The sequence below is a fragment of the Cervus canadensis genome, chromosome 18, assembly GCF_019320065.1.
Source record: "Cervus canadensis isolate Bull #8, Minnesota chromosome 18, ASM1932006v1, whole genome shotgun sequence".
NCBI lineage: Eukaryota > Metazoa > Chordata > Mammalia > Artiodactyla > Cervidae > Cervus > Cervus canadensis.
This window is the reverse complement of record NC_057403.1, coordinates 63,275,809-63,852,524: the sequence shown is the minus strand read 5'-3', so window position 1 is coordinate 63,852,524 and position 576,716 is coordinate 63,275,809. Positions and strand designations below refer to the sequence as shown.

General features: G+C 49.1%; 5 protein-coding genes, 4 long non-coding RNA genes, 6 other non-coding genes and 3 pseudogenes across 29 annotated transcripts in view; 7 read left to right on the top strand and 11 right to left on the bottom strand.

Moving 5' to 3' along the window:
* Positions 1–52,554: 52,554 nt before the first annotated feature.
* On the bottom strand, positions 52,555–57,234 carry LOC122420886 (cytochrome b-c1 complex subunit Rieske, mitochondrial). The gene is made up of 2 exons (XM_043436448.1): positions 56,923–57,234; positions 52,555–53,379 (listed from the first exon to the last, which is right to left on the bottom strand). Exons 1-2 carry the CDS (start codon positions 57,134–57,136, stop codon positions 52,769–52,771), a joined length of 825 nt encoding a protein of 274 aa, XP_043292383.1. The 5' UTR covers positions 57,137–57,234; the 3' UTR covers positions 52,555–52,768.
* A 2,200-nt stretch (positions 57,235–59,434) lies between these two features.
* On the bottom strand, positions 59,435–59,506 carry TRNAH-GUG. Its single transcript has one exon. It is a non-coding gene; the product is annotated as a tRNA-His (tRNA).
* Positions 59,507–105,725: 46,219 nt separating this feature from the next.
* Positions 105,726–105,899, top strand: LOC122421865 (annotated as a pseudogene).
* Positions 105,900–111,070: 5,171 nt separating this feature from the next.
* LOC122420556 lies at positions 111,071–361,722 on the bottom strand. The gene is made up of 5 exons (XR_006263317.1): positions 360,903–361,722; positions 275,544–275,669; positions 188,859–188,985; positions 112,868–113,303; positions 111,071–111,213 (listed from the first exon to the last, which is right to left on the bottom strand). It is a non-coding gene; the product is annotated as an uncharacterized LOC122420556 (long non-coding RNA).
* LOC122420557 lies at positions 242,413–249,424 on the top strand. Its single transcript, XR_006263318.1, has 4 exons — positions 242,413–242,574; positions 242,871–242,969; positions 248,227–248,353; positions 248,448–249,424. It is a non-coding gene; the product is annotated as an uncharacterized LOC122420557 (long non-coding RNA).
* Positions 268,717–268,820, bottom strand: LOC122421788. Its single transcript, XR_006263605.1, has one exon. It is a non-coding gene; the product is annotated as a U6 spliceosomal RNA (small nuclear RNA).
* VSTM2B (V-set and transmembrane domain containing 2B) lies at positions 350,907–376,586 on the top strand. Of its 3 annotated transcripts, XM_043435772.1 has the most exons (6): positions 350,907–351,137; positions 351,564–352,185; positions 352,726–352,910; positions 353,853–353,882; positions 354,786–355,233; positions 375,889–376,586. In XM_043435772.1, exons 2-6 carry the CDS (start codon positions 352,104–352,106, stop codon positions 375,975–375,977), a joined length of 834 nt encoding a protein of 277 aa, XP_043291707.1. In that variant the 5' UTR covers positions 350,907–351,137; positions 351,564–352,103; the 3' UTR covers positions 375,978–376,586. The 3 variants fall into 3 exon arrangements, with proteins under 3 accessions (XP_043291707.1, XP_043291706.1, XP_043291705.1); XM_043435770.1 differs by lacking the exon at positions 350,907–351,137 and having other exon boundaries at positions 351,268–352,185; XM_043435771.1 differs by lacking the exons at positions 350,907–351,137; positions 353,853–353,882 and having other exon boundaries at positions 351,263–352,185.
* A 21,444-nt stretch (positions 376,587–398,030) lies between these two features.
* On the bottom strand, positions 398,031–445,601 carry LOC122420554. 3 transcript variants are annotated; one of them, XR_006263314.1, is made up of 6 exons: positions 445,491–445,601; positions 432,546–432,641; positions 430,289–430,430; positions 405,346–405,670; positions 402,713–403,109; positions 398,031–401,806 (listed from the first exon to the last, which is right to left on the bottom strand). It is a non-coding gene; the product is annotated as an uncharacterized LOC122420554 (long non-coding RNA). The 3 variants fall into 3 exon arrangements; XR_006263315.1 differs by lacking the exon at positions 402,713–403,109; XR_006263316.1 differs by lacking the exons at positions 402,713–403,109; positions 405,346–405,670.
* Positions 407,204–407,275, bottom strand: TRNAY-AUA. The gene has a single exon. It is a non-coding gene; the product is annotated as a tRNA-Tyr (tRNA).
* A 2,376-nt stretch (positions 445,602–447,977) lies between the features above and the next one.
* VAC14 (VAC14 component of PIKFYVE complex) lies at positions 447,978–524,306 on the top strand. Its single transcript, XM_043438070.1, has 19 exons — positions 447,978–448,358; positions 454,392–454,542; positions 454,846–455,013; positions 455,854–455,916; positions 456,393–456,500; positions 456,902–457,011; positions 457,263–457,369; positions 458,286–458,420; positions 458,764–458,916; positions 463,711–463,774; positions 470,585–470,729; positions 470,841–470,906; positions 482,890–483,046; positions 490,965–491,097; positions 515,569–515,743; positions 517,442–517,560; positions 518,491–518,570; positions 520,309–520,459; positions 523,723–524,306. Exons 1-19 carry the CDS (start codon positions 448,255–448,257, stop codon positions 523,883–523,885), a joined length of 2,352 nt encoding a protein of 783 aa, XP_043294005.1. The 5' UTR covers positions 447,978–448,254; the 3' UTR covers positions 523,886–524,306.
* On the bottom strand, positions 452,368–452,438 carry TRNAG-GCC. The gene has a single exon. It is a non-coding gene; the product is annotated as a tRNA-Gly (tRNA).
* On the bottom strand, positions 453,048–453,118 carry TRNAG-GCC. The gene has a single exon. It is a non-coding gene; the product is annotated as a tRNA-Gly (tRNA).
* Positions 455,005–456,661, bottom strand: LOC122421760. The gene is made up of 3 exons (XR_006263579.1): positions 456,558–456,661; positions 455,297–455,421; positions 455,005–455,158 (listed from the first exon to the last, which is right to left on the bottom strand). It is a non-coding gene; the product is annotated as an uncharacterized LOC122421760 (long non-coding RNA).
* On the top strand, positions 459,887–459,957 carry TRNAG-GCC. Its single transcript has one exon. It is a non-coding gene; the product is annotated as a tRNA-Gly (tRNA).
* A 1,007-nt stretch (positions 524,307–525,313) lies between the features above and the next one.
* On the top strand, positions 525,314–544,721 carry MTSS2 (MTSS I-BAR domain containing 2). 7 transcript variants are annotated; one of them, XM_043438059.1, is made up of 15 exons: positions 525,314–525,547; positions 529,850–529,911; positions 529,988–530,061; positions 530,851–530,935; positions 531,013–531,104; positions 531,187–531,261; positions 531,518–531,526; positions 532,348–532,505; positions 532,686–532,793; positions 533,691–533,788; positions 535,110–535,329; positions 540,674–540,748; positions 541,003–541,179; positions 541,352–541,517; positions 541,596–544,721. In XM_043438059.1, the coding sequence occupies exons 1-15, from the start codon at positions 525,479–525,481 to the stop codon at positions 542,348–542,350; spliced, it is 2,223 nt and encodes a 740-aa protein (XP_043293994.1). In that variant the 5' UTR covers positions 525,314–525,478; the 3' UTR covers positions 542,351–544,721. The 7 variants fall into 7 exon arrangements, with proteins under 7 accessions (XP_043293994.1, XP_043293996.1, XP_043294000.1 ...); XM_043438063.1 differs by having other exon boundaries at positions 525,315–525,547; positions 535,206–535,329; XM_043438061.1 differs by lacking the exon at positions 531,518–531,526.
* Positions 544,722–545,153: 432 nt separating this feature from the next.
* IL34 (interleukin 34) overlaps positions 545,154–576,716 on the bottom strand; it is a 69,926-nt gene continuing 38,363 nt past the window's right edge. For 3 of the 5 annotated variants that reach the window (XM_043438071.1, XM_043438072.1, XM_043438073.1), the window contains 6 exons: positions 555,181–555,579; positions 550,596–550,729; positions 549,713–549,790; positions 549,293–549,454; positions 546,008–546,140; positions 545,154–545,784 (listed from right to left, as the gene is read on the bottom strand). In XM_043438071.1, the coding sequence (XP_043294006.1) occupies positions 545,615–545,784; positions 546,008–546,140; positions 549,293–549,454; positions 549,713–549,790; positions 550,596–550,729; positions 555,181–555,208 (705 nt within the window). In that variant the 5' untranslated portion in view covers positions 555,209–555,579 and the 3' untranslated portion in view covers positions 545,154–545,614. Of the gene's footprint in view, positions 545,785–546,007; positions 546,141–549,292; positions 549,455–549,712; positions 549,791–550,595; positions 550,730–555,180; positions 555,580–556,641; positions 558,281–576,716 lie in introns of those variants that run through there. The other 2 variants (XM_043438074.1, XM_043438075.1) reach the window with 2 other exon arrangements.
* LOC122421757 lies at positions 565,095–569,966 on the bottom strand (annotated as a pseudogene).
* Positions 568,090–569,165, top strand: LOC122421335 (annotated as a pseudogene).

The following is a 576,716-nucleotide window of genomic DNA, read 5'->3' as shown; positions in this document are numbered from 1 at the left end:
GAGCATATACTGTAAGCATGTCCTAGTTTGGGTAATTCACAAATATCTCATGTGATTCCTCCAATAATCCTACAAGGAAAGCTCAAAGTATTATATTTCACATTTTACTGATAAGAAAATTGAGGTTTGTAGAGATCGGAGTAATTTACCCAAATTCCCGCAGGTATTAAGTGGCAGAACTAGCATTAGATCCTTGGTCTAAATCCTATGTTCATATTCTTGACCAGTATGCAGTATTATTTTAATAAAAATTCTAAAAAAGCTTACAAAGTCACACACACACACACTAAAGGGAATGATCCATTCCAAACTGAGGCAAACGGATGATTGAAAATTGTGCCTTCAGGTTATGGAAGTTTTCCTGGAGGTGGTGGCCCCTGAGCTGATCCTTAAAGCATGGGAGGGCTTTAATCAGCAATCTCATTTGGAGAAGGGCCATGCAAAAGGCAAGGACAGGGAGGCTGAGTATTTGAGGATTTCAGCATGAGGAGTGGATAGCCTGGCTCTACCTCAAAGCCTACTCCCAGAATCACTGTGGTTGACCTGACAGAGCTTCAAGAAGCAGCATCAGCATTGCCATCACAGCTCCCCCACCGCCCACTCATGTTAAGTCAAACGTGGCACAAGCTGGGTCGGTGCAGTGCACAAAGTGATCCTCTTCCCCAGTGTCACCCTGTGTGCGTAAGAACACACACACACACACACACACACACACACACCATGACAGCTGCAGAGAGGAAACAAGTCCAGGGGTTTACAGACGCTGGCCAAGGAAGATAACATTCCAGGCCTGATTTAAAGCCACTTATGTGTCAACAAGTCTCACTGATGGGCGTCTGACAATGAATGTCCTAAGCCTGGCTTTATCAAGCCTCCTCCAGCCATAGCTTCAAATCATGGGTCAACGTTGAGGGGAGGAGGAGTGGGAGGGGAAGAGATTGTCAGGAAAAGTGTGTAAATGGGACAGGTTCAGTGGCCAGGACAACTGCACGTTATTTCTGTCCGTTTGTAGTCACTATGCATTCTCTTGGATGCCCTAGAAAAAATCTGCTAGAGGTCCGAATTCAAAGAATATTATGTGAGCTAAACACAAATAAATAACTTGGTTACGGGGGGAGCCCCTTCTGACCCATCATTTTGCCAAAATGAACTCCTCATGGTTGAGTGGCCCTCCTCCTCTTTCTTATGATTAGTTTAAGCCAGCTCTGCAATATTTATTGAGAAGACCTTTTATTATAAAGCAGCCAAGTACTTGTTACCTGAAATATATGTGAGTTTTTAAAGTCTGCATTCAAGGTTTAAAACCTTTTTGCTTATGAAAAATGTCCTACCTGGCCTCTCCCTGTCTCATTTGGGAGATTAAACAGTAGCTATATAGTTGAACTGCAATTTGCTTGGCTCTGAAGAAGCCATTATCATTGAAATTCAAGACCCTTGATATAAGGTGTCTTGGAGAGCTATAGTATGCTATATACTGCATATTAGAGTACAGAGTACAATGCAAAATTAGTCTTTATAAAGAGTTACAAGAGAAAGCCTTGTATGAAACAAGACATGGGTGTCATAACAATTGACCTGCTGATTGTACATCATCCAGGAAGCCTGAGGTGTGGGTCACCCCAAGCAGGAGAACGACTGGAGACAGTCAAGAGCACAGCGGGTGCGGTATTGCCCTCTGTTCTGAAGATGGACATTTTCCTCTTGAGTGAATAACGTAGGCATGTTATCAAAGCAGATGTAGTGTCATACATGACTTAACAACTAAACAAGGAAAATAACAGTGCCCTTCTGAGAGGGATAAGGAGAATAAAAGCCAAACAGCAATTTCTTTAATGAAGGGATGAGGAAGGGATGCATCTGAGAGAGAGAATTTTACCAAAGCAGAAAGCAGAATTCATAAGGTCATTTCACACCAAATAATGTGAAGAAAGTTTCTAAGAAGAAAGAAAACAGAGAACAGACTTCAGAGATGTTTGCCACATGAAGTTATACTGGTTTTGAAAGGTGTTCCAAGGTTCTTACTAAGGTTCTGCTCTCCTGTGTTCCTGTGATGCTGTTCAGATCTCTTCATCAACCAATATACTACTCTCTTAATCCAAGTGTGGGCCTAAAAATATGCTGATCACCAGAGGGTATAATCAGCAGACCACTGGCAATATAGTTACTTGTTAGAAATACAGAGTCCTGGATTCTTCCACAGACTTACTTAATCAAAATCCCTAGGGATGGGGCTTGCAAATATAAACTTTTAAAAGAATATCCCATTTCTTCCAGGTTATCCATTTTATTGGCATATAGTTGCTTATAGTAACTTACAAAGTCTCCTTTGTATTTCTGCATTGTCAGTTGTAATTTCTCCTTTTTCATTTCTAATTTCTTTTAAACTTCAATCCTCTCCTTCGTAAGGAGTCTGGCTAAAGGTTTATCAATTTTTTTATCGTCTCAAAGAACCAGTTTTTTACTTTCATTGAATTTTGCTATTATTTTCTTTGTGTCTATTTCATCTATTACTGTTCTGATCTTTATGGTTTCTTTTCTTCTACTAAGGTTGGGTTTTGTTTGTCCTTTCTCTGCTTTAGGTGTAAGCTTCGATTGTTTATTTGAGATTTTTCTTATTTCTTGAGTATGATTGAATTGCTATAAACTTCCCTCTTAGAATTGCATTTGCTGCATTCCACAGGTTTTGGACCATTGTGTTTTCATGGCCATTTGTTTCTAAGTTCTTTTTAAATTTCCTCTTTGCTTTCTTCAACAAACTCTTGGTTATTTAGTAGTGTATTGTTTAGTCTCCACGTGTTTGTGTTTCTTACAGTTTTTTTCCCCCAGTGATTGAGTTCTAACTTCATAGCATTGTGGTCAGAAAACGTCAGGTCCCCTGCTGTTAGTTCAGCAGCTTAGACTTGGAACTCCTACCACAAGAGCTCAGGCCAAACCCCTGACCTTTGAACCAAGACACTGCAAGCCACATGGCACAGAAGAAAAAAAAGAAGAAGAAGAAGAAAAAAAAGGGCAACACACAAAAAGAGCAGAACAAAGAATAAAAAATGAAGTATTGTTAGAAAAATAATAGTGAAACAACAAAACAGAACCACAACAGCAAAAAGTAACAAATAAAAATTTTTAATTAAAAAATAAAAGGTAAGAATAAGAAATATTTTAAAATCCCTGAAACCTTATCTATAAGTGTCCTTGCCCATAAACTGAGCTACATCCAAGCCCCACTTCCCTAGTAGGCCCTCCAAGACCTCTGGGTAGGTCACTGGACCAGCTGTGTCAGCCTCACTTCTGCATGTGTTCCTCTCACCAGCGAAGAAGAAATAGAAAACATAAACAGAATAATCACAAATTATAAAATTGAAACTATAATTTAAATTTGCCAACAAACAAAACTCCAGGACCAGATGGCTTCACAGGCAAATTCTATCAAACATTTAGAGAAGAGCTAACACTCATCCTTCTCAAAGTCTTCCAAAAGAATTGATGAGGAAGAAACACTCCCAAGCTCATTCTAAGAGGCCACCATCACCTGATACCCAAACCAGACAAAGATAGTTTTTAAAAAAGAAAATTACAGACCAACATCACTGTGAATATAGATGCAAAAATCCTCAACAAAATAGTAGCAAACAGAATACAACAACATATTAAAAGGATCATACACCATGATCAAGTGAGATATAGTCCAGGGATGCAAAGATTTTTCAACATATACAAGTCAATACACCAGATTAACAAATTGAAGAATAAAAACCACATGATCATCTCAACAGATGCTGAAAAGGCTTTTGACAAAATTCAACACTCACTTATGATTAAAAAAAAAATACCTCTTCAGAAAGTAGGCATAGAGGGAATCTACCCCAACATAATAAAGGCCATATGTGACAAGCCAACAGCAAACATCATTCTCAATAGTGAAAAGTTAAAAGAATTTCCTAAGATCAGGAACAAGAAAAGGATCTCCATTCTTGCCACTATTATTCAACATAGTTTTGGAAGTCTTAGCCACAGCAATCAGAGAAGAAAAAGAAATAAAAGGAATCCAAATTGGAAAAGAAGAAGAAAAACTCTCACTGTTTGCAGATGACATGACACTATACATAGAAAATCATAAAGACGCCACCAGAAAACTACTAGAGCTTATCAGTTAATTGGGCAAAGTGGCAGGATACAAAATTAATGCACAGAAATCTCTTGCATTCCCATACACTAACAACAAAAGATCAGAAAGAGAAATTAAGGAAATAATCCCATTTAACATAGAAACAAATAAAAACTAATATAAAATACCTAGGAATAAACTTACCTAAGGCACCAAAAGATCTGTAGTCAGAAAACTATAAGACACTGATAAAATAAATCAAAGAAGATACAAAGAGATGGAGAGATAAACCATATTATTGGATTCAAAGAACGAATATCGTGAAAATAACTATGCTACACAAAGCAATCTACAGATTTAATGCAATTCCTATCAAACTACCAATAGCATTTTTCACAGAATTACAACCAAATTTTATAATTTATGTGGAAACACAAAAGACCCTAAATAGTCAAAGCTACTTTGAGAGACCAAAAAAAAAAATAAAAGAGTTATAGGAATCAGGCTCCCTGATTTCAGACTCCACTACAAAGCTTCAGCAATAAAGACAGTATGGCACTGAAACAAAAACAGAAATATAGTTTAATGGAACAGGACATAAAATCCATAGATAAACACATGCACCCATGGCTACCTAATCTGTGACAAAAGAAGCAAGAATATACAATAGAGAAAAGACAGTTTCTTCAATAAATGGTACTGGGAAAACTGGACAGTTACATGTAAAAGACTGAAATTAGAACACTCCATAACACCACACACAAAAATAAACTAAAAATGGATTAAATATCTGAACACAAGGCCACACACCTTAAAACTCTTAGAAGAAAACATAGGCAGAACCCTCTTTGACATAAACTGCAACAAGATCTTTTTTGACTCACCCTCTAGAGTAATGAAAATAAAATTAAACATGTGGAACCTAATTAAACTTAAAAGCTTTTGCACAGCAAAATATAAACAAGACAAAAAGACAACTCTTAGGAAGGGAAAGAATATTTGCAAACAAAGCAACTGACAAGTGATTAATCTCTAAAATACACAAACAGTACATGCAGCAAAAAAGCTTTTCAAAAATGTGCAGAAAACCTAAATAGACATTTCTCCAAAGAACACATACAGATGGCCAAGAGGCACATGAAAATATGCTCCACATCACTAAGTATTAGACAAACACAGCTCAAAATTATAATGAGGTATCATCACTTCAAACTGGTCAGAATGGCCATCTTCACAAAATCTACAAACAATAAGTACTGGAAAGGTGTGGAGAAGGGAATTCTCTTGTATTGTTGGTGGGAATGTAAACTGATACAGGCATCATAGAGAATAGAATGGAGGTCTTGTATTGTTGGTGGGAATGTAAACTGATACAGGCATCATAGAGAATAGAATGGAGGTTCCTTAAAAAACAAAAAGTAAAACTACCATATGACCCAGCAATTGAACTAGTGGGCATATACACTGGAAAAAAAAAAAAAAAACATAATTCAAAAGGACACATACACCCCAATGTTCACCACAGCACTATTGACAATAGGACAATAGCCAGGACATGGAAGCACCTAAATGTCCATCAACAGATGAATGGGTAAAGAAGATGTAGTACATATATACAGCTCACTTCAGTTTAGTTCAGTTGCTCAGTCATGTCCGACTCTTTCCAACCCCATGGACTGCAGCACACCAGGCTTCCTGTCCACCACCAATTCACGGAGTTTGCTCAGACTCATGTCCATCGAGTCAGTGATGCCAGCCACCATCTCATCCTTTGCCATCCCCTCCTCCTCCTGCCTTTAATCTTTCCCACCATCAGGGTCCCTTCCAAAAAAATCAACACTTTGCATCAGGTGGCCAAAGTATTGGAGTTTCAGCTTCAGCGTCAGTCCTTCCAATGAACACCAGGACTGATCTCCTTTAGGATGGACTGGTTGGATCTCCTTGCAGTCCAAGGGACTCTCAAGCGTCTTCTCCAACACCCCAGTTCAAAAGCATCAATTCTTCGGCGCTCAGCTTTCTCTCACATACATACATACATAACTACTGGAAAAACTATAACTTTGACTATACAGACCTCTGTTGGCAAAGTAATGTCTCTGCTTTTCAATATGCTGTCTAGGTTGGTCACAGCTCTTCTTCCAAGGAGTAAGCAGCTTTTAATCTCATGACTGCGGTTACCATCTGCAGTGATTTTGGAGCCCAAGAAAATGAAGTCTCTCACTGTTTCCATTGCTTCCCCATCTATTTACCATGAAGTGATGAGACCAGATGCCATAATCTTAGTTTTTTTCTATGTTGAATTTTAAGCCAGCTTTTTCACTCTCCTCTTTCACTTTCATCAAGCAGTTCCTCAGTTCCTCTTCGCTTTCTGCCATAAGGGTGATGTCAGCTGCATATCTGAGGTTATTGATATTTCTTCCAGCAATCTTGATTCCAGCTTGGGCTTAATCCAGCCTGGCATTTCACATGATGTACTCTGCATAGAAGTTAAATAAACAGGGTGACAATATACAGCCTTGACATACTCCTTTCCCAATTTGGAACCATTCTATTGCTCCATATCCGGTTCTGACTGTTGCTTCTTGACCTGCATACAGATTTCTCAGAAGGCAAATGAGGTGGTCTAGTATTCCCATCTCTTGAAAAATGTTCCACATTTCGTTGTGATCCACACAGTCAAAGACTTTGGTGTAGTCAATAAAGCAGAAGTAAATGATTTTCTGGAACTCTCTTGTCTTTTTAATAATCCAATGAATGTTGGCAATTTGACCTCTGGTTCCTCTGCCTTTTCTGAATCCAGCTTGATCATCTGGAAGCTAACAGTTCACATAAGCTGAAGCCTGGCGTGGAGAATTTTGAGCATTACTTTACTAGTGAGATGAGTGCAATTGTGCGGTAGTTTGAGCACTCTTTGGCATTGCCTTTCTTTGGGATTAGAATGAAAACTGACCTTTTCCAGTCCTGTGGCCACTGCTGAGTTTTCCAAATTTGCTGGCATATTGAGTGCAGCACTTTCACATCATCATCTTTCAGGATTTGAAATAGCTCAACTGGGATTCCATCACATCCACTAGCTTTGTTCATAGTGATGCTTCCTAAGGCCCATTTGATTTCACATTCCAGGATGTCTGGCTATAGGTGAGTGATCATGCCATCGTGATTATCGGGGTCATGAAGATCTTTTTCGTACAGTTCTTCTGTGTATTCTTGCCACCTCTTCTTAATATCGTCTGCTTTTGTTAGGTCCACACTGTTTCTGTCCTTTATTGTGCCCATCCTTGCATGAAATGTTCCCTTTGTATCTCTAATTGTCTTGAAGAGATCTCTAGTCTTTCCCATTCTGTTGTTTTCCTCTATTTATTTGCATTGATCACTGAAGAAGGCTTTCTTATCTCTCCTTAACTCTCTTTGGAACTCTGCATTCAAATAGATATATCTTTCCTTTTCTCCTTTGCCTTTGTATACACATATACATATATTCCTTATACATATATGCATATATTCCTTTTCTCCTTTGTAGAATGGTATGACCTAAATCAAAACCCTTATGACTATACAGTGGAAGTGAGAAATAGATTTAAGGGACTAGATCTGTTAGACAGAGTGCCTGATGAACTACGGATGGAGGTTCATGACATTGTACAGTAGACAGGAATCAAGACCATCCTCAAGAAAAAGAAATGCAAAAAAGCAAAATGGCTGTCTGAGGAGGCCTTATAAATAGCTGTGAAAAGAAGGGAAATGAAAACCAAAGGAGAAAAGGAAAGATATACCCATTTGAATGCAGAGTTCCAAAGAATAGCAAGGAGAGATAAGAAAGCCTTCCTCAGCAGTCAGTACAAAGAAACAGAGGAAAACAACAGAATGAGAAAGACTAGAGATCTCTTCAAAAAAATTAGAGATACCAAGGGAACACTTTATGCAAAGATGGGCTCAATAAAGGACAGAAATAATAGGGACCTGACAGAAGCAGAAGATATTAAGAAGAGGTGGAAGAATACACAGAAGAACTGTACAAAAAAGATCTTCATAACCCAGATAATCACAATGGTTTGATCACTCACCTAGAGCCAGACATCTTGGAATATGAAGTCAAGTGGGCCTTAGGAAGCATCACTATGAACAAAGTTGTGGAGGTGATGGAATTCCAGCTGAGCTGTTTCAAACCCTGGAAGACGATGCTGTGAAAGTGCTGCACTCAATATGCCAGCAAATTTGGAAAACTTAGCAGTGGCCACAGGACTGGAAAAGGTCAGTTTTCATTCCAATCCCAAAGAAAGGCAATCCCAAACAATGCTCAATCTACTGCACAATTGCACTCATCTCACATGCTAGTAAAATAATGCTTAAAATTCTCCAAGCCAGGCTTCAGCAATACATGAACCTTGAACTTCCAGATGTTCAAGCTAGTTTTAGAAAAAGGCAGAGGAACCAGAGATCAAATTGCCAACATCCGCTGGATCATCATAAAAGCAAGAGAGTTCCAGAAAAACATCTACGTCTGCTTTATTGACTATACCAAAGCCTTCCACTGTGTGGATCACAATAAACTGTGGAAAATTCTGAAAGAGATAGGCATACCAGACCACCTGACCCACCTCTTGAGAAACCTATATGCAGGTCAGGAAGCAACAATTAGAACTGGACATGGAACAACAGACTGGTTCCAATTAGGAAAAGGAGTACATCAAGGCTGTATATTATCACCCTACTTATTTAACTTATATGCAGAGTCCATCATGAGAAATGCTGGGCTGGAGGAAGCACAAGCTGGAATCAAGATTGCTGGAAGAAATATCAATAACCTCAGATATGCAGATGACACCACCCTTATGGCAGAAAGTGAATAAGAACTAAAGAGCCTCTTGATGAAAGTGAAAGGGGAGAGTGAAAAAGTTGGCTTAAAGCTCAACATTCAGAAAACAAAGATCGTGGCATCCAGTCCCATCACTTCATGGCAAATAGATGGAAACAGTGTCAGACTTTATTTTTCTGAGCTCCAGAATCACTGCAGATGGTGATTGCAGCCATGAAATTAAAAGATGCTTATTCCTTGGAAGGAAAGTTATGACCAACCTAGACAGCATATTCGAGAGCAGAGACATTACTTTGCCAACAAAGGTCCATCTAGTCAAGGCTATGGTTTTTCCAGTGGTCATGTATGAATGTGAGAGTTGGACTATGAAGAAAGCTGAGCGCAGAAAAATTGATGCTTTGAACTGTGGTGTTGGAGAAGACTCTTGAGAGTCCCTTGGACTGCAAGGAGATCCAACCACCCCATCCTAAAGGAGATCAGTCCTGGGTGTTAATTGAAAGCGCTGATATTGAGGCTGAAACTCCAACAATTTGGCCACCTGATGCGAAGAGCTGACTCATTGGAAAAGACCCTTAGCTGGGAAAGATTGAGGGCAAGAGGAGAAGGGGACGACAGAGGATGACATGGTTAGATGGCATCACCAACTCAATGGACGTGGGTTTGGGTGGACTCTGGGTGTTGGTGATGGACAGGGAGGCCTGGCGTGCTGCGATTCATGGGGTCACAGAGTCAGACACAACTGAGCGACTGCATATATACAGTGCAGTATTACTCAGTACAAAAAGGAATGAAATTGGATTATTTGTAGAGAAGTGGATAGACCTAGAGACTGTCACACAAAGTGAGGTTAAGCCAGAAATAAAAAACAAATATAGTATATTAACATACATGTGTGGAATCTAGAAAATGGTACAGGTTAACCTATTTGGAGGGCAGGAAGTGAGACCCAGACATAGATAATGGTCATGTGGACACGGGTTAGGGGAATTGGGAGATTGAGATAAACATAAATATTGTGTGTGCATGTGTGTGTGTGCACGCCCATGCATGCATGTGCTGTCATGTCTGACTCTTTGTAACCCCATGGACCATAGCCCACCATGTTTCTCTGTTCATTGAATTTTCCAGGAAAGAATACTGGAGTGAATTGCCATTTCCTTCTCCAGGGGATCTTTCTGACCCAAATATTGAACCTGCATCTCTTGCATCTCTTGTATTGGCAGGTAGATTCTTTAGATATACACTACTGACTGCGCCACTATATATACACTACTATGTGTGAAATTGATGGTGGGAACTTGAATATACATTTGATCCTTGAAAGACATGAGTTTAAACTGGGTGGGTCCACTTATATGTGATTTATTTCTCTAAATACATACCATAAGAAAGTTAAACATATATCTTATGACACAGAAATTCCACACCAAGATGTTTATCTAAGAGAAATGAAAATATATGTCCACGAGAAAAGGGAGCTTTCGTCACTGTTGGATGAGAGTGTAAATTGGTATAGCCATTATATAAAACAGTATGCAGGCGGCTCAAAAAGTTAAAAAAAGATCTACCATATGGTCCAGCAATTCCACTTCTGGGTATTTATCTAAAGGAAAACAAAAACTACTTTGAAAAGATATATCACCCCTATGCCTGTTACAGCATTATTGACAATATCCAAGATATGGAAGCAACATATGTGTACATAAATAAATAATTGGATAAGGAAGATATGATATACATATGAAATAAAATGTTACTGAATGATAGAAAAGAAGTCTTGCCATTTGCAAGAACATCATGAACCTAGAGGGTATGATGCTAAGTGAAATAAGTCAGGCAGAGAAAGACAAATACCATATGATCTCACTTTTATATGAAATCTAAAAAATAAGACAAACAAAACAAAACATAGACAGACTCATAGATACAGAGAACAAGCTGGTAGTTGTCAGAAGGAAGGAGAATGGGACAGAGACAAAATGGGTAAAGGAGAGTAATAGGTACGAAATTCCAATTATAAAATAAATGTCACAGGGATGAATGCACAACATAAGAATTATAGTCAATAATATTTTAATAATGCTGCATGGTGACAGATGTAACTACAATTATTGTGGTGATCATTTCATAATTGTATACAAGTACAGAATCACTATGCTGTACACCTAAAACTAATATAATATTGTAGGTCAATTGTAAAATTGATAGCCAGTGGAAAATTGCTGTATGATGCAGGGAGTTCAAATCAGGTGCTCCATGACAAACTAGAGGAGTGGGATGTGGTAGGAAGTGGGAGGCAGGTTCAAGAGGGAGGAGATATATGTAAACCTATGGCTAATTCAGGTTGATGTATGGTAGAAGCCAACACAATATTTTAAAGCAATTATCCACCAGTCAAAAAATAAATAGGTTTTATTCAACATAGCTTTGGAAGTCCTAGATACCTCAATCAGAGAATAAAAAGAAATAAAAGGAATCCAGAGCAGAAAATAAGAAGCAAAGCTCTCACTGTTACCAGATGACATGATACTATACATAAAAAACCCTAAAGATACTATCAGAAAATTACTAGAGCTAACTAGTGAATTTAGCAAAGTCACAGGATGCAAAATCAATACACAGAGATCACCTGCATTCCTATATACTAACAATGAAAAATAAGAAAGAGAAATTAAAGAATCAATCCCATTCAACATTGCAACAAAAAGAATAAAATATCCAGGAATAAACTTACCTAAGGAGACAAAAGAACTATATACAGAAAATTATAAGAAACTGATAGAAGAAATCAAAGGCAATATAAACAGATGGAGAGATATTCCATGTTCCTGGGTAGGAAGAATCAATACTGTGAAAATGACTATACTACCAAATGCAATCTACAGATTCAATGTGTCAATGTGATCCCTATCAAATTACCAATGTCATTTTTCACAGAACTAGAACAAAAAATTTCACAGTTCATATGGAAACAAAAGACCCTGAATAGCCAAAGAAGTTTTGAGAAAGAAGAACGGAGCTCGAGGAATCCACCTTCCTGACTTCAGATTATACCACAAAGCTACAGCCATCAAGACAGTATGGTACTGGCATAAAAACAGAAATACAGACCAACGGAACAAGATAGAAAGCCTAGAAATAAACCCATCCACCTAAGGGTACCTTATTTTTTATAAAAGAGGCAAGGATATACAGTGGGGCAAAGACAGACTCTTCAATAAGTGGTGCTGGATAAACTGGACAGGTACATGTAAAAGAATAAAGTTAAAACACTTCCTAACACTATACACAAAGATAAACTCAAAGTGGATTAAAGACCTAAATGTAAGACCAGAAGCTATAAAACTCTTAGAGGCAGAACACTCTATGACATAAATTAAAACAAGATCCTCTATGACTCATCTCCTAGAGTAATGGAAATACAAACAAAAGGAAACAAGTGGGACCTGATTAAACACAAAAGCTTTTACACAGCAAAGGAAACTATAGGCAAGGTGAAAAGACAACCCTCAGAATGGGAGAAAATAGCAAATGAAGCAACTGACAAAGGATCAATTTCCAAAATATACAAGCAGCTCATATAACTCAGTACCAGAAAAACAAACAACCCAATCAAAAAGCAAGAAAAAGACCTAAACGGACATTTCTTCAAAGAAGACATACAGAGGGCTAACAAACACAAGAAAAGATGCTCAATATCACTCATTGTTAGAGAAATGCAAATCATAACTACAATGAGATATTACCTCACACCAGTCAGAATGGCCATCATCAAAAAGTCTACAAACTATAAATACTGGAGAGGGTGTGGAGAAGAGGGTACCCTCTTGCACTGTTGGTGGGAATGTAAATTGATATAGCCACTGTGGAAGGTGGTATGGAGATTCCTTAAAAAACTAGGAATAAAACCACCATATGACCCAGCAATCCCACTCCTAGGCATATACCCTGAGGAAATCAAAATTGAAAAAGACAAATGTACCCCATTGTTCATTGCAACACTATTTACAATAGCTAGAACATGGAAGCAACCTAGATGTCCATTGATAGATGAATGGATAAAGAAGTTGTGGTACATATACACAATGGAATATTACTCAGCCATAAAAAGGATTGCATTTGAGTCATTTCTAATGAGGTGGATGAAACTAAAGCCTATTATACAGTGTGAAGTAAGTCAGAAAGAGAATGATAAATATCATATACTAATGCATATATATATAGAATCAAGAAAGCTGGAACCAAAGAATTTATTTCCAGGGCAGCAGTGGAGAAACAGACATAGAGAACAGACTTATGGACATGGGGAGAGGGGAGGAGAGGGTGAGGTGTATGGAGAGAGTAACATGGAAACTTACATTACCATGTGTAAAATAGATAACTAATGGGAATTTGCTGTATGTCTCAGGAAACTCAAACAGGGGCTCTGTATCAACCTTAGTAGGGTGGGATGGGGAGGGATATGGGAGGGAAGTTCAAGAGAGAGGGGATATATGTATACCTGTGGCTGATTCATGTTGAGGTTGACAGAAAGCAACAAAATTTTGTAAAGCAATTATCATTCAATTAAAAAATAAATTTAAAAAATAAGCAATTATTTTTAAAAAGATAGAACATCTATGCCTGCAAAAAGCATTATAAACAAGTATTTTTGAGAACTTCATTCACAAAGCCCAAAGTAGAAATAGTTCATCATAAAGAAAAAGGATAAACTGTGGAAAATTCATAAAATGAACCATTACTCATCAAGAACAGGAAAACTACTAATACACGTTGTAAACATGGATAAATCTCAAAAATATTACACCAGCTGAGCTATTTAAAATCCTAAAAGATGATGCTGTTAAAGTGCTGCACTCGATATGTCAGCACATTTGGAAAACTCAATAATGGCCACAGAACTAGAAAAGGTCAGCTTTCATTTCAATTCCAAAGGACAATGCCAAAGAATGTTCAATCTCCCATACAATTTCACTCATTTCACATGGTAGCAAGGTAATGCTAAAAATCCTTCAAGCTAGGCTTCATCAGTATGTAAAGCAAGAAATTCCAGATGTATACACTGGATTTAGAAAAGGCAGAGGAATGAGAGATCAAATTGCCAACATTCATTAGATCATAGAGAAAACAAGAGAATTCCAGAAAAACATCTACTTCCACTTCATTGACTACACTAAAGCCTTTGACTGTGTGAATCACAACAAACTGGAAAATTCTTAAGGAGATGGGAATACCAGACCACCTAACCTGTCTTCTGGGAACCCTGAATGCAGGTCAAGAAGCAACAGTTTGAACTGGACATGGAAAAACTGACTTGTTCAAAACTGAGAAAGGAGTATGACAAGGCTGTGTACTGCCACCCCACTTATTTAACTTCCATGCAGAGTACATCATGCAACGCTGGACTGGATGAAGCGCAAGTGGGAATCAAGTTTGCCAGGAGAAATATCAGCTACCTCAGATATGCAGGACTCTTGAGAGTCCCTTGGACTGAAAGGAGATGGAACCAGTCAATCCTAAAGGAAATCAACCCTGAATGTTCATTGGAAGGAATGATGCTGAAGTTGAAGCTCCAAAATTTTGGCCACCTGATAGGAAGAGCCAACTCATTGGAAAGACTCTGAAGCTGGGAAAAATTGAAGGCAAAAGGAGAAGGGACCAGCAGAGGATGCAATAGTTAGATAGCATCACTGATTCAATGGACATGAATCTGAGCAAACTCCCAAGATAGTGAAGGACAGGGGAAGCTGGCGTTCTTCAGTCCACAGGGTCTCAAAGGGTTAGAGATGGTTTAGTGACTGAACAATAACAAAATGAAAGAAGCCAGATACATACAAAAATGTACTTAGTATATTTATGTCTGAAAAGTCTAGAATTGGAAAAACTATAGTAAAAGATATCAATTGAGTGATTTTTCTGGAGGGAGAGGATTGGCTGCAAAGGACCAGAAGAGAACTGTCTGGGGTGATAGTAATGTTCCATGTCTTACAAATGGATGTGGGCTACATGAATATAGGCATTTGTCAAAGGAGTTCAAACAGTACACTCAAAATCTGAATATTTCACTGTTTGTAAATTATGTCTCCATCTTTTTTACATCCATAATTTCTACATTATGGACAAGATAGGCTATGCTTTGGTAACATACAACCCCTAAATCTTAATGGCTTACTACAGTGAATGTTTATTTCTTGCTTAAAGTGCACTGCAGGACTGGGCAACCCTCTTTCAAAAATGCATCTCTGCACCTCACATGGAGCCTCCTCCAGGTCCCTTGACAGGAGTAGAGAAACTGGTAAATCATCAGGGCTTTAAATTGCCTCAGCAATACAAGTCACTTCCTCTCCCATCCTCTTGGCCAGGATCAGTCATATGGCCCTGACTAAAAGCAAAGGACCGGGGGTGTAGTCCTTCATGTGCTATCTTTTCCTTTCATGTACACCAGAAATGCCTGCCACAGCCCACATTCTCAGAGTTCTTCCACTTTAGCAAAAAAGAATAAAACCTAACTTCCCATAAACTGATTACCTCAACTTCATCTGTGTGCCTAGACCTGGTCTTAGTGAATAGTAAGAAAGTAACTTCTCTTCACAACAGGAGACTAAACAAATAATTCGTTTATTTCCCTTCTTCAAACATGGCTGAACTGATACTTCTTGGTAGACAGAAGTAAAGAATTCTGCAAATGCACGTGGGACTAATACAACAAAACCCCCCACAAATTTGTGAAATTAACTGAAGAAGTCAGAACAGACACACATCCAGAAGACACCTGGTTCATAGAACTGCTGAGGTAACTCTGAGGGACACAGGATGACCAGTGACTGACAAACCTATCTGGTCCAATATAAATTACAGTTGGGGATAACAGCCAAGCTGGGCTCCTGTTGCTGTGGAGAAACCAGGCATTACAAATGGAAAAAAGAGGGGTGGTATTTTAGTTCAAAGTGATTGTTTGTTCCTTGTCAAAAATCATCCTTGTATCCTAGACTTTCTGATTTTGTAGGTACCCTGGAGGAAGGCCCACTATAGCTCACACAGAAAATAAAAGGAAAGACAAAGCCTGTTTTGTGATTCCCTTTTCTGTTTTAAATTTACACAAAAGGTCTTGAGCAATTAGAAGATAAAAAGATATGTTTGACACATCAAATAGGTAAGATGTCAGGACTCTATTTTTAAAATATCTGGGGGACACTGTTGATTAATTTTGGCTGAAACTTAAAAAGAGGAACAGGCACATTTTCTAAACCAACATGTAAGATTTTCTGATCAGGTAAGCAACTTTAAAGTGCAGTTATTTAAGGGATAGTCAGAAACTAGACTGTGCAATGGTTCCCACAAAGTGCTCAAAAGTTACCGCTCATCCAGTAGACAGAGACTGAGGTTGCATAATCACCAAATCCCAGCACAGACAGGGAAGACACAGAATGCTAACATCTCTGAAAAATTTCTGTCCACTTAGGAAGACAGATGTGGTCTCATTGCAGGATGAGTTAAGAACGTGTAGCGCACAAACACATGTGCTACATGATCAATGCGCCTGCCTCCACTTATTCTGTAAAGTTACAGGGGAATTACTGCAGGTGCCAAAGAAATGCTGCCAGCTGTGAATCTGGTGGTTGACAAGCTTAAATGTGTTCAACCAGCAGCAAGTCAGAATGACCAGGCCTACCTTTTCATCTCGGGGTGCCATTATTGGCACTTAGGCCTTTGACAGATGTGCCAGGGGTTATTTCTATTCCAAATGAAAGAGACCCCAACTCAAACTGACCTATAAAAGAGAATTTCTCTAATTCACACAACTGAGAAGTACAGGCATACAGTGTCAGGTATAGCTATACCCAAGTTCTCAAAAGATTTGACTCTGCTCTCTTCTGTACTATTTAAATATCAGTTACTTGTGAGGTCTGCATAATGCCAATAGTCCTACATCTACATCTTTATGGTTTCAAGTCTGAAAAGTAAAGAGTTTATTTTCCAAAAGCTTTGGCCCACATTCCATGATTCACTATCTTTTGGACCAATGTCTTCATCTTGATATAAGGAAACAATTTCAGTGGCCAAAAGATATAACACTAACTTCCAGGCTTGACTTGCATGGAAACCCCTAAACCAATCACCTATGACTACTGAGATTTAGTAGCACTCTGGCTGGCTTAATCAGTGTCACATGTTCTATCTCTGAACTTGGGTGGAACCCCACTTTGAGCATATGGCCTAAGAGGGTGAGGAGAGAAATACCTCCCCTTACAAAAGTCTAGGTATTTATCAGAGAAGTAAAAACTGACTCTGGGTGGAACAAAACGAGACATTTTTAATGGCAACTACTCTGCCAAGCTCTTGGTATACGTTATTGTTATGTAATGGAGGGATTTTCACAGAAATCAGATAGAGTCCATACCTAATTCAGAATTCAGATTCTGATGAACATCAAAGGTCATTCAACCACTTCCCAATTCTGACCAATTCCAGCCAGATCTCACTTGTAGGAGAGTTTGTGACATGTTTGGTAGATCCCTGAACAATCTAGGGTTCAAAAATTACCAGTTGAGTGAATTTAAGAAGGAATGAAAATATTTATAGAAATTCTTGATTGAATCACCGAAGCTCCTCTTGCTCTCTAAAGGCTTCTTAAAAATAAAAATATATTTGGACAGGTTAGTTCCAGCTCCTGTACTGGCAACATAGTTATATAACTAACCCTCCTGACAATATCAAGTATAAACTTTAGACAAAATATAAAACACAACTGTTCAAAGGCACAAGAGAGCAACAAAAAGCAGAAATGAGCTGGAAGAGGTATGGTCTCAGAAAGAAGAATGCAAAGTAGGTGATATTAAATTGCCTCTTCTTCTCAAGGGTCCTACCAAGTTTTCAGAGGTCAAAGTACAGTGCTCAAAGTAGAAAGTAGCCATCTTTTCTGGGCCAAAGAGCTTGGAACTGCCAGACACAGCTGAAAACTGAGAGGGGAATTTCCAGAATGAGGGTGGATGCCTCACATCTGTGTACAATTGCCTTCGAAATCTTAGATGACTCCTAAACTTCATGTTTGTGGCAATGCGCCCAGGACCCACATACATAGCAGCAGCTGGAAAGCTCACAGTTGGGCAGAGTTCAGCAGCTACTGGCTGCTGAAGACAAGTTTGACTTTCAAACTCCACAAAGTTAAAGGATCTTGTTCAATACCTTTAGCTATCCACTGAAACCTCAGAAGAGCCACATCTTTAAGAATAAGGACTATATACTTGAACTAAGTACTATGTCCTAGGAATAAAGAAAAGCTCTGAAATAAATATGCTCTAATAATGCTTAAAACCAAGCCTCTACAAGATCATGATTATTCCCTAGGAACTTAACTGTCCATTATAAAAACAAACAAAACTACAGTATTCAGAAGAAGAGAACAGAACCTAAAATCTATAATTTATCATTGACAATGTTAAGTTTATACAACAAAAAATTATGAGAAATGCAAAGAAGCAGGGAAATACAACCCAGAATCAAAAGAAAAGAATAATCGAAAGGATTGTAATTCTCTTCCTGAGAGAATAAAAGTGTTCAAAGATGCTCCAGGTGTTGTGGAGTACCACAACTCCTCAAGGACATCATGATGTGGGCAGGCACCAAGAAATAACACACAGGACACTCAAGACACCTGTCTGTGGCACACTCATGCCTCAGAGGTGACTCTGAATTAAGGACCTAGAAATAGGAGAAATCACAGAGAGCGAGCCAACCTGGTTTTTCTCAGGGGTTTCTAGTGTGGATTTTACAGGATTATTCATTCAACAGTCGTTATGTATTTACTGGCTAGCATCTATGTGACAAGTGTTATGATTAGCACTCTTCAGAGTGAAGACCTGAAGCAGTCGTAATCCTGTCCTCATAGTCTTGTAGGGGAGATATAACCACAAATAAATCTGAGGCGATAATAATGACATTAACAAAAATACAAATTATCATAATGATAGCTAACATGAAGTAAGCTCTTCCTACAAGCCAGGCACTCTGCTAAGTGCTTTACATGCATTAACCCATTTAACATACAGGACCACCTCTCTGAGACAGGAACCACGATCACATTCACTTTCATATAAGGAACCTGCGGCTCTTGAAGCCTCCTATACAGTGTATGTTGGAGCTGAAACTCGAACCCCAGTGCTTGGCTGCAAGGCCCAGGCACTACTCACTGCAACAGGGGCTTCCCAAGAAATGCAGACAGACTACACTGGCATCTGAGGATGGAGGACGCTTCCTCCCAGGAGAAGCCACGGAAGCTGGAGAGTGGGTTAAACATGGACTCATTCACACTGGCACTTGTGAAGAAGGAATAAGATCGAAGGATATGCCAGGGCAGGAGTATCCTGTCAGTAAGTGCCGCTGGGCACTGAGGGTGTGCTGAGCTGTGAGCTGAACAATGTGGAAGCTCAGGACTGCCTCAGATGTGATCCCAAAGGAGATTCAAGCCCATAGCTCACAGAAAGGACAGTAAACCTTAACTACATCTGTGGTGCATGAAAATGGAAACCAAATTCGTCTTTGACTTTGGCTCTAGCCATTTATATTATTGGTACTTCCAAGATGGTGCTAGTGGTAAAGAATCCCCCTACCCATGCAGAAGATGCAAAAGGCGTGGATTCGATCCCTGGGTCAGGAATATCCCCTAGAGGAAGGAATGGCTACCCACTCCAGTATTCTTGTCTGGAGAATCCCATGGACAGAGGAACCTGGCGGTCTACAGTCAATGGGTTCGCAGAGTCAGACACAACTGAGCGACTGAACACACACACACACATACACTACCCATTTATGAATGAAAACATGAAGACATTTTCTTCCCTATTACAAAAACAGGATTTGTGGAATTTGAATAAACCTGTGGCATGCAAACACAGTTTGATATGGCCTTTCTTCACCAAAAGAGATGACTTAAACAAACAAGCATGAAGGAAGGGAGGAATGTAAAACGAAATATAGGAATTTGGCCAACAATCTGACCTGTTTGAACACCAGCCAATTGGGTCAATAGTCCTAACATAACATCATAACGCTAATATGTAACTCTCGTGTTTTCATGTAGACTGACCCAATGGCCCACAGCAGGAAACAGATGCCACCTGAGACACTCTTGCCATTTCCCATATCACATCAATCACCATATCCTATCAATACTGGCAAATTTAAAACAAATAAAAACATCCGTACTTCTTTCTGTGTGTTCACAGACCCATCTCTTCACCCCTCTACCATGCTTCATCTCCAATGTCTCTAAATGCCACTGCCTCCTCAGTGATTTTCTTGCTTCTAGCTTATTTCCTGCTTACTCAATCTTCTGCTTCTGCCAAGTTCACCTCCCACAAATGTAAAGCAATTTCAACTTTTAATATTTTTATTTATTTATTTATTTGGCTGAGCCAGGTCTCAGTGGCAGCATGTGGGATCTTCAGTTTCCATTGCAGCATGCGATATCTTTCCTTGCAGCATGCAAACTCTTAGCTGTGACATATGGGATCTAGTTCCCACACCAAGGACCCAAGACCCCTGTGTTGGGAGCATGGAGTCTTAGCCACTGGACCACCAGGGAAGTTTTCGGTCATGAACTGAGACCCTCTGTGACCTTGTCCCTACCTTCTCTTCATGCCACTCTCCACTCACTCCCCAAGGCACTCCAACACCCTTTATTTCCTTCCCTCTGTATGCCCAACTGTTCCATGGCATCACAATGTACACACATGGTAACTTTCCCCAAGAAAGCCTTTCCTCCCTGGGTCTGCCTAAAGTGCACCACCACATCTGTGAAGGCCGCCGCAAGCATCGCCAGTCCTAGACAGACTCCACCAACCCTTCTTTTTTGGGTCTCTACTAGACCATCATATCACATACTATGCTCTAGCACAGCTACAGTATAGCAGATGGGCCAATGCTTCCTAAATAAATGAGTGCATTTTGTCATTTCCTTCTTCCACCTGTTCCTACTTTAATTCCCCCCCCCCAAATTTGAATACACCTGAAATTTGAATACATTTGAAATATATTTTTATATAATTATATAATTGGAATTATATATAATTCCAATATACAGTCCATGGAATTCTCCAGGCCAGAATACTGGAGTGGAGTTCCCTTCTCCAGGGGATCTTCCCAGCCACCAGGTGGCTCAGACAGTAAAGAATCCACTTGTAATGGGGGAGACCTGGAGGAGGGCATAGCAACTCACTCCAGTATTCTTGCCTGGAGAATCCCCATGGACAGAGGAGCCTGGTGGGCTGCAGTGGGCTTCCCTGGTAGCTCAGCTGGTAAAGAATCTGCCTGCAATGAAAGAGACCTGGGTTTGATCCCTGTGTTGAGAGGATCCCCTGGAGAAGGGAACAGCTAGCCACTCCAGTATTCTGGCCTGGAGAATTCCATGGACTGTATAGTCCATGGGGTCACAAAGAGTTGGACATGACATTCACTTTTAGGTTCGATCCCTGGTTGGGAAGACCCCTGGAGGAGAGCTTGGCAACCGACTCCAGTATTCCTGCCTGGGGAATCCACATGAACGAGGGCCTGGCAGGACACAGTCCACGGGTCAGAGAGTCTGACACTATTGAGTGACTAAGCACACAGCCCCAGGATCCCTTCCTGACTGTGAGCTGCCTCCCTGCTGACAGCCTCTGTTAGAGACTTTTATCCCCTCTCTGCAGCCAAGCAGGCATTTCCCACAAAGCACACATTCCCTCCCTCTCACCGCTGCACACCTTGGTGTCACTCCCCACGAGTGACCGCAGGGGAACATTAGGGGGAGCCCCAAGTGAGAATTATGGGTGCCACTCAGTAAAGACCAGACTTGCAGAGTAAGGCTGCTGACAACCAGACATTGCCAGAGAGCGAGGGGAAGAGCACACAGCTTCTGAGAGGTGTGCTGCTCATCTCGTTGGCGCAAACCAATTGGATTCAGCAGATTGTTTCTGTGCGCCTGTGAGGTGCCAGGCATGGACGGCATAACAAGAACTGTCTGCCCTCCCTGAACTTCTACCCCGAGGAGAAGACGAGATGTAAATGAAGTCGTGCTGCCACGGGGACTTCAATGGAAAGTGAATAGATTGGATATTAATACCTACTAGTGAAAAGGGGCTCTATATTTAAAAGTATAGAAAAATCAAGTTAAATTTGAGTAAGCATCTTTACTCTTGGACTCCTTGGAGCTTTTCAAATGGCAGTGGTAGAGAGGGACATCAATGAGATGGTGGAATAGAAGTTTTCCACACTCATCCTCTCCACAGAAACACTGATTTTGACAACCCATGGATAAGATTACCTTTGGGAGAAACACTCTTAAGTTCAGTGGAGAGGTCCTCCCTGTACCCCTTTGGAGCAAAAAAAAATCCAAGAACAGATCCTTTGAAGAGGGCAAAAAGAACCTTTTCACTTCACCCAGACTTCAGGGCACTGGGGTTCAGTGCCAAGAGAAGCATCAACCCACAGAGTCTCCCACAGGGGCAAGTCTGGTCTCCCCTGCCGTGTAGGATGCTGCACAAGAAGCCTACTATTTTCTCGCCTGACTACTTTCTCACCTGGTGTCATGAGTTTTTTAGTTAGGCGAAAATTCATAAGTTTTCTAAGATACATATTAGATGTATTATTTATATTTAATATACATATATACATACATAGTAGAAAGCAAAGTAGAAAGTAATATGTGTATATATATATGTATAGAAAAGCCTTTCTACTATGCTTGATAAACGCTTGACAAAAACATTTTAAAAAAAGAAGAGATAGAGAAATTGGAAAACATAAACTAAATGAAACTGGAGTACTTAATATGAAACAGAAAAAGCAAAACAAATCAGGTAAAAGTAAAAGATCACCATAGTCCAATTGTTTTAAAACATGGCTGCTCATTAGAAACATATATGGAGCTCTGGAGAAAAAAAAAAGCAATACCTGGGCATTTGTATTTTTCAAAAAATTCCAAGATAATTCTGATATGCATCTAGATTTTAAAAAGTGATTACATATTTTTCTTTTAATAGCAGTTTTGGTGATATACATTTCTGTTATTTTTCTATTAACCAATCATGAACTATGGTTTTAACTGAGTATACTTACACAATCATAATAGTAAATGATGTTTATCAGTTTTTACAATCAATAACTAGACAAAAATAAAAGATAATTACAACTGCAAGCCATAATGGGAACATGATTAACCTACAAAATAAAATAATCACTTGCGTTTGAGGGGTGTGGTCAAGCAGAGTGGTGTGGTAAGTGGGTGTGCATACATGCATGTATTTCCATCTGCCCAGTCAGTCTATGTCTTTTGGTTGGTGCATTTAATCCAGTTATATTTAAGGTAATTATCAATGTATATGACCCCATTACTGTTTTCTTAATTGGTTTGGGTTTATTTTCTGTAGATCTTCTCCTTCTCTTGTGTTTCCTGCCTAGAGAAGTTCCTTTAGTATCTGTTGTAAAGCTGGTTTGGTGGTGCTGAATTCTCTTAACTTCTGCTTGTCTGGAAAGCTTTTGATTTCTCCATCAAATCTGAATGAGAGTCTTGCTTGGTTGTGGTTTCTGCCCTTTGGTTATTTTAAATATATCATGCCATTCCTTTCTGGCTTTTAGAGCTCTGTTCAGCAATTAGCTGATAGTCTGATGGGAGTTCCCTTGTACGTTATTTGTTGTTTTTCCCTTGTTGCTTTTAATATTTTATCTTTGTCTTTAATTTTTGCCAGTTTTATTACTATGTGTCTCAGTGTGTTCCTCCTTGGGTTTATCCTGCCTGGGACTATGTGCTTGCTGGTCTTGGGTGACTATTTCCTTTCTCATGTTAGGGAAGTTTACGGCAATTATCTCTTCAAATGTTTTCTCAGGTCCTCTCTCTCTTCTCCTTCTGAGACACCTATAATTCAAATGTTGGTGCATTTACTGTTGTCCCAGAGGTCTCTTAGCCTGTCCTCATTTCTTTTCATTCTTTCCTCCTATATTCTGTTCTGCAGCGGTGATTTCCACTATTCTGCCCTCCAGGTCATTTATCCATTCTTCTGCCTCATGGTTTTCCATGGAGAAGATATAAGAAATGTTTACCAAAGACCTACAAGAACTAAAGAATGAACAAACAGATGAATAATACACTAGAAGGAATCAACAGCAGAATAACTGGGGTAGAAGAATGGATAAATGACCTGGAGGGCAGAATGGGGGAAATCACTGCTGCTGGATCATCTTCACTATCATTATTCTGAATTTTTTTTCTGGAAGGTTGCCTAACTCCAGTTCATTTAGTTGATTCCTGGGGTTTTATCTTGTCCTTTCATCTGGGACAAAACTTTCTGCTTTTTCATCCTGATGAACTTTCTCTAATGTGGTTTTTCTTTTAGCTGTTGTTTAGCTGTGGTTCTTGCTTCTTCTGTCTGCCCTCTGATGGAGGAGGTTAAGAGGCTTGTGTAAGCTTCCTGACAGAAGGGACTGGCAGTGGGAAAAACTAGGTCTTGCTCTGAAGGGCAGAGTCTTGCTCAATAAAGCTTTAATCCAATTATCTGCTGATGGGTGGGGCTGTGCTCCCTCCCTGGTAGTTGTTTGGCCTGAGGCAACCCAGCCCTGAGGTCTACAGGCTCTATGGGAGAGTTTCAAGAGGGCTTATGCCAAGGGGGACCTTCCTGGACTGCTACCAGTGGCCCTGTGGTGAGCTCCTGCAGACCCACGCCTCCACAGGAGGCCCTCCAGCACTGGCAGGCAGTTTTGGTTCAGTCTCCTGTGGGGTCACTGCTCCTTTCCTCTGGGTTTCTTGATGTGCACAAGATTTTATTTGTGCCCTCCAGGACTGGAGTCTGTTTTCCCCAGTACTGTGGAAGTCCTCTAATCAAATCCTGCTGGGCTTCAAGGTCAGATTCCCTGGGGATTCCCAGTCCCTTTGCCAGCTCCTCAGGATGGGAAGCCTGATGTAGTGTTCAGAACCTTCACAACAGCAGGAGAACTTCCTTGATTTTATTGTTCTCCAGTCTGTGGGTCACCTACCTGGCGGGTATTGGATTTGATTTTATTGTGATTTCACCCTGCCTACTGTCTCACTGTGTCTTCTTCTTTGCCTTTGGATGTGGGGTATCTTTTTTTTGGTGGGTTCCAGCATTCTCCTCTCGATGGTTGTTCAGCAGCTAGTTGCAATTTTGGTGCTCTCACAGGAAGAGATGCGTGCATGTCCTTTTACCCCACTATCTTAGAATTTGAACTTATTAAAGCAAGAAGCAGAATGGTGGTTGCCAGGTGTTGGGTTGGGGAAAATGTGGAGATCTTATTCAAAGGTACAAAGTTTCAGTTATTCAGGATGAGTAAGTTGTGGAAAATTAATATATAGCATGGTGACTATAGTTAATATTACCATATTATACACTTGAAATCTTGGATCCTCATCACATAAAAAGAGATAACTATGCAAAGTGATGGATATGTCAATTAGCTTGAGTGTGGAAATCATTTCACAATGTACACATAAATGAAAATATCACATTTTAAACTTAAATATGTACAATTTGTAATTGCCAGTTGTACCTCCATAAAGCTGAGGGTTGCTGTGAATCTCTATGAAAGCGGAGTTCAGTTCAGTCACTCAGTTGTGCCTGACTCTTTGTGACCCGTGGACTGCAGCACACCAGGCTTCCCTATCCATCACCAACTCCTGGAGCTTGCTCAAACTCATGTCCATCAAGTTGGTGATGCCATCCAACCATCTCATCCTGTCGTCCCCTTCTCCTCCTGCCTTCAATCTTTCCCAGCATCAGGGTCTTTTCTAATGAGTCAGTTCTTCACATCAGGTGGCCATAGTATTGGAGCTTAAGCTTCAGCATCAGTCCTTCCAATGAATATTCAGGACTGGTTTCCTTTAGGATGGACTGATTTGACCTCCTTGCTGTCCAAGGGACTCTCAAGAGCCTTCTCCAACACCACAGTTCAAAAGCATTAATTCTCAGCTTTCTTTTTGGTCTAACTCTCACATCCATACATGACTACTAGAAAAGCCATACAAGAAAGAGGTGTAATCTCTAACATTTTCCTGACTTATTGACACAGAATGCCATTTGGGAACGACCTCTTTGGATGGCATTTCACCAAATATACCCTAAGAAATACAGTTAAAGAGCATTTCAATACAGGAGCCCAGTGCACCAATTTCAGAAGAGGCTGAGAGTGCTGCAAGTTGACCATAGGGTGATTTTGGAGATGGTTCTTACCAAGTAGGTATCCAGATTTGGTGTGGAAAAATATCTGAGTTGAGCCAAGGAGAGAAAAGTATCCAGACACATGTAACAACTGCTGCTAAAGCCTGGAGTTGTGAAACACTGCCATGGAGCTAGAGAACTGCATATAATTCTATATTAATGGAGTATAAAGTGCTAAGGGTACAGCAAGGGAGACAAAACTGAGTAAGCTAGCAGAAGACAGAACAAAAAGGATCTGCCACCAGTTAAGAGGTTTGAGTTTGTTGCTTTGTTGCACTGACTTCCTTAAGAGTTAATGACATTTGCTCATTCATTTACTCTTTCATTAATATACTCAATCAACATTTAGTGAGCATCTGCTGCAGAGAAAAGAGGAGTCAGGGAGGAGTCAGAAGAGGTTAGAGATGGGCCACTGGCTGGAAGTTCCTGGTCTAACAAGGGCTCAGGACCATTTATAAGCTCTACAGAGCCACACAGCTCCCCTGAAGCCCAGCCTGGCCTGCCAACACCACCACCACACCTTTGCTCCTCATGTCCTTGGGTGGGAAGGAAGTGGCCCAGCATCTTCAAATCATTCTTGGGCCTTTAATGGCCAGATGAGGCCACCAGAGTCTGTCACATTGGCTAAAGCAAGAGCATTAACATGGATCTTTGTCACTGAGAGGACGACCTATTGAAACAATTCCAAGGAGTCTTGCCTAAGAAAGAGGAGGCCTGGGAAAGCAGAGAGAAAACAAAACTTGAGTATAAATAGTACCGGCAGCAACCACCTTAAAGACCTTGGTTTAGTAATGTGGAGATGACAAGGGATTCACAGCAAAAATAAAAAAGCTCATGATTTATGAAGCACATGCCAGGAGGGTCAAGGCTGACAGTAGAGATGCTAATCATAAGCCAAAGCAGATTATCTGTCAAGGCAGGTTGCTATCTTTAAAAAACTAATGTTGGCAGAGTGGTTGGTAGCAGGAAAAGAGCTTCTTTCAGTCTCCCCAGGCGAGTGCCAACAGACTCCACCTGACGGTTAATTGTGGCATCTCCACTAGCTCCCTAATGAGGCCTGGGGTCAGACAAGCTGAAAACAGCTGGACCAGGCAAAGTGAACGAAGAGGCCCTGTATGGTTGGTCAGCACACAGAGCCAGAATGGTGGCCACAGGACAGCAGGCAGCCACCAACTCTATTTTTGTCAATGCTGCAATCTCAGGAGGGAGCACAGTGAATTCTGGCTCCTAACTCTTCCCACTTCCATTACCTGTGCCTGTGAGAGCAGAGGCTAGACTATTGCCTTTTGCTCAGCCCCCAAGAAGGCATGGAAACTCTTGTTTGCATCTCCTCCTTTCAGCTGAAAGCAATGAGCTTTGAAACCTAAGAGCCTCTGGAGTTTGATAACTACCTCATGGGCAGAAACACATGAAAGACCCAGCAAGTAAGAGTGAGGGAACTGGTGACTGAGTGTGTTCTGGCCTTGAGATTCTCCTCACCAAATCGGCTTCCATATATTCCAAATTGGCTTCCATGTAGGTAAAATTGGTTTACATATAGTTTGGGAAATAGCACATACTATGTCACTCCATGGACTGGTTTCTGAGCAGGAGGTACAACAGATACCAAGACCCTAAGGTGGGGAGGACTGGGGCTTTTTTTGGAGGTATTCAGACCCAGCATGGTCCCAAGAAGAGAGGCTGAAAGTACTAGAGAAGCTGACTAGTACCCTCCACTAGTCTAACCTGCTTCCATCCCTTCTCCAGTAGCAGAGTACAGTTTTGCTATGGGAAAAAAAACAAAAATAAATACCAGACAGTGCAGCTCACTGAGCCTTACCAGAATCTCACAACAGGAGTCTGCTCTCCTAGACTGCTGATCAGAACTGAACTTTGCAGTCCAAAGAGTGGTGGGTTTCCTATAGCACCAGCTCTACTTGTGTGATGTCTCAGATTTGCATTAACTATCTCCATGAATTATTATAAAGGCTCTTCCAATCACTTGAGTTTAACCTATGATCCTGCACAGACATAAAGAACAAAGGTCTCTGAACAAAAGCACCTCCATTCTGCCTATCACCAAACGATGTCCTTGGCAGTCAACTCGTGTCTCTTTGGACTAGGGAACAAAGACCTCCAATAGTATTTTGGAATTTTACTCGTCTATACTAGAGGAATTTCAGTGGTTTTTTTTTTCACCATAAGCAAAGTATTTGTGGCTTTGGAATTAGATAGTGGGGTTGAAATTATAGTTTGGCCACAACCACACGGTCATGTGCCTGGAGGCAAGTTAATCTCCAAGCCCCAGTTTTCTGATCCACACAATAGGGCTATAGCTGGAGTTTACAAATCCCAGTTTTGGCACTCCATGGTAAACAAATTTCATCTATCTCCACCTTATCCTGCTTCTCTCTGCTTAATCTTTTTGTTCCAGTGACCAATTAATAACTGGTCATCATATACAGGTTCTAAAGAGAGAATATTTGGAAAATGGTACTATTGACTTATCTGGGAAAGTTTTACAATTCCTGCCAAAGCCAAAGGTCTTGCTGCCTCCCCTAGTCACCTGCTCATAAGATGTTGGACCATGGTTTTGGCAGGGATAATGGACTGCACCCCAGGCATTCTGGGTGATGGTTGGCCAAACCACTTGGAGTTTGGATAGTTTTCCTTTGCATGTCAACTGGGGTAGACCATAGACTCCAAACCTTGCAACACAGATGTCATCTTAAAACATTTACTTTGCAAGTGAGGCCGTAAAAGTTGGCTCTCAGCATGGGTTTTGTTTTCTTTCACTACTGATTTTCTGAAATCCATAGCAATTATTCTCAAAAAAAATCTGCAGTTATTCATTCTTATCTCCATTCAAATCTTGGGGTTATAAAAAGGGATTGAGAATTGGCAAAACAGTGACACATCAAATCCTAACAGACAAACTAGTTACCTGCTGAGTTTGACCTGAGGGTACTGTTGCACCATCCCCAGGCCCCTAAGGACCCAGAAGGGTCCTCACAGCATCCGTGCCTTCTCCTCCTCTTGTATCCCACTCACTTTTGAAAATCTCCCCTCTATAATCCAGGCCCAGGCCAAGCAGTGTGTCCTATTTCTGGCCACAGAAATTGGTTCAGCAGTGGGCATACCACCCTACCCAAGGCAAAGTGGTACAATGGACCTGTGCAAGGAAATACAATGAAACTCTGTTTAAGAAAGGGGCAGTAGCAGCTCCTCCTCACAGCTAGAGTATCTCCTTAAAATCAAAATAGGTAGGCTAGACCTTGTAGGCAAGAGTTAGATAAACCCAGTCTTAGATAAACAGTATAAAACCACAGGCCTTCTGATTCTGGGAACTGTAAGCACATACGTTCAAACTGCCTCAAGACTCTCATGAGGTACACGGGAGGTTATCACAGGCTACGTCCCTTTGTCTCTCAAAGAGATAAGTAAGTTTCCATTTTTACTTCTTCTAATTGGCTGTACAAATTGCATGAAATTCTGCCCAGATTTTCTAGATGGCACAGACCATCTGAAAGGATATAAGCGTATGCATATCCGGGAATAAATCAGGTTTGCTCCCTCCTCTATGTTGGCATTTGGGGCAGAGGGGAGGTCTTTTTGTTAGAAGGATTTTTAATTTCCCCAACAGCCTATTTTTTGGAAGTGCTGACACAAAGACTCTCTTCTCCAGGCTTGAAACTGAAAGGATGAGCTGCAGTCATTTTTATACCCTGTGGGGAGAAGTCGCTTCAGAACAGGCTAACACCAAGGAATTCGAGCCAGGAACAGACAGGAAGAAGCAGGGTCATGATGGCTTCAACTGAATCCCTGGATCCATTCCTGCCTGATTATTCCTGGACTTTGTCATTTTGTAAGCCAAAATATTCCCCTTTTGCTTAGTAAACTGGGTACCGTTTTCTATCTTTTGCAAGAAAAAAGATCATTAACTGATCCTGGATGACTTACTGTCCAACTACTATAAGCATTTTAAGTGTTTTCCAAAATCTTTAAATATGTAATAAAATTCTGAGTCCTTGAAAATCCTGATTCATCAGGAAGGCTATCAAGGCAAAGCCTTGACCTCTTGTTTGTCCTTCATGTAATTCTCTCACTGGGTAACTGTCCAGCCAGTATGGGAGTCTTGCTGCCTCTAAGGCAGCCCATTTCACTCTATGCAGCCCTATTTGCCCATGAGCCCTTCCTTAGGTCTGCCTTACCTTCCCTCAACAGGCTAACTATGGACCACAGGGTCCTCTATATCAAAATTAGTTTTCACACCTTTCTGAGTCAGCTCTTCTCCAGGTTAAACTTCTGTTATTTGTGCACCTGGTACACAATCACTTCTTATTTAAAACCAAATCAATAAGTGGGTATCACCTCCTTTAATGAGGGCTGATGAACAGAAATCCAGTTTTGCTTTACTGTGTCACCGATGATCTCAGTGTCTTACAAGAGGTGTCCTACAAATGCATCAGACCCACGGCCTGGGTTCTTGGTAGGCAATTACCTGGACTATCAGTTTTGAGGATAGAGAAGAATATTGTGAAAGACTGTGCTTTGGTTAGGAAGCTGGAAGTTGCTGGTCTCCATTACAGCCCCAGGCACAGAGAGATTCTTGTGGGCCTGTAAGTAAACTAAAGATGCACCAGAGGCTGTGCAACAAGTGGAGCGACTTGGGCCCAGCGGTTCTGTACCCCTTCCAGTAAGGAAGAAGATGAAAAAACAAACTGTAATTGACAAGGATCAAAAATCTTAGAGCCAAGTTGTCTCCATTTGAATTTCAGTTCCAGTAAATGTTCTACCAGGAATGGTGGCAACTATTGATGAGTACCTTGGTGTTGAGGCTTTGGGACATGAGAGACACTATAGTTCTTCCTGCCTAGTTGTTCCACATTTGTCTGGTTAATTCTAGATAGTGGAGTGAGGTCAAACATTACCATTTAATCTTTCTTAACATAGGCAGTCCAAAGGAGGTCAGAAATAATTAACTGGAATTAAGAAGAGGTGGAAAGAATACACAGCAGAACTATACAAAAAAGATCTTCATGACCTGGATAACCATGATGGTGTGGTCACTCACCTAGAACCAGACATCCTAGAGTATGAAGTCAAGTGGGCCTTGGGAAATATTACTGCAAACAAAGCTAGTGGAGGTGATGGAATTCCAACTGAGCTATTTAAAATCCTAAAAGATGATGCTGTTAAAGTGCTGCACTTAATATGTCAGCAAATTTGGAAAACTAGCAATGGCCACAGGACTAAAAAAGATCAATTTTCATTCCAATCCCAAATAAGGGCAATGCCAAAGAATGTTCAAACTACTGGACACTTGTGCTCATTTAGCATGTTCATCAGGTTATGCTCAAAATACTTCAAGCTCGGCTTCAGCGATATGTGAACCAAGAGTTTCCAGAAGTACAAGCTGGATTTAGAAAAGGGAGAGGAACCAGGGATCAAATTGTCAACATTCGTTGTATCATAGAGAAAGCAAGGGAATTCCAGAAAAACATCTACTTCTGCTTCATTGACTATTTGAAAGCCTTTGTGTGGATCACAGCAATCTGAGGAAAATTCTTAAAGAAATGGGAATACCAGACCACCTTTCTTGTCTCATGAGAAACCTGTATTCAGCTCAAGAAGCAACAGTTAGAACTGGACGTGGAACAATGGACTGGCTCAAAATTGGGAAAGGAGTACTTCAAGGCTGTATATTGTCACCCTGCTTATTTAACTTCTATGCAGAGGACATCACACAAAATACCAGCCTAGATGGCTCACAAGCTGGAATCAAGATTGCCAGGAGAAATATCAATAACCTCAGATATGCAGATGATACCACTCTAATGGCAGAAAGTGAAGAGGAACTAAAGAGCCTCTTGATGAAGGTGAAAGAGGAGGGTGAAAAAGCTGGCTTAAAACTCAACTTTCAAAAAACTAGAACATGGCATCCAGTCCCATCACTGCATGGCAAATAGAAGGGGGAAAATTGGAAGCAGTGACAGATTTTCTTTTCCTGGGCTCCAAAATCACTGTGGATAGTGACTGCAGCCATGAAATTAAAAGATGTTTGCTCCTTGGAGTGAAAGCTATAACAAATCTAAACAGCATATTAAAAAACAAAGACATCAAAGGTCCATATAGTCAAAGCTATGGTTTTTCCAGTAGTCACGTACAGTTGTGAGAGTTGGACCATAAAGAAGGCTGAGTGATGAAGAACTGATTCTTTCAAATTGTGGTGCTGGAGAAGACTCTTGAGAGTCCCTTGAACCGCAAGGAGATCCAACCACTCAATTCTAAAAGAAATCAATATTCATTGGAAGGACTGATGCTGAAGCTCCAATATTTTGGCCACTTGACATGAAGAGCCAACTCATTGGGAAAAACCTTCATGCTGGGAAAGATTGAAGCCAAAGGAGAAGAGGGTGGCAGAGGAATGAGATGGTTAGACAGCATCACTGTTGGACTCAATGGACATGAGCTTGAGCAAACTCCAGGATATAGTGAATGACAGGGGAGCCTGACATGCCACTGTCCATGGAGTCATGAACAGTCAACTTAGCAACTGAACAACAAACAACATGGGCAGTCCAAAGGAGGACAGGAATAACTAATTGTAATTGAGCTCAGAATTGAGAGCATCAGCTAAGTTGAGAAAATGAAAGGCCTTTTGAAAAGTTTTGAATGCTGTAAGCCTGTGCCTCATTAAGGGAGTTATGTAACAGTAGCCCTGGAAGAATCCTCATCCAAGTTAGCATTTTCTCTGAGATTGCTCTAGGGGGTAGGGGCAGGGGGGGGAGTGGGGCACTGTGGAAGGAATACAGTTTCATCCAACTATAAATTAACCATAAAATCTCAACAACTTAACACAGAGCTCCATCTGTTAAATGAGAAAGCTTGGCTGGACCAATTGTCAACATTTGGTGGTACCCAGGTTTGCGATCACCATCCAGGAAAGAGTCCACAAACCTACAGCATCTGTCTGTACTTGAGAAGGCTCCCAGCAGTAGAAGACTCCAAAGTCAACTGCAAAGAGTCAGCCTAGCTTCAGTTTCTCTGCTTGGTCCTCAGAGCCTTGAAACACAGCACCTGGGAGAGGTCTGTGAACAGACAGGTGGAAACTAACATCTGAGGAAGACCACATCACCTGGGAGCTTCCTCTGCTTTGTGTGATTAAAAATAGTAAAGAAATATTTCACAGGATTATTGCTAAGATAGCAATAGTTCTGTTTGAGAAATGTAACTAATATTGGGACTTTCGGTACTGAAAAAGAGCTTTCCAACACCAATTAATAGACTGTTGGATAATGTCATAATTAAAGTTGCTAGAGTGGTCATTAAAACAGCATAATTATGCTAAGTAGTTTGTAAAAGAAAAAAAGAGAGAGTGAAAGAGTAATGGACACACTCGTGGCGTGAACTGGTAGGTAATGGGCTGATGATTTATGCCAATAATCCTCACAAGCTGCCGTCAAGTCAAATTATTAAGGGTCTTCCCCATAAGCTAATTTGACAGCTGACTTTAAAAAGTGACAGGATAGGATAATGCCTGGACTAAACACAAAAGGGCAGGTGACAAAGTGCAAAATGACAGGCAGCCATATTAAACTCTCATTTCACTTTAGGAGGCCTGGATAAAGGCAAACTGTGCAACTTTGAGAATCAGAATCTACCCCTGTAGTTTTCTAGGACCAGGTTTGGCTGTTTTCTGCTGACCACTTCAAGTTCTTCCCTTCAAAATCAAATACCATGCTGGGTGAAGTAAGTCAGACAGAGAAAGACAAATACATGATATTGCTTCTATGTGGAATCTAAAAAGTAGCACAAATGAATTTATTTACAAAACAGAAAGAGTCACAGACATAGAAAACAAACCTATCGTTACAGGGGGAGAAGGGATAAACTAGGAGATTGGGATTGACATATACATACTACTGTATATAAAATAGACAACTAATAGGGACCTACTCTATAGCACAGGGAAATCTACCCACTACTTTAATAACCTAAATGGGAAAAGAATCTTAAGAAGAGTAGATATATGTATAACTGACTCATTTTGCTGTACAAAAGAACCTAACACAGCATTGTAAATCAACTACACTCCAATAAATTTTTTTTTTAAAGAAAAAAAAAATGCCTTAAAGAAACCAGAGCTGACCCAGTTGAGTTATGGCTGTGATAGGCTACGCAGACTGTTTTACAGGCAGCCTTCTCTCTGTTAGTATTTCAAGAATATCCTTACTCTAAATTACTCTGTAGAGGGGGTATAATTTGTATTAAGAAAAGCACATAGATTCATTTGTAGGAAAAAATACTGAAATTACACACATCCAAATATTAAGAGTGTTTATCTTTCGGTAAGATTTTGGTGATTTCACTTTTTTGTGCTTTCAAGGTTTTCTTATTTTGTATTACTGGAAAAAGCACATAAATAAAATGCTGCCTTTAACTTTTCAGGTAATACATAAGAATGTTTTACACTTTATGCTATAACTGCTTTCTTCCCATGAAAAGTTTAATTACTAATAAAAGAAAAATATTAGATCTTAAATGATCTCTTGTTCCACTCTCTAGTTGAAGACCCAGCTTCTTCTCTTCGAGTCTAATAAAGAAAAGAAAACCACCCAAAGGTATAAAACCCACAATCCATATCTACAACATTTACTATTGGGATTTTTCATTTTCTTATTAATCTACCTCTTATTGCTTCCTTTTCCTCTCCCAGAAAACATTGACTCCTGAGCATAGCCCTGCATTTTTTTCCTGACAGTTCTACTCAGATACCTCATCTCACTTGACTACAAAAGTCAAATTCCATCTCTTACTGATGTTGTATCTACCCACTCACTCAACTCAGTAGTGAACTATCTTTTCCAGGAACAACCATTTCAGCCAAGTAGTGAGGGCAAGTGACAAATACACCCTTCTCCTTAGGTAATATGATTTATACTGAACTTCCCCACTGAAATGCCATTCCTGAAATGCAGCAGTGATGTGGCGGCTGCAGAAACATACTTCCCTTTGGCCCTCTGCCTCCTCACTCTCTCACACTTGTAATTCTTCTTGTGTCAATCAAACAACTTGCAATCCTTTTCTTCCTTGTAACCTCAAAGTGACTCCTGTGTTTCAAAAGGCCAGATCCCAAAGTCTTTCTGTTTTGCAGATTCTGTTGGAGAGTCCCCACTGGCCACTAGATGAAACTGTGTGTTTCCAAGTGTTTTGGATCAGATATGCTCTCACTGACTACAGGCAAAAGAGGGCCTCTATTTTTTTCCCTTGTGCCTAATTCGCTAATTATATGATAATTCTAGACTGAACCCACCACATAGAAGCCAGAAATAGAGCTCTAAATTCATTTCAGATTATTTGATCTAATTCTTTCCTGAAAACATTGACTTCCCTTGGGCCACAAACTCACAAATTTAACTTCACATTAGAATTTATTGGGGGCTTTAAATAATTTCAATGTCTAAGTTACTTCCATACCATTTTTAATGAATCCAGAACAGTTTTCTAATCACATATATATGTAATGTAAGCCCTGACAGTTTTTTTTTAATTTTTATTTTTTCATAATGCAAGTGCCTGACTTAAGCTTTGATTGCCAAAGCATCCGTTTCAAAGAGACACCCACTTCAAAGCAAGAGATCTCAAATAAATACACAATTAGATAAAGAGCCAAGCCAGTTGCCTTCTCCCACTGAGACTCCTTTATTTTAGAGATCTTGGTTGATTTTGGTAACTAACCATTTGAGCCACTTGTTTTCTCTTTTCCTGCCCTTAAGGAAGGAAAATGTAGCTGTACGTCAATGATCACAGATGGTTTCTATACCTTGGCTATTGTAAATAATGCTGCAACAAACATGGGAGTGCAGGGATCTTTTCAAGTTAGTGTGTTTCTTTTTTCTCTTCAGATAAATAACCAGAAGTGGAGTTGCTGGATCATATGGTAGTTCTATTTGTAACTTTTTGAGAAAACTCTATACTATTTTCCATAGTCACTGCACCAGATGACTCTAATGAGCAAACAAGTTTGAGAACCACTTCCTTAGGCAAATCCTTTCATGAAAATTATAGGGAAACCTCCTGGTGGTTCCTCTCACAAGAGGAAAAATGACTCCTTCTCTTGGACCACCTTCCCCACCTATTGGCAAATGTCCATTTTCCCCATAAATCTCATTGAATTTAAATCTTCCCTAATAATTTTTTCTTTTTTTAATTTTGGGGAACAACTGGCCAATCTCATTGCATATATTTAAAGTGTTCAACATGATTTGACATACTTATACATTGTCAGTTGATTATCAAGATCAAGATAATTAACACATACATCACATCATACAGTTAATCCAGTTAAGTTTGTAGGGCGGGGTGGGGGGGACAGTGAGAATGCTTAAGATCTACTCTCAGCAATTTTCAAATATACACTATCTTATTATTAACTGTAGGAACCATGCTGTTCACTGGATCCTCAGAATTTATCCTTATAACTGAAATTTTGTATCCTTTTACTTACATCATCTCATAGCCCCCAGACCCCAGCCCATTCTACTGTTTACCTGTTAAATTCCCTTTTTTAAGATTACACATGTCATAGTTTAATTAAAACTAAAATTAAATGAAATTTAAAGTTCAATTCTAGATACATTAGTACATTTCAAGTGCTCAGTAATGCATACAGCTAGCCACATCATCTAATTCTTCCAGTACAGATTTTAGAACATGTTCTTCACTGCAGAGACTTCCATCAGACAGCTCTGGTCTAAATAAGAATACATAATTATTTGAGAAGGTGCAAATGAATTTTCTGCAGTTACCCTCCATCCTTCTTCCCTTCATATTTGAAAGAACCAAAACAAATTGTGATTTGATACATGAGTAATACAAGTAAAGGTTTCCGATGATTCAAATGCAATACATTTATTGTGTACTTTATTTCTATTATTGTTACATTGTGATATATAACAAAATAATTGTACAACTCACCATAATGTAGAATAAGTGGGAGTCTTGAGATTGTTTTCCTGCAACTAGACAGTCCCATCTGGGGTTGGTGGGAAACAGTGACACCCAAAGTGTGTTGCTTATGTCCGGTCTACTCTGTAATTTTGTTTTGGTTGCTGTCACTGCAGAAAACCCTGCTTCACAAAGATAGGATACTGGAAATGGGAGCAGACTTTTCGGCACTTTTGTGGAAATCTCAGTATATTTCACCTTGACTTTAATCCAGAATGTATGGAGATTTGAAGCTGTCTCAAACATACTTTTAAGGCCACTGTCATTTGCAATTTTAAACAATTGATCCTCGTATAGTGTGGACAAAGTTAATTCACCTAGCTTATTCACAAAAAGGTCATGGTTCCATTCCTTCCCAGGTTGGGGGTATTTTGTGGTTGGGAAGTAATGCCCAGATTCTTTGGAAAGCTGAGATAAGGTGATTGTGCACCAGCTTGGAGAAAGAAGGCCCTGGTTCAGTCTCTTTCAACCTCTGCTAATGTTTGAAATGTCAAAAATCACAGTGTTCACTTGTCCCCATAAATCCAGTTTGGTTTTGAATGCAGCCACTTAATCTGAAGCTTTAACACAGTTGTCATTCTCCCTAAAGTGATGGATTGAGTTTGTTGAGTAGGTTAAATATGTCACATAAATAAGCAAGTTTTGCAACCTATTCTGTGTCACTTAAGTATGCTGCCAGTGGTGATTGTTTTTCTGAAAGAAATCTCTGAAGTGACTCTAATAATGCAAAAACTCTGGCTATGATCTACCTTTAGAAAGCCATCACACTTCTGTGTAGAAGAGAAGACATGCACTGTGTCCACCTCCTCACCAAGCTGTGCAAACAGACACTGGTTAAGGGCATGTACTTTAATGTGGTTGATAATTTTAATTACATCCAGGAAAACATTGTTAAGTTAGGGTGACACTTTTTGGCTAGCCACCATTTCTCTATGGGTGAAAGAGGGTGTAGACTCACGTTCAGAAGCAACCTGCTTGATCCAAGCAGTGAAACCACAAAGCCATCCAGTCGTGGCAGCTTCTCCATCCATGCACATGCAGACACAAAGTGACCAATGCAGTTTTCCTGATATGTAATCAGTCAAAGACTTGAATAGTTCTGCAGCTGTGGGGTTGGTTGACAACAAAAGTGCACATAACATATCCTCATGCACATTCTCCTGAAAAATATATCACACAAAACCAAGCACTGTTGCCTTGTTGTCAACATCAGTGGACTTGTCAAGTTGGATTGTGTACCATGGTGACTCTTTAATCCTAACAGTTGTGCCTCAATATCCTCTTCTATTCCATCAATTTGTCTAGTTATGGTGCTAGGCAAAAGTGGAACAGGTACCGCCTGTTTAACTGAAGTCTCTCCTAAAAGTTCACAACAAATGTCCTTAGCAGCAGGCAGATCAACTTTTTTTTCTTCTGAAAATCTCCAAAAGTTTGTCTTTTAATGCAGGATCCTTGGTCTCCATGTGGCAAAGCAGTTTTGAAGTTTCATGGCTTTGTTGTATTACCTGGTCACCACATATTATACAGAGTAGGCTTAAGAATGTGAATCACCTATTGCAATGAACCCATAATTTCAGTTGGATTCTTGGTATTTTCTTTAAAATGCAGCTTTATCCTTCTTCTTTTTTGGGGGGGGCAGTCTTAGAGACTTCTGTTGTCTCATTGTTGGGTCTTTCCCTCTTTTCAAAGAAGCTCTCCGGTGATGCTTGTTTTTCACTCATTTTGGCTAGGGTTAGCCTGTGGGCTTATCAAAACCATGACTGAGACAAGTGTGCAGTGCAAGAAAGAGGCACAGATGGAAGTGGTAAATAAAATAATGGACAGGCCATGCGTGGATTCTGACTTAAAGCCTGCCACCAGATGCAGTTTGTCACTTGCCACTCACTGATAGGGCTTTGATATGAGTCTGCAAGCAGTTGCTTCATTATGGTCTCTGCAGTCAAACCTCTCTGCTAATGATAATCTATATTTGCAGCAACTCCCAGCACTAGCATCATTGCCTCAACTCCAGCTCAGACCATCAGGCATTAGATTCTCATAAGGAGCATGCAACCTAGATCCCTCAAATGCACAGTAGGGTTCCTGCTCCTGTGAGAATCTAATGCCACAGCTGATCTGACAGGAAGTGGCACTCAAGCAGTAATGCAATCAATAGGGAGCAACTGTAAATACAGATGAAGCTTTGTTTGCTCACCCACTTCACACCTCCTGCTCTACAACCTGGGTTCCTAACAGGCCAGAGACCAGCACAGACTCCTACTGGTCCGTGGCCTGGAGCTTATGGACCCCTGTTACACACTTAACTTTGCAATGTTCTCTTTTTCACTTAGCAAAATGTCATAGACATTCTTGTGGGTCTATATGGATATGTCACTTTTGCATCTCTTTTGCACTTTTGCACAATCTCTTACTGCATATATATAGACAGATTTACGCATATACACTTATATATTCATGTATATAATGGGCTTCCCAGGTGGAGCTAGGGGTCAAGAACCCACCTGCCAATGCAGGAAATGTAAGAGATGCCGGTTCAATCCCTGCGTGGGGAAGATCCCCTGGAGGAGGGCAGGGCAACCTACTCCAGTATTCTTCCCTGAAGAATCCCATGGACAGAGAAGCCTGGCAGGCTTTGTGAGTCCAGGGGCTCACAAAGAGTCAGACAACTGAAGCAACTTGGCATGCACAAGCATATATATGCATATATATATATATTATTTTACAAATTGGGCTACTATGTATACTGGGCATGGGCAGGCAGCAGGTAGTTAGTGGCATTTTCTTGCTTCTTCCTTGTTAGCTTGTTTCTACACACCCTCTGCCACCTCTTCTGACCTCTCCATATCCACCTTGCCAACTAAGTTCTGACCTCTCCATAAGTTCTGACCTCTCCACACCCACCTTGCCACCTGGTTCTACAAGAATCAAGTCAATAGCCACTGCAATTGCTGACTTACAGCACACCCTGAAAGGAATTCAGGGCAAAGATCAGGATGAGGCACTCTGCTCTGGGAAAACTGGCAGAACAGGCCTGCACATAGTTAGATATTTTCAGGAAAATTTTATAAACCTGGATTCTTGCATATCTCATCCTATGCTGAAAAAAGCATTAAAATCATTAAAAGGAATATCTGTTCCTTGTGACTAGCAATAGCATTCTACCAAATGTGTGCTTGATTGCATGTACCTCTTGGCCAAAATCACATATACTGACCACCCTTGCCACCTCTTTGGAGCAGTTCCTCAGAGCTCTCAGTAAGTCCTCAGATAAAACTGAAACTCACAGCTCTGATGTTGTACATTTTTTTTCAGTTAACAACCTCAATTCCAGATAATCCACCTTAGTACCTGGTATTCTTCCACACTTTTCTCACACTCATAAAATCATATGCAGAAGCATTTATACATTTTTATTGTGTTTATCATTGTCACTTTGTTTCTAGTTTGGACCCATTATAAATTCACCAAAACAAATACTTTTACCTTCATCTTCCCATAATTGTGTTTTTATTTCTATGAGGCATGTCTCAGAAAAGTGACTGCTGCACCAATAAGTATGTGTATTTTTGGTTTTGGAAAAAAGTCTGGAGAAATATATTAAAATGATCTATATCCACCAGCAATGTGTGAAACTAACATTTTCTCACACTTATTCAATAGCAAAAAATATTGTTTTTCTGTAAAGTTTTGCCTATATAATGGATGTAAAATATCTCATTACCACTGTGCTTAATCTGACAATTGGGAGATTTTATACCTTCTTATCTATTTACTGGTCACTCGGATTCACTTTTCCTCTATTTGCTTATGTATTCCTTTTTCTCATTTTTTTTTTTTTTCTGGAGTTTCGTCCTTTTCTTGTCAATTTATAAAATCTCTCTCTACATTATAGGTATTAACTAATCCTTTCATTAGAATTTTAATAAACTTCTCTCTCATTTGATTTGGCTAATATCTTTTGTTATTCAAAATTTTGGTTTTTTTTTTACATAGACCTATTTGGTCTATCTTTTCTGCTATAGTTTTTTTTTTTTTTTTTTCCTTTTTTTAATTGAAGAACAATTGCTTTACAGAATTGTGTTGGTTTCTGCCAGACATCAACATGAATCAGCCATAGGTGTACCTATGTCCCCTCCCTTTGAATCTCTCTCCCATCTCCCTCTCTACCCCACTCCTCGAGATTGTTCAGAGCCCCTGCTTGAGTTCCCTGAGTCAGACAGCAAATTCGAGTTGGCTACCTATTTTACATACGGTAATAAAAGTTTCCGGTTACTCTTTCCACACATCTCACCCTCTCCTCCCTCCCCTTCTCCCCGTGTCCGTAAGTCTGTTCTCTGTGTAAATGTCTTCACTGCTACCCTGCAAATAAATTCATCAGTACCATCTTTCTAGATTCCATATATATGCATTAGTATATGATATTCTCTACGATATCTATGATATTAGATACGATATATCTCTTTCTGACTTACTTCACTCTGTATAATAGGCTCTAGGTTCATCCACCTCATTAGAACTGATTCAAATGTGTTCCTTTTTATGGCTGAGTAATATTTATTATATACATATGTACCACAGTTTTTCATTATCCATTCATCTGTTAATGGACATCTAGGTAGCTTCCTTGTTGTAGCTATTGTAAATAGTGCTGCAGTGATCATTGGGCTACACGTGTCTTTTTCAGTTTTGGTTTCCTCGGGGTATATGCCTAGTAGTGGGATTGCTGGCTCGTATGGTGGTTTTATTTCTAGTTTTTTAAGGAATTTGTACACTGTTTTCCATAGTGACTGTATCAATTTGCATTCCCACCAACAGTGCAAGAGGGTTCCCTTTTCTCCACACCCTCTCCAGCATTTATTGTTTGTAGACTTTTTGATGATGGCCATTCTGATTGGTGTGAGGTGTTATTGTAGTTTTGGTTTGCATTTCTCTGATAATGAGCGATGTTGAGCATCTTTTCACGTGTTTGTTAGCCATCTGTATGTCTTCTTTGGAGAAATGTCTTTTTAGGTTTTTTTCCCACTTTTTGATTGGGTTGTTTGTTTTTCTGGTATTCGCTGCTTATATATTTCAGAAATTAATCCTTGTCAATTGTTTCATTTGCTACTATTTTCTCCCATTCTGAAGGTTGCATTTTCACCTTGTTTATAGTTTCCTTTGCTGTGCAAAAGCTTTAAATTTTAATCAGGTCCCACTTGTTTTTATTTCCATTACTCTAGGAGGTGGGGTCATAGAAGATCTTGCTTTATGTCATCAAATATTCTGCCTATGTTTTCCTCTAAGAGTTTCATAGTTTCTGGTCTTACATTTAGGCCTTTAATCCATTTTGAGTTTATCTTTGTGTATGGTGTTAGGAGGTGTTCTAATTTCATTCTTTTACATGTAAGCTGTCCAGTTTTCCCAGCACCACTTACTGAAGAGGCTGTCTTTGCCCCATCATATATTCTTGCCTCCTTTGTTAAACATAAGGTACCCATAGGCAAGGTTTCTCTCTGGGCTTCCTACCCTGTGGCATTGGTCTATATTTCTGTCTCCATGCCAGCACCACACTGCAGTTGTGCAGCACAGTCTGAAGTCAGAGAGCTTCATTCCTCCAGCTCTAGTCTTTCTTAGGATTGCTCTGGTTGTTGGGCATCTTTTGTGTTTCCATATCAATTGTAAATTGTTTACTCTAGTTCTGTGAAAAATGCCATTGGTAATTTGATAGGGACAGCACTGAATCTGTAGATTGCATTGATCATATAGCCATTTTTCACAATATTGATTCTTCCAAACCAGGAACATGGCACATCTCTTCATCTGTTTATGTCATATTTGATTTCTTTCATCAGTGTAATTTAATTTTCTGTATACAGTTCTTTTGTCTCCTTAGGTAGGTTTATTCCTAGATATTTTATTCTTTTTGTTGCAATGGTGAATGGGATTGTTTCCTTAATTTCTCTAATTTTTCATTGTTAGTATATAGGAATACAAATGATTTCTGTTATTGATTTTGTATCCTGTGATTTTCTAAATTCACTGGTTAGCTCTAGTAATTTTCTGATGGTATCTCTAGGGTTTTGTATGTATGGTTATCATATCATCTACAAACTGCAAACTTTTCTGTTATAGGTTTTAAGTGTCCTGTCATGATTAAGGCCTTTCCATCCTCAGATTACATATACAGTTTTTCAGATTTCTTATATTGTTTTGTCTTACATACATTTTAATCTCCCTACAATTTATGTGTAAGAAGAGCCTAGATCAACTGTTTTCTTTGAAATAGATAGTAGGTTTTGCCAGTACCACTTATTAAACAAACCATTCTTTCCCCTCTGAACTGACTCCTGTTTCCCTTGTACTAGATTCTCATACACCCTGGTATCTAGTTCTTGATAGTCTATTTTGTTCCACTGATCTGTTTGTTCTCATGTCAATGTCATATTAATATAACTACAATTATTTTATGGTAGGTTCTCATATCCTAAGCAAATCTTCATTCTTTTTATATTTTTCTTGGCTATTTCTGGGTATTTCTTCTATATAAATTTTATGACCATTTTATCCTAAATAAAAGAAAGTAAACAAGGAAAAAAAGAAAGGCTGTAGCAATCCTAAATTGCAAATTCACTAAATGTATACATTAATTTGGAGAAAATTTACCTTTTAATGAAAATAAGTTATCCCATTCAAGAGCCTTTCCATTTATTTATATCTTGATTTGACTCGTTTTCTATATTCCTGTATGTTTCTAATGAAATGCATTCATGTTATATTCTTTTGGTCACAGGCATATTTAACAAATATTTATTTAGCATCTACCATGTATCAAGCACTAAGTGCTGAGAAAACTGACTTAAAAAGGCAATCTTCAACCAAATGTAGCTTACATATTATAAAGTGAATCTGAAAGTCTCTCATTTGCATCTAACTCTCTGCAACCCCATGGACTATACAATCCAGTAATTCTCCAGGCCAGAATACTGGAGTGGGTAGCTGTTCCCTTCTCCAGATCTTCCCAACCCAACCCAGGGATTGAAACCAGGTATCCCACATTGCAGGCAGATTCTTTACCAGTTGAGCCACCAGGGAAACCCAAGAATGCTGGAGTGGGTAGCCTATCCCTTCTCCAGTGGATCCTCCCGACCGAGGAATCAAACTGGGGTCTCCTGCATTGCAGGCGAATTCTTTACCAACTGAGCTACCAGGGAATCCCTTACATATTACAAAGGTAATTATTTCCCCCATTTTCAGTTTTAGGAGCTTACTTCTGATGTAGTGAAAAGCTCCAATTTAGAATACCTGTCTTACAGCACCTTACCAAATTTTTAATTCATTTTAATTAGGACCTTTAGGTTTTCTGGAAATATTACATTATCAACAGAAAAATATAGTTTTCTCTCTTGTTTTCAAGGATTTGCACTGATTACTTCATTTTCCTGTCCTACATTTTCTAGAACCCCCAAAACAGTATTAAATAATGCTAGTGATAGCAGGCATCACTAGCTAGTTGTAATCTTTGGAGTTGTCCTAGTGTTTCACAATTTAGAATATTTGCTATTAGTTTTGTTAATTAACCTCTCTCACATTTCAAACTTCTCCTTCCCTATTTATTTATATTGATGTTAGAAATGATTTTTCCACATCTATTGCTAGCTTTATGTATTTTCTTCTTTGCTGTTTTGATAAAGTGTTGATACCAAATCACGTCACATTTCTAGAATAAATCTTACATGGTCAGTTCATTATTCTTTTGCTACATTGATTTTGGGAGGAGGGGGTGATGCTGGGTATGGTGTATTTTATTGATAGTACATGAGAAGGTAGGGCTCCCTAGGACTCTCCTCTTCTTCAGAGTCTAGAATGGAAACTATACTGGCACAGGAGGGTCTCAGTGTATTGGGCGATGGAGTTGGGGCAAGGACTCCACAACTGAGGGCCTCTCATTGTGCCTGGTGGTCCAGGGCTCCGACTCTGTAGAGGCCATGTGCACCATAACAGCCACCACCCTCTTGCTATAGTCAAATACACCATCCCATCAGGAAAGAAACTTGACAAAGTGGTCACTGAGGGCATTTTCCAACCCATGTTCAAGATGGAAAAGTAGGTTTCACTGCTAAACTTGCAAGAGACAACCTGGTTGTCAGTGTAGCCCAGGATGAACTTTTGGGGGCCTTCTGATGTCCACTTCACCATCGTCTTGATGTCTTCATGTTTCACAGCTTTTTCTAGATGGCAGGTCAGATCCACATTACAGGTGGAGATATGGAAAGTCATGTTAGTGAGCTTCCCATTCAGCTCAGGGATAACCTTGCCTACAGCCTTGGAGATGGGCTTTCCATTGATGAGAAGCTTCCCATTCTCAGCCTTGACTATACTATTGAACTTGCCATAGGTACAATTATACTGGAATATGTTGACTGGAATATGTAAACTAAGTGGGCTGCCCAGGTAACTCCGCCCGCCAAAGCAGGAGACGTAGGAGACACAGATTAGACCCCTCGGTCAGGAAGATTCCCCAGAGTAGGCAATGGCAACCTGGGGTTCCAGTATTCTTGCCTGGAAAACCCCATGGACAGAGGAGCCTGGCGGGCTACAGTCCATGGGGTTGCAAAGAGTTGGACAGGACTTAGCGACTGAGCACACATACACATATGTAGACTAAGTAGCTGATATCAATGAAGGGGTCATTAATAACAATATCCACAATATCCTCTGTGAGAGTTATAAACAGCCCTGACGAACAGGTGTTTAACACAGCCAAATCCATTGACTCCACACTTGGCCATCATGTCTCAAGGATGGTGTGACTGCCAAAGGGGAGTGGCAGAGAGCCCATATTTCCGTTACTGGTGAAAAAAATACCAGAAAATTGTACTGATTCGGTAAATCAGACTGATGTATTATTTTTGTATATTTCATAGCAGGCTTTTAATATTAAATTTTTATACTTAATTTTATCTCTGCTAATTGGTACATTCAAGGTTTCCACTTCTTGGAGAAATTTTGGTATATTTTGCTAGTAAATCATCTGTATCCTCTGAGCTTTATAACTTTGTTGTAGTAGAGCTGCATTCTTTTATTAGTAACCTCTTCCATCAAGTGACAATGGTCAGCTCTTTTGTCTCATGTATTTTTGTTCTGTCTCATTTTTATCTATTTTCTTGGTCTTCTCAAATAACTAGACTGTGGATTCAGTTAGTAAAATCCTTGGACGTTAAAAGGGGCAGGGAGGTCTACAATGTGAACCATTAACTGGAGATGAATTTAGCTTTGCTCTCTATTAGCATCAAAACCACGTAAACATGCAAATCTGAACTTCCAGGGAAGAACGCAAGGATTAATACCAATCTTCAGTTGATAAAACAGTCTTGAAAAGGGACATATTTTCACCTAATCACCTTTCTATATACTTAATCATATTCTAAAGACATATTCATATACCTCATTGGTATACCTCACTTCAAGCTTTTGTACATTTAGCTTATTTACCTTTCACACCCTTTACTTCATTTGAGATTTATATTTAAGAGGGTCTAACATATAATCCTTGACTAAAGGGAAAACGGTCCCTAGTCTGATTTTTCTATCCTGAAATCAGTTGGAATCTTCAGAATGCTCTCTCCCTCCAAATCGCCAAACGGGCCACAGGAGAGACTGTGCCTTTGGGTAGAGCTAAGAAAGCCTGCATTCCCTCAGAAACAAAGAGACTGAGTTAGAATTTTATCACGCACAGATTAAAGAAAATGGAAGGTTTCAGATACTCACCCTAGACTGGACAATTAGGTGAAACGTGTTAGCCTTTTTTCCCCTTCAATTAAGGAGTCCAAGTTTTGTTTGCTCTTTTAAAAATGTATGAAAAATCTATTACTTATACTTTGATTTACCTTTGCAAATATTCAATTAAGAATTTCAAAAGTCAGATGATTGTAAGCTTTTGTACTCACACTGCCCTAAGTTTAGGATAAGAGCTGCAAAAATATCAAGTGTCGTTTATTGAATTTGTGATTTTCATTCACTGATAGACCAGTCATGTGTTGTTATGGAGAAATTATTACAAAGATGTTGCTAAACCTCTTCACAAAGTTAATTTTAATTTTGTGCTCCAACTAGAGATTTTCAATCTATAATTTTTTTATAAGCATTCACATGAGTAAGCACTTGAATAGTCTTATGTGGTATATTCTGGTCTCCTTTAAGTAACTAAAGTAGAAATCATCTCAACCTTGTATTTCTGGCAGTACTATACTTATGACATTTTTAACCCCAGTAAGCAGTGCTGACTATTAAAACAGAGAAAATAATCCACAATCCTTCCTACCTCAGAGAAGAACTGATCAATTCACGTGCTTGATAATATTTTTCCTCTCCAAGCAAAATGTTCCCTTCCTAAATCCCAGGATGAAAGGAAAATAGGAGAGAGATAAAATGGTAAAAATAATGATGTCAATTACATTTAAAAGTTTTAAAAATAAAATTAATTAAAGAACAATCCTTTTGACATTGAAATCTCACATGAGCCGAAGAAAGGTCATTATGAAGTACATGAAAATAAAGTAAAATATTATAATACCAGATTTTCTTTAAATGTTGAATTCATTATTTACTCTTCAATTTTTTCTTCTGGGAATGAAGTCTAAATTTAAATCCAAAATATCCTGTACTATATAGTTCATTCCTCCCCTGACCTAAAATCCCAGAAAGGTAAAATACACAGATGTTACACTATTGTTCTATTTTTTTTAATGTCAAAGCTGATATTTACAAAGTAAGCCCTTGAAATTTTTCCTTTCACATGCCACTCAGAAATTCACCCCTTTCCCCCATTCAGAATTCAAACCCATGACTGAGTACTTGCTATGGGCCCCAGCCTCTTGCCTGGTGGTGGGGAGACAAAACAGGATAGTGAACGTTACAATGAAGTAAAATACAAATATCTAAATGGCTATGTCCTAGTTATTTGGGGGAAACTTGCTGGAGAAGTCTATGCGATTTAGGTGCAGAGTACCACACTAGGTCTTAAAGGCAGAGGTCAGCCTAGTTAAAAAAGGAAGGAAGGGAAACAAGGCAAAGGGGTCAGTGTGGGAAGAGGTTAAAAGGAGAACATCAGTGACAAGCAAGTCATGTTACTGGAGCAAAGCGTTTCCTGACGGGATGCATGCAAGTAGCACCTTACAGAGGTTCTACGTTCAGGAGTTTCAAAGTCATCTCTTGACCTACACTAATGTATTCATTCATAAAGAAACACTTAGAGGGTATTATTTTTCAGATGAAGGGAAGCACAAAAAGATGAAGTGATTTATATCAGATCACCTAAGAAACAGCAGAGCCAACACTGGAACCCAGGAACCACACCCATACTCTTCTGGTAACTATGTAGAGGATGGATGGGTTTTTAGGGGACAGGATTGGAGGAAAAGACCTGCTTGGAATCTTGCTGCAATTAGACCAAGCAAAAATGGACAAGAACTTGGGTATAGTGCTTTAAGACCTTTTTCAATTATATGTATATAACGGTGATCAGAAATACAGGCTCTAGACTCAAGACTCCTTGGGCTGAAATAAAACCTACCAGCTGTGATTGTAACGAGGAACATGTTTGCATGCCTCAGTTTCTCTGTAAACTAGGAATAGCAACCAAGTTTTTGTTGGTTGTCCTACCCAACAGGATTTTTTGTTTTAAATGTGATAATACACATAAAGTACACTTAGCCTGAGTGACTAAGTCAGTGCTCTAAAAGTTTGTCATTATTAGAATGCTACAGATTGTCGTCAATCCTAAAGGAAATCAACCCTGAATATTCATTGGAAGGTCTGGGGCTGAAGCTGAAGCTCCAATACCTTGGCCACCTGATGCCAAAAGATGACTCACTGGAAAAGACTCTGATGCTGGGAAAGACTGACGGCAAGAGAAGGAGGTAAGAGAGGGTAAGATGTTGGATGGCATCACCAACTCGATGCACATGAACTTGAGCAAGTTCTGGGAGATGGTGAAGGACAGGAAAGCCTGGCATGCTGCCGTTCATGGGATTGCAAATAGCCAGACACAACTTAGCAACTGAACAACAGATTACAGAGACAGTAATTCGATCTGTTTTATTAAGGAGACACAATTAGCAGGGTTTGGGGATTGATTGTAATGGAAAAGGAGGCAGGAGGGACTAGGAGTTTTAAGCTTGCCAACTGCAATGAAGATGGCTTCAGAAAAAGACAGGACTTCCTTTTCTTTTGGACATTTTGGGTCAGGTGTTAATGCAACGTCCATGCACAGATGCCAGCTAAGCAGTTGAAGGGAGTATGAAGTTTAGAGAAGTGATCAAGGGGAGTCATTAGAAAATACAGATGAGAATGTGTTAGAACAGTGGGTCAAGGATATCATTCTGAAAAATATGGACATTTTGGGTTAATATAAAAAATGCAATGATATTCACATGACATGAAAATACAGAAAACGAGTTTCAGCAGCACTGGAATGAAGAATGACTTCTCTGAGATTCAGACAAACAGTACATTCCTATTGTTCAGAAAAATTAGAGAGTACTTAATAGCACACTTTGATATCAGATAAGGACTCGGACTGAGTCAAAGATTTTCCAAAGGTATGATCCAAAAGATCATGGTAAATTTGGTGTTATCTCATAACAAATTCTTTTTAAAGAAATAATCTTTCCTATAACCCCTCTTTTAAGAGCATGTGGCATGGACCTCAAGATTGCCCCAATTCCCTGTATAGAGAAGTACATGCTAATAATCTCACATCAGGGTGCCAACTGGTCAGGCTTCCCCCATTTTTCTCCCCGATATCTAGAATTTTGTTTCAGCAAAATAATAAAAAAAGCTAACATAGATCTGCTCTATCCACTCATTTAGCAAAGTAGTATAAGTAATTTTACTTTTCCAGTCACTTGTGGAAAAACCTTCTTCTTAAAAATTAAATGGGATACTGGGATTTAATGGTTTAACATCATTAGTCAAAGTATCATGAAAGACATCAGCAGTCCACCAAATACGGCAATTCCAGCACATAATGCCTGTGATATATCTAGAAATCAGTAAATTGCCTATTTTTGTCCTCCATTGCCAGGTAGCCTCTAATGCAGTTGTTTTGGCATTTGAAATATGAAAATATCAACTATTTTGAGGTTATCACTTCAGGGTAGGAGAAAAATGCCAACTTTTCTCTACAGAAAAATGGTGCTGTTAACATTTTTGGCAACACTTTTTTTCCCCCAGTGTGTGGATCTGTTTTCCTCAACTGAACATGTTACATTGCTGTTTCCCACCCCCCTCAGAACCACCTCCCCCAATACTGAAAGCCCCCTGCAACCACTCTGACATCCAACAATGGCCCCAAATGCCCCATAAAGCAGCAGAACTGCCCCTGGCTGGGCACCAGTTATGAAAGGTTGACTCTGTTAATTAAAACAATTCTACCTGAGTCTGAACCAAATACAACAAATGTTTATCTAAGGAAATCAATTCTCATTATTATGGGAGTAAGATTAAGGGGCTCAAAAAATTTTAGTTGGAAGGATTCTTAGAGAACAACTGTCCTAAGGAGAGTAAGTGACAGGCCCATGGTTAGGAAATGGCAAAGCCAGAAAACCCTAAAGTTCCAGTTTAGTACTTCTTCCACTACACCATGCCCCCAACTCATGCAACTAACAACTAGCAACTACCTGCTGGATACCGGAGCTCAGCAGCTTCAATTATGTACAAATAACACAGTTATCAATACTTTTTGACATAGGATGACAAATGAACGGTCACACAATTTGCTGGGTTCTAAGGATTCATTCAATGTTTCAAGATCTCTACTCAAGGTTTTAATTCACCTTCAAATTAAAAGTTGAATCTTTATCACCCCACAAAGTTCCTCCAAGCAATAATCCTACAAATGTAAAATATATACAGCAAAGTTCCTACTAGTATATCCCAAGAAGTTATGAATAGCTCCTGGGGCCACTTAAAAACAGAAAACAGCCTCAAAATTTGTCAGCTTCTACTGGAGGTATTATAGTTTTAAACAGTAAGTTGTGGGCAACTGGGAGCATTAAAAAGTAGCATGAGTATAGGAAAAGGTATACGATTTTGTCCATGAATATTTAAAAAATGGAATCTTCACCGAAATGATGAACAAGCGAAATATCCAACAGATAGTGATTCCCTTGGCCTCATAATAAATCGGGGGGGGGGGGGGGGACTTCACATGAAATGATCCAAATATTAAAACCAAACACTACAAATATATATTATTCATACATGATAGAGTTTCACTATTTTTAAATGAAACAATACCAACTTTTCCTTGGTAATCTACATACGCACAAAAGGTCAGAGGGCCCTCCATTTAAAATAGAGAACATGTCAAAAAGTAGCCAATTTGCAGGTTTGTCTCATACTTATACCTAAATACTTGAACCTAAATGTCACTATATGGAGATCTGGAACAAAATACCATTAAGTGCGCCGTATATCGTACCTGCTAATCTTCCCTCTAGAACAGATGGATTAGTATCTACTTGTAAGCCTGGAAACTGACATTTTCTTTTTGACACACATTGAGTTTAAGGTCTGGAACCCTGAAAGACCAGCCCCTCTGGAGACCCAATCACTGCATCTCGTTTGCTGTTTTACAAAAACAAGTGTGATCACAAGGTGTGCCCAGTGGAGTACATTACTAACCCACCTCCAAATGGAAAAGACAAGACAAACCCATTAAGATAGCTGGTGATCTCAACAAAAGGCAAAGTCCACTTCCAGTTCCTACAGAGAATACCAGATCTTGGTCTTTTTCGACCTGTGAACTGGAAGCAAGAAGCAGAAAGAAGAGCAGGTTAATTCAGGTTTGTCTCCCTGTCCCCACCCACTTCACAGTGAAAAGTGGTGTCTGCAAATCCAACTGGAAGAAGCACCTCAAAATGCTACCATCAAAGAAACAAAACTAGCAGGATCATTTTCACACAAAGGTAGCATTAAATCTCAGATATGCTATGTCCTTTCTGCCTCTTGACAGGATGGATATATGAGCTCTGGGGGACATAAATACCTCCACCAGATGAAGGAAATACCAGAGCAGCATTTCCATTTTAGAAAGCTTCTCTAAGATAATCTCCCACACCACTGCCTCTTAAAACTGGAGAATTCTAATTAATAAGTTACTCCCATAAACGATGAATAAAATTTCTTGGCCTGTCGTACAGGTGGGAGTGGAAGGTGTGCATAACCAGGTGTGCAAAACAGCAAAGAAACTTGGATACTATTGTTTCTGCCAATGCCAAAAGACATCTCCCAGGTCTTGACGATGACCAGCTAATTCTACCTCAACCTAACCATGAGCTCTGTAGAATCTCTATCCCTGACAGAAGGTAAATAAACAAGAAAGTCAATTACAGATTTCACAAATATTTTATACACTGGTCTACAATTTTTAATTAGAATTAACTATCAGAGACACTGCACCCTTTGAGCATAACAATGTTTAATGGTGGCTTTTTTAGGTGAATGCTAGAAAGTATTCAACATTAAATTCAATTTACTTTACATGTTTGCAAACACATTATTAGCAATTCTTAAATATTTCAAATCAACTAACTCAAAGCACAGAAGGCTTGTTCTCAAGTAACTCTTCTGAGGTGACATGAGACTGAATGAAGCCTATAACTTGAGTCCAGGTCTCTAACCAACAATCACCATATCATCGCTGGTGAACTCATATGAGGGAACTTCAAGGTTGAGAGGTGCAGGCCCCTTCCTGATCCTGCCAGACGCATCATAGTGTGACCCATGGCAAGGGCAGTAATAACCACCAAAATCTCCCGCATTTGCAATGGGTACACAACCAAGATGAGTGCAAACACCTATCAGGATAACCCATTCAGGTTTCTTTACTCGCTCTAAGTCATGCTGTGGGTCCCTCAACTGGGACACTTCAACGGCAGCTTCCTGGTCAATTTCCTTCTTGGTTCGATGGCGCACGAACAGGGGTTTGCCTCTCCATTTGAAAGCCATGTTCTTCCCCTCTGGAATATCGGATAACTTGATTTCAATTTTCGACATGGCCAACACATCAGCAGAAGCACTCATGCTGGAAACAAACTGAGAGACGACATTCTTGGCAGCATATGCAACACCCACAGTAGTTGTTGCAGTTATCAAATAGGAAAAACCTTTTCGAGCCTCACTGCTCTCTTTTGAAGACTTTGTACTGTCTAACACTTCAGGGCGACGATAGTCAGAGAAGTCAGGCACTTTGATGTCTGTATGGGAATAACGAACAGAAGCAGGGACTGCAAGATAAACAGAAGGTTAAAAAAACACAATTAGATGAGGACCCTGAAAGAGGCATACATCAGGGAATGGGCCCTTATGAATTCATAAGCAAAAATAAAATTATTAAAACATGAAATACGGCACTTACTGGTCTCAGAAATGGCCAAGTTGGCAGTGCCAGCAAATAAAATACTGAAAACAAAATTAAGTCAACCACTACCTATCATATTGGTATGAAATCATAATATGTATAATTGACTCCACCTGATTGAACACTGCTGATTCAGAATTTGTAACAATTCAGTACATCAGGTTAAAAAAAAGTTAAACAGTACTGCAAACAGCAATATTTTAACTCTCCAAAAATTCAACCTGCTAAGATATACTGTACAATTATGCTAAACATCATCCATATTTTCTGGATTAGAAGAGAACCTAAAACTCATCTAGTGCATTCATTAAATTGATGTGAACATCTTATTAAATCAAATATCTAACTTTATCTTCCTATCTACCTGCTCTCCAAACTTCTAAAAATTCATAAATTAAGAATTGTAAGATAATAAACATTCTGTAAACAGTATAAATTTAGTTGCAGAAAACTTAAAAGAGATTTCTATTTTAGATTTTGGGGTAAAAATTCAAGTAAAACCACTAATGGGCAGAAAAGGCACCCTTATCAGACTATGTAACTATCAAAATCAAATGAAATCTCCAAAAGAACCAATTACTTCAATTTAGTATAATAAAAAAGAGCAATTTTTTTCATATAACATCTATAAGAGTGGGGTATTATTATTATTTATTTTTTTACTGCTGTGGATCTCTTAACTGGGACACTCTACTCCAGGCCATAAATAAGCCAGATGTTAAATGAACATTAAACAACCAAATAATTACTGTTTATGCAGCATAGTAAGTCCCCCACATACAAATGAATTCTGTTCTGAGAGTGCATTTGTGAGTTCAATTTGTTCCTAAGTCCAACAGAGTTAGCCTAGGTACCCAACTAACACAATCAACTACACAGTACTGTACTGTAACAGGTTTATAATTCTTCTTACACAAATAATACATAAAAAACAAACACAAAAAATAAAAAATATATATGTTTAATCTTGAAAAGTCTAGAAGTACAACAGCTGGTGTATAGGGGCTGGCATCAAATGAACAGGCAAGAGGTGTCCACTGGAGGAGGGAGAAGAGGTGGGAGATGGTAGAGCTGAAGAAGTCAGAAATAGACAAGACGAAGGGCAAGCTGCAATTTCACTCACACCTGACGCTGATGGAACACATGTTCCAATCTTTGAAAGTTCAAAACTTGGAGGTTCTTATTGTATTATGGATGCAAACAGTGTCTTTTTTCAAACAACAGATATGTCCTGTCCCATACCATTTTTTAATGTCTGACAAAAAATTAACTTACAATATCACCTTTAAGTATGTTTCACAAAGTAAATCTCTTTGCAAACTGCATATTTGTTTAAAAAAAATCTACAACACGGGCCTGCTTTTTAGAAAAGGAGACACTAAAAATTCCTCAATTTTAGAAAATGTTCCCAAAAGAAACATGCACTTATAAAAAGCATTGTCATATAAGCTGCAATTCTGGTTGATCTCCTAGGCTGTCTCACCCTAACATACTTCCTTGAGCAGTCAAACATTACAATAAGGAATATGTTTCACATGATCAGTAATTTTGTGGAAGCCGTAAGTAGTCAAAAACAATGGAGAAACCTATCAAAATCACTCTAATGTACTTTTCTAACTCACTCAACATTTTTTGGAGGAGACAAGGACACAGGTAGTGACTACTGGATACTCGCAACTATAGCAAAGTGACATTGTATCACATACTACCCTACCTAACTGTGATTTCCTTTCCCCTAGCACTGTCTGGGATTACACAGGAAAGAGATGCACAGCATATGTAAAAGATGAAGAAACCCAAGTTCACACTTAAAAGCCCTGTCTACAATTCTTCCACACAAGGAAATGAACAGGATACTACAGAGAATGACTTTGACATTATCATCCAGAGATTTAGTAGCAAAAGAAATCCAGTTGTCTGCTCCCATTTTATCTAGTAGGTTACACTTTATATTGAACTCCATCATTAAGGACACTTTGGGAAATTAAACTGCTATATTGTAAAAATCATTCTCTAATAAATAATTCACATGAATTCTATTAGGTGTGACTTTTAGTAGCAAAGATGTTAGCTATATTGAGTTCTAAATGAAAACAAAATCAAATACTTATAGAAACATCATCTAGAAATGGAGAAAACTTAAGGCATTATAACAAAACAGTTTTGTTTAAAGTGAGCTCTAATGTATCCCAATTCAGGGATCTTCTGACTCAACTGCCCCTTACCACACCCTCAATTAACCATCTTTCCACAAACCATCTATACAGAAAATTTTAACATGAACTTAAGCTTCAAACTGAAGGCATAATTACAGAAAACAGGCTTGCCTTATACCTCTACCACTTCTTGGAAAAGTCAAGTAAGCCCGTGATTTTTAGAAGAAACTCTTTAGCCATTTGACAAATTCCAAGATAGTTTTCATCTTTGTTATTGAAATTTTCTCCTCCCTAATTGTTTCTCATTTGGGTCCACATAACTGGCTTGGGCAATTTCTCTAAAACCGGGGTGCACACTAAGAAAAACTGCCACTTTATTCATTCACAAATACTCTGCACCAACTACATGCAAAATCTGAGGTTGTGGAAGACAGAAAAATAAAGGATACTCTCTATACCTTGAAGGTCAAGGTCAGAGGAATCCTCAATAAATCCAGTAGAAAATAGAAAGTGTTACGTGCTATAAAACATAAAGGAATCAGCAACATAAAATTTTACTAACCTGATCCTGAACTGAGATTGAGAGGATGGGTAAAACTTGGAAATGTGGAAAACTGGGAGGGGCGTTTAAAGTAAAGCTAAAACGGTAAATGCAGGGGGTGGGGGACAACTTCCTGTAACGCAAAGGTCAATGGGGCCAGGCAAGTAACATAAAGAATCAAGAAGGCCTGATGAGGACTGGGATGAACTGGAGAAGCACTTGCTTCAAATGAAGGATGCGACCAATGCACAGTACACACGACAATGGAAACCAGAGCCCAGCACTGCCAACTTTCAACATTTCAAGAGACGCCAAAGATAGTCCGTTTCTAACAACTATGCAGGTAAGAGTAGACTACAGGTACCTGGCTCACAAGCTGCCAATTAAGGATCTCCAAACAGTGCATAAAAACAGAGAACAAGGCGCCAAAGATAAACTACAATCTGCTGACAAGAGGCGTAAAATATACTTTTGGTGAGAGCTTATGGCTAAATCAGTCTTTCAAAATCTATCACTATCACATCCGCACAGGTGTGGACACAGAGGCCTGGGGAGGCGCAGAGGCCTAACCAAGGTCGACCCAGCCCGCAGGCCATGCCATTCCCAACAAGGGCTCTGTTCCATTTTCCCGCAACCCCCTGCCCTTCTCGACTTCTCCCTGCGTCCAGGGTCGGAAGGAGCAAGCCAAGAGGCACCCCTCAGCCCGGCTCACCATTGAGGCCAACGGAAGCGACCAAAGGCCGGCCCGCGGCCTGGCCTCTGAGCGACTCCCGGCACAGGACGGAGCGCTTCAAGTCCAGCACAGGCGACTGCGAGGTGGCGGGCACCGCGGCCTGTACCAAGGGCCGCAGAGCGCCCGCCACCCCGCGGGACGTGGCCGACAGAACGGGGGCGAACGGGCCCGAGCGGGCGGCGACCGACAACATGGCGACAGCAGCTCCAAAAGCCAAGCCGGTCACAGGGACGACCTTCCGGCCGCAGCGCAGGCGCGAACAGGCGACGAGGGCGCGGGACCGTGACGTCAGCGCCGCCGGCAAAGGGGGGGGAAGCCCCGCCTCCACACGGGGCGGGGCCAACCTGGAGAGCCGCGGCGTCGGAGGGCGGGGCGAGGGCCCGCGCGCAGAAGGGGGAGTGATCTCATTTGCTAGCCCTTGATGTCAGGCGGCTTGAGTCCCTGCCTCTGGCATCTGCCCCAAAAAAGGTGGCAAAGGAGGCCACCAGAAATGTCACGGGGGCCGATTTTGCCCCCGTTCCGGCAAAAACCTCATCTGTGGGAACGACGGATAAGAATAAATTATCATAATAGTTTAAATTGGGATAATAATAATTCTTAACGTATGTAAAATGTTTATATATGTAAAATATGGTTTGGCATATATATATATATATAAATATATATAAAGAGCTTCCCTGGTGGCTCAGACAGTAAAGAATCTATCTGTAATGCAGGAAACCTGGGTCCAATCCCTGCATCAGAAATATCCCCTGGAGGAGGGAATACCCACTCCAGTATTCTTGCCTGGAGAATTCCATGGACAGAGGAGCCCGGTGGGCTACTGTCCACAGGGTCACAAAGGATCAGTCATGAATGAGCGGCTAACACATACATATAAAACCCAGAGAAAAACCTATTGTAGTAATCGCTGTGTGTTTACTTTAATGAATATTATTGTTATGCAGCTAAAAACTTTTAAACATTTTTAAAAGTCCAGAGACTTATGTGCAAAGCTTAATAATAATGGTGATGATGGTGGCTTATGTTTATTAAGCATTTACTATGTATTAGATTTTGTGCTTTACCCTCATTCGTTCATTTATAATCAACATCTTTATAAGTACTCTTTTACCAATGAAGAAAGTGAAGGTGAGAGGAATTATGTTCGCAGGACAAGATAGCCAGCAAATTGTGAGGTGGGGGGAAATCTGTCTTCTGAGTCTATGCTCTTAGCTATTGTCACAGTTTACCTATGGTTGAATTCAGGGGATGCAGAGATAAATCCCTAAATCACTATCACATGGTGAAAATATTACTTCTTTTTTACTCCTCTTTAAATTCTTCTGATTATACCAATGAGAAAGTCACATTTTGGTGTTAATCTTTAATTCTTCTCAAGATTTACTAATCTCGCTTTAACAAAATAGGCCTTAAATTCAAAGCCTTTAGGTAGTTGAATCTAGAGAGGACTTAATAAGAGTTTATTTTCATGGTACATATTTTGTAACAATACTGATTTTCCAATGACTGTAATGAGATTACATTCATTCAGTGAAAAGTTAACTAAAAAAATAAATAAATAATTGCCTTTGTGCATGCTTAATTGTGTCCAGTTCTTTGCGACTCAGTGGACTGTAGCCCGCTAGGATCCTCCATCCATGGAATTTTCCAGGCAAGAATACTGGTGTGTGTTGCCATTTCCTTCTTCAGGGAATCTTCCTGACCCAAGGATCTAACCTGCATCTCTTGCATCTCCTGCATTGGCAGGCAGATTCTTTACCACTGCACCAGCTGGGAAGCTCAATTTAAATATCAAGTAATTATTAATACAGGCAGTACACAGGCTTGGCAAGAATTGTGATGGTGATGCATGTGTGAACCAATGAAGTTTCACTACAGTTCAGTTTAGTTCAGTCACTCAGTCCTGTCCTGACTCAGCTTGTCTTTGAGATGAGCAACAACCCAAATGATCAAAGCAGACCCTTCCAGAGCAGCTAGTACAGTTGGAGTACTTTATATAAAATAACACATTTAATATCACAACAACCCCCTGACGTGGGTAAGAGTAAGTGAAGGATGAATGGTGAAGGAAGGAAAGAGTTTCACAAGTTGAGCAGAATAGGAAGACTCTCTAGACTCTAGAGAGTTCTAGACTCTCAGAGTTCAATCCTAGTTCTGCTGTTCACAAGCTCTGTCCTAAGATGATTTATGTATAAGCTTTATGTATGCCTCAGTTCTTCTTCTGTAAAAAGAGAATAATGAGAGTTGTTGTTTAGTCACAACATTGTGTTCCACTATTTTGCGACCCCATGCCCACCAGGCTCCTCTGTCCACGGGATTTCCCAGGTAAGAATTCTGGAGTGCATTGCCATATCCTTCTCCAGGAGATCTTCCTGACCCAGGGATTGTAATCCATGTCCCCTGTTTAGCAGGCAGATTCTTTACCACTGAGCCACTTGGGAATCAGATATGTACTGGAGTGGGTTGCCATTTCCTTCTCCAGGGAATCTTCCCAACCCAGGGATCGAACCTGGGTCTCCTGCATCACAGGCAGATGCTTTACCCTCTGAGCCACCAGGGAAGCTGATATTAATAGTATCTACCTCCAAGTGTTACTTTGAGGATTAAAGGGATTTATATACATCCTGGTGGCTCAGACGGTAAAGTGTCTGCCTACAATGCCAGAGACCCAGGTTCGATCCCTGGGTCAGGAAGATCCTCTGGAGAAGGAAATGGCAACCCAGTTCAGTACTCTTGCCTGGAAAATCCCATGGATGGAGGAGCCTGGTAGGCTACAGTCCATGAGGTAGCAAAGAGTTGGACAGGACTGAGCGACTTCACTTTCACTTTCATATATATATATATAATGAATAGCATGGGGCCTGGTAAGTGCTGTGGAAATGTCCATAATAATAATAAAAATGACTTTTTAAATTTTCTAGTTGAAGAAACTGAGATTCAGAGAAGACAAATGGCTTACCCAAAGACATGCCATTTTTTTTCAGTTTTATTGAGATACAACTGACATATAACATGTGTAAGCTTAAAGAGTACAACTTATGGACTTGATACATATAGAATGCAGCATGATTATCACTATAGCCTGCTAATATCTAGGTCACCTCACGTAATTATTACCATATCTTTTTGTGGTAAGAACATTTAAGATCTACTCTCTTAGCAACTTTCAGTTATATAACACACTATTATTAACTATAATCATCATGCTGTACATTATTTCCCCAGGAATGGTTCATCTTATAACTAGAAGTCTCTACCCTTGACCGACATCTCTCCATTTCCATCAATCCCCAGCCCCTGGTCAAACTCAATGAAACTATGAGCCATGCCATGTAGGGTCACCCAAGATGGATGGATCGTGGTGGAGAGTTCTGACAAAATGTGGTCCACTAGAGAAGGGAATGGCAAACCACTTCAGTAATCTTGCCTCGGGAACCCCATGAACAGCCGCTGAACCCCATGAACCCCACTCTACTCTATTTCTATGAGTTCTGCCTTTTTAGATTCCACACAAAGTGAGATACAGTGCTTGTCTTTCTCTATCTGAATTATTTCACTGAACATCACACCCTCAAGGTTCATCCATGTTGTCCCAAATGGTAGGAGTTCCTTTTTTCTCATGGTTGAACAATATTCCATTGTGTATATGTATATGCACCACATCTTTATCCATTTATCCATTGACAGACACTTAGATTGTTTCCATATTTTAGCTACTGTGAATAATACAGCAATAAACATGGGGATGACCATATCCCTTCATGATACTGTTTTCATTTCTTTTTGATACGTACCCAGAAGTAGGATCACTGGATCATATGGTAGTTCTATTTTTTTATTTATTGTGGAATCTCCATACAACTTTTCCGTAGTTGCTGCACAAATTTATATCCACATTAATAGTGCACAGGTTTCCCCTTTTCTGCACATCCTCTGTGTGTGGCATTCTGTGAGGTGGCATCTCACTGTAGTTTTAACCTGCAGTTTACTGCTTATTAGCGATGTTGAATACATTTTCATGGACCTATTGACCATTTGTGTGTCTTCTCTGAGAAAATGTCTCTTGAGAATCTCTGCCCATTTTAACTTGGACTGTTTATTTGATTATATTGAGTTGCATGAGTTCTTTATATATTTAGAATATTAATCCCCTATCAGATATATGATTTGCAAATGTTTTCTCCTGTTTTGATGGTTGCTTTTTCATTTTGTTGATAGTATTTCAGCTATGCAAAACCTTTTTAGTTTCAGATAGTCCATGCGTGCTTGCTCAGTCGCTTCAGTCATGTCTGACTCTTAGTGACAATATGGACTATAGACTGCCAGGTTCTTCTGTTCATGGGATTCACCAAGCAAGAATATTGGAGTCCTGGGTTGCTGCCAGGGTCCAGCCCCAGCAGGATCCAAGGGGTACCCTCAGGATGAACGGTGTTGGTGAGAGAAGACACGTGAGACCAGCCTTGATAGGGCCAAGTCTGCGAGGGGGAGAGAGGGAGAGAGAGAGAGAGAGAATGACCAGACAGGGGTGTTTGCAGGGTCTGGCAGTCCTTTATTTTTTACCATAGCTTTTATACCCTAAGTTAGTACATTTCTAAGGGGAAGATAGTTTAACATTATGTCAGCTTGTCCTTCACAAAACCAGGGTGTTTTCTGCATACTTCTTTGTTTATGAGGGTCTTGTACATTATCTTCTGGCCTTGGGGGCCTATTAACATTTTATGCAGGTCAGGTGAATGTAAACCTATTTTCTGTTTCTATGGTGACCTTAACTGAAAGGTAGCAATCTCATAGGGCAACAGTACAGAGTAGAAGTATAACCTTGTTAACATAAGAGTTAGTTCTTCTGCAGAAGTTGTCAGTTAAATTTATCTAAGAGGTTTACCCCACACTGACTCTGACTTTGGTGAGGCAGCCTCTGCCTAGCACTCCTGGCTGACAATTAACAACCATCTCATTATTACTACACTAGGGCTAAGCTCTTATTTCTCTAGATCTTTAACTATATTAACAATGGTTTCTATAACACAACCTTAGCACATTAAGAGCAAAAACACAGCAAGCAAATGTTAACCCAGTAGCTACTTTTAGAATAATTTTTCTTGTGTTTTCTAATAGGACTTCCTCACCCCCAGAAGGGCTCTATATCTATTAGGGCCTTTATATGATCAGGTTCGTTATGTTATTTTATGATTAGGGTATTATAAGCAATCATGCATATTAGTACCAAGGGCATAAAAGCATTTGCCAAACAAACTAAAATACCAGTAAAGGAGTTTAAATTAAAACACTCCTTTCAACCTAAATAATCTCATAAAATACCACCACCTGGGAAACTTATTGATTAAAATTCTAAATTAATTCTTATTTGAAAAGAGATAGAGGAAGGCCTTCTGCCTGTGTCACAGAAATTAGGGAGCAGTCTATTAAAGCAAGCATCAGAAAAACAGATGTCATCTTTAAGGTGAGCGCCAGGGGCAGCTTTTCGGAATCCGTGAAAACCTGATCCGCCTTGCCCGTCAGGCTTTCTCCCTCATGACCTTCTCATGGGTGGGATCTCGTGTGCCGGCTCCCGGCAGGTTGCCCTCCTCCAGAGGATCTCCCTGACCCAGGGATTGAACTTGTGTCTCCTGTGTCTCCTGCATTGCAGATGTATTTTTTACCAAGTGAACCACCTGGGAAGCCCAGTTTCACAGAGACTCACTCATTAATTTTGCTCTTGTTCCTTGTGCTTTCAGTGTCATAGCCAAAAAATTATTCCCAAGGCCAATATCAAGGAGCTTTTCCCCTATGTTTTCTCCTAGGACTTTCATAGACTTTGTTTCTACATTTAAGCTTTAGCCCATTTTGAGTTCATTTCTGTGGGTGACCCAAGATGAGAATCCAATTTCATTTTACTCCATGTGGTTTTCCAGTTTTCCCAACACCATATTTTGAAGACACTATCGTTTCCCTTATTTAGTATTCTCAATTTCCTGGTCAAATACTAGCTGACTGCCTCTGCAAGGGTTTATTTCTCACTCTCAATTCAGTCTCGGTCTCCTTTAATTTTCTCAGGCTTGTTAGTGACCTTTCTATGATCTAAGCTGAGGAAGGGTCCATGTGCCCTTGAGAAGAATCTATATTCTTCTGTTGCTGGATGGAACGTTCTATATATGTCTGTTAGGTTCACTTGTTCTAAAATTTGGCTCAAGTCCAACATCTCCTTGTTGTTTTACTGTTTTTTCAATATATCCATTGTTGAAAATGAGGTATTGAATTTCTCTACTATTATTGTATTATTGTCTATCTCTCCCTTTAGAGCTGTTAGTTTTTCTTAATGTATTTCACTATTCTGATGTGGAATACATATATATGTATGATTATTATATCTTCTTGATGTTTTTATCTCTTGTTACCATTTTTGGTTTAAAGTCTATTTTGTGGTGTAAGTATCAGTTCAGTCACTCAGTCACGTCTGACTCTTTGCAACCCCATGGACTGCAGCATGCCAGCGTTCCTGTCCATTACCAACTCCCCTAGCTTGCTCAGACTCATATCCATCAAGTCAGTGATGCCATCCAACCGTCTCATCCTCTGTCATCCCCTTCTCCTCCTGCCTTCAGTCTTTCCCAGCATCAGGGTGTTTTCCAAGGAGTTCGTTCTTCACATCAGGTGGCCAAAGTATTGGAGCTTCAACTTCAGCATCAGTCATTCCAATGAACACCCAGGACTGATTTCGTTTAGGAGTGATTGGTTGGATCTCCTTGCAGTCCAAGGGGCTCTCAAGAGTCTTCTCCAACACCACAGTTCAAACGTATCAATTCTACAGCACTCAGCTTTCTTTATAGTCCAATTCTTACATCCATACATGACTACTGGAAAAACCATAGTTTTGACTAGATGGACCTTTGTTGGCAAAGTAATGTCTCTGCTTTTTAATATGCAGTCTAGGTTGGTCATATCTTTTCTTCCAAGGAGCAAGCATCTTTTAATTTCAAGGTTGCAGTCACCATCTGCAGTGATTTTGGAGCCGCAAAAAAATAAATTCTGTGACTGTTTCTATTGGTTTCCCATCTATTTGTCATGAAGTGATGGGACTGGATACCATGATCTTAGTTTTTTGAATGCTGAGTTTTAAGCCAGGGTGAAACAAGATGGTGGAGTAGAAGGACGTGTGCTCATCTTCTCCTGTTAGAACTCCAAAATTACAACACACTGCTGAACAACCATCATCAGGAGAATGTTGGATCCCACCAAAAAAAGATACCCCACATCCAAGGGCAAAGGAGAAGCCCCAGCAAGATGGTAGGAGGGGAGAAATCACATTTAGAATCAAACTTCATACCTGCCCAAGATGCTCAGAGGGCTCAAACAAAACCTTGTGCACACCAGGACCCAGAGACCCCACAGAGACTAACCCAGAACTGCCTTTGAGTGTTTGAGTGTCTCCTGCAGAGGTCTGGGTCAGCACTGGCCTGCCACTGGGGCAGGGGCTCTGGGTGCAGCAGACTGGGTCACACAGCATGTGTCATAAGCCCTCTTGGAGGAGGTCACCATTAACCCCACCATAGAGCTGCTGAGCAGATGACCCACAAACTGCATAACTATCATATCAAATAAATTTTTGCACTGTTAACAAAGTTCTAACACCCACAACAGATTTCCCAACCTGGGAATCTGGCAAAGTGGACTGAGAACCCCCAGGGAGTTTGACTTTGGAGGACAGTGGGTTTTGATTATAGAACTTACACAGGACTGGGAAACAGACCTTTGGAGGACACAAACAAAACTTTGTGTGCACCAGGACCCTGGAGAAAGGAGAGTGATCCCACAAGAGACTGATCCAGACTTGCCTGTGTGTGTCTGGGAGTCTCCAGTGGAGGCATGGGTCAGCGGTGGCCTGCTTCAGGGTTGGGGGCACTGTGTGTGGCAGCGTACAGGACCTATTGAAGGAGGTCACCACTATCTTCATTACCTCCACCATAGTTTGGTCTCAGGTCAAATTACAGGGAGGGAACACAGCCCTGCCCACTATGGAAAATTGGATTAAAGACTTACTGAGCATGGCCCTGTCCATCAGAACAAGACCCAGTTTCCCCCACAGTCAGACTCTCCCATCAGGAAGCTTCCATAAGCCTCTTATCCTTACCCATCAGAGACCAGACAGAATGAAAATCACAATCACAGAAAACTAATCAAACTAATCACTTGGATCACAGCCTTGTCTAACTCATGAAACTATGAGCCATGCTGTGTAGGGCCACCCAAAATGGATGGGTCATGGTGGAGAGTTCTGACAAAATCTGGTCCATTGGAGAAGGGAATGGCAAGCAACATCAGTATTCTTGCCATGAGAACCCCATGAACAGTATGAAAAGGCAAAAAGATATGACAGTGAAAGATGAACTCCCCAGGTTGCTTCAGTTCAGTTCCATCACTCAGTCATGTCCAACTCTTTGCAACCCCATGAACTGCAGCATGCCAGGCCTCCCTGTCCATCACCAACTCACAGAGTCTACCCAAACTCATGTCCATTGAGTCGGTGATGCCATCCTAACATCTCATCCTCTGTTGTCCCCTTCTCCTCCTGCCTTCAGTCTTTCCCAGCATCAGGGTCTTTTCAAATGAGTCAGCTCTCTGCATCAGGTGGCCAAAGTATTAGAGTTTCAGCTTCAAAATCAATCCTTCCAATGATCACTCAGGACTGATCTCCTTTAGGATGGACTGGTTGAATCTCCTTGCAGTCCAAGGGACTCTCAAAAGTCTTCTCCAACACCACAGTTTAAAAGCATCAATTCTTCTGCGCTCAGCTTTCTTTATAGTCCAACTCTCACATCCACACATGACTACTGGAAAAACCACAGCCTTCACTAGATGTACCTTTGTTGACAAAGTAATGTCTCTGCTTTTAAATATGCTGTCTAGGTTGGTCATAACTTTCCTTCCAAGGAGTAACTGTCTTTTACTTTCATGGCTGCAATCACCATCTGCAGTGATTTTGGGGCCCCAAAAAATAAAGTCAGCCACTGTTTCCACCGCTTCCCCATCTATTTGCCATGAAGTGATGGGACCGGATGCCATGATCTTAGTTTTCTGAATGTTGAGCTTTAAGCCAACTTTTTCACTCTCCTCTTTCACTTTCATCAAAAGTTTCTTTAGTTCTTCACTTTCTGCCATAAGGTGCCCAATATGTTACTGGAGAACAGTGGAGAAATAACTCCAGAAAAAATGAAGAGACAGAATCAAAGCAAAAACAACACCCAGTTGTGGATGTGACTGGTGAGGGAAGTAAAGTCCGATGCAATATTGCATAGGAACCTGGAATGGTAGGTCCATGAATCAGGGTAAATTGGAAGTGGTCAAACAGGAGATGGCAAGAGTGAACATTGACATTTTAGGAATCAGTGAACTAAAATGGGCTAGAATGGGTGAATTTAACTCAGATGACCATTATATCTACTACTGTGGGCAAGAATCCCTTAGAATAAAAGGGGTAACCCCACAGGCAATGAAAGAGTCCAAAATGCATTAATTGGATGCAATCTCAAAAATGATAGAATGATCTCTGTTCGTTTCCAAGGCAAGCCATTCACTATCACAGTAATCCACATCTGTGCCCCAACCAGTAATGCTGAAGAAGCTGAAGTTGAATGGCTCTATGAAGACCTACAAGACCTTCTAGAACTAACAACCAAAAAGGATGCCCTTTTCATTATAGGGGACTGGAATGAAAAAGTAGGAAGTCAAGAGATACCTGGAGTAAAAGATGAATTTGACCTTGGAGTACAAAATGAAGCAGGGCAAAGGCTAATAGAGTTTTGCCAAGAGAATGCACTGGTCATAGCAAACACCCTCTTCCAACAACACAAGAGAAGACTCTACACATGGACATCACCAGATGGTCAATACTGAAATCAGATTGATTATATTCTTTGCAGCCAAAGATGGAGAAGCTCTATACAGTCAGCAAAAACAAGACTGGGAGCAGACTGTGGCTCAGACCATGAACTCCTTATTATCAAATTCAGACTTAAATTAAAAACAGTAGGGAAAACCTCTAGACCATTCAGGTATGGCCTAAATCAAATCCCTTACGATTATACAGTGGAAGTGACAAATAGATTCAAGGGACTAGATCTGATAGACAGTGCCTGAAGAACTATGGACAGAGGTTTGTGACATTGTACAGGAGGCAGTGATCAAGACCACTCAAGAAATGCAAAAAGGCAAAATGTTTGACTGAGAAGGCCTTACAAATAGCTAAAAAAAAAAAAAAGAAGAAGAAGCTAAAGGCAAAGGAAAAGGGAACGATATACCCATTTGAATGCAGAGTTCCAAAGAATAGCAAGGAGAGATAAGAAAGCCTTCCTCAGAGATCACTGCAAAGAAATAGAGGAAAACAATAGAATGGGGAAGACTAGAGATCTCTTCAAGAAAATCAGAGCTACCAAAGGAACGTTTCATGCAAAAATGGGCACAATAAAGGACAGAAATGGTATGGGCCTGACAGAAGCAGAAGATATTAAGAAGAGGTGGCAAGAATACACAGAAGAACTATACAAAAAAGATCTTCATGACCCAGATAACCATGGTGGTGTGATCACTAACCTACAGCCAGATATCCTGGAAGGTGAAGTCAAGTGGGCATTAGGAAGCATCACTATGAACAAAACTAGTGGAGGTGATGGAATTCCAGTTGAGCTATTTCAAATCCTAAAAGATGATACTGTGAAAATGCTGCACTCAATATGCTAGCAAATTTGGAAAACTCAGCAGTGTCCATAGGACTGGAAAAGGTCAGTTTTCAGCCCAATCCCAAAGAAAGGCAATGCCAAAGAATGTTCAAACTACCACACAACTGCATTCATCTCACACGCTAGCAAAGTAATGCTCAAAATTCTCCAAGCCAGGCTCCAATGGTACATGAACGGTGAGCTTCCAGATGTTCAAGCTGAATTTAGAAAAGGCAGAGGGACCAGAGATCAATTTGTCAACATCTGTTGGATCATCAAAAAACCAAGAGAGTTCCAAAAATTCATCTACTTCTGTTTTTATTGACTTCGCCAAAAACTTTGACTGTGTGGATCACAAACTGTGGAAAATTCTTGAAGAGATGGGAATACCAGAGCACCTGACCAGCCTCCTGAGAAATCTGTATGCAGGTCAAGAAGCAACAGTTAGAACTGGACAGGGAACAATAGACAAGTCCCAAATCAGAAAAGAAATATGTCGAGGCTATATTGCCACCCTGCTTATTTAACTTATCTGCAGAGTACATCATGTGAAATGCCATGCTGGATGACGTGCAAGCTGGAATCAAGATTGCCAGGAGAAATATCAATAACCTCAGATATGCAGATGACACCACCCTTATGGCAGAAAGTGAAGAACTAGAGAACCTCTTGATGAAAGTGAAAGAGGAGAGTGAAAAGGTTAGCTTAAAGCTCAACATTCAGAAAACTAAGATCATGGCATCTGGTCCCATCATTTCATGGCAAATAGATGGGGAAACAGTGGAAACTAACTTTATTTTCTTGGGCTCCAAAATCACTGCAGATGGTGACTGCAGCCTTGAAATTAAAAGATACTTTCTCCTTGGAAGAAAAGCTATGACCAACCTAAACTGCATATTAAAAAGCAGAGACATTACTTTGCCAACAAAGGTCCATCTAGTCAAAACTATGGTTTTTCCAGTAGTCATGTATGGATGTGAGAATTGGATTATAAAGAAAGCTGAGCACTGAAGAATTGATGCTTTTGCACTGTGGTGTTGGAGAAGATTCTTTAGAGCTCCTCGGACTGCAAGGAGATCCAACCAGTCCATCCTAAAGGAGATCAGTCCTGAATGTTCATTGGAATGACTGATGCCGAAGTTGAAGCTCCAATACTTTGGCCACCTGATGTGAAGAACGAACTCCTTGGAAAAGACCCTGATGCTGGGAAAGATTGAAGGCAGGAGAAGGGGATGACAGAGGATGAGATGATTGGATAGCATCACTGACTCGATGGACATGAGCTTGAGCAAGCTCCAGGAGCTGGTAATGGACAGGGAAGCCTGGCATCCTGCAGTCCATGGGGTCGCAAAGAGTTGGACATGACTGAGCGACTGAACTGATCTGAACTGCTGTGTGCCTTTTAGCTGATGTGAGCCCCTAATACACAGCATATGGTTGGGCTTTTGTTTTTATTGTTGTTTTTAATTTATCTAGCCCCTTTATGTCTTTTAAGAAATTCAGTCCATTTATATTTTGAGTAGTTACTAATAGGTAAGGACTTACTAATGTCACTTTATTTTCCTAGCTGTTTTTTAGTTCCCTTATTCCTTTGTCTCTCTCGCTGTCTTTCTTTTTGAACTGGTGATTTTCTGTAATGTTATGTTTTGATTAACTTCTCTTTATCTTGTGTGAATCTGCTGTGGTTTAGCTTTGTGGTTACCATGAGACTTGTGTATAGCTGTCAGTTTTTATGCTTGTAACAATTTAACTTCAATTGCATACATTTTAGTCTTCCTTTTTATGTTTTTGATTTACATTTTTATATGGTGTATCCATTAACAAATTATTGTAGCTATAGCTGTTCTTTTTAATACTTTTGTCTTTTAATTTTTGTAGAGAGTAGTTAACATACCACCATATTACAGTTTAGGGTATCTGATTCTGACTATAATCTGATTGTATGCTTACCTTTACCAGTGTTTTGTATGTTTTCATGTTATAAGTTAGTATTCTTTCATTTCAGCTTGAAGAACTCCTTTTACATTTCTTGTAAGGCAGGTCTGTGCTTAGTCGCTCAGTCATGTCCAACTCTTTGAGACCCCATGGACTGTAGCCTGCCAAGCTCCTCTGTCCATGGGGATCCTCCAGGCAAGAATACCAGAGTAAGTCAGGTCTAATGAGAATAAATTTCTTCATCTTTTGTTTATTAGGGAAAGTATCTCACCTTGATTTTTGAAGGACAAGTTTGCTGGATAGAGTATTCTTGGTTGGCAGTTTCTTTCAGCATTTTAAACATATCATCCCATTCTCTTTTGGCTAAAAGGTCTCTGCTGAGAAATCTGCTAATAGATTTACAAGGGTTCCCATGCATGAATATTTTTTCTCTTGCTGCTTTTGAAATTCTCTTTTTGGCTTTAATCTTAAACAATTTTATTATGTGTTTTAGAGATGATGATTTTGAATTGATTTTGAGGATGACCTGTTAGCTTCATGAACTTGGATGTCTAAATCTCTCCCCAGATTTGGGGAGTTCTTAGCCATTATTTCTTAAAGTAAACTTTCTAGCCCTTTCTCTTTCTTATCTCCTTTTGGAACTCCAAAGACAGATATATTGCTCCTTTTTATGATGTCCCATAGTCCTGTAGGCTTTCTTCATTCCTTCATCCTTTTAACTTTTTGCTTCTCTGATTGGATAATTTCAATCAATCTGTCTTCTAGCTCACTGACTCTTCTGTTTGGTCAAGTCTGCTGTTGACACTGTCTATTCAGTTCTTCAGTCATTTTATTCTTTTGCTGAAAAACTTTTGTTTGGTTCCTTTTTATGTTTTCCATCTCTTTGTTGAACTTCTCTCTATTGTATTGTTTTCCCGATATCATCAAATTGTTTATGTTCTCTTGTAGCTCTCTGGGCAGCCAGAGGACAATTATTTTGAATACTTTGTTTGATAATTCCTAGATCTCTATTTCTTTAGGGCCAGTTGTTGTTATTGTTCAATCTCTCAGTCGTGTCCAACTCTTTGTGAACCCATGGGCTGCAGCAAGCCAGGCTTTCCTGTCCTTCATCATCTCCCAGAGCTTACTCAAACTCACGTCCATTGAGTCTATGACACCATCCATCCAGCTTGTCCTCTGTCATCCCCTTCTTCTCCTGCCTTCAGTCTTTCCCAGTATCAGGGTCTTTTCTAATGAGTCGGCTCTTCACATAAAGTGGCCAAAGTATTGGAGCTTCAGTTTCAGCATCAGTCCTTCTAATGAATATTCAAGTTTGATTTCCTTTAAGATTGACTGGTTTGATCTCCTTGCTGCCCAAGAGACTCCAATAGTCTTCTCCAGCACCACAGTTCAAAAGCATCAATTCTTCGGTGCTTAGCCTTTTTTGTTGCCCAGCTGTCCCATCTGTACATGACTACTGGAAGAACCACAGCTTTGACTATATGGACCTTTGTCGGCAAAGTAATGTCTGTGCTTTTTAGGAATTGTTGAACAATTCCTAGATCTCTACTTCTTTAGGGCCAGTTACTGGTGGTTTACTATATTCCTTTGTGAAATTGTTTCCCTGACTCTTGGTGATCCCTATTGCCTTGTATAGTTGTCTGTTCATTTGTAGAAGCAGCTCCTCTTCCAAGACTTTATCAATTGACTCAGTAAAGAAGGATCTTTTTTCATCTGTGGGTGGGGCACACTGGGTCATGCTGTGACCCTAGATCTAGTGATACAGGATACCAAGTGTGGGAGCATGTGACAACACTGGATCTGGAGATGTGTGTTATCTCTTTGACTGAGGGGTCATAAAGCGTCAACTGTGTAGTCCTTAGTGAACACTGTAGGGGTCACAGTGGCTGCAAAGGCTGTTAAGAATCTTCCTCAGTGACTTCTCCAGATCTAGTAGCCAGGTACCTTGGCAGGCAACGATGATGCCCATAGCTAGTGGTATGCACACAGTGGTCTGCAGTAACCAGCTTTAGTTTCCTACATAGTGGCAAAAGCCAGATCCAGACACACACAAAGAGATGGGACCCAAGGCAGGCAGCAAGGCCAGGGTCAACGAAGGACTCATTGGCAGCTGCCAGGCCCTGTATGTTAGCAGTCTTCTTTGGCTGCACCATCTCCCTCTAGGCGTGCATGTTACAGAGAGGCTGATGATGAGCATCGGGCTACTGATGGGCTGCTCATGGAGGGGCTAGCCCCAAGCACATGCCCAGTGGTAGAGGTCAACCACAGCGCTGGCATCTGGCACTTGTGCAGCCTTAGAGGCCTTAACTGGCTGCCAGTGTGATTCCTGGGCTCCAGTAAGGGAGGGGTCTCAGGCAGCTAACATCAGCAAATATGAATACCTGCAGGGTTGTCTGAAGAGCAGGTCACTGTGAACCACGATCGCTCCTGCTGCGTGGCTGAAACTGGCACCCTACTTTTCTTCTCTGTTCTTGGCCATCTCTGTATTTTCCTACTTTGCCTGTCTGAGTGTGGTAAAACTGAAGCAGGGCCTTTGTGCAGTGTCCTCTTAAAACTGGGGAAGCCAGGGGTTCACCCTGCTCATCCTTTCCTGATGAGGAGAATTCTCTCTGGCTAGGACATCCCCTCTTGGCACTGAGCAGTGCTGGCTTGAGTGGTGGGTTGATATAGGCTAAACAGAACTTTCTTTCTTCTTTCCTTGTGAGGTTTTTCTCAGGTTTTTGTTCCACTGTCTTGCTAAAGTTTCTTATATAGTCTGTATATAGAGCTCCCAGAGATTTATTTTTTTTGCAATTAATAGGCAATTGCTGGTATTTGTGAGGGAGATAGAGACTGGGTCTCCCATGTTGCCATTTTGATGACATCACTAGCCCAAAGACATCATTGATAAATAAAGGCCATTTATTTGTTCTGGATTCTAGTCCAGTGTTGCAGCAGGAAGAAGGGTAACTCTGTGGTTGAATATCTGTCCTCTCCTAGAAGATGGAATCCATGAGTGGCAGATACACTGGAAGTTGAATATCTGTAAACCAATCTGAATTCTACTTGGGAGTTGTTTTTGTTTATTTGCTTGTTTGTTTTTTAACTTAAGAAGCTATTATTGTTCCTGCTTCACATCTCTTTCCTTGAACACTGCATCTTGATAGGTTCTGGGGGCAGACAACCTAGTTTGCATACTAGCTCTGACCCCTATCATTGTGTGACTTTGGATAACACTGAGCTTCAAATTTCTCAGCTATGAAACAGGGAATAAAAATGAGATTGCTATGAGGATTAAAAGAAATGCACATGAAGTACTTAGTGTTTGGTACACAGCAAGAGCGAAATAAATGTTTGACCACCTGATGCAAAGAGCTGACTCATTAGAAAAGACCCTCATGCTGGGAAAGATTGAAGGCAGGAGGAGAATGCAGTGACAGAGGATGAGATGGTTTGATGGCAACATCAACTCAATGGACATGAATTTGAGCAAACGCCAGGAGACAGTGAAGGACAGGGGAGCCTGGCGTGCTGCAGTCCATGGGGTCTCAAAGAGTTGGACACGATGGAGCAGCTGAACAACTACAACAGTGTAGTCACAGGGTTCTTACCAGAGAAAAGCAGGAGATCAGCGAGGGCAGAAGATATTATGCTGCTGACTTTGAAGATGCGGGGATGGGGCCTGGAGCCGAGGAATCTGAGCAGCCTCCAGAAGCTGGAGAAGTCCAGGAAGCAGATTCTCGCCTGAAATCTCCAGATGTAACACAGCCCTGCAGACCCACTGAGACTTTTGACCTTCAGAACATAAAATAATAAATTTGGTTGTTTTAAGCCACTAACTTTGTGGTAATTTCTTACAGCAACAATAGGTAACTAATACACACATTTGTCTTTTCTCTAAAAAGTGGAAGATCTAACCACACTGGGCCTGGATCCTCAAGTAGAAAATGTCTGGGTAAGTCCTTGATTGTTGATCTGGGTTCTTTCCCAACCTACCCCCTTGGTTCAGTTACATCTGACAGGTCTCTGCTGAGGCCTCTGAGTCTGGGGCCTCAGGTTTGCACAATCCCACTAACAAACCTGATCCATTGCCAGTAGTGGTAGTTTATCAACAAGCAGTTAGTTCTCCCAGTCTCAAGTCTGTGAGTTTTATTCTGAGATACTTATTCTCTACAGTTTTGACCCTTCCATCTGGGCAATGGGTGTGTTTGGAGCCAGGGAGGGAAGTGTGTTTTAAGGAGATGTGCTAGTATCCTCCAAAGATCATGCTCAAGCCTTTCATAACAGTACTTCTGTGTATGAGCTTGGATGATATGCAAAGCTATTAAGATGCCTTTGGACCTGCCTCAGGGGACATTCTTCCTCAGCCACTTTCATCTCACCTTGTGCTTAATTGTAAGGCAATCAGCCTCCCTGCTTCAGGGCTCCCCGTCTGTCTCCTGTTTCCACACCATTACCCTGGGAAATGCCTGGCTCCCCATTTCCAGCTCCAGTCTCTGACAGTTTCAGCCTCTCCTCTCAGCCCACATCTCTCACTTGAGCACTGAGACATGAAGACTGACAGCCTCTAGAGAATTGCACAGCCTGTCCCTGATTTAAGCCATTTAAAATGCATTTCTGTTCCATAAAATCCATTTCTTTAATTCTGTGCCCCTATCTCTTTGAAAGATGGTAACCCTAGGGAGGAGAAGAAATTAGCCAGGGAGGAGAAGTTCAGACGTGGTAATATTTTAATTGCTCATTCCTTTAACACATTATTCCCATTCATTAAGTATGATTAATTTTCAGGCTTTGCTGAAAACCGGATCAGTTTCCCTATCAGTCACACACCCACCTCTCGCCAAGTGAGCTGCTGCAGCGGCACAAAGTGCTCCTCCTTTTACACTCTGATCGCACTTTCACTCATTCATTCGAAGGATTCTTTCCAGTGGCTTCTATACGCTAGGTAGTGTTATGTGCCAACTCTAGGCAATAAAACAGTGAACAAAATAAATGTATCTTTTAGGGCCTTACATGCTAGTGCAGGAAGATGAAAAACAAATAAACATACACAGTATGCCAGATGGTGGTGTATTCTATGGAGAAAAGAAAACAGGACTAGGGGAAGGGAGTACGAAAATGCAGGAGCAGGTCAAAGGGTTCACAGAGATAACTCACTTCAACCATATAAAGGGAGAGATATATCTCAGTTCAGTTCAGTTCAGTTCAGTTCAGTCTCTCAGTCGTGTCCAACTCTTTGCAGCCCCATGAATCGCAGCATGCCAGGCCTCCCTGTCCATCACCAACTCCCAGAGTTTACTCAAACCCATGTCCATCGAGTCAGTGATGCCATCCAGCCATCTCATCCTCCGTTGTCCCCTTCTCCTCCTGCCCCCAATCTCTCCCAGCATCAGGGTCTTTTCCAATGAGTCAGCTCTTCGCATCAGGTGACCAAAGTATTGGAGTTTCAGCTTCAGCATCAGTCCTTCTAATGAGCACCGAGGACTGATCTCATTTAGGATGGACTGGTTGGACCTCCTTGCAGTCCAAGGGATTCTCAAGAGTCTTCTCCAATACCACAGTTCAAAAGCATCAATTTTTCAGTGCTCAGCTTTCTTCACAGTCCAACTCTCACATCCATACATGACCACTGGAAAAACCAAAGCCTTGACCAGATGGACCTTTGATGGCAAAGTAATGTCTCTGCTTTTAAATATGCTGTCTAGGTTGGTCAAAACTTTCCTTCCAAGGAGTAAGCATCTTTTAATTTCATGGTTGTAATCACCACATGCAGTGATTTTGGAGCCCAAAAAAATAGTCTGACACTGTTTCCACTGTCTCCCCATCTATTTGCCATGAAGTGATGGGACCAGATGCCATGATCTTAGTTTTCTGAATGTTGAGCTTTAAGCCAACTTTTTCACTCTCCTCTTTCACTTTCATCAAGAGGCTTTTTAGTTCCTCTTCACTTTCTGCCATAAGGGTGATATCATCTGCTTATCTGAGGTTATTAATATTTCTCCTGGCAATCTTGATTCCAGCTTGTCCTTCTTCCAGACCAGCGTTTCTCATGATGTACTCTGCATATAAGTTGAATAAGCAGGTAACAATATACAGCCTTGACATACTCCTTTTCCTGTTTGGAACCAGTCTGTTGTTCCATGTCCAGTTCTAACTGTTGCTTCCTGACCTGCATACAGGTTTCTCAAGAGGCAGGTCAGGTGGTCTGGTATTCCCATCTCTTTCAGAATGTTCCACAGTTTATTGTGATCCACACAGTCAAAGGCTTTGGCATAGTCAATAAAGCAGAAATAGATGTTTTTCTGGAACTCTCTTGCTTTCTCGATATATCTCAGGATGGACATAAATTTGAGCAAACTCCAGGAGATATTGGAGAACAGAGAGCCTAATGGGCTACAGTCTATGGGGTTGCAAAGAGTCAGATAACTTAGCAACTGAACAGTTGTTGTTCAATTGCCGAGTCGTGTCCAATTCTTTGTGTCCCCATGGACTGCAGCACACCAGGTTTCCATGTCCATCAAGTTGGTGATGCCATCCAACCATCTCATCCTCAGTCATCCCCTTCTCCTGCCTTCAATCTTTCCCAGCATCAGGGTCTTTTCCAAGGAGTTAGCTCTTCGCATCAGGTCACCAAAGTATTGGAGTTTCGGCTTCAGCATCAGTCCTGCCAATGAATATTCACGACTGATTTCCTTTAGGAGTGACTGGTTTGATCTCCTTTCAGCCCAAGGGACACTCAAGAGTCTTCTCCAACACCACAGTTCAAAAGCATCAAGTCTTCGTTGCTCAGCTTTCTTTATAGTCCAACTCTCACATCCTACATGACTACTGGAAAAACCATAGCTTTGACTAGATGGACCTTTGTTGGCAAAGTAATGTCTCTGCTTTTGAATATGTTGTCTAGGTTGGTCATAGCTTTTCTTCCAAGGAGCAAGCGTCTTTTAATTTCAAGCTGCAGTCACCATCTGCAGTGATTTTTGGAGCCCAAGAAAATAAACTCTGTCACTGTTTCCATTGTTTCCCCATCTATTTGCCAAGAAGTGATGGGACTGGATGTCATGATCTTAGTTTTCTGAGTGTTGAGTTTTAAGCCAACTTTTTCACTCTCCCTTTCACTGTCACTTTCATCAAGAGGCACTTTAGTTCTTCTTCACTTTCTGCCATAAGAGTGGTGTCATATGCATGTCTGAGGTTATTGATATTTCTCCTGGCAATCTTGATTCCAGCTTGTGCTTCATCCAGCCCAGCATTTCACATGATGTACTCTGCATAGAAGTTAAATATACAGCCTTGAAGTACTCCTTTCCTGATTTGGAACCAGTCTATTGTTCCATGTCCAGTTCTAACTGTTGCTTCTTGACCTGCATACAGATTTCTCAGGAGGTAGGTCAGGTGCTCTGGTATTCCAGTCTCTTTAAGAATTTTTCACAGTTTGTTGTGATCCACACTATCAAAGGCTTTGGCATAATCAGTAAAGCAGAAGTAGATGTTTTCCTGGAACTCTCTCGCTTTTTTGATGATCCAGTACATGTTGGCAATTTGATCTCTGGTCCCTCTGCCTTTTCTAAACCTAGCTTGAATATCTGGAAGCTCACCATTCACATATCATTGGAGCCTTGGTGGAGAATTTTGAGCATTACTTTGCTAGCATGTGAGATGAGTGCAATTGTGCAGCAGTTTGAGCATGCTTTGGTATTGCCTTTCTTTGGGATTAGAATAAAAACTGACTTTTACCAGTTCTGTGGCAATCACTGAGCTTTCCAAATTTGCTGGCATATTGAGTGCAGCACTTTCACATCATCATCCTTCAGGATTTGAAATAGCTCAACTGGAATTCCATCACCTCCACTAGCTTTGTTCATAGTGATGCTTCCTAAGGCCCACTTGACTTCACATTCCAGGATGTCTGGCTCTAGGTGAGTGAGCACACCATTGTGGTTATCTGGGTCGTGAAGATCTTTTTGGTACAGTTCTTCTGTGCATTCTTGCCACCTCTTCTTAATATCTTCTGTTTCTGTTAGGTCCATACCGTTTCTGTCCTTTATTGTGCCCGTCTTTGCATGAAGGTGGCCTCCTTCCCCACAGCCAAAACCCACCCCCCGCCCACCCCTCAATGAGGAGAGGAGGTGCTTCTGCCATGTCCTGATCCAGCCCCAACAGGAGAGGTTCAATCCGATTACTGTGTTTCTCTTGAGGCCGAACATCGTGAACCTTTGCTGTTGCCTCCTGAGGATAACGGAGGCTGAGCTCAAGTCCTAACTTGAAGAGAGCAGAAAAACTTCCAGTCTTCAACGTTCATGAATGAAAAGATGGTGCAGTAGAAGGACGTGTGCTCATCTTCTCCTGCAAGAACTCCAAAATATTTTTTTTTTAATATTTAGTTTTAACCCAGCTTTTCTACTCTGATCGTTCACCCTCATCAAGAGTTTCTTTAGTTCCTCTTCACTTTCTGCCATTAGAGTGGTATCATCCACATATCTGAGGTTGTTGATTTTTCTCCTGGCAATCTTGATTCAAGATCGTAACTCATCCAGCCTGCCTTTTCTCATGATGTGCTCTGCATATAAGGTAAATAAACAGGGTGACAATAAACAGCCTTGTCATACTCCTTTCTCAAACCCGAACCAGTCAGTTGTTCCATACAAGGTTCTAATTATTGCTTCTTGACTAGCATATAAGTTTCTCAGCACAGAGGTAAGACGGCCTGCTATTCCCATCTCTTCAAGAGTTTTCAATTGAATTGTAACATAAAAAATACCTTAGGAAAAATATGTTTCATGTACCCACCAAATGAATATTGAAAACCTCCTAGGCTTCCCTGATAGCTCAGTTGGTAAAGAATCTGCCTGCAATGCAGGAGACCTCAGTCTGATTCCTGAGTCGGGAAGATCCGCTGGAGAAGGGATAGGGTACCCACGACAGTATTCTTGGGCCTCCCTTGTGGCTCAGCTAGTAAAGAATCTGCCTGCAATGCAGGAAACCTGGGTTCGATCCCTAGGTTCGGAAGGTCCCCTGGAGAAGAGAAAGGCTGCCCACTCCAGTATTCTGGCCTGGAGAATTCCACGGACTGTGTAGTCCATGGGGTTGCAAGAGTCGGACACAACTGAGCGACTGTCACTTTCACTAGGCCTCGGCCCTGACCTGGAGGGGCTCCTGGCTTACAGCGGGGGACAGCCATGCTGTGGGCCCCGGCATGTGACGTATAATGAGAAAATGCCGACAGGTGCACAGACCAAGACAGTGGTGAGCGAGCAGAGGCTCTGCAGCAGGAGCGCTCAGAGAGTGCTTCCCGAGAAGGGCTGTGAGCCTCGCCACGGAGACGGAGATGCAAGAGGAGACCAGCCGGTGGGAGAGAAGTGGAGCAGGGCTCCCCTGGTCCTGCCTGTATGCCCTCCCCAGATCTCCAAGGCTGGTCCCTGACTGTCTTAAACTGAAGGCTCTCCCTTGCCCATCCTGCAAGCCAGAAGTGCAAGGGAATGACCAATCCAGCCCACCCTGGCCCTCCAACAATGACTGAGAGCCCCTCGCTGCCTTCTTTTGAGAGAGGCCTCTGAGGGTATGTTCTACATTACCCCCAGTGTTCCTCAATGGGATTCACCCCTCCTCACGTGCCCCCAACCCCAGCTCTCCTGGTGTGATAACTGCGTGATTACACCCTCCTTCCTGGCTGCCTTCCCTTCCCGTCTCACTTCCTCCCTCCTTTGCTGATGTTCTATCCACCTCCCAGACCGACAACTTGTCTTCTGCCAGTTGTCTTGGGCTCGGCTTCTGTGGGAAGGGGGAAGGTAGAGGGGACTTCACATTCCCAGAATGAGGGTGGTTTCAAGTGGACAGAATAGAAGCTGGGTCAGAGAGGACAGGTCTGGGGACGTGGAGATTGGGACCTTTATTTATTTTCTATTGTGTAACAAATACCACATACTAAGCCATTGAAATAAAGCCCATTTATTACTTCTCGGTTTCTATGGGGCGGGAGTCTGGGCATAGCTAGTTGGGCCCTCTGCTCAGGTTTCCACCAGGGGCAACCAAGGTGTCAGCCAGGGCTATGATCTCACTTGAGGTCCAGAGTCCTCTTCCAGGCTCAGAGTGTCAGCAGAACCCAGACCCCTGTCGTTGGAGGACTGACATCACGGCACCGAAGGCCACTGCGGTTCCCTGACATGCAGCCCTCTCCACAGCATAGCAAAGGTTTCAGCCTCAAGAGGAGAATCTCCCTCCTGGGGTTTCTCTGACTCCTTCCGTCTCTGACTTCTAGACCCTCTTTGATGTGGGCTCAACTGATTAGGCCAGGCTCACTCATACCAAAGGGGAGGACTCTACCAGGCCTTTACACCAGGGGTGGGAATCTTGGGAGCCATCTTAGACTTCTGCCTACCCCACTACCTCACTGTGAAGAGCCTTGCATGCTTAACTAAGAAGCTTGGGCTTTCTTTCTCCAGGAATGGGAACCATGAGGGCCAGTAAGCTTGGAAACAGCATGGAGATGGTGCTGTCTCATTGCCCACGTGCTTGCTTTGAGCTCTGCAGTGACTCCAGAAGAAAGTGTGGAAAGTGAGCAAACATGTTCCCACATGGGAGTACTTAACATGTGGTCCACTCTGTCTTCCAAACAACCACCATTTTTGCATCATTTTAGGGCTTCCTCTCCATTCCTGGCAGACTGGACAGAACATGCGGAGAGGGAGGCGTAGGATAAACAGTTTTGATGGAGAACTGTGCATTTTCTGGAGGGAAGGATGCATTTGGAGATGTGGGGTAAGTTTCAGGGGTTACCTCTGGAAAGCCTCGGGCAGCCCGGGGAAGACAGAGAGAGTGCTCATGTAAAGAGTCTTCCTCCTCCGAGCTCCTCCTCCCTTTGCCCCAGTGGTATCATGGCTCTGTACTTCTGGTCATTGTGCTCCCAAGCACAAAGTTCTGAACCTACTCAGCTTGGACTCAACTCAAAACCTCTGTGAAGCTTTGCCTGTCACTCAGGAGAAGCTGCTGCCAGATCCCATATTGCAAAGAGAGACTCAGCAAAGGCCCCTTCATCCTGGGAGAACTAGGCCCCTTGAGTCTCCAAGACATCCCTGGGTATCTCTAGATGTCTAGAATATGAACTAGAAAAGCAGGAGGGAGATTCAGGCCCACCCAGGATCCCTGCAGGATCTGCACATACAATTTGTCATTATTTCCCCTTCCAATTTATGCTCAGAAAACACTAAGGCAAGTTAAATCCATCCACTAGTTTGTCCAGCATTGCCATTGGAATAATAAATGTATATGTTAAATAAAATATTTTATTTGTACTTGTTTCAAAATTGATGGATACAGGAAAGATGATTGTAAAGTGCTTGGTATTTAATTTGTATTCCAAGGTAATCATGAAGGCAGCACCCATTCGTAATTTCAAAGGTCCTTTTACCCTTGAATCTTAAAACATACTAGAAACAAAAATAAGTTATAAAACTCCCATGAAAAAAATTAAGCATTCTCCATGATTTTGAAGCTCCACTTGAGTGTGTCCATTTATTTGCTTTTCAAATACACTCACCTATTTTCCTTAAAATTCTTTTTCACAGAGGAAGGAAATTTCTGTGGCAGGTAGAGTCACACACCAGAATAAAAGGGCAAACCTCCAGCATCTTAAGAAAAGCTCAATACCACCTTCTGTATCTAGATGATGGTAATTAAATCAGATATCCCATAATAAGATGTGCTGATTAATAGATTATTTGATTACCAAGTATAAGTGTACCTGCATCAATACAATTGCCTAAAAGCTCTAAATTAGAAGTTGTGCAATAAAGTATAACTGAAAGTTAGTAAGAATTGGTAGTTTTAATTGTAAGGAATGATTAATTGATCATTCAGATAGTATTGATCTACAACTTGTTGTAATTCTTTGCAATTTGATTTGTCAAATTTGAGTCCAAATAACTGATAATCTGTCCTACTAATGGTAGAGCTGGAAGGGACTGGAATGATAGAGGATGAAAGGCGAGAGCCATAGACACAAAGGCCTAAGCTCCTCTAATCCCCCTGTTGGACCAACGTGGGTCCTCATCTGGAGGGCCTTTTGTCCCCACACTCAGTCCTCTCCCTGCAAAAGCTCCACAAGCCCAGGGAGCCGTGGAGGCTCAGGCAGACCTGGGCAAGTGTCCAGCCTCCGCCTCTCATTCTGAGTCTATGTCCCCTTGCCTCAGTCTTCTTAAGCAGATGGGGGTTAGAAGGTGAGAGTTTTGTGATATGACAGTGCTATATATATATTATATATATATATATAATATATATATGTTACCCTGAGCTCCTAGGGGAGGTTTGACACCCTTACCAGGTTCCAAGACAGCAGCCTACATTCTCCTCTGTGTCAGCTCCACTAAATAAACTCCTTAGGGTGCAGATAGAAGCTTGCACTCTTTTGATCCCCCACAGAAATATTGCTGCATCCACAGCTGCAGAAGAATGACCGAATTTCTTCTATTCAGTCTATAATGGCACTTTATGGACACAGATGCAGCCCAAGAAATTTGTGCTGGTTGAAGGGAAGTCACAAATGCACATTTTCTTGGGCTCCAGAGACAGAGCAGTGCAGCCAGTGATGATGCTGATTGGAGACAGAACCTGGAACCTGACACCTGGGGAAAGAGAAACCCCCAAAATGGGGCGGGGGCAACAGGGAAGGAGAGGAAGTCAAGAGAAACCATGTGGGCACTCGTATGAGAGGATACGATGGGCCCCGAAGACCATGCCTCTAATCACTAATCTGGGTGGAGTAAAAGCCAAGCACGAGACAGGCCCCTGTCCAGGGAGCACTGGTTCCCAGCTCCTGAAGTAAGAGGCGTCCCTGGCTTGCCCTAGAGGACACAGGGGTTCTCACAGACCTCTTCCTGGGATGTGATATGAACACCTGAAGATTCTGAAGGTCAGGTCTTGTGTTCCCCCAACCCAGGACCCAGCTGGGGCTCTCCACTTCCTTTCCCTGTAACATGGTGTGGCCAAATACTCTGCCAGGCACTAACTTTTTCCCAGCACTTTTGTGAAAAGAAAACCTAGATCCTAAGAGAACCTGGTCTGACTTGCTGGTGACACCAGAAGACAGAGGCCCATAGAGCTGGCCGTGGAGCTCTGCCCACCTAGGGAATGAGGGCAGCTCTCTTGCCCCATGTGAGGTCTATCCCTGGACCCTCAGATCCTCTGTGGGTAGAACTCTGCAATTGCACTCACAGCCTGAAGCCTTTGCCCATCACTCCTGTTTGTAGGAATGTGACCAGACAAGTACACGGTATGTAAAGGTATTCACTGCAGTGCTCTTTATAACAATGAAAAATTATCCCCAGATGATGCAAAATCAGTTAGATTGGGGTGCATTTATAAATGTCTTTAAAAGTTACATCGTTGATCTATGTTCAATAACACAGTAAATGATATTCAGTGTGTTATGTGAAAAAAAGCAGCATATAAGTCAGGATGCACAAGATCAGGTTTTTGTTAAAGGTGTATGGGTGGGTGTGGTGTTGTTCAGTCAACCAGTCATGTCTAACTCTTTGTGACCTCATGGACTGCAGCATGCCAGGCCTCCTGTCCCTCACCATCTCCTGGAGCCTGCCCAAGTTCATGTCCATTGCATCAGACATGTGAGTGGGTGTGTGTCTGTAAATGTCCATTTTTGCAGACAAAAAACATCTAGCAAGCTGCACATCAAATGTTAATTATCACGTTTGGATGGGGGAATTTTTTCATATATTTATATTATATTTATATTGTATATAATCATATAGTTATAATATATAATATATTGTATATTATACATTTTAAGCTTTCTCTTATTTTTCTATATTATCTGATTTGTTTACATTGTTTTTATTATATTATATTACTATTTTTATAAAAAATAAAAATAAATAAATCTACCATTTGGAAAGTAATAAAAAGTAAATCTCACTTGCTTCTGTTTCAACTGCCTGAGGACAACAGGCTAGGATGTCCAAGAGGATAGGATGCCCATGGACCGAGCGGGAAGTGGCCGAGAATTCTGGCCCAGCTTCTTCCCCTGTGCTTCTAAGCCCTGCCCACCGTTCTGACCCACCCCTTCCTGCTCCTCCTCCCTGCCCTTGGTGTTCCAGCTTTCCTGGGCACCTCGCTGTCCTCTAACATCCAAACTCACTCCAGCCGTCCCTCTGCCTGATACACTTCACTCCTCAGGTCTTCACACAGTGGGGCCCTTTCCGTCACATGGTTCTCGGGTTAAACGCCACCACCCCTTGAAGTCTTCCATTACAGCCAGTTAAACTGGTCTTCTCACCCTCCACACCCCTTGGTGTTCTCTATCACTCTATCCTTTCTGTTTCTTGGTTGAACTCCTAACCGTCTGAAATGACAATGCTTATTCTTTGCCATCTCATTTGTAGTCCATTTTGTTCACTACTGTGGGCAACTGGTGGTGTCTGTGATGGCCAGATAGGACCTTCAAAGAGGCTGAACATGGATTTCCGCTGCCCTCCCTCATGGGTACCTGCTTCGTTGTTTCAGTCGTGTCCAACTCTTTGCGACTTCATGGACTGTAGCCCACCAGGCTCCTGTGTCCATGGGATTCTCCAGGCAAGAATACTGGAGTGGGGATCTTCCTGACAGAGTGATGGAGCCAGTGTCTTTACATCTCCTGCGTTTGCATGCAGGTTCTTTACTGCTGAGCCACGGGGAAGCCCAGCCCTCCATTATGACCCAAAATAAAAGCAATGCCATTTTTAATATAAGGAATTCCAGTGGTCCCTCAGTTTTACCATATTTCTCTCTCTTCACCATGGTGACCCCACAGAAATACATGGCTTGTCACACTATATTCCGTGAATACACATTGAATGAATGAACAGATGAAAATGAGTGAGTGTCTCCTGAGCCTTGGAGAGGAAAGCAGAAGAGGGCTATCTGAGAGAGGAAAAGGTCCCAGATTACTGGGTGTGTGAAAATAATAACAGGTTTGGGACAGTGAGATGATACCCCCAGCCTCCAATGGAGTGGGAACCACCCCAAGATAGACCCCTGAAACAGCCAGGTCAGAAAGTAACCATCCCTGGCAGTGGCCGGGCCCACCCAGGTACCGGAGGTCATTTTCTAAACCTGGGGAAGTGTTAACTTGTCAATCTATGAAGTAAAACTTTTTTAAATATGAAAGAGAACAAATAATCTTTTCCCAATGATACCATCACACTGACATATAGCACAGTGTAATTCATTTTTATGACTGAGTTATAAGTTGTTGAAAATAAAAGTTACATTGGAAATCTTGACATAATAATCTTAACAATAGAAACCTGAATAACCAGCCATAACCATTGTTATTTTGTTTTCTATTAATGTTTACTTTTTTGAAAGTTCAACTTGCTCAATGTGTTCATCTTTTAATGTGAGGTAAAAGGTAATTTGCATGAACACAAATATCACAGTATCAATTCAGTGGCATTATAAATTAATTAGCTACAACCCACCATAATGACTTGGGAAAATAAAACTGTGTTATCCATGTCTTTTATTTATAGCTTTTCTTGCTACATTATAGCTCTTTCAATATTAAGTGCTTAACACGCTTGCTTCTTAATAAGGTTAATTATCCAAGACAGGTTTGTGGCACCTTGTCTAAAGGCCATATACTCTACTTCTTTCGTATCTTGGATTTATGCATTTGCAAAAGGTGGAAAGTTAATCAGTTCAATTTTCCTTCATTCCACGCCCTCGTAGGCCCTTCTCTTATTTCTGTTAGTACTTGGTGGGTCTCTGTTTCTGATTCTGGTGAAGAAACATCTACAGTTTGGGTTATCTAACTCTCATCGCCTTCACTGTGGGTGAGCATGGGATACTCAAAGTGAGCCAGAAAGGTCAAAGTCAGCCCCAACCCTGCCATATCTGGGGCAGAGCATGGGTTCTGCGATTCTTTAGCTCAGAAAGTATTGAAAAATGAAATTGTTGGCCAATATTTTAAAATCTGAAGACTTCTCTCTCTCTCTCATATACAAACACAATAAGGTATTGGTCTATGATGGGAAACCAGAAAGCGAAGCAGTATTGGCCACATTCCTAAGTCGCAACCACAAGGAGCTGTGTGGAGGCCCCTCCTTACACAGGCCTGACTCTAGGGCATCCTTTCAGTCCCCACCAGTTCCTGTTGGCCCCTGGACACAGAGGTTGAGTGCTGGTTGTCATTTGTCACCTTACACGGGGCCAATTTGAAATGTTTGTGTTACCTGCCTGTCTCCTATTGCTGGAAAGGACATCTTATGAGAGGCGTTGTAAAAGTCCAGGGAGGCAGGCCTCCAGCAAGTAATTCAATCACCCACAGACAATTAATAGAAGAGCATTTCAGAGTATGGTAGGTGCTATTGAAAAATAAATAGCAATTGTGAGGGAGAGGCCTGCTGGTGAGAGTGAGGTCTGCGCACCTTGGATGATCAGCAGTGATTTCTCTGTAATGATGGCATGTAAGCGGAGACCAGATGAGGTGGCATAGGAAGGGCTAGGGCAAGGGTTCAGGGTATGTTCAAAGGGCTTGAGGTGTGAATAGCGTTGGCATATTACAGATTTCACAAGAAGGCCAGGGTGGGAGGCTTTAGCAATCCAGCACAAAATGAGAAAAAGAGGTCAGGCAGGGTGTCATCAGCCTGATCCCAAGAGCAGAGCCTCAACAGACATTTGCGTGCAAGTACTTGATTTGGGAATATGATCTCAGAGATTTAGAATGAGGGAGAAGGGAGTGAAACAAGGAAGGAAGAAAAACCAATACAAAGACGTTTTATTGAGTGATTCCCTGTTGTGGGGGAAAGGAGCCTTGCCAAGGGTGCTTCAGAGCTGTCAACATAGAGGATGAAAGAGGAAAGCATGCATTACTGGCTTCCATTCCCCATAGAGCAAGTGTGGCCCAACAGGAAGTATCTTCTCAGAACGTCTAGATTTAATATGCACAGCTATAGAGCAAATTCCTGGGCATCTAACATTTCAAGATTAGAAAAATCCTAGTGCAAGAACAAGGGATGCAGGTGGATGTGGCATTGTCAGATTGTCTCCATGCAATGCTGGTCAGAGCCAGCATGAAACTCTGTCCTACATTTACTCTGCTTAAAAAAAAAAAAAAGGAATGGGACTGAGAGGATGTAAAACGGTACCAAAAGAGGCCCATTACAGCAATAGCACAGTGGAAACCCCTTCGTCTTCCCCACACCAAACCCACCAACCTTCTATCTGAACTCATACTCTGCTTTCTCTCCTTGTAATAAAGTCAGTGTATCCATGTGCAAAGTGTCCCATTTCCCCTCCATTCCTCTTTCTACCTCATCAATTTCTGCCTCTACTTCTGGCCATACTACCCTCATACATATATGCCCTAACACTTCATCTTTTAAAAGAAAAAACCTTGAGGATAACCTAGAAGAAATGGGTAAGTTCCTAGAAATGTACAACCTACCAAATCTAAATCATAAAGAAATAGAAAATCTAAACAGACTAATAATCAGTAAAGAGATTGAATCCATAATATAAAACCTCCCAACATAGAAACTCCAGGACAAGATGGTTTCACTGGAGAATTCTACCAAACGTTTAAAGAATAAGTAATGCCAATTCTTCTCAAATTTGTCCAAAAAATTGAAGAGGAAGGAACACTCTGGAACTCATTTTATGAGACCAACATTACCTTAATACTAAGGTCAGATAAGCATACTATCAGAAAAGAAAAATACAGACCATTATCCCTGAGGAATATAGATGCAAAAATTCTCAACAAAATACTAGCAAACCATATATATTACCATATGTAAAATAGATGACCAGTGCAAGTTTGATGCATGAAGCAGGGCACTCACCGCTGGTGCTCTTGGACAACCCAGAGGGATGGGATGGGGAGGGAGGTGGGAGGGGGGTTCAGAATGGGGGGACACATGTGCACCATGGCTGATACATGTCAATGTTTAGCAAAAACCACCACAATATTGTGAAGTAATTAGCCTCCAATTAAAATAAACGAGTGAGTTTTAAATATACTAGCAAACCAAGTTAAACAGCACATTGAAAGGATCATCAGTATGATCAAGTGGGTTTTGTCCATAGCTAGCAGCCTACTCAAGAGTGAAAGATTGAATTTTTTTTTTTTTTTAAGATCAAGAACAAGACAAGGAAACCTATTCTCACCACTCCTATTCAACATAGTGCTGGAAGTTCTAGCTAGAGCAAGAGAAAGAAATAAAAGGCATCCAAATTGAAAAAGAAGATGTGAAGTTGTCTGCAGATGATATGATCTTTTATATAGAAACTTCTAATGATTCCACCAAAAAAAAAAAAAAGAGCTAATCAACAAATTCAGTAAAGTTTCAGGATACAAAATCAACATACAAAAACCAGTTGTGTTATATAGAGTGAAGTAAGTCAGAAAGAGAAAAACAAATTTCATGTATTAACACATATATACAGAATCTAGACAAAACGGTACTGATGCACGATATTTGCAGGGCAGGAATAGAGATGCAGACACAGAGAACAGACTTTAGACACAGTGGGGGAAAGGAGTTGTTGTTCAGTTGCCCAGTCTGACTCTTTGCGACCCCATAGACTGCAACATGCCAGCCCTCCCTGCCCCTCACCGTCTCCCGGAGTTTGCCCAAGTTCATGTTCATCACATCGGTGATTCTGTCCGGCCTTCTTATCCTCTCACACCCTCTTCTCTTTCTGCCCTCGATCTTTCCCAGCATCAGGGACTTTTCCAATGAGTAGTCTATTTGCATCAGATGACCAAACTACTGGAGCTTCAGCTTCAGCATCATTCTCTCCAGGAGAGGGTGGGACAAACTGAGAGAGTGTCATTTACATATATATACACTGCCATGTGTAAAATGAATAACCAGTGGGAAGCTGCTGTATCAACACAGGGAGCTCAGCTTGGTGCTCTGTGACAACCTAGAGGGGTGGGATGGGGTGGGAGTGGGAGGGAGGTTCATGAGGGAGGAGACATATGTGTACTTGTGGCTGATTCACTTAGTTGTGTGGCAGAAGCCAACGCAATATTGTAAACCAATTATCTTCCAATTAAATATAAAAAAGAAGTAAAAAAAAAGTTGTGTTTCTATACACTATAAGTTATCTGAAAAAAATAAAGAAAACATTTGCCATAACATTAAAAACAATAAATACTAAAAAATGGATTTAACCAAGGAAGTGAAAGATCTTTATACTGAAAAATACAGGACTTTGGTGAAAGAAATTGAAGAAGACACAAATAAATGGAAAGATATCCAGTGTTCATGGGTCAGAAGTATTGTTGTTCCTCAGTTGCTCAGTCTTGTCTGACTCTTTGCAACCCCATGGACTGCAGCATGCCAGCCTTCCTTATCTTTCACCATCTCCTGGAGTTTACTCAAATTCATGTCCATTGAGTCAGTGATGCCATCCAACCATCTCGTCCTCTGTCATCCCCTTCTCCTCTTGCCTTCAATCTTTCCCAGCATCAGGGTCTTTTCCAATGAGTCAGCTCTTCACATCAGGTGGCCAAAGTACTGAAGCTTCAGCTTTAGCATCAGTCCTTCCAATAAATATTCAGGGTTGATTTCCTTTAGGATTGACTGGTTTGATCTCCTTATAGTCCAAAGGATTCTCAAGAGTCTTCTCCAGCACCACAGTTCAAAAGCATCAATTCTTTGGTGCTCAGGTTTCTCTGCAGTCAGAAGTATTAATATTGTTAACATGTCCACAACTACCCAAATCATTTGATGCAATTCCTATCAAAATTCCGTTTTTTTTCCACTGAAATAGAAAAAATAATCTAAAAATTCATATGTAAGCAAAGAATACCCCTATTAACCAAAGAGTCCTGAGAAGGAAAACAAAAAACTGGAGGCATTACACGTCCTGATTTCAAACTATATTACAAAGCTATAGTAATCAAAACAATATGGTATTGGCATAAACAAAGACACATAGACGAATGAAACAGAGTCAAGTGACCAGAAATACGCCCACAATACACTAAATTTTAATACAACATATAAAAATATGTATAATATACTAATAAAAAATACATAAACTAATATTTCACAAGAGAACCAAGAATACCCAGTGGGGAAAGAATATTCTCTTCAAGAAATGGTATGGAGAAAACCAGATATTCACATATGAAAGAATAAAACTGGACCCTTATCTTTATACCACTCACAAAAATTAACTTGAAGTGGATTAAAAATTTAAACATAAGACCTAAAGTCCATAAAACTTCTAGAAGAAAATAAGAAAAAAGCTCCTTGACATTGCTATTGGCAATGACTTTTTTAGATAGACATGACACAAAAAACAAATACAACAAAAACAAAATCTAAAAATGGACAAGTGAGAGCATATCAAAGCAAAAAAATTCTGCACAGAAAAGAAACAGTAAATGAAAAGGTAACTTAAGGGATGAGAGAAGATATTTGTAAACCATACAGCTGATAGGGAATTAATATCCCAAAATATATGGGATTCTTACAAGTCAATAGCACAGAACCCTAAATAATTCAATTTTAAAAATGGACAGAGGACCTAAACAGACATTTTCCAGTGAAGATATCCAAATAGACAACAGGTACATGGAAAGATCCTCAATGTTGTGATAATCAGGGAAATGTAAATCAAAACCACAGTGAAGTATCACCACACATACTAAGATGGCTATTATCAAAGAGATAAGAGATAACAAATGTTAGTGAGGTTGTGCAAAAAAAGGGAAATTTTGTAAACTGTTGGTGGGAATATAAATTCTTTCAGCCATTATGAAAAACAGTACAGAGATTCCTCAAAATATAAAAAGAGACCTGCTACATGATCCAGCAAACTCACTTTTGGGAATATATCTGAAGGAAGCAAAATCAGTAAACTCAGAGATATTTGCATTCCCATGTTCATTGCCAAGATAAGGAAACAACTTAAGTGTCTGTCGATGGATGAACGGATTAAAAAAGATAGGATATGTATACACATATATGTATATATATAATTTAATATTTATATTAATTTTAATATTTATATTAATATATTATTTAGCTATGAAAAAGAAGGAAAACCTGCCATTTGCAGCATTGTGCTAAGTGAAAAAAGCCAGACAGAGAAAGACAAATACTGTATAGTGTCATTTCCATGTAGACTCTAAAAAAAAACCTGAACTCAGAAACAGATAGTAGAATGGTTATTGGTTGCCAGGTGCTAGAATGGAGGAAATGGGGAGATGCTGTCAAAGCATACAAAATTCCAGTTATGAGATGAATCAGTCCCTAGCATTTAACATACAACCTGGTGACTATTATTAATAGTTATTAATACTGAATTGTATAATTGAAATTTGCTAAGAATCTAGATCTTAAACATTCCCACCCAAAGTATACATATATCAAGTCATCACAGTGTATTAAATATATACAATTTTATTCATTGATTATATTTCAATAAAGCTGGGGGCAAGGGCAGGAAGAGGGGACAAAAACCTCCCTTGAGTCCAACCTCTCTCCAGCAATGACTACCGCTTCTTTTCCTCTGGAGGACACTTATTGAAAAGAGATGTCTACAGTCATTCTTTGCACTTCATCCTACCCTTTCTGAAAAGGCTTTGATCAAGACCTCACAACGAGGTTCCATGAAGCAGAAAGAAATAATCGTGGGTAAATAAAGCTGTCCAGAGTTACACAGCTACCCACCCCGTTCACCATTTTCATATGCACATGAGTGGGCTACCCACCCTCTTCACCATTCATATGCACATGAGTGAGCCTGGCTGTCCACTCCCAAAAGGAGCAACTTTGGCAAATGGGCATAGCTGGGCAGAATCAATAGCTGTGTTACTTATAATTTAGGTTGGCTCTCTCTCCTTCACTTTACATTTAATATAAATGAGAAATTAGCATTTTTAGAACTGTAAAGCCACAGATGAAACCGAACTTCAGTCCGCCCCTGGTCTCCTGGCCTGGGTTGTGCAGCCCAATCTGCTCCTGACTCCACCAGCTGTAAAGGCGCTGGTGGAGGCCTGTGGACAGGCCACAGCCAGTGAAAATGAAGGTGAGGCTCTAGCGACAGAGTGGATATGAGGGGCTTGGGTAAGACATCATCCAGAGATAGTGTGGTATCGGAAAGCTGTGTGAAGGGAGGCCAGGAGGAGCATGCGGCTAGCCATATCACAGACGCCTGATCCGCTGTGCACAGCTCCTCGCCCAGAGGATACGCTCCTTCAAGGAAGGCCCGCAGCTTGGTCAGCGTTATCATGTTCTCTGCTGTACCCTCAGCCTGGCAGGTAGCAGGCACTACACAGGCGTTTGTATGATGAACCAGTAAAGATGAGAACAGCTGGGGAAGAGCCACCCTCGGAAGCCTCTGGGGAGTCTGCAGCTCTCTGCGCTCTGTGTGTCTGTCAGCTCCCTGCCCGCAAATCCTCAAAATGCAAAGCCCTCAGGCCCAGGGCAGTCTTATCCGTCTCTGATCCCTAAATCTCAGCACTGAGTCTGGCCCAGAGTTGGAATATGAATGAATGAATGACCAATGGGTAGAAGTTTCAGGAGTAAAGATTCTGGCTTCCCAGAAAGAGAAAGATGAACACCATGTGATATCACTTACATGTGGAATCTAGAGTATGACATGAATGAACTTATCTATGAAACAGAAACAGACTCAGACTGTTTCTTGGTTGCCTGCCAAGGTGGAGGGTGCATGGGAGGGTTGGATTGGGAACTTGGGATTAGTCGATGCAAACTATTATATACAGAGTGATTAAACAACTAAGTCCTACTGTACAGCACAGGGAATTATATTCAATAGCCTGTAAGAAACTATATTGGAAAAGAAAAATAATGTACTCTACATCTGCATCTCCAGGTGAGAAGTTGCTATATAACACAGGGAGCCCAGCCTAGTGGTCTGTGATGACCTAGAAGGGTGTGATGTCGGGAGGGAGGGGAGGCTCAAGAGTGAGGGGATATATTGTATAATTATGGTAAAAAGCAAAACAACATTGCAAAGGCATTTTCCTCCAATTAACAACTATGCAGAATAAATGTAGCCATCATAACCACACACGCAAAAAAATTTTTTTAGGTAATATAATAAATGGGCGAATAAGATGAAAAAAAATATTCTGACTTACTATTATTCATTTCCACAGTTGTGATCCACACAGGCAAAGGATTTAGTATAGTCAATAAAGCAGAAGTAGATGTTTTTCTGGAACTCCTTGCTTTTTCTATGATCCAATGGATATTGGCAATTTGATCTCTGGTTCTGCTGCCTTTTCTAAATCCAGCTTCAATATCTGGAATTTCACGGTTCGTGTACTGTTGAAGCCTGGCTTGGACAATTTTGAACATCACTTGGCTAGTGTGTGAGATAAGTGCAATTGTCTGGTAGTTTGAACATTCTTTGGCATTGCCTTTCTTTGGGATTGGAATGAAAATTGACCTTTTCCAGTCCTATGGCCACTGCTGAGTTTTCCAAATGTGTTGGCATATTGAGTGCATCACTTTCACAGCATCATCTTTTAGGATTTGAAATAGCTCAACTGGAATTCCATCACCTGCACTAGCTTTGTTCATAGTGATGCTTCCTAAGGCCCACTTGACTTTGCATTCCAGGATGTCTGGCTCTAGGTAAGTGATCACACCATTGTGGGTATCTGGGTCATGAAGATCTTTTTTGTATAGTTATGTGTATTCTTGCCACCTCTTCTTAATATCTTCTGCTTCTCTGTGGATCACAGCAAACTGTGGAAAATTCTTAAATTCTGGAATACCAGACCACCTTACCTGCCTCCTGAGAAATATGTATGCAGGTCAAGAAGCAACAGTTAGAACTGGACATGGAACAACAAGACTGGTCCCAAATCAGGAAAGGAGTGTGTCAAGGCTGTATATTGTCACCCTGCTTATTTAACTTATATGCAGAGTATATCATGCAAAATGCCAAGCTGGATGAAGCACAAGCTAGAATCAAGATTGCCAGGAGAAATATCAATAACCTCAGATATGCAGATGACACCACCCTTATGGCAGAAAGCGAGGAAGAACTAAAGAGCCTCTTGGAAATGAAAGAGGAGAGTGAAAAAGTTGGCTTAAAACTCAACATTCAGAAAACTAAGATTATGGCATCCGGTCCCATCACTTCATGGCAAATAGATGGGGAAACAATGGAAACAGTGACAGAGTTTATTTTCTTGGGCTTCAAAATCACTGCAGATGGTGACTTCAGCCATGAAATTAAAAGGTGCTTTCTCCTTGGAAGAAAATCTATGACCAGCCTAGATAGCATATTAAAAAGCAGAGACATTAATTTGCCAGCAAAGGTCTGTCTAGTCAAAGCTATGGTTTTTCCAGTAGTCATGTATGGATGTGAGAGTTGGACTATAAAGAAAGATGAGCACCAAATAATTGATGCTTTTGAACTGTGGTGTCGGAAAAGATTCTTGAGAGTCCCTTGGACTGCAAGGAGATCCAAGCGGTCAGTCCTAAAGGAAATCATTCCTGAATATTCTTTGGATGGAGTCATGATGAAGCTGAAACTCCAATACTTTGGCCACCTGATGTGAAGAACTGACTCCCTGTAAAAGACCCTGATGCTGGGAAAGATTGAAGGCAGGGGGAGAAGGGGACAACAGAGGACGAGATGGTTGGAAGGCATCACTGACTCAATGGACATGAACTTGAGTAAGCTCCAGGAGCTGGTGACGGACAGGGAGGCCTGGCATGCTACAGTCCATGGGGGTCACAAAGAGTTGGACACGACTGAGCGACTGAACTGAAATTCTTAAGTATTAATATTAATAAAAACAATTATTCATTATTTTATGACTATCCCTGAGCCCCTGTTTGTTCCAAGTCATCACCTGGACATCATCCACATCAGTGGATCCCTCTGTAGATGAGAGGCTCCCAGTCCAACAAGAGAGACTGCAGTGCCCCTGACTTCCAGTACATTCTCCATGCACCCGTTTGCAGAGGGCTCCCTGCATTCTGCCTCAGTCTCACTGTGGAGGCCAAGCAGGTCCCTCTGCTACTTCTCTAGGCCTGGTATTCTGCTGTGGCCCACTCTCTTCCTGACTTCTTGCCCTCTGACCAGCTCTTTGACAAGACCTCTGAGTTTCAGCTTGGCACCCTGCTGCTATGTGGTTACTGCTGCCCCCCACCCACCAAAGCCTTCTAGATACTGCCTTCCATTGAGATGTGTCACTGGCCAGTCACTCACACCTTCTCTCTGGAGCTTCAATGGGCAGCTGAGGTCAAGTTTGGGAGAATAGAGATAAAGAGAGAGGGGGAAAGAGTGGGGAAAAGGGGGAACGAGTTGGCCAGCAGGCATGCCAACTAGCAGGGCTGTTTTTCAAACTGTGAGCGATGACCAATCCTTAGGTCATATGATCAATTCTGTGGATATCAACCACAATTTAAAAAAATAAAACAGAAGACAATAGTTTAAAAAAATATGAATTCATCACTTGTAGCAATGTAAGTATTGTTTCACAAACACTTTGTTATTGTTTGAGGTATACATGCCCACATACACACTGGGATCTCAATGTAAAAAAGTAGTTTGAGGTCAATAGCATTTGGAAAACCCAGTCCAAGTGGCTCAAGTGTTGTTTGCAGTCTTCTTTGTCTTGCTGAGGCCCTCACCTACCCTTCTGAGGAAACAAGACTAAGTGAAATTGATGTGATACAATCACTTAAATGTCAAGCAGAGCAGAGGAGAGGCCCCCATGTGAACCTCGTCAGCAGCAAATGCTAGAATGGCAAAGGTCACTCATTCTCAGTCAAGAAAAGGCAGCCAGTGAGGTCTCTTGGAGAAACTGCCAACAGAATCCTCCCAGCATGATAGAAAAAGAGCCCTCCTGTGTGGAGCGCTAGTGATGCCAGGCATGGTGCATCCCTGCCTCTAGGTAAGTTGTGCTCCGAGGGGGTGTGTGGTCCAACACAGATATGGACATTATCTGTGTTGCTTATTGTGGAGGCTTCAGGGCGCTGGTCCAGCCACCGGAACTGAGTGTTTCTGGTCCTCTTGACAACTTTACAATGCAGATATTATGATCTTTGCTTCAGAGGTGAGAATCCAAGTCACACGGTAGTGCAGTGATCATGTCTAGTCAGTGGCAGGTCCAGGATTCAAACCCAGTCTGCCGTCAAGCCTGGGGTCTCTCTGCCATCACACAGCTCTCACTACACCAGAAGTTGGGGAGGCCTAAGCGCTGGTCCTGCTTGTGGGAAACAGCGTTTATGGAAGGAATGACGGGTAAAGGATCCTGGGGACACAGCTCTGGGGTGGGTTTCTCCCAAACGTCAATTTCATAGGGACAATCACAATGCCTAGTTTCTCTCCTGCTAAATCCTTAGCTTCTAAGACAGTGCCTGGCAATAAGTATCCAACAGACAGTTGAATGCAAGGATGGACAGAGGCCTGTGTTGTGGACCTGGACCTGCCACTAGCTCGTCAGCACACATCCCAACACTGACCTCAGTCTCACACCTGCAGCCTGAAGGCCCAAGTCAGGCTGTGCATGCTGGGAGCCAGCTCCTCTCCAGCAAGCTGGGCAGCCTCCCTAGGTGCCACTGGGGACTCCAGGGCAATGCTATTGGACTGGTTCCTTTCTTCCTCCATTCCCATCCTCAGCCCTGGAAAAACACAAACACCCAGCCTGCCAAGTTGTGCCCCCGTGTAGCCCAGTTAGGCATTCAGGTAAAATATGGTATTCAGATAAGTTATGAGTATGTCTCACCCCATGCTGGGTACTAGCTGCAGGCTTGGATCAACATTTAAAAACAAAACGAAATACAATGTCTGAATTGACTTCGGAAAACCTATATTGAGTCATTCCAAGGCAGGTGAAAAGCACAAACATCCAGGCCCTGTAGCCAAACCTGCTGGGTTTGCCTCCCTACTGGCACAAGACAAGCCCTTCAACATCCTGAGCTCCTGATTCTCTTTGCTGCAGTGGGAGCAACAGCCACCTCTCCAGGAGCTGTTAGAGGTTTCTCCTGAAGGAATGTCATAGCCAGGGAACGGTGGTCTACCTGGAGCAAGGACTCAACATGTCACTAAGGGGAGGCCAGTAAAAACTGTCCAGTGAGTGGAGGGGTCGTCAGATTCCAGCTCAGCGCCATCCCACTGAGAACAGACAGGGAATGCTCTTGGGTTCACAGCGTCCTGGAGCTTTTGTGAAGGGGGCTATCACATGAGATAATAATCTGGGACAGATGCGTGCTGGGACAGGTCTGGGTGTCCCCTCTGCTGGGTGACCTAGGGCAAGGGGCTGACCTAGGGCGTATACTGACAGTAGGAAGTAGTCACCTCGATGCTGTACTGACTTCCAAACCAGAGAACATAGGCAGGAAAGTTGGTGTGGTCTCAGGACAAGTTCTCCGCTGGGCGGTCTGTGGTGAAATCAGCTGCCTTGCCATTTTAGGGAACTCACACAAGATCTCCTGAAGATCTTTGCCAGATCAGAGAGCGTGGCTTTTCCCAGTAAGTGTCCTTCTTGGACGGTTTGTCTGAAAGCCTGTACACTCCACTCCCTCCAGTGATCTCCCTTCTCTCTCATCATTCATCATCCCTTTGTCTTGGGAGAACTTTTCTTCCACTCTGCTTTCCTGAGAGATCCTTCCGTCCTTCCTGCCACCATCACTTCAAATCCTATTCTCCTCTTTCCTTTCTCAGTGAACCTTCGTTACCCCTGCAGCCTGAGTTATTAGCCATGGAAAATGCAGTACCCTGTAAAGCAAAGGTATCTCACTTACTATACCTTCCCAGGAGGTGGGAGTACATTTCACATTGCAAATGCCAAGTCCACCACAGGAAAGGGAAGAAAATGACACTGTACGGCACTCCCTGTTTGTCAAACACCAGACTGAGAGCTGCACATATGTTAACTCACTTGACCTGCTAAATAGTTCCTTGAAGTAGTTACTTCAGTCCCAGGAAGAAAAGGCAATAGAGATTAACTGCCTTTTCCAAGGTCACAGTCAATGGCCAGGCTAAAAGGCAAACCCAGACAGTCTAGGACTAGAATCCTCTCTGCTTCATCTCGCTACTGACTTTCAAACCAAACAAGACATGTTCCTGTATGAAACTATTACAACAACCACAGCATAATGTCTTTCTGTGGTCTGCAGTGGTCAGTGACTGTGATCGATTCCTCCCCTCACCCCCAAAGCCTGGCTAGATTCTGTCACAGAGCAGAAACTCACGAAGTGCTGGCTGAGGAAAGGAATGAGTAGCTGTCCAGACTCTTGCTAGTCATGCCATGGTGTCTGTTCTGAGCTACGACAGAGAACGCACCTGATTCCACATACATCTAAGTGGGTCTCAGGGAACACAGCCGCACCCAAGAAGCTGTCTCAGGAGAAGAAACGGGGCTGAGAGGATGTCATATTTGCCAGTGTTGAGGACAGCAAAGACTAAGTTGCTAACACTCCCTACCTGGGGCCGGGGTGATCTACCACATCTGATGGAAAACGGAGCTGTCAGTATCCCTGGACCTAATTGTCTCCAGTTCAAGGAGACTTTTTCAAACATTGAGCTCCAGATCTCCACACTGGGGTAAAAGGTGCCTTTTGTAATGAAAGAAACATTACAAATCCTCTTACCAATGCTGTCAACATTCTTTTATTCAAACTCAACTTAATTCTACTGCGTGTAGAGCAACAGCAGAGTAAGAATAAGCCCAGTCTCTCATGCAGGCAAAGAGCACATTGGTTTGTTGGTTTCAAATCTGAATGGACAATAGACTATTCTCAGGAGATTTTTTAAAAATTCATCAACTACTTTGAATAATGACAAGTCACATGAGCCCTCCCACAGATAACAATAATAAAACTTGATAAAATAATTTAAACAAAACAGTATTTAAAAGTTCAGGAAAGGATCCAAAAGAAGACAGAACTAGAGAGACATTTGCTTTCAGTGAGTTGCACTTGAAAGATGCAATTTTGAACTTGTAGTTTTGTGATCTGAAGTTGTTCTTCAATCCAGTGGCATGGTATAGAAAATGAGTGGAAACTGAAACCTTAGCAGATAGAGGTGCTAGAGGTCAGAGTTCAAGGTCAGATAGTTTGTAGAGGAGAAATCTTGGAAGCAAACCATTGCTGACAACTACATTGTATAAACATAAGGGAGATCCAGGCAACATGGCAAAGAAATAGGAGAGAGAAGAAATAAATGTGCTCATGAAAGAAAGACCTACACAAGGAACAATCTATGAACTTACATTGTTTCAAACAAGTGCAGGTCCCAATCAGACACAGCTCAGGAAGCAATCAGAAGAAAGATGAAGATTCATGGGTTTGAAGTATCAGAAGTAAAACCCAAGGCTAGCAAACTTTGAAAATTGCAGGGGGTGGGGGGGGAGAGTCCCTACAAGAAAAGAAACCATAATGTAATCCCCATCGCTGTTAAAAATCATTAACTGACCAACAAATTACACAGGCACCAAGGAGACCAAAGGTATCAGCTAAATGGTAGCATTTTGTCATTGTTTTTCATTCCTCAGTCATGTCCAACTCTTTGTGACCCCATGAACTGCAGCACACCAGGCTTCCCTGTCCTTCACCATCTCCTGGAGTTTGCTCAAATTCATGTCCATTGAGTCGGTGATGCCATCCAACTATCTCATCCTCTGTCGTCCCCTTCTCCTCCTTTCCTCAGTCTTTGCCAGCATCAGGATATTTTCCAATGAGTTGGCTCTTTGCATCAGGTGGACAAAGTATTGGAGCTTCAGCTTCAGCATCAGTCCTTCCAATGAATATTCAGGGTTGATTTCCTTTAGGGTTGGCTGGTATGATCTCCTTGCAGTCCAAGGAACTCTCAAGAGTCTTCTCTAGCAGCACAGTTTGAAAGCATCAGTTTTTCAGCACACAGCCTTCCAACTCTCACATCCATACACGACTACTAGAAAAACCATAACTTTGACTAGACGGACCTTTGATGGCAAAGTGATGTCTCTGATTTTTAATACACTGTGTAGGCTTGTCATTGCTTTACTTCCAAGGAACAAGCATCTTTTAATTTCATGGTTGTGGTCACAAACCACAGTGATTTTGGAGCCCAAGAAAATAAAATCTGCCACTGTTTCCATTTTTTCCCCATCTGTTTGCCGTGAAAGATGGGACTGTATGCCATGATCTTAGCTTTCTGAATGCTGAGTTTGAAGCCAGTTTTTTCACTCTCCTCTTTCACTTTCATCAAAAGGCTCTTTAGTTCCTCTTCACTTTCTGCCATTAGGGTGGTATCATCTGCATATCTGAGGTTATTGATATTTCTCCCCATAATCTTGATTCTAGCTTGCAATTCATCCAGCCCGGCATTTCTCATGATGTACTCTGCATAGAAGTTAAATAAGCAGGGTGACAAAATACAGCCTTGATGTACTCCTTTCACAATTTGGAACCAGTCTGTTGTTCCACGTCCAGTTCTAACTGTTGCTTCTTGACCTGCATACAGGTTTCTCAGGAGAAAGGTAAAGTGGTCTGGTATTCTCATCTTTTTGAGAATTTTCCACAGTTTGCTGTGATCCACATAGTCAAAGGCTTTAGCATAATCAGTGAAGCAGAAGTAGATATTTTTGGAATTCTCTTGCTGTCCATGTAAATCCTCTTAGAAGAGGTTGCCATTAGCCATAGAGCCTATAGTCCTATCATAGAGACTGCAGACTCCAGGAGTGGACTGCCCCAGGCCAAACTATAGGGAAGGAGCACAGCCCCACCCTTCAGCAGAAAACTGGGTTAAAGATCTACTGAGCATGACCCTGCCCAAAGGAGCAAGACCCACTTTTGCCCATAGCCAGTGCCTCCCATCCAGAAGTTTGCACAAGCTTCTTGTCTTATCCTCATCTATCTGAGGGCAGACAGAAGAAGCAAGAACTTCAATCCCATGGCCTTCAGAACAAAAACCACAATCACAGAAAACTAACCAAAATGATCACGTGTATCACAGCCTTGTGTAACTCAATGAAACTATGAGCCATGGTGTGCAGGGCCACCCAAGATGTGCGGAATACGGTGTAGAGTACTGACAAAAGTAGCATTGAGAAGCAAAATAAAGAGCAGAAATATCAGTTGCTGCGTGCTTATAGGAAAGTCAGTTTTCAGCTTGAGTCCAAGCAAATTCATTATGAAAACAAAATCCTCAAACACCACAAAATACAGATTCACTAAAAATTATCCGCAATGCATAGTTTTCATCTAAAATTTAATAGACATTGGGGGGAAAACAGGGCGGGGGTGGGGGGAGCAGTAAACAGAAAGTGATTCTGTGAGATAATATGCCTATTAACTTTGTTAGAGGAAGCACACTGACTGAAACGGCCCACCCTGGCCAGGCACCATAGTAACCATTTGCATGAGTTGTTTTACGACAGGAGGTCCTGGTAGGGAACATGGAAGTAATGAGCCACCACCAACCAGATTGGGAATGGTCAAAAGGTGACACCACGTGTCCAACCACTTCCCAGAATCCTTCTAGCTGGCATCTATCTTGGCTGAGCAATGTGTGAACCACCAGGAAGGACTCTGAGTCATCTGAGTCAGAATGATTGGCCAAAAGCAACCCAGAAACTAACCCCATCACCATAATACCCAAGACTGCTAGTGACTTGGCAGAGCAGTTCTCCTGGACTCCTTACCCTGCTGTTCTCCACCCGGGCGCCCTTTCCCAATAAAATCTCTTGCTTTGTCACCACATGTGTCTTCTTGGACAAGTCATTATTAGACAAGAGTCCACTTTTGGGCCCTGGAAGGGGTCCCCCTTCCTGCAACAACTTGACTCTAGTAATCATTTCACTATGTATATGTATATTAAAAACCACGTTGTACACCTAAGATATAAGCAAGGTTTATTTTAAAACAAAGGAAAAAGAAAGTAACTTCATATGTTTGACCCAGCAGATAAAGACTTCGAAGTAGCTATTATACATATGTTCAAATAGTTTTAAAGGTTTAAAAAAAAAAACTAAAGAGAAATATAAAATAAATTAACAGAAAGTTAATCTTAACATAGAAATTGAGACATAAAAAAGGAAATTCTAAAGCCAAAAATTATGATAACTAAAATTAAAAATCCACTGAATAAGCCTTAGTAGCAAAGTTTAAATGAGAGAAAGTTATTAGTAAACTTGAAGCTGGATCAATATAAATTAATCTAAGGTACATAGAAAATGAAAAGACCTTCACAGGTTTGTGAGACAATAGTAGTTTGGGGTCCAACATATATGTTATTTGAATCTTAGAATGGTGAATGAAAAATAAGGGAAAAAACTGCTCTGCACTCCATCAAAAGGCAGAAATCTTAAGGCAGGATTAAAAGCAAGAACCAAGTATATGCTATCTACAATAGACACACTTTCGATTCAAATACAAAAGAGGTGAAAAAAAGATGCAAAATGTAAGCATGAAAAACCTGAAGTGCTTCCAACAACATGAATCAAAATAGAAATCAAAACAAGTAGTATTACTCAAGGCAAAAGGGACTTTCCATTACTTTAAAAGGATCAGTACAATCAGGAAGAAGTGACGCAAGTGTGTATGTGTCTAAAAACAGATTTTCAAGATACATGCATGAAAATCTGATAGAATTAAAAGCAGAAACAGACAAGGCCACAACCATAGTAAGAGACTCTAACACAACTTTCCCGAAAACTAATAGACCAATTTAAGCAAGAAATCAGTAAAAAATAAATATCTGAAGAACATTATCGATTACTTTGGCATTTATAGAACACTTCACTGAACAACTGCAAAATAAACACTCTTTTCAAGTACAAATAGATGCTTACCAAGTAGACTGCATACTGTATCATATAAGACATCTCAAAAGAAGTGAAATCTTACAGAGTATGTACGTACTCTGATCACAAAGGAAATAAATTTGAAGTTTTACCTGAATTCAGGCAATAGCAGAAACCTTACACTTTGAGAGTAATATTCTCTCCCAACTTTTTATACTGTAGAATGTTTCACAAATGGGAAAGAATGTTATTTGTATTTCAATTCTGGAAGCTGCAGGAAAGTAACTTGTGCTTTGTCCTTCCTATTCAAGATGAGCGTGTCCTCACCCTTGTAAGTCACAGCCTTGACTCAGAAAGGGGGAGGTCTTTACCTGTGATATCTCTAGGCTTTAACTGCTAAACAAATAGATGCTTCCCTTGTGGCTCAGCTGGTAAAGAATCCGTCCGCAATGAGGAAGACCTGGGTTTGATCCCTGGATTGGGAAGATCCCCTGGAGAAGGGAACAGCTACCCACTCCAGTATTCTGGCCTGGAGAATTCTATGGACTGTATAGTCTTTGGGGTCACAAAGAGTCAGACTCGACTGAGCGACTTTCACTTTAACTTTAAATAGAAATAATGTGTATCTTGGAACCAAAATGAGGGACAACGGCAATTAAAAATAAATCAGGCATCTTGGAAAAAGTCATTTACAGGAACAGTTGTATCCACAGCATGAAATATCGAGGAAATACATTAAAGCAAAAATTAATTTAATAAACATTCAACCTCATTCCTTTTAAAAGAGAGAATTCTATAAAATACTTCATTAGGCAAAGTCTCAGTGGACGAACATGGGCTGTTTTTTAAAGAAGAACTTTGCAATTTAGAGAGATTAAAAATTTAAAAAAAGGAAGGAGGGAGGGAGGGAGACAGAACACAGCCCTCGTCTGAGTGGCAACCTTAAGAACAAGGCAGTGCAGCCCAAGCGTGAGGAGAGAAAGGAAAGGGCTCTTGGCACCCACACGGATCCCTATTCATTTATAGCCGAGTGAGTCCAGCATGCTAGAACGAGACAAGGCCAGTCAGACAAGGTTAATCGCTGTCTTGCAAGAGAATCCAGATGCATAGACCAATGTGATTCAAGGCCAAGAAATGGCCTAAACTCTGCCTTTTCTCACACAGTGCCATTGAAGAAGGTAGCTGTCTGGTCTCTACCCAAATGATCCCAGACTTAGCGCTGTGCTGAGAGATCAGCTGAACCCTCAACACACCTGCCAGTTGATGCACTGAGCATTTGACAGGCGCCATCCCAGAACTATTTTTCTCTCCACTTACTCATGGGATGCCCTGGTGGCTCAGACAGTAAAGCGTCTGCCCGCAATGTGGGACACCTGGGTTCAGTCCCCAGGTTGGGAAGATCCCCTGGAGAAGGAAATGGCAACCCACTCCAGTACTCTTGCCTAGAAAGTTTCATGGATGGAGGAGCCTGGTAGGCTACAGTCCATGGGGTCTCAAAGAGTCGGACAGGACTGAGTGACTTCACTTTCACTTTCACTTTCCACTTACTCACACTTCAGCTAGTGGCCCCACCCACAATTCCAGATTGAAACCTTTGTTATCGAGTCCAAGCTCGTTCTGCTCACCACACGACAAGCCAATGAATCCAAGAGAAGAGACACTGAATCAAAAAATACAGTTCTATTCAGAAAGCCAGACTAATGTCTTGGCCATCTTGTTGGGACCTGGATGTCAGGTTCTTTCATAGAGTCGGAGAGAGAAAGAAAAGCAATGAGTAATTAAAGGCAAAAGGCAGAATAGAGAGGGAGAGGCAGTGAGGAAGTAAAGTAAAAAGGGTCTCCAGTTTGGCAAAACATCTGTGGGAAGAGTCAGCCTTTAGAGGAGGTGTGTCAATCTCTTCTCCCTCTATAAGTTGAACAAAGATATTTTAGTTTACAGTCAGGCAGAGGGGCAGGGTCCTCATTATTGTTCAGTGGCTCAGTTTTGTCTTCATAATCCCATGGACTGTAGCATGCCAGGCTTCCCTGTCCTTCACTATCTCCTGGAGTTTGCTTAATCTCATGTCTATTGAGTCAATGATGCCATCCAACCATCTCATCCATAGGACGGCAAAGAGTCGAACACATGACTGAACAACTGAACTGAACTGAACTGATGCAACTGGATGCCAATATCTTAGTTTTCTGAATGTTGAGTTTTAAGGCAGCTTTTTCACTCTCCTCATTCACCTTCATCAAGAGCCTCATTAGTTCCTCTTTGCTTTCTGCCATTAGGGTGGTATCATCTGCATATTTGAGGTTACTAATATTACTCCGCATGATCTTGATTCCAGCTTGTGATTTATCCAGCCCGGCATTTCTCATGATGTATTCTGCATAGACGTTAAATAAGCAGAGTGACAATACACAGCCTTGATGTACTCCTTTCTCAATTTTGAACCAGTCTGTTGTTCCAGGTCCAGTTCTAACTGTTGCTTCTTGACCTGCATACAGACTTCTCAACAAGCAGGTAAGGTGGTCTGGTTTTCCCATCTCTTTAAGAATTTTTCAGTTTGTTGTGATCAACACAGTCAAAGGCTTGAGCATAGTCGATGAAGCCTGGAATCCCTTGCTTTTTCTATGATCCAAAAAATGTTGACAATTTGTCCCCTGAGGCAGGCTATTATGTATGATTATAACAACAAAAACAATGAAAAACAAGTCAAAGAAACAGTTTTCAACATGAAGTCAGAATTGTCTTCTTCTCTGCAATACTTTGAGTGGTTTAAAGAAATATGACATTTCACACCCCAGACCTGGTCATTAGTTCAGAGATGGCATGTGAACTAGGTCTATCCAATCAAAACAAATCTTAGGCCTATCCAATCAAAACAAGTCAAAGGGCTCTTCTGGGACGTAGAGACAGAAACATTCTCACCTTCAGGACTGGCTGGTGGTGCCGTACAGCAAGAAATCCAGAAGCTGGAGACCATCGAGGTAGCACTAACTCAGGGGCAAAGCCAGCGGAAAAGGGCCCAGGGAGAGCTTCAGGGAAACAGAGTGCCCTGACCGTGCCATCCCTGAAGTTATGCTTCCCTTAACTTCAAGAAATTTATTCCAAGAGGGATAAATCTTCTTGGTTTTATAGGCTGATTGGAATTTTGCTGCTATCTGATGTTTGCATGAGAAGAGTTTTGGCAATGAGGCAGGTCAGAGAGAGGGAAAGATAAGAGGAAAAGAAAAAGGAAAGGAGGAGGAAATTAAGAGAAGGAAGAAAGGGGCAAACAGAAAAGCACGCACAAAAAAGAAGAGGCAGAAGAATGAGAATCATAGAGCAATTTGGGGGCATATAGGCCAGTGTCCCCATTTCTCTCATCTAACAGATGAAAAAACTTGGGCCCCAAAATTTGAAGTCACTTTTCCCAGGGTGAGTCAGAGTGCACACCAAGCTTTGCGAAGTGGCAGTATCATAGCCAATGAGGTTTATCCAAGGTGTGATTATTGCTAATTGAAAGAAGTGCACACCAGCATGAGAACCCAAGGGTCCTGGCACTGAGCCACTGTCTTCCTGCCCCAAGTCATGAATATAGAAAAGTAGTTTTTGGAACTAAGTATTTCTTGCTCGTAATAGAAAATATGGGGTATGTATATAAGTAGAAAGAAAAAAAAAGCCACAATTTAAGTATCCAGTACAACCACTATAAACATTTACCAATTTTCCTGTCCATTTTTCTATATTTAAGGATAATTTTTAGTTATAAACACTTTTCATATAATTTTATTCCATCTTTTTTTCTTTTAGCATTATTTCATAAGCATTCTCCTATCTGTTTATTCTTCAAAAACATTTTTATGACACCATAAAAATCAATCAAGTAGATATATCCTAATTTACTTAATCATTTTCTTACCATTGGGTGTATTGTAGATTCCCAGAAGTGAGATTTTAGAGTCAAAAGGTAGGAACTAGAGTTGCCAAATATAGCATCTAGAAATGTAGGGTATTCAGTTAAATCTTATTCTCAAATTATTTGTCATTATTTGAAATTCAGACTTAACTGTGAGTCCTGCATTATACCTGGCAACCCTAGCAGGAATATTTTAAAGATTTCCATATATATATATTTCCATGCCCTTTCTTCTCTAACATGTTTCCTAGGGTTTGAAAAGAAGAGGAATGCGAGAACAATTATCTGACATTTGGTAACCAGCAGGACTCAATGGGGCCCTTCCTGGGACAGACCCCTCCCCCCATGTCACCACCTGCCTCCAGTTTGTAAAACAGTTGCACTCTCCCAGGCCTCCCTTGAATCACAAAAGCCTGGCTCAAGAATAGAGACACAGATGTATAGAACAGTCTTTTGGACTCTGTGGGAGAAGGCGAGGGTGGGGTGATTTGAGAGAATAGCGCTGAAACATGTATATTATCATATGTGAACAGATCGCCAATCCAGGTTCGATGCATGAGACAGGGTGCTCGGGCTGGTGCACTGGGATGACCCAGAGGGATGGGATGGGGAGGAAGGTGGGAGGCGGGTTCACGATGGAGGACACATGTACACCCCTGGCTGATTCATGTCAATGTATGGCAAAACCACTACAATACTGTAAAGTAATTAGCCTCCAATTAAAATAAATAAATTAAAATAATAAAAAATAAAATTCACAATCTTAAAAAAGAAAAAAAAAAGAATTAAGGACAGGGACTTCCCTGGTGGTCCAGCGGTTAAGACTGCTGGGGAGGGAGGCGGGAGGGGGTTTCAGGATGGGGGACATGTGTACACCTGTGGCTAACTCATGTCAATGTATAGCGAAAGCCACTACAGTATTGTAAAGTAATTACCTCCAATGAAAATAAATAAATTAATTAAAAAAATAAAAATAAAAAACACAATGAGATATCACCCCACATCTCTCAGAATGGCTATTATCAAAAAGACAACAAATAGCAAATGTTGAGAGGATGTGAAGAAAATTAAAAATAGAACTACCATATGATCCAGCAACTTCACTTCTGGGTGCTTATTGAAAGAAAACAAAATCACTAATGTGAAAAGATATACAACAATATTCCTTGCAGCATTATTTACAAGAGCCAAGATATGGAAACAACCTAAGCATGTGATGAGTGGATAAAAAAGATGTGGTATATGCATTCAATGGAATATTACTGAGCCATTTTATAAAATGAAATCTTGCCATTTATGACAACATGGACAGACCTAGAGGGTATCATCTAAGTGAAGTAAATCAGACAAAGACAAATACCATATGATTTCACGTACATGTGGAATCTAAAAATCAGAACAAAGCAGAAGCAGACTTAAAGAGAAAAACAGGTGGTTGCCGGAGGGGAGGGTGTTTGGGGGTTGGGCAAATACGTGACAGGATTAAGAGGTATAAACTTCCGATTATAAAATAAATAAATCACTGGGATGTAATGTGTAGCATAAGGAATATTGCCAGTAATATTGTAACAACTTTGGAAAGAAACGGTCACTAGACTTATTGTGGTGATCAATCATTTCCTAATATTATGTAAATATTGAATCACTACGTAGTTTGACTAAATCTAACATAATATTTTACATCATATTTCAATTGTATAAGTAAATAAATATTTTAAAGATTTAAAAAACTCAAACAAAACAAGTGGACTAGGGATGGATGAAACAAGAATGGCAAACTACTTATTGATCATCGTTGAAGTGGGTGATTCATTATACTCTTCTCTGACTCTTCTATATATTTTGTATTTTCCATAATAAAATGTTAATTCTTGAAAAAAAAAAAAGAATCTGCCTTGCAATGCAGGGGGTGCGGGTTTAACCCCTGATTCGGAATTAAGATCCCACCTACCACAGAGCAGCTAAGCCTGTGTGCCACCATCTCCTGATGAGTGCGCTTGTCTTCCACAACTAGCAAGTCTGTGTGCCTCAACAAAAGATCCCACATAATGCAATGAAGATCTCAAAGCCACAGCTAAAACCTGTGCAGCCAAATAAATAAATAAATATTAGCAAAAAAAAAAGAAGCAAGCAGGACTGTGTTGGGCCTTCTTGGGACAGACTCCTCCCCATATCCCCTGCTTTAGCACTCTCTGAAGTTCCTAGATAATAGTATCTGATGCATGATTCCTGAGTTTTTTAGATGCTAAAAATCACCACCAAATGGAAGAAATTAACTCCTGGCACCTAAGGATTAATCACCATCAATCAAGCAGAGACTTGTGCACGAGCTGATTATGTCTCCTGGGACACCCCTCCTCCCTCACCTGGACTTTAAAAATGTTTTGTGAAATCCTTTGGGGAGTTCAAGGGGTTTTGGAAGGTAAGCCCCCTCCTCCCCAGGCCCATACTCTCTCTGCTACACACTCACTGTTTGGCTTCGCTACGTGACAAGAATAGTGCTTGTGAGACCCTGCACCCAGACTTGAAACTGCTGTGCTTCAATTGAGATCACACACCTGGTCTCAGGACTTAATGACATTCAGGTCTTTGATGTCTTGTTGCAGAAAGAACTCAGTGAGAGGCAAAGTGATAAGTAAGAAGTGGATTTATTTAGACAGAAACACACTCCACAGATAGAGTGTCGGGCATCTCAGAAGACAAGAGGCCCTGAAATATGGGGTGGTTAGTTTTAGGGACTCAGTAATTTCATAGGCTAAGGAATGGGAGGATTATTCCAACTATTTCAGAGAAGGGGTGGGGATTTCCAGGAATTAGACCACTGCCCACTTTTTGACCTCTTATGATTGATCTCAGAGTTGTCGTGGCTCTGGTCTGTCATTTAGAATACTAATGTGTTACAATAAGCATATAATGAGGCTCAATGTCTACTAGAAGTCAGAATCTTTCACCTTCTTGGACCCAGCTGGTCCTAAGCAGTTTTTGTAATGTCCTATGGCTGCATCATTTTTCAGAAGGTTGTACCTTGCACCTGTCCCTCCTGTTTCGTTCCCTCCTCAGAGATTTTAGTCCCATATTTTATGGGAAGCAGAGGGGAGATGGTCTGTCTTCTGTGACCACTTCATGTCTGAGTAGGAGTGTCAGTCCTGCCTGTCAAGGAGTAGAAATCTCTGGGTGCCTAATCTAGGGGCCCCAAGGCCAGGATAGCGTCTTTGTTTTGAGTTGGTACAGGCTGGAACCCTTGCATAGCTATCATCTTGATGTGGAACTGTTCTAACAGCTTCCATAGGCTGTCGATAAATTTTCTTGGTGATGAAGCACTTCTTGTAACAGCATCAGAGTACAAAAATATCTATAAAAGTCCCAGTAAAACATCTGCTTCCACTGCAGGAGACATAAGTTCAGTCCCCGGTTGGGAAACTAAGGTCCTGCATGTCATGTGGCCAAAAAATAAAGTAAAATAAAGCTCAAGCAGCCATTAGCTGGGTCCTGGGCGAGTATGTAGGAGGGTCAGTCATGAGCAGGCTCTAGTTGAGCAGGGAATGTACAGAGAGCAAGGGAACAGTCATCTTGGGTGGCCTAAGCATACAGGGTGGAACCAGGAAAGGCTGCCCTGCCTACCGGGGACATGCTGCAGACACATTCCCAGAAAGAGGGCTGGGCTTGAGTCTGAAGTATAGTAAGTTCTCTGTAACCTCCTCCTTATATTCCACCAAGAACTCCTTTTGGTTAATGACAGAAGCACAATGGGAGAAGCGGGCTCTGACCGTGTCAGTCTGGATTCGGGAAGCATCCCTGCACAGTGACACCCCACCCCCAACCCCGTCATTGTTGGGACTGTTCACAAGTGGTTCATAAAATGCATCAAACACTTTAAAACTGCTCATAAAAAAATGGACCAATCAGCACGAGCCTGAAATAATTAGCTTCCTTTGCTGCGAAAAAATAATGCTCCTTAATTATTTTACTGATTGCATGAGAGGGTTTTTTTTTTTTTTTTTTAAGACAACAAACAGTTCTCTGAAGGCTCTGTCCTTCTACCTGCCTATAGAGGAAAGAGTCTAATTAAAATAAAGAGAAATATTAATTCTTAATGGGCTGATTTTCCCCACATTCTTTTTACCTCTCACCTTAACCCACTGACAGCTCCAAAAATTCCCCCCAAAAGAACAAACAAATTCCCACGATCTTGATGCTTCAGAGCAGTTTTAAGAAACAGCTCTAGCAGCAGGCTCTGGAAGCTCCAGAGTGGATACTGGAGCTCCTTCATTAAATCGGTGTGTCCTCCTGCTTTCACCTGCCTCTAAGGGATGCTGTCACCTCCTGCCTCAAACACGTCAGGTCCCAGAGCTGCAGTTTCCTGTGGTCAATCCAATTCTGCCCCTTTGTTGAGACTGAAGCACAAGAGTGATACCTGCTGGTAGTCAGGGGGATCCGAAGAGATGCTGTGAAGAAACGTTTGCCCGAGTGCTTGGCACATGGTAAGCACTTAGCAAATGTTACTACAACAGGCTGGAGACCAAGGTCCAGTGGCTGGAGAGGGTGATTTTTCTGGTCACACACAAGATGTCAGCAAAGCCGGGTGTGAAGGGCATTCACATGCTGGCTCCACCCTCCTCGTTTTCCTTCTGGTATTCTGACTTGCCTCCAAGCATTGGTCTTCAGTGCTGGCTACGTTCTCTACCACTGGTGGAATGGCCCTCACTGCCTGGACCGCTGTGCTTAACACCTGTGGCTGAACAAGAGCTATGGTCCTCCTTGCACCCAGCTCCATCCTGTTCTTGAATTGATATATGTACTTTTATATCCACTAGATAACTTTTGATTCCAAGATGCAGATAGTTTCAGCAAACTGACAAGCAAAAAAGGGATTTTTACCTCCAAAATGTCCCAGGTTAAGACTTCAGGCATAGCTGGATCCAAGGGCTGGACCAGTGTCATCAGAACTTGACCTTTTTTTCTGGACTCCTCTCTCATGCAACCTCAATTTTGAGATAAGATGCCCTCTAGGGGTTGCAAGACGGTTACTGAATGAATGAATGAACACAGTTTGAACAACAATCTGAGCAGTCTGAATTTCTATTTTTCAGTAGATAAAGTCAATTCTTTGCAGATCCCAATAAAATTCATTTAAAAAAATTACTGGGGTACCAGAATAGCAAAAGGAACACAGGGAAACTGGGCATTATTTTACAGTTTATTTAATTCACTCCTTCTGCTGGCACTAATTTAATTCATCTCCACAGCTAAAGGAAGGACTGAGCTGAAATATTAACCTCAAAGGCAGCACTGGAACAGATAATAGAGCTGTGCCTGTGCGCTCAGAATGGAAAGATAAAAGAGAAAGGAACTGCTGCTTCCAGGAGAAAATTAAAGGGTGTGTGTGTGGAGGGGGGGTTATGGAAGCCTTTTTTCTAATGGTTCATTTTCTCTCTCTTTAGTCAAAGTGATAAAAGCAAATAAATTTGTGTTTAGAACCACAGACATAGTACAAGGCCATTATATAAAGATATTATCTTCCTGGTAAAACTTCATCAGAAGTTCTTAATGTTGGAAGCAGGCAAAGTGGATTTAAAATATCACAGACAAGCAGCGGAGACTGTCAAAATGACAGAATATTATTAAACCTGTATATTTTTCCCTTGATTTTCATCTCCACAAGGGACCCCAGCATGGTGCTGTTTCTGCACAAAGCCGTTGACCACACGGCCAGCTGAATGGAGGGAGGGAAACCCGCTTGCACAGAGCACAAAATGCCTTCCCAGCTCACTGTCGCTCTTGCTTGGAAAGGGTCCAATTTCAGAGTCTAAATAAGCAGAGAAAGGCCTGGATGACATTTAACTGGCATTCCGTCCCCAGGAGCCACAAAGATCATGAGGGAGCTGAGGGGTGGTGATGGTAGAATGCATCTCAGACAGAAGGGGCCAGGGGGCAGGGCCAGTTGCAGGACGGACACACGGACAGGGAGTCTGTTTCTGTCTCGAGAAGGTGGGGGAGAAGGCAGCAGGCCCCTGGCCCGCGTTCTCTCTGTGAGTGCCAGCAGCCCCCAGCCATGAGGAGTTCTTGGGGCCTGGTTCTGTACCTAAGCGTTAGACACGTTCAGTTCATCCTCACAACAGCCGTGAGGAGGGGCCATCATCCACCTGGTTTCACAGATGGGGACACTGAGGCCAGGCAACAAGCCCAGCTCTGCCCGACTCCAGAGCAGAGCTTTCCGCTCCTTGACCAGCGCAGGCAGCTCTGGGGGTAGATGTAGACACGCCGGATGGAACTCTCTTCAAAATAAAGGTCAAGGGGACAGGCATGGTGCAAAGCAGTGGTTCCAAGTGTGTAAGGGCGCTCTTTGCATACAGCACCCCAGAAAGCTGCACAGTGGTGAGGGTGGCTGTCCCTGAGGCGAGAACTAGGGATGGAGACAGGGAGGAGAAGGAGACCTATATTTCACTGACCCTTTGTGCTATTTGAATTTATCATCATGCGCACATGAATTTAAAATATACCTATGTACATATACATATATACATATATATACACACACACATATATATATATATAAAACTCCTGTGAAAATAGCTGAGATGTGAAACTTTCCTTAGCCAGAAGGGAAAAAGCGATCTGTCTGCACTCTGGAGACCCCCTAGTGTGTGCCCTCACCCAGACCACGCCCTGGAGCCCACACACCTTCCTTTCCTCCAGCCGGCAGCTGCCCTCCGAGCCCCTTGCCTCGTTTCCAGGCCAGGACCTCCCCGGACCCTCTCCCCATCACTCAGTGCTTGCTCTTCTTTTCTCTCTCTTCCAGCACACATCCTGCTCCCCTTCAGCCTCCAGCTCCGCATCCTTCAGGCAGCCTTCCCTGATCACTTCAAGACCACTTTGTTGAAGGTTTCTGACAAAGAGAACTTCTCTTCCAAAGTCCAGACTGAGAGCCTTGCCAACATCCATCACCAGGTCAGCTCCTGAGGGCATCTCCCTTCTTCAGTGCAGTGGGTAGCAGACAGCACGACATTCGGGAGCAGAGTCTGTAACCAGCCACACGGGGCACCTGCCACCCGCAGAATCAAACACGCTGGGCTCGGTGTGTAGTCAGGAGCTGCAGCAAGGAGTGGGACCTGTGGGGCTGGAAGGGAGAAAGCAAAGGGGCTCTCAGCAAGTGCGCACTCTATTTGCTAAGAGTAAACCGTGCAGAGTCTGGGCAGAGCAGAGGCCTGGGATGGGGCGGGAGGCGGGGTGGAGGTTCAGAAGGGAGGGGATGCATGTATACCCGTGGCTCATTCATGTTGGAGTCTGACAGAAAACAACAAAATTCTGTAAAACAATTACCCTTAATAAGTTAAAAAAAATCGGGGTTCACTTTAAGAAAAAGACTGTAAAATTACAAATACAAAATTTGGTGTGAAAATAAACATCTGATCAGAATTTTTAAAAAGAAAGGAATCACAACAAATAGTAGAGGCTTAGAAACTCAGGTCCCTTTTCAGATTCTTTCAGGCAATTTGTCGGAAATGCTAACATGAGACACATTTTCCAATAGCACCGCGGCTCCCTCCCCACCCAGAGCACTCCTCAAGCCCTAGAGATCCCCAGCAGTTGAGGAGGCCCACATTCCATGGGCTTCCCAATCGATTCACCTCTCTGGAAAAGACCCACAGTGCTCGGTCATCAGGGTGAAGAGAGAAGGTGGCACATCGACGAAAACCAGCCACCAACCAGATGGCTCCATTTGTGCGTCTATCCAACATTTAAGGAGGAAATAACGCCATGCTCCACCTCTACACGCACTCTTCTAGAAAACAGAAGATGAGGGAACACATCCCAGCTAAGTTTTGTGAAAGCAGGAATACCTAATACCAAAGCCAGGCAAAGATATTTCAGAGAAAAAACAAAATCATTGTTGTTGCTATTGTTTAGTCACTGTTGTGTCCGACTTTTGCAACCCGTAGACTGTAGCCCACCAGGCACCTCTATCCATGGGATTTCCCAGGCAAGAATACTGAATTGCCATTTCCTTTTCTAGAGGACCTTCCCTACCCAGGGATTGAACCCGCATCTCCTGCATTGCAGGCAGATTCTTTACCACTGAGCCACCAGAGTTGCCACTGCTCATAAAATAATTGATGTATACATACCAGAATAGCTAAAATTAATAATAGCAACTGTTGGCAAGAGTGTAAGCAACTGGAACTCTTATACACTTCTGGTGGGTGTGTAAAATGGTACCATCACTTTGGATAACAATTTGACAGTCTAAAAAAAGGTTAAAAATACACTTAACCTTGTAACCTAATATTTCCATTCTTGAATATTTATTCAACGGAAGTAAAAACTATATATCCATACTTGCACATAAATGCTTGTAGCAACTTTATCCCTAAGAGCCCCAAATTGGAAACAATGCAAGCAGCCATCAACAGGTGAATACATTGTGGCACATCCATACAGCGGAATGCTTTTCAGCAATATAAAGGTACATTCTGGCAACAATATAGAAGAATCTCAAAACCATTATGTTGAATGACAAAAGCCAGACACAGAGAGTATGGACTAATTAATTTTATATACCTGAAACTCTAACTTGGACACACTAATCTATAGAGACGCAAAATATATTGGTGGTTGCTTGGGGCCAGGAGAGGATGGTGAGACTACAAAGAGATGTGAGGGAATCTTTCTGGGTTATGAAATATACTATATCTTGATTGGGGAAATTTATGCATTTGCATTAGTATTTGCATGTATTTGTCAAAACTTGCCAAAATGTGTAATAAGGTTTATTTTAAATGTGAAAAAAAGTAAATTAAAATGCTGAGTTTTAGACTCTTCTTTCAAATACTTTAATATAACACTTGGGTGGGACCCAGGCATTGGTATTCTTAATAATACTCCCTTAGTGTCTCCCAGGTAAGACTTGAGAAAGGGATGGACTTAATTTTTGAAACATCAATCAGGTCCCATAGCTGCGCCCTCAAATCTGCGTAAACCCATCCTTGTAAGTAAGTTATTTACTTGCTTGTTTATTTGTCTTCACTTCACTGGGCCTTCCTTGCTGCACACGGGCTCTAGCTGCGGCGAGCAGGGAGCCGCCCTCCGGCTTGGCGCACTGGCCTCCGGCTGCGAGGCTTCTCCTACTGTGGAGCGCGGGCTCTAGTGTACGCGGGCTCAGTAACTGGCACACGGGCGCTAGAACGTGCGGGTTTCAGTAGTCGTGATGCGTGGGCTTAGTTGCCCTGTGGCATGTGGAATCCTCCCAGACCAGGAATCTAACCTGTTTCCCCTACATTGGCAGGTGGATTCTGAACCAGCAGACCAGCAGGGAGGTCCATCCTTTTCTGAGTCAGGAGCTAGACGGGATCCAGGCTAAGCATTTACAACCAGCCTCCTGCTTTCATGTCCCGAAGAAGAAGGCGAGTGGGCTCTAGGCTAGATATTTACAACAGGCCACCTGTTCACACTTCAAGATGGAAATGACAACAAAACAAAGTAAATAGCTGGATTTTGCCTCAGCTGGCCACTTTTAAGAGAACAGTTACGGCAGGGACAGAGAGGGACCAAACCCCGTTTGAGTAAACAATCAAAAAGTCACTTATTTCCCATCCGTGGGGCAAGGGAGGCACTGCACATGCGCAGAAAGGCCCCTTGGGGATCAGAAGGGAGGGGGATGCCACCCCATAATAGGTGATGCCAAGCCCCCTCCCCCCTTAGGCCTCTGGGCTGGAATCCATCTTGGAAAAAAGTTGTGTGCGTTTGTTAGGGAGGGTGCTAGAGCAGGTCAGGTGTGGAAAAAGAAACCAAATAATTGGCCAAAGGCAAGCAAAGACCTGGAAGAACTGCCGCATATAAATGACTTAACTGCCTCTTTACTGCAGTCCTCCTCATTAGGGGGCTTGCCCACGCTCTTTCTCTCCGGGTGTGTATCTCTGCCTGAGTCTTTCCTAAATGAACAAGCTCTTTCTCTGTGTGCTCCCCCACGTGTTGTGCTGTCTCTAACAGTAAACTTTGCACCTGTTTTACAGTTTTTGCCTCCTTGAAAAATGCATTTTTCGATGGAGGACCTCTGCTTCTAGCCTCAAGCCCCTGGGACACTAGCAGCTAGAATTCCAGGTTCTCACCCAGGCTGCCCAGGTCTGGGCAGAGAACCAAGATCTCCCTTCAGGCCACCGCTCACTGCTGTCTCTCCAAGCTCGTCCCCACCTCCCTGACTCCATCCCAGAATCTCTGCCTCTCCCTGAGCTGTGGCCACGCAGCGTCACTGTGCCCACGCAGCATCACTGTGCCCACGCAGCATCGCTGTGCCCCACACCCCCGGCCGCCCGCCGGCTCAGACTCACGCTGCTCCGGGCCGCGATGCCCTTCCTTCCTCTCCCGGGGCCACTGACCTCCAGCAGGACACGTGTGCCTCCTCAGTACTGAGGAAGAGATAAAGGGGCCCCAGGCCATTTACAAGTAGCCTTCTGTTCACATTTCCTGAGACAGGTAATGTAGCCCTTGCTGGTCTGGTGGCTAGGATTCCAGGTTTTGATCCAAGCTACCCGCTTCAGTTCCTGGCTGGGATTTAAGATCTTGCTTCACGGGACCACTCACTGCTGCCTCTCCGAGAGGAGCAAGGCCTCCCCTGAATTTCTCTGAGGTCCCCTTCCCTGTTCTCCTTCGCAGTATGTATACTTTGTGAATGATCTCAGCTGCGGCTTTACAAGTCCATTACTCCCCTCCTTGGGGTCTAAGCTCCTTGAGAGACAGAACTTTGTCTATCTTGTTCACTGTAGTATGCTGTCACTCAGAATGGCACCAGGTCCATAGTAAATGTTCAACAGAATTGGACTAATAAACAGCTTGCCGGAGCTGCTATGAGCTACAGAAACATAACCACTGAAGAAAAATGTTTGATAAGTTCTAAAATGATATGATAGGCAGTGGAAGAAACCAAATGCTTCATTTTCTTCTCTTTTTTTTTTCTGGTATTTTCATAAATCTTTGCAAAGAGCAAAAATTGTCATGCTCTCCTTTGGGTGCATTTGTCCAGCCAATAAGCTTCCACCCCTCTTCCTCTGGGAGCTTCCCTGGTGGCTCAGCTGGTAACGAATCCACCTGCAATGCAGGAGACCGCAGTTCGAATTCTGGGTTGGGAACATCCCCTGGAGAAGGGAACGGCTACCCACTCCAGTATTCTGGCTGGAGAATCCCATGGACTGTATAGTCCATGGGGTCACAGAGAGTCTGACAAGACGGAGTGACTTTCACTTTCACTTTCCCCTTTCTCTGCAGACCCCCTTTCTGTCATACAGATTTCCCCTTTCCATCATACAAATCCACAGGGAGGAGCCCTAAGTAACCCTTTTATACTCTCGTGGCTCTGCCTCCTTGGGGCACAGCTGATTGGAACCAGAATCACCCATTCTATTTAGCTTTGCTTTCTTTTTTGCTTGGACAAGTTTGAAGGTTTCTATTATTTGGTACAGGCTTCCCTCATAGCTCAGTTGGTAAAGAATCCGCCTGCAATGCAGGAGACCTGGGTTTGATCCCTGGGTTGCAAAGATCCCCTGGAGAAGGGAACAGCTACCCACTCTAGTATTCTGGCCTGGAAAAAATTCCATGGGCTGTATAGTTCATGGGGTTGCAAAAAGTTGGACATGACTGAGCAACTTTCATAATTATTTGTTACAAGAAGGACCGCAACTAATCAAGCATGTATTACGATAATGATAAGAAAATACTACTTTAAATTAATTTAATAGTAATTTAAATAATAATTTAATTTACATACAAACACTTTCAAAATGAGTACACATTTACAACCAGAATGTAAAGAGAGGTCTACTTGTAGTATCTATTCAGCCATGCTGGGCTTTCAGGATCTCTCCCTTGTTCTCTCCCCATTGCATCTTCATATGAACCCACCCCACCTCTACTTATTCACTGGACTTCCTGATCCCCAGGCCCTCAGGAATTTCTGATTTCCTAACCAAAGCCGTCGTTAAGACTGGGGTGCTGATGGAGACATGGGTGACTGTGTCCTGGGTCATCCTAGCCGTGCATGGGGCGGTGGGGGGGACATCAGTGCCTCATGTTCGCTCAGCTCTAATATGAGCTGTGACATCATTTTCCAAGCTATTGCCATCTCAAGTCACAAGGGAACCTCTCTGGGGAAGGAGGGATGGTCGGTATTCAATTTCCCTCCTGCACTTCTCAAGAGCCAAGCTCCCAAGTTCAAAGACATCTATCATGGTGAGTGATGGATTGTATTTCAGAGCAGGTTGGCAGCAGGAGGGAATTGGATTCAGAAACAGCCATCTGGCTTTTGCAACTGTGTGCCCTTTGCCCTGCTCAGCATCAAGCCAGCTGTCACATAATCCGAGTGCCCACAGCAGCTGAACCCGCCCTCATGCACAGTCCAGACGGGCCTCCTCTGAGGTCTGCAGAAGGCAATCAGCAAGCCAGCAAGCACTCCTTCAGGCTGATCATAAGAAGGAGGTGGGGCTGAGTGCGGAGACCTTTTTGAGAGCTTACTGTGGCCTGAGCACTGGGAAACAGACTGAAATAAGCAAAATACCTACCCCCCCCACCCCCAGGGACACTCATTCATTCATTCATTCAGCAAACCCGTGTTTTTTTATGCCTACTAGACATGAGCACTGGCAGACTTACTTCCCATTGCAAACTGGGAAGCTCTAGATCTCCAGAGTCTGGGGTCAGACCTTGGCTCCGTCACCTGCAGGTGTGTAGTGTGAGCTTAGCAGTGTGTGCCCTTACATTGGCACCTTCCCTCTGCAAGACTCCATCTTCTCATCTGTAAATCTGGAATAATAATAACACTCACAGAGCAGTGGTGACCGAAATGTCTGCAAGGTGCCTGTGACTAGTAAATGCTCAATAATATTAACTGCTACTGTTCTTTTATTTCATTAATTTTGGAGGCTGTTACTATTTTTACTCTGTTCATGCACTCTTTGGGCTTCCCAGGTGGTGCTAGTGGTAAAGAACCTGCCAGCCAATGCAGGAGACCTAAGAGACGCAGGTTTGATCATTGGGTCAAGATGCTCCCCTGGAGGAGGGCATGGCAACCCACTCCAGTATTCTTGCCTGGAGAATCCCATGGACGGAGGAGCCTGGTGGGCTACAGTCTGTGGGGTCACAAAGAGACATGACTGAAGCGACTTAGCACACACAAAAGCACATGCACTCTTTATTCAGATGCATTTCTCTGGACATTTTTAAAGCCTGATCAAATGGCATGATATTCCACACTATGCATTTTAGTAGCCCTAACAGTCACTGATTACACACACTATAAGGATTGTTCTTATTTGTATGTGATCTCCTCCTCTCGTACCCAGGAGTTGGGTCTCCTGTGTCATTCAGAGTCTCACAAATGCAGTAGCCCAGCACAACCCGTATGGCAGAAGCTCAACTCACAGGCTGCATTCTTCCACTTTATGAGCAGACTGGGAGGCAGCCAGTGCAAGCAGTTTGTAGGACACCTGGGGAGAGACTGTCTTCTTCCTGCTTAGCACAGAGCAAAAGAGGCAGCCAGTCAATGAGCACCAGGCAGTGACAGTACTTGCCACCGACAAGCAATGTCACTCTCCACTGTGCTTTCAGAAACACCTCGCAGGGCGAGCTCTAGAATACATCGAGTTATGTGTGCTCAAAAGAAGCTTGGAGGAGCAAAGAATGTTTAGAGGCTATGATTTGGCCGTCTATCACTATGGATCCTAAAAGGAGAAAAAACAACTTGTGAGAATCCTTACCCTCATCTAAGTGATCGGAGAATTAAATTATACAAGAGAAATACAAACATTTTTAACTCTCTGTGTGTGTGCGTGCACATATGTGTGCACAGACAGTGATAGAGGATGAGACCAGAGCAATCACTGTGCCCCACAGCTGCTAATCACATTAGCTCACATTTATGCTGTGTAACTTGTGTGGCAGACACTGTACTAAATTACTTCCATGAACATTACTTCGTTTAATAACCTCACCAAGACAACGCATGTAGAGCACTTCACTCACTGGTACCGGGAAGGGGCTCCACTCCATGGGAGACCCCACCTCTATTGTTTCGCTCTTGTTTCTATTTTGGTCCCTGTTTCCAGATGAGCAAACTGGGGCTCAGAGGTGTCAACTGACCTGCCCTTGTTTTTCAGTTGCAAAACCAGGTCTCACATCTGGGGGGTGTGTGTGTGGGTGTGTGTGTGTGTGTGTGTGTGTGAGTGTGAGTGTGTTCCAATGTAAAAATAAAAATAATGGAAAATGCTACCCCCTAGTGCCAGATGCTGTAGTGGGCCCTATAACCTGTTCACTCACTGAGTCCTGTTTCCTTCTCTTAGCTTACAGATCAGGACACAGGGACACAGAGGCCTAAAATAGTTTTCCCAGGGTTACAGAGCAGGGAAGGTATGGACCTGAACCCCACCACTGACCAGTGGGCGTGATTCCAACGCCCTCCCCGCTCAGAGTGATCATTCCCTGGACTTGTTGGGCTACTCACCAGTAAAGTGGTAAGCGTGGCTCAGAGCCATCAAGAAGTCTGAAGAAGCTATGCTTGTGGAAGTGCTTTGTCAGGAAGAGAGTGCCTTGCAACTGTCAGAGGTCCTGCCCAGGGAGGCTGACATCTGGACAGTCACAAAGCTCCAGTCCACTGCCCTGCCCCCTGGAGGATGTCTAGGTCCCGAAGTCACCCAGGAAAAAAGCTTTCATGCCAGAACCAGAGAGAAAGGGGAGGCTTCCTGGGGAAAGATGACGAAGGTTGGAGGTTGCTTTTCTGCCCTGGACTCCCATTCTCCATTCCAGCTGTGACTCCATCTCCAGGTACCTCCCTGGAGGCTGGATATTCTCAAGCCAACTGGGATGTAGTCCAGCCAGGTAGGGATGCGACTGGCCCTCGGGACCTCTTCTGCTTCTACAGTCAAGGCTGCAGCGGTCAGCAAACCATCCATACTTTCCCTTCCTTTTGACAGGGCCTGAGGTCCAGCCATTCCACACTTCACTGCTCACTCCTGCTGCCAGTGACAACGCTAGCAACCAAAGCATCGTCCTAAGCCTCCAGGGGGAAGGAAGAGGCAGCCATCACCTTGAATGTCAACCGCAGCTCCTTGTGAGCTAGAGAAGCAAAGAAAATGTCCTTTGAGGAAAGTCTTGCCAGCTGAAAGCAGAATTCCGCTCCCTTGTCCGGCTGCACCTCCTGTGAGGACTAAGCAGTCCTCACCATCTCCATTTCCCCAATGAGGAAACAGAGGAAAAGAATTTACCCAAGACCCACGGCTACTCAGTCCCCTTAGCCCAGGCCGCCCTGCTCCAAAGGACCCATTCTTTCTGCTATCTAGATGTTTCACAACACCACCTCCCAACTCTCCCCTACCATGCCTTTTATTTCAATAAAAACAATATTTGTATTATCCTGAAAATTACACCCTGGGGAGAGAATCTTTTGATGGAGCTGTGCTGCATACCCAAGACAGCACCCTCCTTCTGCGAGCTGGCAATGCGATCTGAGCTATCTCATTGGTGTGTCGCATACGGTCAGCCAGGCCAGCCTCTCACAAAGGAATTCCCCAGAGGCTATTACGGCTGCACTTCTAGACTTCTGAGCAGGGAGGTTTCTGCCTTTGTGTCTATGGGTGTATTAATTAATCATTCCTTTAACGCTAGCTGTGTCTACACACATTACTGTAACACTCAATCTAGTCTTAAAAGTAAGCTAATTTAAACAAAGGATATGATGGATTTTTAAAACTAAATTAGCTAAATCTTTGTTTTAAAATAGAATCAATCTTAATAACAGAAAGAAAGTGAATGTGAAAGTCACTCAGTTATGTCTGACTCTTTGTGACCCCACGGACTGTAGCCTTCCAGGCCCCTCTGTCCATGGAGTTTTCCAGGCGAGAACACTGGAGTGGGTAGCTGTTCCCTTCTTCAGGGGATCTTCCTGTCCCGGGAATTGAACCGGGTCTCCTGCACTGCAGGCAGATTCTTTACCAGATGAGTTACCAGGGAACCCCATAACAGAGTTCTGGTCAAACCCTCAATGAGGCCAAATTCTTGAAAATACAGTATTAGTCATTCATTCCTTCAATAGATGTGACAGCGGTTGAGCTGGGGAGTGGATCCTGGATGAGAGACAGCAAGGTCCCCTAATTTTATGTGAGAAAGAAGACATAAACAAACCCACCTCAGAAATCATAGGACAACACCAAACAGCACACCACACAAGTGAAGGGATGCCTGCTCCTCACTCCCATCTTACCTCCTCAGTTCAGTTAGTTCAGTCGCTCAGTCGTGTCTGACTCTGTGACCCCATGAATCGCAGCACGCCAGGCCTCCCTGTCCATCACCAACTCCCAGAGTTTACTCAAACCCATGTCCATCAAGTCAGTGATGCCATCCAGCCATCTCATCCTCTGTCGTCCCCTTCTCCTCCTGCCCCCAATCCCTCTCAGCATCAGGGTCTTTTCCAATGAGTCAGTTCTTCGCATGAGGTGGCCAAAGTATTGGAGTTTCAGCTTCAGCATCAGCCCCTCCAATGAACACCCAGGACTGATCTCCTTTAGGATGGACTGGTTGGATCTCCTTGCAGTCCAAGGGACTCTCAAGAGTCTTCTCCAACACCACAGTTCAAAAGCATCAATTTTTCAGCGCTCAGTTTTCTTCACAGTCCAACTCTCACATCCATATATGACCACTGGAAAAACCATAGCCTTGACTAGACGGACCTTTGTTGGCAAAGTAATGTCTCTGCTTTTTAATATGCTGTCTAGGTTGGTCATAACTTTCCTTCCAAGGAGTAAGCGTCTTTTAATTTCATGGCTGCAATCACCACATGCAGTGATTTTGGAGCCCCAAAAAATAAAGTCTGACACTGTTTCCACTGTTTCCCCATCTATTTGCCATGAAGTGATGGGACCAGATGCCGTGATCTTAGTTTTCTGAATGTTGAGCTTTAAGCCAACTTTTTCACTCTCCTCTTTCACTTTCATCAAGAGGCTTTTTTAGTTCCTCTTCACTCTCTGCCATAAGGGTGGTGTCATCTGCATATCTGAGGTTACTGATATTTCTCCCGGCAATCTTGATTCCAGCTTGTGCTTCCTCCAGCCCAGCGTTTCTCATGATGTACTCTGCATATAAGTTAAATAAGCAGGGTGACAATATACAGCCTTGATGTACTCCTTTTCCTATTTGAAACCAGTCTGTTGTTTCATGTCCAGTTCTAACTGTTGCTTCCTGACCTGCATACAGGTTTCTCAAGAGGCAGGTCAGGTGGTCTAGTATTCCAATCTCTTTCAGAATTTTCCACAGTTTATTGTGATCCACACAGTCAAAGGCTTTGGCATAGTCAATAAGGCAGAAATAGATGCTTTTCTGGAACTCTCTTGCTTTTTTGATGATCCAGCAAATGTTGGCAATTTGATCTCTGGTTCCTCTGCCTTTTCCAAAACCAGCTTGAACATCTGGAAGTTCATGGTTCATGTATTGCTGAAGCCTGCTAGATAGCAAGAAAAATAAACATGCACCCATTTTAGCAGTCATGAGAGAGAGGTTTTTCAGTTAGCAAACCTTGGCAGGAGAGGCAGAACTCACACCTTGAGTTACCATCAGGTGCTGAGTTTATTAAAACAACAGGGGGAGGACTTCCCTGGTGGTCCAGTGGTTAAAACTTCACCTTCCAATGCAGGGGGTTCACGTTTGATCCCTGGTCAGAGAGCTAAGATCCCACATGACTCATGGCCAGAAAACCATTATAAAACAGAAGCAGTGTTGTAACAGATTCAATAAAGACTTTAAAAATAGTCCACATCTGAAAAACCGTTAAAAAAAAATAAACCAGGAGTGGGGCTCTAGGGAGTGAAGAGAAGACTCTGGTCAGCATCACCAGGGACGTGAGATGGTGGGTTTCTTCCTTGCAGTGAGTGGGCAGTTTTTAACTGTAATCCTCCTAGATCCAGAGTGTGTGGTGATATGGACAATTTAGACCAGTATCTGGCTTTTCACTACCTATAAAGAAAGGAATTTTTAAATAATTATCTCCTGTCTAAAGATTGTGACAGATACAACTAGCTAAAAGGATGGATTGTTTTCAAAGACTAAGTAAATGATGGAGCTATTGATGCTATGAATCACTCTCGGCTGCCAGCACAGCAGCCTTCAGAGGCCTGGTGGGAGGCCCAGCTTCATCCGCCTTGAGGCTGCCGGTTGGCCCTGTGCACAGACCTGGCGGCCAGATCATCGATGCTCACACCCAGGCTGTGCTCCTTACAGCCAGTGCTGCTGTTGTGGTCATTCAGTCACTCAGTCGTGTCCGACCCTGTGTGACCCCTTGGACTGCAGCACACCAGGCTTCCCTCTCCATCACCAACTCCCAGAGCTTGCTCAAACTCATGTCCATCAAGTCGGTGATGCCATCCAGCCATCTCATCCTCCGTCTTCCACTTCTCCTCCTGCCTTCAATCCTTCCTACCATCAGGGTCTTTTCTAGTGATTCAGCTCTTCACATCAGATGGCTAAAGTATTGGAGCTTCAGCTTCAGCATCGGTTCTTCCAATGAATATTCAGGATTGATTTCCTTTAGGATTGATTGGTTTGATGTCCTTGCTGTCCAAGGGACTCTCAAGAGTCTTCTCCAACAATTCAGTTTAAAAGCATCAATTCTTTGCTGCTCAGCCTTCTTTATAGTCCAACTCTCACATCCATATACGACTACTGGAAAAACCATAGCTTTAACTAGACGAAACTTTGTCAGCAATGTCTCTGCTTTATAATACATGGTCTAGGTTTGTCATAGCTTTTTTTATGAAGGAGCAAGTGTCTTTTAATTTCATGGCTGTGGTCACCATCTAGTGATTTTGGAGCCCAAGAAAATAAAGTCTGTCACTGTTTCCATTGTTTCCTCATCTGTTTGTCATGAAGTGATGGGACCAGATGCCATGATCTTTGCTTTTTGAATGTTGAGTTTTAAACCAGTTTTTTCACTCTCTTCTTTCACTTTCATCAAGAGCCTCTTTAGTTCTCCTTCACTTTCTGCCATAAGGGTGGTGCCATCTGCATATCTGAGGTTAGTGATATTTCTCCTGGAAATCTTGATTCCAGCTTGTGCTTCATCCAACATAGCATTTTGCATGATGTACTCCACATAGAAGTTAAATAAGCAGAGTGACAGTATAGTCTTGACCTCCTCTTTTCCCGATTTGGAACCAGTTCATTGTTCTATGTCTTGTTGCTTCTTGATTTGCAGACAGGTTTCACAGGAGGCAGGTAAGGTGGTCATTTCCCAGAGTTTGTAGTTATCCACACAGTCAAAGACTTTGACATAGTCAATGAAGCAGAAGTGGATGTTTTTCTGGAATTCCATTGCTTTTTTGATGATCCAACGGATGTTGGCAATTTGATCTCTGGTTCCTCTGCCTTTTCTAAATTCAGCTTGAATTTCTGGAAGTTCTTGGCTCATGTACTTTTGAAGCCTAGTTTTGGAGAATTTTAAGCATTATTTTACTAGCATATGTAATGAGTGCAATTGTGTGGTAGTTTGAACATTCTTTGGCATTGCCCTTATTTGAGATTGGAATGAAAACCGACCTTTTCCAGTCCTGTGGCCACTGCTGAATTTTCCAAATTTGCTAACATATTGAGTGCAGCACTTTCACAGCATCACCTTTTAGGCCATGTAATTGTGGTCAGCTTCCTATGTCCCGAGTCTCAGTGTTCTCTTCTTTAAAATGGGGATAGATATCATCGCCTAAGATTAAGGTCAAGCATGAGATGCCATGGTTAAATGCTACTGCCACACAAGGGCTTCCCTGGTGTGAGTCAGTGGTAAAGAATTCCCTTGCCAATGCAAGATACAGAGGTTCGATCCCTGATCTGGGAAGATCCCATGTACTGCAGAGCAACTGAGCCCATGCCCCACAACTACTGAGCTTAAGCTCTAGAGCAGGGGAGCCACAACTACTGAGCCCACAAGTCTAGAGTCCATGTTCTGCAACAAGAGAAGCCACCGCAAAGAGAAGCCTGCACACCACAGCTAGGAGGTGTCTCGGCTAACCACAATTAGAGAAAGCCAGAAGGCAGCAACGAAGACCCAGCATAGGCAAAATTAAAATAAAGTTTTTAAAAAATCAATCACACGAGCCTGGGATGGATGTGATTTGCCCATGCAGCAGTCAAGTGCAGTGATTCTGCCACCTTCTGGACTTTGCTGGACGAGGCACAGAACCCCATGGGAGGGAGGTCTCCGGCCTCTGGGGGGCCCATCACATCTTGCAGGCTGTGCTCCTGAACGTGCCCACACATTTAAAAGATACCTGTTGGGAGGGCCTTTGGAGGATGGAAGATCCCAGGTCTGTCTGCCCCTCCTTCTTTACCTCTCCTTTCACGTAGGTGGGAACATGGCCCTTCTCTCTCCTGGGGTCCATGTGTCCAAAGGGGCTTTGTTGGTCAGGGGTTGCTCCCACTTTGAGCAAGTTCTATATTTTAGCTCCCACATTTTTGTGACCTATGTGCAAAACACAGTGTCCCTCTCCCCTTGCTGTTCCACCACCTTGGCGTGCTTTGGGCTCTCTGAATTCTTGTAAGGCTCTGTCCCCAGTGGCTGATGCTGCAGGGTAGCTTGCATCCAGCGACCTGACTTAGCAACCCGCTCCCAAGTGTGCACTCCCTGGGGCAAGGCTCTCCATTTCTCCCCTCCACCCTCCTACCAGGTCTAGTGCATGGCCAGCTCACAGTAGGTGCTCAAATAAAGGATTAAATCATCATGCACATAAAGAGTCTGACTCTCTTCAGTTCAGTTCCCAGGGATCTGCCTCCAATCACCCATCATCTTTAAATAGAGGCTCCCCAAAGTCACCAGGACTTCCTGGTGGGTCAGACGGTAAAGCGTCTGTCTGCAATGTGAGAGACCCAGGTTCGATCCCTGGGTCGGGAAGATCCCCTAGAGAAGGAAATGGTAACCCACTCCAGTACTCTTGCCTGGACAGAGGAGCCTGGTAGACTACAGTCCATGGGGTCGCAAAGAGTCGGACATGACTGAGCAACTTGACTTTACTTTTACTTTACCCCAAAGTCAAACACTCCATCTCCACAAGGTCCAATTCCACTGCCGTGCTCCTTAGCATGGCCACAATTAATCAACATCCCACTAGCTGTGCAGCTCCAGGCTGGGAGCACAACCTCAAGTGGAGAATTTGTCACTGTCATCCTGGCTGCTCCTCCTCCCACCATAAGCCCTAGCTCAGCAAAGCCTGCACCACTCAGCAAGATTTCCTCCTCCACTCTCATCCCTTAGGACCTGGGCTCCTCCCAGAGCTTCTTCTGGGAAGTCTGGTCACCCTGGGTAAGTACCCAGGGAAAACTCCACTCATGTTTGAGTGTAAAGATGCCCCCAGCCCTGTGATTAGGGCAGCATCCTGTTTACACCTGAGTGCCTCACCAGGCGATGCAAGGTCCACAGAGCAAAGCCAGCAGGTCTGGACCCCGGGACTGGCTCTCATCTGTGTCCTGTGTGACCTTGGGCAACACCTGTGTCCTCTCTGGTACCTGGAACTGTGTTTCGTTCCTCAGAGTTATTAGGAGGTCACATGGGCTGTGGGCCCATGTCACTAGATAAACACTTATCTTAGTTATGGCATGCAGGAGTCAGCAGACAGACAAGGCATCAAAACCCTGGCAGTCAAATAATAAACTAGAATATGTTGGATGGTGGTAAAGACTATGAAGGACATCTACAGTGACTGGAGTACTCAGGTACATCCTGACAAGGAGGCATGCATCCAGACTTCACCAAAACCAGGAGAACAAGTCAGCCAAGGAAAAGTTTGAGCTATTGTTTTCCAGACAGAAGGAACAGCAAGGGAAACAGCCCTGAGGCAGAAATGAGGTCAGCGCGGTCTGGAGACAGAACTGACTGGCCAAATCTCCAAGGGCAAGTGGAAAGCAGAAGAAGCCAGAACTTATAGGGCCTCTAAACCATGGAAGGAATTTCAGGGTTAGCTGAGTGTGCCTAGCAGAGGGATATAGCCTGATATAGGAAGTAAAAATCCCTCAGCTATCCAGCGGGCAGTGAGGAACAGGACTTGAAGGCTATACAAAGATCTCTCCACTGCGGTCAATGGTCTTGAGGGTGACAGGTGTGGAAGCAGAGAGATCATTCAAGAAACTGTTGCAAACAAGTGGTAAGGCTTGGATGGCCGGGGTGACTGTGGAGACGGGGAGAGGTGGACCAATCCCGAGAGAACGGCTTGTGGGAGAAGTGGACTGGGAATGAAGAGAGGGCGGCAGGGAAGAATCGAGGGGACCCAGAGGTGTCCAGTGTGAGCAAATAGGCAAGCAGCGGTCTCACCTGCGATCACCCTGCAAGACCACGCTCCTCACCACATTGTCAGGTCATCCAGTCCTCCAGCCCGTAACCTCGGGGAAAGGCCTCTCCAGGGTGGAATGTCGCAGGCGGGGTGAGCAGCAGAGGGAAATGGTGCTCACTCCCCTTCTCTAGCAGCCAGCTCTTCTCTGCTTTGAGAAAATAGAATTGCCTTCTCTCCTTTCTTTTTTTGTCTGGAGGGAGCATTCCTGTGAGGGCCCAAATGCCCGGGACTGTGACACACTCCGGTTCTCAGTGCTGAATAGTCTTTATGGACAGAATTGATGGTCTTGTCAGCAGTGGCAGTGTTCACAGAACTTACTGTTACGTTATAAGGAGAAAAGGAAAGTGGTGAGGAGACAGCTCTGAGCGAGCTGTGGAACACGTGAGGGCCTGGAGACCAGTGGAGACAGCCCTCCCTCTGCTGAGCCCTGCCCAGACCCCCGGGGCCTGCTGGACTCCCAGGACAAGGAGCCTGTTGGGTTTTGTATTCTTGGGAATCGGGGAGGAAAGATATTCAGTGCCATGCTGATACTGCAAAGACGCTTCCCTAGACCACAAGAGAGGAAAGCAAAGGCCCCAGGGAGCCTGGAACCTGACCTTCTGGGGAGGTGTTGGGCCATCCTGGGAGCAGATTCACAGACTCTCTGGACTCCGCATATAAGAGAATTAGGGAAGAACTGCTTTGCAAGATAGTGGGCTCCCTCTCAGTGAAAGCTGGATATTCCAGGGATGCTTCTGCAGTGCGCTTGGAGCTGCTGCCTTCCTTGGACAGCTGTGCATTAGGCATCCCCTCGGGCCAGCCTGGGCTAAGAGCCGGGGATGCAGGGTAGCAGGAATCTCTCCTTTCAGTTATGGGAGAGAGAGAAAATAGAGAAAAAGTAAATCGACAAGATAAATGTCCTGAAAAACCAACAGAGGCTGTTGTGATAGACTCTGGGGCAAGGAGTGGGCGTTCCAGAGTGGGGACCTAAGGCCCGCTGGTGGAGAGGAGCGGCCCTGGGAAGTCCTGGAGCAAATGCTCCTGGAGGGACAACTGTTGCAGAAGCCTGAGAAGGCACATTTGGCCATGATTCCCAAATTCTTACGGTTAACAAGGACAAGATGCTGAGATGACATCTAGGTTCAGCATTTGGGGAGAGGGAGTTGGTCAGGTCTTCCTGAGGTCATTTCCCAGAACTGAGGCATGGCTGGGGCAATGCTTTTGGAGGACATGGAAAGCCCAATCCCATCACCTTGCCCTGTGGGAGAGGATGAGCTTCTTTCTATCTAAATCTAAGAGGTGTGGCCTTATCTGGGGACATGTGGCCTGGAAGGAGTCTCTCCAGCTGGGATCTCAGTCTGGCAGGCTGGGTGGAGAGAGTGGGTGTGAAGCTGCAACTGGCAGCCAGAAGGCCAGCAGAACACGCCGGGGGGCTTCCGTGGTCAGTGTCATCAGCCCTCCGTGGTCAGTGCCATCAGCCCTCCGTGGTCAGTGTCATCAGCCCTCCGTGGTCAGTGCCATCAGCCCTCCGTGGTCAGTGCCATCAGCCCTCCGTGGTCAGTGTCATCAGCCCTAGCATCTCTGGGTCTGCCTGGTGGGAGACGCCGGGGGGTCTTCTGTGGTCAGTGTCATCAGCCCTCCGTGGTCAGTGCCATCAGCCCTCCGTGGTCAGTGTCATCAGCCCTAGCATCTCTGGGTCTGCCTGGTGGGAGACGCCGGGGGGTCTTCTGTGGTCAGTGTCATCATCCCTAGCATCTCTGGGTCTGCCTGGTGGGAGAGTGGCTTTGTCCCTCATCTCCTCTTTGCTGTCACTGCCAATTCTCACACTGCCCATATGCTGGATTCTTATTTTAGATACTGTGACAATTCTTTAAATAGCCATCAAAGAGAAAAAGATAAGCCCTCCCCAGTGGCACTGAAGTGAGGGTCAGAACAGGGTGAAGCCTCAGCATTCCTGCTGTAAGGGCCCCGCTGTAGTTCCCTCACACTTGTAACATAAGCAGAATTTTCAGGTTGAAAGACTAAAAACTGTTCCAGGATTTCATGAAGACCCTGCATGCAAGCACATTGGCAGAAAGTGTCCCCAAAAAACTATCACAAAGCAGAATATTTTTAAATGCCCTAAAACAGCAGAGAATGGATGCGGATTAATAATTTTGCCAGGAGGAAAACTGTTCGATCAGCAGCTGACATAGAAAATGTTTGTAACAACAGGAATCAAATCATTCCCTACAAGATCATGTTCATGGTCAGCATGCCTCGGAATGGAGGCCACAGTGAACGCACAGGGACATGAAAAATGTTAAGACATGGGTTGGATTTGAGTCAACAGAAATCTCTTGCCCTCTCTCCAGGAATGAGAGGTATTAGAATTCCTCAGCCACAAGTCCATCATCAAGACCTTGGTCAGGAATCCTCTGGCTCTGGTGGCCCATCCCTATCTACAGATGGACAGATTGCTCATCTCACCCAGAGGGGCTTTCCTCCTGACTGAGGATCAGGGTAGATTCCAGGCATTAAACCTAGCCAGCTACACCTCAGCTCCTGAGCCAGAAAGATGGTAATGGAGACAATTTCTCCAGAGCCCAAGGGTGTCTCTCAAGGGTGTTGCATTAGTTTTCAATTGCTGTTTAACAAATTGCCACAAACTTGGCAGCTCAAAGCAACACCTATTTATTATCTCATGGGATGTGTCAGGAATCTGGGCACAGCTTAGCTCTGTCCTCTGCTCAGGGTCTCACAGGCTAAAATCAAAGCTCAGTCAGGCTTTGATCTCCTCTAGAACTTGTCCTCCTCAAGCTCATTCAATTCGTTATCAGAATTCAGTTTCCTGAGGCTGTAGGACTGATGACCCATTTTCTTGTTAGTCGTCAGATCAGCCAGGACCACTCTCAGCTCCCGGGATCACCCTCAATTCCTGGCCACGGGACCCTCATAGTTCCCAGTTTTGATGTCTGCCTTCTTCCAACCCAGCAGAAATGGGTCTCATACTTCAGATCTCCTTGAATTCCCTGTCTCTGACCTCTGGACCAGATTCGTTATCAGGTCAAGCCCACTTGAATAATATCCCTTTTGTTAACACAAGGCAACTGATTAGTAACCTTATTCGTATCTACAAAACTGCTTTAGTCATGTCACATAACAATCACAGGAATGATACCCCATCATATCACCAGGTCCCCCACACTCAGGGGGAAAAAGGGATGTATACTGGGGGCAAGAATTTGGGGAGCCATCATGGGATTCTGCTACTACAAGCATCCCCTTCAAGCTCACAATACAAGACATAGTAGGCTCCTCAGCAGCTTCAAGTCAGCAAGGCGGCCAGTGACAGAATCCCAGAGACCCTGGGCTACAGGAAACTTACTCTAGTCATTTCAGCAGTGACGGAAATCACAATAAAAGGTACTTTCCCTACAATTAACTGCCTTTTCTTCAAGGAACTGAAAGCTTAAATTCTCCCAAGGCTGATCACTGAGCCCTTTTCATCACTGGGTTAAAAGTATAGGTTCCAAAGTCAGCTGGGTCACCTAACAGCTGTGCAATCTTGGGCACATTGTTGACTTGTCTGAGTCTTAGTTTTTCTGTTTGTTTTTATTATAAAATAGGGCTTCTCCGATGGTTCGGTCAGTAAAGAATCTGCCAACCATGCGGGAGACCCGGGTTCAATCCCTGGTCCAGGGAAGATCCCCTGGAGAAGGAAATGGCAACCCCCTCCAGTGTTCTTTCCTGGAAAATTCCATGGGCAGAGGAGCCTGGTGGGTCACATGGGGACCACAGTCGATAGGGTCACAAAGAGTCAGACACCACTGAGCAACTAACACACACACACATAAAATAGGGACAAGATTAGCCTTACTTCATAGGATCATTTTGAAGATTGACTGTACTAACCCATTTCAAACAGTACAATGCCTGGCATAGAGCAAACTGCTGATACATCAAGTCTCTAGGGAAATATGTGTGTGTGAGCACGTGTATATGTAGATGGAAGAACACAAGGCCCAGATTAAGGTGGTTTGGTCCCAGACTCAGCTCAGTCCTCAAGAAAGTGTCTGGTAAATATTTTCCCACTCCATGGTAGCAACCACCATTTTACTCTGCGCTGCAGTACGTTTGACTATTTTAGGTTTCCACATATAGTATCATGTAGTATTTGCCAATGGAGAAAGCAAAGGCACTCCACTCCAGTACTCTAGCCTGGAAAATCCCATGGACAGAGGAGCCTGGTAGACTGCAGTCCATGGGGTCGCTAAGAGTCGGACACGACTGAGCGACTTCACTTTCACTTTTCACTTTCATGCTTTGGAGAAGGAAATGGCAACCCACTCCAGTGTTCTTGCCTGAAGAATCCCAGAGATGGGGGAGCCTGGTGGGCTGCCATCTATGGGGTCACACAGTCAGACATAACTGAAGTGACTTAGCAGCAGCAGCAGTAGTATTTGCCAAAAGGGGAATTGAGAAGATATCGATCAAATGATACATAGTTTCAGTTATGCAAGGAAATAAGCCCTTGCATAACAAGGACTTATTTCCTTATTGATTATCTATTTTATAGCATACAGTGGTCATGTATGGATGTGAGAGTTGGACTATAAAGAAAGCTGAGCGCTGAAGAATTGATGCTTTTGAACTGTGGTGTTGGAGAAGACTCTTGAGAGTCCCTTGGACTGCAAGGAGATCCAACCAGTCCATCCTAAAGGAGATCAGTCCTGAGTGTTCATTGGAAGGACTGACACTGAAGCTGAAACTCCAACATTTGGCCACCTGATGCAAAGAACTGACTCACTAGAAAAGACCCTGATGCTGGGAAAGACTGAAGGTGGGAGAAGAAGGGGACAACAGAGGATGATGGTTGGATGGCATCACTGACTCGATGGCCATGACTTTGAGCAAGCTCCAGGAGTTGGTGATGGACAGGGAAGCCTGGTGTGCTGCAGTCCATGGGGTTGCAAAGAGTCAGAGACGACTGAGCGACTGAACTGAATGTGACAATAGTTAACAATACTGTATTATATACTTGAAATTTGCTAACAGGGTACCACACACACTCATACACACATATAAGACACCTGGGTACGTGGCTAGGTCAAGGCCCTTCCACTGTCTGGATCTCAGTTCCTCTATTTGTGAAATGTAAATTGTCTCTCAGAGCAGATGCATTTCTAAACCTGCTCATTCCACGTAGAGAGCATTCATAACTTTGACTCTCACTGGATTTAATCGTTTGTTCACTTACTTTGTACATATATACTGTATTAGTCAAGGTTCTCCAGAGTAATAGAACTAATAGGATATGTATATTAAATATATATGTATGTGCGTGTGTGTGTGTGTGTGTATGTTAGTCGTTCAGTCATCTCTGAGTCTTTTCGACTGCATGGACTGTAGCTTGCCAGGCTCCTCAGTCCGTGGAGTTCTCCAGGCAAGAATACTGGAGTAGGTAGCCATTTCCTTCTCCAGGGAATCTTCCCGACCCAGGGATTGAACCTGTGTCTCTGGTGTCTCCTACATTACAGACAGATTCTTAACAGTTTGAGCTACCCAGGGAGGCCCAACCAACATATATATATATATATATTTACACACATATATGACTAAAAAAATAGCGCAACCTAAAAGTTAAGAGTCAGGTTTTATATGGTGGGAATTTTAGGACTTGAACTCGGGAGACAGCATCTCAGGTGACCCCAAGAGAGCTGACTCTGAGGAGGTGGTGGAGGAGCCAGGCTATACACAAGTTTGTAGCAAGGGGCAGGTAATCTGAATTTTAAAAGATTAAAAGAAACCTAAATCTCTCACATGAAGAGATTTAGAGATATTCTAAGTATGGGAAGATACAAGCTCTTGGGCTTGCTGAAGTCATTTCTTTCATATGCATCTCAGTTATCTAGGGCCAATCCTATTTTTTTATTCTTTACATGCTAATTTCTTGTTTATCATGAGAGATGGTGCAGATGGCAGATGGCCACCTTTCACATCCTCCCAGCTCCTCAGCACTTATCAGGGAGGAAGTAGTTAATGGCTTCCAAATAGCTGACTTTGTTTTACCTGGGCCCAGAAATTTGTATTTGGAAAAGGCTTGTTAACTGGTGGAGGTATAGCAAAAAACATTTTCTTTCACATATTTATATATTTATACTTATGTGTAGATGTGTATATTATATGTGCATATATATAATATACACATGCATGTGTGTGTGCATGCTAAGTCGCTTCAGGCATGTCCAACTCTTTGCAATGCTATGGACTGTAGCCCACTAGGCTCCTCTGTCCAAGGGATTCTCTAGACAGGAATACTGGAGTGGGTTGCCATGTCCTCCTCCAGGGGATCTTCCCAACCCAGGGATCGAACCCACATCTTTTAAGTCTCCTGCATTGGCAGGCCGGTTCTTTACCACTAGTGCCATTTGGGAAGCACATATAATATATACATCTACACATAAATATATATATATACATCTACACACACACACACACATATATATATGATTAGAGATAGAATAAGGCACTGGCTCACAATTACAGAAACGGAAAAATCTAGACCCAGAAGAGCCAGCAGTCAGATAAGTCAGGTTAAGGGTAAGAATTCTTTCTTACTCAGTCTTGTTCCGTTCAGGTCTTCAGTGGATTAGATAAGGGCCACCCACACTGGCAATTTGCTTTACTCATTTTACCTATTCACATGTTAACCTCATTCAGAAACACCCTCACAGACACATCCAGAATCTTGTTTGACCAAAATTCTGGGCAATCCATGGCCCCGTCAAAGTAACACACAAAATTAACCACCACACACACTTTCTGTGCTTTTGAATTCATGGAAAGCCCAACTTTTAAAGATTAAAAAAGTAGGAAAACGCCCTCAGTCACACCCATGGAGCCTGCACCTGACAAGAGTATAATCTTTAACATGAAAAGCCACCATTACCGTCTTTCTATCACTCTTTGGAGACCTTGCTTCTATTGTCTTGAATCATATAGTTCTTGAGTCTTTTGATCTGAAATAGTCCTCAGTGAGGCAAGTGGATGTGATCCCAGACTGTAATGCATTGTAGTTTTTAACTGTTTAACCAGAGTTTCTGACTCAGCACATTTTAATCAGTTTTATTTGCTAAAATCAAGGATATGTCATCTGTAATAATCCCAGCTGACCTCCCAAAGTCAGGCTGATAAAAATATTAATGTCAACTCCCTGCTGCCTGGAAGAGAGCAATACCCAGCTTGACAAGCAAACAAATGTCTTCTGAAGACTGGTGAACCCATATTAATGAAGAGCTTCATCAGTGAAAGTCACCTTTGGGGCAGAACTGCCACAGGCTGAAACCTCATCAGAGGCCCAGCTGCCATCCTGGTGAGATCCTCTTGTCCATCAGCATCAGTTAGATGTGTCTGCCTAGCTGGTCCCCATCTTTGATAATGTGCTCTGGCTTGCGTGTGAGGGTCACCCACACACCTCTTAAGTTTTTCTATTCTCCCTGCAAAGGTGTCCTCCTGTTAGCATCTGTCAGCTATCTCCAGCTGCGACAGCAGCAGCTTTGGGCCCCCTGAGAATACCGAGCTGTTCCAAATAACAGTAAAGGGCTATTTCTAGGGTCCCAGTCTTATGACCCTTGGCTTCATTCAGCCCTAGGGTGTGTTTATTTGCTCCACATTGTTTGGCTCCTGCGGTTCTTACAAGACCATTACCAGGTGGAGCTTGTGTGACTCACGAGACAAGCAGTTCCGCCCCTACTGTCTAACTCATGTCCCTCTGTGAGTGTTTATGCTTCTCTTCTGGGCACTGCAGGCTCTGAGTTTGTAGCTCCTGGTTTAACTGAAGCCATGACGGAGTGAGTCAAGTACTAGCATCCTAACAGCATAGGCGCATCTCACAGCCAGGGCGGGGCTGGGGCAGCTTCATGACCTGTCTCCGACTCTAGGGCTCACTGCTTAGCCCCCTCCAATAGCATCTCTCCCCCTTTAGACAATTTTTTTTAATTGAGGTATAATTGACATACAACATTATTTTTTTTCAGATGTACAACATAATAATTCGATATTTGTATATACTGCAAAATGATCACCACAGTTAGTCCAGTTAATATCCGTCACCATACAAATTTTTTTCTTGTGATGAGAACTTTGAAGATTTACACTCCTGGCAATTTTCAAAGATGCAGTGCAGTGTTGTTACCTGTGATCACTATGCTGTACATTATGTCCCAGGACTGTTTTTATTTTATAACTGGAAATTTGTGTCTTTTGACTCCCTTAATTGTTTCACTCACACACCCATGTCCTCACCCCTGACAATCACCAATCTCTTCTCTGTATCTATGACTTTGGTTTCTTTTGGTTTGTTTGCTTTTCAGATTTCACATGTAAGTGAGATCATGTAGATCTCACAGATCATCTTTCTCTGTCTTACTTCAATTAACATAATATCCTTTAGGTTCATCCATGGTTTCACAAATGGCAAGATTTCCTTCTTTTTATGGGTGAATAATATTCTATTATTTTTAATCATTCTTTAATTCTTCATCCATTGATAGACACAGAGGTTGCTTCTTTGTCTTAGCTATTGTTAATAATTCTGCAATGAATATGAGGTGCATATATTTTTTCCAAGTTAATGTTTTTATTTTAGGGCTTCCCTGGTGGTTCAGATGGTAAAGAATCCACCTACAATGCAGGAGATCAAGGTTCAATTCCTGGATTGGGAAGATCTCCTGGAGAAGGAAAGGCAACCCACTCCAGTATTCTTGCCTGGGGAATTTCACAGATTAAGGAGCCTGGCAGTCTACAGTCTATGGGGTTGCAAAGAGTTGGGCACGACTGAGCTCATTTGGGGGGAGGATAAATACCCAGAAGTTGAATAATTGGATCATATGTTAATTCTGTTTTTAATATTTTGAGAAGCCTCCATACTGTTTTCCATAGTGGTTGTACAGATCTATATTCCCACAAACAATATACAAGGGTTTTCTTTTCCTCACCAACACTTGTTATTTCTTGTCTTTTTGGTAATGGCCATTCTGACAGGTATGAAGTGATATCTTATTGTAGTTTTTGATTCACATTTTCCTGATGATTAATGATGTTGAGCACTTTTTTGTGTTTCCATTGGTCATCTTTAGGTCTTTGGGGAAATGTCTTGTGAAATATCTTCTGCTCACTGTTTTTTCTTTTGCTATTGAGTTGTATGAGTTTTTCTGTATTTTTTGGATATTAACTCCTTAACAGATAAATGATTTGCAAATATTTTTCTCCCTTTTGACAGGTTGCCTTTTTATTCTGTTGATGGTTTCCTTTGCTGTGCAGAAGTTTTTTAGTTTGACGAAGTCCCATTTGCTTGTTTACATTTGCTTTCCATTTTCTATGCTTTCGCTGTCATATAAAAAAAAAAAATCACCAAGACCAATGTCAGGAATCTTACTGTTTTTCTAGGAGTTTTATGGCTTCAGGTCTTACATCCAAGTCTTTAATTAAGTTTCAGTTAATTGTTATGTATGGTCCAAGAAAGTGGTCCAGTTCCACTCTTTTGCATGTGACCAGTGTTTCTTTTGAAACTGTTCTTTTCCCACTATATATTCTTTAGTCCTTTGTCAAACATTAATTAATGTATGAGTTTATTTTTGTGTTAGATATTCTGTTCCATTGTCCTATGTGTCTGTTTTTGTGTCAGTACCACAGTATTTTGATTACTAAAGCTTTGTAATATAGTTTGGAATAAGGTAGCGTGATATCTCCACCTTTGTTCTTCTTTCTCAAGATTGTTTTGGCTATTCAGGGTCTTTTGTGGTCCTATATAAATTTTAGGATTGCTTGTTCTATTTCTGTGAAAAGTGCCATGGGAATTTTTATTTAGATTGCATTGGCTCTTTAGATCACTTGGGGTATTATGGACATTTTGAAAATATTAATACTTCCAATCCATTACCACAAAATATCATTCCATTTCGTTATATCTTCTTCAATTTCTTTCATCAGTGTCTAATAGTTTCCAGGATACAAGTCTTTTTCCTCCTTAGGTAGGTTTATTCCTAGATATTTTATTCTTTTTGATGTGATGACAAATGAGATTGTTTCCTTAATTTTTCTTTCTGAAATAAAGGTGCAGGGGCTTCCCAGGTAGCTCAGCTGTAAAGAATCTGCCTGCCAGTGCAAAAGTTGCTGCAGGCGCAGTTTTGATCCCTGGGTTGGGAGGATCCCCTGGAAGAGGAAATGGCAACCCACTCTGGTATTCTTGCTGAGAAAAGCCCATGGACTGTAGCCTGTAGACTGCGGTTGCAAAGAATCAGACATGACTGAGCAACTGAGCATGCACGCACACACACACATGCACACACAGGAATGCAAGAGGTTTCTGTATTAATTTCATATCCTGCAACTTTACAAAATTTATTAATGAGCTCTCATAGTTTTCTGGTAGCATCTTTAGGATTTTCTATGTACAGTATCATGTCATCTGCAAACAGTGAGAGTTTTACTTCTTCTTTTCCAAATTTGGATTCCTTTTATTTCTTTTTCTTCTCTGATAGCCATGACTAGGACTTCCAAAACTATGTTGGATAAAAGTGGTGAGAGTGGACATCCTTGCCTTATTCTACTTCACCATTGAAAATGATGTTAGATGTAGGTTTGTTGTATGGCCTTTATTATGATGAGATATGTTCCCTCTAGGGCTTCCCTGATAGCTCAGCTGGTAAAGAATCCACCTGCAATGCAGGAGATCCCAGTTCAATTCCTGGGTCAGGAAGATCCCCTGGATAAGGGATAGGCTACCCACTCCAGTATTCATGGGCTTCCCTGGTGGCTCAGATGGTAAAAAATCTTCTTGCAATACAGGGGACCTGAGTTTGATCCCTGGGTTGGGAAGATCCCTTGGAGGAGGGCATGGCAACCCACTCCAGTATTCTTGCCTGGAGAATCCCCATGGACAGAGGTGCCTGGTGGGCTACAGTCCATGAAGTTGCAAAGAGTTGGACACGACTAAGTGACTAAGCATAGCACAGTACATGTTCCCTCTAAGCCCACTTTCTGGAGAGTTTTTGTTGTTGTTATCATAAATGAATGTTGAATTGTGTCAAAAGCTGTTTCTGCAGCTATTGAGATTATATGGTTTTTATCCTTCAATTTGTTATTGCGGTGTATCACATTAAATGATTTGAGTATATAGAAGAATGCTTGCATCCATGGGATAAATCTCACTTGACCAGAGGGTCAATTCAGTTCACTTCAGTCGCTCAGTTGTGTCTGACTCTTTGCGACCCCAAGAACTGCAGCACGCCAGGCCTCCCTGTCCATCACCAACTCCTGGAGTCCACCTAAACCCATGTCCATTGAGTCGGTGATGCCATCCAACCATCTCATCCTCTATCATCCCCTTCTCCTCCTGCCCCCAACCTTTCCCAGCATCAGGGTTTTTTCAAATGAGTCAGCTCTTTGCATCAGGTGGCCAAAGTATTGGAGTTTCAGCTTCAGCATCAGTCCTTCCAATGAACACCCAGGACTGATCTCCTTTAGGATGGACTGGTTGGATCTCCTTGCAGTCCAAGAGACTCTCAACAGTCTTCTCCAACACCACAGTTCAAAAGCATCAATTCTTCGGCACTCAGCTTTCTTCACAGTCCAACTCTCACATCCATACACGACTACTGGAAAAACCATAGCCTTGACTAGATGGACCTTTGTTGGCAAAGTAATGTCTCTGCTTTTTAATATGCTGTCTAGGTTGGTCATAGCTTTCTTTCCAAGGAGTAAGCGTCTTTTAATTTCATGGCTGCAATCACTATCTGCAGTGATTTTGAAGCCCAGAAAAATAAAGTCAGCCACTGTTTCCACTGTTTCCCCATCTATTTGCCAAGAAGTGATGGGACCAGATGCTATGATCTTAGTTTTCTGAATGTTGAGCTTTAAGCCAACTTTTTCACTCTCCTCTTCCACTTTCATCAAGAGGCTCTTTAGTTCTTCTTCACTTTCTGCCATAAGAGTGGTGTCATCTGCATATCTGATCCTCTTAATGTGTTGTTGGATTTGGTTTGCTAGTATTATTATTTTGTTGAGGATTTTTTATGTTGGCCTGCTGTAATTTTTTTGTGTGATATCTATGTCTGGTCTTAGTATCATGTCTGATTTTGGTACAGTGGCCTTGTAGAATGAGTTTGGGAGTGTTCCTTCCTCCGCAGTTTTTGGGAAAGTTTCAGAAGGGTGAGCGTTTACTCTTTTCCAAATGTTTGATAGAGTCTGCCTGTGAAGCCATCTAGTCCTGAACTTTTGTTTGTTAAGAGTTTTTTTATCACATTTTCAATTTCCAGTACTTGTGATTGGCCTGTTCATATTTTTTATTTCTTTCTAACTCAGTCTTGGAAAGTTGTATATTTACAGGAATTTGTGCATTGTATTGGCCCATAGTTACTTGTAGTAGGCTGTTACGATCCTCTATAATTCTGTGGCGTCTATTGCAACTTCTCCTTTTTCATTCCTAATTTTATTGATTTGAGTCCTCCCCCTTTTGTTATTGATGAGTCTGGCTAAAGTTTTATCAATTTTGTTTATTTTCTCCTAGAACCAGCTCTTAGTTTCATTTAATTTTGCTATTATTTTCTTTTGTCTCCATTTCATTTATTTCTGCTCTGGTCTTTATAATTTCTTTACTTCTGCTAAGCATGGGTTTTGTTTGTTGTTCTTTATCTAGTTGCTTTAAGTGTAAGGTTAGGTTGTTTACTTGAGATTTTTCTTGTTTCTTGAGATAAGATTGTATTGCTGTAAAGTTCCCTCTTAGAACTGCTTTTGCTGCATCCCATAAGCTTGGGATTGACCTGTTTTTGTTGTTATTTTCTCTAGATTTTTTTTATTTCTTCTTTGATTTATGTCATGATCCGTTGGGTATTTATTAATAGTAACATGTTGTTTAATCTGTGTGTGTGTGTGTGTTACAGTTTTGTGTTTTCTTTTTGTCTGTGTAATTGATTTCTACCCTCACAGCATTGTGCTCAGAAAAAGTGTTTGATACAATTTCACTTTTCTTAAATTTACTGGCACCTGATTTGTAACCCAAGATGTGATCGATCCTGGAGAATGTTCTGTGTGCACTTGAATAGAATTATATTCTGCTGCTTTTGGATGGATAGTCTATAAATATCAATTGTGTGTATTTGTTCTAATGTGGCATTTAAGGTTTGTGTTTCCTTATTTTCTGTCCGTCAGTGTAAGTGGAGTGTTCAAGTCCCCCAATATTATTGTTCCACTGTTGATTTCTCCTTTTATGGCTGTTAGCATTTGCCTTATACATTGAGGTGTTCCTATGTTGGGGACATTATATATTTACAATTGTTATATCTTTTTCTTGGATTGATCCCTTGATCTAATTGTGTAGTGACTTTCCTTGTCTCTTGTAACAGTCTTTATTTTAAAGTCTATTTTGTCTGATATGAGTATTGCTACTCCAGCTTTCTTTCAATTTCAATTTGCATGGAATATCTTTTTCCATCTTGTCACTTTCAGTCGTATGTGTCCCTCGATCTGAAGTGGGTCTCTTAGAGCCAGCACATATACGGGCCTTGTGTTTGTATCCATTCAGCTAATCTATATCTTTGGGTTGGAGCATTTAATCCATTTACATTTAAGGTAATTATTGATATGTATGTTCCTATTGCCATTTTCTTAATTGTTTGGGGTTTGTTGTTCTGGTCTTTTTTCTTCCCAACCTCTTTTGTTCTCTTCCCTTATAGTCTGATGACCATTTTAGCATTGTGTCTGAGTTGCTCTTTCATTGTGTGTTTGTATCATAACTTTTTCTTAGTTTGTATTTTCCATGAGGTTTTGATAAAGCCGTCTGTATATTAATACACACAAGATGGTTCTAAGTTGTTCAAGTGCAATTCCCGTTTCCTGAATTTGTACTGTTCTCTTCTCACGGTTGCTGGTTTTGATATCACATCTGTGTATGCGTGATTTCCTGCTTTCACTGTATGTTTGCCTTTACCGGGGATCTTTCCCATTTGTGTTTTTCTTGTTTCTAGTTGTGGTCCACTTTTCCCCTGCCTAAAGAAGTTCTTTTAGCATTTGTTATAGGGCCACTATGGTGGTGCTGAATTCTCTGAACTTGCGCTTGTCTGTAAAGCTTTTGGCTTATCTGCTGAATCTGAATGAGAGCCTTGCTTGGTAGAGTATTTTTGGTTGTAGGTTTTTCCATTTCATTACTTTAAATTCATTATGCCACTGCCTTCTTGTCTGCAGAGTTTCTTCTGAAAACTCAACTGATAACTTTATATGATATTTGTTGCTTTTCCCCTGTTGCTTTTAATATTGTTCCTTGTGTTTAATTTATGTTAGTTTGATAAATGTGTCTTGGGATGCTTCTCCTTGGATTTATCCTGTATGGGGCTCTGAGATTTCTGGACTTGGGTGGCTATTTCCTTTCCTGTGTTAACGAAGTTTTTGACTATAATCTCTTCAAATACATTTTCAGAGCCTTTCTTTTTCTCTTCTTCTTCTGTGACCCCTATAACTCAAATGTTGGTGTGTTTAATGTTGTTCCAGGAGCCTCTGAGACGGTTCTCACTTTTTTCATTCTTTTTTCTTTATTCGTTCTACAGCAGTGATTTTCACCATTCTGTCTTCCAGCTCACATATCCATTATCCATCCCGTTATTCTGCTATCGATTCATTGTAGAGTATTTTTTAAAATTTCAGTTATTGTATTGTTCAACTCTGTTCGTTCATTTTTTAGCTCTTCTGTTGTTGACGTTTAGTAGCTAAGTCATGTTTGACTCTTGCAATCCCATGGACTGTAGCCCGCTAGGGTCCTCTGTCCATGGGCTTTCCCAGGCAAGAGTACTGGAGTAGGTTGCCATTTCCTTCTCTAGGAGATTTTCCTGACCCAGGGATTGAACCCAAATCTCTTGCATTGGCAGGCAGATTCTTTACCACTGAACCACCAGGGAGGCCTTCAGTTCTTCTAGGTCTTTGTTAAACATTTCTTGCACCTTCTCAGTCTATGCCTTCATTCTTTTCCTGAGATTTTGGGTCATCTTTACTATCATTATTCTGCTTTTTCAGGTAGATTTCAGGTAGATTACCACATCTCCTTTTCATTTAGTAGTACTTATAGGTTTTTATCTTGCTCCTTTGCAACATTTTCTGTCATCTCATTTTGTCTAATTAAACAAATTAGGCTTGTGGTCTCCTTTCTGCAGGCTTCAGGATCATAACTCCTCTCCTCTCTGGAGTCTGCCCCTGGTGGGTGAGGTGGACATTGAGTGAGGCCTCTCCTTTGCTCTGTGGTTGTCACTGCCTTGTCAGGGGTGTAGTATGCTCCAGAGTTGTTGAAGTAGAGACCCCAAGATCTGTTTCTCAGCTGTGTTTCTGATCTGCAGTGCAAAGAATGTGAGACTGAGACAGTTTCTTTATCAATAGTTTTACTATGATAGCCTGAGGTAAAGCTTCTAGGATGTTCATGCTTATTTCCTCCTACTTCTTCACACTTCAACAAACAGCTGCCCAATTTAAAGAAAGGAGAAGGTAGAGACGACTGTAGCAGCTGAAGGTGATGACCTCTGCAGTCAGGCCGGGAGTAGAGAGAGGAATGTTTGGCCTCCGCCTTGAATCACAGCTCAAGGAAACAGCACACCGATAAGAAGGCACTGAGGAAGACCCCATAAAACTCTGATTTCTTTTTTTTTTTTTTTTTCCCCTTTCGTGAATTGCTCTGGCAAGGACTTATAACACTGTGTTGATTAACAGTGATAAGAGTGGGCATCCTTTTCTTTGTCTTGGTATTAGAGGAAAAGTTTACAGCTTTTTAACCTTGAGTGTGATGTTAGCTGTGTGCTCGTCACATTTGGCCTTTTTTATGTTGAAGTACCTCTGTACCCACTTTGTTGAGAGTTTTCAACATGAATGGATGTTGAATTGTATCCAAAGCTTTTTCTGCATCTATCGAAATGATTCAATGATTTTTAATCTTCATTTTGTTAATTTGGTTGTTAAAATCATCCCTGCAGCCCCATAATAAATCCCACTTGATTCTTCTGGTATATGATCTCTTTAACATACTCTTGAATTTGATTTGCTAATATTTTGTTTGGGATTTTTGTATCTGAGTTCATCAGGGATATTGTCTAGTTTCAGTCATAAGTGATGACCCCAGCCTGGTCCTTGCACTGGAAATGAGGAATAGCCAAGCTAGTCCCATGCAAGGAAGTAGCAAACCCAAGCAACTTCTTTTCAACTTTCCAAAGGCAGAGAAAATTTTTACCTTGCTCCAAAGAGAAATGTGGTCTGAAAAGAGAAGTATCATTTGAAGAATCTAGCAGTTCATGCAATGGGTCTGATGTCATGCTCACCACAGTGTGTGAAATGGCCTAATGAGTGTGTAACATGTGATGCAGTGGTCTCCTTGCAAGGATGGTGGGCTCCTCACTGGATTAGCTTCGTCCTCAGAGTCCCCTGCAACCAAAGTGCATGGCCACAGTCATCAGCTTTGTCCGGTGAGCTCCATACATACAAACTGAGCACTAAACAGAGACCTTGGTACTACAGAGGCATGGCAAAGGCCTACTGCTTCCTAAACAACTAAAGCGTAAAGCCTCGTGAGGTGGATTCCCTTCATTGACAGGGGTTTTGTTTAACAAAACTAGCCAGCAGAACAAAACTCTTATTGTCCAGGAACGTGAGTGAAAATGTCATCCACCAGTCTTGCCGCTGGGTGTTTCTTGTAATTGGAGAGGGATGGAGGAGACAAAATGATTCGGGTGGAGGGGCTCTGACCCAGGACTGAGGGTCTAATGAAAAGCAGAGAGGTGACATTTTTACACAGCTTTGGGAAGACAGGGAAAAAGGAGAGGGAGAAAAGAAAGAACAAAGTCAGAGAAGGAGGCAAGAATAAAAAAGGGAAAGGGGAAAGGAGGAAAAAGTGACTCAGATGACACCAAAAGACATGCACGCCTGCCCCGCCTGAGATCCAGACTTGCCAACCCCACTGACCACTGGCCTGCTGATGCGGCCCCCGGGGCCACTGTCAGGAGCAGTCTGTGGGGTCAGATCTGGCCAAGTCACTGAACCTCCCTGTTTCCATTTCTTTGTTTTTATTTCAAGGGTGATAATAATAACACGTACCTCCTAGCATGTTATGAAGACCGAGTGAAGTGGTGTATGTCACACACTTAGCACGGGAACTGACTGGTATTTATTTTTTTTTTTTTTTTTAACTCAGAGAAGTCTGAGATTTTTTTTTTTTTTAATTTTTTTTTTATTAGTTGGAGGCTAATTACTTCACAACATTTCAGTGGGTTTTGTCATACATTGATATGAATCAGCCATAGAGTTACACGTATTCCCCATCCCGATCCCCCCCTCCCACCTCCCTCTCCACGCGATTCCTCTGGGTCTTCCCAGTGCACCAGGCCCGAGCACTTGTCTCATGCATCCCACCTGGGCTGGTGACCTGTTTCACCATAGATAATATACATGCTGTTCTTTCGAAACATCCCACCCTCACCTTCTCCCACAGAGTCCAAAAGTCTGTTCTGTACTTCTGTGCCTCTTTTTCTGTTTTGCATATAGGGTTATTGTTACCATCTTTCTAAATTCCATATATATGCGTTAGTACGCTGTAATGTTCTTTATCTTTCTGGCTTACTTCACTCTGTATAATGGGCTCCAGTTTCATCCATCTCATTAGAACTGATTCAAATGAATTCTTTTTAATGGCTGAGTAATATTCCATGGTGTATATGTACCAGAGCTTCCTTATCCATTCATCTGCTGATGGGCATCTAGGTTGCTTCCATGTCCTGGCTATTATAAACAGTGCTGTGATGAACATTGGGGTGCACGTGTCTGACTGGTATTTAGATGCATGATAACTGCCAGCTTTTGCCAATGTTGCATGTTCTATGTGAGATGAAAGCTGGTGGCCCCAGAGGCCTCCACTCTTGCTGGGATTCAACCCCCTTGGGCAGCTGATGTACCCAATGCTGGGTACGGCACGCCGGAACAGCTGGTACCCAAGCTCAGGCCGCGTTCCCACCTGTGTGTGCGAGTCTCCCGCCAACTATTCTCTGTAACAAGGCAGAGGGGCTGGGGTGGGAAAGTACAGAAACCAGAAACTGTGACTCCTGCCCTCTCTCCCTCACCTGAGCCAGCTGGTGATAACGTGGTTAAGGCTTCCCTTCAGGCAGGACAGCTCACTGATCTCTGTCTATTTTCCTTAAGGTTAGAAGGGGAGAACTTCCAAGCTGGGAAGGGGTCAGAAGCCCTGATCCCCAGAGGCCCTCTGGAAGAAGGACTGGATCCTGGGCCTCCCTGCCCTGCCTGTTTCCTTTTCCTAAATGGTGACACAGAGCCACAGAATGTCCAGGCGTGAAGAGATGTCACAGGCTGGGACAAGACCGTCATCCTAGAAGTAACCACTGTGGGCTCCGGAGCCTTGATGCTGTGTGAGACCCGAGGCCTTCGGTGTAACTCTGCAGAGTGCCTGGGAGGCAAAGACGATGCCTGAGGTTGACTTTCCCCTCAGCAAGATGGTGGAGGCAGGGACCTGCCAGGGTCAGGCTTAAGTAGATTTAAAGAAAGTGAGGCAGGGCGCTCAGGGCCGGTGCACTGGGATGACCCTGAGGGATGAGGTGGGAGGGGGGTTCAGGATGGGGGACACAGGTACACCCATGGCGGATTCATGTGAATGTACGGCAAAAACCACCACAATATTGTAAAGCAATTAGCCTCCAATTAAAATAAACTAATTTTAAAAATAAAAAATAAATAAAAAGTAGGGGAAAAAAAGCATTGTTATACTTCTCGTGAGCTTGCAATTATAAACTCTGGTTCCTAGTGTTGCACACCCAGCCACTGCTCTCTCCCTCCGCAGCCTCCCTCAGTCCAGCATGGAAGGGGCTGAGAACACCTAGCTCTTCTCCCCACTTTTCTCTCTCTCCTCCAGCTTGTTCTCCACGTGACAGCCACAGTGGTACTTAAGGATGCATAACTGATCATGTCTCTCCCCACTAAGACGATGGTGGGCCGCCCTGCTCTCCTGGCTCAGAGAGCCTCCACCGTCAGCCCTCCCGAGGCCCTCCTGCTTCATTCAGCCCCTCCGTCCCGTCCTCCTCTGCCCCACACCCCAGCTGTCATCCTCAGCCTTATCTCTGCCCGCCTTTATCTAGTTCTCACCACATGCCAGGGGCTCTTCGGCATAGCGCATCACCTCATTGAGTCTCCACCACTTAGAAGTAGCTTCCGTGACTATCTTCACTGTGCTGATGAGGACATCAAGGCACAAGAAAGTTAAATCACTTGGCAGGGGTCACCCAGCCAGGAGCCCCAGAGCTGTTCCTTTCCCACCTCCGTAAATGGCACCCCCGGGCACCAGCACCTCAAGCCAGAAACGCGTCCTTGATCTGTCTCCCGTCGCCCCCCAGGATACTCCAGCAGCGAGGTCTGCAGGCGCTGCCTTTAAAATGCCTCAGCCCCACCCTTCCGCGGCCACGCCGCCCACCAGGCTGGTCCCGGGGCAGCGCGTCTCCCTGGAGCGCCGTCCGCAGCTTGCTCACCAGCCCACCAGCCTCACCCTCCTCTCTCTGTCTGGCCTCCCTTTCTCTTCTTCTCCCTCTCTCCTCCTTGTTTTCCCCCTCCCTTCCTTCCTTTCTCCCTTTCTCCCTTCGATCCTTTATTCTTTCTTTCCTTCCGTTTTAAAATATCTATTTTATTATTCAAGTCCATTGAGGCCAACAAATCAGATCATTGCCGTTAAAATAAGTTGGTGACATCTCCCCAGAGGAGGGGGCATGTCACACTCCGCAGGCCACAGGAGGAAAGGGGCATAATGTGAGCAATAGGCTTTACTGTGGTTTCCCTGGGAAAGAACAGAAGAGGGAGGGTAAGCAAGTTCAGCATTGGCTAGTGTGAATAACGTCAGTGGGCTCTGGGGTGTAGGAAATGGCAACCTACTCCAATATTCTTGCGGGGGAAATCCCGTGGACAGAAGAGCCTGGTGGGCAACAGTCGGTGAGGTCGCAGAGTCAGACAGGATTTAACAACTAAACATCTGCAATAACTTGGATGTACAGGCTGTCCTTGCTTTCCTGGGACCTGTGCCTGGGTGATGAGGGCAGGCGAACAGTGGCCCAGAGCAAGGAAGCCTGACTGAGGAGGAGGTTGGGCTCTGAATTTGTTGGTTTACATATGAAGGCTTGTTTACTATCTCTAGGAATCAGCAGTCTCTTTAGGATCAGCTAGGCCTGCAAATGTCAAAGTATCAGAAATATGGAAAGTGTATAAAATGTAAAAGACTTGATTAATGCCCTTTCTTTTCTTCTTTCTTTTTTTCTTTGCTCCAGAGCTTTTTAAATGCAAATAATCTTCCCCAGGTACAGATGAAGCCCATACCTGGGCTATACCCTTCTGCTACAAAATTGCTTTCTTTTTCCATAAAAATACCCAAATTTAAGTTTGCATAAATGATGTTATAGTAATGATACAAATGTATGTGTGCAGAGAGTCTCCAAAATACACCTAAGAGCACCAAAAGATGAAAATGGAGAGAATATGAGTAAAAGAATAGGCCACCGAAGAGAGTGTTCCAGAACTGAAGAGAGGGGTCTTGAAGGAACAAGCAGCATAAATAAAAACAAAGTCACACTTGGACACCTCACAGTGAAACCACAGGGCATCTCAGGCAGAGAGAAATATTTTAAAGACTACCTGAAGGGGAAGTGTTAACCACAAAGGAGTGAGAGCAGATTGCGGACTAGTCTGGAAATGTTTCCTGTAAACAGTGTGATGGTGTCTGCATAGATACAAAGGACAAGTAAACATCAGCTTCGAATTCTAAGCCTGTCTAAACTTTCCAGATCTTTGCTTAAAAAACCTGCTAAAGGATGTGCTTCAACCCAAGGAAAATGAACCTTGGGAGAGGAACAGGAAGGGGAAACAATAGTGGACATAAAAATTGATAGAATATGTGTAATGGTTAATTACAAGTGCCAACTTGACTGGATCCTGGGACGTCCAGATATGTGGTTAAACATGGTGGCTGGGTATGTCTGTGAGGGTGTTTCCAGATGAGATTAGCATGTGAACAAATAAAGTGAGTCAAGCAGATGGCCCTCCCAATGTGTGTGGGCCTCATCCAATCCACTGATGGCCTGAATAGAACAAACGGCAGAGGAAGAGAGCGTGTGAGCTCTCTGACTGACTGCTAGAGCAGAGAGTCCTGTGTCCTGGTTCTCTGAGTTCTCAGACCTAGCTTTCCTGGGCCTCCAGCTTGCAGACGGCACATCGGCAGATCATGGGACTTCTCTGCCTTCATAACTGTGTGAGCCAGTTTCTTATAACATACACCTACATGAAGATGTAGAAATAGATAAAAATGTGGCTTCCCAGGGGCGCTAGATACAAATGTGCTTCTCAGGTGGCGCTAGTAGTAAAGAACCCGCCTGCCAATGCAGCAGACAGAGACCCAGTTTCCATCCCTGGGTCAGGAAGATCCCCTGGAGGAGGCCACAGCAGCCCACTCCAATATTCTTGCCTGGAGAATCCTGTGGACAGAGGGGCCTGGTGGGCTACAGTCTATAGGGTCTCAGAGTCGGACACAACTGAACCGACTGAACACGCACACATGCACAGATATGTACCCTATTGGTTCTGTTTCTCCAGAGGACGCTGAAGAGTGTGATATGTTTAACTTATCCGTGACTGTTTAAAAAATCTATTTCCCCTGAACTAGGAAAAGATAAAACTAAAACATGGACAAGGGGATGGGACGTTCCATGAAGAGTTAAAGCACATCCAGTCAGTCAGTCAGTTCAGTCGCTCAGTCGTGTCCGACTCTTTGCGACCCCATGAACTGCAGCACACCAGGCCTCCCTGTCCATCACCAGCTCCCAGAGTCTACCCAAACCCATGTCCATTGAGTCACTGATGCCATCCAGCCATCTCATCCTCTATCATCCCCTTCTCCTCCTGCCCCCAATCCTTCCCAGCATTAGGGTCTTTTCCAATGAGTCAGCTCTTCACATGAGGAGGCCAAAGTACTGGAGTTTCAGCTTCAGCATCAGTCCTTCCAATGAACTCCCAGGACTGATCTCCTTTAGGATGGACTGGTTGAATCTCCTTGCAGTCCAAGGGACTCTCAAGAGTCTTCTCCAACACCACAGTTCAAAAGCATCAATTCTTCGGCGCTCAGCTTTCTTCACCATCCAACTATCACATCCACACATGACTACTGAGAAAAACATAGCCTTGACTAGATGGACCTTTGTTGCCAAAGTAATGTCTCTGCTTTTTAATATGCTGCCTAGGTTGGTCATAACTTTCCTTCCAAGGAGTAAGTGTCTTTTAATTTTATGGCTGCAATCACCATCTGCAGTGATTTTGGAGCCCCAAAAAATAAAGTCTGACACTGTTTCCGCTGTTTCCCCATCTATTTCCCATGAGGTGATGGGACCAGATGCCATGATCTTAGTTTTCTGAATGTTGAGCTTTAAGCCGACTTTTTCACTCTCCTCTTTCACTTTCATCAAGAGGCTCTTTAGTTCCTCTTCACTTTCTGCCATAAGGGTGGTGTCATCTGCATATCTGAGGTTATTGATACTTCTCCCAGCAATCTTGATTCCAGCTTGTGCTTCCTCCAGCCCAGCGTTTCTCATGATGTACTCTGCATATAAGTTAAATAAGCAGGGTGACAATATACAGCCTTGATGTACTCCTTTTCCTGTTTGGAACCAGTCTGTTGTTCCATGTCCAGTTCTAACTGCTGCTTCCACATTAGGGTCTGTTTAATAAGAGGATGAAAATGCATATAACAGCTTTAACCTATAGGTTTATTTTATAGAAATATATGTAGGATTAAAAATTTAGGAATACACACACACTTTGTTGTTTTTACCATACATGGGATCATGAAGACTCGCTGTTTTTCAACTTGCTTTATCCCGTGACACAGGGGCATCTGCCTGGCTCTCCTGTCTCCTAACATGGACGTTGTGGGCTCACACAGCAGCCCTCTACTGAAGAACAGGTGAGCACCTTCCAATTTTCATTATATAAGCCATGCTTTAAAGAACATCCTTGTACATGTGTCTTACACATTTTGGAGACACAGATTGCAATCACATTCACAGGGAGATTTGCATGTAGAGGACCACACAGTATGTGAGTATATCTCATCACCAGAAACTAAACATCCTCAGGAATGTAGTGCTTTCTGCTCTCCGTAAAATATACCTTCCATGGGGGAAATTACATGTCTTAAAAGTGAAAGTGAAAGTCACTCAGTCGTGTCTGACTCTTTGTGACCCCGTGGACTGTGGCCTGCCAGGCTCTTCTGTCCATGGAATTCTCCAGGTAAGAATACTGGAGTGAGTAGCTGTTCCCTTCTCCAGGGGACAGTCCCAACCCTGGGATTGAACCCAGGTTTCCCACATTGCAGGTGGATTCTTACCGTCTGAACCACCAGGGAAGCTCAGGAATACTGGAGTTGGTAGCCTTTCCCTTCTCCAGGGGATCTTTCCAACCCAGGGATAGAACCCAGGTCTCCCACATTGCAGGTGGATTCTTACCAGCTGAGCTACAGGGGAAGCTCATGTCTTAGGGGCACTCCTAAATTTGGATCCCTCCTGAATGTACAGATTCTATGGCAATGGTCAAAAATGTCAGACAAGATTCTAATGCATTTCACAGTGAGCTATATTCAATATCCTATGATAAACCACAATGGAAAAGAATATTTTGAAATGTGTGTAAATTTATATGTACATGTATAACTGAAAAACTCTACTGTACAGCAGAAATTAACACAAAATTGCACATCAACTAAAAAAAAGAAAGAAGTGACAGCCTGGCAGCTATAGAGAAATCTTATTTAGCTCATTTAGTTTAATCTTTTAAAAAAGTATTTGCCAACATGTAAATCCACACTGCCCTCTTCCCTTGGAAAACTTTGCGGCTTAGCAGCCCTGATTCCCTGAGATTCAGCAACCACGGGGTAAGGTTGACTGCAGTCAACCCTGGAGAAGGACTTGCATGCTCCTCTTTTTTTCAGTCCTTTTCTTGGCAGACAGGTCCAGAGAGCATCTGACTGAGCCAATGCCATGGGATCTGTTGTATTCATAACCATTTTTATTTGAGTATTTTTAAGTTTCGTTTCTGGAACTAGTTACCATAAAACAATGAATAAGATCTGCTAGTCTCTCTTCTTTGGGAAGAAATTCACCACCTGCACGGTCTTTTTGGATGCCCCCCATCCCGGGATGGAACAGATGATTGTCACACACACACCTCCCACCCACACACAGTTACTTTGTGTTCTGTGGTGTCTGCAGGGCCCACATTTTCCGCCAGGGCTGAGAGAGACTTTTCACTTTTCTGAAAACTACTAACTCTCTTTGTTCAATCCTTGGGGGCTAGGTTGGTATTAGAATCATTTAACTATTTGAATAGATAATATATTCATCTGGGTTGAAAAAAATTTTTTAATTATACAATGGTATTTAGAGAAATTTCTTTCTCCCATCTATTCTACCACCTACCCAGTCTCTACACACCCTCTCACCACCAAATTAATGGACAGTTTTAGTTTCTGATGCATCCTGGTAGAGAATCTTCTAATCTGTATACATAGAAAAGTAATATATGGTCTCTCTCCACCTTGAACTCTAATGGTAGCATACCTCCCTTGGTTTCACATTGATTTAAAATGTACATATCGGAGAATTTTTGACGTGGCTAAAGAGAGGACTCCTCACTCTTTCTCAAGGTTACTGAAGATTCCATTGCATGGATGGTCATAATTATTCAACCCAACTCCAACTGATGAGCTTTCAAGTTGTTTCTAGATACCTGTTATTACAGACATTGCTGCAACAAATAACCTTGAACAACTGACTAATCTAGACATCTCGTCAACTAGCAGCTCTCCTGCAGATTCCAAACCAGCACAAACTCCTTGACCTTGTACAAGGTCCTCTATTGATCATCTGCTTCTCACCATTCACAGAAACACCTCACAGAATATCTAGATACTTGAGGTCTAAACAACGCAGAGATCTATTGCCTGCTTTGCACTCCAATGACTCTTCCAGATTAAAAAAATGATTTAACCCATGTCCCTCCCTATGGCAGTGTTGTAAAATGTGGGTTCTGGAGAACATGGAAAATTAGATGATTTTTTACGTTAGTTGTCCTTTGAATTGTTAGCATAGTATTAATATAGTACAATATGCTCATAATTAGCAAGCCTTCTGAATTTATTATATATACTTATTCTTATTCTTTTTAATTAGCTAGCACTCTAGTTGGAGGTGACAAGGTGATTCAGATGATGGCTAAATGCGTCGGGTGATGACAAAATGAACTAACCTGCACAGGGGACAGGAGAAAAGTCTAGAAATGCCATAAGATTTTTTATCCCATTAAATGCATAAAAGTTTCTCAATGCATTATTCATATTATAACCATGGCACAAACAAAGCATGATTTGTTGAGCATTTTAATACAGCCTGTTAATGCTAGGCAATAAAGTGTATTTTAATATTTAATGTGATACATGAATTTTGAACTTTTTTCAAGAAAGATCATGTTTTAAACTAAACTAAATACCGTAGATAACAAATGAGTCCCTCTGAGCGTCTGCAGGCAGTTTGGGCCTACTGGAGCAGCCACGTTCAGAAGATGACTTTTGGTGTTGAGATGGTTGTGGAGAAGAGGTAGCTATTAAACAGCTATTATTTTGAGAAGTACTGGCTCTGGCAGCCCATCTACTCACAGCCCGGGCATTTATGAAGTCAGAGTCCTGGGCTCATCTCCTGACTGGGTCCTGTGACCACCATCGTAAACGATTATCTTTTGGCGGCCAGCCACGCATTCTTGTTCTTTGGGTAACAGTGCGTGCTAAGTCGCTTTAGTCGTGTCTGACTCTTTGCAACCCCCCTGGACTGTAGCCCACCAAGTTCCTCTGTCCATGGGATTCTCCAGGCAAGAATACTGGAGTGGGTTGCCATTTCCTTCTCTAGGGGATCTTCCGACCCAGGGATCAAACCCCATTCTCTGACATCTTCTGCATTCTTTACTGCTAGCAGGTTCTTTACTGCAAGCGCCACTGGGAAGCCCTCCGGTAACAGTGAAAAGTGAAAGTGAAAGTCGCTCAGTTGCATCTGACTCTTTGCAACCCCACGGACTACACAGTCCATGGAATTCTCCATGCCAGAATACTGGAATGAGTAGCCTTCCCCTTCTCCAGGTAGCCTTTCCCTTCTCTGGGTAACAGTACATCCATGCAATTAAATCTCTCCCATTGGCTGGAGCTTGGTGATACTACCAATGTCCTGCTCTCCTCTCGGGGTGAGCACGTGACCCAAACTAGGCAGTCGGAGTCTTCCTGTATCAGTCTGGTTAGGTCTGAGGATGCTACAGTAAGAAGCAATTCTAAATTCTCAGTGGCTGAATGTAACAAAGATTTTTCTTTCTTAGGCCAGGTATCTGTCCAGGTCACATATCTGTCCCAAGTCAAAAGGGAGCTTTGCTAACTGTAGTCCCTCTCTCCAGGTTAATGCAGCCTGCATTTCAATAACTGCTCCTATGATGGCAAAGGCAACAAAAGAAAACTTTGCAAGATCTTGTCTCAGTGCAAATGCTCCAGGTCAAAACACGTCATTTCTGGCCAGAAATCAGATCTTGACCCCAACCAACCACAAAGGGTCAAGAGGGACAAGACTCTCACATAATCACCCAAGGGATAGAAAAGGAATATGTGGGTGATAGAACTGATGGCTGGCTGCCACGCTTCCTCTCTGCATTCTGAATTGTGAGCAGCAGGATAAAAAGAATACTTCTTTTTGAATCTATTTATCACATAGAGCTTTCTGGCCCACTGTCCAGATCAATCCCCGGTACTGCCCTTCCCTCTAAACATGTGTCCTCCAAATGTGTTCCCCTTATACCTAAGTAAGCCTGAGTCAGCCCCCTTTTCTTACAGCCGAAGAGCCCCAAGAAAGTGCAGTGTGGCCCCAGCCAGCCAACTGTCATCAGGGCTTGGTGTGGTCCCTCTGTCCCTTCCTCCAAGGCTGGTGCCACATCCTGTGATAGCAGCAGCTAGGGACCTCACTGAGCAGGGGGACACCAGGAATGGCAGAGTTTGCCTGCAGGACACCGTTAGAATCTGTTCAAGCAACCACGATCTACCTCCCCAAGTGCTGAGAAAATACCTTTCAGATGCAGAAAGGTCCGTGCGCAGAACTTGCTATAGAAACTGAAGACTATCTGAGCCAAAAGAGACCTCAGAGGGGAGTTTACCTGATCCCAGCCTGGTGTGTGAAGAGGGAAGGCACTTATCCAAGGTCACATGATTATTTAGAAGTGCAATTCCTAGCTCACACCCCTGGTGAGTGTACCAGAGAGGAAAGTCAAAAACCAGCAACACTACACATCTGACTATGCCTCTGGGCTGCCCGGAGACCCGGCTGGGGTCCGGCACAGCCCCTTGCGTTGTGCCCCCCTCTGGCTGAGCTGGCACTGTTTTGCTTTGCTTTCTGCAGAGAAGACCCAACGTGCAGCCACAGAGACCTCCGAGCAGGACCTGTCTCAGGGAGCACCCCTGCTCCTGGAGGAGTCACTGCATGGCCCCCGGGCAGTGCGGCCAGCCTCCAGCCCTTCTCTGCTCCTGGTCAGCTTCCTGCTCGCGGCATTTGCACACCTCTTGTCCTCCATTTGCTTACCCAAATTGCACCTCCTCCAGGAAGCCCTAATGCACTTATCTACCTTACACTCATTTTAACATCCAGTGTTCTCCAAAGTGCACCCTTTGAAGTATTCCTCAGAAAAGGGGTTCTGTGTTAAAAAAGGGGTTCTGTGTAAAAAGGGGTTCTGTGTTGTTAGATAAAATGTAGGCTGCCCTGTGAAACTTGATTTCAGATAAACAAAATTAACTTTTTAATGTAAATACATTTATTTTCTGCAGGACTTCTTAGAAGCATTAAACAACAATGGGCATTGTGAATTCCTGAGTGGGCTTATGGTCTGCAGTATCCCCTCAGTTTACTGGATCACAGGGCTAAGACTGTCAGATTAAGCAAATAAAGATACAAATAAAATACTGAATTTCCAATTAACAATGTTGTGATAACATTGTTATCACAGTGAAGGGACTGTGAAGGGACTCAGTCTTACATATGCATGTATCCATTCTCCTCCAAACTTCTTTCCCACCCAGGCTGGCACATAACATTGAGCAGAGTTCCATGTGCTATACAATAGGTTTTTGTTGGCTATCCATTTTAAATATATCAGTATGTACATGACGTTCCCAAAGTCCTTAACTATCCCTTCTCCCCAGCAACCATGAGTTCATTTTCTAAATCTGTTAATCAGCTATACCCCAATACAAAATGATTTTGGTGTCAAAAAAAATTAAAATTAAAAAATAAAGGTGTAAAAAAATAAAAGAGCTCTCTAAAATGAAAAAAAAATTTTTTTGGTCATGTATGCCCTAAACTTTACATGAGACATACTTATACTAAAATAATATCTGTTGTTTACCCGAAATTCAAATTTCACTGGGTATCTTGAATTTTATTTGGCAACCTCACTTAGAGATGATACAGATGGCAGTGTTATGACAGGTCTGGACTGGAGGCTCAGAAAATATATTTGCAAGAAAGGCCCAGGTGGGTGGGCCTGATCAGTCTAAGAGTAATGAAAAGGAGTGTGTCTGTGTGTGTGTACATGGCCGCACATGTGCGTGTTCACAGGTGTGTGTCTGGGGGGGGGGGGTGTCTAAAGTGAGGGTTTGCCCAGAATTCCAAAGTTTTGACTCCAAGTCTCCTAGCTACTTTAGAATTATTGAAATCTCAGGCTCCTTTTCCCAATCACTTATTCCATACCGACTTGGGTACGGTGTGTCTTTTAGGAGGTTGACAGTGCCGCTCATCCACATTGTACACGCTCATAACAAAAAGACAAGTCCTTATTCACCACTCTGTAACTTAGAAATACACAAGTTATACAACATCTGGAATCCACCCAAGGGGGAAAAAAAATCTCAGTCTACAAATCGAGAATGCTGGAAGCAGAAACCATGCGCTCAGAATCATTAAAATCACATTTCACTTTGCTACAGTGCAGCTCTGTTCCCCTCTGGATGGCCAGAGTTGACTGGGAGATCAGTTTTTTGTGGTGCTGAGCCAAGGGGCCACACACCTCTTGGTTAGTATCTGTCCAGGTTTAATACCTAATTACAGTCCTCAGATTGCCTCTCAACACTCATTACCAGCACTCAGCAGTTCCTGCCACGGTGATGGAATTTTAGATTAGGACAAGAGTGGTCGCTTTTGTTTTCAAGTGCTGGCCTCCTTGGAACATTGTCATTCAGCAGGAGGCACAATTTCACTTTCTGCTGAAGGCTCCTGAAGAATCAGAGAATTAAGTATTTATAAATAAATCAAACTCTCCTTATGTGAGCAGAGGTCCTCAACCAGTGGTCTCTGTTTCATGCCTCTGATGAGTTTAGCTGTTTTTCTCCAACACTCAGGCCGAAAGCTGCCCTGACAAATGCACTCTAAGCTATAGGAATGCTGGATCCCAGAAGTGACAATCAGATGTAAGATGCATTCCAGGCCTGTCCTGGGACAACTTGAGTGGACTCTGTCACCTCTGAGCCCATCCAGGATGGAGTGAAAAGACCTTTCTTCCTCATGAAGATGGCCACTGTGGGTAAACCAGGTTGGATTCTCTCCCCTGTCTGCCTGCCGAGTGACCTGCTTCCCAGGCAGGCAAGCAGAAAGGGAAGGATAGGGTAGAAGGGAAAGGGAAAGGGTGTAAGAAAAGCGAAGGAAGAGAGAATGGGGCTGGGAAGAAGGAAAGAAAGACCTCAGGGGTGCAGGGAGTCGAGAAGAGGGAGGAGACAGGTTAGAGTTTAATAGATAAGTGAGGATTTGAAGTCATTGTCAACATACAATGAACTCCAGACAGAGTTTCTAGAAGCAACAATCCTATTTCTTATTAGGAATTCATTCATGTAACACACACTCTACTCCATGGTAAGGACAACTACTAGGGATAGGGCATTGTTGTAGGGCCAACAGTTTGCACTGCGGTGAAGACAGGCAAACAGTGACAACGAGCAAGACAATTTCAGGCCGTGGCAGTGCTGGGAGGAGACAGCGTGCTCATGTCGTAGAGAAGCTGGAGTGCAAAGGGCTTTTGGATGGGAACAGTGGACGGAGGAGCCACTTGGAGGGGGTGCCAGAGAGGGGAGAACAGAAAGCTGAGAAAGAGCTAGTCACGCGAGGCAGGGAAGGGAGGGGCTCATGCCAAGCCCTGCTCCCCGTCCCCCCGCCACACACACACACACGCTAACTTGGTAGGTAGGACAGTCGGACTGAGACCAACTTGGCCAGAGGGTGCTGAGCAAGAGGATACGTTAGAGGGCAGGAGCCCACCCTATGCAAGCTTGCAGGTGCTGACAGAGAGCTGGGATTGCTTTAATTTTGGACAATCTATAAAATGCTCTTGTGATCAGACATATATGGTTGACCCTTCTGGATAAGAAAACATGGGGTTGTACATGTATCCCAGTCCAGGGTTTGCTTTTGAAAGGCTGTCATGGAGTGAACAAGAGAGGTCCTCTGTGGTCCCAGCGCGTGTCTCTCCTCCGAGCCCCAATCTCATCCTCATGGAAGAAGAAAGGCTGATCTGAGCACAAAACCCACAGGAGATGAAGCCCACACCTTTCTTTCCTTGCCTACATGACTCCTTCCACAGGGAAGCAAACCACTCATGCTTCCCGGGCCTCATTCTCCTCGGTGATATATTGGGTCCAGCAAGATCCACTTCACAGGACAGAGTGTAAAAATTATGCAGTGTCTGGTTCCACAGAGAGTATTTCCTAAGCAACTGCAATGTTCTGGTTCAATGTGGTGCCCAGATTGAGAACACCCAGCCGTGGTTGCTCTAGGATGCTGGGGATGAAACAAAGGAAAAGCAGAAGAAACCACCCAGATGTGAGGGCCCCGGCCCGGAATCTGATTGCTGTGGGGATTTCCGGAGACTGAGCAAAGAGAAGCATCACTGTTTTAAAGCAGTCAGGATGTGCAGACACAGAGCTTCTTGTCCAGTAGAATATAAAAGTCCAGCAGGCCCCTGGCCGAGACAAGCAATGCATCCAAAGGGAAATTAAGCGTCAAAGGCAGTGGTGTGGAATCTTCTGGCGCCCATTGGCAGAGTTTTATAGTCATTCTGGCTCTTGGTCATAGTTTCCTCGTCAAAACATCGACTTTCCTCTGCAACTCCTAACAAGGCAAGAATTGGGCAATGCCGATGAGTAATGCACCTGTTAACACCTTTGCTTGAAAAGATGAGACACATCAGACCCCAGTTCTATTGGATTTGAGGGCAGTAATATGACACTGAAGTCATTTGCTCCTTGTCAGACCAGGAGAGGTTTATGGCTTTTCAGATGGCCAAAGACTCTCCCCAGATGAATCAAGCTTCCAGAGTTGAGATGTCTAATATCACACTCTGGATGAGAGAGGAGTTATATGGGCAGATTCATCACATGAGCCACTTGTCCCTGCAGAAAGTCAGGGGATTGTTAGCACAGCTGTGCCGAAGGGCTCTGAACCAGTGGGGAGCCCTGGATCCCAACTCGGCACCGCAGGTACTGAAGACATAGAACAGACAGCCTTCAAGTACCTGTCCTCATGTGGGTCCCCCTCAAAGCAGATCAAAGACAAAAACTCGGATGCTGATAGTTGATTTGGGAGGTGATCCCAGGGAACAGACGTGAGGGAGCAGAAGGAGAACCAATAAAGGAGCTGTTCACTGCGGGCACTGGGGGCACAGTCCTGCTGGGACCGTCTGAAGAATTTGCTGGAACGGACTTCAGGAGTACTCCTTTGGAGGGTGGGAGGCTGGGGCATTTATCCTCTAACCTGTCCGCTGTTGGAAGAGGGTTGTCCCTGAGTATGTCAACCCTCCCACCCTTGCAGCCTTTGCCTATGCTTGGGCTGATCGCCCCTATAGCTTCCGTGAGAGCTCTATGTCAGAAAGGCAGAAACTGCAGAAGGCCTGCCTGAGGAGGGAGCCTGGGGCTGGAACCCTGGCCTTGTGCCTGCCACTGCCCACTATAGCTGTGCCGATGTCCGCTGGGCCCAAGAATGTGGCAGAGGGTACAGGGGTCGCCTGTGGGAGTAGGGGTACCCTCCACCACGCTAAGCACCGCACCAGGGCAGGGGTGCCTAGGCACAAAGGCAAAACCACTGCACAGAGGCACCAACTGCTAGGAAAACTTAGAACAGGTGGGTGACCCACAGGACCCCAGCTCAGCAGCCCGAGCTCTAATGGAATATCAGGACGAGAAAATGCCCTTACTGAAAACAGAAAGTGACTGTAGCGGCTACAATAGTCTAAGAAATAGGTCAAGTTCTTCTTAGGAGCAGATGGCCTTTTAGTTGAGAGCAATACTTCAGAGGATCTTCCTGCCTGTGTGAAAATGTAGGCCCCTGGGCACAGTGGGGTGGAGAAAGAGAACGGAGCTCTGTTGGGAGTGGGATTTTTGTCTCCTTTGTTTGAAAAGGCCTTGAGATGGGGAGACAAGAAGAGACCAGGCTGAGGAGATGAAGGGGGCTTTAGTCAAACGGCAGAGCGGGCCTGGACTGGCAAGGAAGGCAGCCGCAGAGACGCAGCGTGCGGAGGGGCGGTCGCAGCGAACGAACGGAGCCCTGCGGCGCCCGTTCTGTGAGACGCCGGCGCTCCTTTCTGACATCCCCAAACCTTTAGCGCGAAACACCTCCGCCTCTGGTCAGGAGCGCTTTGCAGAAGAGAACGCAGCGAGATGGACGGCGCAGAGAGAACAAGAGCCCTGGGGCGGCGGTGTAATGGAGAGCGGAGCCCATCAGCGGCGTGTGCGGGCATCGTCCCGCAGGGCTGCTGGGGGCGCTGGGAGGGCAGCGGAGCCCTCCCAGGACGGGGACGCTCTGATGGCGAAGAAAACCACGAATCCCAAGCCCAGAGTGCATGACGTGGATGAGTGCGGCGTCAGCCACCACAGCCGAGCCCCAGCTGCGCCAAGGCCTCCGGCCGGGCAACGGAGCGCAGGAGGGACAGGGTGCGTGTGGCTCCTGCCCTCACGCGGCTCCGAGGTCTGGGGTGTCCCCCTGGTCAGCAGCCAGCCTGGCTGGGCGGCGCCCTGAGCGGCAGGCGGAAGGCCCAACAAACCCTGAGCAGAGGGCTCCCGGGGAGCCCCAGGGAAGGGGGCACCTGGACACGGACTGAGACAGAGGGAGACATCCTGGCGGGTGGAGAGCAGGACAGGAGACCAGAATGCTGTCTGGAGGAGAAAATCCCTTAATCGGCTCTTCCTGCAGCCGCCAGTGACACGGCTGTCTCCTTCCACACCGGTCAGGGGCCTGGGGCAGAGGCACACCCGGAGAGTCCCTGCGGAGAGCTTGACGGACGGACTGTTCATGAGGGGAGAGTCAAGCGGAGCCGTGCAGGCCGTGGGAACACCCTCGGTAACCACTGTGTGCGCTGCTGGGGAAGAGGCCTCAGGAAGGGGCTGTGGGTTTTCCACAGAGGACCTCAGCCCGCTGGGGAGGAAGCAAGCTCTGGGCCCCCCTCCCCTCCAGTGCCCCCAAACCCAGCTGGAAGCCAGAGGCCCTGAAAACCTGTCCTACAGGCCGAGACTGTGGTGAAGTGTGGAGCCGGAGGGCTCACTATCAAGGTTGGTCGCTGTCTTCTCAACTTGTCCAAGGTGAACTGGCCTAATACCCTGGGGTTTCAGAGAGGTGCTCAGCAGGCTCCTAGATTCTGGAGAGATTGTATTGGCCTCATGCAGCTATGGCTTTGCCTGAACCTTGATCACTCAGGAGAGCTCAAAAATGAACCCGCAGACTGTGCTTTTACACAGAAACCTGGGTCTATGAGGGGATAACAAATCTGTGACATGCACAGATCCCAGGTGACCTGGCATTTTAGAAGTCAATTGCAATGTTTTACTTTTTTAATTTTTTCATATATCATTAACTTATTTGGGCTTCCCTGGTGGCTCAGCAGTAAAGAATCCACCTGCAATTGAGGAGACCCAGGTACAATCCCTGGGTTGGGAGGATGCCCTGGAAGCGGGCATGGCAACCCACTCTAGTACTCTTGCCTGGAGAATCCCATGGCCAGAGGAGCCTGGTGGGCTACAGTCCATAGGGTCGCAGAGTCAGACATGACTAAAGCGACTTAGCACAGCACAGAACTTATTTATTTGAGTAATAGCAATATTTTAAAATCACCTGGACATTCTATTGGAAGCCAGCACAGCAGCCTACCAGCTAGCAGTCTGTACCTGAGGAATCAAGTTTATGAGCAATCTGGGGCTGTCTTACACCCGGAATCAGCTCAAGGTTTGTCCCAGGTTAGTCTATCCTAGAAGAAGGCTCTGAGATAGGGATTTGTGGCAGCTGATTTGTCAAGGAAGGAGACAACAGTGAGGGTGAGGGAGAAGAGGGCAGGAAAAGGGGAGAAGCCAAACCTGGGTGAGGTCCTGGACACAGCAAGAACCCCGGGGAGGTCTGTGTGACTTGCCAGGCTGCCGCAGGGCAAGGTGATGCTGATGCTAGGATTTCCTGGCTTCTTTGACTGCAAGGGAATCCATTGCAAGAGAGACTGGAGCTTGTCCTAGAAAGTCATCTTGCTCCGCTCCCCCACCACCATCATCACTCAGGAGCAGAGTTTTGTTACAACATAATCTTTGCTCAGGAATTCACTCAAAAATGCACATCCCAATCACTCAAAATTTGCTGAATCAAAAAAAGAGAATGACTTGGCAGGGCTCCCCTAAAAGATAAAGTGGCTTCTTGAATACCTAAATACAGATGAAGTCTACAAGACCAAACTGTGTGAGAATTCTACCAAAACTAGGCTGCAGTTTGCTTCTGTGTTTTGCATTTTAAAAGGATTTCCTAAGAAAGTTGATAGCTTAACAAAGACAGCAGAATGACAGTTAACCCACTTAAACGAGAGGCTCAGATCCCAGTCCTGGGGCTGATCTCAGTCAGCAGGCATCTCCTACTCAGGACCGGAGAGGGGATCAGCAACCTCGGGGAGCGCTGCAGAGTGACTGCAGGATTCAAGGCTGCCTCTGAGAACGGCTAGCGCTTAAAGCCAGTCTGAACAAGTCAAGCAGTCAAAACTGTGAGTAATGAGGAAGAGGTGCTGGTTCAGCAGCAAGAACCAGAGGTATTTAGGCTCTGGCCGCTAACAGAGCCTAAGTGACTGTGATCAGAAGGGTACACAGCCCTCCATTTTACTGATAAGACCTACTTCGGATTTTACTTAATCCCAAGATATGGGACAGCCTTGGCCTGGTGTTGAAGTGAAACAGGCAGAAGGGCCCCCCTGCTGTAACCCTTCTGCATGTTTGCAAAGAAGTTTAAAAAAGGAATATGTGCATTTCTATTTAGTGCATCACATCAGAGAGCGAGCTGTATTGCTGCAGATTTATTGTAACCAGGCCTTGGATATTGCCTACTACTTAAAATGAATTGTTACCAAAACGTTCAGAGAAAACCATAGATTAAGCGTATTGACTATGTTTCTTCTTTAAGTAATAGTTAAAGGCAATAACAATGACAGAGCAGCCAAGTAGATATTTTCCCACCCATTATTAATAACAGCCTCTCAGCCACCTGATGGATGGCCATCTCCATGACGAAGGCACAGCACCCGCTCCCTCCGCGGAGGGTCTGTTGCTGGGAGGGCTTGGAAGATATTTGATTCTAGAGATGTCTGGCTGCTGATGGATGAGGACGGTCTGGAAGAAACACAGCATTGTGAACACCAGGACCATAAAGAGAGAAGAGTGCGGTTGTTTTGTACTTCCCCTTCCTCCTGCCGTACCTGGTAGAGCGAGAAGAATCACGGAGTCACACCATCTGTGGGCAGCTTCCTAGTCGCTAAAGCCACGGAGACATAAGTGCAGGGGAGACAGAGGCAACTCTGTGCCCCTCTCGGTTTCAGGAAAGGCAGCTCCGCTCCTCACAGTCACTCAGGACCCAGGCTTGTGGAGCCTCTGTCATCTTGCAGCTGCTTCATCTGGAAGGGTAACCTTCAGGGGCCTCCAGAATGGAAGAGGAGCTTAGGACTGCAGTCCAAGGGTTTCCACTGCCCCAGCCCATGAATGGCACATGCTCCTCTGCTCACAATTCTGACCAAAACTAGTCACATAGCTCTGCCCAGCTGAGAGGAAACTGGCAAGTAATGTGCCCAGAGTAGAGTGGTCTGCACAGGTTGCTTGGTTTCCCCAACTCACATTCCATCTTCGGTTGCTCCAACCTGGGCTGCTGCCCACCACTCACACCACCGAAGCCTCTTTATTTCCAAGGCCAGTGCTAACTTTCATACTCCTCCATCTCTGAGCAGCACTACTCCCCATAGTCCAGCCTGCTCTCAACTTCCATGATGCCTCCTTCTCTTATTCCCCCTCCTCTCTCATGCCACTTTGTGAGTTTCTCCTCACCCAGCCCACCTCTAAACGCTGATGTTTCCTCAGGACAGGTCCTGGCCTTATTGCTTTCTCACAGGTTTAGATGCATCTGTACCCACAGCTCAGACAGGGACCCCAGCACAGCTGTCCTGAGAGATCCTGCTACATGGCTGTACTCAGCTCCTTATTCGACATCACATAATGACATTGCTCAAGAGACTCCTGTCTCCCACATCTGAGTCAAAGGATCCAAATCAGAAATTTAGGAGTGGTTCCTTCTTAGTAGCTCCCCTTTGCTCAGCCCCAAATATAAACCATCCGTATGTCCTGTGAATTCAACCCCCAAAATAGATCAGGGTAGACCTTGAGTCCCCAGACCCTGTCCGGCCCCTGCGCTTCCCGCCTCCTCCCAGGCCTGCTGCCCACGAGGCCGCCTCCTCACGCACTGGCTCCTCCCCACTCACTCTCACAGCAGCAGACAGTCTTCTTTTTAAAATGCAAGCCAGAGCATGTCACTCTGTGCTTCACTCCCTCACCCGCGTTTCCCTGCTTCCCGTCTCACATGAATCCCTGAGCCCACGTGGCCCATGTGACCTGACCCTGCCACACTACCCTCCCACACTCCCAGGGGCCTAAGCCTTCTTCGGACACACCACCCCATTTCCCGGTGGGGTCTTGCTGCACGCAGCGCTCTGTCCTTGTACGTGGCTTGCCCCTCTGGCCTTCAGATCCCCACTGAGGAGTTGCCCCTGGTGACCCTCGGAGGCGTTAAGGAGGAGGGCAGCGTCTCAGCGCTCCCATCCACCCAGAGACACGGCATCTCGTCAGGTGGCCTCTCAGCACCCACCTCCACCCCCAGAGCAGCGTGGTGAGCCGGACCCCCAGGGGCCTTTCTGACTTGAAAAGAGGGCCTGTGACTGCCCTCCCGCCTCCTACCTGCCATGTCGCATAGCGTGCCCGTGCCCTGATTCCTCCAGGACTTGCCTGCCCTGTGCTTGAACCTGAATGCTTGCTCCTAGTGTCAAGAATCGTTTTCATCTCAGGACTGCAAGACCTGGTTGCCCACTGACTGGAAAGGCCAGGATTTGAAAATTGAGATAAAAAATAAATTTCACCTTTCACTCAGCATTTCGATGGCGAGCAGAGGAGAAACACTGCGTTGGGATAAACATTTTGTTTGTAACAGTGCGGCAACCTTTGGCATGTAGGACATCTTTGAGTACATAAATCAAGTGCTCACTCAGAAAGCTGCCCAAAAGCAATTCCCCAGGGTGTCCTGGGCTCCTCACCCACACCTGCAGATGCAAGGCAGCTGCCACGTGGTCACAGGAACATCATCCACCTGATGCCAGCTTTTTCCGCAGATTAGATGCCAGCCCCATGTGTCGGGAGGCTTCCCTAGAAGCTCAGACTTGCTTTCTGAGATGGACCAGCAAGGCTACAGATCCAACCCAGGAGGCCTCAGGCAAGCTAGCTGGCAGTCCCAGGACTCAGGTCCTCAGGGACAGTGCACCTCCACCACCCACAGAGGGGACCATCAGCAGAGCAAGCACCCTCAGAGATGAGTACTCACCCCCATTCATTCTTCCCTCCTGCCTGGGCTTCCCTGGTGGCCCAGTGGTAAATAAAGAATCTGCCTGCAATGCAGGGCACCATCTGCAATGCAGGAGACGCAGCTTCAGTCCTTGGGTCAGGAGGATCCCCTGGAGAAGGAAATGGCTACCCACTCCAGCATGTTTGTCTGGAAAATTCCATGGACAGAGAAGCCTGGTGGGCTACAGTCCTTGGGGTCACAAGACCTGGACACGACTCAGCGACTAAACCACCACCAGCACCTACCATGCAGCCCCAGGTGAGCCTGAGCCTGGAGTGCAAGCACTGTGGGCAGAGCATCTGAGGGCTGCTAGCCCCTGCCCTCTTCCCGGCTCCTGCCTTTCTGTCCTCTGGAAAAAGCCCCGGTTTCCTCTGGGAGCCTCCTCTCCCTCACGCCCTGGGGTTGGCACGTGCCCAAGACAAGTCGTCAAGGCCTGGTGGTCATCCCCTGGCCACCAGCACTCAGAGGTTAGGCACTTACCCTCAGGACAGAAAATTTCTCTTAACTGAAATCTCTAACAGTCTCTAGGAGTTCTCAAGGCTGGAACTCCCGGTATACACCACATGGACGGGAAGCCAGCGGAGAGGAGAGGAGAGCCCACAGACGGAGGCACCGAGTCCCAACACCATCACTCACATCCCCGGAGCCGGCCGAGCCTGCAAGTGCTTTGGTGACATGTGCCAACACTGCTCCCTTCCGTTGGATGTCCTGACTCCTTCTACCCAAAGAGCACTTCCCACATGCAGGGCAAAGCCGGTCTTATGCCAAGGCAGCCAGTAGCCCTGAGCAGGACAGAAGGGGATTCTAGGTGTGAGGCCTTGGGTCCGGAGCAGGAGGAACTACAGAGAGTGAGGCAGGATCTCGAGGCAGGAGCAACAGCCGGAATCCCTACCTGGGGTCACAGGTTTGTGAGCGGGACTGGCTGGGGCTGGGATGGCCTGACCTGCAGGGCGCTGAGGCTGCTCCGATGCCCTCCCATCCTCCGGCCTCTGAGCTACAGGAACTGACTGGAGCAGCAAGCCCTCGCTTGCTCCTGAGTACCACTGGGGGTGACTCAGGTGGAACTGCCTCTAGATCCCCAAGACCATCTCCCAAAGCCCCCCAGCCCCAAATGCACGTCCTTTCCTTTATCCCTCTGCTCACACTGGAGTCCTGCCCCAAATGCCTCCGTCCCCATTTCCACCTGTCCTTCAAGGCTGCTGGAGTGCCCCCTCCTCCGGGAAGCCTCCTCTGACTGACACAGCCCAGACAGTCCTTATGATCTAAGTCACTGGGTCACTGGAATGATATCCTGAAAGTACACAGTCCACACTGGACTAAAGTCTGTCCTGAGCTGGTTTAGGCCAGCTGCCCTTTCCCCACAGCAAGTGCCATTGGCTAACCAACCAGGTCCAGAGAGGTTTTGTGTTTAAAGGAGGAGCAGTTCTCATCATTCAGGGACAAGTCTTCCTCCAGGCCTAGAGTCATCACCAGGCTCTTTCATTCTGTAAAATATTACATCCTGGAAGCAAGTTGCACTGAGCGAGGCGGGGCAGAGAGGAAAGGGTGCACCCCCTGGACTCAGGCAGGCCTGAGTCTGAACCCTGGCTCTGCCGCAGGCTATCTGTGTAAGCCAGGCGGGTCCCTGGGCATCTCTGAGCCCAGTGTCTCGTCTGTGACGCGAGGACAATAGTGACTCTATCATACACTGAAGTGAGAACGCATGGCATGAACGTGGAAGGGACCGAATAAATGCTCCATATTTTACTGCTGGGAAACAGTATAGGATAGTGAATAAAACAATAATAACCGTACCTAACCATCACTAAATAGGTTCTATGTGTCTAGCAGTATATGAAATGCTTTACACTGTAGCCCCACTTAATCTTCATTGCAATCTTATAAATTAATCGATGTCTTTCTATCTCTAGGATGCAGATGAGGGACCTGAAGCTGAGAAGCATGTCAAAATTCAAACCCCTGATGATGGCAGAGCTGGTTCCAGCCCTGAGCCGGCACCCTACCTGTCCTCTGTTTGGTGGCCAAGTGCGGTCATCGGGCAACCGCTGCAGTGGCATGGCGGTTAAGACCCTTAGGTCCACACTGCAGCCCTGACATTGACTAGAGAATTCCTTGCCCTGTCTGTGCCTCAGATATTTTCATTTTCCGTCTATAAACTGGAGATGATACTGTATTTCATTGAATATAAGATACAAACTGAATGTGAGATGCAACATTATTTACATGCCACTAAAAAGAAAAATGCCTAACATGAGGTGTTCAGTGGGAGCTCCCCAAATAAAGCCAGAGCATCAAGGGTCAACTTTTCTACAGAGAAACAGGATACGTAGAGAGATTTGTTTTGCTTGTGGAACTGTCACACGTGTTTATGGAAACTGAGAAGTCCCATGATGTGCTGTTTGTAAGCAGAGACCCGGGAAGGTCAGTGAGGCAGTTTAGTGCAAGTCCTAACACCTGAGCGTGCTGGGGGAGCAGGCGGAAAGGAAGTCCTGGTCTGAGCCTGAGCACCTAAGAATGAAGGGTAGCCTTGTCCAAGGGCAGGAGATGGCTGTCCCAGCTCTAGCAGAGAGAGCTAATTTGCCCTTCCTCTGCCTTTTTATTCTATTTAGACCCTCAATAGATCGGATGGTGCATACCCATACTGGTGAAAGTGATGTTCTTTACTCAATCTACCTATTCAGATGCTAATCTCTTCCAGAGATATCCTCACAGACGTGCCCAGAAAGAATGTTCTACCAGCTGTCTGGACACTGCTGAGCCCAGTTAAGCTGACCATCACACCCTCCACATGTGAATACATGCGAAATAAACCGTCCCACACAAAGAGTGGCAAACAGACTTGCTTGTCTCAACTGCAGCACCAGATAAAGGAGGGAAAAAACTCTCTCATGAGAGTTTGAACCATGAGCTGGTCTTCAAGAGGGTCTGAAGTTTGCATTGACACTACCTGGTATAGTCCAGAAGACCTGAAACAGAGAGCTTCATTTAAAGGGAACTCCATCTACTCAACACTCTGCTATAGCCTATATGGGAAAAGAACCCTGAAAAGAGTGGATACATGTATTTGTGTAACAGATTCACTTTGCTGTGTGCCTGAAAATAATGCAGCATTGTAAATCAGTTATATGCCCCAATGCAAACTTTTTTTAAAAATTTTTAAAGAAAAATAAAGAGAACTCAAGTTTTTAGTGGCCCAAGGTAGTGGAAGAAACAAATGCAAATCTTTTCTCTTGGACTTAGACCTCAGTCTAGGCCGATAGCAAGTGTAAGGTGCTGGGAAGAATTAAGATCCAGCCTAATAATTTCAGAAATGTCCAAGGGTGGAAAGAATATGTGTTGTACAGTCATTAAAAGGGGGTAATAGCTAGCTATAAGACAATGCTAGCCATTGTAACAAAGTATCCCCAAGTCTCAGTGAATTAACACAGCAGGAGTTTATCTCTCGCTCAGGTAAAGCCCAAGGCAAGACATCTCCCATACTGATGCAGGAAGTCAGGCTCAATCTGTGTTGTGGCCCCACTTGACTTCCATGGTCTCCAAGAAAGGGTGAGAGGTGGAGAAAGTCCCAGGGCATTACCTGTCACTTTCACCCATTGTGCATTGAGCAGAATTCAGCCACAAGGTCACACCTAATTGCAGGGGGGGCTAGGAAATATGAGCTAGCTGTGTGCTTGGGAGGAAGCACAAAGAGGTTTAGCGAATAGGCAGCTGACCCCTGCCATCCCTCCTCATGGGACCATTAGGAAAAGCTATTAACACCAGTAGATTAGAATCGTGCCTGATTGGTAGCACAGGAGCTCAGTCAATGACTGCTCTAGTTATGATTAAGAAGAAGAACTTCTTTGATTTATCAAAGCAATGTAGTTTAGAAGACAGTACTTTCTTAACAAAAGAAGTTCCCTTTGGTGTTCCCTTGTGACTTCCCACGGTCAGTTTCACATAGGGATTTGGATTTCAAAAAAAAGTGATCTGTTTGCAGGAGTACACATATGGTAGGAGGCTGATATTTGTATCTACAAATATTGCATGCTTTAAAATCAGTCATCCTGCAATTCTGTCTCAGCAGAAAAAAATGTATGATGCTTAAAAGTGCAAGTTCTAAGACTTTTGGACACAGTGGGGAAGGAGAGAGTGGGACGATTTGAGAGAGTAGCATTTAAACATACAGATTACCATATGTAAGATAGACAGACTGTGGGAATTTGCTGTGTGTTGCAGGGAACCCAAAGCCAATGCTCTGTCTACCTCAGGAGGTGAGACGGGGAGGGCTGTGGGAGGGGGTTCATGAGGGAGGGGACATATGTGTACCTGTGGCTGATTCACGCTGATGTATGGCAGAAACCATCACAATAGTGTAAAGTAGTTATCCTTTAATCTAAAATTAAAAAAAGGAGAAGCATCACGAGTTCTAGAATTAAGATCAGGCTGGGTTTGAACCCCAGCTCTGTCGGTTACTAGTTCTGTCACTTTGTCACCCATGGCTCTCACTAAGCTTTGGTTTCTATAACCCCGACCTAGTAATGGTGCAGCTATCTCAGAGACTGTTGTGAGAATCACCACAGACCGTGAAAGTGTGGCTGTGCTTTTTCTTGTTGATACCAGTACTAATGCTCTGGACACCTTTTCTTTAAGTCCCATCTTAGCAGCTGTGCATTCCGCAAAGTCTCCGTATGAATGTGTGCTGAATGACTGAGCAAACGGAAAATAATGGAGGCTCTCATTTGGGCATTTTCCCCAGCTGGTGGTCCACACACTTAAATGTCCACTTTGAGCAACTCTATGAATAGCATTATGCTGAAAAATAATCCCAAGAGTTTTAGAAGCCTACATGTGGAACCTCACATCACTCCTTATTCCCACCGGCCCCTGAGGCTGGGTCCTGGCCACGTGTGTCCAGTTTCTTTCTTAGTGTCTAGCTGAGGCCCACAGAGATGAGCAAATGCCTCAGATTTACAACCAAGTGTAGAGTAAAGCTCCATCTTCTCTGAATGCAGAACCCACAGCTTAATTGATGGCCAACCACACAGTGTAACACCAACAGGAACAACTTCCGAGCTCTGAACAGCCAGTGTATAGTTATGGCTCGTGTTCAGCCACAGCTCCTGGGAAAGGAGCCAGAAGCACCACCCTGCAGAACCCAACAGGGAAGAGTCACCGGTGGCTGGTAGCCCTTCTCTACACTCAGAGCATTGTTGCAGGCCTTGGAGCTGGTTCACCCCTAGTTCCCGGCAAGCACAAGCCACTCACATACACACCCTGCCATGCCAACTGGTCAGAGATGGATACAGGACCCAATCAGAGCTAGGCAGTGCTAATCCTGGGAAATTGTTGGAGAGTAACTTGCTCTGCCCTGCTGGAGGGGCTGCGTCTATGGCAGCCTTCTCTTCTCCTGCCCAGAGCAGTGACAGAATGGCTCCCATACAGAAGTGGAATCCAGAGATGGAGAAAGCAAGGATGGAGGGAGCGAGAGAATGGGAGAGACAGAAAGAGGAGAAAAACCTGCTCCAAATAACAGTAATTCAGATGAGCCTGGGCTACATTGGCTTTCCAGTTAAGTGACCTGGTAAGTTTTCCTGGAGGCATCTGTTGAGTTTTCTGCCCTTGAGTAAAGAGTCCTGGCTGGCCTGATGCAGGGACTGTTTGCTGATTACACTGGCTCTTATAGCGTCAGCTGTCTTGAGCCCCCATCCTATCCAAACACCTTGCCACCTCTCTGCTCACATCATCAAAACAAAGTATGGGGCATGTACTGTGAGCCTGGCATTGTGTGAGGTCTGGGGGTGCAGACCTCATTGCCTCGACTCTGAAGGAGCCCAAAACCCCGACTAAAATGCAAGTGGAAGCAGGGCACTGGAAGCAGAGCCAGAGCTGGCAGCAGGATACCACAGGGGAGGCGGCCCTTGGGATCCAGACTGGAGGTCAGGGAAGGCTTCCTGAAGGAAGTGACTGTTATGCCTGATGTCCGAATCCCCGAGCAGGAAGAGAGAAGGCTTCCAAGACAATGCAATTCGCAAAAAGGGAAGTTTATTACTGACTCGAGTCAGGGCCTCTGCCGCAACCAACGCAGTGGTGCAGAGTCAGAGAGCCCCGGGCCCAAGCTGTTACACAAATTTATAGGGTGAGCACACGCCGTTGGTAGTTGGTTTAAGTGGATTGGTTACAAGTTTGCAAAGCAATTTCATTGGTCAAAACTTTCGCGCACACGGGACTTTCCCGGGGGTTTCCGCCCCATTCCTAATTTCCTAATTGGCAAACAGCGGTCAGTGTTAAGCAAATGCTGATTGGTTGTATCCAGATGGCCTGATAATCTTACCACCCAGAAGTAGGAAGGCCTACTCCTAATCTAAGCTGCCTGCCATGGTGTTACTTCTGCTCACCTCACAGTGACAGACCTGTATCTGGGGGTGTGTGGGAGTTGTGCCAGGAGGGGGGTACGCACAGGGCGGAGGCACACAGGTGAACACCGTCCCAGCGAGGCCTCACTCCAGCAGGCCTCCTACGGGATTCCCTCTGAGTTTCTTCGTCTGCCTCACCTCCCCAGAGAGTCCCTCCGAGCCTCCTGAGCCCAGGTGCCTGCAGCGTATTTGAGGGGTAGAAAGGTAGTTGCGTGCACAGAAGATGCCCAGGCTGCGGGGCTCTTCAGTGGTTCACAGACATCAGCTCTGAGCGCCAGGAGTTCAGTCCCCAAGAGGGGAAAGCCTCTCCTTGCCTGCTTCCCAACTCTGCCTCTCTTCCTCTCTTTCAATCTGAGATGTGTCGAGATAATGAAATAAACAACCCCATGCCTGCCATGGTGATTAACAAAAGAAAATGTGCTCTTGATTTTGCTAAAAATAATGTTCTGTGAAAAAAATTAGAGCTTTACAATTTTAATTAAATGGCTCCCCCTGCAACCATTTTTATGTTTTTATTGCTATTTTTATTTTACTTTGGTGAAGATTATAAGAGATGCCTAACCTAACTTTAAAGGCATAGATAGACAGATAGACAACAAATATATTGCCTTATGAATCTTTTAATTTGTGCTTGCTTCAGCAGCACATATACTGAATCTTTTCATTTATATAAATGCTATCACAACTTATATCTCAACTTCCTTTTTCTGTCAGCATTAACTTTTCAAGATAGGTTTCTGCTACCACAAGTACTACATGTCCAGTACTTGAATACACCATAATTCCCAAGTCCATTCTCACTTTAAGAGCCATTAGGTGGTTTGTTTCCTGTACTATCACAAACAATGCTGCAAGCAATGCCCTTCTGCATGTGTGTGAGAGACACTCTGGGACAGAGTATGAAAAGCAAATGTCTGGGTTATAGAGGACACACTTTCAATTTATCAGATGTTGCTGAAATGCTGCTGAAAGTTCTCCCTCTCACCAGCTGTGCAAATTTTCCTGTTTCTCTACTTCTCCATACTTGGGATGAATCATCCAACTTTCTGAATGCATGTTCCTTTTATTTTGTCTTCCTGTGATGAGTAATGTGGCTAAGTAGTTTTCATTTATCTTTGCCATTAATAGATTCTCTTTGCTGAAACTCTAGGTCTTAACCTTTCCTAACTTTTCTATGGGGTTATTTGTCCTTTGCCAAACAATTCACGTTCAGGACTTCTTGACCTATACTGGGCCCAACTCTATGAGCAGCAGCAATTGCATTCTTCTATTCTGACTGTAAACTTGGCTTATGCTGTCTCTTGCCAAAGAGATTGTGTGCATGTATGTGAGCATACACGTGTATCCATGTACATAATAGCAGTAGTATAATAATAAGTTGTCACATAGTAAAATTTTCATTTTTTGAGCTGAGTTTTTTGTTGTTGATGCTGCTGTTCAATTGCTCATGTCCTACCCTTTGCAACCCCACAGACTGCAGCACGCCAGGCTTCTGTCTTTCACCATCTCCCAGAGTCTGCTTAAACTCATGTCCATTGATTCAGTGATGTCATCCAACCATCTCATCCTCTGTCATCCCCTTCTTCTCCTGCCTTCAATGTTTCCAGCATCAGAATCTTTTCCAATGAGTCAGCTCTTCGCATCAGGTGGCCAAAGTATTGGAGCATTAACATCAGTCCTTCCAGTGAATATTCAGGGTTGATTTCCTTTAGGATTGACTGGTTTGATCTCCTTGCACTCCAAGGGACTCTCAAGAGTCTTCTTCAGCACCACAGTTCAAAAACATCAATTCTTTGGCATTCAGCCTTTTTTATTGTCCATCTCTCACATCTGTACATGACTACTGGAAAAACCATAGCTTTGGCTAGACAGACCTTTGTCAGCAAAGTAATGTCTCTGCTTTTTAATATGCTGTCTAGGTTTGTCATAGCTTTTTTTCTAAGGAGCAAGTGTCTTTTAATTTCATGGTTACTGTACTGTCCACAGTGATTCTGGAGCTCAAGAAAATAAAGTCTGCCACTGTTTGCACTGTTTCTCCATTTATTTGTCATGAGGTTATAGAATCAGATCCCATGATCTTCATTTTTTGAACGTTCAGTTTTAAGCCAGCTTTTTCACTCTCCTCATTCACTTTCATCAAGAGGCTCTTTAGTTCCTCTTCACTTTCTGCCATGTAGTGTTATCTGCATATCTGAGGTTATTGATATTTCTCCCAGCAATCTTGATCTCAGCTTGTGCTTCATCCAGCCTGGCATTTCACATGATGTACTCTGCATATAAGTTAAATAAGCAGGGTGACAGTATATAGCCTTGACATTCTCCTTTCCCAATTTTGAACCAGTCTATTGTTCCATATCCAGTTCTAACTGTTGATTCTTGACCTGTATCAGGTTTCACAGGAGACAGGTAAGATGGTCTGGAACTTTTATCTCTTTAAGAATTTTCCACAGTTTGTTGTGATCTACACAAAAGATTTAGTGTGGTCAATGAAGCAGAAGTAGATGCTTTTCTGGAATTCTCCAGATTTTTCTATCATCTAAGGGATGTTGGCAATTTGACCTCTGATTCCTCTGCCTTTTCTAAACATATCTGGAAGTTCTTGGTGTACATACTGTTGAAACCTAGCTTGAAGGATTTTGAGCATTACTTTGCTAGCAAGTGAAATGAGTCCAATTGTGCAATAGTTTGAGCATTCTTTGGTATTGCATTTCTTTGGAATTGTAATGAAAACTGACCTTTCCCAGTCCTGTGGCCATTGCTGCATTTTCCAAATTTGCTGGTATATTGAGTGCAGCACTTTAACAGCATCATCTTTGAGGATTTGACTTGACTTCACACCCCAGGATGTCTGGCTCTAGGTGAGTGATCACACCATCATGACTATCTGGGTCATTAAGATTTTTTTTTGTATAGTTCTTCTGTGTATTATTGCCACCTCTTCTTAATATCTTCTGGTTCTGTTAGGTCCATAAAATTTCTATCTTTTATTGTGCTCATCTTTGAACAAAATATTCCCTTGCTATCTCTAATTTGTTTTTGGAGAGATCTCTAGTCCTTCCCATTCTATTGTTTTCCTCTATTTCTTTGCTTTGTTCACTTAAAAAGGCTTTTTTATCTCTCCTTGTTATTCTCTGGAACTCTGCATTCAGATGGGTATATCTTTCCTTTTCTCCTTTGCCTTTTGCTTCTCTTCTTTTCTCAGCTATTTGTAAGACCTCTTCAGACAACGATTTTGCCTTTTTGCGTTTCTTTTTCTCGGGGATGGTTTTGATCACTGCCTCCTGTACAATGTTATGAACCTCCATCTGTAGTTCTTCAGACACTCTGTCTGTCATATCTAATCCCTTGAATCTATTTGTCACTTCCACTGTAGATTCGTAAGGGATTTGATTTAGGTCATACCTGAATGGCCTTGTGGCTTTTCCTATGTTTTTCAATATAAGTCTGAATTTTTCAATAAGGAGTTCATGATCTGAGCCACAGTCAGCTCCTGGTCTTGATTTGCTGTGTGCTCATCTCCTCCTCCAAGAGCACCAAAATTGCAACTAGCTGTTGCAACAATCATCGACAGGAGAGTGGTGGAACCCACCAAAAAGAGATGCCCCACTGCCAAGGGCAAATGAGAAGCTGCCACAAGATGGTGGGGTGCAATCATGTTTAAAGTCAAACCTCATGCCCACCAGAGACACTTGGAGGGCACAGACAAAACATAGTGTGCCTGTTTATAATAGCCAGGACATGGAAGCAACCTAGATGTCCATCAGCAGACGAATGGACAAGGAAGCTGTGGTACATATACACCATGGAATATTACTCAGCCATTAAAAAGAATTCATTTGAATCAGTTCTAATGAGACAGATTAAACTGGAGCCCATTATACAGAGTGAAGTAAGCCAGAAAGATAAAGACCAATACAGTATACTAACACATATATATGGAATTTAGAAAGATGGTAACGATGACCCTATATGCAAAACAGAAAAAGAGACACAGATGTACAGAACAGACTTTTGGACTCTGTGGGAGAAGGCAAGGGTGGGATGTGTCGAGAGAACAGCATGGAAACATATATATTATCTAGGGTGAAACCGATCACCAGCCCAGGTTGGATGCATGAGACAAGTGCTCGGGTCTGGTGCACTGGGAAGACCCAGAGGGATCGGGTGGAGAGGGAGGTGGGAGGGGGGATCGGGATTGGGAATACATGTAAATCCATGGCTGATTCATGTCAATGTATGACAAAAACCACTACAATATTGTAAAGTAATTAGCCTCCAACTAATAAAAATAAATGAAAAAAAAAAAAAAAAGCATTGTGCGCACCAGGACGGAGGGAAAGGAACACTGACCCCACAAGAGACAGAGTCAGATCTGCCTTTGACTGTTTGAGGGTCTCCTGTGGGGGCATTGGTCAGCAGTGGCCTGCTGCGGCGACAGAGGTTCTTTCAACAGCAGTCCCGGAGGCGTAGCGTGTGACATAAATCCTCCTGATGGAGGTCACTATTAGCCCCACTATAGAGCCACCAGGCAGGCGACTCACAAACTGGAGAACAATTATACCAAAGAAGTTCTCACACTGCTGCAGAAGTTCTAGATCCCTCAGCAGACTTCCCAACCTGGGGATCCAGCAAAGGGACTGAGTATCTGCAGGAAATCTGACTTTGAAGATCAGCAGGATTTGATTACAGAACTTCCACAGGACTGGGGAAACAGAGACGCTTGGAGGGTACAAGCAAAACCTTGTGCATACCAAGACCCAGGAGAAAGGAGCAGTGACCCCACAAGAGACTGAGTCAAGCTTCCCTGTATGTGCTTGAGGGTCTCTGGAAGAGATGTGGGTTGACAGTGGCCTGCTGGGGGTCAGGAGAACTGACTACAATAGTCCTGGGAGCTGCAGCATGCTGGCGTAAGTCCTTTTGAAGGAGGTCGCATTTACCACCATCACCCCTACCATAGTTTGGCCTCAGAAAAAACCTCAGGGAGGAAACACAATCCCACCCATCAGCAGAAAACTGGATTAAAGATTTACTGAGTATGGCCTTGCCCACTTGAGTGAGACCCCATTTTCCCCACAGCCAGTCTCTCCCATCAGGAAGCTTCCACCAGCTTCTTATCCTCATCCATCAGAAGGAAGACAGAATGAAAACCACAGTCACAGAAAACTAACCAAAATGATCACATGGACCACAGCTTTGTGTAACTTAATGAAACTGTTAGCCATGCCATGCAGGGTCACCAAAGACAGATGGGTCATGGTGGCGAGTCCTGACAAAACGTGGTCCACTGGAGAAGGGAATGGCAAGCCACTTCAGCATATTTGCCTTGAGAACCCATAAACAGTGGGAAAAGGCAAAAATATGTGACACTGAAAGATGAACCCCCCAGGTCAGTAGGTCTCCAAAATACTCCTGGAGAAGAACAGAGAAATAGCTCCAGAAGGAATGAAGAGGCTGAGCCAAATTGGAAACAGTGCCCAGTTGTGGACGTGTCTGGTGGTGAAAGTAAAGCCCAATGCTGTAAAGAACAACACTGCATAGGAACCCGGAATGTTAGGTCCATGAATCAAGGTAAATTGGAAGTGGTCAAATAGGAGATGGTAAGAGTGAACATTGACATTCTAGGAATCAGTGAACCAAAATGGACAGGAATGGATGAATTTAATTCAGATGACCATTATATCTACTACTGTGGGCAAGAATCCCTTAGAAGAAATGGAGTAGCTCTTATAGTCAACAAACGAGTCTGAAATGCAGCTGTTGAGTGCGGTCTCAAAAATGACAGGATGATCTTGGTTCATTTCAAAGGCAAACCACTGGATATCATAATAAGCCAAGTCTTTGCCCCAACCACTAATGCTTAAGAAGCTAAAACTGAATGGCTCTATGAAGATCTACAAGACCTTCTAGAACTAACACCAAAAAAAGATGTCCTTTTCATCATAGGGCACTGGAATGCAAAAGTAGGAAGTCAAGAGATACCGGGAGGAACAGACAAATTTGGCCTTGGAGTACAAAAGGAAGCAGGGCAAAGGTTAACAGAGTTTTGCCCAGAGAACGGGCTGGTCGTAGCAAACACCCTCTTCCAACAGCACAGATGACACCTCTACATATGGGCTTTTTGTGCACTACCTAAGAAGTCTTTTTCTCTACTGAGATGATGAAGACCTGATCCTCTATTACCTTCTCAAGGTTATAAAGTTCTGCTTTTCATATTTGGATCTTTAATCCATCTGAAGAAAGAATCTAATTTTAATTTTCTTCTTCTAGGAAAGCTGTCTTTTTCCTCCCCCTGATCTGCCATACCATCTTCATCATACACTAAGTTCTTTTTTTTCCACAATAGTAAAAAATGTTTACCAGTTTTGGCAATCAATAGCCAGATAAAGACCAAACAATAATTACAGTTGCAAGCCATAATGGAAATATGATTAACTTAACAATATAAAATAATTACATACAATTTGGGGAGCTAAGTAGAGTGATGTGGTAAGTGGAAGTACATTACATGCACATGGTTTCATTTGCCCAGCCAGTCTATGTCTTTTGTTTGATGCATTTAATCCATTTACATTTAAGGTAGTTATTGATATGTATGATCCTATTACCATTTTCTTAATTGCTTTGGGTTTATTTTGTACAAGTCTTTTCCTTCTCTTGTGTTTCATCCCTAGAGAAGTCCCTTTAGCATTTGTTGTAAAGCTGGTTTGGTGGTGCTGAATTCTCTTAATTTTTGCTTGTCTGGAAAGCTTTTGATTTCTCCCATCAAATCTGAGTGAGAGTTTTGCTTCATTAAATCTGGATGTTTCTTGGTGTTCCTGGTTGTAGGTTCTTCCCTTTCGTCACTTTAAATATATCTTGTCATTCCCGTCGTCTTGTAGAGTTTCTGTTGAGTTCCCGTCTGTCTTTGTAGAGTTCAGCTGATAGCCTGATAGGAGTCCCATTGTATGTTGTTTGTCATGTTTCCCCTGTTGTCTTTAACATTTTCCTTTGTCTTTGATTTTGTTGGTTTGATTACTGTGTCTCATGGTGTCCCTCCTGGGGTCTATCCTGCCTGGGAGTCTCTGCCTCCTGGACTTGGCTGACTCTTCACTTTCCCATGTCAGGGAAGTTATCAACTATCATCTCTTCAAATGTTTTCTCAGGTCTTTTCTCTCTTCTCCTTCTGGGACCCCTGTAATTCAAATGTTGGTGCATGTAATGTTGTCCCAGAGATCTCTTAATCTGTCCTCATTTCTTTTCATTCTTTTTCTATGTTCTGTTCTGCAGCAATGATTTCCACCATTCTGTCCTTCAGGTCGGTTATCTGTTCTTCTGCCACAGTTATTCTACTATTGATTTCTCTTCCAGTGTATTGTTCATCCCTCTTTGTTCTTTAGTCCTTCCAGGGCCTTGGTAAACATTTCTTGCATCTTCTCCATTCTGTTTCCAAGATCCTGGGTCATCTTCACTATCATTATTCTGAATTCTTTTTCTGGAAGCTTCCCTATTTCCACTACATTTAGTTGTTTTTCTGGGATTTTATCTTGTCCCTTCATCTGGGACGTAACTCAGCTTTTTCATCCTGATTAACTTTCTGTAATGTGGTTTTTGCTGTAACTGTTGTGGGATTGTGGCTCTTCTTCTTCTGTCTGCCCTCTGGTGGATGAGGCTAAGAGGCTTGTGTAAGCTTCCTGATGGGAGGGACTGGTTGTGGGGAAAACTGGGACTTGCCCTGGTGGGCGGGGCCATGCTCAATAAAGCTTCAATCTGCTGATGGGTGGGGTGGTGCTCCCTCCCTGTTAGTTGTTTGGCCTGAGGCAACCCAGCCCTGGAGCCCACCCGGCTCCACGGTAGAGCTAATGGTGACCTCCAAGAAGACTTATACCAGGGGGCACCTCCCAGGACTCCTGCTGCCGGTGCCCCCACCCCTGCGCTGAGCCCCCGCCAACCCACACCTCCACAGGAGGCCCTCCTACACCAGGAGCTAGGTCTGGTTCAGTTGCCTGTGGAGCACTGCCCCTTTCCCCTGCTTCTTTGTGCTCTCCAAGAGTGAGATCTCTGCTTCCCCTAGTCTTGTGCAAGTCCTGTAATCAAATCCCACTGGCCTTTAAGGTCAGATTCCCTGGGGATCCCTAGCCCCTTTGCAGTATCCCCAGGCTGGGAAGCCTGGTGTGGGGCTGAGCACCTTCACAGCAGTGGGAGGACTTCTTTGGCGTTATTGTTTTCCAGTTTGTGGGTCACCCACCCAGCAGGTATGGGATTTGATTTTATTGTATTTGTACTCCTCCTTTCATTTTGTTGTGGCTTCTTCTTTGTCTTTGGATGTGGGGTATCTTTCGGGGCGGGGGCGGGGGGGGGTATCCCAGCATCCTCCTGCCAATGATTGTTCAACTGTTAGTTGAAATTTTTGTGCTCTCACAGGAGGAGATGAGTACACATCCTTCTATGCGGCCGTCTTCAACTGGACATTACACTAAGTTCTCATAAATTCTTGGATCTGTTTCTAGGCCAAGGATTGGCAAACATTTTCTATGAAGAGTCAAGTAGTAAATATTTTATGCTTTGCTGGGCCTATGGCCTCAGTCACAAGGACTCAAGTCTTCCATTGCAGGGTGCATGCAGCCATGAACAGTGCAGAAGTGAATGAGAAGAGCTACTCATCTAGTCTACTTATATATTTATTTGGAGGTAATACTACATGTTCAACACTTACTATAGCTTCTTGATATCTCATAGAAAAAGTACCACTCCTTTGCTCTTCATTTTTAGCTTTATCATGATTATTCTTGGGCTTTAATTCTTCCAAGTCGATTTTGGAAGTGATTTTAACAAACCACGTAAAATTTTGTATTGATTTTTTATCAGAGTTACATTGACTTTCCAGATTAATGGGAGGGGCATCTATCTTTACAGTATATGTTTGTGCATTTAACAAATACTTGCTTAGGGACACACAGCATTTTTCTACCTGGCATGTCTGGTTCAGATAGTGTGCCCACCTTCCGCATCATTTAAGCCAGAAAGCTCAGTTATCGCCTACCCTTCACTCTCCCTTCGCCTAATCTGTCAGGTCGGTTTCTTCTGTTTGGCATCTTCTCTGCCTTTCCCTTAGATAACTGCCGTCACCTCGGCAGGCCCTTCCCCCAGGCTTTGCTTGTCCATTTCATCTCCACTGTGCACCACACAGCTCTCTCTTTCACCCACATGCCCTTCGCCAGGACAAAGGGCACCCTCCCTAGCAGGGCTCATAGGACTGTCTTCTGCTCCCTCTTCCATTCCATCCCTCATCACCCCCAGCTGCATCCCTGTGGCGCCTGACGCCCCAGCCGGCTGCCCTAGCCGCTCCTCACGTGCCCCACCCGCGCTCAGCTGGAAGCCGCGCCCCCGTTTTCACGCTCCAGCTTCTAGTCAGCAGCCAGCTCAGGTGTCTTCATCTTTAGGAGCCCCGCCCCAGCCTCGCCCCAGCCCTCTGCCCCCAGCACTGACTTCAGTGACTGTACATGTTAGGGAACCATTGCGGGAAACCGCCTTTCCTGGCCGTGCACAGTAATAGCCACTTGCATGAGGTGTCTCACACCGAAGGTCCTGATAAGGAACACGGAATTAATAAGCTGCCCCCAACTGGAAGAATTTGAGAGGGGCCAACAGGAGGGAGGGGACACCAACCCATAATACATCTGGCCATCCTCGCAGAAACCCTTGCTCTAGAACCCCTTTTGGCTGAATTGCACCTGCTGCCAGGAAGGAACCCGAGTCAGACTAAATATGGGCACAAGCGAAATGATTGGCCAGAAGCAACCTGGAAAGTAACTCCGTTACGGTAAAACCTGAGACGGCAAGTCACATGTGTGTGTGCTAATCCGCCTCAGTCGTGTCCAGCTCTTTGAGACCTTATGGACTGTAGCCTGCCAGGCTTCTCTGTCCAAGGAATTCTCTAGGCAAGAATATTGGAGTGGATTGCCATGTCCTCCTCCAGGGGATCTTCCCGACTCAGGGATCGAGCCCGTGGTTCTTACGTCTCCTGCATTTTGTAGGTGGGTTCTTTACCAAAGCGCCACCTGGGAAGCAAGTCACACGGCAGAGCAGTTCTCCTGGGTTCCCTTACCCTTCTGCTCTCCACTCAAGCCCCACTTTCCAGTAGCCTTTTGCTTTATCAGCATGTGTGTTTCCTCGGACACTTCATTTTCAAGTGTTAGACAAGAGCCTATTCTCGGTCCCTGGAAGGGGTGCCCCTTCCGGTAACACACACACCACCCAGGAGAGGGTGAGCTCTGTGAGGGGAGGCAGGCACCCTGTCTGACTTAGCCAAGGCAGAACCTGCAGCAGGAGCCCCAAGATGCTGCGTGTTGACAGCACTATTCAGCAATGGTTGCACAACTGAATGAAAGAACAGATGTGGTGATTGTGCAGTGCACAGACCAGGCCCAGAGAGCAGGTGTGCATGTGCCGGGTGCAAACATGCCCTCCCCGGGCTAAGGCTGCAGGAGGGCATAGCCCTCCTTCTCTGCAACCTGCAGAACTCTCCTTAGAGCCCCCAAGCAAGCGCAGCCTCCAGGGGGCTGGCAGGGTAGAGGGGAAGGAGCCTGGGAAGAGAAGCAGAGACACAAATGCAAACACTTGCCCTCTCCCCGCCTCCCCCTGCTTTCATAGAGCTCATCCCTCCCTCTCAGAAAGATAAAAAGGAAAATGTGCCAGTGAGGACTGAGCCCCTCTGGGTAAGAAAGTACTAGCAACGTAACAAATGTCATGTGGGCTTAAGCAAAGTCCCCCAGGGTTACAAACCCACAGGGAAATAAGGCTGACATATGCATGGCCCTGCTCCCTGCACCCTTTTCCTTTGAAATAACTTCTCCTTGATAAGGGAGAAAGGAGCAAATAACTCAAAGATTTTTTAAAGCAAAGTTTCTGTATGCAAACCAAATGGGCTGAATTTTTATAGGCTCGTTTGGAAGAGCATAAAAAATCCAGTTGTCAAGCAGCCTCTCTCTCCCAGAGCCTCAGGAGAGTGTGAAGGGACTGCTTGGAATGTAAGCTCCTCTGCATCTGTCTCCCCGCAAGAGCTGAGCCTGTCCTCCTCTGAGCCCTCCCCTGTCCTGCAGCTGCTGAGCTGGCGAGGGAGGGTTCCTGTCTCAGGGCTGAGGCTCCTGCTGCAGTGGGGCAGGGAACACCTTGCCCCTGAGGAAGCTCCTGTCCGTTAAATGCATTCATCACAGCCCCCTCCACTGAGCCTTCACCATGTGCCGCTGCCTTGAACCCTCTGAAGGAGGCATTACAATCATGACCCATTTTCCAGATGAGGAAACTGAGCACAGAGATGTTAAGATCCCGTGACTTAGAAGGGGAGCATTCCAGCGCAGGCAGTCTGGCTCTGAATCCCACTGCAGTAGATGCTGTGGGTCCCACTCCGCTCCTCTGTTCAGGCCTGGCGTGGTCCCCAGCTGTCGGCTGCTGTGGTCAGAGCTGCTGAGGGCTCCCAGCTACCCCTTTCCCAGAGAACCCACCTGCCCTGAGATGTCTATGAGATGTGGGCCACCCCCAGGGTAGTTCACAGGAGCCAAAGATAGGGGGCTACTAAACCCAGTTCCCTGACAGGTGCAGAAAACTCCATGGAGCCATTCACCCTCCTGAGCGCCCCATAAGACCAGACATGTCGTGACTACAGCTGAGCCCGCATCATAGCCTGGCTTTCGCCCTGTCCTGCTTCCCTCACCCTGTCAGGTTTCTTCTGAGAGCAGTCCCTCGAAAAATCCCCCCACAAGAATTCCCATCTTGGCTCTGCTTCTACAGAACCCAACCATGCACCATGTAATCAACCACACAGTTTCATGGTAAAGCAAGGCCGTTCCACAATCATGTCCACACCAGTGGTGATGGCCACTTTATTCTGCTCACTCCTCCCCTCTTGTCCAGTGTGGGCTCCAGCTCAACACATCTGCAATCACTGGATGCGTGGACACAAAAGCCACCAACCATGTCCGTGACATCCCCTCTAGCCCCTTCAGGAACCTGCACAGAAGTTGGGAATGAAACTAGGAAGGACAAATAAAGGTTGAGGATATCACTTACTTCCCATACATTCTTCACAATTGGTAGATACGTTGTGTTTCTGAGAACCACAGTCTATAATGATTCTCTCCACATTATCCCAGATGAAGGACTCCCTCACCTCCCCAGAGGAGACTTTTCTCTTATTACCAGCCCAGATGTAAGTGAGAGTTTGGAGCAGGCGGGGAACGGGATGGCTGAACACTAAGGCATCAGCCAACTGAGGCTTTGAAAGTGAATGTCAGAGACCCTGCTGCAATTTTGATCAAGTCTGTGCTCAGAAAAGAGAGAGGGGAAACCTCAAACCTGCTCCTCCCCATTGCCCAGCAGCTTCCCTAGTGAATCTCATTTACTGGCAAAGACAATGAGATTCCCCAGGTGGCACCTGCAGGTCCCATAATGACAATGACACAGCTGCTGGGAGTGAGACAGCCGAAACAGGGCCCCTAAGGTGACCATCGTTTGCATGAGAACAACCTCCTACAATCTCCAGTGGGGGACATTGAAAGAGCCTTGTCCCCAGGACGGGATATTGTAAGGGGGCGGTAAGCTCTTTTCAGGAAAAAGGAAGAGTCCTTAGCAGAGGACTGTGAGGGGCTCATCTCCCAGAGCAAGGAGCCCTGGCCACAGCTCTACCCAAGGTGAATGCCATGGCTACGCTGTCCCCAGGACCCGCTGGGAATAAAGCTATTCTCCTTGAGAGTCAGGGGCCTGAAATTCCAATGTTAGCGAATTGTCTTTTTCCAAGAGAAACTGTGGAGAGGCTTCACCTCAATAACAAGGCCTGGGAGTTAGAAGACCTGATGAGAGGTTTGTGTGGTGGCCTTGGGTAACCTCGCCCTCTTCCTGGGTTTCTCTGTAACACCTACACTGTTGAAATGGGGTTTTGCAGTAGGGGAGAGATATTGGCCTCAACTTCAAAAGCAACTGGGTAAAATGGGAATTTATAGTCAAGGAGCAGGTAGGGTCCATGGATGGAAAACTGCTAAGAGGAAACATCAGAGGTGAGGGAAACGGGGGCTGAAGCAACCTAACAGGAGTCTTGCTGAAGGCAGGCCAGGTGGCCAGACGCACTGGGCAGGGCAGGCGATGAGGAGCCTGATCAGATATCAAGGGCAGAGGATTGTGGAAAAGCTAAGCAGGACTTCTGCTAAAATTGAACAGGACAAAGGTGAACACAGAAGCCTAAAAGTCAGGGCCTAGTTGAGAAGAGTGTTCAGTGGAGCCTGACTGGAGTCAAGGAGAGAATCTCTGTCAAGGGTCAGCCCCTCCCAGCCACCTGGCCTGAGAATGACAGGCATGTGACTCTAGGAAAAGTCGCTGAAAGGAGGAGAAATGGGCGCTGAGCAGGTGGGAGCATGAGGTGCCCACTTGGGGCAGACCACAGAGGACGCATATGACGCAGAAGTGAAGTCTGGGAGAATCCCAGGCCAGCTCCACCACCCTCCTGCAGGCAGGGAAGAGCCAACTGCGTCCCCAGGTCACAGTGATCTTTCTGAAATCACCTACCACACCCGTGGCCAAGCCACATGCTTCCTTGATGGTAAAACTGTGGTTAAATATCCTCATCTGAGTTGCATGGAGGACAGAAACTTTACTTTCAATTCAGTTGGATTTCTCTTAATTCAGCAATTCTGTCTGGGCACTGCACAGAAGATAATAGCAGTGGTTTTCAGGAAGTGGAGACACAAGGGCCTGTGCTGAGTGCTGACCTCAGAGAGCCCAGAGTCGGGGGAGAAGGGAGCCAGGAGCAAATGGACGGGCACAGCGAGGAGGCGTGAGGCATTGCAGTGAGACCAAGACACGCAGAGGTAGGACACAGGCAAGATGCACTCTAACAGGAAAGCTAAGACAGTTTTGAAAGGTCTAAATGCCCAGCTGGAGAGCCTGGACTTTGTCCTGGAAGCATAGGAAGCCTTGAAGGTTATGGAGTGAGAGGAAGGCTTGATCAGAACTCTGCTTTAAAAACATGAATCTGACACTGACTTACAGAATGGAGCTGTGTGGTTGGCGTGCCTGCTTGTGTGTATGTTTTGTGGAATGTGGAGAGCACTAGGAGAAAGAATTAGGAGCACAAAGGGCTGTCTGGAAGCTGCCCCAATGTCCAAGAGCAAAAAGGTCTCTTTCAGAGCACTTGGGGGGCAGGGGAAAGCATGCTGTCCTATGGGCTCAGCATTGCAGAAAGCCTTCTGTATCCATTCTTATCTCCAGGGATGCAAAAGCCCTAGGAAGGAAGGAGAGAGTAGCATAAATCCTGTTTAACAGACACAAAATTGATTCCAAGAGGACACGAGTAACATATATCAGCAAGGGACAGACCTGGAACACATCCAGGCCACCACCCTCCTGCCATCACACAGTCTGCATGGCTGCCTGAGCCCGGGAGGTCACTGCTGTTCTCACACAGGTTAGAGTGGGGAACCCCCCCACCCCCACCCAACACTACTGAAGTGCTGCTAAATAAAGCAATCTGTTCACTAATACTCACTATGGGTTATCTCCCTGCAGGAGTCCTGAGACCTGTGTCTCTGAGCTGCAAAGAGGCTGATGGTGGCAGCTACTAAATTGTGTTTATGAGGAGCTTTTTACCTGAAGGGGTCATAAATCATTCTTGATCAATAACTGACCGATCCAGTTGCTTTGCACATTTCAAATCCTCCAGATCCATACACAGAAAGGAAAGAGAGAGGAAGGCAATCTGTTTATTGGGGGAAAATGACAGAATAACAGGCTAATGCAACTACTTAGGCGGGCAATTACCTGTTTTGTTTTGTTTTTTTTGATTGAAGTGAAGTGTTTTGAATGGTTTGCTGAGTCAGTTAAGGTCAAACAATGAATAGTCTTGATTTGAACGGGTCAAGTAAGGCAAAGGTCTGGTATCCAACTGAAAACTTACTACGTGCCTTGCACTGTACCCCTCCACTACCCTCTTAACCCTGCAAGGAGGGATCATTAGTCCCACTTCCAGGAGGAAACCTGCAGCTCAGTGAAATTAAATAGCCAGCTCAAGGTTGGGGGTGCAACCAAAAACACTCTTTCCCAGTATGAAACAAGCAGAGTCCAAGGGCAATTGGACTTGGAGAAGCTGAGTCCCATTTCAGGATTGGGCTGGTTGCACAGGAATTGCAGTTGGTTGCAGGCACACTTTGGGGAGGCTAGCCTGGCTCCCCCCTCACAGTTGCTGATGGAACTGCAGTATCTGTTTGGGGTCAACCTCCAAAAGGAATTAGACGGTCCACCATCAAGAGGCAGCCTATATTTCCTCAGGCCATGCCCTGCTCACAGCCCCTAGTGGTCTCCCAAGGTTAAAAGGATGATGTCCTTGAATACCCCCAAGCTGCTTTGCCAACCTCTGGTAACTTCCCCACACAGATTCACAGGAATCAGCTGGCTAGTCATTCTCCAGCAAACCCTGTCTGGCCTCCAAACGTAAGCTCTCCCAACACGCTCTCTCCCGTCTCCTGTCAGTGACCAAGCTCCCCATCGTCAAGGCAACTTTTGGAGCAACCCATGTGAAGAATGTCTCCCGGGTGCTTCATCCCAGCTCCTCTGAGCTCTAGCCCCTGCTCTCTTGGGACTCTGTCTGGCCGGGTGGGGTGGGGAAGGTTCAACCAGGCTGGCCGGTGCTAGGGTAGCCTGTACCCTGGTCCCCATGAATGAGGGGCTCAACAGAACTCCTAAAGGCTGGCAAGTCCTCTGTCTTTGGGCCCCACTGCAGGTATGAACAGGCATCTCTCCCTTAAGAGACTGATTTTCCCAAGGACCAGGCAGATGCAATGCACTTCCCTACTTCACTCTCAGTCACTGCAGGCAGAGCATCAGTTCTCAGAGACAGGATGGCGAGATAGAGGATGAAGCCTGGGATCTTTTAAAAACAAGGAGTTTCACTCACCAAGAAGTAAGCTGATGATCTGTCTCATCAAGATGACCTCATCTGATCACCGTCTTGAAAGCTCAGCATTGCGCAGGCCTAGGAAGGCCGCTGTGGTAGGAGAGTGTCCGGGCTCCAGACCTCTCTGCTGTTAGAATGAGATAAAGGAAAACAGTTTTCCATGAGCAACTCATTCTTCTTGTTTTTTCAAACTAATTTATTGAAAATTATTTTCTTCCTACAATTTTGCAGGTGACTATCTTAATTCTGAAAACGGTGACTAGAATGGACTAATCAGCCTTTCTGGAAAATGTCCTTATTTGGATCTCTCTAAATAAGTACTTGCATGTGGCACTGATCATCAAGAAATCCCACAGCACTGCTCAATTAGCAAACAGTTTAAGGTGACATGTTGTATTTAAATAGTCTCCCTTGGAGTGACAGATGTCTACAGTAAACATCGGGAAATACACCCAAAGAGCCACCGGGGCTGGCCCTGGAGGTCAGAGCAAAGGCCAGTGGGCCCTTCTTCGTGGGGACAGGCTGTCAGCTCCAGATCCTGGGGAGCACCGCCCCCCAACCCTCAAGGGAGTTTCAATGACAGAGAAAGTGCAGTTTGCTCCAATATCCCAATGCGTCAGAGAGAGTCCTTCCTGCACAAGGCCAGGGGTGAGGTGTGGCCACAAAGTCGTGCAATGGCCTTTGTTTCTGATCCTTGCACACTTCTTGCTTAATTAGCTACATATACAACCTGTCTGTGGCCTTAGAGCAAATAGATTTCAGGAGGAAAAGTGCCAATTTTCCTACATGTGTCCAAACTACTTTCCTTAGCAGCTCTTACTCTCTCACCTTCTGAATCAAGTAAATGTGTGGTTCTGCCAAAAGGTTCAGGATGACAGGGACACGGAACCACTAATTTAGATAAATGTCAGAATTCTTGGATCCTAGAGCACACTGCTCGGCACCTTGCCAGGTCCCAGGGAACTCAGGGGAGATGGAAGGAGGGGCACCCAGCTCTTTCTGTGTAGGAGAGATTAAGTGTATTTGTCTGTTGCACACTCCCCAGAGCCTGTTTCCTGTTGGGATGTTGAGGAGCTCTGTTGTGTAGGGAGAAACTGAGGGGGCTAATGGTTCTACTGTGAGAACTGTGATGGTCATCTTATTTGCTCCTTCCTCCTGAATCCAGCATCCCCTCTCTGCTTTGCTCCTTGAGATGGACCTCCTGGGACTCCTTTACCAGAGTCCCCTTGCTGACCACCCCTGATTCCCCCATAGGAGGCCCCAGGAGTGGCCATAGACAGACTGTGGTCCCCAAAGCTGCCTCTCTAGACAGAGTTGGCACGTGTCACAGGAGCATAGGGGGCACTGGAGATGGTGGTGCAGGTGGGGAGACCCAGGTTCTGGGAAGCAAGGGGGCTGGGGGCGTGGAGGGAACGCTGCCTGCCTTTCCAGCCCTGAAAGGATCAAGCCCTCGGCCACTGCAGCCATTAACCCCACCGCGGTGCACCCGGAGGGAGAACTCAGGAAGGAGGGAAACGGGACATATTTTGTGCTTCGGATACTGGCCCTAGATAGTTAGGGTATATACCTAAGAAATAATTTCAAAGAGCCCAGACTCTTACTGACACATCTTCCCATACATGCATGCATGCATGCTCCGTCGCTTCAGTTGTCTCTTTGTGACCCTATGGACCATAGCCCACCAGGCTCTTCTGTCCGTGGAATTTTCCAGGCAAGAATACTGGAGTGGATTGCCATGACCCCCTCCAGGGCATCTTCTTGACCCAGGGATCAAACCCGCATCTCTTGCATCTCCAGCATTGCAGGCGGATTCTTTACCCACTGATCCCATACATAGAAAAGCACTAAAATCGTTCACTTGAAATGTCTGTTTTTATTTTCTTGTTGCTTTTTGTTTGTTTGTTTGTTGCTATTAACAGTAATATTTTTATGTTTGACTACATGGTTTGGGGTTTTGTTTTCCAGCAAAAAATTCCTCTACATCCTGGCTTCTCCTTTACCTCTTGGGAGCAGTTTGCTGAAGCTGAAGCTCCAATACTTTGGCCACCTGATGCGAAGAACTGACTCATTGGAAAAGATCCTGATGCTGGGTAAGATTGAAGGCAGGAGGAGAAGGGGCTGATAGAGGATGAGATGGTTGGATGGCATCAACAAACTCCAGAAGCTGGTGATGGACAGGGAAGCCTGGCATGCTGCAGCCCATGGGGTCACAAAAAGTCAGACATGACTGGGAGACTGAACAACTGAACTGAACTGAACTGAGCAGTTTCTTAGAGCCGTTTGAGAGGCTGTCTCTTAGGCTACAGTCCTCACTCAGTAAGTCCTCACTGAATAAAACTAAACCCACAACTTTTAGGTTGTGCATTTTTCTTCAGTTGACAAGAGGAAAATTCTGCATTAGGACCAAGATCACTGCACTATAGAAGAAAGACCATCTTCATCAATCTCTGTCTCCCCTCCTTCAGCATTTCCTCTCTAAAGAGGCAACACCTCCTAGAAGGCCATCAGCAGCTTCAATTTTTTTCTCTTTCTTTTAAAAAAATTAACATTAATACTTTTATCACTTCATCAAGGATTTCTGTTTCCTAACTTTATTGAAATATAATTGACCTACATTGTGTAGTATTGATTTGATACACTTATGTGTTGCAAAGTGATTATCAAAGCCTTAGCTGACACCTCCCTCATGTCACATAATTACCATTTCTTTTTTGTGGTAAGAACATTTAAGATCTACTCTCTCAGCAACTTTCAAGTATGTAACATAGCATTATTAGCTATAATTACCGAGCTGCATATTAGGTCCTCAGAACTTATCCATCTTAAAACTGGAAGTTTGCATCCTTTAACCAAGGTCTACACAATCATACACACACCACCACCTCTTCCCAGCCAAACCGTGGCAAGCCCCATTCTACTCTTTTTGTGAGTTTAACTTTTTACCAATTATACAGGTGAGTGCTTTTGTCTTTCTCTGCCTGACTTGTTTCACTTAAAATCATACTCTCAAGTTCTATCCATGTTGTCACAAATGGCAGGATTTTCTTTTTTCTAATGCTTGAATAATATTCCATTGTGTATGTACATCACGTCTTGATCCATTCATCCACTGACACATAGGTTTTCTTCCATATCTTAGCTCTTATGAATAATGCTACAATGAAACTTTTCTCTTTCAGTTTCTCTCCCTTTCAAACTGTGATTTTATTCATACCTGAGACAAGGGGAACCCAAGCCCAGTCCCTTGTGAGCCGCAGATGCTGAAAAATGCTGACCGCAAGAGCTCAGATGCCTTCCTAGGGTTAGAAATTACATACCACTGAGGCCTGTGCCCAATTCTGAAGAAATGGAAAGTTTCAGAGGGAGCAAAGGGGAGAACTTTTTAAGATGAAAAATTAAATGTATTTATCTGCTACATGTTCTCCAGCCTGCTAAATGTCTAGATGTTTAGATGATCTGTCAGGATTTAGCCCAAACTCCCCCACTTGTAGCTGGGTTGTTAAATCTAAAACCATAAACTAGATGCTCTAAGTTGCCATATAAAAAGTCCTCATACAAACCATCCCTTGTGGGGTTGCCCTAAACCCTAATGTTACTGCAGATGTGATGAGTTGTTTCCAGCCTCTCACGATGAGGATGAAAGCTCATCCACTGTTGTGCAGAGGGAGCCTGAACTCAAGAACTCTTCATGCTTGTGAGGAAGGCCTCTAGAGTCTATCTGCTGGTTGAGCGGATTTGTACTTCATGTATCTGCAGGGGGGTGAGGGGCCTGACTCAGACGCCTGCATGGAGGGCCAGATCACTAAGCTTTGTGCTGACTTGAGAATGAGCCCCTGGGAGGTAAAAGCAGGAGGCACAGTGAGCTTTCAAGGATGGCTTAGAGACACCTGGTCCTTCACCGGAAGACTGGGTGAGATGGCAAGAGGCGCTCTGCTCAGTGAAGGGAAAACCACTTCTGCAGCAAGGATCTGGGCAGACACATCACAAAGGCCAACTGTGGGTTTACAGAGCCGGGTCATAATCCCAGCTCCACTACTCAGCTGAGCCCAACCAAGCAGCAGCCCCACTTAGAACCTGTCTATGCACCAGTGGGAGCGGTACTCCAGGACCCAACGCTCTTCAGGGAGAGGCCGTGGATCTTTCCCTTACTGGGTCTTAAGCCCAACCTGCATCCAGACCGAAACCCAAGGATTCCATCATGTGAGTGTTCTGACCATGAGGAGCATCTGGCTTCCAGCTCCAAAGGACAGTGCATCTGCATAGATCTCAGCATGACGGAGCTCAGGCTTGATTTCCCCAGTGCCTCAGCAGGTCACCGGATTGCCCAACCTCCAGGCTGGGGTGGACAGGGTCTTAAAGAAAATAATGGAAGCTCCTTTACTGATGGCTGACTGTGAACCAGAGACTGCTCTAAGTGCTTCTCACACTGTTAGCTTCAGAACCTCTGGGTGTCTGCAGATGATGAGAAAGCCAAGTACAGAGTGTGGAGCGCCCACCTGAGGGCAGGCAGCCAGCATGAGTGGGACTCTGGCAGCCCCTTTGGGCCCTGTGGTTCAGGATTTGGAAGAGTTCTATGAGGCGGCAGTTTTCATTCCCATTTCGCAGATAGGGAAGCTGAGCCTGGAAAGGGCAGGTTACTTGCCTGAGGTGGCACATGGCCCAGAGCCAGAGCCGAAGGCAGAAGAGGGTTTGCCCACCGGCTGAGACATGACACGTGTCCTGATTGCCGCCAAGCAGCAACGCTGCCCGTCAGGGACGGAGCAACCACCAGGTCACTGGCTCCCACCGGTCAGGCCAAGCTGCTGCTCCGTCAGCGCCTTTCGCCCGATGTGCCCCACTGAAACCCAAGTGTCAGGGCTGTCAACCCTGTTCCAGGTGCCCAGGCACGTGAGGCTTCTCGCCTGCTCTTCCCTTAGGTGCTGTGGCCCAAAGTAGCGCTGCCTCGGGTCTTTCTGACAAAGACCAACCCTTTGGTCTTGGGTGGAGCTTCTCCTACTTCTGACAGATGCCACTTTGACCATCACTCATGGCTCCTCTAGCAGATAATTTGTCATGAGAACACACAGCAGAGGCAGCCCAGCAGGCCCCTGCCAGCTTCCCCAGCCAGAATCCGGCTTCCGTCCCTGACCTTGGGGCAGAGTTGGGGCAATTCAATAACACAGTAGCTAATATGCATTGGGTGCCTGCCAAGGGGCTGGCACTGTGCCCAGCTTTGCAGCTTGTCACCTCCTGCTATCTGTGCCAACCCTGGAAGGAAGGTGTGATTGCTTTCAGCTTATGAATAAAGAAACTGAAGAATAGAGACGTTCAGTCATTTGCTACAGGTGCCGCAAAAGAAGGGGCAAACCTGGGAGAAACCAGAATCAAGAGGCTCCAACCACACACAGCGAACTTTGAGTCACCGGGTGACTAGAACACTGGTTCCATTCCAGTCAGGTGCAGACAGGGGATGGACAACTGAAAGGCGCCCATCTCTAAGGAGCAGACGGCCTAGGGTAGGAGACAATATGTGCAGAAACCCACAGTGAAAGGCAGGCTGTTTCAAGCATCTTCAGTGGAGAGCAGCTGATGGGAGCCACAGACAATCCAAAGAGGTCCCAGCTGCAGCTGCCATGGTGCCCAAGCCTTCAGTTCAGACCGACATCTATAGCAGGAGCTGTAGCCCCAATAGGAGGAAGAGCTAGGTGCCCACCTGACACTGGTCTTCTTCACAAAGCAAAGCTGCAGGGTCCACGACACTCCACACGTGGTCTGCACTTGCTTCAGCACATGAACAAGATCCCGATTTCAGTCAATGCATATCTGTCTCTCTCTGATGCGTTTCAAAGTTCTGTCTACAAAACACTGCTTCTTTGGGGATGGGGTGGGGGGGTTGGGCATGCCACCCACAGGAGAACAGGCAGCTCTCATCTGAACTTGCTCGGCAGGCTGGCACCACAGTACTTTGATCCTGGCTCCTTGAAATTGTGCGCATGCACAATGAGACGAAGTGGAAAGCTGGATGCAATGCCTAACCCGTGCCGTGCACAGCCAACATCCAAACCTTCTACTGTAGACTGAATGTCTTCATATTCAGACTTTATATGTTGCCATGCCATTCCCAAAGGTGATATACTAAGAGTTGGGGCTTTTGACAGGCTCTGCTTTCGTGAATGGGATTAGTGATCCCATAAAAGTGACCCCAGAGAGATCCCGCACCCCTTCCAACATGTGAGGACGCATGAACCGTCTACGAGCCAGGAAGCAGGTCCTCACCAGAACCTCACGCTGGCACCCTCATCTCCAACTTCCAGCCTCTAGAACTGTGAGGAATAAAATTTTGTTGTTTATAAGCCACTCAGAATATGGTACCTGGCTATAGCAACCTGAGTGGACTAAAACACCTTCTGACGGAAATCTCCAAATAATGAAAACCAAAGGCTTACAGTGATCATTTTTTCCCGTTTGAATCAAAATTCAATTATTCTCTCTTCCCTCCTCGCCCAATTTACATGTCTTTTTGGATTCCAAGAGCTGGACATTGCATCACAGACCCCAAATCATGAGCGTTTCACCTCCACGTGAGTTATTATTTTGCCTGAGATGGTTGCATTTGAAAATTAAGCAGTTATTTGGTGCAGGGATTGGAAAGCAACCACAACCATGTCTCACAGCTGTGAGACACTAAAAGCTAAGAAATGGTGAAAATGTCTGTGATGTTTTCGGCACCACCAATATGCCCCTCACACATGCACAACTGCAGACTCGTTCCTCTCTTTTTACTGTAAAGGTGATTTCCCTGAAGTATTTTTAAGCTGAAGAGATTCACTATAAGCTGGTGAAAAATTGCTCGCTACAAGAGATCCAGTCTATTGGCAGAAATCCAGCAACCCAACGTATTGGTAACTAGCTTGGTAATGAGTCTCTTCCATGTAGATTGGCTCGTTATTATCAATTTTTGTCAGCTCTCTTGTGAGTCTTGATCTGCTGCCCCGCTTTGGCTCCTGTGCAGGAGAAGGGGAGCCAGCCCCGCGCCCACACAAAGTACCAGAGACCTGGGCCTGGAGGGAGGGAGAGAGAGGGGCGACAGGCTCCTTGTTGTAAGAGCCTTGAATTTAACGTTCCGAACAGAGAGATGTTAAGGAGACTTGCAATGAAGTGTTATAAAAACAGAGTTTGATTGAAAGAGCTGGCACATAATGCAAATGAACACTTTGTCCCATGATTCATTGCTATCAGGAGAACTAAATTTGTACAGCCCAGAGGAGAGATGACTAATGGGAGGCATAATAATTGTCAATTTATACCTGCAAAGAATTAATCAAGAGGCCTGGAGGAGACAGCACTCTGTGGCCACTTTAGGTGTATGTGCTGGGAGCAGGCAGTGCGGGAGGAGCTGGGGAAATTAGGCTACATAGTAGGAATGACCGTAATAACACTGGGGTCCATTAGCCATAGACATCACCTCCACAGCAAGGTGACAATTATCACCCCCAGAAAACTGCACAAACAGATCTTGGGGAACGGGTGGCGATTTTTGCAAAGATTTGTAGATTTGATGGTGCACGTGGAAGGCTCTGGGGCTCAATTCCCTCCTCCTGGGGCTCCCTCCCAGGCATCCCTAAGACACCTCCTTTTTTTTATTCAAACAAAAATTTCTCCACTAATTCAACTCATCTTAGAGCACTGACTTCAGAAAACTCCCTGTCCAGCGTGGAGTGATGTGGGGACAGAGAGAGTATTTCATCCTTAAATTCAGCAACTGTTTATTGAGCACCTATTCAGTGCCAGGTGGTAAACAAGGAAATGTCTTTGCCATCATGGGCTCACATGCTGAGTGAGGGGGGAGGAGAGGACCCCAGAGACTGGCACGCCTGCCTGAGAGATACTGGCATAACCAGGTCTCACCTGATGCCCCAAGGGGAGCAAAATCCAGGGAGCAGCTGAGTCCTGGTTTGCAGAGTAGGCCCTGAGTAAATCAGTCCCCTTTCCTGTAGGAGTCTGGCAGTCACCCAAAAGTCACTGGAGGATTCGGACTCTGGGAGTGAAGGCCTGAGACCCTGTCCCCTCCTTGAGGGAGCTCTTCATTCTGAGCTCAGTCCCTGCACTCTGGTGGAGCACAAGCCAATGAGCTGAATCACTCAGTAACATTTTCAATTAGTTACTAATGTCTGCAAACGGGAAGGTGTCACACACACTCGGAGTTCCAATGCTGCATTTTTTTAATGTAGTCTAACCGCACTGCACCCGCACCCCCACAGGACAGCTGTGGCTGCCGGAGCTGCCACTCTGAGCTCCAGTTCACCGCCGTTCCCACTGCTCCCTTCCAGTCTCTCATTCCACCCTGTTTCCGTCTCTGTTTTGCCAACACAGCTCCGGTGGGAATTTAATATTTCTGCTCCTAGGCTAAAATGACCAGAAATACACAGTGGCTGGCCTGTATCAGCTTAGGGTCTGCAGAAACGTTTCTAGCCAACAGTAATTCAGTGTTTCAATTTGATTAATATCACCGTAATAATTAGAATAGACTTCTCTGTTTTGCAAACCAATGGCCCTTCCTTTAGGCCCCAGGCTCTGGCTCACTGGCGGCCCAAAGTCAGTAACGCTAGATGAGCTAGTTTGCTCCCTTCTCTGCAAGAGATGTACACCACTCAACCCATGTGTCCTTCACCGTGACTATTAGGCTGGGACCTCATGTAGAACGACAAGACAGCAAGTAAAAATTCAGCTCAAGGATTTGTCGTGTGTATCCCTCTCCCCTCTACCCTGGTTGATTTTTGACCCATATTTCTGCCGGGTGGGTTTTCCATGTCTGTTAAAAAATATATCCACGCTTCACCCAGTCCTTTTTGAAAGAAGCAAAACAAGACCTGTAGCAGCAATGCAGTGCAGGAGCACGCCAGAGAAGAGATACTGGTGGTGGTCCCTGCATGAGAGCGAGGGGGCAATTAAAAGAAGACACAAGGAACAATATAGGCAGCTGGAAAATGCTGGGCCAGGCAGCTCAGGGGAGCAAAGCCCATTAGGCAGAGCGGACAGAAGTGCATTTGATGTTATTCTTCCAATGTGTCCATATGGTGATGCCCACTGGGGGCCTGCAGGTGGTGGGACTGGGAGATACAGGGAGGAGTCAGAGCAGGCTTCCATCTCCAGGAGTTCAGGAGAAGAAACGTCCTTCACACGGAGAGCCTGTCACACCGCCAGGAGGCACTGTGCATCCCCTTGCCTATTGGGTTTCAGCACAGTTGCAGTGGCTGACGCTCTGTGCTTGACAGGGTCCCAGCTCAAGTGTGGGGTCTCCCCATCACTAGGGCAGCCCCCAGTCACTGAGGAACTTCTGTTATTCCAGTGAGATGGTTTTGAGGCATATTCTGCATGGGTTTCTCAGTGGGCACGAAAGGCTAAGCCCAGGTGCCCACAGAGACAAAGTGTCCTCAACACACACTCCACTGACTTTTCTCCCTTCCCCATCTTATTTCCCCACTTTCTGGGATCAGCTCTGAACTAACTATCTGCACTCAAGTCCTTACTCCAGGATCTACTTTTCAGAGAATTCAAACTCAGACAGTGCCAGAGGAGTATAACAGATTGAATTGTGAGCTAGGAAGTCAAGAAAGGGAGCTTTTGAACTAGGCCAGTCCTTGGGGCACAAATAGAGAGGGAAGTGGAGGAGAGATTCATTCCAAGTGGTGGGCACAGTGTCAGTTGTAAAGAGAAGGAACACAGAAGTGAGACTGAACAGTATGCCATTAATTTACAGGCTAGGTGATGAACCACGGAAAATGGGATTGGAAAAACAGAGTGTGCCTGGATCGCCAGTAAGTCTGAATGTCCCCTTGTGGAGTATAGGTTTCATTTTGTAAATGTTGACGTGATGTGATGTGATGGTGAAATGGTGTGATTTGTGTAAGGCAATGTGGAGGCAAGAAGGAGCTGGATGGGAATGAGGACACAGGTTGTCTTCCAGGCTGCCCTGGTGAAACGAGCATGCTTGCCCTGGGGTCAGATGGCCCTTGTGGAGGCCTTGGTCCTACATGTGGTGGTCTCTGGCTAGGCACTCAGGGAGTGCCCCACGGATGGCAGGCAGGCCCAGCTCTGTCAGAGTCCATGGCTGAAGAGTCATAACTGGTGGCAGACAAATAGCTCTGGTCCACAGGCTGGCGAGGGGAGCTGACTTAGGGTTTCCAGGTGAATAGAACCTGAAGCAGTAGTGTGAACAGGCCCCAAATGGCACATCCCACCAACCGTCAGCCAGACGGGCACCCTGATGCTCCTGAGTGGATCCCACATGCTAACGATGGAGCAGAGCTGCCCTCTTGTCTGAGGGGTGGCTAGAGGCTGCCAGAATAACCAATGGAAAAAAAGTGGTTCAAGAGTGAAAAACAAAAAAAATAGAACTGTGGAAGTAAATCAAGCATTCACATTTTATTTGACCACAAGACGCCAAATGACCATTTTGACTCTCTTCTCTACATTTGCAGTGGCCACAGTTCACGGGAACCTAACTGTGTGGCAGTGATGAAGAGCAATGATGGAAATGTAGCTGGGGATCTGGTTACTAGGTCAGCTTTGCTGACTGCCCAGCTCCCCGAGCCCCATGCTCATGGGAGCCCTAGTTCCCATGCGATCAGTGTTCCTGGAAGAACTGGAGGTTTTCAACTTTAGAAAATAACGTCTCCCCATATGCACAAATGCCCATTCACACAGAGCCACTTTCTCTGCAAGAGCCTATTTCTTGCTTTAGGGTGAACCTTTATGAAGTGTCTTCTAAGAGATACAAATTAATAGGTTGTTAATAGTCTTCTAAAATAATGTTTCAAATTCAAACAACTTTGGGAAATGATGTGTTGAGCAAAATTAAACAGGTTTCTTTACTCTAGAACATTAGAGCCTTCAATGCGCTCATGAATAGCTATGCAATTTGTGGGGCTTGGTGCAGAATGAAAACACCAGGCCCCTGGTTCAAAGATTATGAAAAATTGCAAGAAGAAAACGGCAAAGCATTGTGCCAAGCGCAGGACCTTCCCGCGCACGAGCCCAGTGAGGCTGCAGCAGTCCCCTGGCTGGGAAGTGAAGTCACCCACACACCGCCCTGCCTCGCTGCGGGCCTCCAAGTGAAGAAAGGGGGGCAGACAATGTGTTCAAAAGTATCCCACCCTGGAACTGCAGGTCCACAAAAGACACTCAGGAAACTCCTCCTTGAAGCCAATGAATTCTCATTTTCCTCTTACCTCTGGACTCTGATACATGAACACTGTAAATAGAAACCCATGGGACAGCCACACGCAGAAAGGGGAGGCCCTCGCGCACTGCTCATCCCCACCTCTGTTTCTGTACTGGGGGACTTTTTGTTTGTTTGTTTGGTAAAGCAGAGCCCACCAGCTATTTCTGCTTATTATTACTTATTGCTCCATCCTTTCACATGAGGCCCAACACCCCTGAATTACCAAAGCAAATTTCTGGCAATAATAGCAGGCAATTTACAGTGATAGATGAATATAACAAAAATAGTATACCATGGCCAGAGATTGTGCATAATTTTGTACTTAGAATGCAAGCATTATTCAAGTGCTGTCAGCCCACTTGTTTATCCTGCTTCCCTGGGTGGCACCAGGACACTACCTGGGCCTGGCTTCTCTGAGCTCCTCTCTGGGGTTATTTGTGGCTGAGGATGGTGTGGGGTGGGAGGAGGGAAGCCCACCCTCAGCCTCATGAGTCACAGTGGGCAGAGAAGCGAAGGTGGTGACCGCCCGTTAACTCACTCCCTCTGGGGCTGTTCTCATGGGGGCCCAGCCCCGCCGCCTCTGCTGCTCTGACTCACTGCCGTTTTGGGGCTCCCACGCCTCTGGTCTTCAGGCCTCAGAGTTCACCTGCTCAACACACCTGTGCACACCTTCCTCCCCCACTCCTTTGTTAGGGTGTCCTGGCTAAAGGCAGCTCCCGCCTCCAGCAGGCCCTGCCCTGAGGGGGCTGACCGCTAGCTCTCCACTAGCCAGCTGCCCGTATCCAGAGCTCACACGGCCTTCATTCCTGGACTCGCCCCGTCAGCTACTGAATGCATGTAGTTCTGCTTTTACTGAGGGGCACCCACATGCCAGGGTTGGGTGGACAATTTTCACATGAGGCTCACAGCTCGCATCCTTGAGAAGCTCCTCTTCAGGCTAGGAGAGATGGGCTGGTTCCCGCAGACTCAGACAAGAAGAACTGACATGCAAATCTGCCCACATCGCAGCTCTACTTAACCTCCTTCAGTGGGTCTGCTGTCCATGTCCTCAACACTCAGAGGGTCCTTTCCAGGCCCTTAGGTTCTGTCCCGCAATATGGCCCTGTCAGTCACTTTCTCTCAGCCTCACCCACTCCACACCACCCTGCGCACACATAGTAGCCTCTCCACATTCCCAGGCTTTCGCTCAACACCCCCCCACCACCCCCAGTAATGCTCTTCCCCTCACTGCCCACCTAAGAGGACACCCTCTGCTCTCTCAAGCCTCACTTCAAGTGTCAACTCCTCCAGGGAGCTTTTCACAGTCCCTGCTCCCCAACCACTCACTCCTACCTTTGTACCACCACCGGGTCCAGCAGAGATTTCCAACACAAACCAGCCGACATCTCCGTGTAGAAGTCTACCTCTCCCACCAGACCATGAGAAACCTGAGGGCAGGGTCTGCTGCATGGAATCTCCTCGGTGAATAACCACTCCATTAATCTCTGAATTAATGGTACAGATCCTAGCACCTGAAGAGCGCCAAGCCCCCACCCCAAGCAGCAGGCTCCCCAGGCTGGACGCCAGGATGAGAAGCGGTGACTATGACCCTCTTTCTTCTCACTCTCATGCCCGCTCAGCACTTTCGTGTCTCTCCTCTCCCTTCCCCATTTTGTTTCATGATGGGAATCTCAGTCAGCAGCCATGTGTGAGAAGGCAGAGAAGAGAAAAAGAAAATCACAGTCTTAAGTGTGACAGACCTGAAATGTTGAGCTTGAACTGCCTGGGGATTCAATTTCACATTCTCGGTAAAACAGATGCAAATATATATTCAAATTCAATGCAAATGCACTGACAGATCTCCTGGTTCATTGCTGGTGCCTGGTGAGACTCACAGTCCTTGGAGACAGGATTTGCCTTCTCTTCTCAGCTGCCTCCATGGTGCCCATCCCAGAGCTGAGCTCCAGAAAGGAGGAGACCCATAAAGACAGCTCTCAGAGGAGGAGCTGTCCTCAGGGAAATCCTCTGGGGACACCGCCTAAGCTGGAGCCTTCTGGGGTTGATCCCCAAGAGAGCAAGGCTTCCTGCAGGAAGGAGATGGGCCCAGAGTGAACTCCATGCGGGGAGTGAGGGAGCCGGGCGAGCAGAGATCCTGTCACACTGAGGGCACAGCAGCCGCTGCAGTGAGAAGACATTGCAAGTGCATTTCAGAGGCAAAAGCTACAAAGCAGGAGAAAGCCAGGCTGGTTGTGGGTGCAGGGAAAGTCCAGGTGAGCTTAGGGCTCCTCCTGTCTAAGGGGCCCAGACACCTGTGAGGCTGGGAGAAAATACGCCTCAGCCCCAAGCACAGGGATAGAGGATATTACCTCAAGATGCCTTTCCTGGAGGCTGGGTCCCAGAGCCCTAGACCTTGTGTTACTGCTGTGTGGCTGTGGTTTTAGGGGGCCATCGTGAAGACTCCTTAAAGGACAATACTCCGGCATGGTGCAATAAAAGCCCTGGCCATTTTCATGTTCATGGAGAGAATAAAAGTGAAGAATGACACCTAACGAATTTAATGCCTTACCAGAATAGCTTATTGACAGCTGCAGCTACCTGCCAAGCTCACAGTCCACCCCTCTCTGCCGTGAGACCACCTTCCCTTCATACCCCCTCCTTCAGGTTTCAAGGAGCTCCTCATAGTCTGCAGCGGCCCAGCAAATCCAGCGCTTCTCTGGCATTGGATTCTCCGGTGAGGAATCACACTCCTCCCACAAGGCTGGAGGAGTCTGACCCACTGCGGACTCCACAATAGGCGCTGTCAGAATGGTCAATTCAGTCACCATGTTTCCCTGCCAAGATCACTGGTTCAAGCTGGACAGATGGCCCAAATGGGCCATCAGAGCTAATGAACATCAGCCCTCGAACTCTGGAACCATGAGGAAGGAAAGCACATTTCCGCTGAGTGGTACTGAGGGGTACCATGGAGGTGGAGCATCCTCGGGGCAAAGATTTGAAGGAAAGCAGAAGAGGAAGGCGTCCTGGTGACACTGGGTCCTGGAGCCAGCTGCCCCAAAGCCACACACTCTGGACTTCCGGTTAATGTGAACCAATATGATCTCCTTGCTCTCCAGCTCAGGCTGTCAAGCCCAGGTCCTGGCAAGTGCAGGCAAAGTATTTTTGACCAATTCACTCTTTAGGCTTTTGGTCCTGCTGTCCACTCTAAATTCAGCTTTCTGGGCTGCATAGGCCATGCTTCTTCCAGAGCACCTTTCCTAACCTCTCTCTTCCCTGATCTGCTGTAGATCTGAGCACCACAAGTCTGAGTCTCTGTCTGTGAATCTGCTCCCCAGCCGGAGACCCAGAATCTGCTTTCTCTACACTGACCACAGCACCCAACCCAAAGGCAGCCACAGCAGGTGCACAAAACTGGTTTCGGTGTGTGCTCCCAGCTTCTCGAAATCGCTTCTCCCTCTCTTTCTCTCTCAGTTAAACTACCAGCATGTGAATCAGAAAGGTCAGAAAATATGGACTGCTTTCAGGACATGAGACTCCCTCCAGACCCATTTGTTCTTATCTTCATACCACATGTGTCTTCAGAAGAAATGCTGCTGGTCAGACATGTTTGATAGGAGGAACTATTTTGCCAACACTATGAAAGGGCATCTCTGAAGACCCATAGAGGAATGCTTCAAAACACGTTTGCTAAAAATATGTGCTAAAAAAACCTATCTCCACCTGTAATGAACCACGATTCTCCTGGGGTTTTGCCACCTACTGGCCTTGCCATTCTTTCTGTTTACAAGTAGAGAGATACTGGGGGGAGGGGTAGAGGAGAAAAGGGAAAATGAGACAAAATTAGACAATGTGTACACGTGAAGATCCATCCACATTACATTCAAGGTTTCCAATCCTTGGCAAATTATACCAGTTTCCACTACAATAGAATGTAATTATATTCCATTATAATATAAATGCATTCCTTTTTGCATAAATTCAATTTAAAGAAAGATATTAGTTAAATACAGCACAGGTCATAAGGGCTTTCTGTGTGACACTAGACGTAAAGAATTTGTCTGCCAGTGCAGGAGTCGTAACAGACATGGGTTCTATCCCTGGGTCATGAAGATCCCCTGGAGGAGGAAACGGCAACACACTCCAATATTCTTGCCTGAAGAATCCCTTGGACAGAGGAGCCAGGCAGGCTACAGTCCATGGGGTCACAAAGTCGGACACGAACGTATGTACGAACGAACAGGTCATAGAGTGGTCATGATGAAAAGAGAAATCTGGACACTGAGATCCACAAAGAATTGCTATTACCTTGCTGAGTGGCCTGGGGTAAGTAATTTAATATCTCTAATCCTCAATTGCTTCATCTGTAAAACAAGGATAATGCATCTGCCCCACTTACCTCTGAACTAACCTAAGCGCTGAGCAGCTACAGATGCTATGAGATGATTTCTGAGCCTTGACCCTGGGCCATTACTAGAAAATCAAGCCTCTCACTGCAGTGGGACTTTTATTAACAAGGCTTGGTGGCCTACTTTAAGGTCTGTCCCAAAGGGCTAAAATCAGTGAACTTCATGCAGCTCCTGTTGCTTCTAAAACACCTTTAATCTGAACCACTGCTTATGACAGAAGACAAAGGATCAAATGCCCACAGGACTAGTTCAGTTCAGTTCAGCCACTCAGTTATGTCTGACTCTTTGTGAACCCATGGACTGCAGCACACCAGGCTTCCCTGTCCATCACCAACTCTCAGAGCTTACTCAAGCTCACGTCCATTGAGTCTGTGATGCCATCCAACCATCTCATCCTCTGTCATCCCCTTCTCCTCCTGCCTTCAATTATTCCCAGCATCAAGGTCTTTTCAAATGAATCAGTTCTTCGCAAAAGTATTGGAATTTCAGGTTTAGCATCAGTCCTTCCAATGAACACCCAGGACTGATCTCCTTTAGGATGGACTGGTTGGATCTCCTTGCAGTCCAAGGGACTCTCAAGAGTCTTCTCCAACACCACAGTTCAAAAGCATCAGTTCTTTGGCACTCAGCTTTCTTTATAGTCCAACTCTCACATCCGTATGGATGACCACTGGAAAAACCAAAGCTTTGACTAGATGGACCTTTGTTGGCAATGTCTCTGCTTTTTAATATGCTGTCTAGGCTAGTCATAACTTTTCTTCCAAGATGAAAGATGGCAGGGTGTAAACAACAGGAGTGGTGAAGACTGGCAGATTGCAGAGTGTGTGTCTGTGTCCCATCAGAGGGAGAGGCAACCACAGAGTCCTCATAACAGGATGCCATGTGGGACTAACACTCGAAATGATGGAAATACAATTTTTTCAGTAGAAGGCAGGAACGTTGATTTTTTTAAATTGAAGTATAGTTGATTTATATTACATTTCAAATTATTATTATTGTAAATATTTATAATATTACAACATAATGATTCAGTATTTTTACAGATTTTGTTCCATTAAAAGTTATCACAAGATGATGGCTATAATCGCTGCACCATATAACGTATTCTTGTTCCTTATCTATTTTATACACAGTAGTCTGTGTCTCTAATAGGATAGTTGCATCCTATTCCCTGAATGTGCTCTCCTTTCCCTCTTCCCTTTGGTAACCCCTAGTTTGTTTTCTACATCTGTGCATCTGTTTCTGTTTTGCATTATACATTCATTTGTATTACTTTTTAGATTCTACATATAAGTTATACAATACAGTATTTGTGTTTCTCTGACTTATTTCACTTAGGATAATACTCTCCAGGTCCATCCATGTTGCCTCAAATGGCAAGATTCAATTCATTTTTACAGCTCAGTGGGATTCCATTGTATGTACATACCCATCTTCTCTATCCATTCACCTATTGATGTGCACTTGCATTACTTCCGTATCTTGACAATTGTCACTAATAGTGCTTTGAACACTGGGGTACAAGTATTTTTTTGAATTAGAGCTTTTATTTTTTCTAAATATATACCAAGGAGTGGAATTCTGGATCATATGGTAACTCTGCTTTTAGTTTTTTTGAGGATCCATCATATCATTTTCTATAGTGGTTGCATCGATTTACATTCCCGCCAGCAGTATTCAAGGGTTTCCTTTCCTTCACATCCTCTCCAACATTTATTTACAGACTTGTTGACAATAGCCATCGTGGCCAGTGTGAGGCGATATCTCATTGTGGCTTTGATTTGCATTTCCCTGATGATGAGCAATGTGGAGCATCCTTTCCGTCTGAGTGTTTTTTGGGAAAACGTCTGCTCACGTCTTCTGCATTTTTGACTGGATTTGTGGTTTTTATTGTGAGCTGTCTGAACCGTTTATATATCTTGGATATTAACCTCTTGACATATCATTTGCATGTATTTTCTCCCAAACAATGTTGGTTTTTGTGATCTCCTGTAGCTTTCTCAAGTTGACAACTAATTTTAAAACTTGTGAAATCCAAAACAGTGTATTTTTGTGATATTCAAAATAGTGTATTTCCAAACTGCAGCTGCCCCACAGCCCACCAAACTCTTGACAAGTAATATTTAATTCTCCGCATTTTTATTTTTTAAAGTTTATAGGTCATACTCATTTTAAGCCACAAATAAAAACAAATAACCCAACAAGTGCCCCTAATTTGAACAGGACAGGATGCTTCTCCAGTCACCCGGTATGTGCGGCACCACGGACCGCCATGGAAAGGCAGCAGCTCACTGATTCCCAGCCCAGTAACCACCCAGTAACCCAGTAACCACCCAGTAACCCAGTAACCAACCAGTAACCCAGTAACCCAGTAACCAACCAGTAACCCAGTAACCACCCAGTAACCCAGTAACCACCCAGTAACCCAGTAACCCAGTAACCACCCAGTAACCCAGTAACCAACCAGTAACCCAGTAACCAACCAGTAACCCAGTAACCACCCAGTAACCCAGTAACCCAGTAAGCCCAGTAACCACGGCCAGCAGGGAGGCCCCATTGCCTCTTCATCCTCAGCCGCAGCCCAATCACCCCTCTCAGCAAAGGTCTTCGGAGATGAAGAGGAACACTGGAATATAATTTACATGTTGTCCTGAGGTAAAATTGGACATTTCTGTCGATTCTTGTTTCCTCAATCTTACAAGCTCCGCAAATTAAATGCTTATGCCATTGTCCCCTGCCTTGTTCTGCACAAGGAAGCCAGAACTGATGCCCTCAGTACGCCACTAGGAAAAAAATACTCACTGAGGTCACGTGCATTACTCATCTCCAAGCCCCCACCTCCACACACATAACCAAAGCCTCCTGCCATCACTTGTATCAGCATCATCAAAAACTCCCTTCATGTATGCATTGTACACTTAAAACCTTGCTCAGAGGATAGATCTTATCACAAAATAATAATAAATAAGAAAGTGAGGGAAACTTCTGGAGGTGATAGGTATGTTTATATCATAGGTTACAGTAATTGTTTCACAGATGTATTAGTTCAGTTCAGTCACTCAGTCATGTCCAACTCTGAGACCCCATGGACTGCAGCATACCAGGCTTCCCTGTCCATCAACAATTCCCAAAGTTTACTCAAACTCATGTCCATTGAGTCGATGATGCCATCCAATCATCTCATCCTCTGTCGTCCCCTTCTCCTCCTGTCTTCAATTTTTCCCAGCATCAGGGTCTTTTCCAATGAGTCAGTCCTTCCCATCAGATGGCCAAAGTATTGGAGCTTAAGCTTCAGCATCAGTCCTTCCGATGAATATTCAGGACTGATTTCCTTTAGGATTTACTGGTTGGATCTCCCTGCAGTTCAAGGGATTCTCAGGAGTCTTCTCTAACGCCACTTTTGAAAGCATCAATTGTTTGGCGATCAGATTTCTTTATGGTCCAACTCTCACATCCACACATGACCACTGGAAAGACCATAGCTTTAACTATATGGACCTTTGTTGGCAAAGTAATGTCTCTGCTTTTTAATATGCTGCCTAGGTTTCTCATAGCTTTCCTTCCAAGGAGCAAGCGTCTTTTAATTTCATGGCTGCAGTCACCATCTGCAGTGATTTTGGAGCCCAAAAAAATAAAAGTCTCTCACTGTTTCCATTGTTTCCTCATCCATTTGCCATGAAGTGATGGGACCAGATGCCGTGATCTTAGTTTTCTGAACGTTGAGCTTTAAGCCAACTTTTTCACTCTCCTCTTTCACTTTCACCAAGAGGCTCTTTAGGTCTTCTTCCTTTCTGCCTTAAGGGTGGTGTCATCTTCATATCTCAGGTAATTGATATTTTTTCCAGAAATCTTGATTCCATCTTGTGCTTCATTCAGCCTGGCATTTCACATGATGTACTCTGCATATAAGTTAAATAAGCAGGATGATAATATACAACCTTGACATCCTCCTGTCCCAATTTGGAACCAGTCTGTTGTTTCATGTCCAGTTCTAACTCTTGCTTCTTGACCTGCATACAGGTTTCTCAGGAGGCAGGTAAGGTGGTCTGGTATTCCCATTTCTTTCAGAATTTTCCACAGTTTATTGTGATCCACACAGTCAAAGGTTTTGGCATAGTCAATAAAGCAGAAATAGATGTTTTTCTGGAACTCTCTTGCTTCTTTGATGATCCAACAGATGGCAATTTGATCTCTGGTTCCTCTGCCTTTTCTAAAACCAGCTTGAACATCTGGAAGTTCACAGTTCACATACTGTTGAAGCCTGGCTTGGAGCATTTTGAGCATTACTTTGCTAGTGTGTGAGATGAGTGCAGTTGTGCAGTAGTTCAAGCATTCTTTGGCATTGCCTCTCTTTGGGATTGAGCTGAAAATTGACCTTTTCCAGTCCTGTGTCCCCTGCTGAGTTTCCCAAATTTGCTGGCATATTGAATGGAGCACTTTAATAGCATCATCTTTTAGGATTTGAAATAGCTCAACTGGGTTCCATCAACTCCACTAGTTTTGTTCGTAGTGATGCTTCCTAAGGCCCACTTGACTTCACACTCCAGGTTGTTTGGCTCTAGGTGAGTGATCACACCTTTATGGTTATCTGGGTCATAAAGATCTTTTTTGTACAGTTCTTCTGTGTATTCTTTCCATCTCTTCTTAATATTTCTGCTTCTGTTAGGTTCCTACCATTTCTGTCCTTTATTGAGCCCATCTTTGCATGAAATGTTCCCTTGGTATCTCTAATTTTCTTGAAGAGATCTCTAGTCTTCCCCATTCTATTGTTTTCCTCTATTTTTTAGCATTGATCGCTGATTAAGGCTTTCTTATCTCTCCTTGCTATTCTTTGGAACTCTACATTCAAATGGGTATATCTTTTCTCCTTTGCCTTTCACTTCTCTTTTTTTTCTCAGATATTTGTAAGGCCTCCTTAGAGAACCGTTTTGCCTTTTTGCATTTCTTTTTCTTGGGGATGGTCTTGATCACTGCCTCCTGTACAATGTCACAAACCTCCATCCATAGTTCTTCAGGCTCTCTGTCTATCAGATCTAATCCCTTGAATCTATTTGTCTCTCCCACTGTATAATTGAAAGGGATTTGATTTAGGTCATGCCTGGATGGGCTGGTGGTTTTCCCTTCTTTCTTCAATTTAAGTCTGAATTTGGCAATAAGCAGTTCATGATCTGAGCCACAGTCAGCTCCCAGTCTTGTTTTTGCTGACTGTATAGAGATTCTCCCTCTTTGGCTGCAAAGAATATAATCAATCTGATTTCAGTGTTGATCATCTGGTGATGTCCATGTGTAGAGTCTTCTCTTGTATTATTGGAAGAGGGTGTTTGCAATGACCAGTGCGTTCTCTTGGCAAAACTCTGTTAGCCTTTGCCCTGCTTCATTTTGTACTCCAAGGCCAAATTTGCCTGTTCCTCCAGGTATCTCTTGACTTCCTACTTTTGCATTCCAGTGCCCTATGATGAAAAGGACATCTTTTTTTTGGTGTTAGTTCTAGAAGGTCTTGTAGATTTTCATAGAACCATTCAACTTCAGCTTCTTCAGCATTAGTGGTTGGGGCATAGACTTGGATTACTGTGATACCCAGTAGTTTGCCTTGGAAATGAACCAAGATCATTCTGTCATTTTTGAGACTGCACCCAAGAACTGCATTTCAGACTCTTTTGTTGACTATAAGGGCTACTCCATTTCTTTTAAAGGATTCTTGCCCACAGTAGTAGATATAATGGTGATCTGAATTAAGTTCACCCATTCCTGTCCATTTTAGTTCACTGATTCCTAAAATGTCGATGTTCACTCTTGCCATCTCCTGTTTGACCCCTTCCAATTTACCTTGATTCATGGACCTAACATTCCAGGTTCCTATGCGATATTGCTCTTTACAGCATCAGACCTTGCTTCCATCACCAGTCACATCCACAAGTGGGTGTTGTTTTCGCTTTGGCTCCATCCCTTCATTCCTTCTGGAGTTATTTCTCCACTGCTCTCCAGTAGCATATTGGGTACCTACTGACCCGAGAGCTCATCTTTCAATGTCTTATCTTTTTGCCTTTTCATACAGTTCGTGGGGTTTTCAAGGCAAGAATACCTAAGTGGTTTGCCTTTCCCTTCTCCAGTGGACCACATTTTGTCCAAACTCTCCACCATGACCCGTCCGTCTTGGGTGGCCCTACATGGCATGGCATTGCATTCTCACCTGCAGCCATCTGCTGCTCCCCATTGGACAAACTTAGAAGAATTTCTTTCTGTAGCTTGGGCATTTCCCTGGACTAGATCCGAGGTACTGTCAGGTCTGTTCCTTTCTGGTGACTCTTGAGGGGAAGGCTTTTTAAGATTGGTGGAGCTCAAAGCCATCAAGTTGTATGTATTAAATATGCACAGTTTTTTGTATGTTGATCCTACCTCAAAGTGACTTTTTAAAAAATATTCCTTCATGTGGATGAACTTCTTTAGTTTCAAAGGTGTTGGTCTTTTCCCTCATTTTCCAGGACCCATGATTGACCTGTGTCCACAAGCACTGCTTCTTCAGCATCTCTGGACAGGAGGAACGCTGCTTATAATGTGCCTGCCTTAACATTCAGGAGTCTGTTCGCCTGCCAGGTGGTAATAGGAGGATTATATGTTAGATTTCCGGAGTTTTGCTCCTTCTCTAAGTGTCAGCAAGAACAAAAATCACCTTGAGGAAAAGAGGAAATAGACCTTCACAGAAATACAGAGCCCTGGGTGCAGAGCTGATGACGCTGAGGGCTCTGGGCACAGTAGGTGGCAGGGGTTGGCGGCATCTACACTGCCCGTTCCTTGGTACCCAGCAGAGCCCAGCGTCTCTCATGGCAAGGACTCAACCAACATTGGAGAAATGACTGACTCACGGAATAATAGGATTTCTGAGAGCACCAAGTCCAGCTTATCTACCTTTTTAGAGATTAATGATTTCATGGTTGTGTTTGAACAAAAGAATATATTAAATAACTTCTATGAAATTAAATTTCACAAGATAAGATTTTCCACCTGTCAGACAGGACAAAACTAGGACATTTTGCTGAGACACTGGGTTGCTGAGGGTGTGTCTGCACTCACTGTCAGGACTGAGTAACTTCAGGTGGTCTCTGAAGAGGGTAGAGCTTCCCAGGTGGCTCAAGTGATCAAAGAATTTGCCCGCCAATGCAGGAGATAGAGGCAGGAGACATGGGTTCAATTCCTGGGTCAGGAAGTTCCCTTGGAGGAGGAAATGGCAACCTACTCTAGTATTCTTGCCTGCGAAACCCCATGGACAGAGGAGCATGGCAGGTCAGTGGGTTAGCAAAGAGTCAGCCACAACTGAGTGTGCGTGCATGCGTGCACACACACATGCACACACACACACACACACACACACCCTGAAGGGGGTAGGCGTCTCTGGGGCTGCTCACTCTTCCTCCAGGCAGCTGGTGAGATTGCACTGATCTGCCCCATGTTTTGACCAATAAAATACGAAGGAGTCACTTCTGAACAGAAACTTTAAGGCTAGTGTGTGATTCAGCATTCTCCCTTCACTGATCCCTCTGCTGTGAAGACCACAATTGTTCGGCTGTGACTGTGCTGTCAACCTGGGTCTCAGCAAGAGAGTAATACAGAACAGAGTCCTCAGAATCCATAATGGACATGAAGCATTAACAAGGAATGAACTTTTGCTATTTCAAATGGGGAAGACATGAGGTTGTTTATTACCACAGCATGATCTAGCTTGTCCTGAGTGATAAGAAGACCTATTTGGCAATATCTACCAGAATTTAAAATATTAATGCCTTTGACTCTTCAATTTCAGTTTAATAATTTCTATTATTTTTTTTCATACAACCACACATATACAAAGTGATAAATGTGCAAGGATATTCATAGCTGTAATGTTTATATAGCAAATATTGGAAGCAACATAAGAATATGTTGATTATTACTATGCTTTATGGAATGTTTAATAAATCATGGAAATACAGATTGAGGAAGAGTATACATCCCAAAAAATGAATGTCAGATTTTTATAAACTGATGGGAAACACTTCCCAAGATGTATTGTGAAGCAAAAAAAAAAAAAAAGAGCAAAATGTGGAACAGTGTGTGTAGTAGGCTACAAATTGTGTAAAGAAAATGCAAATGTGTTCATAAGGATATCTGTATCTTTGTACTTTTTGCACATAGGATAATCTCTGGACACAGACACAGAAGAAAGGGTCAGGGGATGGGGGTCCCTCTAGCAAATGGCAGTGAAGCCACGGAGAGGAGAGGAACCTTCTGCCCAGAGCACACCATTCTCTTGTGCCTGAAACTTTTGCTACACATAGGTATTATGTCTTCTTTAAATATATAGGACACTGGGCACATTTCCAAGAAATGAATAAAGCAGGGGCAGAGGCTTTAGAGGGGGTGGGTAGAGATAGGAATAGAATCAAAACTTCTTGTTTACCTTTCACAGAGTTTTCATTTTTGAACCATAAGAATATAGCATTTCTTTAATTTTTTTCAACTAAAAAGTTTTTTTAAGAAATCCACTCTTGTAGAAAAGTTTGAGGGCCAAGGGCTGCTCACAGGGGCAGCAGGCAGCTATTCAGGAAATTTCCTGAAACATCTTCCCATCTGTTAGACAGTTTCAAGCTATGCCTCTTCCATGAAGCCTGTCTCATTTTATCCAAATCGTTATGAGCTTCCCTGATAGCTCAGTTGGTAAAGAATCCGCCTGCAGTGCAGGAGACCTGGGCTTGATCCCTGGGTTGGGCAGAACCCCTGGAGAAGGGAAAGGCTACCCACTCCAGTATTCTGGCCTGGAGAATTCCATGGACTGTGTAGTCCATGGGGTCACAAAGACACGACTGAGCGATGTTCACTTTCACGGGTTTCAGGGTGCAAGGCCTTCTGGGTTCTGGGCCCTGTGCTGCATGCTCTTCTCATATAACCTCTAATCCTCATACTTAGTCCATCAGGGTGGTGAGCTGTTGCAAAGAGTACTTCAGCAGAGAAAGCAATGAACAGCTGGTGGACTGTTGAGAGGAAACGGGTCAGAGGGAAAAGCCTTCACTCCCCAGGGAGAGTAGAGCCTGCAGAAAGGACCTGAGCATGTCAGGCACATCAAGGACTCGTTCACCAGACCAGACGGGATGGTGGTGAAGCAAGCAGGAAGGACCACGAGAGAGGAGGGGGAGGGCTCTTAGTGTCGGAAGGGGTGAGCGTACCCACAGTCCCAGGGGAAAGGAGGAGAGGGAACTTTGATTAAGAGCTGAGTGGAAATGTAATTGGAGCCCTTGAAACCTTTTGGAAAGACAGGGAAAAAAATTTCAGTTTCTGTTTGAACTGTGATTCTTCAAAATGAACCTTTCTTCGGTTCTGGGGAATGTGGGTTCTTACATTACACCAGAATTTTTGAGTTCCTTTTACAGATGAGGAATTAGAGAAATAAGTGGTTAAGAAACTTGCTCAAGGTCCCAAGCTTCTTTGTAAAAGAAATATGACTGTATCTCAGCTTTATCTGATTCCAAGCACATACACTTCTACTTCCTACACTATCTCTCAGTCTGTAGGTGAAATCCCTCAGCCAACCCTCACAGCCAACCAACACAGAATGGGGCTCACTTCTTTCTTGTTGATCTACCCAACTTTTATCTTACCACGTTTGACGGATGAATGGGGAGATAAAGATGTGGCTGAATGGTGAGTTGTATGGATGGATGGACAGATTCATGAGCAGATGAATTGACTTGGCTTTCATTGTGATTTGAGGAAGAAAATTTCATGTTACATTCTTTGTCAGAGGGAAACATAAAATATCTACTGAGCACTGACCTATAAGCAGGGAGTAGAGAGATGAACAAAGTGTAATAGGTCTCAGAGAGTCTGGTTTAGCAGGTGGGAAGAGCAAGAATTGGAGTAATCATAATCTAAGATGAAACAATTTCCAAACTCTTCCATATGGAGGCTCAGATAAACTAGACCTTCCACTTTGTGGCAGAGAAGGAAGGGAGGGGGGTACAGAGGAGAGGGTCAGGGAAGGTCCTGGAAGGAGGCAGAAATTTTGATTTGAATGTTAAAGTGTAGGTAGGATTTTGATCTAGGAGAAGGTCACAGGATTCTAGGAAGGGGTGAGAATCCCACACAGAGAGAACAGCATGAACAAACACATGCAGGCAGGAATATTTGGAATAGATTTACAACCCACTCCAATATTGTTGCCTAGAAAATCCCATGGACGAAGGAGCCTGGCAGGCTACAGTCCATGGGGTCGCAAAGAGTCTGACATGACTGAGTGAATAACACTTTCACTTTCACTCTAGCCTTTCTGAGGTGAAGAATGCATTGAAAAATATTAGTAGGTAAGACTGGAAAGGGGCCAAATAATGCGGGGCCTGGAAACTGAGACTCAGGATTTGAGACCTTGGTTAATGAGAATTTACTGAGTATTTCAGAGGAGATAGTCAATCTGGTGTACACATACATCTGAAAGTGAGGCAGTATGGTGAAGTGGTGAACACTTGGATTCTGGAATCAGATACTTGGGCTGGAACACCAGGACCTACCCATTCAAGGTGTGTGACCATTAGCAAGTCCTTTGGTCTTTCTGAGCCTCCATCTCCCTATCTCTAACATGGAAGAAATAATCATGATAATTGCTGTCTCATAGCATTGTGGGGATTAATTAATAGGACATATATAAAGTGGTTAGCTCAGGGGTTTCCCTGGTGGTCCAGTGGTTAAGAATCTACCTGCCAGTGCAGGGGACACAGGTTCAATCCCTGGTCTGGGAAGATTCCACATGCCGTGGGGCAATAAAGCCCATGTGCCACAACTACCGAGCTTGTGCTCTAGAGCCCACGCTCTGCAATAAGAGAAGCCACCACAGTAAGCCCACACACAGAACTAGAGGGTAGCCCCTGCTCTCTGCAACTGGAGGAAGCCTGCATGCAGCAACCAAGACTCTGCAGCCAAAAATAAGTAAATAAATAGTGTCTAGCTCAGCCTCTGGCATATGCTAAGTGTTCAGTGTATGCTAGCTATTTGTCATCATCATCACCACCAGCTGCAGCAGCAGCTTCAGGAACGCCACTCTCATCATCATCACCACCGCCATCCTTGTTGCCATTGTCATCATCTTCAACACTGTCACCTCTAAGCATAAAGACTCGCATGATCCAATGACCTGCCCAGAAACAGTCATTTATTCCAAACACGTTTGCTGAGCACTGCTATGCTGGAAGGCTTCTGTTAGCCCTTCAAACTCACTGTGCACGCTTTCCGTCTTCCTCTGTGCCTAGCGAGGCCAACCTGTTCTAGCCAGTGGACCGTTCCTTCAGGAAACTGAAAGGAGGAAGGCCAAGCATTACTCTTTGGCTCTCTCACTGCTCATCACCATAGCTGGCTGTGCCCCTGTTTAACTCTCAGCTCTTCCAGATGTCTTCTCCATGCCCTTCTCCCTGTCCCAGCTCCAGATGCGGACACCATGGAGTCATGCTCCTCCAGATAATGTCTCCTGCACTATTTCTTGTGGCTTCTCTAGACTATGACTCTACCTTTGTGAATGGTTCTGCCCTAACATCTCCTGATAGCCCTGCTTTGAGTTTTCCATCCGGGCTCCACTGAGCTTGGATTGATGGAACTTTTCTGTCTCAATCCCAGTCATGGGAATTCAGGCTACAAAAGTAGGAAGGAAACAGATTGCCACCTCATCCCCTTCAAAGCTGCCCTGTCTCATAAGGGAAGCAGGAATGCCACAGAAAAGTACAAGCTTCCATGTGCCACAATAGAAATATGTACTCAGAGTTATGATAACGTAAGACCAGCCCCTTTGTCAGGGCTAGTGTGGGTGAAATCTACCGGGGAAGGATTCTTCAAGGAAGTCTCACTTTGAGTCCCGAAGCATGAATACAAGCCCCCTGCACAAGCTTGGGAAAGTGGCTCTAAGGCCCAGGAGCCACACTGAAGACAAGAGTCAGGAGAGAGGACTGGAGTAGTCTAGGGGCTAGTGGCTCACTTCTTCTATTTTGCTGATCAAACGCATTTTCTTACATTGCCATCTATTATCACTCACCATCAAAATATAATCTTTGAACATAGGAAAGTCCTTCATAGCAGATAAATTTAGCTTATATACACAAGTACTCCCTGTCTTTGTTTTTCTCACTTTGCAACAGTCAAGGAACCAGGCCATGGGTTAGTATTTGGAAACCACTAATCTTATCTGATCTTTTTATTCTACTCTTGATGAAGCTGTGTATTTAAAAAAATAAATGAAATTTTAAACTATCAATTCTTCTAAGCATTTATTGCCAATCATGTGGCTGTGCCCCACAAGCAGACCCCTGATCAGCCCTAGGTCCCATCTGGCACTTGGACTCTGCTAACACTGGGTCCTAACACCATGGAGAAAAGCTTAAATTCTCAGAATATTTTCTCTGTAAGTCATTTGATAATATTTTCTGCTCCTAATAACTGTTATGATAAGCAGCAAATTGGCAATTGCAGCCATCTAAGAATAGACATATCTGCAGGATTAATCACCCAAAAAAAGGTAGATTTAACTTCAAGAAAATGAGAAATATCAAGGGAACATTTTATGCAAAAATACTCACAATAAAGGACAGAAATAGTATGGACCTAACAGAAGCAGAAGATATTAAGAAAAGGTGGTAAGAATACACAGAACTATACAAAAAAGATCTTAACCACACCCAGATAACCACAATAGTATGATCACTCAGCTAGAACCAGACATCCTGGAATGCAAAGTCAAGTGAGCCTAGGAAGCATCACTATGAACAAAGCTAATGGAGGTGATGAAATTCCAGCTGAACTTTTTCAAATCTTAAAAGATGATGCTGTTAAAGTGCTGCACTCAATATGCCAGCAAATTTGGAAAACTCAGCGGTGGCCACGGGACTGGAAAAGGTCAGTTTTCATTCCAATCCCAAAGAAAGGTAATGCCAAAGAATGTTCAAACTACCACATAATTGCACTCATTTCACATGCTAGTAAAATAATGCTCAAAATTCTCCAAGCAAGGCTTCAACAGTATGTGAAATGAGAACTCACAGATGTTCAAACTGGATTTAGAAAAGGCAGAGGAACCAGAGATCAAATTGCCAACATCCATTGGATCATAGAAATAGCAAGAGAATTCCAGAAAAACATCTACTTCTGCTTCATTGACTGCACTAAAGCCTTTGACTGTGTGGATCACAACAAAATGTGGAAAATTCTTAAAGAAATGGGAATACCAGACCACCTTACCTGCCTCCTGAGAAACCTGTATGCAGGTGAAGAAGCAACAGTTAGAACTGGACATAGAACAATGGACTGGTTCAAAATTGAGAAAGGAGTATGTCAAGGCTGTATATTGTCACACTGCTTATTTAACTTCTATGCAGAGTACATCATGAGAAATGCCAAGCTAGATGAAGCACAAGCTGGAATCAAGACTGCTGGGAGAAATATCAATAACCCCAGATACGAAGATGACACCACTCTTATGGCAGAAAGTGAAGAGGAACTGAAGAGCCTCTTGATGAAGGTGAAAGAGGAGAGTGAAAAAGCTGACTTAAAACTCAACATCCAAAACACGAAAATCATGGCATCTGGTCCCATCACTTCATGGTCAGTAGTTGGGGAAGCAATGGAAACAGTAAGATACTATTTTCTTAGGCTCCAAAATCACTGCAGATGGTGACTGTAACCATAAAATTAAAAGACTCTTGCTCCTTGGAAGAAAAGCTATGAGAAACCTAGACAGCGTATTAAAAAGCAAAGACATTACTTTGCCCACAAAGGTCCATATAGTCAAAGCTATGGTTTTTCCAGTAGTCATGTATGGATGTGAGAGTTGGATCATAAAGAAGGCTGAGCACCAAAGAATTGATGCTTTTGAACTGTGGTGCTGGAGAAGACTCTTGAGAGTCCCTTGGGCTATGAGATCAAACCAGTCAATCCTAAAGAAAATCAGTCTAGAATATTCATTGGAAGAATTTATGCTAAAATTGAAGGTTGAATACTTTGGCCACATGACGCAAAAAGCCAACTCATCAGAAAAGGCCCTGATGCTGAAAAAAGACTGAAGGCAGGAGAAGGGGATAACAGAGGACAAGATGGTTGGATGGTCTCACTGACTCAGTGGACATGAGTTTGAGCAAGCTCCGGGAGATGGTGAAGGACAGGAAAGCCTGGTGTGCTGCAGTCCGTGGGGTCACAAGGAGTCAGACACGACTGAGCAACTGAACAACAAGAACAACGACAGAAGTGCAGAGACGAAACTGGTAGTTGCCAGGGGAGGGTGTGAGGAGGTGAACAGAGGGCATACCGTACAAGGTAATGAACACTAATTAGCTTGATTGTGGTGATCATTTCACAACATGCATTTATATGAAACCATCACATTGTATGGGCTTCCCAGGTGGCGCAGAGGTAAAGAACCCCCTGCCAATGCAGGAGATGTAGGGGAAGCAGTTTTGATCCCTGGATTGGAAAGATCCCCTGGAGTAGGAAATGGCAACCCACTCCAGTATTCTTGCACAATATTGAATTGTATACCATATATATTTGACAACACTGTAAAATATAGATATAAATGTATATACTATGCAATTTTGTCAATTAATCCTCAGTAAAGCTGAAAAACAATGAGTGGAACATTTTTAAATGGTAAGTTTTATGGTATGTGAATTGTCTCTCAAAAATATAATAAAAAGTCTCATCCTCATCTGACATATAAATATTGTGCTTATGTATCTTATATACTGTGGTTTCCCCCTCTAGAATTTGTCTGACAAAAGTAGAGATTTTTACCTATTTTGTTCACTATTATTTCCCTAGCCGCTTTCACAGTGCTTGGCACATAATGAACACTAATTAGATACTGAATAAATATACTAAGTCCCCAAAATACTAACAAGTTCTGTTCCGAGCTTACATTCTTAAGTCCAATTTGTTCGTAAGTCCAACAAAGTTAGCCTAGGTAGCCAACTAACAAAATAGATTATATAGTATTGTAGCATAATAGGATTATAATACTTTTCACACAATACATAAAAACAAACAAATAATAAGCACTTTTAATCTTAAAGTGCAGGACCTTTAACGGCCAGTGAACAAACTAGAAGAGTCACGCTACCCAGAGGAGGCAGAGGGGCTGGAGAGAGCAGAGCTGAAGGGTCATCACCAACAGATGGAGGGCAAGCTGAAATTTCACTCACGTCTGACACCAACGGCACAGGTTCTGGCTCCTTGATGGATTCAATTTTATCTACCCTCTTGAAAAAAATGATCCAGTGATGTCTGGGTAGGAGCTCGTTTTTTTCTCGTCATAGATGACACAGTAGCACTGGATTGCCTTCCGAACAGCTGCTGCAACCTTCATGTACCGTTCAGGGCCTGTGCCTCCCCAAATAAAGAAAATCCCCTTGCCGTTCCCTGAGCTGTGAGTCTCTTCGGTTCTGTAGTTACTTCTTCCCCTTCCTCGTGTCTCTCTTCATCCTTTCTCTGGGCCTCCAATCCCATCAGCTCTTCATTAGTCAGCTCCTCGTGTTGCCCAGCAAGGGGCTCAGTGCTGTTCTTACAACGACGACGTCTGCCGTCTTCTTGTCTCGCTCCACTCTTTTGATTATTTTCACTGTAGTTTCTATCGTTATTGCTTGGTACTTTTTAGCAGTGCCCGCTACAGCACCGCTGCTTTTAAGCTTGCTTCTGGACATCCTGGGCCTGAAATAAAGACTCTGTACCACTGTACTCTACGCACAGTGACGTACACGAAAGCTCCGCATGCAGAGGATGCACACACGCGACAACACACACTGGCCACGTGAACTAGCATATGACTGGGCGTGCAAACGCATGTTCACACCTTTGAAATTTCACAAATTGAAGGTTAGTATGCAGGAGACATTGGACATGGACCTAGGGGATGGGGGAGGAAGGCGGAGGCTGGGCTCAGCTCCGAGTCGCCGTTTGTCACCTCTGCCCAGGACTGTGGTAACAGCTTCCTGGCTGCTGTCCTTGCCTCCAGTTCTATCCCGCTGCCCTCTGCTGACAGAAGCATGAATGGGGCCTGCCAGGCAGTTCCAGGTGGAGACACTGAGGCAATTTTTCTACAAGAAGGCTCTGAGCATGTGCGTAGCCTCAGTCGTACCCAGGGCAGAAACTGCCCTTCTCTTTGGCTTCAGGATGGAGCGCAAGTCCCTCAGCCCAGCACACAAGCTCCCTCAAGACCTGGCCCCACTGCCTCCTGTACCTCTCACGCACACCCTTCACACCCCTCCCCTCTTGGGCCTCTGAGCACCCCATCCCTCCACCATTCCGCCCACTCCATGAGCTGTATCTGTTCCTCCCACTGTGGGCCATTCTCTTCTGCCTGTCAGTGAGCTCCTTCTGCCAAGATCTGTTCCGTCTTCACTAGAGTCTCTGTCCTCAGGGCTTGGGACCCAGTAAGTGTGTGAGAAATGTCTGATCATGGAATACGCTGCAGCTTTTTTTCTGCCTAAATCACCCTTTCCAGCCTGTGTGGGGACTAACTTTGGAATCCCCTTCTATTTCCAGCTTTAAAATGAAGAATTTATAAAAAAAAAAAAAAATACAAATCTTTCTGAGCCATGCTTCTAAATGTCAGATTTCAAAAGATGTTATGAGCTAAATAGTCCAAGTCACAAACTTCAAAGCTAGGACTTTAATGGGAATTCTGACTGACAGCACTTTAATTGCAGCCTTTAAATATACGCAACCACTTAACAGGAGTCCAGCTTTTAGAGAAGGACTCCTGCTTAACTGGTTGAGAATGTGAACAATGGGGTATAATTCCCTAAGCTGCAAGGGGCCGCAGACTGTAGAAAATGTGAAAGAAACTCTAGAGATCCCTCTGCTATGAACGTTATCCTTCACAGATGCTATCAAAACTGAAAGAGGGAGGGAGGATCAAGAGAGAGGAGGCATATGTATACCAATGACTGACTCATCTTGAGGTTTGACAGAAAACAGCAAAATTCTGTAAAGAAATTATCTTTCAATTAAAAAATAAATTTTAAAAAATGTTTATTTATAAAACACATAAAATAAATTTCTTCCACGTTAAAAAAAAATACTGAAAGAGGTTGGACAGCTTGGACAAGGAGAAACAAATATTGTTTATGTTCTGAACTGATGCACACAGTTTATTTCCTGGTGTTTGGAGACGTCTGAAAGGAAGATAACAGAAAGAAAAGGTTTATGAACTTGGACAGAACACACAGGCTAGTGAGTAGGTGACTCAGAGTAGGGCGGCCAGAAGCAGGGACCCCAGGCTCCAGTTACCCCAACACTGAGGACCACAGGGCCCACCGATGCCCTGCGTGCCTGGAGCCCACATCAAAGCCTCGTTTTCAGCTGCAGGACACACTGTGTTAGCTGGATAAATGAGGGTCACTTGGCCTCCACCAACACCCACCCCCAGATGGCAGTACCACGTTTGGTTTGGCATCTGGTCACCATGCTAAGGTCTAAGACCTCGTCTATATCCCCACCACGTGCTCAGCCCACAAGACTGTCAAGTTGGCGCTTTTGACATCACAGCCTCAGTGAAGAGGGAAAGAGTCACCCTGGGGTGTAGTTTGGTGACAAATCAGCCAGGAAATTTAGGACAAAAATCACCAAAACAACCATATCAAAGTGGATTTAAGCCCTGACATTGCTAATTAATAGCTGTGACAATGGGCTTTGACAATGGGCTGGAATTACCAGGTAAAACAGAAATTTCAGATAAACAGATAAGTTTTACTTATAAGACATATGTATGCTGCTGCTAAGTCGCTTCAGTCGTGTCTGACTCTGTGCGACCCCATAGACGGCAGCCCACCAGGCTCCCCTGTCCCTGGGATTCTCCAGGCAAGAACACTGGAGTGGTTTGCCATTTCCTTCTCCAAAGACAGATGTATACACTGTCCTATATGTAATGTAAGTACACACATTTACACTGCTATTTAGATATCTGTCATTTGTCTAAAATTCAAATTTAGCTGAGTGTCCTTCCTCCTTCTGGCAAACGCCCCTCCCAACTTAGTTTCCACGTGGGTAGCAATGCCTGTTTCAGCGGACGACTGCAGGTCAGCTGGGCGCTGTCAGACCGGCGCAGGGTTCGTATTCTGTTGACTGTTCGGGATTGTAATCAAGACAAGTTGATCTCTTAATTACTCTTCTCTTTCCTCCACTAATGTCTGCCTCTTAGCTATTTCTAAATGTTGAACTTTTGACAAAGGCCAATGGATGTTTTCCTCAAGGTGAAACCTTTCTTTTCTCACCACAGTAAGCGCAGGACACTCAGGTCAGATGTAGAAAAGGAAGGAGGCACCTTCCCGGTGGGGCCACGGGGCCCCCGGCTTGTGAAGGTTTGTCTGGAGACGCCGGTCTGCACACCGCAGCTCCTCGGCGGCTGTCAATCGGCGCCCTTCAGTTCTCTTTCGGAGCCGGGGCGGCTGCGGCATGCCTGGGCTGCGTCTAATGCAGCCTCCCTACTTCCGCCCGGGCTGGAGAGGGAGATGCGGCCGTTTAAGAGGGCTTCTCAGAAGTAGACTTGCGCACTGTTTCCCCTCCATCACCCACGCGCACGCTTTCATCGGACTGCCGTTAGCCGTGTTGGCAAACACACACTTTAAAACAGCTCCAGCCGCATTCGTATGCCGTTCTGCTGCCTCCAGCCTAACGCCGAACTGCATATGTGCGCCGATAACCTTTTATTAGCTCATAACGCATTTTAGTGTGTAGAGGGCTATTATCTTTTAGAGGCCCCCATTTAGATTTATGGCCCAAAAGAGGAAAGTTTTTTTTTAATGTAATCTAATTAATCTGAGTGCATTTGTGTGCCTATTAAAAATCACCTGTCTGGGATTTTCCATTTATCATGATTACGAGGGAACAGCCATCCTGAGAAAGGGGCTGCCTCTTCATTTAATACAAAATGATGATTTATTATGCAGGGTGCTTTTAGTAATCCAGGGGACAGTTTTGTGTGACGAATTCTCCACGCATACTATAGAATTAGACACTACATAGTCCTTCCATGTAGATCACATCCCAGCAATGACTGGGGGACATGACCAGTGGATTGCAAACATGATGGCCTTGTGGGGGTCCGGAAAAGGGGAAGGAGCCCATTCCTTAGAGAGCTGGCAGGTGGGCAGTTCCCTCTCTGACTCCAGGGGCTTTGGGCGAGGGGGGGAGCACTCTGTTGGGGCCATCAGTGCCTTTTGGTGGATGCCCCCTGCCCTGGGGCACAAGCCGTGGGGCCTTGCCCTGGGCCCACCCCCTCCATACAGAGAGAGCCTAGGGAGCGATTTTCCCCTCCAACAGACCCAAGGGCAGCAGTGGCCTCTGGGAGTCCATGTCCCCCAGCCTGCAGACTCTACAGCCGACACTGGGTTGGGCAAACCGACTGAGCAACCCTGGAGTGAGTGGAGACCCTGAGAGATCCCGGAGATGAGGGAGCTGGCCTTAGTAATGCAGCGCGCTCTATCCAGACCACCTGCAAAGCACCCTGGAGTGCTGAACCCCCTCCTCTGCCGGCAGCCAGAGCAGGGTCCCAGGGTCCCGGGATACTGGCCTAAAGCTTGTCACCTGCCCAGCAACTCTGGCGAGGGTCAGGAGGCCTTCTTGGATGTGGCAGCCCCTCCCCACCCTCCTCTGCTGGTCCTTCTGCTCTGGGTGGCTGCAGGGCTCCATCCCCCATCGTCACCCTCCACTCAGATTCCTGGAGGAATCTGAGCATTGTTCCACACTCCACCCTCCTGAGCTCAAACGGTCAGATTTCTACAAAGTCAGGGCCTCCTCCCAATTCAGATGAGATTGCAAGAAGATCAGAAGAGGAGAAGCATCGTAGCTTCAGTTGTGATCCCCAAGCCCATCTTCCAAATCAAGCTGAGTTCATCTGAACTCCCATTCCTGGTCCTGACCACTCTGGTGACAGCCAAGTTTCCTAAAAGGGCAGGGGTGCTGGGGGGTGGGGTGAAAATCCCTACGGATGCCTGAGATAAATTAAGGTTTGAATGCAGATGATTTTAGGCAATGAAAGAACTTTAAATTCATGGACCATCAGAGGGAGAAGGAGAAGGTTGCTCAGTCCTGTATCGACATCAAGAAGAAAGTCTTGGTTAGATTCTAACGTGTATTAGCAGCTCTCGAGCACTTGGGGAGAGGTGGGGATAGACAGCTTGGTGGAAGAGAGTGAGAATAGTCTGTCTACTTAAAGAAAAATATGAAATAGGTAATTGTGCCAGTAGTACACAGTTCAGTTCAGTCGCTCAGTCGTGTCCGACTCTCTGCGACCCCATGATTCGCAGCACACCAGGCCTCCCTGTCCATCACCAACTCCCGGAGTCCACCCAAACCCATGTCCATCGAGTTGGTGATGCCATCCAGCCATCTCATCCTCTGTCGTCCCCTTCTCCTCCTGCCCCCAATCCTTCCCAGCATCAGGGTCTTTTCCAATGAGTCAACTCTTCGCATCAGGTGGCCAAAGTATTGGAGTTTCAGCTTCAACATCAGTCCTTCCAATGAACACCCAGGACTGATCTCCTTTAGGATGGACTGGTTGGATCTCCTTGCAGTCCAAGGGCCTCTCAAGAGTCTTCTCCAACACCACAGTTCAAAAGCATCAATTTTTCGGCACTCAGCTTTCTTCACAGTCCAACTCTCACATCCATACATGACCACTGGAAAAACCATAGCCTTGAGTAGACGGACCTTTGTTGGCAAGGTAATGTCTCTGCTTTTTAATATGCTATCCAGGTTGGTCATAACTTTCCTTCCAAGGAGCAAGCGTCTTTTAATTTCATGGCTGCAATCACCACCTGCAGTGATTTTGGAGCCAAAAAAATAAAGTCTGACACTGTTTCCACTGTCTCCCCATCTATTTCCCATGAAGTGATGGGAACAGATGCCATGATCTTAGTTTCCTGAATGTTGAGCTTTAAGCCAACTGTTTCACTCTCCTCCTTCACTTTCATCGAGAGGCTTTTTAGATCCTCTTCACTTTCTGCCATAAGGGTGGTGTCATCTGCATATCTGAGGTTACTGATATTTCTCCCGGCAGTCTTGATTCCAGCTTGTGCTTCATCCAGCCCAGGGTTTCTCATGATGTACACAGCAACAAGACAAATCCTGAAGGTGGAACATAGTGATTGACATTTAGGAAACCTCAGTCTTGGGAAAAATCATTTGTTCTGACCATAAACTCGTCCTTGGAAAGTCTGGCAGGGGCTGGGAGCACTGGTGAGGGTGGGGAGAGAAAAGGGAGGGAGAGGATCTGGTGAGCTGTTTGAGCTGTTCGCGGGGAGGGTGAAATTGGGAGGAACCTCTTTTTTTAATCCATTCTCAAAAAAAATCCAAGTTACCAATACAGACATTACATCTGGCATGTGGTGATTTTTTATACCACACTAGCTTGTCGGTCCTTGGGACAGATAGGACTCCTCCTTTCTGGTAAGGTGATGAGGGAGGCTGGATAGTCATCCGCGTGTCCCGGGGACAGCCCATGGGCTCCCACAGGTTCAGGTGCAGGATCTGCCCGAGTCAGTTTGGCCCAGAAATAGGTTCGGTAGCAGTGGTGCTGAGTCAGTCCCAGGCTTTCTCCCCATAATCCAGCTCCCTCCCTGCCAACACCTTCCCTCTGTCCAAGTCACAAACGAGCACCCACAGCAGACTGGCTCTGTGCAGGGGCTGGGCTGCCTCTGGGGCCACTGGGCTGTGATGAGAAAGACAACCTCTGCCCTCCAGAGGTATGAAATGTGGCTTCATTCCATTAAGCAAGCAGCCTAGAGATGCTCTAGACTTAACAGGCAGTTTTTCCTTTTTTGCAATGGAAACCCAGGTGGGCTTACCCTCAGGCTCATCCTAGGCCCTGCCCCTCCCTGCACTGAACGCTTGGTCCCCTGGATTTAGGATTGTTATCGGACAGGACCCATCAGCCTTCTTAACTGAATGATCTCTGGGCCTAAACGGCAGACAGGTCACAGGCCCAGGGGACAGGTACAGGGGCCGATGTGAGTCACACGTAACTAACTCCGGCCCAGAGCAGAACAGAGAGCCCCTGCCCGGGGACACACGCTGCGTGCCAGGAGAGGGAAGAGGGAGAGGCCGGCAGGACTGGACTCATCAGAAACGAGCCCCGACGAACGCCCTGGCCCCTGCACACGGGCAGTCACTACGCTGTGCATTCCCAGCACAGAGTGCCGCAGCTGAATGAGGATCCTTGGCAGAATCTGTGTGCCGTGAGTTTGTGGGACAAGAGGCTTAGGCTGGGATCCTGGAGCTGGAGCCTGAAACAGATTCCTGAGCAAGACCTTCCTTAGGCGGCAGTCCCAGGAACCTGGGTGGAGCTGGAGTGACGGGAAGAGAAGGAGGTCAGGGAAGGGTGCAGGGATGGGCAGGTGGCTGCTGCGGGCAGTGTCCTGGGGGGCCTCCGGGAGACTGTGCTGAACAGCCCTCAGGGGCAAAGAAACTGGACACCAGCTGAAGTTGGCTCCTGAAGGAGCTGAGGCCCAAACACCTCCAGCCCGGCCTGCACACAGGCCGCATCAGGACACCGCAGCCAGAGAGAGGCCCCCCCGGCAGAGTCTCGGCGCTTGCAGACGAACCGTGTCATGCATGCATGTAGATGCTGCATGTCAATGAGGACAGAGTAAGGGTAAGGACAGCGTCTGCTCCCGCTGCGGGAGGATGGATAGGCTGGGACACTCAGGGAAGCCCTTCTAGACGAGGAAGGGCAATGCGGGAAGAACAGCCCTGGTGAGAAGCCCACCGTGTCCATCCACGGGAGGAGCGCGGCATCCCTCAAGAGCCTCCACAGGCAAACGGATGGCAACATAATGGTGCAGTGTCAATCCCTGTGATCCTGGCAGGGAAGTGTGTATAGATGTGGGAGTGCGTCTTATCATCTAACAGCATTGATTGGCTTGTATCTATTCCTGTCTGGCCTCTCAAAATCCTAGGATCCTGGAACGGGAAGGGAAGTTGGCTGGGAAGGCAGAGAATGAATATGAAAAATATTTCAGAGTCTCATGTAAACATGAGCAGATGAGAAGCATTGCAGACAAAAAGAAGAAGCAAAGTATGGGAGGTATTGATGGCGATGATTCCCCACCCATCCACCAGGGTGAATTTGGTTAAGGTCTGATTCACTTTAGAATTCACTAAGTCACTAAAACACTTAACATGGTAGCTAACACATAGTAGGCACTTAATAGATACTTATAAAAATCAATAATTTTTTTAAAAAATACTTAACACTGAGTCAAACTATCTCTTTGACCCTTGGAGAGCAAATAAAATAATGATTTGACAAAACTAAAAGCAGAGACATTACTTTGTCAACAAAGGTCCATCTGGTCAAGGCTATGGTTTTTCCAGTGGTCATGTATGGATGTGAGAGTTGGACTGTGAAGAAAGCTGAGCGCCGAAGAATTGATGCTTTTGAACTGTGGTGTTGGAGAAGACTCTTGAGAGTCGCTTGGACTGCAAGGAGATCCAACCAGTCCATCCTGAAGGAGATCAGTCCTGGGTGTTCATTGGAAGGACTGATGCTGAAGCTGAAACTCCAATACTTTGGCCACCTCATGCGAAGAGTTGACTCCTTGGAAAAGACCCTGATGCTGGGAAGGATTGGGGGCAGGAAGAGAAGGGGACGACAGAGGATGAGATGGCTGGATGGCATCACCGACTTGATGGACATGGGTTTGGGTGGACTCCAGGAGTTGGTGATGGACAGGGAGGCCTGGCGTGCTGCGATTCATTGGGTCGCAGAGAGTCGGACACGACTGAGCAGCTGAACTGAACTGAACCTTTTAATTCTTTTGAGCTCCATTTTTCAAAGTCAAGGTTTTGGCAAAGGACAGACATGAAGTTGAGAGGAAAGGTTTTCTAAACTTAGGAACTGGGTTCTTAGTACGTGTGACAATGGACGCTCATCACTCATCAACTAGAGCTAGACTCTGCCTCTGCATCTTTAAGAGTTCACTGATCCTGGCTCCCTGACATTAAGTCCAAATATACTTGTGGGAATTTAGCACAGTTGCAGTTGCTAATAGTCATATAAAGCTTTGGTCAAGGCAATGCAAGTGTAACGTTCAAACATTACATCTGATAAATGAGCTTTAAGCAGTAATTCTTCCTGTTCTTTAGCATAGAAACTTGGACCCAACAGTAAATATCTGTGGTCCCAAACTGAGCAGATACAACCCTCCAAATGCTCTGCCAACCCTCACCACAGAGTTAAGAATTCATCAGTCCTTTGTACACCACTCTGCCTGTAGGCGCTGGGCCCACACTGAGCCACCTCCTCACAGACTGTGGACCTGAGTTGGCAAGAGAGCCTTAACCTTCCCCACCCTACCTTTAACCTCAGAGAGATGCCAATAGGATGGATGTAAACTTTGCCGAGGAAAGGTTTTGGGAAAGTCAAATGCCATCATTATTAATTTCCTGCTGCTCGCCTGGGATGGAAGCCACTGGTGCCTGATGGAGGGTGCTTGACTCCAAATAAATAAACACACGTCCTGCGGGCAGCTGTCGGGCCAGTTCCGACTGTTAGCTGATGTCCCCTTGCTGGGGCAGCAGGCACAGTGCGTGGAGGCAGGGCGACGCTGGCAGCCCAGAGTCTTCCACCTCCTTGCAACAAGCAGTCTGGAACCTCGGCCACATTTTGAAAGCCATCCCTTTGAACCAACGCAGACAGCTTAATGAAGCAGTATTTATGGAACTGATGCCACTAGGGAGACGGCTGCTCCTTTTCTCCATCTTCTATTTTTAATATTTGATCTGGCAAACGTATTATTAAAGGAATATTTCAAATCTGATTACTCTTCTGTTTGACTGAGTGTGTTATTCATGCAAGCTAGGTGCCAGGGGAAATTATACCGACCAGGTTGGGAGCTTTATTATGTCATTCTTTCAAACAGCCCCTTGCCCCGAGTCTAATTACCATTCGTGTATGGGGCTACAGGGTCTCCAGCTCGACTTAATTACAGAGCCTCCTCTCCCCGCAGTCTCACACTTGGCCCACCTAGACTCTTTTCCTGGAGATGTGAAACTCTCCGAGAAGCGGTCTCTCTGAACATCTGCAAAGCTGTTTTGCTGTTGTTCTGTGCAATCACCGAATTGTTCACAGACTTTCAGTGCCCCCCGTACAGCACAGGCGGGAACGTGAACAGCTCGGAGTGCGTCCTGAGGGCGCCTCTCCTTGGACGTGAGCCTGCGCTCCAGCCGTGGGCACGGTGTCCACTTGCCCGGAGCCCGCAGTCTCTCGCTTCGCTACTCTTCCCTTTGCAAGGACCTAACTCTGCCTTGAATGTCTTGGACCACCTGATAAATCCACCCCTCCTCAGGTTGAGCAACTGGCCCTATTCCCAGCTCCTCTAATAGGGGGCCTAAGGGAGCCTCTGAGCCCTAAGCAGGTGGACAGCCTCCACAGGGTGGGGCAGCGGGCGGCCCCGCCAGGGCCCTGGGATCAGAGGCAAGAGGCTGAGTCTCCAGAGGCCGCTGGGCAGAGCTGAGCTGCAGGCTTGGCTCTCGCTGATCCCTGATCATACGGCCTGGCTCTCCCCTACTCTGGGACCCAAAAGCCTCAGTGATTGTTGAAAATTATTTCTCCTGGAAGGGTCAGACAGCAATTGTTTTAGTTTTTGCAGGCCGTACGGCTACTGTCACAACTACTCAATGCTGCCATTGTAGCGCCAAAGCAGCTATGGACAGTGTGTAGACTAATGAGCACATAGGTGTCCCAAGCAAGCTCATGGAAAGACAGGCAGGGGCTGGGTTTGCTCAGAGGGTCATAGGATCCAGGCTCTTGCTTTAGACTTTTCCTTGAAATGGGCTTTAAAAACAAACAAATAAAAAACTCAAATGCTTTAGCTTCATCTTAAGTAATTTGCATAAAATTAGAGGCCTAATTCCTGAATTATATATATTTCTCCTAATAAATTAAAAAAAAAAATACTGAACTGTCAAGAATATTTAAGTTCCTTCACATCCCACTGAAATCCTCCTGGGAAACGCCAGGTGAGGACGACTGCTCCGTGAGCGTGGACACTGGCTGGCCTGAGCTCACCACCCCGCCAGGCTGCGTCAGGCCCCCCTGACAGGATTCAGTGGGGAACAGGCTGACATCTCTTTTCAGAAAGCCTGACTGCACATCAGCTTGCCCCCTGAGTGCAATTTCCACAGACTTGCAGCACCACAGATATCCTTTATTTGCCAACCACTGCCATCGTACAAAAATTAAATGCAAAATGGATAAAACGCCAAAACAGACGTTCTTGGAAATACAATCAATCTCAAAGAGTCTGGGAAGCTTGGAGGCCGGCTCCTCCACCACATTTGCAAGCTGAGCTGTTTTTGGTTCCCTTGGTGTGTTTGGATGCAGCTCTATCCCATTTCACATTGTTCGCTCAGCTCCAACCACAGACCAAACACTGCAGAAATGAATACCAACACATTCCAGCCTTAAAAGTGCCATAGTGACGTTGATCGGGCCAAGGTGTCCTACAAACAGTCCCAATTATTTTCTCTAGAGTGGCACCAGACAATTACACAAAAAGCTGTTCACCCAGACCCAAACTCCTTGGTGAGAGTTTGTGAAAGGCCCATTGTGGAGAGGGAAAATGAGATGGAGAGAGGAGAGGGCTTGTGTCTTTCTAGGCAGGTGGATTAGATCCTCCCAAAGACAACTTCTGCCCTGTTTGTTCCCCGACTGCAAACTGGGGTGTCAGCAGGGCCATCTGAGGTTCCAGTGTGGCGATACAGGTTGCATTACCCATAGAGTGTCCAGGCTAGGATGTATGCTGTCATCATGGTCTTTGCAGGGCCCCCATCCCATTTCCATCAGCTTCTCACCGCGCCCTGACCCTCACCAACTTCCCAGAAGCTCAGCCTCTGAGGGCTCATTTATCAAGCTTTGTCCACAGTGGAAAGCAAGAAAGAGACCCAAATAATTATGCCATTTCCCCACGGGGGAATTCAGGGTCCCAGAAGGCCATGGTGTTCGGAGGGAAAAAATAAAGGAGACTCCACCTAAAGGCTGGTGGGGCTCCTGCGCCCACCCACAGCACAGGGGCCAGTTCCCAGGTGGGATGGTCTAACCGTTGGCCTTTCCACTCTGGCCTGGATTTGGGCCTGGACTTGCCACAGCTCCCAAGTCTGCTGGACTCTGTTGTCCGTGGTCCGGGGGCCCGTCGTCCTCTGCCCGCCCCTGTCCTCTCAGCTGCCCGCTCCTTCTCAGCACGGCTTGCTTCCTGGCCACCGCAGGCTCTGCCCCTCTGAAGGCGGTGCCTGAGGAGGGCAGCGTCTCCCAGGCCTCCATCTCCACACCCACCCCCCACGCTGAGCACCCACAGATCGGAAGAGGCAGCCTCGGACCACCCACCCAGACCCTCGGCCCAGGTCAGCAGGGCTGGGGGATGCTCTCTAGACAGGAGAAACCCCCGTGTGTTTATTTGCACATTTCCGCATATTTCTCAACATGGCTAGTGATGTTTATGGTAGAGAATTAAGGAGATTCTCACCTGAGTGACCCATGTGTCATCCTGACTCACCCAGTGTCTGTGGGGACAGCTATCAGAAGGAGGGTTGCAGCAGGCTGTGTGGACACTGGGTTCCAGACACTGAGAGGATCAGCCAGGCAGAGTCAGGTAGCCTCTGGGGCTTCAGAACTCAGCCCCTTTTGTGCTTTCACTTGCCCTCCCCGCCCAGCTGCAGCTCCCCAGGGAGGAAAGTCCTGACTCTCAGGAGCACCTACACTCCGCACACAGGCGCGGGGATCGGGGACACAGCTGCTCCGCTTCCTGCAGAAACGCCTTCCGGGGCTCCCCCAGCCCGCTTCCCCTGCCTCCACTCTGCTCAGGTGCTAGAACCACTGCTCAGAACGCATCGCTCTTTCCAGTGCTCACAGCCCTGGGCCTGCACCGGTGGGCAAGGCAGGAAGGCCGAGCGGGAAGGCTGGAAGCTCCAGAGCCCTGCGGCCTGTTCAGAGTCACCACTCCCTGGGGGTGTGCTGCTGCTGAAGCATCTCCCGGGTGATGGAGGTGATGCCACTGTACAGGGCTGCCCCACGGAGGGACCAGACTAGGCACACACGGCATTTGACAGGTCAGCCAGGATCATGACACGTGGCGTGAAGTCTTTGTCCTCTTTTCACAGCAACGAACACTGTCTCCCTAGCACCCAGTACAAGGCCTGGCACATAGTGGGTTCTCACCTCACATCTGTTACAGTGTATTGATTGTTGATGCAAAACCATCTGCAGACCAGTGTTTACCTCAACCCTCTCTCTCCCTGGCATGCATTTCCCAGTGGCAGCTTCTCACCCTGCAAGTCCCACCTCCTCAGAAAGGCCTTCCTCAGCCGTCCTCATTCCCTGTCTCACTGCCGTTGTCTAGTTTAATTGTCTTAATAGCAGCACTTTGCACTAACAGCCACTTGTATGCTTTCTTGCCTTCCACTGGCTCGAAACTCTAGGGAGGCAGTAGGCCCCTGACACCCGGATCAGCAGGAAGTCACCCTCTGGATCCTAATCAAGTCTGTGTCACCCAAACCACCACAGAGGGGCTGCGGGGATACTCCAGGGAGGGACTGTCTACACGCAAACCCCACTGAGAAGGCTACGCTTGCGCCAGACCCTCAGCTCTTCCACACGGGCCCAGCAGCGCCTGTGAGACTCGACAGCCTCTCAAGCAAGGGAGCTTCTCAGGACTGAGGAGAGTGAGAAGCCCATCTCAGCAGCCCTGATTTTCCCTGTGTACGCGCCTCACCTCAGCCCAGGTCCCCAGGGAGTCTCTTCACCCCTGACTTTACCTGCCCCGGCAGGGTGACCAGGAACAAGTGGAAGCCGAAACATCTCCCAGCATCTTCAGGGTTTTTTATTCCTCTTTTATTGTGGGTCCCACCTGGGCCAGCCAGGAGGACTCTGGTCCTCGTCACACTCGGGGCTCAGGCTGAGGGAGGCCCCCCGCCGCCCCACGGTTACAGTGGCAGAGCAGGATGTGCAGACTTGCAGGACTTGTGACGCTCCCCTAGAGGTGACACACGCCCTGCCTCCACACCAGCTGGCCAGGGCAGTTACAGGGCCCACACCCACCATGCACACGGCCTGCACCTGCTGGCCAGGGCAGTTACAGGAACCACACCCACCATGCACATGGCCTGCACCACTGGCCAGGGCAGTTACACGGCCCACACCCCCCATGCACATGGCCTGCACCACTGGCCAGGGCAGTTACATGGCCCACACCCACCATGCACTCAGCCTGGGGGTGCAGCCACCCAGTGCCCAGCGCTGGGCAGCCAGTGACCCTCACTCTTCCCCGGTCACTGCCAGCACGGGGGTACCTAGGAAGGCAGCCAGAGTTGACTCCGTGCAGAGCTGTGCTGCCCGAGACTCCCAGGGTTCTGCACACGACACCAGCTCTGTCATCAGTGCCCTATGTGACAGAGGACGCAACCAGCCCAGGGACGAAGACCCTCAGCCAGGGTCACGAGTTGGGGGGGAGGCAGAGCCTCAAGGCAGGTGGCTCAGTGCCGGGGTCTTGCTCCCGACCACAGTGCCATCCCTGGGCTCCCACCCTGCCTCAGGCCTCAGGCAGCAGGGGGCTCTGGGCTTGCAATTTACGTCCTCAGGGTTCCTTCCCTCATTTGTGAGACAGTGTCTGCCTGATTCACTACTTTGGAATCCCCTTGAGTGCGGTGAGCCTGCACAAGGACAAAAAGGCCCAGTCAGTTGAGAGGTCCCAGGAAAGCTTCTTTCCCCACAAACCCCTGCCTTTGGGGGCTGGAGGACGGCTGGGCAGGAGATCGCCAGGGCCCACCAGCAGTGCTGTGCTAGCGTCAGGACCTCAGAGTGTGGGGAGACATACCGCTGAAAGCTTTTTACTTTGCCAACAACCCTCTATAAGCACCATCATTTCACCACAGAAAGGCAATGTAAAGTCAAAAGACTGGAAAATGTGCGATCTCAGAATTAAAGGAAATCCTTTGAACTGAGTAACTCTGAAAAATCTCTTGAGTCTGCTTTCTTCATTTCACTGCAGGTCAGGGCAAACACTGACCAGCATGACCAATGAGAACCATGAGCAGACTCAACCTGGTGGACTTCTAATGATCTGCACCGAGGCGCTCCTCTCTGGCAAGGAGGCGCAGGAGTGAGGCTCCGCGCGTGTAGGCGCCGGCTCCGCACGCATGCTCATCGCTGTGGCGTCTGCCCTGAGCTGGGTCAGCTGTGAAATGAAGACCTTCAGTTCTCTCACTCCTCTCGCTCCACACACTTGTTTTCTGCCCCCTCCCCACCGGCCTCACGTAGCTCCTTCTCTGACCCCATGAGCAGGGAGCCAAGGTCCCTGCTATCTGGGGCACCTAGCCTCCGAAGTCTTTCAACTATTCATCCTCCGCCTCCTAGATGAACACTGCGTGGAGTGTTCTTTGAAGAGTTTCCATGAGCTCCTTTCCCTGTTTATATGCTCTTGATTAAAAGGCCATAAAGAATTGATTTGCCAAAGGCTTAATAACCAGGCGCAGTGGACACGCGTGTAATTTAATGACAATTCCAGACCCATCTTTCATGGCAACAGTGGTCCCAGGGCTGCTGCGTGGATGACAGAGTGGAGACAAACGAGCCCTTTAGCACTTCGCTGATTGCTTCCAAGTCCAGCCTCACGCTGTCTTCTCTGGCCAGGCTGGGCTAGTTCTGCAGGAGAAATGGCCTTGGCTCTGTAGCCAGAGAGGGGAACAAGGGGAGTTCAGAGCAGGCCCAGAAACTGAATGGAAGGCATTCCAGAATTCAGGGTTTGGCTGAGTGTCCATCTAATTAAAAAGTCCTTACTAAAGTTCTCTGAGCATCAATATTCAATAAACAATCGAGGCGTGATGGGGGCGAGCTGGGACCTCCCCGTATGTCACGAGGCTACAGGTGAGAAAATGGAGGCTAAGGGAGAGGGAACCATGTGGCCAAGGCCACTTGGCAAGCACCAAACAGAGCTGAGATGTGACCTTGAGCCCCGCAGACAGTCCGTTCCAGATCCTCCTTCCTCACGTCCCCCACTCCCGCCAAAGCCACCCAACGCACCAAGCACTATTCCAGCCTCTGGCCTTTGTATCTGCGTTCCTCCCACCAGGAATGCTGTCTCCCTGCCAGTCCCTGCACTTGACAGTCAGGATGGCTGCTATCCAAAAGTCTACAAGCAATAAATGCTGGAGAGGGTGTGGAGAAAAGGGAACCCTCTTACACTGTTGGTGGGAATGCAAACTAGTACAGCCACTATGGAGAACAGTGTGGAGATTTCTTAAAAAACTGGAATTAGAACTGCCATATGACCCAGCAATCCCACTCCTGGGCATACACACCAAGAAAACCAGATCTTAAAGAGACACTTGTACCCCAATGTTCATCGCAGCACTGTTTATAATAGCCAGGACATGGAAGCAACCTAGATGCCCATCAGCAGACGAATGGATAAGGAAGCTGTGGTACATATACACCATGGAATATTACTCAGCCATTAAAAAGAATTCATTTGAATCAGTTCTAATGAGATGGATGAAACTGGAGCCCATTATACAGAGTGAAGTAAGCCAGAAAGATAAAGACCAATACAGTATACTAATGTATATATATGGAATTTTAAAAGATGGTAATGATAACCCTATATGCAAAACTGAAAAAGAGACACAGATGTACAAAACAGACTTTTAGACTCTGTGGGAGAAGGCAAGGGTGGGATGTTTAGAGAGAACAGCATTGAAACAAGTATACTATCAAGGGTGAAACAGATCACCAGCCCAGGTTGGATGCATGAGACAAATGCTCAGGGCTGGTGCACTGGGAAGACCCAGAGGGATGGGATGGAGAGGGAGACGGGAGGGGGGATCGGAATGGGGAACACATGTAAATCCATGGCTGATTCATGTCAATGTATGGCAAAAACCACTACAATATTGTAAAGTAATTAGCCTCCAACTAATAAAAATAAATGGGAAAAAAATCCTTACTAAAGTTCTCTGAGTTAAGATATTTTGGTGGCAAATGTCAGAAACTCAAGTCACCTGGCTCAAAATGGGAACATATTGGCTTATGAAAATAAAAAAGGCTCATCTCAGCTTCAGGCGGCCAGGCCCAAGTGCCCGGCGATGTCTTTGGGAACCTGTGCTTTCCCGCTCTGAGCTGACTCCATCCTCAGGAAGGCCGTGCTCCATGGATGGCCATCCAGCCCAGGTCCTCTGCCTCCAGACAAGCACCTATGGCTGTCAAGACACCCTATCCTTTCTACTGCTGGCTCCAGAAAAAGTTGGTTTGACTTGGATTTGTGCCCATTCTTGGTGTTCTTAACACTAAGTTCTGAGGACCAAAATGTGAATAAGACGTCCCCTTCTCTCAAGGGCCTCCCAGCCTAGTAGCAAATACTTCGTAGTAAACAGACACTGTGCGCAGTGTCATCCCCTGTGAGAAGCTGGGGGATTAAGTATAGAGCAAAGCTTCTGCAATAAAATTAAAGCTTCCCTTCAAGTACATCCCCAAGGTTCCACCCCAAATCTCTTAATCTAGCAGAGTGGTTAAGAGCTCGGCATACTGCGGCCGACAGATCTGCATTTGAATCTAGGCTCTGCCATTTAGGATCTTTGAGAATCTGGAAAGCAAACTCACGTTTCTGTGTCCCACAGAGATAATAACGTTACTGAATAAGGTTATTCTGAGGATTTAATGAAATGATGCATATGAGGCAGTAAATTCAGTGCCAACACATAATAAGAGCTGAATAAATGGCACTCTTACTGCTGGACTGGAGTTATGGGGGTTTGAATCCCCTCTCCACAGAGGGAGGGTTCTGGAGTAGACCAATCTAGTACAGGCAAAGAACCACGCAGCTGGCATCTGGGAAGAAGTTGTTATAAAACAAAAGGGGGCTGATGCTTCTTAGTCATCTATTCCAGGGGTCCCAGCACTGGGGAAGGGGTCTAGATGAACACAGAAACTGGAAGGGCCTAAGTAAGTAAGTAAGTGTGAGTCGCTCAGTCATGCCCACCTCTTTGTGATCCCATGGACTGCAGCCCACCAGGCTCCTGTGTCCATGAGATTTTCCAGGCAGGATACTGGAGTGGGTTGCCATTTCCTTCTCCAGGGGATCTTCCTGACCCAGGGATCGAACCCGGGTCTCCTGTCCTGCAGGCAGATTCTTTACTGACTAAGCTACCTAAAACATACCTCAAAGCCCAGAGTCCTGAACCAAGGAAGTGAGGCAGAGTGGTGATGGGGATGGGGTGTGCTGGGGTTACTTGGAGGGGGGAGCGTGCACAGATGGGGTATGTCTACTTTAAGGGGTCACAGACGACTGCCACTGTGCCGAGAGAAGCTTTCTCATGATGCCTTCCTGAATTGTGACCCCACCGGAGAGGAAAAGGGCCCTGGGGACCAGTAATTGCCTGGAGGACTCCCCAGGGCCCCAATTTGCATACCCTGAGAACTTCCACACAGTGTCTTGAAAATCAGAGTCTTGAGAAAATGTGCTGAAACTCTCTCTCTGTGGGTTATTCACTCTCCTAAAATACTGTTTTCAATATAACCCCTGCCAACTGGACATAAAATCCAGCTTTCGGAGTCTGGCGTTCGAGGTGGTCTGCTGCCTCTGGCCCTGCCCTGTGAGCAGAAGGCGTCTTGATGCCCCTCCCGCAGCAGCCCCTCCCCCCCCACATCAACTCACACACGCTTCAGTGATGGGGAGCGGAGGTAGCCCCCAGATCCAACCTCCTCTAAGATCAGCAGAGGCATTTATGTGACTACTAGGCCTATCTTTGGGAATTTTCTTTTAAGGTTTTGGCTGGAAAATAATTACAGCTGTGTGATCCTTTCCTCTAAATTAGAGCTTTCATGCACAGTGTATTATGTGATTTTACAAAAGCCCTGTGAGGGGGAGAGGGACCTGCCTAACCAGCAGAGGGGGAGGGGCTGGGCTGTGGACTCAACTCAGCCTGGGTCCTCTCTCCCAGGGTCTGCTGGCCTGGACAGATCTGTGTCATCTCACAGGCCAACCCCATCTCTTCCCTGAGACCATTTCACAGCAGATAGGTCCTGTAAATAGACTTAAATTGAGGGAGGAGCAAACCCAGGGAAAGACAGAGGCATAAAGCCCTGTTCTCAGCGGGCATCCCGCAGAGTTCACAGCTGTCACTGCCCCTGGGTCTCGGGAGGGTCTCCCATCCCCTCTAGCAGGCGGAAGCTCCTCCAGCAACCTCAGTGGGCCCACTCAGTGCTCAAGGCGTGAAGAACCCAGAGCAGGAAACTGCCTCGGTTCACCCCCATCACCCCATTGTCTGGGGACAGTGCAGTGGGGGGGACCTGGGAAAGCCAGGTAGCACAGGTACACCCACCAGCCACAGGGACTGGTCCACTCGAGCTCACGAGGCCCCGTGAGGCCAGCTCGTCATCCGTGCTGGCCGGATCCCCCCACGGGCGTTTGGAGTGGGGACTGGACTCCCCGGCCCGCCTCTTTCTTGTGCATGACCTGGGTCAACACAGCCACATGCCGCCTTGGAGAGGCGCAGCAGAGAAGGCCAGACAGCTGGAAGGGAAATGTCAAAGAGAAGCAGAGGCAAGAGAGGAACAATGGAGGCAGTGGCTGCTCCCCTGAGACCCCCTCGTGAGGGTCAGCAGGGCCCCGGGCTACCCCGCGGGGTTCCCATCAGTAATCTCGTCCTTTTAAACTAGCTTGGGCAGCCTCTGTCCGCTGCCCTCAGTGATCCGGAAGATGAATCCCAGCCACTCCTGCCGCCCTTAGCAGATTTTCTGAAAACGTGTGGATGAGGCAGGAACCAACATTTAGGTAATTCTGCAGTCCTTTCCGCCTGAGTCACGTGCTGCCTTCCCAGAGCGCCCAAGTCTGGCAGCACTTGGGCTGGGAGACATGCGAGGGCTGGGCATAAGACCCAGCCCCCGGCCACAGAGAAGAGGAGCGTTCACAGGAGCGCTGGCTCCTCGACCAACGCTGGACTCGGACGCCAGCACATCTCACCACCACTTGAACAGGACGTTCCTGTGTGTTTTAGGCCAATAGATAGGCATAGTTTCTTCTTAGAGCTAGTATTTCTTTTGTATTTACTGCTTGGGGGGGCTGGTTCTTTCTTGTTAAAAAAATCTGTTTATGAGTTTGTCTTATTCAATTGATATTGACTATTGATTTCCACTGCACCCTCTCTGCCTCTCCTCCTTCATGAATGTTCATTGTGCATCCTCTCACTGGAAGAAGGAAGCCACCCTGACTGGTCCAGGCCTGCTGTGACTTCCCTTCCCTGGCTCAGTCTGGAGCCCGCCTTGCTGCATTGAGAACAGCTGTTCCTCTTCCTTCGTCTTCACCAGGAGTGGCTCCTGGCAGGCACCTCAGTGGAAAGGCAGCGTGGTGGCTGAAAGCACGGGGAACCGCACCCCTGTAACACATCCTGTGGCCTGGGGTGTGTCCCTTCCATCCCTGGCCCTTTCCCTAGTCTGCAGAGTGAAGGCCCTGGCCCACAGCACCTTCAGTTTCCTGAAGGCCTGGCTGACCATGTAGCGGCCCCACTGCTCAAGGCTCCTCACAGGTGGGCTCAACCAGAAAGGGGCTTTTCCTGCCAACCCCCTTCCAGCTCGCCAGCACACACACCCTCACCCAGCCCAGGCGTAGCCTTTCCACACGCATGGCCTTTCTGCATCATCCAGCCCACGTGGGGGTTTCTGTCACTCTCCTGCCTTAGTTGGGCCATATAGATGGGCTGTCCTTTGCCACCTGGGGCTCCCGCTGGGTCTCAGGGCCTCTGCATTGTGGATTGGAGGCAGAAAAGGAGACGGTTTAATAGGTTGAGAATGGATATGCTTAGGGCACTAAAGGCTATTTTCCCTTTTCCATCATTATGGTGGTTCTAAAATATATCTACTAATGCTTTGACTTCCTCCCTTCAAAGAATTAAGTCTAACGCCAAATGTGGTCTGTATTTAATGACTCACTTCTCACAAATAGTGTTTGTACAAGTACTGCTATATGATTTCCAAAGCCTAGTCATAAAAAGGATGACTTCTGCCTAGATCTCTCAGATCTCTTGCTCTGCAGCTACCAGCTCAGGAGAACAGTCAAGCAGAAGTGGAGCTGGAACCATGGGGGGATACTGAGGCCCCTACCAACTCCCAATAGCAAGCGTTCCTCGGACGTCTCCAGGTGACAGCAACTTCATGACAGAGCCTGAGCCAGGGTTGCCTGACCAAGCTGAATTCCCGACCCACAGAAACTCTGAGGATAATAAATGCTTACAGTTCCTTTAAGCCATGGACTTTGGAACGCTTTGTGTGCAGTGGCAGATAAATGACAGACAACTAATAAGCCCTGAATCTCCCGCTGCAGCTAAGTGTGCGTCGCCCATCCCTTTCTTTGCACAGAGAGAAGAGGAGAGCCCTTCCGTTGTCACAGAGCTCACTTTAGCAGGATTCGGAGCACAGGTTAACATGTATTGCTGCCCTGTGACCTCATGTTTCGGCCCAGCTTTGATCCACATGACCCAGATACCTTCACGAATCTACAGCCTTTAGCTTAACAAGGCCTGCAGGGTCTGGGTGGCTTCCACAGTACAGGCCTGTGCAAGATTCAGGGTTACCGTCCACTATGGGAGGAGCACCACTGAGCCCAGAGCTGTCTCTGTACCAGGTCCACAAATGCCCACACTGAAGCATCCCCAAGCATCCTGATGCAAACTGATTTCCCTGGACAGCAGGGCAGCCTCCACCCTGAGAACCACAGCAGGACTGCTGGGGCCGCCAGGAGCCGCTGATACAGCCAGTGGCTTCCCCAAGACGGGTGTGGCCCGACATGTGTGACGCTGCCCCGTTCCCCCCGACACAGGCTCTGGATGCCGAGATCCTGAGGACACTGAGAGGGATCACATTTTCGCCGAGCCCAGGCCCCTGGCCAAGAGCCCTGGGAGGCCGCCCAGCCCCTCATCCTCTCAGATGGTGACAGATCCATCCTCGAAGCGCTGAGCACAGTCTGGGCCCTGCCAGGGGTTCCTGCCAGCACTTGCTGTGCCCTGCGGGCCTCCCTTACAGGGAGTAACGCTCACGTCGTGCAGTGCAGCCAACAGTGTCTGACCATCTACCACGTGTGGGGCAGGAGCGTGGCCACAAGAGGAAAGGGGAGGTCATGCGCCTCCCGCTCCACAAGCCCCACTCTCCAGTGAGCGGAGGAATACTGGGTGAATCTGTGAACAAGAGTCAAACTGAGGGAATAGCAGCCTCTGTATCTCCTGAGCACCCAAGGAGCAGGAACACCAAGGGGAGTTGGCCTGGGCTCTAGGAGATCGTGACTTTCCACGAATGCCAAGAGCATCACGTGTGGCATCATCCAATGGCACCACAGGGCACGGGAGAGCCAGTCTATGCAGGCCAGGGAGCGCTGCCACGCACTGTGAAACAAAAACTCCAACGGGAGCGAGCGCGCATCTCCTGCTCACAGGTCTGCAAGTCGGCTGAGGCATCTCTGCTCTCCACTGGGCTCTGCTCACATACTCATTCCAGGGCTCAGGCTGAAGGAGCAGTCGCCCCCCGAGCCTACCCCTCTCAAGGTGCAAGGCAGGGGGACGAAAGGCCAACACAACCACACAACGTTGGAAGCCCTCGGGTGGAGGTGAGACATCTCATGTCTGCCCTCATTCCACTGGTTACAGCAGGTCATGGGGCAAGTCTTTGGGACGAAGAAGTACACTCTGTCCAGAACGCACCTTGACAAGGATGGGGAGGGAAGGAAAACTGTGAAAAATTAATACGATCTGCTTAACAGACGGTGGCCAGGACGTCATAGCTGTTGAAACTGGAAACAGACTGGACTTTGTATGGGAGAGGCTGGGTTGTTCACTAAACTGTTCCTCTTTCCCTCCTGGACACAAAACCAGACTACATTTCCCGGCTTCCCTTGTAGCTAGTGTCTGAATCTGGCCAGTGGAAGGTGGTGGAGACGATGAACTCTACTCCCAGGCCCAGACAGTTAAACCTCCTACCCCATCCTCTGTTCTTTCCTCATCTGCTGGGTAGCATCTAGCTGAGGACCCTGAAGCCCGAGATGATAGCAGAGACATGTGGGCCCCTCAGTCACCGCTTGGAGGACAGTCACCAGGAGACACCCAGGTGAGTCTGCTTAGGGAATTGTGGGCACACTTTTATGGTGTCAAGTCACAGAGACTTGGGGATTGTTTGGTATAGCCGTTGATCTCCCTACTGTTACCTCATGTCACAGAGGCCCTTGGGTGTGGCTAAGTGGGACTAAATCAGGAAGGCCTGGGCTGAAATATCCACCCTAGCACGTTTCAGTGGGATCACCTTGAGCAAACTGCTATACCTCTCTAGACCTTAATTTTTCATCTTTAAATAGGGATTCATAACCTCAAAAGATATATTAATGACAAACTCCTTCACTAAACCAGGTGAGGTGTCTTACCGAGTCCCAGCAGGTGGCCCTGTTGGCCCAGAAGTTTACAAGAGGCTTTCAGGACGTGGGAAGTCACCACGTGGCATGTTGAGGGGTAAGTCTTCCTGGGGGCTCGCTCGGCTCAGGGCAGGGATCGGGGAGCAGGATGCCCTTCATGGGCTGGGAAAATCCACACCGCAGGAGGGGCAGGTCCGCTGCTTTGCTGGAGGTTTCTGCAGACACATTGACTAGAAAGCTGGCAGGAATGGGCAGTGACTGTCTCATCTCAGCCTGCCCCTGCCCCCGACCCCCAGGCCCCCGCAGTTCCCCCAAACCTACAAAGGCCGCTTTAAACCTCAGGTGATTGCAGTACTCCCCTCACTGCGCTTTTGTGAGGATGACATGAGCTGCTATTTGTAAAGGTCATGGAGCTATGCTGTGGAGGAGTTGTTATATACATAAAATAAGTAGAAAAACATGAGGCTGAAGGAGAAGGCAGGAATGGAGGCGGAAGTGACGGAGGGAGAGAGCAGTCAGGTGGACACCAGCAGGCAGGCCTCCAGGTAGATAGGTGGACTAGAAGGTAGGAACAGACAAGAAGAAAGGAACAGGCTCCTGAAGGAAAATTCGAGAGAGGGATCCAGTGAAAGACCAAATTCCCAAAAATAAAAGGATGGAGCACGCATTCGTGGTCTAATTAGAAAGCATGTGGCCTTCTAAAAGACCTCTCAGGCCAAAACAAGTGCCACCTTGGGGAAGACACCACATGCGCACATCCCCTGGGCAGTGGCCCGCTCCAGGAAACGGCTCCGGCTGCGAGCGCTCGGGTGCCCAGGGCGGCGGGTGGCCTGAGTGCACAGAAGAGCAAGCAGGTCCCGGCAAGTTCCCCTCCACCCCCAGGGCGCCCCGGCTCCATCCACAGCCTGTTCCCTGATCCTGTCCAGATCCCCAGCAAAAGCTTGGGACAAATCAGAAATGTTATTCAAATCTGTTTCCAAATGCAGACAAGCTGACAAGCTCTCTCTCAAGTTACCGCCTAATGCGATTTCAAACGGCAACCGCAGGCCTCCCGAAAGCGGGGTCTGTGAGCAAGGCCCCCCGAAAGCGGCATCTGTGAGCAAGGCCCCGGCCGCTCCCACCTCTCGGCGCTGCTGGGCTCAGCACGGAGGGCGCCCGGACACAGAACGCTCACAGGGAAGGTCTCCAATCTGTGGCTAGGAGGCAAGGGGCGGGCGTCCCATGTCCTGGAGCCTGGCGGACGAGTGGGGTCCGAGCGACCCCTACACCTGGGTAGAGAAGCCGTGTGTGCAGAGGCACCTTGGTGATGTAGCAAACACCTCCATTAAGAAGTACCGCGGGGCTCGGTGAGGATTCAAGAGAATGACTTGCCTGCATCCCTGGGATGCATTGGTGGCACAAATAAGCCTAAGGTCCAGGATTTCTGACTGCTAGTTCTGTGCTTTCTCACCATATCACACTTGCTCTTGATTTTATCTAAACGATGCAAGCAATTATAAACACACAGGGAGATAGGTCCATTTACTCTTTTTTTGGGGGGTGGGGGCCACACCGCATGGCTAGCAGGATCTTTGTTCCCTGGGCTCTGGCAGGGAAAGCAGTGAGTCCTAACCACTGGACCACCAGGGAATCCCCCATTTGCTCATTTATAAAATGGGATTGTTGCAAGGATGACAGGAAATAGTAGATCCCGGTAACACACATTGTTCAGCGACTAACACAGTGTAGACACTCTGCAAATGTTAGCTGTGGTTGTAGCTGTTCAAATTCGTAATTGCTACTGTTATATACTACTAGTAACAGTAATAATAATAAGGGGCTGTGTGACACACTCCTCCATGCCGACTTAATTCCTCAGAACCTGGATCTGTTCCTACTTCTGTCTCTGACTTTAGATGCAACTGGAGAATGCCCTCAGGATTTATTCCTCCCCAGTACTCCTAACAGAACAAACTCGAGACATCCAGAGTGCTATCTTCCAGAGAATTTGCTATGAGCCTGACATGGTGCTGGGGTTTGACATTTGTTCTTCTGAATCAACTGTGTAGTCATCAGAATACCCATTCCACAGATGAGAAAACAAAAGGTCAGAGGGTTATGCATCAGGAGAGGTGGGAGGCTGACCTGGGCCTGGAAGTCCAGGAACCAGGATCTCATATCCACTCCTGCCTTTCAGATGCTTCCAAAAGTCAACAGGCAATGTCAGGCCTCCAGGGTCACAGGGGAACCCCACGGGACACACAGTCCTGTCCAGGTCAGTGGGGGGAAGATCAATAGCAAGGCTGAGGAGAGAAGGACAACTTTCTGGAGGGAGGCCAGAGTGGCTGTGCAGCACACACACGGCCTCATGCAGAAACACACACAGGCATGAGCACACACAGGCGTGTGAACTCAGACACACAGACACGGGCACGCACAGGCGCACACACAAGAATCTGCCTGCCGTGCAGGAAACCCAGGCTTGATCCCTGGGTTGGGAAGATCCCCTGGAGAAAGAAATGCAACCCAGTCCAGTATTCTCGCCTGGAGAATTTCATGGACAGAGGAGCCTGGCGGGCTACAGTCCACAGGGTCACAAAGAGTCAGACACGACTGAGTGACTAACACCCACACAAAAACAGAGACGCAGACACGCACAGGAGTCATCCTGAACCCCCGGATAAAAGCTTCAGGCGCTTGGCGGTGCCCTCCTTGGAGGGGCAGCTATGGAATTGCCCCGAGCTGACCCCCCATCACTTGCCTCCCGCCCCAGCACTGGGCCCCAACCTCAGACAAGGGCGGGTGCTCCCTGAGCATGCCCAGGCCCCAGGTGCTCCCAAGACTCTACTTGAGGAGCAGCACAGGCCTGGGCCAGGCCCCAGAGACTTCGGGAGGACCTGGTGGGCGGGTGCTCCCTTCAACGAGATTCTGTCTCCTCAGCCTCTGTCCCTGCCTCGCTCTTGGAATTTCTGCAGTCTCACAGACAAACTCACTTCTCTCCAGCCACTAAGATGCAAGAAACAGGTGATTCCCAGTGGAGGACCGTGCTCCAGAGCCTGCACAGGGGGACAGTGCTCTGTTTCCCCCTGAAGCAGATAAGGGGGAGAAGGAGCCCCCTCTGCCCCCACCTGGGAGGGGGGTCTTCCCCTCTCAAGAGGCCCAGGGGGTCTCGGCAGGCAGAGGTCGGCCGGCACAGCCAGGCCTCTGGGCCTGGACTCCCTCTTCTTTCCTCTTCAGGGTCTGGGGGAGGTGGGGGGTCTGGGGGCCCCTTGGTTGGCATGTGAGGGAGTGAGGCCGGAGAATGTGCCCCTTTCACTCTCTGAGCCCTGTCTCCTGCGCCCCGAGGTTTGACTGCTGAGACAGCAATCACAAGTTTCACACAGTAAAGCCTCTCCTGACGATCAACACAGCATGTTGCCCTCAGCCCTCCATGTTTCTGCTCCTCACCCGCCTGTCAGCATCAGGGTGCATCCTACCTGGGGGGAACCTGGCGTCTCTTTGGGCCAGAAGGTTTCCTAGGAATAAAAAAAAGGGTGGAAATGACTGCTGGGAAGTTGAAGAGCGCTCTGGATGCAGACGCATCTGTCTTTTCAACACATCATCTCTCCCTCCGGAGGAGCCTGGACTGAAAGATGGCTAGTTTCAGCCCCAGGGGGCTTTGTGAAGGCAGCAAGCTTGATATCAGCTCCTCCCCTCTCCTCAGCCTTGTGAGCCCAGAACCTTAGCTGCCCTGAACACGCCAATCACTCATTCATTCAGCAAACATCCCGGAGCAGCCAGGCCTGGGAGGCGCGCACTGTGCAGGGAGCGATAAGAACCCCCGCGGAACACAGCCCCCCGGGGAGACGGCATCGGAACACGATTATCCTAACACGAGCCCAAGGACTGAATCTCAGACAGTGACTTTAGGAGCATTGGTGAGTTCAAACAGGAGTCGAAGCCCATCTTCCTCTCCAGAGGACCAGGGAGTCCCACGTGCCCATCCTCAGCCGCCGCTGGCCCCGCTCCGCGGCCTGGGGGCAGGACAGCGGGGCTCCCACCGGCAGGCCCGGGGGGGCCTGGGCAGCCTCATGCTTCCTGCGAACCTGGAGGCTGGCGGGCTCCAGGCCCAGCACCTCTGCAGCGGCCACGGCCTCTCCTTCCCTGTCCCCATCTGGAGGCCACGAGCAGCCCCGAAAGACCGTGTGGGCTTGGGAGTCAGCTAGGCCTCAGCTCAGAGCCTGCCTCGGCCACCCTGCCCCTGGAGCAGAGATCACCCCAGCAGGGAGGAAGCTGACAAGCAGCCCTGCAGGGCCCCCGGGGCCAGGGGCAAAGCACGCGTGAGGGCAGCAGCCTCCCCTGGGACCGTCTGGCACCCTCTCCACCCGCAGCATCCGGGGCTGCTGTGAAGCCCGCGGTGGGGGCGGCAGGCCTGGAGCACCAGGAGGGCTGGGCTGGGAGAGGCCTCTGGCAGCCCCTTCCAGACGGGAGCCTCTCTGCTGGGATGGCCACCTCCGGCCAAGCCTCAGCAAGGACTCAAGCTCAACAAACGCCATTGGGGATGAAGGTGGACACACCTGACTCCATTATGATATTTAACTCTGCACCGCCTTCCCTGACCAGCTCAGGGAGATCTCCACCCCGCTGCTGGCCCCCGACAGGGTCTCATGCAGACCCTAGGGCTGTCTATCGAAGTCTGCACTTTTTCCTGGGGAAAAATGACCCTCCTAGGAAAGAGGGAGATGGAGGTCCTACAGGAACCCTGTGTAGGTGTCATCCAGGGAAGCCTAGGAAGGGCCACTGGCCCGGTCTCCTCATTGACAAGAGTTGCTTCAGGCCAGACGTTGTGCCAGGCTCTGGGAATCAAGCCCCAAACGAGGCAGGTGTCCTCTGAAACTTCCATCCATGAGGTTCCCAGTGTTGTCTGGGGAGGAGGGAGGGATTTGGGTTGGAGGCTGGCTCAGGCTCCGGAGCCTGAGCACCTTGACAAAACCTCTTTGGGGAGGCCCAGGGCTGTGCCAGCCACACTCAGCTCCTCTCCAAGGCAGCTTGTACCCAGGAACTACTGCCCTGAGACCGTCACAGCGCAGGGGTCCGTGCAAGATCAGGCAGGTTGTGTGGTGACAGAAAGTTCTGCGAAGCCCACAGGACCCCACTCCCTAGGCCCCGACACAACCCCAACGTGAAGCGCCTGTGTGCAGACCCTCTCAAGACGTGCTGTGGTGGTCCTTTCTAGACCTTGTTCTTTAAAAGAAAGGAAAGAAGGAAGGTGGGAAGGAAAGAGGGAAGGGAGGGAAGAGGGGCAGAGAATAGACGGAGGGAACCCTAAGGGGCACATGGACCGGCCTGGGTGGGCTTTGAGGGTGACAGTGATTTGTCTGTGTTTATTTCGACAGTTCCCCAGGGCTTGTGGCTGTTGTCCAAGCCCATTGGAAAGGAGTGCAAAGGCCAGGGTGTATGTTCCATAGAAGGGCTCTGGCTGGAACATACCGGGACATACACCGCCTGTCTCCATAGGCAGAGGTATTGACATCTGCTTAGTCAATCTAACTGGAAATGCAGCTGTAATCACTGTTCTGTTTTAAAGAATTGCTTTTCCTCTTCTGTTGATCTCCAGGCCTGAGGTGCCGCTGCTGTAATTGCATCAAAACCCATCGGTTCAAGCGACAAAATGCCTGGCATGTTGTCTGCCAAGAGTGCAGTGACTTACCCCCTGGGATTTTCTCTGGTCCGGGAAGTACAAGCCCTGCTATTCCTTAGAGAGGATGGTTTTTAGAAACAAGGTGCTCCCATTTCTAGACCCTTGAAAACTAGGGATAGAACAGAGAGGCTGGTTGAAACCAAATGCCGTGGTTGCCGGGAACGGCCGAGGAGACCCCTGCAGTTTGTGCTGGCCCCTCAGCGAGTGTCCAACAAAGGGAGGCCTCCCAGGGCCCAAGGTGCCACGCTGCTGGGAGCAGGTGCTCATTGCTGCCCTGGAGAGCAGGGGCGACTTGGTGATGCCCACGCACTGAGCTGCGCCTGCGTCCCCAGCTCTCAGCGAGTGTCCCCAGGTCCCGAGATTAAGGACTGGGCCACAAGCAGCTTACGGAGACGGCGATCCTGGACGCACTCACGCAGGGGTGGGGGCAGACAGGCGGGAGCTGGCAGCTGTCACAAGGCGCGACCACGAATGAGCCGCGGCCACTGAGGATGTTGGACACGGTCGGAACAGGCCCGGGGGGAGGGTGAGAGCCCCATGGCCTCACCGCAGCGGCAGCACTACCTGCACAAGCCGCCCTCGGGGGTCCAGGCCCGGGACGCAGGGGCAGCGAGCTCTCCCATCACCAGCAAAACCACAGCGCAGTCTGAGCCCCGTGCGGGCCCCTCCCACACAGCGCTCTCTGTCTCTGGAGACAGCGGAGATGGGAGGACAAGCAGGAGGCAGGGTGCTGCTCTTCCGAGTCTCACGGTGACTCACAGTCCTCGCACGCATGGAGCTCGGGGGGAGGAAGGCGCAGCTTCACATCCCTTAGAGCTGGAATCTCTCTTGGCCTGGCCCAGGCCTGGCCTCTCTGGGTTCCAGACTCCCCACGGGCAACCCCAGGCCCCTTGGGCTCCAGGACATGCCCTGCACTCATCCTGAGAACCTTCCACTCACAACACCGTCTGCACACAGCAAGGAGCCCAGAGGAGGAGGCTTCCAAGCCCACCATGGGGCCAGGGCTAATAGACTGTCCTTCCATGACCCCTCCCATCCTGCAAGATAAATTAAATCAGAATGCCAAAATAGAGAGTCTAAGGGCCGTGTGGCTGAGGTCTGCTTTCACAGGCTGACTCAGCTCTCCTGGATTTCTGAAGATACTTTCCTCTCACCAGCCAGCTTGTCAACCCTGTTTTCCTCCTTCTCCTTTCCCTGAAAACAACCTCTGAAAGCCTCACCCCCACCCAGGTGCCCGGGTCAGGAGCATAGCCTGGGCCAAATAGGAGCCTGCCTGCTTCCAGGGTGCTTGAGCCCCAGGAGCAAGAGGTGACTCTGGGAGCTGCCTGCTCAGAGGCGGGCCTGTCTCACTCCCGATCAGGGGTGACCTACAGTCGGTGCCGAGAATCGTGAGGGCACCCTGGTCCACTCACCCTTCCTCCCACTATGGTCACTCTTGCCTTCAGCGAGCTCCAGAGGGTGCCCTCTCAGAGCAGCCAGCCCCCCGCTTTAGGGAGCCTCTCACACCTCTAACCTGTGCCTGCCGAGCTGTGAGACAGTCTCCCTCCTCTCCCGCGAGCGGTGGGGCTGGACCAAAACCAGTCGTCAGCCTTGGAGTGAGAACTTCTGTTGACCCATCACATCCCCATCAGTGCCTGACAGGACCCCTCCTCTGTGGGAATGTTGAAACAGGAGCAGCGGTTGGGTAGTGAGGATTCCCGTGTGCTAGGGGAGGATTTTATTTATGATAGGATTATCATCACTGTCAGGTCATAGGTCAAGAGGAGGCTGGGCGGTTAAACAGCTGGGTGAATCTCTGGCCTTGGGTGAGCACAGAGCCAGGACACAGAGTGAGCCCCTGCCTGCCTCCCCGGGCCCCTAGCCACCATGCCACTTGCCCTGCCCCACCCTGGCCAGACACCAGCCCCCTCCAGGGGGCCCTCAGCACTGGGAATCAGGAAGGACCAACTGAATGATCCCCAAAATCCATCAGGCCCCTCTCCCTCTCCCCCGCCGACCCACACACCGGCCCCTCCAGCAGACCCCGTGGAGGTGGGTGACAGATGAGGGGGACTGGCCCACAGTGACAGCCTGGGCAGCCACAGCCCTGTACTCCCCACCATCCCACGGCCGACTCCTGGAGAAGGGCATGCACTCCAGTGTGGGGCTCTCTCTGCGTGGATCTCACAACCTCAACCATCGAATCCAGCTCTCCCATTGTGCCAGCTTGCCCACTGCAGGCTCAGCCCACTACAGCCTGCAGGAGGCCAGCAGCCTCATCCTAGCCTGGTGGATAAAGGGCAATATCACCTTCTGTCCAGACACACAGCCTCTACGGGCAGGTGGGCGCTTTGTTGCTGCTTAGCTCCTAAGTTTTGTCCAACTTTTTGTGACCCAATGAACTATAACATGCCAGGCTCCTCTGCCCTCCACTGTCTCCCAGAGTGTGCTCAAATTCATGTCCAATGAGTTGGTGATGCCATCCAACCAACTCATTCTCAGCTGTCCCCTTCTCCTTTTGCCTTCAATCTTTCCCAACATCAGAGTCCTTTTCAGTGAGTTGGCGCTTCCCATCGGGTGGCCAAAGTATTGGAGTTTCAGCTTCAGCACCAGTCCTTCCAATGAATATTCAGGACTGATCTCCTTTAGGATGGACTGGATGGATCTCCTTGCAGTCCAAGGGACCCTCAAGAATCTTTTTCAGCACCACAATTTGAAAGCATCAATTCTTTGGTGCTCAGCCTTCTTCATGGTCCAACTTTCATATCCATACATGACTACTTGAAAAACCATAACTTTGACTATATGGACCTTGGTTGGCAAAGTAATGTGTCTCTGCTTTTTAATACGCTGTCTAGGTTGGTCATAGATATTCTTCCAAGCAGCAAGCATCTTTTAATTTCATGGCTGCAGTCTGCAGTGATTTTGGAGCTCAAGAAAATAAAATCGGTCACTGCTTCCACTTTTTCACCTTCTATTTGCCATGAATTAATGGGACTGGATGCCAGGATCTTATTTTTTTAACGTTGAGTTTCAAGCCAGCTTTCTCTCTCTCCTCTTTCACCCTCATCAAGAGGCTCTTTGGTGGCTGAAATGGTAAAGAATCTACTTGCAATGCAGGAGACCCAGGTTTCATCCCTGGGTCAGGAATATCCTCAGGAGAAGGAAATGGCAACTGATTCCAGTATTCTTGCCTGGAGAATTCCATGGACAGAGGAGCCTGGCAGGCTACAGTCAATAGGTCACCGAGAGTCGGACACAACTGAGTGACTAACACTTTCACTTCTTCACTTTTTGCCTTTACAGTGGTATCTTCTGGACATCTGGGGTTGTTGATATTTCAAATTGCTCCCAGCTTGTGATTCACCCATCTTCACATTTTGCAAAATGTACTCTGCATGTAAATTAAATAAAAAAGGTGACAATATACAGCTCTGACGCACTCCTTTTCCAGTTTTAAACCAGTCAGTTGTTCCATGCCCAGTTCTAACTGTTGCTTCTTAATCCTGCCTCTTTAAGAATTTTCCACAGTTTGTTGTGATCCACACAGTCAAAGGCTTTAGCCTAGTCAATGAAGCAGAAGTAGGTATTTTTCTGGAATTCCCTTGCTTTTCTGGAATTCCCTCCATGATCCAATGAATGTTGGCAATTTGATCTCTGGTTCCTCTGCCTTTTCTAAACCCAGCTTGAATATCTGGAAGTTCTCCATTCACATACTGCTGAAGCCTAGCCTGAAGGCTTTTGAGTAGAACCTTGCTAGCATGTAAAATGAGTGCAATTGTACAGTAGTTTGAATACTCTTTGGCATTGCCCTTCTTTGTGATTGGAATGAAAACTGACTTTTTCCTGTCCTGTGGCCACTGCCGAGTTTTCCAAATTTGCTGACATATTGAGTGCAGCACTTTAACACCATCACTTTTTTGGAGTTTAAGTAGCTCAGCTGGAATTTCATCACCTTCACTAGCTTTGTTCATAGTAATGCTTCCTAAGAGCCACTGACCTCACACTCCAGGATGTCTGGCTCTAGGTGAGTGATCACACCACTGTGGTTGTCTGGATCATTAAGACTTTTCTTGTATAGTTCTGTGTATTCTTACCACCTCTTCTTAATCTCTTCTGCTTCTCTTAAGTTCTTACTGTTTCTGTCCTTTTTCATGCCCATCCTTACTTGAAATGTTCCCTTGATATCTCCAATTCCATTGAAGATTTGAGATCTTCAAGAAATTTGACAAAACTCGATTTCTTGAATTTTCTAGTCTTTTCCATTCTATTGTTTTCTTCTATTTCTTTGAATTATTCATATAAGAAGGCCTTCTTATCTCTCCTTGCTATTCTCTGGGACTCTGGCTTCAGGTGGATATATCTCCCTTTCTCCCTTGCCTTTCTCTTCTCTTCTTTCCTCAGCTATTTGTAAATCCTCCTCAGAAAAACCACTGTGCCTTCTTGCATTTCTTTTTCTTTGGGATGGTTTTGGTCACTGCCTTCTGTACAGTGTCATGAACTTCTGCCCATATTTCTTCAGGCACTCTGTCTACTAGAAGTAATCCCTTGAATCTTAGTTTAAGCTTGAATTTTGCTATAAGGAGCTGATGATCTGAGCCAGAGTCAGCTCCAGGTCTTTTTTGGCTGACTATGTAGAGCTTCTCCATCTTCAGATCCCCTTCATGGATCACAACCTTATTGTGTCAAAGGGGCTTGCATAACTAATGAAGCTATGAGCCATGCCGTGCAGGGTCATCCAAGATGGATGGGCCATAGGGAAGCGTTCTGACAAAATATGGTCCATTGGAGGAGGGAATGGCAATTCCCTCCAGCATTCTTGCCTGGAGAACCTCATGAACAGTATGAAAAGGCAAAAAGATATGACACTGGAAGATGAGTCTCTCAGGTCAGAAGGTGTCCAATATGCTACTGGGGAAGAACAGAGAGTAATTACTAAAAGCTTCAAGAATGAATTGGCCGAAGTGGAAACAACAGTCAGCCGTGGATGTGTCTGGTGGTGAAAATTAAGTCCGATGTTGTAAAGAACAATATTGCACAGGAACCTGGAATGTTAGGTCCATGAATCAAGGCAAACAGGATGCGGTCAAGCAGGAGATGACAAGACTGAACATTGACATCTTAGGAATCAGTGAACTAAAATGGACAGGAATGACTGAATTTAATTCAGATGACCATTCTGTCGGGCCTCCTGGTGGTTCAGCAGTAAAGAATCTGCCTGCAGTGGGGGAGACACAAGCTTGATCCCTGGGTCAGGAAGGTGCCCAGCAGGAGGGCGTGGCAGCCCACTCCTCTGGGCAAGAATCCCGTGGGAGAAATGGAGCAGCCCTCAGAGTCAACAACAGAGTCTTTTTTTTTTTTTTTTTTACTATTTATATTCTCTTTTTTTTTTCATTTATTTTTATTAGTTGAAGGCTAATTATTTTACAATATTGTAGTGGTTTCTGCCATACATTGACATGAATCAGCCATGGATTTAACAACAGAGTCTTAAACGCAGCACTTGGTGCAACCTCAAAAACGACAGATTGATTTCAGTTAGTTTCCAAGGCAAGCCATTCAACATCACAGTAATCCAAGTCTGTGCCCCAACCACTGATGCCGAAGAAGCTGAAGTTGACCAGTTCTATGAAGATCTACAACATCTTCTAGAACTAACACCAAAGAAAGATTTCCTTTTCATTATAGGGGATTAGAATGCAAAAGTAGGAAGTTAAGAGATACCCAGAATAACAGGCAAGTGTGGTCTTGGACTACAAAATGAAGCGGGACAAAGGCTAACAGAGTTTTGTCAAGAGAACATGCTGGTTGTAGTAAATGCCTTTTCCAACAACCCAAGAGATGACTTGAGTACATCATGCGAAATGCTAGGCTGGATTGAAGCACAGCTGGAATCAAGATTGCTGGGAGAAATATCAATAACCTTAGATATGCAGATGACCACCACCCTTATGGCAGAAAGTGAGGAAGAACTAAAGAACCTCTTGATGAAAGTGAAAGAGGAGAGTGAAAAAGTTGGCTTAAATCTCCACATTCAAAAAACTAAGATCATGGCATCCAGTCCCATCACTTCATGGCAAATAGATGGGGAAACAACGGAAACAGTGACAGACTTTATTTTCTTGGACTCCAAAATCACTGCAGATGGTGACTGCAGCCATGAAATTAAAAGATGCTTGCTCCTTGGAAGAAAAGTTATGACCAACCTAGATAGCATATTAAAAAGCAGAGACATTACTTTGCCAACAAAAGTCCATCTAGTCAAAGCTATGGTTTTTCTAGTAGTCATGTGTGAATATGAGAGTTGGACTATAAAGAAAGCTGAGTGTAGAACTGATGCTTTTGAACTGTGGTGTTGGAGAAGACTCTTGAGAGTCCCTTGGACTACAAGGAGATCCAACCAGTCAGTCCCAAAGGAAATCAGTCCTGAATATTCATTAGAAGGACTGATGCTGAAGCTGAAGTTCCAATACTTTGGCCACCCGATGCAAAGAACTGACTCATGGGAAAAGACCCTGATGCTGGGAAAGATTGAAGGCAGGAGAAGGGGACGACAGAGGATGAGATGGTTGGATGGCATCACTGACTCAATAGATGTGAGTTTGAGTAAGTTCCACGAGTTGGTAATGGACAGGGAAGTCTGGCGTGCTGCAGTCCATGGGGTTGCAAAGAGTTGGACATGATTGACTGACTGAACTGAACTGAACTGAAGAGATGGCTCTACACAGGAACATCACTGGATGGTCAATAATGAAGTCAGATTATGTTCTTTGCAACTGAAGGTAGGTACTGAACATTCGCATTTACACCACAGGCCTGTGGGGTACCAGGCAGGGGGAGGCACCCATGGCCCCTGGAGGACTTGACTTGCCCCATGAGGGGAAGCTCAGGCCTGGAGCACTTGGGCTGCTCCTCTGACCCACACCCCAGGCAGTGATGGGGGCAGAGGAGAGAGACCAAGAAGAGAGATCAGGACAGGCTGAGAAGGCAATGGGTATGGGTCAGACCCAGGACACTCGGGAATCCTCCAGACCCCAAGCCATGGCTCCTGCCCTCCCCTGAGCTTAGGACCACGATGCTCAGCTGTGAGCCTTACCTGTCTGAGAACAGCAAGCTGGACACTCTTTCTCCTGGTTCTGGAAAGTTGGTGGGGCCATAGGCCTGGGTGGGGCTCCTGCCTGTGGGGGGGACAGGGGTCACTCTACTGCATAACTTTGGGCCTCAGATGCCCCATCGTTCAGTGGCTCTGGCCCTTCCAGCTGGCCTTCTGGGAGGCCCCAAGTCTCCCAGCCGTGGGCCCAGGCTGGCTGCGAAGGCCCAGGTGCTCTGCACGGTGAGGCACCCACGTGAGTGGCACCAGGGTCCAGTCTTGCCCTGCTTAGCCACGAGAAGGGAGAGAAAGGTCAGCTTTAACAGTGGGACCATCTGCTTTATTACTTTCCAACTATCCGGATACTCCTCTGCAGATGATCTTCAATAACATTCCTGGATTGCATGCCAAAAAGAGAGAAAACTTTGGACTCAGAACCACAGGCATAAATACCTAATTAAGCGCATTCTTTGAATAAAACCATATTTGAGTGCATCTGTCGGCCCTCTGTAATCTCAGCCACTGCGGGGTGGTGGGACAGCATTCACGGAGGGTGGGAGAGATGGCCCAGCCTGGCACTCAGCCCTGCCCCTTCCTGGGTATTTCTTGTCTCTGAGTTCCCCTGGCTCAGCTGTTTCACCACTTGTTTCCGAGGCCTTACGATCACTAAATTCATCCTTAGTCCTCTCTCCTGGGCTTGTGGCCTGCCCACCCTTTCCCCCCCACCACCATCCTCCAAGAGGCCTAGCAGGCCCCCCTCTCTAGTCTCTGCCTCCTCCAGCGCAGCACCTGCAAACATCAGATCCTGCCTCGTCAGGGGAGTTTCCTGCAGATGAGGCCTGTGTCCATCTCCTTTATGCAGAACCGCAGAGAGAGGCTCCCCCCTTTCTCTACACCCTCCACCAAAGCCACTGGCAGCAGCCACATCACACCGGAGGACGCTGGTCACTGTCCAGTGCTCTGAGCAGAGGGACCACAGTGAGCCAGGAGACCACGTGTGTGGGGTTCTAACCCCGCCTCTGCTGGGAATGACGATTCTCCACGCCCCCATCTCCCTACGCCTCCGTTTCCCCATCCATAGCGTTGGGCTCGAGACTCTCTGCGGTCCCTAAAGCTCTGTCTTCAGGGACCAGGTCATTCTTAGGAGCACTGCTAGCCTTTTCAACAGTCTGGCCTCCGGTTATGAAACAGGAGAAGTTGGGGTGTGACTCGGTCTGGGGGGGCCAGCTGGTGACCCTCCCAGTGAGGGACATCCTCAGCTGACCTGGCAGCTCCCCAAGGGAGGGCGCACAGCCCTACACGCAGAGGTGACTCCATCCCCTCCAGCCCTGCACTCACCCGGGTCACTCACTGGATCCCACCCACCAGCCTCTCCAGCCGCAGACTGCCACTCCTGAGCTCCTAGCTGCTGACACAATGGCCTGACGATCTGCTTACGGCCCCTGTGGGCCAGGCTGCTCCTGACCTGGCCTTCACACAGGCCACTTCTCTTCTGGAAAGGCCGGTCCCCCCGCCTCTGCTCCAGCGTCAGCCTTCCCGACCCTCCACACCCCATCACACAGAGCTGCAGCCCCTTGTGTCTCCCCAGGTCTCGAGCCAGCCCAGGGCTCTGCAGGAAGCACAGCCGTCCTCCCTACCGGGAGGGTTGAGTGCTCCACTCATGTCTCCAGAGGGAATGAATGAGTGAGTGTGAATGAATGGACATGGGGACACTGGCCCCCACACACCTCAGCCTTGCATACAGTTAGGTCACAGGGAAAGCACACCCTCCCCACTCTGGGGCTCCTGCTCCCCACGGCAACACCCACAGCCCCCCAAGTCCCCAGGGGGCCCACCCTGGGGAGAAATCAGTGCTAATTCCCCACAGCTTCCTCCACTTTGCTTCCCTCTTACAAACATATTCAAATGCTTCAATTCTGTTTTGGGAACAATTAGCCTAGCATATGGTCTAATCACATTTTGTCTTCTGATTAAAAAAAAAACACACAGAAAACTTGGAAAATGAAGACTGACAAGGCTTTATCATGCTTCTTGCAATTGTGGGTTTTTTGGGGTTTTTTTTATGAAAATGAGCATATCACAGATGAAAAGGTGGTCAGCACCCATCTAGCACAGCACTCCCACTGTACTCGGGGAAACTGAGGCCCAGTGAAGGGAAAAGCCTGGCCCAAGTTCTTGGGCCCTGAGATTCAGGTCTTTTGGTGTTTGCATCTTCCTTCTCAACAACCGGAGAAGGCTGGACCCAGTTCTCCTGGGGGCCCTTTAGGACCAGTCTCCTAGGGTTCTGGTGTCTGGAGAATCTGCGGCTACAAGGTTTCACACCCTGGGGGCAGGAGGAGACGGCAGAGTGAAGAGCAGACGTGGATTCCCAGCCAGAGGCCCCCTCTCCTGTATCCCCATCAGGCAATGGTGTGCAGGCCAGTGGTGCTGAAACTCATTACCACCCACCTAGTCCCTAAGGGATCCAGATGGCCTCCACCAGCTAGATGCTGCAAAGCTGTTGAAAGCAGGAGGACCCACCACCATGATGTGAGACAGCCTGCTCCCTGCCGCCCCCAACCGCAGCAGCCTTGCTCCCTAGGCTGGGTTTCAAAGGCCCGAGCAGCGCCGGCGCACTTGGGCACAGCCGGACGTGACTGTATCTGGGATCGTCTGTTCAGTGCTGGTCCCTCTCCCGCTGCAACATCAGATCTCAAGAGCAGGAACGGTGCGCGGGGCTCCCCTCACAGCCTCACTCTGTGCGGCGGCCCTCGGTGCCCAGGCCAGCTGTGCCAGCTGACCGCTCCCAGCAGGATGCTGCTGTGAGCTTAGAAGGCTTTCCCCACTTTGCACTGTGTCATTATCTTGCTCCCAATAGCCCAGATCGGCAGTATTCTCGTTGTCTTCACTTTGCAAATGGGAGCCCCGGGGAGACGCAGGAGGGAGGCAGCACATCCGAGATTGCTCAGCCAGACCTCACCTGCTATGCCATCAGCTCTCAGGGACTGGGACTTGCCCACTCAGAGGGGCAGGGTCCCGCAGACACATGCAGGCGTCCCAAGTCTTAGCTGAACGAAGGTCAACCTCCCCCTGCTGGTGAGAGATGCTGCAAGCTGTGCTCACTCCCGCGGTTCAGCAGGGTGGGTGTGGGGCACAAAGGCGACCCCCGAGCACCATCACCCTGAAGGGAGGCCTCAGTGAGAACCCTGAGCCCACACTGTGAAGCCCCAGTACGTGAGAGCGAGGCGGGGCTCCAGGCAGGGACAAGCCAAGGCACGAGGCAATGCCCAGAGCGAGAAGCGCGAGGCCTGTCCCACCCGGGGTCCAGCCCGGCTCTTCCTCAGGCTGCAGAGGCCCCGCCAAGTGGCTCAGTTGTGAGTCTGCAGATGGGCCTTCCACGGGCCCTGCAGGCTTGGTGGACCCTCAGCAGTGCTCTCCACGGCCCCCTGCCCGCTCCCAGAAGCCCTGCCTCACGCACAGCCACAGGCCAAACCTCCGCTGGTAAGACATGGCCCCGACAGCACTGACCAGCTGGGGAAACACGGCTCGTTAGTTTTTAATTAAGAGAAAATGTATTAATATATCTTGATCGTCCTCCCGGAGCTGCGCCCCTCACCCCCTGCAGGGCCTGGCAAGCGGCCAGTCAGAACACCCAGATGCTCACAAGCCCGCGGCCGCACGAGAGGGCCATCAGGGGGGGAGGTGTGTCTGTGCCAGCAGAAGGGGCCCCGGACTTTGCGGGTGTACACTGCTGTGTCACATTGCTCCTGCTACACGGCGATGATGAGCCCATCTGGCCAACTCTCGATGCTGATGACCCGGCGGGCCTCCAGAAAGCCTAGGTACAGCCTCTCACTGTGAGGACATTCAAAGAAGAGACGTGCATGGGACTCGTGGAGCATGCAAGACGGAATGACTGGGGAAATCTGGAAGGCTTCCCTGACGTCTGGGTCCTGAAGGATGAGTAGGAGTTTTCCTCCAGGGGAAGGATGGGAGAAAATATTCCAGACAGAAGGAACAGTCCTGTCCAGAGTCACAGAGCAAGGAACCATCGAAACCCAGGTCTCTCTGATTTCAGTCACTGCCCTTAAACCCTGTGCTCGCTGCTACGTATGTGACAAGTCTTGAATGCTGTGCCAAGGCCCAGGGGAAGGTCAGGGGACGGGGTGGGCTCTGACATACTTTGAGAAAGTTCTGCCAAGTGTGTCAGATGGAAGGGGAGATTTGGGAGACACTTCTGAGATACGGTCCACAGGTTTCATAACCAGTGGGATACTGGGCGAGTCCCCTCACCTGTCTAGACCCAAGTGTCTTAGTATAAAATGGGCCATGGGGGTGTCTTCCATCCATGGCCGTGCCCTCCTGCGGGTTGTAAGGAGGAGCAGGGGGACCCCTGGGGCTGACCCAGGCGTCCTTGGATCTCTGAGCACCCTGAAGCAGCTGCGTGCCCTTGGGCCTGACCCTGACCCAGAAGCCTCAGATCTGTCATCCGGAAGAGCTGCTGTGAGCACAGGAATCGCTGGGCCACGTGGCTCTCTGAGTACCGGATCCAGCAGAGTGAACACTCAGGGGCCCCAGCCTGTAAAGCAGCGTGTACCGCATAGAGTCACAGCAGCTCTGGGAAGGTGGGGACGAGTGTACCCAAGGCAGAGCCCTTGTGTTGGGAAAGAAGGTTTAGGGGGAGAAGTAACACAACTTTCTGTATTACTGAGATATTTAATGACGTTTATAATATTTGATAATTTTAAAATAAGTTTTCAGGAAGACCCAACAACATAAGAAATTATTATCATAGAAAAGCCCTGATGTTTAATAGCTGGGTTTGGGGGCATGCTGACACCAGGAACCACCTAGGGACATCAAAGTGTCCCCTCTCCCCTTCAATTTCAGTGCTCTCTGGGGCTGACACCTTGAGAAGCTCAAAATGCTGAAAAGCCTGCCCCTGGGTCCTGCAGGACCCTGGGCCAAGCTCTCTGTGTGGACTGCGGCCTTTGATCACCTCAGACCCTCCGAGGAAAGGATCTCGACGCTGCGGCGCCTCCCCTCGTGTAACTCCCCCTCCTACCAGGGAGCACAAGCTCCCCAAGCCGTGTGCACACTGGACTCTGTCCCCAGGGCCCCACACACCAAGGAAGCATAGGCCACCCCGGCTGTGGGGCCCAGGAGGAGACGGGTGTGGGGAAGTCACCCCCAAGAGACCGGGACCAGCTCTCAGGGCAGGAGGCAGTGGGCAGGCAGCCTTCTGGACGAGGGTGGGCAGGTCTGGGAGACGGGGTGCCCTGGAGAGGCCGCAGCAGGCAGAGATGCTGTCCAGGCACAGGGAAGGCAGGGGCCAGCCCCAAAAGCCGCGCTGACAGAACAGGACGCCTCGCAAAAGGAGCTGCAACTACCAGGGAGGGCGACCTGGCCACGGTATAGTCAGAGAACCTCCAGGCAGACCAGGAAAGGACTGGGGGAGGAGGGACTTCTACACTGAATGCCTGGACACCGGGACACAGCTGGGTTTGGAGACTCCTGAGCTGGAGGAGGAGAGGGCCCGAGTCCTGGGCTCTCAGAGCGCTAGGCACCCAGGAGGCCACGGGCCCCACCAAGCCCCCGCTTCCTCCGCTCATCAAGCCGGATCACCCCTCCCCAAACCTCAGGTTATGTGACTGACCGCAGTGGCCCTCCAGCTGGGGTGATGGGGAGAAGAGCTCTCAAAGACGTGGAAGGCAGGTGTCGGTGCCCGCACAGGTGCACACTCACACACGCGCACACACACTCGTGCGTCATCTGCTATCAACCACAACAAAGAGATGGCGAGAAACGCAGCCAACAGATGGGAGCCCGCCGAAATGTCAGCCAGATAAAACAGCCCACGTCAGAAAAATAAAATTCCAGTTTAGCAAAATCCTTTCCTCCTACCTCCCTCCTAAGAGAAAAATTCCCATGGAGGTTCCTGGGACGCTGGCAATCCAAGACAAGTTATTTATTCAGGACCACCACCCCATCGGGCACGGTAAGCACAAAAGGGAAACATGCGTTTGGATTTGGAAATGGGGCTGCGGTCACAGATGGTGCCTGAGCGTGCATAAATTCTGTTGCTGTGTGAACAGATGGAAACTTGAAGGAAAAAAATAAAATAAAAAAAAACTTTAGCATTCATCTGCCAGATCATCGCTGGGCTGAAGAAGAGGGAGTTTGTCCCTTGACTGAAAGAGTCTTGGTCTTTCAATCCGTAGGATGGGGCAGAGAAATTGTGCCATGTCCAAAGCTCAGTCCTACCCAGGTTTAATTTCTGGTTCTGCCATTTACCATCTGGGGGAACTTAACCTCTCTGACCCCAAGCCCTCCTTCGAACAAGAGGGAAATGAGGCAGCTTCCCAGGACTGCTGTAAGCACTGAACTGGGTAGCGTATGCAGAGCACCCTCGCAGGCCCGGCTCGGAGGAGGACTGCCAGATGCAGCACCCAGGCTGGTGTGGGGGGCCCCGCTCACCAGACAAAGCCCAAGGTCGCCTGGATGGGAAACTGAGACGCCGACAGGGCTCGGGATGAGCCTGCAGGAGAGCTGGGGCGGGAGCCGCCTGGGGTCTGGGCAAGAGAGCAGAAGCCGGGGTCAGCGGGAGGCTCAGTAAGACCTTGGGAGTGGGGAGGACAGTTCAAAGGGAAGGTTCTGTCCACCCTGCCTCACTCTCACTTGGGAAGCAAGTCAGTCCTGTGTCTCTGCCCCATGATGCGGGTCCACCTGTTGCAGGTGGCTGGCAAAAATGACCATAAATCATCACCCCTGCCTGTCTCCGGCTCTTTGTCAGGTTACCTGTCAAGAGTTGGAGTTTCCCCGTGCCTTGCTTTGATGGAATGCAGTGGACGTGACAGCACACCCATTAAGGCCAGACTTGCACTCTTTTTGGCTCCCCGTCTCCTCCAGAGAACAAGCCTGGCTAAGAGACATGGGGTGCAGAGCCAAACTGGGCCCACGGTCCCAGCTGAGGACCCAGACATGGAAGATCAAGAAGATCAACAAAGCCACCTAACCAACCCTCAAGTGACCACACACGACTGAGTGAGCCTGCCAAGCCCAGCCTGGGTCAGCAGAACCCTGAACCAACGCGCCGATGCATGGGCAGAAATCCGCACTGATAGTTGTATGGCATGGAGGTTTGGTGGGTGTTATGTGGCAATAGACACTGACCCTCCCTCGCCCCCAACCTCACTCCAAACCAGCCTCCTCGCTCTGCAGGAAGTGGGCGGAGAGGAAGATCTCATTACAGACCCAGAATGGTGTGTCAGAGTTCAGAAAATGTCGACTCAAAGGCAGGTAACCCTCTGCCCCACACACCAGGTGCCCGCCCAGCAGCAGAGGACCAGGTCACCACGCTCCGAAAGCTTCTTTGCCAGAACAGCGGGTCCTCCTGATGGAGATGCTGACCACCCTCAGCATGGGCTGCTGGGGGCTCCTGGCCCTCAGCTGCTAGACTCGCTCCACTGAGAGGGCAGCCCCACCCCCAGGGCCCACAGCGATGGGGAGCTGAGCTGGAGACCCCAGAGCGAGGCAGCAAGGTGGGTACCAGCAGAGTCCTCCCGCCAGCTGAGCCTGCCCTCCTCTCGCAGGAAACCCTCTCAGCAACACCTCCACGCTGCCGACCTGCCAGATGATTTTAGCTCCCGGGGCTCAACACAACTCTGACTGATGTTAAGGAAAAAACTATGTCACGTTAAAGACGGTAAAGCAGGCTTTATTCAGGACCATTGCGGTAGGCTCAGGGACCCCGCAGTGGGGCTTTGCAGGGGGAGGAAGAGACAGGCCTCAACTCTTAATCCAGCCTGGCCGCGTGGGGGTGAACAGCCAAGGACACGGAAGGGCACATCAGGGGTGGCGGGGGTCTGTCTAAAGCGATCCAGCAGGATTCTTGCCGAAAACAGGCCAGGCTGATCAGACATCACAGGGCGGAGGAGGGGGAAGAACCTGGTTAGGTATCACAGGTGGGACGATCTTATTAACCTTCTCAGCGCTCTTGCTAAAACTAGATTCTAAAAGGAAGTGCACAGATGGGCCTAGGAAGTTCAGAAGCCTGACTAGAGTTTGGTTAAGCAAAGAATCTTTGTCGCAGATACCACCCTGAGGGGCTGTGGCCCGTGGAGTTGGCGGAGCACGCTGCCCAGCAGGGTGGCTGAGGCAGATGGCACGGTGAGCTCTGGGAAGCAGAGTCAAGTTCTGAGGGCTCTGCCCACCCCTAGCCCCAGGAAGACCCTCTAAACCAGCCCTTCATGTCCACTGAGGCTTGATGCTCCAGGGCGGGGTCCCAGGAGCGACTCCTAGCCCTGAAAGCAGGGTTTGTCTTCTCCTCCCACCCACTCTTCTTTCAAAACTGCCCATGAGTTGTCTTATCTGAAAATATTTCCCAGAGAATATTGCAGACCTCCACAATTTATGGAGAGTCCCACTCTTCAGAAACACACGCACACAGGATGATTCGTCAGGTGCAGTTACCTTTGTCTGAAATGCCTTTCTCCTACTTTTCCATCCAGCAAGCTCCCACTCATCCCTCAAGACCTCACTCATATGACACCTCTTCTGAGAAACCTTCTGTGATTTCCCTGGGCAGAGGACAGAGGGCTGTCTTCTGGGCTTGTTTTAGCTTGGGTTGTACTTCTCCTTGTATGCTGACCACAGGTTCACACACTATGGTTCATGGGTCAGATCAGATCCAGCCTGTCCCTTATTTTGGTAAAATATTATTAGAATTATCCAAACATTTGTTTATACACCGTCTGCGGCTGCTTTCCTACTACAACAGCAACGAGACCATGTGGCCCACAAAGCCAAATGTCTATTAATGCTGTCTCATCCTTTTCAAAATGTTTGCCTACCCTTTCCCTCGACCATGAGCTTCTCAAGATCTAGGACAAGGACCAGGACTGCTTGCTTCTGACCTGCAGCCACGGCCAGGAGGAGTCACACACAGCACTTGATAAAAGTCTGCTGAATAAATGAACAGATAAGTGAAAGGAGGTGTTACGGGTTCACCCCAAGCTTATGTTTGCAATTTCATGCATGGGACTAGTTCCCCAGAGGGCTCAGAGGAACTTTCAGGGTTTCAAAGTGCACTAGCAAGGAGGAAGAATTCTGGGTTTCAGGAAGTGTGGGCAACTCTGACATCGCCCTGTCCCATCCTCAGCTCGCATTTTCCCTCCAGCAATTGCAGGAGCAACCAGCTGCCAGCTGGGGCTGCTGGCAGTACCTGCTCCCACAGCCATCCACATCACTTGCTCTCTGTTTGGGCCCTCTGTTTCTGCCCCCTGAGGTGCCCGGGAAGGTGCTGGGCCATTCCGGTACACACCCACCCTTGGAAGTGCAAGGTAGTCAACGCCCCTGGCAACTCCCGGCCGGTGGGGGAGGCACACCCACAGATGAACGCTTTCTCCCTTGGACACCTCAGGGGGGCAACTGACGCACTTCCTACCCAGTACCCCAGAGGGTCCCCAGGTAAAAAGAGCCCCACTGGCCCACAGCGACTTCCTTCCACCCCTGCTTCACCTTCCCAGTGAGCCACTCCTGCTCCTGGAATCACGGCCCCAAATAAATCCCCTGCGCGGAAGCCCTTGGTCTTGGCCACACAGGTGAGGCAGCTCCACCCAGCTGCAGTGGGACAGGAAATCAGGACCTTCAACCGTTTAACGCTTTCAAAGTCTCCACAGAGAGTGAGCAGGGCGCCAGCTTCCAGAGGGTGCGGCCGCAGGGCCCCACGGGCTGGGTGGCTGCAAACAGCAGGCACGCGTGCTCTCCCAGTTCTGGAGGCGCCTACGGGGCTGCACGTGTGCAGAAGGCCGTGAGAGCACACTGCCCTGCCTCCTCCAGCTGCGAGTGCCGGCTCAGGCAGCCCCAAACTGCCCGTCTTTCCATGGACCTCTCCTTTCTCTGATGACCCCAGTCACTGGATTTAGGGTGTGTCCCAAAAGGCTCCGGGAGAGGGAGGTTCCAACTCTCCAACCAACCCACTCAGAGCTTTCAGGACCATCCTCCACAGGCCAGACACTGATGTCCCCTGGCCCTTGGCTTGCGTATCTCTTGAGAAACTTAATTTGCCAGCAGGTGATGAAATCGCCCCGTGTGGGGCAGTAAGGTCCCCATCATGACCACTAGGCCTTTCAGAGCTCTGAACTTCCATGTCAGTGGCTGAGATCTCTCAGTAAATCCCTCCTAAAGGAGTAAGTGGACTTTGGCATGAAGGCGGACACAGATTCCCTGCCCCTTGCCTGACCTCCCTGACCCTGGGCTTCCCTTGTACTGCCCCTCATTTCTCTGACCTCCAAGGAGAGGGCCTGCACCACAGATGGAGAAGGGAAGCCGAATCCTGAGCCCCGGTGGGTGAGCACTCCCTGCAGGGCTTCCCTGTGTGTCTGTGACGGTCGGTGGTCAAGTGGGAGATGTCTGGCCCTCCCCTGATCCCCTCCAACCTCTGAGACCCGCACAAAGTCTCGTATGCAGCAGGAGCTTAGCATGGACTTACTGAATCGTCAGAAGGTAGCCTGCTGAATTGTCTAGGCCCCGCCTCAGGGAGCAGCCAGGGGCTGGAACTGGTGGCCAGCTCACAGAGCAGACTCTGAGTCAGAGGTCTTTCTGTCTGATTGGATTTTTCCTCCTGATTCAATCTGTAAACAATAAACATTTAATTTGTCTCACAATTACATTGAAAGGCAGATAAACCCTGGTAAGCCTTCATCCGGCATTCTGGTTTCTAATCTCCCTTTATCCTCTCTCTCTTGCACATGTGTGTGCACACACACTGAGTCTCTGGGGCAGGCAAGGGAAGGCAGAGTGGGGACCCCACCTCACCTGCCATCTCCAGCGCAGCACCCAGCTCTGGCCATGGAGCAACCACAAGACGAGGCCGGGTGTGGGGCCGGTCATCTCGCCCTTTGCTCAAGCTCTGGCTGGACCCTGAGTTGTGGGACTTTTCAGGACCTTTGGTATATTTAATGCGCTGTTGCTCTCCATGTGGGGAGCAGCTTTCCCTGGGTGCATTTAATTATAAAAGGTGCAGCCCAAATCAGTCAGTAAAGGAGGAGACAGGAAGCAAGGCCTGGTCCACCTCTGCAAAGGCCAATGACATCCTACTGTGACATCTTTGTCCTGCCCTCTGAGCAGCAATGGGGGTCCTGCGCACAGTCAGGGGCTCTCTTACCAGAGTTGGGGTCCTCCCAAGGACAGCTCAGACCACCACGGAGGGGAGAGACACCAGCTGCAGGGTCAGAACATCTGATTTCCGAAGCCCACTCAGGCGCTCACCAGCAGTGTGATCTCAGCTCAGCCCTCACCCTCCCGGGGCCTCGCCCCCTGGCCCCAGGACTCAAGAACAGCACTGTCAGGTCTGTGGCTGCAGCGAGTCACCACCTATACCACCGGTTGGGAAGCAAGCCCAGAGTCTTTGGCGCACACTCCCTGCCCTTCTGGGGCAGGCTGCACCACCGTGGAGCTGCTGCAGCGGCAGGAGGAAGCACAGCGGCCCAGCGCAGGACCGCCTGTGACAGCTCAGAACCTCCTTCTCCCAGCCTGAGGCTCACAAATGCAGTCGTTTCACTTTCCATAAGGAAACGTCCAGTCCTCGCTAGGACCAAGGATCCCCTCTCCCCGGGACCTCCCGCAGGCAGGCCGGCCCCTCCTCTTTTCCATGCATTTGGCCTTTCCGGGACTGCTGGCCCAAAGCCAGGGACAGTCCAGGCTCCTCCTGCCTGCGTGTGGCGGGCAGAGGTGTGCAACTTCGGGCATCTGTGCTCAGGGCTGTGGGCGCAAAGCTCTGCACGTGCACTCCAGGGAACACGCGCACCTGGGGAGGTGGCCTGTCATCCGCCCTGACTCCTCCCTTGCCCGGGAAGCTCCCAGCCTCTCCAGACAGGGTCCTTCTTCCCGTCAGCATTCCTGGAAGCTCAGTGGCCTAAGCCAGACCGATGAGGCTCCTTCCTGGGCCTTTCCCACCAGTACGACAGCCGTCCTTCTGTCCCTTTCACCCTGCGGCTGGGAGAGTGAGCTGGCGTGTGTGGGGACAGCCGCCCTGGGGAAAGGAGGAGGAGGAGGGGAGCCCAGTGTCACTCCTCTGTGAGGCTCAGCTCCCCTCAGACTTGCGCCCAAGCTTGTCCACCTCGGGCTCTGCTGCCGCCGGGGACCTCGGGTGGCTCCCGGGCGCCTTCCCTCTCCCGCTTCTGCCCAACCGGGAAGGGCCCAGGGGTCCGGGGGTGGGGGGGCCTGTCTCAGCGGGAAGCCTCAAGCTTTCCCTCTCGGGCACATTTTGCCCATCAGTAAGGTAACCATATTGCTCCCTACGGTCCCCGGGTGCCTTCCAAACCCAGAGGGCAGCAGAGAAGGGTGCCCGGCCAGCACCGCCCACACAATCCCTACTTCCTCCTGTGGGGCCGTGCGTAAGCGGCTTGACCTCTCTAAACCTCTGTTTGCTCCATTATGACCCTCCAATAACAATGGCCCTGTCCCCACAGTGTCAGGAAAATGGAATGAGCTGGGCTTCCCAGATGCTCAGCACGGTGCCCGCCGGCCGAGAGAGCTTGGCACGGGAAGCTGTAATTGTCCCAGCTGCTCCGAACTCTGAGTCTAAACCCCAGCAGGAGCTGGCAGCTCCGATCGTCTGGGGCCTCCTCTTTCCCAGATAAAGGGCTGAGATGCTGAATAATACCTTTTCCTTTCAACAGAAATGGCCATAGGAATATTAAAAACCTATCCCCACCCCGAGAACCCCACCAACATGCATGTGCACTTGTGTGCATAAATACGCTCACACACTCACAGGCTGCTCTCATGTACACACTCTCACACACATGCCCGTGTGTTTACACACATATCTACACCCACACATGTGCTCCCATACTCACATGTACACACGTCTTCACACACTCAGGTATGCACATAAATGATCACACATGTGCACAGCCATATGCATGCACTCGCATGCACACACAACATACACATGTATGAACACACACTCAAAGGCACACACCTGCCCCCTCCTCTCTGTTCAGAATGTACTAGCTGTCTTTTTAGTTCAGTAAGTCCCTTTAATTTTTTTTCTATTTGAACCAAATTTTTATTTTATTTTTTTTTCCATTTATTTTTATTAGTTGGAGGCTAATTGCTTTACAATATTGTAAAACTATGGAACGCTTCACAAATTTGCGTGTCATCCTTGCTCAGGGGCCATGCTAATCTCTGTATTGTTCCAATTTTAGTATATGTGCTGCCGAAGTGAGCACAGTAAGTCCCCTTTTTAAGCTCTCAGTGGAGGGGGTTGCACACAGTCACACTGAGACCTTATATGCCAAGTCCCAGCCCTGGAGCCAGACTTTATGACGGAGTTGTAAAGCTCTGTTGATGGGAGTCAGTGGTGCTGGAGCAGACACGGGTTCAGCAGAAGAGGGGCCGGTGCGGCCCTATCAGAGCAGCGCAGGCAGAGGAGAGCCAGCCCACAGCTCACTAGACGCGGTGAGGGGCAATTATGAATGTCGGCCCTGATGGTTTTCTACCTCTCTTATAGAAACCGTCGTAGGTTCTCCTAATATCTGGTCAATTTTCTCTCAAATTAATGGAATTTCCATCCTATAATATGTGGATATTCTGCTCGGGCTCTCCAAAGGTACACAAGACTCTGCAGACGCTGGCCCTCCCCCGACAGGGGCTGCCGCCAGCCCTCTTACCACACACACTCCTGTTTTCTTAATCACTCCTTTATAAATCATGACATTCCTGGTCGTTCCAGCTACCTGTAGAGGTGATGGATTTGCTCGGAAGACTGGAGCACAAAGCCTCAGCCCCCACTTCTGAAAGGAGGTGGGGGCTCCCTGTGCCCCAGGAACTCGGATTTCTGAGGCCAGTAACTGCTCTCAGAACAAGGAGAGGGAGAGGCGTGCGGAGGAGGAGGTACCCGCAGATCCGGGCTGCACCGCGGACTGTCGAGGAGGAGGGCAGGACAGCGTCTGAGCAGCAGCTGAAAGCCGGGGTTGGGGGCGGGGGTGGGCAGGCCCCTGGGCCCGCAAGGGCAGGGCCGCGGGGACTCTGGGCCCCGCTCGGAGGTGCGCTGGCCACCCGCGGAGATGTCCTCTGCTGGCCGGCTCGGCGCCTGGGCCCTGGAGAGGCCGTGGTGCTGGCCGAGCTGACTGCGCAGGGGCGGTCCCCCCGCCAGGCCCCGGAGCCGCCGGCCTCCAAGGCACACACCCGGTCCGCGAGCTGCAGGCCGGCAAAGGCACTGCCCGCGGGAGCTTCTCAGACCGACCGCGGGTCTCACCGCGGCCCCGACCAGTACTGGCCCCGCGTTCTCCTAGACCGAGGGTCACAGACAGGCAGCAGTGAGCCTTTCTGACCCATGGGTAGGTGCTCCTTGTCTTGTGCTTTATTCTTAGTCATTGGAATTAGTTAAGGTATTTTAGAATGAGATTTTCACATAGATCTTTACCTTCTTTCGGAGAAGAGGTTCACACTCCTCCAGAGCAGCATCTGACTGGAGTGACATTCCCCCACCCACACCTGCTGCCCCACACACACACTCATATACACACACTCACATGCACACTTACACACACTCACCCACGCACTCACACACACGCACGCGCGCGCACACTCGTACACACTCACACGCATGCACACTCACACGTTCACACACGCATGCACACTCACACACAGACACACACACGCACACACATGCACATTCACACACACACTCATACACATGTACACACGCACACACGCATGCAACACTCATGCACACTCACACACATACACACATGCACACCCACACACACTCATACACGCACACTCATACACAGTCACACACGCACGCACACTTACACACACACACTCACACAGTCACACACACACGCACACACTCACATGCACATTCACACACACTCACACTCATACACATGTACACACGCACACACGTGTGCAACACTCACGCACACTCACGCACACTCACAGTCATACACACACGCACACACACTCACATGCACACCCACACTCACTCTCATACACACGCACACTCACACTCATACACACACACTCATACACACACTCACATGCACACCCACACGCACTCATACATGCACACTCACACACACTCATACATACACTCACAGGCACACACACATGCACACTCACACGCACACACACACACATGCACACTCGCACGCGCACACACTCACACACACTCATACACACACACACACACACACGCACACACACACACACTCAGCGCCCTGGGATGTGACTTTCTCTGGTGTGGACGAGCCCCTCATGGCCTCAGGCATTGCATCCACCCTGCCCTACCAGGCCTGGTACAGGCTCCCCCAGTGCGCACAGGAGCCTCAGCCTCGTGACCCTGTGTCTCAAGAAGGGCACGGCGGACTGGGGCTGGCTCCACTGCCAGTCTGTTTTAGAAGTGACAGTGCCCAGCTTCTCACTCCTGGGGACCACCTGCAGTTTCCCCAGAGTCCTGCTCTCCTGCCCAAGAAACCGGAGCCCAGGAAGGAGGGCCAGGCTCCGAGGCCACGGGCCAGGCTCTGCCCCACCTTCGTCCTCCCCTCCTGCTCCTCAAACAGAGTACCCACCAGTGTCCTGAAGATGCCAGCGTCATCCCACTTCACCTGGACAGCAACTGTGGGGAGCAGGTACGACCCAGACAGTCTGAAGAGCAGGCACTCCTGGGAGGCCCCCAGCCCCAAACATCCCACTGAGCTGCACCTGCTCTCTCTTTAGTGATAAGTGCGGCCCTTTCTCACCTTCATTCATGGTGTTGGGTCTTGGGGACAGGCATGCCCCCTGCTGTATGCACCTGGGGTGCAGACACCAACATTCAAGCAGGACATACTTCTTAAGTTCTGGATAAACCTGCCCTGTGGCCTCCCTCTGACACTTTGCAGGACTGAACAGTCACAGAAGGCCAGTATGACTGCAAGGGGCCAGGTTTACCTTTCACTGTGTGCCTAGCAGAAGAAGCAGGCTGCAGAGAGGCAGCCACAGAGGGTCACTCAACAAATTAGAAGCACTTTTGTGTCTGGGACTCCAGTCCTCTCCTTCCAGGCCCAGACCCATGCTCTCCGCAGAGACATCCTGCCATGTGAAGAATGCCTTTTAGAGAAGTGATGCTATATATATATATATATATATACACATATATATGGCATTTTATTTTATATATGTGTGTATATGTGTATATACAACTATGTATTTTTTAAGAGGGATGATTTGTTATAAACTATATTCAAAATAAGGTTCAAGATATATTACCCCAGTGAGTAATCCTGGGAAAAAATGTTCAGTTCGGTTCAGTCCCTCAGTCATGTCCGACTCTTTGTGACCCCATGAACTGCAGCACGCCAGGCCTCCCTGTCCATCACCAACTCCTGGAGCTTGCTCAAACTCATGTCCATCGAGTTGGTGATGCCATCCAGCCATTTCATCCTCTGTTGTCCCCTTCTTCTCCCACCTTCGACCTTTCCCAGCATCAGGGTCTTTTCAAATGAGTCAGTCCTTTGAATCGGGGGTCAAAGTATTGGAGTTTTAGCTTCAGCATCAGTTTTTCCAATAAATATTCAAGGATTGATTTCCTTTAGGATAGACTGGTTTGAGCTTCTTGCAGTCAAGGGACTCTCAAGAGTCTTCTCCAACACCACAGTACAAAAGCATCAATTCTTCGGCGCTCAGCTTTTTTTATGGTCCAGCGTCACATCCATACATGATTAATGGAAAAACCATAGCTTTGACTAGATGGACTTTTGTTGGCAATGTCTCTGCTTTTTAATATGCTGTCTAGGTTGGTCATAGTTTTTCTCCCAAGGAGCAAGCATCTTTTAATTTTATGGCTGCAGTCACCATCTGCAGTGATTTTGGAGCCCAAGAAAATAGTCTCTCACTGTTTCCATTGTTTCCCCATCTATTTGCCATGAAGTGATGGGACCGGATTCCATGATCTTAGTTTTTTGAATGTTGAGTTTTAAGCCAGCTTTTTCATTCTCCACTTTCACTTTCATCAAGAGGCTCTTTAGTTCCTCTTTGCTTTCTGCCATAAGGGTGATATCATCTGCATGACTGAGGTTATTGACATTTCTCCTGGCAATTTTGATTCCAGCTTGTGCTTCATGCAGCCCAGCATTTCGCATGATGTACTCTGCATATAAGTTATGTTACCCTTTCCTTTATATGGACCATTTAGATTTAGAAAAGGTCTCAAACTCCAGCGCCTTCACAGAGGGCAGTCGAGTTCTATAAATGATTGCAGCAGGGTGGTATAGGACAATAGGGAGGAGTGAGGTCTGTGTACTCAAGAAGACAAAAGGCCACAATGACGCAGTCAATGTCAGCCGTGTCCTAGGGTAAGGGCCACAAGCTGCTTCTGGTGATATCACTGGAGAATAGGCATATGTCACCAGCACTTAATTTTTGATAAATGTCCCCACTTTGGAGGATGCTCCTGGAAGAAAGTTTACATGAAGATGATGTTTTATCAGAGATGAGGTGAGTCATTAAACACCTGTGCTGCACACGCTGTGGGAACCATCTAAATACAAAGGGTCCATGCAGCCCTTGTTTGTGACCACCTGTCTGTGACCCCTGAGGCAGGCTTGATGGCTCTTCTGACCTGCCCCAGGGACCTTGGCTAAACTCTCAAGTCACAGGACCCTGGTGACTGACCCTGCCCCCGGCCCCCGGCCTAGGCAAGGCCATGGATCCTGGGGGAGGCACAGCAGGCCAGGTCCAGGTGAGCAAGGGGTGGCCCTGGCTGTCTCAGTGCCTCAGAGGGCTCCTGATTGGCTCTACCTGAGGTTTCCTGGGAAGTAAGCTCGTTTGTCAGGAAGCTGACAGATGGCACAGACTTAACCGTGGTTCAGAGCCAGGCACTAGAGCAAAGGCAGGCTAAGGAGAGACCTCCACCCCCACTTCTGTCTCAGGCGCGCACATCTGGGAAGCCATGACCAGGAGGAGCACCCCCTCTGGGCGGAGGCGGGGACAGCCCGGGGTGGGCCCCACCCCCACCCTTTCCCCCGGCCACGACTCTGCGTGTCCCCCGACTGCCTCCATGCAGCCCATGACCATCTCCAAGGGAAAGACAACTAGCTGCTGCTCTGCCTATGTTAAGGGAAGCACACTGATTGAAACCGCCCACCCTGGCCAGGCACCATAGTAACCATTTGCATGAGTTGTTTTATGGCAGGAGATCCTGATAAGGAATACGGAACTGATAAGCCACCACCAGCCGGAAGAGTTCAGGAAAGGTCGAAAGGAGACACCGCGTGTCTGTCCACTTCCCAGAATCCCTCTCGCTAGCATCCGTTTTGGCTAAGCAATGCGTGCGCCACCAGGAAAGACTCTGAATTAGAATGATTGGCCAAAGACCACCCGGAAACTAATCCCATCACCATAAAATCCAAGATTGCGAGCCACGCGGCAGAGCAGTTCTCCTGGGTTCCCTTACCCTCCTGCTCTACCGGGTGCCCTTTCCCAATAAAATCTTTTGCTTTGTCAGCACATGTGTCTCCTCTGACACATGTTAGACATGTGTTAGACAAGGCCGAGTGTTAGACAAGGGCCCAGTTTCGGGCCCTGGAAGGGGTCCCCCTTCCTGCAACACCTAGACCCCACCATGTGCCTTTCAACCTTGGTGGTCAGAGCCCTCTGGCACCTACAACAGCTTGGGTCTCCAAGGGACCACCCGGCCCCTCCACCCATCCCGTGCAGCATCTGAATAGCAGGCCCCCTCCCAGCCCCTCACCTCATCACTCCCAGCCCTGCCTCTGGAGGGAACACTTCCGAGCTTATGCGGAACCCTCCTCTCTGCATTAAGAAGCTCCACGGGGCCAGCACTGAGGTTGGAGGCTGTTGGTTTGCCGCAGGGGCACGCGTCCTAATCGTAGACACAGACCCCTCACCCACCCTGCCCCTCACCAGGCCCCCTTCACTCTCTGAGGTCCAGCCTCAGGACCGCCTTGGAGTTTCTCTAAAGGGCCAGCACCTCTCCTGCCACAGAGCCTGGGCATCTCTGCCTGCCGCCTCTGCACACACCCCACCCCCAGCCTTCTTGCTCCCCTCACACACATCCCACCCCACCTTTCTGCCCCTCCATGTCTGCACACCCCGCCCTGGCCCTTCTGCCCCTCCCCTCCTCTTCTGCCCCTCCCCTCCTCTGTACACCCCACCCCTGGCCCTTCTGCCCCTCCCCTCCTCTGCACACCCCACCCCTGGCCCTTCTGCCCCTCCCCTCCTCTGCACACCCCACGCCTGCCCCACTGTCTTCCTCTGCTCCCCAGTCTCTTCGTGGTTCTTAGCCTCCCAGGGGCCGTCTGGAGACGCTCTTGGTGGTCAGAACTGGGAGATTCTTACTGGCCCCTAGTAGGCAGAGGCTAGGAGTACTGCTAACCATCCTGACACACACAGGCTGGGCCTAGCAAAGAAGTATCCAGCCCAGAATGCCTGGAGTGCTCAGGTCTGGCAACCGTCAGACCCCGCAGCCTGCCGGCCTGTACGCCTCCGCCCGCCCACCGGGGCCTCGCCCTCCTGCACAGCCCCCGGCACCGCGGGTGGGTATCCCTGAGGACTGCCGTCACAAGGGAGGCTTCAGAGGGCGAGTGTGGGGTCTGCCTCGGAAGAATGACGAGTGTGATACAGGAAGAAGCAGTGGGCTAGAATGACGAGTGTGATACAGGAAGAAGCCCAAAGGCAAGACCAGGCCACACAGGGGTTCATGCACGCTGAGAGTGCAAGGCCTTCAGAAGCCTGTCAAGGCCTCAGCCTCCTGCGCCTCCTAGGGAGGAAGAGCCCCGCTGGGGTGGGGGTGGGGGGCGGCGGGGAGGGGGCCTGGGAGGATGGCCCCGGGCATTTCAGGCACTCGGGGCTGTAACTCCATTCAGAAAGGCACATTGAGCGACTGGCAAGGGGCGTGCTTCCAGGAAGCACACTCTCCCTGGACCCCCAGTTCAGGCCAGCCTTACCTCCTCATCATTCCTGTGGAGCCCGATGCCCATCCTCTGGAGATGCTGCCTCAGTGACAAGTCCAGGCATGCGAGGAAGTCCCCTCTTGGAGGCCTGTCTCCCTAGGGAACAAGGCACTTCAGCACCTGTGGCCAGGAGGGAAAGAAGGCGTCAGCCGAGGGGTGTGACACCCCTCCTACACCCCACCCGGCCCCTGCATGCCCCAGCCCCATCCTGCCGGCCCTGGCACAGGCCTGGCCCGAGCTCCCTCTCTTTCAGGTACTAAGCGGGGAGTGGAGGATGCTACTTTAGGCGGCCGTGTGAAAAGGGCAGGTCCTGAGCTCTGGGCAACTCTGGGTGCCCACTGGGCCAGCTACCCCCGCCTGCAATTGAGAGCATCACAGCTCTCAAGTCCCACGAACATGACAAAGGTCCGGGGCCACTCAGGGCTCACCAGCTCAACCAGCGGGTCCTTGGGGTCTTCAACCTGCTTTTGTTAATTAATTGATAGATTCAACAACTCATTAGACATCTACCATGTGCCAAGACAGGACAAAGAACAAATTTCCAAAACCACTGCTTGTTTCAGAGAAGGAGAGCAATAACAAGTGGGTAGTGAATATACACGGCTCAGTGAATGGGGTGGGGAAGGGATTCTACCTTGGCTACAGTGGTCAAGAAAAGCCTCTTGAAGACCGTGACGCAGGAGCAGAGATGTAAAAGTTGAGAAGGAGATACATCTCAGGAAGATCTGGAGATGGACCATTGCAGGCACAAGGGGAAATCAGGTGCAAAGGCCCTGAGACATAAGTAAGCATGGAGCACAGAGGAGAGGCTTTGGTGGGTGCTGGGTACGCTTGCCCTGGTGAGCACACATACGCTGCACGTTCATCGCTCAGGGATCACGTGTCCTCCTTGATGTCTCACAGGGTCTTTTTTCCCTGGTAGAGAGGGAGAATGCAGCAAAGGCCAGGCAGCCTCAGGACCCCAGAAAGAGACACTCTGCAGTCAGTAAAGACTGCTAGAGCAGAAGAGCCACCCAGGTGGGGAGCCAGACCCTGGCTCAGGCTCCTCCCAGCCCTGGCCCCAGGCAGGGGGCCATCTGGGAGCTGTATCTGCGCCCTCCATCCCTTCCATGCCAAGGCTCAGCTGCCCCACAGAGCCTTCCTGGAAGAAAGGGCTACGCGCTAGAAGCAAGGGAGGAAGTCGTCATCGCTAGCCCATCATTCTCCTTTAGCAGGCTTTCATTCTTCAGCTTAATTCAGTGAGAACTGAGCACCTACTATGAGCAAGGCTCTTTGCTATATCTTCTGGATGGAGGGTGGACACAGTGGCAACCACACCAGAAGAGGAGAGATTAAGTCAGTTGCATGAGTCAGAGACATTTCCCAGAATAGATACCATCTATTGCTGTTGTTACATAGAGCTTCTCTCCATCAGAGACTATTCTAAGTGCATTACATGTGTTAACCCATTTAGTCCTTACAACAACCCTCTGACTATCAGCCTCATTTTATAAATAAGAAAACAGAAGCACAGAGAAGCTAAGTGACTTGTCCGAGGTCAGGATGGCAAGTGGTAGAACCTGAATTTGTACCCAAGCATTCTGGCTTCAGAGCCCAGGCTCCTACATGTCCCGAGGCCTCTTAGAATGTGGCATTTGAGTTTGGCCTTAAAGGATGGGTAGGATTTGACAGGTGGAGACAGTTGGCAGAGAGAACATGCCAGAGGGAGGGGTCAGCACAAGAGAGGCTCCCAGAAGGGAGAGTCAATCCCTAGGGGCCGCCGGGGTAGCGGCGGAAACCAGGCTCTCCAAGACAGGGCCGAGGCCTCATCCTGCGCGGTCAGCAGCGAGGAGGCTCTCTGAGCTGGGAGCGCGGCCACATCCCTGGCACAGGCCCCGACTCCCCTCCCCGGTTCTCCAGCAACTCCTACCCTGCACTCTGCTGGCTCCCTCACCTGCCCCGCCCCTGAGCCCTCAGACAAGGCAGCCAGGGAGGGGCTATTCTGGTGCCCACTTTACAGATGAGAAGACCGAGGCTCAGGCCGGCTAAGAAAGTGGCTCCCACGCAGCTATGTGGGGCTAGGCCAGGGCCCTCGCCCTGGGCTGCAGAGCCCAAAGCTCACAGGGCCCTCCGGAGCAGCCCTCTGAGGCTGCCTCTGTCCTGTCGCCTGCTCCCCCTCCTTGAACCGCACGTCCTGCCAGCAACACAGAGACACTCACAGGCTTGACCTCGCTGGCCTGCAGAAATAGAGCAAGCTGATGGCCATGTGCATCGCTCTAATGACACTCGTAAGAGAGTCAGAATTAATTTCCCAAATGCACATAGACTCGAGGGATAGACTGGGTGCTATTCACAGACAGCACAACTGTGGACAATCTTAGGCAAATGAACAGCCAGTATTTGCTTTTCTAACTACTGCCCGGTGCATTTTGGTCTTGATGATGGCATTTCCAAAGCCATTTCAGAAACAGATTAGAGAAGTAACATTTTTAATCTTTAGCAAAAAAGCAAGTTGTGAGGGAGGTTTAATGTCTGGGTTTTTATTGGGGGTGGTGGGCGGACAGTTAGCACTATGCTTTCTAGAGTTAGGGCAAAACGTAGCACCAAATAAAATAGTATCACTCACTGTGTAAACGACTACATTATCTCTAATTACGGTTACTTAGGCTGCGTGCACCCACCCCACCCTCGCCAGAGAAATAAAAGGAATCCACCTGCGGGTGGGGACAGAATCATCCGGGCAGCCATGCTGAAAACCACCTCTCCCCAGGAGGACTAGGGACCCTAAGGAAAGCCCTTACCCACCCCCACAGTCTGGGATTCTGCTGTTGAAGGGTACACTTTGCAAGTAATGTAAATACCCTAAGGGAGAGTGGTCACTTTAGTGGAAAACAGACTGGACCTTAACCTGGTGGAGAAGGAGTGTGTGATATCAAAAAGAAATACATATTTGGTCTTCGTTCATAGTTGCTGACACACAGTTCCTGGGACTCTTGGAAAGTGGGGATCTGACCACTTTCTGGGGACCAATGGAGGTCTGGTCCCCCCACCTTCTGGGAGGTGAGAGGGGCTGGAGGTTGAGTTACCAGTGGCCAATGATTTACTCATTTGAGCCTACATAATGAAACTTCTATAAGAACTCCCAAAGGAAGGGGTTCAGAGCATCCAGGTTGTTGAATGCGTCCGCGTGCTGGGAGGCGGTGTGCTCAGAAAGCAGGGATGCTTGGGGCTCCTCACAACCTGGCCCTGTGTGTCTCTTCCATCTGGCTCTTCCTGAGTTGCGTCATTTGTAACCAACCAGAAATAGTAAGTAAAGCACTGTCCCGAGTTATGTGAACCAGTCCAGCACATTTTCTAATCAAAGGAGAGGGTCTTGGGAGCTCCCAGTTTATAGCCAGTTGGTCAGAAGTACGGGTGGCTTGGGCCTTGTGACTGACACCTGAAGTGATGGGCAGTCTTGTGGGACTGAGCCCTGAGCCCGTGGGACCTGCCCTGACTGGGCAGTTAGGCACTTGAATGGAACTGTAGGACACCAGTTGGTATCCAGAGAGCTGGAGAACTGATTGGCGTGGAGGAAAAAATTCCCACACATTTGGTGTTAGAAGTGCTGGTTGTTTAAAAAATAAATAAATAATGGTTCGTAGAGGGAGAAGGAAATCAGAACACACCCTGAAGACAAGCAGGCGCCATGTGGCAGCATCGCAGGATGAAAGGACAAGTAACGTGACGGGTTTGACTGGTGCTGGGCGGACGGCACTGTGCCGAGGGAGGGCGGGGCGGGAGAGGGGACGTGGGAGTCGGTGCACACCCCGTCCCCGCTTCCCTCGGCATCACCGGCCAGCCCGTGCCAGTCCCCGCGTCTTGGCCCAAGGGCAACCTCTGGTCCCAGGGGAGGGCGAGCCCAGCATCCCCGCAGAACAGAGCAGAGGCGCCCTGCATCAAATGTCCCCAGGCGCAGCCTTCCCCCAGTGACGCCCGGGAGCAGGTGGATGAACACCCGGCCTCCCTGCCCTTCAGACAGGACCACTTTGAGGCCTGTTCCACAGCACCTCCCAGGGCCGTTCAGGACTGAGCCCCGGCCACCCACGGCAACAGCCTGCTCCCTGGCCTCTCTGCCTCCCCGTCTTCCCCACCAGCCCTTCCCACAGCTCCAACCCAACTTTCCCACCCCTGGGTCTGCTTCTGGGGAAACCCGGCGAGGCACAGGGTCTCCGAATGACCTGCCTCGGGTCACAGGCCCATCACTGGTTGGCCAGACCTGGGCCACAGGGCGCCTGTGAGTCCCTGCTGGGCATCACAGCAAAGAGCAGCTGGGAGCTTTCAGAGAGGGAGGGAAGGGCACCCCACCGGAGGAGGCAGCGCAATCAAGGTGTGAACGTGAGGGGCAGCCCAGGGGACGGGAGCCAGGTGATGGCAGAGGGTGCGTTTATGGCACAGGAGGCTGGGCTGGGGGGCGCAGGTTGTGAAGGACCCCGTGTGCAGATGAGGACAGCCTGCAGAAGGGATCGGACCGACGTTGGCTGAGATCTCCCTTAGCACTGGAGTGTTATGGGGCTGGAGTGCCGTCAGGAATGGATTAGGGTGGGACTGAGAGTTTGGCGCAGATCAGGGAAAGGTCAAAGGTCACATCCTGTAAGGCTCCCCGGGGTCAGTCCCTCGGACATAGCTTAGAGGGCAAATGTGGGTGACAGTGTGGCTGAGTCAATCCACCTCTTCTGGATGACACTAGCCCACACCTAGCACAGTTTGGGAGGGGATGGGGTGAGGGCCCAGCCACCTTCAGGGCACTGGTTCTTCCTGGTGAAGAGGATGTTCGGGGGAGGCAGGAAAAGGAAACCGGCCCTTATGAGCCCATCCTATGGGCTTGGCACTTGCCACAGTTACCTGGCTTTCTAGCCACATGGTCAGGAAGCAGATACTATACCTATTTTACATATGAGGAAACTGAGGCTAGAATTAAGGGGCCTACTGAGGTCAAATGGGAGAAAAGGAACATTCACACTCAGGTTTGCCCAGCTTCAAAGCCAATCACAACCCTTGATGTGGAGCAGAGCGACTGCAGAGCCCTTTAGGTGAAGAGGTCTGGGAGGGCTTCTTGGAGGAGGTAGCATTTAAGCTGAAGCTAAATGAAGACATGGAACTGATGAAGTAAAAAGCTGAGCAGAAGGAGCAGCAAACATCAGGCCTGGCAGGGGTGGGGTGAGAAGTGGAAATATTCAGATATATTTGGAAGTCAGAGCTGACTGACTGCATGGAAATAGGAGTAAGTCCCTTGCCCTCTGGCAGGGGTCTCATTTCTCAAAAGGAGTGGCCCTCCAGGGATACTGGCTGATAGCTTCTGTCACCAGAAATCAGGGGCCTGGGCTCCTGTCCTCCTGTGTCCACTTACTTGTCACGACTCTGCCCAAGCCTTTCTCTCCTGAGTTTCATCTCTGAAATGAAATAAGAACCCCTGTAGGGCTGCCCCACAGGAACTCATTCAAAGCAAGTAAAGTAATGGCCCTGGAGGCTGCAGCAACTCTGATCACAGATGGGACTCCCTCCAGGGCCTTGACATGAGCGCTGGATTAAAATGCAGATTGTGGACATGAGTGTGAAAATTGCTACAACGACACTGCACACACCAAGGAAGACAAAGAGTCTGGATGGAAGAACTATGGGGCGGAGACGGCATCTTGGAAGAAGCTGCTTGTAACCTGGGCCTGAAGGCCAGGCCCACGGTCAAGCAGAAATGGAGGAAGATGACTAGCCGAGGGGGGCACGCACATGCAGGAGCACGGAGTGGGGTAACGACAAACGTGTCTGCGAAGCAGAGCACAGGGCAGACTGGCCTCAGCGAAACCCCGAGGAGGGCAACGCTATTCACCCAACTGCCGGGACCACCAGGGACCACCAGCGCCTCTCGGGAAGACCTTCCTGCATCACCCAGGATGGCCCGGACTGGCCCCCAGCACCCCCCAAGACAGCCCCAACAGCTTGTCGGTACCAGCAGACAGCACCAAACTCAGACAAGAAATGTATAATGAATAAACATTATTTAAAGGGACTGAGTAATGCCATGAATTTTTCAGTGGCAAAAACAGCCGAGAACTTATTTAAAAATGCATGAATTTCATATTTGATTATAAGTCAAGAGCAGCCAAAAAGAGAGCGGGAGGGTGCAGAGGGGTGGCAAAAAGACACCAGCAGCCTTGCAGACTGGAATTAATGAGGTTGTTCCTAACGGGAAAGGAGTGACATGGTGATTAGTTAATTGCTATTCAACCGCGTGTAATTAATGCACAACTGAAATTGGTGTACAATGAATTAAACTACCACATAAAGCTGCTACCCAAATTGAGCCCAGGACCTTGATTACTGATTGAGGAGGTTATTACCGCAGCTTCACCATTGTGATTTCAACAGTGTCTCCCTCCGACGACATGCTACACAGCTAGTGGGGGAGCTGCAGCAATCCACTGTTTGGTAAGGGTGTGATGCTAATGTCACACTTGGGGCGGGCTCCCTGTGGCTGGTTCTCAATGACCGTGTGGGGAAGGGGTGTGGAGGACAGGCAGAAGTGGTGCTGGGAGGAAAGAAAGATAGGAGGGGACGGGAAGCTGCAAAAAAGGAGACAAGCACCTGTCCTCTTTTCTCCAAGAGCACCGCGGTCATCCCGGGCTCCCCGTCACCCTCGTCTCTTTTTGAGACCACAGCAACCATGATGGAGGCTACCGCAAGAGCCCATTCCAAGCGCCCCCTCTAATGCATTCTCACACAGTAGCCCGGGTGATGTTTTACAGAGACAAGTCAAATCGCGTCTCTCCACTGCTGAAAACCCTCCAGTGGATTTCTACCATAGTGAGAATAAAATTTACTCTCTGCACATGACTTAACGAAAGGCCCAGTGTAATCTGATTCCTACTACCTTTCTGCTTCAGCTCCCCCTGTCCCCCTCAGTCACATGGCCCAGCCATATTGGTCTTTCTGTGCCACAAAATCTCCAAGCCCAGGTGCACCCCAGGACCTTTGCATGTGCTGCTCTATCTCCTTGGAACTCTTTTCCCAAGCTCTTCCTATCAAGCAGGTCTCAGCTGAAATGTCACCTTCTCAGAAAGGCCTGTCCTAACTTCCTCATCTAAACTAGCCCCGCCACCATCATCACCACCACAAGCACCATTATTCTCTGTCACATAAACCTTGATTATTTCTTTCATGGTATACCCCAGAATCTGAATTACTGTTCTTAGGTATGTTATTCCTTGTTCACGCCCTGCTCCCTCATTAAAACGCAGCCTCTATGAGGGCAGAAAGTGTCTGTTATCTCCCATGTGTGCCCAAGGCCCAGGACTAGTGTCCAGTGAGGAGGAGCAGGCAGGGGGACCCCAGAGGAGGAATGGGCAGAAATTACAAATGCCCACTGCCTGATAGTGGGCCAGAGGCAAGATGGCAAAGCTCGTGAGTGACAGGCCCAGCTCCAGCCCATGGAGTAGAGGCGCAGCTGCTTTTGAGTCTTGGTTTCCTCACCTACCAGTGAGGACTTTGGCCAAGCCACCTACTTAACCTTTCTGAGCCTTGATTCCTCCATCTGCAAAATGGGGAAAATAACCAACTCCTAAGGAGCAGAGATTAAAATTGAAGATCAGGATAAACGCAAGGCACGCATTGAGTGTTCAACAAATCTTCATGCCTTCTTCTCTCCATGAATATTTCTGAGCATTCACTACACACATGCATCTGAGACAGGGGGACCTGGATGCATAAGACAGTTTCCACCCAGGGCAGCCTCTAACAGGCCCCCAGCGAGTCCCTGTGGGTCTGCAGCAGATTAAGCCTTTGGGAGTTAGAGGGGCCCGGGCAAAGAAGCCAGGTACTGCTGAGGTCAGGGAGCCCTGGGGAGGGAAGGCGCTATGGGGAATTCTCACAGGGCAGGGACTGTGGGCTCAGGCCAGACTCAAGGTCACCTTGGACCCCCTCAGGTCTACTGTCCTTGGGCTGCCTTTCCCCTTTTGGATCCCACATCAGGAGGCAGAGTCACTTACCCAAGCTTCAGCCCCACCCTCATCCACACAGGAAGAGAGGAACACTCTCCACTCCCCAAACTAATGCCATACGTGGAGAGCTGAGGACCTCAGCTGGGCTCCCCAGCTCAGTGCCCAGGGAGGTGAGGGGGATGAAGCTGAGCCGCCTCTGCCTGAGCTCCGGCAGGAGGGAGAAAACGCCTCGGCCTTTCCATCAGCCTTAAAGGGAAGCAACAGTGAATCCTAAGCAGGAACCCCATGGGAGGCCCTGCAAGTCTCTGCAGCCTCAGTTTCCCCACCTGTAAACTGGGGGCAAGAACCACCTTCTGCAGTGTCCTGAAATCACAAGGATGTATGGGAAAGCATTTCCCCCACCAGGTGCCCCGGGGAGGAAGGAACCGCAGGGCTGGCCCTCAGGGACTGAGCCGGCCCTGTGGGGACGAGTGCCCCTACCAGCTCCTCCAGGCCCTGTGTCCTCCTCCTCTGGGGCTCTACAGCGTCTTCAAGCTCTGACTCCCTGGGTGACAGCCAGAGCCAGAATTGCAAGATTTCTCAAAGAGGAGAAAATCAGAGTTGTTCTGGGTCTGACTTGCCCTCCTGCTCCTTTTGAAGGTTCTCTCTTTGATTCTGAGGCTCCACTGAGAGGCTAGTTCCGTCTCTGCTGGCCCCTCCATTTAGCCACCAGGATGATCAGATGGGTAGACCATGGGGGAAACCTTCCTTCCTGACTCTGGAGAGACCTGCAGGAGACAGGATGCCCCGGCCTGCAGAATGGGGAGGGAGGAGGTCAGCAGGGTGCCCCCCTGGGATTAGAGACCATGCCCTGGTCCCATCTCTGCCACTAAACAGCTATATGACATTGGACCATCCTCCTCTGGGCCTCAGTTTCCTCGGGTAAAGATGGATGCGCTTATTCCTATCCTGAGTGCCCCCCAGAGGAGCTCAGGAGGCTGAAGTCAAGAAAGTACATGCTGGGGGCTACATCAGAATGAGTCCTGGTTCTGAAGGGCCCAGATGGTTTGCAGACCCCTGCTGCCTGGATGAGAGTGACCCACGGCCCTGGAAAGCTCGGGAACCTGGCCAAGTGCTCTCACTGCTACTTGCATCCTGCTGGAAGGAGTGCAATGTGACTCCAGAGGGCCATGTGCTGGCCCAAGGGTCTGGATTCACCTGGTCTGAAGAACAAGGGAAATAAATACCAGGCCAGTGACTTTCCCTCTTAGTATTGTGATGAGGAGCCCAGAGCCTGGCGGACTGTGCCCAACATCACCCCAGGCAGAGAGGCCTGCATGCAGGAAGCTCCAGGTTTTTGGAGTCCCCTGGACGGCGGTTCGGGCCAGAGTTCCCTCCTTCTACCAGGCTGATATCACAGGCCGCGCTGCCAGCCCAATAGCTGAAACCAAGGACCTGCGGGGTTCTGGCTGGGGAATGGGGAGAGGGCTGCTGGCAAGCACCGCGGATGGTAGAGGAGAGCTCCAGAGGCTCGTGGGCCTGGGGACATCCATGGTGGGGGGGTGGGGGGCGACTCCTGTTCATTATGGAAAGGCCACAGGAAGACCCAGTCCTTCTCCCACTAGGATTTTGTTTGTTAAATTTTTTTTGAGGTATAATATACAGTAAAGTATTTCAAGTGTCTGATTCAATTTTAACCCATGCATACACTGTGTAACCACAATTCAGATTAAGATATAGAACATTTCTAGTACCCTGAAGTTCCATCCAGCTCCCTGCCAAAGTAACCCATTATTCTTTTATCACTGTCAATTAGTTTTTTAATTGCATTTGTGTTTGTGCTTAGTCGCTCAGTCGTGTCCAGCTCTTTGGACTGCATGGACTGCAGTCGACCCCATGGACTGCAGCCTGCCAGACTCCTCTGTCCATGGGGATTCTCCAGGCAAGATTACTGGAGTGGGTTGCCATTTCCTCCTCCAGGTAATTGCATTTAAATGGCTTTTTCTCTTTTTTTGCACAGGGTAATGTCTGTGAGATCTGTCTCTGTTGATGCACACATCACCAGTTTTCTATTTTACTGCTGAGTTGTACTTCATTGTGTGGCTGGACTTAATTTGTTTATCTGTGCACCTATTGATAAGCACCTGGGTGACTTTCCAGTTTGGTTTATCATGAATAAAACTTCAACGAACATTCATATTTCTGTCTTTTTGGTGCACGTAAGCCATCCATATTTCTTGATATATAGCCAGAGTGCAAATGATGGCTCAGAAGGTGGGTAGATGTTCAGTTTTATGAGAAAAGGCCCAATAGTTTTCCAAAACGTCTGCATGTTTCCACGCGCAGTGTGAGTCCAGTGGTTCTGCCTCTTCACCAGCACTTGTTATTGTCAGTCTTTTTAGCTTTAGCCATTCTGGTGATGTGAAGTTGTATTTCATTGTTATCTAATTTTGCACTTCTCTGATAGCTGATGATGCTGAACATCTGTTTTTGTACTTATTGGCCATTCATACATCTTCTTTTGTGAAGTACCTGTTCAATTCTTTTACCCATGTTCTTACTGAATTGTCTTTCTCTCCTTGACTTACAGGCATTCTTCATAAATCCTTGATAGCAAGGACTTTGTCAAATAAGTACATTGTGACTCTTCTCCCACCAAGGAGCTTGTGAAATGGCTGATTCCTTGGCTGCACCACTGGAGATTCTGGCTGGGGGTGGCGGGGGGGCGCGGGCTTGTAACTGGGACTCCCCAGGGATCTGCTACTCTGCTCACATCCTGCTTTGAGAACCCCACTGAGGTTCAGGCTGGGAAGGCAAGGCATGAGAAGAATCCCCACTCTAAACAAGGCTGCAAACCTGCAGAACATTGGGCACAAGGACCTGAAACTCTCTGCCTACACTTGGTGTGAACATCCCAGTATTCTGGAGTTCCATGTTGATTCTGCCATGTCTCTGCACTCTTCCACTAATGCGTGGAGGGGAGGGGAAGGAAAGCAGGCTCCTCAAGAGCAGAATGTCCAGGTTCTGCATACAGTGTGAGGGTCCACAGGTGTGGATTGAAGGTCTCTGGCTCTGCCACTCCTGAACCTCCCTATGCCTCAGCTTCCTCATCAATAAAAATGCACCTAGTAGCAGTGTCTGTCATCAGGTCACTGAAGGAATTAAATGAGACAAAGCATGTGAAGTTCTCAGCCTACCTTACCGTCAGTGCTCAGTAAATGGTAGACAGTTTCATTTATTAGATGAAGAGTGGAATTAGACCCCACACGGTCCCTTTAGCTTTAAATGTTCACCAGCTATATCTATAAGGCTCCATTTTAACTTCCAAGAGGCCACCAAGCAACCCTGCAGTTCCACGCAGAAGTTTAGGAAGGCCTGGACAGTGCGAAGCAGCAAGCTGTCCTGAAGCCTGACCCTGTGCCCTTGGGTTTATAGTTCACTTTCCTAAGGACAGACGATGGCCCTCCCTGGAGCGCGCATCTTAGCCAGGCCATCGTTCTCCAGACAGACACTCAGTCCCGCCCCTTCCCAGGAGTGACTCTGCACTCATCTGTGCCGGTTCTGTGTTGGTGATGACTCCCACCACCTGCTGGCAGCAATGTCAGCCAGGGAGTTTACCCAAAGTAGTAAGACGGCCATCACCCCCAAGAAAGTAGCAACAGAGTAAGTACATGCAGGCCCCTTTAGATTGCAGAGAGCTCCTCAGTTACTCTGCCAATTCCAGAAAGGCAGCTGCAGGCGGATGGAAGAGCGTGTGGGAGAATCACGCTCTGGCCTCCTCACAGCGCAGGGGTCTGGACTCCTCTGGCATAGGGACTTGGATGCCACCTGTAACATTCAGTCTGTTTTTGTGGAATAACTGGATTACATAATCTCAGATTCATTCATTCACTCATGCATTCATTTAATTTCATGTAAACAAGCATTACGGAGCCACTCCTATTTCCAGTGAACTCTGTGACCGGCACTGAGGAGCTCTCTTGCAAAGCACAGACTCACCCCCACTTGATGGTGGGGGTGGGGCGGGGTGTGACTTGCCAGAGCTGTCCCCCTGCCTTAGAGACCCCTCTCCTCCCCTCAAGGGCCCCAGGGACTCAGAGTCTGCACACAGGATGAGAGGTTTTTCTGTGTGTCTGATCTCTACTCAGCCTTCTTTGACTTAACTGAACACATTTTCTGAATCCATACTCTGAAAATAACATCCTGGCACACCCTTCAGTTCAAGGGGCTGTCTCTGTTGGTACCACCTTCTCCCTCAGACTCCAAGAAATGGTCCTGTCTCCAGAGCAGCTAACCTTGGAAAGAAGGAGCCTTGAGGACCAGGCCCGACCCTGGAGGGATGATGGACGTAGGTCCCCTTGACAGGATCAAACATAGGCATGTGGACCTTCACAGAAGCCTGCTCAGCTATCCCACGGACCTCAGTTCTCTCCCTCTCCCCGCTCCCACCCCAGCCTGGCTGACCGTTCTATCAGTACGCTGGGGGCGACTGGGTCTGATGCCCCTCAGCCTCCAAGCTCTGGGCGGCTGTTTCCCATCTCTAAGGTGGTGTTTCAGAATGCCCCGGTGTCAGCTGATCAAACACAGAATGCGGCCGAGTCAAAGGCTCAGTCAAGGACAAAGCCTGTGTCAGCCACCTCCTCAGACGCTGCACAGATGCTCTCAGTGGGACACCTCACTGAAGATCATCCGGCACCAATCTCCATGTACCAGTCCTGATGCCTCTGGAAACTGGGCTTCCCCCGTGGACACTGGGCTTCCCCTGTGGACACTGGACTGCAGCTGGACTCGAATCCCCAAGGTTCTGGTCCTCCCTGGGCATGTAAAGATGGATTCCACAAAACTCCTGGGAGGTTTGGGGAGTATCTTCAGCATGCACAGCTGGCCTCTTCCTCTCCAATCCTCTCAACACCCAGCCTCTCCAAGTCAGAGCCTGCTAATGTGGCCAAGGTCAGACAGGACAACACAGAGATAACACATCACCTCTTGGTCCAGAGGTACAACACGTCTTAGGGCAGAAGCCCCTCCACCCCCGCCACCACCCACACACCCCCTCCCAGTTTCTTAAAAAGCTCTGACTTGGCAAACCATAGCTGCAGTGCATAAGTGTATTATGATCCAGCCCTGGACACATAGTCATTACCAAGACCCAAGTCAGCTTTTTCAGGGAGTCTTGTATAGGAAACCAGATCTGACCTGGTATCTTCCACATGATCAAGGGATGGCCCCTTATTCAATTCAGCACCAGCGATCCACGCTGAACCGCGTCATCTCTTGCTGCCAGAGCCACGTCCCTGGCGAGCTGGCTTCTCAGACGTGGTCAGTGCTCCCTGCCACAGAGTGGGGACCGGTGGCTGGTGATCTCCTCGCTGCCTTGCCTCCAACTACAGAAGCCTTTTCTTTGTCATGCTCACCCATGGATGTGAGTGGAAGTCGCTCAGTCGTGTCCAACTCTTGGCGATCCCACGGACTATACAGTCCATGGAATTCTCCAGCCCAGAATACAGGAGTGGGTAGCCTTTCCCTTCTCCAGGGGATCTCCCCAACCCAGGGATCAAACCCAGGTCTCCGGCACTGCAGGCAGATTCTTTACCAGCTGAGCCATAAGGGAAGTCCTTGTGGATGACCCCTGGGTAAATTGGTTTGACCTAAGAACCCAGTAACCCCCACCATGTCTGTTCCCTGTGTGATCTCTGAAATGCCTGGATCATGGCTACACAGTCATAGACATAAGGCGTCGCAGGGTATGAACACAGTCATTGATGATGGTTTGCACACTTCCCAGTACCTGCCCCCTTTAAGCATCTTATAATGACAACTAATAAGAAAAAGATAACATCCACAAACAATAAAGCAGGCAGCATGCCTGAGGCGTAAGTGCTTATCCAGAGAGGTCTGCTCCATGACAGTGAAAGGGAAGTGGCCAAGCCAGTGGAGACCCTCCCAGGTATTAATTAAGAGCCCTTCTCTCCTGAGGTGTCCCCAGCAAAGAGATGGCAGAATCCACAGAGAGAGAGTGCCCCCTCTTGGACAAGCAAGAGGGAAGATGTGATAGTCCTGCCATGATAGTCAAACCTCAGAGAAGCCCACAAGTGAAAAGTGATACAAGCCCCTGACGTTTATTGGGCACGTCTTCTGTGTTGGACTCGAGGGTAAGAATTTCACATTTATTCTTTCAGTTTATCTTTGCAGCTACACTATGAAACCAACACTATTATTTGCTGCTTCTATAATTAAAGAGATGGAGACTCTGAGAAGTTAAGGAACTTGCCCAAACTTACAGAGCTAGTGAGTAGCAGAGTAAGTTTATGCCCAGGCCTGCCTGGTTTTAAAATTCTTTCAGCCTGCCACCTGTCCATGGCCTTGTCTCTGCAGCATGCTCGCTTTATACTAGGACCAGCCTTGACGTGGCCAAAGCTTAGCCTGGGCCTTGCCACAAAGTGCCGTGCCAGGACACCCATCAGCAAAGCCATCTCTGGACCAGCCCAGGAGGCTCTCCCCTGGGCCGTGAGTGAGGCTAGGGTCTTTGGGTTCAGGGTTATCCCGCCTACTGAGGAATGGGTACTTAGACATGAGCAAAAGAGATATCGACGAGGGTTCTCGGTCTTCCGTAACCTAGAGGAATTGATAAGAAGCCAGTCAAAAAATTCAGGTCAGGGCTTCCCTGGGTCTCATGGGCCACAGGAAGAAGAAAAGTTTCCCTTGCTCACTGTCTGAGGAGGTATGAGCTGGTTCCTTATACGGGGTGAGGGTAGGTGTATGTCAAGGGTCAGACCAGGGGGGAGGCTTAGGTGGCTTGCTTTGGTGGTGTGTGCAGGGGTCATGGGCAGACACCCTGGTTTTGCTCCCAGCTCTTCAGAAGTGGCAGTTTGTGGGGGCAGAGGCACAGGATTGGTCTTTTCGTAAATTGTTGTCCAGAATTTGCCCCAACTGCGCATGCACACAGTTATTTTCAGCCCCTTATAGTTTCTTTGTATTTTGTCGCTTGAAGAGACATTTGTCAAGATGCAAGCACTGCATCAAAGGGCCCCAGGTTCCAGCCTGTCTCTTTCACCTGCCCAAAACGGAAGTCTCCATTCAGCTGAGGAAATTCATCCCTCACTTTACTTGATTATAAAGACCACACATCAATTAACCTCAAAGCCTGTTTTGACCCCACAGTCTACTTTAGAAACTGGAGATGGAATTGCATTTTCAGTCCTCCCCCAAAGCCAAGCAGCCAACACATTGAGCCCTGACAGCCCTCCTCTCATCCCCATTCCTGAAACAAGCCTTAGGGTTCCAGCTGCAGCCCAGCATTGCCCTGGCCTACCCCAGAGCCCCACCCTCCTCCCTGAAGACAGGCTGGCTCCAGGCTAGGAATCCTCTTACAGTCAAGCTTATACTCTCAGGACTGTCAGAAGAGTCACTGACCAAGAGACCAGAGACATGGACGCAAGCATTCTCTCTAGGGCTTTGAGTAAAGGATGAATTACCTCTGGGCTTTGATTTCCTCCTGTGTAAAACAATGGTCCTTCCAGCCTGCTCCACTGCCCCCTGGTAACAAGGTGAGGTGCTTGGCAAGCACTCCTTTGCCAAATCGTTGCAGGGAAAAACCTCCTCTCCAAGGGGTGACAAGTCCCACCACTGTATTGGCACTCTACCCCCAGTAGCTCCAGGTAAATGTTCATGAGTCTCACTTGAGAAATTATGTATACAAATCCTATTATTAGGAGGTAGTCCCCTCTAATTTCTCCCTGAGAGCTCTCTGTAGGACCTCAGTCAATATTTGCTGAAAATCAAATACAGGCCTTGTTATGACTCAATGCAAACACTGACTGAACTCCACCAAAGCATGCCCCAGACTTGAGAGAGGGAGCATTAAATTAATTTGCACAAGTGTCTATGGGATGAAAGGCATCTCCTGACTCCTCAGCCAACTTACAGAAATTCTCACAAATTCCAGGGCTCCACTATCCTGGCAGTGAATCACCAACACAGTTGAAAATATCAGGCACTGAGCTGATCACTGGGTATTGGAAGGAATGGGTGGCTGAATGAAGGGGAGACAGTGGACAGTGTCCTGGAGGGTCACAGGATCCAGGTTAACCTTGTCTCCACTCACTGTCTGCTATTTTCTTGCTTACCTTCTGAATCTCCATTTTCTCATCTGGAAAATAAAGTGAAGATTATATGGGGCTAGGATTAAATGAAACGATCTTTGTAAAGTACGTGGCACCATGTCTGACACATTGTAGATTTTCAAAAAATATAATAAATCTACCATCGTGTGTCAACAAAGCCACATAACCAAAAAAGCATGATTAAAACTTATGTACTTAGAGACATCAACTACTTTAAAATGTAGACTGGCTGGGTCTTCACTCAGGATTGAGTTGTAAATTCCTCTTTTGGAACCTGACCTGCTTCAAACACATGCCATTGTGATAGATAAAATATAATTCAAAAAGTTAGAAAGAATACAGCTGTCTTTGAAAACATTGCAAGGACAAGAGAGGAATTGTAAACATAAAGTGGCAGTCAACGGTCACACAAACAACAAGTGGCAGACTTCCAGTGGCCAAAGTCACGAAGGGGTGGTGGCGACCAAGAGGACCCCAGAGGAGGCAGGCTGTGCCTGAGCACCGCTGTGGGCGCTCGCAGGCTGGGGCTGCGCCCTTATCTAGGAAGGGCGGCTAGGAGAAGCCACACCTGACTGCATTCGGTGGAAAGGGACGCATTAGGTTATTGATAGGTCTAGAATCTGAGATACAGTGTGTGTGGGCTAAGTCTCTTCAGTTATGTCCAGCTTTTTGCAACTCTATGGACTGTAGCCTGCCAGGCTTCTCTGTCCACGGGATTCTCCAGGCCAGAATACTGGAGGGGGTTGCCACGCCCTCCTCCAGGCAGGGGATCTTCCCGACCCAGGGATCGAACCCATAGCTCTTATGTCTCCTGCATTGGTAGCTGGGTTCTTTACCACTAGCATCACCTGGGAAGCCCCGTGTGTGTGTGTGTGTGTGTGTGTGTGTGTGCGCGTGTGTGTGTGCGCATGTGTGTGCGCATGTGTGTGCGTGAGTGTGTGCTATAGAATGTAGCAATTATAAGATCTGTACCGTTGGTTGGATGCTGCTAAATGCTATTGGTGAGCTAAATAGAGAAATGACAGGCTCAGATCAGCTGATTAATTACCCAATTTGAGGTATGGCACGGCAATCAGAAGGCCTCTGTGGCAATGTCCAAACAGATCATCCTTCCTCGTTGGAAAGCAGACCATGCTTAAGGTGTGACCCAGGATCTGACTGTAAGAGCAGCAAGTCTCCAGAGAGGATTGAGGTCTCCTAAGCCAAAATCAGGGCCTAGATAGAAAATAACTGGGCCCCCAAGACTTGGGATAGAGACATCTGAGTGGATACTTCAGAACAGTGAACTCTTGGACTCCCCTGAACCCTCTGCCTACAATAGTTCACTTTCTTTCAGGAAGATGGAAGATCCTTTTGCCTGAACTCTATTCAGAGACCCCATGGTCACAAACCTTTGCAAGACAACATCTTCCCTCCTCAAGATCTATTCCCTCATCCCGCTCTAGGCGCTAGGACAATAACCCAAGGTTGAATCTCATTAGACCCTGCTAAGGAAAGGGAATTATTCACCAGCAGAGCAGAAGGACCTGACCTACAAGAGCCCACAGTATCGAGAAAGGCTTGCCTGCAAGGGGATCCCAATGGTACTGAGCCAAGGGTAGGTGCGGAAGGGACACAGAATATGAAACTGGATGAAGTTTTGACTCTTCGTCAGGTTCAGAGAGTCTGTCTTAGTAACTTCTGAAATGGCCTCTAGAATCTTGAGAAAGAATTCTCATCTTAAATGTAATACGAAAATATAAGAGCGGCCTTGTTAAACAAGGGCTTCAGATCTTTGATCTCAGAGAAGTGGGCAAGTTGGAATGGATCTATCCATAAGATCTGAGTTTTTCACCATATGACCACATCTGTTGAGAAAATCCATAGGAAACGTCCTTCACTAAGGAGCGGGGAAAGAGGGGTTGGGGAGGGTGGGGAGGTACGGGCTTCGTTAAGAAGTTCAGTGGTGGCTATCTTCTGAAACCGACGCTGATAATGGATCTTTTAAGGGAGTTGGCACCACAGAGTCACCGAGGACAGAAGGATTTGGGAACAGCAGAGACCATACAGTAACATTCAATCTTCAGAGGCAACGTAGAAAGCAAGGTTAGGATGGCAACGGGATAGCTTTGACCTACGTGGACTTGTGGTGATTCCCAATAGACCATCATAGGAAAAAGACATATAGGTGGCTGACAAAGGTATTGGGCAAAAATGGATGAAAATGAGCAGAAAATAGAGATAAATCACACCAACAGGCAGCCCAAGTGTTGTTGCAGTTCTCAAACCCAGAATCCATCAATTGAGGAATGACCCTGCAATGAAATGCCGTAGGGAGTTTAAACAATAACCATTACTCCAGTTCTGGGTAAGAGTGCACCGGGAAGGGGAAAACCTGTCTCTTTAGTATGCCGTTGGACATAGCACCTGAGGTGACTTTCGTACGGGAGCATCATCATTCCCCATCCCTCATTAGAGTAAAGTGTAGCTGTTGTTTGGTCACTAAGTCATGTCCAACTCTGCAACCTCATGGACTGTAGCACACCAGGCTAGGCTCCTCTGTCTTCCACTGTCTCCTGGAGTTTGCTCAGATTCATGTCCATTGAGTCAGTGATGCTAACTAGCCATCTCATCTTCTGCCGCCCCCTTCTCCCAATGCCTTCAATCTTCCCCAGCATCAGGGTCTTTTCCAATGAGCCAGCTCTTCATATCAGGTGGCCAAAGTATTGGAGCTTCAATAAATGGAATCTTTCTTGTGGTGAGTCCACAGATCCACCAAGTGGTCATTTCCTCAGCATTCTGCATGAGTAATCAGATGGACGTGTTTAGCAGCTAGCAAGGTAGGAAAGGCCAAATGCCAGGCCCTGAAATTGTCCCTGATCCCCTGACTCAACCAACCAAAAACAATACCACATCCTGGGGGCAAAGGCAGAAATGAGTTCTATTCTCAAAAACTTAAAGAATGCAACAATCGGGGCCCGCTGGGTCCCCCAGAACTTGCACAATCCACAGTGAATCATGGTGATGAATCACTTCAGACTTACCTGAGTTTCACCCCAATTACAGTTTCTGTGCCAAATCTTTGTCTTTATCTAGAACAGAATAACAGAGCCTCTGCTCTGTAGAACGCAGATATTGAGCTAGTAAATTTGTTGGATTTTTTTTATTTTAATTGGAAGCTAATTACTTTACAATATTGTGGTGGTTTTTCTTTAATCCCCATCAAGAAGAAGAGCCAGAATCCCATCCATTCACCCTGGGTGGGTAGACGACATGGGGTCGCAAAGTCGGACACGACTGAGCAGCTGAGCTGGGTAGGTGACAGCGCACATCAGTCTCTCCCAAGGGCTGAGTCCGTGCTTGGGGCAACCTTTGACCATCTGCACGTTTCACAGAACATCACGTAGTCCACAACTGTCCTGAAGAAGACGGAAGAGAAACTACAAAGATCCCAGGGTCTGTCACATTGGCCCTGCGGTCTCAGGTACGTTTGCACACCTTACATCTTCAACCACTAACATAAGTACCGTGCTTGGAAAGCCTTTCAGCTTCTGAAGCAGCATGCGCTGCACTCAGAATGCTGCTCTGATCCACTTGACAAGTGATTTTAAGTAGGATCCGGAGTAGGAGAATGCTCTGCCAGAGGCCCAGGAGGTAGGGCAGTCGTTTCTGCCAGTTGGTTCAGCAGATGCCAGCCATATCCGTGGTATTTAACAGCAGCGCAGTCCCACCAGGAGAGTTACAGCACAGATTCCTAAGGTGTGGGAACAAGCCATGCTGTCTGCTGCAAACAAACACACTTTATTCAAAATTCAGTTCCTGGAATGTGAGCCACACAGAAACTCGGCCTCTGATCAGGGAGCATCAAGTGACTGCCACAAAAGCTGCCCACACCACACCAGGTGCTCTCTGAGGCAGCAAGTCAAGCAAGTTGGGTACTAGCCACACATCATCCTGCGGGCATCCAGGGTCAGGCACGAAAGGGTATTAAACAGAGGCAAGCTATACAAAGTGGTGAGCCAAACACGACTGTCACAGTCTTACGTTGAGTCCGTAGGTATGAGTCAGCATGGGGTGTGACCTCTACAACCAGCTGACGGGGGAGGGGAAGATCTGGATCTGGGTCATGGAAAGGTTCCACTCAGCATGGTGATACCAGACGAAAGTATCGTCTGGTACTGCAACTGCACCTAGGGGTAGCCTGCAAAGGTCAGGCCGTGCATCTGGCCACCCAGTTTGCTCAGAGAAACGGCCCAAGGTAAGGATGTACAGGATTCCTGGGTAGCATGAAATGTTTCACTGATTGGTCAGGTGCAGTAAACCCCAGACTCTTCCATAACGCCACAGAAGAGGGGGCAGAGCCCAGCTACTCTGACAAAGCCTGAATATCACCCAGAGATGCCCTCACCTGCCACATCATCACCTCAGACAGTGGGTTGAAAGGAAAGATGCGGACACCATTTGCAGCTAAAGGGGATAACCTATGAGTCTCAGGTACAGTGGTCAGAGCAGTGAAGATGCTGTGCATGACCTAGATGGAACGACTCAGTGCAGAAGCCGTGAAAGCAAGGCCGTGAGAACAGAGCACAAGCCCCAAAAAAAGCCTGAACTAGACAAGTGCATCACTAAAGGGTCAGGAGAGAAAGCCCACTATTGCTTGAAACCAGAGAAAATTTAAAAGAAACATGAATCAAATAAAGTTAAAAGTAAAAGATGAGATGATAAAAATATAGTATGAGATGGAAATAGATATTAGAAAACAAAATTAGAACCCGTAAGTATTATTGCAGAGGAACAGAATAGATACTGTTGGTAATATAATTACAGAACTAGAGGAAAGATTTAGGGTGATAAAAATGAATATGGATTTTAAAAAACAAAGAAATCAAAGTTATTAGGGAGACAGATTGACTATAAAAAAGAGACAATTTGTCAGGTATAATTGGAGTTCCTAAAGAAGAAAACACAACAAATGATACAAAACACAATATAGGGAACAAAACATGTATTCAAAGATACAATACATGAAATTTTCCCTGTATTAAAAATAATTGAACCTGAGAAAAATTTTTAAAAGAACATAATGTGTGTCAGCAAATTCTGATATAAAAACCTCAACACAAAGACATATCACATCCTAATTAAATTACAAAGCTTCAAAGTTAAGAGAGAAATCCTCACACACCGCAGCAGAAAGAGCAAAACAACACACAATGGGAAAATCTGCCCAGACTCTGGCTTCTCTGCGGCAACATTCAGAGCCAGAATAAAAGGTATTGACATCTCAGAGTTCCAAAAGCAAGAAAAAGTGAACCTAGAATCTGACACTCAGCCAGCTTATTTCTGTAAAGGCAAGAAGCAGCCATTCTGAAACATTAAGTACATGAGAAAATACAGAACATATGGACTTTTTAGGGGAAAAAAAGTAACTATTCATAATTAAATCCTTTCAATTTATAAAAAATAATAATAACAGCAATAATAATTATAAACTCAGGAATTTAGAGATTGGAGAAAAAGAACTAGGGCTGAGCAGAGAACTCATCTACACCTAGAAAAAGGGCAAACGATCTAGAGAATTACGATACCAGAGCAAATTATGACTTTAGTTAAAGCTGGATAATGTAAAAAGCTCCCCTCACAGCTCAGTTGGTAAAGAATCCACCTGCAATGCAGGAGACCCGAGTTTGACTCCTGGGTCGGGAAGATCTGCTAGAGAAGGGATAGGCCACTCACTCCAGTATTCTGGGGCTTCCCTTGTGGCTCAGCTGGTAAAGAACCTACCTGCAATGCAGGAGACCTGGGTTCGATCCCTGGGTTGGGAAGATCCCCTGGAGAAGGGAAAGGCTACCCACTCCAGGATTCTGGCCTGGAGAATTCCATGATCTGTATAGTCCATGGGGTCGCAGAGAGTCAGACACAACTGAGACACTTTCACTTTCTTTTCAAGGTAAAAGTCATACTATAACTGACAACTCTGAGACAAGAGGGAAATTCATCAACGTCTCATCTTTCAAAGAGGAGAGTCACCAAACTGAACTCGAAACTTTGAAACAAACTCAAAATTTTAAACATACCTTTTTTTAAAAAAATGATTATCAACTCTGAAGCTTTTCAAAATCTTTCTTTTCTATTTTTGAAGGATCTTCTAGGAAATAATTTCGTTTATCTTTTTTAATGTCTGATGTTCACAATTCCTTCAGTTTTGCTTCAGCTATGTTTTCTTTTAAGTTCTAGTAACAGTAAATACTGGGTTGGACAGAAAGTTCATTCAGACTTTGGCCAACTCAATATAGTACTCTATATTTTAAAAGAACATCTGGAGATAGTCATATTTTTATAAAGGTAAATCTCTGTCACTAGAGGTCACCAAGACAGAATAGGAAGATACTGAGCTCACCCCCTCCCGCAAACAAACCAAAATTATGATTACTTACAGAGAAACTGTCTGTGAGAGTGAACTAGACACCAGCAGAAAAGATTTTCCACAACTGAAAACATAAAGAAGGAACCATAATGAGACAGGGATGGGGTGGAGATATAGGCAAGGCCCACACCCCTGTATTGGCTACCTACAAACGGGAAGACTGTCACAGTCATAGAGAACCTCCCCAAACAGTGAGAGGTCTGAACCCCACACTAGGTTCCACAGCGAGGGGGTCCTGCACTAAGATGAGTCCCCAGAACATCTGACTTTGAAGGCAAGCAGGGCTTGTGTCCAAGGCTGTATATTTATCTAACTTATATGCAGAGTACCTCATGTGAAATGTCACACTGGAAGAAGCACAAGATGGAATCAAGATTGCAGGGAGAAATATCAATAACCTCAGACATGCAGATGACACCACCCTTATGGCAGAAAGTGAAGAGGAACTAAAGAGCCTCTTGATAAAGGTGGAAGAGAAGAGTGAAAAGCTGGTTTAAAACTCAACATTCAAAAAACTAAGATCCTGGCATCCAGTCCCATTGCTTCATGGCAAATAGGTGGGGAAACAATGGAAACAGTGACAGACTTTATATCTGGGGGGCTCCAAAATCACTGTGGATGGTGACTGCAGCCATAAAATTAAAAGGCACTTGCTCCTTGGACGAATACCTATGACCAACCTAGACAGCATATTAAAAAGCAGAGACATTACTTTGCCAACAAATGTCCCTCTAGTAAAAGCTATGGTTTTTCCAGTAGTCATGTATGGATGTGAGAGTATCCATGAAGAAAACTGAGCATCAGAGAATTGATTCTTTGAACTGTGATGTTGGAGAAGACTCTTGAGAGTCTCTTGGACTGCAAGGAGATCAAACCAGTCAATCCTAAAGGAAATCAACCCTGAATATTCTTTGAAAGGACTGATGTTGAAGTTGAAGCTCCAATACTTTGGCCACCTGATGCAAAGAGTGGACTCATTAGAAAATACCCTGATGCTGGGAAAGTTTGAAGGCAGGAGGAGAAGGGGACGACAGAGGATGAGATGGTTGGATGGCATCAATGACTCGATGGACATGGGTTTGAGCAAGCTCCAGGAGTTGGTGATGGACAGGGAGGCCTGGTGTGCTGCAGTCCGTGGGGTTGCAAAGAGTCGGACATGACTGGTAGAGTGAGCAACACAATACAACACAGGGTCTGTGTGTCAGAGAGCCAGGTGACTGTAGCAAACAGGGATCCACTCTCAAGGAATGCATTCAAAATCTTACACACTCTGAGACCCAGTACAGAGGCGGTGGTTTGAAAGCACTCTGGGTCACACCCACTTGCTGATATTGGAGAGCATCCAAGAGGCAGGAGGCAACTGGGACTACTCCTGGGGACAGAAACACTGGCAACAGCCATTTGGGGAGATTATTCTACCACAATACACCAGTACTGGAAAGCATTTTGGAATCTTATCTCTAGCCTATTAGCTCCAGGGAACCAGCCCTGCCCACCAGTGGGCCAGCACCAACCCTACACCCTCCTGGGTCATGCAACCAACTATGCAGGTAGCCACAGCGGGCCCACAGTCACCACACGAGGCATAGCCTTGCAGTCAACCAAGCCACGGCCCATCCTTGCACACCAGCATGCCCATAGTAATCAGCCCTGCCACACAGAAGGAGCAGCCCACATAGCGGAGAATCCTCGAGCACACAGCTCTGGCGACAAGAGGGGAGCACGCTCCTGGCTCCACAGGACATGTCCTACACAAGGCCGCTTCTCTTATGTCAGAAAGCAGAACCAACCTAACACATGGAAATAAAAAGAACTGGTAAAGTGAGGGGACAGAGAAACACGTTCTAAACAAAGGAATAAGGCATAACTTCAGGAGAAGAACTAAACAAAGTGGAGATAAGGAATTGATACAATGAAAAGTTTAAGGCAGTGTTCATAAAGTCACTCACCAAACTCGGAATGAACAGAGTAAGAATTTCAACAAAGAGAAAATATGAAGGAGAACCAAGCAAAGCATAAGAATACAACATCTGAAATTAAAAATACACTAAAAGGAATCAATTGTAGATTAGATAACAGAGAGGAATGGATTGGTGATCTAGAAGAAAAAGTAATGGAAATGCCCCAAGCTGAACAGGAAAAAGAATTTTTTAAGATGTTGTTGTTGTTGTTCAATCGTTAAGTCATATCTGACTCTTTGCGACCTCATGAACTGCTGCACTCCAGGCTTCCCTGTCCTTGACTATCTCCCTCAGTTTGCGCAAACTCATGTCCATTGAGTCAGTGATGCTATACAACCATCTCATCCTCTGTCACCCCCTTCTCCTCTTGCCCTCAATCTTTCCCAGCATCAGGGTCTTTTCTAATGAGTCAGTTCCATACATCAGGTGGCCGAAGTATTGGAGTTTCAGCTTCAGGATCAGTCCTAATGAATATTCAGGACTGATTTCCTTTAGGATGGACTGGTTGGATCTCCTTGCAGTCCAAGGGACTCTCAAGAGTCTTCTCCAACACCACAGTTCAAAAGCATCAATTCTTTAGCACTCAGACTTCGTTATGACTCTCACATCCATACATGACCACTGGAAAAACCATAGCTTTGACTTGATGGACTTTTGCCAACAAAGTGATTTCTCTGCTTTTTAATACACTGTCTAGAATTATCATAGGTATTCTTCCAAGGAGCAAGAGTCTTTTAATTTCATGGCTGCAGTCACCATCCACAGTGATTTTGGAGCCAAAGAGGATGAAACCTGACATTGTTTCCACTTTTTCCCCATCTACTTGCCATGAAGTGATAGGATCAGATGCCATGATCTTTGTCTTTGGAATGTCGAGTTTTTTAAGCCAACTTTTTCACTCTCCTCCTTCACCTTCGTCAAGAAGCTGTTTAGTTCCTTTTCACTTTCTGCCATTAAAGTGGTGTCATCTACCTATCTGAGGTTATTGATATAACTCCCAGCAATCTTGATTCCAGCTTGTGCTTCATCCAGCCCAGCATTTCGTATGATGTATTCTGCATATAAATTAAATAAGCAGGGTGACAATATACAGCCTTGACATACTCCTTTCACAATTTTGAACAAGTCCAAATGAGAATAGTTTAAAAGACCTCTGGAATAACATCAAGTATATTAGTATTTACATTATAGGGGTTCCAGAAGGAAAAGAGAAAGAAGGGAAGAGAATTTACTTGCAGAATAATAGCTGAAAACTTCTCTAAGCTGGGAAAGGAAATAGACATCTAGGTTTAGGAAGCACAGAGAATCTCAAATAAGGTGGCCCCAAGGAGGTCACACCAAGACACAGTACAATTTAAATGGCAAAATTAAAGATAGAGGGAATCTTAAAAACAGCAAAAGAAAAGCAACTAGTTAAATACAAGGGAACTTCCATAAAACTGTCACAGACTTTTCAACAGAAACTTTGCAGGCCAGAAGGGAGTTCTTAATATAGTCAAAACAATGAAAGGGGGGGAAAATGAACCTTACAACCAAGAATACTCTATTTGAAAAGGTCATAATTCAGATTTAAAAGAGAAATAGCAAAAGCTAAAAGAATTCAACACCATGTAACCAGCTTTACAAGAAATGCTAAAGAGACTTCTCTAAGTCAAAAAGAAAAGGCCACAATTATGTATGTATGAAAAATATAAAAAGAAAACTCTCATTGGTAAAAAGCAGTCATATAGTAAAGGTAGCAGATCAATCATTTATAAAGACAGGAAGAAGATTAAAGGGCAAAAATAATGCAAGCATCTATATGCACAATAAGTAGTTAAGGGATACACAAAACAAAAAGGTATAAAATATGACATCAAAAACATTAAACATTGGAAGAGGGGAGTAAAACAATAGGATGATTAGAATGTGTTTGAAATAAGAGATCATCAACTTCAATTAATCACATACACATAATTTTATGTGAACCTCATTGTAGCCAAAAACCAAAATATAATAGATACACACAGACAAAGAGAATGGAATCCAAATATAACACTAAAGATATTCATCAAATTACAAGGAGAGAGAGCGAAAGAAGAAATGAACAAAAAAGAAATACAAAAACAACTAGACAACAGTTAACAAAATGGTAATAAGTACTGTGTTGTTTTTGTTTAGTCACTAAATTGTGTCAGAGTCTTTTGCAATCCCATGAACTGTAGTCCATCAGGCTCTTCTGTCCATGGGATTTCCCAGGCAAGAATACTGGAGTGGGTTGCCATTTCCTCCTCCAGGGCATCTTCCCAACCCAGGAATCAAACCCATGTCTCCTGCATTGGCAGGAGGACTCTTTACCACTGAGCCACTGGGGAATCACGGCAATAAGTATGTATCTATCAATAATTACTTTAAATATAAATGGACTAAATTCTCCAATCAAAAGGCACAGAGTGGTTGAATGGATACAAAAGCAGGACCCATGTACACACTACCTACAAGAGATTCACTGCAGATCTAAAGACACTCAGACTGAGAGTGGAGGCATATAACAAGGTATTCCATACAAATGAAAATGAAAAGAAAGCCAGGTAGCAATATTTATATCTCACAAAATATATTTTAAAACAAAGACTGCAACAAGAGACACATAAGGACATTTCATACTGATAAAAGGATGAATCCAACAAGAAGATATAACAATTGTAAGTATATATGCACCCAATATAGGGGCACCTACACACAGTAGATATTAACAAACATAGAGGGAGAAATTGACAGTGATGCAATAATAATATGGGATTTTAACATCCACTGTCGTCAATGGACAGATCATCCAGACAGAAAATCAATAAAGAAACACTGGCCATAAACCACATAGTACATCAAGTGATATAACAAATGTAGATCATTCCACCCAAAATCAGCAGAACACATAATCTTTTCAAGTGTACATTGAATGTTCTCCATGATAGAGCACATGTTAGGCCACAAAACAAGTCTCAATAATTTTTTAAAAATTAAAATCATAGCAAGCACCATTTTGGGCCACATGGTATGAGACTAGAAATCTCTGCAAAAAACTTCAAAAAAAAAAAAAACACAAACAAGTGGAGGCTAAACAACATGCTACTAAACAACAAATGGGTCACTGAGTAAATTTTAAAATACCTGGAAACAAATGAAAATGTAAACACAATGATTCAGAAATCAATGGGATGCAGAAGCATTCCTAAGAGGGAAGTTTATAGTAATACAAGCCTGCCTCAGGAAACAAAAAATATCAAATAAACAGTCTAAACTTACACCTAAAGGAATTGGAATGGAAAAAAGAACAAACAAAACCCAAAATAAGTATAAAGAAAGAAATAATAAGTATGGGACCAAGAATAAGAAAAAAGATACTTAAAAATAGAAAAGATCAATGAAACTAAGAGCTTGTTCTTTGAAAAGAATAGAAAAAAGTGATAAAACTTTAACTAGAGTCATCAAGGAAAAAGAAAAAGAGAGAAGGACCAAATAAATAAAATCAGAAATGAAGGAGAAATACAAAGGATCATAAGAGATTACCACAAATAACTATGAAATAGACAACCTGAAAGAAATGGATAATCCCTAAGAATGTACAACCTTCAAGACTGAATCAGTAAGGAAAAGAGAATATAAACTGACTACCAGTAACAGAATTGAATCAGTAATTTTTTTCAAACTCCCGATATACAAAAGCTCAGGACCAGATGGCTTCATAAATGAAGTCTACAAAGCATTTAAGGAAGACTTAACAACTACCCTTCTCAAATTATCCCAGAATTTAAAGAGAAAGGAATGTTTCTGAACTTATTCTATGAAGTCAGTGTCACCCTGATACCAAAACTAGACAAAGACACAACAAAAAAAATAAATTACAGGCCAATATCACTGATGAGCATAGATGTAAAAATTCTCAATAAAATATTAGCAAATTCAACTTGACAATATATTAAAAGAATCAAACACCATGGTCAAGTAGGATTTAACACAAGATACAGATCAATATGATACACTACATTGGTTAATTGAAGAACAAAAGCCATATATATATTCATCTCAGTAGATGCAGAAAATACTTGCAACAAAATTCAATATCCATTTATGATAAAAAAAAAAAAAGTTGGTATATAGGGAACAAACTTCAACATAATAAAGGTCATGTATTACAACCCATAGTCAACATAAAACTCAGCAGTGAAAATCTGAAAGCATTTTCTCTGAGATCAGGGACAGAACAAGAATGTCTCTTCTGTTTTTATCTACTTTTATTCAACACAGTATTGGAAGTCCTACCCACATCAATCAGACAAGAAAAAGAAAAGGAATTCAAACTGAAAAGGAAGAAGTGAAACTGTCCTTGTTTGCAGATGACATGAAATTATATACAGGAAATTCTAAAGATGTTATCTAAAATCTATTAGAATTAATAAGTGAATTCAGTAAAGTTTCAGAATGTAAAATTAATCTATTGCATTTCTACACATTAAAAATGAACTATCAGAAACAGAAGTTACAAACAACCTCATTCATAATTGAATAAAATATCCAGAAATAAATCTAACTAAAGAGGTAAAAGATTTGTACTCTGAAAATTATAAGATATTGAAAATATCACAAACAAATGGAAAGATATACTGTGCTTAAAAATTGGAAGAATCAATATTGTTAAAATGACTACATTACTCAAGGCAATCTACAGATTCAATACAATCCTTCTCAAATTATCAAATGCATGCATTTCACAAAACTAAGACAAATAATTCCAAAATCTGTATGAAACTACAAAAGACTCCAAATAATCAAAATAGTCTTGAGAAAGAAGAACAAATCTGGAGGTATCATGATCCCTGATTTCAAATTATGCTGCAAAGATTAAAAGAGTACAGTACTGGCACTAAAACAGACACATAGATCAATGGAACAGAACTGAGTGCCCATAAACCATCTAGTCAAAGCTATGGTTTTTCCAGCAGTCATGCATGGATGTGACAGTTGGACTATAAAGAAAGCTGAGCACTAAAGAATTGATGCTTTTCAACTGTGGTGTTGGAGAAGACTCTTGAGAGTCCCTTGGACAGCAAGGAGATCCAACCAGTCCATCCTAAAGGAAATCAGTCCTGAATATTCATTGGAAGGACTGATGTTGAAGCTGAAATTCTAATACTTTGGCTACCTGATGGGAAGAACCGACTCATTGGAAAAGACCCTGATCCTGGGAAGGATTGAAGGCAGGAGGAGAGGGGACAACAGAGGATGAGATGGTTGGATGGCATCACCTACACAATGAACCTGAGTTTGAACAAGCTCCAGGAGTTGGTGATGGACAGGGAGGCCTGGCATGCTGCATTCCATGGGGTCACAGAGTTGGACACACTGAGTGACTGAACTGAAATGAACTCAAATCCATGTTTATATGGTCACCTAATATATGACAAGGAGACAAGAATATACAGTGGGAGAAAGAGCCTCTTCAATAAACAATGTTGGAAAACTGGACAGATGTATGCCAAAAAAACTCCACTGGACTACTTTCCCATACCACACACAAAAGTAAACTCAAAATAGATTAAAGACTTAAATGTAAGTCCTGAAACCATAAATTTCCTAGAAGAAAACACAGGCATACTCTTTGACAGCAGTCTCAGCAATATGTTTTTAGATCTGCCTCCTCAGGCAATAGAAACAAAAACAAAAATAGACAAATGGGACCACATCAAACTGAAAAGCTTTTGCACAGAGAAGGAAACTACCAGCAAAGTGTATTTGCAAATGATATATCTAAGGAGTTAATGCCTAAAATATATTAAAAAAAAAAAAACTCATAAAACTCAACATTAAAAAAAAAAAAAACCTGGTCAGAGAACCTAAACAGACATTTTTCCAAAGAAGATACAGATAGCCAAAAAATAATGAACAAATGCTCAACATCGCTAATCATCAGGCAATGCAAATTAAACCACAAGGAGACATCATCTCTTACCTGTCAGATGGCTATCATAAAAAGCTAACAATTAACAAGGATGGCAACGATGTGGAGAAAAGGGAACACTCATGCACTGTTTGTGAAGCTGTAAACTGGCGCAACCAGTATGGAAAACAGTATGGAGGTTTCTTAAAAAACAAAAAATAGAACAACCACATAGTTCAGCCATTTCACTACTGGATATTTACTCGAAGGAAAAAAGAACACAAATTCAAAAAGATATATGCACACTAATTTTTATTACAGAATTATTAACAATATCCAAGATATGGAAGCATTTTAATTGACCATCAATAATGAATGGATAAAGAAGAGATAGCACAATAATATATACAATGGAATGCTACTCAGAATTTAAAAACTAAAATCTTGCCATTTGCAACAAAATGGAAGGATCTAGAGAGTATTATGCTAAATGAAGTCAGACAGAAAAAAAAACACCATATGATCTCACTTATATGTGGAATATAAAAAACAAAACAAATAAGCATGTGTTTGCTAGCCATCTGTATGTCTTCTTTGGAGAAATGTCTGTTTAGTTCTTTGGCCCATTTTTTGATTGGGTCATTTATTTTTCTGGAATTGAGCTGCAGGAGTTGCTTGTATATTTTTGAGATTAATCCTTTGTCTGTTGCTTCATTTGCTATTATTTTCTCCCAATCTGAGGGCTGTCTTTTCACCTTGCTTATAGTTTCCTTTGTTGTGCAAAAAGCTTTTAAGTTTCATTAGGTCCCATTTGTTTATTTTTGCTTTTATTTCCAATATTCTGGGAGGTGGGTCATAGAGGATCTGCTGTGATTTATGTCGGAGAGTGTTTTGCCTATGTTCTCCTCTAGGAGTTTTATAGTTTCTGGTCTTACATTTAGATCTTTAATCCATTTTGAGTTTATTTTTGTGTATGGTGTTAGAAAGTGTTCTAGTTTCATTCTTTTACAAGTGGTTGACCAGTTTTCCCAGCACCACTTGTTAAAGAGGTTGTTTTTTTTCCATTGTATATTCTTGCCTCCTTTGTCAAAGATAAGGTGTCCATAGGTTCGTGGATTTATCTCTGGGCTTTCTATTCTGTTCCATTGATCTATATTTCTGTCTTTGTGCCAGTACCATACTGTCTTGATGACTGTGGCTTTGTAGTATAGTCTGAAGTCAGGCAGGTTGATTCCTCCAGTCCCATTCTTCTTTCTCAAGATTACTTTGGCTATTCGAGGTTTTTTGTATTTCCATACAAATTGTGAAATTATTTGTTCTAGTTCTGTGAAAAATACGGTTAGTAGCTTGTTAGGAATTGCATTGAATCTAAACAGACATTTATCCAAAGAAGACATACAGATGGCTAACAAACACATGAAAAGATGCTCAACATCACTCATTATCAGAGAAATGCAAATCAAAACCACAATGAGGTACCATTACACACCAGTCAGGATGGCTGCTATCCAAAAGTCTACAAGCAATAAATGCTGGAGAGGGTGTGGAGAAAAGGGAACCCTCTTACACTGTTGATGGGAATGCAAACTAGTACAGCCACTATGGAGAACAGTGTGGAGATTTCTTTAAAAACTGGAATTAGAACTGCCATATGACCCAGCAATCCCACTCCTGGGCATACACACCAAGGAAACCAGATCTGAAAGAGACACATGCACCCCAATGTTCGTTGCAGCACTGTTCATGATAGCCAGGACATGGAAGCAACCTAGATGCCCATCAGCAGACGAATGGATAAGGAAGCTGTGGTACATATACACCATGGAATATTACTCAGCCATTAAAAAGAATTCATTTGAATCAGTTCTAATGAGATGGATGAAACTGGAGCCCATTATACAGAGTGAAGTAAGCCAGAAAGATAAAGACCAATACAGTATACTAACGCATATATATGGAATTTTAAAAGATGGTAACAATAACTCTATATGCAAAACAGAAAAAGAGACACAGATGTACAGAACAGAATTTTGAACTCTGTGGGAGAAGGCGAGGGTGGGATGTGTCGAAGGAACAGCATCGAAACAAGTATACTATCAAGGGTGAAACAGATCCCCAGCCCAGGTTGGATGCGTGAGACAAGTGCTCGGGCCTGGTGCACTGAGAAGACCCAGAGGGATGGGATGGAGAGGGAGGCGGGAGGGGGGATCGGGATGGGGAAACATGTAAATCCATGGCTGATTCATGTCAATGTATGGCAAAAACCACTACAATATTGTAAAGTAATTAGCCTCCAACTAATAAAAATAAATGGGAAAAAAACAAATAAGCAATAAAACGAAACAAATACACACTCATAGATACAGAGAATAAATGGGTGGTTGCCAGAGAGGAGAAGTCAAGGGACAAAATCAGTGAAGGGGAATAAGTGGTGCAAACCTTCAGTTATAAAATAAATGAGCCATGAGGATGTCATATGCAGCATAAGAAATATAGTCAATAATATAATAACTTTATATGGGGACAGATAGTTACTAGGCTTTTTGTGAAGATCTTTTCATAATTTATATAGATGTCAAGTCACTATATAGTATACCTGAAACTAACATAATACTGCATGTCAAGCATATTTCAATTTTTTAAGAATCTGTCACTATATCTATGTTACTATGTTGACAAGTATTCATAGTTAAGTGTCTGGAATTATATTTGCCTAAGGACTAGGACTTAGATTTTTTACTTTCTTCATGGTACATTCCTATCTTAAGTCTTTATATTTGCTTCATTTTTATAAAAGTTAAAATTATTTCCCAGATGCAAATATGCCAAGATGTTAAGTGATTAACTTATGGTGGTAAAAATACTGATGATTGTTTTATTTTGCATTTTGGAATTCTAGGCAATTCAAAATTCAAAAATGTGCTTAGGAAAAAATAAGGATAATCATTTTAAAAATACAAATAAAATCTAATATATATATATATATAATTTCCAAATCAACAGAGGAAAATAATGAAAGCTTTAGTAATCAAATGTAAATTAGAAAAGGGATTAGAGAAGCAAAGAAAACATAACAAATTAGATAGCAAAAATAAGTCCCAATATATCATATCAATATTTATCATAAATATAAAGAGATTTAGATTACCAATTATAAGACAGAATCTAACATATTTTAATCCTCTTAATCTAGTGATATGGCTGTTACTACAAGAGACACAGTAATATAAACAATAAACCAGTCCATCCTAAAGGAGATCAGTCCTGGGTGTTCATTGGAAGGACTGATGCTGAAGCTGAAACTCCAGTACTTTGGCCTCCTTATGCAAAGAGCTGACTCATTGGAAAAGACCCTAATGCTGGGAAGGATTGCGGGCAGGAGGAGAAGGGGAGGACAGAAGATGAGACGGTTGGATGGCATCACCCACTCAACGGACGTGGGTTTGGGTGGACTCCAGGAGTTGGTGATGGACAGGGAGGCCTGGCGTGCTGCTTGCGGTTCATGGGGTCGCAAAGAGTCGGGCACGACTGAGTGACTGAACTGAACTGAACTGAACTGAATATAAACAACTCAGAAAAGCCAAAAATAGAGAAATGAAACAAAAACAAAACAAGAATAATAATTTTTGAGGCAGATAAAATGTAACAAAACAAAAAGCATTCATAGGAATAAAAAATACTGTGTAATTATATAAAAGGATATAACAGTCATAAATTGTGTGTACCTGACAGCAACGTAACCTCAAAGCACATAAAGCAAAACTGATAGAATAACAAAAAGAAACTGAGATCGGGACGGGGAACACATGCAAACCCATGGCTGATTCATGTCAGTGTATGGCAAAACCACTGCAATACTGTAAAGAAAGTAGCCCCCAACTAATAAAAATAAATGGAAAAAAAAAGAAACTGAGAAATCCACCATCAGAGCAGAACACTCCAACTCACCGCATCGGAACCTGATTCTGCAGACAAAAATAACTTACGATATAGAACAATTTTACAACACTGTAAAAGCATGATCTTTATATATATATGCAGTCAACAGAAGAAAACATACTTTTCCAGGAAATGAGGAATGTTTATAAGTAGTCACCCTTACTGTAGAATGAGACAGAAGTGTCATCCAATTTCAGAGATTCAAATATCAACAATGCAGAACCCAATGAAATTAAATTAGAAATTGACAATTAAAAGACCATTAGGAAAAAAATATCGAACACTTTAAAATGTCATTCCTAAATTAACTCATGTGTTAGTGCAAATCTCAAAACAATTAAGATACTTAGGGCTAAATGAAACAAAATTCTACGTCCATAAGTTGTGAGATAAATTCAATACAATTCTTGATAAACTTATTTACACAAAAAATAAGAGGAGATGAAAACAACTTGAGAAGAGAAATAAACTCAAAAAAAGTAAAAGGAAGAAAATTACTCTATTAAGAAAGTATCCCAGAAGAATCCAGTAAGGAAGTGTGGAAGGATGGTAAGGAAGGAGAAAAGTTGCTCTGTCTTTTGGGGCAAAAGAGTTGGGACTTCGCAGTCCTGTACAAGACGGGCCCTGGCTAAAAGCAGCCTGAGGCTGGAAGGGATGCAAGCTTCAGGCATGTCTAGCTCTCTATACCAGCAGGTGGCTCCAGAGCCCAACAGCAGTCCTTCGAAGGTTTCACGTGAAACTAGCACCAGAGCACACAGAAGCTGGGAGGTGGGCACGCTCAGGTGGCAAATAGGAAATAAAGGCATTTTTTAGGGGCACCAATGAAGCCTTCTGCAGAATTTTATTGCTTAGGAGAAAAACAACACCACTAAAAGAGACACTCAGTACAACAAAAACCAGTTATTTTAAAAGAACGATAGATAGATGTCTAGAAAAACATATGAAAAATAGCAAATTACACTTTTTAAAAGGCAGTATTTGGGCAGTCAAGATCAAGTAGGCTCAGGATAGCCTATCACTTTCACCAAATACAACAGAAATTCTGGACTAAATGTAACAACCTAAGAACTTTGAAAAATTAAAAATTCTAGAGCCACACTAAAAAATGAGTCAATACATTGATCTAAATGAAATATACTCCCCAAAATCCAAATAATCCAAAAGTAGGCAGGATACTAAGAAGAGAGGAACAAAAAGTAGAGAAAATACACAGAAAACAAATAATAAAATGCTGAACCTAAATCCAAACATATAAATACTCATATTAAGTGTAAATTATCTGAATATACCAAGTAAAAAGGTAGAGATCATCAGTTTGGATTTAAAGGAGGAAATGCCCAACTATACACTGTGCAAACACTTAAGGGAGAAACAATAACAACTCAACCAATGTATTTCAGAACATAGAAAAGGAATTTTGTGAGGCCCACAATACCTTGATTCCAAAACTGACAAAGACTTTATGTGACTAACCGATAAATAAACAAACTACAGACCAATATCTCTCATGAACATAGGTACAAAAATTCTCATGAAATATTAGCAAATCAATTGCAATAATATTTTAAAACAATAATACGTCAGGATCATGTGAAGCTTTATCCTAGGAACTCAGTTGGTTCAACTTTGCAATCAATGTAAATAAATCACCATATTAACAGACAAAAGAAGCAAAAGCATGAGATCATCTTAATAGGTGCAGAAGAAGCAACTGACAAAATTCAATGTATAATTTTTTAATAACTTTTAAAAATTGATTGAATCTCACCAAACTAGAAATTGAAGGGAACTTCGTTAACCTGATGAAGGACATCTACAAAAAAACCTACAGGTAACATCAAATTTAATGATGAAAGATGGAATTATTTCCCCCTAAGATACGAAATAAGGCAAGAATACCTATCCTTGTCAGTTTTAATCAACCAGTCTGGAAGATCCCCTGGAGGAGGAAATGGCAAGCCCACTCCAGTATTCTTGCCTGGGAAACCCCATGGACAGAGGAGCCTGGCGGGCTGCAGTCCACGGGGCCACAGGGTCAGACAGCGCTGGGCGCAGGACTTCTGTCACAGAAACCAGAAGTCCCAAGTAGTACCGTAAGGCCAAAAAGGGAAATGAAAGGCGTAAGTATTGCAAAGGAGGAAATAAATATCCCTTTATCCACAGGCAGCATGAGGCCTATGCTGGGAACCCCAAGGAATCTATAAAAATAACTCTTACAACTAACAAAGGAGTTTAGCAAGATCACAGAATACAGATCAATATAAAAATCAATTTTATTTCTATATACTAGCAATGAACATTAGAAATTCAAATTTTTTAAACAGTATCATTCACAATGTACTTAGACAGCTTACTGAAAAAATGAAATTAATAAAGTTAATAAAGAAAAATATAGAATAAAGAAAAAAATAAAGTTAATAAAACATGTGTCAGGCCTCTATGTGAAAACTGCAAAACACTGCTCAAAGAAAAGAAATGAAGATCTAAATAAATGGAGTAATAAATCTGTGTTTCATGATTGGTGCCTCAGTATTGAAATGATCTATAGATTCAATGTAGTCCCAGTCAAAATCCCAACAGAAATTTTTGAGATTGACATTGACAAACGTTGACAAACTCTCCAAAATTTATTTGGAAAGGCAAAGGAAATAGCCAAAAAAATTTGAAAAATAGCAGCAAAGTCAGAGGACTTCCATTACCTTATTTTAATAGAGCCGACTCTTGAACAACATGGGGGTTAGTGGTGTCAACCATACCTGCCATTGAAAATACACACGTAACTTGACAGTCAGCATGCTGTATCCACAGTTTCTCATTCATGGTTTCAACCAACTATAGATTATGCAGTACTATAGTACATATTTAGCGAAAAAATCTACATATAAGTGAACCCATGCAGTTTGAACCTGTGTTGTTCAAGGGTCAACTGTCCTTGTCATAAAGCTACAGCAACCAAGACAATATGATGGTGTAAAGACAGTGTGACAAATTAACGCACAACTCTAGGAACAGATAAGAGTCCAGAAACAGACTCAGACAAATGCAGTCAACTGATTTTTTTTATAAAAGTGCAATTCCAGGTTTCGGTATTTAACCAAGAGTAATGAAACTTATGGGTTTCCCTTGTGGCTCAGGGGTAGAGAATCCGCCTGCCAATGCAGGAGACACAGGTTCAATCCCTGGGTCAGGAAGATCCCCTGGGGAAAGAAATGGCAACCCACTCTAGTATTCTTGCCTGGGAAATCCCACAGACGGAGGAGTTCATGGAGTCTCAAAAGAGTTGGACTTGACTAGGCAACTAAACAGCAACGAAACTTCCACACACAAAATTCTGTACATAGTTGCTTATACTGACTGTGTTCATAATCGCCAAAACACTGGAAACGATGAAACAGCTTGGAAATGTATGAACAAACTGTGGCATGGGTATAAAATGGAGTATTATTCAACAAGACAAAGAAAAAAGCTATAGAGACATATAACAATGTGGATCAATTTCAGATACATTATAGTCAGTTAAAAAAAGAGTCAGACTCAAAAAGCTGCATGCTGTGTGATACAGGCGTTTTAGAAAAAGCAGAACTGTAAGGATGGTTGCCAGAGGGTGGAGGTATGGAAAGTAACTGACTACAAAGAGACAGTGTGAGGAAATTTTGGGAGGTGATAGAACTGCTCTGTATCTTGATTTTGAGGATGGCTACATTTGTCGAAACTTACACATCACAAAGGTTGCATTTCTCTGTACTTAAATTGAAAATAAATAAGAACAATTTGAAAACAATATTGGAGTGAAGGAGAGAGAAAATTAGAAATGAAGTAAAGATGTTTTTCAATCATAAGAAAACAATATAAACAACTTGATGATAGTAAATTTGAAAATATAATAACAGAGACAACTGGTGAAAACAATCACTAATATTTACTCAAAATGGAAAACTTAAATGAACAAAGAACCATTACCTATGTTGAATGTATTTCCAGGCAAAAATCTTACTAAATGGACAGCAAGCTCAAATATTTTATAGGCAAATCTTCCCTAGATTCTAAACATACCACTCCACCTTATTAAAAACAAAAACCTATTTCAGTTAACAGAAAAACTAAAACTATCCAATTGATGCTATAGGACTATATTAACTTCAATACCAAAACCACATAAAGATAAGGCAAGATCAATTTTATCTATGAATAGAGTTTTTAAAATTTAAGTTAAATATAGAGATCAAATCCATCATTATATAAAGATCCAATTTGTGTTATCCCAGGAGTGTAAGATTTTCTAACATCAGGAAATTTTCCAATGAAAGTCAAGACTAGAGGGAGGGAATAAGTATTTAATCATCTTTAAAGAAATACATTAAAAAGTATTTGCTGAAATAAAACATGACTTTATAATTTACAAAAATATTAGCACACCAAGGCAATTTCCTTAACTAGTAAAGTTCAACCACCAAAATTTTTTGGTAAACATCATACCTCTTAATAAAACTTTAGAATTATTTATATTAAAGATAGTAAGAGGATAAGAATGACTATTTTGACTGCTGCTATTCAATATTTTTGTGGCAATCCCAGTCAATGAAAGAATAAAAGATAAATAAATCAGTGGAATAAAGATTGGAAAGTAATAGATAACTATGATTATTAGAAAATAAAAATCCCTACATAGAAATTTCTTCATAATACACACACATAGTAGGAATTCTGGACTCAAGAAAAACATACACGGGACTTCCCCTGGTGGTCCAGTGGCTAAGAATCTGCCTTGCAATGCAGGGGATGTGGGTTCGGTCCCTGGCTGAGGAACTAAGACCCTGCACACCGCAGAGCAACTAAGCCTGCTTGCCAAGCAAGAGGGTCCATGAAGGTGAGAGCGAGTCGCTCAGTCGTGTTGGGCTCTTTGCCACCCCATGGACTATACAGTCCATGGGATTCTCCAGGCCAGAGTACCGGAGTGGGTAACCTTGCCCTTCTCCAGGGGATCTTCCTAACCCGGGGATCAAACCCAAGTCTCCCGCATTGCAGGTGGAGTCTTCACCAGCTTAGCCACCACGGAAGTCCATGAGCCACAACAAGAGATCCTGTGTGCCTCAACTAAGACCTGATGTAGCCAAATCAATAAATAAGCACATACATACATTAAAAAAAGGAAAAGCATGCCAAAAATAATAGTTCTAGAATCCAGCAAATAAATCATTTGGGTAATGTCATTTGTAAAAGTATCATTCATGGTAGCTGCAAAATCTAGCTAAACATATTATGCAGCTGTTTAACATACTTATGTAAAATATCACAAAGAATATACAAATACCAAAATAATGAAAATAAATTTATGTATAGTTCATGGATGAGAAGATTCATTATCACAAAGATGTCAAGTTTTCCCATATTAAACTATAAAATCAAAGCTATTTCAATTAAAATCCAAATGCTTTTTTTATGGAACTTGGCAATCTGATACAAAAATTCAAACTGAAAGGTTAAAGAAAAAGGATTGGTGACATAATTTTTAAAAGAAACTGTAAAGAGAGAGAATGTGCCAGGCAACAGATTCATTAAAAAGTTAACCTCATTGAAACAATGTGATATTATTCAGAAAGAGACAAATAGGCCAGTGGAGCAGAAGAGAAAGAACCGAAACAGATCCAAGCTAATACAGAAACCTGGTTTTTAGCAGAAGTGGAATTTACAAACTAGTGGGGAAAGGTAAACGGTTTGCTGAGGCAATGGTGTACCTATCGATATACATATATACAAACATATATGAGTCTGTATGTATAGCTATATGATACACAGAAAGATACAGAGACTTATATATATATATCTGTGTACATATAAGAATATTTACATGGATATTCTGCATATATTTATATATACATATTTAGAAAATGCAATCCAGGAACTGTAAAATTATAAAGGTAAAAATATAAAAAGGTTTAGAGATCGATACCTTAAATGCAATACCAAAAGCATACACCACCAAAAGAGAAGGATGATAAATGTGAACATTAGAACTTTAGATGGTGTCTGTGTGTCAAAGACACCACTAACAAATTTTTAAAATAAGTCATAATGTAAGAGTATACATTCCAACATATTAGCATCAAGAATATACAAAATACCCCCCAACATGCAAAATGCTAGGCTGGATGAATCACAAGCTGGGATCAAGATTGCTGGGAGAAATGTCAACAACCTCAGATATGCAGATGACACCTCTCTAATGGCAGAAAACAAAGAGGAACTAAAGAGCCTCTTGATGAGGGTGAAAAGGAGAATGAAAAACTGGCTTAAAACTCAACATTCAAAAAACGAAGATCATGGCATCTGGTCCCATCCCTTCATGGCAAATAGAGAAAAAGAGAAAACAGTGGCAGATTATTTTCCTGGGCTCCAAAATTACTGCAGACAGTGACTGCAGCCACAAAATTAAAAGACACTTGCTCCTTGGAAGAAAAGCTATGACAAACCTAGACAGTGTATTCAAAAGCAGAAATATCACTTTGCCTACAAAGTCAAAGCTATGGTTTTTCCAGTGGTCATGTACAGATATGAGAGTTGGACCATGAAGAAGGCTGAGCACTGAAGAATTGGTGCTTTCGAATTGTAGTGCTGGAGAAGACTCTTGAGAGTCCCTTGGACTGCAAGGAAATCAAGCCAGTCAATTCTAAAAGAAATCACCCCTGAATATGCATTGAAAGGTCTGTTGCTGAAACTGAAGCTCCAATACTTTGGCCACCTGATGTGAAGAGCCGACTCAGTGGAAAAGACCCTGATGCTGGGAAAGATTGAGGGCAAGAGGAGAAGGGGACGACAGAGGATGAGATGGTTGGATGGCATCACTGACACAACGGACATGAGTTTGAGCAAGCTCCAGGAGATAGAGAAGGACAGGGGAGCCTAGCATGCCACAGTTCATGGGGTCGAAGAGTCTGATATGACTTAGTGATTAAACAACCACAACAACATCTCCCATAATACAATCAGAAACAAATAGTTTAATAGTCAGATTCAAAAGAGATGAAACCCTAATGTCCCATACACATACAAAACGCTGCTTAATTTCACTAATATTCAAAATTAATTAAAACTGAAACAATGAGATGCAATTATTCCACATCAGAGCATATCACCAGATGAGCTGAAATTTTAGAATCAGGCAATTTCAAGAGGCGCTTGAGGTTGAGAGGAAATAGAAACATTCATTAATTGAAATAACCACTTTTAGAAAAAAATAGGCAAAAATCGAATGAAGTTCAAAGTTCACATACGCATGGCTCGTGAACCCCATTTCTGGGCCCGTACTGCAGAGAAAGTGATCATGTGTGCTCAAGAGCAATGTGCTCACGAGTGCTTGTGGCTGCAATATGAAGTCCACCAATAGGAGAATGGACAAATCATTGTGGTGAAGCCATGCAGTAGAATGCAACCACATCATTAAAATTAATGTATGTAAATTTGTAAATTTACATATGTAAATTTGTAAATGTAATAATGTACAAGAATGTGTAAATTTACATATACATTAAAATAAATGTATATGTAAACTATACATATACACTTTAACAGGGATAAACCTAAAAAACAATGTTGAGTAAGAAAAAAACAAAGTGTCAGGTATGTGTTGTGTGACCCTGCTTCTGTTAAATGTGGATCACACACACAACAATCCTTCATGGATACATACACAGGAGGGAAAAGTGTAAAACCTGATGAGGAAGCATACACCCCACTTCAGGGAATGGCCCTGGGGAGATGTATAAAAAGGGTCTCCAATTCTATCTGTAACCATTTTCCTTAAGAAAGGAAAGAGGGAAGGAGGAGAGAGAGGTGGATGATGAAAACCATGGTATTTCTCTATTTTCCCATGTGTCTTGTTTCTTTCTGTTTCAGTTCTTTTGTAACAAAAATATGAAAAAGAAAGAAGAGATGAGGGAGAGAGGAAGGAAAAGACTGAATGGAAATTCACCAAAATGTTTAGAGCAACTATCTCTTTAGACCATTGTAGGGGGGGTAATTTTTTTCTTTACACTTTTAAGTATGTTTTAAATTATCTCCAGGAAGCATGTATGACTTTTATAATCTGAACAAAACAATACATGATCTTTTAAAAGCAACTTGCTAAACTGTTATGATTTAAAAACCTGGATTGTGGAAGAGACACTGGTATTTTAGACATCCAGGCCGGCTCTCACAGTGCCTTGTCCAAGACAGGTTTCTGGGGGAGCTGATAAGGGCACAAATGAATTAAATTCCACTATCAGTACCACCCTCTGAGCCTCGGGGGGTGAGGGTTCCAGAAGTCTCGATCCCTCTGCCAGCCTCCCGGGGGCCAGGGACTGCAAGAAGAGATAAAAGCCAGCTTTGTTGTTCTCTCTGAAAATCATTCTTGAAAATTGAGGTCGCCATCCCCACAGCCAGCTTATCACAGGGCAAGTCCCCTTGATGACCTTGAAAACACGTCTGTGACCCCCTGGCTCCCAGCACATGGGCACGATCCTATCGTCCTACGTGCCCTGTGTGGGCACCATGCTCAGCAATTTAGTTTTCCCCCAGTGGCTTCCACATTTATTTCTCAAGACAACTCTAGGAAGTCTTGTCTCCATTTCACAGTAGAAAAATTGTGACTCAGAGAAGTTAATTAACTGGGACAAGGCCACCCAGCTAATAAATCGGGCAGAATCAATATTCCAGGAGGCCACATAGAACTCTAACGGTAGACTATTAGGCACCAGTAACAAGCAAAGAAAAGAAATAATTCTTGGATCAGGACGGAATATTCCCACACCCAGAGAGCAGCCCCAAGTGTAGCCGCTGGGGGATAGACTCTGGGCACTCCCATCCAGACACCAGCTCTCTGGTTCTAAGACGGGGTGGGAGGGGCAGGCTTCTCTGTGAGTAAGAGCCCACCCACTGCCCTAACCACCTAAGGTTAACTGCCAGGCACGAATGTTAACTTATGAGACCTTGGAAAGGGCCAAATGAGTGGGAATGAGAAAAATCCCAGCATGTTCTCCCAGCAGTCTTTCTGATTGCTCTTAACTCTTATTTTCTGGAAAGGACCTGTTGTAGTCAAGCTCCAAACTAGTTTCATTTTTTACCATGATCAGGAAAAACAGACAGTACTTAGAGGCCTGCAGGGGCCCTTGTGAGATCCAGGCAGAAGACAAGCCGTGAGGCGGCTGCTCCTCAAAATGGGCAGTGGCCCTGGGAAGCCCTATAGGTTTCTATACACCAGCCCCACCGAGCTCCCAGGAGGGCAGGAGGGGGCTGGAGTCTCTGGCCCTCCTGACTCCCTCCCCAGGACCTCTGGGCCCGCCAACTCCAAGGCTTAGCCTAGCATCCAAACTGGGTAACTTGATCTTCCCTCCCCGGGGGGCAAGCGCCCTCTGTGTACCAAGCTGTCCTGCAGATGAGATGTGCCCTGAAGCAGGTTTCACCCTCCACACGGGAGATTATCTCAGAGCAGCAGAAGCACTCACTCACCAAATGGGCCTGGGAGCCTCGGGGGACAGCACATAGGCCTGACGTTGCTTAGCTGCTCTGGGCTCCACTGTTCCCAGAGAGCCTGCTTCACCCCTAGGCCTCAGGCGTCATCTTGACCCAAATCCAGGCTGCTTCCCCCTCCCCTCCTCACACAGTCCCACGGGGATCAGGCAGGAACAAACTGGGGGATTCCAAGTGGGGGTCCCCAGGGTAAGGGGGCAGCGTCCTGGACAGCACCTGCTCCTCTAAAACGATAACCCCACTCAGGGTGCAAGTGGAGTCGAAGCAACACCCCAGACCCCAGCGGTGGAATTCAGGCACTAGCTTCGGGCTAAGGAGAGAAACCGTTGGAGGTAGGGCGACTGAGTTTTAACACATGAGAATGAATGCCCCATCATCCCAGAACTTCCAATTTTTCAAGAAAAACTGGAACTCGCAATTTTTACATGACAGTACTCAAATTTGTAAGAGTGGCAACTAATTTTAAAAGCTCTGCATCTCTCTGGACCAATTAAACAGGTGTACTACAGGTTGGATTTGGCCTTGGGACTACCATCAGGTTTGTGGGCTGCTAGGGGCAGGTCCAAGTAATGTACAGCCATCACCCCGATAATGATGACAGAAGGCAACTCTCACTTATTATTCGTCAGCTTATGCTAAATCAGTCCATTAGGTAGGGTCACTGGAATTTTGACGCCTTGCACCCAGCCCATCGCGGGTGTCAGGGGCACTGGGGTGGGCAGGTCCACACGGGCAGATACCCGGCCTGCCCAGCCCTCTTGCCAGAAGCCTGTCTTCTAGGGATGGAAGTAGGAAGCCTTCCAATGCGAAAGCTGAGTCAAGGCTAGGGGGCCAACCATCCAGAAATAGGGTCCCCTGGAGACAAACCCCAGCCAAAGGGGTATAGGAGTCCGTGGATCAATGCCTCAACCTGTCGCCTTTGGAGTGACAATTCTGAGGGCATCCTGCATGCTAACTTGCAAGGTCCCCCGCAGGAGGGGACCCCACTGACCACTGCTGCAGGCAGCTTGGCAGCATACGGCTTACTCCCCTCTCCTCTCCCTTCATCTCGCCCCCTCCCCACACCCTCATCCCAAATACAGTCTGTACCCAAGTTCTTCAGGCAGCCTCTGCTTTCAGAGGAATTCAAATTAAGGCAGACGACTTGTAGATAAGGACACTGAAGCTCAGAGAGGTTACTAACTTGCCCAGGGCCACTCAGTTGAGAAAGGCCAGAACTGAGACAAGAAGGATGGGCTGCCTCTCAAGTCCTGCCTTAACCACTGCCCACTCCCTCCTGAGGGAGAGCCAGCCAGTCCCTTTGACCTCTCTCCCTCTGTGTCCGTGGACAGCTCTCTCCTTGTGAATCTGAACCCTTGGTACACCCAGGGAAAAGTGCCAAGAATGTAGAACACCCACCAAAAAGCAAAAGAGTCTACCCTGGAACTGGGCGGAACGGGTCCACTGCATAACCCCGGTTAGAGTACAGTGGGAGACCCCACCTCTGTGGGCTCGGATACCCTGGGACGTTAGCTGCCTGCTTCCCCTTGGGAAGGACCCACAGCACCCTCCAAGGACCAGCAAGACCCATTCGAGCCCGAAGTGTCAGAGCTGAAAGACGCCTGGAGCACTTAGAAGCCCCTTTACTTTCCAGAAGGGAAGGCTGAAGCCCAGACAGGGGACCCCTCTCCCCAGGACCAGGTCCTTGATGAACAGAAGGCTCGCACAGAAGAATTAGTTCCAAAGCTTTGACTTAGCACACACACACCTTTTCCACTCTGGGAAGGGCAGGCCTCCCATCTCCAGGGCTTCCTGCTCTTCCAAGTGGAAAGGAGGCAGCCAGGCCAGCCTCTGACCTCCTCGGGAGCATGCCAGGGAAGCCAAAGTTGGAGAGACAGGGTCCTGAGCACAAGGAAGACAGGGAGGGCACGAGGCTTGCCTCCCTGCAGAAGGACCCTGGCGAGGAGCCCCGTGCTGGCTGCAGGACTGGCCCTGGCACCTTTTGTGGGGGCCTGGCCCACAGGATCCTCTGCTGCACCTGTCTCCCATGGACCCAGCAACAGCCCCACCACCAGCTGACCCCTCCATGTGGGCCTTTCCTGCACCACTGACGGCCTGACGACTCAGCTGCTGACGTCCCTGCTTTAGAGCTGGGGATCGCAGGTACAGAGGTTAAGAACACACCCCAGGTCACACAGCCCAACAGCAGCTCAGCGGGCTCTCTGATTCCAAAGGCCATGTGGGCTCCCTTTATTTTTAGAAAAGATGGTCATAAAATAAGCCACAAGTCCAGCTGTGTTTTCCCAGGGTTCCTGGTTAAAAACCTGTTGTCCGCCACGGCCACCCCATAAAGCAGGACCTGGAACCCAGGCTCCTGACACTAGACGCTTCACCCCTCCCTCCTGTGTGCCCTGTCATCATTTGATTATCCATTCCAAAAATGCTTGCAGAGCACCCGGGCCAGAGCCCATCCGGGGCTCGCTGCTTCTCGCGGGGGCTCTGGACCACTGGCTCTTTGGGGTCTCAGTGCCCAGAAAAGTAGGCATGGTGCCTCTGGTCTGCTTGTCTCATCAGACAGGTCTCCCCACATGGCTCCAGCTCAGAACCAGCCCAGAAAGGTCCCTCATCCGCCTCCAGTTTGCAGAGATAAAGCCAAGGAGACATCAGCTCCTCCAAGTGCCCAGGAGAAACGCTGATTTATTTCCCAAGTGGGGAGCACCGTGGAGGTGCCGCAGGGGCTCTCAGGGGGAATGATTCCACGTCAGGGTGTTTCACTGGCTGGGCTGCGGCGCACAGATTTACTGTTCCAGGAAGAACGGGAACAAGGACTGCGATAAACTATGGGCCGTAGGTGACCGGAAGAGGTGGAGAGAGCTTGGCATCCAGAGAGATTTGTGGAAATCTCTAGAAAATAGAAAAAAAAAAAAAAAAAGCCCTAGTTTAAAATATACTAAATAATTCCCACCAGCCTATTCCCTTCCCATCAACTCGCAGGAACACTCGTCCACGTCCTCCCAGAATCCAGACAAAGACGAGCCCAGACAGCCGGCCCTCCCGGTGGCCCCTCGGCGTTCCCGGCTGCTCCACAGCCTGGGGAAGCAACACTGGTGATGATTTCACCCGAGAGCCTTTCTGTGCAACCTGCACATGCCTCCCAAACACTAGTGTTTATTGCCCACAGGGATGCTCTGAAGAAGGCATCTCTATCACCCTCATTCCCAGGTGAGGAAACTGAGGTTGTGAGAAGTTACGGGACTGACTTGAGGTCACAGAACCAGGCTCATCTGACTGCAAACCTGATCCTCTGAAGGGCCGGGCCAGGCTGCACCAGCAGTGACCCAAGTGGCCCAAGATGAGGGCTTTTCCCTGTGAGACTACTTGGGAGTCTCCCTGGCTCAGGATGGATGCCCGAGCGAGGGGTGCAGACCGCTGGCAGGCCCCTCCTCCGCCCTCAGAGCCTCTCAGGGTCACGCCTACCCCTTCCCCGAGTACATGCCGCTGCTGCTGCTGCTGCTAAGTCGCTTCAGCCATGTCCAACTCTGTGCGACCCCATAGACGGCAGCCCACCAGGCTCCTCTGTCCACAGAATTCTCCAGGCAAGAACACTGGAGTGGGAGAGTGCAAGCCAAGCTACCACTGCACCTAATCCTGAGGAAGGAAGACGGTCTGTCCATCCCCGTTTTTCAGATGACACCGGGGAGACCCAGGACCTCCCAGCAGAGGGGACACTGCGCCAGGCCTCTGGGTGCAGGCAGTGGAGTGGAGGTGTGGGGGAGCCCGCTGAGGCCTGGCCTGCTGGGAAGCAGGTGGGCGCCCAGCACATAGGCAGAGGCGGGGCTGCCCAGGGGGAGCCTGGCAGGCGGGGGCCCCAGGCACCCCCAGCCCCTCCTCTGGCCTCACCTCCTCACACCATAGCCTGACCAGCCAGTCAGCTGTGCTCCGTACCTTCCTGGGGGCTGTCAACTGACTCCAATCAACCTGGAGCTGCCAGCTCCAGCCTAGACGCCCCAGAGGAGGTCGGGCAGTGGGGAGAACTCTTCTGGACCCAGCATCCATGGAGCAGTTCTCCCATGCCCGCCCTGTGACCTGGGTACTCAGGGAGCACAGTGGGGCTAGGAGAAGCAGGGTGAACAGCCTGAGCCCATGGGCCTGGGCCCTGGGAACCTGGGCTCCCGTCCCTCCTGGACTGCCAGCCGGCGGCACCCCTGTCCACTCCCACATTCTCCCCATCAGGGCAGGCGTTGCCAGATAGGAGGGCCTGCCTGGCTCCCATCTGCACGGTGGGGTTCCCAGGCACAGCCTGGAAAACCTGGCCCAACCAGGCTGAGCAGGACCCTCTAAATCAGAGGCCAATGGAAAGCATCCTGTCCGGTGGAATTTGAGAGTCCTCCCAAAAACAGCCCAAGCACTTACATATGCCTGAAACACACCATCTATGCATCATTTCTTTGAGCCACCAAGCCCCCTCAAACTGGAGGCTTCCGGTGGTCCTCTCATCCACAAGATGGGAGAAGCAGCCCCCAGAGAGGGGTGGAGAGAGAAGGAAGATGGCCTCCCCTTGCCCTCCTCTCTGATCCTCCTGCAGCCCTGTCAAATCTGTGCTCATATTTTTGCTCCACAAATGGCCACGATGGAGAGGCAGCTAGAGCCAGGACGCACACCTGGGTCATCTGACTCCTGAACTCTTTTCCCACAAAGAACTGGAGGGAAGAAAGGATGAACAACAGAGTAAAACTGGAAATGAATAATAAACGTTGAATTCTTAAAACCTAATCCTTTGGAGCTTTTAATTTTTTTTAATTTAAGCTCTGGGATTAAATAATTTCTGCATGCTACTTGGAAAAGGACAACAAAGAGCTGTTCACATCACCGTGTCCCAAGCAATGGGATCCATCCAAAAGTAGACTCAGGAAAATCAATAACCTTGGCTAGTTTCATTACTGAACAAGAATAAAAGTAAATGAACTGAGTATTCAATTCTATACACAGCAAAAAGAAAAAAAAATAGATAAAATGTAGCATAAGAAAGTCAAAGAAAGCAAGAAGCTTTAATAAGCAGGCTTCTGTCCTAATCTGAGAAGAGGAACATCCAGGCTCCCACTTCATGTAAATGTGGGCTATTTGCATAAAATACAACAATATGGGTGCTCAAGAGTATTTTGTAGACAACTTTACTGATAGAATCTGTTGAAATATGCACTGTCGGATACTTCCTTCAATTAAAACATTAAATGGATGCTGCCCTTCAATTCGAGGAGCAGACCAGACCTTGTGAGTGAAGGTTACCGACCCACATCCAGAGCAGCCCAGGTCCAGCACTTTCTCTTCCTTACACTCTCTTTCCCCACATTTTAACTCCAGCTATCAGATTCAAAGACTAAAACGCCCTACATGTATGGTTCTTTAATACAGATTAATCGAAAAGCGGAATTGGTGATGATGAAAACGTTCAGGTGAATTCATGCTAGCAATTAATAATGACTAATTATTGAAGTTTCTTTTTTTTTTTTTTTCCACAAAAAATCTCTAGAAAAGACTATCCTGAAGGCAGAAATTCTGAATGAGGTTCTATAGGAAGTCGCAGAGAAAACAGGTTGCTGCAAGCATGAGTTTGAGGAAGGATCTCACCAAGTTAATGCTGCCTCCCCCAAGGACAGCCCCACCCCCAGCACTAGGCATGTCCCCAGGAAAGCAGAGCAAGCCTGTGTCCCTTCAGTCACATGATTGAAGTCTCTTGGGCTTCAGTGTCTGTGATACTGACTCTTCTTCCTGCAGCTTATAAACTGCCAAGGGGGGAGCCCAGAAATTGGGGTTCATAGGACCCTCCAGAAAGCCTACTATTATGTTAAGCCTAAAGTAAGTACACATCAGAGATTAAATTCTATAAAACTTTACCACAACTGGAAAGATTCCACCCATAGCATAAGCAAAGCCAAAAAAAAAAAAAAAAAAAACCAGGAGGTGATGAGGAAGAGGAGGAGGAAGAGGGACAGAGGGAAGAAAGAAGGGAGGGAAGGAGAGGAACAACTTAGCTCAATATAGACAAAGGGCCACCAGCATTTACCTTGGACACCTCTGCCAATTAAATCTCAGGATCACTCAGCGTTGCCCTCTAGACCTTCCCGGGTCATTCTCATCTCATGAGATCTGGCCTGGGTCCATAGTAATGATTCTCTCTGATACATTTATTTCTATATTTGATTATAATTAATTTAATAACTATTAATATTAAAATATGAATAGCTATCTTATTTTTAACAGCTTTATTGAGGTGTAATTTACGTACCATGAAATTCACAGAGACTACTTGTAAAGAATGCATAATGTGTAATTAGGAGCTGAGCAAAGCTATTGTGCATAACGAACTCAATGAAGTTGTTCGGGGACCTGCAATTCGGACACGCATGCATCCCTGAGGAGCAGCTTCTGTACACCAGACACTTTGGTGACCTTCCTGAGAAAGAGCGAGGACGTGTGGATTCCAAGAGGCAGATGCGTGTGTCCAGGAATTCCAGACATTCTAGCAGGCTGAAGAGCCCCATTTCACTGCTCAAATTATTTCAGTGAAAGCTGTTGAAAGGGATTGTGGGCTATAATTAGAATAATACCCTGCAGGATTACATTCACAAATGTAATTGCACAATCATTTAGAGGTAAATGGCACCATGAGAGGGCAGAGTTTCGCAGGCATGCAGGGAGAGGTGGTGCAAGTGCCTCTCGTGAGGCAGCCCCTTTCTGATGCCAGCTGAGCCAAGAGACAGTGCAAAACGAATCCGAAGATCTTTCACTCCTCAACCAGCTTGTTTTGGGCCTCAGGCCACCAGAGACTCCTCAGTGATGGTGCTTCCAAAAGCAAGTTCATGTGCCGGATGCCAGTGAGGCCAGGCAAACCAAAATGATGCAGTTTGGAGCAGAGAAAGGTTTTATTGCAGGGTCGAGCGAGAACAGGTGGCTCATCCTCAAAAGAGCCCCGACCCCCCGAAAGGGTGTTAGCATAGCATTTTTAAAGACCCAGTGAAAGGGAGGTGTTCTACAATACGAGATCCAGTCATGCACAATTCTCTGATTGGTTGATGGTGAGGTAATAGGGTGGGGAACATGATCAATCCCTAGCCGCCCATAGGTCTAGAGGCTATGTGCCATGATCATCAAGCAGTTAATTTCTTCCATTTGATGGTGGTTTTCAGCATCTGAAAAACTCAGGAAATATACATGAGATACAATTATCTGGGTACTTCAGAGGAGCTACAACAGAAAATAAGAGGAAGGGGTCTGACTCAGCAAGAACCCACAGGCTCCTGCTCAGTCACAATGAGGAAACGTTTAAATACGACCCAGGCTGGACTTTTCAACCAGTTTCCATTAAACATGCCTTGAAAGAGACAATGGGCTAAGGATTCATCAGCTGCTTCTCATTTGGCTCACAAAAACCCCATCTGTGTCTTAGACGTGGTTGCAAGCACAGTACACCTGGCCACATTGAAAAGGTGTATAGAATCTGCTGCCTCACTCTCCTGAAGCCTGAGGAATGTGAGCCCTTCTGAGATTCTCAAACATCATCTAGCTAAAGATTCTGAATTGTTCCTATTTCATAACCGAGACCAACAGGGCGACCGCACACCTGGGCTTCCAGAGAAGTCTTGACCTCATAGCGCTTCATTCTATCTGCCAGGCTTTATTCACATCATTCAGTGTGCTGTGATTTCCGTAACTTTGTAAGGTACTCCACATGTTTAAGTGCACAACTAAGAAAAGTATCCTTTTTAGTCCAAGTGTCCTAAATTTTGTCCCAGAAAAAAAAAAAAAGTAGCTATATAAGTAGACTGCAACTTTGAAAGCCATGACAATAAATCGCATTAATTTGGACCCATTAATCTAGAGTACGTGCTAATCCCGTAGGCCTAGGAGGAAGCTTAGCTTTGAAGAAAGAGTTTGCTTTCTAAGCAAAGAAGGATGCAAACAAGCCACAGAAAGCTAGCCTACTTAGAAGCAGATGTTGTTCTTAAAGAAACAGGTGCACATTAAGCTATGCCTGCTTGTGGGTCCTAATCTCCCAGCTCACTCTTCACTGTAGACATTAACCAACTCTCCTACTGCAGAGTTTGAAATTCCAGGTCCCTCACCAATTCCAGCAAGCAAGTGCTTCCTCCAATAGAGAGTTAAGAAAAGGATGCGGCCCTGGAGATCCACTGAGGTCCAGAGAGGAGAAGGAACCAGCCCAAGGTCACACATCCAGCAGTTCCACTGTTAGTGCCTCAAGCTCTGCCTCACACAGATCGTGGTTCTAATCTCAACCAGTCTCTTATTGGGTGCCTTATTGGTCTCTGTGTGCTAATGTATGGAATTCAGATGAAGGCTGGAGCCTCCCCACCCTCTGAGATCGGGTAAGACTGGCCCAAACTGCAGCTCCAAACTCTGGAAAGTGCCCTTCCCGAGATCTCTGCAAATCTCCACCACTTGCACAGCTTCTTTTCCTACTGTATCCAATTCTGTCAACTTTAATAATGTAATAGTCAGGTTTCTTACCACCAAAAGCAAATTTATTTGGGAATAGCTAGAAGAATTACAATTCAGGATATGCAAACTATTGCAAACCATAGGCAAAACCAGAAACAAAGAAGGGAGCTGGCTTTTCTAGGGAAAAGAAGGGAGTTGGGAGGGGCTGTATCACCAGAGTCCCCCTGAAGGAAGCAGGAGGCTTCTCGCCGGTTGGGCTGCTGCAGGCTCAGATCGGCAGGGCAGTCAGGGTGGAGAGAAGTTTCCTTCTTCCTGCTGGATAGTAAAGTGGTTTGCTTCTTCCTGTCAGGATGTAGGCGCCTGTCTCTTCCTGTTTGGCCATGCCTGACTGGGAAGGGGAGCTCCCCCTACAGGCCTTCTTCGCTCCAATTTTAGCTGAGGTTTCTTTCATTCACTCCGCAGCTCCAATGGAAAGCCCGACCCACCTTTAACTGGTGGGCGCACACACACTTGCCAATGTGCTAGACTTTGCTGAAGGGCGTTCTCTTGAGTTAGGTTCCCTAGTAGCGCTAGGCGGGCAGCCTTCTGCACGCCCTTTGTCACCCAGGCAACTGCTGAGGGGAGCAGGGAGGTGGACTCACCTTGGGGCAATTCCCCGGAGAGGGGCAGCAGCTGACACTCACAGCCGTGAGGCTGTGGGGTGTGAGCAGCAAGCAGCCCAGTAATGCTGCAACCGTATCTGGCAGGGCACAGCCAGCAGCCACACACAGAGCGGGTATTAACACAAAGGTGCTTCGAGGCATCTGTCACCACAACACAGCCCCACGCTCAGCGTTGGGCACCTGGTCCTTGCACCTTGGGGTGCCCCTCGCCCACGCAGCTCCACTGCACAGTCTTGCTTCTTCACCCCTGTTTTCTGCCCTCTTACTGCCGTTTCCCCTCCCTCTCTGGAACAAACAAACAAAAAAGCTTCATTTTCTTCTTTAGAACGGCCTAATCACCCTTTGCCTGAGCTGCTGCCAATGCCCTCTGTATATGGTGACCACCAGCTTCAGCACTAAACGCCCCACATCCCAGAAACCCCTCTGTCCTGGGCAAACTGGAAATTGCTCTTTCAGCGACTGTGACTTTTCAAGGCTCCCTCCCAAACGGGCAGTAAGTCCGGTATTTGCTAACGTGGCTAATCATCTTTTCTTTTGGATCAGGAATGTGTGGTGAATTACATCAAATACTGCTTCAGCCTCTATTAAGAGACTCACGTGATTTAACCTGCCAGTGGAGTAATTAGATTAGTATATTTTCCAATGCTGAATGGTCCCCTGTTGCTGGAATAAGCTGTAGTTGAACACACTGTATGTTTTTTATGATCTCATGCTTGATTTGATGATATCCTAATATTTTGTAGGTAACTTGTTTTTAAATGAGGTTCACCTATGGTTTTCTTTTGTTGCCTGTGTCTGATGCTGGTGGCTGGAACAGACTTGCCTTGCAAGCTGAGCTTGGGAACATTTCCACTTTTCTCACATCCGTTTCCTTCCTGCTCATCCTGAGCACATGAGTGAAAAATAAAAGAGAGATATTCAAGTATATAATAAATTTTCCTAACGATGATGAACTTAATTTTTGCATCCAAAAGACATAACATGTTCAGGAAAAATTGTGTTAAAAGTGATATAATCGGGAAACAAGAAAACAATCTTTGTGTGTTCACAGAGGGGTGGGGGGAAGGGCATTTTCAGATGGAAAGAGGTTCATGAAATCACACTGCGCTCAGACTTTTCCTCAGCAATTTTCAATTCAGTGAATAAGAGAGAATGTTCACAAACTGTAGTGAAAATGTGAACCTAAAATGATATGATGATTCAATTTGCTATTTGAGCAAAACAGTAACAAACATTATGAAAGAACACTAAGGAACTCAGTAAATATAGTATCCAGGAACTTTTCTTTAAAATCTTATTTACAGCTATATCCAGGCAAAGTATATCTAAAGAAAAAGGAAACTGGAGAAATCATAATATTAGATGAAAAACATAGAGAGGGGGAGGGGGTAACCTAGGAGTCTCCAGAGCAAAGCTGAGGAAAGTAGTTTTAAAGGCAAACTGTGTATGTCTCAAGTTGTCCTTTAAATATAAAAATCAAGACAGGCAATTTTTTTTAGCACGGAGAACTCAGGCAACATAGTACCCATGAATCTTGGAGAAAAAATCTATTTCACAATAAAATAGAGCATCAAAATGAAAAAAAAAAAGGAAAAATCATGAATAAATGACAAGCACTGACTATAAGAAAATATAGGAAAAGGAAACCCTGTGGAAGAGAATCTTAAAGCTGCAAATTTGGACAAAGTAAAAGAGTAACTTAGTGAAGAGAAATTGGCAGAGAATCTTCAGAAGAGAATAAACCTGCCGATTTCCTCATCTTTCAGAATCCAAAGCCAGCTCAAATTGTCTAGAACTGAGATATCCTTAAAAGAAAATGATTCCCAGCTCATATTGTTTTTCATAACTTTCTTTTCTTAATCTGAGGTACTCTTTCAAGAATGATGGACTATGAGGTGAAGAAATATTGTTTCCATCTCACTTCAGGTTTTTCATTGTTGCTATTAAATTCAACCAAAATTTGACAATCTTATTTTTACATAGCATGTTGAAATAATCTCATTTTATCAAACTCTATCTATGAATCTGTACATGTTCCTAGAGAGATATCTAGAATGACCACCACCTAATTTTAACAATTATGCTTCTCTCTTTTGCTTGATTTTTTGTGATCGTGCATCTTTATGAAATCAATAAAGGGGAGAAATCTAGAGAGAAAGGGAGGGAGGAAGGAGAGAAGGGGGATGGTGGAGCAGAACACGTTTCAGGAACAGAAACGTGACTGAGTTGGTTGATGGCACTCACTCCGACAAGCACAGATGGAACCCCGGGAACCGGGGAGGGGTCTCTTTCTGTCTGAGGAACTAACCTGGTCAGACGACAGCACATAAAGCGGGTATCCACATGGGCGAGCTGGCAAAGGATGAGGCTCAGAGAGGAAGACAGAGAAACACATGAAAACAGAACAGTTGAGCCCCTGGATCAAGCCATGCCTGAGACCTAAGCCTTCTGGTTACTGAGTCAATAAATTGCCCTCTTTGCTTAATCCAGGCATATGATGATTTTCTACTGTATACAACTGCAAGCATTCTAAAAAAGCAGCCTCCAAAAGCCCTCCGAGTTGAGATTTGGGAATCCGATTATCCTATGAATGCTTCCCTGTGAAGCTCCTGACAGTACTCCTGATTATGTGTCAGTTGCCCATCCTGTTCCCAAGGCTAATTGTCAAGTAAGACAGTAGCAAGTGGCAGAGGCCAGTGAGCTGACACCGTGGATCAGGATGCTGCCTGCTCCCGCGTGACCAAGACACGGCTCCCCAGCCTCACCCAGGCTCTGCCACGGCAGGCCTTCCTCTGCTTCAGAAGAACTTCAAGACAGGACTTCAGCTGTCCCACCCACTTCCAGGAAGGAAATTCTGGGGTGGGAAGCAGGAAGAATTTAGGCCAAGCATCAGTTGAAAGGTGACTTTGACACAGATCCAGGCAGACTTCCCCAAGAAAGATGGTCCTGTGGGAGTGTTGTGTGCCATCAGTCAGAAAGGGCGCTCTCAGTGAGAACAGTGAGTTAGGGCCCCAGAAAATGGAGCGGGGCTGCAGGTGAGAGGCACCAGCCTTAACTTGCTCCTGTGGTCTGCTGAGCCCGCACTGCAACTCCTGGCTCCCCACCTGCTTTCCTTCACTTGTCATGGGGCCTGCTCTGCTCAGTCACTCAGTCGTGTCCCACTCTTTGCAGCCCCCCATGGACCATAGGCTCCTCTGTCCGTGGGATTCTCCAGGCAAGAATACTGGAGTGGGTTGCCCTTTCCTCCTCCAGGGGATCTTCCCAACCCAGGGATCGAACCTGCGTCTCTTGTATCTCCTGCATTGGCAGGCAGATTCTTTACCACTGAGCTATCAGGGAAGCCCCCATCATAGGGGCCTACCTCGGAGTAAAGAGCTGAAATGTGGCCCATCCCTGCACTCTTCAGCCCAGACCCTGGCCTGACCAGTGTTCAGAACTGAATGAACAAATGAGTGAAATGAATGAATGAATGAATGAAGCAGGTTCTATGTACCTGGCACTATTCTTGGCTCTGGAGGCCCCAGAAGCTTCAGGCAGGTGGGGTCCCTGCTCCACGGTATGTACATTCTTTCAGATCACACATCTGAACAAGAGAAAGAAGAGGCCATCTGGACAGGGGCCTGGCATGGGGGACATCAGACTGCCTTGGGCAATCTCTGCCAGTTAGAATTGCCCAATCTTCTAACTAGAGTTAAATGTCTCCTGTCTGAGCCAATTTCTTCAAGTGTCTGCACCACGCCTGGCATTTGCAGGTTTCCCTGAGCAGCAGAGCTGACGCAAGAAAACACCATGAAAAGAGCTGGGGACAGGAGCCCAGGAGAAAGTAGCCCTCTCCTCTCCTGCGTTCCTACAGTGACAATTCACTCTGGTCTCCAACTGTTTGTTTCTGCAATGAGCCTTCCCACAGAGTCCTCCTGTGGAAATGAGGGTCACCATCCATTTTACTGGAATCTAGAACACATTACTATGGCCAGACTTGGGTGTGATACTTCAGGAGCTTAGGAGGGGGGGAGGTATCTATGCAAAGAAGCCCCTCCTTCCCCAGCAACCACCTGTGAGGCTGAGTCCAGAAGAGCAGGTCCTAAGGGACCCCTTCTTCAGGGTCGTGGGATCTCCCCTCATTCTCTGTTTGCATAAGAGGGCCACTCAGATGCCCAAGATCAAATAAGCTTGAGGAATTTCTGTGTCCATCCAGAGAAAGTGAGATAGCTGGCCGACCCTCCCCTTTAAAAAGTGAGTTGTTCAATCACTAGCCCAGGTGGGATGCATGAGACAAGTGCTCCGGCCTGGTGCACTGGGAAGACCCAGAGGAATCGGGTGGAGAGGGAGGTGGGAGCGGGGATCGGGATGGGGAATACGTGTAAATCCATGGCTGATTCATATCAATGTATAACAAAACCCACTGAAATGTTGTGAAGTGATTGGCCTCCAACTAATAAAAAAAAAAAAAAAACTGATGAAAAAAAAAAAGTGAGTTGTTCATCGCAGGCATCTGAGATGTGGTGGGGGAAGGGATCCATCTCCCCAACTCACCAGTGGGGAAATGAGGAAGTGACTTCCCCAAGGTCATGGAGAGCCTCCCCTGGGGACTCCTGGCCCAGTGCTCCTCCCTGTGCTGCAACGTGGAACATGGTGGATCTTTTCCTCTTCTATTGAAGTCACTAAAACAACTCAGCTATCAAAAATATCAGATACAAGAAGAGGCAAGAAGATTACATGCACAAAAGAGCAAAATTTGATGATTGTCCAAAATTCTCTAGTTATTTGAAAAATAGTCCCTTCTGTAAAACCTCCCCATGCCTAACATGTTACCAAACATTTCTTAAAGTCACAGATCAAATTGTTTCTCATATCTTCAGAAGCTTCATGTCAAGGCTGATGTTAATATTTCGTAAGAGACAGGCACAGTAGAACAAATGCAAAATCAATGCCATCTGTCTGCAGGAAACTACTCGAGATTCCAGACATCAGAGAAGCCTGATGCAAGCAGATTCAGGAGCAATGGCCCCATAGAGGCGGGGAAAGATGGGAAGGGAAAAGATCCATTTCTGGTTAAGACAAATCCACCTTTGATGGTTAGAAACAAAATTAGTGAGATTAGGCCATTTTTGAATGACTCTTTCTTCTTTAAAATCCTCAGCCCAAACACAAGGTTATAACACAGTCAGTACACTTTGCAGCAGAGTGGCATGTGGTCAGACAGCAGGAGAGATTTCCTCTGTAAAGAGATGGAGAGTTCAGGAATAAGTCAACCGGTGAAGCTGACCAATGTGAATATGCCCATTAGCCCAGGGATGGGGAACTGCACACAATGGCCTCTCGGGGCGCATATAGTCCACGTCTTCTTAGAAGCTTGGCCCAGCAGGTATAAAGTCAGAAGCCAGCTCTGGAACATGGGGCAGAGGGGTTGATTAGAAAGGGCCTGAGGTCTCACAGGCTCACCAGAGAGCCACCTGGGCTTGGGGAGTGGGCCAGGGGCCTCCAGAAGTCCAGGCTGCACAACGCACTGTGACCCCTGGGTCAGCCATCAGCGGGCTCCCTGGGCACATAGCACTCCCGGGGTGGTCCTTCCAGGCAAGCGTACGAGACTCCCCATGGATGTGACCACTCTGACTCTGGAGCCCCTGAAGACACTAAAGCCTCTTGAACGACCTCCCTTCCAACCTGGCATTGTGGCTACTCAGGTACATCTTGTATCTCTGGTGACCCCACACGCCAGGCCTTCATGGGGACATAACGCGTGATGACAGCAAGATGTGTGTGAATGGAAGAGCAAGGGGAGGATGGGAAGTCAAGGGGCTTCTGGCTCATGGGTGTCCTCGTCACGGTCATGGACTGTCTAGCAGCCATGCCCCATGCGGCTCCAAGGCCCCAGAATCCCTGCATGTCAGCGACATTTGCTGACCGAGTGCACAGAGCATCCCCATGCCTACTGAGCCCTCCTTCCTCTGCCCAGATCAGGGTCTCCTCTCCTGGGCCGGGCTGAGTGGGTGCCGTGGACGGTCAGCCAGCAGCTCCCCGTGACACCATTTCCTCCAACCACGCCTCCTCCAGCGGCTGGAGGGGCCATACCTCTTGTCCCTTTTGCCCCTTTTCCACCTATTTCCCTGAGGACCACCTCGATCCTTGATCAGATTGACGCTCGTGGGCAGAGAGCTTCGGTGATAAAGGATATTCCCTGAATGGCTGACCTGGAGCGATCTGCCACAGGACAGGCTGCACTGCTGCTGCGACCATCGGGCTCCATCAGCAGGGGCCTCAGGGGCCACACGTGTCTCGGTAGGGGTTGACAGGACCCGGCGTGACAAGTGACAAGATCCCAGCCCAAGCCAGATGCAGCAGAGCAAGGATGTGTGGGCCCCGTGGCAAACCCCAGGAGGGGTGCAGGTCTGGGGGTCTCGGGGATGACCTGGGTCCTCAAGACCCTGCTCCAGGATGTGTGGGCCCCACAGCAAACCCCAGGAGGGGTGCGGGTCTGGGGGTCTCCGGGATGACCTGGGTCCTCAAGACCCTGCTCCAGCTGTCAGCCCGGCTCTGCCCAGGTGAGTGCATTCCATCAGAGGTGCGGCTCCACACGGCTGGCCATGGCAGCCGCAGCCTCAGGGCCCCCAAACCCCCAGCTTTCGCCGGGATGAGGGGTGGGAGTGGAGCTCTTCCCTTGGCTCCAGATTGAAACTCCCCCTGACGTGCTCTCTTGGAGCTGCATGATGGAGTGGCAGAGAAGGTCCCCCAAAGAGGAAGGTGCCATCCAAGCCCGTGAAGGACGCCCACAGGGACCAGACTCCAGGGCACCCAAGGAAACACCCTGGCAAGAGCAGGCCCTGCGGGGCAGTCAGACAAGCCCTGCAATCTGACTCGGCTTCGTCCTGGTCTGCAGGGTGACTGGCAGTGGTGGAGAGTGGGTAGCGGGGCTCCCCTTCCCACATGTGGTCTGAACGAGGCCCTCAAAGCTCCGGGGCCCGTGAAACACAAACAGCTCGCTGAGCGCGTCTATTTGCCAGCAAGGGCCACCTTGACAAAACGTCACAGACTGGGGGGCAACAGACATTTATTTCTTCACAACTTTGGAGGCCAGATGTCCACGATCAAGCTGTAAGCGAAGCAGGTTTCACACTGAGGCCTCTCCTGGCTTGCAGCAGCCACCTTCTGTCCCGTGTGCTCAGACGGCCTTATCCTGGGCTGAGGGTGGGGAGAGAGATCGCTTTTCCTCTTCTTAAAGGGACCCACCAGCCCTGTGGAATTCGGACTCCACCCTTGTGACCTCATTTAACAACATTACCCCCAAAAGACCCTATCTCCAGATACAGTCATATTGGGCACTGGGAATTAGACCTTCAACATGTGGGTTTGGGGGATGCAGTTGGGTCCACAGCAGCACACCAGGCACCGTGATGAGTGGGGAGGGTGGAAGACGCCCGCAGGCAACGTGTCCCTTACGCCCTTCAAGTCCAGGCACTGCGCCGCCCTGGCAGCGGGCTGAGGGCAGGCACGCCTCCAGGCACACGGGCACACCACTTGTCCTCCACCCTCTCCAACAATCTGACTACCAGGAAGCAGTGCAGAGCCAGGGTTTACGCCCGGTAATCCTGTTGGGGACTAGCAATGTGGGACGTGGTAGTGAGCAGGCTGCTGTGGGTAGCCCGCCAGGAGACTGTAGACCATGTCACCGCTGTCCTACCCAGAGAGTGTCCAGCCATCAATGCCCACTCGTCACCGCTGAAGGCTGCCCCTGGGGGCATCAGCTCCCATGTACCTCCAGGCACAGGCTCGTGGCTCGAGGGACAAGCAGGCCACGTACCCACAGCAAGAAGCTGCTGCGGAGCAGGGCAACTGAGAGTGACAGGGCGTGCGGACTGGTCACCACACTGCCTGAGCAGATGCCTCTATGGGGAGAGGGCAGGCACCCCACAGGGCTTAGTCCCTGTGGACAAGCCCAGACCTCATTCAAAAATGACCAAAGGCCCCAGGACAGCTGGGCACCTCTCGGGGCCTCCCATCTGCCGACAGTGAGTGCGGGAAGCCATGGACCCAAGTTGGCTGTCAGAAGTGACTGGTCCCCTCCTGGGTCTGTGCACATAGCCTGACAGGGACTCAATCTACCAAGGTAAATCAAGTCAGATAATTCTCTTGTCTGTATCATAATTACTTTCTCCAGAGGAACACATTATAGCAAAATGTTGGGCTTTTTTTTTTTTTAAAGAAAAGCCACTTTCCTCACTAGTTTTATTTTGAATGAGCTAAATGGTGCTAGGTTTTAGACTGCAAGAGAGAAAACACATACACAGAGTAGGTGACAATTTTCATTTTCAACAGTCATGATTGTGCATAATGCTACTAATGGCTTCCACAATGGTTCATCTTCATTTACCTAAAGCCAAACCCCAAACTTCTATATTGAAGAACTAAAAAAAAATGACTTGGGCCATTTAGTGACTGTCTTGTGCATTCCACCAACCCGTCTCTGGAAAATCATTCTGTACTGTACCCATTTTTCAGAATCATGAGGTGTACTGGGGCTCTTTAGCGGGACATGGAATAGTTTGGGGGAATAGTTTAAATTTAGACCCTCTGGCTCATGACATGAATCGAGCATAAAGAGGGGCTTGGCTATTCCCTGCAAATGACCGTCCACCGACAAGAATATGAAATGCTCCAACACAAAATAATCAAATGGACAGCAAGCAGCGACCAGCATGCTGTGGGCGCCTTTAAAAATAAGGCTCATTGTTCCCCAACCGTCTATTAATAGCTTGAAAAGACATCTGCTCCTAATTTAGTCTTCTCAAATCAAGAAATCTTCCCTTCACTTCCCTCCAGGGCCCGGATGAAATCAATCAAGCAACGAAATTTATCAAGCACCAGGCACATTCTGGCCCAGAGCTCAGAACCAAGCCTGCAACTTAACCCGAGCCACCCAAAAGCCAGGTCTGCAGGGAACATGCACCCTTTCTCCAGCCCGACATCCTTCACCCTGCACGCTCAAGCAGTGCAGAGACCACCAAGGGAGACCCCAGCGTTGGTGAGCCCCACCCCCATCAGTACCCAAGAGCCGTCCGCTCCATCACCAGGGGTCGGCTGTTGCACAAGATCCTGACTCCAAGCAAAGCTGTATTCCGTCAGTAACAAGCAGCTCTCTGCTCCTCAGGGCAACTCTTCTCATTCCTGAATATCTACGACTGTTGAACACACCTAAAACCTTTCCCCATCCCGTAGGTATAATTCTGCTCTCAGGAGCCACAAATATCAGGTCAGTTCATCTTCCTATGATAATCCTTCAGCTACTTGAGTGACGTCTGCCTGGAACCTGAGTAGCAGGGGGTTGTTATGGACTCAATGCCCAGACAGGACAACTGAGTCACAAAGCCACAGGGTGGTTCTGCCTCATTTCTGGGCAGTGCCCCTAAGTGTTCATGTGTCCCCTTGCACACCCACTCCTGCAGTTCTAGACCCACAGCTCACCTCCCCTGCACACCATGCTCACGTCTACCCAGGGACGCTGCCAGACCTTCTCTTCACACAGCGTGATTCCTCCAGTTCCCACATAGCTCCTTCCCATCTTTCAGGTCCCAGGTCCATAAGCAGCCTTCTCCAAGTTCCCTGCTAAAAGGCACCCCACATCGTGCCCAGACACACCCTTCTTTTTTAATTCTCTACATAGCAGTGAACACTATCTGCTCTACTTTTCTTCCTTTTTATTCACATGTTTATTATTTATCTTCCCCTCTGAACTGTAAGACCATGAATAAGCACAGGGTAGGAACTCAAATGGTTGTCATCTGAATAAAGAAAATAGCTTTCTAGGCAGAAGCAGCAGCAGCTGGAGCCAAGGCACCCAGAGAAGCCATAGAGTCTACAGATCCTGTGAATGAGCTTTGGAAGCGGAAAGACTCACTTTAGCGAGCTGGGTGGTCTTGGGCAAGTCACTTGGTCATCCTGAGCCTCAGCTTCTGCATCTGCAAAATGAGGACAAGAACAGCACACACCTCCCAATTCTGCAAATGAGGCCGTGTTTGGGGAGCATTTGGCAGAAGGATAGGTTCGGAACAGACCATCCGCCTGTGGGACTACGGTGCATGCTGGGGGCCGGGTGCCCAAGGAGCCGTGCCCCGTGCAGAGCGACAAGGCGGGGCTGGTGGGCAGACAGGCGGCACAGTGCAGGAGCTGCCAGCCCAAGGGGCCGAGGGCAGAAGATCCAGACATCAGGGCCACCACTGGAAGCCCCGACTGGGAGCCGGCCCTGACCCGTCAGCTGGTTCCCACCCTTCTCCTCCCACCCCTCAGAAGAGCCCGCTGAGGGCACCAGGCTCAGAGAAGGTGGCTAGAGGGGCCAGCCCCCAGCTGTCACATCTCTGCTCATGGCCCCTGGTTGCGCGGTGGCTGAGGAGGAAGGTGCCAGACCCAGCGTCAGCACCCCTTTCAGAAAGCTCAGGCCCTCCTCCTTGGCCAGCGTTGGCTCCCACGGGCAGGGCTGCGGGGAAAGCAGAGGCCCTAGAGAAAAGGGCTCCCCACGGGCCCCACCTCCAAGCTGCCAGCCCGAAGCCCCCTGCAGGGCCTGGGCCGGAGCCAGGGCGCTTCCGCGGGCCGCCGGCCCCCGGGACACAGCCAGGATTGTCCAGCCCGCTGCAGGCATCGACCGCAGCTGAGAGGACAAGGCCCGGCTGTTCCTGCAGACAAGCGGGCAGCTCTCTTCCCACATGACAAGGGAACCTGTGTCCCTGGGGGAGGAGACAAACAGAGGGAAGGGGCCAGGGCAGACCCAGGCGGGGCCGTAAACACCCCTCCCTGGGGTCCCCCACGCCCGGAGCGGAGCCAGGGAGGGGAGGGCAGCACGGGTCCTGAGAAGCCCCCCAGCCTGCCACAAAAGGGGGACAGACGGCCTGCCAGCAGGGCCGAAAGACAGGGCTGTGAGCGTACACACACGCGAGGGCTTTCAGAGACGGGCTCGTTTATGCCGAGCCTCATTCAAGACAGCAGCAGCTTCTATTTAGTGAGTAGGTTTTAATCAAGGATAAAGACCTGGACAGATCCTGCCAGGACTCTTCCAGTAGGACCTGACAGAACACTGCACCAACTAGAGTGTAAAAATGAGGGTAACGGCCATGGAACCGAGGAGAGGAGGGGTGCACCTCCTTCCAGGCGTGGCCGCACCAGAGAGTCCAGCGACCCTGCAGGATCAGCTGTATGCCAGCTCTGGTTCCCCCCGAGGGAGGTGCCTCTGGCCATCTTCAGAGCCTGCCATTCTGGAGACCCAGGAGCAGTGCCTTCCCAGTGACCCTGACCAGACATCCCCCCATGACACGGACACGTCATTCAGCCAGGCTCTTGCGCATCCCCGGGCTCAGGAGGCAGAGTTCTGCCTGGCAAGGCTTGAGTCACATTTCTGCTTCTGAAGCTGGGGAAAGAGGTCAGCTCCACTCGGCCAGTAAGGACGTGCAGGAAGGGAAGGCTGCAGGCTTTTCCCTTTAAACATCAGCCATTGGCTATAAATGTGAACAGCATGCCGTATCACCCTCCCCACATGGAGGGGGAGGGTTTGGGGGTACAACCTGCAAGAATCGAGAGAATGAGGCTGACATTCAGAGGAAAAGCTCAGAGAAAACAGACCAGGGTCCTAACAAATTCATTTGAGTCCCTGGATCAAGCTCTGCCTGAAAGCCATTCCAGTTACACGAGCAAATTAGATTTCTTTAGGTAGTGTGAATTGTTTTTAGGTAGTGTGAATTGTTTTTCTGTCACTTGCACCCAAAATGAAAGCACGTGTAAATGCCTAAACATCTCTCCCCCTAGACGGTGAGCTCCAAGAGATCAGAAACCATGTCTTTTCTATCTCTATACCTACCACCTGGTACGGGGTTTGACATGGAGTAGGTACTCAAGAGTACTTGTTGAATGAATGAGCACGTTACTAATGATGAAATTTCTCACTGTCCTCCGCAAACTCTCAGAATCTGTGGAACATATTCATCGGCCTCATTGCACCTGAATTTACAGCACCTTCCCCAGGCCCCACAGCATCTCTCAGACTCTGGTGGGGCAGCTGGCCTGGCCCCCATTCTACAGGAAGAACGAGGGCTGAGGGTATCGCCTAGGCTTCCTCAGGGATGGTCATTTGTCGGGTGTTGATTCAGCCGTCTTGGAGAGGCCCACTCACGTCACTAGAGAGCCACCTTTTGGACAGGCGCTGTCTGGGCCTCCTCAGAGGGCATCCCCTCTCCAGGGTCTCCCTGCAGAGCCGCTGAACACGTGGGGCTCCTGCGAAGCAAGGCAGGCAAAGCCTCGGACATATTTAAGAGCGAGTTGGAAGTCATTAGCTCCCATTTTAATTTAACAAGCCCAATTTTATAAATAAGAGTGAATTTTCCCAGGCTATTATTTCTAATTATGCATTTACATCAATTCACATTATGCGGTTGATGAAATGTTAATACCAAAGGCAATTTTCTGCTGACAGGCAGCATGGAGAAGAGCTTTCTTCACATTACGAGTCAATATTTTTGGAAATAATTACCGAGTTGCTCACCAAAGTTTGCACTGACTAACGCAGTTGCTGCATCTACGCAGCCCCCAGTGGAGAGACTAGGAGGGAAATCCCCTGACAGGGAGCGTGGGGAGGAGGCCGAGGGCTTAGGGAGCTGAGCCAGGGACCCGGGCGGCTCCAGGGCTGGCCGCTGCTGGTGACCACTTGGAGAAGGAAACGGCAGCCCACTCCAGGACTCTTGCGTGGAAAATTCCGTGGATGGAGGAGCCTGGCAGGCCACAGTCCACGGGCTCGCAAAGAGTCGGACACACTCTACTGGTTCACTGGTTCAGCTCCACCAGGTGCCAGACTAAACGGCTCCAGGACGTAGACTTATCATCTGCATCATGGGAGTGATCAGAGCAACTCTCCCACAGGGTGTTAATGCATCTATGTTTTCATTCATTTATTTGTCCAGGAGGAATCTATTGTAGATCTACTCACTATTGGTACTCAATAAATGGTAAGGATGCTTATGAGGAGAAGGAAACACTCTGGACTTCCTAACAGAGCAGGCTGGAGGTGCCTCTCACCCTAAGTGACAATACAGGACTGGTGGAGCCCTGCAAGAAAGCCGGAGGACCAACACTCAGGACCCGCAACTTCACAGAGCTTCCTGCATAACAGAGGCAAGTGCTAGGTTCCAGGGCTGCAGGGGGCCTCAGCATGGCCCAGGGGTGGCGGGCCAGCTACTGAGACAGAGACGACCACCAGGACCACCCCAGACCAAGCTTGCGGAGCGAACGCACAAGCCTCAGGTGGACATCCTCCAGGTCCTCTGTGGCATCTATACGGAAGCCCGCGCAGACCAAGGACCACTTCTACCTGAGCCAGAGAAGCAAGCCTGGGACTAAGTTGTGAGGAGTCCAACTCAGCAGCGTGAGAAAGATGACCAGCGACGAGGAGACTGGGGGCTGTGGCCAGGGCAGTGGGGGGAGAGCAAGGGAGCAAGCGCTTCCCGGAGAGGAGCACGCCCAGCTCTGCCGATGTGCTAGCAGATGCAGGGAAGGACTCAACAGCGCTCCCGAGGTTGGAGAAGTCGGGCACACGGAGGCATCACTGCAGGAGCCGCGGCGGTGAAGGAACGGGGTGGAGCCGTGCTGAGAAGGGCCCGGCGGCGCTGCCAGACACCGCGGACCACCAAGGCCGCCGCTTCCCAACCTCAGCATCTCCCCCGGCGACCTCTGGGCTCAGACACGCCGGCGCAGCACATGCAAGAGACCCCGGGGACCGAAAAGAGAAGAGAGCCAGGCTCAAGGATAACATTCTCACTTCAGCTTAAAATAGACAGAAAACGCAGAAGAGTCTGAAAAATCCAGCAGAGCCGCACCTCACGGAGACCTGCGGCCTCACCGGTGTCCCCGCCGTGGGTCCAGAGTGCGGCCCAGTCCTGGGTCAGCGTCTGCACAGCTGCAGGGAGCAGCCAAGGGCCACCCCAGAGTGTCCTGCCTCCGGGGCCACGCCTGGGGCGGGTGACGCCGCGCCCGGGGCCCTGGAGCCAGTGTTAGCCTGCAGACCCTGCAGCGTTTGTTTCTGCAGTGAAATCAACATTTTAAAATTAGATTTCTCGTAAAAACCTGGGTTTCCAGCTTCATCTGGGACTGAAACACCAGGCCTCTCAGGGTCTGCACCGAGCCGTGCCCCCGGGCGGGGTGTGACGGGGCTGCTCTGTGCTCACGCCATTTACACACACCTACGCTGTCTTCTCACACCAGCTGTCACTCATCCAAACACTGCCTGTGCACACACACACACAGAGGTCACGCTGTCTATGCACAAGCACCCCCTCCCCCACACACACACACACAAGCACACTCAGCACGCGCCCACCACCCCTGTCCTGAGGGTGCAGCCGGGGACTCCAGTCCCTGGAGGCCGGGCCCAGTGGAGGCTTGTGAGCTGAGAGGCTCCAGGACAGGAGATAGGGCCCAGCCCGCGGAAGGTGAGCGCCTGGAGGCCCGGGCCTGCAGGCAGGTGTGGGGAGAGCCACGGCCCTTTGTCACCCCCGGGGTACCCCAGGTGCGCCCTGCCACTCTCTCTCTTACTGTGGGGTACCTGCAGCTGTCACCGTTCACAGCTGCACCAGCCCCTCGACCTGGCTGCCCTGCTCTCCCTGCCCCCTCAGCTGGGCGGGCTCTGGAAGCCACGGCGCTGCGGGAGCACTCCCACTCAGAGAAGGCCCACCGCGGCCAAGGCCACGCTCCTGCGGGGCGGACCTCCCCATCCCCGCAAGGCGCATGCACACTTGCCCAGAAGCCCCGGGCTGGGCCATGCACACAATAGGCACTCACTCAAGGCTTGCCAAGCCACCTCTCTTTAAGCACCATGGGACAAGATCGAACCCTGACAAAAGTTCTCGTCCCCGCGCTCCACCCCAGAATGAGCAGGACTGGGGAGGACGGGGCCAAGGTGAGGGGCCAGGCCAGAGAGGCTCAGGGCCTGGGATCTCCCCAACTCAGGCCTCTTACCAGAGACTCTCATTTTCTCCGTTTTTTCCTTTTTTGGAAAAAAATGACATTTTGAAACATTATTGTGAAAAATTAATTTAGGCCTGAAGCATCAAAGACATTTCGCAAACAAAACTACGGCATCTGTGTGCGGCCACTGCCTGAGCTGAAAACCCCCTGGGACCTTGGCCAGCCACTGGTCCCCACCGGGAGAAGCGGCCACACCCACCCGAAACTGCTCTCCTGGGAAAAGCACGGCCTGATTCCAGGGCCCGGGGACAGAAGAGTAATCACATGCGTGCAAGGGCATGGCAGCCGCTGGCTTCCAAGGCAGGGTGACCTTTTGTCAACTTCGGACAGGAACACAAATCTCCCTACCATCACGCTGGATCGGCCTTGATTGGATCAAAATCCCATCGGAAAACAGGGGGGAGGAAAGGCAATAAAACCTCCAGAATTGATATTAAACCACTGACATTTCACAAACCGAGCGGCCCTGGCAGCTGCCAGTCTAACAGCAGGAGGAACTCTGAAGGGGCAAGTCAGCCGTGAAGGTCACAGCAGCGTGGAGCCTCTCCCAGGCCCAGGCGTCAGCACCGAGGGGGCCGGGGCCCGGACGGCGGGGTGGAGTGAGCCCCTGCCTGGCGCAGCTGCCCCTCTGAACCCTGCCTGCGTGCCTGCCCGGTGCACCCAAGCAGGGGACACCAGGGGACCTCAGAGCCTCCCGGACCAGACGCTCTGAAACCAAAGGTGACACTATGCTCCAAACCTGTGCCTGGCCCCTACTGGACCTACTGTAGCCTCACATGGGGATGGGCCCCCATCCAGCGTTAAACTGGGAGAGACAAGAGGTCCTTCGAAAACAGCCTGGGACTAAAACTCTCTGGAAGCCTCCTGTGGACCACAGCACCTCCCACTGTCCCCAAGGCCCCCATACAGATGCTCTGGGCAGAAACTTCTAGGTGGTGGCCAAGAAAGATGTGGAAGGATGCCACAACCTTAGAGGCCTGGAAACAGAGCCCAGTTGGCACTTCCTGAGCGGCTCCTGAAACCCGGAACTGCAGAGGACGTGGGACAGTGATCATCATGAATCCCCAGTCATGACAGTCCACAAAGCTACTTGCCAGACATCAGCTCGTCTAACCCCACAGCAGTCCGGGAGGCGGGGACCCCACTGCGCTCTGCCGGGGGAGCTGAGGCTTAGCTCAGCACAGCAGAGAAACAGCCACACTTCCTGGCTTTGACGGTCCCATCGCTGCCTCCACTGTGTCCTGGGCTCTGGACTCTGTGCCCACCTTAACTTCCTGACCACGCGACGCTAACTCTTCAGAAAGCTGGCTGGTCAAAGACACTGGAAGGGCACCAGAGACATCTCTGGTCCCCAACAGCATCTCTAGGGGAACCAACACACAACATCTTGCCAATGGGAAGACTCCCATGGGTCTGGAGCAAGCACTGGAGCCACAGCCCTGACTCTCTGGCCAGCCCCTGGTCATTATTAGCCATCTCCATGTTTTATAATCGCCATCCTCACCATTAAGGTGAAGAACACTCACGGGGAAATAGAGTTTTATCTCAAGCAGATTGATCCACTCACATCCATCTGCCCAAGCCTCTTAATTCTCCATAAAGTCAAAGCAATTTTTGGTTAAGTATACAGTCTGTCCTCTACTAAATTAAACTAATAAGATCCAGTGGGAAATAAAACCCCAAGTGTATTGAGAATATTAAAAAACACACAACTCTCCATGGATCTATAAGATTTACTCTGGCAAATAATTGTGAACATAACACACACAGAGACTATAATGAAATCATTAGGGGACACAGAACACCACTTATCACTTCCCCCTGATAACACCATGCTTCCCAAGTACCCAGGCTCAAGGAGAGCCAGTCCACACCCTGAAATCTCCCATCCCACATTGTCACATTACCAAAGTCAGCTAGGCATGCACTTTAAAATATGAATTGCTGCTGTTACTGCTACGCCCAGGTGCTGAGTGATCTGCTGTAAACACTTTGTCTTAAAATCAATCCTCCCATTCACCCTCTGCAATCAGCAAAGCTGGTATACCCTTTAACAGATGGGAAAGCTGAGTTCCAAGAGGTCAAGGCAAGACCAGGACCAGAACCAAAGCACTCCTGACTCCACAGCCCTGGAAGCCACCTGGCTCTGCTTGCTTAGTTTTGCATCTGACTTACTTTCCCATCGAGCAATGGGTCCCCCAGGTCACTGGGCAGGATCTTGCTCATGCTGCTCATCAGAGATGGTGTCAAGAGCCCCCTAAGCCTGCTCACCAGCTGTGGCCTAGGACCATACGCATCGTCTCAGTGGAAGGTGGGAGAGAGAGACAGAGAGGGCAGGAATGAGAACCCACATTGCAGTTGGGGAACCTGAGGCTCACAGTCCCTCCCAACGAAACCCATAGGTCCAGGGGTCTCAGTAGATCAAGGACCCAGGAAGGAAGACAGGGTGAGGCACTTAGCTGGGGACTCAGGCGTCATGACGCTCACCCAAAGCCCACACATTTTGGGGGCCAGGTGCGGTGCTGTTGGTCAGAGCCAGCCGCCAAGTCCAGAGGGACAGGAGAGGACAGGGCCCAGCGAGCTCTCATCAAAAGGCCTCTTGGAGCCACGTCCAAACAAGGAGCCGTCTGCAGCCTTGCACTTGCTCCCAGGCTCTCTAAGAACTTGCTTCCCTGCCCCCACCCCACCCGACGCTGCCTTCAGGGCCAGGCCTCCTCCTTATCCCCTCAAGCCCGGCGCGTTAGCCCGTCCTGCCCTCACCTCACCCTGCTGACTCTGGACTCCTCTCTGTCCCCAGAAGCGCAACCCCCACACCGCAGGTGTTTCTTCCCTGGGCTGGGCCCCCAGAAGCTGGCCCTGCCCCGTCACTCAAATTCCCACTCTGCGCTCAGGGCTGAGCGTTCGGGAACTGTCCAACGTGGGGTCCACCTGCCACCTCTCTGCCAGACTGGGCTCACTCTGGGCTGGATCTGCACCCCATGGGCTCTAAGCCCCACTCTTCTGGGCACGGAAACCCTTACTGTGGCTCCAAGGCCCTCTGTGCCCCCACCTGCCGTCCCCCAGGCCACCTGAGTTCCTCACTCGCACCCCCTGCCCTCCACCCTACAGGTCCCTGACTTTGACCTTGGCCTTGGCACGGGCTGTGCCTTCAGCCCCCAGCACCCTCCCCCTCCCGCCTTTGCCTGGCTGATGCGTTACCTCTTCCCCCACCAGCAGGACCACCACGATGTGTGTGTGGGGGGGGGGCTGTGTGTTACACATCGCAGACTGGGCTGATCAGGCTTAGCTTGTTCTCTCTTTGTGGGTGCGTCTCTGCTCCCTTCTGGGCTGAACTGCAGCTTCTGTGTAGGCAGGTGCTGTGAGCCCGCAGATATGCACCAGTGAGATGCATGATGAGGTCCTCAAGACGTGCCGGCTGAATGAATGTTTGAGGTGACACACGCTCTGTCTGGAGTCTCTCTGCCTTAGTCCATCTCTCCAGGCAGTCCCCAGCCTCAGAAGTCCTGTCTCTGATGAGCAGACTAACAGCCCCAGGCTCCGGGGACCCAGCGTGGGGACACTGATCCAACACGGATAGACCAGACCCATGGGCCTCACAGCTTGGGGTCTCCTACTGCTGCAGGCCCAGCGCAGGCGGACTGCAAGCCAGCCCCACGCTGCGGCGTGCACACGAGCAAGGGCCGCTCGGCTCCCCAGAGGCCTGCAACAGCAGAGCTGAAGCCCCAGCATCTTCCTCCCAGGATGCAGGGCAGAGGAGGGCAACAGGAGCTGCCACGTGAGCCTCTCCACGCGCCACACCCCCATCACAGGCACTCGATGCCCCCATCACCCAGGACAGAGACCCCCCGGGCACAGGGAGGGCCCGCCTGTGCTGCCCACAGCAGCCGGCCGGAGGTGTGCCCTCAGGGGAAGTCCTCTGGGGTGCGACTTCTGGCCTTTATCCCCAGACACTAGTGGGGAGTCAATGACTCAACTGGCCAAAAATGAAAGTCCCTGTAACTCTGATCTTTTCCTTTAAGCTGTTGGGTACACAGAGTGTGGCCAAGATTATTGATAGAAAAGTTTATGGATGAGCTGCATCTTAAAATGAAAACACATTACCCAAAATCAATGTTGCTGGATGTGGTCCAGGGAGGACAGGAAAGGTCAGCTGAGACAAGAATATCAAAACCAAAACTCCAAGAGGACATGAACATTAAAGCAAATTTTGAAAGTGAGTTCCAGGAAAAACATTTACGTAGGGCTATAATTTAAGGGTGCTTTCATGAGAGGCTGGGCGGTCTTTCTAAATAGCATTTTTGAAACATCTTTGAGAGTCCGGTGAATTCATGCACAAAATGGTATTGACAAGTGCTGCATACCCCAACTTGCAGCCCAATCAGAACAGCACGTGCTGGTGGTAGGCATGAGTTAGGTTACAGAGTTGAGGATGGTCACAAGCAAGCCCCTAGGCAGAGCCGGACCAGCGGGTCAGGCGGGTTGAGCGCTATTGATCACATTACCCCTGTACACAGTGATCCTGCGGGCATTTCAGAGCCTGTGGACACAGAGAGGAAGGAAAAAAAACCTGGAAGCCAAAAGGGCAGCTGTCACTGCCTACCAATGAGCACTCGGGACTGGCCATGCAGTAGTTCTGAAACACTCTGACAGGTCCATCCGTGGGAAACTAGTCTCATCTCACATGGCCAACGTGCTCCCTAAACAGGGCATCTTTCTGTTTTTTTTTTAAACAGGGCATCTCTGAGGAAGCCCAGGGGACACCGGCAGCTGGCAGGGCTGAGGAGCTCTGGTCCCCAGAGAGTAGTTTTCCTTTGGGGAAGCAACATACACACTTTGTCACAGATGCCTTCTTTAGAGCTTCCAACAGAGACCGTGGCCCACCACGACTCAGTGAGAAGGGACTGGCTTCCCTGCAGGAGGGCGCCCGGCCAGGCATCGGCCAGGACGGTGGGGGCTGCTGCCTGGCAAAGGCTAGATCAAGGAGACTGAAGACCACAACCTGCCCGCCAGGGAAGCCCCAGGAAAGGAGCAACTTCGCCCTCTGGAAACTCCTGACAGGGCTCCTGGTTCCTACAGCCACAGAGCCCTAGGCATGGTCAGACCCAGCCTGGAGGTAAAGACACAGAGAAGAAAGATAGAGCTGTGGCCTCAGTCTAGGAGACAGAAGGGAAGAGCGAATAGACCCACTCAGCACAGAGTGGCCGCACACCACAAGCAGCCTCGTCAGGCGCCGTCAGTCAAGGGCCGAGGAGCCTCGCTGTCTGCACCAGCTCCAGGTACCGGACCTCAGTCTCATCTGGGGTGGGGCTGTTTGAGTTAAAGTTGGGACCTCAGAGGAAGACAGACCTGGTTTAAGCCTTACTTGCCTGTGTGACTGTGGGCTAGTTCCTCAAACTCTCTGAGTACCACACCTCTACGATGGGTAAAATCAGTCTACCACACAGGAGTAGGTACCCACCATTATAGGGGTTAAATGAGCCCATCCATTTACTCCACAAATATTTATTGAGCACCGACTGTATGTTGGACCCTGTTCTAGGTGCTGGAGATACATCAATGAGTGTAGACTTTACAGATCTCTGTGCCATTATAAATAAGGATACTGGATCATGTGTTGGAAAGAAGTTGGTGCTAAAGAAAGGAGTGCAAAGTCAGGGACTGGGAGTGCTGGAGGTAGGGACGGAGGAGTGCAGATTGCATATTAAAACTGTGACCCCAGTGGGCCTCACTGAGATGTGACTGCTTAACAAAAATCAGAAGAACCAGGTAACTGAGGAAGGAGTATTCCAGCCAGACAGAACACCTGGTGCAAAGGCCCTGGGCGGGAGCACGCCCGCGTGGCATTGTAGGAAGGAGGCCAGTGTGGCAGAGGATTCTGACCAAGACAAAGACAGAAAGCAAGAGACGAGGACCGAGGAGGGGGAGGTGGAAGGCAGATGGTTTGACCCTGCCAGTCATTGCAAGGTCACTGATGTTTGTCCTGAACGAAAAGGGAGCCACTGCAAGGCTTTGAGCAGAGGAAGAGTGATCTGATTTCTGTTTGAGAAGGACTGCTCAGTTCTCACGTTGACAACTAACGCACGGAGAGTGCCTGGTACACGAAGAGTATGTAAAATGTACAGCTACCATTCTCATTCATCGTAACACCGATTTATGCTGTGGGAAAGAAAGACCTTACCCCCACAGGGTGGTACAGGTTCAGAAGATTCTCCAACCTTAAAGGTGAGCGAGGCGTCACTTCCTCTGGTTGCAGGAATCCTCCCCCTGTGTCTCCCTGGTCCCTGGCCCTCCACCTCGGTATGCTATCAGGACAGGAGACTGCTGCATCTCCGGGCAGGCCACTGCACAGTAGGCTAACTCCTGCCATCATAACCCTGCTTGGAATCAGCCCCCAAATGAATCTGGTTTCCTAGAATCCCACCAGCATCCTGAGCCTGTGCAGTACAGTGCAAGTCTGCCCCCTCCCTTCGGAAGCTGAGGACAGCAATGGGCCTGGCAGGGTTTTATATTCAGTGATCCAACTGTGGTTTCCAAAGGAAGGTAGAATTATTAAGGGAAAGCTCCCAGGGGGTGGGGGCATGAAAGGACAGAAAGCAGCCGGCAACTGCCTCTCTGGGGCCCCTGGAGAGAAACTGCAGAAGAGGAGGAAGGCCCTGAGACATCCCTCCCTTCCTGGCCAGAGACCTTGGCCAACAAGGGCCCAACAGATAAGCAACAGTGGCCTGAGGACACAGGAATAACTCCTTGGCCACAGATGAGATGCTGAAACTCAGGCCTAGGAGGGGGTAAATGGACCTGCCCAGGGCACCCAGCTGGCAAAGACCTAGCTTAGAAAGGACCTGCAGCTTCCTGGACCAAAGTCAGCTGCTGGGAAGTGTCAGCTCCTTGGTTCTTGGGAAACCCTCTGGTGGAGCCTCCAGAGAAGCTGGGGAATAGGGACAGCAGTCACGTTAATCCACAGGGCTCCTCTCCTCTCCACCCAGGTCAAAGCTAAGAGATTAGAGATGGGGTGGAGACAGAGACGCTGAAGTCCGCTGACTGCTTTCCCTTGGTGAAGTCAAGAGACGCCAAGCGCAGGCGTGGGACTCGCCCCTACAACTAACTATGTGTCCCTCCAAACCGCAAGCGCGCCCCACGTTTCCCTTCGGGGACCAGACTGCTCTCTCGAAGAGGGCTGAGGACGGAGGAGGCTCTGGGCGAAAGCTTTGAGAAGTCCAGGGTTTCGGGGGATGCGAAGCCAGGGCTGGGCTCCGAAGCCGGGCTGCGGGCCCGCCCTTTGCCTTCCTCTCGGGGATCCCCCCGGGCACCGGGTAAAGCGAGGGCTGCGACCCATGAAGAACAAGGGGGGAGGCAAGGGCCACGATCGAGGCGCAGGCACCCCACCCCGCTCGGAACCCCCTGGGCCTGGAGTCGTGCCGGGCGCTCCGCAGCCACCCCGCCCCACCCCGCCTCTGCCGTCACTCACTGCCGCCGCTCCGGCTCGCTCTCGCGCTCTCGGCGCCTCGGGCACCTGCTCGCCCCGCGCCGAGCGCTCACTTCTCGCTCGCACGCTGCAGACTCCGGCGTGGCCGCCCGCACGCTCCGGCCCCGGCCCCGGCCCCGCTCGGCGCTCCGCCCTGCTCCCGGGCCCGCGGCGCCCACCCTCCCGCGCCCCAGCCCGCCATGGCCTGGGCCGGGGACAAAGAGCGGGGCAGCTTTTTGTCCAAACCGGGGTAAGAAGTTGAGGGCGGGGGTCTGCGGAGAGGGCCTCGGGCCCCGCGGGGCACAGGGATGCTAAGCCGCCGTCTCGGGCGACGGAGATGGAAAAGAAACAAGGGAGAGTTGGGGTGGGAAGACCCCCAGCCCAAGCGGGGGCGGGGCGGGGCTGCACTCCAGCCTGAGGCTGGCGGTCCCTCCAGGCGACAGGGCGGGGCGGGGGGAGCGCTCCGGGGCGGGGGCGGCGCCGGCTGTGGAAGAGAAAAGAAGGGGAGAGAAGGGACGGGGGCGGGAGGGCGCGGGTGATGCGGCTCTGGAGGCGGCCCGGCGCCCAGCCGCTGACCGCCCCCTCCCCTTCCCTTCCCCCTCCTCTCCCGCCCCTCCGGCTCCCGGGCCGCCACGCTGGACCCGCTCTCCCGGCGCTGCGCTGGGTCGGACGCCAGGTCTGCGCGCCGCGGCTGAGCGCCCACTCGCCCTGCGGAAAGAGCCGAGCAGGGACCGGCGGAGGCGGCAGCGGGAGAGCGGGGCGGCCGCCGGAGGAGGAGGCGGTCGGGAGCCGCAGCAGCAGGAGACCTGCAGGCAGAAGCTCGGGGCTCCGAGGCGCGCGCTCTCCTGGCCAGGGATGGGTCCCAGCGCGGCCCGGCCCCCGACCGGCCCGCCAGGCAGAGACTGAATTGCGGGTCCCCAGAGTCCGGCGGACTACCGGACAAAAGGAAGCACGGACTGACTGCCAGGAGCTTCCCGGCGGGACCTCGCGTTCCGCGCACCCGGAGCAGCGCCCCCCGCCGGAGCCGCGCCTGGCGAGCCGACGAGGGAGCTGGACTGATTGGCGGCCGCCGGCGGCCGGGGGAGGGGGCGCCGCGCGGGGCCATGGCAGGCTCGAAGGCGTCCTAGCCCGAGCCCGACCGGATCCGAGCCCGCGCCGCCGCCACAGCCGCCTCTCCGATCCCGGGTCCCCGTCGCCGCCGCGCCCCCTGCGGGAGATGGACCAGAGGAACCGGCTCGGCGCTCCCGGATACCTGCCGCCGCTGCTGCTGCGCGCCCTGCTGCTCTTCGTGGCCGAGGGTGAGAGCGGGAACTTTGCTGCCGCTGGGGACTCAGGGGTCCTCCCGGGGCCTCCAAAGCCATCCTGTCCCGGCCGCCGCGGAGAAAGAGGCGGAGGAAGCGAAGGGGAAGGCTTCACGCTCTCCAGCGATCCTAATGTGCAGCCACGGCCCGGCGCGGTAGGGGGTGGAGAGCGGCGAAGGGTCGCGGCATCAGTGACGCCCGCGCCCAGGTCCTTCGGAGCCGGACCTGGGCTCCAGCTGCGGCCAAGCGGCTCGTGGGGCGCCGGGAGTTGGCGCGCCCCAGCCTGGCGCTGGTAGCGGCGCGGCCGGCCGCTGGGAAGAAGCGTGAGCCGCCCCCGCCGCCCCGCCCGGACTGGAGGGAAGCGGCCTGCAGTGGCAGCCGGTCTCTGCAGCGGCCCGGCAGCTGCTCGAGCGGACTTGGCCAGTGCCTGGGCCGCGCGAGCAGCTGGGGGGGTGGGAAGCGCACGGCCCAGAGAGCCGGGGTGGCCCCGGGCCTCCGCCCCACAGCTAGTCACGCCTCTCTCCCCCCCGCCCCCAGCGACATTCACCGAAGTCCCCAAAGATGTGACCGTGCGTGAGGGAGACGACATCGAAATGCCCTGCGCCTTCCGGGCCAGCGGAGCCACGTCGTACTCACTGGAGATTCAGTGGTGGTACCTCAAGGAGCCGCCCCGAGAGCTGCTGCACGAGCTAGCGCTCAGCGTGCCCGGCGCCCGGAGCAAGGTACTGGCCACCCGCGCGGCGCCTGGGGTGGCCGGGGAGAGGCAGGCAGGGCGCCGCCCCGTGGTGCAACCCGTCTCCTCCCGCCCCCGTCTTCACAGCACCTTCAACAACAGCGGTTGTTACCGCTAGGCATTCGCATTCCCTTCACGGAAACCTCCCCTGAACTCCATGCCTAGCCCTAGGAAGCTACCCTTCATCCAGTTTGCCCGCTCTTGCCAGCTGCGGGTCCAGAGGGTGATGGGTTCCGGGTGTTGAAAATAGACCGCTTGCTGGGGCCGGGCTTTCCCTGTCCTCTGCCACTCCGAGGTCCCCAGGGCACACGGCCAAGCAGCTAAGCTCCTCCGGGCTGGGTTCCAGAGGCTGGCGGAGCACGCTGTACAGGTTACCTCCAGCCGCTGCAGGGTCAGAGGGACTTGCCCATCTGCCTCTTAAACAGTCTCTAGCGCTGTCTCTGTCCTTCACACACACACACACACACATACACACACACACACCCCTACCTTCGCTGCGCACACACACACACACACACCGCCTACCTTCGCTCTACCCAGAGTCCCACCCTTTGCTCACATCTCCCATCAGGTCCTGTCCATCCAGCTTTCCAAGGGGTTTAGGGAAACAACATAGGGAATGGGGATGCTCCTCCAGAGGGAAATGGGTCTTCCTTCCCACCCGGGAGGCAATCCAGCCTCCCTTCCTTGGCTGGCAGGGGTGCTCCAGCAGCCCCTCCTTGGCCGGGCGCCATGCTAGCTCCAAGCCCTGCTTCCTTCCGGATAAAACTCCTGAAAATTCCGCTGTTCTTCGTGCCCTCCGCCGTGGCTACATCCCGGGCGGTTTCGAGTCTCAGCCCGCCTGCGGAGGATCCTCTTGCAGGAGGTGCGTCTGAGTTCCCTGAGCCTGAAGGCCAACAGCCTAATGTCTCTCTCTCCCTCTGCATTTTAGGTAACAAATAAGGATGCGACTAAAATCAGCGTAAGTGTGGAGCCCAGCGCGGGCCGCGGGAGACCCCTTCCGGCCGCTTTGCGCCCCGCAGCCTCCTCCCTCTTAGAAAGGCTCCTTGGCGGTGCGGTATAGGTTCCAGCTCACACCCTGGCATTGTCGGCCGCTTGGTGTGTCCGTGCGCCATCTGTCGCCGGTCATGGATCGGGTTCTCTTTTGCGTAAATCAAGGATCCCAGGCCTGAATCTCCTTCCTCCTCCGTACACTTGCCTGTAAAGCTCTCCTGCAGGCTCCTTGCCCTAGCTCCTGGCTCAGGGCTGTGGGCCCCACTCCCGCCCCGCACTCAGCCCACGCCCTGGCGGTGCCCTCCGCGGCAGCCCTCTCCTCCGTCTGGGTTGTGGGTCGCGGTGCCGGGCGCTGTGGGCTGGCTTGGAGTTGCGGTGGAGAGGAGGAGTCTTGCCAGGGTTGGGGGAGACATGCGCCAAGCCTTCCCCGCTGGAGATGGAGGGATCACGGCCTGGGGATGACCAGGGCCTCCTATGCCCGGTTCGGAGATGAGGGTTCCCTGGGAGCTTGGTGAGGGCCACAAAGCTGTTGCTCCCCGGCGTCTCCGGCAGCTCGCAGGGAGCTGAGCTTTGTCCGCCGCTCCACGCTGCCGCCGAGAGGCAAGTTCCTAGGCAGCTGGGACCCAGTGGGTGTGGCAGCAGCCTCTGCATCCGCTGCCTCCCAGCTAGGGCAGAGCGCTCGCTGAGAAGGGCTGGAGCTGGGAGCAGGTATCTGTGCACGATGAGGACAGAACGACTCTCCCTCGGACCCCACCTCTGCCTTCCGGGCTCTAGAATGAAGGAGCGTTAGTGGGAGCGGATGTGAAGGCTCCGGGGTCGAGGCGCCGGCCCGCCCGCCCCGGGCCCTGACCGAAGCCCCGCTCTCTTGCAGACCGTGCGCGTGCAGGGCAACGACATCTCGCACCGGCTGCGGCTGTCAGCCGTGCGGCGGCAGGACGAGGGCGTGTACGAGTGCCGCGTGTCGGACTACAGCGACGACGACACGCAGGAGCACACGGCCCAGGCGCTGCTGCGCGTGCTCACGCGCTTCTCGCCGCCCGACGTGCAGGCCGCGGAGGCCGTGTCCCACATTCAGAGCGGCGGCCCGCGCCGCCACGGCCCCGCCAGCGCCGCCCGGGCCGACGGCGCCCAGGAGCCCGGCCGCGGCGACAAAAGCCCACCTCCCGGGGGCCCTCCCGCCGCCGCCGCCGCCGCGCCGGGCGTCCCCGAGTCCGCCGCCGCCTCCGCGGCGCACCGAGCCGCGACCACCGTGGCGGCCGCCGCCTCGTCCGCGCCGCCGCCGCCCCGTGAGGCGGCCCTTCTGCGCCAGAGGCACTCAGGTAAGGGCCCCGCGGGAGGCTCTGGCCCGACGGGCCGCCCCGCTGCGGTCGGTCGCGGGCGCCGAGCCGTCGGTGGGTCATCTGCGGGGAGCGTTCCCGGAACCCCGCCTCTGCTCTCTTCCCGCCGCTTGCCCGGGGTACACGCGGCTGGAGGCGGGGAGCTCGCTCTCGAGTTTGGGGAACCGGATCTCGGGGGGCTGCACCCCAACAGCGTCGGGCCTGCTTGTCTCCTAACACCGAGGGTGGGCAGTAGCACCCAGTCTGGAGTGAGAGGAGGCGGTTACGGTTACAGGCCTTGTACACCGGGGTGCCACCTTGACCGGACCAACAGACACAGCTGGTCCACTGCGGGTGGACCTGGCTGCGTGCGCCCCGCCCTCCTTGGTAAGCTCCAGGCGGTCCTAGACACCGGCTCGACTATAATGGCCACTCCAGGCTTCTTGGGCCCTCCTGGGGCCGGGGTGAGGATGGAGCCCTGCCATTGTTAGGAGGGCACCCGGAGGTTCGGTTCGGGGCTGCTCTCCCAGGGAGCTGAGAGGATCAGGGGAGGGGGAAGGGGCAAGGAGAGAAGGGGAGAAGGGAGTCAGAGCAGAGGGCAACGATGAGGGCCTGCCTGCAGGCCGGGAGCAGGAGGCCGGCTTAGCGGTGGTGGGCTTTTACCCAGGGCAGGGGGCCTCCTGCGCGGGGTGTCCGTCCTCCAAGGCATCCCTCACTCCCCGCGCCTACTCAAAGGTGGGACCTCAGAGATAGCTCAGCTCCGGGGCTCACTCCCTGTGTCTGCCTTTAAGCTTGGCACTCCCTCTCAGTCTTGTCTGAGGCACAGTCTCAGAGAGAGCATCTCGATCAGCCGTGCAGCGCTGAGGGGCTGGGCTCCGGGACAGTCATAATAAAGCACCATAAGGTGGGGGAGCTGAAGCCCACTGCCCTACTCTCATGGTTCTTAAAGTGCAGACTTAAAGGTTCTTAAAGTGATCCTGCCCGCAGCATCAGCACTTTGTAAGCATGCAGACTCCTGGGCCCCGCGCTGAATCCAAGGACACCAGCATTCTAGGCTCCCTCCCTGGCTCAGACCCTGCCAGTTTGTCTTCCACACTAGTTCAGTTGTTTCTCACAAAGTCATCCTCCCTGTGGAAGCTTCTCCATGTGGCTCAGGCTTTTGGCTATATCTGGAGGCTTCATCCCTCTCAGGTTCCACACAGGTACCCACAAGACCTGGTCCCCCAGGCTGGGAGAGAAGGCCTGTCAGCTGGGAACTTGTGAAGGTCCTCTCCCCAAAGTCGTCCCACCGGTCTTGGAGCTTACCCCGTATCAGTTTAAGATAACATGACTTGCTGTGCAGAACTCCAAAATGCCAGAGGCTTAACACAATTCGAATGTACCATTTCTGGTTTACATCACCGGGAGGAGGGGCTGAGGAAGGATGGCTCTGTTCCGTGCAGTCATTCAGAGATTCAGGCTGACAGAAACTCTACCATCTCTAAGAGGTGGCTTCCATGCTCACTCATCAACATCCAGCCCACAAGCAAAAGGAAGAGGGAATGGAAGTAGCCTTTCTGAGCCCAGTTCCCTGAGCACACCAAGCCCCAGGGCTCCAAGGCTCATGTAGCACGTGATGAATCTTTCTTACGCATTTAGAATGTGTCTTGGTATCTGTCATTTTTGGAAGACTGAGAAAATAGTCACTCAGATAATTTTGGTAGAGTTCAGTTCTCTCAGAGAAAAGCTGATATGGAGAATGTCAATGGAAGTTTGTAAAGGCCGTGCCTAGAAGTGGTCAGTATTACTACCACCCTCATCCATCAGCCGGAACTCAGTCTGATTGTTCAACACACGGAAGCAGGGTAGAAAATGTAGTCCTTGGCTTGACAGCTGTTCTGCAGTCTCATCTCTTCAGGGTGGAAGAGGAGCCTAAATCACGTGCCTAGCATGCTGGAAAAGGGTTATAGGGATACTGGGAAAGGGTTACCAGCCTAGTTACTGCTGGTTGGTGAAGAAAACTCCCTTCTGCCCCATCCCCTGGGCTCTAGCAAGTAAACGTGTGTCTTGGGCTGGAACATTCCTCTGGGATGTCCCATAGACTATAAGCAGAGCAGCAGAGGATGTTGTGCGTCAGATATGAGTTATGTTTCCTTCTTTTACTGGCTGTGTGTCTTTAGGCACGTGACTTACCCTCTCTGAAAGTATTTCTTTTAGAAATACCTGAGTAATCCCTGACCTCAGAGGGAACTCAGCATAGAAACTGCTCTATAAAGTTCACTATTATCATCAAGGCCATTATATTCTCTGAGCGAGGAGGAGAGGGTGAGGGAGATGAAGTGAGTGGCTGGTGGTTGGAGGCCAGGCTGAGAAAGGTCTTGAATGCTGAGTGGAGCAACAGGAGCCATTGAAGGTTTCAGTAAAGGAAGCCCCATGTGATAAGAGGTCATTCCTGCTCGATCTCCCTCCTCCCTGGGCAGAGCTTGACCCCTCGAGCCTCATCACAGCTGACCTGACTGTGCCCGTCATGGCTGGTCAGAGCTCCAGTCTCTGGGCCTGACTGCAGGGAAGCTCCAGATGACGCATCGCTCCAGCAGGGACCCAGCCACGGAAGTTGGCATGGACAGTGCCTTCTTTCTGGAAGTCCTCAGGTCAGCCCCGTTCTGGTGGCACTTGCCAGCCCAGGCGGGGGCTCCTCTGCCCTCCCTGTAGTGAGAAGCAAGACTACTTCCCCCCAGAAAGCAGAGCTCACAGGGTGGCATGACCAGATGGGTTCTTCCACTTGGTTACCAGGCAGGCGTGTCTGCAGAGCGTAACAGAGAGGGTGCTGGTGGAGCAGATGGCACATTCGAGCAGAATCTTGGAGGGGAGGCAATGAGAGTATTTTTTAAAGGTGTGAACAAGGTTAGGACAGCCAAGGATGAGAGCTGGCCCCCAGCTCATGGCAGTGGGAATCATTAGCACCTTTGACCAGGAAGGGGCAACTAGCAGAATGCAGAGAGGTCAGGTGGACTGATAGACGGAAAGAGCTGAGGCCTTGGGAGAGGGATGTGGCTGACCCCTGGTGGCCTGGCAAGATCCCCCTCTTCTGCTGACCTCTAGTGCCCTGTCAGGCTCTCCCAGGGACCAGACCCTCCTGGGAGCTGAGGACAAGGGCACCCAGGTGATGCAGCCTGTACAGGCCAGCTTCTCAGGGCTCAGAGCAGAGTGGGGAAAGGTGAAGGGTAGATCTGGAGCGACAGAGTCAACAACCCAGCTCTCAAGGGAGGAAGATGCATTCTGCCCCAGCCCCAGCACCAGGACAAAGCCAGAGCTGAGTTCCTAATTAAAGAGGTCATCTAATGCCTGAGCTGAATGGATACTCTGGCTATTTCAGGTTGGCAACCTCAGAGATGGTCCCAGCCCAGCTCCCCAGTCACCTGTTAAGCAGTTGCTCCTGGGAGAAAATCAGAAGCCCCAGACAACACTGTGTCACTGTTTTTAAAGTGAGCCTCTTTGCTAACGCCAGCAAAGGGGTGGGAGGACTTACTCAAAGCTTGGTATTTCAGCTTTCTCACAGCCAGGCCAGAAAAGCCTTCCTATACCCTGTACATGCCCAACAGAGCCAAATACATATTTGCACTAAAAGTTTATGTTCAAAAACTCATTCATTTCACGTCTCATTTGTCAAGAGACATTTTGATATTTGTGCCTAAAAATAACATGGGCTGGATTAGCACAGCAGAGCCAGCACAGGAGATTGGGGTCCTTCTTAGCCATGTTCATAAATCTGACTCCTAATTAATTTGAACACTGACCTATTTTTCATGAACACTTTGCTGCTGGTTGCCATGTCTAGAAGAAAAAAAAAAGAGAAAGCAAAACAGTATCTTCCAGACAAATCCTTCTACTGGAAAGTTGCCACAGTGAAGCCAAGTGTGGTCTCAACAGAATTCAGTTTGCAACTGACTGGCTTGTATGTTGGCAAGTGGTTCCCCTTTGCAGGGACCTGGGGATCAGCTCCGTGGTGTGTGAACCTCTAATTAGCCTCCAGGCTCCAGTTCAGAGAAGAGCCACCCTGGCCCCTGCAGAGAGCCAGCTGGATGTGGCAAATTGCTGCCTGGTACCCACCCAGAGAACTGAGTCTTAATATTTCAATTAATAATGAGAGAAAGACAACCAAGGTCATAGGTGTGATGGCTTTAGAGAGATTGCTACTGCTGGGAGCCATCAAGGGGAGCATCCTTGGAAGTCACCATGGCAACTGTAAACCATGGCCGAAGAGGGCTGTGGACAAGGTGAAGGGACTTCCTCTCAGCCCGGGCCCCTGGTGGACAACAAAGCCAGCAGCAATGCCAGTGTGACCAGAGAGAGTCTCCGCGCACTGAGGGGCTTCCAGCTGGGCCAGCAGAGGCAGGCAGCAGTCAGCTGGTCTCCCTCCTCCCCAGACCCACGAGGACCTGACAACCATCACCTTAAATAAATAGCCCGCTCTTCCCTCAAGCTCTGATGTGACACAAGGGTCGTGATTAAAGAGAAAGTAAATCTGGCAGAGGTTGTCTCAGAGAGGAGGAGTGAAACTGAGCATCCTGAAAGAGAACATGAAGGGACTTGATAAAGTAAATGGCTGAGCCTCACCGCTGGCAGGAGGCACCCACATCCTGCAAATGCGTGTGATTATCAATGTCACGGCCTCCCATCCCTCATCGGCCAGTCCCATGGTTGCCTTGAGCAGGAACCAGCAAAGACAGCCAGACTCGGCTCAGGGCATCAGGGGGCCCACAGGACTCCGGGACAAAGCTGTCTTCATCAGCAGGAGTCCCGGGGAGGACAGCCCCAACCCAGACGAGGCTGACAGAGGAGGCCTGCTCTGGGCAGTGTGAGGCCTCAGGCTGGAAAGAGGCACCTGGGCTTCGTCCCCCTCTTAGATCAGCCCTGGGGACGTTGCCGGGGGCCTCTCTGCCTCCCAACTCTGTGCCCCATGGATTGAGAAAGTCACACCAGGTGTAAGGGCCTTTTTTGCCTATCATCCAGCCATGAGCCGGCTCACAATGCAGCTGATTCTCTCAGCACCGGAGAGACCCCAAATTAAGGAGGAAAAACTGTACTACAGATCATCATAGTGATAAAGAATACTTGCCTTCACTGAGCACTCGGTGTGAGTCACGCTCGCATCTTACCAGTGCCCCCCCTTTCTACATGACCCCTTCTGCCCCACTCCATCAAACAGCCCCCACCCCAGAGCCCAGATTCCTTCCCTAGCCGGGGTGGCAGCCCCACGGGAAGAGTGGAGAGCCAGGCTTTCTAAATGTCACCGGGAGCCGAACCCACCAAGGAGCCTCTCATTAAATACGCCAGGCGCACAGTGTAAAAGCTCTAAATATTAAGGATTCCCCAAGCATCCATGGGAATAAATGAGGTCAAGTGCTTTTGTAATGCCATATTGATTACTGCTGCCCCATGTGGACAGAGGCAAGGGCTTGGCTGCGGTCTAAACCTCTAAGCTTTATGGGAGATGCTGACTTGGTTTTAAGATACCTTTGCAGCACAAGAAAAAAGAAGAAAGTATCATCTTTTCTATTCCCCCATGCTTTGCAGGCATCTCTTAGAAACTCCAAAGCAGTGAGAAGCTTCCCTTTGTCTTACACAGGGGCTTCAGGAAAGTTTAAGATTACAAGCAAACAGGCCCAGCATTTGCAACTGCTGATCCCTACCTTTTCTTTATGAAGGATGACAAACCTCCTTCCCTGGGATGGGGCTTCCAGGGGAAACAGTCCGCTTGTTGGTGGCTTTGGTGTTCTCAGGGAAGTGAAGTGAAGTTGCTCAGTCGTGTCCAGCTCTTTGCAACCCCATGGACTGTAGCCTCCTAGGCGTCTCCGTCCAAGGAATTTTCCAGGCAAGAGTATCGGAGTGGGCTGCCATTTCCTTCTCCAGGGTTCTCAGGGAAAGTGCTCCCGGTGCAGGATGGATTACCCAGCCCAGTCTTCTCTGGGCTAAGGCTTAGTTGCCGGTGAGCAGAGAGCGGTGAGAGGGGCTGCGGGGTGCTCAGAGCGGCGGGCCCTCGCTCAGGCCTTCTCTCGAGCCACACCCCCGCCAGGCAGCCCTTGAGAGGCAGGCCTTGTGAGTCTCGTCCCTGTGTCGGCGTCCTGGGTGAGGCCATCTCTGGGGAGCACTGGTGGCTCCATTCCGTCATTACCTCTCCCCGGGCTGAAATATCAGCCCTACGTTGGCCTGGCTTCTGGTCTTTGTGGCTCAAGGAGAGTGTTTTGGGGGCCCCGCCATTCACCGGCTCACCCACGCCCATGCATTCTGCTCCCTCCAGCTCAGAAGTGACCACCCTGCCAGAGGGCTCCTCGGGTGAAGGCCAGCCATGCACAGGGCACCTCCCAAGTGTGCCCAGCTGGATGCCCAGTGCTGCTGAGAGCGGAGGCCACGGTCAGCCAGGCTTCCCTGCGGCTCGGCTGGTAAAGAATCCGCCTGCAGTGCAGATCCCGGTTCCATCCCTGCGTCAGGAAGATCCCCTGGAGAAGGGACAGGCTACCCTTCCAGCATTCTTGGGCTTCCCTGGTGGCTCAGCTGGCGAAGAGTCTGCCCACAGTGCAGGAGACCTGGGTGTGATCCCTGGGTTGGGAAGACCCCCGGAGGAGAGTGTGGCAACCCACTCCAGTTCCCTTGCCTGGAGAATCCCAGGGACAGAGAAGCCTGGCGGGCTGCAGTTCATGGTGTCGCAAAGAGTCAGGGCCTAGACAAGCTCTCTTAAAGGAGCTGCCCATTATGCTGGAAAAGAAAAAACAAACCTAAGTAAGGCTGACAACAGCTCAAGAGAAAGTGTTACCACTTTTCCAACCACTTAATTCTTCCTCTGACATTTCAAACATTCCTTACTATTCAGCTAAGCTGGTTCACGGGCAAGCCAGTGTTTGAATGCCAACCAATCATCCTATTTCTGGGCCTCACAGAGCTCCAGCCACCCAGAAGTTACAGTCCATGCGTCATTCCCTCACCCTTCATAAGGACTATGCTTCTCATTTTCCACGAGTCCAACTGCTTGCATTCCAATCCTGACTCAACACTTCCACCCCCCACAGGCAAGTTCTCCTATCTGTTATCATCTTGGTGATAGTAGTGCCCATGCAGGACCAGGGGAGATAATCCACAGAAAGAGTGGAGCTTAGCACAGGCTGGGCACCTAGAACACACCCACTGATGTTGGCTGTGACCATCAGCATTGTTCGTGGGAATGGCATTGACTGTCCCGGGTCCCTTCTTGAACATTTCTGGGGACTGGACAGGGTGCTCCGATCTGAGACTTTGCTCTGAGACGTGTTTCCCTCTGTGCACTGAGTGCATCGTGGGGCTAAAGGTGAGGAGACGGCTGATGGCACTGCAGACAGAAAATGCCCTCAGACTGCAGACAGCTCAGTGAGGTGCTATTTCTGTCCTTTCTCCTTGCCACTTGGAGGGGGGAGGAAAGGAAGTGGGGATAATGCCATGTCCTCATTCTTTCCTGGCTGCAGCTATCTTGCAGGAGTCAGGAGCAAGGTGAGCAAGGCCAGGTTCAGTACGGTTCCCCACATCCCACCTGCACACATCTGTGCATCTGGCCCCGAGGGATGGTCGGGCAGCTGGAGAGGAGGTGCCCAGTGTCCTCCTCACGGGGACTCTCACTACGTGCGATACGGCTGCTTGTGCAAGGGTGGGTGTGTCGGGCGACAGCTCCAGGCCTCTGCTGCAGGTTTGGGCCTGCACTGTCTCCCATTCACTCTGGTACTCTGCCTTTTGTGTTGGTACCTGCTTGGATGCATTCTCTGATGACTGCCAGTAAAGGCGCTGCTTGGCACCCAAGGACTCATGGGGAGAGGCTGGGATGAAGAAAGGGCTATATGCAGAACCAGGAGGCCAGGAATCCTTCAGGCCCACATAAGCCTCCCTCCCACCCAGCACTGCAAGCTTACCCTGTAGGAGGTCTGCCCGCCTTTACCGGACGAATACAGGCAAAGATCCAGAGTCCCACCCTGTCTGCCCCCTGGCCCCTGCCCATCGGCTCTCCCTAAAAAAGTCTTGGTTTTCTCTAAGCCAGGAAAGCCCAGCTGCAATGTCAGATCCTTATAGCAACTCATTACAGTTGATTCTCACACAAATGCTGCTTAGCCCAGAGGAAGGATCTTTAATAAACCCCCAGGGAGACAGAGCTGACATGGTTGCATGGCTTATTCTGAGCTGGAGCTGCGGTGGGGGTTCCTAGCTAACTGTATCTGGTCTGACTGAAGGTGGCCACTGCCCAGGGCATCTGGTAGACCCAGCCCCTGCTTTAGGGAGAAGCTGATGGCCCAACAGTGGTGCTCTGAGAATGTACTCAGGGCTCATAAAAGGTACGAGCAGGGTGGGCTGGTAGTGGGGGATCACTCCACAGAGGGAAGGACGCTTCTCTGACCCTGCGTCTCAAGGGGTCTTATCCATCCTGAGCACCCAGGAGGGCCGCACTGCCGTCTTAGGCCCCCCACATTTCCCTCCTGTCCTGGGACTGATGCCCTGGGCAGGCAGGCAGAGTTCGTTCTCTTGTCTTTGTCCCCAGCACCCCACACTCACATTCCCTGGGCCTGGCACTGATTTGCTCATTCATTCATTTTCTTGTACATTCAGAAAACGTCCACTGAGCATCTTATGTGCAAGATCTGTGCTGGGCACTGGGAGCACGTGTGAATAAGACCAACAGAGTCCTCGGAGTCTGAAGAGACAGAGACATAGCATGACTATTGATCAGATAGCCACACAGCAAAGAGAAATTTGCAGCCATTGCTGGCACTCTAAATGAAGGACCCATGGGCTATGGGAACTAAGAGTAGGGGGACCTGGCCCAGTCAGGAAAGGGCCCTGAGGGAACAACAGTTAAGCCATAGTCTGGGTGATAATTAAGAGTGGGCTTGAGAACGAGAGTGAGTAGGGCCTTCCAAGAAGAGGGGCAGCATGTGCAAAGACCCTCTGGCAAGAGGGGAGTACAGAGGCCCGACAGAGAGTGACTGTGTCCAGGGCACAGAAAGCAAGACGAGGCACGGGGGAATTAAGTGAAGAGGCGTCAGGTCACACCCCAGGGAGGCTTTGGCTCTTGGCCACGGATGGGAGGGCGTGATGCTTTCTGAAATAACATCCTGGCTGCAGCTGTGGAAGCTGGGGAGGTAGGAGCAGAGTGGATATGGGGACTCCACTTCAGAGCCGGTGATCCAGCCAAGAGGTGACAGGGCGGGAACTAAAGGTTTGGATGGATAAGTGACAGGATGGATGAAGGGATGAATCAGAAAACAAGTGTCTGATGAATGAGTGAGGGGGAAGATGTGTGAGTGGATGGCAGAGGTTGTGGGGGTGAAAGGAAGGATGAAGGGATATGTGGCTGGGTGGAAGGAATGTGTGGGAGAAGGCTATGACTAAGCGGCTGGATGGAAGAATGGGGGATAGAAAGAAGGATGAGTAGATACGTGGATGAAACAGCAATGCAAGATGGGCCTTGCAGGAGGAGCGGGGCTGGGGGAGGAGGCATGCCTGGGGTCGGGCTTCTCTACACCTGACCTCTGCACACCCAGGCCACATCCTCCAGGAAGGGGAGGCCAAAGGGAGAAAGGTCCCAGGTGGTGGTGTGGACCAGACAGCTAGGCCCAGAGTTTCATGCCAGGTCATGCCTCTGCCTGCCGGCCCTGGGTCACAGAAAGGACAGGCAGAGCAAGGGGACACAGCCAGTCCCCAGCCTTCCCCAGCTCCCTTAACCCCTCAGCCTGCAGAAGGCACCTCTGTCCCTTGCTGTGAGGGGCAGGAGTGGACACTGGGCATTCTGGAGGATGCAGTCTGGCAAAGACTTGATGATGACTGTCCATGTAAAAGTTAAATATATTTTTTCAAGCATTTAAAAAGTCAAATCTCCAGGTAGGCAGATGAGTAGCTGTATTTGCATTAAAAACTAATATAACAAAAATACACAAGGCAAAAAAAAAAAATATACAAGGCAATAACTCATAATGCATTCTATTCTACAGAGTCATCTTTTAATGCGTGACATATCCTGGGCCGCTCCTCTGTGCTAATTTTATTTAATGAGCACATGTTATAGAATTTTCAGAGCACTGTCCCTGGGCAATTAAAATGTGTGAACCTTTTCAGTTAAACTGTGTTCCTGAAGAAAAGTCCTCAGTGTGAAAAAGAAAGAAATGTCCAGGTGTTGCCAAGGTGGGCTCTAGAGAAAGGCGCTGCGGTTGTGTTCTGTGCTGGCCTGGGGGACCTACAGCCCGTCTCCCCTGGCCCTGGGCCTTCAGGCTGTCGCTCCTGCTTTTTCCTGGCCATGCCCAGCTCCGCTGAATGGGATAAGGAGGCTCAGGCCTGGACCCACACCGTGAGAAGCCCTCCCTGAGCAGGCCCTGATTGAGTGCCCACTGTTTGCCTGACCTGGGGAGTCTGGGCGCACTCCGCACGGAAAGACATAAAGGCTATGCAGGGGACGAGTGGGAGCTAAAGGAGGCTAAATGCCCGAGCGAAGCAGGGACCACTGCCTTGAAGCACTGACAGGTCTCCCCTTCCTATCTATGTACTGGGCACGCCAGCATTCCAGCATCTACAGGTCTGTGAGTTTTAGGTCTGGAAGGGGCCATAAAGAGTCTCTAATGAGTGGTTCCCAAACTTTCTTCCTTGGAGCCCTGGGCTCCCCAGCCCTGCCTCCAGCCACAAACAAAGCAGTTCTGCTTCTCATGTTTTTTCTTTTTTGGGAGGTGGGGATTGTCGGAGGTATGGGGAGAGGAGTGACTTTATTTTTGCCACACTGCCGGGCATCTTAGTTCTCCAGCCAGGGATCAAACCCATGTGTCCTGCATTAGAAGCGCAGGGTGACTGGACCATCAGGGAAATTCTCCCTCTAATGGTTCTAAATATTGAGGTTCCACACAGCAATTAGTTTGAAAAGAGAGGTCTATGCTTTAAAAGATTTTAAAACTGATTTAGCCCATATTATTTATATATATGTATATGTATATTATTGTTGTTATTTAGTCACTAAGTCATGTCCAGCTCTTGCAACTTGTCCAGTCAAACTCATGGGCTGGAACCCACCAGGCTCCTCTGTCCAAGGGATCTTCCCGGCCCAGTGATCAAACCCACACCTCCTGCATAAACAGGCAGATTCTTTACCAATGAGCCACCAGGGAAGCTCATATACAAGTGTGTGTGTGTGTGTGTGTGTGTATATAAATTACACAAAATACTACTGTTGTTCAGTCACTAAATCATGTCCAACTCTTTGCGACCCTATGAACTGCAGCACACCAGGCCTCCCTGTCCTCCACCATGTCCTGGAGTTTGCTCAAGTTCATGTCTATTGAGTCAGTGATGCTCTCTAACCATATCATCCAAAATATACAAATTATTCAAATACACTTTTATATATATACATATATATATAATTTTTCCCTAAGGGAAAAATTTGAAGTGGTTTACAGAGCCCCATGTGGCATAACAGAGTGAAAATTATTTAATGACAAAACTAGAATAAAGGGAAAATGCAGGTGAAGTTAATTTGGAAAAAGGTAGACAAAGAGATGTGTGCACACAGACTTGGGCAGGTGAAAGGTCAGGCAGCGATATGTAGTCGAAGGCACAGCTTGTGTTTAAGTTGACAGACATGAAGCAGCTGGCCAATGCCTGGTGCATCACGCCCGCTTAGACCGCTGGGGGCCTCTAAGAACGACTTCCACTCATTCGTTCAACAGACACTTTGTCAGCGCTGCAGGTGTGGGCAGGGTGCGAAGCGACCGTGGGTTCACCCACTGTCGGAGAAGACAGCTGCCAAAACGTAAGCCACCGTGGCCGCTCAAACACAGCGCAGCGTAAATGTGACTTGCTCTGGAGCCCATGGGGCAACGGGAGCCTCCAGCCAGGCCAAGGAGGATGTGGTGTCTGAGGGACCCCCGTGGAGGGGAGGGCAGGTGGTGGGCGGGAGGACATGGGGTAAGCCGCGTGGATGGATGCTGGACCCAGAAGGGAGGTGCGGGGGATGGAGGAGGACCCAGGGAGGAATTAGCCCAGCCTGCACGAAGCCGCCGGGGGCTGGGGCTGGGGCGGGGGAAGAAGAGTGCTTTGCCTGCCCACAGAGCTCTCTGGCCTCTGCTAGGTGGCTGCCCGGCTGTTGGGTTGGTGGACGTGGACAGGCCCGTCAAGACCACTGCGCTGCCCATGTGGGCGCTGATGTGGCGAGAGGCAGGTTCAAGGACCAGGGCAGGGCTGGGCCTGGGGCAGGGGCTCCGGGGCAAGAAGCAGGCAGATGGAAAGTTGTCCTGGAGGTCGTGCTGTGGGCGTCTCTGGGCTGAGCCACGGAGGGTGGGCGGGCTCCAGCAGAAGGGAACAGGAGGGGCTGTCTAATAGCAGGAGAGGGAGGGCCCCCGTGGCCTCTGTGAGGCAGCCAGTCTGCCTGGAGCTTGGGGCCCCGGAGGCAGTGTGGACGCAGGTGAGACAGAACTTTCCCCGAGGTGGGGTCAGGAAGGCATCCCGGACTGAATTCAAAAATACTGGGGAGTGAACTAGAGATAACTCCTCTACGGCCTAGCAGCTATTCAAACTTAGGCATGTTACCTAACCTCTCTGTGGCTCACCTGTGTAAGAGCACTGCCGTTCCACCTCCCAAAGTCTCCTGAGAGGATTAAAGGAAAGAATTCTCTTGGCACCACGAACCAAGAACCACAGGCCTATTAGCACCCCGCAGCCTCAAAGTTTAAAGAATTTGAATGGCGGATGGGAAATCCTCTCCTGAAGACTAGGCCCGGTACTGAGGAGCTGGGAAGCTCCATCCGGCCTGGGAAGTGCCCTGATCCTGTGGTCAGGGCGGCCCTTGGCCCTGCAGACAGCAGCTGCCTGACCAGAGAGAGAGGCCTGTTTACTATTTTCATTAAGTGGCACCATTAAAGGGTCCTTTGGGGCAAGATTTCATTTCAAAAGAATTAAGGATAAAAATGATTGGGGAAAAAAAAAGAAAAAAAGAAAGAGAATTAAGGAGCTGGAAGGGAGCTAGCAACAAAGTTGGCCACATTAAAAACCCATTATAAATGTTAAAATACAAAAAAAAAATCTCATTCCCATGCTCTCTCCTTTGGTAGCAGCATGGGGCCGGGATCAAGCTGAAGCACCAGGGGAGGGGAGCTCCTGACCTTCGACCCTGAGAGTTGGTGTGTGCAGTGGTTAGGTGTGTGGACAGAAGCCAGATGGTCTGGGTTCATGGCCCAGAGTTGCCAACTGTTTTAGTGTGGTCTTGGTAGGGCTGCTAGATTTTAGCAGCTTAAAATATAGGACACCCGGTTAAATTTGAATTTCAGGTAAACAATCAATAGCATTTTAGTGTAAGTATGTCCCATGCAGTATTAGAGTTTAACATATATTATACTTTAAATTATCTGTTGTTTATCTGAAATCCAAACTTAACTGGGTATCCTGTATTTTATCTGGCAACTCTAGGCTTTGGGCAAGTTACTTCACCTCTCTAGATCTCAGTTTCTCCATCTGTAAAATAGGGATAAAAAAGTAACTCCTACAGTTAAGAGGGTGGGATTTAAAATATTGCACTTACTGTGGTACCTGGTCCCAGCAGGGCTCTGTCTTCCTGGGCCCTTGATGTGGGTGGGGCCGCTTGCTGGGGGAGTAGGGGAGAAGGCCAGGCCCAACCTTCTGGCACATGGGGTCCCACCATGGCTGGAGAGGCAGGACTTATGAGGAAGCCATTTACGGGGCTAGGGGAGAAGGGGACACAGCCAAGGGCCACGAGAACAGACATTCATTTGTGGGAAGCCCTCTGTGCCTGGGCGCTCAGAGAGGGCTTCCTGGAGGAGGCAGCACTTGTTCCAGGCTTGAGGTTTAGGTCAGACCTAGACAAAGGGATAGACGTCAGTGGTTCTGCAGGGTGAGCCTGGAGTCCACTCGAGGTGCTGGCAGAGAACAGTGGGTTGGAGTACAGAGCTGACAGCAAAAAGGCAGTGGGGGTGAGGTTGCCGGGGGCGATCACGGAGCACACCAGCGGTGGCACTGACATGGTGGGGCTTTCTCCTGAAGGCAGAGGGGACCCATCACAGTTTCTGCCCCTCAAGGAGAGTGAGCCAGACGCATTAGAAGGAGGGAGGCAGACACAGGGTGGAGGAGGAAGACGCTTTAAGAGGTCACTGCAGCACTGGGGCCCAGGCAGGGGACAGGGCACCATGAGGCATGGCTAAAACAGGCAGGGACATTCGTGTCTGCCCCCACCCCGTGGGTTTCCCGGAGGCTCAGCTGGTAAAGAACCCGCCTGCAACACGGGAGACCTGGGTTCAACCCCTGGGTTGGGAAGATCCCCTGGAGAAGGGAAAGCCTACCCAGTCCAGTATTCTGGCCTGGAGAATTCCATGGACTGTATAGTCCATGGGGTCACAAAGAGTCGGACACGACTGAGCGCCTTTCACTTCACCACCCCATTGAGCCCGGAGCACTCACAATCCTCCCAGCCCAGACACGGAGGCTGCCCTGCGGACATCACCTCCAGTGGACATGTGACACCCACCAGGAGGACAGCTTGTGCTCAAACCCAGGAGCCAGCTGCCTAAGGCTGGGGCAGGATCAACACAGGACCAAGGGACCCACATCTCGCCCCCTCTCTCCAACCTCCTCATCCCACACTTTCAGTTTCCTTTAAAAACCAAGGCCGTTGCTTGCTCCTTGTTTTTGCCCTAGTTACCGGCATACATTAATTTTATGGCAAAAATTAATTCTATCCAGTCCTGTTAGTGCTCGATTATTCCTTGCTGATTCCCTTTGAATAAATATCCATGGAGAGGATTTAATTAAAATATCAACAAGGGGAGCAGCTTCTTGAAAGGTGGTATCTTCCCACCCACTGCAGCCAGGCCGCCTGACCTAACCAGCGCAGCGTTCAGGGGAGGCCAGAGAGCCAGGATAGGATGGGTGCCAGGGCCACCAGGCACGTCAGGGCGAGGGGAGCCAGCCCTGCACGGTCACCCCAGGGTGTAGGAAGGAAGGAGAGCTGACAGCCAGGCCTCCCAGATCCCGTACCAGAGCTTGCCCAGAGGTTGCACACTCAGATCCCTAGAGGGCCGAGCATGGGGGTGCAGGTGAGCGAAGCAGGTTGAGGAGACAGGGCTGACTCCAGGGCGTCAGGTAGGAAACAGGCAGCCACCCGTACCCGGCCTGGGCTGAGGAGAGCAGTGAACAGGAGATCCCTGCTGAGAGGACAGCGGCCAGTCATGCAGCTAGGTGGCTAGCAGGCCCAGAGCTGCTGGGTCGTGGGCCTTTCCAGTTAACATACCGATCTGTGCTTTTATGTAAAAGTTTCCCACATTTTACATGTCGGATTATAATTTACGATTTTTAGAGCTCTGCATGCACCAAGCCAGACCCTTCTGCGTTCCAGACTGAGTCCTCAAGTGGCAACTCAGTGCCTCTCCATTGCCCCAGGCTTTGTGACTGTACGTGTGTCCCCCACAGACAACGGCACTGGGCCTGACCATGGCCAAGATGACCAACTGTTCTATTCCACAAGCCCCTGCAAATCTCCTTGTACCCTGCCCCCAGGAAGCTCCTAGAGGAAGCCTTCCTCTTTGTCTGGGCTCGGCCACCACCACACTCACAGTCAGGGCCAGTGATGGGAACAGGCGTAAGAGCCAGTCTGTTCCCGGCTGCCCCAGGCAGACAGGCCTCCGCCTCCACGGTGAGTGGATGTCCAAGTGCAGCCCACAAAGTCCAGCTGTGCCCAGACTCTTGCTGCTTGGGGCTGGCCCCTTCTCATTCTCAGATGGCAGCAAAGGGGAAAAGGAATAGAATCGAACAGCCATGCTGAAAGAAACTCATCCAGGGCACTCCACTTGGTTTTCTAACATTTTCAGCCAAAAAGCCCCTATTCAAAAAACATGTTATGACAGCACAAAATGCCAAACGGATGTAAGTGGCCTAGCTCTGCTTGACACAGAGGAGGGACCTGTCCTCCAGACCTCCATCACAGTCCGGATGTTAGGATGCTCACTGGTGGAGTGGATTTGTTCATGAGGCTGGACTAGTTCTTTTCTGCCTGTGTTCAGCACGGGAATATTCTAATGCAGCACTTGAGGAGGCAAAGGCTAGGCACTGAGGGGTCACCCACGGACTGAACCTCCAACTTTGCTTAGGTCACAAGAGCCAGAATCAGCCTGTTAGCCATTTTTGTGTGTGGAACCAGACCACAAACGTATCTGAATTTTACTGACTCAAACCTGAAATTAATTTTTAGTTTTTAAGCTAAAGACAAAACAAAACAAAATACAGCCTCTGAGCAGCACTGGCCTCTGAGGGCACCTTTGCAAACTCCTGACCCAGGCCAGCCCCTCAGCGGCAGCCCCCAGGCCAGGAGAAGCCGGTGGTGGGGAGGGGAGGGGCTGCAGACATAGCAGGATGGAGAGAGCCCTCCTCTGTGATCCCAGACGTGTGGGCGGAGCAGGTGGCCGGGGGCGTGGCCGTCCTGGCCAGCCACGCCCACAGATCAGCTGGGGCGCAGCCCACCCAGGTCCTGATGCCTGTAGAGGGGGTGGTCCCCCCAGTGCCCCGTGCCTGTAGGAGACCAGGCCAGAGTAGGGGTGTCCTCTGCATCCCCACCGCAAGAACCAACTGTCAGGAACCTCCAGTGGGGGCAAAGTGAGGATCCCAGAGGGCAACTGGAGCCCAGCCTCCTTCACTTCCATCATGAGGTGATAAATGGCCCCAGAGATTCCCTGTTGTCTTCTGATGTGGCCTTTGGAATTCTGCCATTGCTGGGTAAATAGAGAAGCAGGATTTTCCAGTGGAAGCTGCCCAAACTGGCGCCTTCGCTAAGCCCGTGGGTCTGGGTGCACCCACAGTGTTCTTTGCAAAATGGCTCTGGTGTGAGTCTTACCCACTCGCCACTCAAACAATAAAAGTTAATATTCACAGAGCAGCTTTGATTTCTGTAAGAATGATTGGCAAAACAGTGCTATTTGTTTAACATAAAGAGTGAATCAGATACTACTCCATCAGATGCTTCCCTCACCTCTCAAGCAGCCTAATTTTCCCGCTTAACCACAACATAACCTTCTGCGTGTTGCAGAGCTCTTCCTGGCCCTCTTAGGAAAGGAGGAAATAGACTGTTAGTAACCAGTCATCACAGCAGCCCGCATGTCCTTGGGAACATCGACCTCTCCACGGCGCATGATACAGGAGGCCAGGATAGGAGGCCCTGCCTCAGCTGAGCCAGAGGCAGTCTTCTGGTCCTTGCTCCGGAGGGTGGGGTGAGCCCTGGACAGCGCAGACAGCCCTACCTCGCTCCAGGAGACAGTGAGGACGTGGACTGGGGCAGCAGATGCTGGGGCAGGGGCGGATGGGGGGAGCCAGCTGCTAGACGATTGCCCAGGCCCCTCCACTGGACAGCGGTGGGGAGGGGACGGGACTGCCAGACCCCCGAGCTCAGACCCGTCCTGCGGTGAAGGCCCCTCTGCCTCCAGGAGCAGCCCGGAAGCCTGCCTTCCCTGGTTGACCCTGGCTCATCTGAGTATCTTGTGAGGCATGCAGCAAGAGGTTCCAAAACCTGAGTCCGCCACCCCTCAGAGACTCAGGGGCGTCGTCTGTCTTGAACACAAATGCTTGGGAAGATATTCTGTTTATTCCATCTTGGAAACTTTCTCTCAGGAGGACAGTCCTCAAAATTGGATCTTCTCCAATACTTTTCAGAAAAGTAATTATGTTGTCCTTTTCATTAACATTTTATTCACGTGGCTCTTACTGTTTGAGGCACTTTTTTTTTTACATGATTGTTATCTATCAGTGAGCTTCTGACTCTAAACCGTGCTGACTTGGATGTGACCGTCAGCCATCTATTCAGGTCATGGTTCTGTGGGTGTTTCTCCTGCTGGTGTCTGTCAGCTCCTTCATGCACCTGTGGTCATCTGCCCTTGCGTGTGGGGCCGGCTGGGACATCTCCTGGCTCTTATCCTGCCCCGAGCCAGCCCAGTCTTCTCACATGGCAGTGGGTTCCAGGAGCCACAGAGGAAGGCAAACCTCAGCGTGCTTTTCAAGCTGCTGTTGCTTCACGCTCGATAATGTCCATTGGCCAAAGCAAGTCCTGTGGCCAGCCTCATCAGTGAGCGAGGGCAGTGTCACAGAAGGTGAGGGAGGAGGGGCGTTTGTAGCCATTTCTACAATCTACCACTGTCATCTTGCTTAGTCTGGACCTAGCCTGGGGAGCCGTGCCCTGCACATACTCATTTCATGGCGCCATGCGTGTGAAATCTGAATTTTATGGAATGTGCCCCAGCACCCAGAGAGGTGACAGGTATTGCATGGGTCCCACAGCACCCTGGCCCGGAAGCTGTCCTGGTTCCAGCCCACTACCCCATCCCACCTCCTTGGGTCCCGTCCATGGCAGTGCAGGGTCAGGGAGACGATGACCTGCCACCCAGGAGCCAAACGCGGCTCCCCCGACCCAGACATCCTCAAGCAGAGACACGGACGACCCTGCTGTCTGCGCTCCCCAGGCACTGGCCCCCGGGGGCCACCCACTCCCCAGCCGCTGCTGCTCCCTGCTTGGCCCAGCCCAGGAGCAGCGTGGTTGTTTCAGTTCAGGGTTGTTTGCAAGTCTTCTGCAATTTTAAAACCTTTAAACATGAGTAGGCGAGACTGCAATAGTGGGAAAGACAAAGTCGACAGTACTCAGAGGCAAATTAACATTTCCTCTCCAGTCTCCTGTGCCCACAGTTCTGCAGCGTTCACCCTGCCTGGCTTGCAGCCCATTTGCCGTGCCTCCTGGCCCAGCGTGCCTTGAGGATCTGGATGTGTCCTACTGCGCACACACATCTGCTTTTAAGTGCCTCACGCACTTGTTTCTGTCTTGCCTGCACGGGCCTGAGTGTCAGGGTTTGCAGGAGCAGAAAGGTCTGCACCAGAAGATGGGGAGGCCAGTGGGGCTGGTCTGGCCATGTGAGCTCCGTGGGCCCAGGAGCCAGTGCCCTGCTGGTCACCCCATTTCCACACCTCTGAGCCCCGGTGAGTCCACCCAGCCGTCTGGGCTTCCATCAGCTGGTCTGTTACCACATCCACCCTTGTCCTTCCCAGCGACACGTGGCCATAAGGAGCAGCAAAGGAAGACCCGAGCCTTTGGAGTGACCACACCGTGGTCCTCCTGATGAGGGGGAGCAAGAGGGTTTGTCAACTCGGGTCACGCTGCACAGGAGGCCAGGCGTGGTGACGGTGTGAAAAACTGGTACTGCAAGGGAAGGTTACCCGTTTGGGCCCTCCTGTCCTTGTGCTTCTCAGCGGGAGCCCAGGACTAGGTTCGGAAACGCCGACCTTGGATAGGACGGGCAAGCAGATGGCCTCTGCACTCTTTTCTTTCAGATCTTCCAACACAGCCCTCGTTTCCTCAAACGAACAGATGGAATCCTGGCATCTCAAGCCAGGATGGCCCTGGATCATTTGTCCAGGCCCCTCCTTGTACAGAGGGGAGACTGGGGCCCAGGTCACAAGAATGAGAGAAACACCTTGGATAGGAAAAACAAATGGCTCTTCCCCCCTGGAGCGGGGAAGAAGTCAGGGGCCGAAGCCCAGGCTTGTCAGGGAAGCACAAAGCCGGCCGGGCTGGCGGCAGCTCCTGCAGGCAGCCGGGTGGAGGGGCCGCAGCCTCTGTGCACGTTCACGGGCCGGGAAGGGCCTTCTGCACCTCCCCTCAGGGTACAGGGCTCCAGCCCAGCTGGCTAGGCGGGGTGAAGGGAGGAGAGGTTTCCATACGCTGCAGGTAGGCAGGGTGTGGCTGGATACTGCTTCCATGGACGCAGCCCGATCCTTTGCAAGTTGGCAGTGACGTCACACGGTTTGGGCAGGACCGGGGCGTGCGTGGTACCTCTACATTGGTTCCTCTTAACAACCTGGAGGGAGCACCCACCCCCGGTGAGAAGCCTGGGGCTCGTGGGTGGGCTTCCGCCGAGCTGCACAAGAGGCCTCCCAAACAGATGAAGCGCTGACGACTGACAGACGGGGAGTCGGGCAGGCAGCCTGGTGAGGAGGGTGAAGGCAGTATGTCACGGTCCCAGGAGTGCGCCAGAGGCTTGGGTTAGAGGTCACATGGAAGACACAGATGGGGGTGACCTCCCGTCAGGATAGTGCAAGGGTCACTCCTGGGGGGCCCTAGCCCACTGACCTCCACCAAGCAGTGATTGCTGAGTGCCCCACTTTGACCCCAGGGGCTGGGCTGACGGTTTGTGGAAAGAAGACTCACACATTCAGGATGCCTCAGGCAGGGTGTCTGTGAGTGCAGGACTGTGAAGCTCAGGCAGGAGCTGGAGGGGATGGAGTTGTGTGCGATCAGGGGGTCTCTCTGGAGGAGCGGGCCTTAAGCACCAAGGGCACTTTGCAGTGTAGTCTTGGGGGCAGGAGTGGAGAGGGAGCACCCTGTCTTACTCAACTAAAGTAATGCCTGGACTTGGGATCTGCTGTCTAGCACACACCCTCCAGGCAGGGGCACCCCGTGTCCGGACCGCGAATGGGCTCCTGTGCAGTTGGTAAAGAGGAAGCCGCCGCAGGGCAGCGGCGTCTGGCCGGGTACCATCAGGGCACTCACAGCGACAGCCCACCTGGGGGGTCTCATCCGCCCCCCACCCCCACCCCACCCCACCCGCTTCCAGGAGATGACCCTGCCCCTTCTCTCGTCCCCTGCAGGCACCGGCCCGAACTATGCCACAGACCCGCTCCTGTCTCTGTTCCTGTTGGCCCTACATGAGTTCCTGCACCTGCTGGTGGGGCCCTGACAGACTCACCCTCCTGTGCTCCTCAACAGCCCACACGGCTGCCCAGGCCCTGGGTGAGGACCGCGTCACCAGATGGACAGACAGAGACGCATGACCAAGTCCACGTGGAGAGCAAATAAACCATATTTTTTGGGGAAGTTACACAAATGTAGACCACCTAAAATAATGCATCTAGTTTCCAAATAAGATGGAGTTTGAGCCGTGCAATATGCATGGGATCAGTGATTTCTCTATTTTAATGTATTTTTCTTTTCATACTTTTCTTCCAAGTCTTCATTTTGCACGAACTGTTGAGCAGTTATCTTTAGGATACTATGTAAAAATGTCGGGTCAAAGCCTTTTTGACAAAGCAAAATATTTTTAGTAGATTATTGCGTTTAGGAAATTTTTTAATTTACTTTTTTCTTTGGGGGGTTTTCTTTTTTATTAAATTATTTCTTTTGAGACATTTTGATTAAAAAAGATACATCTTATCATAATTAAAATTCACTGTCAATAATATTTATTTTTAAATAAAGATTGGAAACAAGGTCAGACACTCGTTTATAAACTGTACTGTATATTGCTGAATAACAGTTGAATAAAAACGACTTTGAAATAACCTCTCTACAGACATGTATGAGTCTAGCCGTGGTGCCCCGAGCAGCCCAAATGCCGAGTGCTGTGCCCTCCTGGTCTCTGCTGCCAGCTGCACTGGTGGCTGGCTGCAGCCCAGGGCCCCCAGCCAAGGCCACCCTGAGCAGAGCAGAGTGCTTGCCCAACCTCCGCCAGGGACAGGGAACCGCGTGGAACGCGCCCCCAGTCCTGGTCCTCAAGGAAAGGAATTATTGGAAAGAGGTGTGATATAAATCAAGAACCATTCTTTTCCCTTCTGGCTTAACTACCTGTACAATGCATTTGCCCAGTTAGAGATTATGCATCCAGGTGTGATTACTGTGGCTGGATTCACTGCTAGTTTGAGGAGAGAATATGGGGAGAATGTGGGGCACTCCACACTCTCTTCATGCATCCAGAGATTGTGTTGAGCCCCTGAACTGTGTGTGTTCAGGGCAGGTTGGACGTGACCATCACTCAGTCGTGTCCGACTCTTTGCGACCCCATGACTATACAGTCCATGCGATTCTCCAGGCCAGAATCCTGGAGTGGGTAGCCTTTCCTTTCTCCAGGGTATCTTCCCAACCCAGGGACCGGACCCAGGTCTCCCATATTGCAGGCGGATTCTTTACCAGCTGAGCCACAAGGGAAGCAGGTTACACGTCTTAAAGAAATAGACAAGCTGTGGGGGGTGTTATTCTTCATTCCATGACAGTTCAGTTCAGTTCAGTCGCTCAGTCATGTCGATGACAAGATGCACTAAATCACCAGATCCCATGGATTTGTTTAAAATCTAGCCAGTTTTTAAACAAACGTGCTTGTCACTGATGTTGCTCACCAGACATCATTACTTCTTCACTGGCTGGCACCCTGTGGTGGTTGGGGCTATGTCACCTGCTCTGGCCACTGAGTTGAGAACAGAGGGGCATATATGATTTCCAGTCCCAGACACTGGATCACTAATGCAAGAAGCATTCCTTTCCCCCATAGGACAACTGGCGGCTTTCAAGATAATAAACACTCTGCCAGCCTAGGTCCCGACTTTCTATGATGGGCAGAGCTCCCTCTGCAGGCCAGCTCTGGAAATGCAGCATGATGAGGGACTGGCCTTTGCCGTTTCAGGCTCCTGAGCTTTGGAGTTGTTATTGCAGCATAATCCAGCCTATCCCTACTAATTTACCAAGGTGCTGCCATATTTATTTGAGAGGAAAGAGAAAGTAAAAGTTTTTTTGGACAGTCCCACGTGTGCAGAGAGCCCCAGTGTGGAGCTGACATCCTGGGATACCTGTGAGAAGACGACCTTGAGCCAGCTGTTTTTAGTGGCTGCATTAAGCTGTTTCACATTTCATTTATGTTGATCAACACCAATCGAGTTGTAAGTTTAATCATTTTGTCTGGTGGATAGTGATTCGGTCCAGAAGGATCATCAGTGTTTATAGTTAACTCAATACTGCACTGGGCTGTCATGTTAAATACAGGCCTCTGTGCTTGAAAAGAAAAACAGACTTTCTGGATGAGAGGCTAAATGGAAACAATGTGTCAGTGAGGGGTTGATGTGCCAGATCACTCTAGGGGCCAGGAGCCAGGCCATCTCCCATCACCAAAACCAGACCGCTCTGCACACGTGCAGTCAGCCAGGTCCCTGCCAGGAAGTGATTGGCCCTGCGTGTGGGGTGCGTGTGGGGAAGAGGAGGCAGGTGTGCTTGGAGAACTGCTCCCATGGGCTGCCCCTTTTCAGCACTGAGGCAGCGCCTTGCACCCAGAGGAACAAGCCCTTAAGTCTCTCCCTGGAGATCATGTTCTCCTGGGAAGGAAGTCACATATGAACCTTAGCAATTTCCCTAAAGTGGGAGCTTCACTGCCTCCCCAGCAATAGATGACAATGGAAGGAATGGCGGGATCAGGGTCCACAGGTGGCAGCAGCAAATCCCTCTGACCCTGGGACCCCCGTCAGCCAGCCTCCCTACTGGTCAGTGCTCTGGACTCACAGGAGCAGGGGGAGTCAGCCCCTGCAGACCCACTAAGCAGGCTGATGGGATCTGGGTGCATGCTCTCTGGGGTCCTTTATGCCACCCACCTAGACAAGGACCAAGAATGAGTCGTTTGCGTTGAATATTATGGGCTGCATACAAAGTGGGAGGGCTGAGCACCCACCAAAAAGAGAAAACATGGGGCTGGACTCAGCCCAAACCACCTTTTCCTTTCGATTTTGGTCCCAGCCCCGGGCAGACAGGGGTCCAAGGACAAGACAACTTATTTCAATTTGGGAAGAACACACTGTGGCTGATTCAGGAGCTCTGGCCCCAGCCTGTGACAACTACCCGCTCTGCTTGGAGGGACTGGGAAAGGGACGGTCAGCATAGTGACCCACACCAAAATGAGGGCACGGAGGCGGGAGGGAAGAGGAGGGAGATGATGGTGGGCAAACTGCACCCCAGCCAGAGATGGAGCGAGAGGGGGAGAGCACTGGGCAGGGGAGGGGGCCAGGTACGTGGGGAGCAGCCGCTGCACCCCAGCTGTGATAAGGCACTGGCACCTCATGCTGATGGTCCACGTGGCCCTCAGGCAGCATCTTGGAGCACAGCCTGGGGGAAGGGCAGGAACTCCTGAGTCTGATGGGAGGGGAAGCGACCGGGGCCAGCGCACTCCCAGTTTTGTTTCTATCTCAACCCCACAGTCTCAGTTACCGCTCTGAGTCAGAAAAGAGTGCTCTGTCTGACTGATCCAAGACTGGCCTTGGTTGGACTACACCAGACGGAGCCTTCTGGAGCTGCGCTTGCGGCTCAGGGGCTTCTCCCACAGGGCAGGGGCACCCGTTCTCACCCATTTGTGCCTTGCTTTCCCGTAGAGGCCCCTCTCTCCATCAGACGCATCCATTCCGTCAGGGTTCAGAGGAAGCAACCTCTTCACTCCCCGGATAACGAGCGGCGGGAGGCCCGGTCCTCTGCCCCGTGTGCATGTCTGCTTAGCCGTCTGCCGCTCTAACACTCTCTCCCAGGTGGGGGCGGGAAAGGACGCAGAGGGACTGGGCGCCAATTCAACCAACCCACGCAGTGATGCTGCTGGCCCAAAGAGCCCCTGTCCTCCTCAGCCCGGACGAGATCTTATCTCCTCCTTGGGGCTCCAGGAACCCTAGAATGCGTGGAAAACCCATGTCCTTTAGGAAGGACCCGCCCTATTTTGTGGCTAAAGTCTGGAAACAACATTGGCAGTGACCCCTTTTAAATGACAAAGACCCATGGAGCACTAAAAATACATTTCAAGTCAGAAAACATGATTTCACATCAAGTCTAATCTGCCAGCAACTAACAAAAACACAACAAAAATCAGATTTTCTCCCTGCATCTGGTTTTTTTAAGGGGGAACTGCTAAGCAATAATTTTTAATATATAATAAGTGATTATAGTAAGTGATAAGTAAGTGATAATAAGTGATAAGTAGTACTCTTAGCAAATATAGATATCTTTTAGATTTTGAAATCAGGGAGGATTTCTTAAATAAGACACCAAAAGTGGTCACTATAAAAGAAAAGATGAATAATTTTGACTGCATTATAATTAAGAGCATTTATCAAAAGCCACCATAAAGAAAGTGGAAAGAATTCATAAAATACAACTAACAAAGGATTAGAATCAAGTATGTATAAACAACTCCTAGAAATCAGTAGGAAAACCACAAATAATACAATGGGAAATTAGACAAGAGACATGAACCACCATATCATGGAAGAGAAAATATGTCCAGAAAATATATAAAAGGTCAGTTCAGTTCAGTCGCTCAGTCATGTCCGATTCTTTGCAACCCCATGAATCGCAGCACGCCAGGCCTCCCTGTCCATCACCAACTCCCGGAGTTTACCCAAACTCATGTCCATCGAGTCGGTGATGCCATCCAGCCATCTCATCCTCTGTCGTCTAGTATTCAGCCTCAAAGTGATGAGTACTGTAAATCAAAGCCACGATTATACCCACTCAACTGCGTGTGTGCATGCTCGGCTGTGTCTGCCGTGTCCAGCTCTTAGCGACCCCACAGACTGTAGCCCGCCAGGCTCTTCTGTCCATGGGATTTCCCAGGCAAGAATACTGGAGTGGATGGTCATTTCTTTCTCCAGGGGATCTTCCCGACCTAGGGATTGAACCCATATCTCCTGCATTGTAGGCAGATTCTTATACCACTGAGCCACCTAATTGCAGGAGGAAAAATTGGTCTAACGTCACTGGAAAACACTTTGGCACTAATTCTTAAAATCGAACATTCACATACATACCTTTTGACCCAGGAGTTCCACTTCTAAGTGGCAAAAGCTCGAGCTTATAAACAAAAGTACACGGCAGCACCATTCACATAACCTGGAAACAGGCAAGTCGCCACAGACAGGACAATGACTGAATCTGCCATGGAACATGCTGATGGCATATTACACACGAGCCAAAGTGAATGAACTACATCTCAGCATCTGTTAGTTGAAAAAAGTAAGTCCCCCAAAACTACAAATAGTATCACTATAACTCTTTTTATAAAGTTAAAATCCAACTAAAACCAATAGATGGATGGATGGATGGACGGACTCTTAAAAACACACAAGATGAGATAAAATTATCTAAAAAGGAAAGTAAGGGAGTGATAAATATGGATTACTTGGTGGTAGGAGGCAGGAAAGTGGGGTAGGGGAGAGAGGAGCCCACAGGTGGATGTAGGTTAATTACCACAATCAGTTTTCGAATTGAGTGGTGGGGTTGGTATTATTTTCAATAAATGAATGAATAAAGCCATACACAAATCAATGATGAGAGCCTATCATAAATAAGGACAATGATTAATCAATTCTGTGCAGATGAAATTAAAAACAAAAGAAGCAAAAAAGACTGCGAACTATCAGGGATTTTTATTAAAACCAAAAGCAAAATAACGTTCTCTTTCCACAGCCCCAAGACAATGCATGTCTCATTCAGTCTCCCACCCAGAGGTCACAAAGTGGCATTTTGTGGGCCACACAAGGATGTCTGTTTGGCCTAAACAAGAATGTTTATTATTACTTCACAACATTGGGAACTCTCGTGTAAAACTCACATTTCTGGCTTCCCCTGGAGAAAACCGTAGTATGTGGCCCACATTCCCACACGGTGAGTGTGGGTGCCAGGCAGTGGCTGTCTCCCACAAAAGAACAGTCTCCCCACTTCCCCACAAGGTCTACCACTCCCTGTCGCCTCACCCAGCCTGTGGCATACAGATACAGTCTGCGAGCACCTGCAGGCAAATGAGCGTGCGCCCAGGAGGTCCCCGGTCTCCAGCCCTCCTCTCCCCTCTGAGCCTCTCACAGCTGTGGTCCCTTACAGGGCCAGAAAGCAGCCATCCAGAATGCTCCTCAAAGAGACTGAAGCAAGACAAGATTCAGGGTTCACCAGAAACCCATTCCCAAAGCAGGTAACTTATGTTTTCAAATAACATGTATCCAGTTTTTTATTTAAGTACACATCAAAGAAGTTACATTGGATTGCAGATACCCTGAGTTTCCTTTCCTTGCAAATGCTATTTTTTCTGTCCCTTTTTTTTTAAAGTAAATTATAGTATACAAAATTTTCCATTTTGCTTTGAAAGGTCTGCTGTGTGTCTACAACAAAATCTACCAACATACTTCACATAGCTGACTAATACGCTTTGCAGCAGCAAACAGATTCCTGCCCCTTAAACACCAAAAGGCTTGGTATTATTATTCCAGCTCCCTCCACTGATCCAGCCCCAAGCAGTTCCATGGTAAAAATACGATCCCACCACCACCATGTCCCATAGCTTCTCCAAACTGGCCCTAAGGAAATGGTGCTTTAAACTAAGAAAGATCACAGTCACTTTTCAGAACGTTAATTCCCATAAAATGGAATGTCAGTTTTACATGGACGGCTCTCCTTTATCAGAAAAAACTGATTCCATTTGACTGATTAATTGTCCGTAGAACCGTCAAGACTTCCAGACTAGAGGTGATGGCTGGGGAGGAGGCAGTCACAGTGTTGTGATGTGTGGGGCAGTTCTGGACTGGGGAAGCCAGGAGATTACAAATGTACAAATTATTAATTCAAATCAATACAGCAAGGGGTTCAGGCTGAGAGACATTCAATTACATTGTTCAAAGAGAAGATGCTCATCTTCAGCTAGTCCGCTCCATGCTGCAAATAATAGAACATTTTTAATTTGTACGCAGGGATGTTAATCTTTTGCCATGTAATCCAGTCCTTGGGGCACGCCATAAATATGTGGCACGGAGTGCGTGAGGCTCCCTGCGGAGGGCACTCCATCAAGTCAGCCCTGGCTTCCCTGCCTGTCTCTTTACGTTAATCTCTCAACACTCAGTTAGGAAATATAAGCAAATGGATGATGGAAGGATGGATGGATATGGAGGCAGAGATAAAGACAGAAATTTTCAAAAACTGTCAGACACCCAGACTCCCAACCATAAACAGTTTATGATTTCCAAATTTTGCCTGATCCAGTAGCACAAATAAATCCCAGAGGAATTAGTCACATTCCAAAAGGAATCACTTTAAAATTCCTTTAAGTAGCAGGCTCCTGTTGCACGTTTAAAATAGGACTTGACTTCCAACTTCATTATACAGAGAAAGTGAAACACACAAGCAGAAGTTAAGTTTTCGAAGCTTATACATCAAGGTGCTAAAAGTTTGTGTCTCCAATGGTGGGTGGTATGGTGTTTACGCCCGGCTGTGAGGTTCAATTTTTCTTTGTTGAACACTTACAAAATATTTTTAATTAAAGAAAAGACCATTTCACTCACACAAACACACATACATAAAGGAAGATTCAATTATAAACGTGGAACTTCCCAGTGGGGCTTCCCTGCTGGCTCAGTGGTAAAGTCATCACCTGCCAATGCAGGAGACTTGAGTTCAATCCCTGGGTTGGGAAGATCCCCTGGAGAAGGAAACGGCAACCCATTCCCTTATTCTTGCCTGCGAAATCCCATGGACAGAGGAGCCTGGTGGGCTACAGTCTGTGGGGTCAGAAAGAGTTAGACAGGACTAAGCGACTAACGCCTTCACTTTTCAGTGCTTTTTCATGAATAGCTGTCACAGAAGCAGAGGCCTTATTACATCTCTTCAAGGTGCGCTGAGACATAGAAACAAGAACCAGCGAGTCTCAGGCTGTCTGAGCAAAAGGCAGCGCTGTGGGAGTCTCGGAGCCCGCTCGGGAACGCAGAGCCAGCTCTTGACGGGCTGTAACAGGCAGCCAGCACAGAGCTGGTCAGCCACAGGGAGAGACCGCTGCACCGCGTGAATCAGAGGGCGTCTGTCATGACAGAGACAGGCGTGGGGGAAGTCAACCACATCACAAATCAAAAATAACAAGGAAAACTCCAGTCAAATAAGACTGAAGAAACTTCAGCTCTTCTCTTAGCCTTGCCAGAGCGGGCCACAGAGACTCACCTGGGACAACAGAAACATGAGGCACATGGAGGTTTTGGTAATGAATAGGCAGATCCAAGTCTAGAGGATGCATTTGTTGACTGTGTAGAAAACTAAAATCAGTCAAATAAATGAGAAATTTGCCATTTCCCTCCTAAATTTCATGAGACAGGGACTAAGAAAATAATTTATCAGGCAGGAAATATTTCAGCAATTGGTTTTTATTTATTAAAGAGCTGCATGGTGTTTGGCATGCTGTCGTGCGCATTTTCTACAAAATAGAAATCATAGAAGTCCATAAAACCAGGGAGAAAGTTCAGAGATTTCTGTCCTTGATTATTACTATAAATAAGTTCTCAATTTCCCCATTTATACTGTTGGTAAAGATTAAAAGGGAAATTTCACTGGAAGATTATTTGTAAATGCCACTTGAAGTGATAATTTCAGCCATGCCAATTTGGGGCATCTACTACATTCCATTCAGTTACAACTGGACATGGAACAATGGACTGGTTCAAAATTGGGAAAGGAGTACATCAAGGCTGTATATTGTCACCCTGCTTATTTAACTTATATGCAGAGTACATCATGAGAAACGCTGGGCTGGATGAAGCACAAGTTGGAATCAAGATTGCCAGGAGAAATATCAACAACCTCAGATATGCAGATGATACCACTGTAAAGGCAGAAAGTGAAGAACTAAAGAGCTTGATGAGAGAGTGAAAGAGCTGGCTTAAAACTCAACATTCAAAAAACTAAGATCATGGCATCTGGTCCCATCACTATATGGCATATAGATGAGGGAAAAGTGGAAACAGTGACAGATTTTATTTTCTTGGGCTCCAAAATCACTGTGGATGGTGACTGCAGCCATGAAATTAAAAGATGCTTGCTCCTTGCAAGAAAAACTATGACAAACCTACATGGCATATTGCAAAGCAGAGACATCACTTAGCCAACAAAGGTCTGTATAGTTAAAGCTATGGTTTTTCCAGTAGTCGTGTATGGATGTGAGACTTGGACCATAAAGAAGACGAGCACCAAAGAATTGATGCTTTTGAACTGTGGTGTTGGAGAAGACTCTTGAGAGTCCCTTGGACTGCAAGGAGATCAAACCAGTCAAGCCTAAAGGAAATCAACCTTCCATAGTCATTGGAAGGACTGATGCTGTGATGCTAAAGCTCCAATACTTTGGTCACCTGATGCGAAGAGCCAACCCAATGGAAAAGACCCTGATGCTGGGAAGGACTGAGGGCAGGAGGAGAAGGGGGTGACAGGATGAGATGGCTGGATGGCATCATCCCGACTCGATGGACATGAGCTTGAGCAAGCTCCAGGAGATGGTGATGGATAGGGAAGCCTGGCATGCTGCAGTCCATGGGGTCACAGAGTCAGACAGGAGTTCCTGCTCCTGAGTTACTTAGGCACGGAGTTGTGAGGGTGCAGATGTGACTGTCGGTGTGTCCTGACCGTGGAGGTACTTTCTAGGCCACACAGGCCTTTCAGCCCTCTCTGACTTCACAATGCTACGGTGGATGCTTCCAGACAAGGACTGAGGCCCCTCCTCAAGGTGTGGCCTGTGTTCTCTGCTTCTCTACCAGGGTTTCCTCTAAGCGGTGGAGCCTGTCCCATCAAGGACAGACACAGCAGAAGCACACTGAGGATGGACAGTGCCTTGGAGGATCCCATGGGCGAATGCCCCTGCTTCACGATCCTCAGGCAGACCATTCTGGAAGGCATTCTGCCTGCTTCACAGCGTACAGGCAAGCGACGCGCTGTCAAACACATCTGCTTCTGTCTTCTGTCTGCCGACTGGCCCCCTTTGCTCAGGGCCCTGCAGCTGGTGAGCTGTGATCCACTCCCAAGTAGACCTGTTATACATCAGTTGCCCAAGGAGAAGGTGTACACCCACCCCAGTACACACACACGCGCGCACACGTGAGTCCTGTTCCAAATTCCCAAGAGAAGGGCTCTGATTGGCCAGTCTTAGGTCAGACAACCAGCCTTAACCCAAACAAACATGACATGGAGCCGGGGTCAAAGCATCCAACAGGGCTGCAAGCCCCACTCCATTCTGCTGGCGAGGGAACAGGGTATCACTGTGTCGGGTAAGATATTACAATGAATCCATTGTATCTGTGCCATGAGCCACTGGAGATTCCTGCTAAAATGCAGGTCTGGGGTACAGGTGGGGCTGATGTGAGTGTCCAGTCCATACTGTTCATAGCCAAAGAGGACATACTCATCCTTCTTCAGTCTCACTGAGTAAGGACCCGCCCTCCCCACCCCCAACAGAAACCTCTTTGCTAAGCAGCAAAGACAGAAAGGAAGATGACTTCTTGCTCTTGAGATACGATAGGAGTGAGCTGTCAATGACATTTTGATGGGCGTTGTTTTTTACACAGGGACATTTAACTCAGCCTACAAACCAAATCATTAAACTTACAGCCAAGTAATGACTTTTACCAAGTAGTGATCAAAGCAGATCAGCTCAGACCCTGACCCCAGCCTAGAGCTTACACCATCGTCTGTCAAGGACCATGATGGGAGTACCCCTGATCAATTAGAAGTAGCGGTCTCACATTTTGGCAACGCAGCACTTGTGGTGCAGTCACACCAGCGTCCTCAGCGGTCCTGTCTCCCAGTCCCTGGGGTGGCCCTCAGCCCCCTCGTCCCCATCCACGCCAGTCCCACCCTGCCCCGTCTGTGGCCTCAGTGACAACCAGTCCAAGCTGCTCCCACTTCAACTGCTCTTCTCAGCTGTGTTCACACGCCCCTCACAGCTCTTCCCCTCTTAACAGCCAGCTGGGAGATGGTCAAACCACCATGGGCTGTGGAGGGTGCCCATTTAGGGCGGCAACACAGTCTCAGTGGAGAGGCGACCACCTGACTGTGACGGAGCCTGTGAGGCCCCCGGGGGCTGGGGAGGCCCACCCGGCCCCAGGCTCCACGGATGGGGCTGCAGGAACAGTGCGGCCTCAGCGCTTACTACTCAGCATCTCACACTGTCTCTGTAGCCAACCCTTTCATCCAAACACTACATACCTCTCTTCTAGAAAAAGCCACCAATGGCAAGTTTCCCAACACATCCAAAACACCCAGCATTAGGACCCAGAACAAGCCTTAAGTCTTCACAGACTTCAGTCTTTTGTAGGCCTGGCACCAGAGCCAGAAGTTTTCTTGTTAGCAACCACACCCAGGAGTCACCTAGACCTCCATTAAGGAAGCGATTTCTGAGAAGGGAACCCTGTACTCCCCCAGAGAAACCCTCTTGGTCAGGACTGGTTCAATCCCAAGTGACAGAAAAACAGCTCTGGGAGAGTACTCATGTGATGAGAAGCACAGACAAGACCACTACCAGGCCCTGTTCTGCTCCAGCTCCCAGTGCTGTCTCCTTGGGGCTCACAGGTGTCCAAGGCAGGCCCCTCTCCAGCCTGTATCCCACTAGTTTAGCAACCTGTGCAGACAGACCACCTCTCTCCTTAAAACTTCAGGAAAAGACCTCTCACTGGTCTGGGTTGGGTCATGCACCAAACCGAGAGCAAATCACAGTAGCCAGGGAGATGTGGCACTTTCACTGGCCAACATGAGTCACAAGCCTGTTACTGGAGCTAAGGCTGAGGGTGGGAGAACAACACTCCTGAAAGCAAAGCTGAGGGACTGCTCCAGAAGGCAAGCACATTACAATTTGGCTACAGCAACTAGATCTCTGGGGACAATGTGTACGTTCTTATAATCACAACTATTATACACAATATTATATAAGCTGCTACCCAACATGCCCGAGGAGTAGCCGGTCATGGATAATCCTGTTTCTGGCTAAATGGTGGGCCCACATAGACACCATCCCCATATTACTCAATGTCTTAGTTTGAGTCACTCCAGATGCAGCTACTGGGATGAAGATGTTTGGAAGATAATGAAATATCTCTAGTGGACAGGGAAAGTGAAACAGGGAAGGCAGGCAGCCAATAACGGGTATGTATCAGGCTAGTTACCATGATGGGGATGTGGAACACTGCAAGACAGCGAATCACACCTGAGAGTTATCCCACCAAGGAATGAGGGAGCTGTGGCTTTTAGACGGCAAGTCCTGTCACTCTTGAGAACTCACCTGGAACTGCCAACTCCCTGGCTCTTCCGGCTCACGGTGCATGGGTGAGCGCACACTCAGTTACTCAGCCATGTCTGACTGTTTGCAGCCCAATGGACTACAACCCACCCAGCTCCTCTGTTCTTGGGATTCTCCAGGCAAGAATACTAGAGTGGGTTGCCATTTCCTTCTCCAGGGGAACCTTCCTAACCCAGGGATCAAACCCGCATCGTCTGCATTGGCAGGCAGATTCTTTACCACTGAGCCACCTGGGAAGCCCTTGGCTTATGGTGTCCAGTGACAAAGGAGTCCTCTGAGAAAGAGATGAAGGTGCTGTCTATCGGAAGCAGGGCTCACAGACACAAAAGTGAGACAGGTAACAGAATACGGGCAGGGAACCAACAACGCCCACGATTTCCAAAGGCTGACTAGACTAAATTGCACTGTCTTGGAGGTCTTAAAGTCATATGAGAATGCTTAAATTCCTCCAAGTCTGTAACAGGAATATCACTTACCACTGTATCAGGCCCTTTACAAGAACATAGTAGAGATTTTTCATAGATAGAATGTTGAGTAAAGTCACTTTATGAGGTTTAAAAGTTAGAAATTCTCAAAGAATGATACTTTTTTCCTCTTTAATATTATTCTGAGAATTTCAAAACATTTTATAAATAACATGGTCTCTAAGCCACCCTGAGAAGGGAAATTGAATTGATTGAGGTTTTTATTTTTAAAATCAATTTCTTTTTTTAAAAAGATCCAAATTGTTTGCATAACCTTCTGGAGACAATGCAACTGATTGATTTTTGCACTTTTAACCCTTTTGAATAAGATGCCACCCTATCAGATACAGGATTTAACCTCTTGAAGACAACCGTGACCAGTCCCCAGAGCTGGGCCCCAAGTGTCTTCATCCCAAACAGATAAAAATTGGAGTTTAAAGAAGGCACACTTTGCTCCCAGAAAGTCCAAGCCAAGAGTTTGATCATGATGCATAAGAATCTTCCCAGCTGCAGGTCATTAGCCCACATGCACAAGGTACTTTACCATTTAAAAGGCATGTTACCTGTGAAACGGGAAGGACATGAATTGTGAGTTCCACTCCAGAGACTCATCCACACAAGGGAGTTATCAGGGTTGGTGGAAGAAGTAAAAACCAAATTCAATTCTGAAAGTGAACATGAAAGTCGTTCAGCCTATTCTGACTCTTTGCAACCCTATGGACTATACAGTCCTTGGAATTCTCTAGGCCAGAATACTGGAGTGGGTAGCCTTTCCCTTCTCCAGGGGATCTTCCCAACATAAGGATCGAACTCAAGTCTCCTGCATTGCAGGCGGATTCTTTACCAACTGAGCTAACAGGGAAGCCCAAATTCAACCCTAAACCCACCCAATCTTGGCATGAAATTCTTTCCAACTATATCACAGGGTCCCAGATGTTTAGTTTCCCAAGCATTAGTAAAATTGCTAGACTGAATTATCCAAAATTGCTGTTCTTATTGATCAAATGATGAAATAACAGCGAATTTGCCATTTTTATAGTTCAGAACAGTCAAATATTAGCAATTTCACATGATTCAACGGAATACAAAACAATGTGGGTAACTAACTTTAGTAAGCAATAACATCGGGGGAAAAATCCATTTCAAATAGAGAAGACTATCACAACCGATAATATAGGCAGGTCACTGTCTCACAGTGCGGGACATGCTGCTTGTGAAGCGCTCGCTGGGTGGCCCGCACTGTGCTCATCAGACCAGCCTGGGGAGCCAGGGAGCCACGTCAGTCTGGAGTCTCCAGGGCTGACTTTCTCCATCTGGACAAAGACATGCCAGGGAATCCCATCCTGGGGCCACTGCCATGGAAGCCTTGTGCTGCAGGGATGACACTCTGCTTTGACGGCCCCTCCTCTATCACACTGACTCAGCACCCCCTCACTGGCCCCAGGAGAGGGACAAAGGTGGCAAGTACAAGGGAACTGCCACCAGGTCCCCGGGCCCTGCGCAGCGAGACACTGAAGGGGCTGCACAAGTGGTGAGAGGCAGGCTCTGCCCGCGCAAGCAGCCCCACTGCACAGTGGGGACCAGCAAAGTGGGCACCATACGCGAGCGACCGCAACACACCTCACAGCAGAGAGCCGCGGCTGAACAGAAGTGACGACTCACAAAACCCACAACTGTTTTGAAACAAATTCCTTTTTATGTAAAAAGGAAAAAAAAAGGAGAAAGAGAAATATGTCTGTTTATTCTTTGCAAGCACTGAGCTCAACATTTAGATGAAGCATTTTTATGAACGGGCCCCACAGATCATCATCTCTGCTGCATTAGTTCTAATTGCATTATTGCTTAACTGCAAAGCAACAGAGAGTGTAATTCGGGAGCTGCAATGCCTGGGGACATGGGCATGATCTAACTGTTCATGCGAAGCCCAGCCTTGGGGACACTGTCCTGAGGACAGCAGCGAGAGGCCAGCATCTCTTTCCCGCTGTCTTATTGGACAGTTCAGCGCCCTCCATCAGGGAGATGACAGAAAACAAAGATCCCTTGGGTCGTGCCTCATGCTACCCTTGCAGCAGAACCTCATGAAGGGATGCAAAGTTTAAGAACAGAGTGTCCACTGTGTACCTGATGCACAGATGAATGTAGCTTAATTCCTGTCTGCAGGAGAGCCCGTCCAGTGAGGGAAGAGACACGTCACCAGAGCCATTCAGGGATGGAGACAAGCTGAGGTTTCTTCACAAGGAGAAGCCTCCCCCTGAGTGTCCAAAAGAAAAAGCTGGATAATTAAGGTGCTGTGAGATTGAGTAAGTGTTCACTAGTTCTTGCTTCTCTTGGGAGCAATTGATTTGTTAAAAATATGCTGCTGAAGATGCTAGCAACGGGGTGGAAGGAAGCAGGGTTGGGGGGGAGAAGGCAAACAGAATGTAACTGATGCAGCTGCAGGTGAAAGTCCCAAGCCTGATCCATGGAAAGTATAAATTACATCTTGGAGTCTGACCTGCCTCAAGGCAAAGATACTGGTCCTTTCCTCTCCCAGAGCAGTCAGTCATGTTTACATAATATTCTCTACATTCACGGGGAGAGGCTCTGGTACCCAAGAGCAGCCCACAAAAGGTTGCGGGTTCTATCTGTAAGCAGAAAGCAGACAAATGCTCAGAGATAGGTGCATGCAGTTGATGAAAGTGACCCTTGGGGATTAAGGTGCCAACACCGGCTCTGTAACATGAAGTGACGCCACCCTGACCATGAGATGTGGCTGGAAGGTTTGCCAAGTCCAGCCTGGTCATAAAACCCCGGGCACAGTGAGCCAGGGATCTGCTTCCCTTCCAGTCTCTGCAAGTCCTCCAAATATGTTCATTCTTTTAAAATGTGTTCTAGGTATTTTAGGACTTCTGTAATTCCATACAAATTCTAAAACTAGCATGTCAGTTTCTTTAAAAAGTTTCTGGAATCTTGACTGAATTTTTGACTATGCTGAATCTATAGGATCAAGTTGAAGAGAATCAACATCTTAACGAGGGCTTCCCTGGTGGTCCAGTACTTAAGAATCTGTCTGCCAAGGCAGGGGACATGGGTTTGATCACTGCTCCAGGTAGATCCCACATGCAACTAACGGGCCACAACTACTGGGCCAGCCCTCTACAGCCCTTGAGCCACAACTCCTGAGCCCACGCAAGGCAACTGCTGAAGTCCGTGTGCCTAGGGCCCGCGCTCTGCAGAGAAGCCACCGCGATGAGAAGCCCACGTTCACCACTAGAGAGCAGCCCCTACTCACTGCAACTGGAGAGAGGCCGCAGGCAGCAGCAAGACCCAGCACAGCCAAAAATAAATCAATCAACCTTAAAAAAAAATTTAACCATACCGAGTCTTCTGATCCATGAACATATTTCTCTCCTCATTTATGTGGGTCTCTTAATTTCTCTCAGGAGTGTTTTGTAGGTTTCAGTTTACAGGATTTGTGCTTTTTTCGCCCAAACTTATCTCTAGATGTTTCAAAATTTTAATGCTAATGCCAATTATACTATTTTAAATTATGATTATTGCTAGTATACAGAAATACAATGTACTTGTTAGAAGTGAATAAAAATGAGTAAAAGTGGGTAGAAATAATAAGAATAGATATCCTTGTCTTGTTAATGATCTTACAGGGAAAGCACTTTGTCCTTCATCATGAAGTATGACGTTAGCAGAAGCATTTTCTTTTTTTTTTTTTTTTTATTTTTTTATTAGTTGGAGGCTAATTACTTCACAACATTTCAGTGGGTTTTGTCATACATTGATATGAATCAGCCATAGATTTACACATATTTCCCATCCCGATTCCCCCTCCCACCTCCCTCTCCACCCGATTCCTCTGGGTCTTCCCAGTGCACCAGGCCCGAGCACTTGTCTCATGCATCCCACCTGGGCTGGTGATCTGTTTCACCATAGATAGTATACATGCTGTTCTTTTGAAACATCCCACCCTCACATTCTCCCACAGAGTTCAAAAGTCTGTTCTGTATTTCTGTGTCTCTTTTTCTGTTTTGCATATAGGGTTATCGTTACCATCTTTCTAAATTCCATATATATGTGTTAGTATGCTGTAATGTTCTTTATCTTTCTGGCTTACTTCACTCTGTATAAGGGGCTCCAGTTTCATCCATCTCATTAGGACTGGTTCAAATGAATTCTTTTTAACGGCTGAGTAATATTCCATGGTGTATATGTACCACAGCTTCCTTATCCACTCATCTGCTGATGGGCATCTAGGTTGCTTCCATGTCCTGGCTATTATAAACAGTGCTGCGATGAACACTGGGGTGCACGTGTCTCTTTCAGATCTAGCAGAAGCATTTTCATAGAAACCCATTATCAGGTTGAGAAAATGACATCTATGACTGAAGATTTTTTATCATGTATGGATGTTTCATTTTATCAAATTATTTTTATATCTATTGAGATGATCATGACTTTCATTTTTAATCTATTAAAGGAGAGTCACATTGATTTATTTTCAAATGTTAAATTGCTTTGCAATCCTTAGATAAGCTCCACTTGGTCATGATGTAGTCTTTATATTTTGCTAAATATAAAGGATCCAATTTGCTAAAATTTTGTTAAGAATTTTTAAATCTATGTTCATGAGAAATCATAATTTGCAGTCCCCTTGTATTGTCTTTTTCTGGGTTTGAAATTAAAGAATAGACTGAATTGGGAAGTGTCCCCTCATCTTATTTTCTAGAAGAGTTTGGACATAATTGGTATTATTTCTTCCTTAAATGACTGGTATTAATAGAATACCCCACTAAAGCCATCAGGGACAGAGGTTTATTTTGTGGGGAGGTTTTTAACTGTAAACTTATTTAATAGATACAAGGCTCTTCAGGTTACCCACTTTTTTTTCTTGAGTAAGCTTTGGTAATTTGTATCTTTCAAGAAATGTGTTCATTCCACCTATGTTGTGGGATACAGAGTCTTTTTCCACTCTGGCCACTGGGGACACAGGCCTATATCGATTCCAAGATTGTTCTACCTGGTTCTTCTGGTGGTTCTTCCAGTGGCCTCAAGTACCTTCCTCACACCGACACACTGCTCAAGACTTGACTAGAATCTGCAGACTTCCAGGGCCCTCTATCATGCTCTCTCCATCTCTTCTCTGGTATTCTTCTGCCTGTAAACTTTAGCTGCTTTACCTTCCTGAATCTTCCACTCAGTCTTTCAATTCAGGGAAACCACTGGGCTCTGTGTGAACCCCTCTCCCTGGACTTGCTCCTGGCAGGAAGCACAGGCGTGCCAGCCTCGCCTCACTGGTCTTCCTTCTCTCCTAGATCACTGCCCTGTGCTGCTTTTCATTCAATGGCTGACGGCAGTTACTACATGTATTTTCTTTTTTTTTGTTTGTGATAAATCCAGTCCTTTTTCTCTGTCATGGGCAGAGGCAGAAGTCCATTTTGGCCACTTTGAAATTGAGGTTTCCTGTAGAATATCCAACTGCAGATATCTACCCAACAGTTGTAAGTGACAGGAGAGATTGTGACCAAAGTAAATATCCAGGAGCAAGTGCACAGAGCTAGTAACTAAAACCAAGAGTGCCACAGGAGAGAGTCCATCGTGGAGGAAGAACTGCATCTTAAAGGCAAAACCCACAGAGACAGGAACAAAAAGGAGACCATGAGGTAGAGAAGTGTAAGCAGGAGAGAAGTAGAAGAAAACTCATCAGAGAATGAGGTCGTGGAACTCAGGGCGTGGAGAGTTTCACGAGGGGCTCCAAGTGTCCAGTGCCCCAGAGGCCCGTACACAGGCAGACACAAAGCCGCTCGTGCCTTGACTGTGCCGTGCTGTGGTTCTGTGTACGCTGGTTCCACCAGTTCCAATATGGCAAACTGGTTCCCTTTATCAGAGAAGACTGAGATGGGCGTGAGCGAATCAGATGAGAGGAAGTGGTACAGCTGACAAGGGAAAGAGATTAGTAGCTAGAGGATGGCACAACCAAGGCTGGGGAGAGGCCTTGGTCCTGCCATCTGTGCACAGGAGGAAAAGGGAATCAACAGGTACAGCCAGAGTGATGGAAGAAAAGAGAACTGCTGGATGAAGATCCCAGAAGATGGGAAGGATAAAGGAGGGAAGGACAGGTACAAAGCAATGAAGGCTGAAGACGAGAGAGAGAACAAAGCCGCCAAGGACCACTCTCCCATTTACCAAGAGAGACTGTGAGACACAGATAGGTCACATGCTAGGCTATGACAGCCTGACTACAAACCTCAGGCTTGTTTCTACTGGCCTAAGCCTGCAATTCTGAGACCTCTCCCCATGGCTGGTGGCAGGAAGTCCCATATATGCATAGCGGCAGTAGGCCCAGTTTAGGACTCCCTTGGACCACTCAAATGATGTGATATACACAAGACACTAAGGAAATCCATCCGCGACAGCACCTGTACCTGAAGCATCAGGTTCCACGTAGGAGAAGTGGACCCACCTGATGTTTAAAAAGTAGAAGTGTATCACGTTGACCAAATATGGGAATCCAAACTGGTTCAAGCCAAGAGAGAATGCAGAGCGCTGGATCTGGCCACAGCTGGCTCCAGAGCACAGAAGGAACAAGGCCCGGCCTCTTCCTGTCTCTCGGGTCTGCCTGACGCACAGGCGGCCACATGTGACCGTGAGCTGAAGGCAGCAGGTCCATCAGCTCAACAAAAGTGCCAGAACTGAGTCCCTGGTTTCACTGGCCTGGCCTGGATCATATGTTCATTGGGACCAATCACCAGGGCCAGAGGGACTGGTTGGGTGAGCCCAGGGTGGACTCACCTTCACTGGATGCACGTGGGCTAAGAGCAAAGAGCAGGTAAGTGATTCCTAGGAGGAAGGCACAGTTAAACAACTAGCGCCTCCTACAATTAGAAATCTGACACCGCTCCAAGGCGTCAGCTGGGGGTGGGGGGCACTACTCCAGGAATGGAAAGCACAGAGCCAAGAAGCCATGGCCTACACCTGCATCTGTGATGGAACGCAGTCCTCGCAGAAAACGTGTAAGAAGCCACAACACTGGACAACGACAATGCCATTCTGGAAACACTGTTTTTCAGAGTGTGCATCATGGATGCTCAGAAAACAGCTTCGCCTCGACCTTCGAGCCCACTGCTCCTTTTACTCCCCTTCAAATGAATCCATAATTCCATCTTGAGAATTCAATTAGAACTAATTCCTTTATTAAATAAGCTTCATTTGGGAGCTGACTGCCACAGACCTCAGGAGAAAATGCATCTTGCTTTTGCAGAGATCAACACAGTTCAGCAATGCTCAAGCTCCTCTTTCAGAGAGGTGAACCTCAGCTTAGAGGAAGGGCTGAGGAGGCTTCCACACTGAAGGTGACATGGAGAAGATGTAGTAATCACATGGGAGCCAGTCCAGGAGCAAACCGAGTGCATGGCCACCTGCTGCTTCCCTGTGCCCTGCCAGGACAGCGCTGCGAAGCAGAGGCATCCGGGTTCCCAAGCGGGCACCAGCAACACCTCCAAGGCAGACCTGAGGAACCTGAGGATGAGGTTCCAAAAGTAGACCCTGCAGAGGATAAGAGTCTGATCAGGAATAAAAGTAGACGGGGGTGGGGGCATGGTGTGTGTGTGTTCAGTCGTGTCTGACTCTGCAACCCCATGGACTGTAGCCCACCAGGCTCCTCTGTCCATGGAATTTTCCAGGCAAAAATACTGGAGTGGGTTGCCATTTCCTTCTCCAGGGATCTTCCTTGACCCAGGGATCGAAACCAGGTCTCCTGAGTCTCCTGCATTGGCAGGTGGATTCTTTACCACTAGCACCACCTGGGAATCCCCAGACAGTGATGAACCAAACACTTAAAAAGGTTCAAATGGTAAAATGTATGTCATGCATTGTTGTTGTTCGGTTGCTAAGTCGTGTACAACTCTTTGCAACACCATGGACTGCAGCATGCCAGGCTTCCCTGTCCTTCACTAACTTCCTGAGTTTGCTCAAACTCATGTCCATTGAGTCAGTGATGGTATACAACCATCTCATCCTCTGTCACCCCTTTCTTCTCTTGCCCTCAATCCTTCCCAGCATCAGGGTCTTTTTCAATAAGTTGGCTCTTCCCATGGGTGGCCAAAGTACTGGACTTCAGCTTCAGCATCAGTCCTTCCAATGAACATTCAGGGTTGATTTCCTTTAGGATTGACTGGTTTGATCTCCTTGTTGTCCAAGGGACGCTCAAGAGTCTTCTCCAGTAACACAGTTCAAAAGCATGAATTCTTTGGCGTTCAGCATTCTTTATGGTCCAACTCTCACATCCATACACGACTACTGGAAAAACCATAGCTTTGACTATATGGACCTTTGTCAGCAAAGTGATGTTTCTGCTTTTTAATACACTGCCTAGATTTGTCATAGTTTTTCTTCCAGGGAGCAAGTGTCTTAATTTTGTGGCTGCAGTCACTGTCTTCAGTGATTTTGGAGCCCAAGAAAATGAAATCTGACAGTTTTCACTTTTTCCCCATTTATTTGCCATGAAGTGATGGAACTGGAATGCCATAATCTTCTCTTTTTGAATGCTGAGTTTTAAGCTGCCTTTTTCACTCTTTTTCATCCTCATCAAGAGGCTCTTTAGTTCCTTTTCAGTTTCTGCCATTAAAGCAGTGTCATCTGCATGTCTAAGGTTACTGATATTTCTCCCGGCAGTCTTAACTCCAGCTTGTGAGTCATCCAGCCCAGCATTCCTCATGATGTCCTCTGCATGTAAGCAAGCAGGGTGACAATACACAGCCTTGACGTGCTCCTGTTTCAATTCTGAACCTGCCCATTGTTCCATGCCCAGTTCTAACTGTTGTTTCTTGTACTGCACACAGGCTTCTCAGGAGGCAGACTAGGTGGTCTGGTATTCCCATCTCTTTAAGAATATTCTACAGTTTGTTGTGATACACACAGTCAAAGGCTTTAGTGCAGTCCAAGCAGCAGAAGTCGATGTTTTTTGCAATTCCCTTGCTTTTTCTATGATTCAGCAGATCTCTGGTTCCTCTGCCTTTTCTAAATGCAGCTTAAACATTTGGAAGTTCTCAGTTCACATACTGCTGAAACCTAGCTTGAGGGATTTTGAGCATAATCTTACTAATATTTGAAATGAGTGCAACTGTACGGTAATTTGAACTTTCTTTGGGGTTGGAATGTAAACTCAGCAGGCCTATAGCCACTGCTGACTTTTCCAAATTTGCTGGCATATTGAGTGCAGCACTTTCACAGCATCATCTTTCAGGATTTGAAATAGCTTAGCTGGAATTCCATCACCTCCACTAGCTTTGTTCGTAGCAATGCTTCCTAAGGCCCACTTGATTTCACACTCCAGGATGTCTGGCTCTAGGTGAGAGACCACACCATTGTGGTTATCTGGGTCATTAAGAGCTTTTCTGTACAGTTCTTCTGTGTATTCTTGCCACTTCTTCTTAATCTCTTCTGCTCCTGCTAGGTCCTTGCTGTTTTTGCTCTTTATTGAGCCCATCTTTGCATGAAATGTTCCCTTGGTATCTCTAATTTTCTTAAAGAAATATGTTATGCATATTTTATCTTTAAAATTAAAAGAAATAAAAGAAAAAGTAGACAGGGAAATTGAGGGCTCTGTTCTCCAGTCCCAGTCCCTCTGCTGGCCCTGTGGTAGCCAGCCTCCCAAATTGTTGCCAGGGATCTCTGTTTCCTGGTGTTGAGTAGTACTGGCTTGTGCAACCAGAACATTGCAGAAATGATGATGTCTTTGGAGGGCAGGTCATAAAGGATACTTCAGCCTCTGATGTGCAGCTCTCTTGGATCATTCACTCTGGGAGAAGTCAGCTGCCATTTTGTGAAAAGACACAAACAGTGAGTAGAAAGGCACACTTGGCAAGGAACCAGGATCCCCCACCCACATCCATGTGAGCAGATCCTCCTGGGATCTATTCCCCTGGGAGCAGATCCTCCAACCCGAGCCAAGCCTTCAGATGATCAAAGCCCTGGCTGACATCTGGACTCGAAGATGAAAAACCATGTGCTAGAACTCCTCAATTAAGCCACTGCCAAGTTCCTGACCCACAGAAACCAAGATCATAAATGTTCTTTTAAGCCACTAATCTTAGGTACTTTGTTATCCAACATTAAGTAATATAACTCCAGCTGTAGGCACACAAGTCTTGTCTCCTAGCTACCCATCTCAGTTTGCAGGGCTTGCTCTCCCTCAGGGCCACGACCCCTCCCTGTCAGATGAATGCTTCCAGAGGGCGTGGACCCAGGATGTCATTAATGCCCTCTGGCCCTCTATGTCCCCAGTTTCCCTGTGTGCTGTATATGCCCAATAAACATGTACTAGATTAACTTAAATTTCTTTCTGTAGGGGAGAAACCTCGTGAGCACAGTGTTTCCCTCTCCTAGCAATCCCCTCCCATAACTCAAAATGAGACATGAATCCACAAGTCAATGCAATCAACTTCAAGAAAATGTCCAGCAGGCAACCTCGATTCCCCAAGAAGTACCCCCAATGCAGCACAGATCAGCAGCATGTGTCTACCCAACTATCCCTGCCGAGTCTCAGGATTCAAATGGTCCATCAACAAGGACTTAACCCACCACCACCTGCCACTCCGCCAAGGGGTCAACGCAGGGCCCTGGGGAAAGACGTCAGGAGTTCCTCATGGACCTCTCACATTTCTGCACACCTGGTGAGCAGAGGCACTGTCGGCCTTTGTTCTGGACTTTTTTTCAAGGATGTTCATATCATGAACAGGCTTGGAAGACAGAGACAGACTTGCTCTCTGACTGCTCGTTGTAAAATTCAGGCACCCTGATGGCTCCTCTCCTGTAATACAACCGGCTACAAGTACAGGTGTCCCCGGCCCTGCACACTGAACCTGTCCAAGAAAATGCTCATTCTCTGGCCACGCGACTGCTATGAGAACAAAGTCCTTCCACGGAGCCAGGACGCCTGCGTCTCCTGCCAGCGACCATAATGCTGCAGCAGGCTCACCAGTTAACTTGCAAGCAGGGTACAATCTCAGACTTGTTACAACTCCTGATAAGAGATCTGGAATTCCAGGTTTTACCCTGCTGGTTCTTGAGCTGAAAATTACGTATGTCTTCAGCCATAAAAGAGTGTCGTTAAGAGCACAGGAAGGCGCTTTGATAAATGGTCATTGATTGATTGGGTTGTTGTTGTTTTTTCCAAGACATACAGAAATCTCAAGAAAATAGCTGAATTCCTTGGATCTTTTTTCTTAGCAGGGTCTAGTAACAGCCTACAGGGCAGAGCGGGGAGGAAACTTGGTATGCCCAACCAGAAGTAAGAAAAGTGTCTGTGACTGTGACTGTGAGCCCACAGAAGTCCCCAGGACACCTACCTAGAGGGGTTAACCAAACTCCCCCAGCCCCCAAAATAAACGGCCTACTGGCCAAATCACCGCGTTCCTCTGCAGACACGGTACAGAATTGGGCTCCTTGGGCTGCCATACAGAATACCTTAGACTAGGGGGCTCAACAGAAATCTTCTCACAGTTCTGGAGGCTAGACGTCTGGTGAGGACGCTCTTCCTGGTGTGGAGATAGCAGCCTTGTGTGTCCTCAAGTGGTGGCAAGAGAGGAAGCCAGCTCTCTGGGGTCTTTCCTCATAAGGGCACTAACCCCAGGGGATTAGGGCTTTGACACAGGAATGGGGGAGAGGGGCAGGGAATTCAGTCCACAGCAGGCAACCCGAGGTCCTGGTCCCCAAGAGGTCCCAGGACACACTCTCAATACTGATTCAATCTACAGCACTTATGGACCCCTCAAGCCCAGGGAGAACCTTGAACACCACCTGTCAGTGGGTGGGGAACAGCAACATAATGTACATTAGGTGACTGGTGATTCCATTTATAAAATCTCAAGGGAGCAGGAACCGTCCTCACTCCTTCTCTCAACACTTCCGTGTACACTGATGGTCAGATCAGTCAATCATCTGAAGACATTCCCAACTTTTTGGTCTCACTAAAAAAAAACAAAAAACTCATTATTTGTCACAAAGAGTCAGAGACGACTGAGTGACTAAACTGGACTGAACTGAAGTAGTTGCAAGGACAGGTGAAGAGACCCAATCCCCAAGAGTCATAAGACAGTGCGCCATTATAATGCAACATCAGGCAAAAGCAGGAAAGAGGGGAGATGTCATGGGAAAGGAATCTACTCAGTTATGTGTCTGAGAAACCTCAATAAAAACCGGGGCCTAGAAAAGCTACCAGAGCAAAGGCCAGGTTGGACTAGACTCTCCCAGTCAACTGGGCCGCCGTCTAGAGTGCCCCTCGGTCACAGGGCAGCTCAGTCACTCCACAGCAGGGGCTCTGACTTGGGATTCCCAGATCCCAGAGCCAGGGCCTCCTCACGCACTTCCCAGCCAGCTGTCCACAAACGCTGGACCTCCCCCCACACCATAACAAGCACTGCTTACCACAGTGAAAGTAACACAGGTCCACCTCCAAGACCAAACACACACAAAGAACGACATTAAAAAGCGGAATATATCAACACTCAAAACTAAAACCCTAGAAGCCTTGACACAGTTATCTTTCAACGGAAAATTTTCTCACAATAGTGACAAAATCCGGGTTGAGAAAAGAAATGCGTGCTGGAGGGGAAGAAGAGGCTGGAACCATTCAAGGGTGTGGTCATCCGGGGTCCACTCGGTGGCACATTGAACAGGTTTACCCCGTCCAGTTAGCACCTGCTGCAGGTACTGATGTACAGAAAATCAACACCCTTGATCTTCAACCAAGAATATGGTCAACAAGGCATATTTTTTCTGATCAATGCTGCTGATCAATTACGTAATAAAAGAGGGGAAAGAGAAAAGGGAAAGAGGAATTCACTCTTGGCATCAGAAGAATTTATGTGCCTCTCATGCAGCACTTGCAAACCTCAGGACTGTTCTCTGCTCAGGATTCTGCCTTAATAACAGATGAGAAATGTGTGCTCTGTGTTTCAAGGAAATCATGTGTGTCTCCAGGAGGGAGAGGAAGCCAGCACCTCCTGGAGCAACCAGCCTCAGGGCGAACAGAACTCACGCCTGACACTGCTGGGTAAAGCCGAGTGGCCCTCTGTACAGGCAAGTGCCCACAGCTGCCCTAACCAGAGCCTCTGATGAGGGGAGGCCAAAAGGAATCGTAAAGAAGAAAAACAACTCCTCCCCAGTTACATTCAACTGATGGAAGTCGCTCTCAGGACTCTCCACGTCAGATGATATTGCAGGTCCAGATTTTCACTGTGAAAACAAATTGGGAAATCAACCAAGTGTGGGGTCAGTCCCAAGTCTCCCCACTTTTTAACTCCCTCTTTGCTGTCACCTCCCACCCCATCCTGACTCCTCAATCAAGGCTCAGCTGCCCAGAGGAGCTCGCCTTGTCACATGGCAGGGTTAGCCTCAATAGGGATGTTTGCATTTCAAAATAAAACTCCGCAGGAAGCAAAGCTTGGCCTAAACAATGAATCTCCATTGTTGGAATTCCAGGCACCCTGGTTTCCTAAGGGTCCAGAACTTGCTTGTTATCACACTACTGGGGGGTGGAAGGGTGGTATTTTATGGCCCTTGGAATCACACTGCTTCAGAAGCCATGTCTTCTGCCTAAGAATGAGGCAGCCCCTCTCTGCGCCTCTCAACTGATTTCAGACTTTCAGTCACTCGTGCCTTCTTTCAAAGGGCTCTCTGCTCTGCTGCGTCCCAGCACTGTGAACGCACAGACCCTGACATGCCTGTCGGCCTCTCCTCCCGAGCACGGGCTGTCCAGTGAGGAGGAGGAGGGAAAACTGCAGTCACGTGGTTCCTAACCCAGATGTATTGAATAGTCAGTCTCTAACGTAAAAAATAAAGCTTAATTGGTAGTAATTTTGCTAAGCAACTTCAGTTCCCTTTGTCTCAATTGCTACCTCTATAAATACAGAGAAAGACACTTTTTACATGAAATTCATGAGCTCATGTCTATTTGTCACTGTCCAATACCATATACCCTCCACAGGTATGACTATCTCTTTCCATGGTAATAAGATCACTGGCAGAAAATCATTTCACAGTAAAAGGACACCTCCCAAAGCAAACCCGAGAGAAGTGGCACTTCACCCCTCTCCTCCCTCTAAGCAGCCCAGTCTGTTCAGGCCACGGTCTACCACAGACCCCGCCAGCGGAACCGCTCCTCGCTGCCTCTGCTTCCACCTCCTCGATGCGCCATCCCTTTCTGGGCATCATCGACAATCGTGCCACATTGCAGTCTCGTAACTTCTCTCTCCTTTTAACCTCTGTGTAAACCACTTGACAGTAACTGTCCATTCTGGCAGAGAAGGTCTTGATCAAAATCGTTTGTTTACAGAGAATTAATCCCGGCTCCTGGATGTCAGTGCTGTGATTCTTTGAAGAGGCCAGGAAGCTGGAGTTTTAACAGCCTTGGAGGAAAGCAACCCAAGACTCAGAGAAGAAGCTGCAAGCCACTGATTCAGTCATTGCATTCGGCTGCCATCTAGTGACAGACAGGGATATCTGCTGCGGACCGTGGGTAGTTTTCACCTCCAACATTCTAAGTTGAGGGAGAGGGGGAGAAAACCTCTAAATAATAAATGCCAATATAACCTGCAATAGTTCAAATGGCCAAATTAATATTCAAGCTATTCTTCTTCAGACATCAAGATACATCATTATTTAAGAAAACAGATTTCATAGCAGACTCAGCCTTCGTCAAAAATCTGGTGGCTTCCCTGGTGGCTCAGACGGTAAAGCATGCACCTGCAGTGCAGCGGATTGAACCTGGGTTCAATCCCTGGGTTGGGAAGATCCCCTGGAGAAGGGAAAGGCTACCCACTCTAGTATTCTGGCCTCGAGAATTCCATGGACTATACAGTCCATGGGGTTGCAAAGAGTCGGACACGACTGAGCAACTAAGCGCAGGCGCGCACACACACACCCAGTATCTGTACTTATAGGGTTTCCAAGGCGGTTCAGTGATTTAAAAAAAAAAAATCCTCCTGCTAACACAGGAGACACAGGTTCGATGCTTGGATTGGGAAGACCCCCTGGAGAAGAAAACGGCAACCCACGCCAGTATTCTTGCCTCAGAAATCCCATGGACAGAGAAGCCTGGTGGGCTACAGTCCATGGGATGGCAAATACTTGAACACGACTTAGCATTCATCACAGAGACACAGGTACAAGATATCTGCTATAACATTTTAAAAGAAGATTGCAAAAACCTAGTTTCCATCAGTAGAATCAAATAAAGTAAAATTGATCCAAATAACAAGCTGCAGATCTCTTTCACCACTGGTGCGGAACTTAACAGCTTTTTTCTCAAGTATTTTGGCATAAGAAAAACCTCATTTCTTTCACCTTTCGGGTTCCACAGCATTTTTCAACAACCTTTAGTTATAACACATCAAAGGAAAATTTTTATGTAAAATGAAGTCATGATTCTTGAGTTCTGAGACTGCTTCCTGGTTTTGTTGTTCAATCGCTCAGTCGTGTCCGACTCTTTTGGACCCCATGGACTGCAGCATGTCAGGCTTCCCTGTCCTTCACTATGTCCCGGAGATAGTTTCCTGATATAAACTGGCTCAAAGCAGCTAATTATTAGATCTTTGACTATCAACCATTAATTATATTTATTTTTTCTCTGATTTTCTCATTTGTGTACATCATTGTTGTTGTTGATCAGTTGCTCAGTTGTGTCTGACTCTTTGCAACCACATGGACTGTAGCCTACCAGGTTCCTCTGTCCCTGGGATTTCCCGGGCAAGAACACTGGAGTGGGTTGTCATTTTCTCCTCCAGAGGATTTTCCTGACCCAGGAATTGAACCTGTGTCTCTTACATCTCCTGCACTGGCACACAGGTTCTTTACCACTAGCGCCACCTGGAATGCAAAAGTGAGTCTAAACAAACTTTCAGACGGGGATGAGACCTCCCTTGGTAAAAAAAAAAATACCTGAAGAAAATTTTATCCCCAGGGCAAGGGCAGCCAGAGTAGATCTTCTGCTATCATCGCAGAACTTGATGGAGGAAGAAAAGCCAGTTGGCCTCTGAGAGCTGTCCCGGGGCTGAGGCTGTGACTGCACATAACTGATCTGCCTGTTCCCAGCAGCAGTGAGCTTGAGGGGCGGGAGGATCTGTCCCGCACCGAGCTAACTCAAACAGCTACCAGGTCCCAACCCCGCCCATCTGAGCTGCCTGAGCACCCTGGCAGAGGAAAGGACCTTGAATATTCATTGGGAGGACTGAGGCTGAAGCTGAAGCTCCAATACTTTGACCACCTGATGCGAGGAGCCAAATCACTGGAAAAGACCTTGATGTTGGCAAAGATTGAGGACAAGAGGAGAAGGGGGCGGCAGAGGGTGAGACGGTTAGATGGCATCATCGACTCAATGGACATCAATCTGAGCAAACTCCAGGAGATGGTGAAGGACAGGCAAGCCTGGAGTGCTGCAGTCCATGGGGTTGCAAAGAGTCAGACATGCCTGAGTCAGTGAACAACAACAAACTGATTTCTCTGGCCATAACTTACAGTTCTGTGCAAAGTGTTAGTCTTGGAATCTACGCTAGCTGGAGCACTCTCTTTGGCTGGGTCTTATCCTTTGGCTGGCTACTTCCCTAAGCAGGATGGAAGACATTTGGGCAGAATCACAAAGTCACAGGACAGGACAGGACCCACATCCGGTTTATCACTGGTCTTCTGATGGCTTTCCAGGTCTGAAGACCAGCTCTTAGTTTATCAAAACCATCAGGCTTCCTAAAAACTGCCCCCAACCCTCCCCACTAACTCACAGTTTCGCCCGGTGTTGATCTTCTCACAGAGAGCTCTACGAAGGAGCTTTTCAAAGATGCTGAACATCATGTTCCAGACATGCTGTGCCTTGTAAGAGGTCATCAACAGGTTGATCAGGTCTTCTTTGGTTGTCCTTAGATCGAAAGTTGGGATCTCTGGCAGTCCGAGCTCCACATGTTTTTGTCCAAGGTGGATCTTCCATCTCATAAATTCCTTTTTATTAAGCTTTTCTAGATACCACAGCAGGTGGTCTGATTCTGCCATCTTGCCTGTCCAGCAGGATCAGACTTAGAAAGAGTCTCCAGGACCAAGGAATTGTGGAATCTAGAAAATAAAGATGGAATCGGAGCACTGCAGCATTATTTACAACAGCCAAGACATGGAAGCAACGCAGATGTCCATTGACAGATGAATGGATAAATAAATTGTGGTACATATATATGATGGAATATCACTCAGCCATAAAAAGAAATACATTTGGGTCAGTTTGGTGACATGGATGAACCTAGAGCCTGTTACACAGAGCAAAGTAAGTCAGAAAGAGAAAAACAAATACCATGTATTAACACATATATATGGGATCTAGAAAAAATGGTACTGCTGGACCTATTTGCAGGGCAGGAAGAGAGACACAGACAGAGAGAACAAACTTGTGGACAGGGCGGGAGAAGGCGAGGGTGGGATGAACTGAGAGAGTAGCACTGAAACATATACACTACTATATGTAAAACAGATAGCTGGTGGGAAGTTGCTGTCTAACACAAGCTGCTGTCTAACACAGGTGGAGCTCAACCCAATGCTCTATGATGACCTAAAGGGGTGGGATGAGCAGGGCGGTTGGGAAGGAGGTTCAAGAGGGAGGAGACATGTGAATACCTATGGCTGATTCATGTTGACGTTTGGCAGAAACCAACACAACACAACATTGTAAAGCAATTATCCTCCAATTTAAAAAAAATTCAATTGATTTTTAAAAAGGCAAAAAGGAGGTAAAAAAATCTAGGCAAAAAAAAAAAGATGGAATCAGAGAATCCAACTACACAGCAGCATCAATTCATTTGAAGTTGACATAGTAGAAAACTTCTGTGGTCTGAGATGAGCTTCTTAGATAGTTCATCAATAACAAGTCTGAACTCCCCTAGGACAAAAACCTTGACAACTGACCTTGGTAAACTTGTGGGTTGAGATAAATGTGGTATATTAGTTTCATTAAAGGTCAATGTTCTTGCCTACCATGTGATCCAGCAATCCCACCTCTGAGCATATATCCAGAGAAAGCCATAATTCCAAAATATGCATGCACTCCCATGTTCCTAGCAGCACTACTTACAATAGCCAGAACATGGAAGCAACCTAACTGTTCATCAAGAAATGAATAAAGAATATGTGTGTGTGTATACACACATGCATGCATGCACGCACGCGCACACACCCACACAGGAATACTACTCAGCCATAAAAAAGAATGAAATAATGCCATTTGCAGCAACTTGGATGGACCTAGAGATTATCATACTAAGTGAAATAAGTCAGACCAAGAAAGACAAATATATGATATCACTTATAGGTGGAATCTAATTTTAAAAAACAACACAAATGAACTTATTTATAAAATAGAAACAGACTCACAGATAACAAACTTACAGTTACCAAATGGGAAATGTGAAGGAAGAATAAAATAGGAATTTGGGAGAAATAAGATACACACGAAAATATATAGAAAAGTGAAAGTGAAGTCTCTCAGCTGTGTCCGACTCTTTGCGACTCCATGGACTGTAGCCTACCACGCTCCTCTATCCATGGGATTTTCCAGGCAAGAGTACTGGAGGGGGTTGCCATTTCCTTCTCCAGAGGATCTTCCCAACCCAGGGATCGAACCTGGGTCTCCCGCATTATAGGCAGACACTTTACCATCTGAGCCACCAGGGAAGTCAAGCCATATATAGAACAGATAATCAACAAAGACCTACTGCATAACACAGGGAACTCTACTCAATATTCTGTAATAACTTACACAAGAAAAAATCTGAAAAGGAATGAATATGTGTATATGTACAACTAAACTACTACACTGTAAACCTGAAACTAACACAACATTGTAAGTCAACCACATGCCAAAACAAATAAACAAAATAAACGTATTCAGATGAAGGAAAAACGGCAACATTCTTGTTGTAAAAATTATCCCTGGTTACTAAAGCTTTTAGCTTTTGAGAATTCAGTGTCATACAAACCTTTTTGAGGAAGGCATGCCTCAGCTCTTTGGTATGGAGTGTTAGACAAACACTGTACTTAAGAGCCATGAAAAAAAGCATCTCTGTGCACCTGGTGTTCTCACGCCTCCACGTGCAGCCAGGATCAGGCACACGATAAAATCGGTGCCCTGCATGCACATGCAAAATGACGCTGAGGAAACTGTCTACTTAGACGAGAGGAAAGCACAAGCCTTATACCACTCCACATAGCAACTCTAAAAATAAGATTATATATTTTTAAAGGAAAAATGATCGGAGCTTAATAAAAAACACAGGAATATATCATAGGTATGATTTTGAGGGGAAAAAATATTATACCTAAAAGCACTAATTGAATACAAAAGAACCAAGGTTTTTGTTTTTGTTTTTACATTGACTTCGTGGGATTCCCTGGTGGCGCAGTGGATAAGAATCTGCCTGCCAATGCAGGGGACATGGGTTCAGTCCCTGATCCAGGAAGATCCCACATGCTCATGCACCACAACCATTAACCCTGTGCTCCAGAGCCCAGGAGCCACAAGTACTGAAGCCCACACGCCCCAGAACCTGTGCTCCCCAAAAAGAGAAGCCACTGCAGTGAGAAGCCTGAGCACCACAACCAGAGAAAGAGCCCCCGCTCACTGCAACTAGAGAAAGCCCGCCCAGCAACGAAGACCCAGCACAGCCAAAAATAAAGTTACAAAAAATTAAAAGCATTTAATATATTTAAACACCAACTCAGCATTTGCTCTTTTAAGAACCTATGAAGAAGAACCACTAGGTGTCAAACTTATGGTATTCTTTAAACTGTCCTATATAATGGTGTATAGTCAGAAACTGACGACTGACAAAGCATGATTAAATATTTCGATCATATCCAGGTTGTATATTATAAACCCAACTAACATCATGCTTTCAAAGAACACTTAAAGAGACAGAGCTCACACTACTATGTTCAGGGAAATATAAGTCATGTAAAAGTACTTATAAGGTCTCTCCAGTGTTTTAACAAACATACCAGCAGAAGGAAGTACATCTCTTCAACACTGGCTGTATTTGTGTAGCACAGTTGTTTTCTTCTTTTTAAACCTTGATTCTCAGTGTTTTTTCAATAAACATAAGATTATGCAGTGATAAAAGTTAAGTCTTACAGAAAGCGGAACACCCCTTACACTGTTGGTGGGAATGTAAGGAGTGATGCCACCGCAGAAAACAGAATGTAAGCGTCTCACAAATCTAATAATAGAACTACCATGTGACCCAGCAATTTCACTCCTGCATACAGATCTGAAAAACTAAAACAAAAACAGAAACACTAACTCAGAAGGACACACGCACCCAGATGTTCACAGCAGCACTGTTTACCGTAGCCTTCCAAAGGACACATGCTCCCCAGTGTTCACTGCAGCACTGTTTACCATAGCCAGGACACAGAAACCACCTCAGTGTCCATCAACAGAGGAATGGATAAAGATATGGTACACGTATGCAATGGAATACTACGCAACCATAAAAAGAATGACATTTTGCCATTTGCTGCAATACAGGTGGACACAGAGGGCATTATGCTAAGTGAATAAGTCAGACAGAGGAAGACAAATACCTACATCACTTATACGTGGAACCAAAAAAGACAACAAACTCTAATGAATATAACAAAAAAGCAGCAGACTCACAGATATAGAGAACAAACTAGCAGTTACCAGTGGAGAAAGTTGGGAGGGGCACAATAGGGGTGGGGGGAGTGGGAGGCACACACTATTCGATGTAGACTAGGCCAGGAGCCCCCCACCTCTGGGATCTAATGGCTGACGATCTGAGGTGGAGCTGACATAATAATAGTAATAAAAATAAAGTGCACAGGCAATGTGCTTGAATCATCCCGAAACCATCCTCTACTCCCATCCATGGAACAAAATCAGTTCCTGGTGCCAAAGAGGTTGGGAACCCCTAGAATAGGCTATAAGGGGACTTCCCTGGGGTCCAGTAGCTAAGACTCTGAGCTCCCAATGCTGGAGGGCCAGTTTCGACCCCTGGTCAGGGAACTAGATCCCACATACCACACACACACACACCCAAAAAAAAAATCCCTAGCGTCACATGTAAAAGAGGCTTCACAGCCAAATAAACAAATAAATACCTGTTTTAAAAATAAGTTATAAGAATGTATTGGGCTTCCCTGGTGGCTCAGTCGTAAAGAATCTGCCTGCCAATGCAGGAGACATGGGTTGGATCCCTGGGTCAGGAAGATCCCCTGAAGGAGGAAATGGCAACTCCAATATTCTTGCCTGGAGAATCCCATGGACAGACGTAGCCTGTCAGGCTACAGTCCATGGGGTCGCAAAGAGCTGGACAAGACTTAATGACTAAACAACAAAAAACAATGTATTGTACAACACTGGGAATATAGCCATATTTGGTATTAATAGTCACCATAAATGGAGTGTAACCTTTAAAAATCGCATAAAAAATAAAACTTTATAAAAAGTTAAGCTTCACCAAAGCCATCCCTCCCGCTAAGTCTGTTTCACATCATCTTCCTCTGAGCCTCCTCCTGGGACTCAGACTTATTGTAAGAGATGAGATGGAGTCCAGCAGGCCCCAGAGACTTCACGCGGAGAAGCACTGTGGTATCCTGACTACACAAATCACGTGGCTGAATAGCTGCCAACCACCCATGGGACACTCTGAGCACCTCTGATCTGACCTTCCGGAGTATTTGTGCCTTCCTGTTTCATTTGGGCGGCCCTGGATATCCATAGAAGCAGGATTTTGGTTTCCTTCTTTTTTTCTTCTTTTTTTCTTAAGTGTAAGCAAAATATGCTGTTTGAAATTGGCTCCTGAAGGGTGGCCTCTATTTGAGTTCTGTTTCTGTTACTTCCTGCATGTTATTTCTTCAGCAAAGGGATCATTTTGCAGGGCTTCCCTAGAAGCTCAGCTAGTAAAGAATCTACATGCAGTGCGGGAAGGGAAAGGCAAACCCTCCAGTATTCTGGCCTGGAGAATTCCACGGGCTGTATACTCCATGGGGTTGCATACTCCATGGGACTGCAGAGTCGGAAAGAGAATATGAAGTACCCGTAGGTCCTGCATTTGAGAGTTGTTGTTGCCCCCAATGGCCACGAGGCACAGCATGTCTTCCTGCCCTGCTCTGAGTACTGGGGACACCTGAGCCTTCCCAAGGGCTTCCCTGATAGCTCAGCTGGGAAAGAATCCGCCTGCGATGCAGGAGACCCTGCTTTATTCCTTCCCAAATATTGTGTTCCAGTGACGGGAAAGTGTGGTGGGAAGTGCAGAACAGACACATCGGGCCCGAGCGTCATTCCTTCTGCCCCTTACCCTTCACCCCCAGAGTTATGCCAATCCCTGCCAAAGTGTTATGCCAAGGTAGCTGTCTTAGGCAGGTGAAATTTCTCTAAGGAGAGAGGCTTGGAAGTGAGAATCCACTGACTGAAAGAGGTGGAGATAGTGTGAGTCTTCAAATCTCTTTCAACTCAGAGAGTCTACCATTTTCTAGGTGCAAGAGGCTTGCTTTAGGTGTAGGAGGACCATCTGAATTTTCAGGTGGCGGCCCCACGTATGGGGGCAGGCGGTCAGCATATCACTGCAGCTCACGGGCTGGCAACACCTTTCCAGCTCTGTCGTGGAGACCACAGTCTGACCTGGAAGTCAAGACCACTGAACCCAGGCACGAGACAGCAGCACAGGGTTCGGAGGCCTGAGGAGAATGCAGCAGACGTTGGTTTGGGGGGATTTATCCGGCAGTAATTTTTATTTGCTGTTGGAGTATAGCTGGGTTACACAGTTGTTTGTTTTTGGTGCACAACAAGGTCATTCAGTTATACATACACATGTGCCTGTTCTTTATTCACGGGCCTGTTTGTAATCACGTAGAGCCTGTGAGAGGGTGTAGAGTCCACGTCCTTATCCTATGGAGCATGTTCCTGTTCATTTTTTGTCTATTTGTGTATTTATCTATCTAGAATTTTATATGGTAATATATGGTAATACCAGTCTCCTCAGTTACCTCCTCTTCCACTCCCCTGTGTTCTTTCCCGTCAATAGAGTCGAAGTTTTCTAGGCTTCTGAGTTTGCTTGGCCTAATAATTTTTTTTCCACCTGTGTGCAGATTTCACCCCTGGGTGAGAGCACACTTTCAGTCTCTGATGACCTGCCTAGTGTGAGCACCGCCTGGTCCACATCTACGCTGCTGCAGCTGGCCCCGCTTCATCCTCCCATGTGTGGCAGTCGCAGCCCAGGAGGGTGTGCAGAACATCTCCAGCCTCCATCCGTCTGTGGATCAAGTTCTGGTTGCTTGCGTGCCCTGGCTGTTGTAAATAGCACCACAAAGAACGCTGGATGCATGTGTGTCCTGGAGGGACGCTTTTCCTAGGGTCTAGGCCCTGGAGGTGGACTGCAGCATCCTAGGCTGCTTTTTGTGTCTAAAGGAGCCTGCATGCACTTGTCTATAGTGGCTGTTGTCAACTGCACTTCCCCTGCAGCCTAGGATGTTCTCCTGGCCTTCTGCAGTATTTACTGTTTGTACACTTTCTGCTACCTGCTGCCAAGGAGAGCTCCCTGTAGTTCTGCTGTGCCTTCCTCTTTGAATTGGGTGGCCCAGGATTTCCACAGGAGTGGGATTCTGGTTTCCTTTTTGTTTCAATGTAAGAAAAATTTGCTGTTTGAACTGGCTCTTGAACTCCAGCCTTCTTTGAATTCTTCTTCTGTTACCTCCTGCGTGTCATTTCTCCAGGGAGAGGATCATTCAGAGCCCCGCGGGACTGGTGCCCACAGACTCAGGTTTAGAGCTGTTGTTGCCTGAGAGGGCCACAAGGCAGCAGCACATCTCCCTGCCCCACACCGGGTACCAAAGAAACCAGAGCCTCGGCAAAGACTGTGCTCCTGGGCTGGAAAGCGCGGTGCAAGTGCCAGACGGTCCCACAGGGCCAGTGTCACCCCTCCGCCCCTCACCCTTCGCCTCCCAAGGCCTATCCCAACGCCTGCCAAGGTGTTATGCTGAGGCCACTGTCCTAGGCAGCTGGAGCTTCTTTAAGGACTGAGGCTTGAAGTAAGAACCCCATGACCAGGAGAGGTGGAAACAGGTTGTCTTTTAAAGCTCTTCCAATCCAGCCTGTCTCTTTTTAGGTGCAAAAGGCTTGTAATGTGAATACTGTGGTCCCATCTAGAGAGGCCCAGGCAGTGTGGATTCAATGGGGTATTAGAGAACTGCGCATACAGATCTGGTATGGATCTTTTGAGTTGCCAGGGGAAAAAAACCTGCAGGCCAAAGTCCACACTGATCGTTTTACAGCCAACAGGCATCCAGCTGGTGGGAGCTATGATGTTTGAAGAGGGGAAAACTGTAACATGCTAGTTACACCTCATGCCAGACAAACCTGGGTTTGATTTTTTCAGCTACCATCCATAAGTTGTGTGACCTTGGGTGTTTCATAACCTCTCTGAGCCTCAGTTCCCCCATCTGTAAAATGGGTATTATACCACCTAGTTCCACGGCTTCTTGTAAGGTTTAAATGAGATAATGCATGTAAACTGTCCATCACATTACCTAGCATGTAGTAAGTGCTCAGGAGATGATTAACACTTCCTGCCTTAATGGTAGAAAAGTAACCCTAGATTTTCAACATCTCAAGTACGTATCACATTTGTACACACCGTGTGTGGTGGAAGAATGCTTCAGAGAGGGGAAAACGTAGAAAGTGCATTTCTGCTGGGGCCGGAGTTCTGCCTAAGGGAAGCACGCTCCATAATTGGGTGAGCACACTTTGCAGCTGATGAGGTTTAAGAAGGTGGGTGGAAGCAACTGGTGTACAGTGGAGAGGGTTTGGGCTTTGTATGTGCCCAGTTTCAGATGCTCTGTGACATCAAGAAAGGGGCTTAGTTTCCCTGAACTTCCGTCTCAAATCTAAACGATGAGATGGTAACTACAGAAATGTCCAGTGGTTCAGGAGTAACTGACCCCAGAGAAATAAAGTGTGTCCTTGGAAGTGGTCAGCTCCGCAGTCCATGTGTGTCCTCTGCTTGTCCCCGAGCTGCTTTACAGAGGCTGAGGCTTCTGGTGTGGGACAGAGGTGGTGTTGCATGGGTCATGGGTTGTGAAAGTGGGTCATGTCCCAGATCTCAGGTCCCTGGGGCAGCGGCAGAGTGTGCGTCCTTGGCTTGCCAAGGGAAGCTCTAATACTTTGGCCTCCTGATGTAAAGAGTCAAGTCATTGGAAAAGACCATGATGCTGGGAAATATTGAAGGCAAAAGAAGAGGGCAGCAGAGGAAGAGATGGTTGGATGACATCACTGACTTAAGAGACATGAATTTGAGCAAACTCTGGGAGATAGTGAAGGACAGGGAAGCCTGGCGTGCTGCAGTCCATGAGGTCTCTAAGAGTCAGACACGACTTCAAGACTGAACAACAACAACAAAGAAGACAAAAGACCTATACTCAAAACTATATGACACTGATGTATGAAATCGAAGATGACACAAGCAGAGGCATGTTGCAGACTGGACGAATCAATACTGCCAACATGATTATGTGACTATACTACCCAAGGCAATCTACAGATTCAACGCAACCCCTATCAAATTACCAATGGCGTTTTTCACAGAACCAGAACAAAAAAAATCTTAAAATTTGTACAGAGCCACAAAAGACCCCAAATAGCCAAAAGCAATCTTTAGAAAGAAAACAGAATTGGAGAAATCAGCTCCCTGACTTGAGACCATTTTACAAAGCTATAATCATCAAAACATTATGGTATTGGCATAGAATAGGACAGAAAACCCAGAAATAAACCCATGCACCTATGGTCAACTAATTTACAACAAAGGAGGCAAGACTACACAATGGAGGAAAAACATTCTCTTCAATAAATGGTGCTGAAAACTGGATAGTTACATGTAAAAAAACGAAACTGGAAATTCTTACACCATACCGTACGTAAGTCCCTCTCATATGAAGCTTCAAGCTGCAAACTTTCAAAGATGCAACCATGTGTCCACACGCCCAAACACTTACGCTGGCCCGTGTGCATGGCAGCAAGGCCGCGTGCACGCGTCCTCTACAAGCGGCTGTGCCTTGTGTACTTCACTGTGCAGTGCCGTGACGAGCACAGCAGTGCATCATCTTTATTTCCAGCTGGGTCTGCAGAGGATGACTTCACTGAAGCAAGCTCCTCCTTGCTGGGCAACACGAGGAGCTAACTAACGAAGACCTGATGCAGTGAAGACCCAGAGAAAGGAAGAAGAGAAACACGAGGAAGAACTAACTACAGAACCAAAGGGACGGACAACATAGGAAATGGGAAGGGGATTTGACTCAAGGAAGCACTGTTAGTTTTTGAGGCACAGGACCTGAACGTAGACTGCTACACGAAGGTTGCAGCATTCAGAATGCAACCCAGTGCCACCATGTCATCTACGGCAAGAAAAAAAGAGCCACTACCCAGACACCGTTGGATCGTTTTTTCAAGAGGGTAGACAGAACTGAATCCAGCAAGGAAGCAGAGCCCATGCCGTCATCAGCATGCGTGAGTGAACTTGCAGCTTGCCCTCAACCTCCCATCGCCGAGGGCCCTTCAAGCTCTGCCGTCTCCCGCCCCTCCCCCTCCTCCTCCAGTCAGTGACCCCTCGTGCATATTCACTCAACGCAGCCCCTGTGTGCCAGCTGTCACACTCTACTTCTCAAAGTCCTGTACTGTAAGGTTCAAAATGCTTTATTTTCTGTTTGTTTTTTATGTATTCAGTTAGTTGCTCAGTCATGTCCAACTCTTTGTGACCCCATGAATCACAGCACGCTAGGCCTCCCTGTCCACTGCCAGCTCCCAGAGTTGACCCAAACCCATGTCCATTGAGTCGGTGATGCCATCCAACCATCTCATTCTCTGTCGTCCTCTTCTCCTCCTGCTCTCAATCTTTCCCAGCATCAGGGTCTTTTCCAATGAGTCACCTCTTCACATGAGGTGGGCAAAGTATTGGAGTTTCAGCTTCACCATCAGCCCTTCCAATGAATACCCAGGACTGATCTCCTTTAGGATGGACTGGTTGGATCTCCTTGCAGTCCAAGGGACTCTCAAGAGTCTTCTCCAACACCATGGTTCAAAAGCATCAATTCTTTAACGCTCAGCTTTCTTTATAGTCCAACTCTCACATCCATACATGACTACTGGAAAAATCATAGCCTTAACTAGACGGACCTCTGTTGACAAAGTAATGTCTCTGCTTTTTAATATGCTGTCCAGGTTGATATAAATCATGGCAATAGTTTTTTTTATCCATCTCTCAGAGTAATGGGAAAAAAAATATAAACAAATATAACTCAACTAAACTCAAAAGCTTTTGCACATCAAAGGAAACAAGAAACAAAATGAAAAGAAAACCCACAGATTGAGAGAAAATATTTGCAAATGATGTGACCAACAAGGGATTAGTCTCCAAAACTCACAAACAGTTCATGTGGCTTAATAGCATCAACACAAAGAACCCAATCAAAAAATGGGCAGAAGACTTACACAGACATTTCTCCAAGACCAAGAGGCACATGAAAAGATGTTCAGTATCACTAGTGGAGACATGCAAATGAGATATTAATTCACACCAGTCATAAAGGTTATCATCAAAAAATCCACGAAAAGGACTTCCCTGGTGCTCCAGTGATTAAGAATTTGCCTGCCAATACAAGGCACACAGGTTTGACCCCTGGTCCGGGAAGATCCAACAGGCATGTGGTAACTAAGCCCCTGTACCACAATTACTGAAGCCTATGCACCCTTCAGCCCAAGAGCTGCAACTACTGAGGCTGGCACACCTAGAGCCCATGCTCTGAAAAAAAAAAAGCTACAGCAATGAGAAGCCCACACACACCACAATGAAGAGCAGACCCCACTCACTGCAACCAGAGCAAGTCCATATGCAGCAATGAAGACCCAGCATAGCCAAAAATAAAATAAAAACTTTTAAAAATATATATTTTTTAAAAATCCACAAACAATAAATGCTACGGAGTGTGGAGAAATGGGAACCGTCCTACACTGTTAGTGGGAATGTAAATTGGTGCAGCCACTATGGAAAACAGTATGACGGTTCCTTAAGAAACTGAAAACAGAGTTACTATATGTTCCTGCAAACCCACTCCTGGGCATGTACCCAGAGAAATACATGGTTCAAAAGGATACATGCACTGCAATGGTCACTAAAGTGCTGTTTACAAAAGCCAAGACATGCATGCAACCTAAGTGTTCATCAAGAGAAGACAGGATAAAGAAGATGTGTATGTGCCAGTCAGAATGGCTGCTATGCAAAAGTCTACAAGCAATAAATGCTGGAGACGGTGTGGAGAAAAGGGAACCCTCTTACACTGTTGGTGGGAATGCAAACTAGTACAGCCACTATGGAGAACAGTGTGGAGATTCCTTAAAAAACTGGAAATAGAACTGCCATATGACCCAGCAGTCCCACTTCTGGGCATACACACTGAGGAAACCAGATCTGAAAAAGACACGTGCACCCCAATGTTCATCAGAGCACTGTTTATAATAGCCAGGACATGGAAGTAACCTAGATGCCCATTAGCAGACAAATGGATAAGAAAGCTGTGGTACATATACACAATGGAATATTACTCAGCCATTAAAAAGAATTCATTTGAATCAGTTCTAATGAGATGGATGAAACTGGAGCCCATTATACAGAGTGAAGTAAGCCAGAAAGATAAAGACCAATACAGTACACTAACGCATACATATGGAATTTAAAAAGATGGTAACGATAACCCTATTTGCAAAACAGAAAAAGAGACACAGATGTACAGAACAGACTTTGGGACTCTGTGGGAGAAGGCGAGGGTGAGATGTTCTGAGAGAATAGCATTGAAACAAGTATACTATCAAGGGTGAAACAGATCACCAGCCCAGGTTGGATGCATGAGACAAGTGCTCAGGGCTGGTACACTGGGAAGACCCAGAGGGATGGGATGGAGAGGAAGGTGGGAGAGGGGTTCAGGATGGGGAACACATGTAAATCCATGGCTGATTCATGTCAATGTATGGCAAAAACCACTACAATATTGTAAAGCAATTAGCCTCCAACTAATAAAAATAAAAATAAAAAAATAAAAAAGAAGATGTATATGTAAATATGGACTATTACTCAGCCACTAAAAAGAATGAAATAATGCCATTTGCAGCAACATGGAATGACCTAGAGATTGGCATACTGAATGAAGTCAGACCAAAAAAGAAATACTGTATTTCTCACATGTGGAATCTTAAAAAAAAAAAGAAAAAAAAAAGATAGAAATGAGCTTATTTGGAAAACAGACTCACAGATTTACAGAAGGAAGTTATGGCTGGGGGAGGGGGATAGGGAGTCTGGGACAGCATGTACACACTGCTATATTTAAAATGGGAAACCAACAAGGACATACTGTACAGCGCAGGGATCTCTGCTCAATGTTATGTAACTACCTAAATGGGAAAACAATTTGAAAAAGAATAGATACATGTATAACTGACTTTGCTGTATAACTGAATCACTTCATTGTACACCTGAAACTAACACAACAATATAAACCTTCCAGTAATATTAACACAAAGAAGGACTTGCCTGGTGGTCCACTGGTTAAAAACATGCCTGCCAATGCAGGGAAAATGAATTTGACCCCCAATCCAGGAAAATCCCACGTGCCACTGGGCGGTGAAGCCCTTGTCAACAGCCTGTGCTCCATAACAAAAGAAGTCACTGCAGTGAGAAGCCCCCACACCACAACAAAGAGAAGCCCCCACACCACAGCGAAGAGAAGCCCCCACACCACAGCGAAGAGAAGCCCCCACACCACAGCGAAGAGAAGCCCCCACACCACAGCGAAGAGAAGCCCCCACACCACAGCTAGAGAGAACCTGTGCACAGCATCTACAGCACAGCCAAGACTAAAGAAACACAATTTTTAAAAACAGATTCCACTCTCCTTTAAAAAAAAATGCAAAGGAAAATATAAAAAGTGGGTCCAGTGAGGAACATACTACATACTGAAAGAGGAAACACCATACACATGATAAAAATATATATAATATTTTGTCAGAACAGAGACCACACAGTCATATCGATAAATGCACACTGACAACTTCCCTATTTCTTAAAAGACACTCTTCCAAATTAACTTAAAGAGCAAAACTCAACTCTACAACATAATAAAGAAACATCTAAAATAAAGTGATTCAAAAAGTAAAAATATAAGGAACAAATTTATTTAAGGAAAATGGAAACAATAGGAAGCAGGTGTTGTAATTCTGGTATCAGACTTGATGGAATTGACATCAAAAGCAGTACATAATAAAAAACAACATTTCATGATCAAAAGACCAATTCAGGATAAATGTATATTAGGAATATCTATGTACCACAGCAAGTACTATGATAAAGCAGAATAAAGGAGAAATAAAGATTCAAAAAGAAAACAAATAGAAGACATCAACATACCCAACATACATGCAATACCAGTGTGCAAAAAACACAAGGATGTGGAATATAGAAACTAAACAAACCATATCAATATCTTTAAACTCCCACAACAAATAATTTCATTTTTAAGTGCACATGAAACATTCATGAAAATTGATCACGTGATCGACTCAATGGACATGAATTTGAGCAAACTCCAGGAGATGGTGAGGGACAGGGAAGCCTGGTGTACTGCGATCCATGGGGTCCCAAAGAGAGGGACACAACTTAGAGACTGAACAACAACAAAATTAAGTCTCAAAAAATGTTTCAATATGTTCCATAAAGTAGAAACAATATAAACAATATTCTTTGGTCACAGGATTAAGAGTAGAAATTAAAAACAAAATAAAAAGGTTCTTTCACTTGGTAATTTCAATGCTTTCTAACAAAGTCTTTGGTGAAAGGGGAAATACAAACTAACACAATAAACAAAACAGTCGGAGGAGCCAAGATGGCGGAGGAGTAGGACGGGGAGACCACTCTCTCCTACAAATTCATCAAAAGAATAACTGAATGCAGAGCAAACTTCACAAAACAACTTCTGATCGCTAGCTGAGGTCATAAGGCGCCCAGAAAAGCAGACCATTGTCTTCGAAAGGAGGTAGGACAAAATATAAAAGATAAAAAGTGAGACAAAAGAGCTAAGGACGGAGACCCGTCCCGGGAAGGGAGTCTTAGGCGGCCTTGCTTGGGCTAGGGTCCGGGCCTGAGTGCCCTGAGGACAATCGGAGGGAGCTTCTGTGAGGTGCCAACTTGAACTGTGGGAGACCAAAAGAGAGAGAGAAAATTAACCGGCCGGAACACACTGCCGGCCGTTCGCAGAACAATGGGACGGAGAAAATCCCGAGAAGAGCTCGCACGCTGCGGACCGGCCCAGCCCCGCCGGAGGCAGGAGGCAGGAGGCAGGGGGGAGGGGAAGGTCGCGGCGAGACACAGGGCGCAGGCACCCGACCGGCGCGGGGCGGGGACTGGGGCTGGGGACGCAGAGGGCGGAAGGGGCGCGCGCGCCCGACTGGCGCCAGCGGAAACTGAGACTGGGTCCGCGGAAGGGAGTGAGTGCGCCACACCTGGGGATAGCGCGCCCATCAAGCCCCTCGCTGCCTGGACCGCTCTGACGGGGAGGGCACAGAGAGCAGGCGCAGCTTTTCCTTCCGCGCTTTTGTGTAACACCCAAGGGCTGGAACCTAGCGCAGCGCGGGGCGCGCTCCATATGGAACAGCCGGGAGCCTGAGCAGCACAGACGGAGAAAGCAGCGTCAGCCCCTCCCGGCAGCGCCAGCCCGCCCCCGCAGGGCCAGCCCCTCCCCGCAGCGTCAGCCCCTCCCCGCAGGGCCAGCCCCTCCCCGCAGCGTCAGCCCCTCCCCGCAGCGTCAGCCCCTCCCCGCAGCGCAACGGAACTAGCTAACTGAATAAGAGTCCACCTCCGCCCGCCTGTGTCAGGGCAGAAATGAGGCTCTGAAGAGACCGGCAAACAGAAGCCAAATAAACAAAGGGAACCGCTTCAGAAGGGACTGGTGCAACAGATTAAAATCCCTGTAGAAAACACCGACTTCACCGGAAGGGCCCTGTAGATATCGAGAAGTGTAAGCTGGAACGAGGAGCTATCTGAAACTGAGCCGAACCCACACTGACCGCAACAGCTCCAGAGAAACTCCTAGATATATTTTTACTTTTTTTTTCTAAGTAAGGAAAAAAAAAAAAATTTTTTTTTCTTTTTATATTTTTTTCTTTTTTATTTTTTCTCTTTTATTTTCCTTTAAAATTCCCTATTACTCCCCCATTACTCCTTAACTTTCATTTTCATAGATTTTTACGATTTTTTTAATTAGGGGGAAAAAAAATTTTTTTTTTTTCTTTCTTTCTTTTTGTTTTTTTTTTTTTTTTCTTTTTCTTTTTTCTTCTTTTTTCTTCTTTTTTTTCCTTTCCGTTTTCTCTTTTATTTTCTATTTTTCTTTTTCTCTTATTTCTTTTAAAGTCCTCTAGTACTCCTCTACTACTCTTCATTTTCATTTTCACTACACTATAACCTTACAAAAAAAAAAAAAAAGAGAAGCCCTATCTTTAAACCGAAGATTATTCTCTCCCAATCTTGACTCTCTGTTTTCTACCTCAGAACACCTCTATTTCCTCCTTTCCCCTTCTCTTCCCAATCCAATTCTGTGAATCCTTGTAGGTGTCTGAGATACGGAGAACACTCTGGGAACAGACAGCTGCGTAGATCTGTCTCTCTCCTCTTGAGTCCCCCTTTTTCTCCTCCTGCTCATCTCTATCTCCCTCCTCCCTTTTCTCCTGTTCATGTAACTCTGTGAACCTCTCTGGGTGTCCCTAACAGGGGAGAATCTTTTCGCCATTAACCTAGAAGTTTTATTATCAGTGCTGTATAGTTGGAGAAGTCCTGAGACTACAGGAAGAATAAAACTGAAATCCAGAGGCAGGAAACTTAAGCCCAAAACCTGAGAACACCAGAAAACTCCTGACTACATGGAACTTTAAGCAATAAGTGACCGTCCAAAAGCCTCCATACCTACACTGAAACCAACCACCACCCAAGAGCCAGTAAGTTTTAGAGCAAGACATACCACGCAAATTCTCCAGCAACACAGGAACATAGCCCCGAATGTCAACATACAGGCTGCCCAAGGTGACACCTAACACATAGACCCATCTCAAAACTCATTACTGGGCACTCCATTGCTCTCCAAAAAGAAGAAATCAAGTTCCACGCACCAGTACACTGATGCAAGCTTCCCTAACCGGGAAACCTTGACAAGCCAATCGTCTAACCCCACCCACTGGGTAAATCCTCCACAATAAAAAGGAACCACAGACCTCCGGAATACAGAAAGTCCACTCCAGACACAGCAATCTAAACAAGATGAAAAGGCAAAGAAATACCCAACAGGTAAAGGAACATGAAAAATGCCCACCAAGTCAAACAAAACAGTCAAAACTAAAGACAATACCAGGGCTTCTCTGGTGGTCCAATGGTTAAGAATCCATCTTGCAATGCAAGGGACCCAGTTTGACCCCTGGTCCGGGAAGATCACACACGCCCTCCTGGTCCGGGAAGATCACACACGCCACGGGGCAACTAAGCCCATGCGCCACAATGACCCAGCCGGCGCTCCAGAGCCCCTGAGCCGCAGCTACTGAGTTTCATGTGCCACAACTCCTGAAGCCTGAATGACCTGGAGCCTGTGCTCTGCAACAAGAGAATCCACCCCAATTACCTCAACCAGAGAGTAGCCCACACTTGCCACAACTAGAGAACACCCAGGCAAAGCAACAAAGATCCAGTACAGCCAAAAATATAAATAAATAAATAGTTAAGGAAATAAATACAATACCAAGTGTTGGAAAAAATATGGAGCAATTGAAACACTTACACAATAAGTGGGGCTGTAAATTGGTTCAACCACTTTAGAATAGTGTCTGGCCATTTATGCGAAAGCTAAACACATTCCTCCTTATGACCCAGCAATTTTTCTGACACATACATAGATAAACACACATATACATACATGCAAAAGACATGAGTATATATGTCTATAAGATGACATGTAGGGGCTTTCCTGGTAGCTCAGTGGTAAAGAATCTGCCTGCCAATGCAGGGGACTGATCCCTGGTTTGATCCCTGGTCTGGGAAGATTACACATGCCATGGAGCAACTAAGTCCGTGCTTCACAACTACTCAGCCACCACCCTAGTGCCATGAGCTGCCACTACTGAAGCCCGCGTGCCCCAGAGCACGTGCTCTGCAAAAAAAGAAGCCCCTGCGATAAGAAGACCGCACACTGCAACCAGAGGTAGCCCCTGCTCACTGCAACCAGAGAAAGCCTGCACACAGCAACAAAGACCCAGCACAGCCAAAAAAAAAAAAAAAAAATTTTTTTAAGACATGTACTAGAACATTCACAGCTGCTTCAAAATTCATAGCCAAACACTGGAAACAACCTCAACATGTAGGAACAAAAGAAATGATAAAATGCAGTATGAATTTATACACTGAAATATTGTAAAGCAATGACAAGAAAGATGGGTGTACACAACAAAATGACATCACACAGTATTTTCAGTAAAATAAGCTAGCCACAAAGTAGCACATACTTTTAAATACAGTTCAAATTCAAGCAAAACTGGTGTTTTAAGTAAGAAAAAAGACATCCAAACTGGAAAGTAAATAAAACTATCTCTATTCACAGGTGATGTGATCTTTTATGTAGAAAACTCTCAACAGTCCACAAAAATATTTTTAGAATAAATGAATTCAACAAAGTAGCAGGATACAAAGTCAACACTCAAAAATCAGCTGCATTTCTATAAACTAACAATCAGAAAAGGAAATGATGAAAACAATTTCATTTACAACAGCATCAAAAAACAAAATACTTCGGAATTAACCAAGAAGATGAAAGACTTCTACAATGAAAGCAATACAGAGCAAAAAATTTTACTGTACACTTAAGATTAGTGCACCTGATACACATTATTGCATGTTCAACAACCAAAACTATAAGAAAAACAGTCATGAATTGACACTTTATTAAAAAAAAAAGAAAAGAAAGAAATCCAGATGGTCAGAAAAACATAATATGTTCAGCCTCATTAGATATCAAGGAAATGCCAATTAAATCACTACTACAATCCCCACAAGATTAGTTAATACACTATCTGGTTGACTGATCAGTAATTCAGACTGACTAATATACAATCTGTTGGTAATACAAACTGGTGCAACCATTGTGAAAAAACGTGATGTAGCTTTGTGCAGGCATGCTCAGTCATGTTTGACTTTTTCCAAACCCATGGACTGTAGCCAGGACAAAGGCTAACAGAGTTTTCTCAAGAGAATGCACTGGTCATAGCAAACACCCTCTTCCAAAAACACAAGGGACAACTCTACACATGGACATCACCAGATGGCCAACACTGAAATCAGATTAATTATATTCTTTGCAGCCAAAGATGGAGACGCTCTATACAGTCAGCAAAACAAGACCAGGAGCTGACTGTGGCTCCTTATTGCCAAATTCAGACTTAAAATGAAGAAAGTAGGGAAAACCACTAGACCATTCAAATATGGTCTAAATCAAATCCCCTACGATTATACAGTGGAAGTGAGAAAAAGATTCATGGGATTAGATTTGATAGACAGAGTGCCAGAAGAACTATGGATGGAGGTTCATGACATTGTACAGGAAGCAGTGATTAAGACCATCACCATGGAAAAGAAATGCAAAAAGTCAAAATGGTTGTCTGAGGAGGCCTTATAAATAGCTAAGAAAAGAAGAGACATGAAAGATAAAGGAGAAAAGGAACGATATACCCAACTGAACACAGAGTTCCAAAGAATAGCAAGGAGAGATAAGAAAGCCTTCCTCAGTGATCAATGCAAAGAAATAGAAGAAAACAATAGAATGGCAAAGACTAGAGATCTCTTCAAGAAAACTAGAGATACTAAGGGAACATTTCATGCAAAGATGGGCACAATAAAGGACAGAAATAATATCTTCTGCTTCTGTTAGGTCCATACTAAGAAGAGGTGGCAAGAATACACAGAAGAACTATGCAAAAAAGATCTTCATGACCCAGATAACCACGATGTTGTGATCACTCACCTAGAGCCAGACATCCTGGAGTCCAAGGTCAAGTGGATCTTAGGAAGCATCACTATGAACAAAGCTAGTGGAGGTGATGGAATTCCAGTTGCACTATTTCAAATCCTAAAAGAGGATGCTGTGAAAGTGCTGCACTCAATATGCCAGCAAATTTGGAAAATAGTGGCCACAAGACTGGAAAAGGTCAGTTTTCATTCCAATCCCAAAGAAAGGCAATGCCAAAGAATGCTCAAACTAACACACAACTGCACTCATCTCACACACTAGCAAAGTAATGCTCAAAATGCTCCAAGCCAGGCTTCAACATTATGTGAACTGTGAACTTCCAGATGTTCAAGCTGGATTTAGAAAAGGCAGAAGAACCAGAGATCAAATTGCCAACATCTGTTGGGTCACAGAAAAAAGCAAGACAGTTCCAGAAAAACATCTACTTCTGCTTTATTGACTATGCCAAAGCCTTTGACTGTGTGGATCACAACAAACTGTGGAAAATTCTGAAAGAGATAGGGATACCAGACCACCTGACCTGCCTTTTGAGAAATCTGTATGCAGGTCAGGAAGCAACAGTTATAACTGGACATGGAACAACAGACTGGTTCCAAATTGGGAAAGAAGTATGTCAAGGCTGTATACTATCACCCTGCTTATTTAACTTATATGCAGAGTACATCATGCAAAATGCTGGGCTGAATGAAGCACAAGCTGGAATCAAGATTGCTGGGAGATGTATCAATAACCTCAGATATGCAGATGATACCACCCTTACGGCAGAAACCAAAGAGGAACTAAAGAGCCTCCTGATGCAAAGTGAAAGAGGAGCGTGAAAAAGTTGGCTTAAGGGTCAACATTCAAAAAACTAAGATCATGGCAACCGGTCCCATGACTTCATGGCAAATAGATGGGGAAACAATGGAAATAGTGACAGACTCTATTTTTGGGGGCTCCAAAATCACTGCAGATTGTGACTGCAGCCTTGGAATTAAAAGATGCTTCTTGCTCCTTGGAAGAGAAGCTATGACAAACCTAGACAGCATATTAAAAAGCAGAGACATTACTTTGCTGACAAAGGGCTGTCTAGTCAAAGCTATGGTTTTTCCAGTAATCATGTATGGATGTGAGAGTTGGACCATAAAGAAACTGAGCGCTAAAGAATTGATGCTTTTGAACTGTGGTGTTGGAGAAGACTCTTCAGAGTCCCTTGGACTGCAAGGAGATCCAACCAGTCCATCCTAAAGGAGATCAGTCCTGGGTGTTCATTGGAAGGACTGATGCTGAAGCTGAAACTCCAATACTTTGGCCACCTGATGCAAAGAACTGACTCCTTGGAAAAGACCCTAATGCTGGAAAAGATTGAGGGCAGGAGGAGAAGGGGACAACAGGGGATGAGATAGTTGGATGGCATCACTGACTCGACGGACATGAGTTTGAGTAAGCTCCAGGAGTAGGTGGTGGACAGGAAGCCCTGGCGTGCTGCAGTCCACGGGATCGGAAAGAGTCGGACACGACTGAGCGACTGAACTGAACTGTAGCCTACCAGGCTCCTGTCCGTGGAATTTTCCAGTCAAGAATACTGGAGTTAAGTTGGCATTTCCTACTCCAGGGGATCTTCCAGACCTAAGGATTGAACCCGTGTCTCTCACGTCTCCTGCCTTGGCAGGCAAATTCTTTACCACTGCACCACCTACTAAACTAAAATACGTAGTTCTCTCAAAGAACAGTTTGGCTTCTTATCTATTTTGTAATCAAGTCCTCAGTCCAACAGCCACACCCACAGTTCTTTTCTAAGCATTCTTAGGTATGCTATGATTTTTTTCCTGACTTTTGACTTCCATCTCTCTTCCTAATTACAGTAATATTAAGTCAATCATGGATCATAGGCAGAAACTTTTTCATAAAACATTGTTTAATTAAAAGAAATTGAATAGATATCATATCGAAAGTCAAACTTCACTCTGAGACATCTGATAAACTCTGAGGTTTCATGAATGGTTGTGAAGGTCATGTTTTTTACTTGATCCTTGCTAAAAGACTGAGTTTTAACTGGGCTTACCTCTCAAAGCCTTTATAAATTTTATTTGCTGGAAGTTAGGATTAAAAACAATTACACCTCCCAACACTACTGTCCCTTTAAATTTCCTTTCATGCTTTTTCTTTGAAAAATGACAGTCCTGTCTGAGCTCTTCTTTCTTCTTACATCTTCTAAATGAAGCCACCAGTAACCAACACACACAATACTGAAATTCCTTTTTCCTGCCACTTGTCCTAGAGCTACAAATTTACTAAGTACTTGATCTGCATCAAACATACATGATTTTTTTTAAAGTATGTTCCATATAGTAGTTTATCCTTTGAAAAAGTTGATCGGTCTACATTTTATTAAGTCCCACTTACTAAAATACTGGCTAGTAGTATAACAAGAATAACATCAGATGAAAGCAAACTATTCAAATATCAATATACCTCCCATTTCCCAATCCAGATACTATAAGCTTAGGAAATTTAACTACAACTATGAAATATTTTAGACCTCACAATATATCCTCAAACAAAAGCAAATTATCTTACTTTTAGATCTCAAATATAACTCAATCAGATACAGCAGGGCAAAACAAGTCTAGAATTTTAAATGACTAGCTACACTATAGTTTTGTGTAAAATTCAGAGATAGTATAAAGCCTTCTTAATATTTTCAGTGAGGGAACTTATATAACTCCCATCACATTGAATGAAACATCATGAAACCAACTGCATGACATTTTTCATTTGCCTTGCATGTATAATTAAACTCAATAAAATATAAAAATATAAAGAATCTTTCCAGAGCAATAGCAGCTCACCCTCAAACAACTTGACCTACACATGATTTGTCTGGCAAAGTCAACCTATCATTCACAAATCAATCCTCCATTTTTCTCTCCCCATAATACTCCATACACACCAACAACTAGAGAGAAAAAATTCAAGTAATAAAGATTCAGAAGTTCCTGCTACACATTCAGGAAATTAAAATAAAAAACTGATAGTAATCTTAAATATGACACTATTTATAAAATATTCAGGGGGAAAAATAAATAAGAACATATCTTTTCTATCAAGAGACATTCCTGATGACAAAAGGTTTCAGGTGGAAGAGGATATTAGACTATCATTTAAATAGTAATTCCTCATTTCATTTTAAAGGACATAAACCATAACATGTTATATGGTGATGAAATTTAACCACATATTACTTACAGAGTAAAATCTGGCTCATCTAGATCCAGCACCTATAAAATATAAACTGACATGATATGCATATAGCATATTACCTTCCCTGGTCATTTAACTGAGCTCTTGTCCTGTTCTACAGGAAAGAAATTTATTCCAGGTCTCACAGCACTAACTTACAAAGTTTATGTTATTGTTCACAAAAGAACAGTGAACATCACTGAAAATGTCACAGTAAAGAGCTCTGAAAAGCTTCCCTCCATAAAAGCAATGAGAACACTAGCCGAAAAAAAAAAAGTCAAAATCAACTTTTTTTTCTCAAAATGCTAGAAATTAACCAAAGACTTGCAGCAATCTTGGAAATGATTATTCGAGAAAAAAAAAAAAAAGCTTCATCTTAGTAAGAACAATGAGTTTTGTGACCTTTTAATTTGCTCTATGCCCATCTGCCTGGGCTTCCCAGGTGGCTCAGAGGTAAAGAATCCACCTGCCAATGCCTGGTGAGCTACAGTCCATGGGGTCTCAAAAGAGTCAAACACGAGTTAGCGTCTAAACAACAACAAATGCCCATCTGCCCATCACCCAGTCCACAGGAGTCCTGAAAAACAATGGCCACAATCAAGTCTAGCAGTTCTGGGAGTTCCCAGAAAAAGGTCATTATTGGACACGAAAGATTTCACATAAAAGGCAGTCATTATGTGAACTTACTCAGAGCTCACTAGTACAAAAAGTATTTTCCACCAAAACAATCTATCAAAACCAGAAGCAATTGAACATAACTCTTAAAACTCAACGAAACAAAACCCATTAACAGGCAAAATATCTGAACAGGTGTCTCACCAAAGAAGATATACAGATGGCAAAAAGCATATGAAAAGATGTTCAACATCCTAATGCATTAGGGAATCGCAATTAGAAGTCAGTACACACCTATAAGAATGCCAGAAATCCAAAACACTGATCATGACAAATGCAGGTGTGGACGTCGAGCAAGAGGAACTTTCATTCATTGCTGGCAGAAATGCAAAAAGGTACAGCGACTTTGGAAGATATTTTGGCCTTTTTATCTCTTTTTACAAAACTAAAATACACTTACTATAAAACCCAGCAATTGTGCTCCTTGGTATTGAATATTTACCCAAAAGAACTGAAAACACATCCAAACAAAAACCTCCCATGGGTGCTTACAGCAGCTTGATTCGTAAGTGCCAAAACTTAGGAGCTAGCAAGAAACCCTTCAGCAGATGGAATGATGAACTATGGGACATGAAATACTATTGTATGGTACAATGAGATACTATTCAAGGCTAAAATGAAATGAGCTGTCACGCTATGAAAAGATACATTGAAACCTTAAGTGCATATTACTAAGTGAAAGAAACCAATATGAAAAGGCTAAATACTATATGCTTTCAACCATATGATATTCTGCAGGGGCAAAACTATGCAGACAATAAACAGATCAGAAGTTGTAGAGGTTGGGGGCGGGGTGGGAGGCATGAATCTGCAGAGCACAGAGGATTTGGGGCAGTGAAACTATTCTGTATGGTACTAAAATGGTGAAGGCATGTCACTATCCTTGTCAAAACCCATGACATGTGAAACACCAAGTGTGAACAAACTGTAAACTATGGGTTCTGAGTGATAAAGATGTATCAGTGCAGGGTCATCAATCATAACAAACGCACTCCGGGTGCAGGATGCTGACAGCGGCTGAGGCTGCGCACATGTGGGCAGACGGGGCACATGGGAACTGTGTGTGTTCCGATCAGGTAATGTTACCAAACAGTTAAGGAAGAAACAGCACTAACCCTTCACAGGTTTTTTTTTTTTTTTTAATAAAGAGAAAGAAACATTTTCCACTTCACTGTATGACACCAACACCACCAAAATCACACAAAGCCACTACAGGGGAAAAGAAAATTAGACATTAACATTCTTATCAAAACATTACGACATCTGATTAGGATATCAGCAACATAAAAATAATTATTGTAATAATGATTACATTACTTCTTCATCATGATGAAGAAGTTTATTCTAGCTCTGCAAAGTAGGTTCCACAGGTAAAAATCAATGTAATTCTCCACCCACCAGACGGGCAACCCACAACCTGGAGCACAGTCACATCACAATCCTCCCAGTGTAGTGAAGGTGCTGGGCCCCACATCCGGATTCCCAGCCTGGGGTCTGGCAAAGGGACTAGGAATCCCCAGGGAATCTGACTCTGAAGGGCAGCGGGACTTGACTGCAGGACTTTCACAGGACTGGGAGTAAGAGTCTCCACTCCGGAAGGGCACACACAAAATCCTGTGTGTACCAGGGCCCAGGGGAAAGCAGCAGGGGCCCCACAAGAGGCTGAACCAGACCTACCTGCTAGTGCTGGAGGGTCTCCTGCGGAGGCGTGGGTTGGCAGTGGCTCGCTGTGGGATGGGGGCACCAGCAGCTACAGTCCCGGGAGGTGCCCTTGGCATGAACCCTCCTTGAGGTCATGAGACAGGACTCTATAAAACTCCTAGAGGAGAACATAGGAAGAGCTCTGGTGTAAACTGCAGCAATGCCTTTTTCAATCCCTCTCCCAGAATAATGGAAATAAAAACAAAAATAGACAAATGCAACCTAACTAAACTCAAAAGCTTTTGCACAGCAAAGGAAACAGTAAACAAAACAAAAAGACAACCCTCAGATTGGGAGAAAACATTCGCAAATGATGTGACTGACAAGAGGTCAGTCTCTAAAATCCACAAACAGTTCATGAAACTTAACATCATCAAAACAAACAACCCTATCAAAAAATGGGCAGGACATTGGGGTACATGTGTCTTTTTCAATTTTGGTTTCCTCAGGGTATATGCCTAGTAGTGGGATTTCTGAGTCATATGGTAGTTTTATTCCTAGTTTTTTAAGGAATCTCTATATTGTCTTCCACAGTGACTGTATCAATTTACACTCCCAGCAACAGTGCAAGAGGGTTCTCTTTAGTCCACACCCTCTCCAGCATTTGTTTGTAGATTTTTTGATGATGGCCATTCTGACCAGCGTAAGGTGATATGCTGAACAGCTTTTCATGTGTTTATTAGCCATCTGTATGTCTTCTTTGGAAAAATGTCTGTTTAGGTCTTCCGCCCACTTTTTGATGGTTGTTTGTTTTTCTGGTACTGAGTTGAATGAGCTGCTTGCATACTTTAGAAATTAATCCTTTGTCAGTTGTTTCATTTGCTATGTACCCACTGTTCATTGCAGCACTATTTACAATAGTTAGAACATGGAAGCAACCTAGATGTCCATTAACAGATGAATGGATAAAGAAGTTGTGGTACATATACACAGTGGAATATTACTCAGCCATAAAAAGGAACAACTGTGAGTCAGTTCTAATGAGGTGGATGAACAAAGAGCCTATTACATGAAGTAAGTCAGAAACAGAAAAACAAATACTGTATATTATTGTATATTAATGCATATATATGGAATCTACAGAGACAATACTGATGAACCTATCTGCAGGGTAGCAGTGGAGATGCAGACATAAAAAAAACAGAAAATAAACTGGTGGTGCGGGAGGAAGGAGAGGGCGGGATGTATGGTGAGAGCAACATGGAAACATACACTGCCCTATGTAGGATAGACAGCCAATGGGAATTTGTTGCATGACTCAGAGAACTCAAACTGGAGCTCTGTGGCAACCTAGAGGGGTGGGATGGGAAGGGAGGTAGCAGGGAGGTTCAAAAGGGAGGGGACGTGTGTACACTGATGGCTGATTCACGTTGATGCTTGGCAGAAACCAATACAGTATTGTAAAGCAACTATCCTTCAACAAAAAATAAATATTTTTAAAAATTGGCAGAAGACCTAAACAGACATTTCTCCAAAGATGACACAGAGATGGCCAAAAGGCACAAGAAAAGATGTCCAATATCACTAATTATTAGAGAAATGCAACTCAAAACTGCAGTGAGGTTACCACCTCACACCAGTCAAAATGGCCATCATTTAAAAAAAAAAAAATCCGCAAACGATAAATGCTGGAGAGGGTGTGGAGAGAAGGGAATCCTCCTACACTGTTGGGAGGAATGTAAACTGGTACAACCACTATGGAAAACAGTATGGAGGTGCCTTAAAAACTAAAAATAGAGCTACCATATGACCCTACAATCCTACTCCTGGGCATGTATCCAGACAAAGACATGACCCAAAAGGACATATGCACCCCAGTGTTCACTGCAGCACTGTTTACAACAGCCAAGACGTGGAAGCAACCTGAATGTCCACTGACGGAGGAAAGGAAAAAGATGTAGGACATACATACAATGGAACATTACTCATCCATTAAAAAGAATGAATTAAGGCCATCTGCAGCAACATGGATGGGCCTAGAGATTGTCATACTGAGTGAAGTATGTCAGACAGAGAAGAAGAAGTATCATATGACATCCCTCACATGTGGAATCTAAAAAGAAAGGAAAACAAATGAACGTACTTACAAAACAGACTCACAGACTTAGAGAACGACCTTATGGCTGCAGGGGTGGGGGATGGGGGGAAGGATGGGGGGAAGCGACAGTTAGGGAGTTTGGGATGGACATGTACACACTGCTATCTTTAAAACAGATAATCAACAAGGACCTACTGTATAGCACACAGGACTCTGCTCAGTGTTACATGGGAGGGGAGGTCAGGGAGAACAGATACTTGTACACGTATGGTCGAGTCTCTCTCCATTCACCTGAAACAATCACACCATTGTTAACTGGCTATACTTCAATACAAAATTTAAAAAATTTAATTTAAAAAAAATCAATGTAATTCTCCATATTAATGGGATAAAGTAGAAATTCATAGGACCATTTCAACTGATACAGAAAAACCACTGGGCATAATTCAACACCTGTTAGTGATGAAAACTCTGAGCAAATAGGGACTAAAAGGGAATTTCCTCAACCTGAAGGACAATTATGAAAAGCTGTAGCTTTCATAATATTTAATGGAGACAGACTAAACATTTTATTCTCAAGATCAGGATAAGGCCAAAATGTACTTTTACTTCTATTAAAAATCATACTGGAGGTCCTAGATGATGCAAAAAAAAAAAAGATAGCTAGATAGACAAAAGGTATATATACTAGAAAGAAAGAAGTAAAATATCACAGATAAATTTTTGTAAATGTAAACAGTCAATTTTAGCAATTTAGTCATAATTTTAAGTTAATATATAAAAATCACTGGCATTCCTAAATACTAGTAACTAGCAAAAATTAAAGAAAAACAAAATCTGCAGTATTATCAAGAAATATGAACTACTCTGGGACAAATTTAACAAAATTTGTGCAATATCTATACAAGGAAAACTAAACTGAATTTAAAACACTGAAAACACAACTGAATTTAAAGACAATGCAAAAGGAAAGAAAATAGATATCACATGATTCAAAAAATCATATTTCTTATGAGATAATTGCCAGCTTATTGGTCTAACACAGATTCAGTATGATCCCAAACAGATTTTCAGCAAACTTCTTGCAGAAACTGACAAGTTGATTAAAAATTTATATAGGAAAGGGCCAACAATCACAAAGATGTCTTAAAGGAATATAAAAAGCTAGAAGAGTGACACCACTAGATACTAAGTATTATATACAGACTTAAAGAATTATTACACCTAATTTCAAAGCAGTGTATGGTAACAGCATAATGGATAGACATATAAATCAACATAAGAGTGAGTGCCAAATAGAACAAAAAGCCAGTCTGCTTTTGAGACCATCCATTGATTGGAGGGGGTTGGGGCGAGGGGTAACTACTGTTTTTCCAACTCTAGAATTACCCACCACCAGTACTTTTTAAAAACAGTTCTACCTATACTTTTTCGGTGATATCCTATCTCTTAGTTTATTACAATACATGTCCCCTTGTATTATAGAGCATATCTATGATGTTGCTTTAAAATTCTTGTGTTTTAATTCAACTTCTCAATCACATTGAAGTCAGATTCCATTGATTGCCTTTTCTCTTGGACAAAGATCACATTTTCCTGTTTCTTTGTATATCTAGTTTTTTTTTTTTTACTATATTTTGGACATTCTGAATGACTTATGAGAGATTCTGAATTGTTTTCTGGTTCTCTGATGAATACTTTTATTGCAACGATGATATTTTTATTGCAATAGGCAGTTAACTTGGCTGAAGTAAAAACACCAAAGTGCTTTTCCTGTGTGGGCAACCGCTGAAATCTCTGTTCAGACCTTTTAGATTTATCTGGACTGCTTGAAAACTGTCTCATGCAAGCCCAGTTCAGGGGTCAAGCGATGCTATGGTGAGTTTATAAACAAAATTTAGAGCTCCCCTTTGTGAATCTGTCATCTCCCCACTTACTTTCCAGCTGCTGTGTGGCGTGTGTGCCAAGTGGCTTCAGTCATGTCTGATTCTTTGTAACCACATGGACTGTAACCTGCCAGGCTCCTCTGTCCATGCAAATCTCCAGGCAAGAATACTGGAGTGGGTTGCCATGCCCTCCTCCAGGGGGTCTTTCTGACCCAGGGATCAAACTCATATCCCTTATGTCTGTCGCACTGGCAGGCAGGTTCTTTACCACTAGCGCCACCTGGGGAACCTTCCCAGCTGCTGGGGTTACCCCAAATCCTGACCTCTGGCTACTCAATTGGAAAGTCTGTCAACATCCTTTTCAGGTTTTACCTTGGCCTGCACATTGGGGTAGAAAATGTGGTAAACATGGGACATTCATGCAGTGCCACTCTCCTTTTCCAAACAGATACTCATCCAGTTTCTGCCTGCTTTTGCTTGTTACCCTTGTATTCAAGCAGTTAAACTTTCATCTTTTTGACAGATTGTAATTGTTACCACAGAAGGATTGTTCAAAAGGTGGTACTCCTTCCTTATTAGAAGCAATGGTAATTCAGTCGGGAAAGGTAAAAATGGTACTAAAAGAACTGGATATCCATAGGGAAAAAAAATGAACCTTAACCCTCCCCTCACACAAGAATGAACACAAAACAGATCAGAGATTTAAACGTAAAAGCTGAAGCTATATATTTCACAAAGAAAATCTCTGTGACTCTGAGGTAGACAAAGAATGCTTAGATAGGACAAAAACGCATGAGTCAAAATTAAAAATGAATGAACATCAATGTTAATTTTATGACTCACGCATTTTGTGTTCTATCTAAGCAATCTTTCTCTACCTCAGTCACAGAGATTTTCTTTCCAGAATATACAGTTTCAGCTTTTACATTTAGATCTCTGATATAGTTTGTGTTCATTTTTGCGTGAAAAGAGGATTAAGATTCACTTTTTTTCCATATGGATATCCAAAAAAAAGACGCTTGCTCCTCAGAAGGAAAGCTATGACAAACCCAGACAGCGTATTAAAAAGCAGAGACATCACTTTGCCAACAAAGGTTCATATAGTCAAAGCTATGGTATTTCTAGCAGTTAAGTATGGATGTGAGAGTTAGACCATAAAGAAGGCTGAGCACTGAAGAACTGATGCTTTCAAACTGTGGTGCTGGAGAAGACTCACGAGAGTCCCTTGGACTACAAGGAGATCCAACCAGTCCATCCTAAAGGAAATAAACCCCAAATATTCATTAGAAGGACTGATGCTGAAGCTCCAATACTTTGGCCATCTGATGTGAAAAGCCAACTCACTGGAAAAGACCATGATGCTGGGAAAGATTGAAGGCCAAAGAAGAGGGCAGCAGAGGATGAGACGGTTGGATGGCACTACAGACGCAATGGACATGAATCTGAGCAAACTCTGGAAAACAGTAAAGCACAGATATGCCTGGCGTGCTGCAGTCTATGAGGTCACAAAGAGTCAGACATGACTTAGCAAAAGAACAACAAACATCATTAAAACTAAAAACTTCTCTAGAAAAAACATCATTAAAAAATGAAAGTGCCCCTGAAAAAAAAAAAAAAAAATGAAAGTGCAAGGACCTTTCCTGGTTGGTCCAGTGTATAAGACCCTGCGTTCCCAATGCAGGCAGCCTGGGTTCAGTCCCTTGTCAGGGAACTAGATCCCACATGTCACAACTAAGATCCCGCATGCCACTACTAAGACCCAGTGCAGTCAAATAAATAAATAAAATTTTTTAAAAGAAAGTGCAAGTCTCAGACCAGAAGATATTCTGAACGTATATAATTAACCAAGCACTTTTATATAGAATATAAGGCAATTTCAAATTCTCAATAAAAAAAAGACAAGCCAGTTTTTAAATTGACAAAAGATTTAGATAGACACATCACGAAAGATATCCAAGTACTTAATGAAAACATGAAAACATGGTCAATGTCACTGGACATCAGTAAAGTACAAATTAAAAGCACAAAGTGATACAAATACCCACTAGAATAGCTAAAATTTAAATGATTAACATTTACAAGTGTTGGCAAGGATATGGAGAATTGCAACTCTTATACATTCCTAAAGGGAACCTAAAATCATACAAATACTCTAGAAAACAGTTTGACAGTTTCTTATAAAATTGAACAATTATTGTGTGATCCAGTTATTCTACTTCCCAGGTACTTAACCTAAAGATTACACACAGATGTTCACAGCAGCTTTATTCATAATGGCTTCAAACTAGAAACAACCCAAATGTCAATCAACATATGAATGGATAAACAAATTATATATATATAAATACATACAGATAAAGAGGACCATAATATTGACATACACTAAAATAGGAGTTAATGTCAAAAACATAACAGAGAAAGAAACTAGATACAAAACAGTACATTCTGTATAATTTCATTTATTTATATGACATTAGAGAAAGTCAAAACCAATCTATAAAGTAAAAGCACATTAGTGGTTGGCAAGGGTTGGCAGAGAGGAGATACAAAATGACTCTAAACAGGACAAGGGAACTTTACTGGGGTAAAAGGCAAGAATGGGGAAGAAGCTGTATCTGAGAAGATACTGACCAAGAATTTTACAAAACTGATGGGATATATCAAGCCGTGATTCAACCCTACAAAGGATAAACAGTGTGCATTAGAAAAAATATATAAGCATAGGCTATGGTTTTTCCAGTGGTCATGTATGCATGTGAGAATTGGACTATAAAGAAAGCTGAGCACAGAAGAATTGATGCTTTTGAACTGTGGTGTTGGAGAAGACTCTTGAGAGGCCCTTGGACTGCAAGGAGATCCAACCAGTCCATCCTAAAGGAGATCAGTCCTGGGTGTTCACTGGAAGGACTGATGGTGAAGCTGAAACTCCAATACTTTGGCCGCCTGATGCGAAGAGCTGACTCACTGGAAAAGACCCCGATGCTGGGAAAGATTGAGGGCAGGAGGAGAAGGGGATGACAGAGGATGAGATGGTTGGATGGCATCACCAACTCAATGGACATGGGTTTGGGTGGACTCCAGGAGTTGGTGATGGACAGGGAGGCCTGGCGTGTTGCAATTCATGGGGTCGCAAAGAGCTGGACACAGCTGAGCTGAACTGAACTGCTAACTGCAGTAGGGAACTAGGTAGGGCCCAGGAAAAGTAATGAAGATACAGAATGTATGAGGACAGCAGTGACAAGTTATTATACAGACCTGGAGGTTTAAAACAACAGAAATTTATCCTCTCTTAATTCTGGACACTAGAAGTCTGAAATCAAGGTAGTAGCATGGCCATGCTCCCTCTAAAGAGTTGAGAGAAGGCTCCCTCTTTCCCTCTTCTTGGTTTCTAGTGGTTGCCCACAATCCTTTGTGCTTTTTGGTTGCAGCTGCATAATTTCAATCTCTGCTTCCAGAATCTTCCCTCAGTGTGTATGTGCTCCCACTGTCTCTGTATTCAAACCTCCTTCTTTCTCTTATAAAGACACCAGACACTGGGTTAGGACCCACCCTAATCCAGTATGACCTTACCTTCGATAAAATCTGCAGAAACCTTCAGCTCAGTTCAGTCGCTCAGTCATGTCCGACTCTTTGCAATCCCATGGACTACAAAACACCAGGCTTCCCTGGCAAGCTCCCGGAGCTTGCTCAAACTCATATCCATTGAGTCAGTGATGCCATCCAATCATCTCATCCTCTGTCGTCCTCTTCTCCTCCTGCCTTCAATCTTTCCTAGCATCAGGGTCTTTTCCAAAGAGTCAGTTCTTCGCATCAGGTGGCCAAAGTACTGGAGTTTCAGCTTCAGCATCAGTCCTGCCAATGAATATTCAGGACTGATTTAGGATGGACTGGTTGGATCTCCCTGCAATCCAAGGGACTCTCAAGAGTCTTCTCCAACACCACAGTTCAAAAGCATCAATTGTTCAGCACTCAGCTTTCTTTACAGAAACCTTATTTCCGAATTAAAATCACATTCACAAATAACAAGGGTTCAGACTTAAAACATGTTTTGGGGCAGGAGACGGGGGTACACAATTCATCTCATACCTGAGACTGTCTCTAAATTTAAGAAGCTGTACAAAGTGCTAATAATTCCTATCCATGTTCTTCAGGTCTGAGTTTCTGGAATTCCCTTGGGCCTCCTGTTAGCTTTGTTTCTCTCCATGGATAGTGCTTTTTAAATGACCCTAGCCCTCTGAACTTACAACTCCTATAAAGCCCTCTCTACAAAAATTTCTCTTTCCAGGTGACAGGCTTGATGGTGGAGTTAGAATAAATTCCTATCCTCCTTGATGACAGGGATCAGATCTTTATAATCCAATAAAAAGCAGAATAGGCTATGCTATTCAATAAATTAAATTCAGCTGTGTAATGTTTCTCATGGGACCTCATCATTACCTTCTAACTGAGCTTTGCCATGTAAGAAAGATTTCCTTATGGTTTTCCCTCACACTCCACATCCTTGCTTTCCTCCCTCTGAGACTATTTAATAGTTTTAAAAATCTAGAAGGCACTTATTTAACTTCTGAGAGTAGAACCACAATAGTAGATATAATGGTCATCTGAGTCAAATTCACCCATTCTAGTCCATTTTAGTTAGCTGATTCCTAACATGTCGACATTGACTCTTGCCATCTCCCGTTTGACCACTTTCAGTTTGCCTTGATTCATGGACCTAACATTCCAGGTTCCTATGCAATATTGCTCTTGACAGCATCGGACCTTGCTTCCATCACCAGTCACATCCACAACTGGGTGTTGTTTTCGCTTTGGCTCCATCCCTTCATTCTTTCTGGAGTTATTTCTCCACTGCTCTCCACTAGCATACTGGGCACCTATCGACCTGGGGAGTTGATCTTTCAGTGTCCTATCTTTTTGCCTTTTCATACTGTTCACAGGGTTGTCAAGGCAAGAATACTGAAGTGGTTTGCCATTCCCTTCTCCAGTGGACCACATTTTGTCAGAACTCTCCACCATGACCCATCCGACTTGGGTGGCCCTACATGGCATGGCTTAGTTTCACTGAGTTAGACAAGGCTGTGGTCCATGTGATCAGATTGGCTAGTTGTCTATTACTGTGGTTTCAGTCTGTCTGCCCTCTGATGCCCTCTCTCAGCACCTGCCGTCTTACTGGGGTTTCTCTTAGCTTGGACGTGGCGTATCTCTTCACAGCTGCTACAGCAAAGCGCAGCCACCGCTCCTTACCTTGGACGTGGGGTATCCCCTCTCAGCCGCTCACCACTCCAGCGCCGCGCAGCCGCTGCTCACCGCTCATATGTCCTGAATGCGGTACTTGCGTGCAATCTCAAAAATGACAGAATGATCTGTTCGTTTCCAAGGCAAACCATTCAATACCACGGTAATCTAAGTCTATGCCCCGACCAGGAATGCTGAAGAAGCTGAAACTGAACGGTTCTATGAAGACCTACAAGACCTTCTAGAACTAACACACAAAAAGATGTCCTTTTCATTATAGGGGACTGGAATGCAAAAGTAGGAAGTCAAGAGATACCTGGAGTAACAGGCAAATTTGGCCTTGGAGTACAGGATAAACCAGGGCAAAGGCTAATAGAGTTTTGCCAAGAGAATGCACTGGTCATAGCAAACACCTTCTTTCAACACAAGAGAAGACTCTACAAATGGACATCACCAGATGGCCAACACTGAAATCAGACTGATTATATTCTTTGCAGCCAAAGATGGAGAAGCTCTATACAGTCAGCAAAACAAGACCGGGAGCTGACTGTGGCTCAGATCATGAACTCCTTATTGCAAAATTCGGACTTAAATTGAAGAAAGTAGGGAAATTCATTAGACCATTCAGGTATGACCTAAATAAAATCCCTTACAATTATACAGTGGACATGAGAAATAGATTTAAGGGACTAGATCTGATAGACAGAGTGCCTGAAGAGCTATGGACGGAGGTTCATGACATTACACAGGAGACAGGGATCAAGACCATGCCCATGGAAAAGAAATGCAAAAAAGCACAATGGCTGGCTGAGAAGGCCTTACAAGTAGCTGTGAAAAGAGAAGTAAAAAGCAAAGGAGAAAAGGAAAGATATACCCATTTGAATGCAGAGTTCCAAAGAAAAGCAAGGAGAGATAAGAAAGCCTTCCTCAGTGATCAATGCAAAGAAATAGAGGAAAACAATAGAATGGCAAAGACTAGAGATCTCTTCAAGAAAATTAGAGATACTAAGGGACCATTTCATGCAAAGATGGGCACAATAAAGGACAGAAATGGTATGGACCTAACAGAAGCAGAAGATATTAAGAAGAGGTGGCAAGAATACACAGAAGAACTGTACAAAAAAGATCTTCATGACTCAGATAATCACCATGGTGTGATCACTCACCTAGAAACAGACATCCTGGAATGTGAAGTCAAGTAGGCCTTAGGAAGCATCACTATGAACAAAGCTAGTGGAGGTGATGGAATTCCAGTCGAGCTATTTCAAATCTTGAAAGATGATGCTGTGAAAGTGTTGTACTCAATATGCCAGCAAATCTGGAAAACTCAGCAGTGGCCACAGGCCTGGAAAAGATCAGTTTTCATTCCAAGCCCAAAGAAAGGCAATGCCAAAGAATGCTCAAACTACTGCACAACTGCACTCATCTCACATGCTAGCAAAAGTAATGCTCAAAATTCTCTAAGCCAGGCTTCAGCAATACGTGAACCATGAACTTCCAGATTTTCAAGCTGGTTTTAGAAAAGGCAGAAGAACCAGAGATCAAATTGCCAACATCTGTTGGATCACAGAAAAAAGCAAGACAGTTCCAGAAAAACATCTATTTCTACTTTATTGACTATGCCAAAGCCTTTGACTGTGTGGATCACAATAAACTGTGGAAAATTCTGAAGGAGATGGGAATACCAGACCACCTGACCTGCCTCTTGAGAAATCTGTATGCAGGTCAGGAAGCAACAGTTAGAACCAGACATGGAACAACAGACTGGTTCCAAACAGGAAAAGGAGTATGTCAAGGCTGTATACCGTCACCCTGCTTATTTAACTTATATGCAGAGTACATCATGAGAAACACTAGGCTGGACGAAGCACAAGCTGGAATCAAGATTGCTGGGAGATATATCAATAACCTCAGATATGCAGATGACACCACCCTTATGGCAGAAAGTGAAGAAGAACTAAAGAGCCTCTTGATGAAAGTAAAGAGGAGAGTGAAAAAGTTGACTTAAAGCTCAACATTCAGAAAACTAAGATCACGGCATCTGGTTCCATCACTTCATGGCAAATAGATGGGGAAACAGTGGATGACTTTACTTTTTAGGGGTCCAAAATGACTGCAGATGGTGACTGCAGCCATGAAATTAAAAGACACTTACTCCTTGGAAAGAAAGTTATGACCAACCTAGACAGCATATTAAAAAGCAGAGACATTACTTTGCCAAAAAAGGTCTGTCTAGTCAAGGGTATGGTTTTTCCAGTGGTCATGTATGGATGTGAGAGTTGGACCAGAAAGAAAGCTGAGTGCCGGAGAATTGATGCTTTTGAACTGTGGTGTTGGAGAAGACTCTTGAGAGTCCCTTGGACTGCAAGGAGATCCAACCAGTCCATCCTAAAGGAGATCAGTCCTGGGTCTTCACTGGAAGGACTGACGTTGAAGCTGAAACTCCAATACTTCGGCCACCTGATGCGAAAATCTGTCTCATTTGAAAAGACACTGATGCTGGGAAAGATTGAGGGCAGGAGGAGAAGAGGACGACAGAGGATGAGATGGTTGGATGGCATCACTGACTCAATGGACAGGAGTCCATTTCGATGGACTCTGGGAGATGGACAGGGAGGCCTGGCATGTTATAGTTCATGGGGTCGCAAAGAGTCGGACATGACTGAGTGACTGAACTGAAACAAATCGAATTTACTCTCATTTTTAAAAGTTTGTTAAATAATTTTATTTATTTATTACAGATTCACTGCCATGTGGACTTTTTTCTAGTTGCAGAGCATGGGGGCTTCTCATTGCAGTGACTTCTCTTGTTGCAGAGCAAGGGCTCTAGGGCATGTGGGCTCAGTAGTTTTGGCTCCCCAGCTCTAGAGCACAGGTTCAGCAGTGCTGGCACATGGGCTTAGCTGTTCTGAGGCATGTGGGATCTTCCCGGACCAGAGATCAAACCTGTATCTCCTGCACTGGCAGGTGGATTCTTTACCACTTAGCTACCAGTGAAGCCCTGCTCTCATTTTTTAAATTTCATTGAAACTTCAAGAATAAAGTGCCAGGCCTGGATGGATGCATTGGTGTTTTCTATCAAATATTCAACAAAAAATTAAAAAATAAAAACAATCCTATACCAAAATCTTCAAGAATCAGAAGAATAAACACATCTCATATCATTTAAAGACAGTAATGTCCTAATTCTAAAACCAGACAATCACAAGAAAGCAAAACCAAGATGATTCTCCCTTATGTGTGTGTGTTAAGTCACTTCAGTTGTGTCCAACTCTTTGCGACCCTATGTACTGTAGCTTGCCAGGTTCCTCTGTCCATGGGACTTTCCAGGCAAGAATACTGGAGTGGGTTGCCATGCCCTCCTCCAGAGGATCTTCCTGACCCAGGGAATCAAACCCACAGCTCTTCTGACCTCTGCACTGACTTGCAGGTTCTTTACCACTAGCGCCACCTGGGAAGCCCATCTCCCTGATGTATCTCTATAAAGGAAACAATCTTAAGATCACATTAAAAGACATGAAAACCATCAGGATACACTGCACTCATGAATGGAAAGACTGAATATAGTAAAGATGACAACTCTTCCCAAATTAATGTGTTATATTCAAAGCAATTCCTATTGAAACCTCAGAAAGATTTCTTATGGGATTTAATAAACTAATCACGAAAATTAGTATGAAGGATCTAAGGGCCAAGAATAAATAAGGTAGAGAACAACTTGGTACAGGGAGTAAGGAAAGCAATTAACCCACTAGATATTGTCTTATTGTAGAACTAAAGTAATTAAAACACTGTATTATGTATGCATAGCTAGACAAAACAGAATAGAAAAGCTCAAAAACAAACATGTATATATCAAAGCTATGTGGGAATATGACATTATCCAATCAGTGAGGAAAGGATGTCCTATTTCAGGAGTTGGCAAACTTTTTCCGTTAATGGCCAGAAAATAATATATTAAGCTTTGAAGCCCATATAGTCTCTGTCACAACTACTGAACTCTGCTGTTCTAGCACAAGAGAAGCCAGACAATAAATGTAAAACATGGATGTTCCTGTGTTCCAACAGAATTTTATTTACAAATACAGATAGTGAGAAGACTTGCCCAGTGGTCTAGTGGCTAAGAATCCACTTTTCAATGCAGGGAACAAGGGTTTGATCCTTGGTTGGGGAATTAAAATCCCAAATGCCTCAGGGTCAACTCAGCAGGCACCAAAACTAGAGAAGCCCTCTCACCACAACTTAAGATCCCACACACCGCAACTAAAACCTGAAAGAGCCAAATCAATAAATAAATTTTTTTAAAACAACAAACAGATGGTGAGCCAGATTTGGCTCATGGGCCATGGTTTTCCAAATAGCAACAGAACAATGACAAAACTTTACTAACAGCCATTTATCGCATCATGCACCAAACAAAGTTTCAGGTGAACTAAAGTTCTAATGTGAAAAAAGAATACAACATAAATTATATTCATTATTTTTCACAATAAAAGTTATTTTAATATAAAACAGAAAATAAGGCATATAAATTGTTTAACTCAGTATTGATCAAGAACCTTCCTACTTTGTGTATTAACTCAAATAGACAAGATACAAAATCTTACCTTTTACTTCTTGTACACATGTGTGCCCATACCCTCATATGTGAATGACCTTCCTATAACTTTAGAAAGCATTTCAGTGTCTTCTCTTAAATTCTTAATCCAGTGCTCATTTTAAAGCTGTGCTACTAATTTATCTGAGTAGGATCCTATGAGGCCTTCTCAGCACAGATTCCCCCGCACCCATGTCCTCCACCTGCCTCTTATTTATAGCAAAGCTTTAGCCTCCAAGGACTTCCCTGAATTCCACAGAACAAAATTTAATCAGAGTTGAGAAAATAAAGAAATAAAAGAAATCAAGCAAGACAAAATAATAGTTCAGCCATAAAACAAAGTCAAAAATCTTCAGTCTCCCCTTAAAGGTTATAGATAATATTCTGAACCATATTCTTTGAGCTACTCTGCAGATACTAAAACCCATACTAGGTGTAAGAAGTTAACTGCATGATGACCCAGAGCAGTTGGAACCAGAAGATCAAGGATACTGACTCCCAATCACCTCACCACCAACCAATTAGAAAAACGTCCATGTTTTGACCATATACCCCCCAACCCTCCCTAATAAGGGAGTCTGAGCCTTTTGAGCATCAGCTACCTTGACTGCTTGTTTGGTGCCTTCAACAAATGCTAAATTTCCCTTCACCACAACCCAGTGTCAGGAGACTAGCTTTGCTGCACACCAGGAAGGAATCCAAGTTTGGCTTGGTAACACTAATGTCACTGCTTCGGCCGTCCCAATCTCACTTCCTTCAGAACAGTCATCATAGCAAAGACACAAGGTTAACGAAGCGAAGTCTTTTCTATCAGTGGTTGTTTCAATGTTTGGATCGAGCCTCGACGTTTGACAGCCCTATTGGCTTTGCTCTGTTCCAAGGTCTGAACAGTAATACCTAATGCCAATATGCCATGTATCAACAGAGTACGACCAAGAACAAAACAGTCATGTATTCGATACGAATCTATCCTCATCAAGAGTCAGCAACTGGGACAAGAGCTCACATTTCTGTAGCACTCTGTATAGCGCTTCAGGTCGCTGAGGAGTCTTTCCCACCCTGTCGAAGGTAGACAGAAAGTTTATGGCAGCGATGGTGATGGAGAGGGGGATATAATTAGGAAAACGGTCGGAGGTGAGGGGGACGTCAAGTACGCTGAGGAGGGAGGGAAGCTGAGAGGCACCGTTAGTGAAAGAAAAGGAAGGGGAAGCTCAGGAGGAGTCACCCACCAGGGCCGACAGAAGCGGGGCGCGCGCGTCGTCTCTGAGACGCGGGGAAAACCTAGACGCCGAGAGGAGGCCAACTGAGAGCGCCCGCCTCAGCGAGGGAAGCAGCCCGGCTGAAGCCCCCACCTCAGGGCGGCCTGCTTGGCGTCCTGCACCTCGGCCGCCGTTTTCGTCAGTTCCCCTCAGGGTCACTCACCACCAACGCTGCCAGCGCCAGCAAGCCGCCCGGCTCCACTCCGTTCCTCACACTCGCTCAGCTACACAGACTCAAACACGAGCTCCCGGACCTTGCGGCCCCGAACGTCTCCCGGAGTGACGGACAGACGGGCCAATCGGAGCCCGGCTGGCCGCAGACGTACACGGCGGTGGGCGGGGTGGGACCAAACCGCGCGGTCGAGACGACGTCGCGAAGGCTGGTGGGCTGCGGTGTCTTACCGCCGGAAGGCGCGGCTCCGCGGGAAAAGCGGTCTTAACAGGTGGTCACGGTGGTATGGGGCTGAGACCGTCTCCTCAGGAGTAACCGTGGGCCTGTACCACGCCACCAGCCTACGATTCCTTTGGCCTTCTCCTTCACCAAACGATTTTCCTGTCGTTATAAAGTGCAAGCTGCTTTCCATTGTAAGCGTGTATTACCATCACCCCCTTGTTGTATAAAGGGTAACGGAAACTTGAGTCCACTGTGTCACCCAAGGAACAGATACTAAAAGAAGAAAAATATGAAATTTTTTATTTCTAAACCTTCAATTTCTTACGTCTGAACTTTATATTGTACACATTTTGTTAGTGTTTAAATATTGGGTGCAATTTGAGTTATGATTAAATTCCATCTGGCCGGTTAACAAAAAAAAAAGGCCTGACTTTTTAAATTTTCTGTAACAGTCTTAAAGATTCTCTAACTTCAGTTCTTAATCTCCCATAAATCTGAAGATGGCTGGTAAGATGGGCAGGTGCTTTGAGTCCAAACCTACAGGAATAAAACTAATTTAGCTGAGGCTCCTTCTTTCTTAGAGCATCATTTGAATCTAAAATAATTAAAACCAGATGCTAAATATGTTTCAGCGTGTGCCTCATTCAGTGATGATGGTCTCACATAAGTTTCATTTATGAAAGAAAGTAAACATTGTTGAAATGATGGAGGAGAAATAAGGCTTTCTATAGATGAGTAGTTCTTAGGCAAAACAAACAACAAACCTTACAGCTTTGAAACACATCTTGTAACAAACCACAAAAATCGTTGTTAAATTCTTGCTACCAAAATCTAAAAGAAGACTTTGGCAGGAAATTACCAGCTTATTGAGAATTTCTTCCTCTACACATAAGGTAGAAAAGCATTTATGAAAGCATAGATCTACATGGGTTTCTGTGAAAATACTGAAGTGCAAGAATACTGGAGGGGGTTGTCATGCCCTTCTCCAAGGGATCTTCCTGACCCAAGGATCGAACCCAGGTCTCCGCATTGCAGGCAGATTCTTTACCATCTGAGCCACCTGGAAAGCCCAGGTCTGTAAGTGTTTAGATACCTGGCAACCATTTTCTTAAAATTCCATCCTCGAAACACATGCTAATGAACCAGCCATCTGCAGAGTCAAATGGGGAGAGATTCCCTTCCAAACTCCCTCAGTGTGTTGACAAAATTCATTTCCTTGCAGCCACTTGAAGTCCCATTTTCTTGGCAACTGACAACAGGGAACCACTTTTAGGAACTGGAGACCACTCCAGTCTCAAGAAAAACAGTTCAGCTATAAAGCAGAGTCCTAGTTCCTCCCCAAGGGAGGGACATAACAATTTGATACAGTCTTTGAGTTCTGGAAGAACTAAGGCCCACACCTAGGAGGAGGACAGAATGATGATGTTGGCCCTCATGACTTTAATCAACTAAAGCCTAGACGTTTTTGATCATGGCCTGAGTTCTGTGCTGAATTCTCCACTGGTCAAACCCCTTCATGAAAATCCATGTACCTTTAGGTTAAAACTTTCCCCAGTTTGCTTTTGAGGGGGAGGGAGACACTGCTTTGGCGGAGATCATGACTGTTACTTGTCACAGAAACAATAAATGCTTCCTTCTCCCCATCTTTGGCTTGGTCGTGCCTTTTGGCTCAACACCCACCAAAAGCTGAATCTACTTTTTGGATAACAATAGACAGACTGCTTGGTTTTTTTATTGTAATTTATTTATGTGTTTTAGAAATATATATATCACAATTCAAACCCAGCATTATGGGGCATAAACAAGGCTTAAGTAGGAATTTTAAAATTTTTAAAGTGAGTTGATCAGAGAAAATATTTTTTAAACACTAGTACAAGTGACTAGGATATAGCGAAAATCAAGAAGGCATTACTCTAATTTGTAACATTGGCATATAAGAAATTGACTGATGACTAAAGTAATAAATGAACTGGTGGATTCAGTAGGTGTGGAATAAATTATGCAAAGCGATTCAAGAGCCCCTTCGTTGTCAGGAACGTCTGCAGAAGCCCACCAGGTGCCAAGGCTATTATGTGCAGGCAGTGGAGTACATGGTACACGTGCCGCTCTAAGCAGGCCTCAAACACGGCCCACACTGTGGGGGCCTGCAGGCCAGAGTGGGGGCGGGGAGTGCTGCCTTGCGGGGGCGTGGCCGACCCACCAGGGGTGTGGCCGGTGAGGGGCGGGCCCAGCGGCGGAAGGCGGAAGCTGCCTGAGGTCACCTGACCCGGGAAACATGGCCGCCGCCCCTGGCGCCCGGCAGGCACTTCTCCCGTGAGCTGCTGGCTGGCTCGGGGCAGGAGGACGGAGACGAGGTTCACGCCCGGGCTCCGAGGGGGCGCGCGGCCCCGCGAGACTCGGGCTGGGGCGGCGTGGCTCATGAGCCGGCGCCGGAGGCAGCGCGGAGTCGCAGACGCCCCTGGTCCCGGCGCGGCCCCGGCTGCCGCGGGCTGAGGAGCCGCGGGGCTCCGGGAGGCGCGCCCGCGCTGCTACCATGAACCCGGAGAAGGATTTCGCGCCGCTCACGCCCAACATCGTGCGCGCCCTCAACGACAAGCTCTACGAAAAGCGGAAGGTGGCTGCCCTGGAGATCGAGAAGTAAGAGCTGTGGGCCCGGTCTGGGGCGCGGGGAGTGGGGCCGGGGCTCCGTCTTGGCTGCTGCGGGGTCCGCTCCTCCGGGAGCCGGGACTCCGTCCTGGATGTTGCGGGTCCCGCTCCTCCGGGCAGCTCGTCATGTTTTTGCAGCTAGTGTTGCTGCCCCAAGCTTTAGGCTCTCAGTGTCGTGGTTAACAGCAGGAGATGGGCAGTACTGTGTGATCAGGGCCATATTATTTAACCTCCTGGTACCTCAAAGGGGCTACGGTGAGAGTGAAGCGATGTTGGGTATGTACGGTGCTTAACCCAGTGCCTGGCGCATGATGCGTCCTCAGTGTGGTCTCTACCAAAACGAGCAAATCCGAGAGTAATCTCCGGTGGGAAGGAGGTGGGAAGCGTGAGAATTTGTCATGGATGTTGACCTGCCTCATTTCTTACCCACTTTTTGAGAAGTGAAAAGAAAATAAGTTGACCAAATGAAGAAGTCAGATCTAAGATCTCAAGGCTCAGAGGGCTGATGGTTTTATCTCTGTCATATCACCCTTCTCCAAAAGTGGAAGTAGGAATAATTTGTTTCTGCAGTCTTAATTACATGTGCAGTAGCACCCTCTTGTCTGTGGGGGATATGTCCCCAAACTCCTAGTGGATGCCTGAAACCCCTTGGATGGCACCAAACTCTATATATGCTATATTTTCTCCTACACATACAGATGTATGATAAAGTTTAATTTATGATTTATAATTAGGTACAGTAAGAGAATATCCTAACCGTCAGCATCACTACTGTTGCACTTTAGGGTTGTTATTAAGTAAAATAAGGGTTACTTGAACATAGCACTACCATACCAGAGTCAATCTGATAACTCAGACAGTTACTAAGTGGGTGTGTATCATATACAGCATGAGTGTACTGAAGGAAGGGGTGATTCATGTCCTGGTGGGACAGCACGAGATTTCATCTCAACACTCAGAACAGCATATAGTTTAAAGCTTATAGATTGTTTATTTTTGAATTTTCCATTTAATATTTTCTGAACTGCTGTTGACCGTTGGTATCTGAAACTGTGGATAATGGGATCCCACTGTATGTGTAACCATGACCTGACATTTTGCTTAGTTATTTTTATTACAAAGCAAAGCGTTTCACTGGGAACATTGAGATTTTTCTGCTGTTATTTTACACATGTACTTTTTTGTTTCCCAGCCAAATCTTTGTGACAAAGTCAGGTGGGTAGGTAATTTCAGAAGAGTGGAAAGAGGCAGGCTGTGAAACAGAAAAAATGCCAGTTTAAGCATCAGGAAATAGAGGCTTTAGTTCCGCCCTGTTCAGTAAGGTAGCCACTGGCCATGGTGACTATTTACATTTAAATTATTAAAGGTAAAGTAAAGATTTTAAATATAGTTTCTCAGTCATTCTACCTGTATCTCACATAGCCACGTGTGGCTGTCGGCTGCCATAATGGACAGCACAGATTTTCAAACAGTTACATCACCGCAGAATGCTTTGTAAGGGCCTAGTATAGTCTGTTGTGTGTCGCTCGTTCTGTGACCTCTGGCAAATTCCTTAACTCAGGGTTTCTTAACCTCAGTGCTATTGATATTTTTGGACAGGTAACTCTTGGTTGTGGTGGACTTTCTTGTGCACGGTAGGGTTTTTAGCAGCATCTCTGATCTTCACCCACTAGACACCAGTAGCTTTCCATCACTAGTACAACCAAAAATGTCTCCAGACAGTTGCCAAATGTCCCCTGGGGATGCAGAATCACCCCAGGTGAGAACCACTGCCTTAACTGCTTTGGTTTCAGTTTCCTTCTCCACTAAAGGGTTTGGATTTTGCCAAGAGGACCCTCCCGTTCAGCTCTAAGATTCAGCATGTCCAGAACCACACTTCTCTCATCAAGCTCCGCTTTCTTGAGTGCCGTCTCTCCCCACAGCTGCTTATCGTTGCCCTGGCTCTTGCCATTGCCAGCAAATTGTATTGATGAGTATTGCTCTGATGAGTAGGAGACTCAGAACTGATGTACAGACATGGCTCCATGTCTGTGGTTTTATTGGCTGAAGGTGCAGTGACACCGGTTTTGTCCATCACCCGCTCTGCTTCTCAGAAATGTTTGCTATTTTCATACTTGAGTCATTGGTTGAGCCCTCGAATAGAGGTGCTCATCTCAGCCTTATTGTTGCTTCCAGCACAACATCCTGTGTAAGTGCTGTCACTCTGTAGGCTGTGCTGGAAGGATTTTGTCTTAAACAGGGTTTGTTTAGTGGTTAACATTGCCTTTGGCTTGTGGAGCTGGGAATGTGAAACATGTGAGAAAGAATTCATGACATTCGATGAAGCGGTGGTGAGCCCGGAATGCAGCGTCCAGGGGAGGAGTGGTCCTTCCTGAGATGGTCAGCAGAAGCAGGGGTGGGTTGGAGCTGACGTTTGAGGCCTGGCTAGGCTGTAGAACGAGACAGGAGCTTGCCTGTGGGGTGGCCTGGGCAGGAAGTGTCCACGGAGTAGACTAGTGGGCCCAGTAGGAAGCTGGGTCTGGCTGGAGGGAGGTTGCGCGTGTAGTCAGGCTACAGACTGGAGAGGCAGCTGGCCCTCTGTTGACCCCCTGAGTGTCAGGTAGCGAGTGTGGGCCTGATTCGTGGGACAGGTCTTCCTACTGTGACCCCAAGGGCTTGGCCCAGTGCTCTACAGGCGGATGGATTTGCTGACCACCTGTACTCAGGGTTTGCCCTCCAGAAGAAACCACTGCTTGTCTTGTTTTCCTAGCTGCGGACAGTGTTCTCCCCTCAAGTGCAGGGGTGCAGACAGCAGAGACTTGGGGTTCCAGAGCCTTGGGACTTGAAGGGGCCATCGTGTCTGCAGTGACCTGGGGTGCCCTGAGCTACGTCCTGGTGGGATTCAGGGTGAGGGGCCTTCCAGCTGGTGTGGAGCAAACAGCGGGGTCGGGGATTGTTGCCCGTCTGCTCCTGCTTCCGGAGGCCCTGTTGCCCTTGCCAGCCTGCCCCGACGAAGGTGCCCATTCCTCATGCTCTCCCAGCATCCGGTCTCTGCAGCCTTTCTGGCTTTCAGCGCTCCCTTAGTGCGGGTCAGACCACACCGCCCGCCGCTGCAGACCTTCCCTACCATCTGTAGCTGCTCACAGAGCAAAGGCCACCTCCTCTGCCAAGCCCGTGAGTGGGTGCAGCCTCTCCCCAACCTCTGTCCTTTCAAGCTGCCAAACCGAGTGCCCCTGTCCTTCCTCTGAGCCTTCACACATGAGCTTCCCTCTGTCTGAGCTTCCTTCTCCTGCATGAACACCTACTCATCCCTCAGAACCCCTCTCAAAAGCTGCCCCTCATGAAACCACATCGGATCCCCTCCCCACCAGAGATGCGTCACGCTCTTTCTCTCCTGCCCCGTCCTCACCTTGCACGGTCCTCAGCAGATTTTTTCCTGTTTTGCATGAAAGTCCTCATGGCCTCTCGTTTCTCACCCACCGGATTCTAGCAAAAGCCCCTCAGGCAGGGAATGCACCCCGTTTGCTGGCTCTCCAGCGGGCTGGGGGACCCTTTCCAGTGGCTCAGGGACCATTTGTGACCTGAAACAAGGAGACAGGCAGGAGGTGGCTCCAGGAGGGGCTGGGCTGCTGGCCAGGCTGGGTCTTCTGTGGCTGCCCTGCCGGAGCCTCATGACAGACATTACTCCGCGTCCCGGGGCTGCGCTCACGTGGGCTGAGCAGCTCAGCCTGGTTCCCTGGGAGCCTCGCAGGCAGAGGCCACCGGCAGCCCATCTGGGCGGGAGTGGGAAGACAGCTGCTTGCAGTGGCTTTGGTGACCCCTCCCTCCAGTACTCCTCAGGCACAAGGAGACCACAAGCTAGATCTTCGTGGAAGTTAGGAAACAGGTGTGGAAAATCAAGCTAGAAAAAAGTCATTCTCAGGTTTTGAGTGTATCACCAATGCTGTGAGCGGTGTGAAATCTCAAATCCAGTCTCTCGGATTTTTTTTTTTTAATGATTTTTTTTAAAAATGTTTACTGCTGCATTGGCCGGGAATCGAACCCGGGCCTCCCGCGTGGCAGGCGAGAATTCTACCACTGAACCACCAATGCTCCAGCTGTCGGCAGCTGTGTGAGCACCTCCCTTTAACCCCAGGACCAGCCTCCTTGTCCACACGCTGATTCCCAGAGCCCGAGGCCACGCTCTGAGGCTGCCACATCAGCTCCGCCGCAGAAACAGAAGCTCAGACTCCAGAGCAGGAGGGGACTGAAGGGGGGTGGGGGGGATGTCTGTGTGTCTGATTTGCCTTCATCCATCAGGACAGAAACCACCTCAGATCCCTCCCTCTCAGTAACAAGAAGCCCACTGAAACTCCGGGGGCTTCCTCCTCTCTGAAGTGTGGTCCCCCTCCCCCGTCCACATGGCATGTGGAGCTGTTTCACAGCTCACAGCCTTCACCACAGCTTCCTGCTGGAGACTGGCCAGGGCTGGGGGGTGCCCAGGAGTCCCCTGACGGCTGCAGGGCACTCGGGCCTTGGCCCCGCAGCCAGGAAGTGGCGTGTGTGTGGAGAATCCAGCTGCTGGTCACGCTCCCCAGGCAGGGAGGTGCTCCCAGCTTCAGAGCAGCCTTGGCTGCGGCAGGCCGGGTGTGGCTGAGGAGCTGGCTCCTGCGGCAGGATCTCTGAGGGAGTTTGCCTAGAAGGGGCCAAAAAAAGCAGCCCTGCATTGGCCGGGAATCGAACCCGGGCCTCCCGCGTGGCAGGCGAGAATTCTACCACTGAACCACCAATGCTCCGCTGTTTTGTGGCTCACCTGCAGGGCCTTTCTCAAGGGGCTGCTGTCTGTGGACACAGCTCTGACATCACTGAGACTCGTCTGCCTGGGGTTCTGTTTGATAATCCAGCGGGTTTATTGCACTGCTTAGGAAGTGTGGGCACCTATGGAACTGCCTTCCTCCCGAGGCCCTTGGTTCGTCCACAGCCCTCAGTCCCCAGGGGTGGGCTTGGTGGAATCACACGCTATAACTGGCAAAGCAGGAGGCCCCCCACAGGCCATTAATGCAGCCTTTTCCTGGCACCTCGTCCCTGCTAGTCCCGTTCACCTGATGATGGAACAGTCTCGTCCCCTCCCATCCATCTCACAGCATCTTAAAACACAAGCGTCTCTACCCTTCTTGTCCTCTCCCCGATTACAGGGGATCCTAATGCTTTTCTGTTTAATTTAAAACTGTTCCTCCCTGTTCTTCCCACTGCCTCCGCCATGTTTAAGCCCCCTGTTTCTGACCTGAGAGCTGGGGTGCTGTCCTCTGGGGATGGTGTATCTCCGGTCACACCAGCCCCTCCCGTGCAGCGCAGCCTCTCCTGCAGGCGCCGCCCCATGACTGTGAACCTTCCAGCAGCTCGCCTGTCCTTTGCTCTGTCTTCAGCCGCCCCTCGCACACCCTGGGCTCCTCACCCGCCTCTAGGTACACTGTGTGTCTTCTGGGCCCTGCCATCAGCCAGGCTCTTCTCTGTGCCTCAGGTGCCCAGCCTTCCTTTCTTCTGGACAGTGCCAGCTGCTGACTCAGTCTCACTCAGGTGGCGCCACCCAGGGAGACTCACCTGCAGCATCTGGCTTCTGTAGTGATGCTGTGTGCTGTGGCTGCACCTACTTGCTGAGTGTGGATCCTGCCTGTTGGACGTGGGCCCAGTTCAGCCCCGTCCCTGGGAACGATGACAGAGAACCGCTTGAGTGCCTGAATGGAGGGCTGAGCAAAGGGCTGAATGAAGGCGGTGGATCATTGCAGGTTTTGGTCCCCAGCACAACATTGGTTGCCTTCTCAGAATTGAGATTGGTCACTGTTCTTTGATCCATTCTCAGGAAGGGGAATTGGAGACCACAGAAGGGAAAGGGAAAGCCAGCGCCCCCCAGTCAGCAGCGGAACTGGGGCAGGACCCGTGACTCTGATTCCTCTTTCTGAGCAGGTCCTCTGCACCCCTCATCCCGGCGCCAGGCCCCGGGGCCAGCAGCAGGAGCAGGAGTAGCCTGATCGCACTGGCCTAAGACCCTCTCTTCTCTCTCTTCAGGCTGGTCCGGGAGTTCGTGGCCCAGAACAACACGGTGCAGATCAAGCATGTGATCCAGACCTTGTCTCAGGAGTTTGCCCTGTCTCAGCACCCCCACAGCCGGAAAGGGGGGCTCATCGGCCTGGCCGCCTGCTCCATCGCACTGGGCAAGGTACGCCTTTATCCTGAAGGGACGCACACGCCAGCCATGGCCTCGACTCTGCCCCTGACCCCAGCAGGGGTTGCAGACGCATGTTTCCTGTTGCCATTCTGTGTACACCCTGAGTCAGCACGGCTGGCTCTGCCACCTCGCTCCCTAGTTCCTGGGTGCAGCCCCTAACCCTAGAGGTAGGCTTGCAAAGAGCCTTTGAGCCCAGCCCTGAGTCAAAGGTCTGAGCACCTCCAAGGGAGCCGGGGCTGGGACCCCGGGCTCTGACTCTCTCTGAGTAGCACTTGCGCTCCCGCCGCGTCACAGGACTCGGGGCTCTACCTGAAGGAGCTGATCGAGCCGGTGCTCACCTGCTTCAGCGACGCCGACAGCAGGCTGCGCTACTACGCCTGCGAGGCCCTCTACAACATCGTCAAGGTGGCCCGAGGCGCCGTGCTGCCCCACTTCAACGTGCTCTTCGACGGGCTGAGCAAGGTGAGCCCTCTATGCTTCAGCTGCTCTGAGCTCGCCCCCTGCCTCCCGGACCTGACCCTCCGGGACTTGAGTGCTGGCTGCCTTTCCCCAGAGGCAGGGGAGCAGATGAACAGGTGCTGCCAGGGACGCTCCTTGTATGTTGAATCTGATGATACATTGTAAAGTGGGCTTGTATTTATGTTTGGTTTCCCCCCACATCTCTGTTAATTTAACTTCACCGCATTTTACAAAAGCATCAGTCCACCCCAAGCTGGGGGGAAGACAGCCATCTGAGAGCACTGACCTCCCTTGTAGAAGGCGACGGTGGCGATTCTGCACTGTTAGTTCCTCCATCGTGTGCGACCCTTTGGCGACCCATGGACTGCAGCCTGCCAGGCTCCTCTGTCCGTGGTGCAGACTGTATTTCCCCTGTGAGGAGAGCACAGCCCGTGAGCTCTGGAAAAAGCTCTGCTTAGAAGGGCTCTGGGGTCCCTCTTAGCTCATCAGCGCCTCTCAGCATCACGGAGTTTCCCTCCATGAAGTCGTTTCTAGAGAATCAGTCTCGAAACTGCTCCGGCCACCCCTCAAGGAGTGGGGAGAGGACCCGGCGTTGTTAGGCTGGAAAGCCCTGGGGAACGCCAGCGGGAAGCAGCCACGCGGCCAGTGGCAACAGGCCCTGCAGGCTGCTGAGCAGAACAGGGCCCCCAAGCGCATCTCTGCGCCTTCCCCAGTTCCTCGCTGCCTCCCCTACCTTCCTTCCATCTGTGAACAGGCTCTCCCAAGGCCTTGTTATAGAATTCCAGTGGATTCTTTGCCTTAATAAATTGACTGTGATCCTCCTTCTACCTCTGTCTCCCGTAGTTGGCTGCTGACCCAGACCCCAATGTGAAAAGTGGATCTGAGCTCCTAGACCGCCTCTTAAAGGTATTAGTACCTGGTCCCCACTTTTGCTTTTAGCATTTCTTTCTTCCATCTGTCTATGCAGCTTTGAAGCTCTATCATTGGGATGGTCTTCCTAATTAAAAAAAATATTTACATACAGTAAGTGGGATAATAAGCAGTTCTGAGTATATAGAGTTGCATCAGCAGCAGGATCACACTACAGAGCCGTCCGTCGCCCCTAGTGTTCCCACGAGCTGGCGCGCCCCGCCCCCAGTGTCGGGCAGTGTATGCTTAGCCCACTGGGCGTTCAGTCCAGACCCTAGAGGTGTAGGAAGGGTTTTGCCTTTTCATTGCTTCTGTTCCCCTTGAGTCCCACTTCAGTCCATCCTCGCTTGTCCCTTGGTCTGCCTGACACAGGCTCTGTCCTCCTCCTCTGTGGCCACCTGACCCCTGAAGTCAGGCACTCAGCCAGGTCAGGCCACCCAGCCCCCAGCAGCTCATACGCCTTTGACCCCCAGGACATCGTGACGGAGAGCAACAAGTTCGACCTGGTGGGCTTCATCCCCTTGTTGCGGGAGAGGATTTACTCCAACAACCAGTACGCCCGGCAGTTCATCATCTCCTGGGTAAGATCTGGCCCTGAGGCTGTTTCTCACTGCCCATGAGCCTACTCTCTGACCCACCTGGACGCGTCCCGTGGCTGTGGAGGCGCCTCACTGTTGCCCCTCCAGGAGCCGTGATGGCACATGATCCCAAAACACGTTTCCTCAGCTCTGCCCCCAGAGCCCATCACATTCGCCTCTGAAGCAGACGGGGTTCCTTCCTCGTCTCCGGAAACACCCAGATTTCTCTTTGAAGCCAGCCTCTCCCGCGGGTTGCCTGCTTTTCCCGCGGGTTCGCTTCTCCTCAGGGTGTCTGAGCTGCTGTTTTCCTGCACGCTGAACAAAAGCAACGGCAGCCGGCACGCCCTCCCCCGTGGGACACCCCAGGGCCATGACCTTCCCTGACGGTCTCCTTCCTGGGTCAGATCCTGGTGCTGGAGTCTGTGCCCGACATTAACCTGCTGGACTACCTGCCGGAGATCCTGGACGGGCTCTTCCAGATCCTGGGCGACAATGGCAAAGAGATCCGGAAAATGTGAGTGAGGAGGGGCGCGCGGAGCTGCATATGTGCCCCACACACCCTCACAGGCGCCAGGAGAACCTGAGGTTCACTCTCCTCTTGGCGCGTGAGCTTCCCGCTTTGGGATGCCGAGAGCGCCTCCTCCCCCAGCCTCTGAAGTGGTCCCTCTGACCCGGGCGCCCGTGCCGAGCGGAGCAGAGACGGCGCTGGGGAGGCTCCCCGGCCCGGGTGGCAGGGCTATCTCCCTCCTCCTTCGCTCACTGCAGGTGTGAGGTGGTCCTTGGAGAGTTCCTAAAGGAAACGAAGAAGAACCCCTCGAGTGTTAAGTTTGCGGAGATGGCCAACATCCTGGTGATCCACTGCCAGACCACGGGTGAGCACGTGGCGGGCCTGCAGATCCCCTCCTCCTCAGAAGCCCCCCTCCCCGTCCTGGGCAGAGTCCTGCTGGGAGTGGGAAGCGGTGTGACGGCGGGTTCTGGAGCCGTGGGGCCTTGCGGGAGAGATTCTGCTTCTGTCAGCATGGAGGCCTTTTCACTTGGTCTTGGCCCTAGATGGGGGAAGATCTGGAGGCCTCCTTGCTGGCAGGCTTGGCATCAGCACCATGAATTGAAAGGCTTGGAAGCTGGGGTCATGTAACTGTTTGTTTCTATTGAGTATCAAACCACCACCAAATGTAACTCCTGCCCATCTCAGTCCCTTGTTATTGACCTCAGGCTTCAGATCAGCTGGGCGGCCCTGCCCCGCTGTGCCAGGCCAGGGCCAGGGGGAATCGTGTGCCTACAGTCAGCTGGGGGTGGGCTGAGGCTGGGTGGCCCGTTGTGTCACTAGTGTCTGGCTGTCCAGCTGTCACCCGTGGCAAGCGGCGACAGTCGTTCCAAGTACCGTCACCCGGTGGGCTAGCCCAGGTGCGTTCATGTGGAATCAGCGGATTCCAGAAGATGGGAGGCGTCAGCGAGACCGGGTCTGGAGGCGTCCTTTCTCCCGCCGTCTCTCAGCCAGCCCCGGGCCGGGAGTGGGGAAATAAACTCCCGCTCCTGATGAGAGGGGCTGCAGAGTCCCCCCGGGGCGTGGACACAGGAGGGCGGAGCACCATGGCTGCTCTCACGGGCGGCCGCAGGACTGCCGTCCATGTGCCCCTGGTGCCCGCGGCAGGAAAGGGCGAGAGCACGGGAGTCCCAGGGGGCCAGGAGCCGCGCCAGCCCTCAGCCCCACTCCAGGGCTCCAGCGCCCATGGGCGTGTGGGGGGCGGGCACCGGCCGCGCTCACCCCAGGACCCCGTCCCCCCACAGATGACCTGATCCAGCTGACGGCCATGTGCTGGCTGCGGGAGTTCATCCAGCTGGCTGGCCGTGTCATGCTGCCCTACTCCTCAGGGATCCTGACCGCCGTCCTGCCCTGCCTGGCCTACGACGACCGCAAGAGGAGTATCCTTCACCCGAGAGAGCGGAGACAAGGGCAGCCCTGAGGGGCGCGAGGTCACCCTGGGTAGGGAGGGGGCCCCAGGGCCCGCCACACCTACAGACAGCCCTGGAGTAGGAGGCAGAGCAGAGCGTGACCTGGGAGGGCCCAGGCGGCCCGGGATGCCCGGGCCTCAGCTGCGTCCTCAGAGATTTAAGCGGCTGTCCCAGGCCCGGGCTGCGGAGTCTCTGCCCCCCTCAGGGGTGAGGGGTCCTTCAGGAAGGGAGGAGACAGGGCAGCCCCTTGGGGGAGCAGAACGGGTTCTCAGCCCTGCCTGGCTGGGGCTGCTCCTTACATCGGCGTGCTCAGACATCAAGGAGGTAGCCAACGTCTGCAACCAGAGCCTGATGAAGCTGGTCACCCCCGAAGACGACGAGCCCGATGAGCCCAGGCCGGCGGTGCAGAAGCAGGCAGGCCCCAGCCCTGAGGACTGCGCAGCCACGCAGGAGGGGGCAGCCAGCGGTGAGTGGGCTCTGTCTTCCGCCCCCACCTCCCAGCGAGGGCCCTGGGGGCCCGGAGGTTGGAGAACTTGACGTGGGGTCTCCCTCAGCCAGCCAGGGCTGTTCCTGTGTCTCAGCCCCTAACTCTGGGACAGCCAGGAAGGTGAGAACTGCTGCCTTCCTTCTGCAGGTGGGCACAGAGAGAGGAGGCCCACCACCAGCGTCCGGCAGCTCCCGCGGCAGGGGTGGCGTTTGAGCCTGGCAGTCGGCCTCCAGAACCCGTAGCTCTGAACCCTTTCTGCCCCAGAGAGCATTCATTCTTTCCTTAGTCTTGTTCTGAGCTCAGCTACAGTCGAGGTAGAGAGGCGTTGAACCTGGCAGGAGGGCCGTTGAGTGTGCAGGCTCAGCTGAGTCTCGGGGGTGGACATCCAGTGACTCAGGAACCGCCTGCCTTTCCTCTGCCACTCATTCTCAGGGAGGTGGGGTTCAGACCAACCCAGCTGTGGTTTATTCAGTCCTTGGGAATTCTGCTCCTCTCCTTTAACGTTAATGTCTTGTTTATCCTTCACATGAAGAAAACCGCTTTTATGCCTATTGGAGTCTAGAGTTGGACTCTCTAAATGTAGAACTCTGAGACTTTTTTCCATCTCTTGGACTCGGTCCAAGATGAGCTCTGGGATGATGTTCTCCTTTGCAAAATCAGCCAAAGACTAAACTGATGCAGAACCTACTGAAATCTTTAAGGTTAACGGACTGAGGTCTGGAAGTTGCCCCCCAGGAGCCAAAAGGGTTCTGAAAGCATTTTGTCCCATTGGCTTCTCTTGAACGTCAGCAGAATGGCAGGCACATGTGTCCCGTGGGCGTCCTCAGGGGCCTGGCCTAGAGTGGAGCAGCACTGATGCTGGACCGTCCCGGGTGTCAGGTTACAGCCATGCCCACGTCCCGCGAGCCAGCGCAGCAGAACAGCTGGGGAGGAGGAGCGCTCAGCTGGAGCATTGGTGGTTCAGTGGTAGAATTCTCGCCTGCCACGCGGGAGGCCCGGGTTCGATTCTCGGCCAATGCAGCTCACTTAACCTTTTCGACAGCTTTCCTAAGCCTTCCTCAAACAGCTCTCTGCTCAGGAGAATCTTCGTCCTAAGTCAGGACACATTCAGGCAGCTTGGCTCCAGATTTTACTGCCTCATAAACAGCACTTCAGCAGACGCAGAGCTCACTTTATAGTAGTTCCCAGAAATGGCACCGGCGAATTCTGGGGCTCCACAGCCTCCCCAAACCCGCTCAGCTGGTCCCCAACCACCGCTTTCCCAGCACGCCAGCACAAGGTGCCAGCAACCCGAGAGAGTCCGCATTTCCTTACGCAGTCCCCGGCTTCAACCAGTGCTGACGCCAGCGCTCTCTGCCCATCTCTTCCAACCTGGCGGAGGCAGCAACTTCCTGCCTGGTCTCTCTCGCTTGGTGCCCCCATCCCCACCCAGCCTGCGCCGTGCAGGCCACGGCACACCCCAGGCAAGCCCCCCAGTGAGGCCTGGCAGCCAGGCCCTCTGCGCACGAGTGCACGCTCACTCTCAGGCGCACACTCGAGTGTGTGCACACACAGGCACACACATGAGTGCACACACACACTAGAGTGTGTGCACACAGACATGCACATACTTGCATGCTTGCGCAGATGCGCACACACGAGTGCATGCACAGACAGGCACACACTCGCATGCACGCACACTCACAGATGCACACACTCGAGTGCACGCACACAGACACTCACACTCAAGTGCACACAGACAGGCACACATACGAGTGTATGCACACGCAGGCACACACGAGCGCGTGCACACGCAGGCACACACGAGCGCACACAGGCACACACACAAGTGCATGCACACTCACAGACATGTGCACACTCGAGTGCATGCACACTCGTGCACACACGGGTGCGCGTACACTCAGAAACACGGGTGCACGCGCACTCAGACATGCACACACTCGAGTGTGCGCTCAAAGTGCATGCACACGTGCGCACACTCACAGATGCACACACGCAAGTGCGTGCACACTCAGACACGCACACACATGGGTGCACTCACACGCACACAAACAGGTGCGTGCACACATGCGGGTGTGTGCACACACAGACACGCACATGCGGGTGCGTGCACAGAGACATGTGGGTGTGTGCACACACAGACACACACACACATGGGTGCACTCACGCACACAGGTGCGTGCACACAGACATGCGGGTGTGCACACACAGACACGCACACGCAGGTGCATGCACACAGACATGCGGGTGTGTGCACAGATACGCACACGCGGGTGTGCGGGTGCATGCACACAGACACACACATGCAGGTGCACACATACTCAGATACACACACATGCGGGTGCGCGCACTCACACCCACACACGCGGGTGCGTGCACACTCAGACACACGTGGGTACACACACAGACGCACACACACAGGTGCGTGCACACTCACAGACACCCACACACATGGGTGTGCGCACACTCAGACATGCACACACTCGCTCTCACATGCAGGTGCTTCTCCCTTGCCCCACCCCAGAGGGCTCCAGTCAGGGTGGCTCTTGTTCGGTTGATTGCCCCTAGCCCCTCTGCTTTTTGCCCTGGCTACCTCCCCCGACCCTTCTGCCTGAGGAGTCCACAGCACAGGGTCCTTCTCTGATTCTGAGCTCCCAGGCACTTGGCACATCCTCCTATCCCCCCATGACGTTTCCTGACTGTCTCGGGCATCACAGTCTGCACTCTGTGGTCAGACCTGCCTGCCTGGGCATCCTTCATGCCTGTTGCCCTTGGACAAGCCCCTCAGCCTTTCTGTGCTTCAGGTTTCTTACTCATCAACGGGAGCAACAGTGATAGTACGGAACCTATGGTGTGGCTGTGAGTGTCGGAGGAGATTTTTTGTGTGTAGAGTTCTTAGCACATGGTGTGGGTCACACACTCCCAATAACAGGCGCTTCAGTGTCAAGTTGTTTCAATGTCTGTTTATAATGAGACCCACCACTTAGCAAGAGTGTCAGGGGCAGGACTTTGGCTCTCTTGCCTTTTAGCATTAGCTTTGCCCAGGTAATGGGCCTCTGATGGGTCCTAGATGAGGGATCGTAGTGGTTTAGGGATGGAAGTTCAAGCGGTGAATGAGGAGCACAGCTATAAATACAATTTCCAGTGGAGGACTGGTGACCTCCGTGGGTGAGCATGAAATGGAATCCACCTATTTGCAAAGCTTTGATGGGATTGGGTGTTATCAGCACTGCAGATCTGAGTGACTCAGACCCAGGACCTGCCAGCAGAGGGCTCAGGGTTGGATCCTTAGATGAGTGATCACAGGACACTGGACGTGGTCACAGAGGACTGGGGCACCCGGCCAGGCTTTGTGGAGGGCATTTGAACTGAATCTCTTCTTTCTCGTTCCCGTCCACTCTCCTGTACCACCCTCATTTTTCACTCTGGTCACAAGAGAAATGCACATTCCCTGGAGAGATTTTGGAACAACCAGACACTCCTACTGGGAGAAGGTGAAGAGTAAACACCTTAAATACATTGTTTGGTAGATATCAATACATTTGGCAGCATGTTCCAGAACATTTAAGAATTTATCCTCAGGAAACAGACATGGGTCAGGTTTTCCGTCTTAACCCCTGAACACACATTGGCTCCATTATTCTCACAAGACTCCAGGAGGCCCTGGCATCACACAGGTGAGGCAGTGGGGTGAAGGCAGGTGACCCAGAAGTCACACAGGAAGTAGAGGAGTCAGACTGAGATCCGGGCCCAGGGGCTCCTGAGTCTGGAGATTGAGACAAAAGGGCAACTGAAGATGGCTAGCTTGACTGGGAACCCCAGAATCACAAAATAAAACAGTCTCATTTTTACTCATCGATTTGGCAAACACTGTAAAGATAACTAGTATCCCAAGGCTTCCAAGGTGGAGAGTGGGCTGAACAACTGCTGGCAGGTATGTGGACCCTTCCTAAAGGCCAACCTGGCAAGGTCTGTTCAAGCCGCCCGGGTCTGGCCCTCTTGCTCAGCAGCCCCCTCTAACGGGGTCCTGGGGAAGTGCCCACACTTGTGCAAAAGCAAGCAGAGGTGAGGTCTCAGAGTGAAAATAGGAAACAGTGGAAATTCATCTGAAGCCAGTTTTTAACATTGGATCCTTTCACCTATAAACACAGTGTGTTCCCAGCAGGCGGGAGGGAGGGAGGCCCCAAGCCGCAGGGAGCTCCCGCCGCTGTTCCTGGTGGGCCCACCCAGGTTGCCCCAGGTGTCCGCCTCACCTTCCCCCAGGCCTGTTCAGGTAATCGGACTCTTTCCTGAAGCAGCTGCACCATTTCCCATTTCTACCAGCAGTGTATAAGGGTTCCAGTTTCTCCGCCTCCTCACCATCACTTGCTATCAATATCTGTCTGTTTTTTAATGGGTGTGAAATGGCATCTCACAGTTTTGATTTATGTCTCCATGGTGGCTTGTGATGTTGAGTGTTTAAGAAGTCACTTTTAACATCTGTTGCCCTTGAACCAGCAGCCCCTTCTGAGATTTCCCGGATGTGTTCAGCACTGATACCCCTGCTTGTGAGACCACTGTGCCTAAGAACCTACAAGCATGCATACCATCCAGAAGTTTCAGGGACCACTAGGCATGGGGTCTTCAGGGCCCCAAAGCCACTTTCCTCTCCAAGAGCCAGAATCAAGGTGTGGGAGACTGGAGGGTCTGTGTGTCCTCGTGAACAGGGGCCTTGTTCTTCTAAAGGCCCCAGTGACCTTTATCGTGATGCCTCATTCCTCTTTCTCTCCCCAGGAGGGCCTGATGGTTCCTGCGACTCTAGCTTCAGTAGCGGCATCAGTGTCTTCACTCCAGCCAGGTAAGTGGTTTGTTCTGGCCAGAGCTGTTTGTGCAGAGCTAGCAACGTACATCTTTTCTGGGCACGGGAGATCGCAGCACCCTGAGGCATATTTTGCTCAGGGTTAGCACTTGTAGGACACAAACTGTCTGATGAGGGAGTCCAGAGGACACTAAACAGCCCACCCCACCTGGTTCTGGGGGACACATAGCCTCTTGGGAAGAACTAGAGGCTGTGAGAGATCAGTAAATACAAGGTATAAGAGTGTAGCTCTAGGTGACTCAAGGTAAAGAATCCGCCTGCCAGTGCCGGAGACCCAGCTTCAAGCCCTGGGTCAGGAAGATCCCCTGGGGAAGGAAATGGCAACCCACTCCAGTACTCTTGCCTAGGAAAGCCCATGGACAGAGGAGCCTGGCAGGATAGAGTCCACGGGGTCACAAAGAGTCAGACAGGACTTAAGAGACTAGACAATAATAACAGTGTAGGTAACGCGTGGTGACCACAGGGGTACCTTGTGGACGCCTTTGCCCAGCCCCGTTTGCTTGTACAGGATAATGTGAGGCCGATGCACCTCTCTGGGGAAGGCCATTCAAGGAGCTCAGAGCACATGCAGTGATTGACTGAGCCGGAGCGTGCTCACGCGGGGGTGTGGGAGCTGTCCTCCGAGGCTGGCTGCAATGGCGCCGCCTTCCACGTGGGGGCAGTGCAGGCCAGGCAGGGAGATGCCACCCCGGGAGGGACTGTCCGCGCTCTGCAGGCGGATGACGGTCCCGGGAGGGACTGTCCACGCTCTGCAGGCGGATGACGGTCCCGGGAGGGACTGTCCACGCTCTGCAGGCGGATGACGGTCCCGGGAGGGACTGTCCACGCTCTGCAAGTGGATGACGGTCCCGGGAGGGACTCTCCACGCTCTGCAGGTGGATGATGGTCCGGGCAGGGACTGCCTGAGCCCCTGGACTGGCCCCCAGCCCCGCTTTGTCGGGCACGGCTGGCTGCGGGGCTGGAGTGGATGCAGCTCCTCCTGTATGGAGTTCTTCCCTCTGAATCCAAGCCTGAGCGTGGGCCCTGAGGGCACAGGTCACTCACAAGAGAAAACGTGTACTTATCCCCAGGAGACTCTTCTCCGCAGACCCTGAGGAGGCTCTTCTCTCCGTTCACATTGTTTTCTCACTGACTCCTCTCTCAGGACCTTGGGGGTGTTTTCAGAGTACTGACCGTAAATATGGACTCTTCCTAGGATCTCTCCCACATTGTTGGAGCAAGCCAATGAACACCATTCATTTATTTGTTTTTAGTTTGTTGTCACACATCCAGAGCCTGTGTTCAACCCTACAGTTTCCAAGAAAAAGATGTGGTCCCTGAGCTTGAGGTTTTCCAGTGTGGGGTCAGAGACGTAAGCAGGAAGTTATGGGAAAGGGTGGTGACGGTTGTGCAGGGGCTCAGAGGGCCTTAGGGCCAGCGCTAGTGCCCTGTTGAGGCTCGCTGGAGCACTGGCTGCCCACCTCAAGCGCTTGGGGAGGCCTTCCCAGGCCCGGCTGGTGCCCCACTGAGGCTCGCTGAAGCACCGGCTGCCCGCCTCGAGCGCTCAGAGAGGTCTTCCTAGGCCCGGCTGTGCCCCACACTCTGGGTCACGTTGTCGGGTTCTGCTGATGGTTACGTTTCAACCCCACAAGCTCAGTAGCAATGCTGTCTCCACATCAGGGCTGAGGAGGGACAGGAGGTCGGGGCTGCGGTAGAGACTGGATTTAGCAGGGTCTGAGGTGGGCGCAGACCAGTCAGGGGCTTACTGCCACGTCCCAGTTAGACGGGACGGAGGCTCAAACTGAAGAGGTGGCAGAATGTGGAGAAAGTTGATAGACTGGAGCTGTTTTGAAGGTAGAATTGACAGAATTGGCCAATGGATGGGGTGGAGTGAGGGGGGGAAATGAGTGGAGGGAGACTTCTAGATGCGGGGTTGAGCCGGATCAGGGCATCCTGGTTTCGTTTCCCAAGCTGAGCAGGAGGAGGAACAGGGATGTGAGTGGACCCATTGAGAGTAGAGTTCAGGGCGGCTCTGGGCATCCCGCCGGAGCGGGTATGGAGGCTGGTGTGGATGTGGGATGCTGGAACTCAGGGGAGAGGTCTCAATGGAGATGCAGGCAGACTGGCCCACCCTGCTGAGGAGCCGCTCTGGAAATCGGAGGGCCCTGGCAGGGAGGGCCATGTGGTCTCGAAGCCCCTCCGGCAGTGTGAGAGAGGACAGGTGTGGGCGCAGGGCAAAGCTAGCAGCAGGAGGGCCTGGTGAGCCTCGTCACTAATCTAGGCCGCTGGGAGGGGGCGGTCCAGGAGGACCGGAGATCAGCCGTGACTGACGGCCCTGTGCGGGGGGCACAGCTCCCCCCGTCACTGGGGAGACAGTGGTTCCTCCGCCCAGAGGAGGCCCTGATTCCTGCGCTGTGGCCAGGAACCTCTGACTGGGACCAAGCCTTGCTTTATACCCGTCATTGAGCAGCGAATGCTGAACCAGGCTTTGAAATTGAAAAGCCAACGGAGAGCACATTATCTGCCGCTCTGTTTCCCTCAGACGGAGGCTTCCTCGTGGCAGCTGCCAACCTGAGTCACCGGCTGTACCAGAGAGGGGCGGCCCCAGAGCCAGGAGACCTGAGCCCAGCCCTCCCACTTGAGGCGGCAGCCGAGGACGGAGGCTGGGGTGCCTGCTCTGCCGGTTGGTGCTGCCTGAAGCGGGCTGAGCTCGGGCACGCTGGCCTCTCGCAGGGTCCCCGCGAAGCGTAACTCGGGCTGCGGGTTTCCGACGCACAGTCACCCCGGGCACTGCCTGCACAGGGGGGCCGCTCCCACCGCGCCGAGGCCCGCCGAGGGCGGCGGGACCCCTCCCCGCCTGGCAGACAGCCAGCAAGGTGACAGTCTGCTGAAAGCTCTGGGTTCTGGCCTTGTGCACGAGACTGGGTACGGCTTTAGAGGACCATTGTCATCGGGGGCATTCAGTACAGGCCTCCAGTACAGTATACTGTACTCTTCAGTACAGTATAGCTGGCTGCAGCAGGCAAGCAGAAAGATCTAGAAATCAGTGCTTCCCAACTTTTAGCACCTGCTGATTGAAAGATGTGCTAAAGATCTTTTATTAAAAAAAAAAAGCTCTGAATTCAGAAACAGTTCCTTTTTTAGACTTACCTTTGTTCTAATTTGATTAGAGCTGTAACATAGTGCCATAAAGGGTTAGATGTTACAGAAATAAAGTGCTGCTTCCCACGGAGAAGTGCTGGGCTTTATCAGGATGTGTTAGTGATATCAGAACCCTTATGCCTGAAGTCAGTATTTTAACAGCCACAGAAGCACCACGCATTTGGAAGTCATAGTACATGTACACGTATGACCTTCATTATGAGATGCTTTCTGAGAAAGTGCACAGTGAGAACAAGGTTTTGCAGACAGCATGAAATAACTCACAAGCACCCAGGAGTAACTAGACTCTCTGGAACCAGCACAGAAATGTGTTCTAAGCTGTGACTGAGCTCCGTTCCGTTCTCCGGGTGGAGTGAGCCAGGGTGGAGGCTGCACACCTCTGGCTCCAGACCAGCAGCTCAGGAGCTGAGCACCGGGCGCAGCATGCCGGCGCTAGGAAGAGCCCAGGTTCCAGAGCCCCGGCTTGGCGTGGAGCTCACGCCGAGCCCAAACAGTGCAGCCGGTCCCCCGGCAGGGTAGCTGAGAGCTGCCCCTCGGAGGCAGGATTGCCCCCTCTCCCTGTCCGTGGCACCCTGGGCCGTTCGGCCTCCCAGGCCCTTCACCTCCAGCCAGCCAAGGACGTGGGAGCCAGGGAGAGTGTCCCCAGCTGAGGGGGGGACGCACCAGGCCTCCTGGTCCTGTAGTGTCCCATCGCGTACCAAAGGTACCCAGGGGCCTGTTGGCTGGCTGAGGCCGACGCCCACCTCACTGTCAGTCTGGGGTGCCCCGTGTCTGGGGACGGCCGCTGTGGGCACACTGGGTGCCGCCCTCTCTCAGGCCGGCTGCGTGACACCCTTCCTTCCTTGTCTGGCCCCAGGGCAGCGCCCCGAGGGAGGTGCAGTCACAAGCCAGCCCTCGGTGTCTGTGCTCTGTAGACATGTTTCGCTGGCCCGCAGCACCTCAGGATTGTTGTCAGTCAAGGAGCCCGGCTGCCCGAGGGGCTGTCTAGCCTGGCTTCCTGGGGCCACTGGGATTTGGCCCACCGCCCCCCCTCCCCCCGAGATGAGCAGCAGCTTCCTCGGTGTCCCCCTCCCTGGGAAACAGTGCTGCCGGGGTGGTTGAGTGCATGCAGCGCGTCAGGAGGCAGAGCCGTGCGGTGGGCAGGGCCACCCTGGGCTCAGACGCCGAGAAAGCGCCGGGTCCACGCTTGGCAGCCGCGTGGTGTGCACAGGTCAGGTAGCGCCTCCCCGCTCTGCCTGCCTCATCTGCAGACTGGGAGTAACACGGCTCAGCGCGGAGCCCAGCACAGTGCTTGCCCAGAACCTGCGCGCGCATCGTCTTGCGCACACCGCTGTCGTCACTGCTCACTGTCAGAGCCCGACCCCCAAGCGTCATGCACCCCCCAGGGCCCGGGCTGCAGGTGGAGCGGGAGCTGGGCTCACACTGCCTCCCGGCCCCCAGCAGCTCGGGGCACAGCTGGGCAGGGTCCCAGGGACCTGCCAGGCCTCCCCCCAAGGGCTGTTTCAGCCAGGAAGCGGCAGGACCTGCCGGGCGGGGGAGCCCTCGTTCACCTCCTGCTGTGCAGAGGGCCTCTCTGAAGCCCTCGGCTCACAGGGCCAGGAAGGGGCTTCCAATCATTCCCCGCTGCTTTCCAAGCTCATTTCACTAAGACCTCGGGCTCCAGGAAGGTGTCTGGAGTGTCTCCAGCCGTGGGATCCTGCCCACCCAAGGAGAGCTTACAGAGCACGCCCGAAGGAGCCCAGGAGGAGGCTGGTGCGATGGGGCACAGCAGGACCTGGAGGTCAGACAGGGAGAGGGACGTCAGGAAATTGTCAGAGGAGAGGGAATGCACGGGCAGCCTGGATGGTGCCGCAGAGCCGCGCCATCCACACATGCGCCTCTGCCCCTCGTGACCGCTGCGCACGCCGTGGCCTGTCTGAGCCGAGGGCGCTGATGGCAGGAGACAGGCGGGTTTAACAGACTCAGGGCACTGAAGAGAGTGCACAGTCTGTTACTAATCTCCGCGTCGACTTTTATATTGATCACATGTTGAAATGACATTTGGGGCTTATTGCATGAGTGCGTGCTCAGTTGTGTCCGACTCTTGCCCTCCAGGCTCCTCTGTCCATGGAGTTTCCCAGGCAGGAATACTGGAGTGGGTTGCCATTTACTTCTCCAGGGGATCTTCCCGACCCAGGGACCAAACCTGTGTCTCCTGCACCTACTGCATTGGCAGGCAGATTCTTTACCACTGTACCACTTGGGAAGCCCTTGGGGTATAATGGGTTACTTAAAATATATTGTTAAATTTAATTTCACCTGTTTCTGTATACTTTTTAATGTAAAACCAAAAAACATAATATTCCATGTGTGACTTGCATTATATTTCTAGTAGATAGTGAGAAAGAGAGAGAGGTGAAGAGCAGCGGGTTCCTGGGTGGCTGAGACTGTCTGGGAGCCCGCCTTTGCCACCCTGGACTTGTCTGTCTGTGAGTGAGTTTCTCCATCTGTCCAGGCTGCTGAAGAACTCAGATGCTTGGCTGTCCTCGGAAGACCCCAGCACTTGCAGCCACACGGCTCTTGGGGAGCCTCAGCGGCAGCCCCACCCCAAGGCTCAGTCTGCTGGGCCACATCCCTCACATGTACAGCCCCCCGGCCACCAGAGGCTAGAAGTGCCCGCTCATGCCCCCAAAATGAGCTCCATGGGGAATCATCAAACCATGTTAAATAGCACTTCCATTTAGCACTTTACAGAGCTCAGAACCCTGCCCTTTAGGAGTTCACATCAAACAAGCTTCAGAGAGGCTGCAGGCGAATTGGGAAAGCATAGGCATTGAGTTCCTGACGCAAATGAATAATTGAGCAGTCTGGAAATACCACGGAAGACCGTTTTGTCCGGGCAGGCAATGGCGTCCTGCGTCAGATGGGAAGGGAGCCCCTCCCAACACCTTAAGGGCCCCTGTCCTTAAGGGCCCCATCCCGGCCTCTGTCTGGGGACCCCACTTTGGGCAGAGGGCTAAGGGTCTGTTCCAGCGGCACCCAGTCTTCCCGGGGCTGCTTGGCAGGACTTTTCTCTGCCTGGAGACCAGCAAGGCTTCAGGCCAGGGCAGCAGGGAGCCTGCACCCCGCCCTAGAGCGCAGGCATTCTGAGCAAGCTCCGATCTACAGGCTGAGCCTGTCACCTCCTTCCTGCCTCAGATGAGAACGTTAACAACTTCAGAGGCAGCTCTGAAGGCCCCTCACCCAGGCCGGCCGCTGTGCTGAGGGCCCTGCATGTGACCGGTTGAAGCGTCATGGGTCCTTGTTGGAGAAGTGGGCTTCGGGTGCCTGGGGCAGGGCCTGTGTTACTTAGGGGCGTCCCTGGGGCCTTTCCCTGGACTCTTTGGGCAGGGAGGTTTTGTTTCATTGACAGGCTCTGGACGTAATGCGCTGAGGGCGCTGAACTGCCTTTCAGCTACGAGGTCCGTTGGCCCCGTGTCCGCCCTTCTGCACCTTCTCTGGTGCAGCCCGCTGCTAGAAAGGGGGCTGCGGGTAGCTGCCCAGCAGACTGGCCCTCCTGCCGCAGCGTGGGTGTCCGCGCTCCCACCTGGCAGAGCAGCACCCTGGCGCCCCGGGTGGGGGTGCGGGCCTGTGGGCCTCAGGCCAGCCCCCTCCTGGTCTCGCCCGCAGCGCAGAGAGGGCCCCAGTCACCCTCCACCTGGACGGGATCGTGCAGGTGCTGAACTGCCACCTCAGCGACACGGCCATCGGCATGATGACCAGGATCGCCGTCCTCAAGTGGCTCTACCACCTGTACATCAAGACGCCCCGCAAGGTGAGCCCCCGGCCGGAGCGGCGCTCCTGGGTGGTCTGCAGGGCCTGCCGCGCCTGGTGGGGCCCTGGGGTGGGAGGGCCCTGCCGCGGCTCACACAGCCCCTCCCTGCAGATGTCGCGGCACACGGACAGCCTGTTCCCCGTGCTCCTGCAGACGCTGTCGGACGAGTCTGACGAGGTAGGTCCCCATCCTCCTCCGGGCTCTGGCCGCCGGCCTCCCCTGCTGAGGGCACGGTGTAGCTCAGGGGAACTTACTTTGCTGTGTTCTCTTAAGCCAGCACCCCTAAACTCCCCCCGTTGCTCCTATTTGGTGAGGAGCAGCCGTCAGGGAGAAAGCTTTGTCTCCTGCCCTCTGGAGATAAAGGCTCTTGCTCTGCTGGCCCTTCTGATGAGCGCCGGGTCTGGCCGTAGCGAGGAAGCCAGTCGGGCAGGGAGCCCCCGGTCCCCGGGAGGCCGTGGGGAGTGTCGGCAGGAAGCCCAAGGGCGAGCTCCGGCTGCCTCGCTGCCCGACCCTGCGTCTCGGTTTCCTTTCTCCATCCAGTGGGGTAGTGACAGCACAGAAGGGTGTGAGAAATGTCTCCAGAAACGCCGAGTGCTGTGCCGGGCACCAGCTGAGCCCTCGGAGCACCAGTTGTGATCCCTTTCAGCTGACTCCTTTCTGGCCTCCAGTTTGAACTTGGACCCTGAGTCTTCACTTTTGTTGGGGGTCACCACAAGCTAAAGGGAGAGGCTGGCCCCCTCCCAGGCAGCAGGAGTGACCCCGAGTGGGGTGGGCAAGGGCTGCGCCCTCAGCCTCCCCACACCATGCCAGCAGCGTCCTGCTCGGGGGCCTTCTTGGTCGGACGCCCCGCCTCCCGGCCGAGGAGCAGGGCTTGCAGCCGGGCATTGCCTTCTCCTGGGGGGCATCCCTGCCCTCCACCCATGCCCACTCCGGGCTTTGTGCTGGATGTTGGCGGCCCTGGCCCTGACCCACCCCTCTCCTGCCCTCCTCTGGGCCCCATGAGGCAGTAGGTGCTCGCATCTGCAGACCTCCCAGCGCCGAGCAGGAGAGGACAGGGGCTGGGGAAAAGGGAGCGGGACCTGGCCCATATCTTCCCATGCAGGAGGTATCTCAGTCTCTCCTGGGCTGGCCCCTGGCTTGTGTGGGGTCCCAGGCAGCCAGCCTGCAACCTGACTTTGCTTCCCTGACTCTGAGCCACAGAGAGATTCAGACAGGCAAGTGTCCACCTCCAGGTCCTCTCAGATCCTCCACGTTTTCTTAAACTCAAAGCAGATGGTCTGGGCCTCTGCTCAGTACCCCTCCTGCCTGTCCACCATGCACCCGTGTGTGCACGCGCGCACACACACTGCCTAACCCCCCCGCCACTGCAGTGCATGTACACACACACAGACACCCCGCCTCCCCCCACCCCCGCCGCTGCAGTGCGAGGCCCAGGTGGACATGGCCCGGTTCTGCGTGAGTTAGGACTGACTCGCTGCACACTCACAGCCCTCATTTCAGTACAGAAAGGGAGAGAAGAACTTCGCTGATTGGTTCCTTCCCCAGGACTTTAGTGGAAGCAGCTGAGTTTTCAGTCCTTTAAATTGAGTTGTTTAATCCCATCCAGCCTTCTTCACCCGCGGTTGGTTTTTGTGTGCGTGTGCATTTAAAGGGAGCCGGAGGAGATGCAGTCCATTAAACAGCTCTGTTCAGGTTGCGGCTGTGGAAACTCGATTTGCTGAGATGCCAAATGTTTTCGGGTTTTGGGGCACATCTTGTGGGCCTCCAGTGGGGAGAGGCTGCAGCTGCTCTTGGGGACAGTTGCCGGGGGTGGGGTGGGCAGGCAACGCTGCTGTTAGCAGCAGTTCAGAGTCCCCGCTGTCCCATCTCTCTCCTGGGGAGGGATTTGGGAACCCAGTATCACTGCTGAGTCGTGATCCTGCCACGTCCTGGTTCTTCCCCAGAATCCTGTCCCTGGTGAATCCAGTGACCTTGAGGGTGTCCTGTGTACTTGACAGTGGAAATGCAACCATGAATGAGACAAAGTCCCTCTTCTCCTGGAGCGAGCTTCCGTTCCAGGGTGTCCAAAAAGTGCCCTCTGGGAGGTTTCCCCAGTTATTTTCAGGCACGCCCCTGATCTCAGATTGGAGCTCCAGGGGTATAAAACCCTGAAAGCCCATTCAGTCAGATCAGCCCACAGCCAGACCGGGGTGGGGGGAAGCCCCTTGCTAATAGAACGTAACCACGGCCTGCCCCACGCAGGGCTGTACACTCAGCCTAGGTGGCTCAACACCCGAGTTAGCCCGTTAATAACCGCCAGCTTGTCTGAAGTCATCCCAGTGTCAGGGAATGTGCTTAGACACCTTCCCTGTGGTATCCAGAGAACCCTCGACAGTTCTTCTGCAGGAGAATGGTGTTGTTATTTCCATTTGGCAATTCAGAAAATAAGGCTGGGGAGGGGAAGTAGTTGGCACACACCTGGGAGTGGTGGGGCCAAAACCAAGTCTGTCTGTCCCCGGAGCACGCAGTCGCTGCGCCTCTGTGCCTGTGTTTCCCCTGTGTGGCCCCCAAGCTCGTGCTTGGTCATCGTATCATCCCCCCATCACCTGGCCTTTTTCTCTCGTGCTACAATTTCTCGAGAAGACTGTGCAGTCTGGTGTGGAGAGGGCTGTGGGGCTTTGGAAAAGCTCTCCCTCAGCGCCCTGATCCGTTGTCCACTCTTCCGACTGATTTACAGGAGCTCTGTTTATCCAGGACATCCCATCTATGGTCTGTGTCGCAGGTGTTTTCTCTCCTAGTGTGATGGTGATAAACCCGCATACCCGTCACCCTGGGGGAGAGGCACTGGCCCTGGGGGACAGAGTGTACCAGGTGTTCATGATGCAAGAGCTGGCCGCAGGGAGAGGCCGAGCCTCAGAGCCCCAGCTCCGCCGCCACCACGTTCCCCAGCCCCCGGCACGTGGCCTCCCTGGGGTGTCTCACGGGCCCTTGTTTCTCTGCCCGCCTCCCCCTGCCCCCTTCCAGGGACAGCTCGGCAGTCCACACCCCTCCAGGATCCTCGGTTGTCTTTGCTTCTCCTAATTCAGGATAAGTGGCTGCTCCCTCACTACCGCCTGCTCCTCACAGCCTTGATCTGAAAATCCTTTTGTCAGAAACAATTTTGCAGGTGTCAAATTAATATTCTTGGCACTGGAGTAGAAATCCTCCCATCAGCTAGCGATCCAATGACTTGTTTTTAGGTGAAAATGCGACCCTGATCCCACAGTCTGGAACGCGGGCACATATGCAGAGCTTTCTGCAGGATCCGCGGGCGGCAGGGCCGCTCTTTCCCTGCCCAAAGGTGTCAGTGTCAGCCACCTCCCGAGCCCACAGCTGCCCGGGCAGGCTCTGCCCGTGAACCCCCGGATGACAGACGGGTCCTGTCCACGTTCCCCGTGGTTCCCATCCCCACCCCAGCCTCAAGCACAGCTGCCTCCCCACCTGCATTTCAGATCCGCTACGGGTCATGGCAGGTATGTGTCATCACACACGTGCCCGGAGTGAGCCCTGGCGTCAGCTGTGGGCTTCAGAGGTGATGTGTCCCAGTGCAGGTACACTGACCGTAACAGGAGCACTGCCGTGGTGACGAAGACCGTTGAGGGGAGGCTGTGTGTGTGCCGGGCCAGGAGGTGCGTGCGAAACCTCTGTTATGTTCTGCTCAGTATCGCTGCAAACCTAAAACTGCTCTAAAAGTTGAAAATCTATTTTAAACAAAAATATGTGGGATTGAAAAAAAAGTCTTAAGTTTCAGAAGAGGTCTGGAAGGAAGGTCGGGTGCCCCTCCTCCCCAGGGACCTGGGCTGCTCTGACCTGCACGGAGGGCAGGGTGTCTCCACCTGCCCTGCCGACTGCTGTTTCAGGAGGCCGAGGAAGGCTCCCTGTCTGTGCTTGGCCCTTCCTCACAACCTGTCCATCACCCTCAGTCTTTAGGGGCAAATCGTGCCCCCAGGAGGGAAGGCCTGCTGCTGGAAATGGGCCGTCCCTCCATGTCCGCCCCAGAAACGAGGGCTCCCCCTTGTTGCCTTCATCTGAGAGCAGCTTAGAGAGGCGGGGGTGGCCTGTCTGACACCCCCGCGCTGGCTTCCTCCGGAAACCATGGGGGCTGCTGTGTGCTGAACCCTGTCTGGGAGAAGGAGAGGCAGAAACCAGTTTATGGAGTCATGGAGCTGGTCAGAGTGCATCGCACCCTTTGTCTTCAGAAATCTGCCTGGTGGTCCAGGAGTAGTTTCATCATCCCCCGTGTGACATGAGAGGAAGCTCAAGCATGAAGGAGATAACTTGCCAGGAGCCAGCTTTGGAAGCTGGGTCTGTCAGATTCCAGATCATCTAAACCCCACACGAGGTCTGCCCTCACTCACCTCAGTGAGAGTGCCGCTGGGAGGGGTACTGCTCTATCCAGGCTGGATGCACTTGGCTCTGACCTGCCCCCCGGGCTGCCCCAGGTCTGCTGAACCCCCTGGGCCCCACCCCAAAGCAGTGAGCCATGGCGGGACAGCCCAGATGATGTGGCAGCCGCCCAGTGGAGAGCAGGAGGACAGCCTCTGCCCCGTGCTGCCCCCACTGCATGGTAAGGCTGAGGCTCCTTCCTACCTCTGCTCTCCTCCCCGCAACGTGCTCAGGCTCAGTTCGGTTCAGTCGCTCAGTCGTGTCCGACTCTTTGTGACCCCATGGACTGCAGCACGCCAGGCTTCCCTGTCCATCACCAACTCCGGGAGCTTACTCAAACTCATGTCCATCGAGTCGGTGATGCCATCCAACCATCTCATCCTCTGTCATCTCCTGCCCTCAATCCCTCCCAGCATCAGTCTTTTCAAATGAGTCAGTTCTTCCCATCAGGTGGCCAGAGTATTGGAGTTTCAGCCTCAACATCAGTCCTTCCAATGAACACTCAGGACTGATCTCCTTTAGGATGGACTTGTTGGATCTCCTTGCAGTCCAAGGGACTCTCAAGAGTCTTCTCCAACACCACAGTTCAAAAGCATCAATTCTTCGGTGCTTGGCTTTCTTTATAGTCCAACTCTCACATCCATACATGACCACTGGAGAAACCATAGCCTTGACTAGACGGACCTTTGTTGGCAAAGTAATGTCTCTGCTTTTTAATATGTTATCTAGGTTGGTCATAGCTTTTCTTCCAAGGAGCAAGCGTCTTTTAGTTTCATGGCTGCAATCACTATCTGCAGTGATTTTGGAGCCCAGAAAAATAAAGTCAGCCACTGTTTCCACTGTTTCCCCGTCTACTTCCCATGACGTGATGGGACCGGATGCCATGATCTTAGTTTTCTGAATGTTGAGTTTTAAGCCAACTTTTTCACTCTCCTATTTCACTTTTATCAAGAGGCTCTTTAGTTCCACTTTGCTGTTTGCTGTAAGGGTGGTGTCATCTGCATATCTGAGGTTATTGATATTTCTCCCTGCAATCTTGATTCCAGCTTGTGCTTCATTCAGCCTGGCATTTCTCATGATGTATTCTGCATATAAGTTAAATAAGCAGGGTGACAATATACAGCCTTGACGTACTCCTTTCCCAGTTTGGAACCAGTTCCATGTCACCTCCGTTTTCCTCCCTAAAAAGGAAGGAAGTTTGGGCTGGATTGTGTTAAGTCCCTTCTAGCCCTGACTCTGTGTGGTCCTGACTCCACTGCCTGGAATACTAATGCGGCCTGCTCAAAAGTGGACAGTCTTCTGTAAGAATGGGGCTTGTTTTTCCTTCTCATATCCTTGCCTCAGTTTTTATTTCACTCCAATTTTAATTCCATCCACTCTCCAAAACAAACAAAAACAACCCCGCCACCCCGCGCGTCAGTTCTGAGTGTTTCTGTACAGTCGGATCACACGGTCAGGTCGGGCGCCAGCCTGAAGCACCGAGGGGCGAGACAGCGGCCAGGAGCTCAGTTCTGCCTGTGGAGGGCCCACCCCACATGGAGAGGCGAGGCGGGCCACCACTCGATGGCCCAGGTGAGGACATGCGGGCCCTCCCGCTGCAGGCCTCACGGCTGGTCCTCTCTACTCTCCCTGGTGGACCCCGTGGCCTCCTGCGGGGCTTGGGAAAGAAAATGAGGGGCGGGAACAAACGAGCTGTGGCCAGCAAGGCGCGACCAGGCCTGCAGCCACACGCCCCGGGGACGGGGGCTCCCAGCCCCCACGGCACAGCAGAGGCCCCGGCCGTGGGCACCGGGGAGCCCTTGGCAGCGGAGTGCTGCCGTGCACGGGCGGGGCCCTGCGGTCTCAGGCCCAGCATCACGCCGGGGGCGCCTCCTTGGGGTGAGGCCGCCACCCCATGCTCTAGGAAGACAGGTTTGTGCTGGGAGGGTTTGCAGTCTATCTCTGTCTGAATTCCCTCCACTGATAGGAAGGTGAGGACCCGGGGCTGCACCATAACTAGACCACGGGGCAGAAGGCTGCCCAGAGGGGCGGCTTGTTTCCCAAAGCAGGAAAAGGCGGGCCCAGAGGCGGCTTCATGAAGGGGAGGAGGGGGGGAACCACCTTCCCCTGGACAGGGCTGGGGCTCCCAGGAGGGGCCGGCCACTTGCCCCAGCACGTCTCTCCTTGAGCTCGAGAACTGATCAGGCATCTCACCTAGAAAGGCCGACGTCCACCCACCCCACAGAGTCCCCCGAGGCAGCCACGCACACCAGGGCCACCGTCAGAGCCGCCAGAGCTCTTAACCACCCGGCTGCCTGGGCTGTAGCCTGGGCCTGCGCGAGCTGCTCTCTCCCGTGGGGCCTTGTGGCCTGGGTTCCCCACAGGCCCCCAGCGACCGATGCTCGTGTCTGACTGAGAACCTCGGTGTGGACCCGCCCCAGTTCCTATTGGGAGCTTGGGGCCAGGCCCCATCTGTCAGTTCCAGCACCCTCTCTCCCTGCCGTCGCCGAGGTGGCCAGGCCAGGGCCCTTGTTTTCACACGCACACCCCACCGCGCCTCACCTGGGGCATCGTCGGTAGCCAAGATCTCTCCCAGGACGTGCGTCTGTTTTTCCTCCTCCGGAGGTGGCCAAAGCAGAGTCGGTTGCGTTTCCCTGACGTCTTCCTGTTGGCAGTTTGCAAGGCCTGCTGACAGGGTGGGGAGTTGCTAGAGATGCTGAGGGCAGACGTGCGCCTCATGCTCACTCGGTTCCCAGCCTGTACTGGGCCTCACTTGTCCACAGCAGCCCTTCAGGCGTGCGTTCTGCTGCATCTCCCCTTACCAAAGCAGAAACCGGCTCAGAGAAGTGAGGTGACCAGGTCGGGATCTTGGCCGGATGCCCCGTGAATCCGTGAAGGCATGTCTGTCAGTACACTACCTGCTGCTCTGCTCCTCCGGGCCGGCCAGATCCCTGTCTGTGTCACTACAGCACCCAGTACCCCCAGACCTTCTCACGGCCCTCGTCACACGCCGTGAGGGCAGAGGCGTGTCTGCACACGGGAGGGGCCCGGACGCGTTTCATGAGCATGTGCACAAGCAGGAGGCGCGCAGATGGCAGCAGAGCGCATTGTGGCCCGTCCTGCCTCCTTCCTCGCTCACGGGGGCCTGGGCCTGCCCGCTCGGACAGAGCTGAGTGGGGCTCACACGGGGCTGGGGTTGAGCAGAGGCCAGGCGCCCGTGCTGCTGTCCTGGTCGTCGTGGACCGGGCCCTGGAGACAGCAGCCCCTCGGCCTGTCGCCTGGTGACCGAGCTATAACGGTGCCCGCACTGCCCCAGGCTGCCCCATGCGGAGGCCCCTCCCCGTCCCTGCCCGCTCATGGGGAGAGTTCACCTCCTGCAGGAGTACCTGCCAGTCAGAGCTGCAAGTGAGCGAGGGCTTCAGCAGGAAGCCCCGGGTGGGAGGCAAGGGGGGCCTGTCTCCAAGCCGGCTCACCCCGGGAAGCTGGGGGCCCTGTCTCCAAGCCGGCTCACACCGGGAAGTTGGGGTCTCTGTCTTCAAGCCAGCTCACCCCAGGCTGGCCTTGTCCCCCTCTGCCCTCTGGGGCGGCGGCTGGACGGTTCAAGCTGCCAGAACCCGCACTGTCCTGTCGTCAGGGAACTTAATAAGCATCAGGTGCTGCCCTTTGGCAGTATGGCATGGAACTGGCGCCTTGGAAGGACTTCTGAGTCCACTAGAACAGAAGAAAAGAAAAGAAAGCTGTTCCTGATTCCTAAAGGCGTGCGTTCAAAGTCGGGCAACAAACCAAGACAGAATTCTTGTTCCTTTTTTTCAAGTTGTTTTTTGCTTTACTGAGGCATACAAGGTCTTAATCAGGGTGGTTTCCTCAATGGGAAAATAGGTCTAAGGCTGAGCAGTGCCCTCGCTCGCACCCCCAGATCTGGGAGTCTTTTTGGCAGAGCTGCCCCAGTGCTGTAGAAGGCAAGGCTGTGGGCCACCTCCCCGGCATGCTGGGCCCGGCCTGCTCCCGTCCTCATGGGGGAAGCTGTTCTGGGGAAACTGCCCCCTCGGGCCGGGCCAGGCCAGGCTAGGGCCTGGTCGTTGCTTTCTCCAGCCCGGGTCTGCTGTGTTGAAGGCCGGCGGGTGCCAGCAGCCATCCCCCAGAGCTGCACGGGGGCTCAGGCACACAGGAGCTGTGCCGGGGCCTGCGGACATCCTCCCCCCGGCCGCGGCTCCCCGGGTGCCACTCCTGGGCCGGCAGCTCGGCCTCCTGGACCGAGTTCTCCAGATGAGTCCACCAGGCATTGGGGCTCGAGAGGCCTGACCCCCTGGGCTGCAGCCCTCGTGAAGGAAGGGGGCAGGCTCCTGAGTGGGAGGAGGCAGGCGGCCGCAAGTCTTCCCATGCAGGCCCGGCCTAGCGCCTCTTCGTTTGCTCTCAGTTTCACTCCCCAAGAATAAGGGGTAATCCAAATTGCCCGGGATCTCAGGTGTGGCCCTGCAGCCGCCCTGCTGTGGGCGGAGGCATCAGCTGGCCTGGGCGGCGCCTGCAGATCTTGGCCTCAGGCCTCCTGCGTCCTCTTCCCCGCCAGCCCAGGTGCCGCCCTCGGAGGCTCGTGCGGCTCCCTCCTGGCCGAGACTACAGAGGGCCCAACCCAGGGAGTTCCTTCCCTGCTCGTGGGACTGGAAGGCTGAGCCCGTTGACATCTGGGGCCCGGTCAGCTGACCAGGGACCTAGCCAGACTCTGGACTGAGTTTCTCAGAGACACGTGGGTAGAGAAATGGAAGATTTTTCCAGCCATCCCTTGGCAGAAGCTCTCCAGAACCATCCATCTTCCATTTCCTGCCCAGCTCTGCAGCTGCCGGGTGCCTCGCCTGGGACTCCGTGTCCAGGGGTCTGGGCGGGAGGAGAGGATAGGCCTGCAGGCCTGGGGGCTTAACCTTGCAGAGCTCTGGGTCTCCCCTGGTCCCGAGGTGGTGAAGGGGCAGGCAGGAGCATTTCCAGGAGACAGAAGGGTGCGTCCTACAGTGAGGGGTTTTCCAGGGCTGTTCTGTGGACACGCTGTGGGGACAGAGTGCCTGGATGCACCAGTAAATGAGGGCTGGAAACAGCTGTTGTCCAGGAGACTGTCCTTGGCCTGCTGGAGGGCAGGGGCTGACAGCCTATTGCGGCCCATCTAGACAGTGACTCCCCTCCCATGCTGAAACGTGCCCTTTGCTGCTGTCCGGCTGCCTCCCAAAAGGAAGGCCTTCCTCACTTTGCTCCCCAAGCCACGGAGGGTGTGACACCCCGTGCCCCTCCCCCCCAGCCGCCTTCCTCCTGGAGCTGCTTTGTCAGATGCTTTCTTCCCCAGTTGCCGCTGACCTTTTCTCTCCATCGGTGGCCAGCCGGCTCAGGGACCAGCTGATGCGCCTTCCCCCTGCCCCCCCAGCCCGTTGCCATGGTAACCACAGGCCCTCCTGCTCCTGCAGAATATTGCTTTCTTGTAACCTTCTTCCCTCCCTCTCCTTCCCCCCTTTCTTTCTCTCACACAAAAAGAAAGCACAAGTGTTTTATATTCATTCTGCAAAATCTGTGGAGCGCATACTAATTGGCGTGGCTTCCTCCCACTCTCTGTGAGCCTTTCCCATCCTCGGGGCCAGGACCATGGGCCAGGGTCGGCATGGGCCCAGCCGGCCTGCGCACTGCCATGGCACTGGCTCTGCGTGTCCTGAGGCCGCGTGGGGCATTTCTCACCTTGTGTCCAAGCCCTGAGCGTGACCGAGGCCACGGAGACCACCGTGTCCTTGTCGCCAGACTTCCTGCCCTCAAGCCGAGGGCCGTGAGGTCTTCAGGGACGAGGGGCACTAACAGCCTTGCTGGCACAGAGACCAGAGCCAGGTCCAGTGGACGGCGGCTCCTTATGGTCCCCCTGATGTCCCCCGGGGCTGCCCCCCACTGCCCAGGCAGAGACAGAGTCCTGGCCTAGGCCTGTGTCCAGATGGTGGTTACCCATAGCCATGTTCAGCTTGGACTGAGTGGTTTTGCTGGTCTGCTGGGGGAGAGCCAGTGGCTGGACTGGATGGGCTGGACTGAGAACCCCAAAGTGGCTGCCCACCAACTCCCCACTCTCCTCTTCCCGCCATTGCTTGACCTCCGCTTTGGCGGCCCCTCTCAAGTCCTTTGCTCTAGAGCCTGAAGGGGACAGTGTTGCTGTTCCCCAGCTTCCACCTAAGGGGGCTTCCACTATGTGTGTGTACACGAGGACACATGGTTTTGCTCCAAGCCCACCTGTCTGTTGGCTTTAGCCCCCAGGGGACCAGAGACAAATCTTCTGATACGGAAGCACGAGAGGGGTGGCCAGGATTACTGAAGGAACCTGTAGACAACATTTCCGGCTGCAATTGTACAGTAGAAGTGTGTGGTCTGCATTCATTTGTGGGTTGGTGTTAAACTTTCTAAAACGAGAGAACGTGGAATGTGAAACGCAGATTTGCTGGCCGTGCGGTCCTGTGGGGAGGCGGCGGCATACTGGGATGGGTGACACAGATCCTCCTGATGCAGAGGTGAAGCTGGAGGCCTGGGTGTGTGTGCTGCTGTCCCTGCCCTATCCCCGTGCAGGGCTGCTGGCAGGCCAGGCCCCAGATCCTCACACAGAAGTCATGCAGGAAGCGTCTCCTGTGATCGGCACAGCGCCCTGACAAGGGCGCGTCCCCGTGGGCACACAGGAGGAAACAGCCTCCCGGTCCCCTGCAAAGCCACGTTCAGACACCCTGTGTCCAGGTGGTGGTCCTTGATGACCTGCCCCTGCCTGGTTTCCACCCCCACCCCACACCCCGCTCCAGGGCTGGGCCACAGCTCGGGCTTCGGGAATGTGCGTCTGGGTCTGGTCCTGTGTCCATGAAAAGCTTCCTCTAGTTAAGAAACTGCTCTGCATGCCTCCCTCTATCCCCGGTTCCCTAGCAGATCTGGGCTCAGCACTCCCGAGGCCCGGCAGTCCCCCTCAGGGCGAGCTGCCGGCCCCAGGCGCACAGGCACTGCACCAGGGCAGCCTGTGGCCTTGCCTCTCCTCCCGCCAGTTTGGGCCCGGCCCCCAGCGGGCGCCGCTCAGTAGAAGCTGGTGGGGGCGGGTATAGTGGAGCTCACTGGTCCAGAGTCAGGCAGCTGATGTCAGGGTTGAGACTGAAGCCAGGACTGTGAGCACAGAGCCCCATTTGTGGACTCACGCTGAGTCTGATGTGGACCCCAGGTTCCTCGAGCAGGTGCCTGTAGGCGAGACTAAGGACAGTCAAGGGCTCACCTCCGACTCGGAGCAGGGACAGCTGCCTCCTGTGGCCTCCCCCCTCACAGGGCCACTCGGTGCGGGCATCTCACGGACCAGGCCTCTCAGGCATGCTGGGTCTCCCCAAGCGTATTTTCCGATAGGGAAATAACCCGCTGGGCCTAGTGTGGGTTGTGTGACCCTTATGGGGTCAGCATTTGGCTGAGCTGGTTGAGCTGAGCTGGCTGAGGCCTGACCAGCCAGGGGCCCCCACTGCACAGACTGGGCCCTGGGCCTGAGACCCTCCTCTCTTGGGGACCAGAGAGCAGTGATCACTGGAAGAGCTGACCCCACCTTCTCCCCCCACTTCCTGCTGTCAGCTGTCTGCCTGTGTTCTCCTGAGTCTGTCTCCTTTGCAGCAGTCTCTGAGCACTCAGAGCTGTGAGCCAGGCAGCCCTCAGTGGCCTGTCGCCCTCCTGGTGCCCCTGGAGGCAGCTGTCCGTCCGCAACCACAGCGCGGGGTGGGGGTCCTTGTCCATCATCCTCCTCTTCTCTCCCCAGGTTATCCTAAAGGATCTGGAGGTGCTGGCAGAAATTGCTTCTTCCCCCGCAGGCCAGGCGGATGACCCAGGCGCCCTCGATGGCCCTGACCTCCGGGTCAGCCACTCGGAGCTCCAGGCGCCCACCCCCGGCAGAGCCGGCCTGCTGAACACGCCCGGTGAGTCTTCCCTTCCCAGATGGTTGTGGCCTCGGGGCCCCTGGGCATGGGATTGCTCAGTCTTGTCCTGGACCGGCTGGCACCTGGGCCACCCTCCTGAGCCCGGGAGCTCCCCGGGGCGAGGGCCGGCGATGTGCCACTCTGCAGGCAGCAGGCAGCCTGACCCTCCCGCCTCCCACTCCAGCAGCCCCCACCCTCTCAGGAGATCCTCACAGCCCTTTCCCTCATCTCCCTGCAACTCTTGGCCCTTTGAGCCATTGGCTGAATGTGAAACCATCCAAGTCAGCTGATGGTCTCTTCCCCTGGGATGCCGTCACCTGGTCGGGAATCAGGGACCCCAGAGGTTGGGTGTCCTGGGTGGAAGATGAGGCAGCTGTTATTTCCTCGTTGAGAAGCTAAAACTAACACAGCAGGTGGCCCGGGCCTGAGAGTGGATAACTCAGACAGGGTGTTCCCGGGCAGTCCTCGGACGTGAAGGTGGCCGTGGCGCCCCAGGAGCCCCCACTTTGGGGTCCCTCCAGCCGCAGATGGCTCTTCTCCTGCGGCCAGCGTGACTCCCAGGTCCTCCCTCGCAGGCAGACGCCACCGCCTTCCAGCGACACGATCCTGGAAAACACCCAGGGAGACAGCTTGGAAGGAGCGTACCCAGCGAATCTTGGGTGTTTGCCTGGGGTGTCTGTGTCCCCTAGTGGCTCTTGACATCCAGATACAAGGTCTTAGATCTCCTCTGATGCAAAAGCCAAGAGTCAGATAGATGTGGGGCCTTTTCAGTGGTGGCTTCCCTCACACAGCCCCACCGCACTGTCCCTGAAGGCGTCCCAGTACTTGGCCCTGAGGGCACCTGCTTGGTGGAAGTGGGGGCCAGGCTGCCAGCCGATCCCAGAAGGCCCGTGCCTCAAAAAGTGAATGAAAATCGCCCAGTCGTGTCCGACTCTTTGTGACCCCATGGACTATACAGTCCATGGACTTCTCCAGGCCAGAATACTGGAGTAACCTTTCCCTTCTCCAGGGGATCTTCCCAACCCAGGGGTTGAACCCAGGTCTCCCTCATTGTAGGCAGATTCTTCACCAGCTGAGCCACCAGGGAAGACATCTCGCTAGTAACACCTGAAGTCAGACCCCGGCCATGGGGTGTCCCACAGGCCCAGGCTGTCGCCACTGTGCATGCTCCGCCTGCAGCTGCTCTTGTTCCCAGCTGCTTCTGACTGAAGGCGGGAAGGAGGCAGGGGCTCTCGTGGCAGCCCGGCATCCTTTTCTGGTTCTGCAGGAGGCAGCGGTTTCCAGCCTGGACATTGGGCTGCGGCCAGGAGGCTCCCGCATCCTGACCGCGCGACCCCTGTGGACGCGAGTCCTCCCCTCTGTCTGTTCTCGTCCTAGGTCCCCAGATCAGCACTTGGGCACAAACCTGAAGTCTCTGGACGGGTGGCAGGGTTGCCAGAGGCTGGGGGAGCGGCCAGGCCCCAGTGTCGGGGGGGGGTGCTCACTGAGAGAAGGTTTCCTGTGGGTGGGAGCAGCCCCAGAGCTCCCTGCCCAGGAAGCCGAGACCGTGCATCCTCAGGGGAGAGGCAGCAGGAGCACAGCCCCAGGCAGGGGACACGTATCCTCTCCACGGGGCTGTCTGATCTGTCCCTCCTCTGTGAGGGAGGGAGAAGGGCGTGGAAAAATGGGTGACCGTGAAACGCTTCCTGGCTAGTGGAGGGGTGGGCCGGAAAGCAGCTGTGCACAGCCCGTCCTGGAGGGGGCAGGGTGGGAGCCCTGGCCGCAGGGCCCGGCCCCGGGAGTTCAGGTAGCACGCCCTCCACTGCTTGGAGCAGGAGCTAGAGGGACTTGGGTGGCAAAGAGCTCTGCGCCCCAGCTTCTGGCCCTGTCAAGACGCCTGGGCCCCCGGAGAGGCTAAGGTGATGAAGACTTGCCCCAGCTCCCAAGGCTGTCAGACTGGCTTGCATCAGCCAGAGCCTCACCCTGAATTCATAGAAAACAGCTAAGTGTGCCAGACGGGAAGAAATTCCGTCCTGGAAAGAGCACCACGGAAGTGCCTGCAGCCAGTGAGACTCCCCGCTGCGAGGGCTTCACGGCACCATGCACCCCGCGCGCCCTGTCGGGGTGGCACCCACCCAGCGCGCAGTCCCTGGCTGGCACCAGGTCTGTCAGGCGGGCTGTGGTTCTCCGAGGTCAAGCTCACAGCAGTAACTGGAAGTAAGAGCTGTGCCCTGTTGCTGTCTGCCTCGGCCGCCTTGGGGAGGGCAGGAGCTGGGCGCCAAGGATGCTGGCATGGGGCACAGGTCAGAGGGCACCCAGAGACGCACACGCGTTCCGTCCTTTCTCCCATGGCGTCTCTGCACACAGGGGGTCCTTCTGTCCGTTTCCGGCTGGCCACACACGGAGGCTGCGAGGCAGACCGTCTTCCGGTTCGGATCTGCCTTCCCCTGGCTCGCCAGGGCACAGCTCTGAGAACTTGCAGGTGCAGAGCTGTGCCTCTTTAAGACGGATCACCCGCCCTGCCCCCCTACCAAGGGCCTTGGGAAGACTGAGGAGGCGGGGAGCCTAGCAAAGATGGGCCCGGTGGCATAGTGCCTGCACGTCGCGACTGTCAACTCAGACCGTGCAGACAGTGCGGCGGTGGCCGTCACCTGCCTGGATGCTGCTGTGCTGGCCTCAACGTCAGCGCAGCAGTGCCCACCAGGGACCTGCTCTCGCCTGGCCTGTTAGGGACACCCCTGCCTGCAGCACAGCGTGGTGTGGGCGCAGGCAGTGGTCTCCCTTCTGCCCAGCCCTCTTCACTCCTGGCCCCAACAGAGCCTCGGGCTGGGGCGGGGGCCGCCGCTGGGCCAGTCAGGAGGACCGTGAGCTGCCTGGGTGGGTGGCCCCAAGAGAAGCCAGTGGAGGGCTCCATCTCCCTAACTTGGGCTTCCGTGAAATGACATGAAAGCGCCCGGTTTGGTCCCCTGTGACTTGGCGGTGTCTGTGCCTCCTCTGCCTGGCTCCACATGTCTGGGGCCCTGCCAGACTCCGAGGAGAAGGGCCTGCAGGGAGGAGGGCTCTGGGTCGAGGCCCTGCTGCAGGGGAGGGGAAGCTGAGCCCTGCACAGCTGCGTCGTGACCTGTGACGAAGTCTCCCGAGACGGATGTTTGCCCCCAGACCCAGCCTTCCCAATCTTCCCTTCCGGCCCGTTCTTGGGGTGAAACTGCTCAAGTCATTGCGCCCTGCAAGGCTGTCTGCTCCCCGCTCCAAACACGTGGGCAAAGACGAGCGTGCTGATTCAGTTTCATTGCTTATAGCCCAGCCTGGTGTGACCAGATGCAGAGATAAACTCTAAAGGAAACCCAGAAAGCCATCCCTGGTGGTTCCCCAAGGACAGCAGTGACTCTGATGTGCTGAGCTCTTGTTCGGGATGGGGCTTTGTTTTCAGCACTTTCCTCATGTCAGTTCACTGGAACCTCCCCGTGGGTCAGCCCCTTCTCTGAGCACAGGCTCGTGGTGGTGCTGGCCCCGGAGCCTGCTTCCTTCACTTTCCCGCGGCCCCCCTCCCCACACCAGCCATGGGTGCTCCCAGGCCCTGCCGGGACCCTTCACTTCTCTCTTGCTCTGAAGCGGGCAGCTGGACAGCCTTCTGGAGCCGGGGGACTGCCCGGGGCAGAGGGCTTGCTGGCCTTTCCACAGAGACCAAAGCGACTGCCTGCTGGATCGGTCCTCGCCGCCGTGGGGGCTGGGCCCTCTGACAGGGCTTCCCGCCCCCTGAGACCCCCGTCCCAGCCCCTTCCCTCTGAGCACAGGCCCTCGGTTCCACCAGCCTCCCCGTCCCAGCCCCGCCCTCAGGGCACTTCGCTGTGGGCTGGGCCTTGTGCTGCTCAATTCCTCGAGCCTGTTAGGCTCCCAAAGGGACCGGCCCAGAGGTGTCGCCCCCGGGTGGCCGGCCGGACCTGCCCTGGGTGTCTGCGGACCCTTCCCTGCCTCCCGGGCGGGGCAGTGACGCTCTCGCATCTGGTTTTGTTGAACTGTAGCGGGTGGTGTATTGAGGCCAGAGCTATTTTTATCCTGACATGTGAGGCTCGCGCACGTCACAGCCACAGAGCTCTATCCAAAACATCCCGGGGAGGCTGTTTGTTGGTGCTCCGCAGAGTCTCCTGTCGCCACATCAGGTTTCACTTAGGAACATCTGCAGTGCTGGCTCGCCAGCCGCCCGCCCCCACCCAGCCCTGCACACCCGGTGCTCCCGGCGGCATCTGCCTGCCCTGGGCCAGCGGCGCTCACGTGAGCCTCCTGCCTGAGCCCCATCTCTGCAGCAGGCAGGAGCGGGTGGAGTCCCGCTCTCCTCGCCCTTCGGGTGCCTCCTCCTGAGACCAGGCTGCTCCCGCGAGCACGTGGTGGGGGCGGCGCGGGCCCTGACCGCCCCGTCCTGGGGCCACAGCCCCTCGCCCTGGCCTGTCCTCCCGGCAGACCCGTGAGCACGTGAGGGGGGCGGCGCGGGCCCTGACCGCCCCGTCCTGGGGCCACAGCCCCTCGCCCTGGCCTGTCCTCCCGGCAGACCCGTGAGCACCTGAGGGGGGCAGCGCGGGCCCTGACCACCCCGTCCTGGGGCCACAGCCCCTCGCCCTGGCCTGTCCTCCCGGCAGACCCGTGAGCACGTGAGGGGGGCAGCGCGGGCCCTGACCGCCCTGTCCTGGGGCCACAGCCCCTCACCCTCAGGCTCTTCTCAGCTGCCGGAGAAAGGAGGTCAATCCAGTCGCGTGCAGAAGGGCAAGAGGCGGGCGCCCCATGGGGAGGAGCAGGCTGCGGTCGGGCAGACATGAGTGTTCAGCTGAGAGAGGCCTGGCCCTCCCCGTGGGAGCACTCCTGGAGAGTTCCTTCTCTCTCCACCCCGTCTCCCCTCCCGGGCCTGCAGCCCTGCCCAGAACCCTCTCTCCTGTCCCACCTCGAGCCAGCTGGTCAATCAGAGCAGTGACTGGTGGGCCAGGGGAAGGAGGCCGGGAGGGAGCGAGGGAGTCGGGAGAGGCGGCTGCCCTTGCCCAGCCGGCCCAGCCCGTGTTGCCCTCCCCAGGGCTCCCCGCCCGCTGCTGCAGGGCCTCCCCTCCTGGGGCAGCGGCCTTGACAGGAGTCCACCTGGCAGGGAGCCTGAAGGGCCACAGGCCGCGGGCAGCCCCGTGGCCTCTCCCGTCAGCCTCGGAAGGCACGTGGTGCCCACTTAGACTGCACCCAGCCTCCTGCTCTTTGAAGTGAGTGGCGGAAGCGTCCATGGTAAGCACCGCACTGTGAGGCCAGGACCCTCTCGACACGGCTTTTCCCACGTGCCTCTGCCCCCCCGCCCTCCCTCCTAAGGGCCTCCTCAGCTCCAGGGGCCACCGTGTTGGCCTGGACCTCGAGGGTTGACCATGGGCCCCAGGGGCGGCCGTGGCTCAGGAGGTGGGACCCATTCGCCTCATGCAGTGCTCCGGGTTAGGGCAGGTTTGCTGGTAGTAACAGCCCCTCTTGTTCGAGCACAGACTATGTAGGAGGACCCAGGCCTGGTACATTACATCTTCTGTCTCATTTAATGTGGGCTCTCATTGCCCCCATCTTACAGATGAGAAAACTGAGGCTTAGAGGGGCTGAGAGATTTGTCCAAAGCTGCGCAGCTAGTCGGGGCTTGAGTGAAGATCTGATCTCAGGCGTGATGGACTCCCAAGCCAGTCTCTAAACACCATGTTTGGGACTTCCCTCATGGTCCGGTGGTTAAGAATCCACCATCCAATATAGGGGACAGAGGTTGGGGACTGAAGACCCCGCATGCCACATGGTGCGGCCAGAAAACCCCACTGCCTCCGTGAGAGCCGAACCACCCAGGACCTCGCCCCAGAGCCTGCTCGTCACGCAGTCCCCAGGGCCTGGGAGGGGGTGGGGGGCGCGGGGAGGATTTCTTTATGGTCAGTCACTGTTTCGATCTCTTTGTCCTTTGGAATACCATGGAACCTGAGCCTGCTAATGGGTGGGACAGGGACACACCTCCAGAAGGTGGGGGGGACAGGGACATAAGGAGCCATGGTCATTGAGCACCCAGAGGACTGCAGGGAGCCGGACCCCAGGCCACACGTACCTCCACGCGTGGGGGGAGCCTCTGCCCTCCAGCCAGGCCTCCACAGGGGCAGCAGAATTCATGGCCTCAAGTGTGGGGACAGGGACAGCTGTGTCCACAGCCATCTCTGCAGAGTCAGCCCCAGCTGGGCCTGGAGTAACTCGATCTGTAAGAATGTGACACTCGATTCTGCAAACAGCCCCTCGGGGGCGGGGAGCAGACTGTTTGCCATTCCAGAGACACTCAGGACGGCCCTGGGCCAGGCTCTTCCGGACAGGGACCCAGAACAACATACTGCAGACAAGAAGTGCCGTGAGGCCTGTCCTTGAACTGGCTCCTCACGCAGGGCTCGCCGCAGGCACGATTCACAGGAGGTTCTGGAGAGATGACGGTAGTTTGAAGGTGTGGCTCCTGGTGAGGCATCCTCACAGACCAGTTCAGAAAGACTGGTCTGTTTTTTCCTAGGGGAAAAAAACCAAGAAACACCTCTTCCAGTTCCCATCCGCTTCCCTGTAAGGACCTCGCAAGGGTGTAAGGAAGTCTGGGTTCAGCACAGTAGACCTTCTGGGAGAAGGTCTCACTGCTGCCTCCTGGACCCCAGCATCTGATGAAGTCAGCCTGCCAGGGCTCCTCTGTAAGGCTTGCTTATGCTCTGGACGATGCTTCCACACACTTGTGCTTTGGGTTGACGCTTCTGGGAGCTGATATACCCTCTCACAGCCAAGCTTGATTCCCAGAGACCCCACTCCCTGCCTGTTTCACTGAATCGTACACTTTAAAAGGGTGAACTTGATAGTATATGAGTTGTATCGCAATTAAACTGTTAGCAAAAAAATCAGATGCCCTATTCATGCCTGAGGCAGATGGACTTGAGGATTCCTGTCATCACCACCACTTCTTTCCAGCGCTGTTGAGATGAGCATGTGCTAGAAAGCAAGGACGGGGCGACCCCAGGGATGTATGAACACACGACGTCGGGATCGGCTGCGAACTGTGTCAGCCCCACCCCAGTCCCCTCTGCACCTGATGCCTTAAATGGGCCGTGTTTGAGGCTGGGGGTTGGGGTGCTGTTTCTGGCCTTCCATGTATTTTCAGCTGGGATACATAAGGGGGTGGAGGAGGAAATGGCAACCCACTCCAGTATCCTTGCCTGCAGAATCCCATGGACAGAGGAGCCTGGCGGGCTACAGTCCATGGGGTCGCAAAGAGTTGGACACAGCTGAGCGACCAAGCACGTAAGGGGGAGACCTGGAGTGTGCTTCTGGTTGTAAAGCCAGCTCAGGGTCTTCAGGGTGCTACTCTGACACAGCATCTTTGCCTGAAGATGAAGAATGTCTGATTTCAGAGCACCGGGTGCAGGTGACAACGCCTGGTCACGTTTTGCCAGGGTGTGCCATCTTTGACTTCTCCTTGAGCAGCGGTGGGAAAGGAGTGTGGCCTCTGCCTCTGGGGGTCTGTGGGCTTTATGGACAACTGGGGCTGTGTGCCTGCCTTCCCTCTTTCTTCTCTATGACTTGCCATCTGTTCTCAACCCTCCAAAGCCTGGGTGTATTTTATATATTGGGATGATGAGTTAAAGATGTGTTGTGTTTTTTCAAAAACACCTGGCACCTAGCACCTAGTCTCATGTAGGGAGTGTCACTAAGTGATGGAGGGGTGACCAGGGGAACGGGTGCGTTCGTAGAGAGCAGGGTCGTATCAGCTTGCACACACTTGTTTGGTCCTTGCTTTTTTGCTGCCAGCGTGGCCCTTGGTTGACGGTGTTCCCTCATCTGGTTGCACAGGGACTTTCCCCACCTTTTTGGCATCAATAACTACTTCCTTTCTGTGGGCATGCAGAATAAACCCCGTCTATCCCTTTCTCTGTAGGTACCAAAGGCTTGGAGTGTTCTCCTTCCACCCCGACCATGAACTCCTACTTTTACAAGTTCATGATCAACCTTCTCAAGAGGTTCAGCAGTGAGCGGAAGCTCCTGGAGGTCAGAGGCGCCTTCATCATCAGGTCAGTTCTGGGAGCTTCCCTTCTCCCACGGCCTCGGATTTTCATCCTCACGTCTTGCAATGGGTCAAGGCAACCATGGTCTCTCCTGCTTCTCCAGTGTGTGATGGTTGCAGAAAGAGGGAGAAGCCGGGAGAGGAGGCTGAGAAGAAGGGCCTGGGAGGCAGAAAAAAGACGAGGAGAGAGGGAAATGCAGGAAGCAGTGAGGGGGCAGGAGGCGGGGAGGAGCCTGCTGAGTGCCCTGGGAGTGGCGGGTAGTGGCAGGCAAGGAAATGGGGGAGCAAGCCCAGGGCCCCCAGCCCCAGAGGGAGAGTGGCGTTGAGGCCACCCTGGGGGTGGTCAAAGGATTGATTCTCAGGAGGGGACGGAAGGGCAAAGAACAGGACAGCACAGTCCCTGCCAGTTGGGAAGGACCACCCAGGGCTTCCTGGTGGTGGTGGTGGGTGTCGCTGCCCCCTGCTTTCCTGAGCTTGAGGAGGGAAGGGCTTCTCCGCTTCGGCACGTTGGCGTCTGGGGCTGGTTAATTCTCAGTGGCGGGGGTGTTCTGTGCTCTCTAGGGTATCGAGCAGCGTCCCCCGCCCCGACCCACTAGGGGCTAGGAGCACCCTCACTGCCCCAGTGGGGACAGTCAGAAGTGTGTCCCCAGACAGCGCCAAAGGCCCCCAGGGGGCAGAGTGATCCCAGGTGGCAGTCACGGTTACAGAGGGCAGAAGTGGATTCTGAACCTCACTGGCCAAAAGCGGAAGGTTTCCACGTTTGTTTTTTCACAGTGAGTTGCAGACTGAAGGGACCCCCCACCAGGAAAATGACAGACTCTCCCCACACAAGTGACAGCTAGCTTCATGTGGCTTTCCAAATTGCAGAGGTGTTGGCTCTTTTGATGAGTCCTCCTTGCCTGGAAGACTTTCAGGAAACCAGTGGGGAGAGAGGCCTTTGGAAAGGGAGTTTGTAGCTAGTTTCCTCTCTGAGAGCCCGCTGCAGTGGGTTTTTCCAGCCTCCATCAGCCTGGCACGCCCCATCGGGGCCTGGGGAGAGGGTGCTGGGGGGTCGCCAACCCCCCCAGACAGCACAAGGTGGAAGTGGGGGCCGCGTGTGCATGTGCCCGTGTGCAGGGGTGTTCCCTCTCCCGTCAGTGCCGAGGCTTCGCCAAACTGGTGGTCCTGCTGTACCCATGGTCCTGTTCAGAGCCTCCAGGGTGGCGAGGCTTCGCTTTCTCTGCAGGGTCCCCCAGGCATCCTGGACTGGTGGGAATCCTCATTTCTGCAGGAAGGAAATGAGAGGAGGCCACGTGCCCGGCTGGCTCGGTTGGAGCTAGGCTGCAGACCCCTGCACTCCGCTGATTTTGTAGCTGCTCCCCGTCCCATCTGTGCGAGACGGCCGAGCTGGGTCCCTGAGGGGCCTGCCTACCCCACATGCCAGGACCTCCCGCCACCCCGCCTCCCAGAGGGTCCTCGCCCCTCAGCCTTCTAGGGCCGAGTCCATCCAGCAGGGCAGTTACTCACTGCTCTGGAGCTCAGGTCCCTCGAGGACCACACTGGGGCCTCCGTGGGCACCGCGCCTGCCCCCAGGGCACAGCTCACTCCCAGCCTGCTTGGCCAGCATGCTCTCCCAGCCCCAGGTGGAGAACGCCGCAGGCAGGATGGAAGGCGCTGCCACTGGGCCCCTCACGTGTGTTGTCCCACCTGCCATCCTGCCTGACCCCCGAAGTAGCAGCAGCCCTTGTCATGTCCAGGTACCGCTTCCCTGGGGCTGCGCCGGCCCCCTGACGTGGAAGAGGGCCTGAAGCCATGTGCCCTCCTCCTCCTCGTGGTCAGACGGGGTCGAGGTCCTTCAGCAGAGCTTCGCTGGGGCCCGCACCTGGGAGGGTCAGCCTGCCCACCTGCCTCCCGTCTCATTTCCTTACTTTCTGCTGGCGGTTTTAAAGAAGCAAACACTAGTGATGCATGCAGACCGCTGAGGTGAAGCCACAGGTCTGACAAGAGACCGTGGATGTTTCTTAACCCCTCTTTGTGGTGTTCAGCCAGCTATAAGTTGCTCCCCTCAACCCCCAGGATTGAGCACAGAAAGGAGAGAGACTCTTCTGGCAGAGAAGTGACTAGCCGTGGTTCCTACAGTGCTGCATTTAGCTCGGTCCAGGGACGGTGACTGGAAGGACAGGCGTCCGGAGTTCTTGAGGACAGACATCTGGCTGGGGGTCTCAGCCTTGAGGAAGAGGCAGGACCCTCCGCAGGTCCGGAGCGGTTTCCCCGCCCGCCTGGCCTTCCCAGGTTGCCCCTCCGTGGGGGCGGGAACGGAGCCCCTGCAGGGGTCAGACATCCGCTCGGTGTCCACGTGGCCTTGTTATCTGGTGGACATAACTGTGTAGAGGCATGTTGGGTTTGGGGAGGCCAGGGATTCTAAAACCTGATCTCAGCAGGGCTTGCTGTGCCCCGCCCCAGGCCCAGGCCCTTCTGCCAGCTGCAGGGACTCAGGGAGGCCGGGGGGGCGGGGTGGATGCTGAGAACAGGTTGTGTGAGCCGCCAGCCCTGCCCACACATGCACCCCCTCCCAGGGCGCCACGGCGGTCAGGCGGGTGCCGTGGGCACTTGGGAGCCGGTTGAAGAGGGGGCTTCTCAAGTCAAACGACCCTGGGTTCGAATCCCAGTTCCTCCAGTTCTGAGCTGTGTGGACCGTCTCCAAGCCCAGTTTGCTCTGGCTGTAAGACGTGGTCTCGTGCCTGCCCCGTCGTTCTGCAGAGCCAGGGGCAGCAGCCAGGCACAGCTGGGGGGCGCTGCTGTTGGCCTCAGGACGCGGCTGCGGCCTCCGCCCCGCCCCGTGGTCTGTGGGGAGGGGAGACCGCCCGGCAGAGGGTGAGAGAATCAGCCTTCTGTGCCGAGCGCCGGCTCCCGGGGCGCCCACCAGCGGCCCAGCCTGGCCCCGAGTGGGTGTGCGTGTACGTTTCCTCCGGCCCTTCCCACCCCCCAGCCCGTGCAGACAGAACAAGCCCAGGGCTTGTTTTCCCACGAACCGTCCCACTATATTCCGGAGAAGAGGCGAGGAGGGAGAAAACGCAGCCTCTTTGATAAACTGCGACGTGAACTCCAGCACAACCCAGCAGCTGTCATCCTGACAAGGCCTGCTTCTGTGCGGGAGCCTGCGAGGCTCACCCCGGCCCGCGCGGCCCTCCGGCGGCCTGGGGCCTAATCAGCTGGGCCTCCCCGCCCCCCTTCCTCCCTGCTGCCTTGCAAAGAGGGCTGGCCAGAGAATGCTTTCTTTTCAGCCAGTGACTGTGCTGTGAACTCAGGGCTGCAGCCCCCACCAGCCCCGTCCCTGGTGGCTGGGGTCCCGAGCCCCCTCCCGGGAGAAAGGGAAGCCCCCAAGATGAGGCATTGGGAAGGGGCCCAAGTCGGGGGGGAGCTGTCACGAGGCTTTCTTCCATGAGACCCTGACCCCGAGAAGCCCCACTGGATACAGCTTCTGGTGCATTCTGGCCCTCCTCCGACACAAACACGCCTGGCAGCTCGTCCAGTGGTCCAAGGCCCAGCGTCCCTAATGCGTCCCCTGCTAATCCTGTGCCCCCTTACCCCTGCCCCTGGGCTCCGCAGAAGAGCCCCGCATTAGGGACTGGTGGGCCCAGAGCCCCAGCTAGGAAGCCACTGGAAACTGGATTGGTTTTTAATTGTGGGGCGGGAGGGGGCACGGTGGCGCAAGAGGAGCTCTCTTTTCACGCCGTAATTGGGAAATTCCACTGTGCTGTCCTCGTGCGCTCCTCCCCGGGACAGGCGGCCCACACTGCGGGCCCGCCCTCCCGACGTGGCCCTGCTCGCCGTCTGCATCCCCCGGGCCTCTGGAGTTCACTCGGCACCCTGTGTCCCTGTGCCCTTCTGCGTGCCACCTTACCTGCCAGGGTCATTGGTTGGTCCCCCAAAGCCCCTTGTGCTGGTGTGAATGAAAGATGAGTCGAGGGACCTGGCCAGACCCTGTTCACAGAGCGGTGCAGAAAAGTGGCTGGGAAGCTGCTGGGAGGCCCAGCTCAGCTCTCCCTCGCTCCCCAGGAGAAACAAACTGCTGTGACAGACACACGCCCCTAAGTCTGTCTGCAGAAGCAGGTCCCAGGCACCTCCCCGGCGTCTTCCGTCAGGTGTCCGAGGGGCGGGGGACAGGACACGGAGCAGGGCTGGGGGCCTTCTCCGGGCGATCGCTGCGTCCCTCTCCCTGCCCAGCTGCCTGTGGGAACCTTCTGGAGCCTTCCGCCGTCAGTCCTCTCCAGGGCCAGGGTGCGTCTGTGAGATGAGACGCAGGACAGCGCGGGGAGTGTGTGCCAGAAGCTGCTTTGCACAGCCAGCTCCTGACTTTCACCTCCTAACCGGAATGACACTGAGGGCCTGTGAGTGCAGGGTGGCACGAGCCGACATGCCAGAGATGGCCTGCCAGAAAGCCCTGCCCGCAAAGGTGAAAGGACGCTGCTGGAAGGGGCAGAAATCTAGAGAAATGCCAGCACCCTGCACCTCACAGAACCGTCTGTGACCCAGGGCCTCCAGCAGGCAGTCCTCACACTGCCCGTTTAGAACCCACTCTCATGCACACTGGAGTTCCTGGCAAGAAGTGACGTCTTTTCTTCTGGAATATGGAAACCACATGTGATGGGCCTTGCTGGGTCAGGCTGGGATTAATTAGGTGCAGCCAGGGGTGTGGGGGAGGAGAGGACATGCTGGCCAGAGAGAGCCCTGTGCAGCATGCTCTGGGAGTCTGGGGAGTTCTAGCGGGAAGTGGCCCCACGTTCCGAGGGCCCTCCTGGACCCTTGAGGGGGGCGCTGATGGAAGTAGGGGCCCGAAGGAGGCTTTGAGCAGGGCTGCTGGGAGGTTAGAGGGCATGGGTGAACTTGGCAGAGGGGGGCCATGTGACCCATGGAGCCAGCGGTTTGCCCCACATCCAGGAGCGCCTGTGAAGGGGAAGGGCTCGGGGCCCACCCTGTGCCCACCACATGGGATGCCCTAAAAGGCCTCCAGAGACTCATCACATGGGTGGCGGCACCTACGGGGCCGTCCCAGCCTCCCGGTAAAAGCGCTTGCTTTGTAGTCCACACACCTGAGAAGCGTCAGCTCCCCGGCACTGTAGCCAGAGGCTGGGAACTAGACAGTGAGTTTCTCTCTGAAGCTTGAGAGGTTGTGGGACCTGCAGTTGTCCCTGGATCTGTTTATGCCTTACCTCAGGACGCCAGGAAACTCGCAAAGCTTTGACCTTGGGAAGTCAGACTGCTCGGGGGTCACAGTAGAGCAGCTTAACAGAATATCAGCAGGCTTGGAATTGGCCCCCAGAGGTCACTTTCATCCTCCGCCTCCCTGGAGTAGGGCTGCATCTGAGCCAGGAGAGGCAAGTGGGTGTCCTCGGCCTAAGTGTGCTTTGAAACTCCTGGGACAGCAGTTACAGAAGTCTGGTGGTGCTCTGTGACCGGCTCTCAGGAAGCTCTTTGTTGCTTTCCACCCAGCCTTTTCACCTTGAGTTTCCTAGAGTAGGCTGCTCTGGGAGGCCCCTGTGGGGTCCTCCCCTCTCCCCACAAGCATATCCTTTTAGCAGGTGGCCACAGAGATCACACACACACATTCTCATACTCATCTTCAGTAAAATACGTGGAAGGGCCACAAGGCATCAGACCAGCTGCCCTTTCCACGTGGAAGGAGAGCTCCTGTCTCTGAGCAGATGCGTCGGAAGGGCCCTGGCCTGGGGGAGTCCTGGCGCCGAACGCCGCCTCAAACGGCCAGAGCACAGCCCATGAGGAGGGGCTCTGTAAGCCCGCTGTGCGCTCGCGGGGTCAGGGAGGGCAGTGGGAGTCTGCTCACAAGCGGGCAGCTCGGCTCCCGGAGAGGGTGGGCACTGGGCCTTTGCCCTCACCCTTACGTCTCCCTGCGGCCCAGGAGCCCCTGCGCCTGCCCCTCACCCGTGTCTCAGGGCATCTCCTGAGGCGCTGCACACCCACCGTGGAGCCTGGAGCCCAGAGCCTTAGCCATCTTCTGGGTGCTGGAGGCCATGGGGAAAACTGCCCAGCGTCCAGTCTGGACTTGCTTTTCCTCAGCCTGGCTGGAAGGGGCTTCTCCAGGCATCGCTGACCCACAGGGAACCCTGCTGTGGCCCAGCCTCGCCACCCTCTCCCAGCTCTCAGCCTCTGCCTGTCCCCGCTCGGAAGGGGACCGAGGATGAGTCTGCAAGTCCCTCCCCATCTCCCTCAGGCCCCGGGCCTCCAGACTCCTGCCGGCCCGCCACGCTGGCCTGCTTCCGGCCTGTATTTAGATGACATAATCTCACTGGAACTGCCTGGCTCTCGGACAGGGACTGTCTGTCTTGGTCTAAATCTCCGTTTTGATTCTTGCTCAGAAGGACAAGTCTCAACCCCTCTCCTCCCAGCTCGTTTGTTTTTCCTCCGGTTTATCACAGTTGCTCACATCACCCACACTGGCCTCTCTCTCTCTCTCTTTGAAGCTGAGCTGAGACAGATTTCAAGTGCAGTCCTGAGGCATCTCGTTTTTCTCCAGCCCTCTGTCGAGCATCTGTCTCCAGCCTTGCCTGTCACTCTTTCCCTGCCAACACTGCTTTCCTGGGCGTGAAGTTTGTGTGTCTCCTGCTGCGTCTCTGCCGGCCGCAACCCGGTCAGAGCTGCGGTCACGGTCCCGCGCCCCAGCCCCTGCTCTCGCCCGTGACCGCCTGCCCAAACGTGGGGCATCTGAGCCTCCTCATCTCGCTCCCCCAGACAGCTGCCGCTGTCCCGATAACGGAGCTCCCGTCCTCACCCACAGCCTTGTCATCGGTAGCCTCGCGGCCTCCTGTGTCCCCGTTCTGCCTTGTTCTCTGCCATTTTGCCGTCTGTCTGGCAAAGCCCTCTCTTCTCCACCGCGTGACACTGACACGTGTGGCTTCTGTGCCGCACGTCCATCTCCTGCTCCTGGTCAGGCCTCCAGGGCAGCCTCTCCTCCCTCCTCCCTCTGTGGCTCGGTTTCCACGATGCCATTCTTTTTTAATGTAAACGTTTCATTAAATAACAGCATACCGTATAAAGGTACGTGAGTCCTAAGTGTCCTACAGCTTGGTTAGTTTTCGCCGGTTCCCTGTATCCATGTAACAAGTGATGAAATCAAGAAGCAAAGCGTTTCTAGCACCCAGAGGTCCCTCTCGCGTCTCCTCCCTACCCTCCTCCCCCAAGTAGGCACTGACCCGACTTCTAACTGTGTATTCGTGTACCTGATTTTTTTGTTTTGGTTTTTGGAGGGTTTTTTGTTGTTAACCTGATCTTTTGAGCTATATATACACGGAATCATACAATCTGTGCTCGTTTATAAGCTTTCTCTTGACCCACCACGTGTTTGTGAGACTCACTGTGTCCCACATAGCAGCAGTTCATATGTCTGTCTCGTCCCCCACTGTGTGAGGAGCGGAGACTCACTTACCCTTCTGCTGGCCGTGGGCATCCGGGTTGTCTTCTTTGGCACAGCTATGAATAATGCTGCCATGAGTGTCCCTTCGCTTGTCTTCTGGTGGACACACGTGCACATTTCTCTTAGATAATGCCTGGGGATTGCCGGAGCAGGGCCATACACATGTTTAGCTTTGACAGATAACTGTCCTAGCTGCACCAGTTTCCGCTTGTATCCAGGATGTATGAGAACTCTTGTTGCACACATCCTCACCAACACTTGTATCATCAGTCTTTGCTTTTAGCCATTTTGCTAGGTTTGTGGTGGTATCACCTTGTGGGGTTTTGTTTGTTTGGCTTTTGGCCATACTGCTTGGCTTGCAAGATCTTAGTTCCCCCACCAGGGGCTGAATCCAGTGGTTCCTTCACTGGAAGCGCAGAGTCTTAACCCCTGGACCACCAGGGAATTCCCCTCACCTCGTGCTTTTAATTTGCATTTCCCCGAAGACTAATGAAGCTAAAGAACTTCTCATCACTTTTTTGCCTTCTGGATATTGTCTTTTGCCATGAGCCTGTTTAAATCATTTCCCCATCGGGTCTTTGGTGACTTTCTTATTGATTTGTGGAAGTTCTTTATACATTCTGAATTCAAGTCGTTCTCTAGTGTGTGTACTGTAATTATCTCCTATTTTACGGTTTGCCTTATCACCCCCTTAAAAGTGTCTCTGATGAACAGAAGTTCTTTATTTCTAATGTAGTCCAGGTGACACGTTTTGCTTCTCAGCATTTTTTACGGTTTGTGGTGCTTTTCTCGGGGGATTAGGAGCTCATGAGAACCAACCATAGAGCTGCCTATTTCTGGTAAGCATTCCCAGTGAGCTGGACTCTGAGTACAATCCGCCTAAAGCCCAGAGGTATTAGAGCTTCGCTCTGGACAGGGTCTCAGAGGCCACCTTGTCCAGCCTGCTTGTGCAGTGATTCCCACCTTCTTTTCATCCCCCCATCAGCTGAATCCCAGGGCTTCTGGTGCAACCCAGCCAGTGGAGGTCTGCAGCCTGGAGTTAGAGCCGCGTAGACCTAACTAGAGTTGTCAGCAGTCGTGGGGTCACAGTCACCAGTACGACAGGGGGCCTTGCCTGGCCCTTAGAGTCACACCGAGGCGCGGGCTGCCAGGCCCAGGAACTCGGTGTCTCCCTGTGGTGCCGTCTCCTCTCAGCCTCTCTGCTTTGGTCTCACTGTGGGCGGGGAGATGGATCCCTGTCAGGGTCACGGGCCCCCGGGTGGGGCGGAGTGGAGCGCTGTCCAGAGGAAAGGGCCCGCAGTGCTCTGCTGAGCACCGTCCTCCCGTGTGAAAGTGGAGCAGCAGCCACCGTGATCTCATGATCACCGCCAGGTCTCGGGAGGTTCAGTGCCACCACAAGACGGTGCTCTGGGGAGTGTCTTGTACCTGGTGATGGTGCGGGAGGTCCTGGTGGTGACGGTGACGGCGAGGGTCCTTGTGATGAAGCTCCCACCCTCTGCCTGTCAGTCAGGGAGCCAGGGGTGGGGGTCTGGCCGTCCCGCTCCCCCCATTCCCAGCCCCTGGCCCCTCCAGGGCCATCCGCGGCTGCTGCCCTGGGCTCGGCTCCTGGAAGGCCTGCGCTCTGTGGCTGACTGTCACTGCCTCTTGTTTTCTAGGGACGTGTAGGCGGGACAGCCGCTGAGCGACTTAAGACTTGCCCCCTGGCGGCCTCCGCGCCTCCGTCCCCACCCCCATGCCCTGCCTGTCGGGGCTCTCGGTTGCAGCCCAACGCGGACTGGCAAGGCCGAAGCGGGAACCCCCCAGGCGTCCTCAGGTCCCGTCAGCCCCGCTCCGGGCTGGGGTCTCAGGACTCAGGCCTGTGCCCCGCCTGTGCAGGACGGGGTCGTGTGCCTCCCTCCCACGGGGAAGAGGGGCCGCTGCTCGTGGGAAATTGGTCTGGAACCAGAACCCCAGGCTGTGGACAGGCAGACCCAGCCGGCGTCCACTGTGGTCAGCCTCGGTGCTGCCTCCAGGGTATGAAGCCAGCAACACCGAGGGCCCTCCAGGGTGGCGGTGGAAGGAGGGACCCCCCTCCCCTCCGCCTGCAGGCTGGGAGCTCTGTGTGTCCTGTGGCCTTCCCAGAGACCACCGCGGGGCCAGGCGGGCGGTGGGGTGGCGCCTGAGGAGTCAGACCCCCAGCTGACGGGACCCCTTTCCTGTGGTCTCCGTCTGCAGCCCTGCGCCGTGCCCGAGGCTGGGACTTGTCTGTTGTGTGTTGCTGAGTCACTGTGTGTGGAGCTGGGGCTGGACTCGGACCCAGCCCTGCGCCCAGTGAGGCGCTCACGCTGTCTCCCCACCTCTGCCGCAGCATGGTGGCCCCGGGCCATGACTGAAGGAATGAGGGCCATCTCAGTCTGGCTTTCGGGCTCAGTTTGGCGCCCAGGAGGGGCCTTGAGGGCCAGCCGAGGCCTCTCACACAGGCGGGGACTTGGGCTCTGCCCTGCACCACGCCCGGGCTAGGCCACTGCAGACCCGCCCCCGTGGTTTGCAGGACAGACCCTCGGGTGGTGCTGGGCAGGGAGGAGCGCAGGCTCAGCCAGGCGGCGGCGGGGTCACAGGTGCACGCCTCGCGGTTCTTCGGGGCTGGTCCTGGAGCGGCCTCGGCGTTCCCGGCCCTGAGCCAGCCCTGGGCACACGCGCCTGCCTTCACCCAGGTGGCGGTCCAGTCACACAGGCGGACGACTGAGTGAGAAGTGTGAGCCCTAGCACCGTGGCTCCTGCTCCGGAGGGAGCGGCAGGGTTGACGGGGGTCCGCAGGTTTGGGTCTGCGGGGAGGTGGGGTGCCTGGCAGCTTCAGCAGAGCCAAGAAGCTGTGACCTGGATCTTATGTTTTCTCGGGGCATAAAAGTGCTCTGATTTTCCCTCTCCTCAGGCTCAGCTGAAGCTACGCCAAGAACTGGCTTTTAAAGGCTGCCTGAAATGTGGTTTGGAGCCAAGAATCTATAGAGCCAGTGCATTCGTGACCTTGTTGAAAACGCTTACTGAGGAAAATCAGTGGGGTAGGATTTAGGAGCTGGCTTTTTGTTGTTGTTGTTTTTCCTTTTGAAGATTAAAAAAAAAAAAAGCCACCGCTCTGGCCCCCCTCACCCCGTGCTTTCCCCCTGCGCCCCCGGCCCCCGAGTCCACCAGCCCCAGGCGCTCAGCCCTCTGCTATCCACGCCTCCCCCGCCCCAGGCCCTCTCCATCCCCCCGTGCTGCAGGAGTGAAAATACCAAGTGGGTAAAATTAAGGAGCCGGGTAGAGCCCTGGAAATTAGGCCACAGCTGTCAGGCCAGGCAAGAGTCCTCGTCTCTGAATGGACTGCCGGGAGCAAGCGCTCACCCCCCGTGAGAGTGGGTCAGAGTCCTCAGCTCCCCCCGTGCCCCCCGCTCCGGAGGGGCTGCTGCTGTGCCGGCCTCCACGCATCACCGAGCAGCCCTCAGAGACAGGGTCCCAGTGCCCTCCGGGGGGCCCCAAACTTGAGCAGCAATGATGCTCTGTGGGAGCACATGAGGGGGGGTGCCCAGCATGGAGGGAGGGGTCCAGGGAAGCTTCTAGAAAGAGATGCAGAGTCCCTGAGCCATGGAAGAGAAGGCACTCAGTGGCGGGGAGGTGGTAGGAGAAGGTGCCCATGTGTACGAAGAGTGTGCCCGGAAGCCTGGGGCCAGGGCGCAGACCCCCGGCGGGGCTGGGAGTGAGGCGGGGGCCAGGCCCAAGCAGCCTGAGGCTCCCCCGGAGTCACTGACGGACCCCGGGCAGGCTCAGAAGGCCCTCTGCACCTGCTGCGGGCGTGCACAAGTGCTGAGGGGCACCCCGACATGTGGCCATGCTGGGGTGGGTGGCACCGAGCCGGGGGACTGCCTGAGCTCCCAGAGCCCCGGGCCCCACGCTCCCATGAACGGCAGGGAAGTGGGGCCCAGGGCTTGTGGTGATGGGGACGCTGTCTGTCTCCAGCTGCGTCAATGGCCTCCTCAGACACCAGAGGCTGGTTAAGGAGCAGCTCAGGAAGCTTGCTTGACAAGGGAGGTGGCCGTTACAGCGTTCTGGAAGGTTCAGTGGTGCCGGGGCTGGCAGTGTGAGCAGATAACCTGGACTGAGTCTCAGGCCTTCTTGATACCCAGACGTCCCTGCCCTGATGCATGTGGCTCTTCCAGGCAGTTAGTCCCAGGTGCCTGTGAGCTCAGCCAGCTTTCCCCACCTGTCCCCAGAGAGGAGTCAGCCTCTCCCTTCCTCCTGCGTGAGCTGATGCCCTTCCTGACAGACGAGCCGGCTCTTGAGGCGCCCCCCGCCCCTTCTGCCAGTAGCCCCTGGCCCGAGCAGTTGGCAGGCTCCTGGCGTTACCTCACTTCCTTCCTACCCTTCAAGCCTGAGCCGCCACCCCAGTCCAGTTCCTTCTGCTTCTCCTGCACCCCCAAGTAGCACGGTAATTGCTTCCTCAGATCTTCAGCTGTGCACGCCGTCTGTGAGTATTTCCCGGTCCTCTGACCCTCTGCAGGAGAACCTGTGATCTTACCGCTGCAGGGTCCCCGCGGGGAGCAGGGACGCAGAAAGGAACGAGCCCCCCCTTCCCCTCCCCGGCGACCCTCTGCCCTGTCTCCAGCCAGCGGTGCCTGCAGGAGCAACAGCGTTGCCGCGTTCTGCCCCAGCCCCATCGCTCGTGTGGTCCAAGGGCACACTCCCCCCAGGGTGGGGTGCTGGGCCTGTTGGGACAGGGCGGCTGCCCGGTGATACTCGTCCCCAGCTCAGCTCCTGAGATGAGGATGTGATTCCAGAGGTCTGGGAAGGTCACAGCTTCCATTTCATTCGTGTGGTGTTTGGAGAAACGATCAGACATCCCTTTACATGTTTAGTCTTGCTGAGCCAGCTAGGGGGCTCCTAGGAGAGGAAAGACAGCCATCAGAGATGCGCCTCCAGGCCAAGCATAGTGCCAGCAGAGTGGGGAGCCCCGCTCGGGACGAGAGGCCAGAGAGGGAGGCAGGATGGATGGGCCTGGACAGGCGTGAGCGCCCGAGGGGCTGGGGGGAGGGTGGCACGGGCTGCAGCCCGCTCAGCACAGCGGCACCGCCCCCCAGGGCCCCCATCGCCTCGGGGTTGGGGGGGACACCTCCCCGTACGCAGGCGTCCGAGTCCTGGGCAACGGTCCCCGCCTGCCATCTCCCCAGCCCATCCATCTTCCGCATCCATCTTCTGCCCTGACTTGGCTCTGACCTCCCCCTCGGAAGGGACATCTAGAAAGGCAGCCCCCAGACCCTCTGTACTTGAAATGGGAAGAAGGTGCTTACATGAGGCAAACGTGATTTAAATAGCCAAGCAGATGGGGAGGCCTCCCATGCGAGGCTGCAGTCTCAGATCTCCCCTGGCCTGGCTATATCGCACCCACCAGCCCCAGGCCCTGGGTAGAGGCGGCTTTCCAGCTCTGGTGGAAGGCTGGGCCTTCGTCTCCATTGATGAGACTTTGCTCTTCTGCTCAGATGCTATTTCAGGAGAAACCACCCAGTAGTAGGCACTCCTGCCTCAGAGTGGAGCCAGGCGTTTTCTCCTGTGAGGAGTATTATGCTAATCACTCCTTGCAAACAGGCAGACTCTGTAGGAGGTTTGCCTGGTTTTATGTGAAACCTACGCCTTTGAAGCAAAGAGCCACCGTAGCTAAAAATACCGTTCCTGGCTGTTGATCCTCTCCTTGGTGCAGTGCTTGTTTCCATTGTTAAATCTCACTGCTCCGCCTCCGAGATCTCCTTGAGGGGGTCCACGACCATCCCCGAAGGTGTCGGTTTCTAAGTGATCTCTGTGTTGTTTCAAAAGACGTTTTAACCCATGTAAGATAAAAATGGAAATAACGCAGAAGAATGTAGTTTGAAATGTGAGAGACCCTCCCCACCCCTTCCTCCCCCACAAGTAGCCTCTGCTTTCCTCCCAAAACTTGTCTTTGCATTTACAAACATGTAATTCTGTTTGTGGTGAAGGTTGTGGTTTTCTGGCAGAGAATTCCAGACTCAGTCGTTCTGCCACTTGCCTTGTGTTCCCTCACACTCCAGCCGTCGTCTGACAAGCGGATCCATCAGGATCCCGAGCTCGTCAGGACACTGCCCTCTCGTCTTCAGGCTGCAGCAGGCCGACTCAGGGTCAGCTGTCTCTGAGCAAGGCTGCCGTGTCAGGGTTGAACTCCATCGCCCATGTCTGTGTGCGGCATCCAGACCGTGATCTGTGGGTGGTGATGGGGTGCTGGGAGGACCCCTTGCCTGACACACTCTGTCGGGGAAGGTAGGGGGCTGTCTCTGTAACCGAGACCTGGGACTCCTCGGGCACCTGCAGGACACCGTCACATCTGGAGCCGTTTCCCATTCTCGTGTGCTTAATCCCATAAAGATCTTCTGGGCTGGGAAGGGACATTCAGATGAAAAGCCTATTTCATGCATCTTAAATTTCCCTGAAAATGACTGATCACAAAAGGAATTTTTGCAGCCTCCTGACAGCGGGTGGGAGGGGGTACAAATAGGAGAAGCCCCTTTGCATCTGGCCACGGAGAACTGAAGCAGTCCCCTCCATGCTCTCTTTGTCCCATACCTTCAGCTGTGACCCTGCCATCCTCCCAGCCCTTTCACTCTGATCTCTTCATGCTGTCCAAGAGACTCAAGCGCCGAGGCTGCTCTGATATTTGCTCTTTGTTACCAGCAGTGGGTATTAGCGTTTCACTTCCCTGTCTGTCCTGACGTTTATCTCAGTGCCCTTTAAGTGGGCACTTGTGAAGAGCTACAGAAAATGATCTCAGATCATAAAATTCTGTAGAACTCCCAGACGAAAGATTGGAAGGCCAGAAAGGCACTAATCGTTCCAGCTCCCTGATTGGAGACAGTTCTCTCCTGTGGAAGCCAGATGCAGCCAGGAAGGCAGGAGAGGCGCACGCAGGGACGATGAGCGCTGTACTTCCCCCCTGGGGCCGCCAGGTGGGGAGCCAGGGGAGCACTGTGCTTCCCCCACCCCAGGCCTCTGAGGCGGGGACCAAGGGGAGCACGGTGCTTCCTCCCCTCTTCCCCCCCTCCCTGCCCCAGGGCCTCCAGGAGGGGACCCAGGGGAGCGCTGTGCTCCTCTCCCCACCCCCCACCCCCGGGCCTCTGAGGCTGGGACTCAGGGGAGCTCTGTGCTTCCCCCCGGGGCCACCAGGCTGGGACCCAGGGGAGCACTGTGCTTCCCCCCGGGCCTCCGAGGCTGGGACTCAGGGGAGCTCTGTGCTTCCCCCCGGGGCCACCAGGCGGGGAGCCAGGGGAGCACTGTGCTTCCCCCACCCCAGGCCTCTGAGGCGGGGACCAAGGGGAGCACGGTGCTTCCTCCCCTCTTCCCCCCCTCCCTGCCCCAGGGCCTCCAGGAGGGGACCCAGGGGAGCGCTGTGCTCCTCTCCCCACCCCCCACCCCCGGGCCTCTGAGGCTGGGACTCAGGGGAGCTCTGTGCTTCCCCCCGGGGCCACCAGGCTGGGACCCAGGGGAGCACTGTGCTCCCCCCCGGGCCTCTGAGGCTGGGACTCAGGGGAGCTCTGTGCTTCCCCCCGGGGCCACCAGGCTGGGACCCAAGGGAGCACTGTGCTTCCCCCCGGGCCTCCGAGGCTGGGACCCAGGGGAGCACTGTGCTTCCCCCCAGGGCCGCCAGGTGGGGACTGAGGGCAGGGTGGCCACGCTGTCTGGGTCTGAGGACTCAGTTCTCTCTCACCCTTCCAATGGAGCAAGTCAGGGCTATGCACAGAGGACCTGGGACCCTAAGGCAGGGACAAGGTAGAAACTCAGGGGAAGCCAGGACGCAGGCCCTGGACAGGTGGGGAGTGGTCGGGAGGAGGAGAGCAGCCAAAGCCCCGAGCCAGGCCTGGGCCCTGCAGCCCTTTGCCGGGACCGTGAAACCACTCTCCACAGAGAGTGGCATCTCCAGGCGGGCAGCAGTTCAGGGCGGCGGTTCTCAGTCCTGACCGGGAAGCCTGTTAGGAATATACGTCACCTACTCCTGGAGGCCCCAGCGGTCTTCGGGTGACTCCAGTGTGCAGCTGGGCTCAGGGGTCTCAGTAAGGGGCTGTTTCTGATGTGGAGGGCCTCCTGGTTCTGGAGGGTCACTGTGTGACCTTCTGACCGAGCCAGGACTCTGAGACAGGAGGTGTGTATGGCGCCCACAGGCCGGGCACCGAGGCTGCCGCCAGAGCAGATGGGAGCCCTTCAAGGCACATCCTTGGAGGAGTTGCCATGGGAATGTGAGATACAGATGGACCGCTGTGGTCGCCTAGGACCCACACCACAAGGGCAGCCCATTTGGGTGAAGAAGAATTTAAGGAGGGGGCCATTCTGGCCTGGGTGGGGTGACCATGTGAACACCAGGCTGCTGGGCCCGAGTCTGGAGGCGGCGTTGAGAGGGGCAGTGTGGGGGGACACTCAGGCTTCTGTGTCCAGCCCAGGGTGACTGAGGTGGAAAGGAGGTGCTTGCCATCTGTAGGTGCTTGTGGTCTCCTCACCAAGCAACAGGGAGTGATCCTTGGCCTGGAGCAAAGGGCTAGTTTGGGAAGAAGGGGATGGAGTAGAGGAAAGTGTGAACAGAGCAGCTTGCTTACGGGAAGGCTGGTGGGGCAGGGGCGTCCCCAAGCCACTCTCGGGGACGACAGGGCAGCCCATCCGGCCCCTGACTCCTGGCACTTCTGTCACCTGCTGCCTCATTGCTCAGAAGGTCACCCCCACCATTTGAGGGGAGAAGTGTCAGCGATTGAGCGGCGCCTTCCCCTACCTGTCCCCTCCACCTCAAGGGACCCTGACGATTAAGGGCACATGTCATGAGGTCTGTGTGCCTTAGGCATTCCGGTCACAGGGAGCTGGAGCCCTCGGGTGGAAAGAGGGGCTAACCCAGGAGGAGAGGTCTGTGCTGCAGGTGACACCCAGCTGACTGTCCGGTGGAAGGAAGCCTGAACTCTGGGTCTGGGGCTCGGCGGCACCGTGGCCCCGGCGGCGTGGCTCTTGCAGGGCTTCAGAGGGGAGGACCGTTCCGCGCAGTTCTCCTGATGGTCCCTGTGGGCCTCCAGGCCTGCAGGGTTCAGGGTCACTTCCCCGACCTCTCAGCCTGGACTCAGAGCATGGGAGTCATCGGACTGAGACCCCCGCTCCTCCTGGGCCTCAGGCGGCAGCTGCTCTGGGGCCTGCTGGTGGGGTCACCCCCATGGGTTCTGTCCTCGCCCCCACTGGGCTCCCCAGCCCTTGGAGACAGGCCAGCACCCCAGCAGAGCAGACTCGGTGTGGGCGCAGGTCACCACTGCCAGGGATGGCTGTGTGGCTGCTCCGTGCCCACTACCCCCAGAGGCAGCCTGAGGGTGGGGCGGGAAGAGCTGCTTTGCTGGTAAACTGCCCCAGCGCCACAGGAAGGTTCTGGAGAAACCCAGGCTCCAGTCCATGAGAAGGCCTCGTGATACCTGTAGCCAGGGTGCCCTCCTCCTTCCCCCGAAACCCTGCGTCTTCCCGAAAAAGCCCATCAGAGCTGCTGGGTGAGCCGGGCAAACAGCGAGGCAGCAGCGAAGCACTCAGGCGCCAGGGAGGGCTGACCAGACAGGGACCTCAGCAAGGCTCTGGCCTCACCCTCGTTCTCTGCAGCAGCTCCTGGCCCACGTGAAAGGGGCTTTAGGTATCTGACAGGCCTGATGTGGAGGAAGCACTCACAGACCTCTGTCCTGTGGGGCCGACGCTGAGGAAGCTGTGATTCAGCTTGAAGGGAATCCCTGTGACGGGAGAGGCAGGGCCCCTCTCAAGGGCTGGCTGGAGCTGATTGTCATGGAGACCACAGGATTTCCCACGACGGCCCATCCCTTTCTTTTCCTCTCCCTGGAGTGCTCAAAAGGTGAAATGTTCTAAAGCCATGGGCTTCACCTTCTGGGGTTTGAGGCTTGGGGCGTGGAGAGACAGCCCCCAGGGGCTTCCCCCTCCTTCCGTGGTGTCCCCAGAGCCTCCGGCAGGAGGTCGCACCCCTGCCCCCTGACGTGCCTCCAGCCATGTTCAGGGCAGGCTCCCTGTGTGACCAAGGTGCAGCCTCCTTTCTAGGACACAAACTCGGACGTTGTCTGTAGGTCAGCCCTGCATGGTTCACAGCCCGCCTGACTCCCTGGGTTCCCGCGCACACACGGTTCTCAGTGCCAACTGCGTGCCACACCAAAGTGAGCCGGGCCACCCCGCCCTCCTGTCGTTAACTTCTGGCCCACAAGTCTCCGTCTCCCGTTGCCCCCAGCGGCCCCTCACGATGGGGCGTCTTCCCTCGGGAAGCCGAGATCGTGAAAGGAGATGTCCCCAGGGAGCGGCAGGGGCCGGCACCCCGGGGGTACAGGCAGATGGCGGGACATGCTGAGTCGGGGCACAGGCCCGTCGGGGGCCAGAGGCACTTAGAGCGGACAGGGGCTGGGCTTGAGCAGACTGCTGTGGCACACGGGAAACGCACGCCAGAGGGGCGTCTGGTGGACGGGCGGGAAGGAGGAAATGGGGGTCACCTTTCCTGGGCTTCCCTCGTAGCTCAGTTGGCAAAGAATCTATGTGCAGTGCAGGAGACCTGGGTTCCATTTCCTGGGTTGGGAAGATCCCCTGGAGAAGGAAATGGCAACCCATTCCAGTATTCTTGCCTGGAGAATCCTATGGACAGAGGAGCCTGGCAGACTACTGTCCATGGGTTTGCAAGAGTTGGACACGACTGAGTGACAAACAGACTTCTCCCGGCTCTGCCCCCTCTCTCCGTGGTCCCTGGAGCAAACCCTGAGCCTCCAGAGAGGCCCTGGCCACCTCCAGGAGACCGCTTGGTTTTCTTGGCCCCTCCCGCCCTAAGGAGGCCTTCCCTGAAGGTCCCAGGATGAGCCCCGCTCAGGCGTCTGCCCCCAGAGCCTGCCACACCCTCTGTAGCAGGGTCAAACAAGCTGCGTGGACCGAAGCCCCTTCCTTCCCGGCCCTCTGCCTCTGCCTATCCGCCTCTGTCTTCACCCCCACTGCACCGACTCCCAGCAAGACCTAGAAAAACAACTCCTGTACCCTCTCTTCCCACCACACACCCCCCCAAAAAACTTCTCAGTGTATCAGAAACATTGGCTGCATTAGACACGATGAATTTTTAAGGCATGAGTTGGCAGGGTTACCATGGCTGCCTCTGCCCTGAGGGGCACACTGCTGAGGATTGATTGAAATAAATAAAACAGATTTACAACTTTCATACTTGGGAAGCAGAGAGCTGGAAGGGAAGAGAAGCCGGGGGCTGTTGGGGAGGAGGCAGGGAGCTCTCTGAACTTCAGAAGGGAGCCCACGGCCTCCTCCCCCATCCAGATGTCTCAGCGACCTGAGAGCCGCTTTCCCTTTAAATTCCTAAAGGATCCCAGCTGTGGGGACAGGGGCAGGGCAAGGCGGGAGGGCCCTTTCCTGTGGGAATGACTCTGGGCCCCGCGTTCCCTGTGTTTGACATGAGGCTGCGCTTCAGAGTTACGGCTGTGGGGCTCCCGGCAAAGGCCTGTTCCATTGGCCTCGGATCACCGAGGGGCCGTGGACACGACCTAGGGCCAAAAGGCAGAGGAGGTGAGGGCCTGGCCCTCCATGCGCGGTGCTGGCAGCTGGGGATGGAGATGAAGGGAGGCCAGGCCTGCGGGAGAAGGCGCGCTCCACGTGCAGCCTCGCAGGGAGCCTGACTCAGGGCACCTGCCTGCTCACCTCTCGAAGCCCAACGCGCCCCTCCCCACGGGCCACACCACCCCCTGAAGCTGAGCTCACAGGGGCGGGCCCCCGGCCCAGAACCTGGGCAGGAGATGGGTGCCGGGCGGGCTGGATGGCCGGCATGGAGACGGAGGCGTGACGGACCCGGCGGGCAGTGCTGGCGGAGAACGCAGAGGATGCCTCCGTGAGCGACAGACCTGCCCGCGTCAGGAAACCATTGGTTGGGCCCAGTCAGACAGGAGGCGCTGAACGAAGTCACTGGCATTGCCTGTCCCCCGTGTGGCGCTAACACAGCGCGATTCCTCAAGATCTGGAGGGGCCTGGGAAGGTCTGGTCCTCCGGCTCCTCGGGAGGTAGGGGCCCTAGGGAGTGGCGGCACGCCCGCTGGGGCTCATTTTGAGTTCTCTGTTCGTCGTGGGGCAATGAGCAGGGGTTGAAGCAGGAACAGACTGTGTTAAGCGTGACTGGGGCAGCAGAAGGCAGCCCCCGCGTTTATGCCTGTCTCTCAGCAGCAGCGTCCCCTCCTGCTCCAGTGGGGTGAGTCCAGGCTCTCCCCTTTCAGGCCAGCTGCTGGCCACCCCGTCTGTGCGGGTAGCTAGTGACTCGGGACAGTCAAGATGGGAAAGCCCTCCAGCCTCCATTTCCCCTTAAACTTCTCTTGAGTCCACCTGATGCCAGCCCCACGTCCCCCGACCAGTAACCTCGGGCAGACTCACCAGTGGGCTGGGCTGTGCCCCCAGCTGGTCCCAAAGCCGGCACTGTCGGCCTGGGTAGGGGACACTCCCGGGCCCTGCAGGCTGCTTGCTCACCCAGCACCTTCTCTTCGGGTATCAGACATACTGTCTGCTTCAGCTTTTCTACAAAAAGCCAGGCCTGAGCAAGGAGTGGGGAGGGGAGGGCCGGGCAGCCGCCCCCAGCGCCCCTCGAGAAAGGATGAGCTCACTTCGCTTCCCAGCCAGCACTGGGCGCCGGGCTTGGTGTCAGAACCCGCAGGGCCAGGTGGCGGGGGCGTCAGCATGCCCTGACTTGGCGACAGGCGCCAGGGAGACCGGAAGGGAGCCCGGGGACCTGGGAAGGCTTGGCCAACAGCGTGGGTGGGGGAACGTGGCTTCGCCGGTCCTGTTTTTGGAGGAAGCAGGGGAGTGGGGTCATGGGAAGAAGTCTTCCGTCTTCTCCCAGAGCCACATGGCTGACTTTAGATTTCCCAGCGCGCTGTGCAGCAGGCAGCAGGCAGCAGGATGCCTCCCCAGGAAGAGTGCCCGTGCTCGGGCCCCTGCTCCTCCACGCAGGCCTGGCCCCCAGCTGTCCCCACCGTCCACGCCCCCCTCCTCTGTGCCAGCCCATGCCTGCCCCCCGGCCCCCTCTGTCCCGAAAGGACTGGGTCCCCCCCCTCTCTCAGCACCCCCACTACCAAGACGGCCTCCCCCAGGCACCCTGCCCCGTGCACCCCCGCCCACAGGATGAGCCCCGGGAGAGCAGGGTCTCCACTCCTGTGCTCTGCACTTGGCCCGGCAGGGAAGGCAGGGGTCTTGGCCCCCACAGCAGGACTTGGCCTGGCCCAGCGTGGTCCCAGTCCCCGGAAAAGAAGCGGCGCGGGGCCTTCCCACACCAGGACAGAGGGAGGACCTGCGGCCTCGGGGCACGGCCCGCACTCTCCAGCCCCCTGCCAGGCCGGCTGAGGTCTTCCTCCTGCCCACTCTGGCCCATGGTCACCTGCAGCAGGGGCTGTGGGTGGGCGCCAGGTTGGGCCCAGGGCAGCAGCTCCCACCGCGGCTGAGGCCGTTCAGGGGCAGTCTGGTGGGTGCTTGGCCGGTGTCTGTGGTTGGGGGACAGTGAGGAGGCTCACACCAGCCCAGCAAGCGTGGTGCGGCCCCTGCGGGCGGGCTCTGGTCCTGAGCCTTCCCAGCCCAGCGCCTGGCTTGGCCTTTTGAGGCTGCCCCTCTCTGTCTGTGCGTTAGGGAAAGTGACGGTCCCTCTCATGACCCGGGGGTTTCAGAGCCAGCGGAAGGTAGGCTGCTCCCCTGAGAGCCCCTGTGAGTGACACAGGGTCCCCTGTGGGAACTCGGACCTGGAAGCATGGGACAGTGGTCCATGCCGCAGCGGGTGGCTGGAGGAGAGGGGGCAGAGTGTCCTTGGGATCCAGGGGTGCACTGCGGGCCGCCCCAGGGCAGGTGTGGGTGGACCCCTGCTCTCCTCGGGCCTAAGGGGGCCCCCAGGTTGTGGCCTCCCAGACCCCACCCAGGTTCCCTTGCACCCCACTTCTCTGCCTTGTCCCCAAGTATTTTCCAAGCTATTGCCTTATCATGAATAGCACATTAATGTGGGTATTAAAAAATATGGGCAAATGTTTAATGCTCGCAAGCTGTGTTCCATTATTGATGCTCTGCTTGAGGGCCCGGCAGGCAGCCCAAGCGGGCGGGGCCTCCGTGGAGAAGTGATGACGCAGCAGCCCCGTGAGGCCGCCATCTGCCGGGCCCGCTGCGGGGACAGCCGAGCCCGCTCACCACGGGCTCCTAGGAGGCAGAGCGGGGAAGGGAGCCGGGCCCCTGGGTCTGAAGCCACTCCTCTTCCGCTGCGGTGGTGTGGCTGGGCCCCTCTGCTTGCGTGGGGTGCAGGCTCCGTGAGGTCTCAGGAGATACCATGGGGGGAGCCTGGGGCCGGGCCGGGGAGGCTGGCCCGCCTGTGCGGGTCACGCCACAAACTCAGGGTTGAATGGAAAGTGGCCCCTTATTTTTGGCCGTGCTGGGTCTTCATTGCTACGTGCAGGCCTTCTCTAGTTGCAGAGAACGGGGCTGCTCTCTAGTTCCGATGCACAGGCTTTTCATAGCGGTGGCTGCTCTTATTATGGAGCAGACTCTTGGTGTACGGACTTCGGAAGTTGCCGCCCAGGGGCTCGTTACTTGTGTCTTGAGGGCGCTGGAGTGTGCTGGCTTCGGTAGTTGTGGCGCTTGGGGTTAGCTGCTTTGCGGCATGTGGAATCTTCCCAGACTGGGGATTGAACCTATGACCCCTGCATTGGCAGGCAGATTCTTAGTCACTGCGGCACCAGGGAAATCCATAATTAGCACTTTTTAAGAAGCACCCCCATTGGGGCACGGAGGGTGAAAAAAGAAGCAGGGAGTCTGATTAGAAGGTGGCTTGGAATTGAGCAGGCGAGAGGGGCCGACCGGTGGCCCCGGGCAGGATGGCCGAGACGGGCCAGGAGGCAGGCGTGCGCTGAAGGCAGAGCCCTGGTGAGAGGGGCCCCGAGGGCCATGGAGGACTCTGTGCTTTGGGCTGCAGCAGCTGCGTGGGCACTGATGTCCCCTGAAGGCTGGGGGCCTGAGTCAAGGGGGAGACCAGGAGGTGTGCTGTGGCCCTGCCAAGCCTGAAGGGCCTTCTGGTCAAGCAGGCAGGGCAGCCACCAAGTGAGCGGTGCCCATCCAGAGGCCACCAGGGCTCGAGAGGCGCGTGTGGGAGCCACTCATCCAGAGACAGCTTTGAAGACATCCGCCGGCCCAGACGCAGCCCCCGAGGGTGCCAGCCAGAGAGGAGCCGAAGGTGACTGAAAGCCCCAAGGAGGAGGGCGTGGTGATGCGGACGTACTGAGCGCTCTGCTGTCCTGACCTTCTGAGGCCCCCTTGCAGTCGGGGCTTCTTAGGGACGCCGGGAGGCCGTGGCACCTGCCTCCGCGCCTCGCCACCCCCTTGCTGGTCCCTCTGCACCCGCCCTGGCTGTCCTCCGGCTGCCGCAGGCCCCCCTCCCGGGCCTGGGTCCCCGGGGAGCGCTGCCTGGCAGCAGCCTCAGCTGTCGGCCCCTGTCATGGAGACGGCGGCAGCTGCGGGCGACGGTCATTTGTGACCATTTGTCAGAAAGCGCTCCTTCCTCCCGCCCTGCCCTCCTGCCCCGTTTCTCTCCCACGGCCCTGGAGAGGGGGCCCGTCTCGGGCTGGGAGGGCCACGAGGGGACGGAAGCGCCGTCCGTGCTCTGCCGAAGGGCCACCCGTGGTACCAGCGCAGGACCCAGCCAGGGGTCCCGTCCCACATACCGCGCGCCGCACAGGCGATCGGGAGTCTGGGCGGTGCCCTCTGAGCCGCCCCCACGGTACAGGCAGGCATCACCCCCAGTTGGAAGGTGGGGAAACTATCCCACAGACACACTGGGTCACGCAGCTGGTCAGGAGCACTAGGCCCGGGCGCCGAGGCCCATCCTCCACCCACCCAACCCCCCGCCGCCCCCAACAGCTTTATTTCCATTTCTTTGGTGGTTTCTGGCCCGGGCCTGCTGGTTCCAGCTGGGCCTAGGCTGGAGACGGCCTGCCTGCTCTTTGCACTTCGTGGTTTGGCCTCTCCGTTACCAAATGCTCTGGGATTTTTCTGGAGCCAGGGGTGGAAAAGAATCTTCTCCTGTCTGGCACCAGGGCGTGGCTGGTATTCGGAAGGAAGCAGGAAGCCAGACCCTGATAATGCTGAGTTCAGTGTATGTTCAGTGACCGGAGACAGAGATGTCAGAGGCTCGTTGGCTCCAAGTGGGGCTCATTTTGTTCAGCACCTTTGAGGCCTCAAACCCCTGTCCCCACAGGCCTGAGGCCAGGAGTCAGGCAAACAGACGTTGACCCCGGATGAGAGACAGGAAAGGGGGTGCCATGCTGGCACCAGCCCCCAGCAGGCAGGGCTCAGGGGCCATACCCCACCCTTCTTACCAGCCTTTGCCGACTCCTGGGTTTGCTCTTCTTGCTTCCAGAGGCCTTGAGATTCCCAGACTCCCAACAGGAAGGCCTGCTTGTCCCCGCAAGACCAGGCCTCTGTGGGCAACTGGCAAACCAGGGAGGTCTGTAGGCTTCCCTGAGCCCTGTCCTTGAGACCTGGTGTCACTGTTGACATCACCTTGGACCAGGGACCCGGGGAAAACTGCTTTCTTCCTCTGTTCTCTGGGTTCCCAGTTTTCCCTTTTATAAAATGGAGACTCCTTCCCAAAAAGCCCAAGCCTTATTCCTCCAGCTGTCTTTCTTGGGATTTCACATTCTGGCCTGGGGTGGATGGATAAATACAGCCTGTGGGGCTCTGGAGTGCCCGGGAGCTGTGGACCCAGCTCCACTGTGAGTGGCCCCCTTGGGCCCCCCAGAGGCCCAGGAGAGAGCAGACTCCCTTGGGAGCTGGAAGATGAGCGAGAGGGCGCCGAGCCTGTGGCCCAGAGCCGCCTCCCCCGCAGGCAGCTCTGCCTCCTGCTTCATGGGGAAGCCATGTTCCCCTCTGCCCCCCGCCCCCCAGGCAGCTCTGCCTCCTGTTGCACAGGGAAACCACGTTCCCCTCTGCCCCTCCCCCAGGCAGCTCTGCCTCCTGTTGCACAGGGAAACCACGTTCCCCTCTGCCCCTCCCCCAGGCAGCTCTGCCTCCTGCTGCACGCGGAGAGCATCTTCCACTCGATGGCGGACATCCTGCTCCGGGAGGAGGACCTCACGTTCGCCTCGACCATGGTCCACACCCTCAACACCATCCTGCTGACCTCCACTGAACTCTTCCAGCTGCGAAACCAGCTCAAGGACCTGAAGACCCCGGTACTCCTCACCTGCGAGCTCCAGCCAGTGTCATTCGTGTGCGCACGGGCGCGGCCATGCCAGCCCTCCCCGCGGTCCCCAGAGGTTGGCGGGGAGGAGACAAGGATGCGACCCGAGGCCTCCCAGTCCAGTGTCAAATACGGGTCCTCTTGGGTGGGCTGCATGTGAGTGCTAGCCACGGGTGTGAGTGTCCTTGGAGCTGCCCACCGTGAAGGGCTCTGCCAGCAGAAGACTGGGGACCCTGCTCCAGGGTCCGTGCCCTCCCTGACACCCCACCCCACCTGGCACTGCCCCCATGCACGCAGAGCGGCTCGGGTTCTGAGTCCACCTTGCAAGCCCGGTAGAATCGTGCTTGCTGGGCTCTGCCACCCGGTCAGGGTCGGGCCTGTGGATACAACCCCACTGGGGTTCGGGCGTCACTGCTCTCCTCACCCTTCTTCTTGGCCTGGGCCCTCCTCTCCTGCAGAGGGACACATCTGTGTCAGCCAGGGTGTCATGGTGCTGTCTGGCCCAGGAGTTTTAAGTGAGGACCCACCAGGGCCGGTCAGAGAGAGCAGGGAGGTGCTCACCATTCTGCCAAACCGCTCTGGGGGACGTGGGTCAAAGGCCTTGCTCGGACTGAGCTGCGGAGGGTCCCTGGGTTGGCTTTCATCCAGGACAGGCTGGCGGCTCCGCAGCTTGTATCAGACCGTGCTGACCACCCTCCCCCTCAGACCCTGCACTGGCCGGTCCCTGGGGTCTCCAGGACATCCAGGCCTGTGCCTGGCGGCACTGGGGCCTGGCCTCTGGGGATGAGCCAGGCCACACCCCTGCCTCCCTCCTGTAGGGTGTTCCTCAGGGCAGGGGCGCTCCCTAGGGTGGGCTCCGCTCCAGGCAGGGTTTCAGGTGCAAGGAGGGCTGCAGAGGAAGGAAGATGTGGCTTTGAGGATGACAGGAAGGCGCTGCCTGGGAGAGGGGGCCGGGCCCTGAGCAGCCTTCCTCCCCGCCTGCACCCAGGCCTCCACGGCCCCCCAGCTCCTGCCGTGGAGGGCTGGGAGGGCGACTGCTGTTATCTGCTGAGCCAGGAGCCCAGGGCACAGGCCAGGCTCGCTGCCGGCAGGCCCTTGCGACCACAGCACGTGGCTCTGTGGGCCCAGTAGTAATGACAGGGTCTGAGGAGGAGCGTTTCCTTTGCGAGGGCTCATTCCGGCTGGGCTGCCACATAACAGCCCTGGGTGCCGCGCTGGCCCCCAGTGCCCTGCAAGGGGCCCGCGGCGAGGGGCAGGGTCATGGATGGGGGGTGTGGGAGCACGGATGGGGTGTGGGGGGGCACGGATCGGGGGGCGGGGCACGGATGGGGGGCAGGGTCCCGGGTGAGGTGTCTCGGATGAGGGGGTGGGGGAGGGGGCGGCAGGCACGGATCGGGGGTGGGGGGTGTCAGGGGGCGGGGTGGGGGTCCGGGCCGGGTGTCTGGGATGAGGGGGTGGGGGCCCGGGAGGGGTGTCTCTGATGGGGGGCGGGGTCCCGGGGGGGTGTCTCGGATGGGGGGGCGGGGGAGGGGGGGCGGGGGTCCGGGGTGGGGTGTGGGCACTGATGGGGGGCGGGGGCCCGGGCCGGGGGTGGGGGGGGTCGGGGGCGGGGTGGGGGCACGGATGGTGGGGCGGGGCCCGGGCGGGGTCTGCTGACCGCGCACACCCCCTCATCCCCCTCCTCCCGTAGGAGAGCCGGAACCTGTTCTGCTGCCTCTATCGCTCCTGGTGCCACAACCCCGTCACCACCGTGTCGCTCTGCTTCCTCACCCAGAACTACAGGCACGCCTACGACCTCATCCAGAAGTTGTATCCTTCGCTCACCATTCTGCCGCCCAGCCTCAGGGGGCGGTGGGGGCCGGTCCCAGCGGAACCCCCCCAGGCTCCCCTCCGGCCTGTGGCTTCAGGGTCCGTGAGGCAGTGAGGGACGCAGCTGAGGAACTGGGGTCATGTCGCAAGCCAGAGGTCGGGAAGGCTGCGTGCTTAGGTGAGGGAGCCCCAGGAGAGAGGCAGGGTGTCCTCAGCCCAGTGCTGGCGCGGGGACGGGGCGGTCGGACAGCAGGAGTTGAGCTCAGGGCCCTTTGGGGGCCGCCGAGCCCCGCAGAGGACGTGACCGGGAGAAGCGGAGCAGCCGCAGGGCCTGGGGTCGGCCGATCTCAGAGGAAGGCCAATCTCAGAGGAAGGTCAGGTTTTGTTTGGAACACTGTGAAGCAGCCCAGCTTTCTCTGACTGCGTGGTGTGTGACCTGGATCAGACAGCTAGTAGGAGGCAGAATTGGCCTCCTCCTCTGAGGAGTGGAGAACTGGGGTAAGGAAGGAGGGTCTGCCGCGGCCTTGCCTGGTGCCCACATGCCGTCACACCTCCGTCTGCCCATCGGCCCTGCTCGCGGCCACTCAGGCGGGAACGGGTCTGGCGGGTGCAGAGGAGAGGAGCAGGAGGGAGCGCGGGGACCGTCCTGCCAGCTCTGTCTGGAGGGGTGGAAAGGCAGAGGGAACAGGCCACTGTGCTTTGTGTCCCGAAGCCGCTCAGGCGGAAACGTGGCCTGAGCCCGGGAGCCAGGGTCTGGGGCGGGGGCTGCATGCTCCATGCGCCAGGTCAGCCCTGGGGCCACTCCCCCAGCCCAGCCCCTCAGACAGGCGGGCTGCCCCGGGGCCCAGCGCCCCCCACACCCCCACCCCAGCCCCTCAGAGAGGCAGGCTGCCCTGGCCAGCGGTGAGGCTTCCTTGACCACCCTTGCAGTGGGGACCTGGAGGTCACCGTGGATTTCCTCACGGAGGTGGACAAGTTGGTGCAGCTGATCGAGTGCCCCATCTTCACATGTAAGCGTGCGCCATCCGGCAGGGAGCCCGTGGAGCCAGGCTCAGAGAGCGGCTCTCTGCCCCTGGGGAGGGAAGGGGCGCGGGCAGGTGCCCAGGGGCGCTTCTGGAACTTCAGGAATGTGAGAATGGGAGGACAGGGCTCAGGAGGCCGGCTGGAACAGGGCATCAGAACCTGCCTGTGCGCTGGCAAGAACCACCTGGGGCCGGCGAGGCGGCTGTCGAGGGTGCGCTCCCCAGCGCCCAGGAGCCAGCCCCTTGTCCCTGCAGAGCAGAGCCGGCATCCGCCGGCAGCTGACAGGCAGGCGCTGAGTGTAACACCCGGGCTGAGTATGCAGGAGGGGCAGCTAGCCCTGGCGAGCGTGGCTCTTGGGGCCTTACCTCATCCAGTACCTGCTCCCCAAAGCAGGCGGCTCGGAATGCAGCCCGCGTGCTTACAGTGTGGAAGTGAAGCCGGGCGGCAGCCCTGCTGACAGCCAGCTTCCTCCCAAGCCCAGCACCCAGGCCCTGTGCTTGGGCAGCACCCCTGACCTACTCAGGCCAAGCCCTGGAGCCCAAAGGCGACCCAGGGGCTGCAGGCTGCCCACCCCCCATCCAAACAAGAAGGCAGCTTCTCTACACAGCCGCCGTCTCGGTGACAGACACATGAGCGGGAGGGAGACCTTGTTCCAGCGGAGGGCATCAGAGCGTACCCCAGACGGCCACTAGACTGACATTTCACTTTCTCAGAAGCCTCCCAGAGCAGCCTGGCCTGTGCTCCCCGATGGCAGGTCCAGCTTAACCCTAGAGAAGCCGCGAACACCTCTCCAGGCCCAGGGCTTTCGCGCAGGGACAGCAGCAGAGTGGTCCACAGCTGGCCCTGCCTAGGCCCATTCCCACCCTCGGCAGCCTCAAGCCCTGTGGTGACTGCTCTGCCCAGGGCCAGAGCAGGGACGGGGTTTGGAGCCGGCGCTGCTGGGCCTGGGGTGGGGGGGCTGCTGCACGAGACCCCCGCGTCCTGCCGCAGCCTGGCCCCAAGGCCCGCGCGGAGCTGCCGGGCGCCGTGGTCTCCAGGGCTGTGAGGCTTGTCCTCCACCGAGGACCCTCGAGACTGGGCCTTAGACACCAGAAAGAAGCAAGTGAGTCCCTGGAAGGGCTCAGGAAAGCCGCGTGGTCCCGTCTAGTTGGGATCGTGCTGGGCAGAGCCTGGCTGCGCCCCTCCCATCTGGCACGGTGTGGGCAGGGCAGGTATCTGCTGCGGATGTCCAAGGCGTCCCCCAGACACTGCTGGGCTCGCTGTGTTCAGACACACACCAAAGCGCTTCCCCAGCCTGCTCTCCTTCAAAGCCGCGCCAGCCCAGCCTCTCTCCGGCTCACTTGTTCACAGCACTCTATGCCGCACGTGTGGAGCGGGCCCGGGGGTCCGTCGCGCTCCAGCCCAGGCCCCTCGGTGCCAGGGAGCAGTGGGCGTGTGGGGGGTTGTCAGGCTGAGGCGACTGTCGGGAAGGTTGGACAGCAGGCAGGGAAAGGCTGATCTCACATGATCACGGGGACAGCTCAGACACCGCTGGAGCGGGGGCAGGCATGCGAGGAGCCCAGCCACTGGTCTGGCCCCCTGGCCAGGCTGCGGTGCCATCAGAGCCGACCTGACCCCCGCCTCTGCCCTCCCTGGCCCCCACCTCCGCCCTCCCTGACCCCCACCCTTCGCCCTCCCTGACCCCCGCCTTCGCCCTCCCTGACCCCCGCCTCCGCCCTCCCGCAGACCTACGCCTGCAGCTGCTGGACGTGAAGAGCCACCCGTACCTGATCAAGGCCCTGTATGGGCTGCTCATGCTGCTGCCACAGAGCAGCGCCTTCCAGCTGCTGTCGCACCGGCTGCAGTGCGTCCCCAACCCTGAGCTGCTGCAGACCGAGTGAGTGCCCGGCTCGCGGACGGGGCCTGGCGCGTCGGGGCGTGACAGGGGGGACCTGGGCCCTCCCTGACCTCCGCCTCACACCCCCATCACTGCGGGCACTGTAGAAGGTTGTAGGTAGTTGGGTTGAGTTTGTCAAAAAATTTGAGCGCGTGCTGGAGTGACCCAAACAAAAAGTGCAGAGGGAGGATTTCATGCCCCGTTTCGGAGACTGTGTCGCCTGGAGCACATGGTGAGAGAGCTGCAGGGGGTCCCCCCCAGGTTCAGACAGCCCCCTCCACGTGCAGCAGAGAGACAGCCCTGGGCCATGGCCTGCCTTGGGACGCCTCGGACCCTCCCTGCCCCCGAGTGGGGTGAGAAGCAAGGGTGCACACATGGCCACCCTGCTCTCGACCTGTCCACAGGCAGCACAGGTCCCAGGCTGGCTGCCTGGAGAGGCCCCCACGCCAGCCTCCGGGGGTGTCCAGACTCCCACCCTGAGCCCACGGCTGGCCCGGCCCCCGAGCCTGTTGGGTCATGTCTATATTTGGTAACCCTTGGAGGCTTTGCCTCATCCACAGGCATTTGGCATCCGAGATGGAAAATTTCACTTGTCAGGTCGCCATGGAAACAAGCAGAGCCACTGAGAAGATTTACGCTGAATGGAGCGCACCCAGCTTGCACCAGATGCCCTGTGCGTCTAGAATTCCCTCCCAGGCTGCACGAGCCCCTCGGCAGGCCAGGCGCCTCGCTCCCGCAAGAGGCCTCAGGCCTTTGCCCTTGCGGTGGGCGCAGGCAGCCTTGAGATGCCCCTGTGCCCTCTGTCCTGCAGGGCCTGGGGCACCACCCCCCCAACCTGACTGGGGCTGGACGTGCAGTCCCCAGTGGGCTGTCTGCCTGCCCCAGGCCTCTCGGGGGGCCAGAGCCCCCAGGCCAAGGCCCAGCTGCTCGTGACACCGCTGGGTGACCCTCAGGAGGTGGCACTCAGCACTCGGGGTGCCCTGGGGGACGGGGGCAGCCATGGGTTTAGGTGTGGGTTTTATTCCCTCAGCCGGAGCACCTCTGGCTGCTGGGACTCAAAGCCCCTGGGCCTGTACTGTGCTTCATTGGCCTGCCTCTGCTGGCCTCGCCAGTGCCTGATGGGTGTTAGGGTGTTAGGGTCGCCCTGGCAGCTCCTTGCCCCTGCACCCCGCTGTGGGCTGAGGGCTTGGGGACCCTGGCCACCAGTTAGGCTTCTGGGCCATTGTCTCCTCTGTGAGGCAAGAGGGAGCCTCCGAAGCAGAAGCTGGTGACACTCACCCGCCAGGAGCCGGGTGACAGGTGCATGGTGGCAAGAGCGAGGGCTGGCCTTGGGTTCTGGAATCCCAGCCCTGCGCTGCTGGCCAGGTGTCCCTCAGCCACTCGCGGCCTGAGGGTCATAAACATACAGGGAACACGAAGGGCTGAGCAGCGGCCACACCCTGGACTGGCAGGGGGCGACAGTGGGGCGAGCCTCCTTCCCAGCCTCCGTGTCAGAGGAGCCCCCCACCCCCAGACACAGCCCTTCCTGCTCCCAAGACCCCGGGCGGAGAAGGGCCTGGCCACAGGGGGCTGAGTCACGGGAGGGGCAGGACTTGCTGCCTTCGGGGCGCGGGAGCAAGGGGAGGCCCAGCCCCCCACCCCCGCCCGCCCAGCCACATCTGTGCACAGCACCCGGGATTTGCTGCCGTTGCTGGCATCTCCCTGGCAACCCCTAATCTCAGCCCCTCTGCATCTAATGCGAAGAGTGCTGGGGGGAGGAGCACACGGCCAGTGGGTGCCGGCCTCAGACGATGCACTTCAGCAGCATCTCTGGCCTGCCCGTCTCCCCGTCTTCCGTCTACATGGGTGGGTGGCATCTGGTCCCCCCCTGGGGTCAGGGCTCCAGGGTGTCCCTCAGCCTCCTCGGAAGGGGGAGCTGCTCCCCTGTGGCAGTGACACCCGGGCCCCAGGAATACTATGCCAGGGATGTCCCTTCTGCTTTCCCAAGGGAGCGGAAAACTGCAGCCGGAGCCTGGAATGCTGCCCACAGTCTGGCCCCCGAGAACGAACCCAGCTCAGCTCCTTGTGAGCTTTGCTGAACCAGTGTTGCCCGAGGCCCAGCTCTGGGGGGAACTAATAGTTCACCCCAGCAGACAGCCCCTCAAAGACTCTTCTCCCTCATTTTGGCCTCGCTGGAGGCAGATCCATGTGGTCTGGGAAGGATCCGCTTCTGCACTCTGAAGCCTGGATACCCTGGTGAAGGGCTCTCATGACGACTGTGAGCTGATCAGCTAAGCAGAGCATCTTTGGGCCAGTGGGCCCAGGAAAGAAGCAGCCACAGCCACACTTCAAGGTGTTTTCAGGCTGTGTGTCTTTGTCAGGGAGGGAACAGGCTGAGTAGGGGTCCGGGCTGCTCTGGATGGCGTCCCAGCCATGGGAAGAGTTCCCGCTGCCCCTGGTCCTGGTGTTTTCTCAGAGGCACCTTCCAGGCTCTGACCATCGGTGGACTGCGCCCCACCAGGCGCCAGGTTCATCAGTGAGGGGTCCATCTGAATGAAGCACTGCTGTGACTCCCCCAAGCGGACTGAGTTGCTGGGCCCCAAAGGGACATGGTTGTGGCTGCAGTGGCCCCCATTGGGCACCTAGGCTGGGACTGAACACGGGGCAGCTTCCCCCCGTCACGTCTGGTGTTGCAGCTGCGCAGTGCAGCGCCGTGCTACAGGACGGGGCAGCTGGGCGGGCACTCACAAGAGGAGTTCTCAGGGGCGCCAGCTGCCCCGCGGTGAGACCAGCTCTCCTTCCCCAGGCACAGAGTGACTGCGGGCCCCTGGGCCCCAGAGCTCAAAAACAGATGTCCTGCCAAGTGGAGGGCCAGTGGACCTCCGCCATCCCTGTGGTCCCCGGCCTCAGCCCTGCCCCTCCCCCGTCTCCCTGGACCCTGTTCCAGGCCCCAGCTGGCTTCCTGGCTGGCTGCTGGCCCTGGCTTTCACCCCAAAGGGAGCCACTCATAAACAGGAAATGCTTCCCGATGTGATGCCTGCTCTGGGCGCCGTTGCCAGCCCACAGGCTGAGGGCCTTATCCAAGCGGCAGTGTTGACTGGTCCCACCAGCTGTGGGGGAGGGGGTGCTCTGGAGCACTCCACTCTTTGGGGCGAACAGTTGGGGGTTTGTCGGGCCTGAGGGACACGTGTCCCGAGGTTGGGCTCCACCAGCCTGTGGCCCCCTCCGGCAGCCCCCACTTGCACTCAGGCCTTGACGCTGAGCCCCTCTGCCCCCTTGCACAGAGACGGTGTGAAGGTGGCACCCAGGTCGCAGAAAGCAGACTCCCCGGGCATCGACTACGCGGAGCTGCTGCAGCACTTCGAGCGGGTCCAGAAGCAGCACCTGGACGTGAGACACCAGCGGAGCGGGCGCGGGGACCACCCGGACCGGAGGGCGCTCCTCTGACGGCCTGGCGCGGAGACCGGCCCTCGGAGTGGGCCGTGAGCACTGGGGCTCTGCAGGCCTCCTCCCCGCGGCACCCAGGGCTCTGCCTCGGGGGCAGGGTGGTGGGCTGGAGGCGCTGACCACCATGCTGCTCTCAGCCCAGCCCCGGGCCCCCAGCACAGCCAGCTGCACTTGGGATCAGACAGAGCTGGCTTCCCATCAGGGTGGGGCCGCAACCTCAGACATCCCCGTTTTCTGGAATCGGGTTCTTTCTAACGCTCTCTTATAAAGAGCTTGACACCCCCCAAGCCCACCAGAGCTCTGACCTCATGCAGATGTGTGTACATACATGTATATGCGTCTGTGTGCACATAGGGACCAGCACAGAGATTCGTATGAAGGACGCACCCCAGCCCCAATAAAGAAGTGACAGAAAACTCTCCACCCACGCCTGGCCTGCTCCTTCCCACGGGTGCCCGCCCCGCTGATGCTCAGCTGCCCTGGGACCTTGCTGCGATCCTAGAGACCTATTCTCATGCCCCCAGGCTTTGGGAAGCCTCAGATAGGCCCACTGATCTCCCAGGTGGCTCTCGTGGGGCCCTGGAGTAGGAGAGAAAGGCCTTGGGTGGGCTTTTCCCCAGAGACTCAGCATAGGCCCCGGAGGGTGGGTTTCCCCCCCTGGAATCTCCAGGACAGGAAGACAGGCAGAATTCATCATGGCCCACGTGCACACACATGCGCATCCTACGTGTGTACCCAGGCATCAGAGAGGGGAGGAGGGCTCGCCTCTGTCCTGCTGGTCCCACGGCCCCAAACCCTGAGGATTGGAGCCCACCATCCACAGAGGCCCGGCCTGGGGCACCCCGCGCAGGTGGCATCAGCACGGGCCCTACTTGGAAAAGGAGCCAGAGAACAACTGGAGGAGGGTCCAAACTCCTGTCCCGGGGATAAAATGTCCCAAGGCGGGCGGCCTCCGGGACACCGTACGCCCCTGCTAAGTGTGGTGTATCCATCCCACGGGATGCGCCCCAGGACCTCAGCTTGCTCCCCTCTTCTGAAAGCGCGGGGAGACACACACCCCCGACCCTTGACCAAAGGCCGGAGCCTGGTGGTGAGCCCTTTCCCGGGGCGGCACCCAACCGCCGGCCCCACCCCCGCGGGGAAGCCAGGCAGCGCCGCCCCCGGATCTCGGCGACGCCTGCGCCCGCCGGGCCTGCTCGAACTGCCAGTTTGGCCGCGCCCGGGCTCGGATTTCAAAGCCCGGGCTCCGGGCGGTGAATGGGCCGGCGCCCGCCCGGCCTCCCCGCAGACCCCTCCCCGCGGCCCGCCCCCCGCGCCCACGTGACACCCCGGCCTCCGCACTCGGGTTACGGCCGCCGCGCCAGTCCCCGCGCCGAGGCTGCGCCGCCCGCCGCCCGCGCCGCGCCCCCTGCGCCGTCCGCCAGCCCCGCCGCGACATGGCCCGCGCCGCCCCGCGGCGGCCCGCGACCCCCGAGCGCGGCGCGGCCGGCCGCTGAGCGCGGCCCGGAGGCGCCAGGCCCGGCCCGGCCTCGGAGCGACAGCCGCCGCGGCGCGGGTCCCAGCGCCCTGCCTGCGCCGCCGCCCGGCCCGAGCATGGAGACGGCGGAGAAGGAGTGCGGCGCCCTGGGCGGGCTCTTCCAGGCCATCGTCAACGACATGAAGGTAACGGGCGCGGATGCGGCGCGGGTGCGTGTCCCCTTTGGGGACGCGTGGCGGCGGGCAGCCGCGTCCCGCCGTGTCGGAGCGGCCCCGCATCTGTGTGCCCTTGTCTGAGCGCGTCTGGCCTGCGTCTGCCGTGCGCCCTGCTCTCCGGGCGCCCGTCGTGGGGGGTGTGGGCGCTCGTGTGTCTGGGTGTCCGTGCGATACCCGGGGTCCGTGCCCCTGGTCGCCCGGGTCGCAGCGCCCCCTTGGGGTCGCGACCTGAGCCTGCGCACACGCGGGCTTCCCGCGCCCCAGACCCCCAAACCAAGAATGGGGATTTGGCTCCGGGGGCGACTCACGCCCCTTTAAAGGGTCCAGGGTCTCTCCGGCCTCCGCCCTCTACCACCCTCGTGCCCCACTTCCCCGCCCCCGACGGCCCCGGAGCCCAGACAATGCTGTCACCGCCAAAGCAGCGAAAAATAATAAAGCAGGGAACCGTTAACTCCTTCCCTGCCAGCCTCGCCTCTGCGCCTGCCGCCCGCGTCCCAAACAAGCTCCTGGACTCCACGGTCTGCTCGATGAGTGCCCCAGGCCCCAGGGCCTCTGACCCACCTTGGGGGGAGGAGGGAGAAGGTGGGGCTGAGGGAGCAGCCCCAGGGGAGGGCTGCTGCTGCTCCAGGCTCTCAGCTCCAGCCCCTCTCCCGGATGGCCCAAGGTCAGGCTGCAGCGGGCCACCACCTCCTGGCCCACACTGGCTCACCAGGTGGGGAAACCGAGGCTGGGAATGGCTCAAGGTCACTAAGGAGACTGCTGGACAGCCTGTGACCTCACCCGTCACTGTTGATCCGGGGAGCGAGGGGGTCCTCGCCCCCGAAGAGGCTGGGGCTTGGCGGAGTGGCCCAGCTGACTGGGCAGAGAGGAGGGCCAGCCGCAATGACAGGCGGGGGCCCAGCAGGCCGCGCCTCTCCCCTTCTGCTCTAGGGCGGGGTGGCCGGGCAGGAGGGAATGGGGAACTCCTCAGAGCCCCCCGGCCTGTCACCCTCCCCAGTGCACAGCCTGGCATCCTACAGTGACATCGCAGGCCCTGGGAGGACACACCACAGTGCCCAGGCAGGCCTTCAGGGGGGCTGCCAGATCCCTGTGTCCCCCACCCCCAGGAGACCCGGGGCCACCCTCCCCCAGAACTGCAGGGTTGGCAGCGTGCATCGGTGCCCCTCAGTGCCCCACACGGGGTGCTCCCCTGAGACCCCGTCCCCCCAGCTCCACCTCCAAGCCCTCTGCTGGCCCCCGAGTCCTGGCTTCCCGGCACCTTCAGCAGACCCTGCTGCCCTCTGAGCGTCACAGCCTTGGCACCACGTTTCCGTTCCAGACCACCCTCCCCGGCCACTCCCAGGGCTGGCGGGGGGGCACCTTCCCGCACCTTGTCCTGCTGGCATCCTCACCACTCGCGCTGCGGAGAGCAGCCGCTTTCGCTCAGAGAAGCGGGCAGGACCGTCTCCCCGCCTCCAGGCAATTTGCGAGGAACTTGGGGATGAGACCGAAGGAGATGGGTCCAGATTGTAGCAAGCGGCTCGGGATTTTCTGACGTGGGGAGGCAAACTCGGAGAGGTTCCACCTGGCGGAATGCTGAGCCCCACTAGTCCCCCGCCTGTGACACAGGCTTGTGTCTGGGCCAGGGACAGGGCAGGGACGCGGGCCGCCTGGAGGCCGGTCATCTGGATTTGGGGGATGGCTTCCGCTGTTTCGCCCAGTGGCTTGAGCCACAGAAGCAGCGGGGTTTCCACAGAGGAAGGTGGCCAGGGTGAGGAGACGGAACTTGCCTGCAAGGCCCCGCAAGAGCCCACCCAGGGCTGCAGGCCCAGAGCCTGGCATGGGGGGTGGCCGAAGAGGAGAGGGGGGCTGCACCTGAGGCCTGGGGGGCACGGCTCAGGGCAGAGGGGCCCCGGGAGCATTCCCTGCCTGTTCCGCCTCATTTAAGCAGCCCAGATGCCCCCCGAAGCTCAGAGAGGGGCAGGGACTTGCCCGGGATGACAGGGCTGGGTGCAGCTCCAGGGCTCGGCCTGCACCTTCCGGAAACGGGGTCACAACCTGCCTGCCCCCAAGAGTGGGCAGTGTCACGCAGGTCCCGGCCGGGTGGCAGAGGCAGAGACTGCGTGTCCACTCTGTCCGCAGCGTCAGCCAAGCGCTGTCTGTGTGCCGGGCCGTGAGCTGGTGCTTCCCAGGCGGCCTTCACACCGGCCTGCTCCCGCGCTCATCTCTCAGGGGAGCAAACAGGCGCAGAGGGGAGCCTCCCGCAGAGCCCCTCTCCCGGGGTGCAGTCTGGGCCACTCACCTGTACAGCCCGGGGCCTGCCCACCGGAGCACCCCCTTGACGAGCGTGTGACTGCCCCCCCAGAGCTGCCCGCTCCTCTCCCAGTACTGGGGTCCCCACCCCTCCCCACCCTGGGTACCCAGATACTCACCTTCCAGACCCCGAAGTAAAGGGGGTGTTCCTGCCATGCAGCGACCAGTCAGACCTGGGGTCAGAGCCTGACCCCCACACTCGGTAGCCGTGAACAAGCCAGTTAATCTCTCTGAGCCTCAGTTTCCTCATCTGTAGAATGGGGGTGATGACAGTGATGACCTCAAAGGGTTGCTGTAAGGACTCAGTGTGACCCCACAGTGAGAGGGCTCGGCCAGGCGCCTGGCCCACCACACTCTTGACCCCAGTCACAGTCCCTCTCACCATCAAGACCACGAGCCCCGAGGCCTCGAGCCTGCCTGACAGACGGGCGCAGCCCGCGTGAGGGGACGCTCCTGGGCGCCGGCCCCTCGAGCTCGCCTCTGGGCTCATCATGACTTCCCAGTGGGCGCTTAGAGGCCAGGAGCTCCTGTCCACCTGCTGAGGAGGGGCCGGGCCTGGCCCCCAACCCCCACCCTGTCCCCTCTGCCCCGGGAGGACCGAGATTGGGAGGGCCGGGGGTGGAGTGAGCCTGGGGGCTGTGAGGGTGCCACTTCAGTGGGGTCCTGTCTCCCCTGCTTCTCCCAGCCCCTGGCTCTCAGATAGAGGCTGCCAAGGGGCTGAGACGCCTTCCCAGGACCGCTGCCTCTGCACCCCTGCCCCCACGGCCTTGTCTCGGGCTGGGGGTGCTGAGCAGGGTGGTGCCAAGTCCTCAGGAGAGCCAGGGGAGACCCAGGCTCCTTCACCCTAGGCTGTGCCGCACAGACCGCCCACCCACAGCCTCCGCCTTCCCGCCCCAGCCTGTGAACCTCTCAAATATTTGCTTTCCCTGGGCACTGGCTGGGCTGGACTGGGAGGGGAGGGTGTTTCTGAGGCTCCCAGAAGCTGCCCTGTCCTTCCCACTCCAGCAGGCTGGCCTCCCTGGGGTTCCAGCCTGGCAGAGCCTCCCCGCTGAGGCCTTGGGCACTGGGGTCTGCGCCTTCCCCCTTCCCACTGGAAAAGCCCCGGCTTCCAGCGCCCCATCCCACATGGAAGGGAAGGTCAGAAGAACCTTGGGGCCTCGCTGACCTGGGGTTCTTCTTCAAGGATCAAGGCTTCCTTCCACAGGGCCGTTGGGCCGGGACCCAACAGCCATGGGAGGCCCATTAGCCAGAAAAGCCCTCTGATCACACTGGACAACTTGATCGTCAGGAGCCCAGCCTCTCTATTGGGAAACCCCCTCCCAGCTCAGAGCTTTGAGCCAGGCTGGGATAAAGGCCACACTGTGTCCCCAGGAGGGGCGGGGAACCGGGGGTGGAGAAAGGTGGCCCTGTTGGCCGCACAAGGCCCCATTCAGCCTGGGCCTGACGGTCCCGGGCAGGCTGGCCAGGCCCCGCAGCAGCCGTGGTCCCCCGGGGCCTGCGATGGGCGGGTCAAGCTGGCAGCAGCTTCCGGGGCACGGGGCACTCATTCAGATCCAGCATGTCTCGCGCTCCCCACGGCTCACGGTGCCTCTGCCCCCAGGCCACGCGGACCGTCCAGGGCTCTGTCCGGGGACACAGTGCCCCTCGTGTGGCCCGCCCAGTCCCCCCATGCCCTCCCACCCGCAAGGAGACGCGGCCTGCCTCTCACTGCTTCCGTCCCCCTTGAGGATGTGGGCCACCGCTGCTCACAGTGGCTGGGGTTCCTGAGCGTTTGGGAGCACAGGGCGGGCAGAGGTGCCTGTTTCTGGAGCCAGGCCTTCTTCATGCCTGTGTCTGCCCCCAGAGGAGCCCCGGAAGCCCCCTCTCCACAGGGGTGAGGCTGCTTTCTCAGACACGGCCCGGGGTCTAGACCGGGCATGAGGGGGCCCGGCCCAGGGGGCCCCTCGTGGCGGCTCACTGCCTCTCCCGTCCCCTCCACAGAGCTCCTACCCCATCTGGGAGGACTTCAACTCCAAGGCCACGAAGCTGCATTCCCAGCTGAGGTGAGGGTGCCCCAGCTGGGGAGAGGTCAGGGCGTGAGGCCACCCTCCACTGACCGCCCCCCGCCCGTCTCCCCAGGACCACCGTGCTGGCTGCTGTGGCCTTCCTGGACGCCTTCCAGAAAGTGGCCGACATGGCCACCAACACGCGAGGTGGGGAGGGCACGCGGCCGCAGGTTGGGCTTGCACGCAGAACGGCGGAGTGGGTGTGAGCCCGAGAGGACCCGGGCCCAGAGTCGGGACCTTGGGTCCTGCTCGCCCGTGGAGGGGGCTCTCTGGAGAGTGAGCCTCGCGTCACCAAGCAGGAGCGGGTGACAGACAACAGGGATGTTCTGGGCGGGGGGGAGGGGGGCACGCCTGTCTTGCTGCCGGCTGGCTGGGTTGACCCCTCAGCCAGTGTTCACACTCTGTAGGTGAGTCTGTGGCTCTCTCCCTGTCTGCCTTTCGGGGCACACACGGGGCAGGGGAAGATTCCCTTGCTGGCCTTGGCGGCTCCGCGACCTTCTGGTACAAGCAGTGGGGACCGGGGGCCCCTGCTCCTTGGCTGGTGAGACCAAGGTGACGGGCAGCTGCTGGCACCCTCATGCCTGCATCTGGGCACATCTGGAGGGGATCCTGGGAGGGAGGGAGGGAGGGGTTTTGTTGGCTCCTTGACCCGTCTTTGGTGTGGGCCACTCCCGTCTGGGGTTCGGGGACAGCTTTTGGCCTGACCACTTGGAGAGAAAGATCAGCTCTCCTGCCAGGGCAGCGGAGTCGCAGAACGGGGCACGGCTGGGCGGCCAGATGGGGATGCCGGGAGCTGTGCGGGCGGTGGGGTCGCAGGCTGGGGACTTCGGGGCCGGCGGGCTGCAGGCTCGGCTCGCGGGTAGGACGCGCCCCCGCGTGGCCCGGGCTGGGCCTGCAGGAGCCCGGCCGCCCCGCCCACGCGGCGCTTGCCCCCAGGGGCCACGCGGGACATCGGCTCGGCGCTCACGCGCATGTGCATGCGCCACCGCAGCATCGAGACCAAGCTGCGGCAGTTCACCAAGTGAGTGCGTTCGCGCCGGGGGCGGGGGTCGCGGGAAGACCCCGGGTTGGCCCTGACCCGCCCTCCGTCGCCCACAGCGCGCTGCTGGAGAGCCTCATCAACCCGCTGCAGGAGCGCATCGAGGACTGGAAGAAGTCGGCCAACCAGCTGGACAAGGATCACGCAAAAGGTAGGTCCGGGCCCCGCCGCGCCCTCCAGCTCCCCACTGGCAGAAACCTGGTCATAGCGCCGCTCTCTCGCTCTCTGCACAGAGTACAAACGAGCGCGGCACGAGATCAAGAAGAAGTCTTCGGACACGCTGAAGCTGCAGAAGAAAGCACGCAAAGGTGAGCCCCGAGCGGCCGCAGCGGCGCAGCCCCGCGGGCCCCTGCACAGCCCCGCCGTGCCCAGGGCAGCGTCCTACCTGAGGCACCCCGTTGCTGGACGCCTCTGGGGTGGGCAGAGGGGGTGCCTGCCGCCTCGGACTGGACGCCCTGCTCGGGAGGCGGCGGGAGGCCCCGCCCCCGGGAGCGGCTCTATCCATCCGGCTCTTTCACACGGTCTCTCTCTGTCTCTCCTCTCCTCCCCCCACCCCTCCTGTAGAGCTGCTTGGTAAGTCAGATGCCCGTCCCCACTGCTCTCCCTCCGTCTCCCTGTCGCTTTGTCTGTCTCCCCCGGCTCAGGGCCATTGGAGGAGCCTCTTCAGGCCAAGGAGGAGCGAGGAAGGTGGTCGGTCAGCGAGGGAGGGGCTGGGGCCGAGGCCGGGGCTGTGCGGGGTCCGCGTGCCAGGCCAGGAGCGCTCGGGTGGGCAGGGTGGGGGCCGGGCCCCCCAGGGCCCTTGCCCCCTGCTCTGCCGCACCCCCACGCCTGTCTCTTGTCGCTCTCCGTGGTTCTTTCGCTGCTGCTTTGTGTCGCTCCTGCTGTTGTTGTGCATCTTTCCTGAGCCGAGTGGGGAACCCCATGAGACACCCCCTCTCCCACGCCCCGGGCCCAGCCCGCAGCCCCGCCCCATGCTCTACTCTGTTGGCTTCCACGCTCCCTCCCTGGGCCGGGGATGGGGGGCGCCTCACCCCACAGGCAGTGGCGGCGACTGTGTCCCGGGGACAGAAGCTTCTGCTCTCCTGGAGGTCTCCGCCCGACTGCCCTGAGCACAGCTGCTCCGGGTGGCCCGGGCTGCCCAGGGCTCTGCTCGCCCCAGGGCCTGGGTGGCTTTGCAGCTTTGGTGTCTTTCCTGTGTGCTTGTCTGTCTGTCCTCTCTGCCTGCACTGGGGACCAGCCTTTCCACGAGCCCCGGCGTCCTGGCTGCCCTCCCCGGTCCCTGGGCCCCCCGGAAGTGCCCAGCCTCACGGCCAGGGATCCCACTGGGGGCCCGAGCCTGGGATGCAGTGGGCCGGCCCGCGTCCCCAGCGCGGCCTCTCGTCCCCACCCCCCAGGGAAAGGAGACCTGCAGCCCCAGCTGGACAGCGCCCTGCAGGACGTGAACGACATGTACCTGCTGCTGGAGGAGACGGAGAAGCAGGCGGTGCGCCGGGCCCTGATCGAGGAGCGCGGGCGCTTCTGCACCTTCATCACGTTCCTGCAGCCCGTGGTGGTGGGTCCCGCGGGCACACGGAGCCCTGCTCAGCATCTCCACGATGCGGCCAGTTGAGGGGCCCTCACCAATCCCAAGAGGTCCCGAGGACTGTCGCCCGAGCCGCGTGGGCGGGGGGGAAGGGTGAGGGAGGGGTGGCCGGGCGGGGAGGGCCGGGAGGCTGACTCACTGCCCTGTCAGAACGGCGAGCTGACCATGCTGGGGGAGATCACCCACCTGCAGGGCATCATCGACGACCTGGTGGTGCTGACCGCGGAGCCGCACAAGCTGCCCCCCGCCAGCGAACAGGTGCGGCCAGCCCCAGGGACAGCCCGCCTTGGCTGGGGACAGTGGAGGAGGCAATGGGAAGGCGTGTGGGGAAGCAGCTGGGCACAGAAGGCCACCCCTATGGGTTCTAGGGGCACCTGCCCACACAAGCAGGGTGTGCCCGGGACCCGGCGGGGCCTCACACTGGGCAGACGGCCGCACGTCCCGGCTGGATCCGCAGGGCCAGGCTCCGAGCAAGCCAGTCCTGATGGTGCCTCCGGCCTCCATGCCCACACCTGCCAGCTCCCGCACACACATGCAGCTGCCCCGTGGCCGCCCTGCCCAACTCTCAGCACCAGGCTCCCGCTGCACCAGGGGCAGTCCTCACTGACAGCACCGTGGCGCTCCTCTCGCTCGGCGCTTACTGTGTGCCCAGCCCCATGCCGAGCCCTTCCCATGGGTCACCTAGTTCAGTCCCCTCCACGCCCTCTAAGACAGGAGGGATCAGCTGCATTTCCCAAGGGAAAACAGGCTCAGAGAGGACAAGCGGCTCGCCTGGGGGCAGAGCAGAGCCAGGGTTGGACCCCATGGTCTTGCACAGCCACTCTGGGCCGACTCCTCCACCAGCCCCAGGGAGTCCTCGGGAGCACCAGGTTCCCCCGTGTCCTGGCTGGGCCAGCATCCCTGAGAAGCAGAGAGGGCACAATCTCCCCGGCATCCCCTCGCTGTCTGGCAGCCCTGCCTTTTGTCCCTGAGTGAGGAGCTGGCTTTAGGAAAAGGCTGGGATGCAGAGGGCTTCCGAATCCCCGAGATCTCCTCTGGGGCCTGGTTCTCAATCGGGAAGGCCCTGCCAGCCCTCTGGAGGGAGACTCAGGGAAGTGCGGAGGCTTTCTGCGGGGCTGGGCTGCCCCAAGCGACCCCATCCACGTCCCTGTCCAGGTGATCACAGACCTGAAGGGCTCAGACTACAGCTGGTCGTACCAGACCCCACCCTCATCGCCTAGCAGCTCCAGCTCCCGGAAGTCCAGCATGTGCAGGTCAGCGGGGGACTGGGTGGGGGCAGGGAAAAGAAATGGGGGAGGTCCCCCAGAAGTCCGTCAGGAATTGCTTTGTGGCCCCAGAATTCATGCAACTGCTGCATCGTCAAGGAATCTGCAGGCACAGGGAAAATACACTCACATTGCAAGACTGCTGCTAGTGCAGGCGTAGGGGACAGGTGCGGGGCGGCGGCAGGGAAGGATGCGCCAGCTGCCCTGTCAAATGCTGTTTGCATTTTCTTCATTGAATCCTAACACCACTCCATCAGGTACGGTATTGTCTCCGTTTCATGGAGGGGGAAGCTGAAGTACAGAATGCCAGCATTAACCCCTCAGCTCAGCCGGGCCCAGCACAGCCTGGGCAGCAGTAAGAATCTAAGATGGGGAAGGCATGTGCGGAGGCTCCAAGCTTACCTGTGGACACTGTGGCCTGGCTGGTCCCTGTGGGCAGCTGCCACAGGGCCAACCCTCAGCCCAAGCTAGCCCCGGGGGCTGTGCAGGGCCAGGGCGGGGCTGGCCAGCAGGCAGGCTCAAGGTCGGGGCGCTTCCTGGGAGGGGTCTGGATTCAAGGCTCCCTGGGCGGGGGTCGGTCTTTGAGCACAGAGCAGGTTACTGGTGGGGAGACTCCTCTGTGCCAGGCACACTTTCTCTAGAACCACCTTGGCTGGGCACCCAGGCCGTGGGCGGTGACCCAGGGAGAGCAGGTGCTGCTCCCGCAGGGAGGGAAGGGTCCACGGCAGCTGGAGGCTCTTCAGAGCCGGGGTGGGTGACTGACGCAGGAGGGAGGTTGACCCCCGGGGTCACCCGTGGCCAAGGGTGGGGGCCGGGGCCTCCCGGGTCGCGCTCGGGAGGATGGTGACCTTCACTGCCAGGAGCGTTGCCCAGCCTGGACACAGATGCAGAGAGGATGAGCTACAGAGGTGGAAAGGGGGAGGGTGGTGGCGAGTTTAGGACCAGCGCCCCACTCTAGACGTTCTGTCAGGATCTGGTAGCAAATACCAGACTTTGAGAAGACAGTCAGGACCCGACTCGCGTCTGGTTGTGGCCTGACTGGGAAGTGTTGACGCGTGGTGACTCGGTCTCCACCTCGTCAGCCTGAGGTGCCTTGCCTCAGGGTGCCTGGCGGAGGCTCCTGGGGCAGCGGGCAGCCCCGCCCCCCGGCCCGCAGTCTGGGACCCCGCTGCTCTGGCCCGTGGTCTCGGGGCCTGGTCTGACCCTGTCTTTTCCTCCCCCCGCCCGCCTCTCTGCCCACCCTCGTGTGTTGCCCTCCCACACGCGCCCTGTGTCTCCCTGTCTGGCCGCCGTGCCCCTCCCTCCCCAGCGCCCCCAGCAGCGGCAGCATCGCCAAGGGTGGCGGCACCCCCTGGCCCGGGGGCGCCCAAACGTGCTCACCCGGCCCCGCCTGTCGCTACCGCAGCCTGGCGCAGCCCACCCCCGCCACCCGCCTCTCCAGCGTCTCCTCCCACGACTCCGGCTTCGTCTCCCAGGACACCACCTACTCCAAGCCCCCCTCGCCCATGCCTTCAGACATCACCAGCCAGGTGAGGGGCGTCTGCTGAGCTCATGCCAGCGCCGGGCCATCCACACTGTGGGGATCCACACTCTCAGCCTACCGCCGCTGAGAGCAGCCTGCAGGCCCCCAGGACCGCTGCGCCCAGACCAGCCTGAGCCCACTGCCCCAGGGCAGGGGAGGGGAAGGTCTGGAGGAGCCTGCCAGCTCTGGGCCCCGTGACCCCCGTGCCAGGGCTGGCTGAGATGGGGCGGGTGGCCCGCGGAGGCGTCCCCAGGAGCCCCAGGATCTGCGGGCATCTTCCCCCACTCTCACTCTGAACACGAGGACCCCTTCAGAGGCAGGCTCAGACCCTCAGGTGCTGTGAGAGGCACTGGAGGGGCTAGGGCAGAGGACATGGGGTCAGGCTGCGTGCCCAGGCGCCCACCGTGGCCCTGGCCTCCCTCCGAGCCCAGCGTTCTGCAGGCTGCCCTCTCGCCAAGGATGTGCCCACGGCATGCCCAGACTGCCCTCCTCGGCAGGCCCACTCCTGTCGGCACATGGACACACGCTCCAGCACCGTCCCTCCTCAGCCTCCTCCAGCCGCCTTGCCTCTTCTCCTCAGCGAAACTGCTCAGGAGCCTTGTCCACACTGACCGCCTCCGTCTCATTCCCCACCCACTCCTGTCTGCGTCACCTTTCCGTAACGGAAAAGCTAGCATAATTCACTCTCCTGTGCCCTTAATCCATGTATGCATATGCCTTTGAGACTATTAGGTCCATACAGCTTTAAAATGTTAACTCGCAGGGAACTGGATCTCCCCACGTGATGTAGCTGACCCTCTGTTGCTTGTGCATTTTCTAGCATAGAGTGAGTCTGTTTTGTTTGATTTTACTGCACCTACTTCAGCTCAACATTTATGTTATCATTTCCTATCTCTTAGCTTTTAAACTCACTATGTCCTTATGTTTTAGATGAGTCTCTCGTAAACAGCATATGCCTAGATTTTCTTTTCTTATCCAGGCTGACAATCTCTCTCAACTGACATTTTTAAGTCCTTTCACATTTATTGATATTACTGGAATATTTGGACTTCTGTCTTTTTTATTTCTGTTCACTCTGTTTTATCTGTGCTGCTTTTGTTTCTTCTCTTGCTTTTTGTTTGTTTTTTCTTCCCGCATTATTTCCTTCTACTGGATTTTAGGTTATACTTCCTTCCTTTCTTATACATGTTACCTTGAAATTTTACAACGCATCCTTAGCAAAGTCCTAACCCAGGCTCCTGAATCATTCAAGGACCTTAACAGGTACTTTAACTTCGGTCACCTACCCCCTCCCCTTATAAGCTATTTTATGCTATTTTCTTTCTTATCATCAATTCTAGGGAATTGACATTTTTCTTCTTAATTTCATCATTATCTTATACGTAAGTATCTGTTAGATTTACCTGTGTGTGTTTATACCTTTTTTGTTCGTTTTCTCCTTTTACAGTCATTTTGCTTCTTTCTGAAGTAAAATACATCCTCTAAAGTTCTTTAGAATGGGTCTGTAGTAGTAAACTCGGGTCTTGTTTTTCTGTAAACAGGCTCCACTTTTTTCCTCTTCCTTGAAAGCTGGTTTTGCCAGGGAGGCAGGGCTGGGCACCAGTTGCTCTGCCGCCACACTCCGAGGGTGTCTCCCCGTGTCCTGGCCTCTGCTGCCGGCCGAGAGCCCGCTGTCCCCACTGCCGCGCCTTTGTGAGCGACCTGGCTGCTCTGCCTGGCCACTTGCGTTTTCCTGCAGCGTGTCTGGTTGTGGATTTTCTCCCTGACTCTCCCTGGGTGGGTTTGAGTTCCTGTCTTTGCACTCGTGTTTTTCATCGGTTCTAGGAGTTTGCAGGCATTCTCTGTTCTCACTCCTCTCTGCCCTCCTCTTGGTTCTCAGGGAAGCGTGCGTCAGGCCCTCTGGCCTTGTTTCTGTGTCTGCCCCCGCCACACCTCCCATCTCCGTGTTTCTCTGGATCATCTCTTCAGGTCTATCTTCCAGTGCACCTTCTCTATTTTACAGCAATTTAACCTGTACATGAAGGTTTATTTTTATTATTATTATCTTGGAATAACTCTAGCCTTGTAGACAATCTGTAAAAAGAGTACAGTTCCCACCCGCCCTCTGCACTCTCCCCTGAGGTTAACATCCCGTGTAACTACCAAGTTCTCAACACCAGGGGACCAGCATGGGCGCGACGCTGGTAGCCGCTGGCATACTGTGTTCACGTGATGCCAGCTTTCCCACTGGCAGGCTTTCCCAGCCCAGGAGCCCAGGCTCTGACACAGGCCTTCTGCTGCCTTTCACGCCGTGTCCTTGGGCTTCTCCGGCCTGCGATGGCTGCTCGGTCCCCCCTCCGCGACTTTGGAATGCTGTCGTGTGTTCTGTGGAACGTCGCTCGTTGCGGCTGTGTCTGCTGCCTCCCCGTAGTTAGAAGGGCAGGAGGAGCAGAGCAGCAGCTTTATTGCTGTTCCTCCGCCTCGTCAGCCTGCGTGTCCTACATTCTTTTCACATTAGCTGTTCTGGTAGGTGTTACGGTAACAGTGCCCTGTGTTTTTAATTTGCATTCCCCTAATGACTAATGAGGTTGAATGTTTTTTCATACTTTTAAAGGCCGTATCTTCTTTTTTTGAGGGAAATGTTCAGATCTTTTGTTGCTTTTTCTCTACTGGGTTGTATGTCTTTTTCTTGTTGATTTGAAGAACTTCTTATACACTGTGGCTACAAGTCTTTTCATCTAATAATCTGTTTTGAGTCTGTGGGGTTGCTCTTTTTCTCCTTTAATAGGAGTAAAATTCTAAAGTTCTTAATGTATGTCCAATTTATCCATTTTTTCCAATCGTTAGTGCTTTTTCTGTCCTGTTAGCACTATTTTTGTGTACTCCAGGGTCACAAAGATGTTTTCCTCCAAAAGTTTTTTTTTTTTTTTTTTTTGGCTCTGCTGCTCCGCTTGTGGGATTGTAATTCCCCAACCAGCAGATATTGAACCTGGGCCTTCAGCATGGAAGTGTGGAGTCCCAACCACTGAACCACCAGGGAATTCCCTGCAAAGCCTTTTTGTTTTACCTTTTTTCACTCAGATCTGCAGGTCATCTGGAATTGACTGTGTGTATGTGTGTTAGTATGAGAGATGGACAGGGAAGCCTGGCGGGCTGCAGTCCATGGGGTCGCAAAGAGTTGGACATGATTGAGCGACTGAACTGAACTGAAGGAGTCATTTTTTTCCATATGGATATCTAATTGACAATTTATTGAAAATCGCATCTTTTTCCTCTACTGCACTGTAGTGTGTTAACTTCGTCATAAAGCAGGTGTGTGTGAATGTGTAGCTGTTTCTGGAGTTTGTATTCTGTTCCACTGGTTGATCTGTCTGTTCTTATACCAGTAGGACACCGTCTTAATTATTGTAACTTTATACAGAACCTTGACACCTGGTAATAAAAGTCCTCTAGGTATGTTACTCTTCAATATTATCTGTTTTGGGTCCTTTGCATTTCCTTCTAAATTTTAATGTTAGCTTGCTAGTTTCCACTTTAAAAAAAGCAATCCCTGGGATTCTGACTGGGATTACATGTGTCTCTCCATTTTATTATGGCTTAACCTTCTTTCAATAATATTTTGCTGTTTTCATATGAGGATCTTGCACATATACCACTGGATTTTTTTCCCCTGGGTATTTGATATTTGTTGATGCTATTTTAAATTATTTTGGCTTTTTCAGAGTCTCTTACTTGTTTTTCAGCTGCTGATATTTAGCAATTTGATTTTTTTTTTTTTGTATATTGATCTTGTATCCAATAACCTCATTAAAAACACTTGTTAGTTCTGATAATCATAGAATGAATATTCTACATACACAATCAGGTCTTTTACAAACAATCAGTTTCTTTTTTTCTAGTCCTTTTGCTTTTTACTCCTTTTTACTTCTTTTTCATGCTTTATTGCACTGCTAGGACTTCTAGTACTTAATAGAAATGGTGATAGTGGGCATCTTTATCTTTCTCCAGCCTCAGAAAGAAAAGAATTGATATTTTTGCAGACAACTCTATCAGATGAATGAAGTTCCTTTCTATCACTAGTGTGAGTGTTTTTCATGAATGGATGTTGAATTTTTTCCACTGAGTTTTCCAAGCATTTTTTTCTTTTTCTGTTTTAGCAATTATATTGGTAAAACTCTCAATGTGTTTATTATTTTCTTTGAATCCTTACTTACAGAGTTTACTTTTCTTTTGGTCATCTTGGCTCATCATAAACTAAAAAAGTCTGGGAGTTGAAACCAAGATGCTTTAGAGACTGTGCCTTGGTGGGCACAGGACGCGGAGAGCTCCACCTGACCAGTCCCCTTCCAGACTTACGTCCGGTCGTCGGGCGGGCTCTCCGCCTCGCGCCTGCCCAGTCCCTCAACCACAGTGCTGAAGCCGCCTCTGCCCTGGGGGCCCTCGTGGTCCTGCTCTGCCCTTGCTGCTTTTTCTTCATCCTTTGTCTTGAGCTGGGGGCCTCCCGGGGCACCTGGTCCCTGCCACTGCCCAGAGCAGGAGCCTCCAGGTGTCCTCGGCCCTGTCTTCACTGAGCATCCGCCCCGCTGTTCTGTGAACAGTCCTGGGGGTCTCCATGGACACCCCGCTGCCCCACCTGCCAGACTCCAGCAGCCCCCGCGCCACTGGCCCTCCCTCCGTGGCGGGTAGGGTGCTTCCCTGATTTCTGTGACAGTCGCCTGTTCGCGGTCTTCCACGCCACTGGCAGGTCCCGTCACTCCTCTTTACTGGGCCGTCCTCTCCTTCCCAAGCGCTGAGGGCAGCCTGGCGTCCTGAGCCCTTTCTCTAACCACCCTCATCCTGACTGCCTGCGTCACCTGGTTCCGTCTGACGCTGCTGGATTTGTGACTCCAAACCTGACTTCTCCCTAAAGTCCAGATTGTTAAATACCGTTGCCGGCACTGCATCTGGGCTTAGACAGCTAACAGGCAGCCCCGCGTAACACTCGCAGGATGGAACCCTGGACTCCATTCCCCCCAGGCCTGCCCTTCCGAGAGAACGGTGACAAAGCCCCCAGCAGCTCGAGCCAGCACCGCACTGCCGTCCTTAGCGTCGCTCTTTCCCTGCTCGCCACGTGCAGGCCAGCAGCAGTCAGCCTTTTTGTTAATTCTTAGGAGTGTGGTTCTTGGGCTGCGGTGGGGTAGGTCCGCGCCGGGGGTGCGCTCTGGGTGCTGCTTTCTGCGCAGGCGCTGGCGGCGCAGGGCGTGGTGTGGGCGGGGAGGCCGTGGGGGGCTGAGTCAGGGCCCCCCACGTGCTGGCGCTGTGACCGGATGTGTTCTCTCCCTCCCCGCCTGCCACCCTGCCCCGTCCGCCTGCCCGCTCGCCTCCGCTTGCAGAAGTCCTCCAGCTCCGCATCCTCCGAGGCCTCGGAGACCTGCCAGTCCGTTAGCGAGTGCAGCTCCCCGACCTCGGTCAGTGCCCCCGACCTGCCCGGGCACTCAGGGAGGGACCAGGTCCGACCAGAGGGGTATGCGTACGCACACATACCCCACAAAAGAAACCTCCTGGGCACCCTCTGCAGCTGCTCCCCACATGCTCACCTCCTCCCTTCTGCGGGACAAGGAGCCCAGGAGGGGCTGGGGAGTCACAGTGCCCTGGGTGCTCTGCCCTCAGCCGTGAGGAGCGGGGCGCAGGGGCCTCCTGACCCGCCCGCCTCGCCCTCCAGGACTGGACCAAGGCCGGCCCCCACGAGCAGCCCGCAGGCACCACGCTGCAGCGGAGGAAGGACCGCGTGGAGCTCCTGCGAGACCCGGAGCCGGGCCAGGCCGGCGGGGGCGCCCCGGGCCCCAGTGGAGAGGAGGCCCCGCGGCCCCGCATGTCCCCCGCCACAATCGCAGCCAAGGTAAGGGCTGCTCCCAGGACGGATGAACCGGCCCCCCTCTCTCCCAGGCCAGCTCTAAGGCCCGGCAAGTGGCCACGGGGCCAGCCCGGGCCACCTGGGAGGACTGCCTCCCCGGCCGGGCGGAGCGGGAAGCAGGGAGCGAGGCTTCAGCCTGCCGTCTTCCCGCCCCCAGCACGGCGAGGAGGTGTCCCCTGCGGCCAGCGACCTGGCCATGGTGCTGACCCGCGGCCTGAGCCTGGAGCACCAGAAGAGCAGCCGGGACTCCCTGCAGTACTCGAGCGGCTACAGCACGCAGACCACCACGCCCTCGTGCTCCGAGGACACCATCCCCTCCCAAGGTAGGCCCCGGGGCTCGGGCTGGGGCCGCGCCTTCTCGGCCCGAGGCTCTGGGCTCACCGCGTCCCGTGCCCCGCCAGGCTCTGACTACGACTGCTACTCCGTGAACGGGGACGCAGACGGCGAGGGGCCCCCCGAATTCGACAAGTCGTCCACCATCCCTCGCAACAGCAACATCGCCCAGAACTACCGCCGCCTGATCCAGACCAAGCGTCCAGCCTCCACCGCGGGGCTGCCCACCGCCTCGGGGGCGCCCCCGGGCGTGGCCACCATCCGCCGCACGCCGTCGACCAAGCCCACCGTGCGCCGCGCCCTCTCCAGCGCCGGCCCCATCCCCATCCGGCCGCCCATCGTGCCGGTGAAGACGCCCACGGTGCCCGACTCCCCCGGTTACGCGGGGCCCACGCGGGCGGGCAGCGAGGAGTGCGTCTTCTACGCCGACGAGGCCGCCGCGGCCCTGGCGCCGGACCTGGCCAAAGCCTCCCCGAAGAGGCTCAGCCTGCCCAACACGGCCTGGGGCAGCCCGTCCCCAGAGGCGTCCGGCTACGCGGGGCTGGCGGCCCAGGACGACGAGGAGCAGCAGCAGCAGCTGGCCGCCAACCGGCACAGCCTGGTGGAGAAGCTCGGGGAGCTGGTGGCGGGCGCCCACGCCCTGGCCGAGGGCCAGTTCCCCTTCCCCTCCGCCCTGTCGGCCGCCCCCGCGGAGGAGACGCCCGCCCCACCCCCCGCCGCCCCTGGCGAGCCTCCGGCCGAAGACATGCTGGTGGCCATCCGGCGCGGGGTGCGGCTCCGCAGGACCGTCACCAACGACAGGTCGGCGCCCCGCATCTTGTGATGGCGCCTCCCTCCCTCCCGCCCCCCGGCCGGTGGGCAGCGGCGACTCACAGCAAAGGCACAGTCAGGAGTGAGCAGAGCCAGGCGAGCTTTTTTTTTTAAGTCACACGAGTCAAAGCCACTTTATTGGGAGGAGAAACCCAGCTTGGATTTCATGGTTTAAACAGGAAGTGACTTCTTAGACCGCGCCAGGAAGGAGCCTGCCGGCTTTGAACTGGATTTGGAGCCTGTTTCAACCTTTTCTTGCCTACTCTGCCCTTGCTCTCCCTCCTGCCAGGCTCTGCCCTTTCCCCACACGGGCGAGCCACAGAGTGTGCCCGTGCCCCCAGCGGAGGGGCCCACCTGCCTGGCGGGGCCCGCAGTGCACAGCTCAGGCAGCAGCGCCCAGCGCCTCCCCGTCTCCCCGGGGACAGTGGTCCCATGCCCGTGGCCAGGGCCTGCCACGTCCCTCTCCGTCACCCGCCGTCACCCCTGTCTCTGCGTCTCCCAGGCTCTCCTCCATCAGGGAGGCGGGGGGCCATGGAGGGGCCAGGGCTAGTGTCTGGTTTAACCCCAAGGCTCCACAGAGCGGCTGGCCGTTTGGGGGGGTCAGTGAAGTTAGGAGCCAGCCCACCCACTGGGGACGGGGGCCTGGGGCCCAAGTCGAGTCTCTCGGGGAGGACATGCAGGGTGCCTGCCGGGAGGAGGGTGGGGGCCCTGAGACAGCTTCCCTGCCTGCAGGTGGGGCTGGGGTGGGGTGGGGCGGGGCAGCAGGGAAGGCGGTGGAGGCCAGGCTGTCGGCCTGCCGGCCTCCCAGGAGCTGCTCAGAATCCCATCATCATCTGGGCACGTGGGGACTCTAACTCTGGTAACAGTTTCAGCCACCTTTGGGTCAGGGACTGAAACTGGAGAGGGTGGGGGGGTGGGTTCTTCTATGAATATGTAATAAAGTGAGCTGACCGAACAAGGACTGCGTGTGGGGACAGGGTAGCCGGTACAGGGTGTGTCCAAGAGTGCCTGAGGGACAGAGGGCCCTGTGGTGGCCTGACGGCCGTGGGAGGAAAACGAGAGCCGGCTCGGCTCCCGGGGCCGGGGGCAGGGGCAGTGTTTCCTGCAGCGTCCAGAGCAAAGCCACAATGCGCTGGGAAGGGGCCGGGGGCTGGGCCTCCCGCCCGTTTGCTGCAGGCCAAAGGGGGAGGGCTGCTGGGGGAGATTGGCTCTGACTCTGTTGTCAAAGGAGATGCCATTCCAGGGTGGTCCCGGGTGGCAGGACTGAGGTGGGGGAGTGCACCCCTCCACCCGCACAGCATGTTGCGCCAACTCTAAGCAGGTAAAAGCACGTGTGCCAAGGGCGAGCGGAGGGCTTCCTGTGACCCGCAGGCCCGCAGAGGGCGGCCATGCTGGCAGGGTCACGGGGCAGGGGCTCCTGGGGTCAGGAGAGCTGGCTCTTCCTGGTCTGGATGGACCCGGGGCTCCCGGTAGTTCTTGTTCCGGAAACGGGTCTAGGCACGGCCGCCAGGCGGGTGTGGGGAACCAGGGATGCCTCTGAGGGGCTCCCCAGAGGTCGGTGGAGGACGGTACCTGTAAGTCGCTAGGTGGGAGAAAGGAGCCTCGCTGAGCTGAGCGCACCCCACCTGGGGGAGGGCCGGGGGAGCAGACGGCCTGCACTTGGCGGCTTGGGCAGAGTGTACGCTTCCCCCCTAGGGTTTGCCCAGGTGGGCTGATTGAAGACGCAGGTTATCTGATGTGAGCAGGGTAAGGGGCAGTGGCGGGGAGGGGGGGTCCCAGGTCCCGTGAGAGAGAGCTTGCCCGGAGGAGGGGTGTGGCCTCGGGGACCCCAGGGGGGTGGGCATGGCACAGGCACCCCTCACCTAGACTGCGGGCCCCCCCTCCAGGCCACCCCCAGGGCTGTACATAGCTCCTCCACCCCCTTGACCGCCTCATCCCTCTAGTGACCGCCAAGTAGGCCCGCCCCTTCAGGATCCGAGCCAACCATCCCATGTTACAAACTTTGGTTTGGGGAACTTCTTTACGTTTGTTTCATTTTTTTCTTTTTGTACAGAGAAATATTCTATTCAAAGCGTCTTTTGACTGAAGTAACTTTTCTGGTGCTGTTGTTAACTTGTTCCTTTTTTTAATTTATTTCCCCTCCCTAGGCCTCCCCTTCTGGTTCCCACTCACTGTGTCTCCCCTCCACCACCCGCCCTGCCCCCGTGCCCCCATCCCATCTAAACCATTTTGTTTCTCTTCTGTCTGTTTCTGGATAAATTATCCTCTTCTTCCCCCCCACCCACCTCCCGCAGCCCACCCTCCCCTTGATTTAAATAGTCACTGCTACAAGTAACAAATGCACTGTGAAGATCCCAGTATTAATAAAGTTGTACTGTAATTAACACCGCTGTCTACCGGCTTCCTCCGCCGCCTGCGCCCCCAGCCAAGGAGCGCGGGGCTCCGTGTTGGCAGGGATGGAGTGGCCAGGTCTTGTGCCAGGACCCATGTGTCTGAGCGCCTCAGTTTCGTCCCTGCTGGGGGTGGTCTTGGGGCTGCCAGATGGAGGGAGAGAGGGCAGTATCCAGGACACGCTGTGGGGGATCAGCCCGACACCGCTGCTCCGTCAGGCTTCGTGGGCTGGGGCGGGGCTGGAGGGAACTCAGTCCCTCAAATATCCACCATTCCGGACCCTGGCCAAGGCCCTGACCACTCCAACTCTGAATCCTCAGCCCCAGGCCCCTGCGCCAGACCAGCCCGCCCCGCTTCCTGCTTCCTGCACTTGGCAGGAGGGGAAAGCAGCCTTCTCCAGGTTCACCCTCAAAGATGCAAGCAAACCAAAACAAAGCGGTGTTTAATAGAAAAAATAAAAGAAACTATGGCAAGTCGTGGCATTTGGCGGCCATGCCCTTGTCCCAGCTTTGCTGCCCCCGCCCCGGCCTTGCTGAGCCGGGCACCGCCCACACCCACCTGGTACCGCTCCCACCGCCTGACTCAGGAGAGGGTTGGCGCTGCCTTCGGGGACAGTGCCAGGAGCAGCCAGAGGCTCTGCCTTCATCGACCTTCAGGTGCCCCGGCCCCCGCCGCTCCCGGCAAGACCACAGGAGGGGGAGCTGCACGCTTCTCAGGCTCTGTCCTCAAAGGAAAACACTTCGGGGCCTCCTCTCCGGGAGGTGCTCCCCACCACCACCCGAGATCTCGGGCCCAGTCCGTCTCTTGCAGGGGCTCCTCCAGCTGCCCCCCAGGTCACCCTAGGCACCTCCGGGCAGGAAGCCTTCGCCCTGTGCCCTCAGCAGCTTCACTGAGCAGGGGGGCCAGCCGAGGGTCCCAGGACGCGGGGCAGGGAGGTGGAGGGCGGCTGGGGCAGAGGGTACAGCTGGGCGGCCTCAGACTGTGCCGAGGCCAGGCTGCAAGGCTGAGGCTGAGGCGCCTCACAGTCCTGCCAGTTCAGCACAGAGCTTTCTTTACCTGCGGGGACACACACAGACACACAAATGAGGCTGCAGGACTGGTCAGCAGCCCCTCACCCCAAGCGAGCCACACTGCCCTCCGTGTACCCAAGTCCATCTCCGCTCCCAGAAATGGCCTGTGGCCCTGGGGAGCAGAGGATGTGCTGAGGAGGGCCCCGGCCCTGCCCGGTGACCTGGCTCAGACCCCGGTACCCCAGCCCCAGCCCCTCAGAGCTCCTCACAGCAAGGGCAGTAGAGCAGCTCCATGACCCGGAAGCAGTTGTCCAGCAGCGCTTTGGGCCGCACCAGCTTCAGGCTTCCCGGCGCACTCAGGAGGTTCAACACTGCTTCCACCTGGGGGCTGACCTCCACGCCCTGGAAGGGAGGAAAGCTTTAGGGCCACAGGTGCCACCCTCAGCCGGTGCAGAGATCCCCAGAGAGCTGGCGGGGGTGAGGGTGGGGTGGGCAAACTCGTCCCGCCTGGAAAGAGGTGACCAGAACACCCAAGAGTAACTTCTCTCCTTCCTGCGGGCGCCATTTTTCCTGGCAGGGGCTCCCTCAATGCCCGTCACCCAAGCACAACACACAGAGGCTTCTCTTTCTTTTCCTGGGGGTGGCCAGACCACGAGGGGCTGGGGGCATCCTCGCTGCTCCAGCGCAGGCCTGGCCGCCCCTGCACGAGGAGTCCCCATCCCAGGGACACTGCCCCTCAGGTGCAGAGACCCACACCCACTCCAGAAAGAGGAGGCAGGACCCGCAGGAGGGTCAGTCGTATCATGAGGCCAAAGCAGGCCAACAGGGCTGGGTCTCCGGCTCCAAGCAGGTGGGCTCCTCTGAGTCCCACTTACTCTAAGGGGTCCAGTGCGGGGGGCATGGGCACCGTGCTCGGGACGGAGCGGGGCCCGGAGCCGCAGGAGCAGACACAGAGCAGGGGGGCTGTGGGGCCTGAGCTGGGCAAGGCCATTCATCAGAGTGAAGTGTGCTCCTCTGCCCCACGTCCCCCTAAAAAAGCTGTGAAAAGTGTTGGTTGCTCAGTCTTGTCCAACTCTTTGCAACACCTTGGACTGTAGCCTGCCAGTATCCTCTGTCCATGGGATTCTCTAGGCCAGAATACTGGAGTGGGCTGCCATGCCCTTTTCCAGGGCACCTTCCCTACACCAGGGATTGAACCCAGGTCTCCCGCATTGGAGGCAGATTCTTTACCAGCTGAGCCACAAGGGAAGCTATACCAAGTCCTTATCGCTGGCACCTGTGAATGTGAGGAAACAGGGTCTTTGCAGGTGTAGTTAAGTCAGGGACCTCCAGATGAGATGAGTCTGGGTTTAGGGTGGGCCCTAAATCTGATGACTGGAGACAGGAGAAAGGACATGGGACACAGAGGGAAAGGCCGTGTGAAGACAGGCGGAGGCTGCAGTGATGTGCCACAAGCCCAGAACCAGGGCCACCACCACCGGAAGCTGGAAGCGCTGGGAAGGAGCGTCCTCAGCAGCCTTTGGGGGAGCGTGGCCCTGCTGCCCCCGTGATCTCAGACTTCTGCTCTTCAGAACCGTGACAACAATTTTTGTTGTTTTAAGCTACCGTGCATGCTAAGTTGCCTCAGTCGCGCCTGACCCTGTGCGACCCCATGGACTGCAGCCCGCCAGGCTCCTCTGTCCATGGGCCTCTCCAGGCAAGAACACTGGAGTGGGTTTCAGTGCCCTCCTCCAGGGCATCTTCCTGACTCAGGGATCAAACCCAAGTCTCTTATGTCTCCTGCACTGATTGTCAGGTTCTTTACCAGAAGTGCCTCCTGGGAAGCCCCAAGCGACTGGAAGAGAGGAGGCGCAGGCTCGGATTGAAGTGGTCAGTTAGTAGTGATCTGTGCTGGCAGTCCCAGAAAGCTAACGTACAAAGGCTTAGAGAGAGCAGTGAGGCTGAGAGGAGAGCCAAGGGCCTCGGCCTGGGAGGACCCACTACCCCAGAGACACGGGTCACCCGTGAGGGAGCCTCGGCCACCACCACTGATAAAGGCGAGATTCAAAACTGGCTCACCCTGAACAGCCCAGGTGGGCAGGGCCTCAGCCTACCCACGTCTCCTTCCCAGCCCCCAGAGCAGCTCCCTGGAGCTCCAGGAGCCAGAAACACTCCCAAGGAAAACTGAGGATGGAGTACGACGGTCCGTTCCCCAGGTCAGCATCCCCCTACCCTGCCCCCAGGCACAAGAGAGCTACCAAGGACACGGCCTAGCCTCCTGGCCTCTGCCGGAAAACAGAGCCTGCACAAAGGTCCAGGCGGCTGCAAAAGCAGGCGCTGGCCCCGCACCCTGAGGTCGGCAGGAGCTCATAGCTGGCACCCTGTCGGCTGTTCCTGCTGGGCAGCAGCTGGGGGCCTGGCAGGGGTTTACCAGGGTCCTAAGGAGGGCGAGTGGGCGTGCGGGGAGGGGGTCCCACAGCACACACACGGCCTGCGCAGACAACACAGTGATCCTGTCACCTTACTCCTCAGGCCCTTTGGAAGACATATATACCAGGCCTCAGATCAACACCGCTGAAAGGCAGCAATCAGGAACCCCTATTATCATTATTAATTAAACTCTCTTTACGTTAGGGTTCACTCTTTCTGCTGTACATTGGTGGGCTCTGACAAATGCAATTACAGCATCACGCAGAAGAGTCCATCACCCTAAGCCCCCTGTGCTCCGCCCACTTACCCCTCTGCCCTTCGCTTGTTCCTGAGCTGTGGAAACAGTGAGTGGGGCCAATGACTCACCTGGGCTTGCAGAGCCTAAGAGGGTCTCAGTTGCATCTCTTGCCCCCAAAGCCGAGCCCATCACCCTGACCCCCACTTCTCCCACACCCTCCAGGACAAGCCAGGACTTTCCACGCGTTTACCTCCTCCTTTGATAGCTTCTGGCCATGCACACACATAGGCGCACACACACACACACCCTGCCTGCCACACCCTGCAATGCTCACCTTCAGGCACACACACACACACACACGCACCCTGCCGCCCATACCCCCAGAATGCTCACCTTCAGGCACACACACACACACACGCACCCTGCCTGTCTGCACCCCCAGAATGCTCACCTTCAGGCACACACACACACACACACACACGTACCCTGCCGCCCGCACCCTCACCTTGGCACACACCACACACGCACACACACCCGGCTCGCCTTCAGGCACACACACACACATGCACCCTGCCGCCCGCACCCCCAGAATGCTCACCTTCAGGCACCACACACACACACACACGCACCTGCCGCCCCACCCCCAGAATGCTCACCTGCCGGCACACACACACACACACACACACACGCACCCTGCCGCCCGCAACCCCAAGAATGCTCACCTGCCGGCACACACACACACACACACACACACACGCACCCTGCCGCCCGCACCCCCAGAATGCTCACCTGCCGGCACACACACACACACACACACACACGCACCCTGCCGCCCGCACCCCAGAATGCTCGCGCGCGCGCGCACACACGCACCGGCCCCACCTGCCCGCACCCCCGCAGCGCTCACCCGCAGGCCCTGCTTGACGTCCAGCAGTAGCGTGTGCACCTCCTCCAGGTACTTCCAGGACGGGTGGCCCTCGAGCAGCACCTCCTGCACCCACTCAGTAGCACTGAGACTCACCAGGACCCACAGATACCGAAGCTCCTGCTGGCTCACCCGGGCCCGCTGCTGCAGGGACAGAGAAGCTACTAAAGCCCCGCCCCCAGGCCCGACGCCCCCCAGATTTGCCCTGCACAGGGGGTAGACCACGGGCAGCCCCCGGGGGCGGGGAGCAAGCTTGGGCCTGAGCCAAGGGTGGGCTTGCCTGAGGGGCCAGGAAAGCCTCCTGGCAGCGGGACCGGCCCAAACCAGTGAGCTTCCCTGGCAGGGCGCCCAGGGTGTCCCGGGAGGCAGGGGCCTCCCCAGTCCAGAGGAGGGGATTCTTACCAGCCTCGTGACGTTGGCTGTTCGGAGCACCCCCTCATAAGGCACACTGACCCTGTAGTTGATGGGGAAGTAGTGTTTCTAGGAAGATAAAAGAACAAAGGATAAGGTCAGAGTCAGAAACGGCTCAGATTCCCCCAGCCTCCCAGAGGAATCTGATGCAGGGGAAGAACCCCGGACCGGCCCTTGACAGCAGAGGTCATAGCAGTGGTCCTCCACAGAAAATATGTGCTTGGCCCCCAGCTGGGACAAAGATAGCTCTTTCCTCCAGGAAACAGGGAAGGATAGGTCCTCACCAGGCCTAGTCTCAGGCCAAAATGTGGGATGAGAGGCTTACTACTCTGAGAGAACCATCTCCTTTGGGTGAGGAAGATAACTTTTTTTTTTTAAAGGAAGATAACTTTAAAGGATTTCTCTGAAACTTATCATAGTGATCGTTTCATAACTTTGAAAATGCACTAAAAATCAGTGAAATGTACACTTAAGTACATAAATTGTGTGGTATATGAATTATGTCTCAATATGTCTTCAAAGCTGTTGAAAAAAAAAAGGACCTATAGAGCCACATGCCACATGATTCACCCTAATAAAAGAATCAAACATTATAATTTCCAGGTCCTTATCACCCTGGTCAATAGTACATGTCTGGGCTTCCCCCAGGATTTCCTGCAATTCCTTCTCCCCTGGGAGAGGGCCACGTGGAGGTGGGATCAAGGGTCAGATGAGAGGCGGGTGAGGGCCTGCGGACGGCTGGCAGGGGCAAGGACAGGCAGCGCAGCCCGGGCTCAGGGTGTGTGCGAGGGGCCGGGCGGGCTCGGGGCTGACGCCAGGCCAGGGAGGGGCACGGTCCCGTCGGGAAGAGGACGCGGCGAGGGCCCGAGGGTACCATGTACTGAAGGCGGTTCTGGTACTGCAGCTTGTCCCGCAGGAAGCCAGTGACGGCGCACGCGTCGCTCTGGGTCAAGGGCCACGGCTCCAAGCCCTCATTTCCCAAGGCCAGGCCGAGGAGGATCCCAAGATCTGCGGGCCGCACCCAGCAAGAACACGTGAGCACCTGCTGCTTCACACTGCTCCTGCGGTGTGCGGTGAGCACACGCCTCCCTTCACGCACCTGTGTGCAGAGTGAGCACGCGCCTCCCTTTACGAGAGGACACGTCCTCACAGGCCGGGCTGGGGGCGCTGGGCCCCCAGGAGGCCATCCTAGCACTGGGCAGCCTTTCCCTGGGGCCGGGGCTCCGGGACAACTCAGACATGCACGTGCCGCCCAGCCCAGCCACTCCCACCTCGGCCGGGCAGAGCCCCCAGATCCACGGCCCGGGGTTGGTCCCCAGCCTCCTGCCTGCTCCTGCCCTGGGAGCGGGCACCCTCCTTTCCAGGGCAACCTCTGCCCCTCGTCTAGAACCAAGGAGTTTCCAAGGCCTGCTGCTGCCCTTTCCACACAGACTCTGGAACTGTGGAGTCTGGTCAGAACTCTTCCAATGACCCCAGGGCGACCCGCGCCACTGTCCTCCCTGCTGTCTGACTCTGACAGGCCTCTCAGGTGCTGGTGCCAGCAGGCGTGTAGCGGCCCTTCCTGTGTGGTCTTTCTAGAACGCTGACCGAACCTCACTCAGGCTGTTTCTCTTTCCATACAAACGATCTGAACATTACCCACCTTCACCACTATGGGTCACTGTGACTTTAAAAACTGTGATTTCTGCATACCTGAACAGACTTAAAAATATATTTGAGAGAATCTACAACAAATAAGAACAAGAGTTCAATGGATCAGAGCAGAAAGAACAAAATATGGATTTGCAAGGGACATATCTGAAAATGAACCTCACTAATGAATTCACACTAAAACAATCAGGTCCACGCTTCACCTACCAAATAGAAAACGAGTTGTTTTTGTTGATGTTGCTTTATTTTAATAGAATAAAATTATTAGAGTGCTGGTGAAGTAGTGAGGCAAATGCTCTCATCTTGGAAAGCACTTTGGCAGTTTTTGTTATTGATGGACTTTAAAATATTCACATTTCAACCCACTAAACTTTAAAATTGTCCACACCCTTTGACCCATTAAACTCATTTCTAGGAATAAATGTGAAGGAAAACAAATGAGAGACACTGACTTCCACTGCAGTATTATTTTATAATAGCAAACATCTATACGTGCCCTAGATGTTCATTAATAATGAATCCAGTCAATAAAAATCACATCGTTAAAGAATACTTATGATATACTTTCATGACAAGAAAAATACTTTTGATATGCTTAGTGAAGTTTAAAAGAGCATGACTTGAATTCATTAACTCTGTGTGTGTGTGCACAGAAAATGCAACGGAAAGAAATGCACCAAATATCTATGGGATGTTATGTTCTTCTTTATATTTTGTAGGGTATATTCTACAAGTATTGCCTATTATTGTTATAGCCAAAAGCAGTGCTTTTTCCTTTCCTTCCTTTCCCCCCAGATTAGCCAGGCAGGCTGAGTCACCTCTTGCTGCAAGCAGGAATTACTGGCCGGACTTTCCCCACCCACCTCCCCGGCACTTGGGAACCCTTCTGTTCCTACACCTCCTGGGCCTGAGCTGGGGGCTTCACTGCCCACCCCAGCCCCACCCCACCCCTCACCCCCACTGCTCAGAGCTGTGCCCCCGCCCGGCCAGGAGCTCAGGTCTGCTCAAGCCTGCGCCCCTCACGGGCTGCAGCCCACCCGCGCTTCCCGTCGTAGAAGTCTGACCCCAGCAAGAACTTGCAAATTTGTAATCCATCTGGCACTTCCTGTCTCTCTCCCCTTCCCATGTTCTTGACCCAATAATTAGACCAAGGAACAGACAAACCGGTGTTTCCGCTTGCTCCCTACCTTGTCTCTACATCAGTCGCCCCCTCAGCTGGGTGCTCCTGTCCATCAAGATCATTCCTGCCTTGGGGTTTTGGCCCACACACTGCCCCTGCCCTGGCTGTCCTCTCGCACTGTAAGACCAAGACTCCTTCCCTCCCTGGGGCCTCCCCCGCCCGGACCAGCCTCTGTCTCTAGCACCATCTGGCCAATTTCACTCACTGTCTTGAGCAGACAAGGCAGCTCCCAGTGTGTGGATGCACAGCGCTCTGAACCCCAGCGAGGTCATGTTACTCAGCACTTTAGGGAACTGGGAGCAGGCATCTGGGTCTCCTGCAGAAGCTGGTAAAGGCCCAGAGTGCCAGGCCCCACCCACAGTACCTGATTCAGCAGGCAGGGTGTGGGGTGGGGGGCAGAGAATCTACACTTCTAACAGGTTCCAAAGTCAAGCTGATGCTGCTGGTCTGGCGACTGTGCTTGGCAGAAAGTGACAGGGCACAGACAGGTGTCCTCGGGGCACAGAGATGTCACATAAACATCAAAATTTCCGTCTTTTCTTTCACAATCAGGGTGTCTGTCCATACTGAATTTCCTTTCCAACGTGGCTGGCACCCTGTGGCTGCCCACTGCACCCCCAAGTGGCTCTCCACCTGCCCTCATCTGAGTCCAGTCTGGAGCCTTCAGGGCCTGCCAACGAGGCACGCAGCAGGGACTTGCGGAGCCCCCAGGCTTCCCAGACTGGCAGCGGTGGGCGCCCCCAGAAACCCTACCCAGATGACCTGTCTCCTCCCAAACTGAGGCTCCCTCCAGCCCTGCAGCCCAGCTACCATCTCCAGGGTTAGGCTCCTTTCCCGCTGCCTCAACTCTGAAAAGCCGGGCAGCACACAGATAAGCAGGCAGGGGCAGCAGGACTGAAGCCTCACTGCCTATCTGCCTTCCAAGGGCAGGGTCTCTGCAACTGTTGTTAAGAGTCTCCAGCTGAACTCACCCTGAATTTAGGGTAGGCCCTAACTCCAATGACTGTGTCCTTTCAGGACAAGGAAAGGACACAGAGACGCAGAGGGAAAGACCCTTCACATGGCCTTCACAGAGCAGGGCAGCCTGGGGCAACGCAGCCATAAGCCAAGGAACACAAGGAGCCGCCAGAGGCTGGAAGAGGCAGCAAGGACCCTCCACAGAGCCTTCGGAGGGAGCAGAGCTCCGACAGCTTGATCTCAGACCTCTGACCTCCCAAACTGTGACAGAGTGCACTTCTGCTGTTTCACCAAGTTTGTGGCAGTTCATTAGGACAGCCAGCCCTTCTCCAGCACCCAGTCCCTTCTGAGCTCCTGATCCACAGCCCCCCACCGCAGCCGGCCCACTACCCCTGCGCTCCACCTCACGTGCCCTGCCCCTCTGCCAGGCCTCTTCATTCTCACCTCCATCTTCGAAGGGACCCTCATCACCTCCTGCCCGGAAGGATGGAACAGAGACTCTCCCCAAAGCAGAGGGACTCCCAATCCCAGCTCCTACCCCAGACCACGCATCTTCCAGGGCTCCCTGCTATCTCATCAATCAGGCGCCCTTCACCCTGGCTCCCACGGCCTCAGCCTCCTGAGCCCAAACGGATGCCCAGCCTGGCCTCTCGCCCCCCCTGCTGGGCCTCTGCGCACGCTGTTTCCCTCCCTGGAAGGAGCGCCATCCTCACCTCCCCAGCTTTAAGGATGCGGACCCACCCGCCTCTGAGACCATTTCAAGTGGCACCTCGCTCTGCTGTTTCTCCTGCTCCCCCTGCTCCTCATGACTTGGAAAATTCCAGAACACCAAGTCTGGGCCCTCCCAGCCGTTCTGAACATCCTGACCCTTTGCAGTGCCCTCCACAAGGGCCGGGGAGGACCCAGCTCCTCAGCGCATCCCTCGGAGGATCAGAGCCCAGACCTCATGTAAACAGCACATGGCTCCCAGCAGCTAACTCCATGCCAGGTATTAGAGACGCACAAGATAGCCTAGGTCCTTGTCACCATGGCAGTGCCTCTCCAGTGGGCATGTGGGTGGCACCAGAAAAAACATGTTGAATTTGAGTCGATTAAATTGAATCCTGGAGTCTGAAGGGAGCTTGGTCTGGCCTCCCACCAGCAGGCTCGAGAGGCTTCTAGATTCTTTTTCTTTTCTGTCCTCATTTCAACTATTTTTCTTTTTCCCAACAACACTGTTCTCTTCCTGCCTTTTGATTTAGCTTTGCACGGAGGGAGAGGCAGAGGGGACAGCCTGCACTTCTGTCATGTGTCTCAGGGCCCAAACAATTTCATAAGCCCCCACCCCGGCCTGGCCACCCCCAGGGAAGCCAGAATCTCTGCACCGTACTCCGCAGCACCAGTGAGTCTGGGCAGGTGAGACCCTGCCTCCCACCCCGAGTGCCTGTCCTGTCCCCGTGACCCACTGACTGTGCCCACCCACTCCAAGGCTCACAGCCACCATGCCTGTCTGAGCTGGAGATGGGGCAGACGGCGTGGGAGTCCCTGAGGGTGCCTGCCGTTAAGCTGGGAAGCATCTCAACTTCTCCCCAGGAAGAATGCCCTGGTTCCCGTGGTTACAGCAGAGTCCGGCTGTGGGCCAAGGCCTCCCCGGGCAGTCCCCACGGGCCCCCCAGCCCTGCTGGGTACTCACAGCGCAGCCAGGCGAATCCCTGGGGCATGGTGGTGCGCTGGGTCTCGCAGAGAACAGACGTGCGTCCCCAGAGGTGTGTGTGCTCACAGAGGCCCGAGGAGGGTCTACATGGCCTCAGGTCAGCAGAGGGAGCCCGGAGTGAGGAGGGCTGGCCTCGGGGGAGTGGCCAGGTGCTGGCAGGTGCTCCGGGCAGGGCTCACCCTTATCTGCCCGGCAGTGCGGAGGGCAGCCAGTGGGCGGCGGTCGTGGGTCCCATGGCAGCAAGACCTGGCTTGAGACGGTCGCCTCGGGGTCTTCCTTCTGAGTGGGAGGAGAGTCTCCCGCAGGCCCTGGAATCTGTGGCTGGCTTGTGCTTTCTCTGATTTCTCCGTCTGCAGCTGCTCAGTGTGAAATCTGGCTCTGGAAAGAGAAAGGAGGAGAGAAACCGATTATGTAAGAGTGGTGCTGCCACTCAGCCCCCAGCCACAGGCACGCAGAGCCTACCGCGCGGGTGGCAGCCACGGCCGGCTGGGCCCACGGGAAGGCCAGAGGCGCACCGCTCAGATGCAGGACGACAGGACATCCACAGGACAGCCTCAGTCCAGGAGCAAGTTCAAAGGATACAGGCGGACGGCCTGGGGCCAAAACAAAAGCAGGACCAAGAAATGAATGGGCTGTGTGGGTTAAACCCCGAGAGATTCCTGAGGGGAGATCATAGATAAACTAGATGAATGATTTAGACTGCAGGGAGATTAAAAAAAAAGAAAAACAGATCATTCACCCCTCTACTCACTTTCAGGCTTAGTTCCATTCCCACATTCCAAATCTGCCTCCCCAAGTATGGAGTGCCCAGTTAAATTTGAATTTCAGATAAATGATACAAATTTTTTTTAGTATAATTATGTCATGAATGGGGCTTCCCTGTTAGCTCAACTGGTAAAGAATCCACCTGCAATGCAGGAGACCCCGGTTTGATTACTGGGTTGGGAAGATCCCCAGGAGGAGAGCACGGCAACCCACTCTAGTATTCTTGCCTGGAGAAGCCCCATGGACAGAGGGGCCTGGCGGACTACAATCCATCAGGTGGCAAAGAGTCAGACACAACTGAAAGACTAAAGCACATTATACTACAAAAATATTCACTGCTTATCTGAAATTCCAAATTAACTGGGAATCTTGTATCTTCATTTGCTAAATCTGGCAACCCTATTATAAAAATGCTGTGACTTTTTCTGAGTGTTCACTATATGGTAGGCCCACAGCTAAGGCCTTTATACTCATTAAATCCTCACAACAACCTTATGGGGCCATAAAGCTTCATTTTATCAATGAGGAGCTCAAAGCCCAGAAAGGTTAAGACACTTGTCCAAGGCCACACAGCTTGTAAGAAGAGCAACAGGAATTCAGCCACAGCCAGCTAGTGAGTTACAGCTGGGTATGGGGCTCGGGGCTTTCACACAATCACCATCGTTTATCCCTCACCCGGCTCTGTGAGGTATGGGCTGTTGTATCCATTTTGCAGATGAGGAAACTGAGGCTCTGAGACGCTGAGTTGGCAAGTGACAGAGCCAGCTCTGAAATTCAGCCTCTGATTCAGTTCTGTTCCACCCTGTTCCCTTCTCCCCATTGGGGAAATGGCCACAGGCTGCTGGCATGAGGGGAGAGCATGTGTGATCTGGGGGTCTTCTCCATTGTGACATCCATGGCTCCTCCACAGCGTGCTGGATGGGCCGACTCACCCGTGGCGCTTCCCTGCAGGCAGGAAGGGCCTCACGAGAGAACACAGGTGTCCGTTCACCCCGTGTGTGAGAGCACCCCTGAACCTCCTTCTACGACCCACACTGGTAACTTTCCTGCTGCCACAGCATCACCACAAATACTGACCAGGCTGAAACCTTTTGTCATCATTGTGTTTGCTTTATTTAGGTTTACTGAGGTAAGAACTACCCATAGCAAATTTCACCTTTTTCTAGCATACAATTCTATGGATTTTGACAAATGCACAGAGCCACGCAGCCACTGTAATAATCAAGATGTAAAACATCTCCATCCACCCAGAAGGTTCCCTCCTGCCAGCCTACGGTCAACCACTCCTCCCGCCCTGGCCCCAGGGTGGGAGGAACTACGCCTGTTCATTGACCAGCAGTTTTGCTTCCAGAGAGCCTCATAAATGCAATCACAGAGGGCGGTCTGTGTCCCTTCCCTTAGCTGACTGCCATCGGGGGCTTAGCCGGGATGCTGCCTGTCTTGGTCGTTTGTTCCCTTTCCTTGCCAAGTAGTGCCCCACTGCACAGCCTCTGCTCACCAGCTGAAAGGCAGCTGGCTTGTTTCCCGTTTCTGATGATTGAGAACACAATGAGGCTCCGTGGACAGGTTTTGGTGCGGATGGAGCTTCCATTTCTCCAGGGCCGCCCTGTAATCTGGCGGTCCCGCAGCCCTTCAGATACCTTGGCCCTGCATCCTGTGCACCGGGGCCTGGACGTTGCTTCCTGCTCCTGTCCTGCTCCCACCACCAGAACAGCCGCGGATCCAGACCTCCTACACGCACGCCAGAATCTGCCTCTGCACCCCATCCATGCCCCAAAACTCTCCCAGCCAGCTCCTCACTAAGATATCTCTCAGAAATCTCTCAGAAAGGCTTCTACCATGTACCCTGGGCCACCAGACTGGGATGAAGAAGCTGAGAAAGTGAGAAAAGGGGTCATGGTCACATTCAGGCCACACCGCAGAGCCCTGGCCCTGGGTGCCACCCACTGAAATGGGAGAGATGTGTGGAAACCAAGGCAGGCACAAAGCGGGCGCTGCCTGATGACACAGAAGCGGGACCCTTCTCTGGGAGGGGGAGGGTGGCACGGAGGAAGTCACCTAAGAGAGGAGCCTTGCTGAACCCTGGGAAAGCACAGGGGTGTCTGTCTGTCTGCCTGCCTCTCTCTGCTGAGGAAGGGGACAGGGAGGAGTTAAGAATCGCCTCTGCCTCCCCAGCCCCACTCTACCCAGGGGCTTAGAAGAGTCCTATGGAAGCTCATGCAGAGAGAACTTGGACAAGAAAGCAAAAGTTGGAGTATCATTTTACATAGTTCAATAGCAAATAGCATTTTCAAAGTCACAGTAGCAAGTCAAAAGTGAATGTTAATTTAACAGAACCATGACTTATGGATCGTGGAAGGACAAAGGGCCTGGGGAGGGTGCGTATGTGTGGGGAAGGGAGGGAAGCAGTGACAGGGAGCCACATGTTCACTGGGGGGAAGTCAGCAGACAGTGCCTCAGACAAAGGAGCAAGATGAACATGTGAAAATGAAAGTCGAAAAAATAAAAATAAAAAAAAGAAAGTGAAAGTCGCTCAATCGTGTCCAACTCTTTGCGCCATGGGATTCTCCAGGCCAGAATCCTGGAGCGGGCAGCCTGTCCCTGCTCCAGATGTATAACTGAGTCACTTTGCTGTGTGCCTGAGGGTAACACAAAATTGTAAATCAATCATACTTCAATTTAAAGGCAGAGAAAGGTATGGATGCCGGTGCGTGTGAAGAACTAGGGCCACTTTTGCCACAAGTCTATTACACCAACACAGAGCATCCTTCTTCCCAAAGAGGCTTGGCCTGACCTGAGACCCAGGGCACAGAGAGCCGGACCACCTGCCGCATCTCTAGGCAGGGAAGGGCCACAAGGGCCTCAGAGACATGCCTTGCAACCCCCTCGTCTAGATATGAAGAAACAGGGCTGGCAGAGGGAGCTGTCCTAAGACTAACACCCAGTCCCACCTCCTCCTGTGAATCAAGCCATTCTGCCCTTTGAGAATGTGGGGAGGGATACTATAGCACCTAGCAGTCCTGAGCAGTGAGTCACACACGCTCAATTTAAGGAGGAGGAAGAAGAAAAACAGGACTGAGTTTAAGCCACGGGGAAAGAAAAAAATAAATAAATAAACAAAAGCACAAACAGGAATGATTTTCTTCTGTTTGCTCAGGGTTTATATTTCTGAATAACATTTCACCCACCACCTCTGTTCTACCAGTGAAGTGAGGATTCTAGAACCAGGGCACATGAATTACACAGGGTCCACTCTTGGCCACATCTGAGTAGTCAGTGACATCCAGAGATGTGGGCTGAGTTAGACCCTGCCTGGCCCCTTGGCTCCCATTCCCTGTTCAGTAACTACAAGTCCCATCTGCAAGGGAGGCTCTGTTTCTACCTGCTTTGGTCTGGGCTGGGCCATGTGACTTGCTCTGATCAATGGGGTGTGCCTGGGCTTCCGGCTTGTCCTCTCTTGCTGCTGGGAGGGCTTCACATCATGTAAACAATTACAGGCTAGCTTCCTACAGGAGGCCCCAGGCATCTGAATGAGACCATCCTAAACTAGTCCATCTGGCCCCAGTCAAGTCAGCCCAGAATCCTAGCCACCCCACAGAATCATGAGAAATAGTCAATGTTTGTTTATTTTCAACCACTAAGCTTGGGGATAGCTTGTTACACAACAGAAGATAATTGATAAAGTCTGGAAGTGCATCATCTCTGCAAATGTTCTATAAAAATCCCATCAAGTCGAATCCAAAGCATCTTCTGGGAGTGGTTCCCGTGGCTTCTCTCCTCTGAATGAAACGCAGAAGGCTGTTGGCAAAGGTGTGCTTTCACTGCCCTAGGGCCCAGCTCAGAATCTTCTATTGGAAGATGAACTCTTTGGAATTCTGTACTAATCAATACTTTTGCCCCTCTGCTATATTTGATGTATTTTTGAAACAGTATTATAGCATTGTTAAACAAACCAAACAAGGTAGAATAGAATAGTATAATGGACCCTCATACAGCCATTGTGAAAGTCACTCAGTCATGTCTGACTCTTTGAGACTCCATGGACTATAGCTTGCCAGGTTCCTCTGTCCATGGGATTCTCCAGGCCAGAGAGTGGCTACTGGAGTGGGTAGCCATTCCCTTCTCCAGGGGATCTTCCCAACCCAGGAATCAAACTCAGGTCTCCCGCATTGCAGGAGGCTTCTTTACCAGCTGAGCCACCAGGGAAGCCCCATATAGCCATTATTCAGCTTCTAAAATTATCAACACTCTGTCATTCCCATTTCACCCATCCTCTAAATTTTGCCCTAGAGTATTTTAAAACAAATCCCAGACATGCCATTTTACCAGTGTGTTAAGATTTTTTAAAAATTACTATTATTGCATATTTCCAAACCAATAATCTCTTATATTGGGCTTCCCAGTGGTTGCAGATAAAGAACCCGCCTGCCGATGCTGGAGACATAAGAGACACAGGTTTGATCCCTGAGTCAGGAAGGCCCCCTGGAGGAGGGCATGCAACCCACTCCAGTATTCTTGCCTGGAGAAGCCCATGGACAGAGGAGCCTAGTAGGCTACAGTTCATCAGGTGGCAAAGAGTCAGACACAACTGAAGCTACTTAGTATACACACACAATCCCTTATCATCTAACACAGAATCCATGTTCAAGTAAATGCACATATATAAACCCCACAGTTAATTTACTACAAAGGTTCAAAGAACTTACAACATGTATTAACTTACTTTAATACATGGAATTGGGGGGACTTCCCTGGTGATCCAGTGGTCAGGAATCTGCCCTGCAACGCAGGAGACTCGGGTTTGATCCCTGGTCGGGGAACTAAGCTCCCACATGCTGCAGAGAAACTAAGCCTGAGCGCCACAATGAAAGATCCCACGTGACTGCAACTAAGACCCAACGCAGCCAAATAAATGAAATTTTAAAAAAAGAAATAAATGGAGCTGGGAAAACTGGACAGCCACATGCAAAAAAAAAAAAAAAAAGAGAGAGAGAGAGAGAAACTACACTACTATTTCACAGCATTCACAAAAGTCAGCCCAAAATGGATTAAAGATTTGAATGTAAGACCTGAAACCATAAGACTCCTAGAAGAAACCATAGGTAGCATATATATATTTTAATCTATTTGTTTATTTGGCTGCATTGGATCTCAGTTGTGGCGCGTGGGATCTCACCGCAGCAGGCGGGATCTTTTATTACAGCAGACTCAGTGGTTGCAGTGAGCAGACTTAGTTGCCCCATGGCAGGTGGGATCTTAGTTCCCTGACCAGGGCTGAACCTGAGTCTCCTACGTTGGAACGCAGATTCTTAACCACTGTACCACCATGTAAGTCCTGTCAGTATACTCTTTGAAAACAGTTTTAACAATATCTTTCTAGATATGTCTCCCCAGGCAAGGGAAATAAAAACAAAAAATAAACAAATGGCATGGTGTCAAACTAAAAAGCTTCCACACAGCAAAGGAAACAACCAACAAAATAAAAAGACAACTTGCCGAATGGGAGAAGATATTTGTAAATTGCATATCCACTAAGGGGTTAATATGCATTACAAAGAATGCATATGACTGAACAACAGTTAAACAACCTGATTGAAAACTAGGCAGAGGATGGGACCTCCCTGGCTGTTCAGTGGTTAGGGCTTTGTACTTCCATTACATGGGGAGTGGGGTTGTTCCTTTGTCGGGGGACAAAAACTCTGCATGCTGCCCAGTGCAGCCAGAAATTTAAAAAAAAATGGGCAGAGGAGCTGAACAGACATTTTTCCAAGGAAGACATACAGATGGCCAACAGGCACATGAAAAGATATTAAAACCACAGCAAGATACCATCTCACACCTGTTAGAACTGCTATCATCAAGTAGGCAAGAAACAACAAGCCTTGGGGAGGCTGTGGGAAAAAACCCTCATATACGGTTAGTGGAACTGCAAACTAGAGCAGCCAGTATGGGAAACAGTAGAGAGGTTTCTCAAAATATTAAGAACAGAACTACCACATGACATAGCTATTTCACTTCTGTGTATTTATCCAAAGAATATGAAAACATTACTTTGAAAAGATACATACACCCCTATGTCCATCACAGCATTATTTTAAACAGCCAAGATATGGAAATAACCTAAGTGACTATCCATGGATGAATGGATAAAGAAAATGGAATATTACTCGGCCATTAAAAAGATTAAATCTTGGGAAATTCCCTGGTGATCCAGTGGTTGGGACTCTGTGCTTCCACTGCAGGAGACATGGGTTCAATCTCTGGTCAGGGAACTAAGATTCTGCAAGCCTGAAAACACAGCCAAAAAATTAAAAAATAAAAAGATGAACTCTTACCATCGTGACAACATGAATGCACCTTCAGGGCATCATGCTAAATGAAATAAGTCAGAGAAATATACTATATGATTTTGCTCACACTGAATTTAAAAAGCAAGTGGAGAAACCAAACCGAACAAAAGCAAACATGTAGATACAAAACAGAGTAGTGGTTACCAGAGGGGAAAGGGTGAGAAGGGCAAAATGAGCAACATATGGTATAAGTGTATGGCTGGCAACTGGTGGTGGGATGAAACTACATTTTTGGTAGTGAGCAGGCTGTGGTGTATATAGAAATAGAAATATAATGTTGTACACATGAAACATATACTCACACACCAATGTTACCTCGATAAAAAGATCAATTTAAAAAAGAATCCATATTCAATTTTCCTTAGTTATTTAAAAAATGTCTTTTTAAAAGTTGCCTTATAACACTGAAACATACATATTACCATATGTAAAATAGAAAGTCAGTGAGAATTTGTTGTATGACACAGGGAGCTCAAATCCAATCCTCTGTGACCACCTAGAGGGGTGGGATATAGGCATATCTATGCCTGATTCATGTTGATATAGGGCAGAAACCAACACAATACAACAATATTGAAAAGCAATTACCCTCCAATTAAAAATTAAAAACTTTAAAAAGTTGCTTTATTCATGTGAATGTATGGCAAAAACCACCACAACATTGTAAAGTAATTAGCCTCCAATTAAAATAAATTTTTTTAAAAGTTGCTTTGTTTGAATCAAGAGCCCAGTAATTTGGTCCACTGATTGATGTGTCTCTATGTCTTTTTCCTTTCTTTTATTTTTTAAAAAATATTAAGATATAAATCCTTAAAAAAAAAAAAAAAAAAGATATAACTCCTTGCAATCTGCAAGGAGTCCAACCAGTCAATCCTAAAGGAAATCAGTTCTGAGTATTCATTGGAAGGACTGATGCTGAAGCTGAAGCTCCAGTACTTTGACCACCTGATGCAAAGAACTGACTCATTGGAAAAGACCCTGATGCTGGGAAAGATTGAAGGCAGGAGGAGAAGGGGACGACAGGATGAGATGGTTGGATGGCGTCACTGACCCAATGGACATGAATTTGAGTAAGCTCCTGGAGTTGGTGGATTTGCATATTCTGGACATTTCATGTAAATAAAATCTTATGTGATCTTTTGTGACTGGCTTCTTTCACTTAGCATATTTTCAGGGTTCATTCATCTTGTAAACTGAATGTTTGTGTTCCCCTCCCCCGCAAATTCCTATGTTGATACTCTAACCCCCATTGTGATGGTATTTGGAAATGCATCTTAGTGAGGTAATCAACACTGGATGAGATCATGAAGGTGGGGCCCTCATGATAGGATTAGTGCCCTTAAAAGAAGTGACTGACCAGAGAGCTTGCCGCGGGCTCTCCCTCTCCGTGATCCCTTAAAGAGGCAGTCACATGAGCACACATCCAGAAGGTGGCTGTCTGCAACCCAAGAGGAGAGTCCTCACCAGAAACCAACCAAGCTGGTACTCTAATCTTGGACTTCAACCCCCAAAACTGTGAGAAAATAAATTTCTGTTATTTAAGCCACCCAGTCTATGGTATTTTATTATGGCAGTCTGAGTAGGCTAAGACAGTACTTCAAATCATTTTTTTTAAATAAGGGTAAAACATTTTATTCCCTTAAATTTTTAATAAATTTAAACAGTAAAATGAAAATTCACACGCAGTTTCCCTGTTTACTCTCTGCCTCCCTCCTCAGACGGTAAAGCATCTGCCTACAATGCAGGAGACCTGGGTTTGATCCCTGGGTCAGGAATATCCCTTGGAGAAGGAAACAGCAACCCACTCCAGTATTCTTGCCTGGGAAATCCCATGGACAGAGGAGCCTGGTAGGCTGCAGTCCATGGGGTCACAAAGAGTCGGACCCGACTCTTTGAAAGTGAGTGGCTTCCCTTTTCCCTCCCCTACCTGCAGTGTTTAGTCTGGCTCCCTTTCTGTCACCCTTCTCACACAGGCACAGGGTATCCAACTAAGAAAACAAAACTATGCCAAGTACATGGAGACATGATGAAGGAAGGAGGTGACCTGCATCCACATTCAAGGTGAAACTGGGAAAGCCTACATTTTCTGGGCCCCAAACAGTTTCATTAGTCAAACTGAAAAGAAAAAAAAAATCCCTGGACCAGAAGTTTCAAAGCTCCCAGGACCCCCAAAGAATGCCTTGAACTCCCAAACTCCGAATTTATACCCACCCCCCACCTTCTTTAGATAACCATGCTTGTTTTCTATGTTTGTGAGTCTGTTTCTGTTTTGTAAATAAGTTCATTCATATTTTAGATTCCACATATATGTGATATCATATGGTATTTGTCTTTCTCTTTCTGATTTATTTCACTTAGTATGATAATCTTTAGGTCCATCCAGTTGCTGAAGATAGCATTATTTCACTTTAATGGTTGAGTAGTATTCCATTATAGGTCATTTTACATATAATTCCATTGTATACATATGTATATATAAGATAAAAATTCACAAGCAATCTCCCTATTCACTCTATGTCTTCCTCCCCTACCTGCAATCTTCAGTCTATATGTGATATAAATATATATCTTCTTTATCAATTCATCTGTCAATGGACATTTACGTTGCTTTCATGTTTTGGCTATTGTAGACAGTGCTGCTATGAACATGGGGGTGCATGTATCTTTTTGAATTAGAGTTTTCTCTGGGTATATGCCCAGGAGTGGGGTTGCTAGATCATATGACAGTTCTATTTTTATTTTTTTTTTCCTTCTTAAAAATTCTATTTCTTTCTTTATGGCTGTGCTGGGTCTTCATTGCTGCAAGCAGGCCTTCTCTAGCTGTGGCGAGCGGGGGCTACTCTCCAGCTGCAATGCACAGAGGCGTCTCCTGTTGTGGAACATGGGTTCTGGGCTCAAGGGCTCAGCAGCCGTAGCTCACAGACTGCACTCAGACTCATAACTGTGGTGTGTGGGGCTAGCAGCTCTGCACCATGTGGGATCTTCCCAGGCCAGGTCAAACCTGTGTCCCCTGCATTGGCAGGTGGATTCTTCACCAGTGCACGACCAAGGAAGTCCCATTTTTAGTTTTTTGAGGAATCTCTACACAGTTTTTCTAGCAGGTACACCAATTTACATTCTCACCAACTCTGTAGGTCTGTTATTCATAGACTTTTTAATGATGACTATTCTGACTGGTATCAAGTAATACCTCATTGCAGTTTTGATCTACATTTCTCTAATAATTAGTGATGTTAAGCATCTTTACATATGTCTACTGTCCATCTGTATGTCTTATTTGGAGAAATGTCTATTTAGGTCTTTTGCCCATTTTTTGATTGGGTTTTTTGAGCTGTATGAACTATTTGTCTGTTTTGGACATTTGTATGCTTTGAACACTTGTATGTTAGGTTCTTGTATTTGTGGGTCTGTCCCCAGAGTTTCTCTGCACAGTTCATATGCTAGCTTGTAGTCTCCTTCTTTAAATGTTGTATTCCCATTATCTTTTTTGTGTGCTCTTTGGCATTTCTACAAACAATGCAGGTGTCCTCATGGTCATGAGCCATCCTGAGAGGCTGTACAAAAAACCAAACCACTTCCTCAGTGCAACCTTCATAATACAGAGCAGCTGCAAAGGTGAGATCCATTTGCAAAATGTTACTGGTCACATACTGGGCTTCTGGATAACCACTCAGACTGCTAAATATTCTTTGATGATTCTGAAGCAGTGGCAGGCAGGGGCAAATTCTAGGGCACAGTCCGTACAGGAAACAAACTTCCAAAAATCCCGATTCTCAAAGTCTGTTCCTGCTGTTTTCTCATCTTCTGTGCCTGTATTAGCATTCCTGAACTTCCATTGTGCCTGAGCATGTTCGGAAAGTTCTAGTGCTCGCCAGCAACGGCAAGGTGCCGCCAAGGCATTCCCTAGAGACAGGTGGTAACTGCCCTCTCATAGAAGTCCCTGGGTGGGACTGTCATACACCCTCACTCACTGCTGTGCGTCTGCAAGAGCTTTCTGGAACCCTTTGATCATCATCTAGATGACTGCCCAACCCCCATAATAGCATTTTTAAGGAAACATATCTACATATAATAGCTATAAGCATCACTGTACTCTTTCTTGACATAGTATGCACCTCCTTGCTTCTTGAAAGACTCTGCCGCCCTCTCAGTTTCTTCGTGGTTGAGCAGTTCTGGCTCCTTCGCTGCTCTCACCACATCGCGCTCAGTAGTGGTCACCATCTTACCACCGGGACTAGTATCTTCATTTCTTTTTATTGTCATATAATATTCCAAAGGTACTGATATACCACATCTTCTTTATCCACTCACCAGCTGATAGGCATCTGGGTTGTTTTCTTTTTTTTTACTTCTCTGAGTTATACTGCTATGAACACTTGTGTATAAGTCTTTGTGTTGGTGTATGTTTTCCGTTCTCCTGGGTTTATTTGTAGGAATGTAGTTGCTGGGTCATATGGCTACTCACGGTTAAATTTTGAGGAAATGTCAGTCAGCTTTCCAAAACAGCTATACCATTTTATAGTCCCACCATCAATGTATGATGGTTTTGATTTCTCTGTATCCTCACAAACACTTGTTAATATCACTTTCCTGATAATGTCCCCTGAGGCACAAAACTTTTTAAATTTGAGGAAGCCCAATTTACCTTTTTTTTTTTCTTGGTTGCTTGTGCTTTTGGTGTCATATCTAAGAAAAAGTGTCTAACCCAAGGGCACAAAGATATACATGCTTTATTCTAAGACTTTTATAATTATAGCTCTTGCATTTAGGTCTTTGATCCATTTGGAACTGATTTTTGTATATGGTGTGAGGAAAGAGCCCAACTTCACTCTTTTGCATATTACTATCCAGCAGTCCCTGCACTAGTTTTTAAAAGATATTCTTTCCCCACTGAATAGTCTTAGCACCCTTACTATATTTCAGTTGACCATAAATACATGGGTAGATATGGATTTATTTCTGGACTCTCAATTCTATTCCACTGATCTATTATGTATATCTTTTTTCATGGTCACGCCACACAGCTTGTGGTATCTTAGTTCTCTGACCTAGGACTGAACCTGACTCCGGCAGTGAAAGAGTCAAGTCCTAACCCTTGGAGAGCCAGAGAATTCCCTATTTTTATATCGTTATGCCAAAATCACTCTGTCTTGATTTCTGTAGCTTTATGGTACATTTTGAACAATTTTAAGACATTTTAATCTATAATAATTTATTTTTCCCTTTCTGTTTTTATTGAAGAAACTGAGTCACTTGTCCTGTAGACTTCCCACATTCTGGATTTGGATAATTGCACCCCTGCAATGTCATTTAACATATTTATCTCTGTAATTATAATATTTAGATCAGGAAGCTTCACTGGGCTCAGGCATTATTTTCATAGGAGGTGTTGCATTATATCAGGAGACACAGAAGCTTTGTTTGTCCCACTTTAAAGAGCGAATGTCATGTTCTTTCTCCATGATCCATCCATTATAAAGTTTTCCATCATCGTTTTACCTTTCATCACATACTCAGGATGACAGCCTTGATCCACTGTTTTCTTAGGTGGTGACTTTCTATCTTCTCTTCTACATATACTGCTGTGATTCTTTTATAAAGTAGAACATTCCTTCCTCATCTATTTTCTTAAGATGTGGCCTGGGTAGAAAAAGCAGGATAGAAGCTTGACTCTTGACCCCAGGGCACCAAGGCATGAGTGACGATCACCATTATGCAGGGTTCTCTCTGATGCGGGAGCCACCGCCATTGCCACCAGGAGATTCTTGTCAGGATGATGAAACTGTTCATTGGAAACTTGTCCTAGGAGGCCACAGAGCAGGAGATCCGCTCACTCTTCGAGCAGTGCTGAAAGGTGCTGGAATGTGACAGTATTAAGAACTATGGCTTTGCGCATACAGAGTACAGACAGCAGCTGAGGACGCCACACACAACCGGTCCCACTGCTGGCTGCCTGTGGGTGAACAGCAAGGTGAAAACCAGCCAGGACAAGAGCAAAGCGTCAACCAAGTTGCATGTAGGCAACATCAGTCCTATTTGTACCAACCAATAGCTTCAAGCCAAGTTTGAGGAGTATGGTCCAGGCATCAAATATGACGACATTGTGAAAGATTATGCCTTTGTACACATGGAGTGGGCAGAGGATGCAGTGGAGGCTGACAGGGGCCTTGATAGTTTCCAGGCAAAAGAATTCATGTGCAATTGTCCACCAGCTGCTATGGACTGCCCCTGGGATGGGAGACCAGAGTGGCTGCTGTCAGTGTGGGAAAGAGGGGCACCGGTCAAAAGAGTGCCCAACAGGCCGTACAGGTCGCGTGGCGGACTTTACCACGCAATTATAATGAACAATATGGAGTGGTGTGCGCAGCTTACACCATGGGCTACGCGGAATCCATTTATTACAACGATGCTATCCTCTGGAGCACCTGACTACTGCAAGCGTCCCTGAGTTCACTTTCATGAGGCAGCAGTGGCGGCGGCAGCGTCTCCACACGACTACACAGAGCAGACCATGTCCCATCTGCCTCAAGTCCAGAACATAGCTGTGACCCGCCGCCTCAGCTCCACTTCTGTTGATCCCGACAGACAGACACCTGTTGCCACACTCAGGCGCTACTGCGGCCACTGCCCACCACTTCCTCCTGAGATGGAGGGGACAGGAGCCCCCTGCGTCCTGCAGCAGGGCTGTGCGCCGCACAGGTGGAGAGGGCTATGGTTACGGGCTAGAGAGTGAGCTGTCTCAAGCTTCCACAGAGGCATGCAATTCTCTGTGGCATGGCCCAGTACAAACGGGAGCGGTATGCGGGCTGAGCTGGGTACTCAGCCTTTGAAAAGCTGGAGATGGGATAACTGCAGACTGCAGATCCTCACGCTGCTGTCACATAGGAGAACTTGCTCCGCATGGGCCCCCTTGCGGACATGTTTCCACCGCTTCATGTCTCAGTAAACAGAGGAGTTTGTGACCAACCATGTTTTCTTTCTTTTTTAAAAAAGCTTTTTTCTGTTGTTGTTTACGTATTTTGGCTGCCCCGGGTCTTCGCTGCAATGTGGGTTTTCTCCAGTTGTGGAGAGCAGGGGCTCCTCTTCATTGTGGGGTGTGGGCTTCTCATTGCGGCAGCTTCGCTTGTGGAGCACGGGCTCTGGAGAGCAGACTTCAACAGTGGTGGCTTCTGGGCTCCAGAGCACAGGCTCAGGAGCTGTGGGTCAGGGGCTTAGCTGCTCTGTGGTAGCACGTGGAATCTTCCCAGACCAGAGAAAGAACCTGGGTCCCCTGCACTGGCAGGTAGATTCTCAACCAGGGAAGTCTCTTTGTTTTCTTTTTAATTCTTCTAAGCTGACTTTTTCTTTTCTCCTGGTACCACTCCCTGTAGCCTTTCACTCTGACCCTTATATTCTCAGCCTTTGAGCAGCCCTAGGTAAGGGTTTTGCTGGCATCCCCTTCCTCCCACACAGTAGAATCCCTCTTATCTTGCTTTCCTTAGATGTTAAACCCTTCTCCCTGTCTACCCGCAACATCTCCTTTCCCTTTAAAATGAAATGTATGGAGAAGGAAATGGCAACCCACTCCAGTATTCTTGCCTGGAAAAGTCCATGGACAGAGGAGCCTGGCGGGCTGCAGTCCATGGGATTACATGACTGAGCATGTGCACACGAGGGTGGAGGGAGATGGGTTGGTAGCAATAAACTGATAGAACTGAAATTAAAAAAAAATAAAAAATAAAATGACATGTAGAGGCAAGCAAACTTTTTACTTTTCTGTGTTACCTCTGAACTCTAACATTGAAGCTAATCCTTTGAAATTGCTAGGACAATTGGGGTTTTGGCTGTTGCTGTTGTTGTTTTTATGTGACCTGTGATTGTGGCATAACATTAGCTGAAATTCAGCCTTGTCTTACTCCACTTTAAAAAAATATATATTTTGACAAATTTATAACACTTTAAAAAAAGTATGATTCGTTTTCTTTCCTTACCAGCTTTCAGAGTGAGTTGTTGCCTAACAGCTTCCAAAGGTAATTAATGATGATTTTTCAGTTATCACCTTGAGTTCATTAATTTTTAAAATTTTTGTATTTCAATCCATTAAAGTCAGGTTCAGTCAGTCAGTTCAGTCACTCAGTCGTGTCCAATTCTTTGCAACCCCATGGAGTGCAGCAGGCCAGGCTTCCCTGTGCATCACCAACTCCCGGAGTTCACTCAAACTCATGTCCATCAAGTCGGTGATGCCATCCAACCACCTCATCCTCTGTCCTCCCCTTCTCCTGCCACCTTCAATCTTTCCCAGCCTCAGGGTCTTTTCCAATGAGTCAGTTCTTCACATCAGGTGGCCATAGTACTGGAGTTTCAGCTTCAGCATCATTCCTTCCAATGAATATTCAGGACTAATTTCCTTTAGGAGTGACTGGTTGGATCTCCCCATAGTCCAAGGGACTCTCAAGAGTCTTCTCCAACACCACAGTTCAAATGTCTTTGGCGCTCAGCTTTCTTTATAGTCCAGCTCTTACATCCATATATGACTACTGGAAAAACCATAGCTTTGACTAGATGGACCTTTGTTGGCAAAGTAATGTCTCTGCTTTTTAGTATGCTGTCTGGGTTGGTGATAGCTTTTCTTCCAAGGAGCAAGCATCTTTTAATTTCATGGCTAAAGTCACCATCTGCAGTGATTTTGGAGCCCAAAATAATAAAGACCCTCACTGTTTCCATTGTTTCCCCATCTATTTGCCATGAAGTGATGGGACCGGATGCCATGATCTGTTTTCTGAATGTTGAGTTTTAAGCCAGTTTTTTCACTCTCTTCTTTCACTTTCATTAAGAGGCCCTTTAGTTCCTCTTCACTTTCTGCCATAAGGGTGGTGTCATCTGCATTTCTGAAGTTGTTGATATTTCTCCCAGCAATCTTGATTCCAGCTTGTGCTTCATCCAGCCCAGCATTTCTCATGATGTACTCTGCATATAAGTTAAATAAGCAGAGTGACAATATATAGCCTTGACGTACTCCTTTCCCGATTTGGAACCAGTCTGTTGTTCCACATCCAGTTCTAACTGTTGTTTCTTGACCTGCATACAGATTTCTCTGGAGGCAGGTAAGGTGGTCTGGTAGCTCCATCTCTTGAAGAAGTTTACACAGTTTGTTGTGATCTACACAGTAAAGGCTTTGGCATAGTCAATAAAGCAGAAGTAGATGTTTTTCTGGAACTCTCTTGTTTTTTGATGATCCAACGGATGTTGGCAATTTGATCTCTGGTTCCTCTGCCTTTTCTAAATCCAGTTTGAACATCTAAAAGTTCAAGGTTCATGTACTGTTGAAGCCTGGCTTAGAGAATTTTGGGGATTATTTTGCTAGTGTGTGAGATGAGAGCAATTGCACGGTAGTTTGAGCATTCTTTGGCATTGCCTTTCTTTGGGATTGGAATGAAAACTGACCTTTTCTAGTCCTGTGGCCACTACTGAGTTTTCCAGATTTGCTGGCATATTGAGTGCAGCACTTTCACAGCATCATCTTTTAGGATTTGAAATAGCTCAGCTGGAATTCCATCACCTCCACTAGGTTTGTTTGTAGTGATGCTTCCTATGGCCCACTTGATTTTGCATTCCAGGATGTCTGGCTCTAGGTGAGCGATCACACCATCATGATTATCTGGATCGTGAAGATCTTCTGTGTATTCTTGCCACCTCTTGAACAAAGTCAGGTTCACTGAGATATAACTGATAAACACTAAAGTTCACCCTCTTTGATGAATTTCAACAATTACTCACACCAATACATTATTCAATTTATAGAACATTTCTACCACCCAAAAAAAGTCCCCTGTATCCTTTAGCAGTCAATCCTCTTCCCCACCCTACACATCTGGCAATCATTTAATGTCTGTTCCTGAAGTTTTATTTTTTCCAGATTATTATATAAATGGAATCATATAGTATGTTGCTATTTCTGTCCTGCCTTCTTTCACTCAGCTAACAGGTCAGGGATCCTTCCGTGTTGCTAAGTCTATCAGTAGCCTTTTCCTTTTATTACTGAGTAGTTTTCCATCGTTCCAGGTGTTTGCAAGTATAAATAAGGCTGTATTGTACATTTGCATACAGGTCTTTCTGTGGATATATGTTTTTATTTTTCTTAGGTAAATACCTAGGAGTGAGTGGCTGGGTGATAGCCTAACATTTAAACAATAAGACATTGCCAACCTATTTTCCAAAGTGGGTGGTTGTTATTCTTTTTAACATTCAAATTATTTCATCATTTGGCGAGTGGGAGCTCCTTGCAGTGGGTCCTGTCCTATCCACATGACTCCAGGAGTCTTCAGGAGCTTCCTTGCTTTCAGCCATGATGGGGGTTTCCTGGCTTACTGTGTACATTTTCTGCCTCAGACTAGATAGAAATCAGCTACTTTTCCATGGAATTATTTTAGTGGGAATGGTACTTAGAAACCACAATCTGAACACTACAGTGCTCCTTACTCCTGGGTTTCAATGTTTACAGGCCTTTTCAGGTGGATAGACCTAGGAAATTCATATTTTTTAGAAACAAAAATATTCATTATTTTGTAGATAAATCACTAGAATCATAAACCTTTTAAATTCTTTAGATTATTTTTTGCATCTCTTTTGTGCTGAAAATCTTGTTTCTTAATCACATTTAAGATAATTATTTTCTTTGTCCTTTCACATATTATTACTACTGTTTCAACACAGTAACACTGATGTTTTAACAATAAAACAAGTCTGTGCAGTTTAAGATTTTTTCATGGTTCTTTCTTAGATTATATTCTCAAAATAATGGGAATGTACAGTCAAAAAATCAAGCATTTCTGTTTCTTATTTTTAAAGATTTTTAAAATTTTGTGTTTTAATTATATAAAACATATCATTTCCAAGTAAAAACTAAATGATAAAAGTCATATTCAGAAAGCTCTATCTTTCTCCCCCCTTATTTCTCCCTCCCTGATAAAACAATTTCATTAGTTTTTGGTTATCCTTACATTGGTTACATTTTTAAAAAACAAGCATATTTTTCATATTTCCTCTCTTTGCCCCCAAAGGTGGCATTTTACCCATATTCCTTTGCACTTTGCATTTTTTAAAATTTATTTATTTTTAATTGAAGGATAATTGCTTTTTGATATTGTGTTGGTTTCTGCCATACCTCAACATGAAGCAGCCATAGGTATTCATATGCCCCCTCTTGCATCTTGCTTTTTAAAAGCTATTTTAAAATAAAATATAGAAGTAACAGAAAACAAATATATAGTTTAATGAATTATTATAAGATAATCAAATCTTATATCTACCATGAAATCAAGGAACAGAACCTAGTAGGCCACTCCAGAAGGCTCTCCATGAGTCCCATCTCACTTACCAAAAAGTAACCACCATCCTGATTATTACAGAAACATTTGTTGGGTTTCTTTCTGTTTTATCAACCAAGTGTGCTTCCCTAGACAGTAAAGGTTTTAACTTTGCCCATTTTTTAAAATTCATGTATCTTTTAATCCTCTTTTAGTCCACAGGATTTCTCCTCCATCCCATTCTTCCCTTTACAATTCATCTGTTAAAGAACCCAGGATAGGAACCTCCCTGATGGTCCACTGGGTAAGACACCAAGCTGCTACGGCAGGGTACCTGGGTTCAATTCCTGGTCAGGGAACTCGATTCCACATGCAGCAATGAAGCCCCGGCACAGCCAAATAAATAAAAACAAATTAAAAAAAAAAAGAACCCAGGACGCATGTCCAAGAGTGTCCCCAGTCTAGCTTTGCTGGTTGTGCATTCATGGTGCAATTCAACACGCTCCTCTGTCCTGTGCTTTTTGCACACTGGGGATTGGATCAGACTCAAGTTTAAATCCTTCGTCACAACTACAGGCGGTGCCAGGTCCACTCTTCCCTGGTGTTGGTAGCTACTGATGCCTAATGTCTAGACTCAATATGAATTAATGGGTTCATTAATTCATAACCCTTGAAAGGGTTGCTACGTGTGATATTCTCACTCACACTGCCATCTGATCAAGCCTTTTCCCATGAGGCAAGCAGAGTCAGTAGCAGATTGGCAGCTTTGCCAAGATGTCTGATATGACATATGATATGCCACAATATGACATATGGTGCTTTCTTCCCACATCTGACCTCTCTATGAAATCAGAAAGTCTCCAGCCTTCTGTGGTTTGTTTTCCAATACCGGCTTCTCAGAAAAGGACTGGCTGGCGACCAGACATGCACGGCCTTTACCCTTGTGATCCAAAGCCACCTGAATGATTTTATCAACTGAGACTCACTCCTGGGTCCACAGACCAAATGCTTGGAGCAGGCGGCACACTTCTGACAGGTGCTGCATGTATACAATCCGTGTCAGCACATCTGGGAAGCTTGGCACTACACCAGATCCCTAGGGCATCTCCCAAGCTGGAGACTGTCTTAGGCAAAGCAAAATATGAAAACCTGCCTGCCGACAGGAGCCCTGAAACAGGAAGATGCATGACTCAGCGTGTCCTTAGAAGCAGGTATCTAGCACAGCACTATTTGGGTCACAGCTACATATTTGAGATATGTTTCTCTATATTCATTCAACTTTTTACTTAAATTCATTTGTAAAGAAAACTCCACAACACTTAACATTGAGAGAAAAACAGTTCTCACTCGCCAAAATGAGAAGCTAACATCAGGGAAAAGTAAAATAACGTAAGTTCAAGTGAGAAAGCATTGCCTGCAGAGCTAGGGACGTGCTCTCTTTTTTGGAAAGGGAGTATTAGCAAGGATTTCTGTTGTTTGTTTTTGGCCGTGAGGCTTGTGAGATCTCAGTTTCCCAACCCCAGGTACTGAACCTGGGCTCTAAGCAGTGAAATCAGAGTCCTAACCACTGGACCTCCAGGGAGTTCCCTCGCAAGGCTTATAGAGGTGTTTGAAATACAATAGCACCAGCATGAGTCTTTCTCCCAGAGCAGTCCTTCTCAACCTGGAGGTGACATTTGGCAATGTCTCGTATTCTTGCCTGGAGAATCTCAGTGACGGGAGCCTGGTGGGCTGCCGTCTATGGCGTCGCACAGAGTCGGACACGACTGACGTGACTTAGCAGCAGCAGCAGAGATAACTCTGGTTGTCACAAGTGGGAGTGGGGGCGCTATCGGCACCTAGTAATGGGTGGAGGCCAGGATGCTGTAAACATTCTACCGTGTACAAGGCAGCCGCCCTGCAACAAAGAATTTTTCAGCCCCCATACGTCAATGGCTCTGAGACTAAGAAATCCTGTCCTAGAGAAGAAGAGTTGAAAAAGAACTGAAAAGAAATGTCCTCACTCTGAAATTCAATATTATTTAATGTAGGATACAAGGACCCTGTTACACCATCCCAGCATTAACTAATGGCACACAACCCACACTTAGAGAAAGCTTTCTAAATGACGCAAAGCCTTGGAACCAAAGCACTAGTGCTAAAAGAACACTGCTATCAGAAAACGGAGAGACATCCGCAGACCCAGCCGCTGGGTCACGCTGCACTGCATGCTGCTCTCACAGTCAACATCCACCAAGGACCTAGTACTTGCTGGCACTGTGCTGGCAGCTGGTAAGTGTGATTCCAGTAAGACGGGTGCAGGCCAGTGGGGAAGGCAAACAGCTAAATAAATGAGTAGAAAACAGTATCATTGAAAAGTGTGTTCAGCTAAAGGAAGATGAAAAACCACCAACTGCTGGGGGTTGCGGTGAGGTGTTGGTGGGGGGGTGCCAGAGAAAGTGATGATTTCAGTTCTTAACCCTCCCGAGGAGATCCCGCTGGTTAGAAGCAGAGCTAATTCTAAAGCAATGCATAGCTTCTGGCTTCTGGTAGGGTATATGCTTCTGACACTAACTGTAGAATGGATTAAGATCTGTAAATATACTCTAAAGTAATTTTAAAGGAAAAAAAAAAAAGCAGTACACTTGGAATATCCACTGCATTGCTGTTTACACTTCAAGAAGGAAAACTAGAAACAACCCAAATGCCAAACAACAGGAAGGCACTTAGCATGACCTGAGAACCAACGGCTGTTTATTGAGTCCTGCCCATGTGCCAATGAGCTTACATCCTGTGTAGCAAAATGATTACACCTTTTTCTCCTTGTAGCAACTGTGAGAATTAATCCTCCCATCCCCTGAGAAAAGCCAGACTCAGAGAAGACATGAAAAGGGAGTCTTTTCAACCAATGCTGTAGAAACTACCTGAAATTCTTATTTTAAAATGTATATATCTATTTATTTGGCTGTGTCAAGTCTTCATTGCAGCATACTAACTCTGAGTTGTGGTATATGGGATCTGGTTTCCTGCCCAGGGACCGACCTCAGGCCCCCAACATTGGGAACACAGAGTCTTAGCCACTGGACCACCGAGGAAGTCCCGGAAGTCCTTATTTTTGAAAAAAAATTAAGCAAAA

Excerpts from the sequence above, each read along its gene's own strand:
- LOC122420886 (XM_043436448.1), bottom strand. The coding sequence starts at position 57,136 with ATGTTGTCGGTCGCCGCCCGCTCGGGCCCGTTCGCCCCCGTTCTGTCG. Across the intron at positions 53,380-56,922 it reads CGCTTCCGTTGGCCTCAATG|TCCCTGCTTCTGTTCGTTAT; the intron begins GTGAGCCGGGCT and ends TTTATCTTGCAG.
- VSTM2B (XM_043435770.1), top strand. The coding sequence starts at position 351,426 with ATGCGGCTCTGGAGGCGGCCCGGCGCCCAGCCGCTGACCGCCCCCTCC. Across the intron at positions 353,883-354,785 it reads AGGATGCGACTAAAATCAGC|ACCGTGCGCGTGCAGGGCAA; the intron begins GTAAGTGTGGAG and ends GCTCTCTTGCAG. Across the intron at positions 355,234-375,888 it reads TCTGCGCCAGAGGCACTCAG|GCACCGGCCCGAACTATGCC; the intron begins GTAAGGGCCCCG and ends CGTCCCCTGCAG.
- VAC14 (XM_043438070.1), top strand. The coding sequence starts at position 448,255 with ATGAACCCGGAGAAGGATTTCGCGCCGCTCACGCCCAACATCGTGCGC. Across the intron at positions 470,907-482,889 it reads TGTCGGACGAGTCTGACGAG|GTTATCCTAAAGGATCTGGA; the intron begins GTAGGTCCCCAT and ends TTCTCTCCCCAG. Across the intron at positions 515,744-517,441 it reads TCAAGGACCTGAAGACCCCG|GAGAGCCGGAACCTGTTCTG; the intron begins GTACTCCTCACC and ends CTCCTCCCGTAG.
- MTSS2 (XM_043438059.1), top strand. The coding sequence starts at position 525,479 with ATGGAGACGGCGGAGAAGGAGTGCGGCGCCCTGGGCGGGCTCTTCCAG. Across the intron at positions 530,062-530,850 it reads CATGGCCACCAACACGCGAG|GGGCCACGCGGGACATCGGC; the intron begins GTGGGGAGGGCA and ends GCTTGCCCCCAG. Across the intron at positions 532,794-533,690 it reads TGCCCCCCGCCAGCGAACAG|GTGATCACAGACCTGAAGGG; the intron begins GTGCGGCCAGCC and ends GTCCCTGTCCAG.